The sequence below is a fragment of the Peromyscus californicus genome, unplaced genomic scaffold (assembly GCF_007827085.1).
Source record: "Peromyscus californicus insignis strain IS unplaced genomic scaffold, ASM782708v3 Scaffold_9__1_contigs__length_137607984, whole genome shotgun sequence".
Lineage (NCBI taxonomy): Eukaryota > Metazoa > Chordata > Mammalia > Rodentia > Cricetidae > Peromyscus > Peromyscus californicus.
Window position 1 is genome coordinate 74,387,174 of NW_026294617.1, and position 493,655 is coordinate 74,880,828.

Here is a 493,655-nt window from a genome sequence, read left to right on the forward strand (position 1 = left end):
AGTCGTGGAAATGCAGGTCTAACATAACACCTGTGAAAGACGATTGGGGTTCGACTGTAAAGTGGCTGCCATAGGCTTAAGTGTCTGCATACTTGGTCCCGTCGAGTCACACTGTCTTGGAAGAGGCTCTGTGTGACCTTTGGGAAGTAGAAACTTGCAGGAACAAGTAAGTCATGAGAGATCAGCTTTGACACTAGGTAGCCTGAGCTACTTCCTCTCTGCATTCTGCTTCCCGATTTGGACTCGATGTGATGGAACATCTCAGGCACCGTCCTGCCTTCACCACTGTCCAAATTGTGTCCCCTGCAACCGTAAGCCCGAATGAACCCTTCCTCACTTAACTTTCCCAATGTCAGGTATTCGGTCAAGGCAACAAGGAAAACAACCCCTCCAGGAATAGCAGAGATGGTTGTCAGCATGCTAATTCTGCTAGTGAGGAGAGAACATTGCTACATCCAGCACAGACAAATGCAATCCATAAAGAAAACAGAAGAATACTGGGCATGGCTTACACCTTTAATCCCAGCATTTGGGAAGCAGATCTCTGTGAGTTCAAGGCCAGCCTGGGCATTTACATAATGAGTTCCAGGCCAACCAGGGCTACATAGTGAGACCCTGTAAAAAAAAAAAAAAAAGGAAAAAGAGGAGGAGCAAATGTCCGGGACTAGAAATTTCCCCTTCCTGTTAGATGAGCTGTTTGAAGGAAGCAAAGTGGGCTCATTCCAGTCTGTCTCCCTGGGTCTGTGCAAAACTCAAGGACTCAGTTATCATCACTGGGAAGCAACCAAGGAACAGCACAGGTGGCCATGACCCCTGACAAGTAGAAAACCCCATCAGTGAAACAGAATCAGATGTGTTATGGTGTTAGAACTAGGAGACAGGACTTTCAGTAATTATGCCTGAATCCCATAGGCCCAAATCTCCAAAAGGAGATTCGGGATATTTAACATCAACCAAATGAGAGATTAGAGATTAAAAGTAAGATGTTAGAGAGGGCAGCTTGCCCAGAGGGATTAGCGGCAGGTTACACATTGCAGAAGACCTGATCAGGGAAATATATCCATAAGCAATTGAAAATATCCAATCTGGAGCTGGAGAAACGGCTCAGTGGTTAAGAGCACTGGCTGCTCTTCCAGGGGACCCTTGTCCAATTCCCAGCATCTGCACAGTCGCTCATAACCAGTCTCAGGGTATCTGAAGCCCTCTTCTGGCCTCCCAGGGCACTGCACACATGCGTTGTGCATATACACATGGTGGCAAAAATCCCATACATATAAATAAATCTTAAAAATTAAAAAAAATATTCAAACCGAGACTTAAGGATAAAAAAAGAATTTTAAAAAATGAACAGATCTATGATTTGTAAGACAAACTTATATGGCCTAGTATGTGAAGACTGGGCTTCATGAGAACTGTGGGTAGAGGAAAAAGAAGGAAAAAATGTTTGAAGAAACAATGGATGGAAATTCCCCAGCCAGGACAAAGGTTATCGTGTTGTGGGGGATCTGCCAGAGAAGACTACTCAGAAGTGATAGAAAGCCATTAGTAACCTGGGTGTGGCGCACACCTTCAATCCCAGCACTGGGGAGGCAGAGGCAGGTGGATCTCTGTGAGTTTGCGGCCAGCCTGGTCTACAGAGTGAGATCCAGGACAACTGTTATGAAGGAAAAGCTCTGTCTCACAAAACAAAAGCAAACAAATAAAAAAGAAAGTCATGATTAGTAGCTGGTGGTGGCTACAGTGGGCGCTCAGGATCCCAGTATGGACAGAACCTTTCTCAGGGTGAGCTTTTAGCACAAAACCACATTCTGGGGGACAGGCCTAAGTTAACAAGAACAGTTAGCTAGAAGTGGAGTCACGGGGCAGCTGAAAAGCAAGGTTAGTACATTTAGAGACTTTCCGAGAACCGTGGACTCTGATGGATTAGGTCTTTGTTTTGTTTTGGCAGGTGGTACTGTCTTCGTGCAGAGTTTGGTGGCTTGGATGGCATTTCCACCATGGCATCTGTTGGGTAAGTAAGGTCCGGGGCCTGTCACAGTGAAAGCAAGACACGCAGAAAGCTGAGGAACTCAATCTGAGCGTCGTGATGTAAAATAAGCCCCAGACAGGCTGTAATCAACTCCAGCGAAAACGACACTGTAATACGAGGGAATGAGGAGAAAGCTCATGTCAGATTCCTTCCTGCAGTTCCCAAGACTCCATCTGAAGCCATGTAAAGGAGAACACAGCAAAGGCAATTTTTTTTAAAACACTGAGGGCAAGAAAAATCTATGCCATAATATGTTGTGGAATAATCTTTTTGTTCACTGTGAAGACATGTCTTTGCCAAGGCACCTTCTGATCTGTTTAATAAAGAGCTGAATGGCCAATAGCTAGGCAGGAAGAGGTTAGGTGGGATTTCCAGGCAGAGAGAGAGGAAGAGATGAATCTAGGTGTGGGAGAGACCAGAGGAAACAGGAGGTATGAGGTAGAAGAGAGGTAAAAAGCCATGAGGAAAAATGTAGATTAATACAAATGGGTTAATTTAAGTTATAAGAGCTAGTGGGATAAGCCTAAGCTACAGGCCAAGCTTTCATAATTAATAAGAAGTCTCCATGTCATTATTTGGGAGTTGGCTGGTGGGACAGAAAAAGACTTGTTACAATAATATTTATTTTCTAAAAATGGATCCAGGAAAGGAAAAAAAAAAACAAAACGATCCAGCCTTGATGGCATAGACCTGAAATTCTAACACTGGAAAAGCTGAGGCAGGAGGATGGGGAGTTCAAGGCCATGTTCTACACACAGGGAACTGAGGCCAGGCTGGACTAAATAAGATCCTACTTTTAAAAAATAACTCATCTAAACAAGGGCATTCCAGGAAATGCTGAAATAATTCTCTGATGGATGGACATACCACCTAAGCCAGGAAGGGAAGAATGTCCCTTAAACATGTGGAAAACAAACGGCATGTCAGAAACCCTAAAGCAAGCATTAAGAGCATTTTAGAAAATAAGCCACCAAAGGACAGAAGCAAATCAATGAAAATAAAATAAAATACATAAACACTCTAATAGGGCAATTGGACTCCTCCCCCAGAAAAACTTAGATCATTGGTCAAAGATATGCGGACAAGAAGGGGGGCCAAAGCTCATGTCAGAGTCCATGTCTGATTTGTAATCAGAAAATCCTAGACCCAATTTAATTCAACATGTATGTGGTAACAGCGAAATAAATCATTGACACGGAAAAAAAATGGCAAAAATGCCTAATATGGTGAAGAACCCCGAGACTGCTGGTGACTGGTTTGTTATTTAAGAATCTGTGTACGGCTCGTTTCCTCCCTGGCTCTTTGAAAAGATCACTTTCAACTTTTCTTTTCCTTTTTTGTTTTAATGTCATTGTTACTCTTTTGAGTAGGGTCTTACTGCGCACCTCTGGCTGAACTCCGTATGTAGTCCAGGCTGGCCAGGACCACCATTCGCAGCCTCTCCAAGGGCACCAGCCACAGCAAAGACACTGGAGGACAATGAAGGTGTCGCGACGTCTTGCGAAAGTCAGGGGGTGGGGGCGGCAAACATCAAAGCAAAAGCACCAAAAGGAAACGACAGTAGCAGAGGCTCGAACTTCCCACCTTCCTACCACCACACGCCCTCGCTAACCGAGTGAGCCACAGAAGGAAACGAGGGGAACGTCTCTCACCGCAGCAGGAGGAAGTTTCCAGCTCGGTGCTGGCCGCGGCCACAGCCGTCTGCGTCACAGGCCGCTCAGAGACCTCGCCAACTGGCAGCGGATTCGTCCGCGTCCCCGCTCGCTTCCAGCCGAGCGCCGGGGGGCCGAGTCACCGCGCAGGCACCCCGGGGAGAAGCAGCCGCCGGGGTCAGGGCCGGGAGGAACGGGACGCGAGTTCAGCCAATTGTGCGAGCGTCGGGGACGTCCCCGTCGTTCGGTCGGTGGCTCGCCGTGATCGTATAGTGGTTAGTACTCTGCGTTGTGGCCGCAGCAACCTCGGTTCGAATCCGAGTCACGGCACTATCGCCGTTCTACCCGGCGATCTTTTGCTCCGGCTCTGAGCTCATGTCTAGCCACGGATCTCCCCGCCAGCGCCCCCCGGTGCTCTGGGGAGCACTAACACCGGACACTGCTCTCCCCCAAGATCTGGGATGGGCCACAACCCTCCTCCCATCCCCCTCCTCCCCTCGGGCACCTGCAACAGCACGCCAGCCGGCGGCACCCTTACTCCGGCGCCGGCGGGCACTCACAGCCGCCTGTTCCCAGCATCGCCGAGAACATTGGGCATGAAATGGAAATGAACGTCTTCAGACTCACCCCTACAGTCTACAGCGGTTGTCAGCACTCAGAGTTCCCCTCCTTCGCCTTTGTGTACTAACAGAAGTACTGGAGCATCTTAACAATAAAATGGTTTTTAAAAGTCGGCGTCTGGACCAAGTTACTGTGAATTCCCCTCATCCCAGCAAGGTCGGGGAGCGGGTAGAGAGGAAGCGGGGACAGGGAGAGGGAGCCATGGTGCGCCTACGAAGGTCTGAGGACAGTTTTCAGAGTTGAAGGAACTCATTCGCCAGGCTTGCAGGGCGAGTCCTTTCATCCACCTTAAAAAGTGAGGGTCCAAGGCTGACTTAAAGCTCGAATTCCTGATCCTCCTGCCTTGGACCCTTTGTAGGATTACAGACATTAGCCCACAAGCCAGGCAGAGTTCTATTCCTTGATAGTAACATGAACAAAGGTATCTCCTCTGTCCCCTCCCGGCTTTTCCCACGCCTCATAGCCCTCCTGCCTTGGGAGTCTGTCCACTTTCGTGTGGTTATCAATCACTCCCTCTGTGGTGTCCTTTCTGGTTTGGAGTGTGTCTTAGTCAGTGTTCTATTGCTGTGAAGAGATGCCATGACCACGTCAACTCTTTTTTTTTTTTTTTTTTTTTTGGTTTTTCGAGACAGGGTCTCTCTGTGTAGCTTTGCGCCTTTCCTGGAACTCACTTGGTAGCCCAGACTGGCCTCGAACTCACAGAGATCCGCCTGGCTCTGCCAGGCTCTGCCTGGCTCTGCTGGGATTAAAGGCGTGTGCCACCACCGCCCGGCACGTCAACTCTTATAAAGGAAAACATTTAAACTCTGAAACATTTAAACTTACAGTTCAGAGGTTTAGTCCATCATCATCATGGTGGGACATGGCGGCATGCAGGCAGACATGGTGCTGGAGAAGGAGCTGAGACTTCTACATCTGGATCCTCAGGCAGCAGGAAGGAAGAGTGAGCCAGTGTGTCTAGCTTGAGCTTCTGAAACCTCAAAGCCCACCCCAGGTGACACAATTTCTCCAACAAGGCCACACCTCCTAATAGTGCCACTCCCTAGGCATCTATGGGGGCCAGTTTCATTCGAACCTCCACGTGGTGGGGTGGCGGTATGTGTCTGTCCATCACACTGGCGATCCATCTTGGGGCCTAGAGCGTGCTGAGTACCTGCTCCAACACGGAGCTACTCCTCCATCCTTACTTTGGTCTCATTGATGAGTGTGACCACAGGACATGAACGAAGAGGTGCTTCTGTTTCTATTGTGTGAAGCGTTGTGGAAAGGCTGTCGGGCCCACCAGCCACTCTAAAGCAGAAGAAAGGGTTTGTGGCCCAGAAGACTTCTTCCTTCCTTACAGGAAAGAGTCCTTACATCCAGTGCTAAACTTACCAGATCCAACACTGTAGCCCGATCTAGCCTTGAAATGCCTGTGTAGCCCAGTGAGTGTGGCCTTGATCTTACAGCGATCCTCTTGCCTCAGCGTACCAGACGCTAGGATTACAGCCATGAACCACCACCTCCAGCTAACTTATTTCATTGAAATCATTCTCTGTGTGCCTTTTAAAAAATATTTATTATTTTAAAAATTATGTCTGTGGGGGGTTATGGGGGTACATATGTGTCTGTACCAGCGAAGGCTATAAGGGCATCAATTATAACCCATCTGATGTGAGTGCCAAGACCTGAACTTGGGTCCTGTGGAAGAGCAGAATTGCTGGTCCTTCTGCTTCTGCCCCCCAAGATCCGGTACTTCAGGCAGACTTCCAAATTCAGCTCCATTTTTTTTTGTATACATTTTTTTCCTAGGTACTGTTTAGCATATCTTTGCATAACTACATATCACCATCTCCTTGAAGTACTTTGCCACTAGATTTTAAGGTTTGACCTATGACACACATCAAATTAACTTTTGAGTGTGGCTGGGGATCAAACCCAGGACCATGTACATGCCAGGCAAGCACTGAACCGCTTTAGACCCACAGCCTCAAATTAACGTCTATGTTAGTGTTCAACAGAAATAAAGTTGATGACATTTTTGCTCTCCAACATGGACATTGAGTTAAGTTGTTCCAACATCATTTATTAAAGCTGGTTTCTTGCCGGGCGGTGGTGGCGCACGCCTTTAATCCCAGCACTCGGGAGGCAGAGGCAGGCGGATCTCTGTGAGTTCGAGGCCAGCCTGGTCTACAGCACGAGTTCCAGGAAAGGCGCAAAGCTACACAGAGAAACCCTGTCTCCAAAAACAAAAACAAAAAAACAAACAAACAAAAAAAGCTGGTTTCTTTCCCTCACTGAACTACTAGAGCTGAAAACCAATTGATCAAATAGCTATGGGTTGGTTTCAATTCTTATTATTCGCCCATTTATGTATCTGTGCCTCCTGTTGCTACTCACCCATTGCCTAGTCTAAAATGGCTTCCAGTATGTCTTTTTTGTTTTGTTTTTTGGTTTTTTTTGTTGTTGTTTGTTTTTCGAGACAGGGTTTCTCTGTGTAGCTTTGTGCCTTTCCTAGAACTCACTCTGTAGCCCAGGTTGGCCTCGAACTCACAGAGATCCACCTGCCTCTGCCTCCCGAGTGCTGGGATTAAAGTGTGCGCCACCACCGCCTGGCTCCAGTACGTCTTAAAGTCAAGCAGTTTGTCAGTTTTCTCCAATGGGCATCCCTGGGCATGGCAGCCACACTCCAGGGCAGCCACACTCCAGGGCAGCCACACTCCAGGGCAGCCACACTCCAGGGCAGCCACACTCCAGGGCAGCCACACTCCAGGGCAGCCACACTCCAGGGCAGCCACACTCCAGGGCAGCCACACTCCAGGGCAGCCACACTCACTCCAGGGCAGCCACACTCCAGGGCAGCCACACTCCAGGGCAGCCACACTCCAGGGCAGCCACACTCCAGGGCAGCCACACTCCAGGGCAGCCACACTCCAGGGCAGGCCCCATGCCCAGGAATAGCTGTCCAGCAAAATAAGAATCCTCATTTGTTTGTTTTGTTCTGGCATCTCTTGTCTTATTGTGGTTTTGTTCGTTTGTTTTGATTTTTGGTATTTTGTTTGGAAGAACATGAGAGAGAAAAAACATGAACTTGGGTGGGTGGGGAGGATTTGGGAGGAGTTGTGGAAGGAAAAAACATAATAAAAATATATTGTATGAAAAAATTGTACCATCCTGTCTGGCTGTATTATACAGATCAAAATATTCTGGGACCTTACCTTTCCCACTCATTGTGAGCTACATGCCTTCCAATATGGGCGGTTGTCCCCTGTGGCCAAAAACTCTAGACCTTTAATAAAGAAGAAAATGAAAGTTTTGCAGTCCTTTGATTTTTAGGGAGTTTCTTCATCTCTAAGGTGTGGGAGTGCACACATTGTTTAGGATGTCCTGCTCTTTCTGGGTAGATTGCAACAACTGCGTGTGTCTGCCTCCACTCCAAGTCCGTGTGTTGAAACCCCAACCGATGATGCAAGGGAATTAGGAGGTGGAGTTAGTTCACAATAATTAGATCATGAGGTGGGACGGCTCTGGGGCTGTGCTCTTGTAGGAGGAGACCTACAGGATTCTCGGACTCTCTTTGCCCTGTGTGGAAAGGAGCATGTAGCACTACAGTCCCAAAGAGGCCTTTGCCGTAACCCTAGGGGGCCAGGCAAGGACGCACTTACTTAGAGACCAACATGTGATGCTGTTTGGGTGAATCCTAAGTTGAAATGGAGACCCTAAGATGTTGGGGATTTAGGCCTCCCTCAGGCAAGCACAGGCACCAAGTTCCGGATCAATCTGGTAGCCTGTATCGCTCAGATTCCCATCCTGCTGTCATATGAAATCTGCTTGCTTTTCTTTCATTTTTGCTCTTCTCCCTGTCTCCACCCCCACCCCACCCCCTGTAGGCCTTGGCAGGCTGATCCCCAGTAAATCTTTCTTCTTTTCTACCCACAGAGCGGTCTAGTTCGGTAGTTTCTCTGTGCCATTGCTTACACTCACTTTACCCCTTTGGAATGGGGATGTTTACGGTTTACCACTTTCGAGTTTTTTATTTCATAGTTAAGAATGTCTTGAGTCTCAAAAGCAACTGAGCTTCAGAACAGTGTTGGAATTGTTGAGACTACGGGACTCTTGAGGTTGAATTGAATGCACTATGAAATGGCTCTTCTGGAGGAGGGGCAGAATGTTCTGGCTTGAATGCAAAGTATACCCTCCAGGCTCGTGGGATGGAGCACTTGCTCCCCATTAAGGGGCTGTCCAGAGAGGTTTGCCATCTTCGTCTTCGTCATGGTCGTCGTCCTGTTCCCCACCCCCCACCCACCCCCGCCCCGCCCCCAGGATGCGAATAAGCCAGTGCCAGAGGCGAGCCCCTGTGGGTGCTCTGCCTTCCTCACTGCAGTGCTCTGCATCCTCTGAAACGGGGACAGAAGCAGGGTGCTCTTTCCTTAGGGTGCTCTTTCCTTAGGGTGCTCTGTTGGGTATTCTGTCACATCGGTGAGGAAGGAAATTGGTGCGAACGGAGATATAGAGCGGAGGAAGCATAAGCTAGAATCAGCAAGCTGAAATCCAGGGCTGGATCTGGACACCTGACTTTGGAGGACACTGATGGGCGCACACAGACAGGAAAGTCGCTAGAAATAGCAGACAGTTTAAGGGCATTTTATAGTTTTCATTTTCATGCAATTTTTTTTCCCATTTTTGTAAATATAGCACAGGTGATTTTGATATGTATTCAATGTTTGGGGTATTTTGTTTGTTTGTTTGTTTGCTTTTTATGTTTTCCAAGGCAGGGTTTCTCTGTGTGCTCCCAGCTATCCTGGGATTCACTCTGTAGACCAGGCTGGCCTCAACTCAGAGATCCACCTGCCTCTATCTCCTGAGTGCTGGAATTAAAAACATATGCCACCATACCCGTCAAGTTAAATATATTTTTGCAATATACTCTTGTATCCCCAATTTTAGATCAAAGAACTATCAGAGGCAGTAGAGTTGCAAAGTAAAAATCTTTATCACGATGCCGGGCCTACTCACTCTGCACTGGAATAGGAGAAGATCGGCAGCAATATTGAGATACACAGACAATTGATAGGGAATACAGAGATGCTGGGTTCAACCATAGGTCAACCGATCAGGACAGACAAGATGTCCACAAAACCGCAAAAGCAGAACTGCCTGTTTACAAAAGAGTTTAAACCAAGGGTCAGCCGATTGGAACAGCAGCACGTTTACAATCTTAAGATTAGGACACATTTGGTGTCATTTGATTAATGTGACAGGTTTCACAACCTCATGGTGTTTACTATCTCTAAGGTTACAACCCCACTGTGACAGGTTTTACAAGTCCATGTTTTTGTCGTGGGATATTTGTACACTGTGTGAAGATGTGTTGCTGTGATTGGTGTAATAAAGAGCTGAATGGCCAATAGCTAGGCAGGAGAGGCTAGGCGGGATTTCCTGAGAGACAGAGAGAGAGAGAGAGAGAGAGAGAGAGAGAGAGAGAGAGAGAGAGGAAGAGGAGGAGGAATCCAGGCATGTGGATTTCACCAGAGACTCGGAAGAAGTCAGACACAGGGTACAGAACAGAGGTAACTAAGCCACATGGCAGAATGTAGATGAAAAGAAACAGGTTAATTTAAGTTTTAAGAGCTAGTGGGACAGCTCTAAGCTAATGGCCAGGCTTTTCTAATCAATAACAAGTCTCTGTGTCCTTATTTGTGAGTTGGTGGGCCTGATGGGAAAGGACAAGTGCATGTTTAACAACCCCAAAGGCAAATGTTTTATCTCCTGCTTTAGTTAGAGAGATTCAGTGGATCCTTTAGCAACTGTGGGTGTGGCCAGATCCAGGTGAGGACCTGAACTCATAATACATGTGACAAAAACAGCTGCTGTCCAAGTAGACTCCCTCTTCTGCTCCTTCTGGACGTGGCCCTGGCTCCATTGTAACTCAGTGTGGAGGTTCGCTACGTGTGGCTATGTATTTAGCTTAAGCATTTCCCTGTTGTAAATGATTTCTCAGGATGCCCTGTGAGATTTGTAAAACCTCAGAGAACTTCCTCTGTACAAGTGTTGTACGATCCCGTGCACAGCAGATTCACTGGTCTGTTTAACTTTAGGAAATACTCTTAGGAAATATTTAGGGCCTCAGGCCAACTGCCGCCTTGGTCAATCTGCAAACCTTGGCACTGTCCTTTGAGACTTCAAAGCCATCCTTGTGTTACTGAGGTCTCCTCAGCTCTAGACATACCTTCTTTTTCTTTTCATGATGGTACTATAATGGAAGCAGTTCTACAAATTTAAATGATTTATAAACAGAGTAAAATTATTTTTAAAACAACAACAAAAAATAGAACACTTTGTCGTTCTTGCTTTTCCAGTGTTGGGTACTGAACACTTAAACTTGCTTAAGGCCCTTCAAACCTTGAAAGAGTCTCTTGTCCCCTCTCTGGTGTGAGTAGTGGTCTGTTTGTAAGTCTCCAGTTCTTAGAAATGACAGTCTAGTCGGCTGTAAATGAGTGGGAAGAGCTGTAAGATTTGAAGTCTGGAGCTTTCGTGAAACCACAGAGAGCACTTAGAGTCAAGCAACTCAAAGTTTGGTTTGAATTTCTTCCTTGGCTTCTGTGCTTTTCACATGCACCAGACCTGCGTTTAGTTGCCAGACGACCCTTCTCAGTGGATGTTTTGAATAGTCGGGCAAGCTGACAGGTCACTTCCGGCTTCTGCACTTGCTAAGCAGCTTCTGCTACAGCTTCTGTTTTTGCCTTGGTAACCTCAGTCTTTTATTATCATAAGCAAGGGGAAACAGAAAGGAAAGGGGAAATCACCCAATACGGAATATTCTCATGATTCCAAAGGTTATTCTTAGAAAAATCACCAATATATTCTTCATCATCTTTTACTAAACACAGGAACTATCCCAGACTTAACACCAAAGCAAGCATAATCTATTTTTATTATTGATGATTATACAGTCTTCTGAGTACTTGACTCAGAGGCTAGCAACATGCAATTTTGCAAAAAAGGTAAAAATAAGAACAGTGGTTAATGTACCAGACAGTCATTTCCTTCTCATACAGCCTACTCCGACCTCAAGACCCCTGTAGCTGCCTAAGTTCCTCCTCAGCCCTCTGCAAACACTAAGCCCCGTGACTGGTGGGCCACAGTGACTTCAGACAAGAGATCTGTCCCTGCAAGTCAGCAACTTCTATCCTTCTGTATCCCAACAATTCCAAGGAAGACCTGATCCAATTTTCAGAGCTTCCATCAAAGGAAGCTGACCTTTCCTGGCAGCTCTTTTCAATCTAGGAACCCAGTAAAACTTACAGCAATCACTCCAACCATTGCCACGTTGTCTCCACACTCCTTCAGGAGGAATCAAAATATCTGGATTAAAGCTGCCATCTCCCTTTCTTGGTGGAGGCCACCATTTTCCTCCTCTTCTAGGTTCCCACACTTCCCGTTTGTCATCCCATCTATATGTTACTCCATCCACAGTCTTCAGCCAATACCCCTTAGGGTCTCAAGTTTTACACAATGTCCTTGGAATATCCTCAGAAACTGAATTATTCATCATGGCCAATTTGAATCCAGTGTGTTGATACACATCATACCATGTGCTATAGTTGACCACACATTCGGTACAGTTTATCCAAGCCTGAAAAGATTCCCCAGGCTGCAGGTTCTTTCCCATGACCTGCATAACTGCCTTGACCCCAGCCTGGGTGATCATCTCTGTATAATTTCCCACGAAATTTACTTCACTCTTTTCTTGTATCACAGAAATCACCATTGATCTAGGAACACAGAACATGAAGATCAGATAGAAGAAAAAGACTAGCATTACAAGAAGCAATTATATGGAGGAGAACATGACATGTGCACCCCATAAAGCATGACCTTGAGACCCATAAGCACTTCTGCCTTGGCCCTCTAGAGGCATGCTAAGCAGAAGATCTGGAGGGGAACACATGGAGGGTTGATGGTCCACAATCTCGGGTCCCTCACCTCCAATCTCTGCCGGAAGCACGTCAGCCATCTTATATGCAATCACCGGCACAGGGAAACAGTTGCTAGGAAACAATTCTTCCCTTATTTTTTGTTTTCCCTCCAGACATATGCTGTTAACTTTTTTTCTTTGAAACCCAACCTTACAATCTTACTGTTTTCATGACAAAATCAACTTAGAGCTGGATCACTTGGCCCTTTCTCTTCTTGTCTCCTCCCAGTTCAAAGCCCTTGCATAGCGAGCATCCTCTTAGGTCTGCAGTCCGGCTCTGGGCACACCCTTCTTTGGAGACTTTTATATATATAGTTGAGGAAAATATGCTCAGTTGGCCACTTAGGCTTGTCCCCAACTAGCTCTTATGGCTTAAATTAACCCATTTATATTAATCAGCATTCTATCACGTGACGTTACCTCTCTTCCACCTTGCACCTCCTGTTTCTTCTCCATGCCTCCATCTCTTTCAGCTCCGGCAGTGCTTGGACTTTGTGCGTATGCCCGATAAAGCCTTTTCAGACAAGATTCACTGAGGTAGGAAACAGGCCTTCAAAGTGGATGGAGTTTTCCAACACAGGGTGTAGGGATAAAATGGCCCAAAGAAACGCCGCGTGTACCTGCCTGCTTGCACTCCTGCCCTAACAGTATTGCCTACCACCACAGCTTCAACCCAGTGTTGACTTTAGACCAGCCTTACAGCCTAGACTCCATCCCGGGGACTCTCCTGGGAGCGCCAGGCCATCAGCACCAGGTTGGGCCTGCAGAGGCATCCTGTGCAATGGACTGAACTGGTTTCCCTGCTTCCCAGCGTGGTGATCATTCCGTGTGGACTAAACAGCCCCTACCACGGAAGCATCCTATCAGATACACACAGGTGCAAACACACGGAGACAAACATACACGGCTGATTCTGCCCCTCTACGGAATGCTGCTGTCTTCATCACTTTCTTTTTGCTGGGACAAGATACTAGACGAGAAGCAAGTTAAGGGGAGGACCTAATTTTGTTCATGATCTGAGGGTATATTCCATCATGGCAGGGAAGACCCAGCATCCAGTGTCAGGCAACGGATCACACTGTATATGCAGTAGGGTGTGTGTGTGTGAGAGAGAGAGAGGGAGGGAGGGAGGGAGGGAGAGAGAGAGAGAGAGAGAGAGAGAGAGAGAGAGAGAGAGAGAGAGAGACACTGGCACTAAGCTGGCTTCTTCCTCTCTAATTTTCCCTTTGGTCTGTGATCTGAGTTGAGATGGTGCTCACACATTCAGGATAGGCTTTCTCTCAGTCAACCTTTCCGGAAACACCCGTACAGGCAGGCCTAGAGAGGTATGTCCTAGAGGATTCTAAGCCTATGCCAAGTTGACGCTGAACGTTAGGCACACATCTGCCAAGTTCTCTCGGCCTTCAACACGTCTCCCCCGGGCAGTATTTATTTGAGTCTCTCTGTCTCGCCTTGGTTCTCCACACGGGGAGAATCAAGCCAGCCAATCACAAAACCTGTCCCTTCAGCTGTGGCTGGAACGCAGCACGAGACACCGAGCATTGACTGGTGGAGTTGGGAAGCGCTGTATTTGGATTCCACACTGCAGAGTCAGGACCTTATAAAACTGATGGTGTTTAGGTTACATCTTCAGCACTCATCAGCGCCACAGCCTCTGCTACAGAGGGGAGACTTTTCTGCTTGCTCTCCCTGCTGTCTCCTGGGCTGGGGCATCCTAGAAACCCCAGTAGGTGAGTTTCTCACAGTTCAGGGGACCTGCTACAGCATTCACTGTGGGATCTTCTGCTCATTGCAAGGAAAGTTGATTAGCATGCTAGCCTCAAAACTGCCCATGTGACATCTTTTTTTACTTTATTTTCGAGACAGGGTTTCTCTGTGTAGCTTTGTAGCCTTTCCTGGATCTCGCTCTGTAGACCAGGCTGGCCTCGAACTCACAGAGATCCGCCTGCCTCTGCCTCCCGAGTGCTGGTTTAAAGGCGTGCGCCACCACCACCCGGCTGGCTCACCTGGCAAGTTAATTTTTTTTTTTTTTGCAATATGCATTTGCAGAAAAAGGATGATCATATTTCAGATATTCATCTGTGACAAACCTGACCTCCTTCAAGTTGTCCTCTTTCCGCCACACCAACTATAGCCTGCACGAGCACACATGTACACGCTCACACACACACACACACACACACACACACACACACACACACACACGTAATTACCAAAAGTTTTCGTATTCTTTCAAAGTTTCACTCATTTTCACAATGTATTTTGATCATATCTGTGATGGCTAATTTTGGTTGTCAACTTGACTACATCTGAAATGAACTAGAACCCAAGTTGCTGGGCATGTCTGGAAGGGATTTAAAAAAAAAAAATCAGATCCTTTGAAGCAGGAAGACACACCCCAAATTGTGGCCACACCTTCTAGAGGCAGCCTACAAGAAGGGCCTGAACGAAGGAAACTGAGCTTAACCTGTTTGTCCTCACTCTCCACGGCAAGTTGCCCTGTGCCGTTGCTGTGACAGGTGTTAAATCCACCTTCTCCAGCATTCCAACATAGACTGAAGAGAAGCCGCCCTCCAGGGATCTCTTCTCAGGCTTCCAGCACCAGACTGGGACCGCAGAGACATCCTGCCTCCCGGACTGACCAAGGACCGGATTCTCGGCAAACAGCCTTTGCTGGACTACTCAGAACACAACCCGTTAACCAGTTTAACAAATTCCCTTTTAATATACATTTTTCTCCCATCCTATCAGTCCTGTTCCTTTAGAGAACCCCAATATACTATTCGGCTCACGACTACCTTCCTCCAACCCCCTCTAGATGGGGTAGGGGACACTAGAGGACACACCCAATTTTATGAGGTTTTTTTTTTCTTTTTAATTTTACAAGTTTTATTACAAAATATCACAACACCTGCCTTCACTTAAGTTCTCTCTCCCCATATCTGGTGAGCCTTTGGACAGATGGCGACTCTCTTGGCGTGGTATCTTCCAACAAACCCACGAGGTACGCTTCACTGAGGCGCACTAATGGCTGCTGCACTCGGAAACCTCAGGTCGGTTTTGAAGTCCTGGGCGATCTCTCTCGTCAACTTCTGGAAATGCAGCTTCCAGGTAACAACAGTTCAGTGGATTTCTGGTAACCACGAATCTGTGGAAGAGACAGGATCCTGCGCCTGTCGCGATGAGGTTTCTTCACCCCTCAAGTAGAAGGCGCACTCTTTCTGGCAGCCTTTCTGCCCAGTTGTTTGCGGGGTGGGGACTTTCCCTTCCATGGACTTCGGAATGCTTGGCTTGGTTGGGAGCAAAAAATGAAGTCTGAGGGCTTTCTGTGACCACTGAGACTCTGATAGTCGAGGAGCTGAGCAGGAAGATGCTATAGCAAACCACCGAAGATTCTGCGCCCCTCGTCACCTTTAAAACTGTTATTAATAACCTGCAATTAGTGCTGCCCATACGCACGTGGGTGTGGGGGCCCGAAGAACCACCATGAACCCAGCACCGAAGGAGAGTGGCTCATTCCAGAGAAGCCATCAACTTCTGATCCTTGCTCCTTTACAGATGGTGCCTCCAAAGCGGTTTCTTTGCTTTTTAATATTTACCTAGTGGTCACAAGGATGGCACAAGGTGGTCAATCAGTAACTATTTAAGCAACTAAGATAGCCCAAGACAACCTGGCTGCCGACTTGTACCAGCACACTGATCACAGGAATCCCAATCAGCCAATGGGCCTGAAAAACCGCACAGAGCTGTGGCTGGTTCTGGACACTTGAGTCTGCAGTTCCCCTTGTTGGCCGAGGACGCTATGGACATGGGGGGTGGGGCATGATTGTATGTCCCTCGTGCTGAAGGACTCATTCTAGGATGTGCCATAGACAAGGCTGTATAGGCAGGGAAGCAGTCTTCAAGAGAAAAGGAAATGGTTGGTAAACCATAAAAGGAAGACATCTGCGGACCAGATTGTCAAATGCACTTAGGTATCAGGATCTGGGTTTGATTTCTATATTTGATTCTTTTCCACCTGCAATCTAACATTGACCTATGACTCAACACTGGAGTGGTACACCTAAGGTTAACATAATCAAGAACATAGAATGATCTAAACAAAGACACGGGTTAGAGAGATGGCTCGGAGGGTAAGGGCCCTTGCCGTTCTTCCAGAGGACCTGAGTTCAACTCCTAGCATCCACATCAGGTGGCTCACGATCACCTGTAATTCCCGCTCCAAGGGATCCCAGGCCTCTGGCTGCTGGAGGCATGTACACATGCCACCAACCCCTTACTGGTACACATGTACATATACATAATTTAAACAAATCTATTTATTTTAAAAAGGAAGCAAAGACAACTGATGATAGAAACAGGTACTTCAATCAACTAAAAAATGTATTTTTTAAACCATATCGAATATATTTTTTCATGGCTAGCCAGGCTGGCCTCAAACTCACACAAACCCTCCTGCGTCTTCTTCCCAAGTACCGAAGTTAATAACTTTTCCACCTGATTGCCTCAGTATTTTACCAAATTTTAGTTTGAGGAATAAAGAGAAAGTCACATTACAGACAAAAGTCACATAACAATATAGTGGTTTGGTTTGGTTTATAGAAGGACTTGTTGATTTGCCTTTTGAGACAGAGTCTCACTTTGTAGCCCTGGCTAGCCTAGAACTCACTTTGTAGACCAGGTTAGCCTCAAACTCACAAAAATCCATTTGCCTCTGCTTCTGAGTGCTGGGATTGAAGGTGGGCTCCACCGTGCTGGCTGTTGTGATTTTTATTTTATGCCTACAGGTGTGTTACCTGAAGGTCCGCAGCGTGCAGGCCTATTGCCTGGGGGGGCCAGAAGAGGACTCTAGATTTCTTGGACCTGGAGTGATGGTCTTCTGTGGGACAGCATGTGGATGGTGGAAAATGAAGCTCGGTCCCCAAACAGCAGCAAATGCTCCTAACTGCTGAGCTACCGCTCTAGCTTCCAATACAGTAGTTTCTGAATTTCCTTTTAACAAAATTGTCTGGTTGTTTTTATGTGCCAAATATTATTAATAGCAGGGATAGCAATAAGAGATCAGACCTGCGGGCGGTGGTGGGCACGCCTTTAATCCCAGCACTCGGAAGGCAGAGGCAGGTGGATCTTTGTGAGTTCGAGGCCAGCCTGGTCTACAGAGCGAGTTCCAGGAAAGGTGCAAAGCTACACAGAGAAACCCTGTCTCAAAAAACAAAACAACAACAACAAAAAAAAAAACCCACAAAAACAACAAAAAAAACCGAGGTCGGACCTGTCAAAAATCAAGACTTGTAGGTTTGGGGGCATAACTAAATAGCATTGCTTATTTTATGTTACAAAGTGAATTGGGACTCCAATAGGAGTCACTTTATGTTATTGTCTGTGGCTTATTGGGGAGCTGTAAATGGTAAAGACTGGACAGTTGGCCCGGGGTTGAGAGCACTGGCTGCTCTTGTAGAGGATCCAGATTCAGTTCCTGGCATCTACATGGTGGCTCACAACCACCCATAAATCCAGATACAGTGTTCTGATCCCCTCTCCTGACCATCATGGGCACTGCATGAACGTGGTAGACAGATACACAAAAGTGAAAGCACTCATATGCATAAAGTAAATCTTTTCTTTTCTTTTTTTTTTCTTTCTTTCTTTTTTGGTTTTTTTGTTTGTTTGTTTGTTTTTTGAGACAGGGTTTCTCTGTGTAGCTTTGCGCCTTTTCTGGATCTCACTCTGTAGACCAGGCTGGCCTCGAACTCACAAAGATCCGCCTGCCTCTGCCTCCCAAGTGCTGGGATTAAAGTGTGCGCCACCACCGCCCGGCCATAAAGTAAATCTTTAAAACATACATTTTTATTTAATTAGTCTTTTTAAACCCAGGGTAGGTGTGCTATAAGGCTTCTCAGATACTTGTTTAATCAAGAAACATGGACTTTTAGTTATAATCACCATGGATGTTGCTCTCATTGAAGATGCCTGTTTTGAATAATGTGCATGAGAAGAACTAACTAAAGGCTTTGGATATTTCTAGTAACAGTCTGCGGAAGGGATGGAGAGATGGCTCATCAGTTAAGAGCACTTGACCCTCTTGTAGAGGACCCAGGTTTGGTTCCCAAGACCTGTGTGACATCTCAGAACCATCAAACATTTGATCAGACCCCGTCCAAGGGCACCAGACACTCAACATAGAAAACACTATCTGAAGGGATGCCAGCCAGCCCGAGCGTGGCAAGCATGGCTCTCCCCCATTCCTTCTGCCTTGCTAAAAAACCTTTAGGCTACATTCCTAAAGCTAGCCACCACGGTCTAGTCCCTTATTTGGCCACTTCTTCCTCCTGAGGCTGACTACCAAGGTCCAGCTATCAAAGTTTTAAGTCCGGCAATCAAAAGCTTCCTTTGGCTCACCTAATGAACATGCCCAATTAAAATTAAACACCTCATCCCGACACTGGGTTTCCCCCTTTACCTTTATAAATCCCCATTTGCCCATGTGCTACCTCTGTCTCCCCTCTATCCAGAGGCAGCCCTTGGTCCCTCTGGGACAAATACCCCTGCCCCTTCTCCTCCTTGTTCCCTTAGTCTTCTGCCTCCCATTTTGTCTCTTATTCCTGCCCTCTGTCCCTCTGGGACAAATACATCTCTTTGTGTTGAGAACTTGGCCCTGGGGATCCTGAGCCCATACTGGTCACTTCCCTACCCAGCAAGCCCACAACAGCAAGCCCTGAATATTCCAACACGGCTGAAGCCCAAGAAAAACGACCTTAAAACCAATTGTATGAGATAATAGAGCTCCTTAAAGAGGAGATGAATAAATTCCTCAAAGAAAGCCAGGAAAAACAGTGTGGTGAAGGAAATGGATAAAACGGTTCAAGACCTCAAGGTGGAAACAGTGGAAACAGAAGCAATAAAGAAAACACAAACTGAGAGATCGTGGAGAAAACTCTGTTTTCTTTCTAAAATAGCTGTATTCCAAACCAAAATCCAGGCAGCTGTATCCAAAACACAGAAGATGTGTATTTTGTATCTTAGCTACCTAACAATTATAAATACAGGCAAAGCATGTTATGAATCCTGCAGACATTTACATTTTCTTCTGGCCAACAAAACTGCACCAACCAACTTGTTACAATTTTAAGCCACGTGGCAACGGACACTTAGAGATTTCCCTTTGAGCCTTCAGACAGTGAGAAGCAGAGACATTATCTGATTTTTGTTTGGTTGGTCGATTTTTTTTTCCCGCCTTTACTACCGAGTCCTCTCTTTGCCTTCCTGATGCGCATGTTCACCATTTGATGAGGATCTCACCTCAGGCACTCTAGCCTTCTTTGAGCCCGAAGCTCCGAAAACATTGTATAAGAGTAATTATGTCTATGAGTTAATGACTAAACATTAGGGTCATCTGTAAACCTTAAAATGCTGTACTACGTCTGTAAACGAGCTAAAGAGGATTTAAAGGAGCCGGGTATGGTGGCACAAGCTCTTATTCCTGGAACTATGTAGACAGATCCTGTCTCCAGGTGAAGGTAGTGGGTGTTGAGGGGGGATGCAGAGAGAGACAGAGAGGGAGGGGCGAGGGGGGTGTTAAAGAGCCAGAGAGATGGCTTATAGGCAAGGGCAAGGGCGGTTGCCATCAGGCCTGACAGTCCAAGAGCTTGATCCACAGGGCCCACACGGTGGAAAGCGATCCGACTGTCACAAAGTGTCCGCTGGCCTCCACACGCCAGTCAGCGCGCACACCCGCCCCCCCCCCCCAGACAACACAGAAAAGAGAGTACTTATTTATTTTGTGTGTGTTTGTGCTTGAATGTATGTGTGTGCACCACATACATACAGGAGCCTGAGGAGGTCCAGAGAGGGCACAGTGGGTCCCCTGGACCAGGAACATGGACTTGGGTCACCCCAAAAACCATGTCCCCACGTAGTGTCAGCTCACGGTGTTTCTGTAGAAGAGAACAAAGAAACCCATACATCAAGAACTTTTTAAAATACAGGGGTGGAGACACGAGGTAGGCAGGTTGGAGCGAAGCAGGGACACCTCTGCTGTAGGGCTGGCTCCCGGGCTCCCCGACCACATTCTCCGACTTGGTGTTGGAGGGAGGGAGATGGGGGTCTGTTCGAACTCACCAAAACCAGTCACAAGGCTGCTAGGCCACAGCGGAGGGCAGTCCACGGCTGTTTAGGGTTTGGGGACAATTCAAGATGGTTTGTCTCTGGTCTTCAACACTCCATCCAGCTCTCCGCGAGCAAGAGAGTTCGCCAAGCCAACGTGGCGGAGGGGAGGGGTGTGATGTCACCCTTGGGGGCCAGTCGGGGGCGTGGTCTATGCAGATGAGGGGCGCGCAGGGGCTGCCGGTCCGCACCCGCTGCGGAAACGCGAGGGATTTGGCGCGGCGTGGGAGGGAGCGCGGGTCCGCGGGTGACAGCGGAGCGCAGGAACCGGGCGCGGGTCCGGGGAGGCCCGGATCGCTGGCGGCGAAGTGACCGTGTGTTGAGAGCGCAGGTCCGGGGTGTCTGAGCGGTGTGTGGTGGGAGGCGAGCATACTTACCTGGCAGGGGAGACACCATGATCAAGCAGGTGGTTTTCCCAGGGCGAGGCTCAGCCATTGCACTCGGGGTGTGTTGACCCCTGCGGTTTCCCCACATGCGGGAAACTCGACTGCGGAATTTGTGGTAGTGGGGACTGCGTCCGCGCTCTCCCTGGTATTTCGCTGTAACAAAAAACAGACACCTTCCCCTTCCACCGTTGCTGTGCTATTTACTACGTGTTTGCAGCAGCTGAAATCAGGACCGTTAGCCCACGAGCTCTTCTGCATTTGGATTGCCCTCTTTACCCTCTTCACAAGAAACTTAAGAGGTTCTAGCTTAATACAAAATCAAAAACAAACAAACAAAAGACAAACACACAGAAAAAGCAGTATTGGAGTCTTTGCCTGACAGCCAAACCGCACTTTTAGGAAAACAGGTCCCAACTTGGGTTTCCTAGTCCAGACCTTCCTTTCTTTCTCGGTTCCCGTGTTGAGCATGAGCACCACACCCGGGTCCCGGGCCAGCAACACCACTGTCCAAACCTGTTGTAAGTTGAGCAAAAACGAGTCACCCTAGAAACCGCTGATAGAAGCAATTCTTCCTCTGCTTTGTTCGATTCCCCCCACTCCCCTGTTTTTGCGGTGAATTGAAAAGAACAAAACCAAACCCACCCGCGTGACTGTATTGTCTTCTAACGAAGTTGGCTTCCACTGCGTCCGCTCGGTTCTAAACGCTCCAGTCTCTTGGGTACGTGCGCCCTGGGGCTCCACGGGGCTCGCGCCTCCTCCGGCCCGGCGGCGTGTCCGCACCCCACCCACGCCACCCTCGCGCCCGCCCGTCCCCCTCCACCCCGGGTCCAGTCCCGCCGTCTCCCTCCCGTCCGCCTCCCCGAGCACCGGCACCGCACTCGCCGCCTTTCCCACGCGGGCCGCGCCGAGGCTCCAGCACACACCGGGGGGACGAGCCCTCGCGCGTCCGTGCTCGGGGTCTGCAGAGGACCGGACCCTAAAGCGCCCTTGGGCTCCTCCGCCGAGTCCTGCTGGGCGCCGGGGCCGCGAGCCCGCCGGCGTGGAGCCCCGGAGCCCCGACCCCCGGCTGGCCGAGGGACCCGGCGTCCCGGAGCCGCCGGCCGCTCGCCCCGGGTCCCTGAGGTTCGCGCGAGCTCGGGGAGCGGGTGCGCGGCGCGGGTCCCGGCGGGGCGCGGGCCCGGGGGGCTTCGGGCTCGGTCGTCCCAGGTGTGGCGGCCGCGGGGACGCCGGCCTCACCAAGGAGACGCCGCCCGGCCACCGCACCGTCTCTGTGGCGCAATCGGTTAGCGCGTTCGGCTGTTAACCGAAAGGTTGGTGGTTCGAGCCCACCCAGGGACGGCGGGCCTTAGGCTTTTAACAGCTTTCCCAATGAAACAGCCGCTTGTGAACGACTGGAAATGCACGATCCTGCAGTCTGCTCACAGATCCTGGAGACCACACAGTACTCCAGCCTGTGCATATAAAGGGCCTATCTTTCCCTTTCACTCATTATTCACGGCCAGGCCTCTGGCAAGGAAAATTACAACAGCAAAGCCTTTTTTTTTTTTCACCGCCCCCCTCCCCCGGAATGGGGGCACCAGTGGACAAACTCCCTGCAGCTGTCTTTGGTGTATTACGGAATGGGTGGAGTGGGAATCCTTTCTCAATAAAAGAAAATTATGGACGAGTCCCCAAAGCACAGGGCACAGACTGCATTTAATAAAACAGGTAAACTTTACACCACCGTTTAAAGATACGCATACGAGAAGGGCGACCCCGCAACGTAATTGGTAATCAGAAAACCCTGGCACCCATTTAATTCGAAAACCACGTGCTGTGGAAACATAAATCACAGGCACGGGCAGGACGGGCCGCGTGGTAAGGAATCCCGGGCCGTGGGGTTTGGGTCTCTGCAGACGGGCGTCCACCGAAGCCTCCGGACCGCTGGCTTGCTGCCCTGCTCTCTGCGAGGCCCCGTAGCAGTCTGCCCCTCCCGCGGGGCTCCAGCCTCAGCCGACAGCGGCGGAAGTCTGTCCCGTGCTTGGGGAAACACTGCTCCCGCAGGAGTGGCATCGACCCACGCGCTTCCCAGTTAGCAGCCGCCGCCCTCTCCACCCGACCGAGGCGCAGATCGTGCCCCGGGCCGCTCCCAACGCAGCAGCGGGAGAAACCCCGATGCAGGACCGGCGCCTCCGAAGTCGGGACACCCGAGGGGCGTGTGGCTCGCCGTGATCGTATAGTGGTAAGTACTCTGCGTTGTGGCCGCAGCAACCTCGGTTCGAATCCGAGTCACGGCACTATCGCCGTTCTACCCGGCGATCTTTTGCGTCAAGCTCACCTACCACCACTTGTCGGCAGCAGTAAGTTTGCTGCCTGAATTTTAAATGCCCTTTTCTGTCCTGTCCCAGTTAAGTTGTCTGTGTGAAAAATGTGCAGTTGGGTTCCGGAGGGTGCTGGGGATCAGTTCCCCTGGGGTTTTTCCTGTTTGGAAAACAGTGTCGGGCTTGCCTACGGATACAGAGTAACCATTCCTTGACTCCTGCTGTTAGAGGGGTATACAAGCCCATGTCGGTACCAGTAAAGAGAGCTGCTTCCCTGACGGACTGAAACTGGGTGTCCTGAGTGCTGTTTAACCTCGGCGTCCCTCGCCAGATTTCGTGCTCCAGCCGCGCGGGCCGGGGCATCTCCGGGGCACTCATAAATTCGCCTTCACCGTCAACCACGCCCAAGACCTCGGACGTAACACCCCACCCCTAATTTTGGTCTTGGTCAGGATGATACAGGGTCTGAATGTTCTGTCTGGTGTTTTGTCTTAGTGGTAACACATCACAAGTGGAAAAGCTTGTTTTATGTGTGCTGCTCCACCCCCTTGAGAGTAAAATCTTTATCATCCACATGCTGAATAACTATTGAAGATGAAAACCCGTTCTAACTAAGCAACAAGACTACAGTTTCCATAGAATACACTCTATGATCTAATCGACACAAGAAAATAAGAATACTCCATATATATCTATATGTATATATATCTATATATCTATACTCCATATATATCTATATCTATATCTATATCTATCTATCTATCTATCTATCTATCTATCTATCTACTATATATATATAGTGTCTTGGTCAAAGCGATGTGAGAAGCATGAGCCGCACTCCCACGGCGGTCCGTTCTCCAGAGCCCCACTGAGAACACAGACCAACGCACTGGGACACTTAACACAACCTGGGCTCATCCCAGTGCGGGATGGCAGACGGGAGACGGATTGTGTCTGGATGCGCTCTTTAAGCGCGTGATGGCGTTACATGAAACGCTTTTATTAGTTGAGTCACAGAACAAATACTATTCGATGGGCTATTTGGAATTAATTTGAAATCCATTTGACAGACACTCACGTTTAAAAGTGGTGGAATAATCTCAGTATAAAAGACAGAGGCTGAAGAAGAACCTGCTTGATGGACATGCAGAAAACCGTTTTAAATTATGTTCGTGTGTTTGTGTAAGCTCCCATGTGCTTGTGAGCACACGTGTCCCAGCATGCTGTGGGGATAAGGCGGCAACTTGAAGGAGTCAGTTCTCTCCTTCCACTCCACCGAGTGGGCTCAGGGCGTGAACTCTGCACGGGACAGACTTCCGCCGCTGTCGGCTGAGGCTGGAGCCCCGCGGGAGGGGCAGACTGCTACGGGGCCTCGCAGAGAGCAGGGCAGCAAGCCAGCGGTCCGGAGGCTTCGGTGGACGCCCGTCTGCAGAGACCCAAACCCCACGGCCCGGGATTCCTTACCACGCGGCCCGTCCTGCCCGTGCCTGTGATTTATGTTTCCACAGCACGTGGTTTTCGAATTAAATGGGTGCCAGGGTTTTCTGATTACCAATTACGTTGCGGGGTCGCCCTTCTCGTATGCGTGTCTTTAAACGGTAGTGTAAAGTTTACCTGTTTTATTAAAATCCGGTCTGTGTCCCGTGCTTTGGGGACTTGCTGTCCATAATTTTCTTTTATTGAGAAAGGATTCCTACTCTTCCCATTCCGTAATACACCAAAGACAGCTGCAGGGGGTTTGTCCGCTGCTGCCCCCATTCCGGGGGAGGGGGGGCGGTAAAAAAAAAAGGCTTTGCTGTTGTAATTTTCCTTGCCAGAGGCCTGGCCGTGAATAATGAGTGACAGGGGAGGGTAGGGCTTATTTTACACAGGCTGGAGTACTGTGTGGTCTCCAGGATCTGTGAGCAGACTGCAGGATCGTGCATTTCCAGTCGGTCACAAGCGGCTGTTTCTTGGGAAAGCTGTTAAAAGCCTAAGGCCCGCCGTCCCTGGGTGGGCTCGAACCACCAACCTTTCGGTTAACAGCCGAACGCGCTAACCGATTGCGCCACAGAGACGGTGCGGTGGCCGGGCGGCGTCTCCTTGGTGAGGCCGGCGTCCCCGCGGCCGCCACACCTGGGACGACCGAGCCCGAAGCCCCCCGGGCCCGCGCCCCGCCGGGACCCGCGCCGCGCACCCGCTCCCCGAGCTCGCGCGAACCTCAGGGACCCGGGGCGAGCGGCCGGCGGCTCCGGGACGCCGGGTCCCTCGGCCAGCCGGGGGTCGGGGCCAGCTTCGTTAGAAGACAATAAAGTCACGCGGGTGGGTTTGTTCTTTTAAATTAACCGCAAAAACACGAATTGCTTCTATCAGCGGTTTCTAGGGTGACTCGTTTTGACTCAACTTACAACAGGTTTGGACAGTGGTGTTGCTGGCGCGGGACCCGGGTGTGGTGCTCATGCTCAACACGGGAACCGAGAAAGAAAGGAAGGTCTTTACTAGGAAACCCAAGTTGGGACCTGTTTTCCTAAAAGTGCGGTTTGGCTGTCAGGCAAAGACTCCAATACTGCTTTTCCTGTCTGTTTGGCTTTTGTTTGTTTGTTTTTGATTTTGTATTAAGCTAGAACCTCTTAAGTTTCTTGTGAAAAGTGCAAAGAGGTCAATCCAAATGCTGAAGAGCTCTTGGGCTCCCCGTCCTGATTTCAGCTGCTGCAAACACGTAGTAAATAGTACAGCAAAGGTGGAAGTGGAAGAAGGTGTCTGTTTTTTGTTACACGAAAACGTCAGGGGAGAGCGCAGACGCCGTCCCCACTACCACAAATTCCGCAGTCGAGTTTCCCGCATCTGGGGAAATCGCGAAATCGCAGGGGTCAACACACCCCAAGTGCAATGGCTGAGCCTCGCCCTGGGAAAACCACCTGCTTGATCATGGTGTCTCCCCTGCCAGGTAAGTATGCTCGCCTCCCCACCACACACCGCCCAGACACCCCGGACCTGCGCTCTCAACACACGGTCACTTCGCCGCCAGCGATCGCGGGCCTCCCCGGACCCGCGCCCGGTTCCTGCGCTCCGCTGTCACCCGCGGACCCGCGCTCCCTCCCACGCCGCGCCAAATCCCTCGCGTTTCCGCAGCGGGTGCGGACCGGCAGCCCCTGCGCGCCCCTCATCTGCATAGACCACGCCCCCGACTGGCCCCCAAGGGTGACATCACACCCCTCCCCTCCGCCACGTTGGCTTGGCGAACTCTCTTGCTCGCGGAGAGCTGGATGGAGTGTTGAAGACCAGAGACAAACCATCTTGAATTGTCCCCAAACCCTAAACAGCCGTGGACTGCCCACCGCTGTGGCCTAACAGCCTTGTGACTGGTTTTGGTGAGTTCGAACAGACCCCCATCTCCCTCCAACACCAAGTCGGAGAATGTCAGGGAGCCTGGGAGCCAGCCCTACAGCAGAGGTAGACCAAAGAGAGATATGCATGGTAATTCTTTACCTTCAGGAAACTTGATGAAGGGCTTAGCTTGGGGCCCAGGAACAAACAAGATGAGCTACCTATTTTCCGATGCAATGGGATGACTTATCACCAGCTGTTGGGGGAACACAGGCTCAGCATTGGGGATTTAAGGCATGCTACTCAGGAAGCACTGCTTTAGACCTGGCAGTGGTCAAACATCCTTTGTTATCTCCACAAATTCCTTGTTATAGAATAGCCGCTGCGGTGTATGGTCCCCTTCGCCGAGGAGCAGTAGGAATAATTTGGGAAGAAGCGGTTTAATGTCTCAAGGATTTATTGTACACCCAGGAATTACAGATGAAGATTACCAGGGTGAAAGTAAAATTATGGCATATGTAAAAAGAACTATGCGAAGAGAAGCTGGTGATAGAATTGCTCAGTTGTTATTACTCCCATGTTTTAAAGGTAAAGCAGCTCCTATATGTAGGAGAGAAGGTTTTGGAAGTATGGGCGAAAAGGTATTTGACAAACAGTCATCAATGATGAAAGGCCTAAACTGAAAATAAAACTAAATGAGGTTGATATTGAAGGATTATTGGATTCTGGTGCTGATGTATCTATAATTTCACAAGAATCCTGGGATCCCAACTGGCCTTTAAAAGAATTTGTAGGCATTGGAAACTTATCTTAGGTAAAACAGAGTGTAGAGTGGATTGGATGTGTAGGGCCTGAAGGACGAATAGGGATGTTAAAGCCTTACGTAGCTGATATAGCCATGAGTTCCTGGGGGGGAGATGTGTTGCAACGATGAGGAGCTCAAATGAATATTCCTACAATTTCAGAAACAGCTTCTAAATGATGTTTAAAATGGGGTATGTTCTGGAAAAGGTATTGGAAAAAGTTGTCAAGGAAAGTCACAGGCTATACAGATTGTCCAACAGGAATTGGCCATCCAAATTTAGAGTAGGGGCCACTGCTGGTAACCCAACTGCTCTGCCTTTGAAATGGCTAACTAATGAGCCTGTATGGGTGGAGTGACATTTTATTGACTGCTTCTGATACAAATATCTTAGGAAAAAAATGTTTAATGTAATACAGAAAATTTTACCCTGTTGGGGATTACAAATTTCTCCTGAAAAAAAAAAATACTAATAACTAAGGAGATTCTCTTAGTTATTTAGGATTTAAATTAAGTAAACAGAGAATTCAGCAGCAAAAGGTACAGATTAGAAGAGATCAGTTCCACACTTTTTTGTTTGTTTTTTGAGACTAGGTTTCTCCGTGTAGCTTTGGCTCCTTTCCTGGAACTTACCCTGTAGCCCAGGCTGGCCTCAAACTCACAGAGATCCGCCTGGCTCTGCCTCCTGAGTGCTGGGATTAAAGATATGCGCCATCAGCCGGGCGGTGGTGGCACAGGCCTTTAATCCCAGCACTCGGGAGGCAGAGCCAGGCGGATCTCTGTGAGTTCGAGGCCAGCCTGGGCTACCAAGTGAGTCCCAGGAAAGGCGCAAAGCTACACAGAGAAACCCTGTCTCGAAAAACCAAAAAAAAAAAAAAAAAAAAAAAAAGATATGCGCCATCACTGCCCAGCTTTTTTTTTTTCAGTTCCACACTCTTAATGATATTAAAAAATTATTGGATGGTATTAACTGGTTGCAGCCTACCATTGGATTGTCTATTTAAGAATTAAGTCATTTGTTTCAATTTTTTCAAGATAGCTCAGATTTAAACAGTCCAAGACAATTAACAGCTGAGGCTGAAAGGGAATTATCCCAAGTAGAACAAAACGTACAAAATGCCTCTGTGGATCGATTAGATTTCACAACTGAATGTATTTTCATAATTGTACCTTCCAATCATTCCCCTACTGGACTCATTATGAGAGGGGCGATAATATTTTGGAATAGATTTTTCTAGCTCACAAACAAAGTAAAAAGTTAAAGACATATATAAAAAGGGTTTCTGAATTAATCATAAAGGGAAGAATAAGACTTCATCAGTTGTCAGGAAAGGATCCAGCTGAGACTGTAGTACCCTATACTAATGCTGAAATCTTGCAATTGTTGGTGATTAATGACAGTTGGCAAAGGGCTCGAAGTAATTTCTTAGGAGAAATTAACAACAAAGTTAAAAAAAATAAGGAACTTCAATGTATAAAAAGAACTGAATAGATTCTTCCCTGCATAGTGAGAAAAGCACCTGGAGCCCTTACATTTTATCCTGATGCAAATAAATTACGAACAGCTGGTTATAAAGCAGGAAGCATCAGTAAAGTAATTCTAAGTCCATATGATTCAGTTCAAAGATGAGCTAGACAGCCCCCACCGAGTCTGTTTGCTGTCCCTTCCCTTCTGCTTCTGAATTGTGTCGGGACATTTGGGGAACTTCTGACTCACAGCAAGAGACTGTGGCCTTTCTACGGAAAGTGATGACTCGAGGCATGAGGCAGCTGTGACCTAGAACGGATCCGAACACTCTGTCTGAGGCCAACCCAGGGCTCAGCTGCTGATCCTGCAAAACCCAACAACTTGGAGGAGTTGGTGAGATTACCCTACTAAACAACCTGCTCAGCTGAGATTCATTCGGGAGAGGATTCAGAATCCTACAGTCTGCAGTCTGAGGAAACAAGATCCACTGAGGAGTTGACGAATGAGCAAAACGTGACCTGAGAACACAAAAGAAGGCGCCGTCCAGCCACCTAACCAGATCACCAGAATCATAAACCTACACTACACCCACTGGGAACAGGTAAGGCCTCATCTCCGAACCGGCAGATCAGGTCTCTAGCCCCTAGGCCCTACCCATTGGAGTCCCAGGGACCAAACAGCTACCTTTCCCTGCTCCCCCACCAAAAAAAAAAAACAAAAACAAAAACAAAAACAAAAAAAACTCTACGAACCTAACAACCACTGAAACCATAAGCACACCCTGCACTAACTGGGAACAACTGATCCCTGAGACAGAACCCACTAACACTGATTGGACTAAGCTGCTCCCGGAGAAACAGAGCCCAACAGCACTGATTTAACCAAGAACTCCTAGTGGACCAAGACTAACAATTAGAACAAGAGAGGCACCTTCAGACACAGACACAACCTTCACCAATCAGAGGAAGAGATGAGTAAATGCCAGTGCAAAAATACAGGCAACAACATAAAGACAACATCAGAACCTAGCGACTCTGTACCTGCAAGACCTGAACATACCAAGGCAAAAGAAGCAGAAGAAATCAATCCTAAAAATGACTTTAAGAAGATGATAGAGGCCCTTAAAGAGGAAATGAAAAACTCCCTTAAAGAGGAAATGAAAAAATCCCTTAAAGAGGAAATAAAAAATTCCCTTAAAGAAATGGAAGAAAAAACAAAAAATTGGAAGAAATCAAAGAAAGCCAAGAAAAAGTAATTAAACAGATGAAGGAAACAATTCAAGATTTGAAAATTGAAATTGAGACAATAAAGAAAACAAACTGAGGGAATGCTGGAAGTAGAAATCCTGACTAAACGAACAGGAACTACAGAAGCAAGCATAACCAACTGAATTTAAGAGATGGAACAGAAAATCTCTGACACTGAAGACACAATAGAGAAAATAGATTCATCAGTCAAAGAAAACACTAAAGACAAAAAGTTGTAACACAAAACATCCAAGAAATTTGGGACACCATGAAAAGACCAAACCTAAGTATAATAGGGATAGAAGAAGGAGAAGAATACCAACTAAAAGGCACAGAAAATATATTCAACAAAATCATAGAAGAAAACTTTCCTAACCTAAAGAAAGAAATACCTATGAAGATACAAGAAGCTTACAGAACACCGAATAGGCTGGATCCCAAAAAAAAGTCCCACTGCCACATAATAATCAAAACACTAAACACACAGAACAAAGACAAAATATTAAGAGCTTCAAAGGAAAAAGACCAAGTAACATATAAAGGCAGACCCATCAGAATAACACCAGACTTCTCAATAGAGACTATGAAAGCCAGAAGGTCCTGGACAAATGTTATGCAGACACTAAGAGACCACGGATGCCAACCCAGACTATTATACCCAGCAAAACTCTCAATCACCATAGATGGAGTAAACAAAATATTCCATGATAAAACCAGATTTAACCAATATCTGTCCACAAACCCAGCCCTACAGAAAACACTAGAAGGAAAAATCCAACCTAAAGAAGCTAAACACACCCATGAAAACTCAGGCAATAGATAATCCCACACCAACAAATACCAAAGAAGGAAAACGCAACACTACCACAAAAAATAACAGGAATTAACAATCACTGGTCATTAATATCCATCAATATCAATGTTCTCAACTCACCTATAAAAAGACACAGACTAACAGAATGGATAAGAAAACAGGATCCATCCTTCTGCTGCATACAAGAAACACACCTTAACTTCAAAGACAGATACTACCTCAGAGTAAAGGAATGGGAAAAGACTTTCCAATAAAATGGACCTAAGAAGTAAAATGGTGTAACTATCCTAATATCTAATAAAATAGACTTCAAACAAAAATTAATCGAAAGAGATCAGAATGGACATTACATATTTATCACAGGAAAAATCTACCAAGATGAAGTCTCAATTCTAAACATTTATGCCCAAATACAAAGGCACCCACATTAATAAAAGAAACATTACTAAAGCTTAAATCACACATCAAACCCCACACATTAGTAGTGGGAGATTTCAACACACCACTCTCACCAAAATACAGATCTACTGGACTGAAACTTAACAAAGAAATAAAGGACCTAACAGATGTTACGACTCAAATGGACTTAATAGATATCTAAGAACATTCCATCCTAACACAAAATAATATACCTTCTTCTCAGCACCCCATGGAACCTTCTCAAAAACTGACCACATACTTGGTCACAAAGCAAATCTAAACAGATACAAAAACATTGGAATAACCTCTTGTATCTTATCGGACCACCATGCCTTAAAATTAGATTTCAACAACAACAAAAATTATAGAAAGCCTACAATCTCATGGAAACTGAATAATGCCCACCTAAAACATCAATGGGTCAAGGAAGAAATAAAGAAATTAAAGATTTCCTAGAATTCAATGAAAATGAAAGTACAACATACCCAAACTTAGGGGACACTATGAAAGCAGTGCTAAGAGGAAAATTCGTAGCTCTAAATGCACACATAAAGAGGATGGAGAAATCTCATACCAAAGACTTAACAGTACAACTGAAAGCTCTAGAACAAGAAGCAAGCTCACCCAGGAGAAACAGACGCCAGGAAATAATCAAATTGAGGGCTGAAATCAATGAAATAGAAACCAAGAGAACAATACAAAAAAATCAATGAAACAAAGAGTTGGTTCTTTGAAAAAATCAACAAGATAGACAAACCCCTAGCCAAATTAACCAAAAGGCAAAGAGAGAGCACCCAAATTAACAAAATCAGAAATGAAAAGGGAGACATAACAACAGACAATGAGGAAATCCAGAGAATCATCAGGTCATACTTCAAAAGCCTATACTCCACAAAATTGGAAAATCTGGAAGAAATGGACAATTTTCTGGATAGATACCACATACCAAAGTTAAATCAAGACCAGATAAACTATTTAAATAGACCAATAACCCCTAAAGAAATAGAAACAGTCATCAAATGTCTCCCAACCAAAAAAAGCCCAGGACCAGATGGTTTCAGTACAGAATTCTACCAGATTTTCAAAGAACTAATTCTAATACTCTTCAAATTGTTTCACACAATAGAAACAGAAGGAATATTACCAAACTCTTTTTATGAGGCTACAATTACCCTGATACCCAAATCACACAAAGATTCAACAAAGAAAGAGAATTACAGACCAATCTCCCTCATGAACATTGATGCAAAAATACTCAACAAAACATTGGCAAACCGAATCCAAGAACACATCAAAAAAATTCTCCACTATGACCAAGTAGGTTTCATCCCAGGGATGCAAGGATGGTTCAACATATGAAAATCTGTCAATGTAATACACCATATAAACAAACTGAAAGAAAAAAAACACATGATCATCTCATTAGATGCTGAAAAAGCCTTTGACAAAATCCAACACCCCTTCATGATAAAGGTCTTAGAGAGATCAGGAATACAAGGAACATTCCTAAACATAATAAAGGCAATTTACCGCAAGCCAACAGTCACCATCAAATTAAATGGAGAGAAGCTCAAAGCGATTCCACTAAAATCAGGAACAAGACAAGGCTGTCCACTCTCCCCATATTTATTCAATATAGTACTTGAAGTTCTAGCTAGAGCAATAAGACAACAAAAGGAGATCAAAGGGATACAAATTGGAAAGGAAGAAATCAAACTTTCACTATTTGCAGATGATATGATAGTATACATAAGTGACCCCAAAAATTCTACCAGGGCACTCCTACAGCTGATAAACTTCAGTAAAGTGGCAGGATACAAGATCAACTCCAAAAAATCAGTAGCCCTCCTATACACAAATGATAAAAGGGCTGAGAAAGAAATCAGAAACATCACCCTTTACAATAGCCACAAATAATATAAAATACCTTGGGACAACACTAACCAAACAAGTGAAGGACCTGTTTGATAAGAACTTTAAATCTCTAAAGAAAGAAATTGAAGAAGATATCAGAAAATGGAAGGATCTCCATGCTCATGGATAGGTAGGATTAACATAGTAAAAATGGCAATCTTACCAAAAGCAATCTACAGATTCAGTGCAATCCCCATCAAAATCCCAACACAATTCTTCACAGACATGGAAAGAAAAATACTCAACTTCATATGGAAAAACAAAAGACCCAGGATAGCCAAAAGAATCCTGTACAATAAAGCAACCTCTGGAGGCATCACCATCCCTGACCTCAAGCTCCACTATAGAGCTATAGTAATAAAAACAGCTTGGTACTGGCATAAAAACCAACATACAGACCAATGGAATTGAATTGAAGACCCTGACATTAATCCACGCACATATGAACACCTGATTTTTGACAAAGAAGCGAAAACTATACAATGGAAAAAAGAAAGTATCTTCAACAAATGGTACTGGCATAACTGGATGTTAATATGTAAAAGATTATAAATAGATCCATATCTGTCACTTGTAAACTCAAGTCCAAGTGGATCGAAGACCTCAACATAAATCCAGTTACACTAAACTTAATAGAAGAGAAAGTAGGAAGTAGTCTTGAACACATTGGCACAGGAGATCACTTCCTAAATATAACACCAGCAGCACAGACACTGAGCACAACAATTAATAAATGGGACCTCTTGAAACTGAGAAGCTTTTGTAGGGCAAAAGACACAGTCAATAAGACAAAAAGACAGCCTACAGAATGGGAAAAGACCTTCACCAACCCCACATCTGACAGAGGGCTGATATCCAAAGTATATAAAGAACTCAAGAAACTAGACATCAAAATACTGAACAATCAATTAAAAAATGGGCTAAAGAGCTAAACAGAGAATTCTCAAAAGAAGAATCTCAAATGACTGAAAGATGTTTAAGGAAATGCTCAACATCTTTAATCATCAGAGAAATGCAAATCAAAATGACTCTGAGATACCACCTTACACCTGTCAGAATGGCTAAGATCAAAAACACTAATGACAGTCAATGTTGGAGAGGATACAGAGCAAAGGGAACACTCCTCCATTGTTGGTGGGAATGCAAACTTAAACAACCACTGTGGAAATCAGTATGGTGGTTTCTCAGAAAATTGGGAATCGATCTACCTCAAGACCCAGCCATACCACTCTTGGGCATATACCCAAGGAATGCTCAATCATACCACAACGATACATGCTCAACTATGTTCATAGCAGCACTTTTTGTAATAGCCAGAACCTGGAAACAACCTAGATGCCAGTCATCTGAAGAATGGATTAAGAAAATGTGATAAATATACACAATGGAGTACTACTCAGCAGAGAAAAACAATAACAGCATGAAATTTGCAGGCAAATGGATGGAACTAGAAAATATCATCCTGAGTGACATAACCCAAACCCAGAAGGACAAACATGGTATGTACTCACTCATAAGTGGATTCTAGATATAAAGCAAAGAACAATCAGACTGCAACCCACAAAACCAGGGAGGCTACATAGCAGGGGGGACCCTAGGATGACTGTGGCTTATAATAAGTTTTGGTTTTACTCAATTACTGGGCAAGCCTCAATGAAACATTTCACTATTAGGATAAAAATTTATACTGTATCAAGCTGATAATAGAAAAATAAATAAATAAATAAAAATGGGGGAAAAATATATATATACCCCCCAAAAAAAAAGAAAAAGAAAAGAAATCCATTTATAGATTTTTTAAAAATCACTTTGAGGCTGGGGAGATGGGACAGTTGGTAAGGTGCTTGCTACGTAAGCGTTAGGAGTTGAGTTTGAACCAGAACCCTGTGGGAGACAGGAGAGATGAAAGAAGGGGTCGAGAGTTCTGAGTGGATATTATGGTGATATTTTATTTGTACTGAAATGTGATTTTATTTGTATGTTAATAAATAAAGTTGCCTGGGGGTCAGAGCTAATAGCAAGTCATAGCAGAAGCTGGGTGGTGGTGGTGGTGGTGGTGGTGGTGGTGGTGGTGGTGGTGGTGGTGCACACCTTTAATCCCGATCACATGACAGGCAGATCTCTGTGTGTTCAAGGACACCACCAGCATGGAGACACACGCCTTTAATCTCAATACCAACCATAGAAGACCTGGAGGTCTGTATAGACAGGCAGTGACAAGGAGGTCATGTGGTTGGGTTTACAACCAATGAGAAGGCAGGACAGAAAGTCAATAAAAAGACAGATACACAGGAAGTAGGTCTCTTTCTAAGGGGAAGGACAGCAGCGGCAGCGAAGGGTAAGAAAGGAGGTTTTAAGTCTCAGCTCTCAGCTACTGCTCTGACCTCTTGGACTTTTAACTCTGCATTTGGCTCTGTGTTTCTTATTTAATAAGGCCCTTACACCTACAGGATTTAACACCTTCTAGCCTGTGCTCGTAAGAAGAGCTGCCTGGCGACAAACACAGGGAAGACGCTCGAAGAATTTCCACACTGGTCCTCCTGTGTCCTCCAGGATGCGTCCATTGGTCCATCGCCACCGCCCTGTTGATACTGTTACTGATTGGACGTGTCCTGAGCACACGCCAGCTGTGAGTAAGAGCCAAGAGCCTGATGTCTTGGGGACCTTTCCTCCTTGGAATCAGAACTGTGGACAACCCAGAATGAACAGGCTAAAGCTGTCCCCTGGGAGGCGTCTGTGATTTGGGATGTCATTTAGCCATAGATAGGTTCACGGATCCTAGGCGGGAGGGAAGAGGGAGAGCAGAACGGTGTTGAGTGGGATCAGAGCTCTGTGTTCAGACTTTGTCTGGACCTTGTAATGCCCAGTTTCGCTGTTCAAAAGCCTTTTTGACTCCAAGCAGTCAAGACTTCCGGGGGGGAAAAAAAAATGGAAGTTATCGCAAGGAGCAATATTCCAAAGCCACCTTGGAAAGGCACTTTGTGAGAGTTAACCTAGATTCTGAATCCAATGTCTTCTGGGTTCAAATGCAAGCTCTACCACGTACCAGCTGTGTGACTTTGAGTGTGTTATAAAACCTTTTTGTGCCCAGCTTTTTTTACTACACTCCGTGGATGATGATACCTGACTCATAGTATTGTTGGGAGATTGAAATAAAGTGAAGCACAAGGAAAAAAAATCAGAGTTATATGCCATTCTGATGGTTTTATTAGACTTTAATGAATCTTTTAATATAATTACTGATTCTTAATATGCAAAAAGGATTATGTTGCATATAAAAACTGCTGAAATTATTCCTGATAATTCAGAATTAACTTTATCATTTGTATAACTACAACAGGTAATCTGAGAAAGGAATTGCCCACTTTATATTACCCATATTTGATCTCATACTGGGTTGCCTGGACCATTAACAAAAGGAAATGAAGAGATTGATCAATTACTGATAGGAAACGTGTTGGAAGCTTCAGAATTTCATAAGAAACATTATGTTAATAGTAGGGGCTTAAGAAAAAAAATTCCATTACTTGGCAACAAGCTAAGGAAATTATAAAAGAAAAACTTCCCTACTTGTTCTTTGTATAACCAAGTTCCTTTACTTGAAGGAACTAATCCTAAAGGTACACAAAGAAATGCAATTTGGCAAATGGATACATTTCATTTAGCAAAATTTGGAAAATTAAAATATATCATCATACCATTGATACATGTTCTGAAAAAGCTGATTCTATAATTACACATTTATTAGAAACAATGGCTATAATAGGCATACCGATACAAATTAAAACTGATAATTCCCGAGTTTATGTTTCCAATAAAATGAAACAATTTTTTTACACATTACAACTTAAAACACATTACAGGGATACCACGTAATCCTACGAGAGAAGCAATTGCTGAAAGAGCTAATCGCACTCTACAGGAGATGCTTGTTAAACAGAAGGGGATGTGAGGACCCCCGGGGACAGACTGCATACTGCTTTACCAACTTTAAATTTTTAAAAGCTAATGAAACAGGGACAACAGCTGCTGAAAGACTTTGGATTGTGGGAAAAACTGCTGAACTGGGTCAGCCAGTATATTATAAATGTTTTAACATCTTTATGGAGTTCAGGGTAAGTGTTGAGATGCGGCCGAGGATATGCTTATGGTTCTATGGGAGACGTGAAGTTATGGATCCCATCAAAATTGACCAAATCCGGCATGAGCAAGAGGAATCTCTTGGATGCTTTGGCTGCTGAGATGCCTCTGTTTAAAAAAAAAAAAAATACAGAAGGCCTGTTGGAACCTGCCGACCAGTCAGCTGAGTAGCTGGGTAGAGGCATGCAGATTTGTAGAGACAGAGGTAAAACAATGCACGGCACAGACATTCAACCACTAAACTGTCCTTGCATTAAGGAGCAGGCAGATCATTTTTTTTAAAGATTAATTTATTATGTAGTGAGTTCCAGGAAAAGGCGCAAAGCTACACAGAGAAACCCTGTCTCGAAAAAACCAAAAAAAAAAAAAAAAAAAAAAAGATTAATTTATTATGTATACAGTATTCTGCTTGCATGAATGCTGCACACCAGAAGAGGGCACCAGATCTCACTACAGATGGTTGTGAGCCACCATGTGGTTGTTGGGAATTGAACTCACGATCTCTGGAAGAACTGCTTTAACCACTGAGCCATCTCTCCAGTCCTACCTGGTAGTTCATTTTCTATCTCCATGTTCCTCCGGCTGGCGTCAGCAGCCTGCATCTAGCTAGATAGTATGTTCCTTCCTGTGGGCTAATCAGGACTTTCTCACAGCCCTGGAGCAAGCAAGCCTGAACTCAATTGACTCAGAATAGACTTCAGATTCAAACTGGGAAACTGAGTCAGTTGTGGGCTCCCACAAAGGCCTTTGGAACAGACAGCTAATCCTCCCACCTGGGGACAGCTTAAGAATTGGTGTGACAAAGGAGAGGCAATAATTCAAATGACTCAAAAACTTCTGAATGTTACAAATCTGTTCCTTGCTATGCTGTCTGTGGAAACTGTACAGGCAACAGGGATTGGTCATAATTACTGGGCCTATATTCCTAATCCTCCAATTAACTTAGCAGTAAGTTGGGGAGATATGGATATTCCTGTGGTGGTTAATGAATCTTCTTGGCTACCTGGTCCTTATGAAAACTGAGGTCCTGTTCAGTCAGTGGAGGAGGGTAAAGAGATTAAATATTACACTGTGGGAGTACAAGGATGTAACACGGATTTTAAATGGTCTTATTAATAAAAATAAAAATAAAAAAAAAAAAAACAAACTCAGTGCCAGCTAGACGTCGCACACCTTTAATCCCAGCACTCGGGAGACAGAGGCAAGAGGATCTCTGTGAGTTCGAGGCCAGCCTGGTCCGCAGAGTGAGATCCAGGAGAGACACCAAAACTACACAGAGAAACCCTGTCTCGAAAAACCAATAAAACAAAAACAAAGACAAAAACAAAAACAAAAAACAAACAAACAAAAAAACAGCTATTGGAGTGAATTCTGAAAGATCGGAGAGACAGAGCAAGCCACAGCTAACCTCACCTCACCAACTTCTCAGGCAATCCTGTTTCCTCAAATTGGAAGCCTCTGAGTCCTGATCCAAATGGATCTCAGTTGAACTGCTGCTAAAAGCCTAAAAGCTTAAATGCCTCTAATTCCTGGTCCTCACGCCTTATATACCTTTCTGCTTCTTGCCATCACTTCCTGGGATTAAAGGCGTGTGTCTTTCCCAAGCAAGATATGAGATCTCAAGTCCTGGGATTGAAAGTGTGTGCCACTACGCCTGGCTCTGTTTCCACTGTGGCCTTGAACTCACAGAGATCTGGATGGATTTTTGCCTCTGGAATGCTAGGATTAAGGGGGTGTACCACCACTGTCTGGCCTCTATGTCTAACCTAGTGGCTGTTCTGTTCTCTGACCCCAGATAAGTTTTATTAAGGTACACAATATATTGGGGGACACAATTTATCACCACACAAGGAATTCCTATTTGTATGGGAAATGGAATTCAACGTCTAAATATAACATTTCAAGTATGACTATCCATAGTCAATACTACCCAAGATTCTCATAATAGGTTTCATATGCTTCATGAATCTGGTTTTAAAGGACAGGAGATTAATGCCACTAGTTCCATAAATCTACCCTTCTGTGAGATGAGGGTTACCAACATGGAATCTGACTGGGTACATTGGCAACAATGTAAGAGAAACCTTGAGTGCTAATTAATATCTCCCATGGAGACATCACTGATTGCAGCCCCTATGGCTCCCCTCAAATAAAACATTCTCACTCAAAGTTAAGATGGCAGCAGTGTAGTTTGAATGGAATTGTAGAAATTAGTCTTCTGTTAATGAACCTATCCAATGGCAAGGAGTTGGAACATCAAGTCCTCTCCTGCAATTTGGCAATTCAATTCAGACTAATTTGTGGAAATTAACAAGTGCCTTCCACCCTCTTAAGGGAAGGAAAGTTAAACAATGGCACCCTAATAATGACAGCATCGCTTGTGAATGCTGTACCCTTCATACCTGTGTTAATTCTAGTATGCCTTTAAACGAAACCTCTGAAAGTTTATGTGTTCTTAGAGTAAGGCCAGCAATCGGGATGTCAGTGAAGTTGTTGAGGCCATGGCAAGATTCACCTGTGATGATCCTGGTACATGGCAAGACTCACCTGTGATGATCCTGGTACAGAAGCTCGCTGAAAGAATATTAAGAACACGTCAGCCGGGCGGTGGTGGCGCACGCCTTTAATCCCAGCACTCGGGAGGCAGAGCCAGGTGGATCTCTGTGAGTTCGAGGCCAGCCTGGGCTACCAAGTGAGTCCCAGGAAAGGCGCAAAGCTGCACAGAGAAACCCTGTCTCGAAAAAAAAAAAAAAAGAACACGTCAAATGGTTAGACTGATTATTACTGCTATGGGAATTACTGCATTGACTGCTACCGATCCAACAGCCAGCCCTTCATAAAGAAATTCAAACTGCTGAGTTCATTAGAGACTGGCATAAGCATTCTACAGAGCTTTGGACTGAACAAAATAAAATAGATGATGAGATAGTTAATGAGTTAGCTGATTTGAGACAAGTTGTTATATTGTTAGAAATACTGAAGGAGCAGATAAAATTAAAATGTGATTGGAATGTTACATCCTCTTGTATTACACCTTTAAAGGTCAATGATAGCAAGTATGATTGGGAAAAGGTTAAGATGCTTTTGATGGGACACCCGAATTCTTCTCAAATGATTTATGATTTACAGCAAGAAATTAAGAAAACTTCCACAAAAAAGTTACGTGATATGACAGGAATGGATGTTATGGAAAGCCTTGCAGATATGATACCTTCATTCAGCCCTGTGAATGACTTTAATAGATTTCTTGTTTTAGCAGCTGTTAGACTTGTGCTAGCAATAGTAGCCTTCTTGGTTTTAAAATGTGTTTTGACTTACTTACATAAGATTGTAAAACAGATAGAGAAAAGGCTGTGTATGCTGCAAAGCTATATAACCTCCAATATAATTAATGGTTGTATATAAAAAGGGGATATGTTAGTGGAGTTCCTGCAGATTTCAACAGCTGGATTGATTCTGGAGTGTTAGCACCTAGCTTTGATCTGCCTTTTGTGATTGCTACCTTTTGTTTCCAGAACTTTCTGTTTGAAGTCTTATCTGAGAGTTTCCTAGGGGTTCAAAGCCTATACAGAACTTGGTTGGGGGACAACCTAGAAAACCATGGTGTACCTTAACTGAGAATTTGCATTTGGCATTGTCCCTTTGGGGAGCTGAAATAAGAGGTTTTGGGATAAGGAAATTAACGTGTTAAAGGTATAAATTGGAGAACAATAAAAAAGCCCTTTGTTAAGCTACAAGAGTCAGTCTGGAGAGGCTGATCCCCCTGCAGCTGGAAAGGCTAAAAATCATCCTTAGGTGCTTCTGTGTCTTACCCACCGGAGCCACATGAATCCACACTCGTTATGCAACAGTGTTCGGTTGTTGTCCCTGGGAACCCTGTTCTTTTCTAATGAGAGAAAGAAAGGGGGTGGGTCCGGAGGGGAGGGGGGAGCAGTGCAGGGAAGGGAAACTATAATCAGGATATACTGCATGAGAAATGAGTCTATTGTCAACAAGAGGGGAAAAACCTGGAAAGTGATACTCTAAATGAAGGAGACTTCATTTTTAAAGATTGCTCTCTTTAAAAAAAAATAAAAACTAAGATAAAATTATGCAAACATTGAAAAGAAAGATTCTCTGAAAGAAAGTAAACAGTTCACTTGTTAGAGTGAAAGGGGATCGGTGGGGGAGACTTTGCTCTCTGTGTTTTTATACTTTTTGGTGTGTTTTTGTTTTTGTTGTTGTTGTTGTTTTTAAGACAGGGTTTCCCTGTGTAGTTTTGGTGTCTGTCCTGGAACTCCCTCTGTAGCCCAGGCTGGCCTTGAACTCACAGAGATCCACCTGCCTCTGCCTCCCGAGTGCTGGGAGTAAAGGCGTGCGGCACCGCTACCCGGCTTACTTTTTGATGTTTTAACCAAATAAATATAGCATCTATTCCAAAAACTCATTTTGAAATTTTGATTGTCAATTTGCTAAAAATATATAAGCATTCATTAGCAGAAAAAATAAGGAAATGAAGGAAGGAAGAAATGAATCCGTGTTAAAACAATGATATTCTAAGAACTGCCTTTGTTCATTCACAATGTGATAAGAAAAATTTTTGCAGAGGAACTATTTTTCAATAATCCTCTTGATATGCTTGATAAATACGTTATCAGTTTCTTTCAGAAATGTAGCAAAGTAAAGGAGATATAACTAATAATGATGGTAAATTCTAATCATATCCCATTTCTTCTGATAGTGGACTTCAGCTTATTTGGGTGAGGATGGTTATTAAATATGAATTTATTTATTTATTTATTTTGTTGTTGTTTTTTTGTTTTTCGAGACAGGGTTTCTTTGTGTAGCTTTGCGCCTTTCCTGGGACTCACTTGGTAGCCCAGGCTGGCCTCGAACTCACAGAGATCCGCGTGGCTCTGCCTCCCGAGTGCTGGGTCAAATTAATTCCAAATAGCCCATCGAATAGTATTTGTTCTGTGACTCAACTATAAAAGCGTTTCAGGTAACGCCATCACGCGCTTAAAGAGCACATCCAGACACAATCCGTCTCCCGTCTGCCATCCCGCACTGGGATGAGCCCAGGTTGTGTTAAGTGTCCTAGTGCGTTGGTCTGTGTTCTCAGTGGGGCTCTGGAGAACGGACCGCCGTGGGTATTCTTGTTTTCTTGTGTCGATTAGATCATAGAGTGCATTCTATGGAAACTGTAGTCTTGTTGCTTACTTAGAACGGGTTTTCATCTTCAATAGTTATTCAGCATGTGGATGATAAAGATTTTACTCTCAAGGGGGTGGAGCAGCACACATAAAACAAGCTTTTCCACTTGTGATGTGTTACCACTAAGACAAAACACCAGACAGAACATTCAGACCCTGTATCATCCTGACCAAGACCAAAATTAAGGGTGGGGTGTTATGTCCGAGGTCTTGGGCGTGGTTGACGGTGAAGGCGAATTTATGAGTGCCCCGGAGACAGCGGGATGGACAGCGAAGACCACAGCCCCAAGCTGTAACAGTGCTGCTTGAGTTCCTGGAGTCAGCTGGCCTTGGACAAGGAGTCTGGAGCCTGTGACAAGACGTTAACCAGGTACGGGGCGCAGGGGGCAAGAAAGCAGCACGCTGGGGCGGACGCGAGTGCCGTGACTCGGATTCGAACCGAGGTTGCTGCGGCCACAACGCAGAGTACTAACCACTATACGATCACGGCGAGCCACACGCCCCTCGGGTGTCCCGACTTCGGAGGCGCCGGTCCTGCATCGGGCTTTCTCCCGCTGCTGCGTTGGGAGCGGCCCGGGGCACGATCTGCGCCTCGGTCGGGTGGAGAGGGCGGCGGCTGCTAACTGGGAAGTGCGTGGGTCGATGCCACTCCTGCGGGAGCAGTGTTTCCCCAAGCACGGGACAGACTTCCGCCGCTGTCGGCTGAGGCTGCAGCCCCGCGGGAGGGGCAGACTGCTACGGGGCCTCGCAGAGAGCAGGGCAGCAAACCAGCGGTCCGGAGGCTTCGGTGGACGCCCGTCTGCAGAGACCCAAACCCCACGGCCCGGGATTCCTTACCACGCGGCCTGTCCTGCCCGTGCCTGTGATTTATTTTGGTGTCTCCACACTGTTGTACCCAGAGTCCCCCAAAGATCACCAAGAGACCTAATCTGATGCAAAAGCGAAGTCTTTTTATGGTTGCGGGATAACTCGGGACTCGGTCGGTCTGACGGAGCAGCAGAGCAGGAGAGACCCTGAGTAGCCATCAAGCAGGGTTTTTGTAAGGGTAGGGGATCTGGGGGAATTCCAACTCTATTCAGTTACAAGCTCAGGGTTGGTGCTTACTTCAGGTTAGAGACGCTTATTTAAGTTTGAACTGATTGGAGAGTTGCAGCTGCGAGGGAATGGCCATCCCCTCTAGCCATCCATGTTATTGTGTCTATTTTGCCAGCAGACCCATTTCCTCTGATAGTCAGACATCCGGTTTTTATCTGCAGGAAACTCATTCCCTTTGATGCTATGGTATACAATCTATAGCAGCAGAAGACATCCCACAGGACATATCTGGGGCTTTGTTTATTATGCCAGTTATGTTATAGAACATCCTTTAGGCTATGTCTGGTGTGCAGCTCCTAATTGTCTGGGTCTAGGAGCAAAGGGGCAGCACATACCCTGGTGGGTGTTTTTTGTTTTTTGTTTTTTAGAACAATTTGTCCAAGGGCCTGTGCTGCCCCCCGTCTGACCCTTCTCTCAGATAGCTGCAAACGTGGCATCCTCTCACACACCACGTGGTTTTCGAATTAAATGGGTTCCAGGGTTTTCTGATTACCAATTATGTTGCGGGGTCGCCCTTCTCGTATGCGTATCTTTAAACGGTGGTGTAAAGTTCACCTGTTTTATTAAAATCCGGTCTGTGCCCTGTGCTTTGGGGACTCGTCCATAATTTTCTTTTATTAAGAAAGGATTCCCACTCCACCCATTCCGAAATAAACCAAAGACAGCAGCGGGGAGGGGTTGCCCACTGGTGCCCCCATTCCAAAAAAAGAAAAAAGAAAAGAAAAAGACTGTTGTTTTCCTTGCCAGAGGCCCGGCCATAAATAAACAATACGTGACAGGGAAAGATAGGCCCTTTATATGCACAGGCTGGAGTACTGTGTGGTCTCCAGGATCTGTGAGCAGACTGCAGGATCGTGCATTTCCAGTCGTTCACAAGCGGCTGTTTCACTGGGAAAGCTGTTAAAAGCCTAAGGCCCGCCGTCCCTGGGTGGGCTCGAACCACCAACCTTTCGGTTAACAGCCGAACGCGCTAACCGATTGCGCCACAGAGACGGTGCGGTGGGCGGGCGGCGTCTCCTTGGTGAGGCCGGCGTCCCCGCGGCCGTCACACCTGGGACGACCGAGCCCGAAGCCCCCCGGGCCCGCGCCCCGCCGGGACCTGCGCCGCGCACCGGCTCCCCGAGCTCGCGCGAACCTCAGGGACCCGGGGCGAGCGGCCGGCGGCTCCGGGACGCCGGGTCCCTCGGCCAGCCGGGGGTCGGGACCAGCTTCGTTAGAAGACAATACAGTCACGCGGGTGGGTTTGTTCTTTTAAATTAACCGCAAAACCACGAATTGCTTCTATCAGCGGTTTCTAGGGTGACTCGTTTTGACTCAACTTACAACGGGTTTGGACAGTGGTGTTGCTGGCCCGGGACCCGGGTGTGGTGCTCATGCTCAACACGGGAACCGAGAAAGAAAGGAAGGTCTTTACTAGGAAACCCAAGTTGGGACCTGTTTTCCTAAAAGTGTCCTTTGACTTCATGCAAAAAACTCCAGACATGAAACATTTTGTTGTTGTTTTTTATCTCTCGTAACGTAACTTCCTTATGACTATTAATCTTGTTGGTTCAAATGCAGAAGAACTCGTGGTTTCATATCCTACTTTTCTACCAGTTCTAGTAACCAGCTAGAAAGGTAGGAAAGACTTAAAGTTTAAACAGCATAATTCAGAGAGCGTCTAACTTTTGTTACAGCAAAACACCAGGGGAGAGCGCAGACGCCGTCCCCACTACCACAAATTCCGCAGTCGAGTTTCCCGCATGTGGGGAAATCGCAGGGGTCAACACACCCCAAGTGCAATGGATGAGCCTCGCCCTGGGAGAACCACCTGCTTGATCATGGTGTCTCCCCTGCCAGGTAAGTATGCTCGCTGACCCACCACACACCGCTCAGACACCCCGGACCTGCGCTCTCAACACACGGTCACTTCGCCGCCAGCGATCGCGGGCCTCCCCGGACCCGCGCCCGGTTCCTGCGCTCCGCTGTCAGCCGCGGACCCGCGCTCCCTCCCACGCCGCGCCAAATCCCTCGCGTTTCCGCAGCGGGTGCGGACCGGCAGCCCCTGCGCGCCCCTCATCTGCATAGACCACGCCCCCGACTGGCCCCCAAGGGTGACATCACACCCCTCCCCTCCGCCACGTTGGCTTGGCGAACTCTCTTGCTCGCGGAGAGCTGGATGGAGTGTTGAAGACCAGAGACAAATCATCTTGAATTGTCCCCAAACCCTAAACAGCCGTGGACTGCCCACCGCTGTGGCCTAACAGCCTTGTGACTGGTGTTGGTGAGTTCGAACAGACCCCCATCTCCCTCCAACACCAAATCGGAGAATGTGGTCGGGGAGCCCGGGAGCCAGCCCTACAGCAGAGGTGTCCCCGCCTCGCTCCAACCTGCCTACCTCGTGTCTCCACCCCTGTATTTTAAAAAGCTCTTGATATATGGATTTCTTTGTTCTCTTCTACAGAAACACCGTGAAGCTGACACTACGTGGGGACATGGTTTTTGGGGTGACCCAAGTCCGTGTTCCTGGTCCAGGGGACCCACTATGCCCTCTCTGGACCTCCTCAGGCTCCTGTATGTATGTGGTGCACACACACATACACTCAAGCACGAACACTCACAAATTAGGCCAGCTTTCTGATGGTAACTTTCTCTTTTACTTCAACTTGAAAATTCTCTTACTGTCTCCACAAATTATATCTCTTTAATACAGAACATTCCTTGGTTAGACAGTCATCACCAAATGAATACCCTGTGACTGTGTACTTTGCACTTTCTAATTTCTGGAATATGAGTTGACTGGTTCCAGTAACTTAAGGCCTGTTCCAGTAACTCAAGGCCTATACCTAAAATGGAGAAAGCTTAGGCCTTATTTCTAAGATGGAGGCATTTTGTTCTTATTTTGGCCTCACATTATACAGAGAAACCCTGTCTCAGAAAAAAAAAATTTTTTTTATTGGATTCAACCAAATTACTAAGGCAAACAGGTTTTTTGACAAATTGCCATCAGCAAAACTGCTAAACCTTGTGAATTTGTAGTTATTCAGTAAATTCTGACATTGTGGAATAATACAAGCCATTTTATCTGTTTCTGGCATCGTGAGCTTACAACAATGGTGTGCCCTGCCTAACTCTGCTGTTCTCACAGCTACAGCAACCAGGAAGCTAGCAAGTGTCCTAGGGAGCCCTGTGGCTCCAGAGTATGTCTCCTCCCACATGCCCAGGAAAATGAGTGCCTGGAAATTAATATGATCAACGAAATTAGCCAGACTCAGAAAGACAAATATCATGTTGTCCCCCTTATACAAACTCAGATATAAAAGTGTATGTGTATATATTTATGCCAATCATGGTCATGCCTTTAATCCTAGCAGTTGGGAGGCAGAGGCAGGCAGATCCCTGTGAGTTTGAGGCCAGCCTGGTCTACAGAGTGAGTTCTAGGACAGTCAGGGCTACATAGAGAAACTGTGGGTGTTTGAAAAAAAAAAAAGACTCCCAAAGGGTGGTACTATTAGGAGGTGTGGCTTTGTTGGAGTAGGTATGGCCTTGCTGGAGGAATTATGTCATTGTGGGTGTTGGCTTTGAAGTCTCACATATGCTCAAGCCACACTGCCTCAATCCACTTCCTGTTGCCTGCACAAGATGCAGAACTCTCAGCTACCTCCCCAGCACCATGTCTGCCTGCCCACCACCATGTCCTGCCATGGTGACAACGGACTAAACCTCTGAAAATGTAAGCCACTGCAATTAAAGTTCTCCTTTGTAAGAGTTGCTGTGGTCATGGTGTCTCTTCACAGCAACAGAAACCCTAACTATGACAGAGACCCTGTCTCAAAAATAAAAAATAAACAAAAAGTGCATATGCATGTATTTATACATGTGTATGTAGATGTCATGAGACTAAAAAGGGCATCATGAGGAAAGAGGAGGCAGCATGAAAGGGTGGTAGAATACAAGTTATAAAAAGCAGAAAGGGCCGGGCGGTGGTGGCGCACGCCTTTAATCCCAGCACTTGGGAGGCAGAGCCAGGCGGATCTCTGTGAGTTCGAGGCCAGCCTGGGCTACAGAGTGAGTTCCAGGAAAGGCGCAAAGCTACACAGAGAAACCCTGTCTCGAAAAACCAAAAAAAAAAAAGAAAAAAAAAAAAAAGCAGAAAGAGGCCAGGTGTGCTGGGTCTGCCCGACTACCCAACAGTCTTGAATAGAGGGGTGAGGATTAAAAAATAATAGACATGAAAATAGAGGCGCAGACATACAAGAAAAAAGGCAGAGACACAGAATAGCATCGGGAGGCTCTGAGTCAACACCACAATCTCTCTGGATTTGTTTTTCAGGGCCTTTTTATACCCAAAGCAAGGGGGTAAAAGACCTCCCCCTCTCAATGACATCACGGTTCAAACAAGTATAAACACCTCCTTAATTCTCAAGACATCTAGTATCACCTCTTTGGCAAAACACCTGTTTTTCAAAACATCCTGTTTTTCATCCTTGAAGGGCAAAACAAGCTCAGACTCTCTGACCTTGAGTCAAGATGGAATAAGGCCACACTATGGAGTCTCTGTGTGGTGGTGGTGCACACCTTTAATCCCAGCACTGGAAGCAGAGGCAGGCAGATGTCTGTGAGTTCAGGGCCAGCCTGGTCCACAGAGTGAAAGAGGACAGCCAGAGCTATGAAAAGAAACTCTGTCTCAAGAAACCTTAAAAAAAAAAAAAAAAAAAAAAAAAAAAAGCAGAAAGCAGATTGTATCAAGAAAGGGAGGAAACTAGCCAGAGGGGAGCAGGGGGTGAGGGAGGAGACCAAAGAGAACATAACACACATATGTATAGAAAGTCTATAGCAAACCCCACTAATCTATCTGTAAATCTAAAAACTTAGTAACTCCACTATATTTCCTTCAGGAGTGAAGACATACGTCCAAAAGGGCTCTTCATAACAATTCGATGATTCTGACCAAAGGACTCTGACCCTTTCATGCTACGGTCTCCTTTCCTAAGACATGCTCAGCTCTAGCAATTTATGAAAACAAGAGTTCATACGGAACAGAAGGACTGTTGCGTATCCAAATCTCCCTTTCTCTAGATCTGCTCATGTTGCAGAAATCAACAACTATTGGACCCACAGAATTTTTACCAAATACTGGAAGGATGGGAAGCTTTCTTACTACTGTGCTCTCGACAGAAAATATGAGATCCTTCGGAATAGTAAGCAATTAAAAACAAAGAAAAAGATGGTACATATCAATGTCAATCACTATACAAGTACTCAGAAATCCACCTTTATAATACCAGAAGCTCACTAATGATGGGGGGGGGGGGTGAGGCTAGAGAGAGACAGAGAGAGAAACAACGCCTGTTCTATAACCTTACTGCCCAGATAAGGGCAATGTCAGCCAATTGCACAACATTTGTCTGTTACAGATTTTCATCGGCTCCCACGTTTCACGTGCATTAATTTCTAAGGACATAGCCCCTGCAACAACCTGCCAAGAAATAACACAGCCAAGGGGTGGAGAGATGGCTCAGCACTTGTGTGTCGATGTAGAGCACTTGTTCTTGCAGGGGACCTGGGTTTGATTCCCAGCACCCACAAGATGGCTCACAACTGCCGGTAATTCCACTTCCAAGGGCTCTGTCTCAGTCACTGTTCTGTTGCTGTGAAGAGACACCATGACCAAGGCAACTCTTATAAAAGAAAGCGTTTAACTGAGGGCTTGCTAACACTTTCAGAGGTTTAGTCCATTATCATCATGGCGGGGAGCATGGTGCTGGAGCAGTAGCTGAGAGCTACATGCTGATCTGCAGGAACTGGGGGGCTGTAACCAGAAGCCTTTCTCTGTCCCGCCCTGTCCTGTGGTCTCACAGTTGCTTATAAAATAATCATTCAGAGGTTTAATATTAATTATAAATTTTTGGCCAATGACTCGGGCATGTCACTCTTTTATCTTAAATTAACCCATTTCTATTAATCTATATTTTGTCAGGCAGCCATGGCGTTACTGGTCCACTGTCATCTTGCTCCTTGGGCAGCTGGAAGGCGTCTTCCTGACTCCGCCCTCCTTCTCCCTGTCTCTCTGCTGGGATTTCCTGCCTGGCTGTAACCCGTCTTGCCATAGGTCAAAGCAGCTTCTTTATTAACCAATGGTAGCAACATATAGTCACAGAGTACAGAAAGACCATCCCACAGCAGGGGGCTGGGCCTGGTATTGGCTTCTGAAACCTCAAAGCCCACCCCTAGTGACACATTTCCTCTAGCAAGGCCACACCCACTCCAACAAAGCCATTTCTATTCCTTCTAATCCTCAAATAGCGCCACTTCCTGACGGCTACGCATTCAAATATATGAGCCTATGGTAGCTATTCTCATTCAAAAGGATCTAATGACCTCTTCTGGCCTCCAGGGACACCAGGCATGCATGTAGTGCACAGACATACATGTAGGCAAAACACCCATATGTATAAAATCAATAAATCTACGTGTAGCCACTGTTACCTGCATACTATTCTCTATCACGTGGGAGCAAGCACAAACTGCTTAGAGGAACCCAAGATTTGTAAGGAAAGAAGAAAGACGAGGAGGAAAGGAACTTAAGGATATTCTTTCCCCTGGACAGCAGTTTGTCAGGAAACTATGACAGTGGTTCTCACCTTTATAAAGGGTTACTGCAACCTTTTCCTAAGTTCCTCATGTCGTGGAGACCCCTAACTATAAGATTATTTTCTTTGCTACTTCATGACTGGTTTTGCTGTTATGAAGTGTAATGTAGATATATGATATGCGACCCTGTGAAAGGGCTGTTCAACCCCAGGGGGTCTTGACCCACAGGTTGAGAACCCCTGATCTGAGTGTGTGTGTGTGTGTGTGTGTGTGTGTGTGTGTGTGTGTGTGTGTGTGTGTGTGTTCTTGACCGACAGGTTGAGAACCCCTGATCTGAGTGTGTGTGTGTGTGTGTGTGTGTGTGTGTGCGCGCGCGCGCGCGCGCAAAACAACTGCAGTTATTGGAGGACTTTGAAGTATCTTGGGAGTTTCTGTCCAAAGATACAACATAGTATCTGTGTGCCTGTGCACTGTGGTCCTCCGCTGGACCCCACCCTCACCCCCACCCCCGAGCTAAGCCGGTGCACTGTGGTCCTCCGCTGGACCCCACCCCCACCCCCGAGCTAAGCGGGTGCACTGTGGTCCTCCGCTGGACCCCACCCCCACCCCCGAGCTAAGCGGGTGCACTGTGGTCCTCCGCGGCACCTTCCCCGAGCTAAGCCCAGGCGACAGCATGGCCCTGGGTCAGCACTGGAGACAGCTGGGGGAAAGTTTGGTGTGCAGGCAAGTAAACAGGAAAGGAACACGGTTACAGCTGGGAACACTGACCAGGACCAAGCACCACCCCTGTGGAAGACACATTTGCAGAAGGGGCTCAGAGGGGAGCACGCTATCAACACCGTCACGTGACAATGGCAGCCCCATCTCTCCACTGTTGAAGTAAACATTTGCAGGAGTCCCCAAAGACGTGGTGCTAGAAATGATGATTGCAACAGCATGGCTTGTAATTGTAAACCTGGAAAAGATAAACCAACAATTCATAATTTAAGTAAGAATTCTCTTTCCCTAAAACAAATAATAGCAGACAGTGGTTATAGCCCCCAGAACACTATGGGCAGAAGTAGGAGGATTTTGAAATCAAGTCCAGTTTGAGCTACATGTCAACCAATCAAGTGTTTATAGTGATGGTCCCTTTCTGTGACGGTAACATCACTGCAATCGATTTTGCTTGCCTGAGGCTATAGACAAACTATGACTGGTCGGTTTTCCCTGCATCTCAGCAATTTTTGTTGTTGTTAGATGGGGTCTCACTATGCGGCCCTGGCTGGCCTGGAACTCACAAGAGATCCGCCTGCCCCGCTCTCCCGAATGCTGGGATTAAAGGGTATCTCGGAGATTTTTGAATCCTACGGTTGTAAAGGTAATGTGCCAGCAGCTGCCGTAAAAATGGAAGCGGGTGGGTACTCTAAGGGAATGTGAATTTACCAGTTCCGGAATTCAACCGCCAGTGACTGTTTATAGGGGAGGCTGCTAAAAACCTAAGGGCCGGCATCCCTGGGTCGGCTCGGAGAATGCGCTAACGGATTGAGCCAGTGACAGTGAGGGAGACACCCTGTGCTGTTCGTTGATGGGTGAGCGGACACCGCTGCGGCCAACCCCTCCTGAGCTCGCGGGAACCGAATGAACCCCGCGGGTCCCTCGGCCAGCCGGGGGTCGGGGGTCGGGGCTCCGGGGCTCCACGCCGGCGGGCTCGCGGCCCCGGCGCCCAGCAGGACTCGGCGGAGGAGCCCAAGGGCGCTTTAGGGTCCGGTCCTTTGCAGACCCCGAGCATGGACGCGCGAGGGCTCGTCCCCCGCGGTGTGTGCTGGAGCCTCGGCGCGGCCCGCGTGGGACAGGCGGCGAGTGCGGTGCGAGTGCAGGAGGCCAGACGGGAGGGAACAGGAGGAAACGGGGGTAGGGGGAGCGGGGGTGCGGGGTACAGGGAGGGTAGCGCCGGAGCCTAGAGCCGTGGAGACCGTCGCTTGCTGGGCGTGGCTAACAGGGATGGGGGTCGAGGTGGGGGAGTGGAGGGGCGGGTTAAGGCAGTGGGTTTTTGTGGGCGCAGAACGTGAGCAAATGGGAGGGGCAGAAGAAGAAAAGAGCGACGACCTTTACCTGTCTGAATTTTTAGGGGGGTAGGGATTCAAGCCAGGGCTTCTCTATGTGGCCCTGGCTGTCCTGGAACTCACGCTGCAGACCAGGCTGGCCTCGAACTCACAGAGATCCACCTGCCTCTGCCTCCTGAGTGAAGGGATTAAAGGCTGCTCCACTACCGCCGGGTTTACCTGTCTGATTTTTTGAAGGCGGCCACCGGTTTTTACACTTACACTTGACAAACAGTAAAGAAGCCGCGTCTTTGGTGGTGTTCCTGCGGCTCACGGTGATCCCACAGTTGCTAATACTCTGTGTTGTTTGCAGTCAAAGTAATGTGGATTCGAATTCAAGACACGTAAGTAATTTCTAGGGTGTGGTAAAACGGCCCTTCCAGTCTCCAGTCGTCCCATCACCGCGCCGTGAGTGCGTGAGGCCGAATGAGAAGGCATCTGAGACCCTGAAACTGCGTTCGCCTTTTCTGAGCAAAGTGCAGGAACCAAGTCATCCTCACTGAGGTCTCGCTTTAATCCAGGGTGCAGTCCTACCATTCTTTCCTGTGGTGGATGTTTTTAAATACTGGGCCTTCCTTCTTAAGACAAATCACAAATTCTGAGATGAGAGTTCCTGCCTCAATGGAGTATTTTGAATAACATCTAATAAATGTAATAAAATTAAGCCTGGCATTGTGACTAATGCCTGTAATCCCAACACTTGGGATGCCAAGGCAGGACGATCAAGTGGACTTCCAAGTCAGCCTGAGATACGTAGTGATTTCCTGTACTTCCCCCAAAGAAATGTCCAAAAGAATTAAACACGATACATGTCCAGCTACCTTTTTTTAAACAGTGAAGTATACAGACCAAATTGTACAACTATCTAATGCTTAAATGATGAGTTCAATGAAGGGAATTGCCCCCTCCCCCTTTCCTATTATTGTGATGAAATACCCTGACAAGGTCCATTCATGGGAGAAAGGGTTGATCTACAGCTCACAGATACAGGTTAAAGTCCATCCTTTTGAGGGAGTCAGTGGTTGGAGTTTGAGGCAGTTGATCACTTTGCATCCTTATTAAAGAAACAGAGAGGAACCAATCAATGCATTCATGCCAGAACTCTCTCTCCAGTCTCATACTGTTCAGGACACTCTGCCTAAAGAATGGTGTCACCCACAGTGGGCAGGTCCTAAAACCTCAATCTAATCAAGATATCTAATCAATTAATATTAAATCAATTAATCCAATCAAGATAATTCCCTCAGGCCAACCTGATCTAGCTAAGAATGTCATCAGCATCTTGGGCTTATAGAAAAGCTTCCCCCATCTTGCTATAGAAGCCTCCCTGAGGTACCCACTAATGTATTTTAAACCTGCCTTGATTTATGACTTTCTTCAATCTTAAAACCATAAAACTGCTTCCATTTTGGAACATGCAATTTGGAGAAACCTAAATCTGTTTTCCTGGGCCACGGTCACTCTAAATGACTCTAAAACTCTCCCTTATCCCCTTTAAGATGACTGCTATGTTCTGTCTTGTTTTGCATTAACAATATCTCCTAGGACCTTGTCTCAAAAAACAGAACATGAAAACTCCAATCAAACAAACAAAAATTGTGAGTTCCTGTAACCCAGCACGTGAGAGGCACAGGCCGGAGGGTCAGTTCTAGGCTTAAGCGGCAGACAAGGCCAATTCACCTCTCCTTACTGATTCTGGAAGAAGTGAACCGGGAAACCAGGCAAAAGAGCCCAAGAGTGCAAACTGTACCTCCAGGCTTATTTGTATTGTTACAGCCCCTTTGAATATAGTTCAACAAGGAAGCCTGATTCCAAGTGGGCATGTTCAAGGTTCTCTCAGTGGGATCTTTGTTTGCCGTGGGAGAAAGTTTTTTTTTTTTTTTTTTTTTTTTTTTTTTGGTTTTTCGAGACAGGGTTTCTCTGTGTAGCTTTGCGCCTTTCCTGGGACTCACTTGGTAGCCCAGGCTGGCCTCGAACTCACAGAGATCCGAGTGCTGGGATTAAAGGCGTGCGCCACCACCGCCCGGCGAAAGTTGTTTTCTTTAAGTGACACTTCAGCCATCCGTCCAAGGTATGAGTCCAGGGCAGCAAGGTCCAGGTCTTGAGCCGGTGCAGAAAGGACAGAGAGGGCAAAAGGCCTGGGGTGCGGGGTCCTCCGACAACTACCAGAACATCGAGTTCACGGAACCCCTGGTCTCTGCCTCCTGCACAGGTGAACCCTAGCAGGAAATACGGCCGCAGCTGCGCCTGGGTACCTTGGAGCAAGTCTTGCGGTGCAGGCTGGAGCAGAGGCCGCGCTGCCTTTCTGCAGTCGACCTGTTTCCTTCCAGATCTTGTTTTGCTGATGGTTTTCCGGTGGTGCTGGGAGAAGGACAGAGCTCGGGAATGTCGTCCTTATTAACAGATGGACATCGGTGGGGTCATTTTGTTTTGGTATCTCTACAGAAAAGGCCCGAGGGAATTGTTATCACGTGGAACTGGAAGGCAGGTTCAGTTGGTTTGTGGAGAAGGAAGCCAGCCCAGGCCGGTCCCCCCTCCCGCCCCCACACACCCAGAATGAGCGTTCTTAGGAGGGAGAATCCGGAGCCCACGGGGCGCGATCCAGCCTTGAGCTGCTTGAGCTGGGAGAGCAGTCAGGAGAGTTAGGAGAGAGCTAGCCCAAAGTGAAGGAGAGGCAGGAGAGTTAGGAGAGAGCTAGCCCAAAGTGAAGGAGAGGCAGGAGAGTTAGGAGAGAGCTAGCCCAAAGTGGAGGACAGTCAGGAGAGTTAGGAGAGAGCTAGCCCAAAGTGGAGGAGAGGCAGGAGAGTTAGGAGAGAGCTAGCCCAAAGTGAAGGACAGTCAGGAGAGTTAGGAGAGAGCTAGCCCAAAGTGAAGGACAGTCAGGAGAGTTAGGAGAGAGCTAGCCCAAAGTGAAGGACAGGCAGGAGAGGCGGGTGCCATGGACAGAACAGCGCGGGAACAAGCTGTAAAGACGCAGAAGGAACGTACTCTCACTTTATAGTCTTGGGGAAACTGATTTGCTGCCTCAGCCAAGATCTGTGCGCTCTGAGGAGGAGGTGCTCCAGGTTCTTTTGTCTCAGGGGACAAACTGCAGGTTGGGGACCCTGGCCTGACTTCGGGGAGGGAAGGCCTCCGGATGAGGTGTCTGTGTAGTCCAGGAGCTAACTGCAATTCTGTTTATTCCGGCGATCGAAGTTCTTAGAAGATTTGAAGAGCATTTTCTTCTGGGTTCGAGGTCTGAAAGAACGAATTCTTAATAATCATTGACCTTTTAAAGCAGAGTCAAGGTCAATCTAGCAAGGAAAAGAGTGAAAACACTGGAGAGGGAGGCGTTTGGGGTGGGGGAGGGCAGAAGTACCTGTCCCGTCATTTGAGACAGGGTCTCACTTAGCGCAGGCTGGCCTCAACCTCAACGAGGACCAATCTCGGGGAATAGAGCTCAGTCGTGTTAACACCGATCCTGACACTAACAAAAAAGGGAAGAACACCTCACTCAAGCATCTAGGGTGGAGACTAGTTACTAGTTTGGAGGAAAGAAACTGTTGGGGCAGGAGTTAACAGTCTTACTTTTGCACACCAATATCAGGGGAAAGCGCGGACGCAGTCCCCACTACTATAAATTCTGCAGTCGAGTTTCCCGCATTTGGGGAAATCGCAGGGGTCAACACACCCCAAGTGCAATGGCTGAGCCTCGCCCTGGGAAAACCACCTGCTTGATCATGGTGTCCTCCCCTGCCAGGTAAGTATGCTCGCCGACCCACCACACCACCGCTCAGACACCCCGGACCTGCGCTCTCAACACACGGTCACTTCGCCGCCAGCGATCCGGGCCTCCCCGGACCCGCGCCCGGTTCCTGCGCTCCGCTGTCACCCGCGGACCCGCGCTCCCTCCCACGCCGCGCCAAATCCCTCGCGTTTCCGCAGTGGGTGCGGACGCGGCAGCCCCTGCGCGCCCCTCATCTGCATAGATCGCGCCTACGTCCGTGACGTCGAGGATGACGTCCCTGTCCCCAGCCAACCAGTGCGCCCCCCACCTCGGGAAGGTGGTGACAACCTGCCCAGCCCCTTTTCTGCACCTCCTCTGCATAGACCCACGCCCCTCGCCTGCGCCCCTTGCCTTGGTGAACTTTCTGGCTTTTTCCCTCCTTGGTTTTCTCTGTGCAGCCCTGGCTGACCTGGAACTCGCCCTGTAGACCAGGCTGGCCTCAGAACTCACAGACATCCGCCTGCCTCTGCCTCCCAGTGCTGAGATCAAAGGCGTGCGCCACTGGGCCCGGCCTTCACGTTATCTTTAAATTCTTCTTATTCCTTGTTTCTATTTTTCTATTGTAATTTCCAAGCATTTGTTTTCATTTCATGCTTATTTTTCTTTTCCTTTTTTTTGGGGGGTGTGGGGGGAGATGTCTCTTCGTGTAGCTCTAACCGGTTTGGAACTGATGTAGGAGAAACTTCAAGTAGCAAAATTAGTGCTATAAAGCATGCTTAGGAAACATTAAGTCACAAAAAGAAGAATTTATCTAAAAGGCTGCTGCTAGTGACTGGAGATAAGTGGTGCACTTATAAGACTGTGAAAGAAAGAAAATGTGTGCTATGACTGAAGTTTAGGGTTGCTGAGAAAGTATCTCCTAATGAAATAAACATTGCCAAGACTGACTCCATTAGTCTCCATGCCCGTAATAAAAGGAGACACCTCTGACTAGGAAACAGCCTTGAGGATCATCCCCACATCACAGAACATGTCTCTAACAGGCAGCTCAACCGGACACCTCAGGGTCATAACCACCATTAAGTCCTTGTCTGCCATTAACTACCCTGCACTCTTGTCAGAAAAGCGTAATTCTGCCAAAGGCACAAGGTGCACCTGGGTAACTACAGTTCGAAAAGAACATCACTGTTGTACTTAAACAATGCAGCTGGGGATGGGGTGGGGGTTGGAAGCACAAGCGCACAACTTTAATCCCAGCACCCAGGAGGCAGAGGCAGGCAGATAGATCCCTGTGAGTTCGAGGCCAGCCTGGTCTACAGCATGAGATCCAGGACAGGCTCCAAAGCTACACAGGGAAACCCTGTCTCGAAAACAACAACAACAAAAACCAATTCAGGCAATCCTTGCTGTGTAAATGCACCACCCGCCCCAGCGCCTGGGCTGATAGTCTCCTCTCTGTTTAAATTGTTCAAACTGTAACTGTGACCCCTGGAAAATAGACTCAATCTCATTGTAATTAAAGGATTTATTGATTAGCTGCTAGCTGGATAAACAATCTCTGAGCCAAATTTGAGACTGCTGTAGAGGAGGGGTATGGGGAAGGATTTCAGGGGAAAACCAAATGAAGTCCTTCAATATCTATGCAAGCAAGCAAAAATGTTCTGTCAAGTGATTTAGGCCACTCAGAACAGTCTTTGGGTATCTGTAATTGGGTAAGCAATTTACAGAAGCAAAAAAAGCAATTAGTCATCATAAGAAGTAGTCACGGCTATACATTTCTGGGTGGGGGTCACTGAGTTGGGGGTTCTGGGAACATATCTTCCAGGGACTGGAGTCAAACAGCTGGTGGGTACTAACATGGATGCCTAACATAAAACGGAGCTGCTTTAGCCGTAACAGTAACCTGGAGCTGGGACCTGGGAGATTTCAGGATGACAGCATATACAGAATGCACAAACCTTTGTCTATATGCATATATAGTCTGTATACACTAGGGAAGCCTATTCAGAGTGTGCAGAGGGATTTCTTACTGCAAAGGCATGTTAAACAGATATGGAGGCCTCAGTGAGATTTCCTTTCACACAGGCTCCTTGTGCCTATGGAAGGCCGCTCAAAGCCGTGAGGCCTCTGCTGTAGGCCTGGCTCCTGCGCTCCCCGACATTCTCTGACTTGGGAGTTGGCAGAAGATGGGGGTGGGGGTTGCTCGTACTCACCAAAACCAGTCACAAGGCTGTTAGGCCACAGTGATGGGCAGCCCACGGCTATTTACGGCTTGGAGACAATTCAAGATGACTTGTCTCTTTCAACACTCCAGTTCAACAGGAGGCAAGCGAGAGTCTCCAAACTCACTGTGTCAAACTGCAGCTTCCATGATGAGATTTTTTTTTTTTAATCCTCCCCTTTTGTCCTTTGCCCTTCCTTTTCTTAAATTTTGTTTTATTTGAGGAGGGGGTTGCAGGAGCCGAGGGCAGATGCGAAGGGACAGGAAAATGAATAAAGATACAAAATATAAAAGACATACAATAAATAAAGAGGGGGAAGGGAAGAAAGAAAATACGCCTTTGATCTCAGCACTGGGAGGCAGAGGCAGGCGGATGTCTGTGAGTTCGAGGCCAGCCTGGTCCACAGGGCGAGTTCCAGGTCAGTCAGGGCTGTTACACAGAGAAAACCAAGAGGGGGGGAAAGCCAGAAAGTTCCCCAAGCCAAAGGGGCGCAGGCGAGGGGCGTGGTCTATGCAGAGGAGGTGCAGAAAAGGGCCGGGCAGGTTGTCACCACCTTCCCGAGGTGGGGGGCGCACTGGTTGGCTGGGGACAGGGACGTCATCCTCGACGTCACGGACGTAGGCGCGATCTATGCAGATGAGGGGCGCGCAGGGGCTGCCGGTCCGCACCCGCTGCGGAAACGCGAGGGATTTGGCGCGGCGTGGGAGGGAGCGCGGGTCCGCGGGTGACAGCGGAGCGCAGGAACCGGGCGCGGGTCCGGGGAGGCCCGCGATCGCTGGCGGCGAAGCGACCGTGTGTTGAGAGCGCAGGTCCGGGGTGTCTGAGCGGTGTGTGGTGGGGGAGGCGAGCATACTTACCTGGCAGGGGAGACACCATGATCAAGCAGGTGGTTTTCCCAGGGCGAGGCTCAGCCATTGCACTCGGGGTGTGTTGACCCCTGCGATTTCCCCAAATGCGGGAAACTCGACTGCGGAATTTGTGGTAGTGGGGACTGCGTCCGCGCTCTCCCCTGGCATTCGTGTGCAAAAGTAAGACTGTTAACTCCTGCCCCAACTGTTTCTTTCCTCCAAACTAGTAACTAGTCTCCACCCTAGATTCTTGAGTGAGGTGTTCTCCCCTTTTTTGTTAGTGTCAGGATCTGTGTTAACACGACTGAGCTCTATTCCCCGAGATTGGTCCTCGTTGAGGTTGAGGCCAGCCTGCGCTAAGTGAGACCCTGTCTCAAGTGACGGGACAGGTACTTCTGCCCTCCCCCACCCCAAATGCCTCCCGCCCTCCAGTGTTTTCACTCTTTTCCTTGCTAGATTGACCTTGACTCTGCTTTAAAAGGTCAATGATTACTGAATCCTGAAGTTAAGAATTCGTTCTTTCAGACCTCGAACCCAGAAGAAAATGCTCTTCAAATCTAAGGATGCTCAACACGCCCCCACTTCCACCGCCGGAATAAACAGAATTGCAGTTAGCTCCTGGACTGCACAGACACCTCATCCGGAGGCCTTCCCTCCCCGAAGTCAGGCCAGGGTCCCCAACCTGCAGTTTGTCCCCTGAGACAAAAGAACCGGGAGCACCTCCTCCTCAGAGCGCACAGATCTCGGCTGAGGCAGCAAATCCAGGTCCCCAAGACTATAAAGTGAGAGTACGTTCCTTCTGCGTCTTCACAGCTTGTTCCCGCGCCGTTCTGTCCATGGCACCCGCCTCTCCTGCCTCTCCTTCACTTTGTGCTCTCTCCTAACTCTCCTGCCTCTCCTTCACTTTGGGCTAGCTCTCTCCTAACTCTCCTGCCTCTCCTTCACTTTGGGCTAGCTCTCTCCTAACTCTCCTGCCTGTCCTTCACTTTGGGCTAGCTCTCTCCTAACTCTCCTGCCTCTCCTTCACTTTGGGCTAGCTCTCTCCTAACTCTCCTGTCTGCTCTCCCAGCTCAAGCAGCTCAAGGCTGGATCGCGCCCCGTGGGCTCCGGATCCTCCCTCCTAAGAACGCTCATTCTGGGTGTGGGGGCGGGAGGGGGGACCGGCCTGGGCTGGCTTCCTTCCCCACAAACCAACTGAACCTGCCTTCCAGTTCCACGTGATAACAATTCCCTCGGGCCTTTTCTGTAGAGATACCAAAACAAAACGACCCCACCGATGTCCATCTGTTAATAAAAGCCTTTTCTGAACGTAAGGTGCTAAAAAGAAACATCTTGCCGTATTTATGCTTTTCCTGGTTTGTTCCAACGGTATTCAGGAAGTGGGTATACTTTTGCAGAAGGAGAGAACTTTAGAACAAATTACAATCTATAACTGAAGGGGTCTCCCGCAGAGCGGGGCAGGACCTATATTAGACACCAACACCTCGTTTTCACAGAGAGACCCTTTATTAATCGGGGAAGAAAAGTGTCTGATTTCTGACTCAGGCACAAAACGGCAGCAAACGACCTTGCAGGTGTACTTTTTAAGAGGAGGAAAAGGGGAAGTCTGTGTTAGAATGGGCTAGGATGGGGTGGTGAAGGAGATGAGGGGGGAGGGGAAGGGAACAAGGGAGAGGGAGTATTTGTGTAGGAGGACAAAGGACTGCCTCTGGATAGAGAGGAGACAGATGTGGCCTATAGGAAATGGGCGGTTTATAAAGGTAAAGCGGAGACCCCATGTTAGGATGAGGTGTTTAATTGTAATTGGGCATTTAAATTGATGGCTGGACTTCAATACATTGATAGCTGGACCTTGGTAGTCAGCCTCAGGAGGGGGAAGTGGTCGAATAAGGGACTAGACCGTGGTGGCTAGCTTTAGGAATGTAATCTAAAGGTTTTCAGCAAGGCAGAGGGAATGGGGAGAAGGGCAAGGCCTGCCATAGCCACATGCTGGAGTGGGCCAGTGTCCCTTCAATAACAGTAGTGTCAAGTGTTCGAAACATGGATGGCTTGTTATGGTCTCTGTATATTTCATGTGTGTGTGGGGTTTTTTTTTAATATTTTAAAGATTTATTTTTAATTCTCTTGTGTCTGTGTGTAGGAGATACAGGTGTTCTCAGAGGTCAGATCCTCCCAGAGCTGATGTTACAGACACTTGTGAGCCTTTAGACGAGGGTCCTGACCATTGAGCCATCTCTCTAGATCTTTCCCGTTTTAAATTCAAAACGTTGATGACCTGTCATGGAGAGAACAGGATGTGGAGGGATGTGGAGCAAGTGAGAGTAAAGTATGAGAGGAAGAAAAAAAAAACTAGATTTAGAAAGTGTTGAGATGGATAGTTGGTCCTCACACTGGGGAGGCATAGGCAAGGATCTCTGTGAGTTCGAGACCAGTCTGATCTATACAACTGGTTCCAGGTCAGTCAGGGTTACACAAAGAAATCCTGTCTAAATAAACAAACAAACAAATAAATAAATAAATGTAGTTGGAAGGTTTCTCTGGTCCCAACCGGCCCTGCGGTCCTGTAGTCACTTATAAAATAATCACGCAGAGGCTTAATATTATTTCTAGTTCTTATATCTTAAATTAAACCATTTCTATTAATCTTTGTTTTGCCACGTGTTCCATGGCTTACCTGTCTGCTGGCATGTTGTTCCCTGGGCAGCAGGCTGGCCTCTCTCCAGACTCCGCCTTTCTCTTTCCTGTCTCTCTCCTTGGATTTCCCACCTGCCTTTAAGCTGCCTTGCCATAGGCCAAAGCAGTTTATTTATTAACCAGTGGGAACAATATATATTCACAGGGTACAGAAAGATATCCCCCCAGCAAATAAATAAATAAACAAATAAATAAATATGAAACAAAAAGATACCTATTTAGGGGTTGGCATGATGGTTTCTCGGCAGCTCCCAAATGTGTGCATGCACACACACTGAAGATAAACAAATGAAAATGTAAAAGTTTTTTGTTTAGGTCTTATTTTTTGTAGTTGTTTTTGAGACAGGATCTCATTATGTAGCCCTAGTTGACCTGGAACTCTAGGTAAATCAAGCTGGCCTAACTTAGGGTGATCCATCCACACTACCTCTGCCTCCCCAAGACTGGGGTTGAAAGTATGTGGCACCATGAAGAGCACAAGAAGGATTTTTGTTCTGTTTTAAGATGGCTGGTTTGGAGGCAGGTGTTAGATAATGATTATGTAGAGGCCAGCAGGTCATGAGGACATTTGGGTGAGCTTAGGCTTGTCACATGATCTCTCTTCTGGTTTTAAACAGGTACACAGTCGAATTTCTTTGCAGAGGCACAGTGATTCTGAGCCATGCCACCTCGGTTTCAAGTTCCACGTTCAGATGCCGTGTCCGTAGATGTGGTTGTCTCTGTCCTGGTTTTCCCACACTCCCCTTCTCCCAAGCATCTGTGCTCACCAAAGCCCTCTGCTAAGCATGGGCTTCTCCTGAGACAGCCAAACTCTGCCATCTGTCTGCCATTGCTTCTCTCGGTACTTGGGACAGAATCCATGCTGCCGGCTTCAGTCAGAAAGAGCCATTACTTCCCTTATCTGCTCTTTTACAGCCAACTACCCTCCAGCAGCAACAGGAGCATCTGGTTCCCTATTACCGTATACCCAGAACACTTACAATCCCCACACTAGCTCCCAGGCTCTCTGTCCTGTTCACACATACCTGTGAAAGACCCCCGAAGGTAGTCTTCCCTCTGGAGAGACCGTCGCCCAGAGATCACACCGAGACCACAAGTCAGATGCAAACAGCAAGAGGCTTTATTCCGGAACACGGGTACCCGGGGCGACACAGTCACTCCAGAAGCTCAGGAGGCTGGCGCGCCCACGGGCTGGAGTGGAGGGTTTTTATAGGGTCGGGCAGCAGAAGGGCGGGTACAGAAGCAAGAAGCATGGTTTACAGGGTTCTGATTGGACGATTCATATGAGGCCATGGTTTACAGGGTTCTGATTGGACGATTCATATGAGGCCATGGTTTACAGGGTTCTGATTGGACGATGCATATGAGGCCAGGTTCAAACTCAGGACAGCTCGTGGTTTTTCCCCCGAGCTCGACACGCCTGCTGACTTGGCTCTTATCTAGGGTACAAGTTGTTTTTCTGACCTTTTAGTTCCCTGTTCTGAGGCCAGGTGGCCGACCACAGATACCCTGTTTGTTCCTGTGCCCATGTCCTCTAACTGAACTTTCCCCGTACTTTTCAGGCCTTGCTCAAAATGGCGTTAGGCTAAGCAAGTATGCTGGGGCCTTTCATTCCCCCATTTTCTTATCTCAGGGAATGGAATCCTCCATTCATGGGGAAGAATAGGGACGTGGCTCCATTTCCACCCGGTTGAGTCGTTGGTATTGTTGGGTCAATACCAAGGTCTGAACAGTAGAAACGCGTTCCCTGATAAATTGGACAAGTCTGTTTAGGATACAGGGCCTGAGCGTCAGAAGGAGCAATACTGGGCCTGGGTGGCTGGAGGGTGACTGGGGTTACAGTAGCATTCGGAGCCGTGCTTGGGCGAATGGCCGAATTGGGTCGGGGGGTAGCCCTCGGGGGTGCCGGAGCGGGTAAAGAGGGGCGCTTTTGGTCAGAGAGAACCTGGTTGGGACCTATAGAGGCGGAGGGCTCCGTGATTTTAAGCCTAATCGTAAACACGACTCCCTGGTCCCGTCCCGTCATGTAAAGTCTAAGTCCCCATGTTTTACCTTTAATCCAGTCTTGTGTTATCTCCCTTCCCTTTTGAGTTTACACAGCCCCCCCCCCCCTTCCAGTAAGTGTCATCTCTTCCTGACGTGACAGGGCTGCTCTGGTTTCAGGGTGACTACATCCGTATCTCCCGCCACTACATTTGCAAGTTCTCTTACCATCCTGACAGACGTTTGGTGCTCTAGGGTTCATGGGGTCAGTGGTAGGGATGTCCCAGTCCTCTGACCCTGCTACTAGTTGGCAGAGATCTGGATGCAAGTTAGGCCACCATGTAAAGGGGGTGTGAAGGGCGGTCGTTTGCCAGACCGTCTTCCCAGTTTGTGAGATAACCTGCCAAGTGAGCCTCTTAACTAGGTGCGGGCTCTCTGCCGCCCTAGTCCCCTGGGGGTAGGCAGAGATTAAGAGGAGGGGGAGGAAGGGGAGCCGCGGGCCAACCTTGTGCGGCGCACTGTCCATATTGACTTTCTGGATCCTGCTGGGTCGGGTTCCCTGGCAGCCTTCACATGAGAGACGTGGACCCATGCAGCAATCCCGTCGACCTTGAGTGCAGTGGGGGTGGTCAGCAAGACAGTGTAGGGCCCCTTCCACCGTGGTTCCAGATTCTTGGTCTGGTGTCGTCGGACCCAAACGGAGTCCCCGATCTGGAAGGGGTGGGGCACCACCGGCTTGTCTAGCTGCTCCTGATAAGCCTTGGCCAGGGGCTTCCAGATCTCCCTCTGCACCAGTTGGAGGGCTTGAAGATGTGCCTCTAAAGTAGGGGTGGTGGCAAAAGATGAAATATCAGGATGGAGAAAGTCTACAACAGGAGGTGGGGCCCCGTACATGATCTCAAAAGGGGTTAGGCCGTGTGGGCCAGGAGTATTTCGGGCTCGGTAGAGAGCCAAGGGAAGTAGGAGCACCCAATCTCTAGTGCCAGTTGCAAGCGTTAATTTGGTTAAAGTCTCCTTGATTGTTCTATTAGCTCGTTCTACCTGTCCTGAGCTCTGGGGGCGGTACGCACAATGGAGTTTCCAATCAACCCCCAATAGTTTGGCCACCTTCTGACTTACCTGAGAGACGAAGGCAGGCCCGTTATCCGACCCCAATATTTGAGGCATCCCGTACCTGGGGAAGATTTCTTCCAACAGTTTCTTAGATGAACCTTTCCTGCGTTGACTTGAGCACAGGCTGGGCAGGTAGAAGTTACCTGCTGGAGTACCTGATCCTGGTTCAGCGGCACTGCCCAGGTGTTTTCTCTGTTCCCAGTCCGCCCCCATTTTCTTTGCTAGCTCCGATCAGGGCGGGTGCCATGTGCTTCGGCTAGAATCTGGAGGCAGTCATGCTCCTTGGAGGGGCTAGGCAGTGGCAGCAAGGTAGCAGGGTTAAGGGAAACTGTCGGCCCAAAATTTACCCGGTCTGAGTCCAGTAGTAAGGCCTGATAGTAAGTCATTCTGGCGTTAGAAAGCCATCTGTCCGGTGGTTGTCGGACCAAGGCCTCCACTGCATGGGAGGCCAGCACAGTCAACGGCTGTCCCAGAGTCAGCTTCCCGGCATCCTTGAGTAATATGGCAATGGCTGCCACCATGCAGAGGCATGATGGCCATCCTGTAGCCACCAGGTCCAATTTCTTGGACAAGTACGCTACAGGTCTCCTCCAAGGTCCCAGTCTTTGTACCAGTACCCCTTTGGCAAAACCTGAGTTCTCATCCACAAACAGCTCAAAGGGCTTGGTTAGATCTGGCAGACCCAGAGCCGGGGCCTCGAGTAAGGCCTTCTTGATCTGTTGGAGCGCTTTCTGATGCTTCTCCTCCCATTGGAACATGGCCCCTGGTCTTGGGGCACTCTCGGGCCTAGTGTCCCTTCTCCTTGCAGTAAGCACATTGATCTTTATCAAGGGGTGGCCTCCTTCGCTCTCCCGACCTATCTCCCTCTCTCCGCTGTCCCTGAGACACAACGGCGGCCAAAACCTTTTTCATCTCCCTATGCTGTTTCTTGTCCCTTTCCTCTTGTTTCTGCCATCTCCTTTCCTCACGCTCCTCAGGAGTTTCTCTCTTATTGAACACTTTCTCTGCTTCCTTCAATAAGTCTGGCAAACCTAGCGCCTGTAAACCTTCCAGCCGCTGCAATTTGGTTCCTTCAGCCTCTCTAAAAATGCAGCGGGTGTTTCTTCCTTTCCCTGTATCACATTCCTCTTCCTTTCCCTGTATCACATTCCTCTTCCTTTCCCTGTATCACATTCCTTACCTAAGCCAAATTGGTAGGCCTTCTGGCGGCCGCTCGGAGACCCGCTAAGAGCAACTGGCGATAGAGACGTAGATGCTCCCTACCTTCAGGTGTATTGAAGTCCCAGTCTGGGCGGGTCAAGGGAAAAGCTGCATCGATGATATTTGGGAGTTGGGTTGGCCTCCCGTCATCGCCCGGAACCTGCTTCCGGGCCTCCAGGAAAACTCTCTGCTTCTCCTCTACTGTTAAGAGGGTCTGCAGGAGCTGCTGACAGTCGTCCCAAGTCGGCCTGTGAGTCACTAGGATGGACTCAATTAGGCCGGTCAAGGCAACAGGATCCCTGGGGAAAGGGGGGTTATGTTGCTTCCAATTATAGAGGTCTGAGGCTGAAAAGGGCCAGTACTGCAACTGGCGATTCGGCCCCTCTCTGAGCGGGAAGGCCCTGGACTCAATAGGGGGGCCATCCCGGCGGCCGCGGAGGCGGCCGGCAATGGGGGACGGGGCTGCGTCCTCTTCTCCAGCCCCATGGGTCCTGCGAGCCGAGGTGACTTCCGGATCTGCCACGGGCACGGCCGGGGACGCCGCCACCGGGGCGGTGGCTGGGGCCGCTTCGGCCGGCTCTCCAGGTGGTCCGGCTTGATATGGTGGTGGGTCCTCCGTCAGGAGATCTATAAGGGGGGTATGGGGGTCTGGGGGAAGGACTGGAGGCTTAGGAGTCTCCTTGTGAGGGAGCACGGGGTAAAGGGAGGAGTCCGGGTTGGGGGGCGCAGACGGCCCAGAGACTGGAGGGGGCTGTGGAAGGAAAGGCTTAACCCATGGAAATGGGTTCTCGACCAGTGATCCCCAGATGGCGATATATGGGACCTGGTCGGGATGCCCATAAGGGCTAGGGGCAAAAACCTTACCCTCCACCTGCGAAATAAGAGAGAGGTTAAAAGATCCCTCTCGCGGCCAGCCGACATTCATCATGACCCATTCGGCCTCGCAGAAGGTGATCCATTTCTTCTTCCTGACAATGACACCTTCATTGTTTCCTCGAGCCTTAACATCGGACCAGTGGTCCGTGGTTAGGCTCAGTGGGGTGGCGACAGCCTGTCCCATGGTGGTCTCTAAATAAAGAAGGGTTAGACACACAATGAGAAACAAACAGACAAGACAGACCACAGAACAAACAGACAAGACAGACCACAGAATTTTTCGCTGCGCGGCTCCGGCGTAAAACCGAAAGCAAAAACCCAGATGGGGACGCGGAGTGTTTGAATTCTCCGTCCCCTGCCAGTACCACGTATCCTTCTGATGCGTGGGTGGCCCCGAAAAACCGTGCCCCAGAGGGGACTTCAGATACCCGTGGAACGTCTTCCAGGGTTGCGGTGGGCGAAGTCCGAGCTCGTCAGCTCCTTCAGCCCCCACCGACTCAGACCTGACTTAGGACGTCCGACGAAAATGAAAGACAAGTAAACAGACTGAGACAATACAGACAGACAGTGGCTGGCCAGCTTACCTCCTGACAGTGGGTCGGTGGTCCCGAGGCGGGGGTCTCCGATCCCGGACGAGCCCCCAAATGAAAGACCCCCGAAGGTAGTCTTCCCTCTGGAGAGACCCTCGCCCAGAGATCACACCGAGACCACAAGTCAGATGCAAACAGCAAGAGGCTTTATTCCGGAACACGGGTACCCGGGGCGACACAGTCACTCCAGAAGCTCAGGAGGCTGGCGCGCCCACGGGCTGGAGTGGAGGGTTTTTATATGGTCGGGCAGCAGAAGGGCGGGTTTACAGGGTTCTGATTGGACGATTCATATGAGGCCATGGTTTACAGGGTTCTGATTGGACGATACATATGAGGCCATGGTTTACAGGGTTCTGATTGGACGATACATATGAGGCCATGGTTTACAGGGTTCTGATTGGACAATACATATGAGGCCAGGTTCAAGCTCAGGACAGCTCGTGGTTTTTCCCCCGAGCTCGACACACGCCTGCTGACTTGGCTCTTATCTAGGGTACAAGTTGTTTTTCTGACCTTTTAGTTCCCTGTTCTGGGGCCAGGTGGCCGACCGTAGATACCCTGTTTGTTCCTGTGCCCATGTCCTCTAACTGAACTTTCCCCGTACTTTTCAGGCCTTGCTCAAAATGGCGTTAGGTTAAGCAAGTATGCTGGGGCCTTTCACCTGTAACACATACAAAGTTCCACACTCGTCCCCAGGCTGTTTTGGCTTGCATATGTCCCTCCCCCGCAGCTACCTGCTCCCCTTAAAACGGGCAAGGATTTCCCCACCGTTTGCTGTTCTTCCTGTCGTGTCCCCCCCCCCCCCCCCCCCCCCCCCGAGAGATAGCCATAGCAGTTTAAAATTCCCCAATAAACCTTTCTATCCATGGCGTGGTCCAGTTCCGCGGTTTCACTGCGCACTGGCTTGCGCTTCTGAGTCCTCTTCCCTGAGCTCTGTGTCCAGCCCTCTTTTTATCCTTTGATTTTGTGTTTCTGAATCCCACAGAGTGACCTTCAATTCACCCTGTAGACCAGGCTGGCCTTGCATATGGGATCCTCTTGCCTCGGCCCGCCACAGTCGATGGATCACTGGCCTGAGTCAACAGGCTAGGCTTGTTGTTTTCAACACAGCCGCTGGAGGAGACCCAAGGATGAGGTCACTTTACCTGGAAAGGTGGGAAATCGGTTTGTTTTTAGGGCACATGGAGTCCCAAGTGAGGGGCCTCTGCCAGCTAACAGCTCAGGGAATGTAAGAAACACTCCTCCAAAGAAGCAGGTCTGCTTTTCTCGTTCTGGAATCCTGGTAGGGCTCAAGGCCCACCCTGACACTTTTCCTTTTGAAGCTACGTGGTGGTGTCTTTCTCTCGGATCGCACATGCGTGGGTGTTTCATGAGGTGCTGGGCGTGCTCTGGAAGGCGAACCAGCCCCAGGGCAGGCGGCCGGGTACCGCGGGGTAAGGACCGTGAGGACAGTACCTGAGTGGGCAAGTACGCGGCGGCGGCGGCGACCAGTAGAGGGCAGGCGACTTTGGAGACTGCAATCAGGCTGGAACCCGGTGATGGGAGGTCTGCGGCACGGAGCTGACTTAAACCGGGTTAATATGCAAGCTTGACGAGCACGGCCGCTGGCCTCGGTGTATTGTTTTGCTTTCTGGAATCCCAGGAGGTGGGCAGGCCACAGACGGGGGTGGCTGGCCAGCCCGGAGTGCAAAAGCACGTTCCAAGATTAGCAAATGAATTTACGGCCAGAGCTCCGCATGTCTCTGTGGCGCAATCGGTTAGCGCGTTCGGCTGTTAACCGAAAGGTTGGTGGTTCGAGCCCACCCAGGGACGCAGCCTTTTGCCTGCTTGGAGTCCTCCTTCCTAGGCATTTAAAATCGACTTAGGTTTATCATCCTCGCTCGTCCTTAGATAAATGGGGTGAAAGCATGCGATGATGCAAAGACTCAAGTTCCACGAAAGCCTCTAAACTGCGAATAGTTCAGAAAAAGTAGCTTTTCAGGGGAGCACGTGTTGGGGCCCCGGGACTTCAGGGCCACCGGCCACTGAGCCTTTGTTTGCTTGCCGCACAGTTTCATGCGTGTACACTACGCGTTCTGGTCCTCCGTCCGGTCCGCTCCCATTTCCCTCAGAATACGACTGCGCACAGATTACTCAGTTTCCCCAGCTGCAGAAGAGGGTTAACAGGAACACTTCCTTTACGAAGCCATCCAACATTTGACGAGAGGAGCTTGAGAAACATTTGAGCCAGAAATCAATGTTCATCAATCACTGGCCACCATAATTATTTTCAGCTGCAGCAGCGTTTTCATTATTTACCTCCGTCTTATCCCCCTCCTCACTTACCTTTTTCTTTTCTTTGGAGGTGGGGTGGTTCACTTTTTTTATTTTGAGACAGAGTTTTATTAATTGCTAAGCCTGCCCTCACACTAAATGTGTAGACCAGGCAGGCTTGTGACCTCCAGAGGTGGCTGGGGTTAGAGGCCCGCCCTGCCAGGCCCGGCCGTCCTCGGATGTGTGTAAAGGCATTGCCATGTTTCTCCCTAATTGCTAAGAAAGAAAGAAAAACAGCAGCAAAGTGCCGTAGACGGCCAGGTGAGAGGGGGTCAGACTAAAACTCCCCAGCCAGGCTGTCCCGTGAAATAAAAAATGTGCTGGGCTTGATAGCGCACCCCTTTAATCCCAGCACCCCGGAGGCCGAGGCAGGCACGTCTCTGTGAGTCCGAGGCCAGCCTGGGCTACAGAGTGGCCCTGTCTCCAAGGGGAAGAAAAGTGAAAAATCTGCAGTTGGGAGGCTGAGGCCAGAGGATCAGAGCCAGCCTGGGCTACATAGCAAGACCATGTCTGAACGCACACACGCTTCCACAATCATATCTCCACAGAAATAGAGCGCTGTCCTAGCCACAACTGTGACAAGCTCCGCCCTTGGTCAGCTCCAAGAGTGACTTCCAGTTCTTCACCAATTTTCTCGTCTAGCCTTGCTGCTCCCTCTCACCCTCTGGATAAAAATTACTAAGATTTCCTACTGGCGAGGCTGACACAGAAGCGCTCTATCTCCAAGGCTAGACTGGGCTGCAGAATGAGTTCAGGTCCAGCCTGGGCAAATTAGTGGACCTCTTTGTCTCCAATAAAAAGTAAAGAGCGTTTGGTGGGGTCGAGGACTTAGCTCGGTGGGAGAGAGTTTACCTAACGAACTTGAAAGCCCTGGATTTGGTCTCCAATACCCCCAAAGAAGGACCAAAAAAGGAAGAAGAAGGAAAAAAAAGTAACTCAGTAGTGGAGTGTTTGCCCAGGAAGACAAAGAGAAAGAAAAGAAAAGCTATGGCATGGTAGAGCCGCTCCTACAGTTTGTCCATGTGGCAGAGAACCAGAAACCAGCGGGTCCGAGGGAGGGCAGGTCTGCTCTGCCGGCCACAGGCTGGAAGCATCCATCCACACCGCAGACCGAGGCCTCTGAGTCTCCCCTGCTCTCCCTCACCTCCCTTCGCAGAAGCTCGCACAGTCTTCTCTTGGTTCCCACTGTTTTGAAATGAAATGTCCTAGGTCCACCCACCCCGCAGAGCCCACAGCGGCCCGTTCGTTAAAAGAAGTTGAATCTCCTGGATATCATTCCCAGCATGCTTGTGTGTGGACCCGTGAAGGTGTACATTTTCTTGCCAACACCTTTTGATACAAATAATTGCCTATTTTCAGTGGCCCTCGTTTTGGAATTTTCACTTAATTTTATGTATGAATGAACAGTGTAATTTCCCAAAGATCAGGGAACAAGTGCTAAGTCCAGCTAAGGTCTTCTTAGAGCAGGGTCCTGGTGAGATGGAGGGAGGGATGGGGGGAAGCCGTGGGCTCTGTGGGCTTCTCCGGGCAGAGTCGCGTGGAACAGGACCCCAGTTCTCCCACGACCCTGAAGCCGCCGGCTGGATTCTGTTCCTTTAACGAGTTTGGCGTAAACGGGGCGAAGTTTTGGAGACATTGGCGCGTTTATTTTATCATCGCCATCCTTATCATTATTATTATTATTAATGGTTATTTTGGTGTTGTTGGTTTTTTTTTTAATTGTTATTGCTTTGTTACTTTTTTCAGACAAGGCTTCACCTTCACCTTCTAAGACCACTTTACTGAAATTTGAAACAACAGTGACTTCAGTGTTCAATGAAAATGTAGATGCTCATGATTCTGTTCCCACCTAAGGAGAGAATAAAAACCACAAGGGGTAGAGATTTAAAAACAAAAAAATAAAAACAAAAAAACACCCACAAAAGGAAGCGCCCAACGTGGGGCTCGAACCCACGACCCTGAGATTAAGAGTCTCATGCTCTACCGACTGAGCTAGCCGGGCGTTAGGGCTCTCGCCAATCCTACGCCTATATAACCTTGTTGGGTAATGGCGCTCTCGTCCCTCTGGCTCCTTGGCGTCAGCAAACTTCTAGCTCCAGGATCAATGGATTTTGCCTGAGGAACCTGAAGTCCAGAGAGCGGGGGACTAGAGAGAGCCAGGCGGACCTCTCTGTTTCCTCCAGTTCCTTCTGAACGGAGTCGCCCGAGAGCGGGTGTCTGGGCGCCGAGGACAGCCGACCGAGCGCGGGGACGCGGAGGGCAGTCCTTGCGGCGACAGCGGGGTGGGGGGGAGCGGGCGCGCCGAGACTCGTCTTCCCGGGAGCTTGAGCTTTGCTCTGGTGCCTTTTCGCGGCTCGACCTCAGTGATGGGGGCTCGGGGCGTGAGGGAGCCTTACCGGGAAAATAGTTCCTCTTCACTCCTCCTCGGCGCAAGTTTCTTTCTGAACACCCAGTTTGTGCTGCCCGAGAAACAAGGCCAAGGCCATCCGGTGTAAAATTCACCGAGACACACTCGTATAGCATCCGGGTGTAGTATTTGCTGCAGAGGCAGGCGCTCGGCTCCCGACGTGTTTGCTTTTCCGACCGGTAGAAGAGGCGCCAAGTTTCGGGGTCACGGGAGAACTTCGCCCCTGCGCTGGGGAAGGCCGGAAGAGCCTCCTCTGCAGCCCTGGTTCTTCCCGAGAGTTCAGGTTCCTCTTGTTGGGTGAGCCGCGTGGAATTATTTCAGTGACTCGGTCTTTCCGCAGAGGCAAAATTAGAATTTTGTTATTTTAAGTAGTGCATAAAAGAGCTGCAAAGGGACGGTACTACTACATGCCGTGACTCGGATTCGAACCGAGGTTGCTGCGGCCACAACGCAGAGTACTAACCACTATACGATCACGGCGAGCCACCGAGCGAGCAGCGGGTTGCGGGCTCAATTTAATGGCCTTTCAATGGGAGTGCCCTGCCCGTGGCGTCTGATTGATTTATTAGCCTAGGTGGCTGCGACGTCAAAAGTCTGGCTTTGTACACCTTGACGCTTCCGGGATGCTGGCGCGGGCATCAATTCCTCACCTCCTAGTCCCTCTCCCCGCGATCTGGGATGAGAAACAACCGACGCCCGCCGCACCGACCCACTTCGGTTATTCCTGTCCAAAGAAGCAAACCACCTCGCAGGCCGCCCCAGACGATATTTACACTCCAGCCAGGGCTCTGGAATCGAGGGTTTTGCTACCAGAATGGTGCAGTTGGAAAAGGAGCGGAGCTGGCGCGCTGAAGGAGCCCTTCTCCCGGGCGGTGTTGTATGTCTTCACGAGTTCCCTCCCCAACCGAAGGCGGAGCCGCCTCTCAAGTTTCCGGGGCGAGCAGCCTCCATTTCGGACACTACGGGACCCCGAGTCTGCGACGCCATCCGCGGGCCCCGCACACCCGCACGGCTTGTGGCACGACCACCTCGCCGCCTTGTCCCTACACCAGCTCGGAGAGGAAACTCCGAGGCTTGGGACCCGAGGATCAACACAAAAATTAGACGATGCGTTGGCCGGGAATCGAACCCGGGTCAACTGCTTGGAAGGCAGCTATGCTCACCACTATACCACCAACGCTCGCTGACCGGGTCCCCGGTTGGTTTTCTTATGAAGAGTGCAACAACAAGTTCTCTGGCCAACGACTTCACACAAAGAGAAAAAGAAACTCTGGAACTCTAGGATTCGTCCCGTGGAACTTACGGTAGTGGCTCTTGATCTCCAAGTTTAAAGAAGACCAGTTAGTTCCTTTTACCGTCTGAAGGGAGCTTCTGGAATCGAGTGATCCAGGAAAAGGCTCTGCTGTGGGTTGTTTGTGGGAGACTTTCTTGAGGACAAATGCAGAAACGGTTGCGCTGAGACCTGCGCTTAGCGCCTTAGATAGATGTTGTCGATCTGCTCACTATTCGCCTGGAATACGCCGCCTTCTCTTCTTTACAAAAGTATAGGATCTCATTATGGCGTCTCGCTTTAATTTTCATTTATTTTATCACTATCGAAACGGATCGTGTTCCATGGTTTGGCAATTATTTACACCAAGTGATTTGCATTTACTGAGTTTTATGTTTTGCCTGGTTTTTCTATTGAGTATGTTTCCCCTACTGATTTATGTCAGACCAGCATTTTCCTTTTAATACTAATTCTGAGAAATTTTTTAATAGGCAGAAGTGTTCTTTTATATTCTCAGGCTCATGAGTTTTGTTCTTTATGATCTCTGCCTTGCTTCTACCTTGAAAAAGTCATTCTAGCCAAAAATCAAGACGCTTCTTCATGTTTTCTTGTAGCTTTATAATGTTTCTTGTTCTTTAATGCACGGTGGTATGAGATACCAGTTCCATAACTAGACGTTTATCCAGAGGAAATAGCTAAAGATGTTATGCCCAGATCACGAGGATCCCCCAAAAGACCGAATCCCACATGTAAAAGCAAAGAGCCTTTATTCCAAGCTTGGTTCCTCTGTCCGACTCAGCGGTGAGAGCAGAGAGCCCTGAGCTCAGGTGGGGTAGAGTTTTTAATCATAGCAGAGGTTGGGGTGAAGGAGTTTCCAGGACCCTGATTGGCTGACAATTGTCTAGGGGTATCTGTAAAACAAAAAATAGAAGGTGTGTGCTAGACTCAAGGACATCTGGCCATCTTATCTAACGGTTGGAATGTTTGGAGTGTCAGGTGCTTCCTCACCCCTGGGTGGATCCCTGGGTGGTATCAGCTTAAGGCTTTTCCTGGATCTGGGTGTTGCCTGCCAGTAAGCCTGTCACAGAAGCTGTGTCTAGGCCCCTAAGCCTGTCATGGCTGCTGTGTGGTCAAGCTATTTTTGGGCCCTTTCACATTCCCCCCTTCACAAGTGCCAATAATAGGACTCAGTCATGAGTCCTACCTGTCCAGGGATGCACGGGTATTGGGACCTATGAGCCATTAGCTAACAGGTTTTTCCAGGGCAGTGGCACATATATCTATTGCCATTTTTAAGGCCCTGTAGTTCTGATCTTTGAGTACAACCAGACTATGATCTTATAGAATACCTCTTTGGTTCTGCATGAAAAAGGTCAAGTGTCTTATTGCAGAACAATTTTAGTTAATAAATTTATCTATTGACAACTCTGAATCTATTTTCCTGGTATGTCAATGGACATTATAGTTGGCCATCTTGCCTCTATGCCAAGGAGTTTCCTTTTGACACAGCATTTCAGCCTTTTCTGAACAGGGAACATGGGATGACATATTCTCTTCTGAAACTGCTTCGAGCTAGCATTGGGGCACCATTGTCAGGGCCCCCCAATAATCAAAGGCTGAGTAAAAGGGGCATCTCTCAGAAGCATGTGGCTATCTGATCGTGCGGAGACAGGGAACAATCACATTGGTTGAACCGGTCCACATTAGCCTTTAGCAAGTCCAGAGCTCATAGTCATCCAGAGCAGTGTAGTCAGCAACTGAAGCTTGGAGGTGTCTGCCAGCCAAGTGGAAATCTGTTGAGACAAACTTGAACTAGGAACAGAAGTTAAAATTTATGAACTTATTTGGAATCCTTGGGCCCACATTCTTAGTAACTGGGAAGAGCAGGAGTCCCAAGACAAGTGGGGAAAATTTAAGCTGTACCTATCTGGAGTCCTTTTAACCTCTGTGAAGTGGATCCAAGTTTTGACTCTTTTAATCCTCTGAGGCCTACAGGAACTATCCTACAAAATGACATAAAAGTTTTAGACACAGTAGTATTACCCATCTGTACTGACATCCCTATCACAGACAACGCGGGTGATGGTATCTGCAGAGCAGCAGAAGTGGACTCATACCTTTGAGTCCCAACAAGAACTGCAGGTTTGGTGTGTAAAAGCATAAGCGTTTTCCTTCTGTCCAGAGGGAAAGGGTGATAAACGGCGCTGGTTACCACGTGGAAAGGTCACGGTCACGACAGAACCCAGTGTTAGTTTTCAGAGCTTTATTAGGAGGGAAAAGGGGGAGGGAGAGGAGAGCCAGGTCTGGAGAGAGAGAAAGATGGGGGGGGGGAGCAGAGTAGAGCGGAGAGAGAGGGTGGGGTCTGCTTCCGGCTTTTAAGGTGAGTATGTAGCAGCACACACTGATGGTGTAAGACGCAAGACCCTGTTCTGCGCATAGCTGGAGTGAGGGCAGAATCCTAACACAGAGAGCCAGGTATAAATTGGAGATTTTTGGCCTGATGAGAAGCATTTCTAGGTTTATAGATGACAACTAAAATAAATCTAAAATGTTGAGCTTGTGACTGAACAGTAAGTAGTCAGTCATTGCTCCACCAACTTCTCAGACCTCTAGTAAATGTTAAGTTCTGAACTGTTATGTCATAGAACGGAGAGCAATTCGAAACATTTCTCATCAAAGCTTATAGGCTTTCATATCCTCAGACCTTTCTTACACCCATATTTAAGCCCTTATGACTTATTTAAATTTTTATATCTTAGAACATTTTCTTAAAAATGAGCTGGCTATAGTCTTGTAGAAGGAGCTGGTTGTCTGATACTGTCAAGCTGACAAAGTCATAGCTAGCCTAGCTATTTTGGGGCCCCTCCACAAGGACACACACAGATCTACATGGATGCTGATCAAAGTATAAAACCAAACATTTAGTTGAAGCAGAGGGGCACGCTAAATGTCCAGCAACAAGATCAGTTAAATTCAAACCACGTTTACTTCGTTGTGCATTGCTGGCGGAATATTACTTTCTGAAGGGCAGTTGGTAACATCTATCCACAAACGCACATTCCATCCTGGGCTTTAAAACCACACATGTGCAAAATGCCATACGCACCAAGTTATTTATGAAAGCACTGTTTTGTAATGGCATGGAGTTAGAAAACAAAACAAAAAACGAAACCCTAAGGTTTCATCAGTAGGAAGCTATTAACTATGGAATACTCAAACGATGGAATGGTACATGCCATTAAAAAAAACCCTACTTGTAAAAAGGCCTTGTTGAACTGGGCGTGGTGAGGCAAGCCCGGTGGTCTCTGGCCTTGGGAGGCAGATCTGCAAATTGGACGTCAGCCTGGCCTACGTAAGAGTCCCAAGCCAGCCGGGACTTAAAAAGAATTGTCAGACAGAAGAGACAAGGTGCAGAGGAGATCGCCTCTACTCGTGCAAGAGCACAAATAAAGCGTCTCCGAAGTTGAGAATAACACTGATCACCTCAGTAGACACGGAGGGAATGCAGCAGGGAAGTCTGATTATAGTTGTTCGTTTTTGCCAATTTGAATTCTAAATTACGTAAAACATATACTAAAGAATATTTTGTCTACTGGAAAGTGTTAGAAATGTTATGTTCTAAAACATCCTATATTAAAACTGCGTAGCATGACTTCACTATTAAATTTCAAGTGTCAAATGATATTTTGTACTCTCCTACTAAGTTGGGAAGTAAAAACGCACTTCCCTGACCGGGAATCGAACCCGGGCCGCGGCGGTGAGAGCGCCGAATCCTAACCACTAGACCACCAGGGACGCTGGCAGTTTTGCTTCACTAAGATCCGATGGTTCCGAGTAACTGTGAGCTTCCGCCTCTCCATGGTTCCGCTGACGTTTTGAGATTCTGCACGAAGCATTCTGCTTACCGAGACAACTTCTTCAAAAGAGAAAACAGCGAAAGACTTCTCAGGCCTGGCGCTTAAACCCTGGAGAGGATTACATACACAGGATCGCAGTCCCAAGACCAGAAAGAGAGACAAACCTCTGCAGACAGACTGCTCCTCCCTAGAAAGCCAAACCGCCCGGACTAGCAGGGGCTTTGCCAGAATTCTGAACCACGAATTCCCTTGGAGGGTGCAAAGAGCGTCGCGGGAGCAGCGCTAAGACATCCCAGGCCTGCGGCAGCCCCCAGGGCCCGGGAGAGCGGCGCTGGCTGCCGCCGCTCCAGCACCGACCGGTGGTGCCCAGACCGCAGAAATCCGCCTGCTGGTTGGTGCGCAGAAGTGCCTCAGTTTAACTCGCCTTTTTAAAAAAGAACTTAATCTGAGAGAGTGGGGAGGAAAGAAACAAAAAACTGGCGTGCATTCCCAGATGAAGGAGCCTTTTAAAGTTCCCTACCCACCCCCTCTCAAGGTAGTGCACGGAATTTGGGGGGAAGAGAGACAGAGACGGAGAGAGAGAGGGAGAAACAGACAGGGAGAAAGCAAAATAAATATTGGCAACGAAGGCAACAAATAGAACGTTATACCCACTTTTCTGTAGATTTGAAATTGTTTAAAACAAACAGTTGAGGGGAAAAAAAAAAACCAATATTAAGCAATCAAATTAAGCCGCTCCTCCGGCCTTGTTCTTTGTTGGTCCGTTTTTATGTGATCTAACCGTGAGGTGATGAACTCTACACACCAGTTAGTTCAACTAGAACACTTTAAAAGCACCTCCGTACAGCTGGATGGAATTATTTCTTTGGCTTTGGTCAAAGCCTTACCTAGAGTGAATAGACGTCACTTTTGATAATGGATTATAAAAACAAACAAATAGAATTTAAAAACTGAGTCATTAACGACGAGCCCATATCAACAGGGCCTACCGGGATGTTTGACGAAAGGGTATCTTTCTGCTTGTTTTTAACGAGTGTGCTAAGATGTTAAGTATTAATCTTCCATTCATCCACTCTCCACCTCCCTGTACATCGAGACTCTGCCCGAACCAGGTTGTGTAGCAGCCTTCCCTCGCGCTTTCACAAATTCTGACAGGCACCATAAGGCTCTGATTCCCTTCAGGACCCGCCACGGTATCTGTCTCTGGTGCTGGGGCCTGAACTCTCCTCGGAGACGCGGGCATGCTGCTGCTTCTCTGCTGGTTCGTGGCACTAACAAAACTCTTTTAATAAATTCCTTTGTCCCCAGTCTCAGTGTCTCTTGAATCCCTCCTATCCCAGACTTAACAGGTGTCCAAATGTTGGACATTTATTTTCATAAAAACTCAGGAATCCTGTGCTGTCATGGGGGAGTCCGATAGTTCTCTTGCTCCTTTACTTCGGATGTTTTCACTGGATATCGGTGACTAAGTATCAGACAAAACCACCCAGGGAATTGGTAAAAGGAAACAAACGTATTTCTCTGGTCTTGCAGCTGTTTCCTCTGGATCGCAACATTTCCTGCTGCAGAGAAAGGGCCCAAGGACCTCACCAGAACCCTTACAGAGGCTATACACTTAGTGTAAACAATCGCCAGGGAGAAGACTCTGAGTCGAGTGGCCTAAAAATTGTACAGGGGACCCCAGCGATCGTCACCCAGGCAGGGCTTTTCAGTATTGCCCAAGAAACCCGAGTTCCTGTAACTCAAACTCTGGGTCAGCAAAATAGACTTGGGTGGAATTATTTCTTTGGTTCATCCCCAGACCTTTACCTGGAGTGAACAGACACATGTTCAGTGTCCTCAAGAAGTCATACAACACTCAGAAGAAATCAGAAATTCGAAAGAAATAAGCCTTCGGAGAGTAAAGATGATCAAAATATAGTGTATGAAAAAAATAAAAACAAACAAAAAGCATACCAAAAGCACAGGCTGCTCTTCAAAACTGGAGCGGGAGGAGGAGATGATCAGCCTGCTTCTGGGCAAGAGCCTTTCATCGAGTATCCTGCCACCTGCTGGTGAGTTTTGGCAACACACGAGAACCGAGGAAAGCGTTTGTGCTCTGGAATTGGAACTTGTCACTTGCTAGAAAATGGTCTGGGGTCCCAAGAAAATGATCGCACATTCCAAAGTATTTCGGCAAGACAAATAGTTTTCATTCTGTAGAAGGTGCGGACCTATGTCAAATCAATCAGGCAAACCCGCAGCAGGGTTCCCCTGTTTTTTCCCTCTAACGCAAAGGGATCCCCATGTCTCTCAAATTTCTACCACTGGCTAATTTAAAACCGCGCATTTGATAAGCAAAATTCAGTCTGATCACCCAGTGCGACCCTGAGCACATATTTTGATTGCAAGAAGTGCTGACCCTGGAGGAATTAGAATTTCTGACAAACCGTTTCTTTATAGTTTTAAATTTATTTTGAGGTGTCTACTTATTTAACCCTTTAGTAGAAACGTCTTTCACATTTCCCACACCACCTATCTGAACATCAAAGAACCAGGGGAGGGGTAAGTCTCGTCTTCCTGGAACCAAATCTAAGGGTAGATATGATGCGGTGTTTCATTTTCCTTTGTCAAGCATTTACAAATTGTGCCTGAATACAGATCAACGATACAAAGAAATTTACTTAAACTGCCCCCATCTGGTGAAAACAAACCAGTAAACCTGCGAGAACACAACAATGGACCAGAGAAGATTGACGTGCTTTTCTCTAATTCCTCCTTCTAATGTGATAAAAACCCTGGGCATTGTGTAGAAAGGAAATAGAAGACTGAGAGATAGAGAGAAGGATTCAAACCAGCCGGAAGTGGGGATCTCTCCGGGCTCCCCGTCCTGCACATAGTCCAGATTTGGAGCTGAAGAAGGCTGGCAACTTGGACCGCCAGCACTTGGGGGCTGGAGGTAGGAGTCTTAGTTCAAAGTGATCTCAGATACAGGGGGAGTTCAAAACCATCCTGGCTACATAAGACGCTGTCTCTAAAAACAAAACATAAATAAGTAAACGAATAAATATTATTTTTTTAAAAAAATCTCTAAACTGCATGTGGTAGCACACACCCCTAATCCGAGCACTTGGGAAACAGACCAGAAGTTCAAGGCCAGCATGCACTACACAGGCCCCTGTGTAAATGAAAAATATCTGAAACAAAAGCCTACTGTATCAAGCCAAAGGACCAGGGGAGTGGTCGCCTGGAAACCAGAAAACTTTCAGATAAGAATGGCCCTGTTCAGCCACCACCACCGAAATAAGCTGTGCCTCCTCACTCCTGCTCTGAGAGAAAGGGGGCCCAGACGTCTGCCCTCAGCAGGTCTCAGAGGAGATGGGACACCAGAGAAAACTTAAAGCATTTGAGTTTGAAATTCACCAAAATGCGGTGATAACAAAACAACTTCAGTGGTGTGCCCCTTTAATCCCAGCACTCGAGAGTCGGAAGCAGGCAGATCTCTCTGAGTTCGAGGCCAGCCTGGACAGGGCTACACAGCGAAAACCCTGTCTCAAAAAACCAAGGTGGGGGGGGGAGATAAAAGAATAAGCTGAGGATCTGCATACAGAGGAGAAAAAAAAGAACTATTCAAAACAGAGGGGCTATTCGGGAAGCCGAAAAATCTAGTTTCTTGAATCAGTTTCTTCTCGAGGCCTGGGGATTTTAAGGCCTGAAGAAGTCTTCCTCCCTTACTTTAGGGCTGGTCAGTTTGAAGACAGTTCTGGTTGGCCCAGAACTGTTGTGTGACTTGTCGGGATCCAACCTGCAGCTTGCTGAGCCAGTCCATCAGTGGGGGCCACAAGGTGGGAGACAAAATTGTCTCAGTTAGATTTTGCCTCAAGTCAGGAGGTTGAGGAAGAAAATTCACCATCTTTATTACTTATTATTTGCAAATTTGCCATATTTATTACATATTACTTATGTTTATATACATAATTGTATATTAAATACATAATTATAAATAAGTAATTATTACTTTGTTACTTATTACTTATCCCTGTCGGCCTAACTTCTGGTCTCTCAATCTGACCCCTCTTTGGCCTCCATGGGCACAAATACTGCACAGACACACCTTCAGGTAAAATACACATACATATAAAATAAAGATTAATAAATAAAATCTCAAAAGAATAAAAAAAAGTCTGAGGTAGAGAGAGGGATTTGAAAAAAATAATCCCCCAAATTTTGTGGAGAGCCAAACCTACAGATATAAACACTCATCCAGCAAACAAATGCCAAAGCACCTCATAGAAAGTGCTGGAAGTTAAAATAAGAAGAAAGAAAGAAAAAGCAAAGTATACTGAAATTAAGGACAGGAAAATGATCTGAATGATAGTGGATTTCTCATTAGAAAGCACAAATCTTTTTAAAGCTCTGCAGGGCTCTCAGCCTAGATTTCTATATCCATGAAAATATCCTTCAAGAATTGGGGTGGGGGGATGGTTTGCTGGAGAGATGGTCAGTGGTAAAAATGCTTCCTGTTCTTCTATAGAACCTGAGTTCCATTCCCAGGACCCACATCTGCCAGCTCACAACCAACTGTAACTCCAGCTCCAGGGGACTCAGTGCCTTCTGCCCTCTTCTGTCTCCAAAGGTAGCTACACTCATGTGCACAGACCCATATGCAGATATACACACATACACATAAAAAAAAACAGAAATAAATCCTTATTCAAATGGCCAACAAGAACATGAAGACATTACCCATCGGGAAATAAAAACAAAACTATATTTAAGACAGCATTTATACCTGTCTTAGTGTTCTGTTGCTGTGAAGAGACATCATGACCACAACAACTCTTATAAAGAAATACATTTAAGTGGAACTGGCTTACAGGTTCAGAGGTTTGGTCCATTATCATCATGGTGAGAAGCATGCTGGAGTGCAGGTAGAGATGGTGCTGGAGAAGGAGCCAAAAGTTCTACATCTGGATTGGCAGGCAGCAGGAAGAGAGAGTGAGCCACTGGGCCTGGCTTGAGCTTCTGAAACTTCAAAGCCCACCCCCAGTGACACACTTCCTCCAACAAGGCCATACCTACCCTAACAAGGTCACATGTCCTAATCCTTTCAAATAATACCACTCCCTATGAACCTATGGGGGCCATTTTCATTCAAATCACCACAACACCTACCAGGTGTGGATAGCTATAAATTAAAAAAAAAAATAGGAAAGAGCAAGTGTTGATGAGGATGAGCAGCCGGACCCTTGGGGCCTACTGGGGGAATGGTGCAGCTACTATGAGAAAGGTTGGCAGCTCCTCCATGAGGTAAATATAGACCATGACTCAGTAATTCCACTCCTGGGAATAAACCCCAGAGAACTAAAAGCAAGTAAATAAATATTTGTCTATGCATGCTCCCTGGAGCACTGTTAGATATGGATACTTTTAGATTTCTATAAATGTGGAAACTGTCTAAAAGCCCTTCAGCAAATGAAGAGATAAAATGGGTCTGCTGTCGTAGCTCAGTGGTAGAGCGCTTGCCCAGCATATGGAAGTCATGAATTTGATCCTTAACACTGAAGAAAAGGCCGGGCGGTGGTGGTGCACGCCTTTAATCCCAGCACTCGGGAGGCAGAGCCAGGCGGATCTCTGTGAGTTCGAGGCCAGCCTGGACTACCAAGTGAGTTCCAGGAAAGGCTCAAAGCTACACAAAGAAACCCTGTTTCGAAAAACCCAAAAAAAAAAAAAAAAAAAAAAAAAAAAACACTGAAGAAAAGAAAGCTCTCTAAGAGAAGGAGAACTGTGTGTATTCTAGAGTTCAGGAAGCGATCCTTCAGCCTCCAGTGATATATGAATACATTGCTCACCTATAAAAAGGAACAGAACATTGATGCATGCTACAAATGGGCTGGAACTCAAAAGCTTCACCTTAAAGCTGGACTTGGTGGCTCATGCCTGAAGACCTGGCACTTGGGAGGTAGAGGCAGGAGCATCAGGAGTTCAAGGACAGCTCGGGCTACATGACACTCTGTTTCAAAACCTCTCAAACCAGCCACCTTTAATCATAACACTGGGGGGAAGATGACAGATCTCTGTGAGTTCAAGGCCAGCCTGGTCTGCATCGTCAGTCCTAGGCCAGCTGGGGCTATATAGTGAGACCCTATCTACACCACAAACAAAACAAAACAAATCCCCCCAAACAACAGCCATCAAGAAGCTAGACTCGAAGGTCACATGTTGGATAACTTCATGAATTTGACATGTGCTGAGTAGGTAAGTTTGGAGAGACAGAAAGTCTGGTAGTCGTCAGAGGGTGTGGAATGGCTGGTCAGCGGGTTCAGGGTTTCCTTTTGGGGTGGTGAAAATATAGAACTAGGTGGTTGCACAATATCTTTAATGTATTAAATATACTGGGTTTTTGTTGTTGTTTTTTTGTTTTTTCAAGTCAGGGTTTCTCTGTGTAGCCTGTGTGTCCTGGAACTCACTCTGTAGACCATGCTGGCCTCGAACTCATAGAGATGCACCTGCCTCTGTCCTGGGATCAAAGGCATGTGTACCACTGCTCTGAAAATATACTGGTTTTCATTTGTTAGCTTCTTTGGTTGGTTTTGTTTTGGATTTTTTGTTTTGGAGAGGGTCTCATGTTGCCCCGCCTGGCCTTAAGCTAACTATGAGGCCAGGTTATTACCTTAACTCCTGGTCCTCCTGCCTTGGCCTCCAGGGTACTGGGACTTCAGGGATGAGCCACCATGCTTCACTCAAGAGCTTGTGTTCCAGGACAGCCTGGACTACACAGAGAGACCTAGGTTCAAAAAGTTAAAAAAAAAAAAGTTTAAAAAAAATGCTGGAGAGATGACTCAGTGGCCAAGAGCTGGTGGTTCTTTGAGAGAACCTGAGTTCAGTTCACAGCACGCCCCACAGGCCCCTCAGCCACTCATCACCACAGGCCCTCACAGACACTCACTCCCCACAGGCCCCTCACAGACACTCATCACCACAGGCCCCTCACAGACACTCATCACCACAGGCCCCTCACAGACACTCATCACCACAGGCCCCTCACAGACACTCATCACCACAGGCCCTCACAGACACTCACTCCCCACAGGCCCTCACTACCACTCACTCCCCACAGGCCTCTCACAGCCACTTTTAATGCCAGTCCTAGGAGGATCTGATATCCCTCTCTGGCTTTTACTCTTCTGCTCACACATACACGTAACACAAAAATACAAACTGTTTTGTTTTGTTTTTGATAGACTCTCACTATGTAACCCTGGCTGGCCAGGAACCCACTATGTAGGCCACCAGGCTGTCCTCAAATTCACAGAAATCCACCTGCCTTGGCCTCCCTAGTCTTGGGATTAAAGGAGTTCGCCACCATGCCCGCTAAACATAAATCTTTAAAAATTAAAAGCAAATAGAAGCCTCCACCTTTGCTCGCCACCCCTGTTTGTGCTGTCATATTTTCCTGCGTGGTGATGTGAATCTGGACTTTTCCTAATCACCAATAGTATTTCCTGCCTACATACACCTGTGCGTGAAATCCTCTTGGGCCAGTGGTCCAACCACAGGGATGATTTTCAATCTTCAAGTTTGAGTCCCCTCCCCAGGGATTCTGGTTTAAGTGGTGTGGGGTGTAGCCTGAGTGTCAGCACCTGCAAAGCTTTCCAGCTGCCCGCAATGCACACCCAGGCTTTACTGAGGCTATTTCAGGCCCAGGAGGGCATGCATCCCAGGGACACTGTATTACTTTTCTCTTACGTTCAGCTGTTACTCTTAATTTGAGCAGATTTTGTCTCCATGGAAAGACTGCACTAACCTAGAAGGCCTTCACTGTTACATATTTCTAGCTACTTTAATGTGCTTAGCCAGTGTCTGAAGACTCCATCTAGACCAATTAGCTGAGAAAGTTCCTGTGCTGTGCCAAGATTCAAGTTTAACTTAGGATAATTGATGCGATCCCAACCTAAGGTGGACCAGGAAGGAAATGAAACCTAACATTTAATGGGAAAAGGCGACCCTAAATAACGGTAGTGGCTAAGGCCCAGGCCTAGTGACATCATCACCTGATTGGCAGTGAGTGCCGGGGACAGGAAACAGCAAGAGCCTAAGCCTTCAGTTATCAACCCTGGGGCATAAGTTTCTTATGGTAACTTTTCCTGTCAGTCTGACTTGGTTATTTTGTCTACAGCATTATAAAAGTACATGTCAAAGGCCGGCGGGACACCTCAGCCGGGGGAAGGTATTTTCAGGTCAGGCCAAGGAGAGAACTGACTTCTAAAACTTGTTCTCTCTCTCTCTCTCTCTCTCTCTCTCTCTCTCTCTCTCTCTCTCTCTCTCTCTCTCTCACACACACACACACACACACACACACACATTTTTAAGTTGGGTGTGACACACTTTTAATCCCAGCACTCAGGAGGCAGAGGCAGGCAGATCTCTGAGTTCGGGGCCTGTCTCAAAAAGCCGAGAGAGAGAGAGAGAGAGAGAGAGAGAGAGAGAGAGAGAGAGAGAGAGAGAGAGAGTTAGAGATCTGGGCCAGCCAAGGCTACATATTAAAACCCTGTTTTTAATAGAAAATACTTTAAAAATATGTATCAAGAACTCTTCAACATAGTCTGGGATATAGTTCAGTGGTAGAATGCCTGCCTAGCAGATGTGAGGTCTTGGATTTGATCCCTATCTCTAGGGGGTAAAAAGTTCTTATGCACACAGATGTTAACACAGGGATGTTAAACTTGAAGGCATCCTTCAAAGGAAGGGGATGTTGAATCTGTTCCTCCTCCTGGAATGCTGGGGATGGATGTAGTTTACAACCTGGTGATCCTGTGCTCTCTGGTGAGCCAGGCTCTGCCCATATCTCCTAGAATTTATGTTTTTCTTATCTCAGACCCTTCCTCCCTAAAACTTTGACAATGACTTCCAGATAATAAAACCCAGCCTTGTGAGAGTTGATCTTTGTACTTCACAACAGCCTAAGTGACTTTTAGGGCCAGGCCCAATCCTGACTCCCATGGGCATTATGTTTACCTCAGTCATTCTCCCGAGACCCTTACCTTGAGCATTGTTTCTAAGCCAACAAGAACCCATCTTTTGGATGGAGCCATATGTACTTTGTAAAGAGACAACTTTTTTCCCACGTTGTGCTGTGCTTTAATATGGCTGAAGTAAAGGATCTGGTGTTAGACTCTGGAAGTCTTGGCCCAGCACTGATTATCTAAATTGGGCAGTACCAAGAACCTTCTGTTTATAAAGCCTTCAGGGACCCCCCATACCTAACACTGAAAAAGAAGGAAAAAAATTAAAGAAGAAAACAAAAAAGACCCCCCCAAAAAAGTGCTGCATGTATGCTAGAGTTTAGAAATCATGCAGAAATATTTAAAATTCTTCTGATGAATAGTCTAGGATATAATCTCTACTGTATAGCTAAAGAAAAAAAAGTCAGCAACTAGACCCAAACATACTAATTCACTGACCTACATCATGGACTCCAATCCCCTATATGCAAGAGACTAAAGAGTCTACATATGGAGAAACTATCCTCCTGTGTAATTTAGACTAGGCGTTACCTATGCTCACCTAACTTCCAAGACAATATGAATTCCTGTGAGATGAGGAGAAAAGAGAAACATCAGAATTGTAAAGACCATGGGCTCCCAGCATGGTGTCCCGTGACGGCAATCCCAGCATATCCAGGATGTGGAGCAGAAGGATCAGGAATCCAAGGCTATCCTCCGTGAGTTCCAGGCCAGCCTGGGCTACATGAGACCCTGTCTAAAAAAGTAGAAAGAAGGGAGAAAGAAAGAACTGTTGATACTAAAAAGATAATTTAGACTTACTAGGTTTTCAATTTACTTTAGCAACGAAGTCCCTTTCCTAATGAAATAATATTCCACGCTATAAAACAGCTCAAAGCAGAGCTGTGTGGTTAGACAGGGGTGTAGGAAGTCCTCAAGCTCTGGGCAACATGAGAACAAAAGCCAGCTTCTATTGGGTGGGTGGGGGGTCGGGGGTGGCTAACGGTCACCCTTGTATAGTTTTGGTCTTTAGGGGCTCTGAGAAAAGCCAAACATATGAATGAAAAGGAATTAAACACCACTCTTACATAGAGTATTTGGAAAGTCTTCTTAGCTCCACAGGGGTAGATTTTACTGGTACTGGAGTGCTGGTTCAAAGGTTAAAAACATGTACTGCCCTGGTAGAAGACCTGAGTTCAGTTCCCAGCGCCTACATCAGGCCACTTATAATTGCCAGTGTGTGTGTGAATCACAACAGGCCAGTGGCGGTCAGAGGGCCACTTACAGGAGTCAGTTCCCTCTCCCACCACGTGGATCCAGGAGACTGAACCCAACTCCCCCGCTGAACCATCTCACTAGCTTGGAGTCCTCCTCCTTTTGAAACAGAATGCAGCTGTGTTCTCCAGTCAAAAGGTCTGCGTCAAGGAGACACAAAGAAAAATATGACTTCATGAAATAGTACCAAACGAATATAATGGCAAAATTCCAGGCTATGAAAAATGTAAAATGTCCTGGCGACAGTGGCGCACGCCTTTAGTCCCAGCATTTGGGAGGCAGAGGCAGGCGGATCTCACTGAGTTTGAGGCCAGCCTGGGCTACAGGGCTACACAGAGAAACCCTGTCTCAAAAAAACAAAACAAAACGAAAATAAGAAAAGAAAAAGAAAAATGTGAAATGCCATTTTATTTCACTTAATTTTAAGCTTGTACTTCTAACAATATTTCATTTACTGTAATTCTTACCGTACTTTTTTCAAAAAGGATTTCAAGTGACCCACAAAAGGAATACATATGTTGTACGTATAACAAAACAAACGTAACAAATGACAACTGAGACAAAATTCAGGGCCTTAGGTCTGTGGGTACAGGACCTGGGTTCAATCCCCACCACCACCAAGGCCGAAACAAAAAAGAAATTCAAAAGCAATAGAAGAGGTTGGCATGGTGGGATGTGCCTACAATCCCAGCAGTCAGGAGGCTGAAGCAGGAGAATCGTCATACATTCAAGGCTAGCCTCGACTACATAGGGAATTTCAGGCCAACCTGGGCTACAGAATAGCACCCTGTCTCAAAAACAAACAAACAAAAAACCCCACAGCCGTCCTGTCCCGGGCACTTTGGGAGTGGCTTTGCCAAGAAGCACAAGCAGAGCATGAAGGAGATGCCAGCAAAGAACGCAAAGGCAGGGAGTGCGGATGCTCAGGCTGCGAGGCCCCTGTGAAGCCTAAGGATTAACCCCAAGCTGCTGAACGCTCCCATTGGCGAGCTCCTCCGATCTGATTTCATCATCCCTGCCCCGCCCCCCATGAATCCGCTTGGATTCATGGCTGCAAGGCTAAGGATTGCAGACTCTTGCCAACCAAAGGCCAAGGCCCAAACCAATGCAAAGACTGCAACTCCAGCTCAGGTCCAGCCTTAGCCTGGGTTCCAGCTCCAACTCTAGCTCAGGCTCCCAGAGGTGAAGGCCTCTGTCAGAGTAAAGACAGTGGAGTGGCCGGGCGGTGGTGGTGCACACCTTTAATCCCAGCACTCGGGAGACATAACCCCGCCCCCCCACATTATTTATAAATGACTAGTGTTCTGTGCTGTTTTACAAATAAACTTGAGGCAAGGTCTGTTTCTTTGTTGTTGTTTTGTTGAGTGCTATAGAGGCTGTGATTAAAATCATGCACCACCAGCTCCTGGACTTACTCTTCTTAAACAATGTCTTACTCACTCACTGTTCTATCGCTGAGAAGAGACATCATGACCAAGGCAGCTCATATAAGAAAGCATTTAGTTGAGGACTTGCTTACCATTTCAGAGGCTTAGCTCTCCTTTATCATCATGGCGGCGGGTGTGGCAGCAGGCAGGCAGGTGTGGTGCCGGAGAAGCAGTGGAGAGTACCACATCCTGATCCACAGGCAGCAGACAGAGACAGACACAGGGCTTGGCATGGGCTTTTGAAACCCCAACACACACAGACACACATACACACACGCGCGCACACACACACACACACACACACACACACACACACACACACACACACCCTGCCCCCGCCGTGACAGGCAGGCTTCCTCCAACAAAGTCACGGCGGTACCACACCTCCTAATCCTTCTCAAACAGTCTACCAGCTGATGATTAAGCATTCAAACATATGAGCCGATGAGGGTTATTTTCGTCCTAACCACCACAAGCAATGCGGGATATACATATATATTTGCTTTCGATGTATCCGTATTAAGCCATCAAAAGGCAAAGTTATTACATAGGGAATTTGTCAAGTGAGCCCTTGCAATATAAAGAAGTCTATTTTTTTCCATGTCACCTTTTCTTTAAAATTTTACTAAATTTTAATTGTTGAATTTAAATTTTTAAAAAAATATTATTTATTTATTTTGAGACAGGGTGTCACTTTGTAGCCCAGACTGGTTACCAATTTGTAGTGTTCCTCATGCCTCAGCCTCTTGAGTGCTGGGATTTGTTTTTATCATTCGGCACAAAATAAATGAAGCATCAGATGGATTTTCCTGTTTATGGAAGAAGTGAGTGTGTTTCCTAGTCCATCTCCCATCTGACTCCATCTTTCTGTGTTCCAAATCATTCTTTTTCAGTGAACCTTTGACAGTTCTTCTCACAGAGATTTGCTGAGGTCAAATTTAAGTTTCAGTACCTCTCCACACCTTCACCTGTTCGAATGTTTTATTTGCCGTGGATCAAACATCAGGCCCCGCCCACCAGCCACTGGGTACCACTGGGTCCCAGCCGCAGTCCTCTGACGCCATCTCCAGTCCAGTGCTTCCGTCTCCAGTTTTGTTTCAGTTTACTGTTGAACCAGGTTACTTGTCCTGTAGACATCTTTGTGATCTGAATTTGCACCTCGGAGGTCCGCTTGCTGTTTCCCAAGTTTTCTGTAAATTAGTGAATGGTTCTAGACCGGGGATTGATCAAAATCAGATTGAAATGTTTTTGTTTTTGTTTGCTTGTTGGGAGCTGTGGAGCCTCGTTTTGGACCAGTATATGAGTGCTTGTCCAGCTGGTCCCCAGATGAGGCAAAGCCTAAGGGACAGTCTCACTGGGCAGGAACCAGTGGACTACAGAACAGCACAGAATACTGCTGGGACTGCTCGGCCTGTACTCTTCTCTCTCAATATTGATGATTCTCTTGGCGGTTTTTAGTGTCACTTTGTCAGTCACACACCAGACAGATGGGATCATTCCTGGAAGCCCCATTTTTCTCAAATATTTTCCCCTAAAATTCTTTGGGAGCTGATGCTTCTTAGGTTTCTTGTCTGGGGAAGCCAGCAGTCACTTCAGACCCGGGGAGCTGTTCTGATTCAGTGCTGACAGGATCAGGGGCACATCACCCCTGTTTCTGTAAACACGCTTTATTAAGTTTTATTTTACTTTATCTATTTATTTATTTTTATTATTTATTTATTTATTTATTTATTTATTTTGGTTTTTCGAGACAGGGTTTCTCTGTGCAGCTGTGCGCCTTTCCTGGAACTCACTTGGTAGCTCAGGCTGGCCTCGAACTCACAGAGATCCACCTGGCTCTGCCTCCCGAGTACTGGGATTAAAGGCATATGCCACCACCGCCTGGCTTATTAAATTTTAAATGATATTGCTATTCTTGACAACGTGTGCCCATGTTTATCACCTTTTAGTTTTGAAAAGACAGGATGTTTCTGCCTCAGTATTTGGCCAAGCTAGCAAAACGATAAGTACTGTTTTTGGTTTAAAGATGTTTTGATGTTAAAGTTGTGAGAAAACATATTTGACCTATTTGTTTTTGGCAGAGGTTAACGTTGGAGGATGGGAAAAACTTGTTTGTTAGTGTGGACAAACGTGCTTGTTTTGATGTATAAGTAAAGACCGCTGGAGCTATTCAGGGCACAGACAAATCATTTCTTTGCACAGATGCCCCTTCCCGGTCTCAGGACCTGAACCCGGGCTGCGGTGTTTGTTTGTACCAGGATCTACGGTAGCCCAGGCTGGCCTTGAACTTCTGATCCTTTTGCCTCCTGCTGATCATCACAGAGACACACCATCATAGGCAGTTTTTATTTTGTTTTTTTGAAAAGCAAAGTGGAGTTGTATACCTAACTACAATCAGAAGAACATATTTTTCTCTCTTTAGTGATGAATTTTGGTTGCTTATTGCCTAGATACATTAACTTACCAGAAGTTTTAAAATGCAGGTATTACAATTATGTTATGGTAGCTTTATTTTTCATTTATTTATTTTTGAGATAGCATCTCAAAAATAGTTATTTTTAACATATAGTAAATACTTAGATTTGCCAGAAATCTACTTCTGGGTTTAGTAGCCTAGCAGCCTAGGCCTGCCTGGAGCTCTTCAGCACCTCATGGGTTGGGACTAAAGGTGGATGTCCCCACGCAGTGCATCATCGTTTATTTTCTGTTTCTAGCAATTTCCCATTATCTTAAGATATGGTTTCCATAAGAAAAACAGGATAAAGCTAGGAATGGTGGCCCACACCTGGCATTCAGGCACGTGGGAGGTGGACAGGGGATCACCCTAGGCTACATTTTGAGTTGGACACTAACCTTTGAAACTTTGTATTAAAAAAACCCAAAAAACCAAAGAGGGCTGGTGTGAGGTTCGGTCGGCACTGGTGCTGCCAAGCCTGGCAATCTTTCTTGGATCTCCTGGACCCACATAGTGGACCTGGTCCGGCCAGTTGTCCTGTGACTTCCACTCATGGTTCAAAACCCCAGCATTAGCTGCCTCTAATTACAGCACCCCGGAAGTTAAGGCAGGAGGATTACAAGTTTCAGGCCAGTCTGGGGTCTATAGTGAGACTCTGTTTCAAACAAAACAAAAACCCACCATTATTACTTAATTTAAAAATAAGATTTTTACAGCCAAATATGGTAGTGCACACCTTTAATCTCAGCACTCAGGAGGCAGAGGCAGGCTGATCTCTGAGCTCGAGGCCAGCCTGGTCTACAGAGTGAGTTCCAGGACAGGCAGGGCTACTCAGAGAAACCCTGTCTCAAAAAAGATTTTATTGTTTATGTGTGTCTATGTAGGGGTTCAAGTGGTCCCCAAGGAGGCCAAAAGAAAGCACTGACTCCCCTTGAGCCACCTGATGTCAGTGCTGGGGACCAAACTCAGGTTCTCTGAAGAAGCAGTATGTGCCCTCAACTGTGGAGCCGAATCTCCATCCTCCATTCATCTTTTTAATTCCACAACTCACTCAGAACAGTTCCAGAATAATGCCAACACTACTGTCAATGATAATGAGTACTTTAAAATACTTTTGCAGTAGCTGGGCACAGTGGCCTATGCCTATAATCCCAGCACCATCAGCATGATTGCGTCTATCTTGAGACATACCTGGTCAACACAGTGAGTTCTAGGCCAGCCCAGGACTGTGCATGTAACAACACCATTTCAAAATAACAATGATTTTCTTTAAAAAAAAATACTTACTTAAAAAACTTTATGTCTATGTGTGTGTGAGCTAGAGTGTATGTATGTGTACATGTGTGTGCAGAAGCCGTCAGAGGTCAGCCAAGAGCGTTGGATCCCCTGGAACTGGAGTTAGTTAGTCATGAGCTGTAACGCAGGTGCTGGAAACGGAACCCAGGTCCTCCGTAGGAGCAGCAAGTGCTCTTAACCACTGAACCATCTCTCCAGCCTCAAAAAAAAAAAAAAAGATTTTTTTTGTACTTACTTTTGGTTTTAGAGTATGTGCCACGTTACATATTACAGACTAATCATTATGTCTCAAAGCCACTTGATTAGTTTAGTGGGGGGTGTTTTATAGACAAAAAGTTCTTGTGATGTAGGCTTGTGAGGTGGCTCAGCAGGTACAGGGACCTGCTACCAAACTGGGACCCACATTGTGGGAGGGGAGCTGACTCCTGTAAGGTGTTTTCTGACCTCTACATGGGTACACACAGACACAGACACACACACACACACAGACACACACACACACACACACACACACACACACACACAGATGCACACACACACACAGATGTACACACACAGACACAGACAAATGCACACACACACACACACACACACACACACAGAGGGAGGGTACTAAAAAGTCATGGTATGTTCTTCCATAGTTGAGAAAAAAACTAAATTGATTATAAAAACATGCCCGCATGTTCCCACCCCTTCTCTCTTGTGGACTGTGTGTTTGTATGCGTACCTGGACCTGCAGGCTGGACTGGGTATAGGGTTGCCAGGGCCTCCAGCCCTGGTGACCCCATTTGTAAGCAGTCCTGTGCAGCTTTTCCTTGGCTGAGGGGTGGTGACCGCAGAAACGCCCAGGTGCAAAAACAGGACATGAATAGATTCCTTGGTTCTATTCATATCTTCAGAAAGTCAGACTCTTTCTACGGAAGTATATTCCTGACTCTCTTCTCTCCCCGTTCATCCTCCCAACTCCCCTTCCCCATGGATCCGTGGTCTTCAGAAACGTCTGCTCTGATCCTTCGCCTCTGTTACTGTCCCCCGACTCCTTGCTCTGCCTCCGTTATTGTGTCCCCACAGCCCCCCCACCCCAACACACACAACCCAGAAACTTGTGACTTGTGTGTGTATTGATGAGGGGGAGGGAGGGGGGATTGTTGCACAAACTAGCATCATGGAAACGGTGGAGATGGGATAGACAGCTGCAGAGATCCGAGCCGGACAGACTGAATAAACCCTCCTCCCAAACAACTGTGCTCTCGGATTTCTTCTCTGGACAGCTGGGCCTTTCGGCTTCTGAAATACTTGGCAGAGATGGGGGAGGGTCTCTGAACTGTGCTTGCTGTCCATCTTCAAAGCCAAACACCTCTACATACCATACATGGAAACCCAATGGGTTACTCGGTACAGCAAGGATGAGAGCAATAAATGAGAGGCATTTCCTGCCATTTTTGAGGGCCAGGAGCTCCTTACTGAGAATGCGGGAGGACCGGAGTGGTACCGAGGGTAGACCATACAAGCTGGACGTGGATATCTGACTTGGCTGTTTCTTATTCCCTCCCTCCCTTGGTACCCAGCATTCCATATCCCATCCATTCTGCTTATCATAAATACTCCCTGCCTTCACTCCTGCACCCTACTGCCACCGATGTCCCTGGAATTTTGGACTTAGCTATTTTTAAAACTGTCAACTCAGTAGCCACCTCCCTTCTCCTCTCAGCTGTCCAGGGCTCGGGCCAGCCATATACTCTCCCTTCCCCCTCCCCCCACACCAAACCTTCTCCGGCTCTCTGACCTCGGTGAGACTGCAGCCAGTCTGGGGAACTGGGAGAGACATGGAGAAAGAGATGGGGGACCCCTGGCTGCAGCAGACCAACAGAATAGGCGACTGTGGCTGGAGAATCGGGTATCAGAGTAATGTTTGACCTCGGGAAACAGTAAGTCCAGACGAAACTGCAATTGCTTTGATAAGCGTTTGGGTTGAGGCTAGAATTTCATAAAATTACAGACATCTGTTCTGAAAACTAAGATTTCTCCTTAGCAAGTACCCCATTGCCACTCCTCCTGCCTCATGGTTTTGGTTTCCAAGCCATGTCTACTTGAAGCTTAATGAGGCCTCTTCTCCGGCCCTCTTACTGTTCTGCACTAAGCCTTTTGGGGTGTGGGGTGTGGGGTGTGGGGACAGTGCTGAGGACTGAACCCGGGGCCTTGAGCATGGTAAACACTCATCTACCACTAAATTACACTCCCAGCCCCCACCTCAAGACCTCTCAGACCTCCTGCAGGACTCTTTCCCAACTCACAGACTTACTCCAAAGAGGGGCCAGGAGAAAGGGAGACAGACCCTCTCCAATATCTGTCCCCCTCAAAAGGCCAGGAACTTCTGGATTTGCAAAGGGGGGGTAGATAATAAAAGAGTTGCTCTTCAGGCAGTCTTGACAAACACACGGACTGTTGGTTGATCAGGCAAAAACAAATATTAATCTGAATGCTTCGTTTGTGTCCTGTCCTGTGAGAGAGGGACCATAAGTCCAGCCCTCTGGAGCGGCTAAGAGACTGGCTCCCTTTTCATTGGAAATGTGACATTCTAGAAGGCACTGGTCTACAGTGTTTGCCCTCTGTGCCCTTCTAAGACGATGAAGAAGAAGAAGTGGCGGGTGGTTGAGATGATCAGGACCTCACTTTCCCCAGGAATTCCTCCATTTCTGACACATCTGCTATTCGGTAGTCGGGATGGGGCAATACAGTGGACTCTGTCCCCTGAGGTCATTCACCCTTCCCTCCACCCCCGTCCAGCGGTGTTGCACAAGGGACCTGAAGGTGACAGGGCCCAGAGGCTCACCAGCCACACTCACCTCACATCTGGAAGCCTCCAACTTCCTGAGCTCGCCTGTGTAATTCTTGTCTTGATCTCCCCAGATTCTCTCCACACCACCTTGACCCGTCTTCAGCCCTTCTCTTCCCCCAAACCCAGTCAAATTTCTTTTTTCCAGTCACAGAACTGCCGGTCGAAACTCACTAGGTGGGAGGTTCATCAGCTGGGAAGAATCGGCGCCTGGGGGGGATCTGGCTGGATAGGCATGGGGGATCGAGGCCAAGCCCCTAGTCCCCGGTCCCCCCATGGCAGCCCCCCAGCTCTAAGCACCCTCACTCTCCTGCTGCTCCTCTGTGGACAGGGTAAGGAAGGGCCAGGAAGGGTTGGGCACATCTAGAGGATAGGCTGCCGGGTAGGGGTGGGCATGTGAGCACGTGTGAGTGAGGGGGGGGGTGAGTGCTAAGCCCCAGTCGCTCGCCAACGCTGAAAGAGGCCTGTCTTGTTTCCCATTTAACCGGAGGAAGGCTACAGATGGAGTCCTTGGACCCCAGAGATAAGAGGTCTGACTGGCTTACACGATTTTTAGTATAGAAAACGAGGGAGCCGGGCGGCGGTGGCGCACGCCTTTGATCCCAGCACTCGGGAAGCCGAGCCCGGTGGATCTCTGTGAGTTCGAGGCCATCCTGGTCTACAGAGCGAGCTCCAGGAAAGGCACCAAAACTACACAGTGAAACCCTGTCTTGAAGAAGGAGGCGAGGAGTAGGAGGCTGAAGGTTGGGGCTGGGAAAGCGCCCACCAGAGTGGTAGGAATGTCTGGGATGAAGGATGCCTTTTGGCAGTTCGGCGCGTCCTGGACTTGGGTAGAACCTGAGTCTGGGCACCGTCTCACTGTCCTCTCCCTTCCGTCCTCAGCTCACTCCCAGTGCAAGATCCTCCGCTGCAATGCCGAGTACGTCTCGTCCACTCTGAGCCTTCGGGAAGGGGGCTCATCGGGCTCGCCGCGTGGAGGCGGCCGTGGTGGGCTGGCCTCGGGTGGCTTGTGTCGCGCCCTGCGCTCCTATGCGCTCTGCACTCGGCGCACGGCCCGCACCTGCCGCGGGGACCTCGCCTTCCACTCGGCGGTGCACGGCATCGAGGACCTCATGATCCAGCACAACTGCTCCCGCCAGGGCCCCACGGCCCCGCCCCCGGCCCGGGGCCCCGCCCTTCCCGGAGCTGGCCCCGCCCCCCCGGCCCCGGACCCCTGCGACTACGAGGCCCGGTTTTCCCGGCTGCACGGACGGGCCCCGGGCTTCCTGCATTGCGCCTCCTTCGGGGACCCCCACGTGCGCAGCTTCCACCACCACTTTCACACATGCCGTGTCCAAGGAGCCTGGCCCCTGCTGGATAACGACTTCCTTTTTGTCCAGGCCACCAGCTCCCCCGTGGCATCGGGGGCCAACGCTACCACCACCCGGAAGGTCAGGGATTCCGTTTTCCTCCTAGCCCACTTTCTGAAGTCCTCTCGCGGTCCACTCGTCGTACCACTCCTGGGGCTCTAGCCGTAGATATCCACCCAGCCCCTGGTTCCTCCTCTTCCCCAAACATGCCCTCCCATCCTGAATGGCTTTCCTCCTATCAAGCATTGGCTCTTGTAAATCAGTTCCTCTCGATAGGAATGTTATTCAAATGCAGGTAACACTGAAGACGAAGCTTCAGGGGTGGCAGCCAGGACTAGCAGAGCTGAGGAGTCAGAAGGGACATTTTATTTTCGTTGGGAGTTGCTGAGATTGAGACCAAAAAAAAAAAAAAAATTGAACGAGGGGTTGAATAGGGGTCAGGAACTATTGGAAGGCAATGGGGGATGGGATGAAGGACGAGGACCCTGAAGACACCCTGCATCTGCTGGAGTCAGATCCCTGACAGTATATGCTGCTAGACTCGGGGGAGGGCGCACTAAGCCCTAATAAACTATTTTCCCTTTTGCCCGCACAGATCACCGTCATATTTAAGAACATGCAGGAATGCATTGACCAGAAGGTCTACCAGGCCGAGGTGGACAATCTTCCTGCGGCCTTTGAAGACGGCTCTGTCAACGGAGGCGACAGACCCGGGGGCTCGAGTCTGTCCGTTCGGACTGCTAACCCCGGGAGCCATGTGGAGATCCGAGCCGCCTACATTGGGACGACTATAATCATTCGACAGACAGCTGGACAGCTCTCCTTCTCCATCAGGGTCGCCGAGGACGTGGCGCGGGCCTTCTCCGCTGAGCAGGACCTACAGCTGTGTGTCGGGGGATGCCCGCCGAGTCAGCGACTCTCTCGCTCGGAGCGCAACCGGCGCGGGGCTATAGCCGTAGACACTGCCAGAAGGCTGTGTAAGGAGGGCCTTCCCGTTGAAGACGCCTACTTCCAATCCTGCGTCTTTGATGTTTCAGTCTCTGGTGACCCCAACTTTACTGTGGCAGCCCAGACAGCTCTGGATGATGCCCGAGTCTTCTTGCCGGATTTAGAGAAATTACATCTTTTCCCCTCAGATGCGGGGCCTCCTCTCTCCCCAGCCACCTTCCTACTGCCGTTTCTTTCAGGCCCCTTTGTTCTGTGGCTTGGCATTCAGTAAGTAGGCCAGCAGCCCCGTGACTAGCTTGGAAATGATCTGAGGGTGGAGGTTGGTGTGAGAAGACACAAAGATGTGCGGAAGGAAATTAGTGGGGACGGGGAGATACAGGAGACAGTGACAGCCCCCTGGAGTCAGATGAGGCTGTAATCCAGGGCTGAAATGATCCTAGAACAAGGATTCTGGGCCAGGGTTTTGCATTCCAGGCCTTGGTAGGGGGTCTTCACCATGAATTTCCCGGTCCCGTCTGTAGTAAGCTGATTATTCCACTCCACATACACCTGGTGTCACTCCTGCAAGCCTAGAGACTGTAGAGTGCTAATGGCCAGCAAAACATTGAAGGGCTGAGCGCTCTTAAAGGTGAGAGCTAAGAAAAGGAAGACGTGATTATCTATAAGAAAGTGGAAAGAGGAGAAAATAATTAGGGGAAGTTTTTGGGTTCAGAAATGAAGCAGGCATTGTCTAGCTCTCAGACAAGGGAAGTCAGCTTTTGGAGACTAGTGCCAATACAGAAACTGGCATCCCCACCCCTTACTAATCCATTATTAAAGCTCTAAATTCCCCACACTGTCCTCTGTCACCTGTGTTGAATCCCCTTACAGATGTGTGACATGGAATTGAGACAATGTGTTCACTTCCACTGAAAGAAGTCTCAGAGTTCTCAGCCATTGGATCTGCCCTTTTGGAGTTCACAGGTTATTATGAGACAAAACTGATTCACAGGAGGGAATCATGAGTAGTAGTATTATTTATTATTATCATCATTTGTTTTTTTTATTTTCCATGGAGCCTCATGTAGCCCAGGCTGGCCTCGAACTGCTGGTCTGACTGTCCGTACTCCTCAAGGGCTGGAGCTGAAGTGCACCTATGTCCCGGAGCGTGTAATTCCTCACCCAATTCTATGGCCTTTGGATTCATGTGGGGAGATGGTGGTTGAGAACCAGAGTACTGAGCAGTAATGAAAGACACAGAGACGGCATGTGAGCTGTGCAGGGTCTGAACAGTTCAGGGCTTTGCAGGAAGTGAAAACCGTGGGGAGTTATCCACAGAGTCACCAGTAGCGAGGAAACGAGTGGAACTCAGAGGACAAGCATGGAGTCACGAGAGAGAAGGCCTAGATAGGCTGAAGGAATTACAGAGCGCCACGGGAGTGGGGCCGCAGAGTTCAAACTGATCACGAACATTTATTTAGAACTTAAAATCTGCCAGGCAATGTTATCAACACTTAAAAAAAATGTGCAATAGGGACTGGAGAGATGGCTCAGTGATTAAGAGCACTAACTGCTCTTCCAAAGGTCCTGAGTTCTGTTCCTAGCAACCACATGGTGGCTCACAACCACCCATAATGAGATCTGGTGCCCTCTTCTGGCCTGCAGGGATACATGCAGGCAGAATACTGTATACATAATAATAAAAATAAATAAATCTTAAAAAGAAAAAAGAAAAAATGTGCAATAAAGTTATAAACACATCAAAGATGTATGGAGCTGGAGAGATGGCTCAGCAGTTGAGAGAACTTTCTGTTCTTACAGAGAGCTCAGATTCTGTTCCCACCCACAGTGCTAACAATGGCCTACGACTCCAGCTCCAGGGCATCTGACATATGTTCAGGCCTCCTTAGCACATGGTGCACACAAATTCATGCAGGCACACACATACACATACATTTTTTAAGATCTTAAATATGTATTTATGCATTAAGGACTAGGCAGTAGCTCAGTAATAGAGCACTGGAGGAGCAGGCACAAGGGCCTGGGTTTGATCGCTAGTACTGCAAAATAATAATAACAATAATAACAATTCTTTTAGCTTTCTGTGGTGGCACATTCCAGTAATCTCAGCACTCAGAAAGTGGAAGCAGAAGGATCGGGAGTTCAAGGTCATCCTTAGCTATATAGGAAGTTCAAAGCCAGCCTGGGCTATGTGAAATCCTGTTTCAACCTTCCTTCTCAAAACTAAACTAAGTAATGGTGCTTATTATTCATAACTCTCTAAGAAAGACAGTATTCTTCTATCTGTATTTATCACTCCATACACAGACAGAAATGGAGCGATCAAAGGCATGCACCATCACACCCAGCTCAGAAACCTAACTCTTAACCACTCCAGCATATTGCTGAGGAGACAGAGTAATGAAGGATTGTGATTGTGGACCCAGGTCGGCAGACCCCAAAGGTTTGGGGTCTCAAGTGGGCACCCCAAGAACCCAAACTCCAGTCCAATTGGTGCAACAGCACAAGGTTTTTATTGAAGCGACTGTACAGACGGGCAAACTCTGCTCCTAAGACCATGAGCCGCATCTTACTGCAGCCACATGGGGGTTTTTAAAGGAAAAACCCACAAAAACCACAAGATTACAATTCCCATACAATTTCGTTTCACAAGATCATGGTCTGATCACAGAGTGGGTACAGTCACGTCCACATGCACATTCTTCCTGAAACCTCAAGGAGGGTACCAGGGCGGGAGTGGAGTTTACACAAAGGTCACAGTGGTCCTTCCTGGAACACTTGCAACTATCCCAGTCACAGTTGAGCACATCTCTTAACAGAAATCTTTTTACATTGTTACATTGTTACAGGGGTGATTGAGTGATGGCTGAGTCAGCTTGCCCTTGGAACTAGATTTTTAGTTTCTCATTTCCTGGGGCTTTGGGGGTGTAAGCCTGAAGGGTTAGGGTCTTTTAGGCAGAGCAGGACTGAGGCTGTGGATGCCACTATAAAAGCTCCCTTCTGGCCAGGCAGTGGTGCTGCGCGCCTTTAATCCCAGCCCTTGGAAGGCAGAGGCAGGCAGATCTCTGCGAGTTTGAGGCCAGCCTGGTCTACAAAGAGTTCTAGGACAGCCACAGTTACACAGAGAAACCCTGTCTCGAAAAAACAAAACAAAACAAAATGTGCCCTCCTTTTCTCAAGTGTTGGGAAAGGTAAACAAGCCCAAAGTAATCCAGTTTGTAGAGGAGAGACTAAGGAGAGAGGGTACGCTCTTTGGGGTACTAACCAAATAGGAAGGTGATGATTCCACACTTAGTGTCTCAGCCCTCCCCTTCAGGTACCCCACGGTCTGGGGTCTCCTCTCTCTGACCTGCTCACACATTTGCTGTCATCCTCTGTAGCTCTGGGTCCCACTCTCCTGGCAACACACCCCTGTGTGCCCGCATACGGCCTGCACACCCCTGTGTACCCGCATAAGATCTGGCCAGTGCTTACCCTGTCAGCCCTGGCCTCACAAACGTCTTCTGCATTTTAAATCTCTTTTGGAACAGGGTCTCCTGGCCCAGACTGGCCTGGAACTCTGTGTAGCCCAGGATAGCTTTGTCCTCCTGATCCTCCTGTCTCTGACTCCGGAGTGATGGTGTGAACACCATGCCTGGATCTTCTGCAGAGTTCATCCAGTCTTCGACTCCTCCCTAGAAACTCTGCCCATTCCCTCAAGTCATGTGGGTTCTGGGGATTAACCCGAGGTCGTCGGGCTTGGCATCACGTGCCTTTATTGAGCCGTCTCAAAGGCCCCCACATACTCTTTTAAATTTAAATTTTTATATCCAGCTTTTTTGTTTTGATTTGCCTTGAGACAGGGTCTCACAATATTGACTAGGCTGGCCTCACACTCACAGAGATCCACTTATCTCTGTTGCCCAAGCACTGGGATTGAATGTGTGTGACACCTAGTGTCCTGTTTTGTTTTGGTTTTTTTTTATTGTTGTTGTTGTTTGTTTATTTTTTGTTTTTGTTTTGTCTTGTCAACTTGACACAATCTGGAGTTATCTGGGAAAAGGAACTTCAATTGAGAAAATGCCTCCACCAGCTATCCTGTATACAAGCCTGTAAGGCATTTTCTTGATTAATGATCAATGTGGGGGTGCCACCCCTGGGCTGTGGTCCTGAGGTGGAGAAGAAATCGGGCTGAGCAAACCATGCAGGGCACCAACTGCAGCCCCCAGGTCCCTTCCTGATTCTGCTCTGACTTCCCTTGGTGACAGAGTGTGTCCTGGAAACTGGAAACTGCAACAAAGCCTTCCCTTCCTAAGTTGTTCTTGATCATGGTGTCTATCACAGCAACAGAAACCTTACTGAGCCTACCCAGCCTTTTCAAAGATTCATTTCTATTATTTCTAACTATGTGCATGTGTGTCTCTGTGCAGGTATGTGCATGTGAATGCAGGGTTAGTTAGATCTCCCTGGACTGGAGTTACAGGCAATAAATAATGAGTCTCCTGACATGGGTGCTAGGGATCGAACTGTCCTCTGGGAGATCTGAATGTGCTCCCTCCCCAGCCTTTTTGTTTTTAGATTTATTTATTTTTATTTTTATGTGGGTGGGTGTGTTGCCTGCACGTTTGTCTGTGCACTGTGTGCATGCCTGGAGTCCTCGGAGGCCAAAAGAGGACATCGGATCTCCTGGAGCTTAAGTTACGGATGTTTGTGAGCTGCCTTGTGGGTGCCGGAAATCAAACATGGCTCATATGTAAGAACGGCATGTGCTCCTAACTGCTGATCCATCACTATTGGGATTATATCGTTAGCAATCCATGGAGTCTATTTAATGAGCAAAGGAATTCATTTGGGGGTTAACTCACAAGACAGATTATAAAGGAATTTGTTGCAGGATCTTGGCACGGTCCAGTGCTGTTCTCAGGTGAGCTCTGCCCTGGTCCGTTCCAGCCTCCAAAACCACGAGGTAGTGAAGAGAAGAGTGTTTTTGTGCATCCCAGGTCTTAAGGATCCCCCAGTGGCCACGCCCCAGGGGCATGTACCTCAAGGTCATAGGCAGGTGTAACAGTCACCTGCTACCTCACGGTGCTTCTGGGCATGGCTCAAACAGTCACCCACTACACATCTCTCCAACTCCATGCCCAGCTTGTTAAATGAGGATTTTTGGGAATCAAAATTCAGGAGCTCATGCTTGCATAGCAAACTAACATTTTATCATCCGGGCTCTCTCCAGCCCTTGGCAGGCATCCTTTAAAGTAAGCGTACACTCCAGGCATCATGGAATCTGACTACAATTCTAACATGTAGAGAGCAGAGGTGGGAGACTCACTACAAGCTCCAGGACAGACTAGTCTATGCACACAGGTAAACACGGAGTCCAGATCAGCCAGGGCTGTATAGTATGACCCTGAGGAGAGAGGGGAGAGAGGAAGAGGGTAAGGGGTGGGAGAGGGAAGGAGGGAGGGAGGGAGGGAGGGAGGGAGGGAGGGAGGGGTAAGAAGAGTTGAGGATGTACCTCAGTTGGTGGAGTGCCTGTTAGTGAGCATGACGTCCTGAGATCCATCCCTAGCTCTGCAGAAAATGACTTGGTGATACAATCCCAGCACTCGGGAGGCAGAGGCAGGCAGATCTCGTGACAACTTGTGAAAACTGCATTCCTGGAGCTCCCTGAACAGCTCACAGGCATTTTTCCAAAACAAGCCTGCTTTCCCTAGCCATTACTGTTGTTTACGTAACTCTCAGAAGGGGCCTTGTGCATCTGGACATTTCCCTTTTTCTTTTTAAAGATTGATTTATTTATTATGTATACAGCATTCTGTCTGCATGTACGCCTGCACGCCAGAAGAGGGCGCCAGATTTCATTGTAGATGGTTGTGAGCCACCAGGTAGTTGCTGGGAATTGAACTCAGGACCTCTAGAAGAGCAGACATCTATCTCTCCAGCCCATATCTGGACGTTTCTGAAGGGAAGTCCCACACCTTCCATTAGCTTCTGGAGCCTCCCTCCCCTCTCCAGAAGGAAATGTTTCAATTAGGAGGAAACTGCTAGAAACAACCATCAACAAGAAAGGGACAATCTGCTGACTATGTAGAACAGGACAATGACCTGGCAGCAGCATGAAATCATAGACTCCTGGGAACACATGGTAGCGTCTCTTCGTAATAGTGCACAGTGAAAGGAACCCGCAACAGTCTTGCTTTCTATTGCTAGAATGAAGTGCCCGCCGAGACTGGGTAACGTCACAAAGAAAAGAGGTTGATTTAACTCAGCTCCGGCACCGGCTGGGATCTGAGGAAGTCATAGCAGATGGTACCACAGCGGTGAGAGGGAGAGAGATGGAGAGATTGGAAGTTAGAGAAGTTCAAAGTCCAGGGTGGGTTCTTCCTTACAGCAAGCTGCTCTGGTGAGAAATGCCTCGGGACTCCTGAGAACTACCTCTATTCCTCCCACTGACCAAAAGCTGTCCACTAAGGTCCCTCTCTTACAAATCCCACCACTCAACACTGCCACAGTAAAGACCTTCAACACTTGAGGGGCAAACCGCATCAAAACCAGGCCAGAGAGCCGGGCCAGCTGTTCTGGAGGCTGAAGCCGGAGGAGCTCAAGTCCAAGGTCAACCTGGGCAACTTGGACTCAATAAATAAATTAATTAAATGGGGCCTGGCAGGCCAGCACGAGTCTATAATCCCAGCACTTGGGAGGATAACATGTCCATTGACAGCTGGGCTGCACAGAGTCATCTGGGGTAGGGGGATGCTATTACTATTTTCTTCCATTTATATAAAAACAGAAGATGCAAACTGACATATAATTAGAGATGATCAATGGATTCTTGGAGATGGCCAAAGAGAGGGAAAGAGGCAAGAAAACCTTGATGTGGTGATCATTTCGTGGACATACATATGCATATATCTACTTTTTTTTTGTTGTTTTTCAAGACATGATCTCAATATATAACTCTGGTTGTTTCTGGAACTCACTCTGTAAACCAGGCTGACCATGAACTCAGAGACCATGTCTGGCTGATGGACGTATGTATATATTAAAAGTCATATGGTTATATCCTGTCAGTGTGTGCAACTTATTTTTTTTTTCCGGAGCTGAGGACTGAACCCAGGGTCTTGTGCTTGCTAGGCTAGCGCTCTACCACTGAGCTAAATCCCCAACCCCAGTATGTGCAACTTATAAATTAAGCACGCCCAAATAAAGTTGCAACTTAAAAGTGGGGGGGGGGGGGCATGGTAGCCCACGCCTCTAACCCTAACACTCGGGAGGCAGAGGCAGGTGGATCTCTGAGGCATTCCAGGACAGCCAGGACTACACAGAGAACCCAAGTCTCGAAAAACAAACCAAAACCAACCAACCAACCAAAAAGGTGGTCCACATTTTCCCCTTCCTCTGGTGAAGGAGGTAAGAGACACAAATTTAACCCTGTGAGTAGTTCTGACGGGCCACTCCACAAACTGTCAGCAGGGGGCGCTTAGTGACTAAAAGTTACTCAAAGAAGAGCCCGGCAATTCTCCGGAGAGAGGAAACCCATTTCTTTTTTTCTTTGTTTTTCGAGACAGAGTTTCTCTGTATAGCCCTGGCTCTCCTGGAACTCACTCTGCAAACCAGGCTGACTTTGAACTCAAAGAGATTCACCCACCTCTGCCTCCTGAGCGCTGGGATTAAAGGCATGTGCCACCACCATCCGGTGAGGGAAATCAATTTCTAAAAAGCGTCTGAGCCCCCCCACCCCCACCCCCACCCCAGCAATACAGTCTTGGTTGCACAACATGACTAGGTGTCGAGACCCTACTACCAAAGACGTCACGAATTTCAGTTTGCAGAGCATGGAGAAATCAGTCTCGCCAAGTCCAGCTGCAGCAGGGTTCAGGTCCCAAAGAGGAAGTGTAGAAGAAAGGGGTGATCCACATTGAGGACTCAGCAGCTCTCTTTCAACCAGAGACTCTTTGTTTATATAGCATGCTGACCACATAGGTCATTAACTATATAAGTCATTTGGCAAGCAACAGAGCCCGGATCTCTTTTTCACTTCCTCACTAAATGTCCAGGGTGAAAAGCAAAGTACAAAACAGACAGTCTTAGCTGAAACAGTATCTTCGGACAGCATCCGTCAAATCAGGAAGTTACACATTTTCCAGGGTCTGCAAAGCGTGGGACTTCCGATTTTTTACAGCCTGTGTCTTGGCTGGCTGCTTATGGGGTTACAATACGTTAGACAGTCTGAAATTATTTTTACCTTAACCAAGTTATATGTAGAGTCATTTGATGTTTCCTAAAATGCAAGCTTTACGAAATAACTCACAATGTGCACTTGACCGGCTGACTATGGGGTTTTTCTGTTCCTCAGTTTTATAGTAGTCTTGCTGTTTTCATTCACTCTCAGAAAGGCCGATTCTGGCATCTCATTCTTTTCCCATCAACCCACACTATTCCTATTTCCTCTATACAGGCTCCAGTGTAGGGCAATGGACATCTTGTATCCAGAGCTGAGCAAGAAATTTCTCAGAATCTACCCTATTGGTACCACAATCCCTGGGGCACAAGGAAGACTTCGTCCTGTGACACTCCTTTCAGGCTATGACCTCCGGTCTTCAAAGTTTTCTCCCGGGTTCATGGATATATCTCCCCAGGGGTTGCATAAACAGAAAACTCCCCATTGCGCAAACAGCCGCTTCTAAAAGCAGAAGCAAAAGCCAGCACACCAGCTACTGAGTCTCTTAGTGAAGTTTCTCTGGAACTTTGTCAAGCAGCGTCCTCCGCCTCAGTAGGACTGAGGCGTCCCTTGTGCTGTGGCCTGCACCACAATCTGGAACTGACCAGGAAACTTCAAGCTTCGATGCGGCCGGAAGGTGCTAGGCAGGCCACTACGGAAGACGAGACACCACAGTGTTAGTTACTCCGGGCTGGACCCTGCATCTACAACGCCGATGAGCAGTGGCGTGGCTATTGGGGGTAACCAACTGCTTTCTGCTTGGATCTGAGGGCTGTTCCTCAGGAGGAAGCATGCCTGATGTGGCAGTCATTGCATGGAGATACATTTTTTCTCTCGTGAAGTTATATCCTGTAAATATGTGCTATTCATTGTACATTGAGTATCCTGAAATAAAGCTGTGATTTTTTAAAAACCTGTAATTTTTAAAAAGTGTTCTACTGGGCTGGAGAGATGGCTCAGAGGTTAAGAGCACTGACTGCTCTTCCAGAGGTCCTGAGTTCAATTCCCAGCACCCATAAGGTGGCTCACAATCTGTAATGAGATCTGGCGCCCTCTTCTGGCCTGTAGGCAAACGTGCAGACAGAACACTGTATACATAATAAATAAATCTTAAAAAAAAAAAGTGGTCTACTAAAGAATTTCTTCTTATCCCTTACAAACATCCATTGATTTCCTGCCTCAAACTATATATCAGTTTGAATCTTTTGATTTTATATAAACAAAATGGTATTTTCCTTCATTCTGTTTCTTTCTTTCTGAGAGAAGATGTCTCTAGGTGGTCCAGCTGTAAACCTGGTGGAAAGCCTGTGGCTGGGAGGACAGAGGCAATCGAGGGGGCCTGTTATTGTCAACTGGTCATGCTGTCAAACTGCCCTCTACATAGTGATGTTTATACCCACAGATTGTGCCACCGCAGGGTGCCCGGGCGTCAGTGAATGGCCGCAGGCTCATGTGCATATTGGCAGCATTGGTTGACTCAATGGCTTAATGAGGAAAGTCACAAAGTTGGGAGGTGGTGCTGAGGATGGTTGGGAATTGGAGAGAGGGAGTGTAGGGATGGGTGTGATCTAAATACACACATGCTATTCCCAAAGAATAATCTTTTTAAAAAAGATCTGGCTGGGCGGTGGTGGTGCACACCCTTAATACCAGCACTGGGAGGCAGAGGCAGGCGGATCTCTGTGAGTTTGAGGCCAGCCTGGTCTACAGAGTGAGTTCCAGGATAGCCAGAGCTGTTACACAGAGAAACCCTGGGGGGTGGAAAAAAAAAAAGATTATGTGGCTCTGGCTCTTGCTGTAAGCAACCTGAGCTGACCTGTGAAAATGGATCACCACTCTCTTGAACCAAAAAACCCTACAAAATTATGTAAATCAAGAGATTCAAATCCTAGTTAAGGACACCTATAAAACTGCCCAGGTATGTATATCCAAAAGCCACCAAGTGTCTGAAAGATGCCTTTAATGAAGCAATGTGCACCGTTGAGGAAGCAGAAGGGTGGCGTCGATACGTGTGCTCAGGGCAAACAATGGGACTGCACACAGGTGGTGGCTGGAAACACTGCTGAGATCTGCTGCGCATGCTTAACGGTGCAGAATAACGCTCACCTAAGGGTTTAGCTGTGGATTCTCCAGGCTTTGAACGTATCCAGGTGGGCAAAGCACCCCTTTTAGAACTCATGATCATATTAACCCATACATGAGCTCCCCCGACACATGGAGGTGACCCTCATTGAAAAGAACCAAATTGTTCCTAAGCCCAAAGAGGAGGTTTCACAGAAGAAAAAGGCATCTTAGACACAGTGGTTCTCAACCTTCCTAACGCTGCGACCCTTTAGTACAGTTAAATTATTTTGTTGCTACTTCATAACTGTGATTTTGCTACTGTTATGAATCATAATGTGAATATCTGATATGCAGATATCTGATATGTGACCCCCCCAAGGGGTCACAACCCACAGGTTGAGAACTGCTGTCCTAGAGGAACCTGGAGGAACAAAAACTTACAGCCTGGAAATAAATTCAGCACAAAATAAATGCAAATAAAAGAAAAAAATCATCTGGTATATTTTTAAGTTCTGTCTTCTGAAGAAAAGAAGACAGTGGAAATATATATGTCCATATATAAAAGAAAACACATAAAGCCAGGTGTGGTTTGTTTTTTCTTTAATCCCAGATGAAGAAGACAGAGGCAGAAGGCTCTCTGTGAGTTCCAGGCTAGCCAGGGCTGCATAGTGAAAGCCTGCCCAGGCTCTCTGTGAGTTCCAGGTCAGCCGGGGCTGCATAGTGAAAGCCTGCCCAAAACAAACAAACAAACAAAAGATATTAAACTAGAAATATTAAGAAACAGAGATACATTTCAGTGCATTCCTACCATGAGGCTTTAGGTCCCATCCCTAGCATCACAAAGAAAGAACAAAACCAAGCAAACACATAAAACAGATACCGTGGTTAGTTTTTGTTAACTTGACACCAGCCAGCGTCAAACTGGACGGAAGAACCTCAGCTGAGAAAATGCCTTCAGCAGATCGCCGGTAAGCCAGCCAGCGGGGCATTTTCCTGGTTAATACTTGATGTGGAAGTATGAGCCCACTGGGGGCGTGCTGCCCCTGGGCAGGCGGTCTTGGGTGGTATAAGAAAGCGGGCTCAGCAAGCCCGCAGAGCAAGCCAGTCAGCAGCGTTCCTCCAAGGCCTCTGCGTGAGTTCCTCCCTCCAGGTTCCTGCCCTGACCTCCATCAGTGATGCGCTGTAAGTGTAAGCCGAAATGGACCCTTCTCCTCCCAAGTTGCTTTTGGTCAAGGTGTTCGTCACGGTGATAGAAAGCAGACTAGGGCACCAGACCAAAGCTCAGAGACCGGAGAACTACTCAGGAGACAAGCTTGGGTACAGCTGCCTTCTGAACACACTTAATACAGAGTGATTTTATGTATTTATTTATTTAATTTTTTTTTAATTTTTTGAGACTAAGTTTCTCCGTGTAGTTTTGGTGCCTGTCTGTAGACCAGGCTGGCCTTGAACTCACAGAGATCCGTCTGCCTCTGCCTCCCGAGTGCTGGGATTGAAGGTGTGCACCACCATCACCCAACTAGAGTGATTTTTTTAAAGATTTTTTTGTTTTTAACATTTCTTAGACTTATCTTGATGATTTTTGAAAGAATTTTGAAGTATTTTCTTTAAATTATGTCTCGAGTGTGGGTTTACCAATGTGAATGTGAGTGCAATGCCGACCGAAGCCAGCAGAGGGCACCAGTCGGACACTGGAGTAACAGTACTCAGCCGACTGGGAACTCCGCTCTCATCCTCTGCCTGAGAGTCTGTGCTCTTCTTTTTTTTTTTTTTGGTTTTTCGAGACAGGGTTTCTCTGTGTAGCTTTGCGCCTTTCCTGGGACTCACTTGGTAGCCCAGGCTGGCCTCGAACTCACAGCGATCCGCCTGGCTCTGCCTCCCGAGTGCTGGGATTAAAGGCGTGTGCCACCACCGCCCGGCATCTGTGCTCTTCTTAATCCCTGAGTCGTGCCTCCAACTCCACATAACTTAACTATATTACATTTCATTTGGGAGTGAGACTTTCTACCTTGGCTCGAACGTTCCCACACAATCCCCGTCCCCGATAATGCTGGAACGATCCCAGGGCCTTAGCTTCAGACAAACCCTGAAGATAAACTCTGCCCCACTGCAGAGCTCCATCGCCAGGGAGCTACATCCCCAGGCTTCCCCAGTCACCACCTCCACCCCCACCCCCACACACTGAGGCCAAGGCTAGCCTGGAACACATGGCATGGGCCAGGCTAGCCTTAAATTATTCTGCTAACACCTCTGACTCCCTTTCTTTTCCGTTTGTGTGGTTTGTTTTTGTTTTTCGACAGAGTTTCTTTGTGTAGCCCTGACTGTCCTGGAACTTGCTATGTAGACCAGGCTGGCCTCAAACTCTCCGCCCAGTTTAAATACATATATATTTATTAAAGGCGTGTGCTACCACTGCCCGGCATATATATTTAAATTAGGTGAAGTGCTGGAGAGGTGACTCTGTGGTTAAGGGTACTTGCTGTTCTTTCACAGGACCTGGGTTCAGCTCCCAATACCCACAAGTTGACGCTCATGACTGTTTTTAACTCTAGTTCCAGGGGATCAGTTCCCACATACCCAGCCAATTATCTTCTTTAATTTGTTTATTATTTTTAGTAGCAAACAAACAATAGGTCTCCTTAGGCACCAGCCATGCACGTGGTACACATATACATGCAGTCAAAATACTCACACACATGAAATAAAAACAAACCTCTGCATTTTTAAAAATTGGGTTTAAACAGTCTCTCCATCCCCTCTTCCACTTCACCCCACTGCAGACAAGATCTGAAAGGCCCTTTGCTAAAATTAAGTCACCTGAAACAGAAATCGGTCATTGTCATGGTTTTATTTTCTTTTTGTGAGGAAATGCATTGCCTTGCTTCTGTCACGGCCAAGTCTACAGACCATCCGAAGGGTCCAGACTGGACTAGATTAAAAAGCAAACAAACAACAACAAAGAGCATGCGTGGCTTATACCTGTAACTCTAGTAGTCGGGAGGTGGAGGCAGGGGGATCACCTCTTGTTCAAAGTCAACCTGAGCTACATTAGCTGGTCAGGCTAGACTTGAGAAGCTAAAATATTTCATGGATTTTGTTTTGTTTTTTGTTTATCTATTTGTTTGTTATGGAGTACCCAGGGGCCCGGGGGTTAGCTACGTCCTACGTGGGATATCTGAGGGTAGCTAAATTCTACGTACACTATGTTCTTATGTCTGTTAACTTTATTCCTCCAAGACAAAATTCTATCAATTCAGCTACAGCTCCACCAGGCGTTCAAGGCAGGAGTAACTCTAGATACACCAAGCTCTATATCCGTCTACTTTATTTCTCTGGGATGAAATCCTGTCTCCATAACTACAGTTCCGTCCAGTTCCCCAGCTCATAGTCCTGCTAACGACTAAACTCCTATACTTCCAGCTTCATCTTCGTCCTCTGTATCCTCTTTCTCCATCTCTGCTGCTCTCTACTCTTGGCACTCAGAAAACTCTACCCGAGATCTGCTTACCCTCTACGGAACCTCTGTCGTCCTCTCTTCTCTCCCGCCATGCCTACCTGAGATCTGCTTACCCTCTACGGAACCTCTGTCATCCTCTCTTCTCATGCCGTTCTGTCTGTTTCTACAGAAAATGCCTGCGCTTTCCTTCCCTGGGCACCGGTTCTCTGCCTCCTCAGGAATGTTATTCTATCCCTCTTCTTGATATGTAAAAACCTCTTTTGTTCTCAGTCAATTGCTCTGGGGAACCACTAGGCCTCCTCAAGCCGAGGGGATGGTCTGAGCTTCATTAGCTCAGGACACAAAGCTATGTGTCTCCCGCCAGTGGGTCTCCTAAGCTCAGCAGGGGGGTTAGTAATTTAGTAGGTTCAGCAGGTCTGGGGAGCTGAACTGTTTAACAATTGGTCTGGGCACCCAAAGATTTCATAGCAGAAGACAGCTGGAATAGTAAAGGCTGGGTAACACCAAATATTCATAATAAATGGCTTTGCCTTTTGACAGACCCTTCGCTGGTCAAAGTTCAGCTTTAATACACAGCTGAATCTCTATAATATATTCTTGCAGCCTACAAGAGTTTGTTTTTTCAAGACAGGTTTCTCTGTATTACCCTGACTGTCCTGGAACTCACTCTGTAGACCAGGCTGACCTCGAACTCACAGAGATCTGCCTGCCTCTGTCTCCTGAGTGCTGGGATTAAGTCCAAGCTGGCCTAGAACTCAGAGGATGACCTTGAACTTCTGACCGGTTGCCTTCCATCTCTCCAAGTGCTAGGATTACAGGCCTGTGCCACGGGCCTGCTTTGGTACTGGAGATCAAACCCAGGACGTCATGCATGCTGGTCAGTGCTCCACCCGCTGAGTTGCCGCCTCCCCATCCTGTGATCCTTCTTTAGAACTTCTGTGCTAAGACAGGATTCTACTCTGTCCCAAGCTGGCCTTGAACTCCTAGCCATTCTCCTGCCTCAGCCTCCTGTAAGTATAGGGATCACACTTGTTCTTTAAGATTTCTGAAGTCCTCATGTTAGGCCATGTGGTAACACGGGAAGAGAGACAAATCCCTACAAAGCAGTCAATATATACACAGAAGGTGCTTAGCCTGCTGCTGGAGTAACCAGAGTTAGGGCTAAGTCTGTTTGGAGAAGTCATAGGAAACAAAGGAGGTGATGTTTGTTTGAAGGGTCGGAGAGGCACTGGTGGAAAGACTTTCTGACCCGTACCTCGGATGATATGGTACCCCATATCATCTCTCAGCTATGAGTAACCACAGACAAGTTATGTCCTGACAATCATAATACTCTCTTCTCAGAGGTATCATCTACCCACTTCTGAATAAGAGACAGCTGTCTTGACATTTTTGTTTGGAGACAGGGTCTCAATATGTAAACTAAACTGACCTAGAATTTACAGACATCCACCTGCCTCTGCCTCCCAAGTGTTGGAACTAAAGGCCTGTGCCACCACCTCCAGTTTGTAACTTTTTTTTTTCTTTTTTCTTTTTTGAGACAGGGTTTCTCAGTGAAACAGCCCTGGCTGTCCTGGAACTTGCTTTCTGAATTGGGCTGGCCTCGATCTCAGAGATCCGCCTGCCTCTGCTTCCCAAGTGCTGGGATCAAAGGCGTGCTCCACCACTGCTGGGCCTTTCCAACTATTTTCAAAATTTATTTGTTTTTATTTTATGTGCATTGGTGTTCTGCCTGCATGTATGTCTGTGTGAGGGTGTCAAATCACTTGGAGCTGGATTACAGACAGGTGTGAGCCGCCATGTGGGTGCTGGGAATTGAACTCAGGTCCTCTGGAAGATCAGTCAGCGATCTTAACTGCTGAGCCATCTCTCCAGCCATGCAACTGTTTTTTGGTTTTTGTTTTTGTTTTTGTTTTTTAAATAACAAGCTAAGAAAAAGAGTGCTGCTAAATGTCGCCCGGATAAAAAGATGAGAAACTGCTTTAATATATAGTTACTTCCTCAGTCCTAAACACTGTTTCCCTAATCTATTCCTTTTTCTCATGATCAAGAACCATCTCTGCCCTTCAGTGGAATGTTCTAGATCAAGTATCAGGTCACCACCAAAGCTCATGTGTTTGAGACAATTGTTAGAGCAAGGATCTTGCTAATGCATCCAACTACCCACTGGGTGGCAGGGCTGAGCCGACTGAATTCCTGAACTAGTGAAGAAAGGATTTCTCAGAAAAGGGAAGTTTTCAGGAAAGGCTAAGGACGCAGCGTCCCAGTGTCCGGTCTCCCCGGAGCGTTTACATCAACACAGTGCAGCTGAACAACACACGGTCCTCCTCGATGCTGTCACCTCTTGCTCTGATACATAGTTGATCCAGTCATAGATTTTGAGGTGGAAAGAACTGGAATCAGGTTTAAAACCTAACATTTAACGACAACAACAACAGGGAAAAAAGAAAGAAAGAAAGGAACTAAAGCGAACATTGGAACAACACCAGGTTCCAGGTTGTCGAATATCCTCCTCTAGAGAGGTGCTGCAGTCTGTCAGCTCAGTCTCTCCTTACCCTGGAGCTGTGCTCTGACAGGAGCTAGGAGGAATACAAAGGACATAGCCCTGCTCTCTAGAAACTCATCATCTAGGGAAAAGGCAGCTTACCTGTGAATGTGCCTGAGAAACGTAAACAATATGCTAGGGAGTATTTAAAATAAATAATAATAAATAATAATAAAATAGAATTTAGTTATAAGGCAAAAAGTGGGAAGATTTGGCCTCAAGACTCCAGAGAGGAGAGTCGTTTGGCTCTCTACTTGGGGGGGGGGGGGGCGTGTAGGATTCCAAACCCCGGGGCTGGGGAGGGAAGGCAGGTGTTCCAGGTAGAGAGGAAAGTATAGGCAAGAACATCACACAGGAAGGGCCGGACGTAAGGAGGACACGGAGTACCTAGGTTTGCTGAGGTGTAGAGTGAGCAGATCCGGAAGCAGCGCACAATGAGACGGGCAAGTTTGGCCGACCTTTTTGTGAAGGTTTTAAACTCAGGATGGAGCATTTGAATGAGGCTCAGGAAGCCCAGGATTTTGGAGAATCACGAGAGCAGCAGGAAAGAAATTCTATTGGGTTAATCTAGTTGTAATCTATAGATCATAGTGGGGAGATTAGCCAAAGACTATTAAGAAATCTATGGTGAGGTCTGGAGAGATGGCTCAGTGGTTAAGAGCACTGGCTGTTGTTCCAGAGGTCCTGAGTTCAATTCCCAGCAACCACATGGTGGCTCACAACCATCTGTAATGAGATCTGGTGCCGCCTTCTGGTGTTCATGAAGACAGGTCACTTATATAAATAAAATAAATATTAAAAAAAAAAGAAATCTAAGGTGAGTGTGGAGGTACTTGAGAGATGGAGGTAAGATAAATAAAATAATAAAAATAAATCTAAAAATTAAAAAGAGGGAAAGCCAAGGGAAAAATCCTTAGGAAAAGTTCTGAGGGAGCAGGCAGAAGAGAAACAAAATAGAATTGCTAACAAAAGAGATTAGAATAAAGTCCAAAAGTCGAGATAAATGTCTGATTCTTTTTTTTTTTAAGATTTATTTATTATGTATACAGTGTATGTATGCCTACAGGCCAGAAGAGGGCGCCAGATCTCATTATGGATGGTTGTGAGCCACCATGTGGGTGCTGGGAATTGAACTCAGGACCTCTGGAGGAGCAGCCAGTGCTCTTAACCTCTGAGCCACCTCTCCAGCCCTGACGTCTAATTCTTTAAATGGCAGTCTTTAAACTATGTAGTTGTCAATAAATAAATAAATCCCACTTGGGCGTCTTCCAGAAATCTTGAAGAAAGCCTTCTAGAGCAGTGGTTCTCGCTCTTCCCAATGCTGTGACCCTTTAATCCAGTTTCATGATGTGGTGACCCCCAATCGCAAAATCACTTCATAACAGTGATTTTACTACTGCTCTGAATCGTAACGCAAATGTCTGTTTTCCAACGGTCTTAGGCGACCCCCAGGTTGAGAACCACTGTTCTAGAGGGATGAGAGAGAAGGAGCTAACTGGAAAGGGAGCGGTCGGGTCCAACAGACAAAGCTGACTTCGGGGACTCTCTTTCCGGACTCAAGCCAGCTGTGGTACAGCTTACAGACCTGGCAGTCAGGAGGCTGAGGCAGGAAGGTCAACCGAGCTCCAGGACTTCAGAACTAGCCTGGGCAGCCAGGCAAGACCTTTTCTCCGGGTGTCAAAAAAAGAAAAGGGCCTCAGTTCCTCACTAACCGAAGCGTGGGCCTCCGGATGAGGTATGTTATGCATGAGTCCCACCACACCAGTCTTTATTACAGGTACCCACGATGAAAGCTTCAAAGCAGACACCAGAGGGTCCGGGCCAGGAATGGCTCCAACCAGACTTTAGCTGGCTGGCTGAGGGGATGTCATGTGACCAAAATAAGGCAACTAGTTAGAGTTAGTTCTCTTTAACTCTAAAACTCACAGTCTTGCCCTTTACAATTCCTTTACAACGAGTGAACAAGATACATGTCAAAGCCCCAAGAAACGATGTCTCACACCGTAGTCCAGGCTGGCCTGCAACTCACCATACAGCCCAGACTCGTCATGAAGTGGCGGCAATCGACCTGCCTTACTCTCCCAATGCTGGGCTTGTAAGAGTGAGTCACCTGCCTGGCACCAGACAAACAGACCTAGGTTTCAGTTCTGGATGTACTTACAAAACCTGTGACCTGGGGCAGATCACTGAGCCTTCCTGTGCCTGATCTAGTTAACGCCCAGCCACAGGGTTATTGTGAGAATTAAATGAAATAACTCAACTTTAATTCTGTCTAGAACAAGACCATAGATGGCTTTACAAAGAAAGTGGTCTTGACATAAGGATGTAGAGAACTGGTTCTTGAGTTGGGGGTGAATCTCAGTTGGGAAAGCACTTGGGCATCTGTTAGTTCCAATGTTAGGGAGGCAGAGGCAGGCGGATCTCTGTGAGGTTGAGGCTAGCCCAAGATTCATAGTGAAATCCTGTCTTTAAAAAAATAACTTTGAAGTCATTTTTGGCTAAATAGCAAGTTTTGAGGCCAGTCTGGGATTCATGCAACCTTGTCTTTTAAAAAAAAAAAAAAAAGTCTCTCAGGCTGGAGAGATGGCTCAGAGGTTAAGAGCACTGGCTATTGTTCCAGAGGTCCTGAGTTCAATTCCCAGCAACCACATGGTGGCTCACAACCATCTGTGGTTAGATCTGGTGCCCTCTTCTGGCCTGCAGTCATACACGCTGTATACATAATAAAAAAATCTTATATAAAAAAAAAAGTCTCTTCAAGTTCTTAAGATATCATGTAAATATTTAGGTATTCTTATTTATGTATGACTTGGAGTCATGTATGCAAGTGAGCAGTCTCAAATCCCAGTCTCATTTAACATTTTCCCACCTCTAAACTAACATTCCTTAGGGAAAAACAAGAAAGAAAGGGATGGATGAAGGAAAAGACAAATTTACAGAGTGGAGGGTCCTGACAAGAGATTCAGAAAACACAGTTTTGCATTCCCTGCATCCTTAAATGTCTGCAAAGCCAGAGGTGAAGGAAAGGGTGTGGAGTCATGGCCCTATCCCCTCCTGTCCACTGGGCTTACGGCCTGCCAGCTCTGGCTATCAGGTCATCTAGAGGAAAACAAAGGACAAATACCACGGGGTTCCTACTGGAACCGGGAAGAAGAGGGTGGGAAAGGGGCAGGTAAACGATGACCTCACTTGCAAACTCCCGAGCCAAGCCCTGCCTTCTGCTCCTCCTGGGCACCTTGTCCTTGTACCCACAAACGTCTGTCCTGTGTGCAGGGCAAGACTTTATAATACAGACCTTTTCTTTCTTCCACCCAAGAACTGAGGAGTGTGTGTGTGTGTGTGTGTGTGAAGAGGGACAGATTGTTATCGGAATACCAGGTGAAAGGTTATAAACAGCTTATCCAAGAGGCAGCCAATTCAGAACACGCCTTGGCGAAGGGCCCGGGAAGCAGCTGCGCTCGGCTGCCAAAGTTAAACAGATTTTTGGCCGAACACAGAACAAACAAGTGGTCTGCACTGAGCGCTGCAAAACAAGAAGAAGCGACTGTCGGGCAGGGGACAAGACACAGAACTGTCCACGGGATTGTTTTAAATTAAAAAAACTCAATACGCCATAGACGATCTCAAATAATACCGGTGTCTTTTCTCCAAGACAGCCCAAGTCAACACCCTGGGACCCACCAGCACCCACCCCTCCTCCTTTCCTGTGGTCTCCTCAAATATTAAAAAACAACAATAGTTGTTTATATTTCATTTATTTTGTGTGCCTCTGGGAGTGAGTAGTGGGGTGGGGGGCAGGATGGTTCTCTCCTACTGTGGGGGTTCTGGGGATCGAACACTTACAAATTCCCCAGTGAAGGAGTGGGATGGGCATGGCTCCCAGAACAAAGCAGCTTCCTGCTTTGGATGAGATGTTCTGGAGCACAGCTCTCACCTCAGAAGGGGGCTCTGGAGCTAGGTGTGGCCTGTCTCCAGGCGTGAGGTGAGGGAAACCAGCACCCCAATGCTGCCTTCACAGGGTTAAACCAGGGCAGTCAGCAGGGCTCTTCAGTAGGGTCCGTGTAGGCCCCTTTATGCTCTGCCCCACAGCTCCTGGCTACACCCCCTGCGCCTCCCCAACTGGCCTGTGGCTGACATGCCAGGAAGGGCTTGAGCTCTGGGACAGGGACTTTCCGAGGAGGAAAGGGAAGGGGCTCATAGCTGGTGAAGGGGAATTCTTGGCCTGGCACCATCTCCCTGGTTTTCCTCAAATCTTATGTAGCTGGGGCTGAAGAGATGGCTTGGTGGTTAATAGTATCAGAGGACCTGGGTTCGATTCCCAGCACCAAAAGGGCAATTACAACTGTGTAACTCCAATTTCCAGGGTATCTGACATCTTCTGGACTCTGCCTCAGCAGGCAAACATGTGGCAAGGCACCCAAACACATACAATTTTTAAATCTTACGCCGCCACATACCACACTATTTAACAATATTGATATGTGCGCTTTTGGTAAACATTTTGATGTTTTATAACACCAAGCTAATTTTTTTCCCCCAGATGCCTCCTACAGTTTGGAACTAATATTAGTGAGAGTCCTACCGCCTTTGTTCTTAATCAATACTGTTTATCGTCAGAAGACACCTCAAGCCTAGTTACCTTTCTGGAACAAACACACACACCCTAAGGACCAACATGTTCTGAGGCTGCAGTGCTGTGTGTGTGGTTTTTAACCGCGTGGTGTCCAACTCTGAGCTTGCTTAAGATTGAGGTCGAGTTGTAACTTGTTAGCCTTCGGATGTCAGTGAGGTTAGGGCATGTGAGCAAGGGGAGGGTGTGTTTATTAACGTCAGTGAACAGGCTCCCAACGGTGCAAAGGCAGAATTTTATCCATGCAAAAGCTCTTAATTATCCAATTCAATAAAATTATCCAATTCAATAAAAAATTAAACTCAGAACCGCTGTCTTTTATTTTCCAGCACAAGGAACAAGGCAACAGTCTCCCAATAACTGCCCAAATATGGAAGGAGTCTAGGACTCAATGCCTAGGGGGAGAAACCTGGGGGGTGTTGGGGGGAGGTGTTGGAAATTGGGAATCCCCTCTTCTGCACACGAGGTTTTCTTAGCACACTTAAGAGTTATTTCTTGAGTCAGCTCCTGGAGGCTTCTCTGTCAGATTGGTCTACCAGATAGCCAAGTGAAACCAATACAACCTGAGCCCTGGTGAGTGTGAACCGGGCTTAGGGATATGCATTTCATTTAGTGAGTTTGGGGAGAGAGAGAGACAGAGAGAGAGAGATACACTCGGGAACAAAGTCCCAGAGTCAGGAGTGCTGGATCTTTTTCTTCCTTTTATTTTTTTTTCCCCCTTGCTTGTACCCTCCCTTGTTTCCTGGAGAAAGAGGGACGAAAGGAGAGGTCTACACACCGCCCCAAAGCTGCAATGAGGTAAATGTGGGAACATACACAAAGTGTTCCCCAGCTTCACAGGTAGACTTCAGAGATGAGGGGATAAGCAACAGGATGTGGGCACTCCCTTACTGCTTCCGTTCCAGAGAACAGAATAGAGTGTACACGGGTGGGGAGCAGTGGAGCCCAGAGGGCCAGGGAAGGAAGGGGGCACACCAGACCACCGCCCCGGCTCCCAATGAGGGCTGGGAGGGCCCTTCGACCATCTGGCCCCCGCGTTTGGTCTTCCGTCGACATGCACTAGGAGGGCACCGGGTGGGGCGCTTTCTCACCAACACCTCTGCACCCTCGCCCTCCCCCCAGGCCCGAAGTTTCCTTGGGGCAACGGGGATTGTTTTTCACAGACTTCGCGAACTTGTGAGCCAGGAACGAACAGTCGCCTCGACATGAACTGCGCTGGCTAACGCGAGGCATGAAACCCTCGCCTAAGCACATTTTTTTTTTTTTTTTTCTTTCACCTAAAAAAAGAAAAAGCCGAACCAACCCCACACACCCAAACAACCGTGACCCCAGGCCGAGTCCCTGGATGGGGATCGGGGACGCGGGGCCCGGGGCCCGCCCAGCTCCCGGGGGAGCCGTCGGTCAGCCCCGAACCCCGCCCCTCCTGCTGGCACGGCCGCGCACCCCAACAACCACCGTTTTCCCGGCCGGAGCACACCGTGTCCACGCGCCCCTGCGGCCTCGCTGATTGGTGGGAGGCCCGGTAAACAAGGCCCGAGCAGCCAATGGGAGGCCTGTGCACGAGGGCTGCACGAGCCCCGGGGCCGGCGCTCGCGTGGGGCTGCGAGCCGGGCAGCTATATAAGGGCGTTTCCGGCTCCCGCTCGACACTCTCCTCCTCCTCGCGTCCCCGGGATAGGCAGGCAGGCTTCCTCCAGCTGCTGGAGCCGAGACAGCGGCTGTTCCTCTCCTCGCAAAGCCTTGGGCACAGCCCGCGGGTTGGAACTTGCAGGCGCCGTTGGCTAGAGGGCTCCTTCACATTTTGATTGGGGTTTGTCGAGCCCTGCCTGCCCTCCCGAGGGTGAACTCTTCATTTGCTTCCAAGGGCTCTAGGCGTTTTCCCTCTCCCGCTTCCGCTTTTTTTTTTTTTTTTCTTCCTTGAACCCGCTGAGCCCAATCATGGTGATGTTCAAGAAGATCAAGTCTTTTGAGGTGGTCTTCAACGACCCGGAAAAGGTGTACGGCGGTGGGGAGAAGGTGGCCGGCCGGGTGATAGTGGAAGTGTGTGAAGTTACTCGAGTCAAAGCCGTCAGGATCCTGGCTTGCGGAGTGGCCAAGGTCCTGTGGATGCAGGGGTCTCAGCAATGCAAACAGACCTTGGACTACCTGCGCTATGAAGACACGCTTCTCCTAGAGGACCAGCCAACAGGTACTGACCCAGCTGTTCTTTGCAGGACGGATGGTGACGGGGGATGGGGGTGGGTTTAAAAGGAGGCGCTGGAGTCTCCACCAAGTGTTTTGAGTTGTTCATTTAATGGTTTGAATTGTGTTCGTCCCGATGTTTTTAAGTTTTAATTTGCAAGTATTTAGCTACACTCCCCCCCCACTTCGTCCCCGCCCCCCCCCACCACCAAGGGTGATGTGTACAGTTTCCTGAAGGTGTTGCCTTAGCTGCTTAAAGATTAATGTATTCACAGTCTGTACCCGATTCCTGGGGCAACTGTGCCGGATGGGCCTTTTAGTCGTTGTGGGCTTTGCAACTTTCTGTCCAAAAAAAAAAGTGCAGTGGGATCTTTTATTCCATCGTGTAAGAGATGAAAAAGCAAGTAAAATAGCCCTATCTGCTGCCCAGACAGTCTTCGCTGATGCTTTGGAAGTGTAACCAGAAACCTCATGGGCTCTTGCCTTTGTTTCCCTGCAGGTGAGAACGAGATGGTGATCATGAGACCTGGAAACACCTACGAGTACAAGTTTGGCTTTGAACTTCCTCAAGGGTAAGCATCGACCCAAAGCACCTTCGACTCTATTTCTAAAAGCCCCCCACCCCATTGATCTCTTACTGTTCTTAGAGAGCATTAATTTTTTCCCACTTTTTTTACACAGACCCCTGGGAACATCCTTCAAAGGAAAATATGGTTGTGTCGACTACTGGGTGAAGGCTTTTCTTGATCGCCCCAGCCAGCCGACTCAGGAGGCAAAGAAAAACTTTGAAGTGATGGATTTAGTGGACGTCAATACCCCTGATTTAATGGTGAGGTTTGATTTACAGTTCTGTTCTCCTTGGTCAGGGATAATAAATTAGATGCTTGGGGCATTGAAATATCTCAAAATACTGTGTCCTTCTCCACAGGCACCAGTATCGGCTAAAAAGGAGAAGAAGGTCTCCTGCATGTTCATTCCTGATGGGCGTGTGTCCGTCTCTGCCCGAATCGACAGAAAAGGATTCTGTGAAGGTAAAAACCTAGTGCTTTAAAACACTACCCGGGGTAGCCAGAGCTGTGGGCGTGGAGGGGTCATGGAGTAGAGGAAGTGGTAGTACCAGTTATTTAGTGGATGCTCACACCTCTTCATCTTTCTTAACCAGGTGATGACATTTCCATCCATGCCGACTTTGAGAACACGTGTTCCCGAATTGTGGTCCCCAAAGCAGCTATTGTGGCACGGCACACATACCTTGCCAATGGCCAGACCAAAGTGTTGACTCAGAAGCTGTCCTCAGTCAGAGGCAATCACATTATCTCAGGGACCTGCGCTTCATGGCGTGGCAAGAGCCTCCGAGTGCAGAAAATCAGACCATCCATCCTGGGCTGCAACATCCTGCGTGTGGAATATTCCTTGCTGGTGAGTGAAGTGTAGGGGCTTGGTTCTGGAAGAGAAACAGTTCTTCAGTTAGAAATTCAGTGCTTCCTCCACACCACCCATCTAACAAACTGCCACCTTCCTTTCTAGATCTATGTTAGTGTCCCTGGCTCCAAGAAAGTCATCCTTGACCTCCCCCTGGTGATTGGCAGCAGGTCAGGTCTGAGCAGCCGGACATCCAGCATGGCCAGCCGAGCGAGCTCTGAAATGAGTTGGATAGATCTAAACATCCCAGATACCCCAGAAGGTAAGCTACATCTAATACCTATTTTTCTTTTGGCCTGATCGGGCTTGTGAAATGTGGTGGGGTCAGGCATTTCTTAGCTGGATTTCTCATCCCGTTTTCTCTCTCTAGCTCCTCCTTGCTATATGGACATCATTCCTGAAGACCACCGCTTAGAGAGCCCCACCACCCCCCTGCTGGATGACGTGGACGGTTCTCAAGACAGCCCTATCTTTATGTATGCTCCTGAGTTCCAGTTCATGCCCCCACCCACGTACACGGAGGTGAGAATTGCTATTTTTTCATTGTTGACATTTTGTCCCAGGCCTTCTGAAGGAAGGAAGGATTATTAAATGCATGGTTATTCTACTTAATAAAAATCTAAAATAGTTTCTTCACTCTTCCTCCCCCCAGGTGGACCCCTCCATCCTTAACAACAACAACAATGTGCAGTGAGCGTGTGGGGAAAAGATGCATCTACTCACTCATTTCTTTCTGCCTCTCTGCTTGGACTCCAGTGTTTTAGAGACTCTGTCTCACAGTGGGGAAGGGGTCCGCCCCAGCCTCTGACTCCACAACAGGGGCGGCGGTCAGCAGGCGGGTCTCCTGCTTCAGTGGTGCAGACTCAGCCAGGGCCCGCACTGTGTGTACGAGTGTCTGCCGGGTGGATGGATATACGAACACTAGAGAAGTTCAGACCCAGTCCACTTTGTCCCAGGTCTTGGAAATGAAGACATTGTAGTTTTTGAGTCAGAGTATAAATGACCTTCTGGAATGGTCTTTCCAAGTTTTTTTTTAAAGGGAGTTCTAAATTAACAGCAAACCGTGAACTTCCATGCCATGGGGGACAGAATCAATTTCACATCCTAGGAAAAGGAAAATCATGGCCAAAATTTTGGGAAAGGTGTGTTTTTGGTTTTTTTGTTTTTTTAAAAAAAACCAGTGTTCCCTTCTTATCCTTACAAAGAAAAGCCTTTCCGAGGCTGATGTGGTTTGGACTTGGAGATCGGGTGAAGCCTGTGAATTCTAGGAGAGCTGCTCCAGTTGACTTTAACCTGGGGTAGAGCAGCTGTGGCTGTGCCCACCGACAGCCGTAGAAGCCATTTTATAGCCTGTTGCACTGTGTTCTCTTGCTGCAAACTTAATCAGATGGGGACTCTTCCGTGTGACTCCTTGGAGTTGACTCTAAGGTGACGTCCTTAGCACTTTAGTCCCCTGTCAACTTTGTTTTAATCTCGATGGCAGGTGTAAACTCTACTACTGTCTGTCTCAAGGGTCAAGCCCAGTGACAGGACAAAGGGACTTTTTTTTTTTGGGGCAGGATCTCTCTCCTTTGCTAACCTGGAACTCTACATAGACCAGGCTGCCTCAGAGATCCCCCTGCCTCTGCCTCCTGAGTGCTGAGATTCAAGGCCCAGCTTGGTTATTACTTTTGAGACTGTCCTGGTGTGCAGAATTGTGTAGTTCTGATTTGGTTAGGATGGGTGGTGGCTGACAGCCGTACCCGATGCGCTGAGCGGGTTTTCACAAGACGCCCCCGACCCTTGTCCTGCCCAGTGTTAAGGACTCCTGCTCTCACTGTGGCTGCCAGCGCCTGACCAGTCACTCAGCCATAGCACTTTGTCCCGCGTCCTGTGTCAGAGCGCTGAGCTCCACCCTTTTCTGAGAATGTCTCAGCCAGAAAGCATGTGAGCTGAAGGTGGTTTCACTTTTGTTGTTTTTTTGTATTTTGTGTATCTTTTTGTATGACAAAAACTATATTTTGTACTCATTCAAATATATTTTCACCCCAAGGTGGGGATATCCTTTGTAAAAAAAAAAATAAAGTTTTTTTAATGGCAAAAAAAACCCCCGTGTTTTCTTGTCTGTGAAATGATGTTAGAGAAGTTACTAGAAAACAGTAGCTTTCCCATGCTTCACGATGCTGAGAACCCTGTGGAGAAGAGCTGTCCCTGCAGACCCCAAGTGATGTCAGTGTTGAGGGGACAGCTCCACATCAGGTGGTTTGAGCTCCGTTCAGACTAAGTTGGTGGGATCTGGTGATGGAAGCAAATTAACCACGTCTACAGCTAATTATCACCAAAGTCCTTCAGCCTTGCTCCTGGAGCTAAGGATGATCTTGAACTTTGGTCCTCCGGGCCCCGCCCCTCAGGTGCTGGGATTAAAGGCATACACGACCATACCCGGGATTTTTATTTATGTTGGACGTGTGTGGGTGCAGGCAGGCATGTGGAGCTTAGAGCCCACCTTGCAAGAGGCATTTCCCTCTCTGTGGGACCCAGAGACCAGGTCCTCAGGCTTTGAAGAAAGTGTCTTTACCCGCTGAGCCGCCGTCACAGTTCCCCATGCTCAGTTTTATGAATTCTTAAGAAATAGCTTTGTGAGGGGATTGGAAGGGAAAGCGTCAGCTTCCTTTTTGTATTTTGAATCCGTGTGAGCAGCTTTTATTTACACAAAGGCAGAGATCTGGGAAGAAGGGACTGGGGAGGCAAATGTCAGAGGGAAATGAAAGGGGGTTGCTCAGGTGGGCAGGAACTCAATACTGGAGTCCTGTGGATGCCCTGATGGTCCTTAATGCCCAGCAGAGGACACTCTGTAAATCCAAAGAGTGAGACTGGGTCAGGACTGGCAGAGGCCTCAGTCTGCCTACCCCAGGGGTGGTTGGTGGGGATGGAGTTTTTGCCTTTGTTTCGTTGAGACAGGTTCTCTGTAGCTCAGGCTAGCCTCAGCCTCGCAGACACTGGAGTTAGAATTGTGTATCGCCATGCCAGACTGCCATTCTCTTTCCTAACTTGGTTTTTATTGTAGAGGTTTCCCCCAACATCCACATGGTGCATATGCTGAAAAGAATAACTATTTGGGACTTAGAGCTTAGTTGCAGGTTTTGGGTGTTGTAGAGGCAGCTACAGTTTTCTCTTTATAGTTCTTAACATATAATTAGAACTCAGTGACGGTTGACTGTTTCGCCCCACCCTAATTCCTGGGGAGCAGTTTTGTTTTGGCAGTCTCACAGGGAATTGATGACTGATAAAACCATTTCACTGCTAAGTAAATTATTGCTGTGGTGGGGCACACCTAAAACCCAGCATTTGAGAAGCAGATGCAGAAGGATCGCCAAGAATTCAAGGCAGCCTTGGCCACGAGTACCGCTTGTGGGTACTTTGGGAACGTGTGTCCCCCCCAAACAAACCAAAACCACAAAAAGCCTGTGAGCGCTGAATTGAGCAGAAAGTGAAATTGAAGACAGAAATTTTTTTCCTACTCTAGTGATTGATCTTTATCGCCCATTCTCTATAGCTCATCTCCTTACCTTCCCGCCTTCCTTAAGAAAATGATCGTGTGTGTATATACAGGAATGTGAGTGTATGCCACAGTGCATACGAGGGTCAGAGGTCAACCATGGAGTTGGTTCTCTCCTTCCAACTTTCTGTGATTCCAGGGATCCATCAAACACAGGTCACCAAGCTCACCCAGGCAGGGCCTGACCCCCAGCCTGATGACCTTTTTCTTCGTCTTTTGATGTGGATTTCACTTAGCCTAGGCTGTGTCATGAGGGTGACCTTGAATTTCTGATCTTGAATTACGGCCTCTACCTTCCTAGGGCTGGGATTATAGGCATGCCTGTGTTACCGTGCCCAGTTCACACACGGCTGAGGACTGCACGCAGGCTTCATCCACGCTGGGCAAACACCTTATCAACTGATCCACAGCTCGGCCTGGGCTGGCTCCTTTCTGTTCTGTTGACCATGTGCTGGAATCTAGCTCTCCCTAAAGACTCTCACCTGAAGCCCTCCCCATTTCTCACCTGTTCAAACATTTAGTGGCCCCTCCCCTTTCAATTTGCGATCGGGAAATTAGGTCAAAGTTGACGGGAAAGTTTTTTACACGGCTTGGTTTCCAGGGATTGGGGGGGTGGGGCAGGGACAAGAGCAGGAAAGAGGGTCAGGATGGAGGATGGAGAGACGGGAGGCCTGCACCCGGGTGTGTGTGGACACAGTCTAGTTACTCAGACTTGATATGAGTGGCGGGAGAGGCTAACTACACCCCAGGCCACTGAAGAGATTCGAGCTTGCAAGAGGCGGAACAGAGGCACCCTCTCCTGATACCCCAACCCCCATTCCCACCCCATCGAGCGCTGTCTACAAGATTCAGGTTTCTTTCTGAGGTTGGTCTCACTTGTCGCCCAAACTAGTCTGGGACTCGCTCTCGCACGGCTGGCAATCCCACTGCCTCAACCTCTGAGCGCTGGGCTTCTAGGTGTAAGTCGCCACACCTGGCCTTCAGAAGGAGGGTTCTCTGGGCATGGGAATGCTGTGTGGACCTGTGCTGTCGGGCACAGCCGCAGGAGCACATGGAGCTGCCGGACTGTGACGAAAAATGGAATTTCAATTCTGTGTAATTAATTTAGACTTAACTAGCACGGCGTCACTAGTCACTGCCATATCCTGCAGCACAGCAATTAGCAGGGGAAGGAAGTTGCCAGAAGGCACTCCCCGAGAGGAAACCCATCCCTCCCGAGAGCCGAGCAGGCTGCACTCTGCTTCCTTTGGCCTTCTCTACACAATTTCTGCCTCACCCTGGGACATTCTGTCTGCAGACTCGCTTAGCTTTACTTCCTCAGCACCACGGCAGCTGTTTCCCCACTTAACACTGGGCCTTCTTTTCCCATGCTCTTCTCACACGCTTTTCAATCTTTAAAGAGCCACAGCCTATGTGTACAGCCAGGAGTAGAGATCTAGTTCTGAGTATTATTTATTCATCAGGTCCAATCTAGTATTGGAAGATCTGAGGAAAGCCAAAAAGAAAATTAAAAAGAGAGAGAGGGAGAAAAATCCCTAAAGAAAATAAAATTAATAGCAGGGCCTGGTGTCACATGCCTGTAATCGGGATACTGAGGCAAATGGATCAAGAGTTCAAACTAGGGCCGGGCATGGTGGCGCACGCCTTTAATCCCAGCACTCAGGAGGCAGAGGCAGAGGCAGAGGCAGAGGCAGGCGGATCACAGTGAGTTCAAAGTCAGCCTGGTCTACAAAGCAAGTTCCAGGACAGCCAGGACTGCTACACAGAGAAACTCTGTCTTGAAAAACCAAAGGGGGGGGGGGGGGAGAAAGAGAGAGAAGGGGGGGGGGGGAGAGAGAGAAGAGAAAGAGAGACACAGAGAGAGAGACACAGAGAGAGACAGAGATCAAGCTAGTTTGGGCTACACAGCAAGACTTTTTTAAGACTAGAGATGAAGCTCAGTGGTAAACTGTTGGCCTGAAGTGCACAAAGCCAAAGCCTTGAGTTGGATCTTCAGTACGGTGTAAAAAAAGCCTGGTGGCTCACACCAGCAGTCCTGGAACTTGAGAGGCAGAGGCAGGAAGATCATGGAGGGTCAAGTCATGCTCAGCTGTTTAATGAGTTTGAGGCCAGCCTGGGATACATGAGATCCTCTCTCAAAAAAGGAGACAGAAGAACCAGGAAATTCAGGCCATCCTCAGCGTATGGTATCGAGTTTGAGGCCAACCTGGGCTACAAAGTGACAGCTACAGGTAGTTAATTAAAAAAATCAAAGGCCTTCTTTAAACACAAGGAAAATGAAGGCTCCAACTAGAGTTGGGGCGTTGAGAGAGAACATTGCGGAAAGAGGATGTAACTAAACATACAGTCAGCAAGAAGTAATCACACAGGTCTAATGACACTGACTAATATCCTGTGTGTGTGTGGTGTGTGTGTGTGTGTGTGTGTGTGTGTGTGTGTGTGTGTGTGTGTGTGAACCTGAGCACAACTTTGGGTGTTATTGCCTTGTCCACAATTATTTTTTTTTTAAGCTAGGATGTCTCAGTAGGAGTTTGAGGTTCACTAAGGAGCTCCACTGGCTGGCTAGGGATCCCCAGAGATCTTCTTGTCTCCACCTCTCCACCACTGGGGTTAGAAACATTAGTCAGGTCCTGCTTTTTCAGTAGGTTTGGGGGATTCTAACTCAGATCCTCCTACTTGTGTGCCAAACACGTTATTGACCGCGAGCCCCTCCCCAGCCCACCCCTGACTCATTCTTTGAGCAATCCACAGAGTCCTGCCTGAGTTTCTTTTCCTTGAATCACCTCGAAGTGACAGAACACAGAAGGGAGATAAAGAATACACTTAACTGGCCCTCCTGTCCTAAGCCTCCTAACAGGAAGATCTCACCCTCCTCCATGCTGACCTTCTGTACACAGTATTTCTGAGGTTGAAAACCCCTCCCAGAGATGGCTACAGATCTAGGGCCGCAGGCCTTGGCCCAGTAAGTACGAATCTAGAACCTGGAAAAAGTTCAGTGAGGAGCCCTCCGATACAGTTCTGTCTTACTTTATCTTCTATCGCTGTGATAAACACCGTGCCCGAATGCAGCTGGGAGCGGAAAAAGATTTTATTTGACTTACATGTCCAGAGCACAGTCCATCGTTGAAGGAAGTCAGGAACTGATGCAGAGGCCATGGAGGGGTGCTGCTTACTGGCTTGCTCCCCATGGCTTATTCGTCTTGCTTTTTTATTAATCTCAGGGCCACATGGTTAGAGACAGCACCACCCACAGTGGGCTGGGTCCTCCCACGTCAATCATTAATCAAAACGCCTCACAGACTTGCCCACAGGCCAGTCTGATGGAGGCAGCTCCTCGTTTAAGGTGCCCTCCTCCCAAATGACTTTAGTGGGGGTCGAGCTGGCAACTAACCAGCACAGGTACTTAGGAGAAATAGTTATTAAGAATGCCGCAGACCCGGGACCTGTGCCCCCTGTGTCTCCGGCAGCCCTGTGACTTTGGACGGCGTGTTTAAACTCTCCATGCCATGGGCAGTTCATTCGCTGCCACCTTGCTTTCAAGTTTGTTTATTTAATGACTGTGGACGGCTGTGTCCTCATGTCTGTCTGTGTTCTGTGCCATCTCGTGCCCTCCGGAGCTCGAGGGAACAGAACAGGAGTCAGAGACGCTTGTGAGCTGCCGTTGGGTGCTGGGAATCCAGGCCAGGTTAAATGCTCTTAACTGCTGCCCCATCATGTGTCTTTTTTTTTTTTTTTTTATAATAAGGTGAATCGCAATTAAGGAAGATCCCTCCCCCCCATGTTGACCTTTGACCTCTAGATGCCCCAGCTTTTGTGTGTGTGTGTGTGTGTGTGTGTGTGTGTGTGGTTTTGGAGAAAGAGTCTCGATAGATAGCCCACATTGACCTCACTCTCCTGACCCTCTTGCCTCCCAAATGCTGGGATTGTAGACATGTGTCACCCCTAGGTCAGACTGTTCATCTAAAAATGAAAGCCAATCACACAACTGACCCCAGAGGTGTTGTGAAGATCACAAAAACGTAAATGGGGCCAGCGAGATAACTCAGCGGGTAAAGGTGTTTGCCACCAGCCGGATGGTAGTGGCGCACGGGAGGCAGAGGCAGGCGGATCTCTGTGAGTTTGAGGCCAGCCTGGTCTACAGAGCAAATTCCAGAATCAGCTCCAAAGCTACAGAAAAACCCGGTCTCAAAAAAACAAAACAAAAAAAAAGGTATTTGCTACCAAACCTGATGACCAGAGTTCAATCCCCACTACTCACATGGAAGGAGAGAACCAACTCCTCATAAACTGTCCTCTGACTTCACACACACACACACACACACACACACACACACACACGCACGCACGCACGCACGCACGCACGCACGCACACTGATGTAGGGGCTGGAGAAATGGCTCAGTGGTTAGGAATGCTTGCTGCTGTTCAGAGGATCTGATTTGGTCCCCAGCACCCACATCAGGTGGCTCACAAACCCAAGCTCCAAGGAGTCTGAAGCCCTCTTCTGGCCTCCTTGAGCACCCACAGACACGTGCTGTTCACTCACACAAATACAGGCTCACAAACATTTTAAAAAAAGGAACAAATACTTTTTTAAAAATATATAAAGCACAGTAAGTGGAGAATCTATCCGGGCACTGTTAGGCCAAAAAGTGTTTGTTACTCAAAATCAGCGCAGCCTGGGCAGCACGGTGCACATCTGTAACCCCAGAGGAGAATCTGCTCCCACAATTGTTCTCTGACCCCCTCAAGCACACTGTAACTGAATCTGCTAATGTCTCCAGTTTACACATTTAGTGTTGCTTAAAGTTTTCCTGCCTGGCCCACAGTCAGGACAAATCTCTCTCACCTGCCAGTCACACATCCATCAGACCCAACCAAGTAAACACAGAGACTTATATTGGTTACAAACTGTATGGCCGTGGCAGGCTTCTTGCTAACTGTTCTTACAGCTTAAATTAATCCATTTCCATTAGTCTATACCTTGCCACGTGGCTTGTGGCTTACCGATACTTTACATCTTCCTTGTCCTGATGGCGGCTGGCCGTGTCCCCTTCTCTAGCTTCCTGTTCTCTCAATTTTCCTCTGTTAGTCCCGCCTATACTTCCTGCCTGGCCACTGCCAATCAGTGATTTATTCATTGACCAATCAGCAACACATTTGACATACAGACCATCCCACAGCAATTTAGTGTGGTAAACTGAGGACCAGGGAATGCAGACATTCAACACAAGACTAGAGAGCTCTCCAATTCCTTTTCCTCTCTTTCTCTTTCCTTCCTTCCTTTCTTTTTCTTCTTTTTTTACATTTCTTCTTCTTCTTATTATTATTTTATTTTATTTTATTGTTTTTTTTTTGAGACAGCGTTTCTCTGTGTATCCCTGGCTGTCCTGGATCTCACTCTGTAGTAGACCAGGCTGGCCTCGAACTCACAGAGATCCGCCTGCCTCTGCCTCATGAGTGCTGGGATTAAAGGCTTGAGTCACCACCGCCTGGCTGTTTTTAATCTTTTATGTGTATGAGCGTTTATCTTCATGTATGTATATTCACCACTTGTACGTCTGGTGCCTGCAGAGGTCAGAAAGGTCCTGGAACTGGAGTTCCAGAAGGCTGTGAGCTACTGTATATACGTGCTGAGAACCGAACCTTTTCCTCTGCAAGATTAATGGGTCTCTGAGCCTTTTCTTCGGTTTTAGAATTCCTTTTTCTAAGGTATTCTGATCTTTTCCCAGAGGTGGACTAGCGGGTTAGTACAAGGGTCTGACGTCTTGAGACTACCCACGAGGCCCAGTTCAGTTGATCTAGATTGTTCTGGTCCCATCCTGACCTTCCTGGGCTTCGTCCTTTCTAGTCTTTCTTCAGCCTGTTCCGTAAAGAGAAAAGAGTGACCAAACTCAGTACGCTGGGATGTTTCTGTGTACCGATTGCCTGTTTATCTCCAGGCAACAGGGTGATGGAGGGAGAGAGACAGAACATCACGGGGACAGGATTGTGAATTCCACGTGACCTGAGTCCCGGGATGTCAAGCGAGGTCCATTCTCTGTCTTTTTTTGGGGTGATGGAACTACTGACTAGACATCTTCAAGTCAACCGAGCAGTCAGTAAACAGGCTCTTGGAAATGTCTGGCTAGGTGCTCATCGCGGGTATTTTTAACCTCCTGGACAGACGGAGAGAGAGGAAGGGTTTCAGTTGCTGGGAGAGGAGGGGAATTGGGGGCTTCCTTTATATAGCTCCACGGATGAAGACTCCTCCACTGACATCCTCTCCCACCCACCCGGACTGACGGCCGGTTCTGTGTGTCTTGCTCTGTCCCTTCTCCCCGTGGGCTTTCAGCCTTGCCTCTTTCCAGCTGCAGAAGCTTTCTTCCTGTCCCACACTCAGAAAGTGGGGTTGGGCAGGGAGCCAGGGCTCTTTTCCCCATGGAGGGAGTGCTCCATGTCTACCTCCCTGGCTGGCCCGCGGGAGGGCTCCAAACACTCCGGAACCCTCTGGGCCCTACTCTCCCTATTCCTGGGAACAGAATTTAAGACTGAAAACCCAAGTAGAAGAGATGCCTGTGGAGGCCGGAGAGATTGAAAACAGTGACCTGTTGACATTGCTGCCTAGAAAACCAGGTCACGTGGGAGCTGGAAGGGCCGGGAAGCAGAGATTCAATTGCAAGCCTAATAGATCCTGTCGACCATGGGAGGAGGGGTCCTGAAAACTGGGCATGGGGCTGAGGGGAGAAGAGAAAAATTATGGAACTTCTCAATGTGGCCTTCGTCTTCTCTTGGCCTTCTTTTTAAACCGTCAGCCGCACCCTCCGCCCCTCCCTCGGTTCCTTCCTATGTCCTAGCATTTCTTCCCAGACTCTCTACCCTGTTTTGCGGTAAAGGAAGGAATTCTCAACACAGATACTCCAAGGTTGCTGGGAAGCCTGCAGGGTGGTGGAATTTCAGTCTGTGATAGAATCCCAGCACAAACACACTGTGATTTGTGTTCCTCTTCCTGTATCTTGATTTTAGCTGAAGTTGACAAAACAGAGCACAAACAGAGAAAAGGCCAAGCCAGAGGCAGAGCACTAGCCAAAACAGCTTGCCGATGTTTAGAAGCCTGCACGGCGTCTTCCTAAAGGTTTGGCTGTAAACATTTAGAAACTCTTATTACTCCATTTTAGGGGCCCGGTGTGGCATTGCATTCCTGAAATCCCAGCATCTGGAAGCATGCGGCAGGAGGATTAATAGTTACAGGCTACAGGCCACGGCTGGCAACAGGACAAGCTGTTCTCAGAGGCGACTGAAGTGGGGGGGGGGCAGGAAAAGTGGTGAGATAGCTCAGAGGGAAAGGCGCAGAGTCTGGTGACCTGAGTTCAAGCCCCGGAACCCATGTAAAGACGGAAGGGGAGAACAGAGTCCACAAACTTGTCCCCTGAGCTCCGTGTGCACAACTGTAGCACAAATGCACATGCACCTGCAATTTCATACAACACACACACACCCCAAAATCCAAGGGGGGAAATCTCAGCACTAGGGAGGCCGAGACAGGAGGATCAGGAGTTCAAGGCTATTCTCTGCTGCATAGCAAGTTTTAGGTCAACCTGGGTTGCATAAGATCTTATCTGCCACAAAAATAAATAAATATATAAATAAAACAAGAGGAAAATTATCTGAAGTACCTGGAGGACTGTGAGGACAAGTCTCAGTGAAAAGACCTCCTTGTCCACAGCCACCTCTGCTGGCCAGGCCCCGAACAACCCCTGAGAGGTCTGCGGACATTGCTGACACCCCTGGACAGGTGTGAGGGTGCTGGTTTGGACTGGAAAACAAGAGTCAAAACAGGATCCAGGCCAAGTAAGGGAGAGGTGAGGGGCTGAACGCAGCCAGATCCAAGTATGGTCAGACAGGAAAAAGTCGCCGGGTGCCCGAGGGAGGCCTGGGTAAGAAAAGGACTGCACAGCGCTGCTCTTCTCCCTGAGCGAGGGGTTGGCCCTCCCACAGAGCCCAGCTTTGCTCACTTCCTTTCCCCACCCTGCCGGTGGAAGCATTAACTGGAGAAGAAGGGAGTTTCCTCTCAAAATGGTTGCAAACCTGACCAGAACAGAGCAAAAGAAAAACAAACATCAAGGCCTTTGTCCCTGTCCAAAGGGGACTGCAGGAGTCATCTCCATGATAAGAAGGACCTCCAGTTTAGGCGGGCTTTCTTTCTTTTTTTTTTTTTCTGAGACACGGTCTCTCATAGCCCAGGCTGACCTCAAATTCACTATGTAGCCAAAGATGATCTTGAATCCTCGGTCGTCCTTTGTCCCGCCTTTACCTCACCCGTCCTTGGTTAGGTAGGTATTCCTTGCTGGGTGTGGTGGCACCTGTCGGTAATCCCTGCACTCAGGAGCCAGGCTCTCAAATCTGAGACCAGCTGGGGAGCCTGTCTCACCCAGAAGGCTGGAGTCAGTCAGGAAAGGTTCAGTCAGGAAGCGCTTGCTCTGCAAGCCTGGGGACCCGAGTGTGGTGTCCCATCTCTGCAGCCCCAGGGCTGGGGACATGGACACAGATGGACTGCTGAGGTCAATGTCCAGCCATCCTAGCCTACTTCAAAAGCTCAAAGCCAGTGAGAGAGCCTGTCTCAAAACACAAGCTAGAGCATACACGAGAAACAACACTTTAGGTTGACTTCTACCCTTCTTATATAGACATGTATGAGCACACGCATCTGCACATATATGAATATGCACACAAACACAACCTCACATTCCTCACACTTGGAATAAACCAAGTGTGGTGGCACAAACCTATAATCCCAGCACTTTCGAAACAGCCCTGGCAGTCCTGGAACTCTAGTTCTGGACGAGACTGGCCTCGAACTCAGAGATCCGCCTGCCTCTGCCTCCCGAGTGCTGGGATTAAAGGCGTGACACCACGCCTGGCTCGAGAGTAGCAGGGTACTGGGGACAGGCAGCATTTCAATGTTTTTTTTTTATTTTCACTTTTTTTGGCGGGGGTGGGGGGGGGGTGGGGGGGTGGGGGTTGTTGAGACAGGGTTTCTCTGTGTAGTTTTGGTGCCTATTCTGGATCTCACTCTGTAGCCCAGGCTGGCCTCGAACTCACAGAAATCCTCCTGCCTCTGCCTCCCGAGTGCTGGGATTAAAGGCGTGAGCCACCGCTGTTGGCTCTTTTCACTTCTTTTTTTTTTTTTTTTTTTTTCCGAGACGGTTTCTCTGTGTAGCTTTGCGCCTTTCCTGGAACTCACTTGGTAGCCCAGGCTGGCCTCGAACTCACAGCGATCCGCCTGGCTCTGCCTCCCTAGTGCTGGGATTAAAGGCGTGCGCCACCACCGCCCGGCCTTCTTTTCACTTCTTAACTATAAACCCAGAGAGGTAGGATCATAGGATTGTGGCCACTCAGGGAGCAGAAGGAGTCTGAGCCGTAGGGAGCACAGTCCATAGCTGATGATCCTGGGATCAGAGGAGGTTTGAGAACAGAAAGTAGTCATAGACGCTGATGACGGAAGCCTTAACCTCTCTGGTCCTGTACTTGGGGCTAGATCAGTGTGTGCCTACTAACTCCCTCTGGGTTAGCCAGTGGACAACAGAGACACATTAAATCCCACTGGATTAGGCAAAGAGTTCTTTGTGATAATACTAGAAAATAGAATTCCTAATTGGGATTTCACATTTCTATATTTATGATTTCCTTGGGGAAATATAGGTCTCAGTAGGGGAAAAGTCAGTGGAGAAAAGGTCATTGCTAGCCTGGCCAGATTACCTAACTGGACTATTCCTGTCTAGCTCATTTATCTCCTCGGCCTTCTGGCCAGGCGTATTTGAGGACAGATAGGAAGGACCAGTACCAGCAGCCCCTTCTCTGGTCCAAAATCTCTCTGTGTTGCCCTTGCTGTAAAAGTCCTGACCTGCAGGTTGTGACCTTGACCTCTCCACTGAAGGGGTCTTCTGCTTTCTTTCTCGCTGCAGGAATTGCTGATCCCCAGCTACGCTGGCTGAAAAGGCTCTTGGAAACAACTGGCCATGTGCCTGATGTATCTTTAGCCCGTGGGGCTGAAAATAAGGCGGGGAGATCAAGGGGACTGAATGAGCTTGGCAAGACAGGGACCTGTCCCACCATTTGGAGGACAAAGGTTGGCGTGACCATTTGGGATCGGTTGTACTGCCTCAAAGACAAACTGTCATGAAAACCGGGTCATGTTTGAACTCTGCCCTGCCTGGGTCTTGCTTTTCTTGGCCGGTGACCTTGTTGGACAAAGCCAATGACGAGACCCAGTACCATGTGTACCTTTGCAAGTGGATCGACACCAACTCCACTGGGTAGTAGGGTTCTCTGGAGACGTCAGACAAGAAGAAACTGAGGCACGGAGTCTTGAAACTTTGACTTTCTGAAGGAAACCAAGCAATGAGATGGTGCTTTGCCTGTCAGAAATGACAGTCACTCCCCCTGGCCCAGCTTTTTGTTGTTGTTGTTTGTTTTTCTTTTAAGTCTTTTGAGGCAGTGTCTCCTATACCCCAGCTTGGCTTCAAGTTTTCCATGTAGCCAAGGGTTGTAGGCATATGCCACTATGCTTTTTTTTTTTTTTTTTGGTGGCTTTTCGAGACAGGGTTTCTCTGTGTAGCCCTGGCTGTCCTGGAACTCACTTTGTAGACCAGGCTGGCCTCGAACTCACAGAGATCCTCCTGGCTCTGCCTCCCAAGTGCTGGGATTAAAGGCGTGCACCACCACCGCCCAGCGATTATGCTCTGTTTATGTGGTGTTGGGGATAGAAAGGAGGACTTGGAGCATGCTAGGAAAGTGCTCTACCTATGGAGCTACACCCTCAGTTCCCCACACCCTGCTTTGTTCTTGACCAGTCCACACCCTTGTTTACTTTCAAAGTTCAAACAACCATAAAAATGAGTTGCAGAGACCAGCTACCTTTTCCTTACCAAACCATAGGTGCCTAATTATTCTATCCATCTGTCTTCTGGCTTTCCAGTTTTCTTGGTTCTCCACAATCAACCTAAACTGCACGTTGCGTCCAGATCTCTGTGTGGGCTCTCCTCAAACCACTGGAGTTCCTGTACCTACCTGTTTGCAGACTCACAATTTTACATGTCCTGCCCAAGTAGGAGAGGCCCGGGAGGGTAGGGGTGGCACATGGGTCAGGGAGAGTAGGTTTCCTGCTGTAGAAGTTACTCTGTAGCCCAGGCAGGGGGCCCGGGGACAGTTTAATCAATAAGAACTGTCCCTAATGGGTGTTATGTACATGAGTGCCAAGCACACCTGGGTCTGGTGTAAATGTTTGTGAGCAAGACCTCAATGGCTAAGGTGCCTTTCCAGGAAGGTTAGCTTTGCCCCTGGCTCCTGGACCTAGACTCGGGCCTCTGCCTGTCTGGTAGTGCTTCTGGGAAGTTGGGGAAAGGTCAGTGGAAACAGTTTAACTCATGCCTGGAACCGCTCAGGAATCCGGGGAAGGTGCGGAGTCTCGTGTCATCGTTGGCTTTGTCCAACAAGGTCATCTGCCAGGAAAGGCAGGCGTCCAGGCAGGGCAGAGTCCACGAGTGGCCTGATCTCCACATACTCTGTCTTTGAGGCAGCAGTACAACTGATCCCGAGTGGTCATTCCAACCTTTGGCCTCCTTTCTCCTGTATCATGGGAAAAGGGACGTGAAGGACCGTGAGTGTGGAGAGCTGGGTGGAGATGCGGCTGCTGCCCTTCTCTGCTACCTCCTGTCCAGACCTTTGTTCCATTGCTTTAAGAATGGACCCGCAGGGCTGTGGTGAGTTCAAGGCCAGCCTGGGCTACAGAGGTTTTTTGTTTTTTTTTTTTTAATTAATTTATTATTTATTTATTTTTAGAGACAGGGTTTCTCTGTGTAGATTTGGAGCCTGTCCTGGAACTCGCTCTGTAGACCAGGCTGGCCTTGAACTCACAGAGATCCGCGCCTGCCTCTGCCTCTCGAGTTCTGGGATTAAAGGTATGCGCCACCATGGCCCAAAACCCTGTCTCAACAAACCAAAAAAGAAGAAGAAGTTTCCAGGGACAGTGAGATGTCTCATAGGGTAAGAGGAGGGTGCCGATTCCTGCAAGTCATCCTCTGCCCTCTACACACACAAGCCATGGTGTTCCTCTAAACCCACCCCACCCCTCCTCACCCTGCCTGCCTTCAAATAAATGAAATATAATAAAAAGGGAGTTTCCAGAGGAGCATCGGTGGGCTAGCAGGTGCCCCCAACAAAGCTCTAAATTTAAGTGATGAGGTTAGGATAGTGTCTCCCTCCTGGGTGTGTAGGGGACGCAGTGGAGAAAGACGAAAGAAAACCTGTCAGGGTCCTTCTCTTGTTTCCTGCTGTCCCTCCCTAGCTACAGCCACAGCAGCTGTGAACTGTGGGAAACCCCAGCGACAAGTCCCCTGGCTCCACCTCACTCCGAGAGCTAGAAAAGGAAACACATCAATCATCACAAATTGCTCAATAACTCTGGAATGTTCGTTTCTATTCCTGTTCCCGTCTCCGTTTTCTTGGCCGGGCTTCTATCTTAACACTTGCTATCACATTTAAACGAGGCTTTTAAAGATGCTTTCCCTCCATGGAGCCTAAAGCCCCATTCTCCATGTACAGTGGGGTCAGAAATATCTGACTTTGGGTTTCGGGTCTGCAGCTCACGATGCTGTAGGGAATTCAGTCGGCCTGCCTTTTAGGCAATTGAGACATTTATTGACACGTCTCCCACATTCCATCTTACGACTTTTAAAGGGTGAGTGGGGTCTCCCGTGGTAGCACCCCCAGATATCTATGCAGGTCCTGCTCAGTTTCTATACTGGACACGCAACTTACTCGTGTCTGTGGCATGTCAAGGGCGTGCAACCAATCAGCTTGAGGAAGGCTTCCTCGGAAGCCAATCAGAGCCTAGGGAAGTGACCTCACCCAAGGGAGCGCTGTGTGGGCGAGGAAGCATCTCTTAGAGATGTGAGTGTCCCTAAATCACTCCCTTCCTCCCCACCCTCCTTACTTCCTGGAGGATAACACCGCCTACCCCCTTCCCCAAAGTAGAGTGAGAAAGGCTAACTAAATTCCACAAAGGAAAAGAACTGAAAGAGAAACTGCAAGCCATACACTCGCTTTGGGAGTGGAGAACAGGTTATTTAGGGTTCCCTAAATATGCCTTTCAAAGTGGGCTCTCCGGGTCCTGGAAGAGAGCTGTGTAAGCCGAAAACGGTGTGCCACTCCTCTCTCTGGCCCCTGGCTTTCTTGACTCTGCAATAGCTGCAATCATTTGTAAATAAGGACACGATCAAGGTCAAGTGTGAGAAAGAGAGGGCTGTGTCCTTGTGGACGTGCCTGAATACACAAGTTCCTGTGCCCGTGCTGGAGACCAAGGACCGGGGCAGGCAGCTGGTCTGTGGGAGACCCCGTGCTCTTCCCCAGAGTCGCTTTCAGACAGCGTGGCGGGAGATTTCCTGAGCGCCCACTGTCGGGGGAGAGAGGTCAAGGACAAGGTCCCAGCGGCACACAGCACAAGCGGGACACTGGGGACACACGCCTGGGATCCCAGCTGCTTGGGGGGCTGAGAGTTTAAGGCCTGTTTGGGCTACAGAGTCAGTTCAAGGCCAACTTGGGCAACTTATCAAAACACTGTCTCAGAATAAAAAAATATATAAAGAGTTGGGGACATGGCTTAGTAACGGAACACTTGCTTAGCGTTTGTAAGGCTGTAAATTCAATCCTCAGTACTTGGGGCAGGGTGGAGGGTGTGTGTGTGTGTGTGTGTGTGTGTGTGTGTGTGTGTGTGTGTGTGAATGACTTGACTGGACATCCCCTTCAGAAAGCCTTTCCTCCCCCACTTCCGGGTAGACATCACTCTGAGTAGAGAGACAGATACAAACACTTTATTTACAAACACAAAACAGGCCTTACTCCTCTTGACTGTCTCCACCCCAAGTGTGTCCATAAAGGCTTATAAAAGTTGGGTAGAAGTGTGTCCACAGCTGTGTCCACTCTAACAACAACCCCACTCTAACAACAACCCAGTTACACTCCAACTCTTCTTTCATACTAAGATACCAGTCCTCTCCCCACATGGAGAGGCGACACAGATGTGAAGGGCAAGGAAGGTGGCTACTTGTTACATCTGTCAGCACGCCCCAGGGAGCACACAGGCCCCCGGATTCCAACTAAATGCTTTCCTCCCCAAAGGAAATAATAGGAAGTTTGGTGTGGTGGTGTACCCCACTAATCTCAAGACTTGGGAGATGGAGGTAGGAGGATCAAGAGTTCAAGGCCAACCTCACCTACATACTGAGTTCCAGGCCAGCCTGAGCTACGTGAGATCCTATCTCAAAAACAATAATAACAAAAACAGGACAAACCCTAAATCATTTTAGAGCCTATATCTCAAGTCAAGGAAGACACACGGGCCAGGTTTTCAGTATATAGCCTCATCCATATTGTCATCACTGTCACCTCCAAAGTCCTCTCCATTGTCAAAATACGACATGATGTAATCAGTTTCCTGAAACGTAAAAAGAAGCAAAGATCAGCAATGATTTCGGAGTTCTTCTTCCCCATCTTTTTCCAGGCTCTCTCCCTCCCAGACACAGCTTTCCAGGTCTGGGACACCCCAGACAAGTGTCAAAAGTGAGTTTTATTTTTTATGTGTCCGTGTGGCTTGTCAGCACCTGTGGCTGTGTGCTGCTTGCATGCCTGGCGCCCTCAGGTGCCGGAAAATGGCATCAGATGCTCTGGAACTGGAGTGACAGGTGGTTGTGAGCTGCCATGTGGGCACCAGGGATGGAGTTTGAGTCCGTTGGAAAAGCAGCAATTGCCCTTAACCACTGGGCCACCACTCCAACCCCATGCCATTTAAATTTAAATTATATTTATTTATTTGTGTTCGTGACCATGTGTGTATGGGTGCATGTGCATGTGTGTATGCCCTGACACACGCATGGATGTCAGAGGACACGCACAGGAATCAGTTCTGTCCTTCACAGAGTGGGTTCCGGGGACTGAACTCAGGTCCTCAGGCTTGGCAGCAAGCACCTGTGCCCTCTGAGCCCTCTCGTCCACCATGTTATGTGTTTTGAGAATAGGCCAGAGGCAGATGAAATAGAGCCATGGGTGGCGTTGTCACTCTAGGCCCTGTACCTCTGAGACCATCTCCTGTGTAAGAATTGAGAGTGGGATGGCTCAGTACAAAAGGAGCTTTGTGCCAACCTGCAGGACCTGGGTTCAATCCCCAGAACCCACATGGTAGAAGGAGAGAACCAACTCCCACAGGTTGTCTTGTGATCTCCACACATGTGCCGTCACACATACACACACACACACACACACACACTGAAAAAACAAATCAAAAAACTCTTTTGTATCATAAATCTGGTGGTGTACTCCTGTAATCCCAACACTAGGAAGTAGAAGCGGGAGGATTTCTGGGAGTTCTAGGCCAGCCTGGCTTACATAGTGAGACCCTGACTCAAAAACGAAACACAAAAACAAAACAAATGTGCTCGCTTCGGCGGCACATACACTAAAATTGGAATGACACAGAGATTAGCATGGCCCCTGTAAAGGTAAATTCAAACAGCAGTCCATATTTTTCCCACTTGAGCATAAAAATACCAACAACCGCCGGGCCGTGGAGGCACAGGCCTTTAATCCCAGCACTCAGGAGGCAGAGGAAGGTGGATCTCTGTCTGTGAGTTTGAGGTCAGTCTGGTCTACAGAGTGAGATCCAGGACAGACACCAAAACCACACAGAGAAACCCTGTCTCGAAAAACCAAGAGAGAGAGACAGAGAGAGAGAGAGAGAGGGGCAGAGAGAGACAGACAGACAGAGAGAGACAGACAGACAGAAGAGTCCAGAGTTTGGGAGGGGAAAAGAGAGGTCTGAGGGAGAGGGAAGAGCAGCAGTCCCCTTCACCTCTTCGTGCTCTTCTTCATCATATTCCTCTTCTTCTCCTTCTTCCTTTTCTTCCTCTTCCTCTTCCTCTTTCTCTTCCTCTGAAGTCACTTCCTCCTCTTTCTTCTCCAGAGTCTCATGTGAGGATGAACAGGAAGAGAAGCTCACACTCAGCTAACACAGGGGGAACCGAGGCCCTAGGGGCCTGGAGTCCAGCTGTCTATCATAGGTCCTCCTCACCTCTAGTCTCTGTATTGTCTCCTCCTCATCTTCCGTGGTCTTGGGGGGCCTCTTGGGGAGTATAATGGTGGTCCCTGTTTGGAGGATCAAAAAGTGAACCTTTGGGAAGCAAATCTCCTAACTAGCTTTATTTCCAGTTTTAAAACTGTGTGTGTGTGTGTGTGTGTGTGTGTGTGTGTGTGTGTGTGTGTGTGTGTTGTGTGCTCAAGGAGACCTGAAGAGGGCACTGGATCCCCTGCAGCTGGAGTTACAGGCAGTCGTGAGCTGCCCGGTGTGAGTGAAAGCTGTACGTGCGCTTAAGGACTGGGCCACTCTCCACTCTCAGGTTCTTCTTTCTTTTTCTTTTTCACAAAATGTTTTGTTGTATGTTATGTGTGTGTGTGTGTGTGTGTGTGTGTGTGTGTGTGTGTGTGTGTGTGTGTGTGATGTGGAAGTTAGAATGGGCTCTTCTTTCCACTCTGTGAGCTCTAGGGATTTGGCGGTGTCTTTATCAGCTGAGCAATGTCTCCTGCATCCGGGCTCTCTGCAGCGCCCTCTGGCAGCCAACATGCCACTCTGCTGCCCTCCCGTGGTTACTGTGGCAGCGGCCGTGAGCCCTCACCCTTCTCCTGGTTCACTCACGTTCCTTCTGTAGCTTCCGAACTCGAATCTTGAGCTCCCGGGGTAGCCGCCGCCAATCTGGGGACAGTGAGAGTGTGGAGGTCAGCAGGACCCTGTCTGGGGCGTCCGTGAGCCACGACTAAGGGGCAGGGGAGGATTTAAAGGACAGGAGGGAGGGGCTGGATTGAAGTCTGGTGGCACGGTTAACAGAACCCGAGAGTGTTGAGAGCACATCTAAGAGTCTAGTTTCTAGATGCTGCGCAGGAAAGGGAGGGCGGTGGTTCCAGGTACCTCAAGGCACCTCTGAAGAAGGGCATTCGGTGAGGGCTAGTCACCTACCAGGGTTCCAATCGATGGCATTGTCAATCGGCCCAGACATCTGATACTTGTCTGAGTAACGTTCCACATCTGAGGGGTCAGGAGTCAGAGTATTATCCGTAGGAAAAAAAAATTGTTCCTAAGGGTCTACCCCTCTTAATTCTATTAATTATTGATCGCCCCACTCCAAACCCAGTGGGGTGAGTTTCAGTGAAGACCTTCCCTTTCCAACCTGCCTTTGTTACACTTCGCCTTCGTGCAGACTGCTCTTCTGAGAGGCAGCGTGCTTCACTGGACAGTACACACCAGGATAAAAAGCAGGGGTTCAGTCTTCTCCTTCCCTCTTACTAATAGGGCTAGCTTGGTGAGTCTCCCACCTCTGGGAGCCTTCAGCTCTCAAGGCCTCAGTGTTAAAGCCTTAACTGCCAATACTAGAAGACTGTCCTTCCTCAGCACGGGTAATTATATGTTATTCCAAGCTTGCCATCTTCGGTCTCCTGCTCTCACTAGTGAAGGGAAAATGCTCGGCATAGGCAGGGTTCTGAGACCTAGCATAGGGTCCTTCAACCAGTTCAGAGGCGGCCGAGTTGTGGTAAAGTTTGTACTGCACCCCCACTAGACGCACGAGCTGCTAATGCTTCAATGTCCTATCAGCCCCGAGATTAAGGTTCGATTCAAATCTCGAGTAAGCCGATGCGGTTCAGACACAGAGGGAATCTTAATGCTCTCTCCATTAGACAGTGGACATCCTGAGTCGCCCTGGTCCCCAAGGGTGCTGGGCATGGGCACTGACCTCTCTTGGGGACAGCTGGCCGGATGAAGTATGGGAGCTGCCTCATGGCCCCACGCAGCTCTTGCTTCAGAGCCAGGACATACTCCCCTTCCTCTCCTGCGGGCAGAGGCACTGGGTGGAACTCCAAGGGCTGAGGAGGCACAATGGTTAGCTTAGGACGAAACCGCTGCAGAAAAACCTTAAAGGGCCTTCCCCTAAGTTGAATCCATTGTTCCCTGTAAACAGAGGGCCAGAGGAATGGGAGGCCAATATGGCATCTTTTGAAAGCTGGGGAGTGGGGAGTATGAATGTCTGGAAAGCGCCTTCTGTGGGTCAGGACTCTGGAGACAGAGGGACAAAATGAGGGCAGCTTATGATGGGCCAGGAGGATTCCGTGGTCACATGTAGTCGGTGGGGGGCACGTGGGAGTCTTGGGAAAGGAAGGGAGACACTCACAGGGAAGAGCGGAGAAGGCTGTAGAGTGGGTGGGGGCAAAGCTTCACCCTTCCCAATGCCCACAGCCTCCATGTTGAAGGTCAACTGGCCTCGGCCACGACCCCGGCCCCCACCCCGGCTGGCCATGGTGGAGGGGGGCCTGGATGCTCCGAGATCCAGTGAGAAAAACCTAATAAAGACAAAAACAAAGAGATAAAGAAGTACATGGAGCTAAATGACACCCGATGTTCTATGTCAGGTGACTTTTTTCTCAATGCTGAGGTTCAAACCGGGACCTTTCTCATGCTAGGTAATACTCTATGTCTGAGCTATATTCCAAATTGTTTCTCGGTGACACTTAAAAAAGCCAATGGTGATGGGCAGTGGTGGTGTATGCCTTTAATCTCAGCACTTGGGAGGCAGAGGCAAGCAGATCTCTGAGTTTGAGGCCAGCCTGGACAACAGACAAAGTTCCAGGACAGTCAGGGCTACACAGAGAAACCTTATTTTGAGAAAAAAAGAAAGCAACATAAATAAATGATAAAGGATATAATTAATTAACTAATTAATAAATAAAACATCAAATTAGGAGTGATGCTACAAACCTGTAATCCCAGCCCCACACTTGGAAGGCTCAGGCAGGAGGATTGCAAGTTTGAGGCTAGCCTGGTCTACATAGAGTTCCAGGCTACTCAGGGTTGAATAGCAAGATCATGTCTCAAAAATAAACAAATAGGGATCTGGAGAGATCGTTCAGTGGTTAAGAGTATGCCCTGCTTTTTGCAGAGGAATGGAGTTTAGTTCCCAGTACTTGTATCTGGTAGCTCCCAACCATTTGTAAACCCAGCTCCAGGGAATCTAACACCCTTGTCGGGCCTCCATGGGCATGGGTGCCTGCTCGCTCTCTCTTGCGCTCTCTCTCTCTCTCTCTCTCACACACACACAACTTTAAAACATTAAAAACAATTTTATTTACGTGCATTGGTGCTTTGCCTGCATGTATATCTGTATAAGGGTATCGGGTACCCTGGCACTGGAGTTACAGACAGTTGAGAGCTACCATGTAGATGGTGGGCACTGAACCTAGGTCCTCTGGGAGAACAGCCAGTGCACTTAACTGCTGAGCCATCTCTCCAGCCCCCTTTAAGACATTTTTAAAAAATACTTTAAAAGGGGGGTTGGAGAGCTAACTTGGTGCCTAAAAGTATATGCTGCTCCTGCAGGGGACCTGGGTTTGGTTCCTACCTCTCACATCAGGAATTCCCAACTGCCTGTAACTCCTTTCCAGGAGATCCAATGCCCTTATACAGCCTCCATAGACATTTCACACACGGGGTTCCTACAGGCAAGTAGGCACACACACATAAGTCAAGTTAATATTTTAAAAGATTTTAAAGCATGAAAATTAATAAATTTTGGCTACAGAGTTGTCTCAGTGGTTAGGAGTGGGAACTGCTCTTCTAGATGAATTTGATTCCCAGCACTCACAAAGGTTGGCTTCTAACCTCCCATAGCTCTAGCTCCAGGGGAGCCAATGCCTTTGACCTTCATGGGCACCTGAATTCATGTGCACACACACAGACCTATAATAATAAAATAAATCTTTTTATTTTTGAGATTTTTGTGTTATTTTACATGTATGAATGTTTTGCAGGTATGTATGTGTACCGTGTGTAGTGCCTAGGAAGGCCAGAAGAGGGCATTGTTTCTCCAGAGACTGGAATTACAGATGGTCGCTGTGCCTGATGAGGAGCTGGGACTTGAACAGAGCTCTTAAACCCCACAATAAGAAAAATCAATATTAGATTATAATCTCCAAGTACAAAGTAAATGTCCATCAGCACATAGTGATATAAATAACTGGGAAAAGACCAATGTCCCATGCAGAATTTTAAACAAACTATATAGATAGTCCAAACTAAAACATAAACCAAAGCATGTAGATATCCCATGCTAACAGGACAGGAGCGTAATTCCTGATTCATAAGTGTGAGTTCCCACATGCTTTTGGTAAATTGGAGGGTATAGAGTAACTTTCTAGTGGACATCCTGCCAGCCAGATGGCCAAGGTCAACATCAACAGCAGTAACTCACGTGGGTAATACACATTCTTTTTTTTTTTTTTTTTTTTTTGGTTTTTCGAGACAGGGTTTCTCTGTCCTGGATCTCGAGCTGTAGACCAGGCTGGCCTTGAACTCACAGAGATCCGCCTGGCTCTGCCTCCCGAGTGCTGGGATTAAAGGCGTGCGCCACCACCGCCCGGCGTAATACACATTCTTAACAGGATATAAAGACATTTGTGGGGGCTGGAGAGATGGCTCAGTGGTTAAGGGTACTGGCTGCTCTTCCAGAGGTCCTGAGTTCAATTCCCAGTAACCACATGTTGGCTCACAACCATCTGTAATGAGATCTGGCGCCCTCTTCTGGCCTGCAGGAATACATGCAGGCAGAACACTGTATACACAATAAATAAATCTTTAAAAAAAAAAAAAAAAGACATTTGTTTCTCTTCTTGCTTTGTTGACTGATAGGGTCTCTGATAGGCCAGGTTGGCCTGAAACTCACTATGTAGCAGACAGTGACAGTGACCTGTGATCTGGGACTACAAGCCAGCAGCCTCCTTCCCGTTCTCCTCCTCTTCTCCTTCCATCCTTCCTTGACAAGGTGTCCTTATGTAGCCCAGGCTGTCCTTGAACACTCAACTTCCCAAGTGCTACACACCTCCATGCATGTGACAGATTTGAAATGCTACCTTTACCTCTGTGTCACCGTTCCCAACACGCTTAAGTCTAGTTTAGTCAGTGAAAAACAATGGCTTCCAACAGAGGGCTAGCCTGCAGCACGTCTGACCAGTTCTCTTCAAAACTGTCAAGATTATAACAAATAAGAAACTGAGAAACTGTCATAGCTCACAGGAGCCCAGGGGGATGAGATAAAATGTAATGGGGTATTCTAGATGGGATCGTGACACATGAAAAGACCATTATATAAAAACTGAAGAAATCTGAATTGTAGTGTGAATCCTAATTGGTCTTAAAAATAAAAACCTGGAGCCAGATATCGGGGTAAATGCTGAAAGATCAGAGAGACAAAGGAGCCAGCCACAGCCACCTCTTACCTCGCAATTCCTCAGCCTGAAAGGGGTGAGCTCCAGGCTCCTCCCACCTCAACTTGCTCTCTCCGCCCAGCCATATCATTTTCTGTTTCCTCCTTCCTGGTGCTGGGATTAAAAGTGTGTGTCACCTCTATGGTTAACTAGTGGCTAGCTCCACACTCTGATCTCCAGGCAAGCTTTATTTGTTAGAGCACAAACAAACTATCACCACATTGAATGGAATGTGAACCTTGAAAAATAATAATACACCAGGCAGTGGTGGCTCACACCTTTAATTCCAGCACTTGAGGAGGCAGAAGCAGGTGGATCTCTGTGAGTTTGAGGCCAACCTGGTCCTCAGATTGAATTCCAGGACAGCCAGGGCGACACAGAGAAACCCTGTCTCAAAAAGAAAAGAAAAAATATCCCCATAGTATAGTGGTTCATTAATTGTAACAAATGCATTATAGTAATATACAACATTAATAATGGGAAACTGTGTACCGGGATATATGGAAACTCTGGGGGTTATCTGCCCATTTTTGTTTTATTTTATCTTATTATTTTGCAGTATTGGAAGTTGAATGCAAGGCCTTCCACATTCTAAGAGAGCACTCAGTGGGCACACTACCTCCTTAGCTCTGTACACATTGTTTTGTTCAGGTGGTTGGCTTTCACGTGTTCCTCTTCCTTTCTGTCTGTGTATTCAGTTTTTCCTATAAGGTATGAACAGTTCTTTTATAATAAGAGAAAATTACTAGGTAGGCATTGTGGCTGGAGCACTTGGGGGGCTGAGGAAAAAGGACAGCTAAGGAGTCTGGGGCTAGCCTGGGCTACACAGATACTTCCAAACTCATGATCCTCCTTGCCTTTACCTCCCAAGTTCTGAGATTACAAGTATGTGCCAACATGAGCAGCCAATAAATAAAATTATTGATTTAAAATTTTAACCACGGGTCCAAGGAGAAGTCTCAGTGGGTGAAGGCCCTTGTCATGCAATCTTACAACCTGAGTTTGATTCATGGAGCCGATGGGAAACAGAGACAGGAGATTGGGGGAAGGTTATAGGCTAACTAGCTTGAAGTTCACCGCTCAGTGGTTAGAGAACCTTGCCTCAACAAGGTGGAAGAGAGGGGGACAGATGAGGTCAGAGAACTTGGAGAATTCTCTCTCTCTCTCAGACACACACACACACACACACACACACACACACACACACACACACACAAGTAAAAGTTTAAAAACTGAACTAAATGTAAATATATTACATATCTTCTATACAGAATCGTACGTAAGACTAATCTATACCAGGAAGAAGATGGGTATCTGAGGAGGTAGGAGAGTGAGTACCATGAAAAAAAGTGGGAGAAAAAGATAGCTTTTGAGAGAGAGAGGACATTTCACAGCGACTCAGGACAGCAATCTTGTCACCCTGTCTTTGGCTCCTTTCAAGAAAGAGGAGTATGCAGCTGGCTGAGGTCTCTTTCCTTTGACAGCTCCAGCTCCAGCTGTGGAGGAGCGTGGTTCTGATGGCAGGGCAATGGGGAGCTAAGAAAAGACCAAGAACTTGGAGGCTAGACAACTCTAACCCCATTTCCACATACTCACACACTCAACAAGTCATCACCAAAGACACGGAGGAAAATCGACAATACTATTTAATGCAGGCATCAGTGGTGGAGGTCAGAAACTAGACAACATGGCTCCTCCCCTCTGGGCTCGGGAATCTGTAATGAATCCATTTACGATGATAACGCATGGTACTGTAAACCCACTCAAAACCTACAGCTGCGGAGATCAAAGGTCCCAGTGGGGCAGTCACTGACTTTGTTCTGCTAAACACCTCCTAAATAACTATGTTTTCAACTCATGGGTTAGTGCTGACGTCGGCTTTGGTCAGAGGAACAGCTGTTACAGTCAGTGGTGACACCAGAGACTGCTCAAAGTACAGAGAATACAGGACTTGTCGGTTGTCACGCCATAAGACACCAGTGTCACCCACTCTAAGGCTCAGGAACTTAACAAAAGGGAGGAAAGGCTGCAGTGTGTGGAACACTGATTTCTGGACATGGCATGGCTGTGAACCCTTGAACTCACAGCAAGTGTGATTAATGACACAAGATCGGCACAAGACTGGGTCTGTTCATGTCCTGTCTCCGAAGGGAGGGATCATGAGGACCTACTCCTCCCCAAGAATTTATAAGATGTGAGCAGCTGATGGCAGAAACTACGGGGAGAGGTATTTTCTCCAGTGGTGTAGCCACTGGCAAGGTTCTCAAGCTCCTATAAAGAAACCCTCCCTGAGCCTGGCCGGGTGGCGCACACCTTTAATCCCAGCACTCGGGAGGCAGAGGCAGGTGGATCTCGGTGAGCTTAGGTCAGCCTGGTCTACACAGAGATCTCCAAACCAGCCAAGGCTACATAGTGAGATCTTGTCTTAGAAAAAAAAAGAAAGAAAAAAGAAAATAAATAATTTCCTATGCGCCATAAACAACCCTAATGAAACTGATTGCATCACACACTGAAAAGACACAAAAGCACCAGAGACTCTAAGTGGGAAGAAGAGGGTCAGCAGGAATGGGAGAGGGACAAGAAAGGGTAACTCTGTGTGTGTGTGTGTGTGTGTGTGTGTGTGTCAGAGACAGAGACACACAGAGAGAGAGACAGAGAGAGAGAGAGAAGGAGGGAGGGAGAGAGAGAGAGGATGTGATTAAATAAGCTGTACATAGATGATTGGAGCCCATCTATTAAAATGTCATAATGGAACCCATTGTTGTGTATTAACATGCACTAATAAAAACATTAAGAAGAGATTCCCGAGGAAATTCCAAGCCTCCTATAATGTGGCTCAGATCTGCTCTATTAACATCAGCCGTCCCTAATGCTCCTGAGTGCGCGGTGCTTTCCCCACACACCAGCTTGCACACCATACACTCAGGTTAGACACACCTTTGTACTCTAGTAAAAGTTACTAAAGAGCACATTTCAACAAAACATACAAGAAAAAACCAACCCTACCAACAACTCCATGGTGTTTGAGGAAGGCAGAGCTGGGTGTGGGAGCACATGCCTGTGATCCTAGCACTTGAGATGTAAAGGCAGGATGCTCTGGAGTTCAAGGCCATCCTAGGCTACACAGTGAGTTTCAGGCCATCTCAGGCAACGTGAGTTCCTGCCTCAAAACACCAAAACCAACCAAACAAACAAAAGTCCAAGTTCTGTCAGGTCCTAGGTACATAAACTCTGATTCTTTCTTTGTCTGTAAAATGGGAATAATATTAAACCCACCATCTTAGTTACTTTTAAATTGCTGTGAAGAGACACCATGACCAAGGCAACTTATAGAAGAGACTTTATTGGGGGCTTACAGTTTCAGAGGGTGAGTCCATGCCCATCATGGCAGGGATGGCAGCAGACAGGCAGGGATGGCACAGGAGCAGTAGCTGAGAGCTCACATCTCATCCATAAGCATGAGGCAGAGAGAGAGAGAAAGCTAACTGGGAACAATGAGGGCTTTTGAAACCACAAAGCCCACCCCCAGTGGCACACCTCCTCCAACAACGCCACACCTACTAATCCTTCCCAAACAGGTCCACCAACTGGGGACCAAGCATCCAAGTATATTTGCCTCTGGGGGCTATGCTCACTCAAACCACAACACCTACTATGTGCCATGAAGTTGCAGAACGTTAACAAAACACCTGTGCACCCCTGGTGCTTCCTACATGGAGTTTATATTCTGGTGGAGCCATCAGTTTACAAATAAGAGATTAAGCCACGAGAGTAGGTGAGGTCCCAAAATGAGATGATATAGTGAGCAGTCCTGGGGCACTCTAATTCTGTATTTGTAGTAAATATGATAAGATGTAATACCGTGTTAGAACTCTTGCAGATCTAAATGGAAAAAAAAAATCCCCTCCAAAAGAAATGCTTGCTGGGGATGTTTCTCCAGGATTTACCCCTTGTTCAGGAGGTGAAAGGCCCCAGGATCAAGCCCCTGGTACTAGACAGGAAAAATAGCAAGATGGGCTTTTGTTGGCTGGGTGGTGGCGGTGGTGGTGGTGGTGGTGGTGGTGGCGCACACCTTTAATCCCAGCACTGGGGAGGTAGAGGCAGGTGGATCTCTGTGAGTTTGAGGCTAGCCTGGGCTACAGAGTGAGTTCCAGGAAAGGCGCAAAGCTACATAGAGAAAACCTGTCTCGAAAAAACAAAAAAAACAAACAAACAAAAAAAGACGGGCATGTTGTAGACGTCTGTAACGCTGGCACTAGAGAAGCCGGAACTGCAAACTCTGGGCAGGTCCAGGCTACACGGTAAAGATATCGTCTCAAAAAACCCAAACCCAATCGAAATAAAACAAAACAGACCAAGGCTGGACATGGTGTCGAGTACCTTTAATTCTAGCACTTGAGGCAGAGGCAGGTGGATCTCTGTGAGTTCAAGGCCAGCCTGGTCTACAAAAGAGTTCCAGGCCAGCCAAAGCTACATAGTGAGACCCTGCCTCAAAACAAACAACAACAACAATAAGGGACAAAGAATATAAACAGAAAGTTGACAAAATAATGGTCAATAAAACCATTTAAAAATATATCTCTATCTATCTATCTATCTATCTATCTATCTATCTATCTATCTATCATCTATCTATCTATCTACCTACCTATCTACTTGAAACAGGCTGTCTCTACATAGCGCTGATTGTTCTAGAACTACGTAGACCAGGCTGGCCTCACACACAGATCTGCCTACCTCTGCCTCCCAAGTTCCAGAGTTAAAACCTCTTGTGGGTTATGTGCATGTGAGTGCTGGTGCCCATGGAGGCCAGCAGGGTCAGATTCCCCTGTAGCTGGAGCTGCAGACGGGTTCTGGGAAATAACCTGGGTCCTCTGTGAGAGCAGCATACCCTCTTAACCACTGAGCTGTCTGTCTGGCCCTGCTTTAAAAAATAGTTTTGTATGTATGTGTGTGGACAGTGTGTGTGTGTGTGTGTGCATGTGTTTGCGTGTGAAGGTGCACGTGGGCTGTGATGCGTGTGGAGGTCAGAGGACAACTTTGGGTGTGGTCTTCACCCTCTGCTGCTTTGGAGGCAAGGTCTTTCTTGTTTGTCATAGCTGGCCTGAGAGCTCCTGCGGTGTCACCCCCGCAGGCCGCCACATCTGTCCTGCTTTACACAGGATCCAGGGATACAAACCTAGGTTTTCCAGCTTGAGGTGAAAGTGTTTTTTATGGATTGAGCCATCTCCGCAGCCCAAGAAAACCATTTTCTACATAACAAAGGGACTAACCAAAATTAAAATGATAAAATAAAAAATAATCAGGCTGTGGTGAGGTTCCCCTCGGATGGACATTGGCTGTGCTGGTTAGATTTCTGTCAATTGGCACAAGCTAGGGCCATCTGGGAAGAAAGAATCTTAATTGAGAAAACGGTTCCATCAGATGGGCCTGTGGGCAAGTCTGTGAGGGCATTTTCTTGACTGATGATGTGGGAGGGCCCAGGGCACTGTGGGTGGTGCCACCACTGGGCGGGTGGTCTTGGGTTGTAGAGAAGAGAAGCTGAGAAAGCCATGGAGAGCAAGGCAGTCAGCAGCATTCCCCCAAGGCCTCTGCTTCAGCGTCTGCCTCCGGGTTCCTGCCTTGCTTCCTTCATGACAGACTGACTGGAATGTATAAACCAAATAAACACTTTCCTCCCTAAGTTGATTTTGGTCATAGTGTTTTATCACAGCAGTAGAAAGGAAACTAAAACACGAACACACCTCAATGGGAAGAGCAAACAACCTCTCAAGGTTTTTAATCTCAATCTAGAAACCCTACTGTTAAAACTGTGGACTATTCCTTTACACTGTGTGAATATGTCACTGTTACTGGGTTAATAAAGAAGCTGACTGGCCAATAGCTGGACAGGCAGAGGTTAGGTGGGACTTGCAGACAAAGAGAGAGCTTGAAGGGGAGGAGTAGCCGGGCGGCGGTGACGTACACCTTTAATCCCAGCATTTAGGAGGCAGAGGCAGGCGGATCTCTGTGAGTCTGAGGCCAGCCTGGGCTACAGAGCAACATCCAGGACAGGCACCAAAACTACACAAGACTAAACCCTGTCTTGAAAAACAAAACAAAACAAACACAAAAACAAAACAAAAAGGAGAAGAAGAAGAAGAAGAAGAAGAAGAAGAAGAAGAAAGAAGAAGAAGAAGAAGAAGAAGAAGAAGAAGAAGAAGAAGAAAAAGAAGAAGAAGAAGAAGAAGAAGAAGAAGAAGAAGAAGAAGAAGAAGAAGAAGAAGGGAAGGAGTACCTCAGAATCGAAAGGAGATGTGGAGAGAAGGAGATGAACTTGCCATAGTGAGAAAAGGCACCAAACCACATGGCAGAGTGTAGATAAGAAATATGGGTTAATTAAAAATGTAAGAGTTGGCTAGTAACAAGCCCGAGTTATTGGCCAAGCATAATAATAAATAATAATAAATCTCTATGTGGTTATTTGGGAACTAACTGGCAGGACAGAAAAGTCTGTCTACATAAAATAAAATCCATCCTAAATAATCACATATTCTGCAATAAAATATCAGAATGTTGGTTAAAGAGCTATTTATGGGAGCAAAAGTTGTGAAAATCCATCCTAAATAATCACATATTCTGCAATAAAATATCAGAATGTTGGTTAAAGAGCTATTTATGGGATCAAAAGTTGTGAAATACTAGGCATGGTGACGCATACCTACAGCCCTAGCACACAGGAGGCTAAGGTATCTAGGGAGTTCCAAGCCAGCCTGGGCTATATAGTGAGACTTTGTTTCAAACATCAAATTCTATAATGACATAAGTGGTCTAATGATAGATGATTTAAAAAACAAGCCATTTTAGAGTATTATCAGTTATCACAAATGTCATGACCTCAAGTTATATACAGGCAGAAGGAGGCTCATAATATGGAATGTGAGGGGCGAGGGGGAATATGATCTAAAGCCATGTTTATCTGTTATTTTCTTTTGTGTTTCCATTCTGGGTATAAAACTGAATTTGTGCGGCCCTATTTACTTATAAAACACACAAATTTATGCATGCATACAGAATAAAATGAGAATATCTATCAAGATGCAGTAACGGACAGGTAGATGGCCCAGCAGGTAAAGGCATTCACTGCATGACATGCAGGTCCAAGGACCTGAGCTCCATCCCTGGGACCACATAAGGGTGAAATGGAGACATCACCTCACAAAGCGGCCCTCCGATCTCGACAGAAGCGCTCTGGCACGTGTGTGTACAAGTACACGTAATAATAATAGAGTTTAAAATTGTAAAATACCGACCAGTAAATACTACATTAGGATTATGGGATAATGCACTCTTTTATTACTACATGTTTGCAAGTTGTATGGAATAAATGGGTATCCTACAATTAACAAGTAAAAAGGATGTTTTGTTTTTAAGAATGCAGGAGAGGGCTGGAGAGATGGCTCAGTGGTTAAGCACACTGCTGCTCTTCCATGGGACCCTGGTCTGATTCCCAGCACCCACATGATGGCTCACAACTGTCTGTAACTCCAGTTCCAGGGGATCTGATACTTTCTTTTGGATTCTGCAGGCACTGTGTACACAAACTGCACAGATACACACACACACACACACACACACACACACACACATTTTAAAAAGTGTAACATTGGTGCAATCTTCCTGTTTTACAATGGAAATGTAGAATACACTTCATTCCTCTGACCTCCACATGTGCGCCATGGCACACATTCCACCTAGCCCCACTAATAAATTAAGTTGAACAAATAAAGAAAAAATTAAATAGTGGGATAACTCGAAAAGAACTAGTGGGTTGTTTTGTTTTTTTTTTAACCAAAGATGTTGGCACAGAGGTATGGGTATAGCTCAGGGGCAGAGTTAATGCTTAGCATTTGTAAGGCTGGATTCACTCTTCACAGTTAAAATTATTATTATTTTTTTAATTTGGGGTGTAGTGGTGCAAGCCTGTTATCTCAGCCTTTCAGGAAGGCTGAGGCAGGAAGACCGTAAGTTGGAGGCCAGCCTGCTTGAGCTGCATAGCAAGAACCTGTCTCATAGTCACTCAGTAATTTATTGAACAGATTTTTAGCAGAGGGCTCACTGTGATCCTCATTGTCTAGCATTGCGTCTGGCATGTAGTAGGTGCTCAGTAAATACCTGCTGTTTGAACGACTGACTACATGAGTCCAAAGACCTTCCACACTTGAGACCTTGTGAGTCATACTGCCTCCCTTCCGGTTCTCTTTGCTGGTTTCCTTCTCTGGTCTGAGAGTAATTATAAAACATTAATGCAATAAACCACCAATTTAAAGGTCCTTAATTATAGACCATGTTGTCTTCTATTGTCCCCTTATTAGGAGATTAAATTTGTCCTCCTTGTCAAGAGCACTGGTTCCCACAAATCAATTCCATTCAATTAACGCTTATTGAGCACAATGTATTACCGACCACAATCTGTCTCACCAAACCTTCCGTCCAAATAGAAACTTCAAAAGAGAACCTGTAATCCTAGTACTTGGGAGGCTGTAGCAGAAGGGCAAGCTGGAGGCCAGTCTAGGCTACACAGCAGGAGTCTGCCAGTAAAAAGGACGGGCGGGATGAGAGAGAGGGAGGGCGAGCCCCACGAAAAGGTAAACACTCTTGCTGCCAAGTGGCCAGAAAACCTGAAAGTCGTGGCTCAAGTTGTCCTCTGACCTCCAGGCACAAGCCGTGGCACGCACGTCTACACACAAATACGCACACAAATAATGTGATTTTAAGAATGAAAGAGATCCCAAAAGTGCTAATCGGGCAGTGTCAGGCTGGGATCAATTAATCCTTCAAGAAAGGCGATCCAGGAGGAAAGCGGTGGGTAGGGGAGGGCGTTTCAGCTGACTTGATAGAGAGCAGGAGTCTGTCGGGCTCTTGACAGGGGGCTAGTGTTAATAGACGCGGGCGAGGCTGGCACCATTCTGAGCTACAAGGATGAGCCTTCCTCGCCTTCTGCTTTAATATCTGTCCCCAGGCACGACAGCAAGCCCTGTCTCTCTTTGATGTACAGTCAATAGAGCAATGGGAGCCGGGGGAGAAAGGGTGGGGATCCAGAAGGGGGCTGATCCGACAGGCTGACAGGAAGCGTTGTCTAGCTTGCTGTCGGCCCCGGAGGACTAATTTGGGAAGTACCGGACCAAACCGGGTCAGAGTCACCAAGTGGAAGCCTTACCTGCCGTCCCTCCCCCACTCGGGGCCCACGCAGCGGCCAACTTGAAATTCGCTTTTCTTCCTCCAGCCCGCGCCCTAGGCCCGCCTCCCCGAGCTCCCCATTGGTGCGTTTCCCGGCCAATCTTGGCGAGCGGAGGAGGGCGAGGCGAGGGGGCGGAGGGAGCGAGCCTCACCGGAACTGAGGCTTGGGAAGTGGGGCGCGCCGAGACCCGGGGCTGCCGTCTCCGTCTCAGCCCGGACGGAGCAGGCTCGGGATGGCAGGAGCCGGCCAGGATGACCTGCTGCTCAGAGCTCAGCCAGGCACGTGGCTGAGCCAGAAGAGGAGAATCGCTGCCGGGACACGGCCTCCTGGGTGGGGGAGACGGGAGTGCGGCTCGGCAGCGAGTTCGTTCCCAGCACCCGCCTGGAGGCTCCCAACCGCCCGGCTCCAGCGCCAGCGGCTCTGGCGCCCTCTTCTGGCCGTACGACGTGCGCGCCACCCCCACTCGAGCTCCTTTCTGAGTCAGTCCTTCCCTGACTTTCCGACCCTCTCATCAAACGCAGGCTCCAGCACCACCAATAAATACTTTAAAATATTTTTTTTAAAAAGACGGTCTGGCTACCCAGTCTAGGCTGGCTTTGAACTCCTACTTTTGCCTCTGCTGTTCCTGAGCGTGGGCTACCAAGCTCAGCTCATAAATGCTCCCCCCGCCCTCCACTCCCCCCCCCCCCCCCCCCCCCCCGTAGACTGGATCTGTGTCTTAAGAAGTGGGAGCAGGGAGGGGGCTTGGGGATCAGAGAAGTCGTTGGGGAGAGAAGGCAGGAACCCAGTGGGGTTCCTTTCTTTCTGTATTTTCCACTGCCCTTCAAGCCCCTTGGTAAAGGTGGAGCGGGGGGGGGGGGGGTAGGAAGAGGGACTCATGCTTTCACAGAGTAGAAAGAGGGAAATACTTCAGGAGGGAGAGGAAGCTAGGAGTAGTCAACAAGAACATGCCAGATGTCAGAGAAAATGGCCTTTAGACTGGGGAGTTGTTTGTGGGTGCAGTGCTGTGTCCAGTTTTTGGACTAGTACAAAAACATAGTTGTGAAACTTTGGGGGAACTTGCTTAACCTCATCACAAGAAGACAATAGTTCCCACCTTATAAAGGAGCTGTGAGGGTTGGAGATGATGTGTGCAGAGCACTCGGCACATCAATAACTAGTATAAGTGGGCGTTTTCCCTACAAACATTTCTCTTCCATTCCCAGTACCTTTTTTTTTTTTTTTGCATCTGTATATGGTGGCTTTTGCCATTTGAGTTCTCTAGGATCCTTGATAAGCTTTCCAAACCCTTAGTACCCATCCAATGCCCTCACTTCCCTTGGTACCTTCCAACTGGACACAAACTCATCCCTAAAATATGCAGATGGCAGCCTTGGTAACCATGGAGACAGGGCAGGTGGCACGCAGAGGCAGAGGCAGTGAGAGCAACAGATAGGACGAGACAAGGAGTGATTCAGGCAGGGACCTTCAAGCGAGACAGAGTAAGGAGACGTAAAGAGAGCACCGTGTAACAAGGGTTCAGTCATTTCTCTGCCCCTTGCCTCTCTCGTATAGAGACACTCCTTAAAATATGGGGCGAAAGGAATCTGAGAATGCCCCTTGCCCTAGAAATGCCCTGGGAGAGCCACCTTCCTCATTCCCAAGGGAACTGAGATCCAAGTGTGTCTGCGGTGTGGGATGTTGAGAGAGGTGCAGCGGGGGGCACACTGCTGTCTGATTCCAGGCTACACGCTCCCTGATATTTAAACTATGGGAAGGGAGCCACATCTCCTGCCTCTCTCTCTGAGCTGTGTGGACGCCGCTGCAGATCCCAACCGCCTCCCTACACCCCTCTCTCTGCACAGTGTGCCATATGCCGTGTGTGGCAGTCAGGTCTGGCATCCTGGATATCATGGAGATCTGCTCAAGCTCTACGAAGAATCAGAATCGGGATGGTTCCTGAATGGGTCGCCGGAGAGTCCCCTAAGGAGCGTTTAGGTTTGTTGGGGCTGGGGGAGGTGGGTTAAGAAACGGAAGTCAAGATTGGAAGCACTAGGTTTTTTTTTTTTTTTTGGTTTATGTGTAGTGCGCATGGGGGTGGGGAGCGGGCTTGGTGCCGGACGCCCCCACCCGCAGAGACTGGGCTATAAATAGCACAGCAGAGCTCCGCCCCCCCACCCCCCCTCTTCTCTCCTCCGGAGCCGGCGCTGTGCCCGGGGCGCACCGGGAGGAGGGACCAGGATCCAGCGCTGGGGCGCAGATACTGACACCAAGGGAATCCGGGTGCCCCCCCCCACGCCATGTGGGCCCCCAGGTACCCGGCTCCTCCACCCCGGAGGCCCCCCATGGCCCCGGCCTCAATCCTGGCCAGTCAAAGATTATGCGGACATTCAGGTATCTATTTGGGGGTACAGCCTGGGAGGGGGGAAAGAACGAGGAGCAACGGGGAACACAGCAGGGGCAAAAGAATCCCTAATTCTTCCTCCACCTCTTTAGGTCCCAAATGCAAGCTGCTTCCTTCCCCCCCACTCAATTTTTGGGGATGTGGCAATCTAAAAGAGGTTAGGAATAGAAATATGTGTATGACTGAACGGGTGCATGTGTTGTGGGTGGGTGGCGTTCAGTATCCTAGAGAGGGGGATTCCAAGTGTGGATAAGAAAAGGGGGATGTTGGAAAGGTCTGATAAGCCGTGGGGTGCGAATGGGGGGGGTGTGCGAATATCTCTGCGCGTGCATGTACGTATTTGCATGAGCCCTTCAGTGCGGATGCACCCTTCCCACCTCCTCTGGCATGCACTGGGCGGGGAGGGGGGGGAAGGCTCAAAGGCAGGAGTCCAGAGGAAGGACTGTGCATTGGAGGACCCCCCCCTCTCCCGTCATACACCAGGCATCTTCATCGGTGCCTCAGTTTCCCTGCTGAGCCTGTCAATAAGCTCTCTCTCTCCCTCTCTCTCTCTCCTCTTTTTCACAGGGATAGGCTTTACCACCAAGACCTCAGGCCTCTCCACAACCACCACCCCCCACACTCCTAGCCATCTTCGTCAGGTCCCATTCCCGGCTCCATCGGTGCTTTTCGCCCGAGCCGCAGCTATGCTGCACACCGAGGGCCACGCTCTTCTTCGGGCGGTGGGGGTCAGGGTAAGCTGCGCTTGGCCCGTTTGCTTCTGGAGGGAGGAGCCTACGTGAATGAGGGTGATGCCCAAGGGGAGACTGCGCTAATGGCGGCCTGCAGGGCCGCGCTACGACGACCCTCAGAACAAGGCGCGTATGGTACGCTACCTCCTGGAGCAAGGCGCGGACCCCAACATCGCAGACCGGTTAGGACGCACCGCGCTCATGCACGCTTGCGCCGGGGGGTGGGGGGGCCGCCGTGGCCTCTCTGCTCCTGGCCCACGGCGCAGACCCCTCAGTCCGAGATCACGCTGGCGCTTCGGCGCTGGTCCACGCCCTGGACCGCGGGGACCGCGAGACCCTTGCCACGCTGCTGGACGCCTGCAAGGCCAAGGGCACGGAGGTCATCATCATAACCACGGATACCTCGCCCTCGGGCACCAAGAAGACCAGGCAGTATCTCAATTCCCCACCGTCCCCGGGGGGTAGAGGACCCTGCACCGGCTCCTCCTAGTCCAGGGGTCTGCACGTCGCCTTCGGAAGTCCAACTGCAGACTGCAGGAGGAGGACGGGGGTTGTTGTCCCCTCGCGCCCAGGAAGAAGAGGAGGAAAAGAGACATATTTGAATTCCCTCTTCCCTAAGCCCCCTGATGACCCTTCCCCTTCCGAGCCTCTCCCCAAGCCGCCTCGACACCCTCCAAAACCACTCAAAAGGCTCAACTCCGAGCCCTGGGGGCCTTGTGGCTCCTCCTCAACCGGTCCCTCCCGCCGAAGGGGAGACCGGGGATGGAGCGCCTGGCCGGCGGAATTCAACGGCCTGACCCTGACCGGCAGACCGCGTCTTTCTCGGCGTCACAGCACCGAGGGCCCGGAGGACCCGCCTCCATGGGCGGAGAAAGTGACGGGCGGGGGGTCCCCCTCTCGCGCCGAAACACAGCGCCCGAGACTCAGGAGTCTGGTCTGCCTTCAGGGCTACGGCAAAAACTGAGACCGCATGGAGCCGGTGGAGCTCGATACCCCTGGACACTTTTGCCCTGACTCGCCCGAGTCCAGCCGCTTGTCCCTGGAGCGCCGGCGATACAAGCGCCTCTCCGCTGACCCTCCCTCCGGCGGGCTCAATCTCTTCTCCACGCCAAGTCCCAAGAAAGTCTGCCCGGGGCTGTATCCCCGCCTGAGCGGACGCAGGCGGGAGTCCCGGGCTGCTAGAGCGGGAGGGGCTCCGGGACCTTGCTCCTGGACCACATCTCGCAAACGCGACCCGGTTTCTTGCCTCCTCTCAACGTCAGCCCCCACCCCTCCCATCCCCGACATTCGCCCCCAAGCCGGAGGGTCGGGCACCCCTCACTGCCCGCCCCTCCTGGGGCACCAGGGTCTCCCAGGACCAAGCGCAAGTTGGTGAGACGCCACTCCATGCAGAGCTGAGCAGATTCGCCTGCTAGGGGGTTTCCAGAGTCTAGGCGGGCCGGGGGAGCCGGGGCGCTGAGAGAAGTCAGAGAGGCACCAAGGAGGGGAAGAAGGGTCAGGACCCCGATGGCAGGAGAACCAGCTGATACCTCTGACACGGGATCTCTTGCATGTGCTCACGGCACTGTGCACGCACACATGGGTAAGCATGTGTCCACAAGCACAGTACACTTACTAGCGAGGAAGGATTAAATACTGTGTTTACTGGGCGTATAGACCCACGCATTCGTGCCCTGGTCATTTCACACGCACACGGGATTACTTGGGTACCCAGAGGCACAGCACACCAACAAATAGAGGACCACTTGTGCTAGGGTCCCAGGCTCCCTGGCCTTTATTTGGAAGCAGCAGGGAGCCCCCACTTGAGGCTGGTCTCCTGGATCTTTGCTCTCCTGAAAAAGCAATCCCTTGCTTTCTATGTATGCCCGGAGACGTGGCCTATCATACTCTCGCATACTCTATTTTCTCTTCACGAGTATCTCACCCCGTTCTGCAGGTCTTGCTTCTCCATGCCTGGCTCCTTGCTCACACCCGGCTTCCATCCGCTTTTCAGGTTGTCTTCTCTTTTCTGAGGCTCCAGCAGCAGCTCCCGGTCTCGGTTCTGTTGCTGCCTCTCATGCCCTCAACTTCCGGCTTTTTCTTCCCACCTGCTCGCCCCACCCACTCAACACACACCACTAGGGACCGTCTTGTTGACCCCAGGGGGTGGGTCATGGGCTCTAAGTTGCTCTTCTGTGTGTCTGAGCTTATGAACACCCCTACAGGTAGAAGTGGGGAGGAAGCCCAAGTCAGTCCTCTTACCACTTGAAATGTCAAATAAATGTGTTCCGAAGTCTCTGTTTAGTCTCTGCTGCCTGAAGGGGTGGGGTGGGGGTAAAGAGGAGAGGGATGGGGGGGGTGTGATGCTAACTTACCATTACAACCACCCCGGGAGGGTCTCCAAAGGTTACAGGAGCCCGACTGGCCGATTGTGGTTGTAGGTTTTCAGGCATGTGATAGGCCTTCCCTGCAGTCTCCCCTTGCCTGGCCTTTAATGATTTAAGATTCTTACAGAAACATTCCCCCCTTCTCCATAAGCTGATACAACTTCCAATTTTTTGACATTTTTTTTGTTTTGCTCTTGTTTTTTTATAAACACAGGGTTTAATTTCATTTCCCCAGGTGTGCCTCATCCATTTTCTTTTCACCTCCATGTTTAATCTCTGAGCCACCCTAGGAGAGAGGGCGGGGCTGGTAAGCTCACCCAAGACGAAGTAAGGAACGATAATCAATCAACAAAACCGTGTTACAGTGTGTGTGTGCATGGGCGTCTGTGTGTGGGAAAATAGTTGGAACTCAGCCTGAGGAGTTCTATGAACAAAGTGACCCTTTCCAACACATGTCCTGAATTTCTCAGTTTGATAGGTTTCTGCATGTATTCTAGCTCTTTCTTCCTGTACAGTGATAAACACATTCTACTTTCTCTCGCTCCCTTAGTAAATAGCTGAAATCTGAAAACCACCCCTAAATGTAGCATAGAGAAAAGACGAAAACCTTTGGATCAGACCACTTACGTCTGAATCCCCCTTACCATCTAGCTATTCGATTTGGAGGAGTATATCTAGCCTTCCTGAGCATCACTTTCCTTGTTTGTGAAATAATAAAAGTCTGGTTTGTGCTTGCTGCTATTAGGTAAGACAGTGCACTAAAGTATACCACATAGCATGTTCTCACTAAAGTCGGCATCGTGCTCCGTTTTAGCTTCACCACCGATTGTATATGAACTTAGACACTAGTCACATGACCTCTCTGAACCAGACAGGAGATCTCTAAGAATCCTTTCCGGCTACAAGTCTACCCAGCCTTGCATCCAGGCCTATTTTTTCCTTCAAGCCCCGCCCCCAGAGGTCTGTCCGGATTTCTAGCGTTTACCACAGGATTCCCAAAGATGCTCCGAAGCTCTCCCTCTTAGACCGTATCGCGTTTTCTCTGCGCAATTGGCTCCCGCAGCCTCCGCCTTCCTCCATCATTTGCCTAAGGCGGCGCAGGGGCCCGCCCCTTCCCTCCCTCTCCACCAGTGATTGGCATGGCCTCCGGCTCGGCCCCGCCCGCTCTTGACGGACAGCTGGGTCCCGGCACCGCCCTCAGTCCCTCGGCTCCGGCTCACTGCGGGTAGCTGGGACCGTTAGCTCGCCAGGCCGGCCAGCTGCGGGGCCCAGCTCTGCCGCCGGCCGGGATGGAGACGATGCGGGCGCAGCGGCTGCAGCCCGGCGTAGGTGCCGGCGGGAGAGGCACTCTGCGAGCGCTGCGGCCGGGGGTGACCGGCGCCCCGCCGAGCGCCGCCACACCCCCCGCGGGCCCGCCGCCCGCCCCGCCGCCCCCCGCCCCGCCCCCGCCGCCGTTGCTGCTGGCTGGGGCCCCCGGGCTGCCCCTGCCCCCCGGCGCCTCGGGGAGCCCTGCCGTGCTGCGCGAGGCCGTGGAGGCGGTGGTGAGGAGCTTCGCCAAGCACACGCAGGGCTACGGCCGAGGTGAGTGTCGGGGGCTGGCCTCCCTGCGGGACCCACTCTAGGCAGGGGGCCGGCTCCCGCTGGCCTCCCGGTCGGTGGCTCAGCTTGGCGTCCGGCCCTCGCATGCATTTCCTTTTGGGGAGTTTCCTTCTGGACACAGACACAGACACACACGCTTGCGCGCGCGCAGACACACACACACACACACACACACACACACACACACACACACACGGGGGGGGGGGGGAAGAGAAGAGTTATTCATGTATTCTCCAGAGACTCCTTTTTTTTTTTTTCCAGATGCAACCCTCTTTTCTTTAACTTTTTCACTGTCAGCAGCAGAACTCCTGGAGGCTTACGGTTTTAACGTCCTTCTCCCTTTGAGGACCGGCCCCTATTGTGTGGAGTCCTGTCCTTTCTCTCAGACCCAGGACATGCCTCATACCTACACTTCTTTCCTCTCTGATTTCAGCAATTCCTGTACTCCTTAACCCTGACTTTGTAATTCTTCACGTACTTTCTCCACCCCACCCTACCCCCACCATGAAATTTCCGTCCCGACTTCAGATCTGCTGGAGAATTAGGGAGTGCTTTCAAAAGTCACTCACAATAATCGTTTCTTTGAATCTGGACCACTGAGGCCACTGGACCACTGAGGCCGAGCCAGCTTCCTGTGACTTGGTCCCTCACTTCAGTGTCTTTCAGTTGGGAACCTCACAACTCGGGCCTCTGGCTGCCTGGCTCTGTGTTCCTGGCCCCTGCCCAGGAACTGAGGATAAATCGCAGGCCTTGGCTCTCTCAATGCTAAATTCTGTGGAAACGAGCCAGGCAGCAACCCTATTTTGCTTAGAAATCTCCAGCTTAAAGATGCCTAATTTCTGGGAAGAGGGATGTGAGGATTTTCTTTGTTGTTTTTGTTTAGGCAATGTTAACCAATTTCCTGTCAGAACTCTGGTTCCAAATTCAGAGATTAAGCACAAGGAACACACAGTGAAGGATGTGTGAGCCGACTTTAAGTCTGGAATCTCAAACACATCACTTCTGTTTGCTTGATCAGGTCCTACTTGGTCTGAAAGCAACTGTATCCTTTCTATTTTAATAGGAGAAAAGTTGCTCAGCATTCTCTTCCTCCTCCTCCTCCTCCTCCTCCTCCTCCTCCTCCTCCTCCTCCTCCTCCTCCTCCCCTTCTTCCTCTAGCTCCCAACTACTGGCCCTCTCCTCCCCTCCCCCCTCCTTGCCTCTTTCCTTCCTTCTCGAGGAAGCAGGACTGAAAACAGCATGAACAGGCTTTGGAGACCTGTCACTTGCCAGCTCTGTCTTTAGGGGGGACTCATGACTTCACTGAGCAACAGTTTCTTCAAGAGTTGTGCTATGGATTAATTAAGATTCTGATAATTAAGATAATTTAAGGCAACATAATTGGGCACTTAAAATGATTGTTGGCTCAGATTTTCTGGTTAGCCCTTCCTTAAGAACATGTTTCATTTTCTCCTACTCTTAAATATTTGTAGCTTTGTAAAACCAAAGACTTCAATGAAAACAGATGTTCAGATCCACTTTTGTTGCATGTCTGATGGTTCGTTTACTATTAATTTCCCTGCACTCTAACCAGTTTGGATTCCAACCATGGCTAGGACTCTGTGTGGCACTGGGCGTACAAGTGGCTATATTTCAGAAACTCGTGAGCCAACGTAGCTACTTCCCAGATGGGTTCCTAGGTCTGATGAGGCTGTATGACAGAACTGCCGTCAGCTACATCCTGCTGCCTCAGGTCTTTTACGTCAATTCCAAGGGAAACACTTGGCCTCGGGGTGTCGTAGTAGCCAGTAGTCACCCTAATTCTGAAGAGTTCCTCTTGGAAATGTCCAGGTATTTGATGAACATTATAGAGAAATGTAGCCTCTTTCCTTGCCTGTGTTTCTCTGCCCTGAAGAGCCTCTGGCTGGGTGTCTAGAACGGGCGAGGGGAACAAAGGGTTCGCACTGACAAAGAGCAGTCAGTCAGGCTTCAGACTCTGTGGTGAGGCTCTCCTGCAGTCTCCCCACCTCCCACCACACTCTTAGTATTCCTGAGTTTCTGGTTTCCAGTCTGGGTGTCCAGCTAGCGCTGTAGGAGAATTTGGCTCTCTGCTGATTTGGCTCAAAGTCCTTCCCCACATGGAACCGCTTATTCTGCTTCAATTAATGGGCAAAGCTTCCACTGGCATGTACCCATGTACCCTTGTGACTGATGGCATGATAATCAGGGGGTGGCTCGACTGCTCTGAGCATAAGTTACTTTGGTCTCTGTCCAGATCAGCCTTTCATCTGGTAACACCTTACACACCATCTTCAATTCACATCCGTTGTCTTCTTCCTGTCGACTCTAAGCTCACTACTTCCACTACTGACTTTTTAGATCGACCTCCACCAGTGTTGGATCCCAGCAGACACGCACGCACGCACGCACGCATGCACGCACGCGCGCGCGCACACACTTCCCTCTTTTGTTATTTCCCTACTCCCCATTCCCCTACCCATTCCTGCTCAAAAGTCACACACACTGTTGTGCTGGCTATTTTGGTTTGTTTTGGTTTTTCAAGACAGGGTTTCCCTGTGTATCCCTAGCTGTCCTGGAACTCCCTTTGTAGACCAGGCTGGCCTCGAACTCACAGAGATCCACCTGCCTCTGCCTCCTGAGTGCTGGGATTAAAGGCGTGGGCCACCACTGCCCGGCTTGGTTTGGTTTTTGAGAGAAGGTCTTGGTATATAGCCCAGGTTGGCATGGAACTCATTGTGTAGTTCAGGCTTTCGAATTCATGGTGATCCCCCTGCCTCAGCTTCCCAGCTGCTGGGATTACAGGTATGTGCCATCATGCTTGGCTTGCTGTTGGATCTCAAATCACCTCACAGTGTATAGAATTTGGATTGGGGCCCTGGCCCTGTCATACAGTGGCCATGTGATCTTGGCGATACGCCTTATTCTCTTTATGCCTTACCTGTTCCAGTTACCCATTTAACAATATTTACTGTTCACCAGATGGTGGTGTGGTGAACAAGGCCCATATTTAGTCTCTATCTTGATAGAGCTCAGTCTGCTTTAGAGCATGTGTGAGGATTAATGGTGCAATAAAGCAAGATAGTACATAGAAAGAGGGCTTGTCTTGGAGCCAAATGAATTATTATTTCTTAATCCTGCTTCTATTACTTCCGGTCGGTTCCTTAAATTGTATGCTTTTTGCAAAATGAGTATTATAGTACTTGTCTTGATTTAAATTTTTTTTTGTGTGTGTGTATATGAGTGTTTTGCCTGCATGGATGTCTATGCTCCATGTTCATGCCTGGTGCCCACAAAGACCAGAACAGGGTATTGGATCCCCAGGGACTGGAGTTACAGATGGTTTTGAGCCACTATGTGGGTGCTGGGAATTGAACCCAGGTCCTCTGGAAGAGTAGTAAGTATTTTAAACCAATAAGCCATCTCTCCAGCCCAAGAATAAATGAATTTTATGTGATATTTTCTGCTTAGCTACTCTTTGTCATCAGAATCAGATTCTTTTCCTAAAAATGTCACTGGAGCTAAAATAGTATGAGCATTTACAATTTTCGGAAATAATGGATCCGCACCCCTGTGAATTTCTTGTGGCTATCATAACAAAGTATCACAAATTGTGCTGCTTGAAACAACAGAAATGGAGTGGGTGTGGTGGTACATATCGGTAATCTTACTTGGGAGATGGAGGCAGGAGCAACAATGAAATTCATGGCCATCCTTGGCTATATGGGGAGTTTGAAGCCAGCCTGGGCTATACGAACCCTTGTTTCAAAAAACTAAAACGAAATAGTGTGTTCTTTTACAGTTCTGCAGGCCAGACGTCAGCATCAGTATCACTGGGTCAAATGGGTGTTAGCAGGATCCACCAGAAAGTCTAGTCTCCCTTGGCTTCTCCAGCTTCTGGTGGCAGCGGCATTCCTGAGCCCTGATCATGACCACATCACTTCGTGTCTGCCTCCATGCCTTCTCCTCTCCTGTGTTTTGCCAACTCTGAGTGTCCCCTCACAGTTTTATTGTTTCTTTTTGGTTTTTGAGACTGGCTCTTACTTGTGTAGTTCTAGCTGGCCTGGAACTCATAATGCAGATCAGGCTAGCCTTGAACTCATAGCGATCCTCTGGCCTCTGTCTCTTGGTGCCACCAGTATAATCTTTGATGATTTCCCTGAGTCAGATTCCTAAAACACACCTGCAAAGTCCTTGTCACATGAGGTGACATCCGCAGGTTCCAGGGACTAAATAAACACATTTTGATGGGATGCAAAATGTTAATATTTAGCCTTCCTATGGCCCTGTCAAAGTCACTGCTACTTCACAGTGCTGCCCTTCCAAAACTTCCGTACACCATAGGCTAGTCATGGTCTTCTAAAGACTGGGAAGGAATGTTAGGTAAAAGATTGTTGAGCAGCTTCCCTCTTTTCCATAATATGTTCGATGAGCCTCCGCCAGCTTATTCTTACAAACCTGTGTGAACAGGGGAACATTTTACCTTTCAATGTCATTACCTGTTTACTGTCCTTTAACTCCTTCGTCCTCGCCACAGTACTGTCTTTTTTCTTACTTCTCTGTTTGTTTTGTTTTGTGAGGAATGCTCTCTTGTAGTCCTGGCTGGCCTCAGACTTGCAGTCCTTCGGCTCAGCCTCCTCAGGGCTGGGATCATAGATGTATGCTTCCTCCCCTGGCCCTGTAGTTATTCTTTTATTACTACTATTGCTGTTCCTATATCACTCCCCTCATCCTCCACAGCGCTTGGGAATTAAACCCAGAGCTAGAGCTTTGGGCACGTGAGGCCAGTACTCTACTACTGAACTACACCTAGATTTATTCCCTTTTTTAGATCTATTTTATGAGGTAGGTGTGGTGTGTGTGTGTGTGTGTGTGTGTGTGTGTGTGTGTGTGTGTGTCTGGCTGGGTCTATGTGCAGGTGTGTGCATACCCTAGTTCACAAGGAGGCCAGAGGTGGAACTGGATCCCTCAGAGCTGAAGCTGCAGGTGTTTGGTAGACACCTGGCTTGATCTGTGGGTGCTGGGATCCGAACTTTAGTCCTCTGGATTGCTCAACAAGTGCTCTTAACTGCTGAGCTCTCTTCCCAGCCCCTCTCTTTATTCTCACGATTTCAAATGTTCTTTAGTTTCATGGTTTCCCGGGGAGCTAAGGGAAGGGGAGACTGGAGCTGGGGCTTGCACCGAGGCTTCAAGGATGCTAAGCACATATTCTTAACAACCTAGATACAGTTCTAGCCCCGATGTGTTATTTCAGTGTCTTCATCGATGTGGGTATGATTTGTCACTGACATTTCGTTTAGACAGTCATCTAGTGTTTTATTTCCTACAGTAAAACCCTGAACATCCATCCCCTCTGTATCCTCACATCACAGTATAAGGATTTAACATTCTTCACTACTTTGAACTTTAGCTCAACCCAGCATTTTCAGTCATTTCACAAAGCATCGCATCTGTCAAACATATATTCTGTTCAGCACTTTTTCACATATCCTACAGAAACCATTATGTCCTGATTCCTCACTGAAAATCTGATTACAAAAACAAAAACAAACAAACAAACCTGTTGTGTGGCGGTGGCACATGCCTGGAGTCCCAGCACTCGGGAGGCAGAGGCAGGGGGTCTCTGAGTTTGAGACCAGCCTGATCTACAGAGCCAGTTCCAGGACAGACAGGGCTACACAGAGAAACCCTGTCTGCAAACAAACAAACAAACAAAACAACCAACTAACCACCACCACTGCCACCAAAAAAAAACCCCCCCAAAAAACAAAAAAACCTATGGACTCCTCACTTATAATGCACAAACTCACACAAAGCACACATACAGAATTTTCTGTACGTTTCAGGGGACTTGTGAGCCCTTTGGAAGCTCTGACATGGATTGGATCTCGGGCTGGGTTTCCCAAGCTGGAAAGAACATTGGCTTTAGGATATATAGATTCATGCTGCAACTCTGCAGGCCTTGAGCCCTGGAGGAAGTCCTCTGCCCTTCCTCAAGCCTGGCTGAGCTCCTCAGGCTCCGGTCTCCCCCACTCACAGCATTACTCTGAGCATTTTCAAGTGTAGGACATAATGAATTGCTTTAAAATAAAACAAACAGCCGGGCGGTGGTGGCGCACGCCTTTAATCCCAGCACTCGGGAGGCAGAGCCAGGCGGATCTCTGTGAGTTCGAGGCCAGCCTGGTCTCCAAAGCGAGTTCCAGGAAAGGCGCAAAGCTACACAGAGAAACCCTGTCTTGAAAAACCAAAAAAAAAAAAAAAAAAAATAAAACAAACAAACAAAACCCTTTTCCCCACTCTCTCATTTCACACTCAGTGTTTGTGGAATTAGCTCCCCCATTTGACTTTGAATAATCATTTAAAAAACTAAGCCTGTGCTGGATGGCTGTGCTCAGTTTAACTAGAGCTGGGCGGAACATCGGTTTTGAGCAGGCCCTTCCCCAAGGCGGCCTCCCCTTCCCTTTCACTCCCTGTCTTCCCCGTTGTTGGCGTGTTAGGGGAGCTGTCACTTGTCTCAAAGAAGGGACGATGGAGACGGAAAAGAACTCAGGAGAAAGAACAAAGAGAGCGAAGCTCTCTGGGCAGGAGTGACTTGAAGATGGGAAAGAAAGCCTTTCCTTTTGCTAGAAGAGTGAACACTTCAGCAAGTCAGTTACATGTAGGAGATGAGAAAAGGCCTTATGCTGCTTTCCCAACTGGCTGCCATGTGGGGGTCTTTGCTTTAGTTTGCAGAGCAGGTAAGGGCTGACTTACTGGCCACTTGGCTTTGATCCTCTCGCTGGCCAGGGTTGTGCGCTGTTCCTTCCCTCCTTGAAGACTAAGTTTTACTTGATGAAAAGGTTTGGGCCGGGTTCCTCTTCAGAAGCGGAACTGGCTCACAGCTTCGGCCCTGCCCTCGCTAGGTCCATCACCCCATTTGCGCACAGGCCACGGCTCCTGTTGCTGTCCCAGTCAATGACTGAGCACAAACAGGGATGCTAACGCAGGCACATGAGAGATGGAATTCCTTTGACCTAAAGATTTCTTGGCTTGGCCAAACCTTTCTTGGAACTTCATTGCCGCCTGAGCAATCCAACTCCAACCCAACTAAGTCTCTCTCCTTCCACATGTCAGACCTTCCTTCTCCTACTTCTCCGATAAATCTCTTGCATGGTTGTTTTTTTTTGGGGGGGGGGGGGCGGTTTGTCAAGACGGTTTCTCTGTGTAACAAACAGCCCTGGCTGTCCTGGAACTCACTCTGCAGACCAGGCTGGCCTTAAACTCAGAGATCTGCCTGCCCCTGCCTCTTGAGTGCTGGGATTAAAGGCGTGTCCCACCACCGCCCAGCTATCTCTTGCATGTTTATCTCATCTTAGTATTGTCTTCACAGACCAAAACTAACACAATTTGAGAAAACGGATGCGTTTTTGTGGTATCAGGAATGGGAGGGTGGTCATGCTGTAAGGTGCTCGAAGGTGTGTGTGATGATTTATGGGGCTTCAGTGAAAGCCATTTGAAGTGTTTGGAGACCAGGTGATCCATTCCACCGCTGAACTGACCTGATCCCCCCTTCCTATATAAAATCTACCGCTTTGAATCTTGCCCTAGACAAGGCCCTGCTCAGCCTCTTCGCTGCCGTCGTCTGCAGCTGCATCCTGAGTTTCACATCCCTTCATTTCCCTGCAGCCACAGTGGTGTCCTATTCCACGTGCTGGCTGTGCTCCATCCTCGCTCACAGCCTTCATGCCCACTGTTCTGTCTACGGAATGCTGTCCTCTCATCTTTTGCCTAAGGAGTCTCTGCGCATACTTCAGTCTAGTCATCACCCCCTCAAGGTGGCTTTTTTGATCTTCTTAACACTAGGTGAGAGCTGGGTGTGATGGCTCACACCTTTAATCCCAGCACAGGGAGACAGAGGCAGGTGTGTCTGTGAATCTGAGGACAGCCAGGAATATACAGTGAGACTCTGTCTCAAAAAACAAAACCAGTCAATCACCCAACCAACCTCTCAAAAACACTAATCAGAAACGCCTACAACAGTTCTCACTGGCTATCGCTCTTATCAGGGTTGCAGTCGGCTCAAACACTTGAGATTGTCTGGCCAATGTCTTTCCCCTTCTTTACAATGTTGCCCAAAAGAAAAGGAGCCGTTGTCTCAGCCTAGGGTCTGGTTCACAGTCAGTCACAGAGCAGACACTTGGTAATATGTTTGTGGAATGATCAAGCCCATCCATCAAGGAATGGCAGGGAATGCTCTAGAATACTGTGTCGTGTCTGGAGTTTGATGTTTCCCTGCTTACAACTAATAACTTCGCCGATCCTGTTTAATAAGTGCTTCGAAGTCACACGATTTCTGAACTGGAGATAATGGACTTTATGACTCACAGCACAGCAGAGAGCATCAGGTACCGTAGGTGTTTCAGTCTTCCTGCTTCCTAAGTCTGAAGCAGAAGGCTCAGCTGGGTTTCATCATGAGAGAGCAACACTGAGCTCCAGAACCTTCCCTTTTGTAATAAGCACTAAGCAAGCGTGTTCTTCTTATTTATTTATTTTGTCGTCGTCGTCGTCGTCGTCGTCGTCGTCATCATCATCAGCATCAGCAGCAGCATCAGCAGCATCATCATCAGTTTTGTGAGACAAGGTCTCACTCAGTAGCCCAGGCTTGCTCGGAACTTACTTTGTCTACTGTCTCCCAGGCAGGTCTCAATCTTGAGGTAGCCCTATCGTCTCAGCCTCGCGAATGCTGGAAATAGAGGTGTGAGCCCCTCTGCGGGCAGCAAGCTCCTTGCATCTCCCTTCCTGCAAACACAGCCCTGCGAAGTGGCCCGTGGAAAAAGTAGGCAGGGTTTTGCAGGGTTGCCGCAAACCCAGTAAGGTGTGGAGGAGCAGAAGAGACCCACAGGGAGTATTGCCCAATAAAAGGTCCCTCTACAAACCATTTATACCCAGACAAAGCCTCCGAAGAGCATCCACACCCTCCATTCCCTCTCACAGTATACACATGCATTCTCGACTGGAAAGGAACTGATCATTGGTTTACTCACTTGAAGCAGAAGTTGGAGTCTTATTTCCTTGAATGGCAGGGTTGTCTAAAGTTTTCAGAACACTGGGGGGGGGGGCTAGGTTGGCTATGCCTGTAGTTCCAGAATTTAGGAGACTGAAACAGAAATGTCTCAAGCTCTGGGCCAGCTTGGGTTGCACAGTAAGACTGTTTCTCAAAAACTAAGTGGCTGGAGAGATGGCTCAGCAGATCTGGTTTGGTTCCCAGATCCCACATGGTGGCTCTCAGCCATCCAAAGTTCCAACTCCAGGGGATCTGACACATGCTTCCGACCTCCACGGGTCCCTCCCACATGTGCTCAGGCATACATCCAGGCAAAAAGCACTCACATACATAAAAGAAAATAAATAAATCTAAAATTCTACTGCTTAAATGACTGAGCCATTTTTTTCTCAGCCCCACAAAACAACTTTTAAATGAAACATTGTAACACAATACAATCCAAAAATATACTAATTTTATAATTACATGCTGGGGAATAATGGGAAAATATTAAGTCTTTGTTTTCCGTAATTAAATGATTATGTTCCTATAAGATCTGAAAACTTTGTGTTAGAGGCACTGCAGTTGGTGACATGCAAGGGTCTCCAGGCCGGGCAGGAGGAGGGTCTCCAGGCCGAGCAGGAGGGTTTCAGCCACCTTAGTGGCAGCATGAGGCACCAAGGCTGCAGTGTCGCAGAGACACTCCACCACCACACTGTCAGAGACACCTTGGTTCATTTCACATTTGATTTGGATTAATTTTCAATTACAGCACATTCAGAAGCCTTTTGCTCTTCTGTCTCCCACTATCCCATGTATTTACCTGACCCCATATAAGGTCACGAGAAGCTAGGAGCAGGAGGACCGGGGAGGAGGGAAGCCCAACTTTGGTATGCCGATCTGTCGGTCTACGTTTACTAATTTAAGGGTTTTAAATGATGACCAGGAGCAAGAGACTTGGTCCAGGCACCTAAAGCCCAGCGGTCCCTGGAGCTGCTCTCTGGTCTGAGCTACCTGCTTCTCCTCTTGCAGTGAACGTGGTGGAGGCTCTGCAGGAGTTCTGGCAGATGAAGCAGTCCCGGGGCGCCGACCTGAAGAATGGGGCTCTGGTGGTCTACGAGATGGTCCCTTCCAACAGCCCTCCCTACGTCTGCTACGTCACTCTGCCAGGGGGAAGTTGTTTTGGGAGTTTCCAGGTAAGAGTTACAAGGCAGCAGCGTAAGGACAAGTGTGTACGTGCTAATAAGGGCTTTATTACTTTGGCCATTAATCTCTGCCTGAAGTCACATATTTGAGTCACCAACTCTGGGCAAATCCTCCTGGCAAGCACCAGAGGCTCATGAGGTCACCGAGGTGCCTCATCAGCATGCTCTCTTTCATCCTGCAAAAACTCAAACCCATCTCAAATTTGATTGTGCCCTCTCTTACTATATCAGACTCCCAGCACCCAACCTTTGCACTAATCTGGCTTTCACAATTGCACTCCAACTTCCTGTCATTTCTTCTTTTTTAACTGTGTAGGGGTGTTTTGCCAGCTTGTATGTCTGTGCGTCACATGTGTGGAGTGCCCCAGTACCCTGGAACTAGAATCCCAGATGCTTGTGAGCTGCCATGTGGGTGCTGGGAATCAAACCTTGAGTCCTCTGGAAGAGCAGCCAGTGTTCCCAACCACTGACCCCATCTCTCCAGCTCTGATTTTATTCTTTAAAATAATTTGTTTATTTATTTATGTGCATTGGTGTTTTGCCTGCATGTATGTCTGTGTGAGGGTGTCAGATCCACTGGAACTGGAGTTACAGACAGTTGTGAGCTGCCATGTGGGTGGTAGGAATTGAACCCCGGGTCCTCTGGAAGAGCAGCTGGTCCTCTTAACCTCTGAGCCATCTCTCCAGCCCCTGATTTTATTTTTAATTACATGTATATGTATGTTGTCTGTGTGGGGAATGTATGAGTGCTGGTGCCACTGAAGCCAGAGATGATGGTAGATCCCCTGGGGCTGGTGTTACAGGTGGCTGGAAACCTTGTGATGTGGGTACTGAGAACTGAACTCAGGTCCTCTGGAAGAGCAAGAAGTGGTCTTAACTACTAAGCCATTTTTTTCCAGCCCCTCTTCCTCCTCCTCCTCCTCCTCCTTTTCCTTCTCCTCCTCCTCCTCCTCTTCCTCCTCCTCCTCCTTTTCCTTCTCCTCCTCCTCCTCCTCCTCCTCCTCCTCCTCCTCCTCCTCCTCCTCCTCCTCCTTTAAAGACAGGCTTTCATGTAGCCCAGCCTAGCCTCAAACTATGTAGCTAAGGATGATCATGCTGAACTTGTGATCCTCCTGCCTCCATCTCCCAAGTGCTGGGACTATCTGTGTATGCAGTGCTTGGGACTGACCCCAGGGCCTCCTACATGCTAGGCAAACACTACAGATGAGTGCCAGCCCCAGCCCCCAGAGTACACTGTTTTGAAATTTTTCCTATTGCTAACATTCTGTACAGATATGAAGCGCTGGCCATGGTGGAGAGAGTAACTACCTTCATAGGACAGTAAGAAGTTACAGGTGGAGAGTAACTACCTTCATCGGACAGTAAGAAGTTACAGGTGGAGAGTAACTACCTTCATAGGACAGTAAGAAGTTACAGGTGGAGAGTAACTACCTTCATAGGACAGTAAGAAGTTACAGGTGGAGAGTAACTACCTTCATAGGACAGTAAGAAGTCACAGGTGGAGAGTAACTACCTTCATCGGACAGTAAGAAGTTACAGGTGGAGAGTAACTACCTTCATCGGACAGTAAGAAGTTACAGGTGGAGAGTAACTACCTTCATAGGACAGTAAGAAGTTACAGGTGGAGAGTAACTACCTTCATAGGACAGTAAGAAGTTACAGGTGGAGAGTAACTACCTTCATAGGACAGTAAGAAGTTACAGGTGGAGAGTAACTACCTTCATAGGACAGTAAGAAGTTACAGGTGGAGAGTAACTACCTTCATAGGACAATAAGAAGTTACAGGTGGAGAGTAACTACCTTCATAGGACAGTAAGAAGTCACAGGTGGAGAGTAACTACCTTCATAGGACAGTAAGAAGTTACAGGTGGAGAATAACTACCTTCATAGGACAGTAAGAAGTTACAGGGCTAAAGAGAGTTGAGCCGTTACGAGCACTTGCTGCTCTTTCAGAGGACCGAGTTCAGATCCCAGCACTCACACCAGACAGCCCAAAACCACTATAACTCCAGCTCCAGCGACCTGACACTCTCTAATGACACAAGCGCACACACGCGTAAAAGTAAAAAAACAAATTATAAAAACTTTAAAAGAAATTATTGTAGATTGATATGAATATAATCATCAAGAATTGACTCCCCACCCACATTTCAGACAGGAAGGCAGTCTTCCAAAATGTCAACTTGAGTCTGCACAGAAGTTTAAAGAATCTAACCAACAGACACCTTGGGTTAGTTTTGGTGTGGTTGTGTCACCTTCAGATAAGGTAGGGACCCTTGCTGTTTCCATAGCTCCTTGGGTCCCCCATTGTCCCGGCCAGCAGGATCTTCAACGGAGACCCTAGAAGGGGGAGTGGGGAATGAAAGGGACAAGAGACACAAAGAATTGACAGCAAGACGGTATTCTGATCAAGCTGCAAAATTTTATTTTTCTCAGGCAGGTTTTATAGCAAGCGGAGCAGGAAGCTTTCTCTGGGAAAGAAACCAAGCAACCCAGCCGCAAAATATTCTTACTAATGGTCAGTGTAGTAAAAAGATAAGGAAATTTTCTAATAACTCGGGACTTGTCCAGGCATGTCACAAGTTTCTGGTTAAGTGGCTCAATACTGGAGAACAGAAACTTAACTCAGGCAGGCAATATGGCATGGCTCTTCAAATTGTCCCCAGCACCCCACCATATTAACTTACATCATTATTGATTATCTCTTCAAGGGTTCTGGAGTGTTCGGGTTTTTTTTTTCCTGGCTCTGTATATATGTATATGTGTGCGCATACACATAGGATTGAACCCAGGGCCTTGCAAACTGTCTTCTTTCTTATTTGGTATTGAAAATCTGCCACCTGCTGGGCAGTGGTGGGCACACCTTTAATCCCAGCACTCGGGAGGCAGAGCCAGGTAGATCTCTGTGAGTTCAAGACCAGCCTGGTCTACAGAGTGAGTTCCAGGACTGCCAGACCTGCTTCACAGAGAAACCCAGTCTCAAAAAACCAAACAAAAACAAAAACACGCCACCCACTCAGACCCGAGCACATAGACAATCACCTGTTGCATTTGAATGAGAACCGCTGTAGCTCTCAGTTCTTGCCTCAAACAGGAAGCCCTGAGGAAACCTTGTTTACTTAGTTTGTTTTTCTGGACAGGGTTTCTCTGTAGTCCTAGCTGTCCTTGAACTCACAATGTAGAACAGGCCGGCCTGGAACCCGTGGAGATCTGCCTGCTTCTGCCTTGGAGTGCTGGGATTAAAGGCATCACGACGACTGGCTTGGAAGCCTTGTTTTAAACCACATGACTAAGCTTTTTGACTCAGCACTTGAGCCATTTCAGGTAAATAAATACAAGCCCAGCCTGGGAAGACGAATGTTTACATTTGGTTTTCCCTTTTCATGTGTGTGGTGTGCAGCTAGTGTGTGCAAGTACACTTTTGTGTGTGCATGCAGACTCCTGCGTTGATGTGGGCAGACGTCCTCAACCGCTCTTCCACCTTACTCACTGAAGCAGTCTCTCAGTCAAACCCAGAGTTGCCAACATGGTGGTCTCGCTAGCCAGCCTCCTTTAGGGATCCCATCTCTGCTGTTCCGAGACTGCAGTTTCAGACAGGCATTATGGGGGTTCCGGAATCTGGGGTCTGAATTCTGGTTTCACACTTTAACCACTGAGCCCTCTCAGCCCCCATGTTTCTTACTAAAGAATACTATGGCTCCTTCTCACCTCATCACAGTCTGAAGGGCAGTTTGAACTTTACGATGCTCATAAAGGAACTTTTTGAACTGAAATGATCTCTTCTTGGCCTCTTCAGCTCGTTGTTTTACATCCACCTTGGCAGATGGAACTCTCCCAGTAGCTTTCTTCACAGCCGACTTTTCAGACGCAGTGTTATAGGATAAAGCAGTTAACGGGCTGGAGCTAAGGTAGAAAAGGGAACTGAAGAAACAGGAAGTGTTAGTGTGAATGTATCAAGCTCCATATGCCGTCTCAGAGGGAACAGTCCACTGAGGGAAATTAGGAGGAGTTAACGGTGATAGTTAAGTGACGAACATCTCCCACTCTCCTTTTAAAAGCTGAAACATCAAACCAGTGTGGTGCGGCATGTCTTTAAGCCCAGCACTGGGGAGGCATGGGGATCTCTGTGTGTTCAAGGCCAGCCTGGTCTACATAATGAGCTCCAGAACAACCAGGGCTACAGAGACCTTGTCTCAAAAAGCAAAAAGCCACACCATTCCTCTTAATCATGAATGGCAGAGGGTCCAGAGGCTTCCTCAGTACCTGACAAAAAGACTACTTATACCAGAGCAGTATGATGGTGAGGGATCTGAAGTTGGGATGGGCCAAGCCTTCTGAAAATCAGATTTGCCCTGCTGCCCATGTTGGCTACAGTTTAAAACAAGTTGATGTTTCCCCTGCTTTCCTCCGTCAGCCTTCCTTCCCTCAGCTACCTATCTTCCTGCATCTACGGGGGTGGGGTGTGGGGTGGGGGGGACATCTTCAGACTTAGACCCTGTGGAGGAAGCTCCTGTGGCCTGCCTGTTTACAGCTAAGACTGAAGAGCAAGACTCCCATATGGATGCTTCTAATGGGACATGACGTGTTTTCATCTTGGGTTATCTAGAATTCAGACATCCTTGCCTGAGGAGCTGGCCAGGATCTGGCTTTTGAGTAATTAGTTCTGTTGACAGTTTAAATAGAGGCATTTTTCATGTCTTATGGTTATATGCTGACTTCAGCAGCCTTCCCCGCTCTGCATTCAATTTGGTGTGAGCTAGTCATCTCCAATTCTTTAATGACTTCAGGATGTTGAGTCAAAGTTATGTTTTCAAACACCCCAGCCATTTCACAGTAAAGCTTCGGAAAGTGTGATGAGCACAACTGATTCATCTACGGTGTCCAAATGCCTTCCTCCTCAGTGGCGTGCTTCCTGCTGTTCCTTCCTCCCTCGTAGATGCACAAGTACATACTCTCACTCTTTCTCCCCTGCCTAGTTTTGCCCCACAAAAGCTGAGGCCCGGCGAAGTGCTGCGAAGATTGCGCTAATGAACTCCGTGTTTAACGAACATCCATCCCGAAGAATTACTGATGAGTTCATTGAGAAGAGTGTCTCAGAGGCCCTGGCATCTTTCAATGTAAATAACTTGGACATGGGAGGAGGGAGAGTGGGGGGTGGGAGAGCAAGGGAACCCATGTGTTTTTGTTCTTTTCTGTCTGCATTTCTCTTCTGTTTATTCCATCAATATTTTTGTGTGTCATGTGCTCCATATCTGTCTTTAATTCTATATCTGTGTTTTTATGTTTAATGATTTGTCTCTTTGTGTTTCTTTTATATCTAGATACTTTTAATTCAGGATGTGTGGAATTCAAAAAATTTTATGATAGTCATGGTGATACATACATACATACCTTAAGTCCAGCAGTCAGGCAGATCAATGTGAGTTCCAGGATAGCCAGGGCCAGAGGGAGAACCTATCTCAAACAAACAAAAACAATACTAAAACCTTTATCATGTCTGTATGCAAGCCATGGTGCATATGTAGAGGTCAGAGGACAACTTCTGGAAGGCCATTCTGGTTCTCCCTTTCTACCATGAAGGATCTAGTGTCAAACTCAGGTTTCCAGGCTTGGAGGAAGTATCTTTACCTGCTGAGCCATCTCACTGGTCCCAATTTATGGAATTCTAGAGCTTTAAAATAATGAAATAATTTCATGCTTGACTTTTACTTCTAAGTTTGGTTTAAAATTTCAGTTCCTGTTCCTTAAAAATAGGTAGCTCTGCAGCATGGGCTAGGGAGAGGTGCCCTCCTCCCCCAGTCAACACCTGAGGCAGGTGGGAGAGCTGGCCCTGCCCCTCATTAGCTGCAGCACTCAGGGAGAGTGGCCCACACCTCACGTAGGCAACACAGTAGAGCTGGCCCTGAAGGTGCAGGTGTGGGAGAACTGACCCTGAGGACATGAAGGTGGAGGTGTGGGAGAACTGACCCTGAGGACATGAAGGTGTAGGTGTGGGAGAACTGACCCTGAGGACATGAAGGTGGAGGTGTGGGAGAACTGACCCTGAGGACATGAAGGTGTAGGTGTGGGAGAACTGACCCTGAGGACGTGAAGGTGGAGGTGTGGGAGATCCGACCCTGAGGACTTGAAGGTGTAGGTGTGGGAGATCCGACCCTGAGGATGTGAAGGTGGAGGTGTGGGAGATCCGACCCTGAGGACATGAAGGTGTAGGTGTGGGAGATCCGACCCTGAGGACTTGAAGGTGTAGGTGTGGGAGATCTGACCCTGAGGACTTGAAGGTGGAGGTGTGGGAGATCCGACCCTGAGGACTTGAAGGTGGAGGTGTGGGAGATCTGACCCTGAGGACTTGAAGGTGGAGGTGTGGGAGATCCGACCCTGAGGACTTGAAGGTGGAGGTGTGGGAGAACTGACCCTGAGGACTTGAAGGTGGAGGTGTGGGAGATCCGACCCTGAGGACTTGAAGGTGGAGGTGTGGGAGAACTGACCCTGAGGACTTGAAGGTGGAGGTGTGGGAGATCCGACCCTGAGGACATGAAGGTGTAGGTGTGGGAGAACTGACCCTGAGGACGTGAAGGTGGAGGTGTGGGAGATCTGACCCTGAGGACATGAAGGTGTAGGTGTGGGAGAACTGACCCTGAGGACGTGAAGGTGGAGGTGTGGGAGATCCGACCCTGAGGACGTGAAGGTGGAGGTGTGGGAGAACTGACCCTGAGGACGTGAAGGTGGAGGTGTGGGAGATCCGACCCTGAGGACGTGAAGGTGGAGGTGTGGGAGATCTGACCCTGAGGACTTGAAGGTGGAGGTGTGGGAGATCCGACCCTGAGGATGTGAAGGTGGAGGTGTGGGAGATCTGACCCTGAGGACATGAAGGTGTAGGTGTGGGAGATCTGACCCTGAGGACTTGAAGGTGGAGGTGTGGGAGATCCGACCCTGAGGACTTGAAGGTGGAGGTGTGGGAGAACTGACCCTGAGGACTCTAAAGCAGGAGAACTGGCCCCGCCCCTTGCTCATCACTGCAAGGGATGAACTAGCCAGGGCAATGCAGGAGAGCTCACCCTGGTGGTCAGGACAGGAGAGCTGGTGGGCTGACCAACCCTGCAACTACCCAGAACCAGGGTTATGAGATAGCCTACCCCAACGTCCACCCCATCTGTGATCTGCTGGAGCACCTAGAGGGTGGGGAGCTTGGTCCTACAGACCCAGGACTGCAGGATCTTTACAACACAGGGCAGCAACAGGCTGTCCAGGAAGAGTCCCAGTGAGGGCCAGTGTCGATGGTGTAGCAGAGACTGGGGGCCTCCAACCAGACCAATGATTCTCTGCAGTGAATGCCTGCATATAAAAATGTATGAATAAAGGAGTTTACTGTGTGACTCACTCTGTCCCACTGCAGCTTCCATGACAATATTTTCCCCTTCTTCCTTTCTTTCCCTGCTTTTTCTCTTAAATTTTCTCTTGTTTTATTTTGGGGTGGGGAGGGAGATGGGTAGGATTGGGAAGCATGATATATGAAAGACACAAAGAATTTAAAAAGGGGAGGGAGCTTTGTGAGTGGAGACAGATTTAGAACTTGATGGCCATTCACTGTACCCAATCACAGAGCTGAGTTTCCTGAGAGACGGAGAGAGGAAGAGGCCCAAAGCCAATCTCTGGCCTCCACACTAGTGTGCACACAGAATATACTCTTAACTATTTATTTTTATTTCAATGTAGCAACTGAAAAATTTAAAATCAAATGTGGGAGCTGGAAGAACGGCTCAGCAGTTAAGAGCACTTGCTTTCTCAGAGGACCCAGGTTCAGTTCCTGTGTCAGGAGAGCCGCCTGGAACTCCAGTTCTAGTGGATCTGCTACCTTCTTCTGGCCTCTGTGGGCATTTGCACACATGACACACACATTTAAAAAATCTTTAAAAAAGTAAATACGGGGCTGGAGAGAGAGTGCAGCGCTGAAGAGCACTGGCTGCTCTTCCAGAGGACCTGGGTTCGATTCTTAGCACCCACATGGCAGCTCACAGCTGTCTGTAACTCCAGTTCCAGGGGATCTGATGCCTTCATGCCAATGCACATAAAATAAATTATTTTAAAAAAAGTAAACACATGGCTCATGAAGGGCTGGATGATGGGTTAGCATATAAAGCATTTGCCTTGCAAACAGGCAGTCCTTAGTTTGATCCCCAAAGCCCATTTAAAATGCTAGTGTGGTGGCTCATGTGTGTAGTCCAGAGCTGTGTATCCCTGGGGCTCTTTTGCCAGCCAGTCTGGCATAATTGGTGAACCTCGGGCCAACAACACTCTGTCTCAAAGGAGGTGGTCAGTGTTTCTGAGGAATAACTCTTGAAGCAATCCCCTGGCCTCCAGATGAGTACACATTACACACGTGTGCACCGGTGCACACACTCACAAACATGCACAAACATGTTACTAATTTCTATTGGATAATGCTGGTCCAAATGATAACTCTGATTGAAAACCTCCTTGTCTTTTTCTTTCTTGTTACCAGGGTAACAGAGAGGAAGCAGACAACCCAAACACAGGGATTGGTGCGTTCCGATTCATGCTGGAATCTAATAAGGGCAAGTCAATGCTGGAGTTCCAGGTACTGTCCCACCTGCTTCCCTGGCTCTAGTCACACAGGTCAGCCCGACGCACCAGCTAGTTATCTCTACCTCATTATTCTGAAAAAAGGTGGAGAGAAGGTGGTTAGATCATCAAAGTACAGTTACCTTTCTTCTCCCAAGTTACACCAGAGTTCATTACATGTTAGATGCTTCCACAGGTACATTTTATAAAAAGTTCCCCATTTGACTCTGATGCGGTCTAACTTAAAATCACTATCCTGATGGTATTAGCCAGGATTCTCTGGAGAAACAGAACAGATAGAACATGTGTTCCTCTCACACACAGTTTATTAGAATGGCTTGTAGGCTGTGGTCTGATTTTTCCAAACAAAGGCTGTCTCTAGGAATCCAGTAGCTGTTCAGTCCTCCAGGCTGGATGTCTTAGCTGGTCTTCAGTATATACCAGAATCCCAAAGAAGTGGGCTGTAATACCAGTGATGGAATGGACTTGCTGTGAAAGAAAGTTTCCGTCTTCCGTTTCCTTTATATGGGCTGCCACAAGTGTGGCCCAGGTTTGAGGGAGGTGTGTGTGTGTGTGTGTGTGTGTGTTCCCACTTCAAATGATCCAATCAAGAAAAGAACCTCACAGTGTACCCAGCAGCTTGGGGTTTAGTTAATTCCAGGTGTTATCAAGTCAACAACCAAAATTAGCCATTACACTGGTATTTCCTATCTTCTTCCCTCAGGAGCTAATGACAGTTTTTCAGCTGCTGCACTGGAATGGCAGCCTTAAGGCCATGAGGGAAAGACAGTGCTCTCGACAGGTAAGAGTCAGCTGAGGGAAAAGGGCAGAAGAGCTGCCTTGGGCTGTGTTAAGCGGCTGCCAGGCTGTAACTACTGAAGGCCTTATTTCAGAATTCTCTTTGCTCTTTCATTCTTTTGGTTTTGTAGTTGTTTTTTTTTTTTTTTTTTTGGTTTTTCAAGACAGGGTTTCTCTGTGTAGCTTTGCGCCTTTCCTGGAACTCACTTGGTAGCCCAGGCTGGCCTCGAACTCACAGAGATCCGCCTGGCTCTGCCTCCCGAGTGCTGGGATTAAAGGCGTGCGCCACCACCGCCCGGCTGGTTTTGTAGTTTTTTGAGACAGGGTTTCTCTGTGTAGCCTGGGCTATCCTGGAACTCGCTCTGTAGACCAGGCTAACCTTGAACTTGAGATCCACCTGCCTCAGCTTCCTGCAGGCGCCAGCCTGTTCTTGTATTCTTTGCTCTCTGCATGCCACTGTGGTCCTTTCACCTCCTTCCCGACTGTAGTTCCCTTACAGAACCCTCTGGCTGAATCGGGCTTGGCAGCTCCCACCTCTAATCCCAGCACTTAGGAGGCAGTTCCATGCAGCTAGTGCTAAATAGTGAGACCCTGTCTCAAAACAAAACAAACTACCCCCCCTTGGCCTCTCTGTTCCCTAGCTGCCATGACATGAACTAGTCTGTTCCCTCATGATGAGCAGTCAACTCTGAAACTGTCACACTCTGGGTGTCTTTCTCACTGAGAAGCAGGAAGGACCAAGTCTATCACATTAACATAATTTTGCCAAGTTATGGGCATTTCCACAGACCCTTGAGCAAGTGTTCATGGTGACTTGAGACAGCGTGCTGAGGTTTTCACACATTCAGGAGATTTTGTTGTTTTTAAAAGATGACCACATTTCCCACCTCAGTCAAACACCCGCACGCTGCTGGGGCACTGGAAGGGGTTGCCTGCCCCTGAGCTCTGAGCCCTGGCTGCTGTCTGTGCACATATTCACCTCCCCCCACTTCTTAGTTACTCAAACTCTTATAACACAGGGGCAAACAAATCTTTGTAGGTCACGTGCTAACTTCAGTTCAGACATCAAGGCTAATTGCGGTGACTGTGCTATATACTGTGTATGACATGTGCCTGTCTGTTGGGGTTACTGTGCTATATGGTATGTATGACTGACTCATCTTTACCATTGGGGTCCCTGTGCTCTATGTTTTTACCTTCTCAGTGATCTTTGCATTCCTCTCTCTGACCAGGAGGTGTTGGCTCATTATTCACACCGGGCCCTGGATGATGATATTCGCCACCAGATGGCTCTGGACTGGGTGAGCCGGGAGCAGAGTGTGCCGGGGGCACTGTCTAGGGAGTTGGCCTCCACTGAACGGGAGCTGGATGAAGCCCGGCTGGCGGGCAAGGAGCTGCGCTTCCACAAGGAGAAGAAAGACATTCTCATGCTGGCTGCGGGGCAGCTGGGCAATATGCACTCCTCCAGCTGCTGAGCATCTGCTGCCCTCTATTGCCATGCTCTTCAGTCCTTTTTTGTATGTCTCCTTTCTAAGGCGTAGGATGATTTCTGTATATACTTTCTCAATTTTATACTTTAAAATATAGAGAGATATATATGTATAAATTCTATACCTGGATTCCTATTTGCTGAGATCCCTTTTCTAACTTCCAGTTTGGGGATGTAGTTACCTTTGCAGTATCACTGTTTCATTTTAGAGCTTTGTTGACTTTTCAACCTTCAAATTAAGGATGTAATTCATTTCAGTAGTACAGTACAATTTACTAAGCGTTCATGTCTCTCTTTCTTAAAATAGCAGCTCGTCAGGCAGTGGTGGCGCACACCTTTAATGGCAACACTTGGGAGGCAGAGGCAGGTGGTTCTGAGTTTGAGGCCAGCCTGGTCTACAGAGCAAGTTCTAGGACAGACAGAGCTGTTACAACAGAGAAACCCTGTCTCAAAAAACCAAAAACTAAAACAAAACAAAGCAGTCAGGTGTGATGGCTCATAGCTGTAATAATCTCTGCACTCAGCAGTCTGAGACAGTATTGCTGTGAATATGAGGCCGGCCTGCACGACACAGTCAGTTGCAGGTCAACATGGGCTACAGTGTCTCAGATGTTCTCAAAGCCCTCCTCTCCTACATATAAAACAACAGCTGGAATAAGGAGTATGTGCCCCACTTCATCCACGATCCTGCTTTCTCTAGACGGAACCAGGGTGAGTGTGGAGCCTTTGGCTTGAGGTGGGCCTTCTGATACTCCTTTCCTGCTTACTCTCCTCCTTCCTTGCCTCCAAAGGCTCCTTTGTTTAGGGGCTTCCCTACCTTATCCAGAAGGAACAGGAGATCTGGCTTCTTTTTGGCTGGCCTGGAACTCATTCTGTAGACTAGGAGGGCGTCATATTAGTGGCAATATTCCTGCTGAGATTATAGGCATGGGTCACCATGCCTGACCTGGTTTTTATTTTGAAGTCTCTCCTGAGAAACTGCCCAAGAACAAGAGAATTATAAATCCAATCCACATGGAGGGTGGGGGGCAGCAATGAACTGCTTCTGGCTTCTCGATACCCTTCCAGCAGTCGAGATTTCTGGATGTAAGAAGAGGGTGAGGGGTCAGCAGACCTTTCCCCACCATTCCCTGCTCACCATACTTAGTAAAGATGCACACACTTTTCCCATTTCATTTTGTTTATGTAGCCCAGGCAGGCCTCAAACTCTCCTTGTAGCCTAGAATGACCTCCAAGTCCTGAGCCTGCTGCATCCACCTCCCATGTGCTAGGATTACAATGGAACACCTCAGCTGCCTTAACCCCTCCTTCAGTGACTGGAAGAAGCATTTTGCTCTTTAGAAACTGTATCTGTTCTGTTTAGTGAGAACCATGTTCCTCTCAGGCCCACTGAGCTGTGCTGTTTACTCTTAAATGTTACACCTTAGCTTCTCACTTCCTGTGCCTTCCTTCTTTTCCTCCACATGGACTGTGAGAACAGGAGTTGATGAAACTTGGATGAGAACGTGGTTCTTCCTAAGTGGGACCATGGAAGTGAGCAAGAGAGGAAAGAGAACTGGTACTTGTGTGTGAAGAGAGAAATGACCAGGATGAGAGGCAGAGTTCTGTACTTCTGGGTAATTTCATGTAGGAAGCTCCAGCTCCCCCTTGTTGCTGTGATCTCTGCTATACTGCATTAGTGTTCAGTGCCCTTTCTATCATTATACTGCTACTGCAATTTGACTTCCCACTTAACAGTTGCAGTTTGCTTTTAGATTAGGAACTAGGCCTGACCTAGTGATGCAGGTCTGTCATCCCAGTTACTCTGGAGGCTCAGGCACGAAGGTCAGAAATTCAAGGTCCATCCCAGGTAGAGTGAGTTCAGAGGCAACCTGGGTAACTTAGCAAGACTGCTTCAAAAACAGGATGTGAAAACAGGGCTGGGGATAGAGCTTAGTGTGGTAGGGTTTGACTGGCGTGGGAGGGCCCAATTCAATCTCTACTGCAGAAAGAGTGGTGGTTGGGGGGAGCAGGAGATCTGGAGGGAAGAGGGGAGAGAGGGAGTAGACTAGACCAGTTAGCTCACTTAGGAGGAGCAAGGTGCAAAGCAGCTTTCTTGCTTTTGAGATCATCTTTGTGACAAGAACACATGGGATCAGCTAGCGAGTCCAGTGACAACAGTGTCGGTCAGTGCTTAGAAAGGGTCCCTTGATTCCCAGCCTGCCTCTTTATTTCAGAAAGCACACTGGTTTGGATTAGAGGCCCCCACATTGCATGGTAGGTGTGTCTGTTTTAAACTGGTATATATAACCCAGAAGTGACGAGCCATCCCATTTCTCCTGGACTCCTTTCTTTGTGTAAGACGTATTAAGGGGTATGAGCTTGGGGAAGAATTGTCCTTGTACCTCCTGGATTCATTGTCTTTCTCAAAAACTCATGACTCCAAAGAACATGAGAAAAATCGTTCTGTCCACTTTTGATGTTGAAGATTTTAGTTATCTTTTTGGTACTTTCTATGTATTTTATATGTAAAATTTTACACAATTAAAAATGGGTTGTCCAGTAAGCCAGAATGACTTTTTCCCCGTGATAGGACCACATGTAGTTCCAACCTGCTGTGTGTCTGAAGCTAGCCTTGAGTATTGACTACTTCATCCCCCTACCTCCACTTCCCAAATAATGAGATCAGGGCCATGCGCCACTCAGCCTGATGGTTGTTTTTTCCTGTCTGGTTTTTCGAGACAGGGTCTTACTGTGGAGCCATAGATGGCCCCAAACTCGCAACGGTTACCTTTCTGCCTCTGTTGCCAGAATCTGGAATTACAAGCACGTGTCACATCCTGCCGGAATGACTGAGGCAGTTTATCAAAGGAGCTCTAACTTGGCCTCATGCACCCACACCTACACCGACAAAGGTTTTGAGGCTGGTGGGAACAAGATCATACTGCTGAGGGAAAGCAGCTGCCCCCCTTCTCCAAAGAGTGAAGGAGCCTGGATTTTGCCCATGGCCCTTTCTCAAGCTCATTCCCACTATGGCAATTTAAACTCTATCCGTATGATTCGCAAATATATTTCTTCCATCTCAACTTGTTTTGAGCTTTGATATCTGTATTTCTGCACACTGGCCATCACCATCCAGACACAACAGAAACGCTGTGGATTCACATATCCGAGATGAAACCCGTTTCTCCACACTGGCGTCTCCCCGACGTCCTAGATCAACTGCAGAATTATTATTCACCTAGTTCTTTAAGGTCCTCCTCCTCCTCCGTCACCATCCGATCAGTCACTGCCTGTTGAGGCCGCACTCTCTATGAACCCCAATCTGTTTCCTGCTTTATTCAGTCCTTCGTCACATCTGAACCAGACCACGGCAGTAGCTTTCCAACTGACCTCTGCGTTCACTCCTGTTCTTCGCCTTCTTTAAACTGTCGTTGAGCTGTTTCTACCTGTAACAGCATTTCCCAGTTTTATATGTGAGCCTGAATAACAGCATTTCCCAGTTTTATATGTGAGCCTGAATAACAGCATTTCCCAGTTTTATATGTGAGCCTGAATAACAGCATTTCCCAGTTTTATATGTGAGCCTGAGGTAAAATAAGGCAGGAAAAAACAACTATTAGATACTGATTTATTGGTGGCTTACTTAGAGCACTGCTTGTACTGCCTATTTGCCAATCATGACTTCATTTGCTACCTGAACAGAATGACCTGGAGAAATAGCCAGAACAATGGGTCATTGCCCTAACAACCTGCTGACTGCCTGTACACTTCTGTAAAGTCTTGCTTGCTTGGCTGCCCCATTTGTGGCTTTAGAGTATAAAATGAGAGTACAAACTGGACCTGGGATAGAAGCCTTTCGGGAGCTGTGCTGGCTTCAGTCCATCGCCGACATCTCCTCTCTCCCACTCTCAATGGTGTTGAAATGCTTATTCTATAAAGATTCAACATTGTATTCTTCAACAAGCTCTTGATGTCAGCCGAGATGATTTTAGTGGTAGATGGACCAACTCATTAAAAAAACAAACCACCACCAACATTCTCAAGTATTTCAAGCTGGTCTTGAACTCTTGGTTTATCGGAGGATGACCTTGAACTTCTGAGCCTCCTGCCTCTGAGAGCTAGGATTACAGGCATGCATCATCATACTAGGTTTATGTGGCCCTTGGGGCCAACACAAGGCTTTTTATATTATATTTTTGTGCAAATTTACTGTAGAAAATCTTGCTTTTCTACTTATAGTAGTAGTGATTAAATGTCCTTTTAGGGTAAATTTATGTTTTAAAGATCTGTTTAAGGAAAAAATGCCAAGCAAAAATAATGTAGAAGCTATGGGGGAGGGAGGTATTTCCAAATGTTAAAAGTCATAAATATAGGGCTGGAGGAGAGATTGCTCAGAGGTTAAGAACCCTTGCTGCTCTTGTGGAAGACCTGAGTTGGGTTCCTAGCACCTCTACTGGGCAGTTCACAACAGCCTGAAACTCCAGCTCCAGGGGATCTGATATCCTCCTCTGGCCTCTTCAGGCAACGGTACTCAGGTTCCACCACCACACAGACACAAATAAGGCAGGGTCGAGGTGGCTCATGCTGAGGCAGGCAGCTAGAGCTTTGTGGGTTCAAGGCCAGCCTAGTCCATATCGATTTCCCGGCCACTCAGGACTACATAATGAGACTTGTCTTAAATAAATAAATAAATCTTTTTTTTTTTTCTCTTCAGAGCTGAGGACCGAACCCAGGGCCTTGCGCTTGCTAGGCAAGTGCTCTACCACTGAGCTAAATCCCCAACCCCTAATAAATCTTAAAAAAAAAAAAAAAAGAAAGAAAGAAAAAGAAAAAGAAGAAAAAGAAAAAGAAAAATATGAACACTCAAAATATTTTAGGAGAAATTTCTTATTTTAGGATTAAACTGCAAAAATCCTTAGCATGGCAATATGATCCTAAGCTGCCATTTATACATTTACTTCCCAGTCACATAACTTTAAGCATACAGAATTCCTTTTCATTCTGAAATTCATCAATTTCTTCTTTACCAGTTATAGTTCTGAAGATAATTAAATACAAAGAAGAATCTTTACTATTAAAGATTACATTATAGCCGGACGGTGGTAGCGCACGCCTTTAATCCCAGCACTCGGGAGGCAGAGCCAGGCGGATCTCTGTGAGTTCAAGGCCAGCCTGGGCTACCAAGTGAATTCCAGGAAAGGCGCAAAGCTACACAGAGAAACCCTGTCTCGAAAAACCAAAAAGAAAAAAAAAAAAAAGGATTACATTATAATGGGGGAAAAATAGTCCATAAACAAGCTAAAAACAAAACAAGGCAATTAAACATCCTTTTTTAAATTCTAAGAAGGAAAGAAGCAGGAAAGGATGATAAGAATGCCTTCAGGTGACAGTATTGAACCCTAAAGGATGAGGCTGAACCAAAGACCTGGAGGAATAGCATCAGGATGGAAGGCTATCAAGCATTGTTGAACTGCAGCATTCCAATAAATTCCCATCTATCTACCTATCTGTCTATATATAGAGGGGGTGGTCCAGGCCAGCTAAGGACACATAGTGAAACCCTGTTTTGTTTTTTTGTTTGTTTGTTTGTTTGTTTGTTTTTTGAGGCAGGGTTTCTCTGTGTAGTTTTGGTGCCTGTCCTGGATCTCACTCTGTAGACCTGGCTGGCCTCAAACTCACAGAGAACCACCTAGCTCTGCCTCCAGAGTGCTGGGATTAAAGGCGAGTGCCACCGACGCCTGGCATAAAACCCTGTCTTTTTGTTTTTCGTTTTGTTTTTTCGAGACAAGGTTTCTTTGTGTAGCTTTGCGCTGAGATTAAAGGTGTGCACCACCACCGCCTGGCTGAAACCCTGTTTTTAATAGGAGATTCATTCCATAAGTTCTGTGTGTGACTCTAGAGAACTCTGACAATTCAGAAATGGAAGGCACACTTGTGAGAGATTTTTCTGCTTGGTTTAAAGTGGGTGAATCCACTTCTAGTCCGGACCTTTGAGGAAGGAGGACACAGAGCTTTGATCCCTATCATGAGGTGGGAAGACACACCTCTAATATGGTCCACACCTTCTGCTGGAGGACACAGACAAAGGAAGCTTGTGCTCTTGGCCTGCTTGCACATCCATTCCTTCACTGGCATTAGAGCCAATTGCTTGGGAATTCCAGTATATGCAGAAGACCAACAGAGACACCCAGGTTCTGGGACTGGGCAGCCACTAGATTCTTGGACTTCCTATTCACAGCTAACCACTGTTGGATTAGCTGGACAGCAGCCTGTGAGTCATCCCAATAAATATGTATGTGTGTGTGTGTGTGTGTGTGTGTGTGTGTGTGTGTGTGTGTGTAGAGAGAGAGAGAGAGAGAGAGAGAGAGAGAGAGAGAGAGAGAGAGAGAGAGAAATATTGAGGCTCATTCCGTAAGTTGTGACTAGAGAACCCTAATACACCATACAACCTTCAAGGATGTTGCAGCTGCTCTTCTAAGGTTCTGGTGCCTCCTTTGTGCCATGCTGGGGAAGATACCCCAGGTTTCATTACTACTACTATAAACATACTTATCAGTTAAGCTACATTCTCAGCTCCAAGAGACTTACCTTTAAAAAAAAAAAAATTGAAGCCAGGTGTGGTGGGGCACACCTTTAATCTCACCACTCCAGAGGCTGAAGCAGACAGACCTCTGTGTCTGAGGCCAGCCTGGTCTACAATGAGACTTTCAAAACAACAAAAATTTGCATCTGCCTGGTCAATCAGATTTCAACTGTCCTCATCTACTAGTTTTTCTTTTCAGTTTTTCAAGACAGGCTTTCTGTAGACGAAATTCTAAACGGTCTTATTAAATAAGAAAACACGGAAAGGGGGGGAAATTAAAAAAAATTAAAAACAAAAAAAGAAAACACAGAGCCAAATATACCGAGTTAAAAGCCCAAGAGATTAGAGGGCTAGCAAATAGCCTTTAGCTTACCAGTCGCTGCCGTTCTGAGAGAGAGAGAGAGAGAGAGAGAGAGAGAGAGAGAGAGAGAGAGAGAGAGAGAGAATAGGAAACAAAGCTACGCGTTCTGGCTAAAAGCTGAAATCCAGCCATGTGCTCTTGCTTGAGACGATTTGGGCCTGAGCTCAGGCTTCCTTAAGCTCTGGCCAAACCAGGGCTTGAAACCCCTGGCCTGTGAGGACACCAACGGTTTTTAATGAATTCTTGCCACATCTGGCGCCCAACGTTCGTGGTACGAATTCAAGAAAAAGCTGCTTGCCTGTGGCCTTGCGGGCCCAGCTACACTCGGCCAGTTATGGTGGCACTCACACCTTTAATCCTAGCATTCTGGAGGCAGAGATTCATCCAGATTATCTGTGAGTTCAAAGCCACACGCCTTTAATCCCAGGAAGTGACGGCAGGAAGCAGAAAAGTATATAAGGCGTGAGGACCAGGAACTAGAGCTAGTTAAGCTTTTAGGCTTTTGAGCAGCAGTTTGGCTAAGATCCATTTAGATGAGGACACAGAGGCTTCCAGTCTGAGGAAACAGGATCAGCTGAGGAATTGGTCAGGTGAGGTTAGCTGTGGCTTGCTCTGCTTCTCTGATCTTCCAGCTTTAACCCAATACCTGGCTCTGGGTTTGATTTTATTAATTAGACCTTTTAAGATTGTGCTACTGGTTTCTCTATGTAGCCCAGGCTGGTCTCAAACTCAGAGATTCACCTGCCTCTGCCTCCCAAGTGCTGAGATTAAAGGCATGGCCTGTCTACTAGTTTTCCTAAGATTCTGTACCAGGGGCAGCTTTTGAATTGGTAATGTTGATTTAATTTTTTTTAATGCTTCCTATAAAGATTGGATTTTGTTTTCTTATGCTTTAAGTTACTTTTTAGTCTTAATTTTTAACATTTACTTATTTGCATATATATGCGTGTGTTTATGTCATGTGCGAAGGCAGGCATGTAGAGGTCAGAGGACTACTTGAAAAGTCGTTTCTTTCCTTCCACCGTGTGGGTGCTAGGGACCGTACTCAGGGTATCAGACTTAGTAGCAACAGCTTTTTCCTAACCCTCGTTGTTTGAGATTAAAAACAAAAATTTAATTCAACTTCCATTTCCTCGCAGGAGTGGGAAGAAGGAAAGCAAGACTCTAATAAGGAAATCAACACGGCTTTATAAGGATTTCTTGTTAGTTGAAGGTTTTAAGAGAAAGCCAATGACTTCACTCACCCTTCGAATTTGTCCCAGCGCGGAAGCGCTTGCGACCGGCACCATTTTATTTTATTTTATATTTTTTGAGATAGGGTCTCACTCTGTAGCCTTAGAGCTTGGCATGGTGGCACACGCCTTTAATCCCAGCAAGTGGAAGTCGGAGGCAGGATCTCTATGACTTCGAGGCCAGCCAGGGCTACTTAGACTCTGTCTCAAAACAAAACACGCCAAACTATGTTGCCTTGGCTGGCCTGGAACGCACCATGGTGACTATGATGGCCTCGAACTCAAAGTGATCCACCCGTGCTTCCGAACTGGGATTAAAAGCGCGCAGGCACGCCAGATTTCCAGTTCCACTTTTTTTTTTTTTTTTTTTTTTTTTTTTTTGGTTTTTCGAGACAGGGTTTCTTGTTTCTCTGTGTAGCTTTGTGCCTTTCCTGGAACTCGCTCTGTGGATCAGGCTGGCAGAGATCCGCCTGCCTCTGCCTCCGAGTGCTGGGATTAAAGGCGTGCGCCACCTCCGCCCGGCTCCAGTTCCACTTTTAAGTAGAGCCGCCTGCATCGGAGAGTTTTCACCAGGCCGAGGGCGGGACTTGGAGCCAATCATTGATTGGTTAGCCTGACTGGTGACGTCTCCCCTCCTTTGATTGGTTAGCCTGACTGGTGACGTCTCCCCTCCTTTGATTGGTTAGCCTGACTGGTGACGTTTCCCCGCTGCGACAGTTTCCCGAGGTGCCTTGCTCTTAGCGGCACAGACGAGAGCTGTGAGAGAAGCAAGATGGCGGACGTGCTGGATCTTCACGAGGCTGGGGGCGAGGATTTCGCCATGGATGAGGATGGGGACGGTGAGGAGAGTGGAGGCGGCTGCGGGAAGAGGGGAAGGAGCGAAAGAGGAATGCAGTAGGGGACTATTTCCTGGGATGCGGGCCCACGAACTGGGTCTCGACTAGAGAGACTCCGCCCCCTTGGGGGAAGGCATTAGGGGCGGAGCCGGGAAGGGGCCCAAGCCAGAGTCCCTGTTTTATGCTTCCAGATAGTCTTGGGAACGAGACAGTTTTTTTTTTTTTAAATGACTCTTATTTTTGTTGCTTATTTTCTCATCTGGAACGCTAGAAAGCATCCATAAACTAAAAGAAAAAGCGAAGAAACGGAAGGGCCGCGGCTTTGGGTCCGGTGAGTGTGGGGAACAGGGTAGAATGGTCTACTTGGGGTCCGAGGGGAACATATTTGAAGAACGGTTTTCGGTGATCTGGTATGTGTTCTTTTAGAAGAGGGGTCCCGAGCGCGGATGCGAGAGGATTATGACAGTGTAGAGCAGGATGGCGACGAACCTGGACCACAACGCTGTAAGTAAATCGGACTTGTGGGAAGTCTCTGTGTATTGACAATTAAATGGGAATAAAGTAAAGTAAAAGAGATTAGCCAATCTCAGGAGTCCAGTCATTAACTACTGTAATTTTGCTTAGAGTTCTTTTTTTCTTAAACCCGCCCTTGCTGTACTAGAACTCTTTTTAGACCAGGCTGGCCAGGAACTCACAGAGATACGCCTGCCTTTGCCTCCCAAGAGTGCTGGGAATAAAGGTTCGTGCCACCATACCTGACCTTTTTTTAGTTTTTTGACAGTCTTACTATGTAGCCTTAGCTGACTTGGAACTTGCTCTGTAGACCAGGCAGGCCTGGAACTCAGATCTGCCTACCTCTGCCTCCTGAGTGCTGGGCTTTTTATCTTAGGTCCTCATACAACACCCTCCCTTACCCAACAGCTGTTGAAGGTTGGATTCTCTTTGTCACTGGAGTCCATGAAGAAGCCACTGAAGAAGATATCCATGACAAATTCGCTGAATATGGGGAAATAAAAAACATCCACCTTAACTTGGACAGGCGTACAGGATACTTGAAGGTAGATTTTCTGCTTCCTTCCTTCATAACTCTTAGATACATTGGTGATTGTTTTGTATTTGTTGTGGTTGGCCAAGAACAGGGATTAAGTGAATGATACTGGAAATTGATTTTGTTACCCACAAGAAAGAGATGAAAACAAAATGGGCATGCTGTGTGTATAATTGATTTACTTTTCACTGTATGGAGCTGGTAAATTTTTCTGTTAAAGATGCAGTTCAGGTTTAAGGAAGAGGGTGCTTGATGGTTGGTGAGGTAAACTTTTGATACTTTCATGTTTTCCCCAGGGGTATACTCTAGTGGAGTATGAAACATACAAAGAGGCTCAGGCTGCCATGGAGGGACTCAATGGTCAAGATTTGATGGGACAGCCAATCAGTGTCGACTGGTGTTTTGTTCGGGGTCCACCAAAGGGCAAGAGGAGGTAAAATGGAGGGGACAAACCTTTATTTTGGTGAAGGGAGCAGAGAAGATAAATAAGGATTTTGTGACAGGGTGGTGGCGGCAGCGCATGCCTTTAATCCCAGCACTTGGGAGGCAGAGGCAGGCAGATCTCTGTGAGTTCCAGGCCAGCCTGGGCTACAGAGTGAGTTCCAGGAAAGGCGCAAAGCTACACAGAGAAACCCTGTCTCCAAAAAACAAAAAGAAATAGTAATAATAATAAGAGTTTTGTATTGTCTCTCTGATGGATCTCCCTCCTTCTTCATTTCCTTAGAGGTGGCCGAAGACGAAGCAGAAGTCCAGACCGGAGACGTCGTTGATAGATCTTCTGTTGACCAGGTGGTCTCGCCACGAGTCCATTTGGTTGTGCTGCCTTGCATAAATAGGGTTAGGGTAGAACTTGTGTTTATATTTAATAACTTACCCTATCTACTTAGTATTGCTTTGAGTTAAAAAAAAAAATAAATGTTTCATTTTGTTTTCTACATTTAAAATTATTTTAGTGTTCTGAAGACTGAAGAATTATTTAGAGTAGGCATGCTGAGTCATTGGGAAATACTTCTGTCTGGAGTCCAATTCTGAGTTTCTAGGAAGGCTCAGGTAGAGACTCTGCTCATCATTTCTTTTCTTAGAATGACAAGAGAGCAGGGGTAGTGAGATTTTTTATGGCATTAGGGAATGATTCCTCCGTACTCTTACTAGCACGTATTATATTAGTGCTTCTTGTGCTTCTCTGTCACATAGTCTTGTATAGCCCAGGATAATCTTAAACTCACTGTGTAGCCCAGGATGGCCTTGATCTTCTGATACTTTGCCTCTGTCTTCCAGGTACTGAGATTCCAGGCATGGGCCACCATATCCAGTTTATGTGGTCCCTAAAATTAATGGGGCCTTTGAGCCTGCTCAGCCAGCTCCACCTTGAATATGGTGCTGAACATGAAGTTTGTTAAGTTCTACAACCAAACCCAGCTTGAGTACTTTATCATGGCCTTTTTTTTTTGTTTGGTTTGGTTTTGTTTTTTTTTTGAGACAGAGTTTCTCTGTGTAGCTTTGCGCCTTTCCTGGAACTCACTCTATAGCCCAGGCTGGCCTGAACTCACAGAGATCTGCCTGGCCAACTTTGGAATTTTTTATTTGTTTGTTTTGAAGTCTGTGGGTCACTGTGTCACTGTGGTTCACATTGGCCTTATACTTGAGATAATCCTCAGTGCATAATGGCAAATATTAAACTTAACATTTTTTTCAAATGTTACTGGCTGCCTTTTCCTTCCTTTTGATAAATTGCTGGGGGTTTTGGATTGAATTGGTTAAGAATATATTTTAGTAGCTGGGCAGTGGTGGGCACCCCTTTAATCCCACCACTTGGAGAGGCAGAGCCAGGTAGATCTCTGAGTCCAAGGCCAGCCTGGTCTACAGAGCAAGATCCAGTACAGGCACCAAAACTACACAGAGAAATCCTGTCTCAAACAAAAAAAAAAATGTTTTAGTTTAGATTTTCAGGGTTAGGGTGCCTTGGTTCTTTCTGGTAATGTGGACTGAATAACTATTAGTTTGGTAAAACATTTCTAGATAGTCTGAAATATTTGAGAGAGTGAGTTGAGAAAGCAAGAGAGACTTCAGGAAAATAGTATCAGCCAGAGAGACATTAGATGAACCACTGGGATATGACCTGGCTATTTTGAATTAGTTGAGAAGATCCTCTTCTATCTTATATACTTGTGTTTTTGGATGCTCTTTTTGTTTGAGGAATATAAAAATAGCTCATAAAGGGGTAGGGATGTTGGTAGATTGCCTGTCTAGTATGCACAAGCCCTGGTTTTTGTTCATCCAACTCACATCCAATGGACATGGTGGTTCCTGCCTGTAATCATAGCACTTACGTGAGTGGTGAAGGCTGAAGAATCCAGTTGGTTCACCCTTAGCTACATTCCCAGTTGGAGGTCAGCCTGGGTTATATAAGAGCTTGTCTTTGGGGAGAGGAGGTGGGAAGAAGGGAAACTCACTGTGTGGTCTTCTAACTTTCCGTTCTCCTACAGAACTTAGCCAAGTGTTGTAGAAACCCTCCTTTTAACTACTACAACTTAGAAACTTGGCGCTTACAGAAAGAAGTCATTTTGTGCTATTTGTAATGTCATTCTTTACACCATAAAAATTTTTACATTTATTTTTATTTATGTGTGTCTGAATGTATGTTAGGTGTCCCAGTAGTTTTTTTTTTTTTTAATTTAGTTATGTAATTTATGTGTGTTTTGTCTGCATGTGTGTTTGTACATCACATGTGTGCCTGGAAGTGTCAAAACAGGGCTCCAGATCCTCTGGGACTGGGGCTACAGATGGTTGTGAGCTGCCATGTGGGTGCCCAGATTGAATCTATATCCTCAGAAAGTAGCCAGTGCTCTTAAGCACTGAGCCAACTCTCCAGCCCTAGGTGTCTTTTTAATAATAGGTGGTAGAGATCTTGTCTATAACATTGCTGTAATTTTTTTTCCTGCCTTAGAACTATAGTCAGGCTTTTTTGCTACACCTACTGCTACGTTTTAGGCAGGGTCTTAACACTAATTATATCAGGCTAGCCTGGGTCTTACTCCATTTCCCTCCAGTGCTGGGTTGTTGAGGTAACAGGTGCAGACCAGCTGGCCGGGCTTGTTTTACATTTCTGATACTTTTTTTTAAAGATTTATTTATTATGTACACAGAAGAGGGCGCCATATCTCATTATAGATGGTTGTGAGCCACCATGTGGGTGTTGGGAATTGAACACAGAACCTCCTGAAGAGCAGTCGGTGCTCTTAACCTCTGAGCCATCTCTCCAGCCCCACATTTCTGATACTTTATGATTGGAGGATGACATCTTTTGTAAAGACAGGTTCTTGCTATGTCACCCTGGTTGACCTGAAACTCATGACAGACTAGGCTGGCCATGAACTTGTGATCCTCCTGCCTCTATCTCCAGAGTGCTGGGATTATAGGCATATACCACAATGCCTAACTAATCTTAGTAGCTATAAGTTAGAGTAAAAATCACAAGCCAAGTCTGTCACTCTCCACCCTTTAGTGTGTCTCCTCTTACCTTAGGATAAACACAAACTCTGACCTAGCCCACCTTTCCTCTCTACACATTATCCATTTTCTAGTCCTCAACTTCAGGAGTAACTTCTGAAACCCACATTTACTTATTTTAACATCTTTCTGTCTTTCAAGAATTAAATTTTACCTCAATTTCCCCGATTTGAAGAGTGGGTTACATACACATTCCATTCTTTAACTCCTAATGTGGCTGGGCATACCAGGCAGGAAGTTCCCATAAGTACCTGGAGCATTTTAGTATACTCAGAGTTGATGGACATTATTTCATTAATGGAATGAAAACCACAAAATTTAACGCCGGGCGGTGGTGGCGCACGCCTTTAAGCCCAGCACTCGGGAGGCAGAGGCAGGCGGATCTCTGTGAGTTCGAGGCCAGCCTGGGCTACCAAGTGAGTTCCAGGAAAGGCGCAAAGCTACACAGAGAAACCCTGTCTGAAAAAAAAAGAAAAAGAAAAAGAAAAGAAAACCACAAAATAAAAATTTAACCCAAAGCACTAGACTTTTAAAAAAAAAAATTCATGTGTATGTGTTTTGCTTTACATGTTTGCCTGTGTATCATGTGCATACCTGGTACCTACTGAGATTAAAGGAGGTGTTAGATCCCCTGGAACTGGAGTTACAGATGGTTGTGAGCCATCATGTGTGTCCTGGGGATTGAACCCGGGACATCTCCAAGAACAAGTGCTCTTTGAGTCCACTCTAGCCAGACTTCATTCTTTTCCTTTTTTTTTTTTTTTTTTTTTTTGTGACAGGGTTCCTCTGTGTTGCCCTAGCTATCCTGGAACCTGCTCTGTAGACCAGGCTGGCCTTGAACGCAGAGATCCACCTGCTTCTTCTGCCTCCTGAGTACTGGGATTAAAGGTGTGTGCCACTGTGCCCACTGACTTTGTTCTTAGTAGACCTGTAAAATGTCTTTCCCTGTCCTGAAGTTTTTCTGTACCAGTATCCTAGAAAGGTGGGACAGGAGGGATGCAAAGAGGTGGAAATCAAGCACTCAAAGCCAGCCTGAGGAAAGAGATCCGGATGCAGATACTAGGGTACTGCTTTTAAATAATTGTATTTTACACGTGTGAATGTCCGTTTGAAGTGTGTATGTGAACCACGTGCATTCCTGGTACCCATGGAGGCCAGAAGAGAGCATCTCCTGGAACTGGAGCTAGGGACAGTTGTGAGCAGCCATATGCATCCTGGGAATTGAACCCCAGTGCATGGCAAGAGCAGTAAGCACTCTTAACCACCAAGCTAGTGCCCCTTCACTTAAAAAAAGTCAGGGTCTCAAAAATGATTTAAATGAAAAAAAAAAGTCAGAGTCTCAATATGTAGATCTGGCTGGACTGAATGGAGCTGTGTAGATAAATTAAGATGGCTTTAAACTCTGGTCTGCATCTGCCTCTGCCTCCTAAGTGTTGGAATTACAGGTGTTTGCCATCACATCCAGCAAAATGTAGGTCTCTAGCATGTAAATGATCTTCCCAGGAGATAGCAGAGGCTCCCTCCCTGAGCATCCAAGGCTAGTAGCCTGCAAAGCATGCTGTGGGGTAACCTAGTGTGCAGCCAAGTTCCTGTGCAGCCCTGACAACTCACCTGAGTGAGGCAAGCAAGGTTCCCCCCATACGTCTCATTTACACTTGTTCACACTCTGCACTTGAGCGCTGGGTTAAAGCGGCTTGAGTACTGCTCCATGGCAGGAAAGCTATCCACATGGCAATTAGTTTTTAGAGGCATGGCTGTCTATATGCGACGTCTCCAACTAGACACTGGACAAGAATATTTCAGAGAGCATCTAGCATAACCGCAGAAGTGACCGTTAAGTTGGCAACGGTTAAATGAGTCAAGAGAAGGGATGGAGCTGGCTGCGTTACTGCGCTGCCTCTGACCACAGCACGGCCAGGTTTCTTCCAGCAAAGTCACGCAGAGCACAATGGTCACTCCCATTCGGACCTTGCTGCCCCTGAGAAGGTGGGCATCTCTGACCCATTTCCACTCGTCATTTCGCCCAGACCGTCCTTCACCACTGCTGCCCCCGAAGGTGTGCCGGGGCCTGCAGATGTGGTAGACTGTAGCCTGTGAATTTCGTTCCTGGACTGTTCATCTATTCGGGAGGAGGTTGCCAAGCGGGACCTCATCACACCCTCTTTCCCTTAGTCCGTTAGTCCGGGCTCCAGGCTTCTGCTGCCCTGGGCTCTTCAGCACCCACAGCGGGATGGGGCGGGAGGTTGCAGCCTCGTCTGGCATCCTGCAGCTCCGCCGGGCTCCCGCAGGCCCCGCCCCTTGCTGCTGAGGCTTTAAAGCAGAGTGTGCCCCCGGGGGCGTGCTTAGAGGCCGGAGACCGTCCCAAGAGGGTGCTCTGCCGGAAATGCACCCACGATCTCGCTGAGCGTCCTGAAATTCCGCCACAGGGCAGGCTCCGGCTGGTTGGCTTTCCTGCCGCCGTTTGTCCCTCGCGAAGCCCCGTTGCTCGCCCGGGAGGCGTGACTAGGGGCTGGGAGCAGGCGGGCTGCGGCGCCGTGGGCCCGGGCTGCCGCTGTCATGGATGCCTGGGTCCGCTTCAGTGCTCAGAGCCAAGCCCGGGAGCGGCTGTGTAGGTGCGGCCGACGGCGGAGCGCGGGCGGGCGGGAGGGCAGAGCAGGTGCCCGCGAGGCGACGGGCGCGCTACGGGGTCCCCAAGGGTCAGCCGTGGCTACGGGGGCCCGCGCGGCCCGGGAGGCGCACTCTGCAGCCGGTTGTGAGATGACTCTTTCCTGCTCACGGGAAAGATGGGGAAACTGAGGCATGAGTGGGCCAGTGGGGAGGCCGCCCAGGGTTACGGTGTCCACACAGCCACAGTTTCCTCACTGCTGTGGTGGCATGAGGGGCGATCCTTCCGGTTCTGCGTCGGCTCTCCGGCTGTCACCCAGGAGCAGCTGGCTCGCCTCTCCTTTGGGTTCCATACCGTTCCAGGACCTTAATCCCTTAGTTTACCTATCTGGAGGAATAGTCTGCCCTTCAACTAGATGGCCCGCTGTCGTGTTTGTATATAAACTCGCTGGTGGACGCGTCCCGGCTGCTCACTGACCCCTTTAGGCCTCACGCCTTGAAGCTCTTACTCTCTTAACTCCAAATAGTGCTCTCCACCCTCTCATAGGCTTTATTTTCTCGTGTCTTTCCCTTCCCCTGGCCTTGAGGAAAACCAGAAAGATATTGGTGTGAAAAGGGAGGAAATGTCCCCGGAGGAGTTTTTGTTTTCAGATTTGTTATTATTTGAGTGTTTTGTCTTGCAAATACGATGTGCACCACATGTGTGTCTGGTGCCTGCAGAGGTCAGAAGAGGGTGACGGATGCTCTGGACCTGGAGTTACAGACAGTTGTGAGCCACCGTGTGGGTTCTGGCAATGGGACCCCGGTCTTCTGCAAGAGCAAGTGCTCTTAACCGCCTCGCCAGCCCGCTGGAGGACGTGTTTGGCAGAGAGGTTAGGGAAGCCTGTCCCTTACTTCTCCTGTCCTCCCCTCCAGGGCTGCCCAGTATGCCTGTTCCCTTCTTGGCCATGCTTTGCAGAGACATGGCGCCAGTCCTGAGTTACAGAAACAGATTCGACAACTGGAGGGTCATCTGAGCCTTGGAAGAAAGCGTAAGTAAACCAGACCTTGCTTTTATCATTCTCAGCTGTGAGCCCATTGCCTCTCCTTCCTGCATTTTCCTTTTCTGCCTGTTTTCATCCTTTGGATCTTCTGCATGCCTCCAACTGAGATAAGACAACAGGCATAAGAAAGTTAGCATGGATTGGAGAGAACGGGGCAAGTCAAAACTAAACCGGGACCAAAATTAATTACAATTTGAAGTGTAAAAAAGGAACGAGCCCGCGGGCGGCGGTGGCGCACGCCTTTAATCCCAGCACTCGGGAGGCAGAGCCAGGCTGATCTCTGTGAGTTCGAGGCCAGCCTGCTCTACAGAGGGAGAGCCAGGATAGGCACCAAAACAACACAGAGAAACCCTGTCTGGAAAAAATGAAACAAACAAACAAAAAAGAATGAACTATGTTTACTCTTTCTTATTGTATGTTATTATTGCTTACTCGGCTTTTCCCTTTTTTCTCTCTTCTCCGCCCCCACCTCTGCCTCTCTACTTCAAATCCCTTGCTTTCCCTTGTTCTTCTCCACAAGTGCTACGCCTGGGTAACTCGGCAGATGCTCTCGAGTCAGCCAAAAGAGCTGTGCACCTATCAGATGTCGTCCTGAGGTTCTGCATCACTGTTAGTCATCTCAATCGAGCCTTATACTTTGCCTGTGACAATGTTCTGTGGGCTGGAAAGTCGGGACTGGCTCCCCGCGTGGACCAGGAAAAGTGGGCGCAGCGTTCATTCAGGTTCGGTTTTCTTTTCTCCTACAAGACTATTTGTGGCCTCCATCCTTCATGGCTTGCACATGCACATGTGCGCACGTACACACACACACACACACATATAATTTTCACTTTATGTGTATGGATGTTTTGCCTGCATGTATGTCTGCACCATTTGTGTGCCTGGTGCTGACAGAGGCCAAGAGAGGGCACCAGAATTGGAGTTACAGATGGTTATGAGCTGTCATGTGGGTTCTGGGAATCGGAATCCAGGTCCTAGGGAAGAGCAGAGGTGCTTTTGCACATTAAACCATCCCTCTAGCCCCGTATACACACGTTTTTAAAAAGTGTTATTGCAGGAGAGGGAGAGCACCACGCACACATCTGTGGGTCAGAGGGCAGCAGGCTTTCTCCACCACGGTGAGTTCCAGGCACCAAACTCAGGCTTGCGAGGCAGGTGCTTCCTTCCGCCTTCCGAGCCGTCTCCCAGCCTGTGACTTGCTATTTATGAGACAGAGGTAGCTCAGGATTTTCTGAGTGTACAGTTGGCTTTTCATAGCCATTTCCTCGTCTTTTCATTCAGGCAACCACAGAGTGAAAATGTCCGAGGGGAAAAGCGCATCTGAATTGAACATGTCAAAGTGTTTTGTGTCATTATCCTTAAACAATACAGCATAACATTTCTTTGCATTGCATATATATTGTATTAGATATTATAAACAGTCTGGGGGTGGATACAGAGGACTGTAGGTTATATATAAATTCAATACCATTTTATCTAAGAGTTTTGAGCAGTTATGGAGTTGGGTAGGATTTGGGTGGGTGGCCAGGATGCAGGATCCTGGAATTAATCCTCCATGGCTGCCAGACTATATATTATTCATTTCTTTGTCTGCTTTTGAGACAGGGTCTTACTGTATAGCCCTGGTTGACTCACTATATAGACTATCCTGGCTTTGAACTCACAGAGATCCGCCTGCCTCTGTCTCCTGAGCGCTGGCACCACTGCCCAGGCTTCATTCATATCTTAAACCATAAAACAGTAATAATATCAGATGGAAGTTGGATTTGCTATACCATAGCTGACTGAGATTAGAGATGATAAATATTGTATTACTTTAATTATGTCTAAAGCATAGATAGTCTATCCTCATTGCCTTCCCACACGTTTATTCCATTTCCCCCTTTTTTTAAATGTTATTTATTATTAGTGTTGGGGGCAGGTGGCATTGCCACACTGTACGTGGAGGTCAGTTTGCAAGGGTTGGTTCTCTCCTCCCACTGTGTGGATCTCAAGGTTGAACTCAGGTGGTCACATTTGGTGACAGAGCCTTTACTCTGCTGAGTCAGCTTGCCTGGTTTTTATTTCTTTTGTTGTTGCTTCTGCTGCTGATACAGGTCTCACTGCACAGCCTGGCTTAGCCTTGAACTCAGGGTTCCCCTGCTTTAGATGAGACAGGTCTCACTGCACAGCCTGGCTTAGCCTTGAACTCAGGTTTCCCCTGCTTTAGACCTCTCCGCTCCCAGCTCTAGGACAGGATTACAGGCATGTGATACCACGCCTAGTTTATTTTTCTTCCGTGATATTGGGGTCTCATAGGGCTGAGAGAACAGTCTTCTACAAGCGTGAAGGCCTGAGTTTGATCCCCAGAACCCCCCAACACACACACAAACACAAACCAGGGATGGTGATGCAATCTTGTAATCCAGCAATATGGAGGTTAATCAGGAGGATTCCCAAGGCTCTTTGGCCAGCCAGCCTAGAGCAATAATGAGCAAGCTTCAGGCCAAGTGAGAAACCCTGTCTCAAAAAACAAGGTGGATAGCACCCAAGAAGTGACCCCAAGGTCCGGGCTTCACATACATGTGCACGTGTGTGCATGCATACCCACAAATATGTACACCTGAACACGTGAAAGAGATGGGAGTCTCGGGTGTTGCTCAGGCTGGTACAGGATTCCTGGGTTCAGACAACCCTCCTCCCGTAGCCACCCCAGTAGCTGGGACTCCACAAGTATGTACCACTGCCGCTGTGCTTGGCTTTTCCAAAACTATTTTGTAGTTTCTTACTACTACGGCGAAGAGATTAAGCCAAAGCCAAACAAATGTGGTGCCTGACCTTGAACTTTAAGGTCTGCAGTGAGGTGGCTCAGTGAGGAAGAGTGAGCAGACCTGATGGTCTGAGTCCCATACCTGGGGCCCAGGTAACGATGCAAGAAAAGAGCCACTCCAGAAAGTTGTTCTTTGACTTCCATACGGATACCATTGCACTTGTGCCCCCCCCCATATATACACTCCACATAGTAGTAATAAATAAAACAAATTTAAAAAGAGAAAAGCAACCAAGGCTCATTACAGTGTAGGGAGCCAGCTACTAAAACAATTAATTATACCTATAAGATGGTTGAGTAGGTTTAAAGTGCTTACAGGGTGAACCTGATGGCCTGAGTTTAGTCCCTAGAGCCTATGATGGGAGGAGAGAATTGAGTCCGCAAGTGAGCCTTCCAACCTCCACACATGTACCTACACACAGACACACAGACACACAGACACACACACACACACACACACACACACACACACAGGTATAGCGATTATGGAAGAATGATACAAGGTACATTAAGAGAGGCTGAGAATGTAGCTCATTGATAGAGTGCTGTCTAAGGTATTTAGGTTTCACTGTAATTAGATAAGAAGAAAACAAGTGGATACTTTTCAGAGCAGATGTAATGATGTGATTTACACTCACACTACTAGCTACTTTATCAAACTCAATGGTTAGGGTAGGGACAAGAATGGCCACAGAGAGACTAGTTAAAAGACCAAAGTGCAGTCTAGATAAGAGATGATTGTGGCCAACACTCGGAACACTAGAGAAATATTGTATTTTTTCCCAGGGGGGTAACACAGAATCCCAGTCTTTTGAAAGATGTATTTATAGTCATTTTAGTTGGTATGTATCTGTATTGGCACGTGTGCATTGGAGTGCAGGTGCCTGCAGGTGCTGGAGGTGTCAGAGGTGTGAGTGCAGCTGCCTACAGGTGCTGGAGGTGTTAGAGTGTGAGTACCAGTGCCTACAGGTGCTGGAGGTGTTAGAAGTGTGAGTGCAGATGCCTGCAGGTGCTGGAGGTGTTAGAGTGTGAGTACCAGTGCCTACAGGTGCTGGAGGTGTTAGAGTGTGAGTACCAGTGCCTACAGGTGCTGGAGGTGTTAGAGTGTGAGTACCAGTGCCTACAGGTGCTGGAGGTGTTAGAAGTGTGAGTGCAGATGCCTGCAGGTGCTGGAGGTGTTAGAGTGTGAGTACCAGTGCCTACAGGTGCTGGAGGTGTTAGAGTGTGAGTACCAGTGCCTACAGGTGCTGGAGGTGTTAGAGTGTGAGTACCAGTGCCTACAGGTGCTGGAGGTGTCAGAGGTGGGAGTGCAGCTGCCTACAGGTGCTGGAGGTGTTAGAGTGGGAGTACCAGTGCCTACAGGTGCTGGAGGTGTTAGAGTGTGAGTGCAGGTGCCTACAGGTGCTGGAGGTGTCAGAGGTGTGAGTGCAGGTGCCTACAGGTGCTGGAGGTGTTAGAGTGTGAGTACCAGTGCCTACAGGTGCTGGAGGTGTTAGAGTGTGAGTACCAGTGCCTACAGGTGCTGGAGGTGTCAGAGGTGGGAGTGCAGCTGCCTACAGGTGCTGGAGGTGTTAGAGTGGGAGTACCAGTGCCTACAGGTGCTGGAGGTGTTAGAGTGGGAGTACCAGTGCCTACAGGTGCTGGAGGTGTTAGAGGTGAGTGCAGGTGCCTTCAGGTGCTGGAGGTGTTAGAGTGTGAGTGCAGCTGCCTACAGGTGCTGGAGGTGTCAGAGTGGGAGTGCAGGTGCCTACAGGTGCTGGAGGTGTCAGAGGTGTGAGTGCAGGTGCCTACAGGTGCTGGAGGTGTTAGAGTGTGAGTACCAGTGCCTACAGGTGCTGGAGGTGTCAGAGGTGGGAGTGCAGCTGCCTACAGGTGCTGGAGGTGTTAGAGGTGAGTGCAGGTGCCTACAGGTGCTGGAGGTGTCAGAGGTGGGAGTGCAGGTGCCTACAGGTGCTGGAGGTGTCAGAGGTGGGAGTGCAGGTGCCTACAGGTGCTGGAGGTGTCAGAGGTGTGAGTGCAGGTGCCTACAGGTGCTGGAGGTGTCAGAGGTGGGAGTGCAGGTGCCTACAGGTGCTGGAGGTGTCAGAGGTGGGAGTGCAGGTGCCTACAGGTGCTGGAGGTGTTAGAGGTGAGTGCAGGTGCCTACAGGTGCTGGAGGTGTCAGAGGTGGGAGTGCAGGTGCCTACAGGTGCTGGAGGTGTCAGAGGTGGGAGTGCAGGTGCCTACAGGTGCTGGAGGTGTCAGAGGTGGGAGTGCAGGTGCCTACAGGTGCTGGAGGTGTCAGAGGTGTGAGTGCAGGTGCCTACAGGTGCTGGAGGTGTCAGAGGTGGGAGTGCAGGTGCCTACAGGTGCTGGAGGTGTCAGAGGTGGGAGTGCAGGTGCCTACAGGTGCTGGAGGTGTTAGAGTGTGAGTGCAGGTGCCTACAGGTGCTGGAGGTGTCAGAGGTGGGAGTGCAGGTGCCTACAGGTGCTGGAGGTGTTAGAGGTGAGTGCAGGTGCCTACAGGTGCTGGAGGTGTTAGAGGTGAGTGCAGGTGCTGGAGGTGTTAGAGTGTGAGTGCAGGTGCTGGAGGTGTTAGAAGTGTGAGTGCAGGTGCTGGAGGTGTTAGAGGTGAGTGCAGGTGCCTACAGGTGCTGGAGGTGTTGGCTCCCACGGAGACGGAGTTGCAGGTGGTTGTGAGCCGCCTGACATGGGCTCTGGAAACCAAACCTAAGGCCTCCGGAAGAGCAGTGCAAACCCTTAAAGACAAGCTGTCTCTCCAGCCTCTCAGGATTTGTTTTAAAACTAGGACAATGTATTGAGTGTAGATCACTGTTACTAGGGTAGATTAAAAACAAAACACAGGCTGCAGAGATGTCTAAGTCAAGTAAAGTGGTTGTTGCATATAAGCATGGGGACCTGAGTGTAGCTGGAGAGCTTTTCTTTCCGGGTCCCACCAAGTCCTGCCAGTCCCGGAGCCCACTTATAAAATAAGCACACAGACTCTTACATTATTTAAACTGCTTGGCCATTAGCTCAGGCCTATCATTGTCTAGCTCTTACTCTTATATTTAGCCCATTTCTATTAATCTTTACTTTGCTGTGTGGCTCGTGGCTTACTGGTACCTTACATCTTGCTTGTCCTGGCGGTGGCTCCAGGCAGTCTCCTGCTCCACCTTCCTGTTCCCTCAATTCTCCTCTCTGTTAGTCCCACCTATACTTCCTGTCTGGCTACCGGCCAATCAGTGTTTATTTATACAGAGCGATATCCACAGCAATAGTGATTATTTCATAATACACATATTCAAAATATCACTGTACACTTAAACATATATAGTTTTTTTTGTTTGTTTGTTTTGTTTTGTTTTTTGAGACAGGGTTTCTCTGTGTAGCTTTGCGCCTGTCCTGGAACTCACTTGGTAGCCCAGGCTGGCCTCGAACTCACAGAGATCCGCCTGCCTCTGCCTCCCGAGTGCTGGGATTAAAGGCGTGTGCCACCACCGCCCGGCAACATATATAGTTATACCCCAGAAATAATAAAGAAAAAAGAACTCTCCTACTATTTTATAATTAGTATGTGTTTATGTGCACCTTAAGATCCTGGCTTAAAATTCGTAAGTGTCATGAAATCTGCCAAGATTGACTTCAAATTTCATTTTTGAGACAATCAATATAACATACCACACTGAGCTGGAAGGACGGCAGTGGTAATGTGCTCACCATTCAAGTGTGAGGACCCAAGTTCGGGTCCCCAGAACCTGTGTAAATGCTGGTAGGCATGAAGATAGGGACTCTCTCAGAACAAGATGGCTAGTCAGACTCTCCTTGTACAGGTACGCTCTGGAGTCAGTTACGGTGGACACAGCCTTCCAAAGCCAAGCTTGGGCCTCCGGTGCATAGATGTGCCCAGGCATTCACACACACTTGTGTATACATATGCACACATGAAACACACACACACACACACACACACACACACACACACAGGGTAGGGGGATACACTTAACTTGACCCTAATAATGTAAACTATTTTGAGAGAACAAATTTAGCTGTTCAAGAGACACATACAGCCTGAAGTGGTGATACATGCCTATAATCCCAACACTTAGGATCAGGAGTTCAAGGACAACCTGGGTTACATGAGACCCTGTCTCAAGAAAGAGAGAAGAAAAAAGATTTATACATATTTTGACCATTTAAATCCAATCTTTAAGAAAAAAAAAAAAAAACAAAGACCCCTCCAAAAGGTCCAGAGATATTAAGTGACTGCTAGAGATGTTAGATTATAAATTCCTTAAGCACAAAAATACATTATTTATTATTATTTACCCTGTGGCACTGGCTGATGAACTCACTATGTAGGCTAGCCATAGCTCAAACTCTCCAAGTGCTGGGACTAAAGGCATGCACCACCATACCCAGCCCAGCAAAAACATCTTCTACTTTTTTTTTTTTTTTTTTCTTTAAGGCCAGGCTTTCTCTGTGTAGCCCTGGCTGTCCTGGAACTTACTCTGTAGCCCAGGCTGGCCTCGAACTCAGATCCGCCTGCCTCTGCTTCCCAAGCGCTGGGATTAAAGGCGTGCGCCACTACACCTGGCTCATTTTTGTTATGTTCTGAGACAGGATTTTTTATTTCACTATGTAGTCCAGGCCGGCTACGAATTCTCCATCCTGCCTAAACCTTCCTAGTGTTGGATTTACGGGCATACATTAGCTAAATACAAAAGCCTGTGAGGTTTTTTTGTTCTTGTTATATTGGCTGTGTGTGTGTGTGTGTGTGTGTGTGTTACAAGGTCTATACATGTAGACTCCAGACGTCGTCTACTGTTCTTCACCTTATGTCTTGAGGCAGGGTCTTTTACTGAACCTGGAGCTCTCCGCTTGGCTGGACTGGCTGGCTGGACAAGACCCTGGGGTCCTCCCAGCACTGGGGTCACAGGCATGAGCCACTCCACCGGGCTTTTTATGTGGGTGCTGGGGACCCAAACTCAGGTATTGGCGAAATTATTAAGGCCACTCCACGTAGTTAGAAGGAAGATTTATCTAGTGGATAACTTACAAATGAAGGGATAGGTAGGTCGTGGGGTCTGGGGAAAGTGTATCGCAGTCCAGCGGTGTTCCCTGGAGCTCTGTTCAGTCAACCTCCACCGTCCAGGGTCCTGGAACCGAGAGAGAGAGCGCTGGCCCATCCCCATCTCGGGTCTCCAGGGTCCTCCCTTAGCCCCGCCTTGTAGGCGTGACAGTTGCTGAAGCCTCAATGGGGGTTGGAACTTCCAGATCAAAGCTGGAATGGCTACCCACTACACACTATAAACAAGATTGTCAACATACTTACAATGGGACTGGAGAGATGACACAGCACTTAGAGCTCTGTCTGTCTGTCTGTCTGTCTGTCTGTCGTAGTTAGGGTTTCTATTGCTGGGAAGCAACATCATGACCACAGCAGCTCTTATAAAGGAAAACAGTTAATAGGGTTGGCTTACAGTTCAGAGGTTTAGTCCGTTATCATCATGGCAGGACATGGCGGCGTGCAGGCAGACATGATCCTGGAGAAGGAGCTGAGAATGTACATCTTGATCCATAATGCAGCAGAAGGAATCTGTGTGCTGGGTGTGGCTTGGGCATATATGAGACCTCAAAGCCCACCCCCACAGCAGCACACTTCCTCCAATGAGACCACACCTATTCAACAAGGCCACAACTCCTAATAGTGCCACTCCCTATGAACCAAGCATTCAGACACATGAATCTACAGGGCCATTTCTGTTCAAACCCACACTGTTCCTCCAGAGGACATGGGTTCAACTGCCAGCACCCACATGGCATTTCACAACCACCAGTAACTCCGGTTCCAGGGCATCTGACACCCTCTCTGGCCTTCTTGGGTGCCAGGCATGCACATGGTACACAGACATATGTGAAGGTGAAACACTCATATATGTAAGATAAGAACTTTAAAAACGGTCATAACCTTATGATGACATCTTTTTAGTTAAGAACACCTGAGCGCAGATCTACCCAGTTAGCAAATTTTAAGTATATGATGCAGTTGTATTAACTGTAGTCACCATGCTGTATGTTAGATGTAGACTTACTTATTTTGTAGAACTGGGTGTTTGAACTGGTTAATGTCTTCTTGTTTCTCATCCCCTCTGGTCCTGGCAACCACCACCCTATTCTGTGTTTCAGTGAGTTAGCCTATGTAGATTTAACATGGAAGTGAGATCATGTGTCTTTCTGTATCAGATTTATTGAACCTAGCGTATGGTCCAGAAGGAAGGACAGTTCTTTTCTTGGTGTTGCTGAGACTGAACTCAGGGACTCATGCACGCAAGGCAAATACTCTTACTCGTGAACTACATTGCTATTTCTAAGGCAGGACGTAGTTTTTAACTTAAAATTTATTTATTTATATTGTGTATGTGGGTGCATGTGTGTGCCATGGTGTCTGTGGAAGTCAGAGGACAAGTTGAGGACATCAGTTCTATCTTCCATGTGGGTTCTGGGGATCGAACTCAGGTCTTCAGGCTTAGTGGTGAATACTCTTACCCACTAAGCTATCTCAGCAGTCCCCAGAGTGGGCATTTCCAGTGGTGGGTTATAGATTTGCTTCTGACACTCTGATGTGGAGTCCCTTTGCAGTGCATGAGCAAAGTGTTTCAGTTTGTGTAGGGTTTGCTGAATGGATTGTGTGCCCTTCCTAACGTGGCGTCTGCCTGTGCATCCCAGGTACTATCTGTTTTCCCTCATCATGAATCTGAGCCGCGACGCTTATGAGATTCGTTTACTGATGGAACAGGAGACTTCAGCTTACGGCAGGCGAATGAAGGTTTCTGGAGTCCCGGGAGGAGTCGAGACTGGGGGACCTGGAGGACCCGCAACTCCAGGGGGATGCCTGCCACAACTGGCTCTGAAGTTTCGACTCCGAGTCCTGCTCTTGGCTCGTGTCCTTCGAGGTCACCCCCCTCTTCTGCTGGACGTGCTCAGAAACGCCTGTGACCTCTTCATCCCACTGGACAAACTAGGCCTCTGGCGCTGTGGCCCTGGGATTGTGGGCCTTTGTGGCCTCATATCCTCCATTCTGTCTATTCTCACCCTAATCTGTCCCTGGCTACGACTCAAGCCCTGACATTCTGATACAAGATAAGGAGGGAGCCTGAATTGGTGAGATGGAATCTTAGATTGTCCCCCATGTGCCAGCCTCTTTCTAATTCGACGCCTTGATTGAGGTTACGATCCAGATACTTAGGGTGAAGGGAAGAACCTTGCCCAAGACGAGGTCAGGAAGGCGATGTCGGCGGAAAGACTCAGCACGCCTCGAGAGGTGTTTGGGCCTCTCTGTTGTGGACAGAATCTCTTTGCTCTCTTCCCTTTATCTGTGTTGAGTCTGGTTAAGAATTTGTCACCATGCGACAGAATTGTTTTTCTTAGTCCCCTGTCCAGATACTTAAACAGAATTACTTTTTGTAGGAGAATCAGAAGTTTTGAATGGTAAAGTGCTAATTGTATTCTTTTCTGAAGCAGCATGTAGCATATTTCTTCCTTCACAGTCCATAATTTTTGAGACTTTATTTCACGTCCCAGCTGACTCTTCCCTCACGTCTCCACACCGAAGGCCATGACACTTCTCCCCTGCGTCTTCCTCGCCAGCCTCCTCCTGATGTGGCGTTGACCCTTCTCTCCTCCACGCCTTCGGGTGTCTGCTCACACTTGGATATTAGAGTTTCCCTCCTCACTGGCTCTTGCCTTTCTTTAACTCTCCAGAGCAATGCTGTGTCTGGCCTCTTGCTGTAAATACTGTACAATGAATCTGTGTAGTAACTGTGGTCCATGCCCACAGTGCAAGCAAGCCTTCCAGGTCAGCAAATTAAAGATCAGTTTGCTCACTAATTGATTTATTCATTTTCAAGATGGGGGTCTCACTCCGTTACCCAGGCTGGCCTGAAACCCTGAGTTCTCTTGCTTCAGGCTTGTGTGTAGCTGGGAGAACAGGTGTGTGTCACTATCCAGCTGCTCATTGGCATCTGGTCTGGCCTCTGTGTTCTGGCCATTTTAAGCCTTAGTTCCCATGACTATGGGTGGGTTTCCATGGCACTGGCAACTAACATCGTTACCTACAGGTTTTCATTGAAAACTTAAGTGTTGGGGAAAGTAGTGGGCAATCGAAAGTGCTAAGATGTTTCTACCATTCTTGTGACGTTTATAGCCTCCTTACATTGGGGTGGAAGATTCTAAACCAAAGCAATTATGTTGACACTACAAAGCACACCTGTCTGCAGACATGGACTCTCGGAAAGCTATTAAACACACAAACATGACCCGAGCTCAGTGAACTGGCAGGGTCACACAGTGGGACTGCCCTTTGCACAGGAGGCAGAAGACTGCTGTCGGCTTTTAGTCTGCATGTCTCAGGTTGAGATTGGTACGGCAAAAAGAAGTCGTCTCTATCTTCTGCTCTCCGTTCCAAACGGGAGGAAATCACTGTACACCAAACACGGAGGGGGAAAGCAGCCTCACAAAGGGTCCAAAGCTGTTCCCGTTGAATATCACTTGAGGCCTCCAGGGGGCAGCACCAAGCCCGAGGCCGGGACTGAGATCCCTCTGTCCTCTTGGTCCGGGGCTCCCCACGGTTCCCCGCGCACCACCCCTCCCATTCCGTCCAACTTTATTTTTAGCTGCCAGTGGGAGGGGGCAGGATTGGAGGGAAAGTAAAGAAAGCAGCGAAGGAGAGGGACAGAGAGGCGCAGAGGCCTTCTTGGACAAGACCGGACAAGCAGGCATGGCACGCCTCTCCGTTCCTCACCTGTTCGTGCCCCTGGTGTTTCTGACAGGTGAGGGAGAAGAACTTCGGGGTTTCTGGTGGGAATGGATGCTATGTAGATTGTTTAGAATTGGGACCATTACCGTTAGAATAATTTGGGAGTTCGGGTCAGAGGTTAATACTGGTACTATATTTCACGTGTGCGCTCATATTTTTAGATTCCCAAATGGCAGCCGTTGAAGCTACCTAGGGCTTGAGTAAGATTTGCACCTCGTTATCTCAAACCTTTGCCCTAAACTCCACAGAAATGAGGATACAGAATAGAAACACGTTTCTCCTCTTCCATGCAGCTAGTCTGATCCCTACCATTACCCTCCGGGCTTCTCCCTACCACTGGCACTCCCGGGCATAATTGCCTTACTGTGTGGTCAGAACTCGGGGTTCATCTAACGAATTCCTGGCCTTACAACCCTGCCAACTTCCTGGATGCAAAAAAAGGCTCACATGCAAAATACCTTTCTGAAAGCGAGCACAGTTTGCGTTGAGTTACAGCTACTGGAGGGTGAGAGTGGGACTGAGGGAGAGTGGCCTGAACAGAAGGAGAGAGACAATGGAGAAGAGAAGTATGGGAGGACAGGAGGCCTGGAAGTTTTCCCTGCTGGTACCCTGTAATCTTTGTTTCCTAAAATACCAGCCCTGATTTTAGGGGAATTGGGGTCAGAAGAAAGGACTCAGCAGGACATGGTTGGGGACCCGGAGAGTGGGCTAGAGTTTGAGGAAACTATGGGCAAGGGGTAGTTGGGAGGTGGAGGAGATAAGCAGCAGATTATGGGGGAGTTTTTTTTTGGGGGGGGTAGGACCCTTAACAAGGATAGATGGCAAACTCTGTGTGTGGGCAGGCCGGTGGTTCCACCCAGTTAATTAGCACTGGCTGGGAGCAACCAACGTCCTAGACCTTGGAGAAAGAGTCCAAGTGTGACAATGTCAAGAAGGAATGGAAAGGAGACACCCAGACCCGGGGCTCCTCGCCCTCCTCTCCTTCTCCCCACGGCCCCGGGTTTGGGAAGAATTTGGAAGGGTGGCTATTCTGTGGCTGCAGAAGGGCGAGCTCCCTCTTTTGACTCTCATGGCTTAGGAGGGTGTGTAGGAGGAATGATGTGGAAAGAGTAACTTGACCTTTCCAGACGTGTCTGTGAAGGAGATTTCAGGAGTGAGAATGGAAACGCAGCTGTGCTTCAGCGTGGCAGAGGGCCTTGGGACCCCCACGCAGGAAGAGAATCGTCCCATCATCCCAGCTGGGGCTCTGAGTACATGACATTGACGGAGGCCTGGAAGGCTTATAAGTAATCAGGCAGACACATGGAGATGGAGATGCACCCTCTTGTCTTGTGCATCTCTTGGCTTCTCCAGCCCTTCTTCAATTGACCGACAGGTTGATGCTAATTATGATCCTGGCCTCCCAGGTCTCTGCTCCCCCTTTAATCTGGATGAGCATCACCCACGCCTATTCACAGGGCCACCGGAGGCCGAATTTGGATACAGCGTCTTACAGCATGTTGTGGGTGGACAGCGATGGTGAGAAGGGAACCGGAGGACCATGGGATTGGGACTGTGGTAGCTCTGGTGAAAAGGGAGGCAAGATAAGTGGGTCTCTAAGCTGATCCTTGAAAGGGCCTAGAGCTCTAAACTTGCCATCTCCATGCGCCTTCCCTCTCTCCTACATTAAGAGTCACGTTCACCTGATGCTTATGTCCATATTTCCCTCCCAGGATGCTGGTGGGCGCCCCTTGGGATGGGCCTTCAGGTGACCGGCGGGGGGATGTTTATCGCTGCTCTATAGGGGGATCCCACAATGCCCCATGTGCCAAGGGCCACCTGGGTAAGAAGATGCCTGACTTTCCCCTGCTAATCCTTGATTTTGACACCCAGTAACTGAGTCCTTGTACATCAGCTTCTTTGCTGCCCCCATAACCTATGCAGACCTGGCCTTCAACTCGATACTGCCTCCTCTTCATGCTCTTCCCAAACTACACAGAACTAAAGCACCCAGTCTTTGACCCCATGACTTCATCCTCTTCTACCCCTCCTCCAACCAGGTGACTATCAACTGGGAAATTCCTCTCAGCCTGCTGTGAATATGCACCTGGGCATGTCTCTGCTAGAGACAGATGGTGATGGGGGATTCATGGTGAGCTAAAGGGTCTCAGAAGGTTCGCGGCAGGGAAAAGAGCATTATGGTAAGGGAAATGAGTCCATATAGAAGAGTCAAGGAATTCAAAATCCCTAGAGAGCAAGATAGGGTATCCCATGGTGTAATCTTAACTCTTTTTTAACTGGATGCATGTTCTGAGGGGCCTCTCTCAGGTCTGGGAATAACTATTTCCCCTACCCACCCCAGGCCTGTGCCCCGCTCTGGTCTCGTGCCTGTGGCAGCTCTGTCTTCAGTTCTGGAATATGTGCCCGTGTGGATGCTTCATTCCGGCCCCAGGGAAGCCTGGCACCCACTGCCCAACGTGAGCCAGTGCAAGGGCCTGAGAACTCAGTTCCCAGATGGGGGTGCTGGGTGGGGGAAACAGGACAGAAGACTTGGCGGAGGGTCTGCATGGCTGTCCTCACCATTCCCAATAGTGCATGCAGCAGCCTGCTGTTTGCTGACATTAGAATCCAGACTCCTTAGCAGAGCGTCAAGACACCAAGATCCGGCTTAACCAGCTTGAAAAACGCAGCTTGTCCTCTGCAAGTCCTGTGCCTCCGCCATCACGTTTACATGATTATTCCTCTGTGTGCCGTTTATTTTGGACCTGTATTTCCCTTTGTTTACAATGTTCTCTACGCCAGTGCATTTTCTCAGAATCTTCAATGTCTGGTTTTTGTGGGTCTCACGCATGCCAAGTGAGCACTCGGCTATTGAGGTCTCCCCCAGTCCTCTCATATACCTTCCTATTTGCCGCCTTTTTGGAGATGGTTTTATTATGTAGTCCAGGATACCCTTGAACGTGGGATTCGCCTGCCTCGGCTTCTCAAGGACTAGGATAGTAGACATGTACTGTCATGCCTGGCCTCTGCTGCCTCTTTGGTTTACCACTATCAGAAACGACCCTCGGAGCTGGACCTGCCCCTCAGTGGCACATTGTAGAGCATGAGTAGAGCCCTTAGTTCAACTCCCACACAGACACACACATACAGAAGTGATGCTTTCTCAGTCTCCCATACACAGACTAGTGGTAGGTTTCTACCCAGGGCGTATTTCATTCTTCACACTTGTCCTTCTCTTCTTTCGTTCATTCCTGCACTTAGGACCTGGCGTAGTCCTTTCCTTGCGTGTAAGAAGGAAGTCCTAGCTTACACTGAGGCATCCTCCTGTGACGTTTCCCATTGTTGGCTCCACCCCAGCATCCTCCCATGTCTGTTTCCCATCACTATGTTTCCCCTTCTAGGCTGTCCTACATACATGGACGTCGTCATTGTTTTGGATGGCTCCAATAGTATCTATCCCTGGTCTGAAGTTCAGACTTTCCTTCGGAGGCTGGTAGGGAGACTGTTTATTGATCCGGAGCAGATACAGGTAAGAAAAGGATATGTGGATGGGCTTGGCGGGAAAGAGATAAATAGTCGTGGTCCCTTTAGTGTAATCAGGCATGTCCAACATCTTGAATAGCACCAGGACATTGTCATCTGCAGAACTCGTGATTAAGAAATGTGCAATTAAGTTACCAAAAAGTCACAAAAATCTCATAATGTTTGAAGTAAGTTTAGGATAGCTGTCCTTGGCTGCACGCAGCTGCTTGGGGCCCACGAGCTACAGGCTGGACCCGCCTGAGGGGTGTTCATTTCTTCTCCGTCCTTTCTTCTCCTTCATCCTCTGCAGACATCCCATTTGGGAACGTGGCTTATTATTTTCAGGTAGGACTGGTACAGTACGGGGAGAGCCCTGTGCACGAGTGGTCCCTGGGAGATTTCCGAACCAAGGAAGAAGTTGTGAGAGCAGCCAGGAACCTCAGTCGGCGGGAGGGACGAGAAACAAGAACTGCCCAAGCAATAATGGTGGCATGGTGAGGCATGGGGAAGGGGATGTGGGAGAACGAAGGATCAGCAGGGCGAGGAGAGGGGCTGGGGTGTAGGGTGCCATCACAAGATGCTCTGTATGCTTATCTTCGTGTGCCGGAAGTTCACGGAGGAAGGCTCAGCTGACTGCTGCCACTCTGTCACTGGACTCTCTCTTACTGTGTTTTACAGTGTCTGTGTGTCTCTCCTTGTCTGGTCTTGTGACCAGAGCCCCACCTCTTCTCTGCTTCTGTGTCAGTTCTGATCCTTAGCTTTTCAACTGCTCATGTCCTAGCTTTCTTTCCAAACTAGACCCTAAACTAACTAACCTCTGGGAAGACGGCCTGGCCCCACGACCAGTGTCTATTCTCCATGTCCTTGATTTTTGTCAACCCAAACACAACGTCTGCTGAATGAATCTGTGAATGACTAAAGCCTGTACTTATTTACACTGATGATAGGTTATTCTACGTGTTCTGTGGCATCCAAACATTCAAACCGTGACTTTGTGCCAGTTTGCATGTTAAACACTGTTGGGGAATGGCCTAGAAGATACAACATCTGACCTCAGTGAACTGCTGACAGTGTTAAATACATTGTGTGTGTGTATGTGTGTGTGTGTGTGTGTGTGTGTGTGTGTGTGTGTACACTCACATACACGCTTATACCATGACTGTATCTCATTCTTTTCTCTTCTTAGCACAGAAGGGTTCAGTGAGTCCCGGGGGGGCAGACCCGAGGCTGCAAGGCTGCTGGTGGTTGTCACTGATGGAGAATCCCATGATGGAGAGGACCTTCCAGCAGCACTAAAGGCCTGTGAGGCTGGGAAAGTAACACGTTACGGGATTGCGGTGAGACTTGGGACTGGTGCTTTTTGGGTTTGTTCTGTGTTGTATTGTGTGTGTGTTTGTATGATGTGTGTGTGTGTGTGTGTGTGTGCATGTGTGCACATACTATGATACACACACACACACACACACACACACACACACACACACACACACGCAGGGCAGAGAACAACCTCAGATAGTGGTCCTCTCCTTCCACCTTGTTTGAGACTGGGTCTCTTGTTCAGCTGTATACAATAGGCCAGGCTAGCTGACCCACAGGTTTGGGCCAGTCTTCTGACTCAGCTTCCTATCTCCTGGTAGGAGCCTGCTAGGATTGCAGATAAGCTTGTGCTGTTGTCCAGCATTTTATGCTTTTATGTGGGTCTGGGGATCTGAACTCAGGCTGTCAGGTGTGTGGCGAGCACTCTACTCACTGAGTTATTTTCCCAGACCAAGAATAGACTCTGGATCTAAAAAGAGAGATGGAGAAAGGTTTTCAGGATGTGAAACACAGAGGAAATAGTATCAGCAACTCCCTGGACTTCAATTGTGTTTTACAGTGTCTGTGTGTCTCTCCTTGTCTGGTCTTCCTCTTTCTTTAGCTGGCTATGTTCTCTATCAGCTCTAACAACTTACTTCACACAGCTAATAGACCCCCATCTTGAACTCAGGTCCTTGGTCACTATCTCCGGCGACAGAGAGACCCTAGCTCTTTTCTTCGGGAAATCAGAGACATCGCTAGTGATCCAGATGAGCGATTCTTCTTCAACGTCACAGATGAGGCCGCGCTGACAGACATTGTGGACGCACTGGGAGACCGGATTTTCGGTCTTGAAGGTAATGATTATCCTGGCGAAATGGAAGACCGGGTTGGGGGCATTCTAGAGGGAGTTCAGTAGAGCGAGCTCCCCTGATAGCGCTTTGCAATTTTCTCGTGTCCAAGGGTCCCGTGGAGAAAATGAAAGCTCCTTTGGGCTAGAAATGTCTGAGATTGGCTTCTCCACCCACCGGCTACAGGTTGGACAGACCCTGACCCTCTGCAACATCCCCGAGCCCTTGATCTCTTCATAATCCTCTCCAGTCTCTGACTCAGATAACTTCAACCCTAAGGCCCGTCCAGATTTCTCCTTTAACCAGACTGCGTCCTGAACCTTCATGCTTTTCTGACCGCAGTGTACCCTTACACGAGCATCTCACTCCTGCATCCTGACCCTCCATGCCTTTCTGACCACAGTGTACCCTTACACGAGCATCTCACTCCTGCATCCTGACCCTCCATGCCTTTCTGACCACAGTGTACCCTTACATGAGCATCTCACTCCTGGGGAGTCGTTTTTCTCCTATTCCCACTGTCTTCTCAGTGTCCTCGTCTGGTTCTGCCCCTCAGGATGGGATTCTCTTTGGGATGGTGGGGGCCTATGACTGGGGGGGCTCGGTGCTATGGCTTGAAGAAGGTCGCCGCCTTTTCCCCCCACGAACGGCCCTGGAAGATGAGTTTCCCCCTGCACTGCAGAACCATGCAGCCTACCTGGGTGAGTAACAGAGTTGCGGGGCACTGGGAGGGTGAGGGAGAGCCAGTAGGGGGTAGGAGGCACTCCTTCTTCACTCAGGCAGTTTTTCACTGACTCTCTTGAGAACTCACCTGATGCCCTTAGCACGCCGTCCACTCTTACCTCATCTTCTTTTCCTTTTACATCTGATCCCTCCTCACTTCTAGGTTACTCTGTTTCCTCCATAAGTCTGCCGGGTGGACGCCGCCTCTTTGTCTCGGGGGCACCGAGGTTTAGACATCGAGGAAAGGTCATAGTCTTCCAGCTAAAGAAAGATGGGGCTCTGAGGGTCACCCAGAGCCTCCAGGGGGATCAGGTATGACATCAGGGGAGGGTGGGACCCTTGGGTCCCCAGGACGTCCAGGCTGAAGAAGAATGCCAAGGGAAAGGGCAAGGCTGGGAAGTCCATGCTGAATTCTGGTAGACAGTCTGTCAGGGGTGTGAGGACCAGATTGGCAGAGTGGTGAGTGCTTCCTGCTGAGTCCAGCTGTCCACACCCACCTTCTCTCTGGGCTCCTCACCACCCACCTCGCCCAGATTGGCTCATACTTTGGCAGTGAGCTGTGCCCATTGGATACAGACAGCGATGGGGTAACTGATGTCTTACTTGTGGCGGCCCCCATGTTCCTGGGTCCCCAGAACAAAGAGACCGGACGTGTTTACGTGTATGTGGTAGGACAGGTGAGATCCGTGGGACCCCCCAGGATGTGTGGGGGGGGGGTGGTGGAAGAAGGGGAGAGAGAGAGACACATATATCTGAGAGCTCGCTGAGAGGAGAGGGTCACCAGATAAGCGATTCCTTCTATCTCCTTACCACTACAAGCAAGTTTTGCTGATGCTCCAAGGAACCCTTCAGCCAGGACGCTCCCAGGATTCTCGATTTGGCTTTGCCATGGCCGCTCTTCCTGATCTGAACCAGGATGGTTTCGCCGATGTGGCTGTGGGGGCACCCCTGGAGGATGGGCACCAGGGAGCATTATACCTGTATCATGGAGCCCAGGATGGAATCAGGCCCCATCCTACCCAGGTTAGCAGTGTGGGGGTGAATCTCTGTGAGTTCAAGGCCAACCTGGCCCACATAAGTGAGTTCCAAGCTAGGCAGGACTGCATGGTGAGATGTCTCAAAATCAAAATAAAAACAAACAATTGAAAATGGGATTCAGTGGTAGCAAGGGAAGGAAGTTGTTTTCTCTGCTTATTTATCTTCCACTTGGCTTAAGAGCCGATCCAAGCCGGTGCCCGTATTCATAGGTTGAGAAGTGAGATGGTGAGGGAGGGAGTCCTGAGACAGGAGAATTTTTCTTATTCTCTTGATGGATGGGAATGTTAGAAAGAGGCTTGCAGGAGGACAGAAAAGCAGATGGAACCCTTCCTCAGTCTCCCCTCCCCCCGCAGCGGATCGCTGCTGGATCCATGCCACAGGCCCTCCGCTACTTCGGCCGAAGCGTGGACGGCCGGTTAGATCTGGATGGAGATGATCTCGTGGACGTTGCTGTGGGTGCCCATGGGGCAGCCATCCTGCTCAGGTGAGGGGGTATCAGCTTGGGTAGCAGTGCACAGGAACGCACAGCTTATAAGAACAAAGGTCACAGATTTAGATTTGGGTCCCTTGGTCAACTAATCTGATGCCTAAGCTCCTAGTTCATAGAATAAAAGTAACTGTCACTATCTTACTGGTTTGTTGCAGATATCAAATGGGATGGTCCACATAAAGATTTCTAACAGTGCTTATTTATTGTTATTTTATGTGTGTGGGTGTTTTGCCTGTTTATGCACTGTGTGTATGTGCAGTACCTGTGGAGACCAGAAGAGGGTATCAGATCTCCTGGAACTGGAGTTTTACAGAGGGCCTTAAGCTGCTTTGTGGGTGCTAAGAATCAAACCTGAGCCCTCTGGAAGAGCAGCCAGTGCTTTTAATCACTGGGCCATCTCTCCAGCTCTGACATTAGTGCTTATCAAATTGAATGTATTGTTATGCGACTTCTGTCATAGGCTTCTGGGAAGGGTGACCTATTCAGACCTTAATTTTTTTTTTCTTTCTTAATCATGGGGAAGCAAGTAGTAAGGTTGCAATTCTTACCTTTTTCTTTTCTTCTTGTTCTGAAGTGCAAGCTCAGACCCTGAAGAGCTCTACCACTGAGCTCCATCCTCAGTCTAGGGTTGTACTTTTGTGGGTGGAGGGGAGACTTACCTGCTCCTTCTAGAATTTCTTCCCCACCCTGTTCCCAGCTCCCAGCCCATCATACACCTGCTTCCAAGCCTGGATGTGATGCCACCGCACATCAGCGTGGTTCAGAAGGACTGTAGGCGAAGAGGCCAGGAAGCAGCCTGCCTGACAGCAGCCCTGTGCTTCCAAGTGACCTCTCACACTCCCGGGCGTTGGGACCGCAGGTTCTGTGAGTGACTACAGTGTATCCAAGACAACGCTCAAGCCCTAGCCCGCCCTGGTGTTGGTACTTGTCTCCATTCTCATGCTTGCCTCTCCCGATCAGACATACGATTCTCAGCATCCCTGGATGAGTGGACAGCTGGGGCGCGTGCAGCATTTGATGGCTCTGGCCAGCGGCTGTCCCCGAGACGGCTCCAGCTCAGTGTAGGGAATGTCACCTGTGAACAGCTGCACTTCCACGTGCTGGTGAGGAGGGGGTAGGCACTGCTTCGCACTGGGCCTGAGAGTGAGGGGAAGCCTGGGTCCCAGGGGCGTTTCAACCAGGTCAACAACAAAACTGAAGCAGAGAGACTGAGACAATTCAGATCAGGGTCAGGATGATAGGACTGGAACCCTTGCTCTATAATTTGTCACCATGAACTCTGCCAAGTCACTTAGCTGCTGCACCTCAGGGTCCTTGGCTGAAAGGGATGATACACACGGATAACTGTATCAGAGGGGTTGTGTCTGAGTCACAGTCCATCGTATTGTGACAACCTTGGGACACGGTGCCCAGGACATAGAAAGGACTTCCTGGACGGTCACACTTGGTGTCCTCTGCAGAGGCCTGGCTTCTGCTCTGATCCTGTTTTCCCACAATCTGTCCTTCATTCTGCTTTTCCTCAGGACACGTCGGATTACCTCCGGCCAGTGGCCTTGACTGTGACTTTTGCCTTGGACAACACCACCAAGTCAGGGCCTGTGCTGGAAGAGAGATCGTCCACCTCTGTCCAAAAACTGGTTAGCGGTGCCGTGCCCTGCGTGGTCTGGGGTCCCAGGGCTGCTCTCCCAGTGAACTTAAGAGAAAGGGGAGGCCACACACAAATGGTGAAATCTGATCCAGGCTCTGGTGACCAAAATACAGCCTCTCTTCTCTTCACTTTCCCCCAATTCCAGTCCTTCCTCCTCGCCTTCCTCCCAGCCCTCCGACCCTCGCCTCTCTTCTAGGTCCCCTTCTCAAAAGACTGTGGCCCTGACAATGAATGTATCACAGACCTGGTGCTTCAGGCTGACATGGACATCAGAGGCTCCAGGTTAGATGGGGATGAGCTAAGCAAGCCGGAAGGGACTCAAGGGGGGCTAGAGAGTTGTTTTTGAGACAGGTTCTCCCTATGTAGCCCTGGCTCGCCTGGAGCTTGCTATGTAGACCAGGCTGCCCTTGACCTCACGGAGATTCACCTGCTTCTGCCTCCCAAGTGCTGGGATTAAAAGCGTGTGCCACCATGTTGGAAGTGAGACTTTTGATTTCTTTTACCTCTCAGTCTTCCCTCTATTTCCCGTTCTTAGGAAGTCTCCATTTGTGGTTCACGGCGGCCGGCAGAAACTGCTGGTGTCAGCAACCCTGGAGAACAAGAAAGAAAACGCCTACAACACTAGCCTGAGTCTCAGGTTCTCTAGAAACCTCCACCTGGCCAGTCTCACTCCTCAGGTACCCTTGGGGGAAGGGTCTGAAGCGAAGGAGAGGAGGGAGGAGGAGGAGGAGGAGATTATCAGCTTTGGCTGTGGGGTGCTCTGAAGGAAGGCTCAGCGTTTAGCATCTTAGTGGGTGGAAGGGCAGCCCCAACTCTGACTTCCGCCTCCAATCCTTTGCCTTCAGAGGGCCAAATCAGTGAAGGTGGAATGTTCGGTCCCTTCTCCCCACGCCCGGGTGTGCATCGTGGGCCACCCAGTCTTCCAGGCAGGGGCCAAGGTGAGTTTGGGTCCACGATGAGGAAAGGGGCCGGGAAAGTGGGGGTCTGGGATCCGCGGGGCATGGAAGTTCTGGGGAGGAGGTAGACGCGGGCTCTTGTTCCTCTGTGGTTTTCCCACAAGGAAGAATTTCTCATTATTCCATCCACGTCCCTCACCCCCAGGTGACCTTTCTGCTCGAGTTTGAATTCAGCTGCACCTCGCTCCTGAGCCAGGTCTTGGTGAGGCTGACCGCCAGTAGGTGAGAAGGAGCTTCCTCCAGCCCTCTCCAACCCCTCTCGGGGGTCTGGACTGAAAGTCGGAGAAGTGGGTGGCTAAAGAAACAGCCCTGATTCCTCTAGTAGCAGGGAGGGTCCCTGAGGAGGGACCGGGATGTGACCCCCCCCACACACCTTGCCCCTACAGCAGTAGCCTGGAGAAGAACGAGACCCTTCAAGATAACACAGTTCAGACCTCTGCCTACATCCGGTACGAGCCTCAGCTCCTCTTCTCTAGGTATGGCTGGGCTCCCGGCTGGGACCTGTTCTGACCCTGACTCACATCCTTTGCTTCCTCCCTGGCCTTCCGTGAGCTTCAGTGTTCCCAGGAGCACCAATCCTTGGGCTGCTCAGTCTCTTGGTCCTCACCCCCACGCGTCGCTAACCCTTGCTCTTAAGCACCTCACTTTGCTGGCCTTGTCAGGTCCTGAGCATTGGAATGAGGGCGAAGAGGTGTGGGGTATGGCCATACGTTGTTTTAAAAATCAAGTTCGTGTTTTATTCAGTTTCCTTCTTTGTCCCGCATCCCTATCCCATGACCCACGGCTGACCCCACCTTCCCGGAATCCACGTCTGTATGCCGATCACGTGCCCTGTGTCATTCTCACGGCCATGCCTTTACACCGCCTGGCTTGGTGTCTCCACAGTGAGTCCACTCTGCATCGATACGAGGTTCACCCTTACAGGACTCTCCCAGTGGGCCCTGGCCCTGAGTTCAAAACCACTCTTAGGGTGAGAAGCTGGTGGTGGGGAGCGGTCTGGGCATGCTAGGGGTGGGGCTGGGGGAGGGGCAATAGCTGTGTGGGGGAAGGACGAGAAGAATCATGGCTGACGGGGAACAGACGAAGCAGGTCCTCTGTCTCTCGCCTCCTTCCAATCTAAATTCTTCTCGCAGGTTCAGAACCTTGGCTGTCACGTGGTCAGTGGCCTCATCATCTCAGCCCTCCTTCCCGCGGTAGCCCATGGGGGCGATTACTTCCTGTCGCTATCTCAGGTCATCAGTAGCAATGTGAGTCTGGGCTAGAGCGTTGCAGTCTTGAACTGGTGGACTCCTGTCTGCCGGCCCACACTGCTCGCGGAGCGCCTCCTCCTGGGACCGACCATTCTTTTCCAGGTGGCTTGGGAGGGAGGGAAGGGGTTATCCAGAGAGGGTCTTTCAAGTTGGATCTTCCTTTAGGCAAGCTGCACGGTGCAGAACCTGACTGAGCCCCCAGGGTCCCCTGTGCACCCAGAGGAACTTCAGCACACAAACCGACTGGTAGGAGTCCCCGGAAGGTGCCTGGGACAGGAATGCAAGCAGAGATTGGTGTCTGGTGAAAGGTGGGTGGGAAGTGGAGATGGGAGGGCGAGCTGTCCCCTCCAGCGTCCTGATCTGTCTCTCTTCTGACAGAACGGGAGTAACAGCCGGTGTCAGGCCGTGAGGTGCCGCCTTGGACAGCTGGCGAAGGGGACTGAGATCTCTGTTGGACTGCTGAGGCTGGTTCACAACGAGTTCTTCCGGAGGGTAAATCTGCCCTTTTCTGCCTCTCCGCTTCTATCAGAAATGTTAACACGAGATTAGGAGGTCGGTAGACTCCGGTTGAAGTTCAGCCTCCCTCTGACCATGAGCAAGTGATTTCATCTCTCTGGTCTTTCTTCCTCATCTTTTTGGTTTGTTTGGGATTTTTTTGTTTGTTTGAGACAGGGTTTCTCTGTGTAGTCCTGGCTGACCTGGAACTCACTCTGTAGACCAGGCTGGCCTTGAATTCACAGAGATCCACCTGCCTCTGCCTCCCAAGCTCTGGGATTAAAGGCGTGCGCCACCATGCCCGGCTTTTGCCTGATCCTTAAATGAGAATGATAGTACCTAGCTTGTGGAACTGTTAGAAGGAGGTCATGAGATGGACATATGGCAAGTCCTCAATAGGACATAGCCGCCACCCTGTATTTTCCTCTACTTAGCATCCCTTAGTTCCATCATCATATGAGTCAGTTAATAGAATGCCCACATTTAATCAATAATTCATCAGGCCAGGGGTGATGATGTACATCCTTAATCTCAGCACTCCAGAGGCAGGGGCAGATAGATCTCTGTGAGTTCAAAGTTCCGGGCTAGCCTGGTCTATAGCAAGCACCACGCCAGCCAGCCACTCTCGTGAGTACATGTGCACACATACACACATGAGCACACACATGTGCACACACACACTCATACTCCATCAAGTGCCTATTATAGGAATGATTCTGTGGTTAGTCGACAGTGAGGAGGTTAAGACCTATCACGTATCATGTCTAACCCATTGCGGGTTTTAATACTTTTTTGTTAAACAAGTGAATACAGTAATTGATATCATTTACAGGATTTTATGGGGCAGTGGGAAGTAAAACTGCACAGGTGAGAGGGATCTGGATTATGAAGGTCTCCGGAGCTGGGGAGATGAGATTGAATTTACTATGATGCTTGGCACTCAGAAGTCAACATGGGCAGGGAACTGGCATCTTAACTGTAAATGACTATTTAGCACTGGGTGTTTATGTTGTTTAATACGATACATGTAACTGCTGCCTTCACTATTGGGAGGTCTCTGGGCGATAAGCCTAAGTCTTAGGTGAGTTAAGCCTGACGTATCATTCCTCTCCACATCCGGTAGTGTCTCTAGCTTTCTTGGTCATCTTGTCTGATTCAGCTGTGTGCGTGTGTGCATGTGTGTGACTGAGGATTGTATCAGAGGCCTCTGGGATATAATGTAAGCATTCTACCACTGACTCCCCCAGACATTTTTATTATTTTTCAAGATTTATTTTTATGTGTACATATGTGTATCCATGTGTAAGTGTGTGCACTTGTATGTGAGTGCTCACAGAGAGCAGAAGAAGGAATTGGGTGCCCTGGAGCTAGAGTTACAGTTGCCTGGGTGCTGGGACCGAACTCTGGTCCTCTTCAAGAGCAGCAGACACTGGCTGACCCATCTCTCCACCCCCTTCCCCAGGATCTCAGTGAATTGTTCCAGTTAATCTCGACCTGATTCAGTCTCCTGAGTGCTGGGTTAGGGTGTACGCCCTCCTGAGTGAGTGCTGGGTTAGGGTGTACACCCTCCTGAGTGAGTGCTGGGTTAGGGTGTACACCCTCCTGAGTGAGTGCTGGGTTAGGGTGTACACCCTCCTGAGTGAGTGCTGGGTTAGGGTGTACACCCTCCTGAGTGAGTGCTGGGTTAGGGTGTACACCCTCCTGAGTGAGTGCTGGGTTAGGGTGTACGCCCTCCTGAGTGAGTGCTGGGTTAGGGTGTACGCCCTCCTGAGTGAGTGCTGGGTTAGGGTGTACACCCTCCTGAGTGAGTCCTGGGGTTAGGGTGTATGCCCTCCTGAGTGAGTCCTGGGGTTAGGGTGTACGCCCTCCTGAGTGAGTCCTGGGGTTAGGGTGTACGCCCTCCTGAGTGAGTCCTGGGGTTAGGGTGTACGCCCTCCTGAGTGAGTCCTGGGGTTAGGGTGTACACCCTCCTGAGTGAGTCCTGGGGTTACGGGTGTATACCACCATAGCTAGCTTAATTACTTTTTTAGTTAACTTTTGTTAAGAAGCCACTAGGGAGAGGTGGTGACGTACACCTTTAATCCCAGCACTTGGGAGGCAGAGGCAGGCAGATCTCTGTGAGTTTGAGGCCAGCCTGGTCTACAGAGTGAGTTCTAGGAAAGGCTCCAAAGCTACACAGAGAAACCCTGTCTCGAAAAACCAAAAAAAAAAAAAAAAAAAAGAAGAAGCCACTAGGGGGCTGGCGTGACTCAGTAGGTAAGTCATGAAGACTTGAGTTTGCACCCCAGGACCCACATAGAAAGCTGGGTACAGTGACATGTGCTTGTAATCCCAACAATGGTGACATAGGAGAGTGATTCAGGTGCACCCCTGGACGCTCACTGGCCCCCTAATCTCACCTACTTGACAAAGTTAAACACACACACACACACACACACACACACACACACACACACACACACATCACTACACACTTGTCCTAGATACTGGCAGCATGAAGGCTGGCCAGACATGGTCCTTAACCTCCAGGATCTCACAGGCCAGTGGACAAAGACAACGATGTAAACCCCAGGTGGATTAGGTTCAAGGCACGAGGCTCTTCTGGGCTCAGCTTCTGTAAGGGGTCCTGCTGAGTCTACGGTGGCCACTTGTACTTGTGTGTATCCAGTCTTACCTGCCCTTCTTTCAAAGCCATCAGGATTCAGTCCCAAGGTTCCACTGAATGACTTTCATCCTAAGCACTTCACAAAGGCCCACTGCTAAACACAACAGTTGGATAAAGATTCCCCTCCTAACATCTTGCAGCAGATACCAAGATTGGGCACATGAAGAGACACTCAACCCGCACTTAGATCCTGGCATCAGGGTTAGTGGGAGTTGGCAGGAAACACGTCCCTAGTCTCAGAGTAGAAAGCTTCAGCCCACTGGAGTCCCTAGAAGGAAAGGGGAGTTGGATGCCCTTGTGGACAGTATTTTCAGAGCAGGCTTTCTGTTTTCCACTCTTTTTCCCCATCGATTTCCAACATCTTCCGGCCTTCAGAGCCCTGGTAACTGCAGCTGAGCTTCAGCTTTGTTCGTGGGGGTCCACAGCACCAGATGATGGCTCAGTTTCAATGTTTTCCCATCTGCTTGTCTCACAGGCCAAGTTCAAGTCACTGACGGTGGTCAGCACCTTCACGTTAGGAACTGAGAACGGCAGCGTCCTGCAACTGCCAGAGGCATCCTCCTGGAGTGAGGTAGGACTGGAGCCGTGGAAACAGTGGCAATGGGATGGGTGAAGGATGGCCTTTTTCTTTTTCCAATTTAGTTTTTAACATCTTATGAGTATCAGTGTTTTGCCTGCCTGTGAGTGTACCATGTGAGTGGAGGTCAGAAGAAGGCATTGGATTTCCTCCAAACTGAGATGGTTTTGAGCTACCCTGTGGGCACTGGGAACCAAACCCAGATCCTTTGCAAAAACAAATGCTTTTAGCCACTGAGCCATCTCTCCAGCCCCACAATGGGATTTTTCAGAGCAAAACTATATCCATTAGGCGGTAGTCCACCAATCAGAGGTGGCACTTCCGCTACCTGGCTTCAGTGTTTTTAAGTAGGTTGTTGTTGTTTTGTTCTCTATTTGGGGGCTGGCTTTGTTATCATGTTGAATGAGGCTGGCCGGGTTAAAGGGCACAAATAAAACCCAAGTCAGGTGTGGTGATGCATGCCTGTAATTCTAGCACTGGCAGGCTGAGAGAGGAGGCTTGCCATGAGTTGAAAGGGCAGTCTGGGACATATAACGAAACTCTGCCTCAAAAACAAGCAAGCAAACAAACCCACAGAAGCCCGTCTCAAAAGCAAAGCATGGCAAATCAAAACAAAACAAACTCTCCTTGACATGCAGAGCCTGCTGGAGGTGATTCAGACCCGCACCACCCTCATCTCCCTGTGGATCCTCGTGGGCAGTGTCCTGGGAGGGCTGCTCCTGCTTGCTCTCCTCGTCTTCTGCCTCTGGAAGGTGAGCCCAGCTTTTGTGGGTGGTGGGAGTGTTGTGCCCACAGTTTGGAGCATCTTACTGTCGAGAAAAACAGGCTGTGTGCTGGGCAGTAAAACAGGCCGGGGGTGTTATGTTTGGACGTCCTTCACTCTAGTCCACAAATGTTGCTTGAGTCAAACTCAGCCAAAGAAAATAAATTTGAATCCCATTTTTTGGGAGCAGAACAAACACCAAGACCTCAGATAAGCAGGAGGGCTATTAGCAAGGCCCTCAGTCGGGGCATCTGGCAATGACTTGAACCTTCCCCTCTCCAGCTTGGCTTCTTTGCCCGTAAGAAAATCCCCAAGGAAGAGCAGACGGACGAGAAGTCGGTGCAGTGACTGCAGAGGACGGAGGACTCCGAAAGTCCTCTCTGGCGGCCTCTTCTAGAGACTCATGTCAAAACCGAGGCTTGGCTCAGAGGGAAAAGATGCTTCTGGAAAATGTCTCCAGACCTGCAGCCTGACTTGACTTTTGAGCCATGGGTATGCTGCTGGCAAGAGATGAGGCTTTGCCTCAGACACGAAGGGCTGGCACCCAAACACATAATGCCCCCACCCTGTGCTTTCCTCCTGGCCCTGCCGGGTTCCACCTCCAACATTGGGCCTTTGTTTGGGGCCCTATCTCCCCCATTACCGGGGGTCAAAAGATTTTTTTCCCCCTGATTCCTTTGAGAATCCCCTTGTCCTCCCTCACAATTCCAAAAAGAAGGTTCTCCTCCATCGCCCACCCACCTACCCCGAAACACTTTCTCACCTTCCTGCCTGCTCCCCACTCCGCAGGAGAGAGCTGACGTTGACTTAAAAGAAGTAAAGTCAACATCTGCTGCTTTCCTGTGGAGTCCAGTGATTCATAGAGCCGGATGGGGAGAGTCAACAGGAAAAGAGGGAGGAGGAAAAGCCACAAGAGACATTCTGTACAATTCCAAGGCACAGAGAAGCGTTCAGACAGGCAACCGCCAGCCCTCTTGAAACCCGAGACTCCTCGGGACGCCCGCCTTCAGGTGCTGGGGAAACCCAGCTGGCCCTGGGCTCTCTGGCCCCAACCCTCATCCTTCGCTGGGAGCAAAGCCAGGAGCCGGCGCTCAATTTTCTGGACCCAGGGGGCCCCCTGGTGGTTCAAACTGGAATAGCAGGGAAGCGCGTTGGCGGCTTTCTCACCTTACCCTTTGGGGCTTCCTTAGAGAAAGCGGCTTGATGGTGGGAACCCCTTTTCACCACACCGGCTTTGGGAAACAGCAGCTCCCCCCCCCCACACACACACACACAGGAGATCCGAACAAGGGACATCTGCATTAGAAAGCCTCAGTAGTTGGCGTGGGATCTCCGGGGAGTAAGCCCTTACCTGTCCTGCATCGGCTGTCTCTGTGGAGTAATATCTCCCAGGAAGATGTTTCCGGGCTCCTGTCCTGTGTTACAGGTTTCTCTGTTGGAGTGAGTTTTTCAGCCCTCACTTGATGTTTACTTAACTTAACATCAAGTTAACTCTGAATTCCCTCCCTCTTGTCCTATGTTTTGGTTCATGGGCGACTGGAATTCTCATAGTCACTGGTAAACGTTTTTTTTTTTTTTTTTTATTGTAATTAAGACTTGGAACACGGAGAAGAGAGGAGATCTGACTGGGCAGCTGCCACAGAACCTGTCTTCCCAGGCCGTTCCCAGGCCCTGTCTGCAGTGTTTATTTTGGTGTCTCTGGTTTTCCTGCAGAGCCTCCGTCCTGGGCACTGTCGTTTCTACCACGGTGATCAGATGGTCAGAACAAATAAATTCCAGTATCAAATGACTTCTAGTTCTGTTTGAGTTTCCTAGGATATAGGCTGCTCAGAAACGGAAGTACTGTGAATGTTTCTGTGGCTCTTCCACAGGGGATCTGCTCCAGCATCCTGCGATTCTCACCTACTTGTACCATAAAGTCTGGGAAATGCATAGGCTGGATCAAATCCATGTCTTTTTCTTTCTTTCTTCCTTTCTTTCCTTCTTTCTTTCTCTCTTTCTTTCTTTCTGAGACAGGGTTTCTCTGTGTAGCCCTGGCTGGCCTGGAACTCACTCTATAGACCAGGATGGCCTTGAACTCAGAGATCCTTCTGCCTCTGCCTCCCGAGAGCAAAGGCCAGTAGCACCTCCAGGCTCGGGTCTTTCATTTGTGCCATATCTTCTTGAACAAGTCAGAATTTCTTGGAGGTTCAGATAACAGGAGATTTTGTGGACAGGGTTAGGAATGAAGGCAGATTTGCGTGTATACAGGCTATCCTTTTCAAACACATACAACCTGGGACAGATTTAACTCCCGTGTTAGCTTTCTCATGTTTAAAGTAGAGTTTCTGAGAACTAGATGAGACAGTCCAGGAAAAGTGAACATGTAGTAAATGCTTAATAAATAGTAGCCATATTACAAAATACATTCTGTTATAAAATAATCTACCATTCGGTGTGCTGTAAGGCCCAAGTAGGAGGCGTACTGAAGTTCAAGTGGTTCCGGCCCTGATTTGATCCCTCTTTGTGCTGTTGGCTCCCTTCACCAGCTCTTATCCTGTGCCTCGTGCCCTTGAAGCAGACTCTTCAAATATATGAATGAATCTTGAGAGAGGCGAAGGGTGTGTGTGTGTGTGTGTGTGTGGAGTGGGAGGGTGGGGGGGGTAGGAAGAGATTCATTCCATAAGTTCTGTGACTCTGGGGAACCTGACTAATATTACCGTCATTGGAAGAGCAGGAAGTACTCTTGACCGCTGAGCATACCTCCAGTCCTTTTTTTTTTTTTTTTTTTTTTTTTTGGTTTTTCGAGACAGTGTTTCTCTGTGTAGCTTTGCGCCTGTCCTGGAACTCGCTTGGTAGTCCAGGCTGGCCTCGAACTCACAGAGATCCACCTGCCTCTGCCTCCCGAGTGCTGGGATTAAAGGCGTGCGCCGCCGCCGCCGCCGCCGCCGCCGCCGCCGCCCGTCCAGCCCTTCTTTATTCACAGGATTAAAAGACCGCTTTCAGGCTGGCAGAGAGCTCAGCAGGTAAAGGAGCTGGTCACCATGCCCGACCACCTGCGCTCGATCCCGGGATCATGCCCAGGTTAGTAAGATGGAGGAGCAAACCCTGCCAGTTGGCCTCTGACGTCCCCGGCTGTGCATGGACACAGAAATCAGGAAACGTAATAATTTTTTTGAAAGAAAACTTTTATTTTTCCTTTGTGTCATCATTTCTTGGCCTTTTGGCTAATATCAAATGTATCATGTGTGTCCTCCAGCAAGGACACACACACCTGCCTTCTCTCGGCCCCGGCTCTGGAGCAGGGCTTTCTCTAACGGCAGCCCAGTCCGCAGAAAGCCCATTGGTCTGAAGCAACACCAGTGTAGAAGCAACTGTAGAAACCATGGTCTCTTCGTCTGCACTAGACTGCTCCTGTCTTGTTGCTTCTTTGCTCGTTCATTCACTCACTCATTCATTCACTCATTCACTTAACAGGTATTAAAGACCTAATGTGTGCCAAGCGAGGGGACTAATAAAAACCACAACTGCTGCCATCAGAGAACCTGATAGGAAAAACAAAGATGTAAACACACAACAGGAAGGTGGTGGCTGTGTAGGTGACAGTAAGCACTGCCAGGAAGGGGCTGGAGAGGTGGCTCAGTGGTTAAGAGCATTGACTGCTCTTCCAGACGACCCAGGTTCGATTCCCAGCACCCACATGGCAGCTAATAAGTGTCTGTAACTCCAAGATCTGACAACCTCACACAGATATACATGTAGGCAAAACACCACTGCAAATAAAAAGAAATAAATTAAAAAAAATAAGAACTGCTGGTAAGTCACACACCAAGATGCACACCCTGGTGGTCGGGTTGCCAGGATTTTCAGGGGAAATATATGGCAACCATTAAAAACAAAAACAACAATGAGAATACACCAGCTGCAAAGAGATTTATGTATGGTCTGCTACAACAGTTTTTTTTTTTTTTTTTTTTTTTTAAGACACAGCTTCTCTATGTAGCCCTGGCTGTCCTGGCACTCACTCAGTAGCAGTAGGCTGGCCTCGAACTCACAGAGATCCGCCTGCCTCCTGAGTGATGCAATTAAAGGCTTGCGACACCAAGCCCTCTTCAGGCTTCTGTTTCAGAAGAGCCTCGTAAACCATGTTCAGAACGTCGGGCTTGGAACATCTTAGAGGGACTGCCTGCTGCCAAGCCCCACTGCCCGAGTCAGTTCCTGGACCCACACGGTGGCCAGAGAGAGCAGGTTGTCCTCTGACCTCTCCAGAAGTGTGCCTGTAGGACACACTCACGCCCCCCCCCCCACCCCGATAAATGAATTAACGTAAAACTTCGGGCTTTATTCCATAGAATTTCACGCGTATTTGAGTGGGCTTGCTGGGGTTACGGGGAGGAGAAGGGAGAGGTGGGAAGGCCAGACGGGTTGGCTGCAACCAACACCGGTCCAACAAGAATGACTAAGAACTGAATCCAAAGGACAGTAATGTGGAAGGGAGTTTTTTTGCTTGTTTGGTTGGGCAAACATACAGTAAAAAAAAAAAAAATGTCCCCTTGCTCCTTTCTAAGAGCTGCGTTAAGCCCTCAGCCTGATCCTGTCTCGGGTTTTGTCCCTCGGGGTCGCAGTGGGCCGCACATCACACATTGGTGCTCAAGTCTGCTGCTTAGCGTGGCAAGCGCCTCCGGCTTCCAGAGTCTTCTCCTTTAAAAATCTTCAGGACGTGGGTTTTCGACGGGGAGGGGAGGACGAAGCACAGTGGGTCACGGCCAAAGGCCTCATCCCAGGTGAAGGGACGGTTGGTGACATCGCAGCTCGTGGAGGTCCCGGGGCGGGCTGGGCGCCGGAAGGGCGGGGTGGGGGCGGCATCTGGGGCGGCGCTCCACGCAGAAAGGCTGGGAAGGTAGGGCCTGGGAGGCGCCTCTGCGGAGGCTGCGAGCATCCTTCTCCCACTGAGTCGGTCGGTGTGGGGGGCGGGTCCAGGCCGGAGGGCGGGGCCTGGGGCCCAGCCCGGGCGGCCGCGGAAGACTGCGGGCTTTTCGCCTCTGCAGGGGCGGGGCTGGGCCGGGCCAGGGGCGGGGTTTTGAGCCCAGCCTTTGGGTTCTCGTCTCTGATTGAGCAGGGTGGGATCTGGGGCGGGGCCTAGGGCGGGACCCCACTCTGCTTTTTGACAGCTGTCTCTCCTCCAGCCGCAGCCGCCGAGTGGGTCTGAGAACCTGTGGCCCGGCTCTCTGCGCGTCCCCGTCCCCCCGTGGCCCTAGCCCCGGCCATGAAGCGCATCTTCTCCTGCTCCAGTTCACAAGTGGCGGTAGGTGGGAGAAGGGCTGGGGCTGGGATCCAAGTCCTGTGTTGACAGAAGTCCTGAGTCCCATCTCCACGGACGATCACAGTGAGCCTGCCCCAGTCTATCGTGCGCTGCTGCGCCGGCAATGCGGCCGCCAGCTCTGCTAACTGAACTTAGGTTCGAAACCTGTCTCCCAAAACCTGTCCCTCAGCCTTCCTAACCTCTTCTTTCCCAAGGCCTTTCCCCTGGGCTCCTTGTTCTCCCAGCATGTATGACTTCCAGTTTCTGGTATGCTTTCCATGACCCTGCTCTCTACTCCAGCTCTGGCTCCCAGTTCCCACCCACCTCAGACATCTGCCCTACCCCCACCCCCCTAGCCTTTGCTTCCGTTCGTTCTTACTTCCACCCCTAACTCCTGCCCTATGGCTTCATTTTCCATCCCTGCCTTCTCCCCACAACTTTCTCTCCCGTAGGGCTCCATTTTCACTGTTTGCTTTCTGCCCCCAAGGTACTCTCAGCCCTAGCCCCTTCTCCACAGCCTCCTCCACTCTTGCCCTCTGTTCCACTCCACGACACTTCCTCTCCCATTCTTCCAAGCACCGCTTCAAACCTCTTGCCAACTGTCCATCCAACATGGAGCCTCTGCTTTCTCTTTGATTTCCGGCCACCTTTCCCCTCAATATTACTCCTGCTACCTTTTGCCTGGTCCTCCTGCCTGCTCACTGGGGCTTAATCCTGCAAATCTAGCCCAGTGGGCAGGCCCTGTGGAGGACATGCAGCCACCTGGCTGGTCCCCAAGAGCCTGGGTGAGTTGCCTGCAGAATCGATCCTGGCCAGTTCACTGCAGTGTCTCGCCCTCAGACTGGTTCTTGGGACCGGTCATGTCTCCCTGCCTGGCTCTCTCTCTCTCTCTAACTCCTCCTTTGTCTGGCTCAGGATTTGTGTTCCTTTTCTTTGATTCAGTTAGGGAAATTTGGTGGTGAGGGGTAAGAAGACAGAGAGTCGCTGGCAGAGGTTCCTCTCTTCTCCGTGCCCCCCACTCTCAGAAGACAGTGGTTCTGGGAGGGTACAGCCTCCTTCTCTACGGAGCTTTTCTGGAGTGACCCCTGTGAAGGGATGGCATCTTTTGTGGAGATGGGGGCGTGGGTTACTTGGTACTAATATTGCTTAGCTGACTTGTCACTCATGAGCAAATGTGGGAAATGTTCGGTTATCTCACTGTGCATGGGCAGGCCACAGAAACCTGGCAGAAAGCTGTGAAGCAAGGGCAGGAACTGTTGAGGCCTGTCTCTGTCCCATTTACATTTGCTTCTACACAGAGTTTCCACACACTGACCTACCAGTTAAAAGGCATTTACTATTGCAGGCAACAGAAACTGCGGCTACCTGGGTTCTGTCTTAACTTCCAGTGATTTTTTTTTTAATCCACGTCTACTTTCCCCTAAATATGGAAAGACCCCAGGATTCTTCCCTTTCAGATTTATGGAGTCTGCTGTCTCCTTAGGAAGGGGACTGTTCCATTCTTTTATTGATTCTCCTACCTAGGCCGGACACTGCTCAGCTTCTGAAATCGAGCAAGTTCAAGGTGATATGGCCATAGGCTCTTTCTGACTCTCTCAGCCTTGGGCAGTGCTTCCTTTCTTAGACGCTGGAATGAGCAGTGGGCTACATCTTGGGATCTAGAACCTTCCCTCTTTCCTTTTTTTTGTTTTTGTTTTTGTTTTTGTTTTTGGAGACAGGGTTTCTCTGTGTAGCTTTGGTGCTTTTCCTGGAACTCGCTCTGTAGCCCAGGCTGGCCTCGAACTCACAGAGATCCGCCTGCTCTGCCTCCCGAGTGCTGGGATTAAAGGCGTGCGCCACCACCGCCTGGCTCCCTCTTTCCTTTATGACCCCAGTTCTTCACATGTTTGACCATGAGGAAGGTCTACTCATTTAAATAAACTCTTAGTGTCACAAGACTGTAGTATATTAAGAGTGTGGGACGTAAGGGCACACTCAGAGCTACATACTTAGGATGAAAACTTTTTTTCCTCAGATCAAGCTTGCCAAAGACTTTAAAATAGGTTGGCTTCAGCTATAAGTTATTTCCTCAAGAAACTCCCCCATAATAAGCCCCCAGATAATGTTCTCCATCACCACACTAAACCTATTTGCAGATAGGTGACAGATTTCCAGGACATTCAGAAGCCTGGCTTCCCAATTATGCCAGCAGATCATCTCTCTTTAACCCCATTCACGTCCTTGCATGAGGACCCTTCCTTAGAGACAAGGACTGAGTGATCTGTGACCTTTTAACTGTTAATCTGCATCAGGCTGGAGATGTAGCTCAGCTGAGAGTGCTTGCCTAGGATGCATGGAGCCCTGGTCAGTCCTCAGCTCCATTGTAAACCAGGCACGGTGGCACATTCCTGTAATCCCAGCACTCAGGTAGAAGGATCAGAACTTCAAGGGCATCCTCTGTTACAGATGGAATTTGGGGACAGTCTGGGATACATGAGACCTGTCCAAAAAAAAAGTAAATCAACAAAATCTAATATACATCACCTACTGTCAAGGAAGACAACAAAAACCATCTCCTCTAGTCTCGGGTTATTTGATTCAAAGTCGATGATGTCTTCAAGGGTGGCGTAAACCTGTGTTTACTCTGCCTGGGCAGGACATAGACCAAGAGATGGGCTGTTAAATAGCGTTCAACCTATGGCATCAGCTCAGCATAGTGGATTTCTATTGCATTTCAAATGTGTGTCGGGCCCTCATCCCTAAGGCACCTTTCTGTTTCCATCCACCTAATCTTCAGTAGAAGCCACTGGCTCCTGCACTACCTGTTGGTATCTTCCAATCTAGATAGGAAGCCTGGGAGTTCAAGATAGGAGAAGGTAAAATTACTTCTACACGAGTTCCCTAATCTCGGTTGTAGAAATAACAAAGCCTGTCCTTGATAAGGAGTCTACTGGTTAATTGGGTGATTACCCCCTGAGGCTGTGATGGTAATCCAGTGTCTCCTTCCAAGATGTTGAGGTGAGCCACAGACTGAGTCTTGGACTTTGGAAGCACTCCTCTTCTCCTTTGGTTTCCAGTGGTTTCTTCATGAAGACTGTCTACCTGTTCTAAACTCATCTTGGTATAATGAGACTGACTATAGGAGGTAAACCAGGCAGAGTTGGAAGGACCTAGCTGGAAAGATATAGCCACATTGCTAAAACACACTTTACCACCTACGTAGCTTGGCTAACTCGTCGACTGGTATGAGCAAGAGCCTTCCGCTTGCTCAGCTGGAGAATTATAAGCTCTGAAACATCCAAAGTGTTCCCAAGCAAATCCAAGAGAGAAGATGACTGGAACTGCCATTTATTGTGTGTCTGCTACGTGGCAGACACAAAGCTGTCTGCCCTCACATCATTAGGAAAGGGAGGTTCAAGGACGTTTGTACCTGCCTGACACTCACAGAGACAAGCTGGCCATGGTGACCCACACTTGAGATCCCAGCACTCCAGAGGCAGGAGGAGGAGTACGAGGTTAGTCAAGGATGAGTAAGGAGAACAAGAATGCTGTAGGAAGAGGGAAGAGAGTTTAATTTCCGAATGGAGAACTCGAGGTTAAGGTCAGCTGGTGGCAGTGGTGTATGGTGGGGGCATTGTTCCAGCTGTTTTCTGTCAGATGACCTGGTTCACAAGGGGCACTGAAAAGCATGCTCTTGCGTGTCAGGACCTGTTAGGATGTGGAGGAGTGATTTTGCTTGCTTTGCCTTTTGAGAATAAACCTGTTTGGAGACTCTCCCATGCAGGGAGTGATGTCCGAGATCAAGTAGTTTTGCCCTGAAGGCATTCTCAAACTTTACCTGGAAATAACTAATCCTTTTCCCATCGCTCTGTAACAGTGTGGTCTGATGTGGGAGTTAGGTCTGGATGCAAGAGGCCCGAGCGATTTCTAAAGCCAATGCTGTTACTCTTTTATGTGACCCTGGACAGATGTTTAACATGTGTGTGCTTCCATCTCTTTTTCTAGAAAGACACAAGCTAATCATTCCTAACTATTTTTCAGGGCCATTTGAGGCTAATTGGAGGGACTAGGAGAAGTTAACGAGTGTTACCTCAGAATCCATCTATCCTAGGCAATTTTATGGCTTGGACCTTTAAATCTTTCCTGTGTTGATGATTAACAATTTGTCCCGGCTATATAAACAGTACTTGAAAATGAATTACTGGGCTTCCACAGACTCTATTTTTTTTCACCCTTTCCTATAACCTCTTTCTTGTTGAGATTATACCTCATAAAATGCAATGGACCACCCCCGATTTCTCACTACTTCCTGTTTTGTTGTGAAGATGCCATACATTTATGTGGTTCTGTCTACATTAACTTGTTTAATGCATTGTGGTGAGGTGGTTATTATTGCCTGCGTTTTATGTGCAAGGAACCAGGTTGGAGTGTTTAATGGCTTCCTCTAGGTCACGTAGCTGAACCAGACTCAGTCTTGATGACAAAATGCCCATTTCGAGGACTTTTCCTCCATACCAATGGTCTTCCGTTCCTCCTTCCTGCTTCGTGTCTCCCCTCTCTGGACCAAAGCGGGCTTCTCTGTGCTAGCAGCAGTAGGTGTTTTCATATGGCTCTCTCCTTTATGCCCGGTAATGCTTCAATTATTTTAATTACTCCTCCACCCTCAAAACCTGAGCTGGAAGGATGGAACAATGTATGCTGAGGCAATGTATGCTGAGGCGTGGCTGCTGTCTGGGACAGCTGCTCCCTGCCCGGGGAGGAGAGGAGGGAATCTCTTTCTGCCTCTTCTTGCTGCCTCCCTAAGCATGGCTAGGAAGTAGCTTGCCTTTGCTGGTTGCTTGCGGTGACGGGGTTAAGAGACTAATAGGAGAGAGGCAGAGCCAGCTGTGGTATAGGAAAGCAGAATCTCTACCATTGCCTCCCACCCACTGCACCCCCAATTTGGGGCCCAATGTCAATAGCTAGAGGTGTTTAGTTGACTCTGACCTGAAGCTAGGGACCTTGGTGTGCTTTGCAAACCAGTAAAGACAAAGAGCAGTGGGGAGGGGCATATTGAGAGGCATTGTGAACCAATCAGGAGCAGTCAGGTTGGTTCAGTTGGTTCTAAAAAGACCTAGGGAGCACCAAGGCAGGGGTTCTTGCTAGGATTGCCCTCAGGCTGGGCAACTAACAACAGTAGTCATGGTGATGATTACAAAGAGTCTTGCCAGGTATGGTGGTTTAATTCTAGCATCAGGAGACAGAGCAGGTGGATCTCTATGAGTTCAAGGCCAGCCTGGGCTACAGAGCGAGTTCTAGGCTAGCCAAAGCTACATAGACTCTGTCTCAAAACTAACTAAATAAATGAATGGAGTCTCAAAATGCTAGACATTTGCTATTATTAATCACTTTGAAGCTATGTGTGGTGGAGAACTCCTGACATTCCAGCATTCAAGAGGCTGAAGCAAGAGGGTCTTGAGTTTGAGGCTAGTCTGGCTACATAGAGACTCTGAGCTAGCCTGGGCTAGCTTGACTCTGTTTCAATAAAACAAAACTTTTTTTTTTTTTTTTTTTTGAGACAGGGTTTCTCTGTGTAACAGCTCTGGCTGTCCTGGAACTCACTTTGTAGACCAGGCTGACCTCGAACTCACAGAGATCTGCCTGGCTCTGCCTCCCGAGTGCTGGCATTAAAGGTGTGTGCACAAAACAAAAGAATTTCAAAATAATAAAAGCAATGATATTTTTGACGTCGTTTATTGAGAGAGTCTTGGTTGGCCTCACACTTGAGATTCTCTTATGTCAGTCTCCCAAGTGTTGAGATTACTGGTGTACACACACACACACACACACACACACACACACACACACACACACACAGTTGAGCCTGGGCTTGAACTCCCGATTCTCCTGCCTCTACCTCCTGGGGTGTATTATATAATAAGTATGAGCCAACCCATCAAGCTTCATAATTTTTTTTTTTTTTTTTCGACAGGGTTTCTCTGTGTAGCTTTGCGCCTCTCCTGGAACTCACTTGGTAGCCCAGGCTGGCCTCGAACTCAGAGATCCGCCTGGCTCTGCCTCCCGAGTGCTGGGATTAAAGGCGTGCGCCACCACCGCCCGGCATAAGCTTCATAATTTTTAATTCAGTGATCCCCTGGGCACCGTTAGCTTCGTGGTGGACAGTTGCTGTCGATAACTCTTGGTGACATGTGAAGGGGTTAGAAAGATCTGCTGCTCTGGGCCTAGAGACCATGAGCAGGGAGAGCCTCCAGGAGGCTCCTTCCTCTTGCAGGGCATCTAATCTCGCTTTTCTTTCCCCATACCATTGCCAGCGCCAATATTCATACAATCTGTAACTCCTGACTAGGTGGAGAAATGGAACCGTCGTGATCAGAAGCTGCTGGAGGCCGTGCAGCGGGGGGATGTGGGACGCGTGGCTGCCTTGGCCTCTAGGAAGTCAGCCCGGCCCACCAAGCTGGACTCAAATGGCCAGTCCCCGTAAGTAAGTCTTCTTGACCCCACCCTGGCATGTGGTTCTTTTGGAACACCTCAAACCTCAGGACGATCAGGGCAGGCCTGTAACTTCCAAGCCCTTTCATTGTTTGAACCGGCGGGTAGATGGGCAAGCCTTTGCCGTGTGTCAAGCACTGAACACATGAGGGAGGAGCACCCGGTCCCTGAGTGCCAACCGCCCCACAAGCCACAGTGACTTGAAGAGGATGTAAAGCTCATTAAACCAACAGAGAACTAATTGCTGAACAAAATTTCCTCATCGCAAAAGCAGGAGGGTGTGTGCTGGGGGAAGTTAGGAATGAAGGAGTAAGTCAGGGGAGTCCTGGGGCGAGAGGGAGGGATTGGGAGGAAGGCTGTACCCCGCCAGCCTTCTGCTCAGTTCCGGCTCCTCTTCTATGTCACTTCCCGCTCTCTGAGGATTCAGTGCTGGGAGAGGCAGGTGGTCATGTCCCCCCACCCCCCAACATTCCTGCAACAATCTGACACCCCCCGGGATTTGTAGCTCTGCTAGCTTTTCCAGTAGCAAGCACCCTCTGACTTCGTGACCGTAGGTCCTGGAGGCAGGCTTCTCTCTTAGACGGGGAGAGCTTCCCGCTCTGCTTTGGGCTAGGGAGCAGAGGAAGCAGGGCTTATTAAAGCCCCCTTGTTAGCTGTTCTGATACCTGCTTATGATCCCAGAACTTGGGAGGTCAAGTCAGGAGGATCAAGCATTCAAGGCCAGCCAGGCCTATATAGTGAGACTCTATTTCAAAACAAACAAACAAACAAACAAACAAAAACCCCAATTGATCAGAATAATTTAGAATATTAAACATGATTTAAAAAAAATAAGCGCCTCCCCGCTTTGTCCCCCGGTCTTTCATCCTCTTCTGTCTTGGCGTTGACACTGGCAGGTTTCATCTGGCGGCCTCCAAAGGTCTGACCGAGTGTCTGACAATACTGCTCGCAAACGGGGCTGACATCAACAGCAGGAATGAGGATGGTGAGTCAGCCACGCCCCCAGCCTGTCCATTATGCCGCGGGACTGCCTGCCGCAGAGGGGCCAGGGCTGGGCTCTGATGGAGGCTCCCGCTGTGGGCCTTTGCTTCTGTGCTCAGTGAGTTTGGCCCGGCGTCCCTCCCGGGGTTCCCCACCCCGTCAGCTAGGCACACCTCCCCCTTACTCTCGCCTCCCCCGAAGGTCCCAGCTGCTTGGGGAACAGGAATTTCTGGCCCGATGTGGCCTAGAGCTTCTCCCTCTAATCTCCCTCTGATTATCTGTGCGTCTCCTGCCCTCCCTCCCAATGAGTCACAGGCATTCACGGGGCCACCCACCCTCTCTCTCTTTCTCTCTCTTTCCAGGAAGCACCGCCCTGCACTTGGCCACCATCTCCTGCCAGCCACAGTGTGTTAAGGTCTTGCTGCAGGTAAACACAGTCCTCTGATACCCCTGGGCAGGCAAGAAATAGATGCTGCGTGTCCCAGTTCTGTCCTGGAGTAGAACTGACAGTAGTCAGCTGTCTCATTCCCAGCAACACAGGCTTGATGGTCATTCATCAGTACATTCACAAACATTTGTGTGACGCCTGCTCTACACGTACCATGCTTCAGGCTGTCTTTGGGGGCAGGTCAGAAAGCAGGGTACCCAAGGACTATTGAGGTCTGCCAATGGCAGAGCCGCTGCAGAGACTTAACTGCTATGTGTATGGGGAGGGAGAAGAAAAGCAGGGGTGTTCAGATAAATAATGTCTTTGGGGGAGGGGCTAGTGAGAGGGCCCAGCAGTTAAAGGGACTTACTGCCAAGTCTGATGACCTGAGTCTGAGCCCCAGAACCCGCAGGGTGGAAGGAGAGAACTGACTCCTGCCAGTTGTCCTCTGACCTCCACAAGCATGTCCGCACCTCTTCCCCAAGTAAAAATAAATAAATAAGTTAAAATGTGGAGGAGGGCCATTAACCAGGTAGCACAATGAAAAATATACACAGGCACATGAGACATGTGGATGATCTGAGTCTTCAGTAGACCACTGAGCACACACTGACTGGTCTACATTTTTGTTTGTTTGTTTGTTTGTTTTTCAAGACAGGGTTTCTCTTGTAGCTTTGGAGTCTGTCCTGGATCTCGCTCTGTAGACCAGGCTGGCCTCGAACTCACAGAGATCCGCCTGGCTCTGCCTCCCGAGTGCAGGGATTAAAGGCGTGCGCCACCACCGCCCGGCTTGACTGTTCTACTTTTATTACTCGTCATCTTTTCCAAATTTCACACAGTGGTCCCCAAACCCCAGTCAGTCCAGCTGTCATTTCCTTCCATGTGCTTATTTACAGATCACCTGCTTTTTCCTTTGGCCTTAGTTAGGAAGTAGGTCTAATTTCAAGGCCGCCCATTATCTGCAGAGAGGAGACTGAGCCTGCATGGCAGTTGGCTTCCCCTCACAGCCATGGATGGTCCCCTCGTTCCTTTTCATATTACCATGGAAACTGGCAACTGGATCTGGGGTATGGGGTGAGGATGCTAACGCCACGCTCCACGGCTGCTTCTCTTTGTGGCTGTTTGCAGCATGGCGCTAATGAAGATGCTGTGGATGCAGAAAACCGCAGTCCCTTACACTGGGCAGGTGCGTGCCTGTGCCTGGGGGCTGCTGGGAAGAAGGCTGGGAAACACACAGCCGCTGCCCTGATGGGAGCTGCTGCGCTACAGCCCAAGTAGGCATTCTTCAAACCTCTCCTTAACGAACCCTCTTTCAATCCTTCCAGCCTCCTCTGGCTGTGCCTCAAGTGTCCTCCTGCTGTGTGACCACGAAGCCTTCCTGGATGTGCTGGACAACGTGAGTATCAGACAGGCCAGTAGGCAGTGAGTGTCTCACACCAAGCGGGAGGCCAGGAGTTTGACTGGCCAGATTCTGTGATCCCGCCTCCATTTCTCCTCTTTTCCTTACCATTTGGGAGCTCCTGACTCTTTGCACAAGACTGTTTAGCCCCAGGACCCGAGCTTGTTTCAGCAGGGGTCGGGAGAGGGGGGAGTTGGTATGAGGTGGAATCACTAAGTCCTTAGTTCTCCCTGGCTCCTCATGGCCTCTCTCCTTCCCACAATCTCTGCAGGATGGACGCACGCCCCTGATGATTGCATCGCTGGGCGGTCATGCGGCTATCTGCTCACAACTGCTGCAGAGAGGTGCCCGAGTTAATGTCACAGACAAGGATGACAAGTGAGCCGGCCGACTCTGTCTTCCATCCCAACCTCCAGTTCTTTACCAATCGAGAAAGGAGCCTGTGGGCAGAGGGCATGCACTAGTCTCTGCTCTTGGGGACCTCCTTCCTTTCCACGAATGGCTCAAAAAAGCTCTGCGCCGTGCGCTGATTGGCTAGCCATGCTGGCACAGATGATACCAGGAGTAGAAAGGCAGCCTCTGGGATCACAGCTTTAATTTACTAGTTTTCAAGTTATTTCCTAAACAGTGGGATCCTTTTCTTTCCAGTTTATGCAGAAGAAGAGTGGTGGTGTAGACTTGTAGTCCAGTGCGCAGAAGGTTGAGACAGGAGGATCATGAACATATATACTGCTGCTGCTGCTGCTGCTGCTGCTGCTGCTGCTCTGTGTGTGTGTGTGTGTGTGTGTGTGTGTGTGTGTGTGTGTGTGCACTCTCTCTCTCTCTCTCTCTCTCTCTGTCTCTCTCTCGTAGAACTTTAGCATCCTATAAAGCAGACAAAAATGGAGCCCCCCCCCCTGCAGGGGTCCCATCCTCTGATGCTGCTTGCAGCTAGCTCCAAGGACTGACATTGGAAAAGCCATGCTCCGGTCTAATGCTTTGTCATGGCCGGTGTTGGTGTGCTGTTCTGACTCCACTGAGTGAGGGCTTACCCTGTATGGAATTTCTGAAACTATGAGGGAAAGCTGGTGCTCCAGATTTGTTTCCACCCACAGATCAGCCTTGATCCTGGCCTGTGAGAAAGGCAGCGCTGAGGTGGCTGAGCTGCTCCTGAGCCACGGAGCAGATGCTGGAGCAGTGGACAGCTTGGGGCACAATGCTCTGCATTACGCATTGCGTACACACGACAAGGAGCTGTGGAGGCTGCTACAGCAGGCCCTGAACCGGCGGCGGAGAGGCGGTAAAAGTCCTTCTGTGCCTTCAAGATTCTCTTCGGTAGCCAAAGAATTGAAGAAGCTTCTCAGTATCCCACAGCCCATGGAGGCAGTCTGTCTGAAAAATGGCCTGCCACCTTAGTCCAGGGTTTACTAATTTAGTGCTGCTACATCACAAGATTCCGAGGCATAGCCTTTGCTCATTGAGTGCAACTCTGGCTATTGCTATTGTGATTTATTTATTATTTTTTAAAATTTTTTTACTTTTTTTCTGAGACAGCATTTCTCAGAAAAATGTGTATCCCTGGCTGTCCTAGAACTCACTATGTAGACCAGGCTGGCCTCGAACTCAGAGATCTGCCTACCTCTGCCTCCCGAATGCTGAGATTAAATGGCTATTACTATTATTGTCATCCATGTGATTTCTATTTTTGCCCACCATTGATTGATGTCCCAGTGCCTTCATGGTATCAGCACAGTGATCAATAAAAGAAATATGTGTATAAAATAAAAGAACACTCCATCTCTGGGATAGGAAACCGAAGTTGCTGGACAGTTAGGGATTCGTGGGACAAGAGTGTCACCAGGAAGACATGTGTGAGGATTATCATGACGAGCGGCCACTTTTCTCTAGCAAATCTGGAAACTGGGTGAGAGCTGAGTTCTCATTTGTTCCGTGTCTTCTCTCACAGGTCACGGACTGGTTCAACACCCAGATCATGCGTCTCAGGTATGACCCTAAGTGTCTCCCTTCTTGTTTCTGACCTACTCCCAAGCTATTCCAGTAGTCCGTGTGGGCATCAGCACATTCACAGAAGCAAGGCCCTAGCAGGGGCTAGACTAGTTGCACAACCTCACACCACTGGTTTTCTCCCCACACAGGCTTCTCCACCTGAGCCTCAGGTGGGATCTCCACCTAAGAACTCATGGATAGCAGAGCCCGAGGAAGAGGAGGAGGAAGAGCGGGGCTCAGAATGGAAGCGGAAGTATGAAGAGGAGCAGAGGAAAGTGAGTCAGTTGGAGCAGGAGCTGGCGCGGAAGACGGAAGAGTGTAGGGCTCAGGCTGCAGCCGTCCTAGGCCTGGAGAACCAGATTCGAGAGCAGGCGCAAGAACTGGGGCATCTCCTATTGCAAGAGCCCGGGGCTGCCGGAAGACAGGGCCCGGGTCTCCGGCCTGGAGGAGATGGTATGGAGCAGGGTTGTCCTCTGAATCTGCTGGCTGAGCGAATCCAAGAACTAAAGAAGCAGCAGAAAGCAGCGGCCACAGTCAATCCAACAGCAGCTCCCAGGGGAACTGAAGAGTTAGCCCCAGCAGAGATCCAGTATGAAGTCCATAGAAAGTCCCAACCAGAACAGGGGCCGCCCCAGAGCCCAAGGTCTGAGGCCATCGAGAAAGCCACAGGACAGCGACTGAACACCAGTGGGGGACAGAATCTTGGCCTCGATAACACTGACCAGGTGTGTGTTGGCCAGAAGGAGAGGTCCCCGGCCCCAGGGATTGAACAAGTGGGACCACTGGGAGAACCGGTGGGCATAGCAGCCGTGAACCAACTCCTCCTACAGCTAAGGGAAGAGCTGGCTGCCGTGTGGCGAGAAAAGGATGCTGCCAGAGGGGCTTTGTCAAGACCAGTTCTGGAAGGAGCCCTGGGGACTCCCAGGGCTGAGGCTGCAGCCGCTGCCTGGGAGAAGATGGAAGCCAGGCTGGAGAGGGTGCTGGTGAGGTTGGATCGAGCGAAAGCGGGACTGCAGGTAAAACCCGAGGTCTTTGTCCAGGGGACCAGAGAGGGAGCCCCCAAAGCAGTCCCGGGATGCACTAAAGAGCACGAAGAAAAGAGAGCTCCTGGAGCCAGAGGAGAACCCCTCGGGGCCCCTGGAGGAGAACAGGCCTCAGGAGGAGGACAGGCGAAGGGGCACCTGGAGAAAGAGGTGTCAGCGCTGAGACTGAGCAACAGCAACTTGCTGGAGGAACTGGGAGAGCTGGGGCGCGAGAGGCAACGCTTGCAAGGAGAGCTGCAGTCCTTGACCCAGAGACTACAGCGGGAGTTTGTGCCCAAGCCCGAGGCACAGGTCCAGCTACAGCAGTTGCGGAGGAGCGTCGGGTTGTTGACAGAGGAACTGGCCATGGAGAAGGAGGCTACGGAGAAGCTGCGCAAGCGACTGGCTTCCCAGAGCAGCGGCCTCCAAGGACTGTGGAACTGTCTGCCCCCAGACCTCGTGGGCAAGGGGAGTGCACGGAGTACAGCTGCAGAACCCCTGGAGGAGCTGCAGACCTGCATCAGCATCCTGGTGGATAGGCACCTGGAGACCCAGCAGGCGCTGGCTCGCTTGGAGGAGGAAAACCAGCAGCTGAGAGGATCCTTGTCCCCCTGTGGGGAGCTAGAGGCCTCCCTGAAGGCTACAGCATCCCCCCAAGTGGCCGCCCTGGAGCAAGATCTGGGGAAGCTGGAGGAAGAGCTGCGGGCAGTGCAAGCCACGATGAGCGGGAAGAGTCAGGAGATCTGCAAGCTGAAGCAGCTGCTCTACCAAGCCACAGAGGAAGTGGCCGAGCTGAGGGCCCGGGAAGCAGCCAGCCTGCGGCAGCACGAGAAAACGCGAGGCTCGCTGGTGGCCCAGGCGCAGGCTTGGGGCCAGGAGCTCAAAGTTGTGCTGGAGAAGTACAATACAGCCTGCCGGGAGATGAATCGCCTGCGGGACGCCGCGGCGGAGGAGCGTCGCCGCAGCGAGGACCTAGCGGCTCGGGCGGCCGAGCAGGAGCGCCAGGCGGGCGAGATGCGCGGGCGCTCGGAGCAGTTCGAGAAAACCGCCGAGCTGCTGAAAGAGAAGACGGACCACCTCATCGGGGCTTGCCGGGACAAGGAGGCCAAGGTGAGCTGCGAGGTAGCCTTGAGAGCCTGGCAGGGAGTGGCGCTGCGTTTGCGGGGTTGCAAACCGAAGGTCGGATGAATACTAAACAGAGTGCCTGGCGCTTGCAAGGACCGCTCTTTGCTCGCCTGGGGCGAGAGAGGTTTGGGGTTGAGAATGGAGCTCAGGTGGCATACGGATAGAAGAGATAAAAATAAGCAACATAGTACAAGGGAGAAGAGGGTGTGGGTACTAAAATTTAGTACTCAGTGTTCAGAAGCTATGTATGCCCCCAGGGATACACCAGGGAACACCATGGCCAATTAACATTTTATCTTAATCCTGCGTTAGTCCAGCCTAGTGGTGTAATGTGTTCTGTGGTTTTCCTGAGGTTCTGCGCTGACTCAGAGTCTGATGGGTTAACTGCAGCTGCTCTTCCCTCCTGCTCCACTCAGAATGGGTCCGGCAAATGATCTCTATTGGCCAAAAAGACACCGAAGCAAAACAAAACAACTAAACAGTTGGAAGAACTGTGCTGGCGGGCACTCAGGAGATAGGTTCAGGGTCGTCTTCAGCTACAGAGCTGGTTCCAAGCCACCCTGGGCGCAGGAGACCCTGTCTCAAGACGCCAAGCAAAACCAAGCCACAACAGAGTTTGAAAGCCACTATTTTCTTGGTACTATTGGGGAATGAGACGTATTTTATTCATTCTAAACCATCAATTTTCAAATGGATTTAGTAGCTGTAGAACTACCCTCTAAATTAATGAATTCGGATTTCTTGTTAGAACTTGTACAGAAGTTTGAATTTAGAACCATGGAAGAATATAACCTTATGTCCTTAACCATGGCTCAATGGTTAAGGACAATGGGTCCTCTTCCAGAGGACTTGGGTTCCCAGAACCCATGTGCCAGCTCACAGCTATCTGTAATTCCAGTCCAGGGGGATTCAGTGCCCTTTTCTGGCCTCCACAGGCACCAAGCACACACATAGTGTACAGACATGCATGCAGGCAAAACACACATACACAAAAAATAAAAATTAAACTACTAATGTGGTGGTGACTGTAAAGATTTTATTAGATAGAAAATTTATTTTGGTGTGTGGGAATGTAGTTTACTTGGTAGAATGCTTGCTTAACATGTATGAGGCACTAGGTTGGATCCCAACACCACACGCTGAGGTGCAGGCATAGAGCCGGAGAAATGGCTCAGCAGTTAAGAACTTGCACTGCCCTTGTGGAGGACCTGAGGTGGGTTCCCAGAACCCTTGGGCAGCTCACAATCACCTCTAACTGTGGCCTCAGGAGATCCAAGGACTTCTTCTGGATTCTTTGGGCATTGCACTTACTTGCACCCACCCATATACACACACACATAAATAATTAACTGAAAAAAAATCCTTTTTAAAATTCAAAGGGCTAGAGAGATGGCTCAGTGGTAAAGAGCACCGGTTACTCTTCCAGAGGACTCAAGTTTAATACCCATCTGTAACTTCAATTCCAGGGTTTCTGAGGGCACCAGGCATGCATATGGTACATAGACATACATGCAGACAAAATACCCACACACATAAAAATTAAGTAAATAAAAGTTTTAAAAGGGTTGATATAGGAGAATCAGGTGGCCAAGGTTATTCCTTATATTTGAGATCAGTTTGATTTTTATGAAACCCTGTCTAAATAAATTATTATAAATACTTAGAATAGAAGTTTACAGATACAGAAGCCAGGCATGGTGGCACATGTCTTTAATCCCAGCACACTAGAGGCAGAGGCAGGCAAATCTCTGTGAGTTCGAGGCCAGCCTGGTCTACAGATCAAGTTCGAGGACAGCCAGGGCTGCACAGAGAAACTGTCCCAGGTGGGGGGATTTGAGGATATGGCTTAGTGTCAGAGCGTTTGCCTAGCATGAGTAAGGCCCTGGGCTCAACCCCTGGCACCACTGGAAAAAAAGAAAGAGAGAAGGAAAGAAAATGAATTGCTTTATTGGGCCCAGAGAAACCGCTCAGCAGTTAAAAACACTTGCTGCCCTTGCAAAGGACCCTAGTTCAGTTCCCAGCACCCACATGGTGACTCGCAACTACCTCTGACTCCAATTGTAGAGGATCTGAAGTCCTCTTCTGGTGTGCACAGACACCAGCTACACAGGTGGTGCACTTATATACATGCAGGCAAAACAATCATGCATGCTGGGTGTGCTGGCTGGAGCCTTGAATCCCAGCACTCTGCAGGGAGAGGCAGGGGGATGGATCTCTGTGAGTTCAAGGCCAGCCTGGTCTACAAATTGAGTTCCAGGACAGCCAGGGCTACACAGAGAAATCTAGTCTCAAAAAACCAGAACCTCCCTCTCTCTCTACACACACACACACACACACACACACACACACACACACACCAGAAAAAAAAAAACCACCCTCATACTCATAAAAAATAAAATACTCAGGATAATTTTGGGCACATGTTAAGTACTCAGTAAAAAGTTGCTATAGCTTTTTAGCACACACCTTTAATCTTAGTACTCTGGAGGCAGAGGCAGAAGGATCTTTGTGTGTTTGAGGCCAGCCTGGTCTATGTAGTGAGGTCCAGGCCGTTCAGTGAGACCCTGTCAAAAACAAAACAAAAACCCAAACAAACAAAAACTAACAAAAGATCATGAACTATAGAGCCAGAGAAATATTGGTTTAAACCATTATTTATTAGCTGTATGATTTTGTGTTTTGTTTTGGTTTTAGACAGTCTCACTACATAGCTCTGGCTGTCCTGGAACTCACTATGTAGATTATGTGACCTCAAACTCACAGAGCTCAGCCTGCCTCTGTCTCCCAGCTGCTGGGATAGAAGGTGTACACCGCCATACTGGTATAGCTACATGGTGTAGTAGAATATTTTAAGCTGTGTTACTTTTGTTTATGTTGCATTTGTTTAACGCTATGAAGCTGTGTTACTGTGCCTGTCTAAAACACCTGATGGTCTAGTAAAGAGCTGGCCAATAGCAAGGCAGGAGAAAGGATAGGCGGGGCTGGCAGGCAGAGAGAATATAGAGAGGGAGAAATCTGGAAAGAGAGATCTAGAAGGAGCCAGAGAAGGGGAGAATATCAGGGGCCAGCCACCCAGCAAGGCATGGAGTAAGAGTAAGATTTATGGAAGTACGGGAATGGGAAAAGCCCAGAGGTAAAAGGTAGACTGGGCTAATTTTAACAAAGGTTATTAGGGTCCAGCCTCTAATAGTCTTTTCCCAAGGTTTCCAGAAGAGACACTACCAACGGTGAGAAATAATCTGAGGGAATGAATCCAAGTACACAGAGCTCTTTAGTCCATCCTGTTTATTCTTCTGAGACAAAATTCTATCTACACGGCTTCAGTTCCGTTCTCATACTTAGTTCCTCTCTGTTCCTTTGGCCCCTGTCCTCTCACAGTTCTGAGTTCTTTCCATCTCATTCTCATCTCCGTCTTCATCTTCATCTTCATTCCTATCTCCATCCTCGTTCCCTCCTCTCCTCTTCCCCTGACCCATCTCCACACCTACAATCAGCCATACTCTGGCCCTGCAGCTTTCTGGTTGGGCGGGGAAAGTCTGCTGGGAGCTAGGAAAGCTTGATGCACCTGGAATGAAAAAAGCCCTTATTTTCTAAGTAAGTTGCTCATGGGAAGTCTAGAGGTGCCACTTAGGCTGTGAGAGAAAGGGGGGCCTGAGCTTAATTTGTATAAGAAGCAAAGCTATGTACCTAATGTAGTCCTAGCCTAGGCAGTGTCTCTGTATGGATATTTACCTTAATTCAGGAGACCAGCAGGTGGTCTGGAATGCTATTTCTGTCTGCCATTTGTCTTTGGATGTTTGAGAGGTAACTCAGATAAAATACACTGTAAGAAGTTCTTAGAAGAAGAATTAATTGGGAAAGCTACCATAGCGCACAAGAAAATCATTGCAGGAACCGGCTAATTTATATTTAAAAGCTAATATCACCAAGACTCCTTGAGGCCTGGCTTTTTCCTCTGGAAGAGCCCTGCTTCTTCCAGATATTAGCTTTTGCTATAGACAGCTGAATTCCTGATTCATATTTCTGTGGCCCGCAACATAATTTAAAGTTAAGGAAATAAGGCAAGCTAAGGCTGGGCATTCATAAGTAAGAATAAGCCTCCATGTGTGATTTATTTGGGAGCTGGGTGGCGGGCCCCCCAAAGGAGTAAGAAACAAACAACGACATGGTTTTGAAAACGTATGAAACTTCTACCCATAAAATGTGGATAACAATCCTTTCCTGGGACATCTGGGGAAAATGACTTGGATCCCTTTCTTTCCTTTTGGCTTTAGATCAAGGAATTGTTAAAGAAGCTGGAGCAGCTTTCTGAAGAAGTCCTGGAGGTCCGGGGGGAGAATACCCACCTGGCCCTCCAGCTGCAGGTATGGTTGGCCTGCAGGGAAAAGGATGGTGATAGAGAAGAGGGTGGGTAGTGAAAGTGGGGAGTTTCAGAAGACTAGCCAGGCAGTGGTCCAGGCTAGACCAGTGATGGGCCAATGGCATCAGCCTGGTGAAGCTTCACTTTATCCTTCCCTCATGCGCGGTGAGTGTGAGAAGGGTAGGCATGTGACTTCCCATGGGTGCTCCCTCTCAGGATTCCCAGAAGAGCCATGAGGAGACCATCTCCACCTACAGGAACCATCTGTTGAACGCTGCTCGGGTGAGCTTGGCGGAGTCTGGGAGGAAGCAGGGGTGCAGAGTGGAGGTGTCCCTCCTCGTTCCTAGACAGACCCCTGGACCCAGGGGCAGGTCTCTGGATCTCATTCAGTAGATCAAGAGAGGCTATGTGTGAACGTACCAGAGAAGTGTCTGCTTCTCCTTTCCATTCCCTAATCCACTGCGAGGCTTTTCCCCATGCCCTTCTGTTTCCTCTGAGGTGACTCTGCCCCAGTCATGGAAGCATAAGTGAGGCTTGCTCTTTTCTTAGGGATCATGACTACAGGGAGTAGGATTCCAATTCTGTACCAGGTGCTTGCTTCCTAGTCATAGTGCGGCCTGTACAGCAATCCTGAGCAGTAGATGACATTCTCTTCCTTGTGAAGATGGGAAAATAGCCGGGGGAAAGTTAAATATTGAAAGTTACAAGTGAGGGCGGGGGCTGTAGCTCATTGACAGAGCACCTGCCTTGTAGGCAGGAAGCCCTGCTCAGTCCCAAGTGCTGCAAACCAAAACCAGCACACCAGACAAGCAGCATTTGCTAAGGATGATGTAATTAGAAGAGGTACTGATTGGTATTCTACTATACTATGAAAATGCCCCCTCACCTGCTCTTTGTCATCTCTTACGTCTTTCCTGCCACCTCCAGGGCTACATGGAACAAGATGTGTACAATATCCTGCTTCGAATCCTCAGCATGCAGGAGTGAGGCAGACTCTGAGCACCCTCAGAGATGATGGCCTTTCCTTTTTGTGAGTTGTGGGTGGAGGGTAGTGAGGGCTGGGGCTGGGGAGAAAGGACTTGAGGGAAAGGATGTTGTGGAAGGGATTGGGGTGGTTTTGTCTGCCACTCTGGTGGCATACTCTGGGGAGTCCTGTAGGGCACAGAGCATTTGCAGTGAAGTCAATTGAGGAGGCAAAGCTTGAGAGTCCTTAGGGGGAGTCAGGACTCTGTGAGCAGGTGGCAGGAGAGAACCGGGGATGACTGGGTGGAACAGACAGAAAGGATGGCTAGAATGTTTTCCCAAAGTCTGGGGTAAGGAGATGCCAGTGAAGAATGATGGGTGGTGGACAGTGGAGAAAATATTCCCTAGGGCGGGACTCGATAGAGCCCAGGCTTTCTCTTTCACTCTCACACTCTTCATTCAAAAGCCAACTATCTCCGAGTCTCCGCCCACCCCTCCGTGGGCAGCCTCTTCCCATCCGGAAAGACCAGCATCCCCTTTAGCATGTCAAAGTGGGCAGGAGGAGAGTGAGGGTATGAGTTGTGTGCATTTCCTCCTTGAATTTCTTCTTGCAGGGAGTAAGGGCACTCACCTCCTGGTTCACAGAGGCTCTATCAAGCTGTGGTGGGCGGGCGGGTGGGTGCCATTGCCCGCTAGGGGTGGTGTGGGTCGGGCTTCACTGGACACACGGACCCCAGACCTGAAAACCTGGATCCTGGAATCAGCACAGAACAGAATTATGGATGTAAACCAGCACCATGGAGAATAAAGCAGAAAGATGGATGGTCCTGGGTGTCATTGTGGTTTTTATACAAAAAAAAAAAAAAAAAAAAAGTGGGGTGGGAAACAAATCTTGATCAAACAACTTAAAAAATTCGCTGGGTGTGGTTGGTGCACACCTCAATCTCAGTGCTTGGGAGGTAGTGATGGGCCGTACGGAAGTTCAGAGACAGCCTTGGCTACACAAGTGAGTCCAAGGCCAGCCTAGGCTACAGTTGCCACTCTGTCTAAAAACAAACAAACAAACACTACATCCTTTCTCCTCCTGTTAGCAAAGTCCCTCGCTAGAATGGTAAAGTTGTAGCTGACTAACCTATGTGGATACACCACTGTCACAGGAGGTCAGAGTGCACATTAGGGCCCACTCCTGGTGGTGGGTAGATGGATTTGCACTGGTGTGCACCCAGCATGGCTGTCACGGTAGATTTACTGCACTGGGGATTCTCACCAGCTACCTGTTGGCTCCTCCCACTCCCTAACACTGATTTTTTTTTTAAAAGACAGGGTAGAAACCCTGTCGGCTGTTCTGGATCTTGCTCTGTAGACCAGGCTGGCCTCTGCCTCCCAAGTGTGAGTGTTGGGATTAAAGTCCTGTGCCTCCATTTCATTTTTTGATAGCCCAGTCTGCTGCTACTTCCTCATTTCTAAACTTTGATTTTGACCCATAGTAAGTGCATTTTACATTTGATATGTACATATCTGAAATAGTATTTTCTGTTATGCCCAGATGGTGGGGACTTCCAAAAGACCACCACGGAGACAGAATCCCATATGTAAAAGCAAAGAGCCTTTATTTTCAAGCTCTGACCTTGGTCTCTCTGTCCCACAAAGTGGTGAGGGCGGAGAACCCTGAGCCCAGGCAGGGTAGAGCTTTTATCATAGTGGTTGGGGTGAGGGGTTTTCCAGGGTTCAGGACCCTGATTGGCTGATGTTTGTCTAGGGGTATCTGCAAAACAAAAATAGGTGTGTGCTAGACTCACGGACATCTGGCCACCTCATCTAATGGTTGGAATGTTTGGGATGTCAGGTACTTCCCCTTAGACGCAGGCCCTCCCTGGGTGGGGTCAGCTTATGGCTTTTCCTGAGTCTGGGTGTTGCCTGACAGTAAGCCTGTCACAGAAGCTGCTGCCATGTGGATGCTGGGAATTGAGTCTGGGTCCTCTGCAAGAGCAACAACCTCTCTCTCTCTGTCTCTGTCTCTTTCTCTCTCTCTCTGTCTGTCTGTCTCTCAACAGGATCTCACAATGTAGCTCTGACTGTTATGGAACTCACAGAGATCCACCCACCTCTGCCTCCAAATGCTGGGATTCAAGGCCTATGCCACACACCCAGCTGCAACAAGTGAGCTTAACTGAGCCATCTTCCCAATCTAGGGGTTTTTCTTTATGATGCTCATTCTAAAATACTTTATTTGGGGCTGGAGAGATGCCTCAACAGTTAAGAATGAATACTGAGCCTGTGGTGGTGGTACACTCAGGAGGCAGAGGCAGGTGGATCTCTGTGCGTCTGAGGCCAGCTTAGTCCACAGTGAGAGACCCTGACTTAAAAAACAAACAAATAAACAAACAAAACAAAATAAAACAAGAATTAGTACTGCTCTAACAGAGAACCCAGTCTGACTTCCAGCCATGCTGGGCAGCTCACAACTGCCTATAATTCCAACTCCAAAGGGATTGAACTCTAGCCTGTGAGGGTACTCACCTTCTCTCTCACACACATAATTAAAAAAACCAAGCTGGAGCCTGCAAATATCTCAGGTAGGAAGCACACTTGTTGCTGGGTCTATGATGGAATACACACACACACACACACACACACACAGATACACACAGAATAAATGTAAAAAAGTAAAAAATTCTACCTGTTAAAATCTTTCCTATATTTGACCCACATGGTCCCGTGACATCACCATTCTCTGTTTTAGGCACACACGGGGATAAAGGAAAAAAATCTGAATAAAAAAATGATACACATATATCCTAAAGCGGTTTTCAATATATAAGTGACCCTTAGGTCCCCAGTGAGAGAAATCTGATTCTTGAAAGAAGGAAGGGACATTTGGGTTCTGTTCTAGGGCAGAAAGATTTGATCTCTCAGCCACCTGACCGCCCCCACTAGCCTGGCTACTACATGAGAATGAGTTCCTCCAAAATCTGGAGCCTTGGCCTGGTGGCCTAGAAGGGGATCCCTCCTGTTCTCCCTCAGCCCACCCCTTGCTGGGTGAAGCTGGGTCAGACTGCAGGGGGTTGGCAGCAGTGGAGTCTGGCAAAGAGACACTGCTGTGGAAAATTGGGGTTACACATGGGCTGAGGGAACTGGTCCAGAGCTCAGCTGATGCAGAAATGCAGCTGAGATAACGTGGGTCAGAGCAGAGAGAAGGCACAGGCCAGCTCTGAGATTCATGTGGACATGAAGGGGACTGTTTTAAGGGTGAGAAAATGGAGAGGAGACTCCTAGAGAAGTGGGGAGTTGCCAAGGAGGGCACAGAAAGGGTTCAGGCATTCCTGAGAAGAACAGCATCTTTGCCTCTCTCAGTTACTAGAGATTATCAAGCACCGGCACATTCCTTATATTTGGAGGTTTGGGAAAACCAAGAAACTGCAGAGAGGAAGGTCTAGAGAGGGAGAGTTCACTTGGTTAAGTTCAAGTGTGTCAGGGAACAGCTTAGGTTATGAAAACCAGGCCTTTGGCTCCCCGGAGGGAGCTGATCCCAGGATGGCAGCTGGGAGGGGTCAGGATATAATGGAGGAGAACCTTCCCTGGTTCCTGCCTTTCTCACATCTCCTCCATACAGTCCCTTAAACTGTCACTTCAAATGCACACAGTGACTTTTCCTCGGTTTCATAGTCCCCACCCGGAAGCTGGTCCAACCCTGCTGCCCTCTCTTCCCCCTGGACAGTCTAAGCAGACTTTGGTAGGGACCTGTCGCTTCATCCCCCTCGTTTTCCAGGTTTTAGATGGTAGGATGTGTGTATACAGGTGAGAGGGGGTGAAGCTTGGTGGCTGATGGTACCATCCATACTATGTTTTCAATTTTATGTGTATGTGTTTGTCCACACCTGTGCAGGCAGGTACCCAGGGAGCTAAGAAGAGGGCATTGGGTCCCTAGAGCTGAAGTTACAGGTGGTTGTGGGTGCTGGGAACTGAACTCTGGTCCCCTGTGAGAACAGTAAGTGCTATTATTCATTGAGCCATCTATTTAGCCCCCAACACTATGTCTTTGAAAGGTCCTAATGGGCAACATTAATTTATTAAACACATATTTAAGGGGTCTACTATGTGCCAGCCACTAGGATAGAATATTAAGAGCAGCACAGATTAAAACAAAACAAAACAAAACAAACAACAAAAGCGGCCCTGGGGAGTATAGCCAGGGCCTTAGGCATCTGAGGTAGGCACTCTACCACCAAGCTGAATCCTCAGCCTAGGTTCTTATCAACAGAGCTTGCAAAGAGGATGAAATGGATGTGAATACTGGAATGTGCAACCTCATATTCACACTGGACTGAACCCAGGGTTCCAGGCACATGCTCTTCCACTAGGCTAAACTTCCTACCCCAGTCTTTTTTTTTTTTTTTTTTGGTTTTTCGAGACAGGGTTTCTCTGTGTAGCTTTGCGCCTTTCCTGGAACTCACTTGGTAGCCCAGGCTGGCCTCGAACTCACAGAGATCCGCCTGGCTCTGCCTCCCGAGTGCTGGGATTAAAGGCGTGTGCCACCACCGCCCGGCCCCAACCCCAGTCTTAATGTACCTTTTATTATTTTCATTTAAACATTTATTACATTTGTATTTATCCTGCATGCCCTGGAGTGTGTGGCAGTTAGAGGCTAGTCCTCATCTTTTACCATGTGGAGAGTGAGTTCAGGTCAGCTGGCACCTTTACCAACTGGGCCATCTTACTTCCCACCCCCTACCCCTCCCTGTTTTCAGGCGGGGCTTCATGTAGTTCAGACTAGACTTGAATTTCCCCCACGCCCACCCCCCACCCCGAGACAGGGTTTCTCTGTGTAGTCCTTGCTGTCCTGGAACTAGCTCTGTTAGACCAGGCTGGCCTCGAGTTCAGAGCTCCACCTGCCTTTGCCCCCTGAGAACTCACTATGGTTGGTGTTGAGCTCACAGAGATCTGCCTGCCTCTGTCTTTGGGAAACTGGGATTTGAAGGTCCTCCACCAAACCCGGCTTGGCCTTTAACTCTTGATCTTCATGCCTTCATCTCCCAAGTGCTCAAATTGTTATTATTATTTTTTTGAGACAGGGTCTCACTATGTAGCCCTGGCTGTCCTAGAACTCTCAGCAATCCGCCTGCCTCTGCCTCCCAAGAGCTGGGATTAAAGGCGTGTGCTACCATATCTGGCTGACTTTTATTTTAATTTTGTTTTGAGACTGGGTCTTGTCATATAGTCTTGGCTGGAGTGGAACTCACCATGCAAACCAAGCTGGTCTCAAACTTGACTTGATTTGCCTGCCTTCGGAATGCTGGGGTTACAGTTGGGAAACGTGTCCAACTTTCAAATGAACACTTTTAGGAGATCTTCTTTCGTTGTATCACTAACAATTAAGATGAAACTTATGCCGGGTGGTGGTGGCGCACCCCTTTAATCCCAGCACAAGGAAGGCAGAGGCAGGCAGATCTGGGGGTTCAAGGCCAGCCTGGTCTACAGAGCGAGATCCAGGACAAGCACCAAAAACCCTGTCTTGAAAAACCAAAAAAAAAAAAAAAAAAAAAGGATGAGACTTACTTTCTGTACACTTTTATAGCTTTGTTGAGGTATAATTGACATACATAAATTTCAAGTATTGGCAACTTTTTTTACTGTTCATACAAAATTTTCTGTTCTTATAAAAAAACATAATGGTTTAATTATGGAAAATAAATATTTTAAACATTTTCCTATCATCACTCCTTAGAATGTTTCAAATTAGTATATGTTTGGATTGTATTGTTAGAAAGTTTGGTTGTTAAAACAATGCTTTTTGAGTTTCTAACTTGGGTTTCAATAAAACAGACACAAACAAACAGTACTTTATTAAAGGTGTGTGCCACCACACACAGCTGCTTTCAACTATAATAAATGGTAAAGTTATATGTATACCAAAGAATCAGAAATTTCTTTATGGCTGGACAGTGGTGGCACATGCCTTTAATTGCATCACTCAGGAGGCAGAGGCAGGTGGATCTCTGCAAGTTCGAGGCCAATCTGGTCTACAGAGTGAGTTCCAGGATGGCCATGGCAACACAGAAACCCTGTCTTAGAAAAAAGAAAAAAAAAAAAAGGAAATTTCTCTATGGTTTATTGTCAGTGAATGCTTGATTTATATACTTACTTTCCTATACCAATTTACCTGAGGCCTGGGGTCACCAAAAAAGTCTTGAACAAAAAGGGATATCAAGTCTAAGAGGAAACAAAAGAACAGGGGTCAGCGATGAGTTCCGGTGGCGATGAGCTCCCGGGCCGTGAGCGCCGGTGGCCCGGCAAAGTAGCTCAGGGGCACAGTCCTTGCCCAGCCTGTACAAGGTCCGGGGTTCACCCCCAGAACAGACAAAAAGCATCAGGGCCTGATTAAGACTCAGAGGCCAGAGGCAGCAGATGGGACTTAGGGCCAAATACTTGTCTCGATTCAGCTTGAGGGGCCATCATTTCAGGCAGCAAGGAACACTCCTCTCCCATCCCCAGTGTTAGGAGAGGGTGGTCATTTCCCTAGGAACAAAACCCAGGAAGCAGTTAAATGCGTGTGTCAGGCACCTAGGCATATTGTTAGCACCGTATGGCTTGCGGCTTGGGTCGGTGCTCATGGAAAGGATTACACCAAGGCTTAGGCTAAATGGGATTATTCCTAGTATTTATTAAAGCCTTTTATTTTCTGTACGCTCCCTGTTTGCATAACAACCTGCCTCTGGGGTAAACGGAGCTTTGGAAAGGTTTTAAGTCCTCAACAACTAACAATCTGTGATAAGCACTTTAATATTTACCTCCCCCTGCTTGTCAACAACTTACTGGACAAATGACATTATCCCTCAGGCCCCAAACAACTACAAAAACTAGTATAAGGAACACTGCCCTAAAGTAGCTACCTTCATAGATAATAGAATGAATTACTCGAGTTTGCCAGTGAGTGGCCAGCTTGGTTGAGACAGGGCCCACTGGGGGAGGGGCAAAGCTTTGGAGGAGTGGGTAGGCATTTCAAAGAGGGGCAGATTGCATTCGCATAGAACCCAATAACCGCCTGTAACTCCAGTTCTAGGGGATCTGATGACTTCTGGCCACCTGTGGGACTGTGTGCATGTGGTACACATACATCCATGCAGGCAAAATAATGATACACATAAAACCAAAATAAATAAATCTTTTTGAAAAACAGCTCTTGTAAACTTAATGAAATTGTAAATAAAATATGTAAGTTATAAAGTGTACAACTAGTTTATATGAAAAAAACAAAAAAAACAAAAAACAAAGAGGGGCAGAAGTGTCTCCTCCGTATGTGTACCTCTCCTGTGTTCGTTTGAATGACACCAAAACTGTGGGATCCCTAGATACTGTAAGCATATTTGGAGGTAGGGTGATAGAGGGCCATCTGCAGGGTTTGGGTTGTTTATTTTCCATATGTAGCCCAGGCTTTCCGCTAGGCAGATGGAGATCTCATCCTAGAACCCCTTTAAACAACCAGATTCCCGGTGCACACAGTCCCCGCCCAGCCCGGTCCTTACACTCCCGCAAGGGCTCAGAGTTCCTGCGCCGTCGAACGCCGAGAACCTCTTCTCTCCTAAGCGCTCCCAGGAGTTAACATCTCCCGCCGGCTCCTGGGCTCCGCCCCCTCTCCCCTCTCCCCGGTCCTGGCGGGCTTATCCTGGAGGGGGCGGCCTCAGCAGCAACGCTAGCCCGGGCGGAGCTCTGGCCCGGGCGGAGCTGAGGCTGCAGCGTCCAGCGGCGGGACCCAACTCCAGCTGTGCAGCCTGCGGGAGCCCCGCGAGCCCGGTCCGCCCTGGGGCCCACCCCCGCAGCTCTGCAGGTAAGTCTTGCTTTCCGCACCCAACTTTTGCTGCCGTCCAGCCTTGAGTCGTGCGGCGCTAAGCCGGAGCTACGCATGCATGTAGCTGCTGTGTGTTCGGGGGAGACGGATCGAGGACAGCCGTCTCCAACAGTTCACAAGTCCCCCAACTTCCCTAAAAAAGGGCCAAGCGCGTCGCTCCGGGAGTCGGCAGAACTCTGGGACTTCGCTGGCTAAACTTGCAGCTCCGGGGGGATAGGGTGTGGGGGTGGGGTGGGGGGTACTCGGGCTCCAACTTCGCCGCCCCTCCCCCTTCCTCGGAGCTCCGGCAGTTCCGGATACTTCCCCCCCCCCCTCCATCTCTCCAGGATCCTTGGCCCCCTAAAAGCCCATCCCTTCGGGCCCGCCTCCTCTCCGTTACCCGCAGGGCCCCGCGATCCCTGTGCCGCACACTCCCCGCGGGGGCCACCGCGTCGCCCGCCCGCCCGCCCGCCCGTCCGCCCGTCCGCCCGTCCGCCCGCCCGTCCGTCTGGTCCTCCGGCCGGGGGACACTTGCCGGGGCGGCGGGGCTGCGGAAGGAGGGGCGAGGCCGGCGGCCGTCCGAAGCCCGGCGGGCGGGGCCGGGAAGGGGAGGTGTAGGGGGCCGGACGGGGCGGAGCAGGCGGCCTTTGCGGCCGGCGCTGGGGCGGAGAGTTTGCGCCGGTCCCTGGGCCTGAGCTCCGGCTCGGGCTGGGGCGCCTGCGATGTCTCAAGATGGCGGAGCTGGGCGAGTTAAAGGTACCTGCCCCCTCCCCCAGCCCCGGCGGGACCCCGCTCGGCCGCGCGCCGGGGCGGGGAGGCGACCGGGCTGGGCGCCGCGGGGCCGGGGTGGGCGCGGGCGACGTGTCAGGGCCCGGCAGCAGGGATGCGCGGGCAGCGGCCGCGGGAAGAAGGGGCTGCGGCGGCGGCGGCGGCGGCGGCGGCGGCGGCGGCGGCACCCCGGGGGCGGGGCCGCGGGGCAGATGCAGGGGTGGGGCGGAGGTGGGGGGGGAGAGAGAGAGAGAATTGTCGCCGCGGGGAGGCCGAGGCACAGGGGGGCGGGGACGTGGGCCGTAGCCGCTTTTAGCAGTCTAGGTGGTTGCAGGGTAGTGTCAGGCGCGAGAGAGCTGCGCCAGGGGCGGCGTAGGGGCGAGTCCCATCGGGCCGAGGGATGCGGCCGTCAGTGGGGAGACGCAGGCATGGGACCCCAGGGCCCGAGGCTGGCAGGCTCCCGGGGACGTGCAGCCCGGGATGCAGGCTCTGGGGCTGCGGTTGGCATCTGAGCCTTGGGAAGTACCAGTTGGCAGCCGGGGCGTAGGGGGCGGGGCTGTATGGGAGTGTACCTTAAGGGATGGGGCAGGAGCATCCTGCTGGCTCAGGGGAAGGGACTGCTGTCTGAAGGAGGCGCTGTCGTGGTTGGAGAGGTGGAGCAAGCGTGAGCCACAGGATCGAGAAAGAAGTTATAAAGCCAAGGGAGAAATAACAACAAGTAGGCGGAGCTAAGCGTGGAAAGGTAGAGGGGGGAAAAGGTTTTCATCACATTCCTGGAAAGGAGTCCCACAGGGAAAGAACTTGGGGAGCTAATGACCTGCCTGCCTCGTGACTAGGTCTTCTAGACATTCACAGAAGGGAGCCCTCCAAGGAGAGAGATCTGGCCCCTCTCCCCCCAGTCTTCAGGAAACCACTTCTAAGGGCGTCCCTCAGAGCCTTAGACCGTCATCGCCCCCATCTTCTGGCTTTTCTCCATCCTGGTCCTGGACAGGCTTGAGTTCTAGCCCCTGGGTCATCACCCTTTAGGAGCTTATTTTGAGCTGGGCGGTGCTGGCACATGTACTGGGGAGGCAGAGGCAGGTGGGTCTCTGTGAGTTAGAAGCCAGCCTTGGCTACAGAGCGAGTTCCAGGACAGCCAGGGCTACACAGAGAAACCCTGTCTTGAAAAAAAAAAAAACAAAACAAACAAACAGAAAAGCTTGCTTCTGTGCCCTGGTCCATGGATACCAGTCTTGTTCTCCTGGGGTCTCTGTGAGAACTTTGCCCTCGTTTCCACCCCTGTGGGAGAGAAAAGATATTAGTTCCTGACCGATGGAGTTAGTCAGGCTAATTACCTAGACTTGTGGATTCATCCTTCTCCCCTACAAGTTTTGGTAGCTTCCTTCTAGTAAAACAGAATTAAAGGAGTGTGGGTATGTAAATAATGTAAAAAGTGTATGTGTGAGCTGGTGGTGGCGGCGGCGGCGGCGGCGGCGGCGGTGGCTGTGGCTGCTGCGCACGCCTTTAATCCCAGCACTCGGGAGGCAGAGGCAGGCGGATCTCTGTGAGTTCGAGGCCAGCCTGGTCTACGGCGCGAGATCCAGGAAAGGCACCGAAACTACACCGAGAAACCCTGTCTGGAAAAACAAACAAACAAACAAACAAGTGTATGTGTATTTGTGTGTGTGGATGATGATGGAGTGTTGAACTCTGACCTAAAATCCCTGACCATAACAGCTTCAGTTCAGAGATATGGGGAGAATAGAGGTGGATTGAGGTGGTTGGGAGGGGTGGGCTGTGGGGTACAATCCTCTAGCCACCTGGCCTCTTTCTTCCTCATGGGGCTGCCTGGCCTGAATCCTTCTCTTTCTCCTGGTGTCCAATCCTTTTCCCAGGAGACAGGGACACCCTGAGAGTCTGAGCCCTGGAGAGACTATAATCAGCTTAAAGGAATGTCTGGATTAGGGGTAGGGAGGGGGCTAGGTGGTCCCTGTGGGTTCAGCTAGTCAGGTCAGCACCTCGGAGGTAGTGCCCTCGTTTTAGAGTGATTTTCAACACTGGGGGTGGAGGGGAGGGGCCCTGTCCTCCAGGAGCTCAGCTTCCATGTCATCCGCAGGACGGGCCTTTGTGATGTGGGATCCTTTCTGTGCCCCTCTCCCCAGCACATGGTGATGAGTTTCCGGGTGTCTGAGCTCCAGGTGCTCCTTGGCTTCGCTGGCCGGAACAAGAGTGGACGGAAGCACGAGCTCCTGGCCAAGGCCCTGCACCTCCTCAAGTCCAGCTGTGCCCCCAGCGTCCAGATGAAGATCAAAGAACTTTACCGCAGGCGCTTTCCCCGGAAGACCCTGGGCCCCTCTGATCTTTCCCTGCTCTCCTTGCCGCCTGGCACCTCTCCTGTCGGCTCCCCAGGCCCCCTAGCTCCCATTCCTCCCTCCCTTCTCACTCCTGGCACCTTGCTGGGCCCTAAGCGTGAGGTGGACATGCACCCTCCTCTGCCCCAGCCTGTGCACCCCGATGTCACCATGAAGCCACTGCCTTTCTATGAAGTCTACGGGGAGCTCATCCGGCCCACCACCCTCGGTATGGCTGACTGTGGTCCCTCGGAATCTCTTTCTGGACTCGCTGGACCTTTTTTTTTTTTCCTGTTAGATTGTAGTCTGGTAGGACCAGCTGTGTGGGATGGGAGCATGGCTTCCGAGGCATGGGCTTGGGAATGACTCTCTCCTTGTGTCCTCAGCATCCACCTCCAGCCAGAGGTTTGAGGAAGCGCACTTTACGTTTGCACTAACCCCTCAGCAGGTGCAGCAGATCCTCACATCCAGGTACCCCTCCCGCCTTGTCTGTGGGGACTGTCTTCTCTGTTCTGCTTTGTCTCTCATTCTTTTCCCCCCGTCTTCCGTCTGTGCCCTGGACGTCTTGCGCTCTGTCCATCCCCGCCCGCCCTCTGAACTGACATTTCTCTTTCTTGTTGCAGGGAGGTTCTGCCAGGAGCCAAGTGCGATTACACCATACAAGTGCAGCTAAGGTGAGTTGCTTCTTAACAGGGGTGGGTAACCAGGGGTAGAACATACCCTCTTCCTGCCCTGCCCAGTCCACTCTGGCCCTGGGACTCTTCGGGATGCTGGGGGCTACAGATACCTCTGACTGATTTGCTTTCTAGCGTTCCCTGCTTCAGTGCTGGACTCACCTCAGAAAAGTGCCACTTACCATTCATTCACCCTGTCCTTCCTCCCCAGGTTCTGTCTCTGTGAGACTAGCTGCCCCCAGGAGGACTATTTCCCCCCTAACCTCTTTGTCAAGGTTAATGGGAAACTCTGCCCCCTGCCGGTAGGTAGAGATTCCTTCCCTTTTGGCAACAAATCAATACTAAGTATAAAAACCTCTTATGAAAAGACAGGCTGAGCCCAGTGCCTGCCATGGAGTAGCTCAGTTGATTGGCAGAATCAGTATAATCTCGAGAGTATTAAAATAGGGCTGACTGGTAGGGCGGCCACGCTTCTGTGGCAGGTCGCACAAACTGTACTTGATAAATGTGTGTGTGTGGGGGGGGTCAAAGTTGGGTGAGTAGAAAAGTGGGGTGGTTCTGGGAAGAACTGAGGGTGGGAGTGAATAGGATCAAAACACATGGCATGAAATTCTCAAAAAATTAGTGAAAGAATGAGTCAAATAAAACAGGGCTGAATAATTTTCCTCAGAACCCGGAGGAGGGGCACTTGTTTAATACAAAGGTTTAGAAAAGACGTCTAAGAGGTTATGATGTCAGATGAAAGGAAGATGAGAAGTGTCTCTGTTGTTCCCCGGGACTCAGTGACGGGTTCCTGGGTTAAGAAATAAGCCCCCCCCTTCCCCCCGGAAGTGCACCTCTCACACGGCCTGTGTAGGGCTCTTACCGAGTGGATCCCTACTCCTTTGCTGGCCTCCCTCCAGAGAGTAACCTGAGACAGGATTGCTGTTGTTAGAGTGGAACCCCTTCCCAGTGCTCTGACTCCACTAACAAGTCCCTGCCTTCCTCAGGGTTACCTCCCCCCCACCAAGAACGGAGCTGAGCCCAAGAGGCCCAGCCGCCCAATCAACATCACATCCCTGGCCCGGCTCTCAGCCACCGTCCCCAACACCATCGTGGTTAATTGGTCATCTGAGTTCGGACGGGTGAGCATGGCCGGAGGCCTAAAGAGGCTACAGGGGAGTCGTCTATTTGGGGTTGGGGGTTCATCCTGCTCTTTATGGGCCTCTCTGCTTAGGGCCACATCTCTGGTCTTTGTGAGACGAAGTATATGGAGAAGGAGGAGGTCGGAAGCAGAAGCTAATTCTCCCTCCCCCTTCCCCAAGTAGAATTACTCCTTGTCTGTGTACCTGGTGAGGCAGTTGACTGCAGGGACCCTTCTCCAAAAACTCAGAGCGAAGGGGATCCGGAATCCGGACCATTCCCGGGCACTGAGTGAGTAGCGTTTCCTCCTTCTACCTTGGGCTCAGGGGTTCCTGCTGCTCTCCAGGCTTTATCACCAACTCTGTTACATGGTCTCCAGCCCACCCCCAACCCCTGTGCTTCTCCTCAGTCTCTGTGGTTGAGGATTAGAGCCTCAAGCAATGGCAATAACCTTGCATTCCCAATCGTACAACAGTTCTGTATCTCCAAGACCCTAATTCCACCCCTACTGAGTTCCGAGTTCTCTGTCCTGAAAAGCCCTGAATTCATTCAATCTAACCCTCACACGATGCTTCCCTTCCATCAAGGTCATCTCTAACGTAGCCCACATTTCACCCTGTGGTGTTTAAACATCTTCAGGGATGGAGAAATCTCTTTTCCATACCCAGCCTTCTTGATCCAGATCCACTCCTGTGACTTGCCGTGGGCCCCCAGAGACTCTGCTCAGCTGCCTCCAGGCTGCTTCCAGCCTAACTGACCCCATGGCTCTCACATCACTCTTGTTTCAGTCAAGGAGAAACTGACGGCTGATCCTGACAGTGAGGTGGCTACTACAAGTCTCCGGGTGTCACTCATGTGCCCGGTGGGTACGCGGGGCGAGAGGACGTGGGAGGAAGGTTGGGTTGAAGCCTGAAGATGGTTCCTAAGAGTACTAGAGCAAAGTTTTCTAGAATGAACTCTCTCTCATCAGCTAGGGAAGATGCGCCTGACCGTCCCATGCCGCGCCCTTACCTGTGCCCACCTGCAGAGCTTCGACGCTGCCCTTTATCTACAGATGAATGAGAAGAAGCCAACGTGGACGTGTCCAGTGTGTGATAAGAAGGCTCCCTATGAATCTCTCGTTATTGATGGGTAGGGCTTTGCTGCTTCCCTCTGTCCCAGGACAGTCACTTAGATGCCTTCCCACTTTAGGGCTTACTTCTCCTGGATCTCAGCTCTCTCTGCATCTCCTTTAGTCATCCACAGTGTGTGACATTAAGGACTTAGAATAGATGACATCGTGCTCAGCATTTTGCATGCACTATCTCACTGAGTCCTGATAATAGCCCCACAACATATGTGCCATGGTTACAGGTGAGGAGGGAGACAGAGCGGGAGGTCACATTCGTGAGTAGCAGAGCCATACATTGAATTGTTCCAATAGATTGCCAATGACAACTGCGGGAACTTCCCACAGCACGTGGCAGTCACATTCCTTTTCACTTTTACTATTCCAAATGGCATTTATTCGATTGGCACAATAAGGTGGTTTTTTTTGAGGTCCTGGATATACTTACATAACTAGTCTTCCACCACCCCCGACAAGTGAATACTTCTTTTGGTCCTAAGTAGTCTTAGTCTCCTTCCACAGCTTCCGTTAGGGCTCTCACGGCGTCTTTTGAGGAGGTTTAAGCCTGCACCCAAAATTTGTGAAGTTTGCTGGGTCTGGTGGCGCACACCTTTAATCCCAGCACTCACTCTGGAGGCAGAGGCAGGCAGATCTCTGAGTTCGAGGCCAGCCTGGTCTACAGAGTGAGGTCCACGACAGCCAGGGTTACACAGAGAAACCCTGTCTCAAAACCAAAACAAAACAAAAATTGTGAAGCTCTTTTACATACTTCCCCCCCAGTGCTGGGGATCAAACTTGGGACCCACATGCTAAGCAAGTGCTGTTATTGAGCTCCAGTCCCAGCCTGTGCTTTATTTCTGTGCCAGCAACAACCCAGAGAGGTCCAGGAAGGTGCGTAATAGAGGTGAGGAGACTGAGGCATAGGAAGCGTGTCTCAGCCAGCTCCCAGCCTCATGAATCCCCATGTCCTCTCCTAGTTTATTCATGGAAATTCTTAACTCCTGCTCGGATTGTGATGAGATCCAGTTCATGGAGGATGGATCCTGGTGTCCAATGAAACCTAAGAAGGAGGCATCTGAGGTTTGCCCCCCGCCAGGGTATGGGCTGGATGGTGAGTGACCCCCTGCTCCCCAATTGAGCTAAGTCATGGATGGTCCTTTTTCTGAGACACAGTCTTCTTAACCAACCACAGGCCTCCAGTATAGCTCAGTCCAAGAGGGGAATCCATCAGAGAACAAGAAGAAGGTTGAAGTGATTGATTTGACAATCGAAAGCTCATCAGATGAGGAAGATCTGCCCCCACCCAAGAAGCACTGCCCTGTCACCGCGGCCGCCATTCCAGCCCTTCCTGGAGGCAAAGGGTAGGTATGAGAAAAGGCTGCATCTGTAGCAGAAGGGACAGGATGGCAGACCTGCTTTCTGATTACAGGCAGGCTTTGGGACAGGGGAGGGTGGGCGGAACGGGACCTTGGGCAGCTGTGCTTGGCCTTTTCTCCAGCTCCTTCTCTCTACTCAGAGTCCTGACGTCTGGTCACCAGCCATCTTCGGTGCTGCGGAGCCCTGCCATGGGCACACTGGGCAGCGATTTCCTGTCCAGTCTCCCACTACATGAGTACCCACCTGCCTTCCCACTGGGGGCCGATATCCAAGGTATCACACTGATCCTAAGTGGGTGGATGGGGGTCCTGCCCCGTCATACCCTCTCTAGACCTGTTCCTTTGCAGAGCCCCAGGGACAGGGGGATTATTTTCTTGTGGTGAAGGAGTCAGAAAGGGGTTGATTTTGATTTTTCTTTTCCTACCAGGTTTAGATTTATTTTCTTTCCTTCAGACTGAGAGTCAGGTAAGTGGCCATTCCTAGCAAGATCTAAGATCTCGGAAGAGTCCTTTCTAGACCCTAATGGCACTGTCTTTCCCTGTCCAAATCCCTAGGGATTTCCAAATGCTTTTCTGTGAGAGGAGAATGTAGCAGCCTGTCTCCCTGTCCCCACGGGCACTTCATGTTCACACCTATGTCTTCCTAGCTCCTTTCATGTAGTTTGCTTTCTGTCCACCCGCCCCCACATGTACTTAGAGCCTTCCCCTGTGGATGTTCTACACATTTCAGACACCCACAAGGCCAAGAACTGGGTATCTGGCAGGCCTGTCTCAAGGCAGGGCATGGGGAAGGGTCTGGGGAAGAAGGGCAGAGATGGAGAGGTCCCCTGCGTTTCTTGTCAAGAATGCCTTGAGATCCACAGGGTTGGTACCCCACAGAGCAGTTTCAAGATGACTGTTGGGAGGTGGCGAGTCGAGATAAAGCCTGAAGCTGTGTGTCCTTCATCCCCAGCACTATGGTCCTTCTGTCATCACGTCGCTCGATGAACAGGACACCCTCGGCCACTTCTTCCAGTACCGGGGAACCCCCTCCCACTTCCTGGGCCCGCTGGCCCCCACACTGGGAAGCTCTCACCGCAGCTCCACTCCAGCACCCCCTCCTGGCCGTGTCAGCAGTATTGTGGCTCCTGGGAGTTCCTTGAGGGAAGGGCACGGAGGACCCCTGCCTTCAGGCCCCTCTTTGACTGGCTGTCGGTCAGATGTCATTTCCTTGGATTGAGTTACTTGGATCATGAAACTTTCATTGGCCCCCAGCACTGAGCAGATGTGCTGTGGGTTCCCAACCCCTGGGTACCCTGATCCCTCAGGGGACTTTGGCCAGAGGCCAGACCAGGCTTTCATGGATACCTGCTTTTGGCCTTATCTCTGCCTAACGAGGCTGGTACTCAAAGGGTTAACATTTAACCTGTTTTAAAGGGTGTTGGGGTCTGTCTTTGGAAGTGTTCTTCGATGGTGGCACATTCCTTGGGGTATGGTGACCTAGGCAGTGGGAGGCAGATGGAGGGTTAGGGGCTGAGGGAAGAGGGGTTCCTCAGCCTTTACCAGATCTACAGCCTCTTGGGGAAAAGGCATGTTCCTGGCCCTCCAAACGCCTTCCCTTCCCAAACCCAAACGTCTGTCCTTTTCATGTCCATTCCGTTCTCTTTGGCCACACAGTCAGGTGGCAGATCTGAGACATGAAACTTCAGAGATGGACAGAGAACTCTATTTTGGGTTGTGGATTTCTTTTTTGTACATAACTAAGAAAACCCCAAATTATCCAAAGATGACTTCCCCTGCCTTTTCCTTCCCAGTATGACTTGAGGAGGAAACAAGGTCTTAGTCCTGATTCCCAGGGGCTCGGGAGCAGGGCATGGCCTGCCTACTGCCTGGGTCTCTCTATTTATATATTTAAGTTCACAATGTTTCTTATGCTAAACAACCAAGGGCCTACGCTTCTAGTGACCTGTGGCCAGGCCTAGAACATTCTGCACCTTTTGTGGGACGTGGGGGCTCTGCGTTCTCCTTCCCACTCCTCAGGCCCCTTTAGGGCCAATGCCCTATGTTGTGATGTTACTTTTTATCCTCAGAGTTGTAGCAGAGTTCTCACCTACAATAAAGGTTGTGAACGTTCTGTGAGCGTCCTGGAGAGAAGGGATTTTGTACCTCACTTTCCAGACCCCTGGTTTAGGGGCAGAGGGTCCATGTTCCATCTTTTCACCTTTAGAAAACATTTAAAAATTTTTATTGCTGTGTATGTGTGTATATGTATGTGCATATGTGCCTTGGCTTTGCATGTGGACGTCAGAGGCCAGCTTTATGGGGTAGGACCTCTCCTGCCACCTTGAAGGAGATTCCAGGCATTGAACTCAGGTCTCAGGTTTTTGCAACAGAAGCCTTTACATCCACCATCTCACAGAATCCCATCCTTCATTTGCTGGTCCGGGCTCCATGTAAACTTCACTTTTTTTTTTTTTGAGACAGGGTTTCTCGGTGTAGCTTTGCGCCTTTCCTGGATCTCGCTCTGTAGACCAGGCTGGCCTCGAACTCACAGAGATTCGCCTGGCTCTGCCTCCCGAGTGCTGGGATTAAAGGCGTGCGCCACCACCGCCCGGCTAAACTTCACTTTTACCTGGAGGGAGTAGGGGCATTCCCAACAAGCATATGGTGTCCATAAGAACACTAGACCATCCCAACCCAATGCTGTGGTACCCTCATTCCTTACCTTCACCTGCCCAGATGTTGCAGCCAGAGCCTGAGAGCAAACTTGGTTCCCGTGCTGACCCGTTCTTTGTCCTCTGCTGTGGTTGGGGTTGTCCGAAGGAGTGTGGACACGGGCAGGAGCAGAGGTTGGGTTCCTCCGTCGTCCCTCAGTTCGGTTGCACTGGATTACGACAGTTTCTGTCTGGGTTGTGCCTTGTCGCTTACAATGAACTTTAGTATGTTGGGCCATTTAATCCTCCCAACTCTTACGTAAGGCAAGCGAGTGTTAACCTCACTCAGCAGAAAGGAAACACTCAAGGAGGTTAAGTGACTCTCCTGTGGGAGAGTAGGGCTCAAACCACGGTCTTCAGTGCTAGCTAGTTGGAGCACGGACCCTTAACATTTGGAGTCTGATCTCAGGTGGTCTTTTAGTTATCAGTAGGGCAACTCGCTCCCTAAATCTCTTCCATAACATGTAATTCTAAACTGCAGTCCCCCCATGTATGCATATGCATGTATGTTGTGTGCCGATTGCTAAAGTCAAACTTACGGGAGAGAGGGTGGTAGGTCCTGGAGGAGACGTCTGGGTGTCTCTGTGCCATCCTCTGTGGCGGCCACAGCCGATGCTACATCTGGTCCCAGCCACATAAGGGCACTCACCTCATTTGGATTTATTTGGATCCGGGCCTGGGGATAGACATGTTGATTCATCACTTAGGGGAAGAGGCCACAGGCGGAGGGGACAGACCAGGGGTGAGCACAGCCTGTAGCTTAGTTATCTCCCCTGCCCTCTTAGTCACAGAACCAGGTGGTATGCTCTGTCCTCTACTGCCAAGCCTACCTGGAGCTGCTGCTGTGACTCCTGGGAGATCACGAGTATGTAGAGAACGAGGTGATGGTATTTGGGGAAACCCCAGCTCAGCCTAGGAGGGTAGGCAGACTGAAACAGAACAAAGCCAAACCAACATGGCATATGGAGAAACTTCCTATTCTTGAGACTTTGTAAACAGAGCTTTAGGGAGACAAAATGCTGGCCCACAGCCCAAGGAGTGGGTGGTAGGTAACCTAACAGGTAAGAGGGACATAGGTGAGGGCTATGGTTTGGGGACTTCATTCCACCCACATTTCTTTTCCCCAGTGGCCAAGGCAGATAAGGATTGTTCAGTGGGCCTTAGGGGTCGTTGAGGGGCTCTGTCTCACCTCCCACAACCCCAGAAGGACACAAGAGAACTGGTCCTGGGGCAGCTGTAACCCACACTCTTCCTGCAGCTCTCGAAGCCCACACTCCAGTATCTGGGAGTCAAAGGGAGCAGCAGGTCAGAGTGTCCAAAGCTTAACCCCACCATGTCCATTGTCCCTCAGCCCACACCCAAGGTGACCCCACTCATGGGTCTCCCGGTTGGGTCGGCAGACTGGTACCTCCTCATCAAGTTCCATGTGGCCACCTACAAGAAGAGTAGACCCAAGAGTGAACGGTGATTGCCTTCACCAGGAACCCCATCCTCCACTGGGCAGGGGAAATTTGTAGCTGTGGATGCTGACCTTGGGCCACCACTGTACGGGACTACCCAATAGCAAAGTGGAGGGAAAGGGCATTGTCTTCCATAGTCTGTTCTTAGGCGCTCACCTGGAGGGACCCAGATGTTGGGGGAAATGGGGAGAGTGCATGTCCTTCGGGTCAACAAGACAGTCTGGTCACTGGACTGAAGAATCACAGCCACAGCCACATCCACACCTCTATTCGTGGGCAGCTCGGTCCTGGAGCCCCCAGGCTGCTGGTCCAGAGCCGCAAAAGGGCAGAAAGGGGGTCTCTGACAAGAGGGGGTTGGCCGGGCTAAGGCTTTGAAGCAGGGTGGGACTTTCAGAAACTAGGGGTGCCGCGGTGGGAGCTAGCCTGTCGCCACCCGCCCCCACCCTCTAGCTGCCCTCGCTTTTCCTGCTGGTTCCCTTGTCCCGACCTGGATTGGAAGCCTCTCCGAGGCGCCGGGGAACGAATGGCTGGAGAGGACAAGCCGTCCTCGCTCCAAGCTGCAGTGCGCGTGCCACGGCCCCGGTCCTTGCTCGGCGCCCAGGAGGCCACACACACTCTGCATGAAGTTCGCCGACTCCAGGCGCCCGGCCAGGCGCAGCAGCAACCGGGCAGCAGCCATCGCGCGGCTCCGGTCGCCGCTTGCCTGGCCTGGCGCCCCCTGGTGGCCCAGCGCCATGAGGCGTGCGACTTCCGGTCCGCCTGTGCAAGCCAGATTTTCCAGGCAGGCTGGGAAATTTAGACACAACTTTTGGGGGCAATCCCTGCGTGTAATGCTCATAAAACACAAAGAAACCCGCTACACATTCTCATTTCCTCTTGGGTTCTTTCTGACTTCTCTGTTTGGGACAACAATGCCCAGGCTGAATGATTTCTGGAGAGGCGTGTAATTCCCCGCCACCCCTAGGCTGAAGTTCACTTAAGGCCCCGTCCACCTCTCAGCAAGTAAGTGCCTTAAATTAATTACGGCTCCATATCAGACGCCTAACAATTTTTTAAAAATGTAAAACAGGGTCTCATATAACCCAAGCTAGCCTCAAACTTGTGTAGCCAAAACAGATGTTGGCCTTCTGACTACCAGGCCTCCATGTCCAGCCCAGTTGGTGCAGTTCTGAGGATTAAACCCAGGGCTTCTGTGCATATCATGCTTAATAAGTGATGGTGAGTAGCTTGAAGGCAGAGCCGATCTTTTATCATATATATATATACATATATATATACATATATATACATATATATGTATATATATATGTGTATATATATATATATAAAATCACGTTTATGTCAATTTGGGGGTAGGGTGGGCATGTACTTGCCATGGCAGGCTTGTGGAGGTCAGAGAAGTCAGTGAATCCAGGGGAAAACTTCAGGTGGTCACTGTCTGATTGGAGTCAAGGCCTACTCCATGAGATGGCCCACGCCTGACACTTCCTGGGATGGCCAAGAACCTGAGACTAGACAGGCCGTGGACCTAGGAGAAAGCCAGATACTACTGTCTGCTAAAGGAGGGCAGCAATAAAATGACTGCTAACGTCATTCTGCTGTACTCATAGGTTCGTGTCTTGCTCAGCCATCCTCAGAGAAGCTTCCTCCCAGCAGATGAGAACAGATACTGAGACCCACAACTGGACATTCTGCAGAGAGTGAGAGATCTTGGAACATTTGGTCCTAAAAGGGATGTCTTCATCAAACCCCCTCCTTATGGCTCAGAGAACTCTGTGGAGGAGGGGGGTGGGGAGGAAGATCGCAAGAATCAGGGAGTGGAAGACACCAAGGAAACAAGGCCTTCCAGGCACAACAGAAATGGTATGTATACACACACACACACACACACACACACACACACACACACACACGTACGAACGCACGGAGATCATGGCTTCAGGTATATGAGCTGTACAGGTCTAACCCAGATGGGGTCCCAGGACTGAGAGGGGAAGTGGACACATACCCCATCCTTAACCAAGAAGCCATTACAATTGATAACTGCTTGCATTGGACTCTCACTGGGTAGACAAACCACACCTAAGGGCAGGCCCAGCAGTCGATGGCCAACACAATCAAACTCAGTGGTGTCTCTGGAGGTTCTTTGCTCATGCTTTGTCTGCATTTTTTTCCCTTACAGATTTCTTGCTTATGCATTACAGTGTCTGATTCTGTTTTAATGGGTTTTCTGTGTGTGTGTGTGTGTGTGTGTGTGTGTGTGTGTGTGTGTGTGCGCACCTGTGTTGCTTTTGTTCTGAGTTTTTTGTTGTTTGTCTTGTCCTATTCTGGTTTGTTTTTATCTTATTTTCATTACCTTTAGATGCCTGTTTTCTTTTCTTTTTCTTTTTTTTTTTTTTTTTTTTTTGGTTTTTCGAGACAGGGTTTCTCTGTGTAGCTTTGCGCCTTTCCTGGAACTCACTTGGTAGCCCAGGCTGGCCTCGAACTCACAGAGATCCGCCTGGCTCTGCCTCCCGAGTGCTGGGATTAAAGGCGTGCGCCACCCACCGCCCGGCTAGATGCCTGTTTTCTAATGAGAGAGAAAGAGTGTGGATTTGGGTTGGTGGGGATGTAGGGAGGATCTGGGACTTTTTTTTTTTTGGAAGCAGGGTGTAGCTCTGGCTGTCCTGGAACTCACTCTACAGACCAGGCTAGCCTTGAACTCAGAGATCCACATCTCTCTCTCCAGAGTGGTGGGATAAAAGGCATGCACCACTACTGCTTGGCTAAAAACAATCTATTTTTGATTTAAAAAAAAAATCAGGTTGTCAAGGTTGTCAAGAAGAAACTTTACTTCCCCACTAGGGAGGGCCCCATTTATTTTGCTACATTGTGTTTAATGTAGAAACTGGCAATATATTGACATTCAAGTGTTGAAAGAATTATAACTTAAGAAGAAAGGAAAGGCCGGGCGTTGGTGGCGCACGCCTTTAATCCCAGCACTTGGGAGGCAGAGCCAGGCGGATCTCTGTGAGTTCAAGGCCAGCCTGGGCTACCAAGTGAGTTCCAGGAAAAGGCGCAAAGCTACACAGAGAAACCCTGTCTCGAAAAACCAAAAAAAAAAAAAAAAAAAAAAAAAAAAAAAAAAAAAAAAAGAAGAAAGGAAAGGCCTTGTAAGCAACACTTAACTGCATTAAGTGAATTGAAGCTGCTGGGTCAAACTGTATCCAAGATGCTGACACCATCGGGGGGACCACAGAGAGGAGGAAAGGAATACTTTCTTGTGTGTGTGTATCATGTCCCAGACATTATATTCAAGTGTCTACATATAGAATCTCAGATGTGCTTGAAGCTGAGATCCGGCAAATGTGTCTTTTGTTTACATATTCAATATAACTGCTTGGGCCACTTTCCCTGTCAGTCCTGGACACAGGTCTTCTTGCTGGGTGTGCACCCATGTTTTCATCCTAGTATTTGGGAAGCAGAAGCTGGATTGCTCAAAGTTTCAGGCTAGCTGGGTCTACACAGTGAGTTCCAGGCCTGCCTAGCTATATAGTAAGACCCTGTCTCAAAACCAAACCAAAACCAAAACCATCAACAAAAAAGCCCCAAACAAATACAAGTTTTTCCCTGTTCCCACAGCAGTCTTTGACCTTCTGCACACTGTGTGCATGTGTTCAACATTACAGCTCAGTGAGACAGGTGTAGACTTTTGCAAATGGAATTAACTATTAGGAGGAAATTCGAGGGACTGTGATGGTTTGAATATGTCCCACAGCTTCCCTTGGGCATCTCAACACTTGGTCCCCGACTGATGGCACTGTTTGGGAAGTTTAGGAAATGTGGCCTTGTTGGAGGATGTCACTGGGTGTCTTAGTGAGGGTTTCTATTGCTGTGAGGAGACACCATGACCACAGCAACTCTTATAAAGGAAACGTTTAATTGAGGTGGCAGCTTACAGTTCAGAGGTTTAGTCTATTATCACCATGGTGGGAAGCATGGTGGTGTGCAGGCAGATATGGCGATGGAAAAGGAGCTGCTATCTTGATCCTGCAGACAACAGGAAGTAGTCTGAGACATTGGGCATGACTGGAGCATATATGAGACCTCAAAGCCCACCTCCACAGTGACATACTTCCTCCAACAAGGCCACACCACTGTAACAAAGCCACACCTAATAGTGCCACTCCCTTTGGGGCCCTTTTCTTTCCAACCACCCACTGGGGCAGGCTTCCTGCCCCAGCCACCATGCCTTCTTTCTGCTCTCTTGAACTCTGATCCTCTGGAACTATAAGCTCAGGTAAGAGCAGATCAGAAGCTGACAGTTGGATGCCTTCCTATCTCATTATTTTTATACTTGTGTGGATGTATATCTATGTGTGCCATTGTGCCCAAGTAGAGGTTAAAGGACAGTCTGTGGGAGTTTGTTCTCTTCCAGAATGGGTTCTGGACTAGGCCATCAGCCTTGGTGGCAAGCTCCCTTACCCACTGGGCCATCATCTTGCTGGCCCTCCACCTTGTTTGCTGAGACAGGGTCTCTCACTGAACCCGCTCACCAGTTTGTCTAGACTGGCTGGCCAGTGAACTTCAGAGATGTGCCCATCTCCAGGCATCACACCTAAATTTCACGTAGGTACTGGGCTTCTGAACTCAGGTCCTCATACTTGAGCAGCAAGGATTTCACCCAGTACGCCGTCTTGCTGGCCCCTCGATGATATCCTGATAAGAACTGATACATACAATTTATGATTAATCTTATTTATTTCAGGTTCTTCCCCCTGTGACGAGAGGAGAGTATGGGCATGAGTCTATTAACAAATTTTACAAAATATGCCAAACTCATGGTTATCATGAGCAGTAGGGAAGACAGGAGCAGAGGCTCAGAACAAGAATCTGAAACTTAGCTGGGTGGTGTAGCACACATCTTCAATCCCAGCACTTGGAGGGAGAGGCAGGTGGATCGCCATGAGTTCGAGGTCAGCCTGGGCTACAGAGTGAGTTCCAGGACAGCCAGGGCTACACAGAGAAACTGTCTTGAAGAACCTAAAAAGAATCTGCAACTTATCTCATTGCAAAGAATTCATCCAAGCACCTTCTTCTCCTCTTTTTTCTGTCTCCTAGATCTTTTGAGAAGGATGCTGGTTTCTGGCTGGGGATGGCGCTCAATGGTACAGCAGCTGACTGGCATGTGAAAGCCCTGAGTTTGATTCCAGCACTGCTTCTTCAGGGTCACAGTCTCTTCATGGTGCTCTCGATGTACGACTCCAGCAAGAAGATGGTTTCATCGACCTGGATCTCACTGGCATCCAACCTGAGTGAAAAAGTGAAAGCATTTGCCTGTGGTTAATGCTCATTAGCATACTCAAGATTAGAGGCTGGGCTGGGTGTGGCCATGCAGATTGGCTTGTTGTTTATCCGAGTGTGTGGAAAGAGAGAGAACCAGGAGAGCCTTCTTGCATTCACATTTCTCCCTTGTCAGGCACTGTGGAGCTGCTGGGCTCCACAGACAGCTTCTGTCCTGGGAGAACTTAAAGCTTCACTTGCAAACATGGGAAGAAGAGCACTTCTATGGAGGAGCAGAAGGCAAGAGTTGTGTTAATCAGGAAGAGTAAGGACTTTCTCCCATCTGGTAAAACCAACAAGGAAAACAAAGCCACAGTTAACTCCACACTTAATGGTGAAAAATTCAACTTTCCTCCCTTAGATCAGGAACAAAGCCAAGATGTCCTTTACAACCTTCTACTGGAGGTTCTATCAAGGCAATTAGGCCAGTAAAAAAAAAAAAAAAAAAGAAAGAAAAACAAAAAACCAAATCCAGATTGAAAAGAAATGAAACTATTCACAAATGACACAGACAGTCTCTAGGTACCCATAAAAAATCACTAGAAGTAATAAATTTACACAATCCCTGTTAAAGTAAAAGGAAATGAAGATGGAATATACTGCTATAAAACTATGAAAGGCCTCATGGCACAGCAATGAATTTGGATTTTATACTGTAAAAAATAAATCAATAACTCATCTCAGCCAGTGTGGTGGTATACACTTGTAATTCCAGCACTTTGGAGGTGGAGATGGTGGAAGTGACGGAATTAGGTCAAGGCCAGGATGACTATATGAGACCTTTAGTCAAAGTGTAAAACTCCTTCCAAATCAAAGGATGAACTACCTTACACACGAGCAAGGAAGCCAATAAATCATTTCAACTACAAGAGTGATGCTATCAATCACTTTAAAGACAATAAACAACCTGAGAGTTGGGGAGATGGGCCAGAGGGGAAATTGCCTGCCATCCAAGTGTGAGAACCTGAGGCTGGAGTCCCAGAACACACACACACACACACACACACACACAAACACACACACAGACACACACACACAGACACACACACACAAACACACACACAGACACATACACACAGACACACACACACACAAGCACTGTGACACGTGGTTTGCAGGATGAAGTTATTGCAAACCTCTCAGTAAGAGGAGATGAAGGACCAAGATGAAATGCCAGACTTGAGGCTGAAGTAAAATTCTCAGTACTTGGTGAATGACAGAGGATAAAAAAGAAGCAAGATGGCCTCAGAACTGCTGACCTACAAAAACAGACAGGCTCAATACTTTTTTTGGAGACAAGGTCTCTCTCTCTATAGTCCTGGCTGTCCTGGAATTCACTATGTAGACCAGGCTGGCCTAGAGCTCATAGAGATCCATGCCTCCCGAGTGCTGGAATTAAAGGCATGCTCTACCACACCTGGTAGGTTCAAGTTTTTTTTTTTTTTTTTGGTTTTTTGAGACAGGGTTTCTCTTTGTAGCTTTGCGCCTTTCCTGGAACTCACTTGGTAGCCCAGGCTGGCCTTGAACTCACAGAGATCCGCCTGGCTCTGCCTCCCGAGTGCTGGAATTAAAGGCGTGCTCTACCACACCTGGTAGGTTCAAGTCTTTTAATTAGGCTAGGAACGATGCTGCTGCACTTGGGTTTGCTCACTAAATTGGAGAGTAGGCTGTGAGGCCGATTGTTTGAAAGCTATCGCCAGTACAGTGTGAATTCCCACCACTCACTTGTTAACGTTGCGTTTCAGCGTCTCCAGCTGCTGCCGTTCAGGGGCTGTGATCATCTCCTCTATCTCCTGCAGCTGCACCTCCTCTGCACCCGTGGCCTGCATGGACGCGATGATGGCCTCTACCCTCTGAGACTTTTCTAGTAGCCGCCTAGCAGACAGACACAGCTTTAAGGTATGTTTCTTAATTCTGAGATCCTCTTGTCTTCTAGCCCAGAGGCCCAGTTCCTTCTTTTCCATGTTTCATTTAAAGACACTGTCCCTAACTTAATCACAAATATAACTTCGTTCCTGAAACATTTATTGCCCCTCCCCTCAGTTGCACTTAAACTCTGGGGTCAAGCACATGCCTCATAAATTTGCAAAATTATTTAATTGGGGGTATAGTCAACAAGTGTAAACTAAGGCATGGTTATGCCAACCCAAACCTAGGACTCAATGCAACTATACTGTGTACTGGGCTACTGTTACCATTTCAACAGCAAGTTTTCCCTCAGGCTTTGGACCTTGAAAAACGTACATGAGAAAGTGTTGGGGCCCATAGGTACCGGGAGAACGGACTCGGTGTATTCTCGAAATGTTTTAGTTATTGGTTCAGTGGAAAACACAGTACAAAAAACAAGCTCTGTCTGACAGAGAGAGAGAGAGAGAGAGAGAGAGAGAGAGAGAGAGAGAGAGAGATGCAAACGATTCACCGGAGAAGGCACTCACTTGTTCTCTTTCGTTTCAAACTGCCGCCTTTCTATCAAGTTGGCTATGCTCTGAGGAAAGAGAAGACAGACTGGAAACGTGAACGGTTCTGGTTAAGTGCGGTGGAGTGGGCAAGCCGGCAGGGGGAAGGGCACCGCTGTGTGAGAGCCCGGGGAGAAGCACACACCCCCACCCCCCACAGCACGGTTACCTTGTAGCACCTGTGCAGCAACATCCTGGCAGCCGACAGCACATTCACGGTGTACAGATAGAAGGTCCTGGACGGGGCGTGGTCTGGGGTTTTAGGAATTTCCTGTTTGTCCACAGAAATAAAGAGAAGTTGTTCTTTGGAAATGGCGAAGTGTACACCCATCCATCTGGCACTGTCAGCCCTCATGTTTACTGATACTTCTTTCTTTCCTAGCCAGTCAGTAGTGATTATGTTTATGACATAATCAGCCACATGAAGCAGGCTGCCCGGCTTTCCACTTTTTCTACAGCATTCTGAATGAAAGGGCAGGCAATTAATATTTACTGAGTAAACTCTACACATGCCAGGTGGATTGCATTCGATTTTCGTAATAGACCTTATTTATTAATAATTGAGACAGTGTGATACTGTGTAGCCTATGCTGGCCTCAAATTTTTAATCCTCCAGCCTTATTGAGTACTGGTATTATAGGTACACACTACCACAGTTGGTCTGAACCACACTGCTCTTATATCATTATCCACTGTGGGCACCCAAATTACTCAAGGTCAGAGAATCTGAGCTTGCTTTACCCAGCAGGGCTGCATAAAGAGATGATTTGACCACGGGCGTGGTTACCAGGTATTTGGAAGGGTCTACACTTGGCTGTATGGTGTGCTTTGATCTAGCAAGGAGGAGGTCTTTTGCCTCTCCCCTTGGCATATTATAAAAACCCCTTTTGAATAAAGCTCGGGGCTGTTGGGTATTGACTCAAGTCCTCCTATCCTGCATCTCTGTCTTTCTCATCATCTAGGTCTATCTTCCTACCTAATACTTCCTCATTCCTCTCTCCTCCACCCAAGAACCCTTCGAAAGGTGGGAGCTGGTCGGAGCTGGTCTCCCACAGACTCCCACAACCCACCACCATTTTACAGATATGAAAATGATGGTAGTTGACTTGCTTGGTGAATTGACTCCAGAATCCATCCAACTTGCTTCCTCAAAGGGTCCCCAACATAGTTTTACAAGGATCCAAGATATGCTGAATGAGTTACTCTATTAAGGATTTAAGGCTCTCAGGTCAGGAATTATGGGCTGGGGGCTGGCAAGGGCAGGAGAGTTATAGTTGTGAGCTGATTTCTTGGTGTGTTGTCTGTCTCTCTTACTAGGCCAGTTAAACTCTATGATCCTTCATGGTTTGCTGCCTGTGTTAATCTTTCTTTTCTGTTTCAGAAGTGGCTGCAGTATCTCTCTGTGGACCCAGAGTAACTTCCCCAGGATGTTCTCCTGTTGCGGCCAGCTTGCTGTTCAGCAGCTTCTAAAGCTGTGGCTACCTGGAGTGATATGAAGTTTTCTGAGAGCATCTTGTACAGCATATCCTTTGCCTCCTTTGCAGGAATCATTGCAAAGTCCTCCACCTGCTTCTGCTCCAGATGTTTCTTCTGCAATACCAGACGGAATATTCTGGCACAGCGAGACCCGAATCTGGGAAGGGACAAAGCAGCACGAGGTATACTTTAGCTCCTAGTCCCAGAGTGTGGACAAACTATCCCATATGTGGGGGCAGGAGCAGAGAGGAACAGCATTCACAGAGAGGAACAGTTCTTCCACAGCCCACAAGTTGGTGACGGCACTGTTAATCATAACTTGTCACCAAATGGCAACTCCTTTGAGTGCCACAGTTCTTGTATTACAGAGCTTATGGTGGCTGGTTCATTTGCCTAGTTAGGATTTAGCTCTATAGGGAAGAATAGTACTCCTGGAAAGGTGAGATCAAGTGTGGCAGGGTATGCCATAAAAACCAAATTACCTGTTCGGTGGGGTGTGGATAGAAGTGTCTGAACCAAACCCCAATCAGTGACCCCTCTTACCTCTCCTGGATGACAGACTCCAGAGTTGCAGTGGCTAGGGATGCTAATGCCTTATGGAGGTCTTGATGTAGAGGATTAAGGGCAGTCAGTAATGTTTTGGCCTCATCATTATGACCTTAGTTTCATGGCTAAATTCCTAATTTATAACTAAAAATTAAATAATATTTTGCTTTTCACATTTCGTGTATGATATATAAGCATATTAACATTTGTAAGGGTTTTGCTTAAGTAAACTTATTTTTTATTTTTATTTTATGTGCATTGGTGTTTTGCCTGTATGTGTGAGGGTGTCAGATCTTGGAGTTACAGTTGTCAGCTGCCATGTGGGTGCTGGGAACTGAACCTGGGTCCCCTGGAAGAGCAGTCAGTGCTCTTAACCACTGAGCCATCTCTCCAGCCCCTCTTTTTTTCTTTTTTTGAGACAGGGTCTTGTTATGTAGCCCAGATGGACTTTGAACATTCGACTTTCTGCCTCAGCCTCCAAGCTGCTCTGATTGTAAGCACTTACCAGCATCTCACTCTTCCCAACTCCTCTCCTCCCCTAGCTCTCTGCCTCACCTCTACCACCTTGCCTCTTTCTCTGCTGCAGGGCCGGTGATCTGGCCCGGCGCCTTGCACAGTCTTGAGTGAGATGCTACGGAGCAATGACAGCCCCAGGCTCTCTTTATTTTCATTAATGTAACTCACTGAAAATTCACAGAAAAACTGATAGACAGTTATTTCAATTAGGCATTGACAAAATCCTTTACTGTGGTGGTATATGCCTCTAATCCCGGCACCTGGTGGTGGGAGCAGGAGGACTGTGGGTTCAGGGCTAACATCTAGGCTACACAGTGAGTTCAAGACCAGCCTGGGCTACGTGAGACTGTTTCAACAACAAAACAAGACAGTCTTTCCGAGGTTACCCTTGTGCTTCCTAACTCGGGGGTCCTGACAGAACAGACAACTAGGAAGGATACTGATGACAAACATCCCTCCTCCGCTGTCGCCAGACTTTCCAATAAACTCTAGCTGTTAAAGAGAGAGTGAGCGGCGTTAACTGAATGGAAAGTCCAGTAATGTGTGTTCCATGGAGCAAATCTGGCCAAGAGTCTGAAGCAGGTAGCTCCTGCTGGATGACGGGGACTGTGTCTGGGATGACTAAGTAGACAGGAAGGCTATAGGAGAATACTGGGACTTAGTGGCAGAGATAAGTTATAAACAGACCAAGGTGGTGGGGAGAATTACCGGGTCATCTGCCAGCAGCGTGAGGTACTGATCGAGGACTTGCTTAGAGATGTTATAGCCAACAGGCAGGGACCTGAAGATCTGTGGAACAGAAGGGGATGTTGGAACTGGGGCCTGGGAATGCAGAACTGTTAACATGACTGAAACCAGATGTCCTAATTTCAAGTTTCAAAAACATAAAAATGCCTAAAAATATTCATATATCATTGTTTATAAGAGTAAAACAAAGGCCAAGAGGGACCCAGGCCTTTAATCCAGAACTCGGGAGGCAGAGGCAGGCGGTTCTCTGAGTCTGGGGCCTGGTCTACAGAGCGTGGTCTAAACAGCCGGTGCTACACAGTCAGACCTGACATAAACAGTAAGACAAGAAACCACCCAATGATAACAACAATCCAGTGATAAGTAATTCAACTACAACCAAATATGGTGGTGTGTGCCTAATACCAGCTATCCAGAGGCTGGGTCAGGAAGACTGGGTTGTTGTGTAGCATAGCCTCCAAGGTTAAACCTTCTACTCTGGAGGGAGGCTCCTGACTCTGGAAGCTAAAACTTAGTCTCAAGAAACTCATGAAACTTACAAGGGTCAAGAACTCAGAAAGTAGGGCCTTTAAACATAGCACCAGCGAGACAGAGGCCAGCCTGGTCTATAGAGCAAATACCAGGTCAGCAGAGGCTCTGTCCTAAACAAGTCAACCAACTTCAAAAACTTAGGAACAATATGAAGTAACAACATAAGTAAGTATAATTATAAAGGAATAGAAACGTAGTGTTTCAAGTGCCAAGGCTTTCATCAGAATCCATATATATATGCTGTAAGACAGCCTTCCCTGCTGCCATCCAGCCTAGCTTTGAGTTCCTGAGCTCAAGCAATCCTCAGCAGCCTTCTGACTAGGTAGGAGTCAGGCATGTGCCAGCACACCTGGCTGCTAGTCTTAAAACAATTAGAAATAATTGTTTTATTGACAGATATTTCACTATAATAATGGCTTAACAATTTTTTTGGAGATTTATTTATTTATTTATTTAATTTTTATTTATTTATTTTTTTTAGACAGGGTTTTTCTGTATAGCTCTGGTTGTCCTAGAACTTGCTTTGTAGACCAGGTTGGCCTTGAACTCAGAGATCTACCTGCCTCTGCCTCCTGAGTGCTGGGATTAAAGGCGTGTGCCACCACGCCTGGTTTTATATAAAAATTTATGTGTATATATGTTTTGCCTGCATGAATATAAGTATACCCTGTGTGTGCAGTGCCCAAGGAAGCCAGAAGAGGGAGTAAGATCCCTTTGAATTAGAGTTATAGACTGCTGTGAGCTGCCTTGTGTGTGCTGAGAATTCATCCTGGGTCCTCTGGAAGAGTAGTCAGTGCTCTTAACCACTGAGCTATCTCTCCAGCCCCCATGGCTTAACATTTTAGAAAGTTGGATCCTAAGTGGCCAAACATTTTGGTGCTTACCATTTCCAAGAAATCCTTGCCCCACTCCAAACAACAGACACTCCCTTTTCCCCAAGGCACAGGCATCCACATAACCCCGCAAGCTATGTCCAATAACTGTGATACCTACATCGATCAGAAAGCTAGCACAAAAACAGGAGGCTAACTCGGAGGGGTGGTTCAGACCACTAAGCTCAGCACTGGGGAGCAGAGGCAGGTGGATATCTGTGATTTCAAGGACAGCAGGGCAACATAGAAAGGCCAAAACAAAACCCCAATCACAGCAAAACAAAAACCAAAAAAGGGAAAACTGAAGCATACCTCATTGGAGGACAGTGGCTGGGTAAACGGGGCACTCGAGGGAGTGGTGATCTCACTCATCCGGAGCATTGTGCGCACAATCTCGCTGCTTGTCTGAAAAATAAACTAGAATTCAGAATTCACTGCCGCCGCCTCTGAGCCGGTGCCCACATCTGACAGCCAGCTGAATGATCGACCTTACTCTTTGCTGAACACTGGCTGGCCCACGTAGACATTACCTGGTCCATTCGGTTTGCAACTGCGCTCACAATTGCTTGGTCCCGGAAGTGCTGGTGGAACCTGTCAAGGTTGACTTGCCAATAAATCCCGTCATCTGGAATGGGCTGCGGTGAGAAAGATCAGAGAGGAACACTGGATACAGTGCAGTTTCTGAGGAGACCTGAAAGTCCCATTGGTTTTGATACACTGTGGCAATTAAATGGCTTAGAGAAGGAGAGTTCAAGAGTGGATCAGTGTGCCCTGACAAATTCTAACTTCAAGTTCTCTGAACTCACCTTCCTCCCTGTTAACCTCCTCCGTTCCCTCAAATCTCTCAGGGACCCCTCCCTGACTCTCTGCAGGTGACTTCCTCCTTGTTTCATTGGGGACATAGAAGCCAGGACTCACTCAACTTTGTGCAAACATCTTCCCATCTCCTTTCCTTCTTCCCGCTCCCAGAAAATGCTCGTCCTTTTCCCTAAGGGCGATGGCCACGATGCTCCTCCAGATGGAGTCCTCTCACTGGGTCTCGGGATCCAGATCACATTTGTTCCTGTCCTCTAATCGTGCAGTCTCCCGTATCGCTTCCTTCTCAGCAGCTTTTACCCTCTCAAGTCTCTAAGGAACCCCCTCCAACCCCCGGCTGGCTTCCTTCCTTCCTTCCCCTTGGGCTGGCCACAGCTGGCCATCCTCACTATCTCCCTCTGGCTTTGCCATCTCCGCCATCTCCACGTCTACATGAGATTTCAGTTACTGGCGTCCCAGTCCCACCACTGTCCTCAAGGACCTCCTTGTGGCTAAGCTCAGGACATACTTCCCAGTCTTGATCTTTGACTTTTTTGAAGTATGTGGCATAATTGGACATTTTCTCAACTTACCTCCTAAGTACAGGGGCTAGAGCTTTGTGATATCACGCTCAGCTAAATGTCTACTTTTTAATTTGAGACAGTCTCTCTACATAGCCCTGGCTGTCCTGAAACTTACTATGCAGACCAGGATAGCCTCAAACTCACAGAGATCTGCCCGCCTCGGTCTCCTGAGTGCTGGGATTAAAGGCGTGTGCCACCATGCCTGGCAAACTGTCTTACTTAAAAAAAAAAGGTTTATTTTGATTTTATGTGTGGTTGTCTACATGTATGTATCTGTACCAAGTGCATGCCTGGTGCCTGTGAAATCCAGAAGACAATGTTAGATCCCCTGGGACTGAGTTACAGATAGTTTTAAGCTGCTGTGTGGGTGCTGGGAACCAAACCTGGGTCCTCTGCAAGAGCAAGTGCCCCTAACTGCTGAACTCTCTCTCTAGTCCCTCAAGATTTCTTTCTTTAGTTCATGTTATGTATGTGTGTCTGCGGTGTGTGTGGGTGTGGGGGGGGGGGCGAGGTAGCAGAAGGTACTGATCTCTGGGAGCTGGAATTACAGATATGGTGCTAGAAATCAAGCTCTGATCCTCTGGAAGAGTAAGAGGTGCTCTTAACTGTTAAGACTTCTTTCTAGACCATAGACATCTACTTTTGTTTACTTTTTGAGGCAGGATGGCTGGTGAGTCCCAGGGACCCTCCTGTGATTTTGGGTTGGGCCATATTCATAGCCTGAAGATTAACATTTGTAGATCATGTTTGCAGATTTTAATAGTCCTTAGCTTGGCTTTCTTTTTTTAGACAGGGTCGCATGTAGCTCAGGTTAGCATCAAACTTACCACATAATTGAGGGTGACCATGAACTCTGAATCTTCCTGTCTCTACCTCCCAAGTGTTAGGATTACAGGCATTTACCACTACATCTAGCTAAAAAGTAATTCTGGCCACTACACCGTAAGGATGCAAGAAGGGAGACACTGAGAAGAGTACTGGAGCAGTGCTGACCAGAGACGATAGTCCTGGGGGCTGGAGAGATGGCTCAGTAGATAAAAGCATTTGTTGTACAACCATAAGGACCCGAGTTTGAATCCCAGCACCCACGTAACAAGCTAGACATGAACTCCTAGATGCCTGATGTCAGCACTGTAAAGGAAAAGGATTGTTGGGGCTTGAAGCCCAAGAAAAACGGACAAACAAAAAACCCCAATCCCACAATCTCCAGGTTCAGGGAGAGAACATGCTTCAAAGGAATAAGGCAGGGATTGCTAGAGGATCTGCTAGTTTCTGCCTTCCAGGTGCTGCAATTAAAGGCATGGGCTATCACACTGGTTACCGCCACTTCTGGCTTTATTTGGTACTGGAGAATCAAACCCAGGGCCTCATGCATGCCAGGCAAGCTATCAACCAACTGGGCCACACCCATGGCCCAAGTGTCTATCTCTAAGACAGGGTTTCTCTGTGTGTCCTTGACGGTTTGGGGGCTTGCACTGTAGACCAGGCTGGCCTTGAACTCACAGATATCCTCCTGTCTCTGCTAGCCAGTGTTGGGATTAAAGGTGTACTCCACCACTGTCCAGCTTTTTTTTTTTTTTTTTTTTTGAGACAAGGTCTCCCATGTAGCCTTGGCTGGCCTGGACTCACTACGTAGATCAGGCTGACCTTGGACCCAGAGAGATTCTCCTGCCTCTGCATCCTGAGTGTTGAGGCTAACGGGGTGCAACACCACATCCAGCCCTGCTTCCTCTTTTGCATAAGTTAGCACCATTATTCAGTGAGATAAGTTAGGCCTCAGAAGGAAATGGAACATTCCTTCCACAAAATCCCTCCCACTCTCAGGAGTTCTCCCTGTTCTTGGTAAAAAGGGGGCAGGGGGAAAGTGGGCAGAGGTAGTAATAGCATTCGTCTCTATGGGTCTATTCCTGACCAACATTTACTGACATTCATAATCCTACTCCTTCTTAGCCAGAACTTTTAGGTTCTGTTGGAACTCATTATCTGAGGGCTATCTCTGGGCTGTTCTGACTGCTAATCAGGAAGCCCCGTTACCTCTTTGTGATCTGTGTATTTTGGTTTCTTGGCCTTGGGCTCTCCAGCAGCATCCTCGTCAGATGATCTCCTCCTCTTACCTTTTCCTGCCGAATAAAACATTGAACAGTTAGACTATGTATCATATGGTGTCAGGAAATGAAGCAGGTGCTTCTTTATCCCGAGATATTTGTAGCTGCCTCAAGTTAGAGCTGTGTAGGAGGCTGAGGAGCTATAAAAACAAGTCAATGAGGGGATCATCTAAAACTCAGTATGTTTAAACAAATCCATAGTCTTGAAGTTGGGTAATGCCAGCACTGGGGAGGCAGAGGCAGGTGAATCTCTGAGTTCCAGACCAGCCTGGTCTACAGAGCGAGTTCCAGGATAGCCAGAGCTACATAGTGAGAACCTCTCTTGAAAAAAAAAACAAAAACCAAACAAAAGAAAATCTGGGACTAGAGAGCACTGGCTCAGTGGTTAAGAGTACTGGCTGTTCCTCCAGAGGACCTGGGTTCAACTCCCAGCACCCATATGGTAGCTCACAATTGTCTGTAACTTCTGTTCCAGGGGATCTGACACCCTCACACAGACATACATGTGCATAAAATAAAAATAAATTATTAAAAAAAATCTCACCGCCCCGCCCCCCCAGCCCAAAAAAAGAAAATTCATAGTCTTTGCCCTCAAACTGCTTCTCCTCCTACACTTCCTCTCAGTGAATGGCACCATCATGCTCCCATGGGTGCAAATCAGACACACAGATGTCATTCTTGATACTGGTCTTCTTACGGCTTCTATATCTGCTTCTCACTAGTCTGTCTCTATTTACCCTTGCCCTACCCTTTCAGCCTTTAGTAGACATTTACAGTGTAAGTCAGATCATGTCACGTCTCCCTTTGCACTTAGGTTAAAGAACAGACTCTGCAATGCCTTGTTAACCTTGTCCTTCCACTCTCTGGCCTCCTCTCAAGCTTCTCTGGACCTTGCTCGCCTAGCTTCTACACTGACCTTTCACTTTCTCTGATGTTCCATTTCTTTTTCTTACTACACACTAGTCTTCAAAATACCCATCTTCTATCACCTCACTGGGTAGGTCCTACTTCTTCATTAAGATCCAGATCAAATTCCCCTTTCTCAGAAAAACGTAAGCCTTCACCCACTGCATAAATCCATTCCTCCATACCTAGCTTCTCCGTAGTCCTTGTCACAGTGTGATGTGACACACATATCTGTGTGATGATGTCTTCTGGGAAGGGATCATGGTTTTCCATTATTACATACTACAATGACTGGCAGGCACACAAGCAAGTAACTGGTAAACAATCAGAAGTTCCTTCACATAACAATCAGTGAAGAAGAATCCACAATTAGGGCAAATCACAGTTTCAGGATGAAAATTCCTTACCTATCAAGCTCAGTTTAGGAACTAGGTACATGTCCTTTTCATTAATGACAAGGGTCGGGGCAGGTGGTGGTGGCCCAGGGTCAGAACTGTCAGTGGCAGGAACCAGGGGACAGCGCTGTACAAAGTGAGTATCTGCCAGCCGCACAAATGCATTTGAGACCTCGGCATAGTCCATGGTCTTGCCATCTGTACAACAGGAGGGAAGAGGCAGGTGAGGTGGCCTAAGAAAACAGAGAGCCAGACAATCTCTGCTTTGCTAAGAGCTGTAGATCCAGTACTGACCCTCCATGGTCTCTGTGAGTCGGTCTGCTACTTTCTTCACGACAGCTGACATTGTCATCTTGCCATTCAACAGAAGCTCCTCCACAATCAGCTCTCCACTGTCACTGTACAGCGTTTTGGTAGTATAGATGTACCGGGGATACCTAAGCATCCGCAAAACTCGGCTGCACTGGGCTTCATACTCCACCACACTGCGTTTATGCACATGATAGATCACCAGGTTATGGTGGATGAGGACACAAAGGGCCTTCTTCACCTAGACAGGACCGGAAAGAAAGAGAAGACCTGGAACTATTTATAGCTCATTACTGCTGAATACCGCCCACCCCTGACAGCTTAGTAACTGTCAGAAAACTAGCCAAGAGTCTTCTGAATCTTTTTAAAAAGCAACTAGGTCTGCTTTGAAACAATACAGGCCCATTTGAACAGGACCTGCCTCTTGTCTGCCCCAAGGACTCCTGTGTCTACAGTACAATGTCTGCAGCCAAACTTATCCCCAGGTCCCAGGACAGGGGACCCAGGGCCCATGAGCAGCAGAATCTGTTGTGGCAGCCATCTGGGCCAGTTCCTGCCATGACGGGACAAGGACTGAATTTGACTTGACTGCACATGGAATCTTACTTCCTCTTTGTGTTAGTGTAGTTAATGAGAATCACATGTCAATGGAAGAAATCAAGAGAATTCCTTGCTATGATGTTCATATTATCCTTGATCTCTATCTTCTAGTTTTCTCTTTTGGATCAGGATCTCATGGAGCCCAAGGTAGCCTTATACTCGTTATGTAGCTGAGGTTGACCTTGTATTTCTGAGCTTCCTCCTCTCAAGTGCTGGGATCATAAACATAAACCAACCACACCCAGTTTTATGAAGTAGTGGAGAGCAAACCAGGAGATCCTACATGCTATGTATTCACTCTACCAACTGAGCCACATCCTCAGCCAGGATCATGACGGAAATCTTTCACACAAGTGACCTGTTTTTTCTATCATTTTTATTCCTTAAAGGCAGTACTAGATTAGAAGGCTTCCTGTGAATAAACGAGTGTGGTATGGGAACGACAAAGATCACTTACACAACCAAGACAAGCTAGGAACACTCTGAGAAGCTGTATGCTGGGGCCTAAGTACAATACCCCACCCCTACCCCACCCCATAGTGATTCTGATCACAGGGCAGGCTTTCTTTATTTCTATTTTTTAGGGGAAGGAGTATCACTGCTGAAAAGTGGCTGAAGGAAGTAAAGAAGTTAAAGAGAGCAAACTGGTATCATCTAAACATACCTGGTCCAGTGATGTTCCTGTGTCATGGGCAATCACCCTAAGAGGCTGGCTGCCGGTTCTGATTAGGTGGACGCCAATTTTTTCTACAATCTCACCAAAATGCTCTTGCAGCAATAAAGAGCACAGTTTAATTTCTGCTTGAGTCATTGTGCCCGAGAGCCTCAGAACTGGGAAAGAACAACAATATAATTCACATATTTTTTTCTTCTGGAGGGCAGCTTGACAATACACATCAAAATCTTAACATCTTGCATATATTTGCTTTAATACTTTAATTTGGGATCCTCTGTTCCAAGGAAATAATAATAATAAAAAACATGCCATTAGTTCTCTTCATAATACTGGCACAGACATACTAAAGCAGCCCAGCATCTATCAATATATCACTGTATAACCAAATATGAGCATACATTATGCAAATAATTAAAATGACTTTGCACAATATAACTAGCATAAAACTGTTTGTAATGTATTGTAACAGAAGTAATTGCAGAGGCTGGATATGATGGTGTACACTGTAATTCTAGCACTTAGGAGGCAGAAACAAAAGAATCAATAGCTGGGCGGTGGTGGCGCACGCCTTTAATCCCAGCACTCAGGAGGCAGAGGCAGGCGGATCTCTGTGAGCTCGAGGCCAGCCTGGTCTCCAAAGCGAGTTCCAGGAAAGGTGCAAAGCCACACAGAGAAACCCTGTTTTGAAAAACCAAAAAGAATCAATAGTTCCAGGCCAACCTGGGGTACAAAGTGTTGGTTCAAAGCCAGCCTGTGTTAGACAGAGAGACTCTGGTGGGTGATACACCCACTCATCAAAAAGACTGGAAAACTAGACATCAAATATATTTTTTAAATCCAGGTATGGTGGTGCATGCCTGTAGTTCTAGCATTTGAGAGGTGGAGGTAGGTCAGGGGCTCAAGGTTACATATTGAGTTCAAGGCCGGCCTGGCTACATGAGACCCTGTCTCAAAAAAAGTGCCATTTCCCCCTATATCCTATTTATTTTTTACGGGATTATATGTGGTTTCAATATTCTTTAAAGGCTGGATTTATCTGGGTGTGGGGACTCACATTTGTAATCCCGCCACCAAAGCAGGAGGACTGTCATAAATTCAAAGACCACCTGGGCTACATAATAAATACCAAGCAAACTTGGTCCAGAGTGTGAGACCTCTAAAAAAACGAGGGAGGGGAATGCAAATGACTTGCAATCTGTCATAGGTACAAACAACTAAGGTTCACGGCTCTGTGAGAGTACAAAGTATCATTCCCAAGCCATAAACCACAATTTAGAAGCAAGGAAGTACAGAAGAGCTTCTCAACAGGATGTTTCAATTAGGAAGAGGAGTTCTGTTCCCTTGAGAACCATATTAAATTTCTACACCTTGACAAATGGGAAACAAGCAGAAATGCATGTAGCTGATGTATAAATTACCTCCCTATCACAAGCTGTACCTGCCATTATTCATCTATTTCTCCAACGCTTTAGTACCTAAGTCTTTGTCCTTCTTGCCAAGTTGTCGCAGGGGAGACTATTTCATTTATCCACCCGTCTTTGGAGAAACATCCCTAGATCAGTTGCCATCCTTGAAAAGCATTTCCAAGGCGCCTTGGCTCCTTTCCCTTCATGCAAGTTCCTGTTCCGGACTTCGTTTCTCGGCCCTGACTCAGGGCCTCCACATTCCGGTGGCGTTTTTTTTTTCACTAACCTCAGGGTCAGTGCTAACTTAGAAGCTCCAAACGTTATCCTCCGGAGACCAGCAGCCTAAGCTCAGGGGCAGCCCACCACCCCGTCCGGAAAGTAGAGCGCCAGCCCGGCGGACGCGGAAAAGGGTCAGAACACGGACCGCTCTAGCCGGCAGTGTCGGTGGTTTCCGGGGGGGGGACGCTCTTTCTCTCCTCTCGGTGGCAGGCTGGAGGACCGGCCAGGGGCTGTCTGAGGTGCTGGCGGGCGGTCCCTCCTCTGCCTTTGGTGCCGGGAGGCGGGCCTCGGGTCGCGCGGCCGCTGGCGGGCGGGCCTCTCGGGGCCGGGCGGGCTCACGTGACCCTTGCGGGTCCAGGAGCGGCCGGCCGCACAGAGGAGGCGGCGACGGCGGCGGCGGCGGCGGCGGCGGCGGCGGCGGCGGCGGCGGCGGCGGCGGCGGCGACCGCAGCCCAGGAGGTAGCGGCCTGGGGAGGGACTGCCGGCCGCCCTTTCGGACATCCGCGGTGGAGGCGAAACATGGCGGAGGCCTCGGCGGCGGGGGCGGACGCGGGCTCCGCTGTCGCCGCGCACCGTTTCTTCTGCCACTTTTGTAAGGGCGAGGTCAGCCCCAAACTACCGGTAAGAGCCCCGTGTGTCCCGCCCTCGGGCGCCGCGTAGGTGCTTGGCCACGAAGGCTGGAAACGGGGTCTTAGGCTGCCTGCACACCCCTGATGCCCCTGACACCGGTGTCCTCGCTACCTGCTGCCCCGCTGTCTCCTGGCACTGGCAGCAAATGCTAGGCGTCAGGGCCCGGGTCGGTCACTCCTGCCCAGCCCGCATTTCCGCGGCGCGTCCAACCTGCCCCTCATTTCGCTTCCGCTCTTGAACACCACCCCCATCTTTTTTTTTTTTTTGTCCTTCCTCGGTGAATTCTCCGCCGAGTCTCCGCTCAGTCGGCTTGCAGGACTCTTCCTGGTCTCCTTTCCGCGATGACCTATCCCCCGCGTACTCTTTTCGTGGTTGCGGCTCACCTTCCTCTCTTTTTCTTCCCCACCACATCTCAACCGGATCCTCCCCCTTCCGCATCCTCAGTGAGACAAAATAGCGGATTGCCGGGGAGGACTCCCTCGTAGGTTGTGTTGAAGTACGGAAAGAGGAGGTTTGGAAGGTAACAGGGAAGAGGGAGATGTTGTTCTTCAGTGGTTCCTGGGTACTTGTGAAAGTGAAAATAGCTGTGTACTAATGACTTGCAGACCGTCTGCGCTCCCTGTTGCTATTGAAGGAAATGGCTTTAGGAAGAAAGCAAGACGTACTGTTTCAGCTTAGTTTATTTTAGATGTCACGCTGCCAGTGTCTTTAGCTCCACTTTCCAAGCCCACCCCTTCATTCTTTCTGTTCAGAAAGAAAAAAAAAATACAGGACACAATGTTGGGGACTGCTTTCCTCTGCTATAAAATTGGTTCTCACTCGTTTCTGCTAGGCTGTCAGCCAATAGAAAGCCAATAGAAAGAGAGGAAAACGCTTCTGCAGCATGCTAGCCAGTGCGAGCAACCCCCAAACCAGAAGCTCCTTTGGGTTGGATTGTAGTTACTGTGGAGAGACTGGCAAGGTGAATGTTAGTCATACATTTGACTAATTGTCTTTGTCCAATTATAGTTCTTTTTCTTGGGGGGGGGGTGTCGAGGTTCTGTCTTTAAACGGGTGGCTGTGTTATAGTTTATTTTATATTTATGGTATCTTGAATACACTCTTTCTGTTTGTTTGCTTTTTGCATCAGGGTCTTACCATGTAGTCCTGGAACTCTATTCAGACTAGGCTGACCTCGAACTCACAGGGATCCTCCTGCCTCTGCCTCCCGAGTGCTGGGATTAGTGGTGTGCACCACTGCACCTGGCTTTGAATGCACTCTTAGGAGTAGGCCTACTAAGTTTGTGTTTCTGTTTTATTTTTTAGAAGCACAAATGGAGTCCAGTGAATAAGGACTTCAGTTAAAAGTTGTGCTGGAGGCAGCTAAGACATTTCCTTTTCTGTTTGTTCCACCTCCAGCTCATAATTAGCTTCATCTCATGCCGACTGGTTTCACTGACTGTCTTCACTGTATGCTGATGTGCTGTCTGCCATGTTTCAGTTTGGGAAAGAATGTGTATCTTATTTTTTTCCAGCAGATACTAGAACTCTCACTACAGAGAAGGAGTATGGAATCTAGCCACTGTGTGTAACACCGGTGACATGTTATTAAAAGTGATTGATGCCTTGTTAAAACATTACGGCTTTTGCCTTTGGCTGTGTAAGTGTGCATTCACCGATTTGCCCTTCAGAGTGAGAAGACATACTCTACATGTATTTTTCTATTGATTACCTGAAGTCTTTATTTCAAAGGGATGATTTGAAAGCTTTTTAGGTATTTTTCCTAAGCCTTAGATAGATGCATGGATGATCTTTGTTGGTCTTTTTACTCTGATTTATTGCTTGTCAGGCCTCACTTGTAAATTGAAGCTTATCAGTGTTTAATGTAACCAAATGCTGTCTGTGTACAGACAGGACGGACGCCTGGAGGTGAGGTGAAAGCATGTGTGGTTCTGTGTACAGACAGACAGGATGGACGCCTGGAGGTGAGGTGGAAGCATGTGTGGTTCTGTGTACAGACAGACAGGACGGACGCCCTGGAGGTGAGGTGAAAGCCTGTGTGGTTCTGTGTACAGACAGGATGGACGCCTGGAGGTGAGGTGGAAGCATGTGTGGTTCTGTGTACAGACAGGATGGACGCCTGGAGGTGAGGTGGAAGCATGTGTGGTTCTGTGTACAGACAGGACGGACACTCTGGAGGTGAGGTGGAAGCATGTGTGGTTCTGTGTATAGACAGGATGGACGCCTGGAGGTGAGGTGGAAGCATGTGTGGTTCTGTGTACAGACAGACAGGATGGACTCCCTGGAGGTGAGGTGGAAGCATGTGTGGTTCTTGTTCTTAAGGTAGACAAGGCAAACAAGGAAAAATGAGCAGTCACCACGCATTGCTTAGGGATGGACAAGTTCTGAGAAGAGTTAAGTGGTTTTCATGCTTGTGCAACCTTTGCAGTCTACGTAGATAAACTAAAGTGCGTCGTGGTCTTGAGGATTGAAGCAGGCCTTTATACACACTAGGCAAGTAAGTGTCTGCCACTGAACTGTCTTAAGGTATTTACTTATTTATTTCCTCTTATGTAGATAGTGCTGGCTAGTTTTGAGCTCAAGAACTTCCTGCCTAAGCCTCCTGTTATTGGATTACAAGCAACAAACACCCTTTCACCCCCCACCCCAGCAACATGATTTCTCTTTTTGAGACAGGATTTCTCTGTGTAGCCCTGGCTGTCTTGGAACTCAGATGTAGACCAGGCTGGCCACAAACTCAGAAATCTGCCTGCCTCTACCTCCTGAGTGGGATTATAGGCGTGTACCACCACTGCCTGGCTAGCAACATGTTTCTTAATGGAACTATCCTGTAATGTCTCTATGAAGTCAGTGATTCACAGAAAGGTTATGTAGTGCATGGCAGCCAAGTGAGGACAGAGAATATGTGGTTTCGGTTTTAGAGTGGAAGATATGGTTTCATTGGTGTCGTTGGAGAACTATGACAGAGGAGGTGGAGTTGAATGTCTTTTGAAGGACAGGTATAATTTCAGCTTGAGAATAAGCAAGACTGGGAGGTAAGAAACAAAAGTATGGGTCGAGGAAGAAAGGAGACTACTGAGTAAATATTTGTTGTCTTTAGCTGACAGATTTGTTGTTATGGGGTACAATGTGATGTTCGATATGAATACATAGTGGAATGGCTAAGTCAAACTATTAATTGACTTTGACATACATTATCTCACACTTTTCAATTTTTATTATTTACGTGTGTGTGTGTGTGTGTGTGTGTGTGTGTGTGTGTGTGTGTGTGTATGCTCATAAATGGGTACCATGGTGCCAATGTGGAGGTCAGAGGACAACTTTCGTAAGTCATTTCTCTCCTTCTACCACATGGATCCTGTGGGGGTCAAACTCAGGTAGGTAGATTGGCAGCAAGTGCCTTTACCCGCTGAGCTGGCCCCACCTCACATACTTTGGATTCGTGGTTTGGACACTTACCAAGTCTGCTGTTTTAGCAATTTTTAAATTCCATGTTAATTGTAGTCACTATGTTAAACAGTAGTTAATCAGCGTTGTTATGTATTTTTAGGAAAAGCTACAGTGAAGTCAAATTAGTTTTTTTTTTTTTTGTTGTTGTTGTTTTGTTTTTTTCTGAATAGGCTCTCTCTATTTAGTTCTGGCTGTCCTAGAATTTGCTCTGTAGAGTAGGCTGGTCTCCAACTCACAGAGAAATCTTGCCTCTGCCTCCCAAGTGCTGGGGTTAAAGGTATGTGTGCCACCATGCCTGGTTGTTGTTTTTCGAGAGAGAGAGAGTTTCACTGCATAATCCAGCCTGTCTTGGAGCTTAATATGTAGATCAGGCTGGCCTTAAACTCACAGAGATCCACTTGCCTCAGCCTTTGGAATGCTGGGATAGCAGGGTTCCTCTAGCATAGGTCTTTATTTCTTTTTTTTATTTACTTATTTTCTTGTGGTGTTTTTATTTTTATTTATTTATTTATTTATTTATTTATTTTTGAGACAGTGTCTCACTATGTAGCCCTTGCTGTCTTGGACCTCACTCTGTAAACCAGGCTGGCCTCAAATTCACAGAGATCTGGTTGCCTCTGCCTCCCTAAGGCTGAGATTAAAGGTGTATGCCACTATGCCCAACTTCAGAATTTAAAAATACAAGATTATGATTACATTGTCTGAAGAATTCAGGTTTATAGATGATAGAGTAGAATGGCATTATGTATTTTTTTGATCATCAGATGATAGAAGAAATACTTAAAGGAGATTTCTAGAAGCTTTTACTTCATCTGCCTATTATTGGAGCCAAAAACTCATGGGAGTAATTATGCTACATTGAAAGGATGACTGGGGCTGGAGAGATGCTCAGCAGTTGAGAGCTCTGGCTGCTCTTCCAGAGGACCTGGCTTTGGTTCCCAGCACTCACATGGCAGCTCACAGCTGTCTGTGGCTCCAGTTCCAAGGGATCCAACACCTTTATGCGAATGCACATGAAATAAATAAAAAGAAAGAAAGAAAGGATGACTGGACAGAATTCCACAGAGGGCTATTTCAAGGAACGTAAAGGTGTGCTCTCTCCCCATATACTACTGCCCTCCCCCATTCTCCTTTCAATAGAGGTCTTACAAGGTTGAATCTGGTAGTGATAATTATATAGTAGAGTAGCCTGCATTGGATATTGATGAGACTAGTGTGATTCTTAATGTTTCATGGAAATTAGGGCGTTTCCCAAATCCAGATGACAGACAAGTCTAGTTGAAGACTGCGGGGATATTGCTTACCCCTGGCTCAGCCAAAAGGGACTGGTGGATTTCTCACTTCCTAGTTCTCTGTTATCTTTGATCTAATAAATGTCCTTCTTTTTAGTAAGTAATGTTATCTCATTTGGATCTTTACCAACTACTTAAGCAGGGCAGGTATTAATCATTGTGTTGACTTGTAATGGCTCCAATACAGGAAAACGTTTTGAGCATCTCATAATAAAGGTAGCTAAATGGTACATTTCTTTAAGAATTTATACTACTCAACTGGAGGAAAAATTAGTGATTTGAGGTAAGTTTCAAAGATGCTAATCATTAAATTACCTTACTCTGTTATCTGTGACTTAATATCTGTAATGTCAACATGATTAGTATCTATCAATTACTTACTAATTTTACTGAATGGGGGATAACAGTGTTTTGAGAGCTTTTTTCTATTTTGTTTAAAAAATTGTTTTAAATTTATTTAGTCTGTGTGTGTGTGTGTGTGTGTGTGTGTGTGTGTGTGTGTGTGTGTGTATCAGTGTGCTTATGCAGTGATGCATATGTGGAGGTCAGAGGACAACTTGTGGAGTTGGTTCTCTCCTTCTATTAGATGCAGGTCCTGGGGACCGAGCTCAGGTCGTCAGACTTGGTGACAAGTGCCTTTATACTCTGAGGAATCTTGCTGGCCCATTTTTTTTTTTTTTTTGAGAGAGGGTCTCATGTAGCCAGGCTGCTTCCAAATTGTAGTGGAGGGTGGCTTAGAACTCCGGATTCTTTTCTCTCCTGCTTGGATTAGAGATGTACTCCCACCACTAGCAGGCCATGCTCTTTTGAGGTCTTTAAGGAGCTGTAATGGGCTGGGGATATGGCTCAACAGCTGAGCTCCTGCCTAGCTTGTGGAGGGCCTTTTGTTCAATCCCTAGTACTTTAGTTGCTATAGTGCTGCATGCCTGTGACCCCAACACTTGGGAGGTGGAGCAGGAGGATCAGGAATTCAAGATCATTCTCTGCTATATAAGTATATGTGAGTTCAAGGCCAGCCTGGGACACATGTGATCCTGTTCAGAAAAAAAAAAAAAAGGTTCTAGTGCTATAAAATGCAGTGCTGTGTTTGAACATAAAGTGTCAGCGAGTGTGTTTCACGTAAGATCAAGAAATAGCATTGTTTTGTGTGTGTGTGTGTGTGTGTGTGTGTGTGTGTGTGTGTGTGTGTGTGTGATATGTATGTATATGGGCATGCACATCATGGCACCTGTGTGAAGGTTTGAGGACAACTTTGGGAGCTAGTTCTCTCATTCTCCCGTGGGTCTCAGGGATCGAATTCTGACCAGGCTTCTGTGACTTCAAACTCACTCTGTAACTCAGGATAACCTTGACCTTCAGATCCTAGTGCCTCCACCTCTCAAGTGCTGGGTGCTGGAATTACAGATGTGCAAGACATATTCTACTTATTTTAGACAGTGTTTCACTCTGTAGTCCAGGCTGGTCTGGAACTCATTATCTCAGTGTGCAGCTTAGGCTGCCTTGAACCCTTGGCAGTCTTCTTGCCTCAGTGTTAGGATTACAGGTATGAACTGCTAGGCCTTAGCCAATCGGTACTTTTAAGGGTGGGAGGTTAGTTTATAGCCTCCAAATTCAGACTAGCACATACCTATGTGTATATTGGGGAATTTTGCAGGACTTTCTCAGTATGAGGAAGGAAAAAAAACCCTTAAGCTTATTGCAGATAAAGTTCCTTTGGGAGCATAAATGCTGACAGGATGTTACCACTTTGTGTTTCTATTGTTTAGTTGGCTTTTTAGTAAAAGTAAAATGACCTTTACTTTTGTTCGGATTCAGGCAGCCAGCTTGTGAGGAGAGCTGGGTTGCTTCTTTTTTCTGTATTGTCAAATTAGAAGGGATTTAATAATAAGTGTGCATTTCATCTTTCCACAGCTTAGTTCTAAGAAATGAAAGAGAGATATAGCACAGTGGAGTTTGATTGGGGGCCATTTTGCTCTTCAGGGAACATTTAGCAATTTCTGTAGACATTTCTGATTTTACAGCTGGGAGCTGGGGGAGGACTGCAGCTGTCATCTGGTAAGTAGCAGACAGAGCTGCTGCTAAACCTGCTGTAGGCCCAAATGTCAAGAATGCTGAGGGTGTGAGAAGCCCTGGTAATGAAGAAAAGGATGACTTGATGGGCATTTTCTCAGTGTGCTAGCGGTGCTTAAGGTTTTGTTCCAGGGTAGTTTTTATTTCTAATTTTGGGATCTTGATGAGAATTTTCAGTAAGATAATTGAGACAGTATAATTTGAGCCAAAGCTCTCATGGGAAAGGACTCTTTAGAACAGGGACTGGAGTTGGCTAGCTGGTGGCGGCCATTTCATCAGAGCAGATCTGTTAGGCTCACTTTCTCTCTGTGGGGAGTGAGACAAGAGGCTTGGATTACTTACCTAAGGTTATACACTGTAACCTAAAAGTATCCAATTTTTTGTTGGTTGGGAATTTAGTAACAGTGTATGTAATTTAGTAAAACAGTTGGGATTTCAGTCTGAAAACAAAAGGAAAAATACAACAATCCTAACTTTCCTGTAACTCACCTTGGTATTGTTTTCTTTTGTCTCTCTTGCACATTCTTGAGACGTTTCATATGCACAGTCGATCATCACATTGAGCTGTTAGTTTCTTTAAACTCTTCATTGAATGGGTGAATTGAAGTTATCAGTCTTCTTTTAACACTTTTAACACTTCCTGTGATACAAAGTGAATTTAAGAATACATATTAGGGGGCTGGAGAGATGGTTCAGTGGTTAAGAGCATCGACTGCTCTTCAGAGAACCTGGGTTCAATTCCCAGCACCTACATGGCAGCTCACAACTGTCTGTAACTCCAAGACCTGACACCCTCACACAGACATACATGCGGGTAAAACACCAATGCAGATAAAAAATAAATAAATTTTTTAAAAAAAGGGTACGTATTAGAAGCTGGAGTCACCTGCTGAGGGGTCTTTGCTTTACCTGGATAGTGATGACGAGAGGCAAGCAGCTCCAGCAGCTTTTGTATTCCCTAAGTGTCTGATAAATAGCAGCAAGTTGTGGCCGTCCTTAGACAGGAGCATTGGCAAGTGGTACCTCCAGTATTACAGGCCCCCATGCTGGCTTGGGTATTGCAGTCCTTGGCTCTTAGTGCAAGTCAGTTGTTACAGAACACAGGTTAGTATCTGAGACCTTTGGTCCGGAACACTTTCCTGTCCTGTACAACTTTTCTGCTGGTTTTTCTCTCTGGTTCCTTAACAGCCATTACTTGCTTCCCGCTCTCCTGTGGTCTTCCATGTCCCTACCTTCTACCTTGACTGCTTTTAAATTGTTCACTTGTCAGTGGCTGTTGCCAGAAGGACTTGAGGTACTACTAGCTTCTGTTGAAACAGCGTTAAGTAGGCAGGATACAGGAAGAGAGCCCTGGATACATATGGAGGCTGTCTAGGAACCTGGTACTGGGTGCAGCCGAGATTGCCTAGGTGCGAGTATACCCTCGTACTAGGGCAGGATCGGTAGGTGACTGGAATTCCAGGCAGAATCCCATGGGCAGCACAGTATGGATGCAGGTCTGTGGTGCAGCCAGTGGGTGGTTGAGATCTCCACAGGCGGCGGGCACTTCTTTGTCAGTGTCTGTCTCTGCTGTTTCTTCAGCTATCAAATGGTTGTGGGTGCTTTACACTGAGAAGCCAGACTCAGTGTGCTCAGAAACCAGATGCTGGTCCTATTACAAGCAGGCTGTATAGGAACCACATCGAGGATCAGAAGCTGCTTGGAGCTCAGAGGTTAAGGTCGAGGTCAACCCAGGAGTACAAACAGCACGCAGGTACAAGCTGCACTTCAGGCGTGGTGCCATTATTGTGTCGGTGCAGCTGCCAAGCACTGTGCAGCCCTTAGTGTACCCAAGGATTGGTTTGTCCGCATGCTGCTGGTCTCTGCTGCTCTCCATTTCCAGCTGAGCTTGCACATGCCCCAGAGCTAGTTCCAGATCCACCACTGGAACACCACAGGAAGGTAGCATAGGAATGTTGCTTAGTGGACTCACTGAGTGAGCTTGTGTCTAGTCTAGGAAATGTTTTTACCAGTCACAGCTGTTTGTTGGGCAGATCTCACCTTTCCTTCAGCACTAATCACAGTCATTAATGCCCGTGTTTTGACCCAATCATCAGTCGAAGTACTGTTTGACTGACAGTGCTTTGCTTAAGGCAATTTGGGCAGTAAGAGAGAGTGTAAGAATGACTAATTATGAGTGAGAGTCTCCTATCTCTAGCGTTCTTGCTTATTTGCAGGAAATCAAACGTAAGAAAGAGTGCTTATAATATAAACTTACGGAACTTATTAACACTGGGAACAATTATAACAGACTTTGAAAGCACTTAATAATGTTGTGTACCTGCCAAGTGCCCAGAGAGAAGTGGGTCTGACCGGCTTAGGAATGGAGCTGTGGAATCTTGATTGAAAGGCAGTACATGAACACTAGAGAGAAAGAGCTTTAAAAGGAGAGAGAGAGAGAGAGCTAGAGCGAGGAGGGGGGACCTTTATCAAAGTAGAAATACTTTAGATTATTTTTAGAGTTTCAAATATATAAGTTTAAGTTAGAAGCTGAAAGAATTATTTTTTTCTTCATTTGTTAGTAGCTCAGTTTTAAAAATTACATTTACTTGCTGTTTATGTGTGTTCATGTGTATGTGCACACAAATACATGTCATGGCACAGTTATGGAGGTCTGAAGATAACTTGCAGGAGGAGTTGGTTCTCTTCTGTCACTATGTGGGCCCCAGGGGTAGAACTCAGATCATGTGACTTGGTGGCAAGTTCCATGAGCCATCTCACCAGCTCAATAGTTCAAGTTACTTAGTGGTCCCTAACTACATATGTATTAGCCTGAAGCTTGTCAGCTCTCCTGATTTTAAATCAGAAATACTTTTCTTGTGTAAGTATGTCTTCAAGCCTTTTATTCCCCAAATGGACCAGCAAGTTTTGTCTTTCTTGAAAACATATTAAAACTAAATGTAGTGGCACATGTCTATTAATCCCAGCATTAATGTCCTTGTATTTGGAAGCTGTGATGGGAGAACTCTGAGGAATACAGATGTGTAGGTTGGAGGATTTAGAATTTGAGGTCAGCCTGGGCTACATAAGGAGATCCTGTTACAACAAACTAAATCATCAAAACAAAACAAAAAACCTAGTAGGCAGATACAGTGTTCTGTCTAGTAGACAGATACAGTACTGCTCATTGTCACTTTCTGGGATGTATAGAGTTATCTTTGGTTTTTGAGGCAGGGTCTTGCTATTTACCTGGCTGGCCTGGTATGCCTATATCCCCCTTCCCGTGTGTGTGTGTGTGTGTGTGTGTGTGTGTGTGTGTGTGTGTGTGTGTGTGTTGTACTCTTTGTTTTTTATTTTATTTATTTTATATGTATGAGCGTGATGTATATATGTGCACCATGTGTGTTTGGTGCTCTCAGAGGTCAGAAGAGGAAATCAGATCCTCTGGAACTGGAGTTGTGAATGTTTGTGAGCTCATGTATCAGAATAAACCTGGAATACAGCAGGCTCTAATAAAGTCACTGAATAAATGCAGAGACTACTGTTACTGCTGTTAGTTTAGTAGTGCCTATATTAGTATTACCAAATACAAGTTAACTTCATAGTTCTAAACTTCATAAATAAAAGCAATGACTGTGTAGATGTGTGTGTCCTCAAAAAGCAAAAACAAACAAACAAAAAACCCACACCCTATCAGACTTGGTGTAAATCTGAAACTCTTTTCTATTTATTTATTTATGATTTATTTTTTATTTTTTATTGTTTTTTTGGGAATTTCACATCATGCACCCTAATCCCACTCAACTCCTAGTCCCCCCATATCCACCCCTTATTTCTGTAGTGTTCCCCCCCAAAGAAAGCTAAGAGAATAAAAATAAACAATAAAAAAAAAAGAAAAACACTTCGCTCCTCCATCTCTCCGACTCTCCATTGCCTCTTCATTCATCTTAGCGGCACAGGGAGCTGCTGTGTATCACACAGTACACCCTTTTGTCCAAACAGCTTTACTTGCAAACGTTCATTGCGGAATGAGTTGTTGATACTCATTCTGACTCGATACACCATCAATACTGGAGCCCAGCTTGCATTCCTCTCTGATATCCTGCTGTTGCCCTGGGTGATGGAGATCCTGTGGCTATGGTTCAGCAGGATCAGTTCCATCACACACTCCAGCAGGTCATTGATGGGGTAGATGTTGGGGTGTGCCAACCCAAAGTTTTGGATGTGTGCCTGGGTGACAGCTGAGTCGGTCAGTGGAGGCTGCTGAGACCACTCCTCTCAGGTAAGGGGTGGAGCTAGCTCTCCCATGCCTGTGGTGAGGGTTGTGGGGAGCTTTCCCAAGTGTGTGTGTGGGAGCAGCTCTCCTGTTGGGGCAGGGCCATCATTGTCCGTTGTCCCGAGAGGCAGGGGTGGTGGAGAGATTGGGGTGTTATTCCCGGCCAGTGAGGGGTGGGGTCAGCTCAGCAGGGCCCTCAGTACTTCAACACATGGTTCAACACATGGTTTGCATGGGTCCCTGTGGTAACATGGGCAGCGGACATCCACACAGACTCCAGCTGCTGCAGGACCACAGATCTAGTCATGATCATCAGTTTGAGGCCAGATGTCACCATGGCCCTAGGCGGTAGTGTAGGCCTCTCAGATCCAGGTAGGCCTAGCAGCAGCATGGTTCCAAGGCTCCAACCTGGCCCCATGTGGCAGTTCAGACGCTGGGTCACACGGCCCCCCGTGACAATGGGAGCCACGGACTTCAACACAGACTCTGGCTGCATCAGGGCCATGGACCCAGAAATGGCCCCTAGCCACAGCTCGGCCCAGGCATCAATATGGCCCTGGGTGTCAGCACAGGCCACCATGATCTGCATGGTCCCAGCGGCAGCATGACCTTCAGGCACTGAAAACCTTAGGAGGGAAAATAAAGCACTAACCACTGACGCAGTGACTGATCATGTAATCTCAGCCCTGGCAAGGTCAAGACCAGCCTAGGTTACTTAGAGAAATTTTAAACCAAAAATAAAAGTTTTCTTTTATCCTTTAACGCATTGTGCATTATTGAACCTGTCAAGGCCTTAGTTTTTCTTTTGTTCCACAGAAGCCGAGAACCTATGGATTGCTGCCAGGTTAATATGGTTTGATCAAACAAGACCCCCTGAAAAATATCCTATGGGAACAGATGGCCCAGATGGTCCAGCGTTTCAGAGCACCTCTCTTGCAGTTTCCTCTGAATCCAGAAAGGCTTCAAGGCTGCTGGCTGAGATGATCCAGCCTCACAGAATACTCTAGTCAGGATTTGACCATAATCCTAAATTTCCTTTGCATCCCCATAAGATTACCAGCACCACCTATCAGTAGTAAGTAGTCTAGAGAACTATGTCCACATTTGCAAAGATAAATTATGGACATTTGTCATTTGTTTAGGGCCAGATAATGGATAATGCAAGTTGTTAAGGATAATGGTCAGAAAAAAGCTGAACAAAGGAGATTAGATTCAAGGATCTTATTCTAAAACGAAAAGGGGATATAGAAATGATAGGATAAAAGTATAGCTTATTCGGGGGCTGGAGAGATGGCTCAGAGGTTAAGAGCACTGGCTGTTCTTCCAGAGGTCCTGAGTTTCCAGAGGTCCTGAGTTCAATTCCCAGCAACCACATGGTGGCTCACAACCATCTGTAATGACATCTGGTGCCCTCTTCTGGCCTGTAGTCATATATACATGCTGTATACATAATAAATAAATAAATCTTTAAAAAAAAAAAAAAAAAAAAAGTATAGCTTATTGAACCTACTTTAATCCAAAGAACTATTAATCTTACCTATTTTGCATTAGTATGGATTTTGGTTTATTGATACAAATTTAAAGTTAATTTTGTTATACTGTGTGTATATATGTATATATATATGTGTATATATATATATATATTTCTATCTTTGTTTAAGGTATTATGTTTATGCAACTCATTTAAAGTTATATAATTGAGAAAACATATTAATAGTCATCTATGATGATCAAATTTATAGTCACGTTAAGTTTTCTAGGTAAACATAGATATATTTCAATTAGGTAGATAATCTTCAAACACTTCAAAGAATAGAATGTGGCATTTAAAATGTTTTAAAAACTAGCCGGGCGGTGGTGGCGCACGCCTTTAATCCCAGCACTCGGGAGGCAGAGCCAGGCGGATCTCTGTGAGTTCGAGGCCAGCCTGGACTACCAAGTGAGTTCCAGGAAAGGCGCAAAGCTACACAGAGAAACCCTGTCTCGAAAAAACCAAAAAAAAAAAAAAAACCAAAAAAAAAAAAAAACAAAAAAAAAACAAAAAAAACTTAGACTTCTGGACAGTGAGACACATCTGCTCCTGGCAGCACCAATTTACTTCAAAGAGGAAGATGGGCATCGAAGACATTCCATATGGAGTTTATCTTCTTCTTGGAAAAACTGACCATTTGGGTAGGAAACTGTTCTTCCCTGGACTGCTTGACAGTATGTTATATAAACTGGACATGCAGGACCCATGGGAAAATGACCACTGAACTTTGCCAAAAAAAGGCGAGATGGTCCTTCAGGTTCCTGCTTCACAGAAGAAACTGCCAGACATTCTGCAGGACACAGAAAAAAGTGACTGATGAACTTATTTAGCCAATAGGTGGAAGAGTCCTTCACATTTCCTGCTTTACTGAAAAGTCTGCCAGAGACTCTAGGCCTGTAGGCGGAAGATGGATGCCCCAGTGTTACAAAAGAACTCTGGGTGACTGTCCAGGCAGCCAGATACCTCTGTCATTTCTTGATGTTTAGAAGTTGCTTACAATGCACTTCCTGTTTACTCAGGTAATATTATATCCTTCTGGGGTCTTTGATGGAGTTGAAGACTAGATAGTTATAATTATAGTTTTCCTTAATCATGATAAGAGGTAAACTAGATACGAAGCTTTAGACTCACAAAAATAGGATAGATGATAGAGTATTTTCTTTAATTTTGCCAAATACAAATAGATTAAATATTATAACTGTAATTCTTGCTTGATAACTGTTTTGTTATATGTAATTTTACTATGTTAAAATGAAAACCTTCCTTTTTTTCATTATTTATTTATCTATCTATTATCAGCTTCGTACAGTATAAATTCTTATCCTAATAGTGAAATGTTTCATTGAGGCTTGCCCAGTAATTGAGTAAAACCAAAACTTATTATAAGCCACAGTCATCCTAGGGTCCCCCCTGCTATGTAGCCTCCCTGGTTTTGTGGGTTGCAGTCTGATTGTTCTTTGCTTTATATCTAGTATCCACTTATGAGTGAGTACATACCATGTTTGTCCTTCTGGGTTTGGGTTACCTCACTCAGAATGATATTTTCTAGTTCCATCCATTTGCCTGCAAATTTCATGCTGTCATTGTTTTTCTCTGCTGAGTAGTACTCCATTGTGTATATGTACCACATTTTCTTAATCCATTCTTCAGTTGACGGGCATCTAGGTTGTTTCCAGGTTCTGGCTATTACGAATAGTGCTGCTTTGAACATAGTTGAGCATGTATCTTTGTGGTATGATTGAGCATTCCTTGGGTATATGCCCAAGAGTGGTATGGCTGGGTCTTGAGGTAGATCGATTCCCAATATTCTGAGAAACTGCCATACTGATTTCCATAGTGGTTGTACAAGTTTGCATTCCCACCAACAGTGGAGGAGTGTTCCCCTTGCTCTGCATCCTCTCCAACATAGACTGTCATTAGTTTTTTTTTTTTTTTTTTTTTTCGAGATAGGGTTTCTCTGTGTAGCTTTGCGCCTTTCCTGGAACTCACTTGGTAGCCCAGGCTGGCCTCAAACTCACAGAGATCCGCCTGGCTCTGCCTCCCGAGTGCTGGGATTAAAGGCGTGCGCCACCACCGCCCGGCTGTCATTAGTGTTTTTGATCATAGCCATTCTGACAGGTGTAAGGTGGTATCTCAGAGTTGGAAAACCTTCCTTTTTGATTAGACAGAAAAGGGGAAGTGCTGTGGGATGGTCTTTCTGTATGCTGTGAATGTGTGTTGCTACCATTGGTTAATAAAGAAGCTGCTGTGGCTTATGGCAAGGCAGAATACAGCCAGGCGGGGAATCCAAGCAGAGAGACAAGGGGAAGAAGGTGGAGTCAGAGGAGATGTCAGTCCACTGCCCAAGGAGCAACATGTCAGCAGATCAGTAACACCATGGCCACATGACAAAACATAGATTGATAGATATGTTTAATTTAAGATGAAAGAGCTAGCTAGCAAGAAGCCTGAGCCATGGACCAAACAGTTTGTAATTAATATTAAGCCTCTTACTGGTTATTCGGGTACTGGCAGGCAGGAAAGGTATATCCTGCTCCATGTATGTTTGTGCACCATGTGCATGCAATACCCATGGAGGCCAGAAGAAGGCATCAGATCCCTTGGGACTGGAATTACAGGTGGTTGTGAGCCACCAGGTGGTGCTGGGAATTGAAGCCCAGGGTTTCTGGAAGAGCAGCTAGTGCTCTTAATTGCTGAGCTCTCTCTCCAGCTCCTTGATGTAGGGCAGGCTGGTCTCAAACTGGAGGGAATTATACTGCTTAGAGCTGGAATTATAGGTGTTTGCTACCCTGATGTTTTGATATCCACGTACATATTGAAATGATAATCTGTCCTACTTTGAGTAGTTTCAGATTCCTTACTCTTGACAGCTTAGGCTATTCAGAAACATGGTTTAATTCTTATTTTGAGGTAAAGTACCTAAAATTAGGATATTCGAAAGGTTCATTTTATGTGCTTTTACTTCCCTAACTGCTGCAGTATGCTTTTATAAAACATATTCTTTTTGTTGTTGTTATTGTTTGTTTGTTTTGAGACAGGGTCTTATTAAGTAGTTCTTGCTGTCCTGAACTTGCTATGTAGACCAGGCTGGCCTTGAACTCACAAACATCTGTCTGCCTCTGTTTCCTGAGTGTTGGGATTAAAGGCCTGTGTTCCCACACCTTTAAAGAGTTAAATTTATTCTTTGAAACTTTCATACATGTATATGATGTGTTTTGAGGGGTATTTATCTTTATTGTATGTATATGGGTATCTTGCCTGCACATACATATATGCATCATCTGTGTTCCTGGTGCCCAGGGAGGCCAAAAGAAGGCATCAGGTCTCCTAGAATTTGAGTTACAGACCGTTGTTAACTGCCATGTGGGTGCTGGGAATTGATTGAACTCAGGACCTCTGGAAGAACAGCCAGTGCTCTTAACTGATGAGTCATCTCTCCACCTCCCATATTTAATGTATTTTGATCTTATCCACCCACCACTACTTCCTTCCTACTTCCTTCAGAAACTCTTTAACTGACTTCCCTCTTGACTCCATGTCGTCTTTTATTTTTAGTGGTAGTAGTCCCCAGACTGCACTTAGTGCTGACCATATGCTCATGAGTGTGGGTCATCCATGGGGGTATGGCCAACCTACCAGCGGCCGCATCTCCAAACAACGGCCAGTGGCTCCCCATCTCAGGGTGGGATCTCAGCAGCTCTTCCCAGTCCATGCTGGGATTGTGTAGATGTAACCAACCGTCTTATTAAATAAGAAACACAGAACCAATGCAAAGAAGAAAGCCAAGAGGTCAGAGCTAAGAGCCTTGCCCGCCTGCTGCAGCTATCCTCTTCAGCCAAGAGACCTCTCCGAAAGAGACCTGCTTTCTGTCTGTTTGTCTTTATATAGACTTTCTGTTCTGTCTTCTCATTGGTTGTAAAACCAACCACATGACTGCCTCGTCACTGTCTGTTGGCTCTATCCTTGACCACACAGAGATCTACCTAGCTCTGCCTACCAAGTGCTGGGATTAAAGGTGTGCACCACCAACGCCCAGCTTTTGCTATGGCTGTAATAGCTCTGACCCCCCGGGCAACTTTATTTATTAACATACATTTAAAATCACATTTCAGTACAAATAAAATACCACCATAGGATTGTAAAAGATTTGTTTAAAATGTTTAAATGTGTGTATTTTGTCTGCATGCATATCTGCATGCCTGTGTGGAGGTCAGAAGAGAATGTCAGATCCTCTGGAACCAGAGTTATAGAGGGTTGTGAGCCACCATGTAGATGTTGGGAACCCAACCCAGGTTCTCTGGAAGAGAAGTAAGTGCTCTTAACCACTGAGACATTGTTCAAGCCCCCATGCTAGAACTTTGACTGCCTTGATCTTGTGCAAGTTTTGTGCAGGCAGTCACAGCTTTGAATTAATGCATGTGTGTTATTGTTATTATTTTTTTTAAAGACAAGGTTTCTCTGTGTAGCCCTGTCTGTCTGTCTGGAACTTGCTCTGTAGACCAGGCTGGCCTGGCCTGAGATCCACCTGCCTCTGCCTCCCTAGTACTGGGATCAAAGGCATGTGCCACCACACCCATGGCTATGTGTTGATGTTATATGTAGAAGACAGTTTTTCTCAGCTCTTCTTTCCATGCTCTCTTACTTTTTTTCTGCTCACTCTTCCTCCTTATTCTCTGAGCCTTGAATGGGAACGGTTGACAGAGATGACTCATCTGTGACTGAGTACTCATAGTTACTTATTCTCAGCATTTTGTTAAAGTTGGAGTCTCTGCATTAACCACTGCAAAAAGCAACTTTTCTGACCAAGTTGAGAACACAAATCTGTGGGTAGAAACAACACCTATAGCCTGTGACCTCCTCACCCAGCAGCTTTTGACCAAGTTTACAGTACTAGACATAAAATCCCTAGAGCAGGATTCCTATCCAATCAGAAAACAGTTGGTTACCCCTACAGTCATCAAGCTACTATTATGTCAGTGGGTACAGCTTGCTTGGAGGGATGGTATTGTAGCGTGTAGGGTTTGGCAATAGGTAAGACCATTGAATCTTTTCTCCCTTAGAAGCCCACATAGCACCTTCTAGCACCATGAAAACTAACCAGCAAGGAGTGTTTCCTGGTTAGTTTGAGATTGATTTATTAATTTGGTGCAACCAAAATGGGTGGTATCTTCAGCAGTGGGGTCTTACCATTTTGCTATGATGGTCATCTAGCAGCAATGGCGATGGTCTATGTTGTTTTGGATGTCTCTGTGCCATCCTGATCAATAACTTGTTGGGAGGTATATAATACCTGGCATTGAGATTTTAATTAAATAGTCTATGTCTTCTGTGAGCAGTATTACCCACCCATGCAGGGTACCTCTTATCAAATGCCCTTTCAAACACACACACACACACACACACACACACACACACACACACACACGATTTGTTATTTTTTTTTAAAGATTTATTTATTTATTATGTATACAGTGTCCTGCCTGCATGTATACCTGCATGCCAGAGAGGGCACCAAATCTCATTGCAGATGGTTGTGAGCCACCATGTGGTTGCTGGGAATTGAACTCAGGTCCTCTGGAAGAGCAGCCAGTGCTCTTAACCTCTGAGCCATCTCTCCAGCCCCCCAAGTTACTTTCTTTTTGAGCAGTGCTTGGTAAACAGAGTTTGGAATATATTTTGCTGAGTGAATGTTGTCAGTTTTGGAAGAAGTTTCTTTTTGGCTAAACAGGCTAAATTTTATCTTTGAACTATTATGGTGCATATCAACGTGTAGTTGGTTTTTTCTTTTTCCTTCACTCTTTGGTGGCCCGGCACCCAGCTCCCAAATAAATACACTGAGACTTATTCTTACTTATGAATGCCTGGCCCTAGCCAGCTTTTCTAACTTAAATTATCCCGTTTCTCTTTAACTACGTTTTGCCTCTTGGCTTTTTACCGTTTTTTATTCTGTATATCCTTCTTTCCTTCTTACCCCGTGGCTGGCTGTGTGGCTGTGTGGCTGTGTGGCTGTGTGGCTGCGTGGCTGGGTGGTTGTGTGGCTGTGTGGCTGTGTAGCTGTGTGGCTGTGTGGCTGGCCGCTGGCGTCCTCCTCCTCTTTTCCTTTTCTCACTTTCCCCCTTCCCTTGATCCTAGATTTCCCTCCTATTTATTCTTTCTGCCTGGCAGCCCCACCAAGCCCTCTCCTGCCTACCTATTGGCTGTTCAGCTCTTTATTAGACCAATCAGGTGTTTTAGACAGGCAAAGTAACACAGCTTCACAGAGTTAAACAAATGCAACATAAAAGAATGCAACATATCTTTGCATCATTAAACAAATACTCCACAGCATAAACACGTGTAACATATCTTAAACTAATATTCCACAACATCGATGTTAATGATTCATATTGTACTGAACATTGTGACATACCAGTAGCCATAGTACTTGGTAGAGGCAGGACAATAAGGAGTTTGAAAAACTTGAAATATGTAATTTTGTGGATTGTTTACCATTTTCTCTGTTACTGAGTTGTTGCTTTAAGTTGGGGTAAGCAAAAGTACTGTAATTAAGTCTTGGTGGTGTCGAGGTGGCTCCATGGGTAAAGCACTTGCTGTGCCCACCCAATAACCCGAGTTTGTTTCTAGAACCCATGTAAGGTGGATGGAGGGAATGACTCCACAGAGTTGTCCTCTGACCTTCACATGGATACCATGGCACATGTGCTCACACACATGTTAATAATAATAAATAAAAAATAATAATAATATATTAAAAAAGTTCAATCGTGCCTATGTCATGTTATATGAGGTTAAATGTTTCTAGGGGTGTGTGTGTGCACGCCAGCTCCAGGAATCCTCTTGTCTCTGTCTCCCCAGCATTGGGATTACAAACACACAGTTGTGTGTGTGTCCTCCCCCCCCCCAGTTTTTTAAATGTGAGTGCTAAGGATCTGAACTAGGTCTTCTGCTTTACTAATGAATCATCTTCTCATTCTCAGGCCTGCCCCTTTATCCTCTCATGCTGGAGTTAGAGATGTGCCCCACCCTGCCTAGTTTTTGTTTACTTTTCTTCTCTGATTAATTCTTACCATTTAGCTTTAATTTTTTTTTTTAAGATGGTTTGGCTTATTTTCCATTTGACTGGGCTTGTACCCAGGAACACTTTGTCCTGTGACCTGCTTTTCTGTCTTTCTACACAATGAGTTAAAGGAGGGTGGTTGATTCCACTGTCTCGTTTGGAGTCCCTGGTGCCAGTGTTCAGTCATGGCCTGGAGGGAAGAAATAAGTGAAGGTTGTGAATGTCGCTATTCCTCGAGTGTCAGCTCTGACAGTAGCCATCTCTCCACGGACAGCAGGCAAGTACGCTGTTACTGTGCCAGATCCCCGCCTGGCACGTTGTCTGCTTTTTCTTAGTGGCTAAAAGAACAGTTTCTTTTAAAATGTCTTCAATTCAGAGAACTATTTTCAAAGTGCTTACCTAGAATTTGGCTTTTTATTTTTATTTTTTTGAGATAGGGTCTCACTGTAGTCCAGGTTAGTCTCCTCAGTGCTGGGATTAGAGGCATGAGATACCATGCAAACTTTTCGTTATTCCAAGTGAGTGGTTGGATCCGTGAATTAGAAGGATAAGTTTATTACTTTTTCCTGAGGGAGGGTTGGGAGAAACAAAGTCTGGAGGACGGTGTCATGTTGTTGAGACGGGTCTTTCCTGTCTCCACAGAACTCAGGAGCTTTTTGCCTTGGAATTCAGCTGACACTCTTTTTTTTTTTTTTTTAATTAAAAGATATATATTATTTTACTCGTGTGTGTGTGTGTGTGTTCGTGTGTGTGTGTGTGTGTGTGTGTGTGTGTGTGTGTGTGTGTGAGAGAGAGAGAGAGAGAGAGAGAGAGAGAGAGAGAGACAGAGACAGAGAGAGACAGAGAGAGAACAGAGAGAGAGAGACCAACCAGAGGAGGGCGTCCGATCTGCTGGAGCTGGAGCTCCAGGTGGTTGTGAACTGCCTGACATACTGACATACTGACGTACTGACGTACTGATGATGTACGTGCTGGAGACTGAACTCTGGTCCTCCACAAGAGCGGTAAGTGCTCTTAACTCCAGAGTCATCTCTTCAGCTCCACAGCAGTTGGTGCTCTTGAAAAGGGAAAAAATTGCCGGGCAGTGGTGGCGCACGCCTTTAATCCCAGCACTCGGGAGGCAGAGGCAGGCGGATCTCTGTGAGTTCGAGGCCAGCCTGGGCTACCAAGTGAGTCCCAGGAAAGGCGCAAAGCTACACAGAGAAACCCTGTCTCGAAAAAACCAAAAAAAAAAAAAAAAAAAAAAAAAAAAAGAAAAGGGAAAAAATAGAGTCTGGCCTGACAAGGAAAAATGGAACCAAACTCTAGAATAAAGCAGGGTCTCCTGGCAGCAGTGGCACACACCTTTAATCCCAGCACTTGAGAGGCAGAGCCAGGTGGATCTCTGAGTTCGAGGCCAGCCTGGTCTACAAATCGAAAACCAGGACAGGCACCAAAACTACATGGAGAAACCCTGTCTCAAAAAAACAAATAAACAAAAAGACAAAACAAAACAAAAAAGCAGGGTCATTGACCTATAGTTATCAGTTGGCTTGGAATTAAGGTATTTTCTTAGGAGCTGTGATGAGTTTAAAACATTCATAATCCTGATTTCTTTCTTTTTTTTAAATTTTTATCATTAAGAAAATTTCTATTCATTTTACATACCAACCACAGATCCCCCTTCCTCTCTCTTCCCACCTCCTAGCTTCCCTCCCAACCCCTCCCCCCCATTCCCACCTCCTCCAAATCAAGGTCTACCATAGGGAGTCAATAGAGCATGGTACATTCAGTTGAGGCAGGTCCAAGCCCCACCCCCCGTACCAGGGCTGTGCAAGGTGTCACACCTTAGGCACTGGGCTCCCAAAAAGCCCGCTCATGCACCAGGGAAGGATCCCCCTGCCTGTAGCCCCCCCCCCCACAGTTCAAGCTAAACAGCTGTCTCACATATCCAGAGGGCCTAGTCCAGTCCCATGGGGGCTCCATAGCAATTGGTCCACAGTTCATGGATTTCCACTAGTTTGGCTGGCTATCTTTGTACGTTTTCCCATCATGATCTCAATGTTTTTTGCTCATAGAGTCCCTCCTCTCTCTCATTGACTGGACTCTTGGCACCCAGCCATGGATCTCTGCATCTGCTTCCATCAGTTACTGGATGAAGGCTCTATGATGACAGTTAGGGTATTCACTAATCTGGTTACCGGAGTAGGCCAGTTCAGGCACCCTCTCGACTATTGCTAGTAGTCTAAAGTGGGGCCATCCTTGTGGATTCCTGGGAACCTCCCTAGCACGCTGTTTCTCCCTATTCCCATGATGTCTTCATGGTAACCCAGACCCAGAAGGACAAACATGGTATGCACTCACTCATAAGTGTATACTAAATGTAAAGCAAAGGATACCCAGACTGCAACCCTCAGCTCCAGAGAAGCTAGCTAACAAGAAGGACCCTAAGAGGGACACATAGATAGCCCAGTGAAGGAGAAATAGATGAGACCTACATGAGCAAACTGGGGGTGGGGGCTAATGGAGGGCAAGGAATGGGGGATGAGAACATAAGGAAGTGGGAGGTTCGAGCTGGGACAGGGACAGAGTGGGAGAGCAAGGAAAGAGATACCATGATAAATGATCCTGATTTCTAATTAGGACTTGCTTAACTGTTTTACCATATGATACTCAAAGAGAATGAGTGTAAGATATGACAAACTTAGTATTATGATCTCAGAACTTGGCTCTATCAGACTAGTCAGGAAATAGGCCTTTTGTTTTAGATATAAGAAAACAATTTAGAGTTGCTAATGTATACATAACACCACACTGATATACTGAACACTTAATACAAACTTGTATAAAGTTCAAGAATATGTAAGTTTCACAATGTGGCACTTGATATAATTAGATCCTGTCAAATGTCTTATATTTTGGTAACTGGTCTCTGAAAAGGAAAGGAATACACTCAAGTCATCCTGTCTCCTCTCTGGAGTCCAGTGCTGCGTGGCCTTCTTGTAACTGGGTAAACATTAAGGGTAAGCTGTGTGTAGGGAGCTGTTCCTGATTCAGATTATGAATGGTAAAAAGTATTTCTGCTTGTTTATAGTTTTAGATTAAATAGCTAGTGAACATCTGAAATAATTGAGTGTACCCAATACTAAGTACTTCTATTATTAACTTTTTAGTTGACATGTAAAATAATGGGTTTCATTGCATTGTACTATGTGTGTGTATACCCCTGTGCTATGTGTGGAAGCCAGGTGATTCTCTTTTACCGTATTTGTTTCAGTGATCAAACAGGTTTTTAGGCTTAGCAGCAAGTGCTTTTACCCCACGAGCCCTCTTGTTTGCCCAAGATAATGGTTTTCAATGTGAACTTTTATTTTTATTTTAAAATATTTACATTTCTTTGTTTTTTTGAGACAGGGTCTCATTGTGTAGTCCTGATTGGCCTGGAACTCTCAATGTAGACCAGGCTGGTCTCAAACTCACAGAAAGATCTGCCTGCCTCTGCCTCCTGAGTGTGGAGATTAAGGCATGTACCATAATGTCTGGATTATAATAGCTATTATTATTATTATTATTATTATTAGTGTGTGTATGTGTGTGTGTATGCACACATGCACATGTGTGCATGCCATGGTACATGTGTGGAGGTCAGAGGACAACCTATGGGGTGGGTTCTCTCTTTCTACCATGAGTTCTGAGGATCCAACTTAGGTTGTCATCTTGGCAGCAAGCACCTTTACCTACTCACTGAAGTGATTACTTATGTGGTTTTATTATTAAATAAAACTCAGGAGTCAGATGTCAGGGTAACAACCTGATTGATCAGAGAAGCAGTGGAGAAGCGACCAGGGCCCTTTTCTCTCTTTCCTCCATTCACAAGGGCCTGTGAATCTTTGTAAGCCCCTCCCTACTGCTTCCTGTGTCTCTCTATATGTCCTGGGTTCTCCGAAACCTCTATGGCTCATTCTGATCAGCTAGTACCTAGCTCCTCCCTCTGATTCAAGGTAAACTTTACTGGGTAGTCTTAGGAATGTTAGAGTGTGATCAGAATACCCCACAACACTCAGTCATCTTGATGGCCCAGAAGTTTTATATGTATCGTTGGACCTCATTCTTACTCCCTCCCCTGTCTCTCCTGTCCTGTGTCCTCTCCTACTTTGCTAATCTTTTTGTTTGTTTGTTTGTTTTTCATTTTTCAAGACAAGGTTTTTCTGTGTAGTCCTGGCTGTCCTGGAACTCGCTCTGTAGACCAGGCTGGCCTCGAACTCACAGATCTGCCTGCCTCTGCCGCCCTAGTGCTGGGATTAAAGGTGTGCACCACTGTCACCCCGCCCTTTGCTAGTCTTTTTTATCTCCCCCAATACTAATCCCCCTTTGCTTCTTTCCACATTTGTGTGAACATGTAGTTAAATTAGATCCTGCTTAGGAGAGAAAAGAAGATGTTTTGTCTTTTCACTCTTATCTTTCTTGCCCCTCTCCCTTTAGACCTCTACCTCCTCCATCATAGTCCTTCTGCTTTTGTGTGTGTGTGTGTGTATCAGTATAGATTTAAGTCTGCTATAAAATAGGAGATGAAATGTGATACTTGTCTTTCTGAGTCTAGCTTATTTCACTTTATCAAGATGATCTCTAATTCCATCCATTTTCCTGAAAATCACATGATTTCATCCTTTTTTATGGCTGAGTAAAATTTTGTTCTGCATTTTCTGTAGTCCTCCACCTGTTGGTGAACACAAGGCTGACTATAGCTTAGCTGTTGTGTAGAACACAGCGATAAACAGAGATGTACAAGTGTGCCGATTTAGATTCCTTTGAGTATATCTACCAGATTGGTAGAGCTGACTTACATGGTAGTGCTAGTTTTAGTGTTTTGAGGAAACTGCATGTTGATTTCCCACCAACACTATGTAAGGATTTTTTCTTTTTCCTCCTACAGTCTCTCTTACCAGCATTTGCTTCTTTCCAAATTGGAGTTGTTTCTCAGATTTCACTTTGTGGGGCCTGGGGATCAAACTCAGGCCTTTATGGTTCAGGACAAGCACCTTATCCACCCAACTGTCTTGCAGCCTCTGTTTTCTTGGTGCTAGCCTTTCTGATTAGGGTAAGATGGATTCACAGTGCAGTTTTGATATGGATTTCCATGAAGGCTAAAGATATTGACCATAGTTTTCTAACATTGGTCATTTTTATTTCTTTTTTTGAGAACTGGTATTCAGTTCAGTTATTGATTGAATAATTTGGTGTTTAATTTTTTTAGTTCTTTATAGAATCTAGATGTTAGTTCTGTCAGACACATAGTTGGCAAAGATTTTTTTCCTATTCCGTGGGCTGCATTCTCCTTTGGCGATCACTTCCTTTGCTGTGCAGTGTTGCTGGATGTCGGTTGTAGGTGCCACAGTAGAGAAGCTCATCACTAAGCCTTCATTTTCCGATGGGGCATCTAGCTCACTCCAGTTACTTTATTCAGTCATATACAAGGTTAATTGGGGCTGAGAAAGGTTCCAACTACCAAAGTTATCTTGCTCTTGTTGCCTATAAGAGCAGACAACCCACACAAACCTCAGTCCCTTAAGATCAAAAGTAAGAACTCCAGGTTTGCCAGGAGTGTCTTAGGACCACAGTCAGTGCAGCTGCAAGCTCTCACATAACACCAAGTGCAGATTCTCCAGAGAGACAACAGTTCTTCAAGGTTCAGATGGTCTCAAAACAATTTCTCAGCCTCTACTGATTGACCCAAACATAGCAAAGGCTTTACTGTAACATTTCGTTCACAAAGGCTTTACTATACATTTCACTTAAAGTCAGACATAAAGGCTTTACTTTACATATCACTACAGTGCAGAAGCTTTTAAATTTCATGTAACCTTATCTGTTTTTCTTTACTGGTGAAGACTTTTCCACAAAGTCCTTGCCTGTACCTCTGTGTCTTGGACTATTTTGCCTGTGTTCTTTTTTATCAGTTTTAGAATTTCAAATCTTACATTAAGATCTTTGATGCATTTTGACTTGAGTTTTATGTAGGGTAAGAAATGGGAATCTAGTTTCATTCATCTGCAGGTGCATATGTAGCTAGAGTTTTTCTCTCCTGGTCCCACCAAGTCCCGGCAGTCCCGTAGCCCACTTATAAAATAAACATACAGATGCTTATGTTATTTAAACTGCTCGGCCATTAGCTCAGGCCTACCATTGTCTAGCTCTTACTCTTATACTCAGCCAATTTCTGTTAATCTATATGTCGCCACGTGTTCTGTGGCTTTACCTGCTGCCTCTACATGATGCTCCCTGGACGACAGGCTGGTGGTCTCCTCCTCTCCACCTTCCTGTTCTCTCAATTCTCCTCTCTGTTAGTCCTGCCTATACTTCCTGTCTGGCTACTGGCCAATCAGTGTTTTATTTATCAATCAATCATCCACAGCATGCATATCTAGTGTTTCCAGCACCATTTGTTGAAAAGGTGTCTTTTCTCCATTGTATTATGTTTTTGACGCATTTTCCAAATATTAGGTGGAGTAACTATGGGGTTTATTTTGGGGCCCCTTATTATTCCATTGGTCTATGTATCTGTTTCTGTTCTAGTGCCATGGTATTTTGTTGTGATACCATTGGCATTGTTCTTTTTGCCTAGGATTTCTTTGGCAATTTAGGGTCTTTGTGCTTCCATATGAGTTTTAGGATTTTTTTCTAGTTATTTAAAAAATGTCATTGGAATTTTGATGAGGAAATGAATTGAATCTATAGGTCACTTTTAGTGATATAACTAATTTCATGATAGTCTGCCAATATGTGTGTGTGGGCTGTCTTTCCACCTTCTAGTGTCTTCTTTAATTTGTTCTGTGATTTAAGAGTTTTCATTGTACAGAACTTTCACTTTGTTGTTTAGACCTATTCCTAGTTATTTTTTGTTTTTTTTTTCTTCTTTTTTTCAGAGCTGAGGACTGAACCCAGGGCCTTGTGCTTGCTAGGCAAGCACTCTACCACTGAGCTAAATCCTCAACCCCCCTTGTTACTTTTTAAAAATATTTATTTATTTGTGGTTTTGTTTTTTATTTTATTATTTTTGAGACAAAGGCTCACTATGTAGCCTTAGCTGACTTGGAACTCATTTTGTAGCGCAGGCTGGTCTCAAACTCAAAGAGGTCTTCCTTCCTCTGCCTCCAGAGTGCTGGAATTAATGGTGCATGCCACCATGGCTGGCCTTATTTTATGTGTGAGTATTTCATCTGTATGTATGTGTGCGCACCATGTGCATGAAAGTATCCATAGAGGCCAGAAGGGGGCACTGGATTCTCTGGAATTGGAATTACAGACTGGGCTGATTGTGAGCCACCATGTGGGTGCTAGGAACTGAACCTGGGTCCTCATCTATAAGATTATCAAGTGATCTTAACAGCTGAGCCATCTCTTCAGCTCCCCTTCCCTAGTTATTTTTTTGAGAATGTCATGAGTAGCATTTTTTAAAAAGCAATCTCATTCTTGGCAAGTTCATTAGTGGAATATAGAAACACCACTTTTGTAAGTTTTATATCCCAATATTTGCCAAAAGTATCAGGTCTGAGAATTTTCTGGTGGATTCTTAGGGTCTTTTTGTCTTGCTGGATCATGTCCTCTTGCAAATAGGAATAATTTGAGTGTTTCTTTTTCTTTTTGAACCCATTTACTTCTTTCACTTGCCTTATTGCTCTAGTTAAGACTTGGAACACTATTTTGAGTAAGAATGAAGAGAGTGTGCCTGGTCTACAAAGTGAGTTCCAGGTCAGCAAGGGCTGTTACACAGAGAAACCCTGTCTCAAAAAACAACCAACCAACCAACAACAACAACTAAGAGTGGACAGTCTTGTCTATTCTGATTTCGGAGGAAATGCTTCAGCTGCCATCAATCTTTCACTAGTATAATGTTAGCTATGGGCTTGTTATGTATAGTCTTTATTATGTTGAGATAGGTTCTTTCTGTCCCTCGTTCCATCAGCAATTTTATTGTGAAGGAATGTTAAACTTTGTTAAAGATCTTATCTGCATCTAATTGAGATGATCATGGGATTTCTATCCTTAAGTCTATTTATGTGCTATATTACCCTTATTGACCTGTGTATGTTGAACCAACCTTGCATTTTTGGGAGGAAATCAACTAAGTCAAGGTGCATGATCTTCTTAAGGGGTTCTTTAGTTTAGTTTGCAAGAAATTTTGTTGAGAAATTTTGTATCTATGTGTAGCGTACTTTCTTGGACTGCCAGCTTCCAAGTCATGACATGGAGACTTATTATTAATGATGAATGCTTGGCCTTAGTTTAGGCTTGTATATCTTAAAGCTCTTAAAAGCACTAGCTCTTATATCTTAAAACTTATTTGAACCTGCTTCTCTTCATCTACGTTTTGCCTCGGGGCTTTTTACCTTTCTGTCATTCTGTATGTCTTACTTTCCTGTTTCTTTCTTGTCTGGCTGACTGGCGGCTGCCTATCTTTCTCCCTCAGTCTCTCTTCTATCTGCTAGCCCTGCCTATCCCTCCTCTGCCTAGCTTTTTATTAGACCAATCAGGGGCCTCAGGCAGGCAAGGTGAAACAGCAACATGTCTTTATATAGTTAAACAAATGTAGCATAAACAAAAGCAACACACCTTTAAATAATTAAACAGCATAAACAAATGCAGCACATCTTTACATAGTTAATTATTCTGCAACACAAACAAATGCAACAAATCTTTACATAGTTAAACAAATATTCTATTCTACAACATCTATCTATGTTCATCAAGGAAATTGGTCTGTAGTTTACTTTTTCTGTTGTGGTTCCCCCCTCCTTTTCTTTTCCTTTTTTTTTTGAGACAGGGTTTTTCTGTATAGCCCTGGCTATCATGGCCTCACTCTGAAGATCAGGCTGGTCTCAAACTCAGAGAGATCTGCCTGCCTCTGCCTCCTCAATGCTGGGGTTAAAGGCGTGCACCACCACCACTGCCTGGCTTTCTGCTGTGTTTTTGTCTGGTTTTAGTATCAAAGTAATATTAGCTTCATAGAATAGGTTTGGTAGTGATTCTTACTGTCCTGTTTTATGGAAAAGTTTTGGAAGCATTGGCCTTAGCTCTTCTTTAAAAGTTTAGTAGAGGAACTAGAGAGATGACTCAGTGGTTCAGAGCACATACTGCTCTTGAGGATGTCTGGAATTGGAGTCCTAGCACCCATGTCTGACAGGTCATCTCCTGTAATTCCAATTCCAAGAGATCTGACACCTTCTGGTACTCTGGGTCCTGCACTCACATGCATTTAAACATAATGCACTTACTTAATAAATAAGATAAATCTAAGAAAAAGAAAAGTGTGGTAGGATTTGTGCTTACTTTCACAACACATATATACAATTTAATGATACAGAGATTAGCATAGCCTGTGTAAGGATGACATTCGCTTTCTATTTTTGCTGTCTTGCTGAACCTCCCCATCATGATGGACTATCACCCTCTGAAACCATAGCCAAGACAAGCTCTTTCCTCCATAAAACAAGTAAGAAAAGTGGGGAATTTGGTGTGGATTGTCAGGTGGGGAGACTCTGTTACCACGTCAGTTTTGTTTCTTAATACACATTGGTGTGATATCTTAACTCATCTCATTTGGGAGGTCATGAATGCCTAAGAACTTACCCAGTTTATCTAGATTTCCAGTTTTTTTTTCTAAATTTGTGTTTTTAAAGTATTCATTTGTTGTTATCCTTTGGATTTCATTGGATCAAATTTCTTGTAATTCTCATTTTAATTTGTTAGTTGAGGTATTCTCTTTCAGTTAGCTTGACTGAGGGTTTGTCCATCTTGGTTTTTCCCCAGACACCCAACTCTTAACTTGATTCTATGTATTGTTCCTTTGCTCTCCATTTCATTAATTTCTTCCCTGGTCTTCGTTTTTTCTTTACAGCCACTAATTCGGAATTTGACTTGTTCTTTTTTTTTTTAAAGACCTTGAATTATATTGTTATTTATTTGAGATTTTTCTGATTTTTTAAAATATCGCCACCCCTAACTGTGAACTTTCCCTTATAACTGTTCTTACTGTGTCATCACGGTGTCTGGGAAGTTGTGCTTTCGTTTTTATTTTACTCTGGGAATTTTAAAATTTCTGAAGTACTTTCTTCAGTGACTCGCTGGTTTTTCAAAAATGTCTTGTTAAGTCTTGGATATTTGTTTAGTTCCTATGGTTTCTCTTATATTGATTTCTAGCTTTATTCCACTATGACATGATAAATTATTTCAAGAAGGGCATGGTGGCTCACACTCAGATCTCATCAGTTAGAGATGGAAGCAGGAAGATTGCTCTGAGTTCAAGCCAAACCTAGGTAACACATTATGTTTGAAGACAGACCAGGCTACAGCGTAAGAGCCTGTTCAAAATATTTATTTTCTTTTGTATTTGTTAAAAGTTGCTTTGTGTCTTAAACTGTGATCTATTCTAGTAAGGTTTCATGGGCTACTAAGAAGACCATGCATTTTGTATCCATTGGATGGAATGTTCTGTAGGTGTCTTAATTGATTTGACATATCTCTTTTAGGGCTATGGACAGTGCACTTTCAGAATCACCTTTAGTTTGGTGGAAACAACTGGGTTCCTGGTTCTTCCTTTTCTCAGTTGATAAGTTAGTTTTGATAAGCTTTTCTTTTATAGATTCAATGATAGAAATAACTCCTGGAATGTTTTTTTGATGAGATTTTATAGCCAGGCTGAAGATGTTGCTCAGGGAGTTAGTGCTTCTCTAGTCTGTATACGACTCTGATCCTCGTACTTGGAGCAGGGGAGGGAAAAAGGACAAAAAGATGACCATGTTGGGCCACTTACAGTGGAAACACTGGGGGTGGGGGTGCAGTGGAAAGATTGGATAGAAGAGTTGTGTATGAACGTGTGAGCAAGCACTGGGACGATTTCCACAGTGCCAGGCAGTTATCTTCGCTTTGCCGTCCACTCCTCACCAGCATATACTCTTTATCCTTACAGTTCACAGCTCTGTATGTGAAAATATCAGAATGGTCCCAATTAGATGGGGGTGTGGGAATTGGAGGTTTGCAATAAAAGCATAGAAGAGGAAGTTAGTGGATGACATAAGCTGTGATCTTCTTGGCATTGCCCAGAGAAGAGGAACCTGGGGGCCAAGACACCTGATTTTGAGGATGCAATATGTACTTATCCTGCACTATCCTAGTAGTATATTTGCTTTTTAACTTATTATTATTTTTTTAAATTATTTGAGACAGGCTCTTACTTTGTAGGCCAAAATATTCAATCCTCTTGTCTCTGCCTTCTGAGTGCAAGGATTATAGATATATGTTACCTTACTTACTTCAAAAATGTGTGTGTGGTGTATGTACTTCTTAGTATGGGTTTGTTCGTGTGTGTGTGTGTGTGTGTGTGTGTGTGTGTGTGTGTGTGTGTGTGTGTGTAGGCCCAAGGTTGATATTTGGTGTTTTATGCTATTGCTCTCCACTTTTAATTTTCTAAGATAGTGTGTTTGACTGAACCCGAAGCTTATGATTTGGCTAGGCTGCCAGCCAGTGAATTACAGGGGTCTACCTGTCTTTGCTTCCTCGGGGTGGCTGTTGCAGGTGGTGCCACACTTGACTTTGTGTGTGAGTTCTGAAGATCTAATCTTAGGTCCTGGTGCATGCCCAGCAGCCATTTTACCAATGGAGCCATCTTCCCAGCCTTCCAACACACCTGCTTCTCTGCTTGTCTTCATATTCCAACAGTCTGCTTGTTAAACAAGTATACTTTCATGGTACTAGAAAATTAGTAGAAAAGCTTGATTAGTGCTTGCAAATGCAAGGATTATTTGTTATTTCCAAGTGACAGGAAAAACAATATGGCACTTTTACATTTGGTTTGTACATATAGAGTATTTTGCTCATGTGAAGGAGCCTGGTTTTTTGTGTGAACCTAGTCTAGGATCATGAAAAGAAGGTGGTACACATATGTATTTTCACTCAGTTCTTGATATTTACATCAGTCTTCTCCCCCAACCTTGTTGTGAAATATGAAGTGATTTGAAGTGATCTTCAATCTGCCATAACTCTGAGCAATATTATATTTACTTTTTATATAAAACACTTTTCAAATAATATATTTTGATCATGTTTTTCCCCTCCCCCAACAACCAGATTTACCTACCTCCCTACCCACCCAACTTTGTGTCCTGTTCCCCACCCCTGTGTTTCTCTGTTTCCAAATCAAATCAAAACAAAAAATACCCTGCAAAAACTAAAAACAAACAAGCAAAAGACCAATAAGAAAAAAAAAATACTGAAAACAAAACAAAAAAGTCCACAAAAAACCACCAAAAACCAAACACACGAAAAAACCCAAGGAGTTTGTTTTGTGTTAGCACTCTATTCGTGGGCATGGGACCTATCCTGGAGTGTGGTTGATATACCCAGTGACAATCTGTTGGAGAAAGTTGATTTTCCCTTTACCAGCAGGTATCAACTGTAGAGAGTTTCTTGGTTAGGGGTAGGACCTTGTGTCCATTTCCTCCTCTCAGTGCTGGGACTCATCTGGCTTGGATCTCTGTTGTGCATGCTGCCACAGTTTCTATGAGTTCATATGTGTGTCAGTTCTGCTGTATCTGGAAGACACTGATTCCCTAGAGTTATCTGTCATCTCTGGCACCTAAAATCTTATCACTTCCTCTTCTACGCAGATCCTTGAGCCTTGAGATGGGGGTTGGGGGTGGAACATGGGGTTTGATGCAGATATCTCATTTAGGACTCAGTGTTATAAAGTCTCCCATTCTCTGCACATTGTTCAATTGTGGTTCTTTGTGTTAATTCCTATGTACTCCAAGAAGCTTCTCTGATGAGGGTTGAGTGAGGTACTGATCTGTGGGTAATAGCAGAATGTCATTAAGAATCATTTTATTGCTGTGTTCCCTTAGCAGAATAATAGTATTAGGTTTTCTCCTAGGCCTGTGACCTATCTAGTCTCGGGTTCTTGGCCACTTTAGCAGTGTCATGTATGGGTTCTATCTTCTGAAATGGGCCTGAAATAAAACAAAACAAAACCAAACAAAAAACCGTGCTTGGTTACTCCATGACATTTGTGCCGCTGCTGTAGGAGCGTATCTTGCAGGCAGGCCACTGTTGTAGACCTTAGGGTTTATATTTATAGCTGGGTGATACTGATGATTACCTTTCTCCTTTGGTATTGTACAGAGTACCTTCCGGCACCATGAATGCTGGTCTGTATGGGTGAAGCTTCTAGTTAAGCACTAGTTCTTCTTCTCTGTGTTGACAACATAAGTATTGTCTTCAGCAACAGGGTCTTCATCGTTCTTCAATAGGCCTCTATCATGTCATGGAGAGCAACCGATAGCCTTGGGAATAGCTGTGATATGGGGAGGTTCCAGGGGACCCCTTTGACCAATTACTCTGAACATTATTTTGGAAGTTTAGTGTGAATGCAGGCAGATGACCCTTGAAGATCTTCATCCCTTTCCACCCCAGCTCACTATTCCTTTCGCCATATCCTAGAACTTGTAATTCTCCCTAATAGTGTTAACTTTGAAATATTAGGCTTTAATTGTCATACACTTCTACTTTGCCTCTTTTCTGACCATATAAGATTCAGGTATTTTGTCTTTTTGTACTTGTAAGGTATGTGGCTTGTAATTTCTCAAACATTTCCTCAGCAAATGTGTGTTGAACACTTGTTTGCCTTGGGTATTTTAGTGATAAACAAAACTGGTAAGGACCCTGCCATTAGGGAACAATTTGTTGAGTGGAGAAAGTGGAGAAAGACATTAACAAACTAAGTTATAGTTTTCCTTATTAAGAATTTTAGAAAAGAAACTCACTAAAGAGTAAGTGTATAAATTTGAAAGACGTTATAAGATAGTTCTGTTATTAAAAAAGTTAGGATAGAAAGTGAATCAGGTACATTTTGGACTTACCAAAATAGGATAGATAATGGAATTATTTTCTCTGAATTTGTCAAATGCAAATGGACTGGACATTGTTTAGGTATTTATTGCTTGTATATGTGGTATATAGTTATTGTACTTTTGGATATAGTTTTTGTTATATTAGTTATAACTTTTTTCCTTTTTTCTTTTTATTAAAATGGAAAGGGGGAAATATGGTGATATTTTATTTGTACTGAAATGTGATTTTATTTGTATGTTAATAAATAAAGTTGCCTGGGGGCCAGAGCTAATAGCAAGCCATAGCAGAAGCCGGGCAGTGGTGGCGCACACCTTTAATCCAGATCACATGACAGGCAGATCTCTGTGTGTTCAAGGATACAGCCAGCATGGAGACACACGCCTTTAATCTCAATACCAAACATAGAGACCTAGAGGTCTGTAAAGACAGGCAGTGACGAGGAGGTCATGTGGTTGGGTTTACAACCAATAAGAAGGCAGAACAGAAAGTCAATAAAAAGACACATACACAGGAAGTAGGTCTCTTTCTGAGGGGAAGGATGGCAGCGGTTTTAAGTCTCAGCTCTTAGCTACTGCTCTGACCTCTTGGGCTTTTAACTCTGCATTTGGCTCTGTGTTTCTTATTTAATAAGACTGTTACATCTACAGTAACTCCAGTTCCAGGGGATCTGACACCCTCACATAGACAGATAGACATTCAGGCAAAACACCTATGTACATAAAATAAACGTAAACAGATCTTTTTAAAAAAGTACAAAAGGAGCCAGGCAGTGGTGGCGCACACCTTTAATCCCAGCACTCAGGAGGCAGAACCAGGCGGATCTCTGTGAGTTCGAGGCCAGCCTGGGCTACCAAGTGAGTCCCAGGAAAGGCGCAAAGGTACACAGAGAAACCCTGTCTTGAAAAACCAAAAAAAAAAAAAAAAGTACAAAAGGTAAGGAAGGTAGTAAAGTCCAAGTTAAGAAACAGACCAGCACTGTGACCTCTCAAACTTGGCTGTGTGTACTGTGGTAGGTGTCAGAGACAGAAGTACCAGCAGATGCAAGAACTTTGTATTATTTTGAACCTTAGCTACAAACAGAGAATGAAATATAAGAGATGATAGAATAGCAGTTGGCCAAAGAATACCAGTATGACACACAAAGGCTTCTTAGCTACAGAATACTCAGGCCTCCACTCTAACTATTACCAGAGATGCATGATCAACACATGTATAAATCTTTCAACGGGAACAACTAGATCTGGAAAACCCCACCATAGTGTGTCTAGATCTGGAACACCATTATTGGACTGGTTTCATTGTACCCCAGCCTGAAACAATCAGGCCTTGAAAAGCCATCCCATAATTGGAGAGTTGGGTTGAATTCTTTTTAAGATTGATTTTCTTTCTTCCTTTCTCTCTCTCTCTCTCTCTCTCTCTCTCTCTCTCTCTCTCTCCCTTTTTTCTTTCTTTCTTTCTTTCTTTTTTTTTTTTTTGAGACAGGTTTTCTCTGTGTGGCCCTGGTTGTCCTGGATCTTGCTCTGTAGACCAGGCTGACCTCAAACTCAGAGATCTGCCTGCCTCTGCCTCTGAAGTGCTGGGATTAAAGGTGTGCTCTATCACACCTGACTTGTCTAAAATTAACCCAATTTATATTCATGTAAATTTGTTTTTTATGTGGGAGAAAGGAGGGGAATCACTGTCCCTGGGAGGGTGTAGCTTAAAAGAAGAGATTCAGAATTTATATGACCTTCAATCAATTTTACTTTTCCGATAGTTCATAGTATACCTGTTATGAATGTGTGTCATCCTCGGTGTGAATAATGGAGGGAAACTGTGGAGAGCTCCTGATCCACGGGATAGTTCATGGTACTTTGAAGTTTTCCATAGTCGCCTCCCTGTGGTGTGACCCATCCTGAAAGTCTACCTTCCTTCTGTTCCTCTCTAACTCCAGACCTGCTGTTTCTTTCTTTCATAATTTGTTTTTGACAGAATCTCACTATGTAGCTCCAGCTGGAACTTGCTGTATAGACCAGGGTGGCTTCCAACTCACAGAGACCTACCTGCTTCTGCCTGCCTCCCTGGTGTTGGGATTAAAGGTGTACACCACCATGCCTGGCTCCCAAGTGCTCTTATCTAACCCACAGTCCTACCTACATAATTTCCTTCTTCATTGAACAGATTAATATCTTAGAACTCTGTTTTAGAAATACCTTCCCTGGGTCTTCTAGGCAAAATCTAGAATTTGTTTCTTTGTCCAGTGTTTATTTGTTAAGGCATTTATTTTACAATATTACTGTTTCTTGATTTAATTGGCTCTTCATCAAATTAATATCGATGTGAGGAATTGCTCAGGAACTTTTAAGAAAACATGTGGATATTCCAAATGTTACTATTCCAAATAGTTACTATTCCATTTTTGTTTGAGATAGTTACAGCTTTATCAACAGCAGATTGACTAACTTTAGTTTTCAGAAAGTGGATGGAACCAGAAACTAGTTGAACATGTCTTTCTCAGGTATATTTGAACAGATGAAGCACACTTAGAAAACTGTGATAGAGCAGTCTTGGAGGTGTATTCTTTCTTCCCCCAAACTGTGATATTATTTAAAGAGAGATTTATTATTGAAGGATACAGAAACTAATTAGTGGTGCTGTTGCAGTTATTTAAATTCCTTTAAGAAACATTATTATTATTGTGTTGGGGGCATATGTGTGGCGGTCCGAGCTCCTCTGTGGAATCGGCTCTCCCCTTTCTTTCGTGTGGTTTCTAGAATGGCATGGAGGGTGGCCTAGCTTGTGTGGTGGTATGGTTTGGAGAATGACTCCCACAGACTCACAGGTTTGGATGCTTGGTCTCCAGCTGGTGCTGTCTGGGAGGATTGGGCGATGAGGCTTTGTTGGAGGAAGCAGGTCACCACTGGCAGGCTTTGAAGTTTCAAAAGACAGAAATTCTGAGTTAGTTTCTCTGCCTCCTGTTTGTGGGTCAAGATGTGAGCTCTCAGCTGTTCCTGGTGCCATGCCTTTGCTCCACCATCCTGGACTCTACCCATGAAACCATCAGCACAGTTTAACACTTTTTTTATAAGTTGCCTTGGTCATGGTGTTTTGTCACAGCAATAGAAAACTAAGACACATGGCAAGCGCCTTTACCTGCAGAGCCGTCTCACTGTCCTTAGTTATTTGAATTCTTATTCCAGAAAAGAGCTGAGAATATTACATTTTTTTTTAAATTTTTCGAGATAGGGTTTCTCTGTATAGTTTTGTGCCTTTCCTGGAACTCGCTTTGTAGATCAGGCTGGCCTTGAACTCACAGAGATCCACCTGCCTCTGCTTCCCGGCCGAGAATATTACATTTTACTTGGAACCATTGCTAATCAGAAGATAGATTAGAAAATCTGAGAGTTGTGGCTCATGTATTTAATCTTAGCACTTGAAAGACTGAAAAATGAGGAGCTCTGTGAGTTTGAGACCAGCCTGGTCTTCATGGGGAGTTCCAGGCCAGCCAGGGCTACATAGTGAGACTCTGTCTCAAAAAACAAACACACAAACCAAAAGATTAGAAATGTTAAAGCCTCATTTAATTTCCTAGGCTATAAATTGATTTATGCTGTGACCCAGTTTATCTCTTAGATGTACATAGTACAAAATAGTGGTTTCTATAGTCATCAATACTAGTATTTTGTTATTTTGTTTGGTTTTTGTTTTCCAAGACAGGGTTTCTCTATGTAACAGCTCTGGCTGTTCCGGAACTCGCATTTAGACCAGGCTGGCCTCGAACTCACAGAGATCCAATTGTCTCTGCCTCCCGAGTGCTGGGAATAAAGGTGTGTGCTACCACTGCCTAGCTAATACTAGTATTTTTTTACTACCTTGATACAAGCATTGGAGCTGCTGTTTTTTATTGGCTTTGAAGAGAAAATTAGATGATTAATTTTTCCTAATTAAAGAAATAATTAACTGCCTTAGTTAGGGTTACTATTGCTGTGATGAAACATCAGACCATCAACTTGGGGAGGAAAGGATTTATTGTGCTAATGCTTCCACATGGCTGTCCATGATCAAAGGAAGTAAGGACCGGAACTCAAACAGGGCAGGAACCTGGCTTCAGGAGCTGATGCAGAGGCCATGGAGGAGTGCTGCTTACTGGCTTGCTCCTCATGGCTTGCTCAGCCTGCTTTCTTAAGAACCCAGGACCACCAGCCCAGGGGTGGCACCACCCACAATAGCTGGACCTCCCTATCAATCACTAAGAAAATGCCTCCATAGGCTTGCCCACAGCCCAATCCCATGGAGGCATTTTCTCAGTTGAACCTCCTCTCTGATGACTCTAGCTTGTGTCAAGTTGTCATAAAACTAACCAGGACACCAACCATCCAGTTTTTGCCATTTCCCTCTTAAACATCAAGCCAAAGACATTAAAAAAGAAATAACCCCAAACCATCCCAAATAAAAAATGAAGACAGAACAACCAAAGAAACAAATCTTTAACACTCTCCCTATTCTCTCATTGAGAACCACCTAGGTAGCTGTGAAACTATTTTGTAACTATCTTAGGAAATCCTTTATTTCCAGGGTTTATTAGGAAACAGCCTGGAAATTAGTAAATACATACATTTCAAAGCCAGCTTTAAATGTATTTTTGTTTGTTTGTTTGTTTTTGAGACATATCTTGCTCTGTAGATCAGACTGGCCTCGAACTCACAGAGATCCACCTGGCTCTGCCTCCTGAGAGCTGGGATTAAAGGTGTGCACCACCACCGCCTGGCATTAAAGATTTATGCATTTTTTTAAATTTTATGTGCATGCATGTCTGTGTGAGGGTGCCAGACCCCCTGGAACTGGAGCTGCAGACAGTTGTGAGCTGTCATGTGGGTGCTGGGAATTGAACCCAGGTCCTCTGGAAGAGCAGACAGTGCTCTTAACCACTGAGCTGTCTCTCTAGCCCCTGTATTTTTGTTTTTAGTGGGGCCGGACAGATGACAGCTCAGCTGTTAAGAGCACACATTGCTCTTGCAGGGCCTGGGTTCCGTTTCTAGCAACCACATTGATCATCAGTAACTTCAGTACCAGGGGATCCCTTCTGACCTCCACAGGCACCAGACATGTACTTGGTACACAAACATACATGCAAGCCAAACACCCATAGACATAAAATAAGTAAATACATCTAAAAATGTTGAAATTTTTTATTACATTTTTGTTTGTTTATTTATTGTGTGTGTGGGTGTGTGCATGAAATGGCGCAAGTATGGAGGTAGAAGGGCAGTTTGCAGGAAGTCTCTTCTTCCTGCTGTGTGGGACCTGTGGATCCAACAGATCATCAGGCTTGGCAGCAAAGCTCCTCTGCTGAGTCATCTTGCCAGTCCGATCTTCAGCCTTTGTACTTCATGATATTCGAAAGCGACATGCTTGGGTTTCTAATGAAATGAAAAACTTTTATTTACTTATTCTTTTCTTTTATAGGAATATATATGTCCCAGATGTGAATCAGGCTTTATTGAGGAAGTGACAGATGATTCCAGGTATTGTATAATCTTATGAGTAAACCAAACATTCTAGTATCAAAGCTGTTTGCTCTTAGTGTTGACTGAGTGGATTGGAAGGAATCTGTTTTGTAACTACCCTCTGCTGGAGTAGAGACTATGTGAGTGTGAGTGTGCACATGCACACGAGGACAGAGGGCAGGAGTGGGAAAGGGAAGACAATCTGGAGAGCCCTGTGATGATTTGATTTTTTCCACTGCTCCTGATTGTGTCACACCTGGAAAACATCTGTACCCATATCAAAACAAATCCACTAAGTTTTCCTTTATTTCTTTGGGAGTCCTCTTGAACTATTCATTAATTTTTAATGACTACTTTGTTGCCTGAAGTTAAATTGCTGTTACACATATTTGGTGGGCTGTGGAGCGACTTCTGATAAGGACTCTAACGGGGCAAACAGTGTATTCCAGGCAGGGAAACTGAGTTGTTTCTCAGCCTTGAGGAGCCATAGGTCCTTGTTCAGATGAAGAGTAGCGTTGTCAAACTTTGCCATCTTGCTGCTGTAATATTAATATTTGGGTTTGTTCTCTTGGCTTTGGTAAATGTATAATATTGATAAAAAGAGGGGATGTTTTCTTTAAGTGATAATATATTTCATGATTTCTATGAATAAATCATGTAATAACTTAATTCTAGCATTTGACCAATTAACAAAATACCAACTGCTTAAAAAAAATTTGTAATCTGAAGTCTTTTAATTTTGGAGTGACTTTGGAGATTTATGTCAGTTCATAATTCCTTTACATTGCTGTTGGCAGAATATAAAGTTGAAGGTCTCTTCCACAACCAGAAAAAAACCGGCACATTTAAAAGTATGTACTGTTAGTTTTACTGCACTAATGGTTGATGAGTATACATGTAAATGAGTTGGAGCTTCTGGGGCATTGTGTGGCATGGGATCTAGTTTGGTACAAACACTTGAATGTTGATGTAACGGTTTTGGTTTTAAATAACAATGCCAGCGTTATGCCTGTAAGATTAGCATGAGAGCAAAATTAGCAGTGTGTGGATGGCATGTTAACTTTGGACTTTTTTCTTATTTGTGTTGTTATAATTGCACCAAATATGTATTTAAGACACTTCTGCTCTGCATGTGTTGAATAAAGAGTATACTGGTTGTAGGAGAGTAACTTATGGGTGTTCTCCTAAGTTTTAAAATAGTAATTCTGATTTCTTTAGACATAGAGAACTTTTATACAAAGTACAGTTATACCTGAGTATAATGACTAGCTGCAGGCTGAATACTTTTCTAGCAGGGAATGATGAATTCTGTGGATTCTATTTTCACTCAATTCTTGTATTTGTGCCTGTATAAATCAAAGATTGTACTGTATAGATGCTATTGGTGGTGACTATTCAAATGTCAATATTTTGGGTTTTGAATGAAGTCAATGTTTTTAATGAGGGAAGAAATCTTATTCTTAGAGTCTTTCGGGCAATGAATTATTATTCTCTTCTATAAAATTTGTAAGTATTTGCTGGCTTTAGTACTTAGCAATTACAGTGATTAGTAGTAGATGGTAAAAATTTATTGGAGCTGAGCCTGATGCTGTAAACTTGAAATTCTAGTTACTCAGGAGGCTGAGGCAGGAGGATCAGAGGATCATAACGCTTGCCTGGGCTATAGAGTTCACAGGCCAGCCTGAGCAACTTAGACCTGGTCTCTAAAGAAAAAGTAAAAAGATGATAGAGCTCAGTGGCAGGAGTGTTGGCCTCTCCCGTTCGAGGCCCTGAGTTCAACCCCGGTACCAAAAAACCAAATCACTACAAGGCAGTCTTTGCATGTAAACATAAGACTTGAGCCCCATCTGCCGCCACACATAGAGGACAGCTTGTAAATTTTCTTAAATTTTGTAAAACTTATTAGAATATTGTTGTTTTTATTATCCCTTCTCTATGCTTAGTTCTTTTGCTCTTAAAGTGCAGAAGAATTTTAAAGAAAGGAAATGTTGCAGGAGTCTCAGGGAAGCAGAATTCTAATAGATAACAATTGAATTTCTGAAATCAGGCAGTAAATTACGGCAGGAAAGAGGCCAGGCATGGTGGCACACTCTTGTAATTCCAGCATTTGGCAGGCTGAAGCAGGCAGGATCATGAGTTTGAGACTAGTCTGGGCTACATAGTGAGTTCAGGGCCAGTGTGAACTATGTAGTCAGGCTGTGTCTCATAGAGAAATAACTCACACCACCACCACCACCACCACCGTCGCCGCCACCACCACCACTACCACCGCCACATCCACCACCACCACCACCACCACTAATCACACAACTCTGGAAAGATGAATCTTGGAAGCCTGTTAAGTTTGGGCAATGAAATATCTATGCAGCCATGCACTATGGAATCTGGTAGTTCAATTATTATTTAGTACAGATATTACAAGTGTCTTGTTGCACAATTGCAGTGATTTTTTTCAAAGCATTTTTAACTTCTGACACAAACACAGTTATCAACTGGTTTCTCATCAGAGTAAGGCTTGAGAATGAGTACAAAAAGGATAATAATTGCTTTTGGTTTAGACTAACTAGGATATGTTTGTCTTCCCAGTGAGCTCAGCACAGTGCCTGGACTGGTATTGGAATTCTGAAAATTAAAGTAGTTTGTAGTAGTTCAAAGGTTTATGATTAGAATGTACGCTTGTATTTGTTGCCCGAAGAGCTCTCTAGCAGTTTTTGTGATTCAATCCACCCTCCTTTCTCAAAAGTGTTAGCCAGTTCCTTCTCTGCAAATTTCATAGGGGCAGTGGGATTTAATTTCTTCCTATTCTTTTGGGTCCTTGGAAAGAGGTATTTTATCACTTAGACATGTGCTATTAGTTCAACAACTTTGATTTTAGAATTTTAGGTATAGGGTATGCCATCACAAGGTTTTCAAAGGTGAGGAGTGCCTTTACTATATGACATCTGACAAATATAAATGCATATATATGAGATATTAATAATGAAATACAGTTTTTGACCTTTCAATTTATATTTATGAAAAGAGGAAAGGGTTGAAATGGTTGAGCCAAATCCGAGCTATTTATAACATAACAGAATGTAGAACCAGAGTCAGAGGGATGTGGAGGAGTCATATTTGGTTGGTGAGTTCAGAGGCAATTAATAGAGGATGTAGCCTTGAAGGGTGGGTAGGGTAATCTGAGAATAAGATAACCTATTCAAAGAAGAACTGGCTGTCCTGGAACTCTCTCTGTAGCCCAGGCTGGCCTCAAACTCACAGAGATCCGCCTGCCTCTGCCTCCTGAGTGCTGGGATTAAAGTTGTGCGCCACCACCACCTGGCTCAAACAAGAAATTGGTATTGAACTCTTCTAATCTACTAATCTACCAGGCCCTTTAGATTACGTGTTTAGTAATTCCAGAAGATACTAACCTCAGTTGTCTTGATCATCTGTCTGGTTCAATGGTTACATAGTGAAACATTTGTTTTCTTAGACTTTTTGAGGATACATATTTACTTTTTTTCCCTTGCTAGGCTAACTTTGAATTGTGTTACTGACTGTGAGTCTTTCTGTGGATGGCCTTTTTCCCTAAATTTCCCAGACTTACATCCATTTGATGTAACTTTTAATTCATTTGAAAACCACTTGGTTTTGTTGTTTATGACACTTTTCTTTCGCCTGTTACTGTTTTATTTGTTAAGATATTCTTACAGACACAATGTCTTTGGCAGGTGTCCTGTAGGAATGAGTTGCTTTTCCTTATTGAGCTTTGTTCTCATTTTGCCGTTCTATATTTAGCTTCTGGGAAGGGAGCTCATTCCTGGGAATAGAATCACCACCGTTGCCTTTTCTCTTTAGTTTTTTAGGTGGTGGTGGCAGCAGCCGGATAGACAATAGCACATCAACACATTTTGCAGAGGTAAGTTTTCCTTTGACTGTAGAGCTTGCTTAGGAAGTGAGTGGGGATTAAAGTGATGACAGATAGTCACCTAGTGCAGCACCGTGTCAAAGATAAACTGAGTGTAAGAAAATGTGGTCGGGGATAGTAGCCCCTGGAAGATCTGTGTCCTCGGTAGCTAGGGGTTTAGCATGTTTCTTCTGAGGAGAAAGTCATAGCCTGTAAGCTCTCCTCCTCCAAACTTGGTTGTGTTTTCTTTTTCTGCTGCTGCTTGGTGTATATGAATAAGAAGCATGTGCTGGGGTGAATTGTTAACCAACATTGTGCAATACTAGTTTTCAGAATTTACCTTTTGTTAACATAGTAGTATGATCTTTCAGATTCTAAGATGGGACCTTTAGTTCATTAGTTAACTTCTGTTTCTTTGTATAATGTGAAATCCATATGTTGAATCAATCCCTCCGTCCTTCTGTCCCTCTGCCCCTCCCTCCCTCTCTTCCTCTCTCTCTGTCTCTGTCTCTCTGTCTCTGTGTGTCTGTCTCTCTCTCTCCCTCTCTCTCTCTCTCTGAGACAGGTTTCACTGTATGGTCCAGGCAGGCCTCATACTCACTTTGTTGCATTGGCTGGCCTTGAACCCATAATCCTCCTGCCTCAGCATCCCAGGTACTAGGATTTATAGGCATATGGCATCATGCCCAGTTAGAAAAACAAAATTCTGAACTATTATTTGAAAATAGAGCCCTAGGGTATTAGTTTATGTCTTTGAATATCATACTTTGTTTTTTTCTTTCTTTCTTTCTTTTTTTTTTTTTTTTTACATGTTTTTCATTGATCTCTTTCTTTTGAGAAAGGGTTTCATAAGGTTTCACTATATTGCCTAGGCTTGTCTTGAACTCATGAGTTGAACTGATCCTCCTGCCTTAGCCTTTGGAGAAGCTGGAACTATAGACATGTGCCATTATACTTAGCTCTTAAACTGTTTTTAAGGATGTAGTTCAGTGGTGTTCACTCCATGCTTTTAGTCCTTTAGAGACTATGGGAAAACCCAGTCACTGATAGCAAACACTTCTACTTTTTTCTTTTTCTTGTGTACCTCTCTGTTGACGTGCAGCTTGCTAGGCATGGAAGCTGATAAATAACCAAACAATTTTTAACGTTAAATCCCATAATGAGAATTATGGGATTAAAAAATGTCTGTCTGTCTATCTATCTATCTATCTATCTATCTATCTATCTATCTATCTATCTGTCTATCTATTATTCATGTATGCGTGCATGCCAGAAGAGGGCACCAGATCTCGTATCTCATTATAGGTGGTTGTGAGCCACCATGTAGTTGCTGGGAATTGAATTCAGGACCTCTGTAAGAGCAGCCAGTGCTCTTAACCACTGAGCCATCTCTCCAGCCCTGATTTTTTTGTTTTTATTTACATATTCTTTTTGTTTCAGAAATATAGTCTTTCCAAGTATAACTGAAGTGCCAGGAGACCTAGCCAAATATTTTGATATCTGTGTGCAAATTGAAGATTTATTGGTAGTGTTTTTGAAGAGCAATAGTTAATAAGCCCATAAATCACTGAACCTTTCTCGTTTTGAGAATTATTTTAAGACTTGTATGTGTCTTCATCTCCTTTTGATGATGTTATAGTCAAGAATTGTGTTAAGGATGTTTCCTTTTGTTTATGGCCTATGGTATCTAGTTCTGAGTTTTTTAGTAGACTCTTAACTGCTTTAAGACAAGTTGCTGTGAGTGTGACTCCAGACAGGTCATGTAATTGACTGCTCATTGGTATTTTCTTGTTGATAGATTGAGAATCATTTAAAGTATACCCTGCATGAGGCTGGCAGCCTTCTTGATTTCAGCATTTCCCAGACTGTACTATTCTTGGAAACACAGTCAATTTGATTGTGCATATGTAGAAGAAACTTCACTTGATTTTAAGTGTTTATTCTCTTTTAGGAAATGGAAATAGGTGGATCTGTCAGTTTTGTGTGTATGATTCATGAGGAGGAGACGCATTGAGTAAGAGGGAAAATTAATACATGCGGTCAGCATTCTAACTTCAGTGTTGCTATATCTGACACTGTGGCGGGGGCCACCCTTCAGGTGTTAATGTTGCAGAAGTGATGGTTATGAATTCATGTTCCTTAGTTAGCAGTGATATGCAAGGTTTGTAGCAATCATGCCCAGTCTTCCCTCTGTAGAATTCTTTTGTCACTATGCCTTAATCTTTAATTTTATCCGCCCTCCCTTCTCAAGACAATGTCTCACTATGTAACCCTGGCTGTCCTGGAACTCACTGTGTAGACCAGGCTGGTCTCTAATTTCCAGAGATCCACCTGCCTCTGTCTGCTGAGTGCTGGGGTTAATTTCTTCCTTTTAAAGTGATGTTTTGCATTTTATAGTTGGAAAAATGTCTTTATAATATTATAGAAATTCCCAGGGATTTTGAAAAATTAGGTGAGAACTGTTTTTGTATGTAGCACTTCTGTTAGAAGTAGGGGCAGGAAGCAAATGTCTGGTTGCCCTGCCTGCACAGCATTACAGTGTAGCTGGAGAGCAAGTTTAAAGACATGAAGTGGGTGAGAAGACACGATACAGAGAGTGTACCAAGCCTCCTGCAGGGGCGTATGTAGAAAGCACAGCCAAAGGACGATCTTTTAGTCTCCAGGAAGGATCATGTGCATGTGACTAAGAACACAGACTCTAGAACCACGTTACTTAAGTCCAGATCCTGGGTGTGCAACCTACTGACTGTGTAACTCTTACAGTCTTTCTGTGCCTGTCTGTATACTTGGGAAAATATGGAGGAAATGGAAACATATACCTCATAGGGATGTTGTAAGGACTAAGTAAATAAACACATGCTAGATATGTAAACCCCAATGTCTGTCATAGGTCAGGGCTGTTAGATTAGAGCCATGAGTGCACTTCGTGGAGAAGGATTAAATGAAAAAAATCTGTCTCAAAATAGAATTCTTAGCTATGTGTTTTTATGCCCATATCCCTGGAGATAAAAATTTTTAGAAATAAAGTTATCTACAGCAACAACACTTACTTTCAATGTTCTAATTGGTTATTTTGCCAAAGGCTTATGCTTGATTTCACTGTGTTTTTCTTTAGTAAGTTGATTAGACAATTAAGAATTTTTTTTACAATTAGCTGTATTTCTAAATATATATTTTTCTCTTTTTTAAAAATTTATTTTTGTTTCATGTGCATTGGTGTTTTGTCTGCATGTATGTCTGTGTGAGGGTGTCAGATCCCTTGGAACTGGAGTTACAGACAGTTGTAAGTGGCTATGTGGGTGCTGGGAATTGATCCTGGGTCCTCTGGAAGAGAAGCCAGTGCTCTTAACTGCTGAGCCATGTCTCTAGCCTCCCTAAATAGATATATTAGAAAAGCTTAGTCCAAGAAAATTTCCCAAATACTTAATATTAGTTTATTTTCCCTTCAGTTGAAGCTGGAATGGGGAGGGTAGCTGGGTGGGAAGAAGGCGGGAGGGGCTTACCAGTTACACAACAGTGGTGCTCTGAGTGATATGTGAGGGCTCTGGAGGGTGAGTCTAAGATGTCGCACAAGTTTGGAGAGTGAGAGGACACTGCTGTTCTGAGGTTGCTGATGATAACCAGATAAGTGAGCAGAACAGTCTTGTCGTCGTCCCCCGCCCTCCCCTTGAAGACCCACTGATGACTTGAAAGTCTCTGACTAATACCTGGTGACAGTGAGGTCACTGATCAGGACAGGTCACTTCAGTGCAAGAAGGCCTTTGGAGCCAGAGGTGTAAGGCTTAGGGTCAGGCCCTGCTTCAGTCTCCAAAAGCACACACACACACACACACACACACACACACACACACACACACACTGTCTCTTTTTCACAGAGAGAGGGAAGAGAAAGGGGAGGGAGAGGGAGAAGGGAGAGAATGTCAGAGACTCACAGAGAGTCAGTTGATTGTGGCTGCTGCCACAGATGGGCTGAAAGTAAGATAAACGAGCTTGCAGGTGTGCACAAGAGGATAGGGCGCCCCGAGCAGTTTAGTAAAATTGGTTCTGTTACATAGACGCATACAGTGGCAGTGAACAAAGGTGTAAAGTATTAAGAATATCTCCATTTGCCAGGGTGGTGGTGGTTATGGTGGTGGTGGTGGTGGTGGTGGTGGTGGTAAAGGTCCACACCTTTAATCTCAGCACTTGCCTTTAAGGCAGGCAAATTGCTGAGAAAAACCAAACCAACCAACCAACCAACCAAAAACCAAAAAAGAATATCTCTATTTGCATTATTTCTGGATTCCTTCTTGATATATTTCTTTTCATATTTTGTCCTGAGACATAAGCACTGAAAGATACAACAACATTAAGTAGGTTAGTTTTTTTTTTTTTTTTTTTTTTTTTTTAAAACAGCTCTTACTGTGTGGCCCTTGCTGTCTTGGAACTATGTAAATAGACTAGGTTGGCTTTGAACTCATAGAGATCTGCCTGCTTCTGTCTCTGCTTCCTTAGTGCTGGGGTTAAAGGTATGAGCTACCATGCCCAGCCTAAGAAAGTTTTCTAAAAATTAATTATCTCTCATATTCTCATTATTTTATTCTTGCGTAAATTTTTCTTTGGCATAATACTTTCCATTTCCATTTCTCCTATGCATGCCTCATAACTTTCCAGTTGTAATCATCGAGTTTACTCCTCTGTGCAGCCCTCACTGTCCTGGAACTCACTCTGTAGACCAGGCTGACCTCAAACACACCGAGATCCTCCTGCCTCTGTCTCCCGAGTGCTGGGATTAAAGGTGTGTGCCACCACCGCCTACTGAGTTTAGTCATTTTGCTTTTCACAATTTAATTAGGCTTGTGCTGTCTGTCTTGTGTTCCTAGTCATATATTTTTTTATCATATATTATCTATATATTTTATGACTTCATCTTCTTTTTGTGCTCACAGTGTTTATTAAACCATTGCCTTGTGTTGGATATGTCTGGTTATATGTGATGGTTGATTATGGAATTACACTATTCTCTTGCCCTTCTGAGTCTAGAACATACTGAGAGATAAAACATAGCAACCAGACAGGTGGAAATAATTTTGAGGGGCTGGAGAGGTGCCTAAGTGCTCTTCCAGAAAACCAGGGTTCAATTCCCAGTACCTACAGGGTGCCTGACAATGGTCTGAACTCCAGTTCCAAGGGGATTTGGTGTCCTCTTCTGGATTCCTTGGGCAGTGCACCCATGTGGTGCACAGCCATAAATACAGGCAAAACACCATACACTTAAAATTAATTCTCAATTAAAAATTAATTTTTCTTGAACTGAATTGAACAGCACAGTTGAATTGTGATCAGGTTGATATCCTAAGTTTATACATGATGATCCATCTGAGAGTTAGGCTGTAGAGCAGGTACACATGCTCAGAACCACTTTCATTTTTTTCCCCTTCATTTATGCAGCTTCCTAATACAATAACTCCATCCACTGGAGAAATATAATTGGTAGCAATTAGATACTTGCTACACACCAACCAGATCATCTTTCCTGTGTAGTGAAGAGGAATAAGGAATGAGTGGAGAGCTCGAAAGTGGAAATGAGAAGTCAGATTCTTCTCTTTTAACTTTTGGGTTTGATAGTTTATATTTGTAGTCAGCAGGGCACGGAATAGTATCAGGTATTTGAGAGAAGATCAATAATATGTGAGACTTTCATCAGCACCTTCCACTATATCAGTTCATGCTCTAGGTGTGCTTGGGACCTATGGTAGGCATCTTACCTTTTGCCTGCATAAAGCACTGAGTTGATCAAGAAATAAAGGCCAGTTGGTGGTGCATGCCTTTAATCCCAGCACTTGGGAAGTAGAGGCAGATGGATCTCTGTGAGTTTGAGGCCAGCCTGGTTTACAGAGCAAGTTCCAGGACAGCCAGAGAAACCCTGTCTCAAAAAACCAATATACATATTATGTACATTAGATTGAACTGAACAAAATTGTTGCTATCCATTTGTTTTGATCTGAGACAGTTTTAAAGGATTAGACACTTGCTGCTCTCCTAGAGGACCTGAGTTTCATTTCCAGCACCCATACTGGGTGACTCAGGACCATCTGTAACTCCAGCCCCAGTGGGATCTGACTCTTCTGGCCTCCATGTGCAGATACACTTATGTGTACATACCCATCCTTAGCCCATACACATATGTATGTGGTGATATTGTGTTCCCCAAAATATTGTGCACTCTAATAAACTTATCTGGGGTCAGAGAACAAAACAGCCACTAGACAGACATAGAGGCCAGAAAATGGTGGCACTCAACACCTTTAATCCTAGCCTTCTGGAGGCAGAGATCTCTGTGAGTTTAAAGCCACACTGGAAACAGCCAGGCATGGTGACTCACGCCTTTAATCCCAGGAAGTGATGGCAGAAAGCAGAAAGGTATATAAGGCGTGAGGACCAGGAACTAGAGCTAGTTAAGCTTTTAGGCTTTTGAGCAGCACAGTTCAGCTGAGAGGCATCCAGTCTGAGGAAACATGATCAGCTGAGGAATTAGCAAGGTGAGGTGGCTGTGGCTTGTTTTGCTTCTCTGATCTTCCAGGGTTGACCCCAGTACCAGGCTTCAGGTTTGTTTTTATTAACAAGACCTTCTAACAATTCATGCTACATAGATAATTAAAAATAAATCTTTATTAAAAAAATAAAACTAGTCAGGTTGTGGCAGTGGTGCACATCTTTAATCCCAGCACTTGGGAGGCAGTGCCAGAAGGGTCTCTGAATTGGAGGCCAGCCTGGTCTACAGTGTTGAGATCTGGGATAGCCAGGACTACACAGAAAAATCCTGTCTAGAAAAAAAATAAACAAAAATTAAAAAGTCTGCAATGATGGTAGCTAATCTTCAGATAGTTTTTGAGGGTCCCTTTTCTTTTATTACTTTGGTATTACAAACATTTTAATTTTTATGTTCATTTTAGAGGGATGGGCATGGTCGAGTGTCTTGTATAGTTAGGCTGGTCTGGATCTTGCCATGTACAAGACGTTGAACTCATGATTCTTCTCTGAAATGCTATGATTATAGCATACCTTGTTTCCATTTATCTTTTCTGTTTGTGGCAACTGGTCATATGATACACACATGCATGTAGGTGGTGCTGCTCAGTTTAGTTTCATTTTTCATTCTGTCTAGGGCCTCAGCCCGTGAAGTGGTGCCGCTTTCCTTGATTAACCTAATCTGTATAATGCCTCATAGAGATGCCCAGAGGCTCATCTCCTAGATACTTTTAGATCCTGTCAAGTTGACAGTCAACATTAACCATCATAGAGCAGCTACTCTAATGCCATTTAACTCACCTTGCGATGTCATCTAATGCTTCTTTAGCCATTATAATGATTTATTTCATAAGCTGGGATACTGTAATTGTTTGAAAAAGAGTGACTTCTATAAGCTCATATATTTGGAAGCTTGATCTACAGTTGGTAGAACTGTTTGGAAAGGATTAGAAGGTGTGGCCTTGTTGGAGAGGGTATGGCTTTTTGGAGGTGTGTCACTGGGGGGTGGACTCTGAGATTTAAAAGCTCACACCATTCCCAGTTAGCTCTGTCTCTGCCTTGTGCTTGTGGATCAGATGTAAGCTCTCAGCAGCTGCTCTAATGTCATGCCTGCCTGTCATGATGGTCAAAGACTAATCCTTTGGAACCAGAACCCCCAAATTAAATGCTTTCTTTTATAAGTTGCCTTGGTCATGGTGTAATTAAGATACAGATTGGTACTAGGAAGTATCATAATGCTATAACAGACCTGACCATGCTGGTTTTTGGAGAAATGTGGATGACTTCGTCACTTTGGTCTAGGAAAGTGGTTGAGTGCTATAAGCCTATAAGTGGGGCTTAATGGGCTATCCTAGTAGGGGTTTGGAAGACAGTTTCAGGTAGCCCACACTGGCCTTGAATAGCTGAGGGCTGACTTTGAACTCCTGATCCTTGTGCCTCCCCTCCATGTGCTAGAATTACAATTGTACACTACTACATCCAGCTTTGAAGTGTTCTTTTGTGTATACAATGTGATGGAATTTACAAGAAAGCAATACCTGTGGGTGAGTTTAACAAGGTCGAGGGATAGATAGAAAAATAAGTTTGGGCTGATCAGATGCCTCAGTAGGTAAAATGCTTCTCATGAAAACTTGATGCTCTGAGTCCCTGGATCTCATGGAAGAAGGAGAGAACCAACTCCCAAAAGTTGTCCTTTGACTGCCACATGAACACTGTGGGACACACACACACGCACGCACGCATGCGTGCGTACGCGTACGTACATGTCCCCCCCCCCTCTCTCTCTCTCTCTCTCTCACACACACACACACACACACACACACACACACACACACACACACACACACACACGAAAGTGGGGGGGGGAGGGAAAGAGAGGGAGGGAGGGGGAGAGAGAGAGAGAGAGAGAGAGAGAGAGAGAGAGAGAGAGAGAGAGATGTGTATATGTGTTGTTTCTCTGGCACTGCCCACATTTCTTTTGAGACAGAGTCTTCTACTGGCTTGGAATTCACCAAATAGGCTAGGCTGGCTGGCCACCAGGCCTCAGGGATCTACCTGTCTTTACTTCCCCGGTGCTAGCATAATGCCACAGCTGGATTTTTTTTTTAATGTGGGTTCCTGGGGATTGAATTTAGGTCCTTGTGTTTGTAAAGCACTTTACTGATTGAACTATTTCTTTAGTCCCCAGAACTTTTTCATTAGCCTCCAGTCTTTCAACCATTTAATTTATACTTCTTACTTCCCTACAGTTCTCCCACACCAACCAACCACCGATCCGTTTTCTATCTCTGTAGGACAATCGCTATAGATGGAATCATAGTAGTCAGCTTTCTGACTGACTCTTTTCCACTTAGCACGTGTTTTCAAGTCTCATCATGTTTTACCATGCTTCACTGCTTCTTTCCCTGCTGTGGCTGCACAATGCATTGTGTAGACACTCACTTTTTCCCTTTGGTGCTAGGAATCTCCTAGCTTCAATATGCAGACACGCAGTCTGCTAGCTGAGCCCTAGCTCCTTGTGACTATCCAGTATTGTGTGTCTCTCTGTTAGCTGGTGGCCACTGGAGCTCTTAGGAGTAGTGCTGCTGTTAATATATTTGTACATTTTTGTGATATATTTATAGTTATCTTGGTTTTAATAACCAACAGGGAGATTCTTGTGTCATGTAATTAGCTGTTTAACTCTGAGGAACAGACCTTAATATTTTAAGTATGTGGATGTGATTGTAGTTGGCTCAGAGAAAGTTCTGCCAAATGGAAGATACCATCTATCCTGTTGTTCATTTTTACTTATATTTTAAGAGATGTATTTAATTTGTGTATCTCTGTGTGGGTGTGTGCATGTGTGGAAGCCAAAAGAGGACCTTAGGTGTCATCCTCTACCACTCTCTGCTTCTTCCTCTGAGGCAGTTTTCTTGGCCAGGCCAGAAGCCAGCATGCCCTAGTCATCCTCCTGTCTCCCCTTCACTGCTGGGGACAAGTGCTTGCTGGGGTGTCCAGCTTGTTATGTGAGTGCTGCGATCCAATCTCCAGCCTTCATTGTGGGCGCGTGAGCTCAGCTGCCCCAGCTCTCTGTCTTGTTTATAATGACACTGGAAGCTTTGTCTTTTTTCTTCTACTCAGAGTAACTTATTTCGTTGGTTTTAAGACCAAGTTTGTCAAACTGTGTGATCCTTTTGAATGTTTTACTGAAGCCCTCTAACTGTTCACGGTTAGAGTCTGCTTATGTAAGTTGTGCCCTGAAGACCCAGTTCTGTTAATGAGCTCTCTCCCCTTATGCTTGTGTAAGTCTGCTCTGCGACTGATGACCCGAAGCTATTCTTATCCTTGGTGTTGGTTTGGAATGAAGTTCTGAGAGGTCCCCTTTATTCTTTGTTCTACACTTAGGGCATGCTGTCACCTGGGGATGAAAGTAGGCTAGCAATACACTGTTACTCTTAGTTTGTACGAAGTGCATTTCCAATCAAGTAGCAAAGTTCCTCAGCTAAGGTTGAAGGTGCTTTGAATTTTCTACTTTATTAGTTGTGATAGCAATTAACAGTAATCTAAAGAGTGTAGTTAACCGGGCTAGGAGATGGCTCTATGATAAAGTACTTGGTGAGGACTCCAGTTGGGATCATAAGAAACCCATGTAAGCCGGGCGGTGGTGGTGCACGCCTTTCATCCCAGCACTCGGGAGGCAGAGGCAGGCGGATCTCTGTGAGTTCAAGGCCAGCCTGGTCTACAGAGTGAGTTCCAGGACAGGCACCAAAACTACACAGAGAAGCCCTGTCTCGAAAAACCAAAAAAAAAAGAAAAAAAAAGAAACCCACGTAAAAGGAGAGGGAGAAGCATTTTCTTCAGTGATGTAGCTCCTGGCAAGGTGCCCATCCTCCTGTAAATCTGCAAATAGCCTGACTTTATGCCCTTGTGAGCAACCATGCTGAAACCCAGTGGTCACCAAAAACATACACACAGAAGAAAACAGTAACAAAACCAAACAAAAACAAAGCAGAAGAGGCATCGAAGTAGGAGGGAGTTGGCTGGGAATAGTAAGGGGCAGCAGGAGTGAAGAAGGACGAAAGAATTGAATGGGAAGAGTCTCAGTGAGGGTTCCTGTTGCTGTGAAAGGACACCGTGACCACAGCAACTCTTAAAGGAAAACATTTCATTGAGGTGCGTCACTTACAGTTTCAGAGGTTCAGTCCATCATCATGGCGGGGAGCATGGCGGCATGCAGGCCGACTTGGTGCTGGAGTTGCCGAGAGTCCCACATCTTTCAGGCAACAGGAAGTCGACTGAGATACTGGGCAGTATCCTGAACATAGGAAACCTCAAAGCCCACCCCCACAGTGACACACTTCTCTCCAACAAGGCCATATCCTCTCCAACAAAGCCACACCTTCTAATAGTGCCACTCCCTATGAGATTATGGGGGCCGATTACATTCAAACACACAGGGAGTGTGTGTGATAAAAATACGCTATCTACATGTATAATTAATGTCTGCTAACAGACATTTTAAAATAAAAAAATAAAAAAAGCCAATGAATTGTAAACAAAATATTTGGATAACAGTTACCTTTGGAGGTAGTGAGAAGGATGCATAGAGAGTTGCAGTAGCTTTAGAACTATAAACTAAGGGATGGTTTATGGACTTATGATGTATTTTTTAACCTCTTTCATGTTATTTTACATGTATTGAGTATATTATGATGGTACTCTTAATCCATAAAATATCCATGACACAGTGCTACTGAAGAGAATGCTATGGCAGTATCCTGAGGCAATGTAAGCCTTTATCTTCTACAATACTTGCCTGTAGCTAACATAGTATAGTGTCTGTATTAGTTACTTTTGTATTGTATTAGTTGTCTCTGTGACTACAATTCCCAACAGAGACAGTTTAAGGGGAGCATGGTTTATTCTGGTTCATGATTTCGATGTTGTAGTTCATTGTGACAGGGAAAGCATAGTGGGACAACTCAGCTCATGGTAGTAGGAGCGCATGGCAGAGACTGTTCACTTCATCACAAACTAGGAAGCAGAGAGACAGCTGGGTCTGCAGCCACGCCTGTAGCCCCCAAGAGGGCTGTGTGAGACTTTTCATCTTCTTCTTGTTGTTGTTTTCCGAGACAGGGTTTCTCTGTGTAGTTTTGGTGCCTGTCCTGGATCTCGTAGACCAGGCTGGCCTCGGAACTCATAGAGATCCTCCTGGCTCTGCCTCCGAGTGCTGGAATTAAAGGCGTGCGCCACCGCCACCTGGAGACTTTTCAGCTTCTAACCATAGCAATTTCTTTTTCTTTCCTGGAGTAGGGGTGTTTTGGGGGATTGGTACCTATATTTTCCTACTTGAAAATAAAATTCTTTTGAAGCAGAAGAATCTATTTTTGAGAAAACTTGTTTTGGACTGGAGGATGGCTCAGCGGTTAGGAGTACCTAATGCTCTTGAAGAGGACTCTATTGGATTCCCAGCACCCATGTTCTGTGGCTTCCAACAGCCTGTAACCTTAGCTACAGGGGATCCCATGCCCTCTTCTGGCCTCTTTGAACCCTGCACTCATGCATGCAAACCCACTCACAGAGACACACACAGTTTTAAAAAAAGCTTTTAAAAATGTTAATTTACCTTTCCTTTTCCCCTTTGCTTAGTGATTTTCCTCCCAAACACAGCCTTTCTCCTACCCATATTAATGATGAAAATGTATACAACATAGTGCTCTTATCAGATATAGCCACACTGCTTTGTCACAGCATTGATACAGCCTCTCTCTGATGCAAGTGCCAAGTCAAGAGAAGTATTTATAGACATACATCTTTACTTCATGGTAACGGCGTGCTCTTTACAATTGGAGAAATGTATTTGTTTTGTTGGGAATATAGACTCCACTTGTGACAAAACACAAAGGTATAATATTGATCTGAATTGTTGGTTATACATGGGATGGACCTTTCGCTCATATTATATTTCTGAAGGGGAGATGGTCAGAGGCATGTGGATATGGATATCAGGTAACTGTTAAGGAAAGGAGCTAGGCATTTGTTTGCTTTCTTACATATGAAGAAAATTAATTATTTTAAGCTTTAAGTTATTTATCTGATTATTTATTTATTTACAATCAACCAATGCTAGGGATTGAGCTAAGAGCCTTCCTCATTCTAGGCAAGTGCTCTTATATAGAATTAGGGAAATATATCTCACTGTTTTGGAGCTGTTGGAATTTCGAAGTGTTAAAAGTCACTCCTTTCTTTCCTTTTTCTAATGTGTGCTTTTCTAAAAACATTGTTGTTGCTAGCTCTGGGACCGTCTGGATCACACAATGTTTTTACAAGATTTTAGACCATTTCTAACTAGCAATCCACTGGACCAAGATAATAGAGCCAATGAGAGAGGTCACCAAACTCACACTGACTTTTGGGGACCAAGTCGGCCTCCAAGGTTGCCAGTGACGAGAAGATACAGATCTCGAGGAAGTACTCGTCCTGACAGGTCACCAGCTATTGAAGGGTGAGTTGTTGTTTTGAGTTCTTAAGGGTTGTTTCAGGGGACGACGTACCGGCATATTCTAATCTTATGAGGTTCTCAGCCTTACTTTTGTGGACAAGACAGAAATATAGACAGGATGAAAATGAAACTAAATTGAATGTCATATTTAAGTATTATCAGATTGATGATAAAATAGTGATAAATCTAATACACTTCTCTGTAGCATTTTTATAAGTGTCTCAAATTAACACAGAGGGGATTTATCAGCATTTTAGAAGAAACTGGGTTTGGTAGTTCATACTTATAAGCATTTGGGAGTCTGAGGAGGATCATGAGTTCAAGACCAACCTGGGTTAAATATCGAGACCATGTCTCAAAAAAGAATGTGGTGGCACAATCTTTTATTCCCAGTGCTAGGGAGGCAGAGACAGACAGATTTCTATGACTTTTTGGCCCTTCCGGTCTACAGAGTGAGTTCCAGGATTGCACAGTGAGACTATGCCTCCAAGATAGATAGGTAGGTAGGAAGGGAGGGAGGGAGGGAGGGAGGGAGGGAGGGAGGGAGGGAGATAGAGAGATGAAAAGAAAGAAAAAGTAAAAAGAAAATGTTTGAAAGATACCAAGAGATATATCAAGTATATTACATAACATTGGGATCTGTCTTAGTTACTTTTCTATGCTGTGATAAAACACTATGACAAGACAACTTCTAAAAGAAGAGTTTAATTGGGCTTCTGGTTTCAGAGGGCTCAGTGTCCATCCTGGCAGGACAGCACGGCAGCAGTCAGTAGACACGTTGACTGGAGCAGCTGAGCTCATATCTTGATCTGCAAGTAGGAGGCAGAGAGAGGGTACTGGGAATGCCGTGGGCTTTGGAAACCTCAAAGGCTGCCTGCCCTCAGTGACACATCTCCAACAAGGTCACACCTCCTGTTGCTTCCCAAACCGTTCCATCAATTGGGGGCCATTGCCATTCGTATCACTACAGAAGCAAAGACCAGGATTTAAATAGATGACAACAGTGGGCTTAATGTGAAATGTCTCTGTCATCCCCCACTTAGAACCAGTTTTCATAAGCTATTTACATCTCCTCAGTAGCCCAGGCTGGCTTTGAACTCCAATCCTCCTGCCTTAGGCTCCCAGTTTCTGGGATTATAGGAGTGTGCCACCAAGCCTGCTTTATATTAAATTTGTTAAAGGAAAGGGAATTTTTTTTCTACTGCTTTCACACTCTGTGCTAAGAATGTTCCCTGTGTCCCATTCTTCCTGCGCACAGATGTAAAGAAACTAGCTGAGTATAGATTCAGCTTTCTGTCCTCTTCTGAGAGGTGGCAAGGAGAATGGTGTTGAGGACGTATTTGTGATTAGCCAGCCACAGTGTCTGCTAATCAGTGACAGTGGAATAAATGGTATGTCTGAGCAGTGTATGATGGCACAGACTTGTAACCCCAGCTCTTGCGAGGTGAAGGCAGGAGAATCTGGAGTTCAAGGCTAGCCTAAGCTGTGTAATGAGCTTGAGGCCAGCCTAGACTACGTGAGCCTTTAGCTAAAAGGAAAAACAAAAGCAAACTAAGCAACAGGAAAAGCATGTGTAGATGAATTGTACTGTACAGTCAACATTTTTCAGTGTGTATCAGTCTTCTGAGGATTTTTATTTTATTTATTCTCATTATAGGTGTTGTAAGTTAAGATTTTGGGGTTCTCAAAATGTTTTGTACATTTTGGTCATTTAAATTATTTCTTGATGAATTCTTTCCTTTGTATAATCACTATTGTATTTCTTTAAATAGACCCACTTATTTTTAATTTCTTTTAGATGTTGTATTGTGAATTGAACCTGCATGTTTTTAGATGTCCAAACATCGTTGACTATATAGTCAGTAGTAGTTTTTTTTTTTTTTTTCACTTACTTTCCTTACCAAATAGAGACCATATCTTGAAATATGATTAGAAAATACCAGATTACTTTCTGAGGGTTCTTGAAATAGGGAATTGGTGTGGAACCCATTTTTCACTGTCGAGACTCCCTAAGTCTACTGTAAGGAATCTGGTATGTATCTCCCAACACACACACACTTCCTTCTAACTATCCCAGGAGAACTCTAGGTTTTACCTTGTGACGACGTTCTGCTTGTAGCTGTTGCCATCTGCCCTCCGTGGATGGAAGGCCTGGCTGATGGCAGGACAGCAGAGTGGGGGGGTGAAGAGAGACACGCCCCATTGATTGCCCAGCCTCAAGAACTCATTGCTTACAGTTTACCCAGGTTGTGGTATTGGGACTAAAACACAAGGTTATTAATGTCTTTCATCCTGCTAAGACTTAAGTTCCAAGAAGAAAGAGATCACTATTCCTGCCATAACATAATGTTTTTTGTTTGTTTGTTTCTTTTTTAAGGCAGAGTGTTGCCGTGTCTTGCCTGAAGTATCCTATGTAGCCCAGACTGGCCTCAAAACCTTTCAATCTTCCTGCCTCAGCCTCCCTGTTACTGGATTGTAGGGATGAGCACTATACCTTGAGAACTAAGCTTCTTTTTAAAAAGAACAGGACATACATTAGGAACTGTATTAGTGATTCTGTGCACTTCTGGGATAGAATACCTGATAGAAGCAGCATGAGGGAGGAAGGGTACAGTCCGGCATGGTGGGAAGTCCTGGGGCAGGAGCCTGAGGTGGCATTCAAGATTAACCCTATTGGGAACCAAAAGTAAACCTGCTTTAAAAAGAAACTGATTCCCTCTCACTAAAATCAGGAACTACTACTAAACACCTTTCAAAAACTAAGAGTCAGTGCAGGGCTGGAGACCTGGTCAACAGTTAAGAGTACTGGCTGCTCTTCTAGCGGATCCTGGTTCAGTTTCCAGCACCCACATGATGGCTTGGCTCTGATGTAGCTCCAGTCCCAGGGGGTCTGATGCCCTCTTCTGCTTTCTATGGACACTGCATGCCCAGGCACCACGCAGGCAAAACACCCTATACATAAAAATAAACAAATTAAAAATAAGTATCGTGTGACATTGTGTCATCTGAATACTGAACTGGGTATGAAGATGTGCTTCCAAGATGTCTCCTTCTTATTAGAAGGAGGCCTTAGTCTCCTCACCATGGCTCTTTCCATAGAGCGCTTTGACTGTCCCCATGACTTGGCAGCTGGCTCTTTTAGGGTAACTGATCCCGTATAGACAGAAGTAGAAGGAAAAAAATCATGATGATAACTTTTTGTATGTTAATCTTACAAGCTACACAGTCACTTCTGCCATATCTTGTCTGTAAGATGTGGATCACTAAGTTCAACTAAGTTTGAAGGGAGAGAAATATTGAATAATTTGTAGACATATTTGTCCTTTGGTCTAATATTAGCTACTGTCAAAGTTATGTTGATTAGCTTAATGCCCTTGTTAAAAAGGAGTGATGGGTCCAGAATGCCCCTGGGTCATCATCCTTTGAACCCTTTCTCACATTAGTATCATAGACCCAAGGAAATGTTTTAAGAACTACATCATAACATCAGGTTTTTTTCTAACCTCATTGACAAAAAAATAGTATTAATCTTTAAGATGGAAGAACCCACAAAGAGCAATAATGGACTACAGGCAGTGGACTGATTTCTGCTGCTATCTTTTGTATAATGATCAGTTGAAAACAATTGTGGCTTAAGGTATTAGTTGTTGATTAGTCAGCCATGATTGTAGAATATTTCTGTGTGTTGTTTTATCTCATTTTTTCCCTCCTTTAACAGAATAATACAACAGATCTTTGCAGGATTCTTTGCGAATTCTGCAATTCCTGGATCCCCGCATCCTTTTTCTTGGTGAGTGACCATTCTTTGTCTCTATTATTCTGCTTGTGTAGTACCATTTTGGATGATGTCATTTCTGTACCTTAGAGAAAGGAAAAGCTGCAGAGGTGAGTATGTGGATGTGCCTGGGATACTGGACTGCCATTGTTTGCCGAACCCAAACTCAATCAGAGCTGACTTCTCCTTGTGGATGCTCAGGACAGCTGTCCTGGTCTCTTAAGACATTGGCTGGATATACCTGGTTCCTTTTCTGTCTTGGTCTGAGGATAATGTTGAGGTGGGGAATGACCTGGTCCCTGCCGGGTTTGGTATCTGCTTTGTGAGTTTTCCATATGGACCAAACAGGAAGATTTTGTGCTTTATGAATTTCTGAAGTTGAAAATATAACATTCTACTTTCTTTTCTCAGAGTGAGAAAGTTTCTCAAAACAAACCAAAGACACACGTAGTTCAGTGTCAGAGTGACACTTAGGCATGGCAGAGATTACAGAGAGTGTCTTCCAAGAACCATTTTTGCTTTAGTCATTTGTGACTTCCAATGTTGCTATAGAAGGGGTTTCTGTTCAGAGGTATCTCAGTCCCTCCCACATTTATCCCATTTTATGGCCTCTGGTTACTTTAAATGTGGTCTAGCTAGAGCCTGTGCCTTCATCCAGGGTACTGCACCAACAGCACCAAGGAAGAAGTCTGGCCAAGTCCCTTTGTAAGTGCTGGGTCATAATTCACAGGAACTTTGTGGCTGCTTCTCTACCAGGAAGTCCTTACTGTGCAGGACATGTGCAGCCTCTTTGAGTGAGGGAAGTCTGCTGTAGATTTGGGTCAGCCAAAACACAAACTTTTCTTAACCCCACAGGCAGTGAGCTCTTTTTGCTCTGGGGTGTTATGTGGCATTTTAGATGGCATCACATTTTGTTCCAGTTAGGTCAAATTTGTTGAGAATGGAAGCATAGCTCTAGATAATCTGGCTGATCTTTCAAATACAGAGAATTTCTATGCCTCTCGATTCTAGAGGACTAGTGACTTTTCAGCTCTGAGAGAGCAGAATCCCATTGTTAGTTTCCCCTGTGGTATAAGGCCGAGCCTGGTCACCCCACCTAATCCTGTCTGTCTCATCTCACGTATAGGAGCGGGATGCTGCACTCCAACCCTGGGGACTATGCCTGGGGTCAGACAGGGCTTGATGCCATTGTAACCCAGGTGAGGAGCTGCCTTTTGAGAGGGTGTCTGTTCAGTGTGTCTCATGGTTCCACAGGCTCCCTGCATCCTTCAGCTACTTTCTGAAATGGCAATCACTCTGCTTTCACTGATATTTTGAGCTTTTGGGTTTCTGTTTTTACTAAATGCATGGATGGGCTGTGGGTTTAGCCTAGTTTCCATGTTCCTACTAGGCATCAGGGGATTTCTAGAAGATGATTTTACCTCTAGAGGAAGAAAGACTTCTCCTGTAACAAAGCAGTAGTAATTTAGTCCTCTTGTTTAGTCCTCTGAGGAACAGATGCTTCTCACCAAAACCTAGGGTTTCCCACGTTGAAGCAGGGACTTCTGCTAGATGGAGCAAAGTAGAAGAAGGAAGCAGAGACCAGACCGTCCATGCTTGTGCAGTCGCTTCCACTTGCTTGTGTTCACTTGAACTTGACTGCTTTTCACTTCCCTGTGGACTGCTGAGAAGAGAAAGCATGTTGTTTATTTCGGAGTCTTCTCATGTACAGTAATACACCCATTTCTTGACTTTTTGCTGCTTTCATACTTGCACCTTCTGACTGAATGAAAGTTTGAACCAGTTAGCTGTTACTTTTTATTAGCTGTAATTTTATTCAGGACGTCACAACTCTCGGTATCTTAAATTTGTTTTGTGCCCAAAGGTGAGCCTTTCAGTTAAGAGTCTGTCTTATAGTCATGGCTCACACTGGTGTCACTCTGACCTTGTGAAGCAGCTGTGAGTGTTCCAGCACCTGGAAGGGGACCTGGCCTCTTGGAGTCCTGCAGAAGTTAAGAGCAGTGGACATTCTTAATGCCTGCACTGTTTGTTCCCAGCTGGAGTGGCTCCTCTCCAGTTACTGAGATAATGAACATTGCTGCTTTTTCTTTCTGTAGCTTCTAGGACAGCTGGAAAACACAGGTCCCCCTCCAGCTGATAAGGAGAAGATCACTTCTCTCCCCACAGTGACAGTAACTCAGGAACAAGTCGGTAAGTTATTTTCATACTTGTTATGACATCTTATAGCATCTGATCTAACGTGAGTGCATTTCTATTCTAAAGCTATGATTTCCTAACAGTCCTGTCTGGCTACCAGCTGTGCAGAACCTAGTTAGCATGCCTACTTTCTAGATCCCATTAGAAATAAAGAGAGACAGTCGTTTGTATAAAACTTGATTATAATTAGTACAAGAACTTATTATTGGAAACAAAACTCACTAAATGATTCAAAAAGATGTTGAAAATAGTGTTAGGCACATGATATCATAAGGAGAAGAAGAGGACAAATATGAGGCTAGAGATTTGTTTCACATGTGAGGTGCAGTTTGTTTGAAAACTTTTCTACTATCTAAAACATCTTGAAACTTCTCTTGGCAGTTTGAAGGTTTTTCTGCAACAAGTCCCTCCCTGTGCTTCTCAAATCAGAGTCCACTCCAGATCTAATAAGAGCGGTTTATCAGAGGAGGAGTGGACTGGAGGAGAGGGGAGGTGTGGTGATACTGAGAGGAGTGGAGGGAGGGGAAACTGAGGTCAGGATGTAACGAATGAGAGAAAAACAAAACAAAACAAAAAGTGGTTTATATCTGACTCAAACATGATGACTGTTTGGTGTTCTTCAGTCACTTGACCTTCTGAAAGGGGTCCTCAGATGGGGGAGGGAGGGATGTCAGATCTTTAGGAAGGGTCTCTGGAAGTAATGTGTCAGAGAAAGTGGAAAGAAGAGAGTGGACACAGAAAATAGGGAGGCTCTTGCTTTAGTTCAGATGGCGTTCTAGTGATGGTGCCAGTGCTGACAGACAGGAAAAGGTATGTTTAGAAGTGTAATTTTGAATTAGGACATGGAGGCACACACCTTTTATCCCAGCACTAGAGAGGCAGAGGCAGGCAGATCTCTGAGTTCAAGGCCAGCCTCATCTACATGGTGAGTTCTAGGCTAGCTAGGGCTGCATAGTAAGAGCCTCAGAAAAAAGAAAGAAGAGTTCAATTTTGAAAAAAACATTAGTTGTATTACTGACTACATAGTAATGTGAAGGAGGCAAAAGGATCATTAAAGGCATTAGAAGATTCCAGAGCACTGTAAAGGCGACACTGCCACCATCAGGTAATGGGGAACATGCACTGGCCCTGGTCTGCGTAAAGAGATACTGTGATGTTTTTCATTCTGAACTTACTGATTTTGAGGTGCTGAGAGTCCACGCAGAGATGAATTGGGGCTTATCCTGAACTGGTATTAGATGAAATTAGCTGGAGGTGAAGTTTGGATTGCTAAAGGGTTAAAGTTGGGGTGCTGCCTAGAAGGCAGTTGTAGTAGACTTAACATGAGAAGTGGAGCTGAAAGGAAGGAAGGAATCTTTTAAGGGGCTGTCTTATCCAAATGCCTTGATCACCATTAGAGCCTGGAGCATAGCTCAGCCATTATATACTATTAACCGTATTTCTGCAACTCAGAATTTGCCACTTAGAACTTTCAATAATAGTAACCATCTCCTCTGAAGCCATAGTCTTCTGTTGGTTGGTTTGGGGTCCTGAGTGCACTTGTCTCCTGTAGTTCTATGGCACCATCTCCTGGTACAGCCTTAATCAGCAACTTCAGAGGACCCTGGGGCAGCCACACCGAAGAGAGCAGACTAAGGAAAAGAACAGGATGAAGGTGGTTCAAACACTGATGAGACAGACACTGCTGAGGTTGCTGAGACCAGTCCCTCAGTCACGTCACTGTTTTCTAGGCAAAGACTGGCTGGCAGAGGCTGGCACACGTTTGGGAGGATGTTTTCCCTATTTTACTTTATAGATAAATAAGTTTCTGCTCTTTTTTTGGTGGTGGGGGGGCAGGGCAGGGTTTCTCTGTGTAGCCCTGGCTATCCTGAAACTGCTTTGTAGATCAGGCTGACCTCAAACTCAGAGATCAGCTGCCTCTGCCTCCTGAGTGCTGGGATTAAAGGAGTGCACCACCACTGCCTGGCATCTGCTTAATTTTTCAATTTAAAAATTATGTTTGTTTTGTATATGTGTGCACATGTACCGCAATGCATGTGTTTAGGTAAAAGGATAACTTGTGGGGGTTGGTTTTCTTTTTCTACCATGCAGGTCCCAGGGATTGAACTCAGGTCATCAGGCTTGGTGTCAAGCTCCTTTATTCTCTAAGCCACCTCACTGGGTCAACTCTGATAATTCCAATTTGTTGCACTCAAAATTGGGCCTACTGTATGATTCCTGCTAGGTCTGTTGGAGTTAGCCTCTTTCATTTCTGTGTCTGCTGCCATTTCTGTTTACATTCTGAGTAGAGTTCATACTTCTTATCTCCCCCACTTAGATATAATTACCCCCTTAGTGTGTGTGTGTGGGGGGGGCACCTTTTATTAACGCATTTCTTGGGTTGTTCGAGACAGCTTGTTGGGCCTTGTTCTTTTTTATTTGTTTGTTTTTGAGGTAGACCTTGTAGCCCAGATTAGCCTTGACCTTCAGCGCTTCTTCCTCTCCCGTGCTGGGGTTACAGGCCTGCACCATATATGCCTGGCTCTTGGTCGTTTCCTTCCTTCCTTTTGCTTGTTACTTTAAAACGCACCTCTTCCTCCAACAGATACGGGTTTAGAGTGTCCAGTGTGCAAAGAAGACTACACGGTGGAAGAGAAGGTCCGGCAGTTACCCTGCAACCACTTCTTTCACAGCAGCTGCATCGTGCCGTGGTTAGAACTGGTGAGTACAGCTGCCTCTGCTCTGTGGCTAGCGGCCACCTGCCAAGTTACCTGTTGGCTGGGGTGAGCTGGCTCAGAGTCAAGAAGGAATTGCAGTTCAGAGAGCCAAACAAATCAGATGTTAGCCTCCCTGGCTGGCTCCTAGTGTCGTCTACGTTGTTTTGTTCAAATTATCCCTGCAGTGCTTCTGACCAGAGGGGAGTATACTCTGGCACACAGGCCTCAGTGGCATGCCAGCAGGTCTTGTAAATAAAGTGTTTCTGAAACACATTTAACAGACTGTGGCTGTCCTGTACTAGCTGGGCAGGGTTGAAGAGTTGTACCGGAATTGATGTAGCCTGCAAAGCCTTGAACACTTATTCTCTGTCCCCTTAAAGATTTAATTTAAAATTTATAATCCTGTATATGTGTGTGAGGTGGGAATGGATATGTACACATGAGTACAGATGCCCTCAAAGGCTAGAAGAAGGTATTGGATTCCCTGGAGCTTGGGTTACAGACAGTTGCAACACATGGGTGTTGGGAACTGAACTCAGTCCTCTACAAGAGCAGTGCATGCTTTTAACCACTGAGCATCTCTCCAGCCCCTCTCTGCCCCTTTAAAGAAAGTTTGCTTAGCCTCATCTAGAGTCCATGGGGAAATGATTGATAGTTACCTTTCTGTTATAATTCAGGTCACTGTTAGCAATTAATTTTGTTTGCTGTTATGTGTTAGTTTATTAACTTCTTGGCTTAAAATTGTGTCTATTCTGCTTAAAATTCTATCCGGGAGATATCCTGGTATGGTATCTTTCTCATTGTCAACTCGTTATTTATTTTATTGTTTTGGTGGTACTAGAGGTTGAACCTAGGGCCTTGTGAATGCTAGGCAGGGTCCCTTCAATCATAATTGGGGGTGAAGTGGCATGTGGGTACACAGGCTGTGTGTGCATGGGGAGAGGCCAGAGGTCAACTTTAGAGGTCGTTCCTTAAGAAGTGTTCATTTTGATTCTTGAGATGGTGTCTCTGGCTGGTTGACCTGGGACTCGACACATGAGGCTAGGCTAGCTGGCCACAAACCCCAGGGGTCTGTGTTTCTGCCTCCCCAGCGATGGGATTACAAACATCTGTCACTGGCGTTTTATATGGGTTACATGTGACCCGTTACATGGGCTCTGGACTTGTTTGTAACTATTTTACTGACTGAGCCATCTCCCCAGCTTGATTTGGGGGTTTCTTGAGTGTTTGGTAGTCCCAGCTTCTCGGGCCGTGCTGTTGACATGGACTGATATCATTTTGTTTCAGCATGACACATGCCCAGTATGTAGGAAGAGCTTAAATGGTGAGGACTCTACTCGGCAAACCCAGAGCTCTGAGGCCTCTGCAAGCAACAGATTTAGCAATGACAGCCAGCTCCATGACCGATGGACTTTCTGAGACTAAAGACCACACCTGAACCAGGGCTGCCTGTGTTAGTCTTCTTATCATAGCTGTAAGTTGTTTCAAAACTACACAAACAAACAAACAAAATAATAGATGGATTTAGGAATCATGTAAGAAACCCCAACCCATAATATTAATGCAATGAGTGTATTTCTCTAAATTTAAAGTTAGGACCTACAGGTGGAATTGTATCTACAACCAAATGCCTCCTGTTCCTGAATTCAGAGTGATACTTTTCTAAGTGTGAAACTTAATTATGTCAGTTTGCTCCTGCCTGAGTAGAATCGGTTCCTTCAAGTCCAGCTCGGGTTCTGCTGTCATGTTGTCTGTAATGGACATCTCTACCTCCTCTTCCAATCTCTAGCCCATCAGTGGGGATTTTGCAGCAAATACAGAGGAGCCAGAGCCCTAAGGTCTTGTTGTATGACGTCTTTTTGTCTTAATTGTACAAGAGTACCTACTCTTGGCCATTAGCAAGGTAAGAAGAACTCAGGAGTCTGAGACTCTAATACTGTTTGTCTTGATCTTCAGAGAGCAACTCAAGGAAATTACAGGGGGAAAGAAGAGTGACCTGCCATCTACACTTTGATTTCCTTAGGTTAATTCAGGAAGTGCAGTTTCCCTAAGAACCAACATGGCATGGCTTAGTCTTGGGTTGGAAGAAATCTGATTTTGGTTCCTTTTTGGCAATAAGTTGGGCAGCATATAGACACAGAAGAGAGATGTTGGAAATTTTTACTACTGAGATGTTTTTAATGACCCTCAACTCATTGTTTACTGTCTTTCATACTAGGGACCTTACAATAATTTCCCTCATAAAAATAGGATTATTTTATTAAGTGCTTCTACACCAGTTCACTTTTTTGGTAATTCATTGTTATTTAGGAATTGAAATTTTACGTTGTCTTGTTTAAGTTTGTAAAGCCCATTTTTCATGTGGGAAGCTTTTCCTGTTTTGTTCAGTTCTAGCTATAGTTCTGATCTATCAATCTGATCAATGTAATCATGCCCAAAACAACTTAGTCTGGGAAAGGGAGACCTTGCTTGAAGTTCTAACAGTGCCCATACACATACTCTGTACATGTTTAAAGCGGAATAAATGGAGATTGTTGAGAATGCTGTTGGACTTGAGTATCTCAGAAGGACATAATGGGGACATCTATCGGCTGTTGGTGTCCCGCAACGGGCACTGAAGGTATGCAGATGACTGCGTTGTAGCATAACACCAGCATTTCAGAGTTCATGACAATCAGAACAAGGTCACTACAGTTTGGGTTTGGTGTGTCTCTTTCTTGGCTAGGAGTCCTTCCCCAATTTTTGATGACTTACATTCTGGGAGTGAGTGTGTGGATTAAAGATGTCTTTGTATTTGGTTAGAGGATGAAGAAGTTAGGGAGGGAAAAGAAAATAGTGAGAGAGTGGCCGGCCCCTAAAGGTTGTAGTCAGAGTATGATTCAAAAGCCAGTTCTGGTGGCATGGGCCCTGTAATCCCAGCTGTTTGGAAGGCTGAAGCAGGAGAGTCACAGTTTAAAGGTTTGCCTGGGCTACATAGTTCAAAGCCTGCTTAGACCACTTAGTGAGATTCTATCTCAAAATAAAAATATAAAAAGAGGCTAGGGATATTGATTAGCATAGAACACTTGCTTGGTTTATATAATGACCTAGGTTCAATCCCTAGTATTTCCAGAATGTGTGCTTCGTGTGTACACATGCATACACACATACATAATTTAAATAGCTTAGAGGAAATGAAAAATATTTTCTTATATCCTTTCATGCCCTGCCTTCGTAGTGGATGTTTCTTCAGGGATGGGGTGGGGAGGTGGAGTGATCTGTTTATTGTGGTTAGGCCATAAATGTAGCCTGAAAATACACAATGACTTTGGATTGGAAGGAGAATCAGAGGAAATAAGAATTCTGTTATGAATATTTGGTCATTAACCTGGAGGAAGCTGTATTGAAGCTGGAACATGTAGATGTAACCAACCTTCTTATTAAGTAAGAAACACAGAACCAATGCAAAGAAGAAAGCCAAGAGGTCAGAGCTAAGAGCTAAAACCTTACCCTTCCTCCTGCGGTGGTCCTACTTCTCCGAACAAGAGCTACTTTCTGTGTTAAAGTCCTTATATAGAATTTCTGTTCTGCCTTCTCATTGGTTGTAAACCCAATCACATGACCGCCTCATCACGGCCTGTCTGTATAGGCCTCCAGGTTTTCCATGATTGGTATTGAGATTAAAGGCATGTGTATCCAATAATGGCTGTATCCCTGAACACACACAGACTTACCTAGCTCTGCCTACCAAGTGCTGGGATTACAAGCGTACGCCACCACTGCCCTGCTTTCCTATGGCTTGCTAATAGCTCTGACCCCCGGGCAACTTTATTTATTAACATACAAATAACATTTTAATACAAATAAAATATCACCATAGGAACACATTCCAGTTTTCGAACAAACACTTGTCTCAGAAAGATGATAGTAGCTCCGGAGTGTTGGTCTGCTCACTGTGTCCAGAAATGCCAAGACAGGCAGTTTGTGTTTCCTGTGAAACACAGAACACAAACACAGTTTGTTACACCTGGGAAGCTAGAACTAGAAATTAATTTACACAATATGCAAACAAATGCTCTAATTCATGGTATAGTACACAGACAACATTACTTTCATTTTTTGTGGTCTCTTGAGAGAGGACAGAAGGCATTTTGCTGTCTCCCAGACTTGTCCACTCAGTTTTTAGTGTTCCTATTATAGCAGGTACCGCAGACTTCTGGGCTAGTTTATCTAAGGAATTAGGATACTTCAGACAAACAGAACTGATTGGATGATAGAGAAATAGATTACACTAAATCACAAATTGGCTTGTGCAGTCCCGGTATCTTTAGTGTGAAGTCCAGGAGAGCAGTGAGTGCAGTTCTAGTCAAGTCTGTAGGCCTGCACACCAGAAAAGCCTCCACAGGCCCGAGGAAGCTGATGAGTTCCAGCGCCACAGGCAGGGAAGACAGATCTCCCAACTTAGACATTTGGATAGAAGGAGTTAAAGCATCCCTAACTTGAGAGAGAATAGCCTTTTTATTTAATTCAGGCCCTCAATTGTTTGGGCTTCGGAATAATATGTTGTTTTTCAGCCAACTGAGTCAAATGTTAATTTTATTCAAAAACACCTTCACAGAAACACTGAGAGTAATGTTTGACTGAATATGTGGGCCTCCTGCAACCTAGTCAGATTGCCACTTAGACTTGACCATCGCAAGGATGGAACATAGAAATGATGCATGGAGAGATTTTCATGCCATGTGAGCAAAAGTTAATTCCTGGTAAATAAATGTCTACATTGGCTTAGAGACTACAGTGGGATGGTATATAGTATCTGGACATAGTTTAACCTGAAGTAAGAGATGCCGCCCATTCTAGGAGAGAAGAGAAGAAACATTTTATATTCTTTGAACTAACACCAGAATGTGAGCTGGGATTAAAAGCTTATTTTCATAAAGCTTTACCCTTAAATGTAGTGTCTTAGTTTCATTTCTGCTGCTGTGATAAACATCCCACAAAAAGCTTAGGGGAGAAGTGGTTTGTTTGGCTTGTATTCCAGCTTGCAGTCATGTGGGGAAAAGGCAGGGCTTGAAGCAGCTAGTCACATCCTTAGTTGAGCAGAGAGAGAATACAAGCATGCATGCCTGCTTGTCTAGTTCCCTCAGCCCCCATTTCACTCATACAGTTCAGTGTCCAGTCCATGAAATGTGCCATTCATGTTCAGAATGGTCTTCCCACCTCAATCAAGAAATAAAAAAAAAATTCCTTACAGGAATGTCCACATGCCAACCTAATCTAAGTAATCCCTCATTGAGAGTCTTTTCTCAGGTGATTCTTGGTTGTGAAAAGCTGTCAGTTCAAAATGAAGCATGAGACCTTTACATTAATATAAAATGCCTTACCCTTTGAATTCTATGCAGAGCTCAACAGATTTTTCTTATTCTGATTTTTGCCTGCTCTTTATTGATAGAAATACATATTTCTCTGTATTTGTATATATACAGATATTCTTATCTGCTGATTTGAAACAGTTACTTGTACATTCAGAGCATGATAGACTTGAAAGATGGAAGACTATGGTCTAGAGTCTTGCTACCCTTGCAGGGACTAATTGCCCTTCATATTTTTCAGACAGCTGAGTCAGGTCTGTTGTTTTAGTGCCTTTTCTATTGCCTTGACAAAACACCATGACCAAGGCAACTTATAAAAGAAAGCATTTAATTTGGGGCACATGGTTTCAGAGAGTTAGAGTCCATCATGATGGGGATCATGGCAGCAAGCAGCAGATGTGACCCTGGGGCAGTAGCTGAGAGCTTCTGTTTTTATCCAAAATCAGGAGGCAGAGAGAGCTAACTGGGAATGCCTGGGCTTTTGAAATCTCAAAGCCCACCTCCAGTGACACTCGCCTTCAATAAGGCCATATTTCTAAATCCTTCCTGAAATTTCCACCAACTGAGGACCAAGAATTCAAATATATGAGCCATAGGGGCCATTCTCACTCAAACCACCATAGTTAGTTTGGCCAGATGGAGTTAAAGGGTGTTGTGGAGTGCGGAGAAATGGACACTTAGCCTTATTTCCCGAGCCTTTAAAGCGTCAGGGCTGAGGAGCTGTACGGAATGAAAAGGAATGACGTGGTGTTTAAAATTAATTTTCCCCAGAGTTCCCATTTCCAATTCTTTGAAATGTTGAGAAGCTGGAAGACTCTAGGATAACATGCCTCTCTTGCTATTTGTAACTTTTTGGCCCTTTCCTTACAATAATGGTTTAATTTAATTTTTAGAAAAAATAATTCCTAGGCTGGAGAGATGGCTTAGGGGTTAAGACCTCATATGCTCTAGTCCCTGTGCAAAGGTGACACACACATTTGTGAAGCATTCCATATTTTTAAGGGAAGCACACTCACCCATCCACCCACCCACCAGCAGCAGCAGCAGCAACAATAACAACAACAAAATAACAGGAATCAACAACCACTGGTCATTGATATCCCTCAATATCAAAGGACTCAATTGCCCTATAAAAAGACACAGACTAGCCTGATGGTGGTAAGGGTTACACAGAGAAACCCTGTCTTGCAAAACAAAAACAAACAGACACAGACTATTCAGAAAGGATTCGAAAACAGGATCCATCTGTCTGCTGTATCCAAGAAACATACCACAACATCAAGGATAGACATTAGCTCAGGGTAAAGGTTTGGGAAAAGATATTATATGCAAATGAACCCAAGAAATGAGCTGGTGTAGCCAATTTAATATCTAAAATAGACTTCAAACCAAAATTAATCAAAAGAGATAGAAAAGGAAAAATCCACTAAGATGCCATTTCAATTTTTTTTTTTTTTTTTTGGTTTCAAGACAGAGTTTCTTTGTGTAACAACTACAAACTCATGGAAACAGAGCAACTCTCTTCTGAATGAAAAATGGGTCAAGACAGAAATAAAGAAATTAAAGACTTTCTAGAATTCAGTGAAAACAAATACGCAGCATACCCAAACTTAATGGGACCCAGTGAAAGTGGTGCTAAGAGGAAAGTTTGTAGCACTAAGTGCCTGCATTAAAAAATTGGAGAGGTCTCATACTAGCATCTTAAAAGCTCTAGAACAAAAAGAAGTAATCACAACCAAGGGTAGTAGATGGTAAGAAATAATCAAATTCAGGGTTAAAATCAGGAGGGAGAGATAGGTGGGGCTGGCAGGCAGAGAGAATAGATAGAAGGAGAGAAAAGAAAGAGAAGGAGCCAGAGAAGGAGGAAGACTTCCAGAGGCCAGCCACCCAGCTACACAGCAAGCCTCAGAGTAAGAGTAAGATTTACAGAATGGGGGGAAGCTCAGAGGTAAAAACCAGATGGGTTAATCCAAGTTAAGAAAAGCTGGCTAGAAACAAGCCAAGCTAAGGCCAGGCATTTATAAATAAGAATAAGCTTTCATATGATTTATTTGGGAGCTGGGTGGTGGGCTCCCCAAAAGAGTAAAAAATAAGCAACAACATTTTGGCATACCAGTGTGGTGCTCAAATTTCCATAGTGCCTGAGAAAGCTTTAAAAAGAAGAAGAAGAAGAAGACATGGCTTCTTAAAGAGTTTCAGCCTGCTGGCCAGCCCTTGAGCAGCCAGTACATTAAGTAGGAACAAAAACCTAAGTAAAAATGCCTGCCACAGCACAAACATTAGCATTCTATAGCTCTAGGGAGGTTGAATGCAGTCCCTGGCCAGACAAACCTCCGACAGCCTGAGAGTTTCACGCTTGGTTTTCAAGACCCAAGAAGCAGGCGGAGCCAGCTGAGAGCTGTGTACAGAGCATCTAGGTGTGGGAGTCTGTGTGTTCATCCATTCAAAGAAGGCTGAAGACAAGAGAGGTCTAGACAGAAAAACCTCTGAACAGGTTACAGTGTGTTTAACAGTGTGCATAGGCTTAAGAAAGGAAAAAAGGGTATAATCATAGAAAGAAATGAATAGTTTAAAAACAATAATAAAGTCTTTAAAGAGAGAGTAAAAGTAATATAAAAGAAAAAAAGCCACGTAAGATGGGAAATACTCAGGGAGTCCTGATCCTGTATGTTATTGTATTGATTTTGAATTTTTTGATTGTTGAAAAGCAAAGGAATTGGAAGAGGGACTGTTGAAGTAAATCAGTCTATATACTTTAGGAAAAACTTAACTTTTAAAAAGTCAAAAAATATACTTGTCGGGCTGGAGAGATGGCTCAGAGGTTAAGAGCACTGACTGCTCTTCCAGAAACCCTGAGTTCAATTCCCAGCAACCACATGGTGGCTCACAATCATCTGTAATGAGATCTGGTGTCCTCTTCTGTGTACATAATAAATATAAATAAATCTTAAAAAAAAGACTTTAAAAAAATATACTTGTCAAAAGGAAATAAAAAAATGCTTTGGAGTTTTGTTCTCACAGGAGATGAAAGGCTGTGAATTCCTTCAGGGTAAATATGGATCAGGTTTGGTCAGGCAAGACCTCCTGAAACTTGACAGGTGAATTTTATTTAATCAAACACATCTTTTCATCATTAAACAAATGTTCCAGAGCATAAGCAAAAGTAACACACCTTAAAATAATATTGTACAATAAGATAAACATGCTTGTGATGGCTATTCTTGGTTATCAACTTGACTACATCTGGAATTAACTAAAATCTGAAAATGAAGGGCACACCAGTGAGGGCTTTTTCTTAATTAAATCACTTGGTGTGGGACGACCCACCTTTAATCTGGATCTTTTGAGGTGGGAAGATCCACTTTTAGTCTGGGCTACACCTGGTAGCAGCCTGTATAAAAGACAGGGAAGAAGTCTTTTGCTCTTTGCCTGCTTGTCCTTGCTCTTGATGGCAAGTTCATTCCTTCACTGGCATTAGTGCCTTACTTCTTCTGGATTCCAGCGTATAATGAAGACCAGCTGAGACACCCAGCCTGGTAGACTGAGCAACTACTGGATTCCTGGCTTTTCCATTGGACAGCTATTATTGGACTAGCAGGACCCCAGACTGTCGGCTACTCTAATAATCACATATATGTACACACAATGTATTATATGAATACATATGAGTTATTATGTATTATTTATATGAATATGTACATATGTGTAAATATTTATTCTACCAGTTCTGTTCCTCGAATGAACCCTGATGAATACAGTGCTGTTTGTGAGATTAATGGAGATTTGAAAGTTGGGTAAGACTACTCTTGGAGTTCCCAGAATGATTCTCCAAAGTTCTGTGTATGGAGCTGGGTAAAGATCGAATGGAATGGTGTCATTCCTGTGGGAGAAAATTCTGGCTGGCACTAATGCCCTTCTCTGGGCACACAGGCCGGGTACTGCAAGGCTGCCCAGGGTTTGTAATGGAAATCAGAATACAGTATGCGTGACTAGGGCATATTCCAGGTCCAAGTGTGGCTCTCGGCTGAGCGAGAAGATGTCCCAGACAAGAGGAACTGCAGACATTCAAGTTTGAGGTTGGTTGGTTTGTTTGTTTTTAACATACAAATTTTTTTGTGTGACAAATTAGATGGTGTCCACATAAACGAAGCATCTGTTGTAGCTTTTCCTTCTCACTAAGACCCTTAGGCCTATGGATCATGGGTGTGGCTTGTTGTGGTTATGTTTTCTAATCAGAAGTACAGCTGTTTTTTTTGTTTTTATTTTTGTTTGGTTTGGGTTTTTTGACACAGGGTTTCTCTGTGTAACAGTCCTGGCTGTCCTGGAACTCGCTCTCACAGAGATCCATCTGCCTTTGCCTCCTGAGTGCTCAAATTAAAGGCATGTGCCACCACTGCCCAGCAGTAGTACAGTTTTTAATACCTAAAATTTATTAGAAATCCTCCCAACAAGAAGAGAGATAGCTATATTTCTAGCAATTTTTGATGAATGAATATGGCAAAAGGCTGCAGTGATTTCTGATTTTAAATCAATTTGTTTTTGTTATATCCAGTTACATATATATGTGTGTATATTTTATTAGTTATGTCCAGTTACATATATATGTATACATGTACGTATGTATATATGTATATACATGTAACTTGATATATATACATATATATCTAAGATATTTATTTGTACAGAAGAAAATGGCTTTGTAAGTTCTTTGTAATAGCTCAGTGGCTTCACAAGTTATGAATTATTCATACAGATTTTGGGGTTCATACATGGAAGTCCTTGGACTTACTTAAAATTGAAATTGATCGTGTGAACACACTTTAAAACCAAGACAATATTTCTAATTTCTGCTTAACTGAATCTTGAAATAAGTAGAATAAACAGATTCTTTAGACATTTGCTTTCTGGTTGCTCATTTATTCTGCTTAGTTCAAGACTTCTGAATGTCTTGATAGATGAGCAGAGACCACGTGTCTGGTGTATAGCTATGTGTGCACTCTGGTTGGTACAGCATGGTGTATGGAACCGTCCCTGTCATTGGTTGTGATGCTGAAGTCACTGAAGAGCTGAGTGGTCACAGAAGATCCTCTGGAGAGTCATTTTAATGTGAGCGTACAATGCAGTTAAAGCCACAAACAGTTAGAAAAGCTTACGGAGAATGTAATGTAGGGAGAGAGTTTTGGAGACTTTGGAGTCAGGATTCAGATGTCTCTGGGTTCCAAATCTAGTCTTATTTGATCCTCAGGAAAACACGGTAGTGATAGTCCCTTCACACACCTGTCTAACTGCAGGACAGGGATCTGATGCCCCTCTGGCTTCTTTGGGCACCAGGCATTCTTGTGCACACATGCAGACAAAGTGTTCAAACACATGAAATAAAAATAAGTTTCACTTGCCCAAAGACATGCAGCTCTCAGTTGCAGCACCAGAATTTGGATCCAGGTTTTACACTTCAAGCCTAGTGTTTTTATCTCTAGAGGACACAGAGTCAGAAATCTTTAGTTTGAAATTCAAGACCACCCTATTAAAGACATTGCTGTAACATGTCGGCCTTGGGTCTTGGTCTCTGTAAATCTTAGTTTCCACATTGGGTAGGTCGGTGTCAAAAAGATGACAGGTGAGATGTCTATTTGATGGCTTTTCACTTAGCTCCACCCGACTGTCTCTTTCTATCTTTTCGTTCATGTCGTCCCTGCTGTTGGAAATAGCCTGCCCCTTGTTCTGCGTGTGACAAGGGTTATCTGTCCAAAGTCAAAGAGGGTCTGTGAGTTTAGGAACAAGAGAAGCCTGCAAATAACTGCTTTGAGCGTCTTTGAAAAAGACTAGTGACCAAAGAGGCTGTAGGTCCTTGTTGAAGGTAGACAGTTGCAGCCCGTAGTGTCCCTGGGCCGTGGGAGGGCCTCACCTCTTCTAGCAGTGTCAGCCTTGCTTTTTTGTTTGCCTTCCAAGTCAGTCACTGGACCTGGTTCTCCTGCTCCCTTTCCTCCCCAGTTTGCTTGTTTTGTCTTTTTTCCTTTGCAGTGTTAAACAAACAGTTCTTTTTTAAAATGGTATTTTCCTTTTTAAAGATTTATTTAGTGTGTGTGTGTGTGTGTGTGTGTGTGTGTGTGTGTGTGTGTGTGTACGTGCACATGCGTAGGTGCAAGTGCATTGGAGGCCAGAAGAGGGCATTTGGTGTCCTTCATCATTCTCTACCTATTCTTCTGAGGTAGGGTCTCACAGTTTCTCCACTAGGCTGGAACCCAGCAAGTCCCAGAAATCCTCCTGTCTCTGGCCCCTTGAAGCTGAGCTTATAGGTGTTTGTGGGAACTCTTGGCTTGTTACATGGGTCCTGAGAGCCAAACTCCAGTCTTTGTGATTGAACTCAACCACTAAGCCATGTCTCCAGGCCTGACGTTCTTCTTTAGCTTGCTTATTGGGGGCTGGTGAGATAGATCGGCAGCTAAAAGCACTTGCACAAGCCTGGCTTCCTAAGTTTGATCTCCAGACCTCACGGTAGGAGGAGAGAAGCAACTCCCAAGAGTTGTCCTCTGACCTACACACACACACACACACACACACACACACACACACACACACACGCACGCACGCACATCATACACACACATAAAATTGAAACTTGCTGATTTTACTGTGTTGCAGGGGAGACAAAACACTATTTTGTGGTATAAAGCAGACCTGGTGTTTAAAGATAGCACACTATCTTTATGTGGCCATCTGCAGAATGTTTTCTTTATTGGCACTGAGGTGGGAGAAGGCAGGCTCGTGCCGGCAGGAAGGAAGGGAGACCAAGAAGGAAGCCAGATGTCTACCAGATCCTTGGAATGATTTTATTTATTGGGGTCGGGGCACAGCACTCCCGTGGCGGTCAGAGGACAGTTTGTGGGAGTCAGTTCTGTCTTTACACCATGTGTGTGCAGAGGTTTGAGCTGAAGCTTGGCAGGCAAGCTCCTGTTCGTGGTTGAGCCATCTTGCTGGCCCTCCAGATTCTTGGATTACTTAGCATCTGTTCCTTGTACCATTCTTCTCTGTGTGCATTGTGGGATTTATCTTGCTGCACCTTCTTTTTGAGGTTTTATTCTTTATCACAAGGTGTATAGAGCTGTAGAAAGAAAATGGTTTGTATTATTACCTCACAGCTTAGACCATCATGACACAGAGTGTCTGATTTGAGAAGTCTCACCTGTCCTGAGATGTGTGTTTGATAGGCTTTCATGACTAGAGAGGGAAGGGGAAAATGTATGAACATAATGTCCATGTTGTGTGGAGGGCGCAGAGGGAAGCACAGGGGACCAGGACACTCCATCTTTAACCTCACATGAAAGAAAGCCTTATAACTTGGTCTCCTTTTGGAGCCCATGTAGTTTTCCTAGTGGCTTTACTCAGCAGGTCTGCATAAAGAGGATGATTGGATGACGGGCCTGAGGACCAGGTGTCTGGGATGGTCTGCACTTGGCTGTGCTGGGGGAGGTCATTAGCTCCACCCCTTGGTGTTCCTTTAAAAACCCTTTGGCAGACAGTCAGGGCCTGATGGATTAGGATCCAAGTCCTTTTGAGGTTATTCTGTATTTTCTATCTGTTTCTCTTCCCTCTATACTTCTAATATTTCCTGCTGCTCCTGCTCAAGAGTACCCTGGGGAAGAGTAGGGGTGGGATGGCCCCCTACAGTGTCTATGATATTGTGAAGGCCGACGAAAATGTGTGCATCTTTCTGCGGAACACTGCCTCTTCCATAATTCTACTAAGCCTTGGGTTGGAGGAAGGTGAAGACAAGGAAAGGCTAGACATGGCTACTCACACCTGTAATCCCAGCGGTCAGATGCCTGGGGTAGGGCTGCGAGTCGGAGGCCAGTCTCAATCTCTCTCCTACAGCTTCCTAACATAGCGAGTATATGATTTAGCTTTGTTGTGGTTTTTTTCTTCCTTTTGTGTGCCTTGAGCCCAGGAGAAACTAATTGAATTTAAAGTTTTGTTCTTGACTAGAAAAGAGAAGTAGGAGCTGAGACTTGCTGTTCTAGGATGAATCTGGAGTCAGAGGTAGTGGTGAGAGTGCAAGGCTGGACTCAGTTTCCCCTTTGAGTTTGTGCTGTGCCTGAAGAAATAACATTAACAAGAATCTAGTTTAACCCACTAGGGAAACTTGTATTCAGTATGTGTAAACAGTCAGACTGCTCCATCCTCACACACACACACACACACACACACACACACACACACACACACACATACACACCCATGTGGAAGCTGGCCTTTGACTGCCAAGGACAGAGACTTGCATCAGTTATTTGTTATGCAAAAGCCTAGTGACAAATTGTTCAATGTCCCAGTCTTTCAATACTCAGTATGGTCCTCCACTTTGTGGAGCAGCTGTGTTCAAACTCCACCTCAGCCCGGCCCTGTCTCCTGCCTTGTTCAGCTTTGTATAATAGAGACCTGTCGCCTGAACTGGAGTGCTGTGTCCACTGAGTGACTGGAGGCAGCATGTTTGTCTCCCAGCCTTTCCTAAGAGGACTGACCTCTTGCCCAGAGGACCGTCCTGTTCGTCTGTCTCCATGGAGACGCAGAGTTAGGAGACGAGTACCTTCAGACCACTTCCACCCACACACTGGTTTGTACTTTTCTGTAGAGAGCCAGGGCTTGGGGGGCATCTGTCCCTTCTTCCGAGCTTCCTTTCTGGACTTTCCCTCCTAGGAAATAGTTAACCTTGCAAGGACACAGACTCATAGTTTGGAGCGCTGCAGTCTCTTCTGGACATACCTTGAAGGGCCACCAGGCTGGTGACCATCACCCCCCAGGCCTTTGCTTGCGGGAAGCCTGAACTGAGAGTGCTGTCAATATGGCTGAAGCCAGGGTGCTGCTTCTGTCTCTGGCTTATCTCGGTGTGGTTCCCTGTTCCAGGTTCAAAAGAGAATCGTGTCAAATTCATAAGGATGTCAGAAGTCAGAGCTTCCTCTTGTGACATTTCCCACATGATCTCAAGGAGTGCCTGGCAGCACAGTTCACTTCCTGAATAAGTAGTGTTGGCATCTGTGGGCTGTGATGATAGGCTTAAGCTTAGTAGATGAATACAGAATCTAGCCTTCAGCAGATACAGAAATGCACATAGACCTCGGAGGAGCTCTAGAGTTTTGACAGAAAGGTGAAACAGCTTACCTTGGACTTGGGTTTCCCTAGATTTCATTCATTATAAACAGTCTTCTGTAACGGATCAAGTAATAAAGTTACAATCTTGAGTGCTGGAATAGAGCTGGAGCTTCTGTCGTTGCCTCTGAGTGAGCACTGAGGACGAGTTGTCAGAGGACAGCAATAATGCCACCTCCTGAAAGTCTGTGGAGGTTGATGCCAGCACAAGGCCTGGTACGTGCTAAGCACTCAGTACACGGTAGGCATGGTTTATTAATGCCACCTGTTGCCTATCTGCTCTTACCTTCCAAAAGGAACCTATTTCCTCAGGTGACAGTCCTATGTGCTGAATGCTTGAATAGCCGTCCCTGTCATCTCAAGTAGAAACACTTGGGGTGCGTTAGGAAACTAGGTATAAGGAGCAAGGACTGTTGCACCCCGTTCTGTTGTCCAGCGCTTGGCACTGTGCTCAGGATGCACAGTGAGTGTTCATTAAATGAATGAAGAGGGGCAGGGGAGTAGCCACTCCTGCAGTTTAACTGGAGCGGGGTGGCCAAATAAATACAATGAAATTGCCTAGGGCAGTGGTTCTCAGCCTTCCTAACGCTGTGACCCTTTAATACAGTTCCCCATGTTGTGGTGACCTCCAAACATAAAAGTATTTTGTTGCTACTTCATAACTGTAATTTTGCTACTGCTGTGAATTGTAATTAAATTTCTGATATGCGGGATAACTGATAGGTGACTCCCAAAGGGGTTGTGACCCACAGGTTGAGAGCTGATGGGCTAGAGCCTCATACTAAGCTAACATGATTTAGACTTTGTAGACATTGAGAAGCCATTAATTCTTTGAGTGACGGCATAGAACATACAAGCTAGCCTTCTAGATAAATCTGCTGGCAATCTAGAGTGGATTGGGACAATACTTAGTTGGTGGCCCATTTATTGAACAGTAGATCCTGTAGCAAGTGTGAAAGAGAAAATGTTGGCAATCTGAAGGACCTCGCTTGTTAAAGTTGAGAGGAATGTTTTAACTATGCTGTGAGAAAGACTTGGAAAACATTTGAAAAGAAAATAATAAATGTAGGGAAAACTTGTAGTAACTTACTAGATGAGTGAAGAAAACGAGGAACCAGGGTTTTGACTGAGTCATGGACAGATGCTAGTCTCAGGAAGACAAGTTTGAGGAGATGGGAGTGCTGCCAGGAAGTGGCCCAGCTGTTAGTGGGGGTGTTTGGTTAGAACATTGGAGAGGAGGTAGAGCTGGAGAAGGTGATTGGTGGGTCACTTGCAAAATGCAGGTTTAAATCAGAGTGGATGCAAACTCAGGGGAAGGTAGAGAAGGTAGACTAGGTGAGGACTTAGGTTAGATTGATGGGAGGAGGAAATAGAGGCAAAATAAATGAGAAACAAGTCAGAACAGTCGCAGAAGCCAGCGGAGAGGATGTCAGTGGAAGAAAGAACGTTAGAAGGGCCGAGTGATGGGCCATATAGGCAGGTAGCAGCCAGCAAGACAAGAAGAAAATATAGATCAGACTGGAATGAAGTGGAACAGTGGAATGATTAGCACCATGGAAGAGAACAGGAATGTTTGCTAAAAGGCCTGCCTCTCAGAGTTTTATTTACATGGGTGCAGAGCTAAGATAGTGTTTGTCTACTGACATGGTCTAGCTGTGTAGCCCAGGCCCCAAACTTAGGATCAGTCTTGGTTCCCTGAATGGTGAGGTTACAGGTATGTGCCACCATGCTGGGTTGATGGATTCTTTAAACAAATTGTATGAGGCTGGCATGTGGTTCAGTGGCAAAGTACTGGCTTAGCATGTTCTATGTCCTGGGTTCAAGGTTTAGCATGGAGAAGAGTTCATACAGTCAGCAAGCTATTTAAAGCTTTTTATGTCCAACAGTGCCTCTCTTCTCACATATATTGGTAATTTGGCTGGGTGTAGAATTCCAGATAAAAGATAATATTTTTTCACAGAATTCTGAAGGCTCCATCTTAGATGGGCGCTTCATAAAGCTTGGCTAGAGTCATCACATTTAGGTTTACTGGGGTGGTAAGGGAGCAGAGGAGGTGAGCACACCATGAAGAACACGGGCAGAGATCAGAAGCCTTGCTCCCTTGGTGAGCTTAAGACCCAGAATGACTATTTTGGGTCCTCACAACTTTCTGACTTCTGATTCTAGAAAACTGAGCTCATGGGGGCTATCCACACTTTTTGCTTTATTTTTCTGTTTTAATCCAGTAGCTTGAATAGATACATTTCTTCGAGCTGAATGCTTCTTAGGGCAATCACCCATTTTATTTTAAAACCATCTCTATGTATTTGAGAAAATATACACGGCCTCTTCTCTGGGAGAACTCCAGAGTAGGCATCAAAAGGCCTGAGTTATAGACCTGTATTTTTACTAGCCCAGTCAATGAGTGGCATTGACTAAATCTCTTCACCTCCTGATGACTCAGTCTTCTAATGAGAATGCAAGGGCCATTCTAGAAAGATGCTGAATAGTAATGACAAAGATGAGATTACCTTTGTAAAGATACTTTGAAGAAAGGTTTGACATAAGGTGTATCAGCTGGTGGGGTGCTGGGAGAGGACTGGGTAATAGGAAGGAATGATGCCAAGGGGGTTGCTCGCTAGGACTTCACATTGCTACTGGAAACTCCCACTGTCAGCCCTGCTCGCTGCTCCTCTGGTGACATTTGGTTATTAGGGACTTACCTGTGACTAGAACAGAGAAAAAATGACCATGGATGTGGATTTCTGGCCTCTGGCTTCTGGCACAGCACTGGTAGGTCCCACTGTCGGATGGTGTGGCTTGTTCTATGGTGAACACCAGCTGAGATGACTGTTCAGTGATGCCATCTGTCCCAGGATCCCTTTTAACCCTTAGCTGTTCTAAGCTGGTCTCAGGGGAGCAGTCCCAAGACCTATCTTTGCACCAGAAGAGCATTAGTCCCTCAGCTTCATCCTTCTTGTGCCACAGAGTACAGGTGAAGTCCAGTTGCCCTCCTTTCTGGGATGCTGAGCTGGTGACATAGATGCACCCTGGAACAGAAATGCAGAAGTTACCCTTGAGAAGCCAGGGAGAGTTCCTTAAGTCACACCTAGCTGGTCCCTGTCAGTAGAGTACAGTCTGACATTGACAGTGGCAGATGGGACACACAACTTCTAGTTGTCCCTGTGACAGTAAGCACATTGCCTGCCTCCTCTAATTCTCCTGGGAGGTGAGACTTAGACCAGATACATACATGTGAAACTTCTACTCCGTGATGCTGCGCGGGTGTGTGTGTGTGTGTGTGTGTGTGTGTGTGTGTGTGTGTGTGTCTTAGTTACTGTTCTATTGCTGTGACAAAGCACCGTGACCAAGGCAACTTATAAAAGAAACCGTTGAATTTGTCAGGGCGGGTTAGGGTCCATGATGGCAGAGTGAAGGCCTGGTGTCAGGAACAGCTGAGAACTCACATCTCAGACCACAAAGCAGGAGAGAGAGCACACAGAACGGTAAGAGGCTTTGGAACCTCAAGCCTGCCCCAGGGACAAATCTCCAACAGGGCCACACGGCCTAATCCTTCCCAAATAGCCACTAATGGGGACCAAGTATTCCAGTGCCAAGACTTACTTAGGACATCTTGTTCAAACCATCAGAGCTCTGCTCTCAATGCTCTCAAGTGCGTAGCCCAGTGTAAAGATCAGCAAAATACAAGCCAGGCGGTGATGGTGCACACCCTTAGTCCTGGCAGAGGCAGAGGCAGGTGGATCTCTCTGAGTTCGCGGCCAGCCTGGTCTATAGAGTAAGTTCCAGGACAGCCAGGGCAACACAGAGAAATCCTGTCTCGAAAAATCAAGTAATAATAGTGATACTGATAATAATAATAGATAAAATAAATTTTTAAAAGATTAGCAGAATACTGCACTCCAGATTCCAGGTAGTAACAGAGCAGCCATGGCTAGAGGCAAGATGTGCAACCCCCACTTGGTAGTGGCGGAGGCAGTGATGGTGATGTTCCTGGGTCTGGAGTAGAGTGAATGAGTCGGGGCAGGGGAGGCCCTATACCAATGGGGAGAATGTGATGGCAGGGCAAAAATCCATTCTTGTATGAATGCAAACAGTTCTGAAATGTTTTTCTACTTTGGGGAGAGAAATCAGTTGTACATCATGAAGTCAAATGCCTGGGAAGGCCTTAGTTGAAATCTGCAGGAAGTAAGGAGAGAAATGAAACGGTGTGGGCATAAGCTCCAGGAAAGGTAAGACAGATCAGTGCCAGGAGAGGGTCTCGGGCATATTTTTAAGCCAAAGCTCAGAAGCAATAAAGCCTCAAAAACTACCCTCGTGGTATGATTCTACCAGTGTAGCTGTGGCCAGGCAAGCCCTGAAGAAACCCTTCAAGGACAAACAAGCCCCCCGAAAAGAAAGGTTGGGGGAATGTAACAGCCTCTAGCCATGGCTGCCCTGTTACTACCTGGAATCTGGAGTGCAGTATTCTGCTAATCTTTTAAATATGGGTTTCTACCTTGTCCAAAGGAGCCCCAGGAGGAGCAAGGCTGAGCAGCAGTCTGCAGAAAGGAAGGATTAGAGGAGTTGGTTGAGGGTGGGAAGGAAGAAGGCGTGAAGGTTGACTTCTCAGTGGAAGACAGGAGCATGGCGGCCACCAAGCAGTTCTCTCGGGGCATCTGTGTGGTGGTGGAATACCGGGGGCCTCGCCTGGTTCACTGACACCAAAAGTCAAGGGGCTGTGTGTGCAGAGGATCCCTCCAGGAGTTGCTACGTGTTAGTGTACTGTTTTCAGCGTCTGAGCAGAAGCCACTGCGTGGATGCTGCCGGAGCTACGGATCCCCTGGGGAAACTAGTCACAGCCAGTGTAGGAACTGCCAAATGGAGCTGTGTGCCCCATGTCACAGTGCGGTCCGGAGGGTTTCCGGCACAGTGATGGCGCTGCTGCCAGGCTGTGTGGAAGCCCGCTCATGGATGAAGCATTAGCTGTTGCTTTGTCCTCGTAGCCATCTCCCTTCTTCAAAGGACGAAGACCCAAAGGGAAAAGATGGTTTTCATGCATGAGTGCGGAGTGTGTGTGTGTGTGTGCAGGCCAAAGGACAGCCTCGGTGGCATCTTCAAGAACACTTTACCTACTTTGAGACAGGGTCTCTGTCTAGATTGCCCGGTCAGCAAGCCCAAAGGACCCTCCTGTCTCTACCTCCCCAGTGCTGGAATTACAGTGCGTGTCACCATCCCTGGCATTGTTTGGCTAGTACTTTACCAATTAAGTGGTCTTCCCAGCACAGGTTTTTTTTTTTTTTCTTTTTAAATATGATCTTAGAAAATTAAGCTGCATTAAATTTTTAAAAAATATTTGTTCATTTTATGTATATGAGTGTTTTGCCTGCATGTGTCTATATGTACCATGTACATACCTGGTGTCTAAGGAGGATAGAAGAGGGTGGTGGACCCCTGGAATTGGAGTTATGGATGGTTGTGAATCATGATGTGGTTGCTGGGAATTGAACCGGGTCCTCTGCAGGAGCAGCCAGTGCTCTTAACTACTGAGCCATCTCCAGCCCTGCAGCTGCTTTAAAGAAGTATATCTACATGCCTTTGCACTCTAGTGTTTGTAAGTGTTGTGCAGGTTTCCAAAGATAGATTTGAATGGATGGTCTTACGTTATCAGAAATCTCATATCCTGATTACGTTATACACTGTTTGATTCATAAGCCAGATGTTCTATTTCCCTTTCATGTCAGACTTGGCACAGGTTTTAGAGGAAGGATCAGACATGAATGAGGATGCTCCAAGTCAGCGCCTGTGAAAGCTCGAACCCCTGTGCCGCAGGATCAAAAGTAGGTGGTTGTGATGGAGCACTGCCTCTGTGGCCTTAACGGGATGTGTCCAAGCACTTGCTCTCCTTACACCTTGACGGGCACATGTCAAAGTGTATGGCTACATATTCTTAAAGGTTTCTAAGGAAGTCGGTCTTCCCTTTCACTGTTTTAATGTTTAAAGGCCCCGTGGTCTGAGGGCACCAGGTGGGCACAGATCTCTTCTTTCACAGGATGCAGCTTTTCCTGGCACCACAGACCATCGGGGTGGGTAAAGCAGGCAGGGAAGTGCTGCTTCCCTGATACACTGAGTGTATTTAAATCTACCTACCTACCTACCTACCTACCTACCTACCTACCTGTCTAATCTATCTCCACAAAATAAACAATTACTACCAAACTCTGCACTTACTATAATTGAGGGAGCTTATGGGTTCCTGTGTGTGCCTGAAAGAATCAGGGAATCTTCACAGAGAAATCAGCACTTGTGTTGAGACTTTTCCCTACAAGAAAATTTGCACAGAGAACACCCTTCCCCTGAGCCCCCAATTCTCCTAATGGCCGTCTCTGTCCTGGAACCTATTCTCACCACCACATTGGAAGTCCACAATTGCCAGCAGGATGGCCAGGGCACAACAGCTCCGGGCAGGTGACATCAGGATTTGCATGTTGTCAGCAACCCCAGAAATTCCACGTAAATGTTGGCTTTGCCAGTCTGTGGTCCCACACCTGAAAGCACAGAGACACATTAAATGAAGCCTCCTAGACCTCTAAGACTGTCTCCCTGTTTTAGGCTCAAAGTGTCATGGAGATGAAGAGAGCTTCAAGGTACAGAGGGTTTGGAAGTGATATAAAAAGATCAAGTGAGCCGGGCGGTGGTGGCGCATGCCTTTAATCCCAGCACTTGGGAGGCAGAGGCAGGCGGATCTCTGTGAGTTCGAGGCCAGCCTGGGCTACCAAGTGAGTTCCAGGAAAGGCGCAAAGCTACACAGAGAAACCCTGTCTCGAAAAACCAAAAAAAAAAAAAAAAAAGATCAAGTGAGGTCTAACTGGAGAGAGGAATTGGGGTGAGGACTGGGCTGAGAGATGTTGCCTCTTTTTCCTGGGCTCATCTGGCAAATAGCCCCTGTTATATACATCCATACACATATATGTAAACAATGTACATGTGGGTAAGTATATAATATATAAAAAGGAGAAAAAGAAAGGGGTAAATATAAGGGAATGAAGAAGGACTGAGTTCAGGTAAAGAGAACTTGTGTCATGAAAGATATAAAACTAATTTTGTTCTAGTTTCAACTATAGTTCCAGAATATCATGGATATTTTGGTGATGGATAAGTACAAACAATATTTTGGATAGTGAAGGTGTAAAATCGATGAAGAGCCACAGCTTCAGAATGCTTGTCTCAGCTCCGTAGATGTTTACTAAATGCATAGACTTTGAGTCTGGCTAATTTTGATGTGTGATTTTTTTTTCTTATTTGCAAATTGTTTACAATAAACTTTTAATTAAAATTGTTTGGGTTTCCAATATTGTCTTAATAAAGTTTCCCTTGGGTTGAGATTATTTTCTTCTAATATTTTTATTATTTTATCCTTATATATTTAAATAATCTAATCCTGGTTAAGCAAAATTATGTCCACATTTTAAAAAGAACTCAAATGGAAAAGAAAAAATCAACAGGAAGCTGATTTGGTAAGTTTGATTCACATAAGACATTTTTAAATGGGTGTGTGCTGTCCACCAACATTTCAGTTGGGGACAGGCTGCGGGTATACCAGTGGTCCTAAGAGATTATAATGAAATGGGGGCAGAGATGAGTGACTGGAGGGGCAAGAGAAAAGAGAACCCAGGAAAAGAGGGTGGAGGAAAAGGAAAGAACAGAAGAACTCCAAGAAAACCCACAGTTACAGGGTTCACAGGCTTTGCAGACCTCAGCAAGCTTTGAGAACAGGGACCCCACACTGAGGTCCCTAAGAGTGTGTCTGTCACCTGTCATCACTTCTCATCAGCCGAGAAGCCAAGCAAGCCACCCTGTACGTATTTCTGAAGAGTGCCACACGAGGAGCTTTGGGCAGGTCCTTCATGAGGGATGCCAGAAAAAGGTGGTGTGTCTCAGGGCATCATGGTCTTGAAGGCCTTCCAGTGGGACAGTATGTGGAGATGTAAGACAGTAATACCTTGACCTTGACCTCTGCAGACCTAGGTTAATGTGTTTGTTTTTATTGAATGTGTCAATTTTTAACAGAAAGGTTAGAAAATGGGAAAAGCTTACAGAGTAAGACTATATGTGTATATGTACACACAATTCTCATACAGCTGGACAATGTGTACAATGTCTTTATAGGTCCCCCCCCCCCCCAGGCTGGCCTCAAACTCATAAGCCTTTTGCCTCAGCCTACCCAGCTGTGATTACAGGCAAGGGGCAACCAAACTGGGATGTTTATGTTTTAGGCTAAATTTAGAATTTTTACTGTAAAGTAAAAATGTTAGAGTGAGCTAAGGTCACTTTCCGATTGAAGCAAGTTTATTTCTGAGGTGCTGGGGATCCAACCCAGCCTATGGGGCATGATCTCTTGAGAGTGGCATGGTCTATTGAGAGTGGCTGATGTACAGTGGTCGTGCAGTGCTCAGTCACGCCCCAGGCCTTCCATCACTCACCACTCATCTGAAGAGATTCCAGCCATGGAAAGTGCTCTATCCAAGTGTTCAATGTAAAACTGCAGGACTCTGTTTTTACTGTACACTGTGTCTCGTTATATCAATACTTACTGTTGAATCACTGTTGCCTACAGCGTTCAGTATAGTAACATGCTGTGCAGGTGTGTGGCCCAAGAGCACAAGGCTGTATCATATGGCCAAGGTCTGCAGAGACTCTAGGATTGTACAGTCGGGAAATCATCTAGTGATGGATCTTAATGTACCATCATCATTAGGATGCACAGTGTAATTATTTTTAAAATGGAGGCTCTCCACCATGCTATAATGCAGCAAGCAGGCCCTCAGCAGATGCTAGTGCCATACACTTGGACTTTTCCATGTCTAGAATCATGAGTCAGTCTCTCTGGTGCCTCCCCTTACAGACATCTCTCTCCACTCTCAGTGAAGTATAAAGGGCTGTGACAAGAACAGCAGCTTACAAAAGTTTAGACAAGGAGAAATCCAGGCCTGGGTCTCTGGGAAGGTTGCAGGAGGGCCGTGGAGTTAGACCTTGGCCGTTTTGCTGACTTTAGGTACTGGTACCCGAAGGATGCGGTGGGAGGAAGGTGGAGAACCAGCTGGGAGGTTTGGCTTGTAACCATGCTGTGCACTTGCTGGCTGTGAGATGCCAGAAGGTCCTGCCTCTCCTCAGTGTCCTCAGGAACTGGTGCAGTGGGATGGGAGGGGCGGAGTAGGGACCGCTTCCAACTCCAGAATGACAGGCAGGCTGGCCTGCTGCAAGAAGCCTAGCGGGTCACTCCACCCGAGTGGCTTCGCGGTGATGAGGTCTAGCTGGACCGGAGTGTGTAAGTCTGTTTGGGCTCCTCAGCGGGGCTGGGGGCAGGCGGGGTGGGGTGGGGTGGGGGCACTGGAGTAAGGACTGCCTTGGCAGAAGTGACCTTGATGCCTGGAGCACCTAATGTGGGCAGGCACAGCTGGCTAGAGCTCTCGCCGCTAGAGGGCGCTGCTTTCCCAGCCCCGGGTGTGACCGTCGCCACGGTGCGGGCGAAGTCGGAGGTGGGGACAACCTTAACTAGGAATGGAGAAGAGGAGGAGAGTGCAAGATTGGGTCCGGTGGGCCCTGTGACTTGGACTACTCGAAGCTGTAAATGGCCCTCGTACATCAAGAGAGGTGGGGTACGGGAGGGCAGAACTTTCTGGGTCCATTACGTCCCCGCCGCAGGTCCTGCCTCCCTCCTGGATGGCGGTGGGCTCTGGAGGGTGCAGACAGGGTTAGTGTCCTCGCCTTTGAGTCTTCTTTGAACTGCTCCGACCTCAGGGACTTCTGGACTCTTAGAAACCCTTGGTAAGAGATGGAGGACAGCAGTAAACGCCCTCATCTCTAAATTACGAGAAACCAGAGTTCCGGGGAAGCCATGGTGCACTTGCTAGGTGTTCTCTGTCCGCTCTTCTAACCCAGTTCATTGAGCTGGAACACAGCTTCCTAACCTCAGCTCAAAGGCAACTATGGGGGGCGAGATGGCTCAGCTGGTAAAGGCGCTTGCCTAAGGACTTGAGTTTGGCTGAGACACGGTGGAAGGAGGTAACAGACTCTTGCAAGTTGTCCTCTGACCTCCACATGCACAGCATGCATATAGACACACACGCACCTACACACACTAAATAAATACAGTAAAAATTGTAATTTAAAGGAAACCAAGGAGCCGTTTGAAGACCAGGTGAAGCACATGAGGCTTGTGCTCACTTGTGGTTCGTCTATTTTTCCTTTAATCTTGGGTATTTTGTTTCTTTTTCTGAGGATATGTGGAAAAACTAGAGAGCTCACAACCTTGTAGAGTGTATCTGCAAACCTGTACAGTTTTTTTGTTGTTGTTATTGTTTTGGTTTTGTTTTTTTTCGAGACAGAGTTTCTCTGTGTAGCTTTGGAACCTATCCTGGACCTCGCTCTGTAGACCAGGCTGGCCTCAAACTCACAAAGATCCGGCTGGCTCTGCATCCCAAGTGCTGGGATTAAAGGCGTTCACCGCCACCGCCGCCGCCGCCACCACCACCCAGCACCTGTACAGTTTTATATACAGTCTCAATGTACTTTTGCTACCTTCTAATTTATTTTACAATAGTAAGTTACGTTCGGTTATGTGTGAAGGAATAAATTAGTTAAAATGCTCTTTGTGGGGCTGGAGTGATGGCTCAGGGGTTAAGAGCACTGACTGATCTTGTAGAGGACCCAAGTTCAATTCCCAGCACCCACAAGGCAGCTCACACCTGTCTCTAACTCCAGTTTCAGGGGACCCCGATACCCATGGCAAAAACACAAGCACACATAAAATGCTCTTGTAAAAAATTAATAAGATGGGTTGGAGAAATGGCACACTACTCTTGCAGAAGATAGGGCTGGGTTCCAGCACCCACAGAGTGGCACCACTGTCTGTAACTCCAGTCTGAGGGCACCCAACACCCTCCTCTGGCCTCTGTGGGCACCGGGCTCACATGCGGTGCATATGTGTGTGTGGCATGTGTCTACAGTAGTCAAAACATTCATAACACATAAAATAAAAAATCAGCCTAGAATTAATAAAGCAAAATGTATAGGATAACTAAGGAAACAAATTCTATAAAGACAGTTGTTAGAACAGTTCTAGGAATGCATAATAATAGAGTAACACGTCCTTCTTCAGACCTCGTGTCCATCTGATAACTGCCATAATTTCTCTTTTTAAGTTGTAAATATTGTATCTTATGTGTATGGTTGTTTGGCCGACATGCATGCCTGGGAACCATTTGTGTGCCTGGTGCCTGTGGAGGCCAGAAGAGGGCACTGGATCCCCTGGAACTGGAGTTATAGAGGGTCCTGGCCCTCCACATGAGTGAGCCAGGTCCTCTGCAGGACCAGCCAGCACTCTCGGCCACTGAACAGTTACTCCAGCCCTCGTCTAGTTCAGTGAAATATAGCAGCTGCCCAAAGACTCGAGGACATCTGTGCTTTCTACTAACAGCAGATTCTACACTGGTTCCTTGCCTGCATTTTGTTTGTTTGTTTTATTTTGAGACAGGGTTTCTCTGTGTAACTCTGGCTGTCCTGGAACTTGCTCTGTAGACCAGGCTGTCCTGGAACTCGCTCTGTAGACCAGGCTGCTCTCAAACCCATAGAGGTCCACCTGCCTCTGCCTCCCGAGTGCTGGGATTAAAGGCGTGGTCCACCATGCCTGGCTCCTTGCCTGCATTTTTAATGGAAGCAAATTCCAACTCTGTAGTAGAGACTGACAAAATCGAAGATGTATTTTCTCCCAGACTCACAAATCCCGTTTGTGATCTGACCTTGTGGAGGGCCACATGCCGTAGGTTAGCAACCAGCTCTGATTCACAGGCGGAGGGTTCTTCACACTGAAGGATGTAGCTGGAACTGAACTTAAGGCAAATTATGACATTTTTAAAACCCAGGGATTTAGAGGTTTACTCTGCCCAAACCACACCACGGCTAGAGGCCGCCCTGTTGGTGTCACCTTCAGGGCACACCACCAAGGACATGAATGTCCCTCAGAGATGCCTCACAGAGGCAGCTCACAACTCAGCCCAGACCCAAGGGCTTTAGCAAAGGCTTGACAACCTTTGGTAACTTTCTTGCAGTAACTCTTCATCTCCTTCATATTTATAAAAAGGTGTGTCCTTCGTCCACTGCCTTCACATGAACACAGAACCAAAGAGAGCAGCCTGGAGGATTCAGCACAGCATGTGTGAGCTAAGCTTAACTCTAAAGCACTCACGGAGACTTCCCTCCCATGAATGTGGTGTGGCTCTTTACCCTGGTCTGAACCAGCCAAGGACTTGAAGCCCTAAGAAGGGTGAGCACACCAGCCCACCGCCATAAGTAGCCTGTCTCTTTCTCAGGCTTCTGAGGGCAGAGAACACTTATTTCCCTTTGAGAAGCAAGCTTCTCGGTGGCCTCCTGTGAGCAGGTCTGTCAAACATTCCATCTCTCCTCCCAGAGCCCAGGTCCCCAGCAGGCCTTTTTACCTCAGGACAGAAGTTCTTCCTCGCTCTCAAGCTAGGGGCTCACGTTGATTGCTCTTGAGTCCTATACTGGCTTTTTTTTCTTCTCTTGCTAAAAAACTGTCTCCCCACTTCCGCCATAGCTCATACTCTCCTCACTCTCATATTTGATCTTTGAAAAACCACAGAATGGGTTTTTAGCAGCTAGGGGGTCTTCCTGCCTTTCTTTCCTCCACTCTATAGTCTTTCCTCTCCGCCTTCTCTCCATCACCTCCTTCTCCCCACTCTTCTCTTATTAGAATACACTAGGGTTCTGAGAGGGCTGAGAAAAATCACCCCTTTGAAATAGGTTCCTTTACCTTAGGAAATGAAGATTTTTTTCACTTGCTAACTGCTAAGGGTAGCATTGGTAATAGAAATGACCAGAAGATGTGAAGTCAGAGCATGCTCTCGGGGATAAAGGCTCTGCGTCTTTTCCTGTGAGGGCCTTTTGATTTGGAGTAGTTGAGAGGGGGCAGACCTGTTCCACTCTGAACCCAGCGCAGCAGGAAGCCCTGTGGTTCAGAAACACCTGCCGTGATTGCCAACTGCCAGGATTGCCAACTGGTGCCAGGCTATCCAGAGCTTGAGTTAGCGTCAGAAGGAGTGGCATCGGGAAAATGCTCTCAGGGCTAATGCAGAGCAAACACTCTCACCGTTGTTATTGCTGTGGCTGTGAGATAGTCTGTAGTCCCAAACTGTAAAGGGCTCTAGTGTTTGCGGTCCCACCATTTGCCTCACTGAAGCCACCCTCAGATGAGACAGAAATGTATCAGTCCATCAGTGTTGGCCTTTCTTGGTGTGGTGAGTAGATTTCAGCTTGGCAGGTGAGAACCCACGTTAGGAAGGAGAATCTCTTACCTCTTCTCCGTGTTTCTCACCACAGTTGATGATGCCATGGACTTCAGTGAACTGCTGAAGTAGCCTGGTTCCTGGTGTCCCAGTACTCTTATCCTCTGTCCCTGTGATAGTGGGTGAAGTATTTGAATCCAGTTGTATGATTTTGCCAATGTCGCCTTGTTGTCGAGAGAACAGTAAGTGTTCTGCCTGCTTAAAAAAAAAAAAAAAAAAAAGGAGGAGAAGTAAAAAGAAACAAACTGGGTGGATGATAAATCATATTTTTATTTTCTATAGAATTATGGAGCTTCTGAACTGGAAGGACTACCTGGGAGTGTTGTCACAGGTTTGTGATCACAGCATTTGGGAGGCAGAAGCAGGAAGACCTTTTGAGTTCAAGGCCAGCCTGGGCTCCTAGACCCATCTTAAAATAAGTAAATGACAATCAAAAGACAGGAAGAGCCACAGTTGTGGTTCTGCTAATCCCGGTCTGTAATGATGTACAGAAATGTCTGTGTTAGTGGTTCTCAAGTGTGAGCATGTCCAAATTACCAGGCAGGCTTGTTACCAGAGTTGAGGGTCTGGAATTGCAGCTCAGTGTTGATGCAGGAACACAGCTCTCACCACAGAGGGGACAAGAGTGTCTTCTGGAACCAAACAGGAGTGACCATGGCCTGGGGATATGGATTTAGGTCACCCACCCCAAGTTCCATGTTCTGGTGTGGGAACTGTTTCATGAAGTTTTTATAGACACAGAAAATCATGAATCAGGGCACTTATCAAGTACGTTGGAGGAAGTAGCAGGGAGGCAGGGAGAAGCCTGCTGGGGTCCTTAGGAGCTAGCCCACAGCAGCATTCCTAGCCTCCTGGATTGGAGGAGGCTAGGGTTCTGTTAATTCATTCCACAAGGTTTTAAGATGTCAGTCTGACAGGAAGCGGGCCAAATAATGGCTATTTGGGGAGCCCCAGATAGCCCCAGAGAAGATGTAGATTGGCTCTTGACCTGTAACATTCCAAACTACATAATCACTGACATTCCGTCAGTCAGCCTTGCATAGGTTTCAGTTTTACGGTAGGGATGGCTGCTTTCTGGGGACTTCATATCGCTGTTGAGAGCTTGTCTACCATGCCCAAAGCTCCGGGTTTGATCCAGACATTGCATAAATTAGGTGGGACAGATCTGAAACCCCAGCACTGGAGGAAGACCAGAAGTTCAAGGCTAGTCTGGGCTAGAGACCCTGCCTCAAAACAACAATAATAACAGCAACGAAAGAGCGTAGTTGGCCTGGCCTTAGATTTATACTAACAGCTAATCAGTTGGCACTCACCTGTAATCTCACAGCCACTGAGGAGCAGCTCACTGAGAGCTGACTGTGATCCTTGAACAGAGTCCCAGATGTGTGGCTCAGATTACAGCCCATCTGCAACCCTTTGTTCTCACGTGGATTCTGGGGTCCCTGCTGCTATAGAGAGACAGTTACCCTACAGAAGAGCCTGTCTATGAGTCAGTCACACACTCCCTGACATCATGCTGACACACACACACCCCTGTATAATGGGTACACTTCCACTAGAGTGCCCCTCCTCCATCCTTCCCCCACATCCCAGGAGTTACACCTTCCTTCTCTGGAATACCCTTCTCTTGTAGCCTGACCTCAGACTCATGCTAAAGAACCCCTCTGAGACCTATAGAGAAAGGTCCTCACTCTGCTCACAAGCCTGAATTTCCGTTAGTGTCCCTAGCATGCTGTCTGTCCCTCCATGACAGTAGGGAGGACTGAATTCTCCTCACAACCCAGAGGATGCTGGTCTCTGCCTGACTGTTTATATATCTACAGCATTAAGAACTCATCTAATGAACTCCTTAACCAAAAGGACGATCTGCCTCACTGTACCCCTCGGCACACATGAGACCTTTTCTACAGCCAATGCAGCTTCTATCCTCTGGGTGCACAAGCAGCTGTTTTCCCATGTCCCCAGCTGCTGCTGCTGTGATGGGTCTGTCAGATGTGAAGAGGCTCTAAAGAGACACCGGCTCTCAAGGAGACTGTCAGGCTATGGAAGCAATGGAGCCAAAAGAAGTAGCCCCGCCTGAGGGAGAGATCGATCTCCCAGAAGATTCCACAGGCTTCTGATAACTTGTCAGAACACCTTATGGGACACGACCGAAGCCCAGACAGGGATGCATCAATGGTGGGCAGAACCACACTTCGATGGGACTGCTTAGAGATGCATCTTTGGCCCTCTATTTATACTATTTTTAAAGGATTTATTTATTTTTATTTTATGTGTATGAGGGTGTGTGTGTGTGCGCGTGCGCGTGTGCGCTTGCGCCCCTCTGCCTGTAGACCATATGTGTGCCTGGTGCCCACTGCAGGTCAGAAGAAAGCAGCAGATCCCCTGGAACTGGAGTTATAGTCAGTGTGAGATGCCAGGTGGGTGCTGGGAACCAACCCTGGTATTCTAGAAGAACAGCAACTGTGTTTAACCCTGGAGCCCTCTCTCCAGTCTCTGGGCCCTCTATTTAAACTAAAACTTCAGGACCCCAAAGATGGGGTCACCGGATCTTTGTCCCTCTTCTCAATGTGCATACACTGAATAAAACTCCATTTTCTGAATTTTACTATCAATTTGGCTGTTGTAACTGATTTCTTGAGGGTGCAGGCTGTGAGCCTAAGTTTGGTAACACTACTGTTGTGATATTGCTTGCAAATGGCTCCCTCCCTCCTTCCCTCCCTCCCTCCCTCCCTCTCTCCTTGCCTCCTCCTCCTCCCCCTCCTCCTCCTCCCCCTCTTCCTCCCCCTCCTCCTCCCCCTCCTCTTTTTCCTCCCCCCTCCTCCTCCCTTTCCTCCTCCTCCCCCTCCTCCTCCTTTTTTGAGATAAGGTCTCACTCTGTAGCCCTGGCTGGCCTTGAACTCAGAGATCCGCCTGCCTCACCTTCTCTAGTGCTGGGATTAAAGGCGGGTGCCATCATTATGTTCCAGATCTTGCATTCTTGCTTCAATCCCTCTAGTGGTGGATAGCTCATTACCCCAAAACTACTCACCTGTTACTTTTTTTCTTATTTTGATTAAAGATCGTTTTCATACAATATATTTTAACCATGGTTTTTTTCCTCTCACTCCCAGATGTTCCCACCTCCCCAGCTGCCAACTTTATATGCCAACTTCTCTCTCTCTCAAAAAACAAACAAAACAAGAAACAAAAACAAAAAAAGCTCAAGAAAAGCAAAAATGAAACAAAACGTATCAATGGTAGATAGCTCTTGGTTAGGGGGACCCTGTGTCCACTTCCCCACTCTGTGCTGGGACCTCGGCTTGCTGTGTGCCCTCTTCCCCGCCCAGTGCTGGGACCTCGGCTGGCTGTGTGCCCTCTTCCCCGCCCAGTGCTGGGACCTTGGCTGGCTGTGTGCCCTCTTCCCCGCCCCCCCCCCCCCCCAGTGCTGGGACCTCGGCTTGCTGTGTGTCTCTCCCCCCCCCCCCCCCCCAGTGCTGGGACCTCAGCTGGCTGTGTGCCCTCTTCCCCGCCCAGTGCTGGGACCTCGGCTTGCTGTGTACCCTCTTCCCCGCTCAGTGCTGGGACCTCGGCTTGCTGTGTGCCCTCTTCCCCGCCCAGTGCTGGGACCTCGGCTGGCTGTGTACCCTCTTCCCTGCTCAGTGCTGGGACCTCGGCTTGCTGGAGCCTGTGCGGGTTGTGCGGCTGCCACCATCTTGATGTATCTGGGAGACACTGCTTCCTTGGTACCATCTGTCACCTCTGGCTCTTACAATCATTCTGCCTCCTCTTCCGTATAGTTCCCTGAGCCCTGAGGGGAGGGCTTTGGTGAAGACACCCCGTTTAGGACCGAGTGCTCCAACGTCTCTCACTCTCTGCACCTTGTCCAGTTATGGGTCTCTGCGTTAATCCCCATCTACTGCAGGAGGAAGCTTCTCTGATGAGGGTTGAGTAAGGCACTGATCTACGGGTGTAACAGTATGCCGGTGGGAGTCATTATCTTGCTAAGTTCCTTTAGCAGAATAATAGTATTAGGTTTTTCTCCTGTGCCTGTGACCTATTTAGTCTCAGGCTCTTGGCCACTTTAGTGGTCTCAGTTACGAGTTCCATCTCGTGGAGTGGGCCTTAAGTCAATTTTTAAAAGATTGGTGTCTCCCATAACACATGCCACTACTGCACCAGTATATCTTGCAGGCAGGTCGCTGGTGTAGGTAGCAGGGTTTGTAGCTGGGTGATCCTGATGATCACCTTTCCCCTCCAGGAGCGTGCAGGGTACTTTCCAGTACCATGAATACTAGTCACCAGGGGTGAAGCGTCTAGTTAGGTACCAGCTCGACTTCTCCATGTTCAAGGACATAAGTAAGTGTTGTCTTCAGCAACAGAGCCTTACTATCAGGTTGGGGAGAGCAGTCGATAGGCTCGGCAATAACCTATGGTGTTGGGGAGTGTCCATGGGGCCCCTTTGGCCAATGACTCAACAACATGTAACATGTTCCTAGTGCTGGGGGTTTTATTTGATGGCAAGATGTTCAGTGGGAGCAGCCTCTCCCCTCTTATTTGGTGACTCTGATAAGGTTCCTGACATATGTGCATATATTTAGGATGCTTCTACAGTAGTAAGTTTCCGTGTGGATCTTCAAATGGCCTTCTGTTCATTGTCCCTCCTCGTATTCCTTCCTTTACTTCTCTGTCCCATTCCCCCTATTCAGTCCTCCCATTCCGGTTTTCCTCTGTGCTGTGGGATGTTCTGTATGTCAAGTGTGTTGCTGATTGGTCAATAAATAAATCACTGATTGGCCAGTGGCCAGGCAGGAAGTGTAGGCGGGACAAGGAGGAGAATAAAGCTGGGAAGTGGAAGGCTGAGTCAGAGAGACACTGCCAGCTGCCACGATGAGAAACAGCATGTGAAGATGCCGGTAAGCCACGAGCCACGTGGCAAGGTATAGATTAATGGAAATGGATTAATTTAAGCTGTAAGAACAGTTAGCAAGAAGCCTGCCATGGCCATACAGTTTGTAACCAATATAAGTCTCTGTGTTTCCCTTGCGGGTCTGAGTGGCTGTGGGACTGGCAGGTGACAGAGATTTGTCCTGACTGTGGGCCAGGCAGGACAACTCCAGCTACACCTCTGTCTCTCTACAATGCTTTATTCTATTCCCCTTCCTCGGGAGAGCCTCTCCTCTCCTCCAGTCCATGACCAGGTAGCTAACCTCTGGTTATTCCAATTGTAGCACACATATCTAAAGAAAATTTACATTATTTCCCCTTTGGGGTCTGGCTTACCTCACTCAGGATAACTTCTCCAGCTCCATCCACTTACCTGCAAATTTCATTTTTCTAACAACTGAATAATACTCCACTGTGTAAATGTACTACGTTTTCATTATCCATTGGTCAGTTGATGGGCATTTAGAATGTTTCCCATTTCTGGGCGTTGTGAATAGAGAGACACTGAAGCTGGATGAGCAAGCGTCTCTGTAGTTTACTGGATGTTCTTTGTTGGATTCCTCAGTTATTATTGAAAAACTCTTCCTCAAGTTACCTTTGTATCTCCCTTGGACTTCTGGACACAGGTCCCAATTCTGCCAAGGGCTCATAGATCATGTCTGTGCTTGGTGATGAAGTCACAAAGCTTAAAGGTCACATGTCTGCGTTTATGTCCCCCTCTACCTCTTTACTGTATGATTTGGGGCAGGTCATCCAAGTTTTCTGAATTTCCCTCACCTTTAGACTTGGGATAATAGTTGATATTTAGATCATTGAGGCAAAGCATGGGTCCTGAACAGGGTAAGTCTTCAGTAGGTGTTAGCTGTTACGATTAACTTCATTTCATTGTTGACTTTAGAGCCTGTAAAGTCTCTGAAGAAAGTTAATTATTCTCAACCTCGGCACATGCCTGTAATTTTAGCACTGAGACTATCCAAGTGGATTCAAGAGGATCTTGAGTTTGAGGCCAGCCTGGGCTAGACAGTGAAACAAACCCAAAACAAACCAAATGAGAACTTGATTATTCTCCCTAACGTTTTCCTTTGGAGGTTAAAGATCCCTAGTTCTTTGGACGACTTCTTGCGGCTTTGTTTCCTCCAGCGCTGGGCACCGAACCTCTAGCCTTGTGCACAGGGCAGTGGTTTACTGTTGAGTCGCAGGCACAGCCCAGTGGCGCGGTTTTAATGTCTCCTTTCCCTTGTAACTCTCCTGTGGACGGACTCCGGACTGCCGTGCTCCCTCGCTAACTGCAGGAGCTCACGCCTGCCTCCTGTCTTCTTTTACCACTGCTCCCAAAGATCCCAAAGTCAGTCTCCACACTTCACTGGACCACCTCAGTCTTGTGGACAGCGGAGATGCTAGAGGCTACCCAGCCTGCACATGAGGAGTAAATGCTGCTGTTTTGCCTTGCTTCCCCTCCAGGCCCCCTTGGCTGACTCCATGAAGGGCTCAGCGTGTGTGTGTGTGTGTGTGTGTGTGTGTGTGTGTGTGTGTGTGTGTGTGTGTGTATGTGTGTGGTGTTGGACTGAGCAAGGCAGGGCTCCCACCACTTTGTGCTGCTTTGATGGAGATGAGCAGTGAATGAGGAAGCGCATGGACTGACTGGGCAGAGGGGATAGAAGAGTCTCCTGGCTCCATGGGGCTGTCAGGAAACGTGACTTTTTCCACAGAAAAGGGTGACCTGCTACCCTGGCACAGCCGGGAGCTCTCTGGAAGGAAACCAATCCTCGGGGGCCAGAGGGCGCTTGCATCACAGCAGAGCAGGAATTTCGTCCCCACCCCACCCCCTGTCTCTGTTGGCCTGTAGCCCAGAGTCCTTGGTAATGAAAGACAAGGAGGGGGCCAGGACTGTGTTACTGTAGAGACAAGGATGGCAGCGTCAGGGATTTGGGTAGCACACTGACAGAGCGGGTCTTGAGAATGTTTCAGCCTTGGTTCTGCTCTCCAGTCTGTACTGAATGGTTCACCAAGAAATTGGGGCTCAAGTCCTTTTAAGCTAGAAGGCAGACCATCTGCCTGATACTGTGGTGTCCTGGACAGTCTGTGCTCTCCTCCTGGACATAGCAGGTACCAGGTCCCATTCTAATCAGGCCTCCCACTGAAGGGAGGCCAGCCTGAGGAGGCTGGCTCAGTGCCTCAGCTATCACCCCCCATCCCCCCACCCCAGCCCCATCCCCACCCTCCACACACTGAATTCCTCAAGGTCACTTGAAGTTTTCCACAGTGTCTCAGCCTGGTGACAGAAATGGCCACAGCCAAAGTTCCACCTGGCCAGTGGACTCCCAAGCCCTCGCTATTACAAGCCATATCCTTCTATAAGGATAGAGATGCGCCTTCTCCAACTCAGGGCCGCACTCTTTCCTCATACCAAGGTAAGAACATGTAAGATCATCCACCCACGTCTGCTCATTGCCCCCTGAGCCTCGTCCAGCCTACGCTGTGAATCCTTTAGGGTCCTCTCTCAGGCTCCTTCCAAACTCTATACTCCAAGAAGTTGGGGGAAACTGGCCTACTGGACTTGGTGGATCCACATGTCCTCAACTTCTCACAAACCAGGAGTCCCAAGCCTTCCTGATGACGAATACCTTGGATTCAGGATTTATTATTTTACTCTCCAGGACGTTTCCAGTGTGATCTGTGTGAAAGAAAAGTCAGTATTCCATCAAGGGTTCCCTGTGAGGGTGAGAGGCAGAACCTCCGTGGCTGGTGCAGAGGCTGTGTGCCACCCTCCTTAGCAGACCAGACTGAGCATCCTCATCCCGACAGGCTCCGAGAAAGGGCGCCCTCTTGGGGCCGATGGAAGTAAGAGCTAGTTTTTTCCTAGGATAGTAGAATTGTAGCACGAATCTTAAAAGGTCTTATTAATAAAATCAAACCTGAGGCCAGTTATTGGGGTGAATGCTGGAAGATCAGAGAAGCAGAACAAGCCACAACCACCTCACCTTGCCAGTTCCTCAGCTGATCCTGTTTCCTCAGACTGGAAGCCTCCGAGTCCTCATCCAGAATGAATCTCAGCTGACCTGCTGCTCGAAAGCCTGAAAGCTTAACCAGCCAAATGCTTCTAGTTTCTGGTCTCCACACCTTATATACCTTTCTGCTTTCTGCCATCACTCCCAGGATTAAAGGCTCACTTCTTGGGACTAAAGGCGTGTGTCACCATGCCTGGCTGTTTCCAATGTGGCCTTAAACTCACAGAGATCCAGAGGGATTTCTACCTCTGGAATGCTAGAATTAAAGGCGTGTGCTACCACTGCCTGACCTCTATGTTTAATATTGTGGCTGTTCTGTCCTCTGACCCCAGAAAAGTTTATTAGGGTGCACAATATTTTGGGGAATACAATACCACCACATAGAATTATTTTTTATCTACTATATTTCGGTCTATGGTGCTGGAGAGAGAACCTCATGCATGCTAGGCAAGTGCTCTGCTGCTGAATGATACTCACAGAGCTTTGATGGACTGACAGGCTGATTAGAAACGGGGTCTCCCCACATCTTAAACCTACAGTGTGATCCAGGCAGGCCCTGAGCTGGAAACCCTGCCTTCACCTCCTGAGTGGCTGAGATTACAGGTGTGGGGTGTCACATTCTTACTCTGGCAGGTTAGGATTCTAAGCACACCAAAGAAACAGGCACAGTTAGTTTGCTGTCTGTAATGCCAGGGGTGCTGGGAGCCCTCATGGGGGCCAGACTTTGAGGGAAGGCTTCTTTGAAGTCACGCCAGAGGTGGGCCACTGGTTCCTGTTCTTTCTCACAGACCCTTTGCCGCTGGGTGGGGTGGTCCCGGTCTCACAGCACTTTTCTTGCTGGTCTCTTGTCCCCACCTAGCCTGCCCCTTTGGGGCAGTGGTTCTCAACCTGTGGGTTGTGACCCCCTTGGGGTCAAATGACCCTTTCACAGGGGTCGCATATCAGAAATTTACATTACAATTCATAACAGTAGCAAAATTACAGTTATGAAGTAGCAACAAAAATAATTTTATGGCTGGGGGGTCACCACAACATGAGGAACTGTATTAAAGGGTCCTGCAGTAGGAAAGTTGAGAACCACTGCTTTAGGAGCTCATGAGAAGCTGGCTCTGTAAGATGCAATCCAGGCCACTCACTGTCTCTGTGTCCCTCAGAAAAGTCAGCAGAGACCCTTAAAACCTATATCCCAAAGTGTGACGTTGGTACATTCAAGAGCCTAGAACAGCGCTATACTGTTGCATAGTACCATAGTTGACCTTTGGTGGAAGCAGACTGTATTCTGACCTCTCAGTTGGGAAAAGGGGGAGGGAATGGCTATAAAAATATTCTGCATGGGGCTGGAGAGATGGTTCAGCAATTAAGAGCACTGGCTGCTCTTCTAGAAGACCAGAGTTTGATTGCCAGCACCCACAGGGTGCCTCAAACTGTCTATATTCCAGTCCCAAGGGGTTCAACACCATCTTCTGGCCTCTGGGCCAGACAATTACAGTGCACAGACATAGTTACTGGGAAAACACCCACTTTTATAAAAGTAAAGAAAAAAATCTTTCATAGCCGACTTACGAGTTTTACCAACTCATAGCTCTTCAAGGGTTCTCAGGCCTCCTCTGGCCTGAAACCTGCCTCATCTAAAAACTAGAAAATTCTGATCAGCAAACACATGGGGCCTCAATGCATACTGCTGCAAAGATGGGGGGACTTGTCCCACATGCCACCTATCTATCCACACAGCTGTAAAACATTTATCTCCATTCTGCATCTGGACCTGGGCCTCATAAATTCCTCTAAAGGTATGCAGCCTGCGTGGGCAGTTTCTGGAGATGTTGGAGGAGGCCAGTAACACAATGAGGCAAAGGAGACTGTCATAAAGTTGACTCAGGAAAGAGACAGAGGACAGACAGCAGGGTCTAAGATGCCACGGTTGGAGTGAGTTAATGAGCTACTGAAAAGGTAGAGTAATGTGGGGCAACCAAAGGTTGAAGTTGAAAAGACTGGAGTCTCTCAGGTCCCCTGTGGCTTGCCGACTTGTAGGGTAAAAAGAACATCGGCTGTAGACGCAAAGACACAGGCCTTCTTGAGGTGTCCTTGGTTAAGTCACTCCGTCTCTCTGGGTCTTTGTTTCATACTCAGAAAGCTGAGGCATCTCAACATTAATGGAAAGAACAGCTTTTTAAAAGTGGGGGAGGGCCTTGAAGAGCTGTTTCTGTACGCAAGGTATGTAAAGGCTAGTAAGTGTATGAAAAAATAATGCTTATCGACGTCCATCATTAGGGAAATGCAAATGAGCCGTTATCCCCGTTAGGAAGATGACTGTTATAATAATAAACAAGCCAACAAATCAGGTGAAGTGTTTGTGGGGATGTGGAGAAACTGGGACCTTTTTGTGCTGCTGGTGGAAAAACCCAATGGTATGGCTATTACTGAAAACAGCGTGGGGTTGATGGGATGACTCAGTGGGTGAAGGCGCTTGAGTCTATACCAGGACCCACAGAACAGAACAGAAGGAAGAAGCTGACGTCCATAAGCTGTCCTCTGGCCTCCACACACATGCATGTGTGTACACACTCACATAAATACATGCAACAAGTAATTAAAAAAGAGAACAGTGTGATGGTTCTGTCTTATGGCTGTGAAGAGACACCATGATCACAGCAACTCTTAAAAAGGAAAAACATTTAATTGGGGTAGTTTGCATTTTCAGAGGTTTAGTCCATTATCATCATGGTGCAACATGGTGGTGTGCAGGCAGACATGGTGCGGGAGACAGAGCTGAGAGTTAATACATCTTGACCCACAGGCAACAGGATGTGGTCTGAGACGCTGGGCGTGGCTTGAGCATCTACGAGACCTCAAAGCCTGCCTCCACAGTGACACACTTCCCCCAATAAGGCCACACCTCCTCCTAGTGCCACTTCCTATGAGCTTATGGGGGCCAGTTACATTCAACCACAGGTTCCTTAAAAAAATTAAACATAAGATCCAGCATTGCCACTTCTGAGCATGTACCCCAAAAAATGGAAATCAGGGCCGGCTCAGGTAAAGGCCCTTGTCATCAAGACTGACCACCTGAACTGGGTCCATTGGTCTCACATGATGGAAGAAGAGAATCAACTCCCAGAAGTTGTCTTCTGCATGTGCTCTCTCTCTCTCTCTCTCTCTCTCTCTCTCTCTCTCTCTCTCTCTCTCTCTCTCACACACACACACACACACACACACACACACACACTGAAGTAAAGGTGAGTGAATGCAATCAGAGGTTCCCAAGAATGGGAAGCAGGGCTCAAATACCCAGAAGCAAACTGCTCACTGCTGGCTGGCTGGGGGAGGAACTCGGTGTATGCAGACGGTGGGGTGGGCTACAGTTCAGGAAGGAATCCTGACTATTACTAGGAGGAACCCTGAGAACATCACATTTCGAAAGGTCAGGGTGACCCTATTCTGCTGTAAGGGGAACCTAGAGCAGCCACAGTTAGAGACCAAGACAGGTGGCGAGGGGTCGGGGAGAGAATGGAGAGCTGGTTCAGAGGCCCAGAGCTTCAGTTGGGGAGAAGAACAGCTCCACGGAAATGAACTGTGACGATGGCTGCCCACCCGTGAGGAAGGACATACTGTCACTGACCTGTACACTCAAATATCACTGCACGCTGGGCTATAGTATTTTAAAAAGCAATTTAAAAAAGTGAGGTCAGGAAGTCAAAGGACCTCATTAAAGCACTCCCATTTGCCATGCATTTGTTGCCAACACAGGTCCTTTCCACTTTAGAACAAAGCATGACGATGTCCTGATGACGCCCCAGCTTGGCCACAGGAAGCCTGGAAAGCATCTTCTGTTACTCCAGTGGACTCTATGATGTTTAAAACTTGCTGCCTGGGGCTGGAGAGGTGTCTCAGAGGTTAATGAACTATTAACCGGGTGTGGCGGTGCACGCCTTTAATCCCAGCACTCCGGAGGCAGAGGCAGATGGTTTTCTGAGTTTCAGGCTAGCCTGGTCTTCAGAAGGGGAGTTCCAGAACATCCAGGGCTACACAGAGAAACCCTATCTTGGAAAACCCAAACTAAAAACGAAACCAAACAAACAAAAAGGAAAGAAAAAACCCTCAAAGAACATGTAGTCCTCTTTCAGAGAACCTGAGTTCAGTTCCCCAGCACCCATATCAGGGGGGCTCATGACTCCCTTATCCCAGCTCCAGGGGATCCAATACCTTCTTCTGGTCTCTTCAAGCACCTTCACCCATATACACAAACTTACACACACAAACATACAAATTAAAATTAACAAAATAAATCTGGAAAAAAAAAGGTATATCCTTGCTAGTAGTCATGATAGCACATGCCTTTAATCCCAGCACTAGGGAAGCAGAGGCAGGAGGATCTCTGTGAGATTGAGGCCAGTCTGGTCTACAGAGTGAGCTCCAGGACGGCCAGGGCTACATAGAGAGACCCTGTCTCAAAAAAAAAAAAAAAAAAAAAATCAAATAAAAGCCTAAACTTCTTTCCTAACCTCATGGTCAAATACATATTCAGAAAAAAGAAGGAAAAAGACAGTCATCAGCCCCGTGAAACCATCACACAGCTGAAGAAGCTGAATCTCAGCTGCATCCCAGAAATCAGATGAGCATCCTAACCACTGGTCAGGCGGCCTGCAACACTCTGCCCATCAGATGCTGTCTAAATGGGATGTTATAATAGTATTAATTATTAATATTAAAATGAAATCGGGAGCTGGAGAGATGGCTCAGAGGTTAAGAGCACTGGCTGTTCTTCCAGAGGTCATGAGTTCAATTCCCAGTAACCACACGGTGGCTCACAACCATATATATATATCATCTATAATGAGGTCTAGTGCCCTCTTCTGGCCTGCAGGCATATGTGCAGGCAGAACACTGTATACATAATAAATAAATAAGTAAATAAATAAAATGAAAGCAAAGTACACATAGCAAGCTGAATCTCACAAATATTTGATTGAAAGAAATAAAACATACACATGTTTCTGTATGAAAAAAGCCTAGCTTTTTTGTCTTTATTTTTTCTTTGTCACGAATCAACTATTTGTATATGCTTAGATCTGTTTGGGGCTTTCTAGTTTATGCCACTCTAATTTATTCATTTGCCTACATGGTTTTGATATCCATACACAGAAACTCCTTCCTTAGTGTCGACATTTAAAGACAATGTTATGTCTGTGTGTGTGCATGTGCACTCGAGTGAACACACGCGCACACAGTGTGTGAGTGTGCCATGGCATGCATGTGGAGGTCAGAGGACACCTGTGGAGTTGTTTCTCTCTTTCCACCTTTTTCTGGGTTTCGGGGATTGAACTCTGGTCATCAGGCTTGAATGACAACTGCCTTTACCCCTGAGCCATCTCAATGGCTCCCTTCCTTAGGCTTATTTTTATCTCTAAGACTAGTTATCCAGGTTCTACCAACAAGTGAGGGAAATTTCACTGGAAATGCCAATATCTATCTATCTATCTATCTATCTATCTATCTATCTATCTATCTATCTATCATCTATCTATAATCTATCTGAGAGATTTGGAGAAAATTAAAGTCCATGTTATTCGTGCTCTTCTAGCTGAACGATAGATATTTTGTAGCTTTCTAGGTATACCAGAGTATCAGTCCCCGAGCAGAGTCAGGGGATCTGCCCGCAGGACAGTTGCCCCAGCCTTGAGAGCTTCCCTTGCCTACCCTAATGCCCTGCACAGCAATGACCAATCTCTGCATGTGACTTGGTGAGGGAAGTGTTAGGAACTAGTGGGAGGTGTTTTTAACTTTGTGTTTCCGACCAGTTGCACAGAATACTGAGCTACCACCAGGCAGAGTGTCATCCATAGGGCCCCAAAGGCCCGGAAAGTCCTGAGTCACCACCTTGTACTTCTAGCCACCCATTTTCATGAATGTTGGTACACTGTGCACTCAGAAGTAAGAGGACTAATTCTTGCAACATGAGGTAGCATTATGCCCTGAACATTTACTAGACCTGGATGGCTATAAAAGTCTTCTTGAGGCCGGGCGGTGGTGGCGCACGCCTTTAATCCCAGCACTCGGGAGGCAGAGCCAGGCGGATCTCTGTGAGTTCGAGGCCAGCCTGGGCTACCAAGTGAGTCCCAGGAAAGGCGCAAAGCTGCACAGAGAAACCCTGTCTCGAAAAACCAAAAAAAAAAAAAAAAAAAAAAAAAAAGTCTTCTTGAAAGCTGGAGAGGTGACTCAGTTGTCAAGAACGTGTCCTGCTCTTGCAGGAGACTGGAGTTTGGTTCCTTGTACCCAAATGGAGACAGGGTGAGGGGGATTGGTGGGGTGGGTGTCTTACAACCACCTGTAACTCTGCCCTCTTCTGCCCTCTGTGGGCACTGCACTGTGTGCAAAAGGAAAATCTTAAAATTTAAAATCTTATAAAAGTCTTCTAAAGCCTCTGCTCAGTCCTCTGAGGTTATCAATATTATACATATTTTGCCGATGAAAAGCTGGATCTTTTTTTAAAAAAATAAAATTTTTTTAAAAGATTTATTTATTTGTTATGTATACAGTGTTCTGTCTGCACGTGTCTCTGCAGGCCAGAAGAGGGCACCAGATCTCATTACAGGTGGTTGTGAGCCACCATGTGGTTGCTGGGAATTGAACTCAGGACCTTTGGAAGAGCAAGCAGTGCTTTTAACCTCTGAGCCATCTCTCCAGCCCTAAAAAAATATTTTTATTTTGTGTGCATTGGTGTTTCACCAGGGGTGCCAGACCCCCTGGAACTAGAGTCATAGACAGTTGTGAGCTGCCATGTGGGAATTGAACCCGGGTCCTCTAGAAGAACAGTAAGAAGAAGAAAAGTAACTCTAAAGTGATAGGATCATCTTTAGTTCTAGAATAGTCTTAACAACCTCCCCTCTATATTAACCTCCCCTCTAAGTCCATAGAAAATACTGGACAAAATAAATAAAATTTTTTTTTTTTCCAAATTGGTAGTTGAACTTTGTTCAAGGGAACTCTGTGGATTCCAGAAATGACGAGAAAGATAAGAAACCAAAGTGATACTGGGCAATGAACCTAGAACCTGAGACTCTGCAGAGAGCTGAAGTCTCAAGTCTACAATGTCATGTGAGGGGGATAAACCAATTTTATTGGCAAGATTAATTTAGTGTTTCATTCATATTTACTTGAAATCTTAGTATATGGTAGTCTTGTTGTGGGGTATCCACCAGAGAAGACTGCTCGGACAAGGGTCTAAGCTAATAGAATGTCTTTATTAGCTGGTGGGCAACTATACTGGGTGTTTGGGATCCCAGTGTAGCACTGAGCTTTCTCAGGGTGAGCTGCACAAAAACCTTATGGCATACTTCAGTTAACAAGAACAGTTAGCCAGAAGTGGAACTACAGAAGCTAAAAAGCAAGGTTAGAACATTCAGAGACTTTCCCAGAACTATGGACTTTGATGGATTAGGTCTTTGTTTTAGTTTTGGCAGGTGGTGCTGTCTACCTGCTGAGTTCACAGCCTGAATGGCACTTTCATCACGGAGTCAGTTGTGCTAAAGCCTGGGGCCCTGTTACATTATATTCCAGGCATTTGAGACAAAGAGAGAAAAATATAAATCTTAGGAGCTGGAGAGATGACTCAGTGATTAAGAGCACTGGCTGCTCTTCCAGAGGACCCGGGTTCAATTCCCAGCACCCCCGTGGCGGCTCACTACTGTCTATAACTCCAGACAGTTCCAGGGGAATTGAGGTCCTCTTCTAGAGTCCCTGGGCACCTGATATGCATGTGGTACAGACACACATGCAGACAAAACACCCATACAAATAAATAATTTTTAAAAAATCTAAAAGAAAACACAAGTCTCTGTCCTCGAGGAATTGATATTCCGGTAGGAGGGAGAAAGGAATCAAATAACACAATACTTGAGTGTGTTGGAACATTGCGAGTTTGTGGACAAAATGGAGCAGGGATAGAGAGATCAAGAAGGCTACAAGAAAGTGACTCTCTCAGCCCAGATTCTGGGAAGAAAAAGAAATTTCTCTGGAAAATTCCTAGTCTTGGCTGAGGTGGACCTGACATGAATTCTTTCCTTAATGGAAACACCAAGGTAAGCAATTAACACAGATTGTAGATTGTTTCTTTACCTCTCAGTGGGGCAGACAGGTACGGCCTGACCAAAGACAAAGTCTCCAGCTCCAGAGAACAAACAAAGCAAAGCAAAGCAAAGCAAAGAAACCATTAACCACATATTTAGGATTCAATGTCGCATCTTCTTGATGCCAAAGCCAGGGCTGGGCTGTGGCTCAGGGATAAGAGAATTAGCCGAGCACAGTAAGTTAGCCTTTGGTTCCATGGCTTCGATTTTCAGAAGCAAAACCACCCCACACCCTATGCTATAACCTGTGCTCACAGCTTCTGACCTGCAGATCTCTGTAGACAAACCAGAGCTTACACTGCACATCCTCAAGGGTGCGGAGTGTGTGTGTATGAGTGTGTGTGTGTGTGTGTGAAAACCCAGCAGATTTAGCCGGGCTGTGATGATGCATGCCTTTAATCCCAGCACTCAGGAGGCAGAGGCAGGCGGATCTCTGTGAGTTCAAGGCCAGCCTGGTCTACAGAGCGAGGTCCAGGACAGCCAGGGTTCCACAGAGAAACCCTGTTTAGGGAAAAACAAACAACAAACAAAACCCCCAACAGATTTAGGTTCCCCAAATCTTGAAGTTGGAAGTGACCCAGGAAATCCCAACTTTGTCTCCCCAACATTGGAGAAACCTTGTAGAAGAGCTTGCACCTTATCGTCCGCCCCTTCTCAGACGCAGCTGGGGAAGGCCTGGGCGAGAGGGCGAGAGGGCGGCAGGAGGCTTCTCCTAACCACAGGAGGCTTTATTGCAGCTGCACAGGCCTCGTCTAAGAAGAGAGGGCGGGGTCCAAGGCTGGCTCTTCGTCCTGGTCAGATGATCCTGGGCAGGATTAGTAAACAGATGAATCTAAGCTTTCTTATCTAGAAGATGAATATCATGTCACATGATGAGGGCTGAAGGGAGTAATGAACGTAAGACCTTGCAGGGCACAGAAGAGATAAACCTACTAGATCTATATAATCAGTGAAGGACTTACATGGCTCTTGCATTAATCATGTCAGACTCACTTGTAGGTATGATATTAAAACTTGTTATCGTGTGTGGGGAGGTCCTGTGTTCTACCCACAACACTGTAAGAAAGATAATTAGTCCAGATCAAACACCTGGAAATTGGAAGTAAGAACTTGGACTCAGGTGTTCTGATCTTAAATATTCAGCGCCCTAGTCTACCCTAATGCTTTGAAAGTTATGTTTGAGACCAAGAGAACATAGCCCGAAGATGGAAGGCAGTTAGTTGGATACGATGAAGAGGCTCTGATGTTGGTCAGTCTAAACTCTTCTCCACTGGCTTAGGTCACACGTGGGTTGAGGGCAAAGCTGAGAACCAGGGAAAACAAATGCTAGTCTTCCTAAGTGGAGGAGAGATGAGGCCACCCCGTCCACAGCCTGGGGCTGGCCTCCCTGCTGTGAGCAGTCTCCTGCCCTGGATTAGGAGTGTGGGCTGAGAATCCAGGTGAGGATGGTTTGTGTGGGTGTGGTTGATAGAGGTCAGCTGCTGCCCTGGCTGAGGCTGGCGGCCTTTTCAGCAGCACCAGCCCACAGGGGAACTTGTGAAAACTGCCCGGCTGCCTTCCTGAGAGCCTGCAGAGTGTGTGAGGAGGAAGACAGGTATCAGTAGTTGGAGAACAGATAGCCACTGGGAGAGAGGAGGGAGCATTAAAGAATAAAGAAACAAGGACCTGGGCCTTGCTGCTGACCTGTGCGAGCAGGTGAGCCCTCAGGGCGGTGGGAGGCAGGACAGGTCAACAGGGGCTTTACTGGCCTGCTGGTGGCTTTCTGGGTAGGAGTCGCAGTGCCCTGCTCCCAGGATGGCCTCAGTGTGGAAGGTGGCTGGTGAGGAGCCCCGACTCTGACCCTGGGCTAGGGGCAGTGGGGTTCCTAGTGGGATTGGGGATTGGTTGGGTGTGACCCAGTCCTCTGTACATTGGATAGAACTGGAAAGGCAGAGGCACCTCCTCCCCAGCTGCCTTACCCACCTCTATTCTCCCCGCTTTTTGCTGTCCTGAGGGAGCACAGGCGAGAAGCCTTCCTACTCTCCACATTGTTAGGCTGGGGTGGGGGCAGGGCTTCCTTTGGCTGAAGGATCTTGAGGGTTTCCAGCTGGCAGGGAGCAGGACAGAGGTCACTTGAACTCAGACCACACATCCCTGTTAAATACATCAGCTTTTAAATCAATCTTTGTCCAAAGTCCAGTAAGTTCCAAGACTAGTAGTGTTAACGGCAGAGAGAATTCCTAGTGGCCGGGTGGCTCCTTCTCCCGTAGGTAAGAAATGGCTTCTGTAACCTGCCACCTGGCCTGGAGACACTTTCCCTTTCCCTTTTTCTAGCAAGTGGCTGTGGGGAGGGGTGGGGGCCTTTGGTGGTGGCAGGGGGGCAGGTTAAGGGGGATGTGGACTGTCTCCTGGGTTCGGTAGTTCTTCCTGCTGGGGATGTGAGGGCCACTTAGGCTCTACTTCATGAAGGCGTTGGTGAGCTGCTCACTGCCTTTGGATTGTATGAGATGGCGTGGGGTTGGGGGGGGGTGTTGTATGGAGATCTGAGGCACAACCAAGAGAGAGGCCACAAACCTCACAGGCCGCCAGGATGTTTCTCCTGAGACCTTGCTACCCAAGCATTTTGGGTGGAAGGGAAGACTCTTTCAGTGACAGCCAGCCCTTGGGCATACAGCCTAACCCAACTCCCTACCAGCTAGACAAAACAAGCACCGCCCCTCTGCGGCGAGGAAAGCCCCGGATTCCTGGGAGGGCTGAGTGGAAATTCAGGTCCTCCAGTCTCCCTTTGGGGTATCTCTCAATCTCGTGTCTGTGTGAACCTGAAATGTCTGTGTTACTCTGAAGTTCCCCCAGATGCTTCTGTGTGTGGGGGTATGTTTGGGAGGAGCTCATTTTCTAAGTATCAGAACCTTTACCTAAGGGCCCGCTAGCTCTGAAGACTGCTGGTCTGGGTGGTTTATAGTAGATATGCTTTGCAGAAAGCATCACCCTGTATCCATAAGTCACAGGGCCCTGACTGCCTCAGGCCACGGTCGTCTACTCCAAGAGTCATGTATTCTTTCATGTCCAAACAACTCGGGGACTTTGAAGTGTGGGTTATGGCTGAGCAATTGTTCTCGTCCTTGACTCTTGTATGGTCTCTGCCGTATGAACCTGTTGATGCTGTTGTGTGTTCCTAGACCACTTGGTAGGCAGCGGCTGCTCCCCTGAGGGAGAGGGCACAGGTCCGGGAAAACAATGCCTGAGGTCTTAAATCATTTATGACAAGTCAGTAGATACATTCCTCACCTCAATTTTGTTATTTGTTGAAGGGAAGTCAGACATCACTTCCCAAGGGTTGTTCTGAAAATAACAACAATGTGTTTGAGGGAATTGAAAGTACAAATCTAAGACACCTGCTCTTCAGATGAGTGCATCCAGCTGTCCTGTGGAGTAGCGGGATGCAACTGGAGACCTTGTCTGAGTCTTTCTGTGTAACTGAGCCTTTATTTTCTCACCTACAACTAAAGAGAGTCGGCACTTGATGTTCACGAAGGCCCTTTTGTGTGTAAGGGGGATCTGTGCTGTGAAGGTGGGTCCCTGTGATTTGAGGGTGCATTCAAACGTTACCTTCCAAAAGGAACTTCCTAAATAACGCCTCCCTCCACCTTGTCACCATCTTTTTTTTTTGTTTTGTTTTGTTTTTCGAGACAGGGTTTCTCTGTGTAGCTTTGCGCCTTTCCTGGAACTCGCTTTGGAGACCAGGCTGGCCTCGAACTCACAGAGATCCGCCTGGCTCTGCCTCCCGAGTGCTGGGATTAAAGGCGTGCGCCACCACCGCCCGGCTCGTCACCATCTTATATTACTCCGTAGCATGTCGTCAGAAATCATTGTTGACTGAGTCAGAGGTTAGGCTTCCGGAGAGCAGAGCTCTGGCCTTTGCTACCTGCTGTGGTTCCAGATCTTAAGACAGCTCCTGGCTCAGAATAGATGCTTATGTGTTTGGGTGGATGGAAGTGGAGGGAAGGGAGCTGGGACATGGGTTGTTTTGGTCACTACTCAGGAGGCTGAGGAACTTGGATTCCCTGTCAGGCTGTCTGAACGTGGAAACGGACTTCTCCGCTCACATCTTAGTTAGATGACTCCACAGTTTTGTGTGGAAGATGGGGGAGAACAGTAAGATGGAGATAGATAGGTTTCTCTCAAGCTCTCAGCAACTCCTTTCTTGGTTCTTCAGGAGAGACCGACCAGCTCTCCTTAATCTTCCTGCCTGATTGGCGTCCTAGACAAGTGGTTAAGAGCATGGCCAGCTGCTGGTGGCGCACACCTTTAATCACAGCATAGGGGAGGCAGAGACAGGCAGATCTCTGAGTTCGGGGCCAGCCTGGGCTACAGAGTGAGTTCCAGGACAGTCAGAGCTGCACAGGGAAACCCTTGTCTGGGGGCGGGGGCGGGGTTTGGGGTTGGGGGGTGGTGAAGAGCACAGTCATTGGGACTGGAAGCCTGTGCTCCAGGTGTCACGTGTGTGTTACTCCCAGAGCCCCTGGGACCCAGTGCTTACTGCTGGGAAAGTTAAATGCTCATGCATCTCACATGCCACATCATGATGGTCTTTAGTTCCCTTGTGATATGTATGATTCAGAGAACAGGGGACTCCCGGTGGTGACCGAGGTTCGTCATAGGAAGGATGGCGTCCTGACTACCTGATGGCTGCTGTAAGCTTTGCTCTAGGTTTGAAATGGCCACCACCTGAACCTGGCCAGAAACAGATACCTATTTATGAAGCTGGGTGGAACCAAGGAAACACAAAACTTAAAAAAACAAAACCAACCTCCTCCCAACCCAAACAGGAACAGCTCATGGGATTCCCACCAGCTGTACAGAATACTTATGGAGTGTGAAAATGCCCCAGGGAGCTGCCTACGCCACAGGCAGCTTATCTTGATGGGGACACTGATGCAAATACCTGACATGTCATCTGTAATCTTTGGGCCCGAGTCCAAGGTGCTTCACTCTCAAAGCTGGCCCATTTTCTTTCTTTCTTTCATCCTTGTGGGCACTGAGGTGATTCTGTATCAGTCACTTTCCATGAAGAGGTGTGTGCTCCTCTGCCTGGGGACGGCTTGTTCCTCCCACTCTACCTACAAGATCCCCCAGCACAGTGTACCCCTTGAGGCTGGGAAGCAGAAGGAACCCAGACCTCACATTTGAGACTACGCTCTGCATATCCAAGCAGGTGAAACCCACTCAGCCGTCTGGAGTCTCCCCGCCACGTAAATGACTCACTAGGGTTTCATTCAGTACCCATAAACGGCAGGTAGCCTAGAGAGTACACGTTTACTTTAACAAGAGCACATTTTCACTAGCCGGGCAGCTGGGTTGGAGCTAGTAGGTGTGTTTTGTAAGTCTCTCCGCTGGATTCTGGGCTCTCTGGAGACAGGACAGTGTCTTGCCTAATCTGGATTGAGCCTGACACCGGCCTCACTGTAGGTACTAAAATGTATCTTGATGAACATAAAAAGGATGCTTTGAGAGGAGTGATAACCTACAGAGTGTGCTAGTCACGCAGGATTTGAATGCTGACTTGGACCTGGGAAGGTCTTGAATTCATTCACATGGAAAAAATGTTTACTTAGCGCCTCCAATGAATGAGTAGTCAGCATTGGGGAAGGCAACCCAGGCAGAGCACGGCATGAACAAAGGGCAGGCTGGGTGTGGGTGGTCATGCGGAGACCAGTTTTGTATTTCCTCAGGAGCAACAGAGGGTAATGAGGTAAATAGCACCTGGGTCCTCTGAAAGAGCAGCACGTGCTTGATGCCTGAGCAGGAATCTAGGCTTTTGTTTTTTTGGTTGATGTTTTAGAGACGGACTGGTAAACACTGGTCGGAAAGTTTATCTAGAGGCAGGAGGACTCCGATAATAGACCAGGCATATGGAAAATGTAAGTGGGTAGAAATGCAGGTCTAGGGACTGGGGAGTGTGCTAACCTGACCCCCCAGCACACATAAACCAGGTGTGGTGGTACATGCCTGTGACTGTTACTCCTGTAGAAGCAAGAGAATCTGACGTTGAAGGGAAGTTTGAAGCCTGGGCTATGTGAGATCCTGCACAAAGACAAAACAACAACAAAGAACTAGTGCCTCGCTGGTTTTGGGGGAAACACTCATTCCAGCTGACCCCCAGGAGGCTTTAGCTGTTTGGGGCACTAGTTCCATCAACAGTATGAGGGTGTCTTCTCTCAACGTCCCCTCACAATTTTGACTCCATCTCTCTCCCAGCCTCTGAAGCTCTTAGGTAAGCAATCAAAATGTGGAGGGCATTGAACTCCCAGACCGGAGTCCTGCCGTAATTATAGTACAAAATATCATTTATGGAGCCTGCGGTAGGGAGGATTCGAGGTACCAGCCGATCAAATGACCTTTGGTATAAGAAATTTTATTCTTTATCATGAAAGAGAAATAAAAATTACTCACTGGGCCCGTCATCACTATTCTCTAGATAATCCTCAGTGGAATGCCTCCATGAATCCCCTGCATTTTAAATCTATCCCCAGCTAAGACCAAAGAGCAGCTGTCACAATGGGTGGTACAGTTAGCAGATCTGTATTTTAGGGCCTTGCTTTTCCTTCTGTTTTGGTATTAGTCACATAAATACACTTGACGGGTTGAGTTTCCACAGATGTTGCTTTTCAAAGCAGGAGCCCTAGTGGCCTAAGCTCGGCCACCTGCATCAAAATGATAAGATGTGCTCTAGGTAAATTATCTTGGAAGGATGAAATCAAAGTGCTTTTGTGTGGTTTGCCAGAGATTATTGTTAGTATCAGCTGAGCTACAGTATGGCTTCTTTCTTTCTGTTTTAAAGTTTATGTTGTGTGTGTGAGTGCTTTGCCTGAATTGTATGTACATGTACTGTGTATGTGCCCGGTGCCCACGGGGCTCAGAGGAAGACATGAGTTGAATTACAGATGGTTGTGAGCCATCACGTGGGCAACTGGGACTGAACTTGGGTCCTCTGCAAGAGCAGTCAGTGCTGTTAACTGCTGAGCCCTCTCTCCAGCCCCACAGCGTGATTTCTTTAATGCCCTTAGCAGAAGCAGTCTGTGCTAGGCTCTGATGGAGAGGGATGTGGTTGTCTGGGTGGGAAGCTCTTGGCCAGGGTTGACCACAGAGAGAATGCACAGCCTGTCTGCAATTTTGGACTTAACCTCCACATTCTCCACCAACTAATATATATTATTTTTTTTATTTTTATTTTTTCTAACAGAAGTCTAGTAACTTCTGTTCTTTTGGGTCACACAGGTGAGTGCGGATGCAGGAAGAGTAACCTTCTCAGGTACATGTGGGCTGATGCACTGGGTTAAACTTCTAGGAGTGTTGACTCTCTTCTCACTGAAGTGCTCAGGTTTTATAAAAAGCATGGAGGTCAGTGAAGGTGAATCAGGTCTAGATAGCTCCTGCTCCCCCCCCCCCCCCAACTTCTGCTTTAGTGGAGCAGACAGATTGTCCACTCATGGTTCTGTCCTGGGTTATATAATGGAGGACCCTTCCACAGGCTCAGTGACTAGGTTAAACATTATTCACTAGCTGACCTGTGAACTTTTATCTTTCAGTAAAACAGCTTCCTGGAGCAGCTGTTTATGTAGGTGCCGACAGGGAGAGACTCTGCTATCTCTGTAATTCTGAACACACGATTGATTTCTAATTACTGTTAGATAAGATGCCGGTGAGCCTAGGTACTTAGGACTAATGGTAGTAGATGACCATGCTTATGTAAAGGTTGACTATACCCAGACCATCACACAGGCAAAGAAGGCAGCCCCTGGGCTGTCATTCCTGAAGCCATTGCTGACCATAGCCCCCATTTCCCACCGATAGGCAAAGTCCCTGTTTATCCTATTTCCTTTACCAAAGTAGGTGAGAATGGGGGTACCCTTGATGGAGACAGTGACACTCCAGATGGATGCTGAAATCTCCAGAGCACAGAGTCTGGAGCACGGATGCCTACTCCACTCAAGCCATTGGTCCTGACCTCTGGTGGGAGACCCAACACAGTGGCGTTCTTCTACAGCACCAGAGAAGTGCTCTGATTTTCTTTTTGCTGTGGGGGAAGAGTGGGGACTGGAGAATATGCAGGCACCCTGGGTATCAGGTAAGGCCAGGTGTCATCCATCCACTCTCTCCTGATAGTCTCTGCAAAGCTAACCTTAGCCACTGGGAAGAGCGGATGCGTCTGTTCCCAATGAACCACTCAGATAACACTGACATTCGCCCTGACCCCGGAGAATCCTGTCAGTCTGCGTATTCAGAGGCTCTAGCAGAGCCTCAAGGCTGAGCTGAAGTTCTCAACATGGTCCCAACCAGAACACATGAACTCCAAGTGGAAGCCAGCAATCAGGGGCCTGAAGAACATGTAAAGACGGAGAAGCTGGAGTGAGCAAAACACTACTTTATACACTGATATCTGGTCCTCGTGTGGACCATGGTCACCAGGGGATACTTAGGCAAAGGGTCCACTCGACCAGAAAGCATCATCGAATTTCCTAATGTATTTTACCCAGAGTAGAACGCCATGGGGAGGTGGTTAGAAAAGCACACATTATTAGCTCCACATGGCTGTGGCTATAGGCTCCCATTATAGAGAGGAACTCTCATACTCTGTTATAAGAAACCTTCATGACTTCTTAACCTCTCCTACCCCAAGTTTGGTGTCTGTGTTTGGGCATTTCTGGCTTGTTGCTTAGGTTCCTAAAACGGGTACAAACTAAGAGTTCCCTGTTGAAGCTGCATGTTGTGGTACATGTCTTCAAGCCCTGCCGTTGTGAAGCAGGTACATACAGGTGAATCTTGAAGCTCAAGGTCAGCCTAGACTACACAGTGAGGTCCTGTCTCAGAAAAGTTTCCTTGTTGAATTGAAAATGCATTCAATCATTTCCTCCCACTAACCATCAACAAAAAGAGAGAGTTGACTCACTTTAAATGTCCAACAGCAGGTTGGTTCCTTGATGGTGCTGGGACTGGGGGAGCATCCATTTCCTGGCTTTCATTGCCTCCGTGCTTTTGGGCACAGTGGGGTTGGCTTTTCAGTTTCCATAAACGTTAGCGAGGATTCGGTCACTTGCCCTGGACGTCTCCTTAATTCACTTCTTGAATACTGCCTTAGGTCGCCCTTCCTCCTGCAAACACCCCATCTTCCCGTTCTTACTTTTCTGGTTCTTTCTCATTCCTTCTAGTTGACATTGGTTCTGTAGTCTACCACCCTGCTCTGGGCTGATCATCAATTTAGAAATCCTCACCAACCAGCCTTCTGTTTTTAAATGTCAAACCCCAGCTAGGGTAAAAGTTACTTTTATTCTGTCATTTTTTCTTTACGCTGATGGTCATGTCCAAGAACCTCAGCATGCCAAGATCACGCTACAGCACGGACTGACCTGCAGTCCCCAGCCCTCCCTGCTCCTGCTGTACATTATGGTGAAATTGCCGATAAGTCATGCTGACCGAACTACATTTTCTATAAAGATACACGATTATTTAAACCGGTTTCCTACAGATTTTTTTCAGTTTCCTGATTCCCGCTAGAGAAATATCACTTGTAATATTCCAGACATGTTTGCACAAACTGCCAACCCATGGGCTCAGTTTTGTTTGGATTTACATGTTCTTTTTTTTTTTTTTTTCCCTCTGGTGTTTCGAGTCAGGGTTTCTCTGTGTAGCTTTGGAACCTGTCCTGGAACTTGCTCTGTAGAATAAGCTGACCTCGAACTCACAGAGATCCTTCTGCCTCTGCCTCCTGAGTCCTGGGATTAAAGGCATGCACCACCACCGCCCAGCATGTTCTTTCTTAAAAGTTTGAAATGGGTGCAAATTCTTTAAAATATGGGAGCATTTCACACAAATCTAGACTTGCAGATTCCTCTGAGAGATGGGTAGGCTTAGCTGGTGATGTCTTCCCTTGTCCTGGTAGCCACCTGTGGGCGTTTCCACGCCTGTGGGCGTTCCCAGCTGTCCGGGGATAGTCTTCTTGAGGTGCTGTCACTGGCTTATCTGTTCGACCCGGCTGTATATTTTGGTGTGACACTTTGGTTTCACATTGTTAAAGTCCCTAATTTTCTACATCTCCAGCTACTATTCAGGAAATATTGAAATGGATTCTGTGTTAATCCATTCCCTGCCTACCCCACCCCTCATTTCTCCGTGATCCACTGGTCGAGTATTCTGTCCATCAAAACTCACTCACTTCCTGTGTTCTCCATACATCCCACGTGCTGACAGTTTTGTTAAGGTTAAAAAGGGGAGCAACTGGCTGGGCATGGCGGCGCACGCCTTTAATCCCAGTGCTTGGGAGGCAGGGCAAGCAGGCCTTTGAATTCAAGGCCAGCCTGGTCTACGTAGGGAGTTCCCGGCTAGCCAAGGCTACATGAGACCTTGTCTCAAACACCACCACCAACAAAAGGGAGCGTGTGTCAGCTCTTTTCCAGCTGCTGTTCTCCACTCTGAGATGCGTCTGCGTTGCCGAATCTGTGGTTCAGTATCCTCTTGCTTCCCCGGCCTCTGTCTTCTCAGTGTGGTGGCCTTCCCTGTTCTTTCTTGTTCCTCTCTCATTTGGCAGTGCACATGTTTTATCTTGGAATTCCTCTCTGGATGGCGCTGGCTGGGGCTTTCTTTTCCTTTTTGCTAGGCATTCCCTGAGGCTTTATCTTTCTCTCTCTTCTTGTCACACTCTCAGCACAGTGAAGGCTGCCCTGGAGCAGGACTCTAGTTCAAGTCCCCAGAGCTACCAGAGAGCTTCCGCTGTGCCTCCTGCTTTAAAGCCGCCACACGCTGGCATTGCCACCCCATTCCTCAATTGTACCCATTGTATTTCTGTGACACAATGTCTCGGGACGTAGCCCAGTCTGTGGTCCGGTGCTGCGGGGAGTGGACTAGAGCAGACACCCTGGGGGCAGGCCAGCAAAGAGGCTGCTGCAGCAATCCGCACGGGTGATAAGGGCCTGCCTTGGCCTAGAAACCATGACAATAGAATGAAGGGGCAGGTGGAGGACCCACCCACACACAGCACTAAGTGATAGGTTTGTGGCCACAAACTCATGCTCTTCCTGATGAGCCTCCCAAATGTGAGGATTAAAAGCGTGTGTCACCACGCCTGTCGAAAGCTGTACCATACTGGGGTCCTTTGAGTCCTGCCTCATGAGGAGGCAGGTGGTGATAGGGCTGCTGTCATAGAATATTACAGGCTGGTAAAATTCTATGGAGTGTCATTTTCTTGAAGGTCTAGAGGCCAGAAGAACAAGCTAAAGGTGTCATTAAGGTTGGGCCCTCTCAGGCCCTGTCCTCGGCATTTCTGATGGCGGCCTTCTCCTTGTGTCCTCGAATGGTCTTGTTTTCAGCACACGGGCATCCCTGGGTTCTCACCCTCTTTTGAAAGGGACATCAGCCCTACTAGATCTGGTCTCCTCATGACCTAATTTAACTTGAACTGCCACTTTAAAGTCCCTAGCTCTGAAGGTGGTCCCGTCGGAGATTATGGTCAATGTTCGGGTTCCCAGGCAGGGCCATCATTCAGTCCATGCTAGAAAGGGAGCCGCCAGCTGCAAGGTGGGAGCCGATATCAGAACTGATTCGTAGAATACGTCGGGGAGGGTGAGAAACTCAAGGCGAATTATAAAAACCAGCCCTCATGGAGGAGCAGACAGGCTAAGCGGATGGCTGGAGGGTGCCAGTGTGCGAGCCAGCAGGGGCCAGGGGAGAAGTGTGTGGCCCAGATACCGTGCGCTGCATTCCGGCAGCTCCTCCTCGCAAGCTGGTCCTGGCAGCGTGCACATCCTGATGCCCATGTTGTCACACCTGCTCTGTCTGACGCCATCTCGGCATGGAGAAATCTGAAGGGACAGGGTTGATGGATGCAACCTATTGCTTAGTGTTTGGTGTGGGTCCTCCACCTGGCCCTTCGTTCTATCGTCAGTTTCTAGGTCAAGGCAGGCCCTTATCACCCGTGCGGATCGCTGCAGCAGCCTCTTTGCTGGCCTGCCCCCAGGGTGTCTGCTCTAGTCCATTCCCCATGCCGCCAGACCACAGCCAGATACCATGGGCTGGACACGAAGTTCTTCCGTGTCTGCCAGCGGCAAGCTCCCTTTGGTTTGATTTTTTAGCTCTTCCTTGAGCATGCCCAAGGACTTTCCCACGGCCTATAGCCATACCATTTTCTATTCAAAACAGCCTCCCACTACCTCTAATGCTGTCAAAATCTTGCCCATCTGTTGTCAGAGTCAAAGCCTCATTAATTCACGAAGTATTCCTTCATTTGTCCCAAGGCACAGCTCTTAGGCATTTATACTCTGCTTGTAGTGGTGTATTTTTTTCTTTTTAATTTGTATTTTATTTTGTGTATGGGTGTTTTGCCTGCATATATGTTTGTGTATTACATGCATGCCTGGTGCCCATGGATATCAGGAGAGGGTGTCAGATTCCCTGGAATTGGAGTTACCATTACGTGGGTACTGGGAATTGAACCCCAGATCCTGTGGGTGCATAGCCAGTGAGCCCTCTTAACTACTGAGTCATCTCTCCAGCCTGTGGGAATTAGCTTTCTCTCAGTCCTTTCCTCTAACCTAACTGACTCCGAATCCCTTGAGCACTGGGCAGCTTTATGTATTAGTGTAGGGTAGACACTGTGCAAACACATGAATGGCGTGTGGGCTAGTAAGTTTAACGGAAAATTGAAGGAGTTATGTTCATGGTTCTAAACAGACCTAGCCTGCCTGAGCATGCTGATTGAAGAAGCATTATGTGGGGGAAAGGAAGAGACTGGGATGTGGCAAGAAGCTGAAGTAGGGTCAGTTTTCGTCAAGGCTGGCTGGGTTTCTCAGACTTGAGTGCAGCTGGGTGAGGGAGGAGAGGGGTGGCATTAGCTGCCCGCCCCCCACCCTCCTGCCCCCCAGATGTTAATATGTAGCCCTGGGTGGTGTGAAATGCCCTGTACAGACCAGGTGGCCTTCAACTCTGTGTTCTGGCTGCCTCCACCTCCTGAGTGCTGGGATTAAAGGTGTTCACTACAAAGCCTGGCTAGCTTTTAAGGAGGTTAGGTTTGGGGCCAGCATCAGAGTTCTCTTAAACTCCCTAAGTTAAAAGTAGTTTTCGCCGGGCGGTGGTGGCGCACGCCTTTAATCCCAGCACTCGGGAGGCAGAGGCAGGTGGATCTTTGTGAGTTCGAGGCCAGCCTGGTCTACAGAGCGAGATCCAGGAAAAGGCGCAAAGCTACATAGAGAAACCCTGTCTCAAAAAAACAAAAAAAAGCCGGGCGGTGGTGGCGCACGCCTTTAATCCCAGCACTCGGGAGGCAGAGCCAGGCGGATCTCTGTGAGTTCGAGGCCAGCCTGGTCTCCAAAGCGAGTACCAGGAAAGGCGCAAAGCTACACAGAGAAACCCTGTCTCGAAAAACCAAAAAAAAAAAAAAAAAAAAAAAAAAAAAAGTAGTTTTCAACTGTTTGAGTCTGTGGCTGCCTGGCTCAGAACTGCTCGGCACTGTCGAGTGGAGAGGAAGACGGCAGGCATGGACTTCAGATCGCCACCGTGAATTCCTGGTCCAGGCGCTGCATCAGACACTAGGCAGAGCTCAGGGTGTTGGTCATCAGGGGCCTCTCCTAGCCAGACTGCCACCAGGGCTTCTTAAGGGAGTAAAGGTGAGCTCTGGGTGACTGTTAATAGTTCATCCAACCATGATACTCTTCTGTGACCCAGGAGAATTGTCCCTGAAGGGAAAGGAGTCAAGTGATGTGGGGTGATGTCAAAGTCTAGTTTTTTTTGTTTTTTTTTTTTTTACATATGCCTGAAAATCTGGGCCCAAAAGCTGTGAGTCGGGGACTAAGTATATATTTTATGACTCTGTGCAGGTGATTCTGGGATTGAGATCTAATTTGTGGGTGACCATAAGCGTTGGGATGATATCCCTTACCTGTCACTGAATTATTTGTTTTAACTGTGTGTATCCCCCGCATGGATGTGTGTATGTATACCGCAAGCTTGCCTGATATCCTTGAAGGCCAGAAGAGGGCAACAGATCCCCTGGACCTGGAATTACAGATGTTGTGAGTGGCCATGGAGGTGCTGGGAATTGAACCCTGGTCTTCTGGGAGAGTAGGCAGTGCTCTTCAGCACTGAGGCATCTCTCCAGCCCAGCACTGAGATTTCACAGGCGTGATTTATTGCTGTTAGTGACACATGATGGCCGTCGGGTTTATACAGTTTTGATTGGCCTGTCTATCACACAGATGAAGGCAGCTGGCATGGTTTGGGCAGGGCAGCTGGCATGGTTTGGGCAGGGCTGGACAACTCCCAGGGATGAGAAGAGGATGCTGTGACTTTTGATCCAGGGCTTGCTATTTATTTTGCTTCCTTTGAAGAAGGATTTGCTCGGGGCAAATGCAGTGGTAGAGCGCGGGCCTTAGGTTTGACCTGAGCACCACAAAGCAACAAACTCCAAACAAAACCAAAATAATAAGACCACAAGTGGTGGTGCACACCTTTAATCCCAGCACTCGGGAGGCAGAGGCTCACAGGAATTAGATAAAAAAAAAAAACAGATTTTTTTTGACATTTAAGTGCATGTGCAGGTGTGTACATATTGAGATGGGGTCAACCCTCAGTGATTTTTTTTTTTTTTTTTTTTGCAATGGGGGCCTCTCACTGGCCTGGAGCAGGCTGGCTGGCCGATGAACTCCAGGATTCTGCCTGTCTCCACCTTCCCAGCTCTGGAGTTACAGGTGTGTGCTACCATACCAACAGTTCCCGGGTGTCTTAGGGTTTCTATTGCTGTGAAGAGACACCATGACCACATCAATTCTTCTAAAGGAAAACATTTAATTGGGGCTGGCTTACAGTTCAGAGGTTTAGTCCATTGTCATCATGGTGGGGAGCATGGTGGCATGCAGGCAGACGTGGTGCTGGAGAAGGAGCTGAGAATTCTATATCCAGATTCGCAGGCAGCAGGAGGAGTAGCAAACCTCAAAGCCCACCCCCTAGTGACACACTTCCTCCAGTAAAGCCACACCTACTCCAACAAGGCCACACCTCCTAATAGTGCCACTCCCTATGGACCAAGCATTCCAACACATGAGTCTTTGGGGTCCATACTTACGCAAACCACCACACCAGAGATCAAACTCAGGTCCTCATGCTTGTAAGGCAAGAGCCAACACCCATCTCTGAGCCCTTATGTGACTTGGCTCTTGCTGTGTAGACCAGGCTGGCCTTGAACTCAGCAATCCACCTGCCTCTGAAGTGCTGGGATTTAAGGGTGTGTACCTCCACGCCTGGCTCTTGTGTTTTTGAGCATGAAATGTTTCAGGGAATCCCATGGTCATGCTTCTGTCTAGAGCACAGTGTGTGGTCTTGACGTTTAAGTGGCTTTAAACACCTCTTCCTCTGCTTCTGTCTGGCTTGGCTCATGAGCATTCATGCCTGTGACATTTCTTGGGACATTTCCACCTACGTGAAACATTATTGTGGATCAGAGGCTTCAGATGGGGTTTTGCCTAGAACAGTCTGGCCTTGCCACAGCCCCACTCACAGCAGGAGCAATGGAAACAGTGTCTTCCCTTCCTCCAAATAGCCTTCAGTGGAAAGCCCCGCAGCTTCCACCCCTAGACACACACCGAGGCCAAAGCAAGACCCAGCGTTTAGCCTTTGCAGCTGAGCTGGACCTGCTGGCTATTTGGACCTCAGTGGTCTTGACCTCTTTAGGCCCAGCTTCCAGCTCTGGCCTCCAGCTTGCTGTGTAGAGACTAGTGAAGAGTACTAACCTAAGGATCTGTGGGGAGGATGGTGAGCCGAGGAGCCCTGGCCTGCCTTGGGCTTAGGAGCTGTCTTCTGGGCTGTGAGCTATTTCTTTCTGTGGGAAAAGCCTAGTAGTTTGAATCCTTTCTACTCTAACCCTGACAGAGGAACCTCCTAACCTTTCTGTGTTCATTTTCTCATCTTCCTAACTTGCAAAGTGCTCTGAGCTTTTCTTTTGGACCTAGATATATCATTCTTTCTTGATAGGAAGAATCCAATTGTTTTGGAAGAAAATGGAGTCTAAAGAGTAACGTTATCAAGAAGAGTGATGGACAAACACTTCTGAGCCTTTGCTGTCTGCCTGTCCAGGGCCCCGGTCCTTCCCTATCTGCCTGTCCAGGGCCCCGGTCCTTCCCTGTCTGCCTGTCCAGGGCCCCGGTCCTTCCCTGTCTGCCTGTCCAGGGCCCCGGTCCTTCCCTGTCTGCCTGTCCAGGGCCCCGGTCCTTCCCTGTCTGCCTGTCCAGGGCCCCGGTCCTTCCCTGTCTGCCTGTCCAGGGCCCCGGTCCTTCCCTGTCTGCCTGTCCAGGGCCCCGGTCCTTCCCTGTCTACCTGTCCAGGGCCCCGGTCCTTCCCTGTCTGCCTGTCCAGGGCCCCGGTCCTTCCCTGTCTGCCTGTCCAGGGCCCCGGTCCTTCCCTGTCTGCCTGTCCAGGGTCCTGGTCCTTCCCTGTCTGCCTGTCCAGGGCCTTTATTGTTTTCCCACATACAAGTAACTTTGTTGCCAAGAATTGACTTCCATGTCAGCTCAGAGAGTTCAGGAGTCACGGCTTCCTGTCATCTCTGGTATTTTGATAATTGGGAATAGAGCCACTTTAGGATATTTTAGAAATCTCCACATCTTCACAAATTACCTACACACCCACCATCAAGGCCTGGCCCTCAGATTTCCTTGTCAAGAAGTAGATGGGCTGGGGGCGGGGGGTGAAGAAACAGGAAACAGATCCTTAAGCACAGTGTCCTCCTAGTTAGGCCAAAGCTCAGAGTCCAGACATCTCCTCATGCAGCAGTGACTCAGATGTGCTAAAATGACCGGTCCTGTCCCATGTAGGAGCCACATAAAACCAGGATGTGAACTACACAGAATCGGGAATGGAGGTGGAATGGAGCAGGGCCCCTTAGACGCCAGAGTGAATTGGCATTCTATAATACGGTCACGGAAAGAATTTTGTGCCCCAGGGGGTCCCATGTAAGAGCAGGCATTTGGAGTTTTGGGTGGCTTGGTTGGGGTGACAGTGTTCACTATCTAACGTATGTGGGGGACACCTGCTGGTGGATGGAGCGTCAGTCTGTTAGCTGACGGTGACATTTCAGAATTGCTGCTGCTGGGGACCGGCTCTAACCCTGTCTTCAAGCACAGCCGTGGGAAGAAATGGTGACCTCATGTACCCGAGACTCTTCAAAGCCTCGGGTGCAGGTCTCACTGTTCTCAGTCTGGCTCTTTAGAAACTTTGAACGGCCACCCAAACAAGACACAGCCTGAGATTGTTGCCAAGAAAGAGTAAACTCGAGTCTTTTTGGCATGTTGGGCTTTTGGGTCTCCAGTGAGATGGGAAAACATTCCCCAGTGCAGCCTCCTCTAGGGGAGGGATTTCACTTTTCATCTTTGGCCTGCAGAGGAAGCGAGGAGGGACCCTGCGGTGGTTACCCCAGGGTGTGAGACAGCTGAGATTTTTTTTGTTTTGTTTTGTTTTGTTTTTTGAGACAGGGTTTCTCTGTGTGGCTTTGCGCCTTTTCCTGGAACTCACTTGGTAGCCCAGGCTGGCCTCAAACTCACAGAGATCCGCCTGGCTCTGCCTCCCGAGTGCTGGGATTAAAGGCGTGCGCCACCACCGCCCGGCTGACAGCTGAGTTTTAAGGTGGGTGCCTTAAGAATAAACATTCATCTGTTGACCACAAACACAGCCTCTTCTTTTGATGAACGCACAGAATCCAGCATCCTTTATTCTGGCTGTAAAGGCGTGTTCTGAATTGGAAGCATGTGGACGAGGTTGCCCAAGGTTCCCTGAAGGATCAAAGAGGCTTTGACCAATCCGTTCAAGGGACTGCTTCAAGGCATTTCAGCCCCGGGGAGTTGAGAACTGATGGGGGTCTAGAGAGAGAAGCTTGCATGCGGTGAGAAACTGACATGTGTGCAGGCCGGGCAGAAAGAGACAGTTCAAAAGTCCGCGTCAGAACAGACTGGAAGCGGTGCCTGCAGGTGAGGAGAGCTGGCTGGTGATGTCTGCACTTGGCCCCTTCCTCCCCGTGGGGCCCTTTCCGGGTTGAGCCTTTTGATGTGGGAGAGCTGCTGTGCTCTCCCAAGGTGTAGGTGATGGCCACTGGCGTACGAGGAGGCTTTGCTTTTCTCTCCTCTCGGTGTCTGATGGGGCCCATTTCTTGGGGTTTTTTTTTACCACATATTTTCACACTCATCTTTGCAGAGAGAGAGAGAGAGAGAGAGAGAGAGAGAGAGAGAGAGAGAGAGAGAGAGAGATATACTTGGGGTGGCCGAGCCACAGGTAGTAGAGATCTTCCTGCCTGCTCGTGCTGCCCCTCTCTCTGGGCACCAAGGTCCAATGGCATCTTGAATCGCCACAGCAAGGCTTCTAGGAAGCCTGCAGCATATTGTTGCCTGCTCTTCACTCTACTCCTCTGTTTTTTATAGCCACCTCTTCCTGCCCTTCTGGAGCAAAGGGACGTGCTCACAAGCAGGGGCAGTGACGAGGAGAACACAGAGAAGGAGCTGGCTGCAGCCGTCTCCACCCTGTGCTTCACATGTCGGCCCTTGACTGGGCTGGCCCCCACTCTCCTAGGAAAGCACAGTGCTGAGCTGGGAGGCCTCGGAGCCCCAGCAGTCTCCCTTAGCAGTAAGGCCCCAACTGTTGCTCACACACTCCTTTTCTCCTCTTGTTCCCAGCCCCCTTCCTGTAGTGGCAGGAGGGGCAGGCTGGGTGGGGACAGAAGTGGCCTTGGTAAGGAGAGCCTTAACCCGCCATCCTTTAACTCTGACTAGAAGCTTGTGTATCTCTGCAGGCATTTTCCTCCCTCATTTATTATTTCTCCGTTTCCTATGTATATGTCACGTATTTTGATCATGTCTCCCGTGTACCCTGCTGTTCTGTGCTGCTGAACCCTACTTCCCAAGCTCCCCTCTCACGTATGTTTGTGGTGGGCCCCACTGCATTGTCTTAGGTTGCTGGTACAAGTCAGAGGTGCACCCATCTTCTACTGCATTACCGACACGATAGCCAGCTCTGAGGCCTGGCTTTGTTTCCTTCCTTCCTTCCTTCCTTCCTTCCTTCCTTCCTTCCTTCCTTCCTTCCTTCCTTCCTTCCTCTCTTTCTCTCTGTCTTTCTGTCTTTCTGTCTTTCTGTCTTTCTCTCTTTCTCTCTTTCTCTCTCTCTCTCTCTCTTTCTCTCTTTCTCTCTTTCTCTCTTTCTCTCTCTCTCTTCCTTCCCCCTCTGTCTCTGTCTCTCTCTCTGTCTCTCTGTCTCTCTGTCTGTCTGTCTCTCTCTCTCTCTCTCTGTTGTTTGAAGTCTGCCTTGCCCTGTCCTGCCTCACCTGAATCCCACTTCTTGAAAGTCATTTCTCCAAGGAGAAGTCTTATTTCTCCTCAGTCCATTCCTTCTTCCCAAAGATGTGTGTGTGTGTGTGTGTGTGTGTGTGTGTGTGTGTGTCATCCTTTATCTTTCCATTCTTCCACAGCATGGCATACATCACATTTTGTTTTAAAAATATAATTATGAAAACAAATTTTTCCAGGTTAGAAAGGCAGCGTGTAGCTTCTCTTATTCTTCACAGGTTTGTCCTCAACATCTAGAACCTGAAAGGCTCATCAGATATTTGAGTGCAAGCATGCTTCTTGGAGGTGAATGTGGACAGAGCACACATGTGAGAATGTCTTAGGAAACTTCCGGGGGCTAGGAAGACAGACCCATTCATTAAAGTGCTCACTCCGCAAGCTCGGGGACAGGACTTTGGATCCCCAGAGACCCTGTAGGAGGCTGGGCGTGGTGGTGTGTGTCTGTAGTCCTGATGCTGAAGAGGCAGAGATGGAGGACAGCTGGATCTGCTCGCCAGCTACTCCGGTCAGATCTGTGAGCTCCAGGTCCATTGAGAGAATCTGTCTCAATAAATAAGGTGGAGAGGCATTGAGAAAGACACCTGGCATGACCTGATTTCTACACACATGTGCACGCACGCATACACACAATAGCAACAAAACCCCAGCACACACACAGATGAAACCTTTTATTTTGTGTGGTAATTAAAGAAGGTAGATTTGGTCTCTTAAACTTTGTGGATCATGTGTTTTTAGACTTAACCTCTTTAGGGCAGGGGACAGAGATGAGTTTGGTTGGAGCTACTGAAGTCAGAGCACCTGTGTTATGTATGCAGTTGAATACATGGGTCTGAAACTCAAGCAAACAGGCCATTCTTGGGGAATAGATTTGGAGATCGTGAGCATGGTCTATGCAAGGCTCCTTGGGGCCCCAGTGTTGCTACACAGCAGAATGGACAAGCAGAGACAGAGGCTATGTGTGGAGGATCTCAGGCTTTCATGTTCCAACTATATTTCCTTGCCTGAGGATTTATTCATTTGTTTTTCCTCACAGAAATGGCCTCTACCTTTAGCCCCAGAGAGTGCAAATTGTCCAAACAAGAGGGGCAGAACTACGGCTTCTTCCTGCGCATTGAGAAGGACACTGATGGCCACCTGGTCCGGGTGATTGAGAAGGGGAGCCCAGCAGAGAAAGCAGGGCTCCTGGATGGGGACAGAGTTCTCCGGATCAATGGTGTCTTTGTTGACAAGGAAGAGCATGCACAGGTGAATAGACACTTGGGGTTCTAGCACCTCTTCAGCCTCCACATCTCTGCTCACTATGATTTTGGGGGGGTCAGTGGAGCTTGGTTCTCTTGTGGCTGCTATTGGCCAGGATCTATCATGTTTTATGTTGGCCGGTCTAATTGCTTATAATGAACTGAGAATTGCAAAACGTACTATGTGGCTCAGTGGGTAAAGGTGCTTGTGGCCAACCTCAAGACCTGGGTTCAATCCGTGGGCCTGACATGGTGGAAGGCGAGAACTGATTTCCATAAGTGTCCACATGCATGTGCCATGGCATGTGCCCTATTATAGAACCAATCAATCAATCAAAAAATGTTCTGTGTAATAGTGTGGTCAAACACGCACTGCCCAGTTGCTGTGTGCTAGCCAGTTTTGTCTGAATAAGCTAGCGCCCTCAGCGTAAGCCTGTGAGGCATGTGTGACTGCACAGACCAGGCAGCCGTGTGTAGGTGACTTAGCTTGTTAACACTCATGCAGTGAATATATGGGAGAGGTGGGTCCTGCCCCACTTCGGTATCGTTCCCCTTTCTCTACACCATGCACCCCGCCCCCCCCCCCACAGACCTGAGAAGCCCTGTTGTGCTCTCTCAACCTCCCTAATGCTTCGGCCCTTTAAATACAGTTCCTCATGTTGTAGGAACCCCTGACCATAACATTATTTTCGTTCCTACTTCATAACTGTAATTTTGCTACTATTATGAATTGTAAATATCTGATATGCAGGGCATCTGATACACGACTTCTGTGAAAGGGTCGGGTCATTCAATCCCCAAGGGGTCACGACCCACAGGCTGAGAGTCACTGATCTAGAGCATTCATTTCTGGGAAAGACCAGTCCTTGTAAGGGCTTCCTGGATTCCCACAGGGCCAGGGTCCCAGTCTAATCCTCTCCTATGTGTTAGGAGTATTGGGGTGAAGGTGTCTGGTACCCCTCTGCTTAGGGTATGGGTGTCAGGTTAGCTGGCAGACCTTTCGGAACACAGGATGAACACCTTCCTTCTGCAGCTGGTGGGGGGCGGGAGGTGGTTATCAGGACATGGCAGCCTTTTACCATTTCTCCCTTCTTTAAAGGTGGTGGATCTGGTCAGAAAGAGCGGGAATTCAGTGACTCTGCTGGTTCTGGATGGAGACTCCTATGAGAAGGCTATAAAAAAACAGGTGGACTTGAAAGAATTGGATCCGAGCCAGAGGGAGCCAGCTTCTAATGATAAGAAACCAGGTCCTGTGATGAATGGGGCAGTGGAGACATGCGCCCAGCCACGGCTCTGCTACCTGGTGAAGGAGGGCAGCAACTTCGGCTTCTCTCTGAAAACCATCCAAGGTGAGCTGGGGGCCGGGGTGAGCAATAGCCTTCCGGAGGACCGAGGTTGTTAATGACATTCTCTGTAGTCGTTATGAATGCCCACAGCAACGCCACTCTCTTCCTTCGTCTCTAGTCCAAAGCTTTCTCTGCGGTTGTCCAAAGAGAGATCTGGACTTTGGACATCAGCAAGGGCTGAGTGGAGTAGGGTCCCAGGCACTCTTTTCCTAGTGTGTGTCAGGCTGGCCCTTTGAGGTCAGGGGTTCAAGGGCTGATGCCTCTTCATTGTTTTGTATTCCCTTGGTTTTTCAAGACAGGGTTTCTCTGTGTAGCCCTGGCTGTCCTGGAACTCACTCTGTAGACCAGGCTGGCCTCGAACTCAGAGTTCTGCCTGCCTCTGCCTCCTAAATACTGGGATTAAAGGTATGCACCACCACCACCACCTGGCTTCATTGTTCTTTTCTAGCTCCCTTAGGGTGAAGGTGGAGGGGAGGAGGTTCTTCATGATAGCTACATTGAGTGAGACTGATATCTCTTTTCATGGCCCAGAGAAGGCAAAAATTCAACAAATTTTTAGCATCTGTTACCATGTTACAACCCCAGAGCAGCTGTATAAACCCTGCCCTCCAGTGACATTATAATACTCTCAGTTGAAGCCTAGTCTCAATTGTCCTAAGATGTGTCCCTGATCTATGCCACAAAGGACATACTTGAGAATCCCTGACCCTTGGGAAGTCTTAGAGGCCCTGTTTCTGTGGTTTCAGAGGAATGCACCGTGCTGCACTGTCCACTGGAATTCTTTAGTGTTTCTCCTAGGAAACCGGCCAGCTTGTTGGCTCCATCTTCAATTGTTAAACAGAGAAGAGGAGGTGGGTAGATTCAGGAAAGATGTTGACACATCTTTTCAGCAATCAGCTTTATTATGAGAAAGGGCCATGAGGTGAGTGTTAGCTCATCACCTAACACTAGTGTTGCCCCGTCCACATTCTCTGTGGTCCTGGAGAGGACTGATGGTGGGCTGTGTTTGGTGGAAGACAAAGGAGAAGGCTATTTGACAATTTAACATGGTTTTCAGAGGTCATGCAAGAGATAGAAATTAAAACCATGAGAGATAGTATTATTAAACATCTGTATTATTAAACACAGTGGTGTTGAGGGCCAAAGAACCTTGGTGTTTTTAGAAATCTATTAATGGTAAAATAGTGTCAAAGAAAGACGAGGACTGGTGAGCTGGTTCAGTGGGTAGAGGTGTTGGCTGCCAAGCCTGACGACCCGGGTTCAATCTCCAGAGCCCCACTTGGTGGGGGGAGAGAACCAACTCTGACCTCCACATGCATGTTATAATGTGTGTGTGTGCATGTACGTGTGTGTGTGTGTGTGTGTGTGTGTGTAACCACACACACAAATTAACCTAAAAAGTCCAAATTCACAGTCTCCTCACTGGGCTCTTGTGCTGATGCATGCAGTGAGTGGTTTGTTAGCTTTATGGAGAAAATGTTTTCTTCATGACAAACTGCAAGATAATGGTGAATGTATAAGAAGCCAAGCAGCAATCGGCTTGGAGAGGGAAGCTGACACATAATCCTGTCAGGAATGAGGTTTATTAGGATGAGAGAGAGCCTCGAGGCCATGATGGGGCCTTGGGTGGGGGACATTAGACAGCGAGATGTATGGAGAGTCAGACACGGTGGGATCTTAAAGGGAAGGGCAGGCTTCCCTTTGAAGCCAGGAGAGAGAGAAAATGGATGAACGAGTGAATGAACGAGCCAACCATATGAGAAGGATGGCTGGGGAGGCTAGAGGAGCCTCTTCAGAGGTCAGCTCTCAGAGCTTTCTCTGAGCCCAGAACAAAGGGAGAGGTCTGGCTTTTTATTACCTCCTAGGGGTGGTGAGGAGTTTCCCATCATGGAATTTAGTTCAACACAGTCATGTGTGGCCAGGAGCCTGGAGGATGCCAGTCAAGAGCTGGCGAGTCCCATCATAGGTGCTTTTAACTCTGTTCCAGAGAGAGCCACAGGGAGACCTTAAAGGTGCCATCCTTGTGTTCTAACGGGCAATAGGAGAACTGTTAGTGTTCAAAGAAGCTGAGTGGGTGGTGGTCCTCCTCCTCCTTACAAGTACCGTAGGTGATCGTATAAAGCTACCCTCATGGGGTTGGGGATTTAGCTCAGTGGTAGAGTGCTTGCCTAGCAAGCACAAGGCCCTGGGTTCGGTCCTCAGCTCCGGGGGGGGGGGGGGGGGGGGGAAGCTACCCTCGGAATAGACGGAAGTGTTAGCGTCTAGAAAGAATTACTGCATTTCTTTAGGTTAACACCTAAACCACACCACACATGTGCTCCTTCTCTTCCTCCTCTCTCCGGCCTTGCTGGGTTGCAGCAGAGGTCTGTGGATGCCAGCGGTATGTAATGTTAGGGGAAGGAACAGAGGCACTGACTTCTAACTCTACAGATGCAGAGATAGATGCTGCGTGGGTATGGATCAGTACTTTCTGGTTCAAGAGGCCAACGCCAGACATTTATTTTTAAAATTTCCATTGATGTGTGTGTATGTGTGCATGTGCTCGTGTGTGTGTGCGTGTGTGTGTGTGTGTGTGTGTGTGTGTGTGTGTGTGTGCGCGCGCGCGCGCATGCATGCCATGCTGAATGTGTGGGGGTCAGGGAACAACTTATAGTTCTGTTCTTCCATTATGTGGACCTGGGAATTGAATGACATGACATCAGGTGGCCTCTTATCCTCTAAGTCATCTCACCGGCTTGTCACAGAGAGTCTCGCCTTTCCTTCAGTCAGAAAGACTTTCTCTTCAGACCAACAGACCGGTGCTGAGTAACAGCAGTGCCCAGCTTCGTGCTAGGAGCTGTAACTGAGTTGAGAGCCGAGACAGACAATCTGAGACAGCTCTGAAGGTCTCCGGAGGGAACTCTTGATCGGCCGACGTACAGCTTTTCTGTGCAATAGGATCCCTCTCAACTCTTCTTCCAGGCAAAAAGGGCGTGTACCTGACTGACATAACACCTCAGGGAGTGGCCATGAGAGCTGGGGTCCTGGCCGACGATCTCTTGGTTGAAGTGAACGGAGAAAACGTAGAGAACGCCAGTCACGAGGAAGTGGTGGCAAAGGTAATCCTCAAAGGGCGCTTTTCTCCCCTCTCCTCCCGTCCACTCCACCGGAAGTGATGGAGGCGGGTGGTAGCGCCTGCCTGGATGAGCGTGTGATGGAGAGCATCCCTCTAGGTGTTTGTATCAACTGGTGGCATGGGCGGGGCTAACAGGGCTCTGGGCCCCTCCCCCTTTCAGTTTCCATTTCTACCTTCACTTGCAGTCAACCACATCTGAAAGTAATGGAAACTTCCAGAAACAGATGGTTCACAAGTTTAAACAACTGTTCCTACAATACACTGTTGTAATTGATTATGTGTTAGTCACTGTGTCCGACTCGTAAATTGAACTACCGAGGGCGTGTGCGAGGAGGAGACCGCACTGACTTACTACTGTTTGCCGTCTGCGGGTGGCTGCTGCGTTCAGTGACTGACAGGTGTCGGGCACAAGGACGAGGATGCTAGATACCTTCTGGATGGAGGTGTGGGTGGCAAGGGATGGATTTCATCACTGCTCAAAACAGAATACAGCATTACGTTTGTAAGCAACTCCTCAAGTCCATTTCCACACTCCGGATGGCCATGGGTAACAAACCGTTCCTGCCGGGTGTTGGAAGGCTCCCAGCACGCTGACACCGGAGGAGGGCTCTCTTGTTGAGGTCAGATGGAGCCTTGGACACTGACCGACCTCTTGCCCTGCAGAATGATCTCCCAAAGTCGGTCCTTACTTTCTTTTCTAAAATCCCATTCGGCCCTTCTCACCTGCACATCTTTTTCTGCTCTTTAAGAATTTGGGCTCCCACTTGAGTTCAGTTAACGTCTGTGCGGTTGGCTGTTTTCCCTCCAAATAGCTAGATAAATACCAGTCAGGCCGGGGGAAGCACGCAAGCGCTGGTGCTCAGGCCCCGGACCCGAGCCTTCTGCGCCTGCGCCGCACGGCAGCCTCCCCCGCCCCCCACTCCCCCCGGGTCGTTTATGGAGGCCCCGGCCCTCATCTGTGTGTCTTGCTGCAGGTGAAGAAGGCGGGGAGCCGTATGGTGTTCCTCCTTGTGGACAAGGAGACTGCCAAGCGCCATGATGAACAGAAGACACAGTTCAAGAGGGAAACAGCCAGTTTGAAACTGCTGCCCCACCAGCCCCGGGTGGTGGAGATCAGGAAGGGAAGCAATGGTTACGGGTTCTACCTGAGGGCAGGCTCTGGACAGAAAGGTGAGGCACCAGGCAGCAGCTCCAGCCCCGCCAGGGCACTGCAGGGGAGCAGGAGGCAGAGCTGCTCACGTTGCCCTGAGCGGCCTGATGCTGGAGTCTCTGTTTCCATAACAGAGTGGTCGGGCAGAGGTTAGGGTCTGGATAGACAGGCGGGACTAACTTGGCTCTCTGAAGGAAATCTGAATATGGAGCACTTGCTGCCTTCTGTGATGCGAATACCCCAACTTTTTCTGACTTTATGTTGCCAACATAATGGCCTTGAACACAAGGTTGAGCACGCTGCAAGCAACCGGCCTCTGGAAATTGCCTCAGGAATCTCACGCTGGGAAAAGAGAAATAGTGGGGAAGGAGGGCAGGCACCCAGAAGGGATTCACAACTTATCACACCACCTTTCGGGAGAGGGCAGGATGGGCCGGTGGTGCGTGGGGCCTTAACCTCACTTCAGAACCCTGAAGATAAGACTTGAAGGTGTCCCTAGACTCCTTTGCCCTTACCAAGGTGGCTATCTTGAGTAACTCTCTCCTTTCTGCTATTAATTTGGCTGTTTGGATCAGCTTATGGAGGACTAGTGGCTGAACTTTGCTTGTTGGGGTACAGGCGGGGACCCCCAAATAGGGCAGTGCCGGCCTGACTTCGAAGGCTGGGAGCCTTTGTGCTCTGCACCCCCTTCCTGCCTCTTACATCAGGGTCTCCCTGTGTACAGACTGACCTTGAACTTGGGGCCCTATGGCTTCCACTTCCCTGGTGCTGGCCCCTTTCCCTTCTGTGGCTTACCTGCTGGGTACGATTTGTGGTTGCAAGGATGCCCACGGACTCCCTAGGAACTCCTTAGCCTGCCACTTTGTCAAAAGTGACCATCAGACACTTTCAGTAAACACCAGGTTCCCAGTCTTTTAAGACCCTCTCATGGTTTGAGGCTGGGTTTGCTCCAGGAACAGGCTAGAGAGTAGATTTGAGGCCCTTGGGGTGCAGAGAGACTGGGGGAGTTGGATTCAGCATGCCTTTATACCTATTTCTTCAGGCCCAGGGACCCAGCAGAGACCTCAGCACTTATTTGCTTGGGGGCTTTCCTGGTGACTTTGCTCTGTGTGGGGAGGGTAGGTCAGATCACCAAGGACATAGAACCTGGGAGCCCAGCCGAGGCAGCTGGCTTGAAGAACAACGACTTGGTGGTTGCTGTCAATGGCGTGTCCGTGGAAGGCCTCGATCACGACAGTGTGGTGGGAAGGATCAAGGAGGGTGGAGACCAGACCACACTGCTGGTGGTGGACAAAGAGGCCGACAGCATCTATGGACTGGTAAGTAATGCCTGGAATGCATGTATTCCATATGAGGATGTATATTCACGCACATATTCATGCACTCGGGCGGGGCTCCTTCACTCATGCCCTCCGACTTGGAGCTGAGTCCTTTGTCCTTCAGCCTGGAAGGGGCCATAACAACCACTAAGGCCAAACTGTGGCTCAAATTGGAGGTGACAGGAGAGTGTTCAGGGAGTTATAAATTCCTGGACTAAAAACTTTGAATTTGTAAATCAGCTGAAGAATGACTCTCGCTGATCTGGGATAAGCTATGAAGAACAGGAATCTCAAACTGGACAGAGGCGGCCCGGACTTCTCAGAGCTGGCACAGGCGTAGATGGATTTATTTGGTTTTAGATTCATTTTTGTGTGCGAGTCTGCATGTATGTATGGGCATGTGCATGCCGGGGTCAGAAGCGGGCGTCAGATCTCCTGGGGCTGGAGTTACGGGAGGTTGTGAGCCACCTGTTGTGAGTACTGGGAACCGAACTTGGGTCCTCTGCAAGAGGTGAGCACTCTTAACCTCTGAGCCATCTCTCCAGCCCTGATAGTGGATGTGATACTGTTGTTGGTCAGCAGGCTTCTTCAGTCTTGAGAAAGATCTAGAAAAGTTCCTTAGTTTATTGTCAATGATGCAGAACCATAGCTCTCACCTCAGAAGGAAGAAGAATTTATTTTGGAGTTAAATTTGAGGGACCATGGTCCGAGAACACAGATTTAGGTTATCCCAAGTCCTACCACGTTCCAACGTGGAGGCAGTTTAATGGATTTTTTATAGTAACAGAACAGAGAGAGGTATAAATCAAGGCCTAAAAAATACATTTGTGGAAACAGGCAGGTTACAGTGAGGCAGAGGCCTCATGCTGTGCGACAGCATGTAGCCCTTTGGTTGATGAAGAACAGATTTTGTTAGTACATTCCAACTTGTTTATCAGAATGTCCGAGGTGAGAAGAAATCCATCGTTAGGCTACAGTTCGCCCTAGAGAAACTGCTGGACCTGCCGCATTGCCACCTCTCCACAGTCCTGGAATTCTCCTTCACATTGTCCTCAGTAAACACAGTGTAAACATCACCAAGGACCTCACTCCCTCTTCTTATTATGACAGCTGTTCACGTGTGTTAAGGCTTTTTAGAAAAGATGCTATTATTTTTAAATCATGTGTATATGTGTGGTTGTGTGTGGATATGTGTACATGAGAGCATGTGCTCACAGAGTCCAGAAGAGGGTGCTGGGTCCCCTGGAGCTGGAGTTACAGGCAATTGTAAACTGTCTGATGTGAGTGCTGGGAACCAAACGGGTCCTTTGCAAGAGTGGCATGTGCTCTTAACCACTGAGCAGCTCTACTCCCAACATTTTATAATACTTTGTCATGAGAACTGGGGTTCAGTCCAGTTTAGCAGATGTCTGGGGGCCACAGTGCCATCTGCCTTGCTGAATGTTGGCCACAGGGATAGATAATAGTCGTCTTCTGTGTGTTACGCAGTAACAGAAGCACCTCAGCGGCATGGCATAGGGAGGAAGACTATGGGTGGTGACAATGGCCTCTTCTTATAGCTTGGAAACTAAACTTGGACACTGAATGACTTAGATACCCAGCTTAGCAGAGACTCAGATCAGTATTTGAACTCAAGTTCTCCAACTCGATTCATCAGACCATACATGTTCTCTTAAATCTTGATTAGATTTTTCAAGGTTCTTTTGTAAACAAGATTAAAGAATTAATCGGATGGAAAAAAAAAGAACGGATTTGTTAGCTAGTTGAATAATCATACCTAGAGAATCTCTGGTATTGGGATAATGTCAACCTGAACAGAAGTCTCTAATGGTACACACACACTACTTGTTCCCATCCTGATTTATTACATTGGGATGGAGACATGTTTAATGTATTTTCAGAGGATTTAAAGGAGTGGTGGGTAATTGACAGGAGGATGTGATTAACATTCAAAACATCTAGCCAGGGGCTAGAGAACTGCGTCCCAAGTTCTCGCCTTGCCTGAGGATCTGAGTTTGATCCCCAGCACCTCTGTGACGAAGCCAGGTGTGGCACTGTGTGTGCTGGAGAGGTGGGGGCAGGATCCTGGGGCTCAGGGGCTGGCCAGCCTAGCCTCATGGGGGACAGACCCTGTCACACGAGAGGCAAGGTGAAAGGACACCCAAGCAATGACATCCAAGGTTATCCTCTGCACACACGTGTGTACCTGCACACCCACGAACACACGCCCTCCTAATCAGATGAGGAGGAATAAAAACAAACAAGACGGACTAGAGATGGTTTTTAAGTACTAGTTGAACTTGAAAGTAAACTGTCTGAATACGAAGTGTCGAGAACATATCTGATACTCCAAAAAGCTGCCCCCCCAAACAAAACAAAACAATTTAAGGTGACATTAATTGATTTCTAGAGGTAGTTGGTCAGACCAGCCATGGAAACACTAGTAATGGAATCATGGGTAAGCGGTCCTGAGCTCCAGCTTTCTTGGTTATAAGGTAGCATGAGGGGCAGGGGAAGGACTAATTTAGTTACTATTTAGTGCATGTGGATGTCTCCCATGTATGACCATTGAACACGTGGATGTCTCCCATGTATGACCATTGAACATGTGGATGTCTCCCATGTATGGCCATTGAACATGTGGATGTCTCCCATGTATGGTCATTGAACATGTGGATGTCTCCCATGTATGGTCAGGATGTCTCCCATGTATGACCATTGAACATGTGGATGTCTCCCATGTATGGTCATTGAACATGTGGATGTCTCCCATGTATGGCCATTGAACATGTGGATGTCTCCCATGTATGGTCAGGATGTCTCCCATGTATGACCATTGAACATGTGGATGTCTCCCATGTATGGTCATTGAACATGTGGATGTCTCCCATGTATGACCACTGAACTCATATTGTGTCCAGTTCTGAGAACCTATTCTGACAAAGTCCTGCAACCAAAAAGGTGGTGACAGAGGGCAAGGGACAACACTGGGTGCCACCCTGAAGCAGGACAGGCTTCCGAGGAGAGGAGCAGCCTTGAGAACATGACAGGTCGGCAGGCAGTAAATCCTCATCACTGCCCAGCCGAGTGCATGTTTGCTCACCTTTTTTTTTTTTTTAAAGAAAAAATAATTTGAAAGGCTGTTCCCATACTAAAGCACCAGGGAGCTATTTCTGGCTTAAGAACAACCATAGCTGTTAGAAATGGGGACAACTTGACTTCTGCAAGCCACTGTTTGATGTTGTGCATTGATGCTGCACTGAGGGTTTTGTTGTAACTCCTGAGGAACAAAATCTGTGGTAGAATGATGTCAGCGTAATCTTCCCGGTTTCGGTTAACTTGAGGCGAGTCTTCCCACTCTCCATGGTGGGCTTCTCGGGCTGGCTTGGGGGTGGGACGGATCTGAGATACAGTAGTAAGTCAAACACCTTTAACAGTTCCTGACGGGCTAGATTCACGAGTGCTCCAGAGAGGGATAAAAGCCTTCCTGTTTCTTCTTTCATGCTGGGCACTCTGACGCCAGGGGTTCTGCCTGCCGGGAGAGCTCAGGGGTACTTGGGTGAGTGACGAGTCACTGATGAGGTCCCACATCTTCCAGCCTCTGCAGTGGAGCATTTGTAGACACATCTCTGAGGGTTGCATGTGGCTGAGCTGCCAGGCACCTGGCTTCTAAGGGCGACATGGGCAGGAAGGCAGACGAACCCCACATCTCACTTTTGCTAAGCATCCACAGTGATAAGGTGGACAGTGTTCCTCACTGCTTGATGGCCTCCGCTTTCTAACAAATGTCTGGACACCTGTTGACCTCAATTTAACTGCTGAGCAGGTCCAGAGCACAGCCAAATCTAGCCCCTAACTCAGGCAAGATCCTCAGCCAGCTAAGTCAAGTCTATTAAAATACAAATTAAAAAAATAATCAGGGATGGGGATTTAGCCCAATTGATAAAGTGCTTACCTTGAAAGAGTAAGGACTTGAGTTGGATCCCCAGGACATGTGCTCAAATGCTGAGCATGGTGGCACAAAACTGTCAGTGCTGGGGAAGCAAAGATGGACCCCTGGGGCATGCTCGGCAGGCCAGGCTAAACCCCCGGGTGAGCTTCAGGCCCGTGGGGCTGCCTCAGAGTTAGCAGGCATTTCTAGGATAACTATACAAAGGCATCAGGATGCGTGTGCTCAAGCATCAGAGTAAAGGAAACAGTTCGTTTCCTGTTCGCTCTGTACTCAAGACCATGGCTATTGCTTTCTCTGTGGCCGTGCAAGTGAGAGGGACCAGAGTATTTACAGACAGGAGGAAGCGTGGCACGAGAGAAGAGGTAAGGTAATTACAGTAAACAGCAAAGTAAGTTGGCATTACTGATGCCAGCTCTGGGGATGGCAAGCAGCTGAGGGACGGAATTCACTGTCGCTGCTGTATGTGGTCACCTCTCCCGTTATTAGTGTGTGGAGTCGGTCTTTTCTGATGTCTTTGAGTCTTCCGTTAGTCACAAAAATGGTTTGTCTTTTGGTTTTTTGAGAAAGGCTTTCTCTGTGTAGCCCTGGCTGTCCTGGAACTCGCTCTGTAGACCAGGCTGGCCTCGAACTCACAGAGACCCACCTGCCTCTGCCTCCTAAGTGCTGGAATTAAAGGTGTGCTCTACCACTGCCCGGCTGTCTTTTAGACAGTTTTACCGAAGGGCAGGGGATAGCAGGACTTGGATTAGCTCCTCAGAAGTGTTCCCCACGGAGGAGTGTAGGCCGTGTTCAGTGATCTGCCTGCTTTTGTGGAGTTAAGCTAGCTTCTTCGTTAGATAGCTTTGGGGTTTGGTACAGAACTTTCTATCTTATGCACTTGTATGTGTGTGGATACATATTTCTACCTTCTCTGGCTGTGGCAGAGAAACTTCAGAGTCTACAATCAGACATGTGTGACACCCTGTATATTAAGTCATCATGTTTAATGAAGTGTAACTGCTCATACATGTATTTTTTCCCCCTTTATTTTCAACAGGCTCGTTTTTCTCCACTTCTTTACTGCCAAAGTCAAGAACTGCCTAATGGTTCTGTCAGGGAAGCTGCAGCTCCTGTCCCTGCTCCTCTGGAGGCCACAAGTCCAGACACTACAGAGGATGAGGAGGATCATAAACCTAAGCTCTGTAGACTGATTAAAGTCGACGACAGCTTTGGCTTTCACCTGAATGCCATTCGGGGTCAGCCAGGCTCCTTTGTCAAAGAGGTATGTATGGGAACTGGTCCCAGCAGCCGCGAGTTGAGAGAATGTTAGTTAGTCACACTCTCCACCTCCAGGGGTGCTACCATCCGCTTCTGTGCATGTCACGGTGCCTGTACCCTGTAGGGACAGCCAGTGAGACCTCTGCAGCTCTCAAGTTGGGATCACAAGACGGGGGCCAGATGCCTCCAGCCCAAAGATGTTCAGTAGGGTGCCTGGCCAGTGTGGCGTAGAGGGGGTGCGGCCCCTCAAGGAGAAAGGTGTGGTTAAGTTTTCAGGAGGGAAGCTGCCTGGCACACACTCACCCATGTTTGGAACTGACACTCAGAACTTGTGCTCACAGGTACAGGAGGGTGGCCCTGCGGACAAGGCTGGGCTGGAGGATGAGGACGTCATCATTGAAGTGAACGGGGAGAGTGTGCAGGAGGAACCCTACGAGAAAGTAGTGGACAGGATCAAGAGCAGCGGGGAGCACGTCACTCTCCTGGTCTGTGGAAAGAAGGCCTACGACTACTTCCAAGCCAAGAAAATCCCCATCGTTTCCTCCATGGCGGACCCCCTGGACATCTGTTCTGATGACAGAGGAGGAATGTCTGCAGAGTCAGAGCTTGACCCCCACACAGCAAGAGAACGAGTGAGTGGTGACCCGCTTCTTGGGAGTCGGAACACAGGGCGACCAACCTGTCAGGGTTTGGGAGGAGAGGAGGTAGGAAGGACGGGGACAGATTTATTGTCGTCTTAGAAGTGCGGCCTCAGTGTGGAGCCCAGGCTGATCTAGAACTCGCCACCCTCTTGTCTCAGCCTCCTGAGTGCTGGGATTGTGGCTCATGAGGTTATTTTCTTAGCATGCGGCTGGCAATCAGTAAATGAGGATTTTATCAGAATCACGACGGAGACCATCAGAAGAACCAGCTTGGTTCTCCCGCACATCAGCGGACTTCCTGGCTCTGTGCTTTAGCTTGCCTACCTATAAAACAGGGATGATATGCACAACCGTTTTCAGAATAAAAGTATTTGAACAGTGCCTGGCTCACAGTGAGTAAACACACAGAGATGGTTAGGGCAGTATTTTTTCTAGTCAACTTTTTCTTCATAGATGAACTTGAGATTCAAAAATGAATTGGGGGCTGGAGAGATGGCTCAGAGGTTAAGAGCACTGGCTGCTCTTCCAGAGGTCCTGAGTTCAATTCCCAGCAACCACATGGTGGCTCACAACCACCTGTAATGAGATCTGGTGCCCTCAAAAATGAATTGATGGCCAAGTTCATAAAAGGAAATTTACTGGAGTCAGGCTTTTGATGAAAAGTCTCACTACACTTTTCCTTTCCATTGTATTATTTCTACTGATAGATTAGCAATGTCAATTATGGTGCTATAGTAGTCTTATAGAAAACGGATTACATATATACAATCATACATATATAGACGAGAACTTCGTTTGCGTTAAATAGGAAGCCAAGCATAGATGTCAGACCATGTCTTCTAGGAGTGCACGGCTCTCCTCCCTGACTTAAGCATGCAGTCTAGAGCAGGCCAGGCTCTCCTGCGGCTCACACTCTGCCCGTCTAAACCCTCGGGTTTGTTTTCACAGACTCACAGCACAGCCTCGCATTCTTCTTCCAACTCTGAGGACACAGAGATGTGATGAGAACAAACGGTGATTTTGGCTACTGGATTCCTCTTACATGTCCAAGAACTTCCTTTCCAAGGAAGGAGCCCTCTGCTGGCCCCATTAGGCCTCTAGAATCACTCATTCCACGTGATGGTCTGCCGTTGTAAGGGCTGCTCAATTTAGCTGGAGGGAGTGGCCAGGTTCTTTCTATGTGATATCTGCCCAAGTACAGCTTTCCATTTTTGCTGATGAAACCTCTTCTGTCTGCATCCTGAGCACCAGAGATGATTCGTTTGTGTATGTTTGAGTGTGGCTAATAAAAGTTCCAAGCAGACATCCTGCTGGAGGTGTGTCTCTGTAGCAACGCTGTGGCTAAGAGCATTATTCAAGTGCTTTGGAGTTGGCTGCAACTTCCCTGCTGGTTAACAGGATCTGGATTTGAATAGTGCCTTTGTTCTGTATGAACATTTCATGCTTTTTCATCTGCATTTTTCCATTTCATTTCTAGAAGCCCAACATGGCAAAGTACACACTATGACCTTAGTAATAAAAGACTTCCAGGCAATATACTTCCGAATTTTCTTATATTGCATTTGAGTATTAAAAAACGTCACCTTCCTTTTATGGTTGGGGAGCGTGTGTTCTAGGACGGGGGGGGGGGGGGGGGAGGGCTGTGGCAGCTAACAGCTACTGTCTCAACCCACACCACGAGAGGCAGAGGGAAAGAGCCTGAAGCTCCACCACTGGGCTAGTGTACGGCAGCCACTCTTCACTAGGTTAAAAGGAACTTTAAAAAAGGCATACCTAAAATCTTTTGGTAAAATGTATTTCAGTTGCCTATCATCCCTTTCCCAAAAAGAACAAACAACCTTTTGGTTATTTTTATGGGGTAAAGTTGGGTGAGGGAGGGATGCATTTGACGTTAGACCACAATAACACAGCACGCCACGCCAGGCTTGATAAGTGAACTCAAGGCCACAGTGTTACAAATTCTGATTTTACTAAATTTTTTGAGGGAAGCCACCTGAGGAGCACCAGGGTGCTCCTGCCCTGCCCCTCACCCTCCACACTGCACAGCCTCAGACCCACGCATGCTCCCTGCAGAATGCTGCGGGCTTTTCTCCCTCTCTGCCTCCGTGGGAACTCCTTATGACTCCAGTACTGCCACAGGAGGAGGAAGGCAAGTGCTGGATGCAGAATAAACCGCCCCAGCAGCTCATCTGCTCACAGAATTGAAGGCCCAGGTATGGTCCACTGTGTCTCCTTCCTCAGTCTGCAGTGGCTCTAAGGTCAGGGCGCCATATGCTTCTCTGGTGCCTGCTTGTGAGCCAGGTAGAGGAAGAGTATGCTGGAGAGGGCGCTGACGAGGAAGATGACGTCGAACCAGCGGTGATAGAAGTTGAACTGAAGCTCCCCAAGGACTTCCGTGATTATGGTCCGGTACTCGGGGGGCATGCTCATTCGGATCAGCAGCACGGAAGAGACGAAGTACATGCCCTGCAAAGGGGGCCGACTCACTCAGACGTCACTGAATGTCTCCAGGGGCAACTAGACCCATGTGTATACACACAAACACATGTGCCCCCTCCCCCAAACATTTCTAAGCTGGGTGTGGTGCTGCACGCCTGAAATCCCAGCACTTGGGAAGTAGAAACAGATCAGGAGTTCAAGGCCACCCTTCCCTACATAGAAGAGGCCATCATGGACTACGAGGCCTTGTCTCAAACAACAAAACCCCTCCCCAACAGAATCCCATTTTTGGCATCTTACAGTTGTAGACACAAAGGCAGATCATTAAACTTACCATTATCTGCGCTAAGAGCAGGACAATGACATTGGAGGACTTACTGCTGGATATGGCATAGAAGAACTGTGGAGAGAGGAGAGGAACTCGGTGGTACTGATGGATCTTGTCATGAACGATACACTACACGATTAGCCTTTAATAGCATCTCTTTCATGGCACAAAAAGTATAGCAAATTCAGACGTTTAAATCCCTAGAGAAGGATTTAAAATATAAGAACAACCAGCCTCCCCGCCCCCAGGTGGTTGGTGGTTTTGTGTGTGACACAACAAAGTAACCCTGCTGTTAAATTCCACAAACAATGATGCCTTCGACATCACCACACAACACTAAACAGCAATTCTGGGCCACACCTGCAGCTGTCAGGGGCTCCTGAACTCTTCCCAGATTGTGCTAGATGTTGGGAGTCCCTTCCTCCTAATTTCTCTTCTCAGTGTTTGTCTCTTCTACCAGAGAGGATCCACTTTTCACCACCACGTGGTCTTGCTGGGTGTTCTTATCTTCCTCACACGTGACTTACGTCGTTTTGTTTTTTCTAAGTAGCTGCTGAATACCACGTGCCAAGTTTGGTCATAGACAGTATGACAGCTCAATGAACAGAATGGATCCCTTATCTCTATTACCTTTAGAATGATCTGTGGTGGTAGACGATGTCTTACCCACAATTTACAGAGAAGTTTAACAGTCTTTTCATTTTTCTGGATGTCCTCTGAGTTGTTCACGACTATTGTGTAGGATCTAATTCAGAAGTCATGTAATTAAATAAGGCCTTTTAAACACTGTGATGCAACATACCTTGGTAAGAGTGATCAGCAGTCCTCTGATGGATGTGACAATGATTATTCCAACCAGAATGAAAGAAATGTGTTGAGACCAGAACTTCACCTGCCATCAGAACAGGAAGAACAGGCCATTACATTTCCAGGCAGAGTGGAGAGCTAATGTGATTTCTGATGACTTCTGTGACCATGAGAAGGAATTCCATTAGGTTCCCCCTGATCAGTTTTGAAATAGATACCTATGGGGAGACTTCATTGGATCCCTTATTTAGCAGACTTAAGGGTCAAAGGAAGCAGTACAGAGAAGTGAGGGGAAAAAAAACACTATTGAGAAAGCCCACAGCTGATGAGATGGTCCCACTTCGAGGAAACCCACAGCTGATGAGATGGTCCCCTGTGAGGAGTGCAGAATGAAGGATTAAGATGAACTCAGTGCACCCTGATTGTTTTCAATGCTGTGGATGAGGGATTGCTGATCACATGCTTCCAGGAGTAAAGGCCAAGGAGGTTACAGTATGACTACATGGGTATTAGTGAAGTTCACTTGAACCACACAATGGAGCTCTTTTCTCCAGTACTGCTTGACAGGGAGAAGCAGTTTTGGGAACCTGTGCTTGACTCTGTTCCCAGGTACGTGATGCTGAGGCCGTACCAACATCTAAAAGGCTTGTTATTTATTCAGAAGCGTGAACATGGAGGAAGGAGATGAATCAGGCTGGAACAGATAAAAGTGAGCAGTCTCAAAGCGTTCACTTCTAAAAGTGAAAACATTTGAGACAGGATTTCACTGTGTAGCCCTGCCTAGCCTAGAACTTGCTCTATAGTCTAGGCTGGCCTTGAATTCAGAGATTTTCCTACCTCTGCCTCCTGAGTGCCACTGCTCCCAGCAAGCCCAGAAAGTCAAGTGATATTTAAATGAGAAAAACCACACAGGCATCAGTAATAAAGTACATGGACCACATTGGAATTCCCCATGCCCTTTAGAAAGATGCCTTGATCCATCACATGCAGAAAGAATACACTGCTGACCTATCATGAAGAATGTGTACTTTAGTGGTTGGGGAGATGGCTCAGCGGTAAGAATGCTTGGACTTGAGCTGAAATTGCAAGCACCCATGTAAAAGCTGGGCATGGCTATGTGTGCCTGTAACAGCAGCACTGGGAGCTAGCGACAGGCAGACTCTGTGCAGCTGAAACGGCAAGTCTCAAGTTCAGCGAGACACCCTTATTAAGAATAAGATGAAGGGAGGAATATCCACAGCACCCTCCTCTGCCTCCACGGTGAGGACTGTGAACTGGAGGCCAACCTGGGCTATTCAGTGGGAACAAAAGCATCCCTGGCGTTGCTCCTGCGGGCCCGCACCTCAGTTTGCTTGCGCATTTTATCTAGCTGCCCCTGAGATGGGAGACAGGCTACGCTGAGATGGAGACCAAGGGTGACACATACCCCCATCTAGGCTCAGAGGAAGCTTGACAGTCCACCAAGGACAAAGAAATGTGACACCAGTGTTACTACCAAAGTGTTCATCATCCTGAACGACGTCATCTGAAAAACACCTTATACTAGGAATAACCACTGAACTTGAGATAAGGCTTGTTCATGCCTGGTTTTATGAAATAGGGAGAAATGATTAAAAAGACAAACCCCAACTTTGTGCATAGGTGACAATCCAACTTCAGTCCAAGGTCCACCTTACTCGACTGACAAAGGTCATTTCTTATAGTGGAAACCACTTCAGCTCTATTTCAGAACACTAATTAGTTGTTAATTTTCTACCAGGAGATCAAAGGTGAGTTGTGACTTTGAAGAGCTCACTGAGTATCACAGAGGAAGATCTGAATACTTGGTGGAAAGACACTGGCCAGTGGTGGCTGGCTGTGGATATGCTGTGGGCTGGCCGAGGACAGGCCAAGGAGGGCCTGTAGCAGCAGGTTGCATCCAGTCACTGCTTATGGCTTTACCATAAGAAAAATAACCCTGACCGTTTACAGACAGGCCACGGGAGCTGTCAGCACACGGAGGACAATGGCCCTGAAGCTCAGGGTTAAACCCGAGGGTCGGGCTGTGGCCGACTGTCCTGAAGGAAGCAAACAAGGAGGTGGGGTGGCTCTTACATCGAACTGGATCCCCAGGTAATTCACAGTGATCTCAATGCCTCTGGTGACAGGGTCAGTCTTCCCAACTCGATCAAGAACAATATTGATGGTCGCCTGCAGAGATGGAGCTTTGTGTTAGGACACCTTTTATCACTGTCTCAGAGTGACACATATCCCCAATGGCTCGGGGACAAAGGCACCTGCCATCAAGGCTGACCACTCAGATTTGATCCCTGGGATTCACATGGTGGAAGACAAGTACTGACACCTGCAAGTTGTCCCCTGACCACCACACATGCCACATGTCACATGCACCTGGACACACACACACGTAATTTAAAAGTTTTTAATAAAATAATGATTCCACATGAATTAATGAACATATCTTACAGGTTGATGTTTCCTACAATACATTTTAATTCTACTTCCAATCTAAAACGTGAATAGGAAATCTATTTTGTCCATTCACACACAGGCAAATGAGTTTCTATCCCATATTTATTTCTGTAGAGTCAAGAGCATAAAGTGTATGCGCGCTATGATTCCGAGGTCAGAAAGTTAGCATTCTGGTAGGAAGTTAGAGTACGAACCAAGAAGAGCCAGGGTCATTTCCTGTGTGACTGAGTGCTCTAAGAGTGTTGACCAAAGGACACAGCTCGAGCTGCTGAGCTAAGGAGAGAGAGCACATGGAATGAAAGACACAACTCAGCCCAGTGGTGGCAGCCTAAAAGACAGGAGGGGAGAAGAGGTCTGACCAATGCCACGCCAACAGCCACGCGGGAGCTTCAAACCTAGCCGTCATCAACAACACTAAATGTAGAGAGTAAACCACGGTCAGCAAACCCAGCCTCTGTAGTGTGACAGCAGCCATGACAATAAAGGAATGGCTTGGCTCTGTGCCAATGAAACCTTCTGTACAAAGGCAAAGTGGGGCTGGTTTGTCTGTGGACCACAGACTGTCCATCTCTGCTTTAAACCCACCACTGAAGTGGCAGACTGTCAACTGAATTAAAAAAATCAAAACCTGACCACGGTCTATGCTGTTCACAAGAAACTCACTTTAAAGATGCAGATACAGAAGCCGGGCGGTGGTGGCGCACGCCTTTAATCCCAGCACTCAGGAGGCAGAGCCAGGCGGATCTCTGTGAGTTCGAGGCCAGCCTGGGCTACCAAGTGAGTCCCAGGAAAAGGCGCAAAGCTACACAGAGAAACCCTGTCTCGAAAAACCAAAAAAAAAAAAAAAAGATGCAGATACAGAAGGGCAAAAGTAAGAGGATGGGAAAGACACCAAAGCAGCACCGGGTCTGTTAACATCACGGAAGGCCTCACTCCCCAGCAGAGACACTGCCAGTGCGGTGGTGGACAGACAGACAGACATGCAGGCCAAATACTCATACACATAAACAAACAAAAACAATAACCCAGAAATTGGTAGGACTATAGAAAACCTTAATAATATCACAGATGAACATTTATGGAACATACTAGGCAAGAAGAGTAGAATACACCTTCTACTCAAGGGCATGCTTAACATTTACTATACTGAGCTTAGGTGACTTATAAAACATATGTTCTTTTTATTTTTAATTATTATTTTTATTTTATGTGCATTAGTGTTTTGTTTTGTTTTTCTAATGCCGAATGCCGTTTATTGAAGGAGGGAGGAGGTCTTAAATACAGGCTTACAGCACAGTGGGAGAACCCCGGAGGGCAGAAGTTTGCTACTGAAAACATATGTTCTTGTACATGGAATCAAATTAGGAATCAACCGGACAATGATATTTGAAAGATTTCCAGATTTTTTTTTTTTTTTGAGACAGGGTCTCAAGTAGCTCAGGCTAGTCTAGAGCTCCCTATGTAGCTGAGGATAACCATGAACTTCTTTCTGATCCTCCACACCTGGATTACACAATGCTGGGACTTGAACCTAGGGCTTCAAGCATTCTAGGAAAACACTCTACCAAATAAGCTACATTTCTAACCCCCAGATATTTTATATATTTTATAACTACACTGAGATAAGGAAGAAATCAAGAGAAAAATCAGAAAGCATCTGGAACTGAAAGATATACATCGAGGAACGAATGCAGTTAAAATGGCACTTAAGACATGTATAGCAAGAACAACTTTCTAGAAAAGTCTCCAATCAAAGACCATAGTTTTCACTGTAAGAGCCGACTCCAAACACACAGAAGGGAATAAAGAAGGGCTGCACACACACCAGTGAAATAGGAAGCAGAAAAAGTTAATGAACCCCCACTTGGTTCTCTGAAAAGTTCAAATAAGATCAACAAAACTCTGTGGCTCCAACAAGGAAAAAAAAGAGGAAAGCTACAGGCTACCAACGTCAAGAACGAGAGAGACTGAGCCTCACAGCCTCCATCAGGAGGGCTACGACAAAGACGATGCCAGCGAGACGGCTCAGCTGTAAAACCCTTGGCTGTACAAGCCTGACCATCTGAGCTCCGACCCTAGAACCCACAGAAAAAGCTGGGTACGGTGGCGCACAACTGCAACCCCAACACTCCTCCTGCAGGATGGGAGCAGAGATGACCGGCCCAAGAGTGCACAGGATGCCCGGGTACACACGTCACCAGAAACAAGAGGCTCTGTCCCAGTACGAGGGAACAGACTCACACAAGTTGTCCTCCGCAATGGGTACATGCATCGGTGGGAAACGCAGAGTCACCGATATTTGTCAATGTCGCGTTAAGGAAAGATGCCAAAGCACTTGCCCTTGGAGTAATTTAAGCTGGAGAGAGCCCGAGTCTGAATTCTCCACTGCACTGCCCATGACTTCCATCTCTCCGTAGGTTATGATTTCCGATCTGCCTGCAATCTGTTGTGTGAGTCTGAATTTGTGCCTGCCTGTCTGCTGTCTAATGTGTCCCTAACAAAGGGCTTTGCTCTGTATTTACTGAACAGCAAAGAAAACCTCACATGGGGAAGGAGGGATACTCTATGGAAACTTTAACTGAGTTGTATGAAGGATCGCACTTTACTCCAACGACCCCGATGGACACAAACGCACCAATGCTGTCTAGCAGTATCAGTACGCTGCTTCCAACATGCATGGCGGATATTCATTTCAGAAGGTTGCTTTTTGCCTCTCTGTTGCTTTCAGCAAATGATGATCAAGCCACATACAAACACACATGCACTGCTCTCCGAGTCAGGGGCATGGAAGAGCACACGACCTAAGATCACAGTCATGCATTAGCTTAGTCTGTAAAAGCTGGGAAACCCAAGGCAGGTAAGGGTAGCTGCCACATTGTCCTCTTAAAAGCTGGTCAAACAATCGGTAGGTTAGCAGTCTTAAGGACCTCAAGGTCTATCATTAAATGTCTGTGAGGTCCAGAGCAAGTTCCAGTCTCTTAGAACATAAGAGACATTTTCACAACATTATACCACCACAGTCCTTACTTCTTCACGTGGCTTCAGTACATGCATGTATACACACACACACACACACAAAGGGGGGGAGAGAAAGAGGGAGGGAGACAGAGAGAGAGGGAGGGAGACAGAGAGAGAGGGAGGGAGAGAGGGAGGGAGGAGAGGAGAGGAGAGGAGAGGAGAGGTGAGAGAGAGAGAGAGAGAGAGAGAGAGAGAGAGAGAGAGAGAGAGAGAGAGAGAAAGAGAGACAGGGGAGAGAGGACAGAGGGGGGAGTAGAAGCGTTTAGAGAAGCCAAGCCAGACTCCTCATGTGCTGCTGGCAGGACGTAACCTGGTGTTACCGCTAAGATAAACTGTCCGGCAGGTCTGCAGAAGGTTGACACACCATTAACATATGACACAGCGACACTTTTAGGCACATGTGAGAGAAATCAAAGCATGTTCACTGAAAAACTTACACGTGGATGTTCATAACTGCATTAGTGATAAGGGTCTACAGCGGACACATGCCAAATGCTCATCATCCAATAAGTGATAAACTAAACGTGGTACCACCCTTACAGACCAGCACCACTCAGCCAGTGAGAGGATGAGGGTGGTACAGAACGGACAGACCTTAGAAGCATCCTGCTAAATCAAAGCCTTAACTGGGTGATTCCGGCCATCAAACAGCAGCAGAGGGAAACCCAGACACAAGTGCTTGCCTGAGCCTGGAGCACGGGATATGCTGCGTAACTGCTGGTGAAGTCAGGGTTTCTTTGGGTTTAATAAAAATGCTCAGTACTTGACTGAGGTAAGGGTTTGCTAAAAATGTTGATAGTTGCACAACTGTGAAAACACCAACAACTGGGTTACACTTGCTTCTCAGGTCTGACAACCCGTGCTCAATCCCCAGACCCACACCAGGTGGGAGGGAGAACAGCCTCCAAAGCTGCCCTCTGACCTCCACAGGGCATACAACCCCTTAGTAATGAAGTTGAAAAGTGAAGCATGCGTCCGTCTGGCACGTCAGTCAGATGCCCCACACTGAAGTGTTTGCCCAAGAGAAAAGAGAGCATAGGTCCACACACAGACTTGTGCGTGTGTGTTCACGGCAACAATGCAACATCCCCAAACTGGAAACAACCAAATATCCACGACTGGTGAACGATCTGCAAAGGGTGGCCCAGCCACACCAGAATCCTACTCAGCAGTAGGAAGGAACACACAGTAACACGGACATACTTCCACAATCACGCTGAAGACAGAAAAGAAGACAAACAAAGGCAAGGCAGAGAAAGTATGCACATTGTCCGACGACATTCACATACATATCCTGAACACATAAACTAATGACGAGCGCCGCCTCAGGACTGGAGATGTGAGGGAGGCAGTCTAAGGGGTGCACGGAAATTTGGCCATGATGAGTTTTCTCTCTCTGAACTGAGTAACAACAGCTGTGGCACAACTGTGCATTTAAAACACATGCAGCTTAGTACATGTCAGTTACACCTGAAGGCAGCTGCTGACCAGGAGACACGCCCCCTAGAGGCTGCAGCTCAGCACAGACAGGAACACAGCACCTCTGTTCGTTCTCACGGGAGGAATCGTGTTTTACGACGTCACGTGAGTGCTACTGACATTAGCGCCGCTGATCCAAAGCCCCCACTCATCGACACTGATCAAAATTAGCCAAAGAGCTGACAAAGCTGTTCTTTGTGCAAACAGCTCCAGCGGGAAACTGACCAACTGGAACATCCAATCAGCCCTTTTCCTACAACCACAGGACACGCATGGACACCACAGCCGAGTCAGAAGCAGAGACATAAATCCACGATGGAGAAATCAGATCACTGAGGGACAAGCAGAGTGGTGAGAGCAGAAAACAAGTATGACCCACAGAAGCACAGTTTAGATTTTGGATGTAAGTTTGAGGATGCACATTGTCAAAAATGGCAAGTGGTTCTATTTTGAGTTGAAAGTTGGAGCGGAGTTGAAACAGTCGGGTGCTCACAGGCGTTATGGAAAAACAAGAACTCACCCCCGCCCCTTCTAAGTTCCCCAAAGGAGAGGGAAAAGAAGAGATGCTCTCTGCTGACTCCAGATGTGTAAGCGAGCTCAAGGTCATCAGTCAGTCAAGCCCATCCATCTAATGTCTGCCACTCCCGGAAAAAGCCACTGAACTCTGACCATTAAAAACCCGGCTGCTGAGATGGTTCAGGGGGCAAGTGTCTGCCATTCACAAGTCTGAGGAGTGTGAGCCCAGACCCCCTTCCCCACCCAAGCTGGACATGACAGCCTGAACCTGTAAGCCTTGCATTCCTCTGTCAAGACAGCAGGTGGACTGGAACTGCCTGAAGCTCGTGGGCCAGCTTGCCAGAGGGCTCAGCTGGTAATGAGAGACTCTGCCCAGCAAAGCGAAGGAGAGAACTAACTCCCCAGAGCTGTCCTTTGGCCTTTATGTGTGAACCCGCACTCACACATAAACTTGTTATTACTAATAAACACTAACAAACAACAATAATAGAGATAATACATAGCAAATATCAATACAACAACAACAATAATAATAAACAAAAAATCCTGTAACATACGTACCATGAAAATTTTCCAGACACAGTAAATAGAGAAAAAGTAACCCAGGAAATTGAAATACTTCCCCTTGAAAGTTTTGGAGTATTCAATTCTTTCCTAAAGAAAACCAAACACAAAACATGGTTTTTAGCAAAGGCCAACCTTTTCAACAGAAGCATTCCCATGCCTACGACTCACTGTTGAGACAACCTGTGCTGAGCGCTGACTCTCAGCCAGAGACAAGACAGTCTATTCCCGTGAGCGCCCTAATCTCCACAACCCTCATGAGGTATGTTCTAGAACCTTCATCTGACAGATGAGAAACTGAGTCTTAGAGGTTAACAACTTGTTCAGGATCAGGTGGTGACTGGGTCAGTCCTGTCTCCAAAGCACATGCTGGTAACCCTCTACCCTTTATAACCACCCTGGAAGTTGCCCTCAGGAATGGCGAGGGTCGTTTGCAGCCTTAGGTTTGTGTATTTCAATCATACTGCATTTTAGGTGTGCCTTGGGAAGTCACCAGTAAGATAGGGACCTATTACTCTTGGGATGGGGTGACCATCTTTATCCCCGGCCAGAAGTAGGAAGTGGATGCACCAGCCTCCTGGGTTTTGGGGTCTCCTATCCCTCCAATTCTCTTGTAGAGAGGGTTCCGGGAATGATTTTATAGTCACAGGAGAGATTCCCTAAACATAAGCCACTCAGCTTACACAGGAGCACTGCCTGGTCACAGAGGACTCTGACAAGCCAGGAGGTCTTATCCTCTCTTCAACCGTGGTAAAACCATAGCTGTCTCCTTGCTCTGTACCTTAGTAGCATACAGATCAGCTGTTTCCAGAAAAAGCTGCCTGCTTAGTTCTTCCAAAGCATCTACTTCCTGTTGAATAACAGTCAGATCTGGCAGAAAGCAGGCATCAAGGTTTAAATCACAGAGAAATTTCAGAAAACAGTAGGAAGAAAGACTTGCTCAGCCATTCTATAGGGCAGATGCTGGGAACTGCCTGTATCCTCAATTTCCCACCTCAGCCAGTAGGCTTCCGGGTAGTGCTCCAGCCTGACAGGGGTGAAGGGGCACCCCACAGACAACTGGTTTCTCAGACAGATGCCTTCCTGTGCTTGGTTTTTACTTTTTATCTGTCAAATTCAATCTCCGGGGCTTCAAATGGCATATAGTACCAAGACCTATAATACTGCTGCTCCATGCCAGTGGAGTAATCTGTGCTGGGAATGCAGAGCACAGTGGTCACCGAGTCTCCAGGTTTTAGCGCCTCCTTCAGTTCTTCCAGATGCTCTCCCACATCCCCACAAGACAGCTGCACCCATTTCTCAGATGAGGAAAGAGGCTCAGAGCATTAAATAACTTGCTCCAAGTCATACACCTAGGCGTGGATGCATAGTGCCATCTGCCTACCTGTGGGCCTGCCCTTTCTTTCTCTTCATACCTCAGTGAGGAGGGCCGCTCTTCTCCCCATTAAAGACACAGCAGCTCCGAGAGCTGCCATCACCTGGTACACTTGTGGATGTATTTCTTAGCCTACACTTTTTTTTAATGAGTTTTAGAGTAATAAAGATATGAAGACAGTCCCAGTAATTCCAATCTTCCTTCCTTTGTGAAATCAACAAGTGCACATCACTTCTCCCCTCCACAGTGGCTATCAGCAAGGCCCATGGCACTCAGCGTCAGGGTAGAAGAGTCAGGTCTGTCTCCCTTAAGTAGGGAGTGAGCGCCTTGAGGTTCGAATCATCGGCCTATCACCTAGTGCTGCCTGGAAATAGGAGCCACAGAACAAATGCTTTGGGATTATTTGTTTTTCTTTTTTAAAAAAGATTGCTTTTACTTTTAGTAATGTGTTTTGTGTGTGTGTGGGTGGTGGTGGTGGTATGCATATCAGCACAGGTGCCCTCAGAAGGCAGGTGTCGGGTCTCCCCAGAAACAGTTACAGGTGGCTATGGGTCACTGATCTGGGTGCAGTGCACTCTCAGCCATGGGAGCCATCTCTCCAGACCTAATGACTCGTTTCCCTTTTCCTGCCACAGTGCCCTGGCTTTCTCTGTCTTATCTGCAGCCATCAGAATGGTGGGGCATGGCCTATCATAGTAGTCTATGTCCTTTTCCAACCAACTTATCTGGGTGAGAGGGAAGCAGGAATAAGTCACCTCCTGTCAGCCTTCAGTGTGACTAACAGCCCATGGGGGTCACACACAAATGTGGTTATCCTCATATGGGAACCGGTGAGCCTCAGACCAGCAGGGCCAGGATCAGTCTATTAACCCAGTCACCCTGGTGTTTTAAGGAGGAGGTGGTACTACTTGAGATCTGTGTGGGCACTAACTGGGTTAGAAATGGGCCCCTGCCGTCACTCGTGAAGCACCCACTGTTGAGGGAGCCACCATGCTCTGTGGTCTTGCAGCACTGAGACAAAGAGCAGCAGAGTGGAACAGGTTATGAAGCTGAGGCCACAGTTCTGCTCCTACATTTGCCACAAACCACAGTGTGACTTCACCTTTGGGCCTATTTTCTCATCTGTTAAGTGGAAAGAATGACCTTACAGGTTCTTCCAGCTCAGAGACAATGCCGCTGTGGTTAACGACAAGTGTAGGAAGATGATGTACCCACTGTACTTCCTATGCCCAGTGCGGGCCAGTCTGGACCCTGGTGCAGTCAAGGCACCCTAGAGGGGACTAACCCAGCACTACTTTATTCCTGCCCCTGGTCCAGAGTACGGGATAAAGGATACTTTCACTTCCTGCAGATGATGCGGTCACGCTCTTCAGCACGCCCCAGAGTCCTGATGGCTTGTTCTGCACCTCCCCCCTCTGGAACATGGTTCTCCGTGCCACGGCCATCCTGAGATAAAGAAAACAGAAGTCTGAGCAAAGAAGTGGGCCTCAGCTTCATCCCTCCACCTTCCCGAGTCACAGCGGTGTCAACACTGTTCAGGAGTTATGAGGGAGAAGACACTCCCAGAGGTGACGTGGCCTGGTCCGGGGGCACAGAGTGTGGAGTAGGCAATAAATCTCAGGACTGGCTCTGCCACTTGAAAGCTGAGAGTCCTACAGTTTACTTCCTTATTCTGGATGGTTGTGAAGATGAATCACTAACAGTCAACCTCATCCCCGCCATATGTTAAAATCATCGAAAAACAAACCAAGTAGCTAATAAATCTAGCTAGAGAAGCAGGCACAGAGGAGGACACAAGGCCAAGTGGAAGACAGGAAGGAGAAAGAAGAGCACATCAACAGGACTCCTGACTCCCCGAGTCCACCTCCTTCCACGGCTGTCCCCCAGCCACCGCGGGATAAAGCGACAAAATGATACCCTCCTTCCACCCCCGACCCCCGGCCCTGTCTGTGGGGACTCAGTGGCCCAGTGACAGCTGCTGGCAAGTTCTATCTACTCAGAGGTATTAAGAACAAGGCCCCTGTGAACTTAGAAAACATACAAATGATTATCTGAAGAGTACAATGGGCCTAAGATCAACCAGGGCGAATCCAGTGCAGACAGAAGAGCAGGCTACAGAGAAATTCAAGGTGGACACTTCTGGTGACAAGAGATAAAAATGGCTAAGAGGAAGCAGCAGCATTGGCTTCATGTCTGGGACTCCTACAAAAAGCACCAGGGGACCAAGGGCTAGGTGGCATTTCTGTGGGCTGAATTTTTAAAGCACCAGTTAGAAGGTCATTCACAACAATGGCTGCTGAAAGTTTCTTCCTCAGTGAGCTCTGGCTGGATACTGGAAGAATGAAACAGCCCCAAGCTTGAGTTTCTGCCTTTCCTGACATATTCCCTGTAACTCGGCATGTTGGGAAGACATGAAAAGGAACCAAGAAAAGGCTCAAGTCCACGATTCGGTCAGTTACTAATGGGAACGTGGGACAAGCATATGATGAGGCGCTCTGCTATGCAGTCCATAGTTTCCTTGGGCTCAACACCTGGGATTATGGCAGGGTAGTTGAAAGAGAGCACAGAAGCCATTTCTACTGTCCTTGTCAACACCTAAAGGCTGTGGCGCGGCACTGGCTGCCTGCCCATGTGAAGGTGAGAGATCCATGCTGTGCACTCTCAGCAGACAGACAAACAGAATAACCAGAAGCGAAAGCTAGCTGTACATAGACAAGTGCCCCCAGTTTTAGACAATTCACTTTCACTTTTGATTTTAATCACCTAATTCTAACCCAGTTTTGCTCTTGGCAAATAAGTTGCAGACAAAAATAAACATGTATTTAAGAAGAAAAGATGAACAGTATCAAACTTTCTGAGATGCACTTTTACAATGTATTCAAACAGGCACACAAGCACTGTAGCCATTTCTACCTTCGGCTTTCCTACTGCCTCTTCTTCCTAAGGCCATCTTGGAACAAGAAGAAAGCTCTTTGCTATTGGTTGGCTGCCGTTTAAAAATTCTTAATACAGACCACAAGCAGGTGGCTGAGGGCTAGCGGACGCATGAACGAGAAGAGTCTGAAAACTGTCTACTCCGCTCTTAAAGAACATGAAACACTTCACGAAATTTCGTGCTATCCTTGTGCAGGGGCCATGCTAATCTGTCCCATTCCCATCTTAGCACACATGTTGCTGATGCAAACTTCTACCCTACTTTAAACACGGTGCCCTATTGTTTGATGGTTCCCATTTCTAGTTCAGCCATTACCTTATCTAAAAAAAATTATTATTATTGTGTGTGTGTGTGTGTGTGTGTGTGTCCGTGTGTGTGTATCCTCGAAGCATGTGCATATGAGGATGGAACTCCCATCACCAGGTTTACTTGCTGAACCATCTCAGCGGCCCATTAGAACTCTGAATTTTAGAGATAGTGTAACTCATATATGGCTTTAAGAATAGAGAGTTCACGTACACCCAGATTTCCACTCTCCTGCAACAAGACATTGACATTCAAATACTTCTGAATACAACATCTGTATCACTAAAAGGACTTCATTTGGCCCTTGGATAACCCACAACTCACCTACCACCCTTCCCTCCACCTCTGGTAGTGACTAATTTGTCCTCAAGTTCTTCGGTTCTGTCATTTTCAGAATGTGCATATGATTAGGATCAAACAGTGTTTATCCCTATATGGTGAATGGTGGCCTGCTTTCTATTAAGCAAAAGGTTCTGTAGGTTTGCTCAGGTTGTTGTGCATTAGTAGTTTGTTCATTTTTCTTTCTTTCTTTCTTTTTTTTTAAGATTTATTTATTTATTATGTATACAGTGTTCTGTCTGCATATACACCTGCAGGCCAGAAGAGGGCACTAGATTTCATTACGGATGGTTGTGAGCCACCATGTGGTTGCTGGGAACTGAACTCAGGACCTCTGGAAGAACAGCCAGTGCTCTTAAACGCTGAGCCATCTCTCCAGCCCTCATTTTTATTTCTAAATAGCATTCCACAGTATGGCTGTACGAGTGTTCTTAACCATTCATCCATGAAAAGTTATCTCTAGTTTGGGCTTCTACGAATAAAACCGCTAAAAACACTGCTGTATTCAATTTTGTGTGAGCATGATGTTTTATTTCTTCGCATGAACACCTGGTACAATTTCTGGACTTGGATACTGGAATATTTAGTTTTTATAGGAGAGCTATACTGTATCCTAGTTACTCTACCACACCACATTTGCACTAGTAACTTATGTAAGTCCTGTTTGCTGCATCCTTGCCAACTAGCATGTTGTGTTATCACCATCAAAAACACATGTGTGTGTCTGTGCATGTGAGTGGATCTGTGTGTATGTGTGTGCTGTGCATGTGAGTGGATCTGTGTGTCTGTGCATGTGAGTGAATCTGTATGTGTGTGTCTGTGCATGTGAGTGGATCTGTGGTCCAGGTGTCAGATACCCTGGAGCTGGAGGTGTAGGGTTATAAGCTGTCTGAGGAGGTGATGGGAATTGAGCATGGGTTCTACATAATCACAGTCTCCAGCCCACTGTCACCAAGTTTTGAGTCATCCTAACTGCAGTAACCTTACTGTGGCTTTACCTGATGTCCACAGTGGCTACTGCTACGTCACTGCCACCATGGTGAGTGTCTTTCCACGACCCTGTGCCATCCAGATGTTTGCCCACATTCTGATTGTGCTGCTGTTTTTAATGTGAACTCTAGAAGTCTTTCCTTTCGTAAAGTCTTGCCCCGTGCCATCCAGATGTTTGCCCACATTCTGATTGTGCTGCTGTTTTTAATGTGAACTCTGGAAGTCTTTCCTTTCGTAAAGTCTTTTCTCAAACACTTTTTCCCTGCCTGCAGCCTGTCTTTCCTCCCTCTTTACACATCCTATTTTGTCTGCTGAAATGCTCACAGTCTCATTTCTTCACAACTGAGTAAAGAGTTTTGGATGGAGACTTGCTCTGGCAGATATGTGTGACTGTAGAAATGTGCTGAAGGGAGGGATATGAAATACAAAACTACTTGTCAGCTCAAAACTTACTACTGGTCCTATGTGGATAACAGCTCTAATAAAGACAGCAGACTAAGAAGCTTCATGAATGTGTGGGAGAGTGTCTAGCAGAGACTGTTTCCCAAAGATAAAAAAAAGTGCACTTATGGAAACCAAGTGATTATTCTAGATTATTAATAAGCTCAGCGTTTGTCTGTGAGGTGTGACCCACTCTTCTCAGAGGCTGCATGAGTCTGAAGGCACTGACTGCCATCTCCTTTCTGGTGTGTGTGACAGGATTCTGCCATGCTGTCTGTGTGCACTATACACTTTGCAGGCTCTGACCTCTTGATCTTCCTGCCTCTGCCTCTCAAGTGCTGGGGTTACAGGCGTGTGCCAACACACTTGGCTTATTTCTTCATTTTTTTACATACGAGGAAGTCACATTATAAGGTATGACAAAAGAGTCAAATGCAGATAGTTTGATTTCAGAGAGCTTTGCAGGCCCACTGTGATAGAGATTTTTACAAACATGCCACTTTGAAAACATGTATGGTAGAAGTACTTTCCTGGGTAAATTTTATGTAGCTTTTTGGTGTTTTGCTTTTTTTTTCCTCTCAGACTGAAACATTCCATTGTAGAAGGAAGGGTCTCAGAGCTCCTATAATTCAGCAGACACAAGACTCAAAGAAGTCCCTCCGGCCGGGCGGTGGTGGCGCACGCCTTTAATCCCAGCACTCGGGGGGCAGAGGCAGGCGGATCTCTGTGAGTTCGAGGCCAGCCTGGGCTATAGAGTGAGTTCCAGGAAAGGCTCCAAAGCTACACAGGGGAACCCTGTCTCGAAAAACCAAAAAAAAAAAAAAAAAAAAAGAAGTCCCTCCTACAGTTTACAGAAATGCTGAATGACTGGAGGGAGGGAGGGAGGGAGAGAGAGAGAGAAAGAGGGAGAGGGAGGCAGATGGACGCTCTTTGGCAGAGAAGTGCCTTGAGGCTGCAGGATTGGGGTCCACTGTTAGAACTTCATGAGGTGTGACCCACACTGGGTAGGCTTCTCGGTGAGTAACTGCCAGAGTCACTCCTGCTCCTGTGAGTGATCTCAGTGAACGCCCAGGCTCCCCAGGCTGGCCGTGGGTGGACTCCTCTGCTCTGTCACTGCCTTCTCTATCGGGGTACACGGGAAACATTCTGTCTTCTTTTCTATGGGGTACACGGGAAACATACTGCCTTCTCTATCGGGGTACATGGGAATCATACCGCCTTCTCTATTGGGGTACACGGGAAACATACCGTCTTCTCTCTCGGGGTACATGGGAATCATACCGCCTTCTCTATTGGGGTACACGGGAAACATACCGCCTTCTCTATCGGGGTACAAGGGAAAACATACTGCCTTCTCTATCGGGGTACATGGGAAAACATACTGCCTTCTCTATCGGGGTACACGGGAAACATACCGTCTCCTCTATCGGGGTACATGGGAAACATACTGCCTTCTCTATGGGGGTACACGGGAAACACACCGTCTTCTCTATTGGGTACACGGGAAACATACTGCCTTCTCTATGGGTACACATGAAAACATACTGCCTTCTCAATGGGTACACGTGAAAACATACTGTCTCCTCTATCAGGGTACACGGGAAACATACTGTCTCCTCTATCAGGGTACACGGGAAACATACTGTCTCCTCTATCAGGGTACACGGGAAACATACTGTCTCCTCTATCAGGGTACACGGGAAACATACTGTCTCCTCTATCAGGGTACACGGGAAACATACTGCCTTCTCTATCGGGATACACGGGAAACATACTGCCTTCTCTATGGGTACACGGGAAACACACCGCCTTCTCTATGGGTACACGGGAAACATTGTAACAGAAACAAAAACAACAACGGCTAGAAGACTTAGAGGAGTTGGAGAAAAACAAGCAAAAAAAATCCAAATCAAGCAAGGGAAGGTTTGCAAAACTGTAGGACAACAGCCTTAAAGTGCCTGTCCTCGTCGCCCTGTCCTCGTCCTCTGCACAGTGACACTAAATAAAGGAGTGAAAAACAATAAAAAAATCCTCCAGATATCAAACATTACTCTAACAGTTGATCCAAAGGGAAATGTTGAAATTCAGAAAGCAGAACTTGAGAATTTTCCTCATCTAAGGCGAGATCATGTCTTCGGTGGTGCATGACCCTAAAATGAAAACGAGTAAAAGACAGCCCTCAGCTCTTTACCGTGACCACGGTGTGCCCGCCTCACCTTTTCTTTTTGCTTATGATCATGTCCATGGTCTGCAGCAGCCGCCGCTCCAGCGCCAGGATGTCCGTGTCAGTCACGTTCCTGCAATGAGCAAGACCTTAGCGATGCTCTGGGGTCCCACCCGTGGGCATCATGCAAACAAACCATCTGGTGAAACATGAACCCCAATCGTTACTCAACAGCTCAAGGGCCTGTCTGTTTTCCAGGAAATATTAAAATGACTCCACTAAGCTACAATGCTTGTACTGTTGCTTCTTATAGCTAATTTTCCTGTTGTCCTAAGCGGTAGAGGGTACCCCAAGCCCTCACAGTCTTTCTTAGCTTTGACCCAGACACATTTAAAATATGTTTAATGGCTAGAGAGATAGCCTGGGGTTAAGAGCACTGGCCAGGCAGTGGTGGCGCGCGCCTTTAATCCCAGCACTCAGGAGGAAGAGGCAGCTGGATCTCTAAGTTTAAGACCTGCCTGATCTACAGAGCGAGTTCCAGGGCAGCCAGGGCTACGTAGAGAAACCCTGTCTCAAAAAACAACACTAATACCAAAACAAAACCTGGAAAACAAACAAACAAACCAACCTGGGAGATTTAAAAAAAAAAATAAAAAGAGTACTGGCCACTATTACAAAGGACCTGGGTTCCTATCACTTACATGGTGGCTCAAATGTCTGTAACTCCAGTTCTGGAGCAGCATCCTAGACTCTGTGGGCACCAGGTGTACATATAATGCACACACATACACACAGGCACTCATATACAAAAAATTTTTAAAAATATGTTTAAATTGGCAATGTCTTCTATTATTTGATGTTAAGGAGGAACCAATTTACTGAAGTTGGGAGAAGTCGACAGTGTTGTTCACTGGAAATGTGCATTTAAATAGCATCAGCAAAGGGGCATCAAATTCACCACTTAATAAAGGAGCCAGATGTGATGGCACATGCCTGAATCCCAGTGTCCAGGGGGTTGAAGTTGGATAATCTAATTTAAGGCCAATTTGGGCTACTTGCTAAGTTGCTTTTTCAAAAGAAATAAGAAAGTGACTGGTTAGAAAGGCTTCTGATAAACACCCATGGATACAGAGGAAGAGGAGAATAAAAAAGCAGTCCTAGATCTAATATGTGAATATTAAAGATGTGGCATGACACACATATTCCAGTAACAGTGAAAAGCAAAGAACAAAGTATGCATTACCTAAGGAAGTAGGACATGTATGTGTACGGGCAGTTGACAGCACCAAATCCGGAGAGCAGAGCCATGAGCGTCACCCCGATCACGCCTACCCGGCTGATGAGCTGTTCTATGGACAAGATCCCTAAAAACAGTAAAAGACATCAAGGCCAGGCAATCCACACAGAGCTTCCAGCTGCGCCATGAAAGCCAACATTACTTAAAATATCGACCAGTACCTGCAGCTTATACAAGCCTCGTACAATGTGTGCTTTAGATTCATTTATTAATTATGTGCATTTTGCCCTTGTGTATGCCTGGTGCCTGCAGAGGTCAGAAGAGCATTGAATCCCCTGTAACTGGAGTTACGGATGGTTGTGAATCATCACATGGCTGCTGAGAACCAATCCAGGCCCTCTGCAGGAGCAGCAAGTGCTTCCAACCTCTGAGACGGCTCTCCAGCTGATGAGCATGTTTTTTTTTTTTTTTTTTTTTTTTTTGGTTTTTCGAGACAGGGTTTCTCTGTGTAGTTTTGCGCCTTTCCTGGGACTCACTTGGTAGCCCAGGCTGGCCTCGAACTCACAGAGATCCGCCTGGCTCTGCCTCCCGAGTGCTGGGATTAAAGGCGTGCGCCGCCACCACCGCCCGGCAGATGATGATGAGCATGTTTTTAATGATTAATGACAGGCTGCTGAATTTTGCCTTTGCTTATTATTTGAAATGCTGCAACAGATATTGCTATTTATTTTTAAATATAATTAGTTCCGCTACACATGCCTCCATCACTTGGTTGATTTCCATCTGTTTGCATGCACCCGTACCACAGCACACATGTGGTTAGGGACATGTAGGAGATAGTGTTCTCCTTCCACCCTGTGCGTCCCAGAGACGGAACTCAGGCCATCAGGCTCGGCAGCAGATGCCTGTGCCTGCTAAGCCATCTCACCAAATGGCCATGTGCTTTTAGAAACTACATGTTTCCTCTGACCAAATGAAGGAAAAAGTGTCTTCCCCAGATCCAAGCTCCTGGGTGATGTGCACACATGGAAAGATATTGGGAGGTGTGCAGACACTGGTTCACTAGCATTCATTCCAGTCCTTTTCCAGCTTTTCCTCCTGTACTACGGGATCCGGAAAGCACAAAGCTCTTGCATTCCCAGACTTTCTTGAAACTAAGGCTCAAATGTTTGCAGGTTTCACAAACTGGCATGCCCATGTGAGACATGAACAGTGTAGGGTGATGAGCGGCTGGCTGGGCACTTGCTGCCAGGCCTAACGACTGAGTTGATCCCTGGAGCCACATGGTAGAAAGAGAGAACTGACGCTCGAAAGATGTCCTCTGACCTCCACGTGAGTACCCTGGCATGTGCAAACCCACCCACAAGTGTCAAGACAACTAAAAAAGGTAGGGCCTATCAGGAAGACATGCTCTTGCGGAGAACAGTGACACCCAGGCACCCCCTCTTCCTTTTCTGTATCTCCTGGCTGTCATGAAGGGCGCTTCCTTTGCCACATGCTCTCACCATAACACACTTTCTCTCAACAGACCCAAAGCAACAGGCCAACTGACCACTGATTGACCTCTAATACTGTGAGCCAAAACAAAGCTTTCTGCGTCTTAAGCTGATTAACTCTTGTTACAGGAACAGAAAGTTGACTGGCATTCATGTCTGCTCTACAATTCCTATGTAGCTGAACTAGCACTTGATGCCCTTAGAAAGAAGGAAAAATTTTATTTTGAAGTCAAATATTTTTGAGAGAAATAACTTGCTCTATTTCCCAAAATCAAAGTTTAAAAGGTTATTTTTTTTTTTAAATTAGAAAATCAAACCCTTCTTCCCATTCCCACTCTACTCACCATGCTTTGGGCTGAGTATGGGAAATGGATCTCCCAGCTTCCAGAAGAAGTACATAAAGGTCAGCCATAAGAGACAGGAAAAGAGCAGGCGCTGTTTGTGTACTGAGATGGGAAACGAGACTATCAGGGAAGGCAGATACTAAACAGCTTATTACAAATATGAGTTATGTAATTAACATGCAAATGATGGAACTATACAATTCTTTGCAAAAGCATTCTTACCACCATTAGAAAATCTTTTTGTGTGTGTGTAATTAGGAAATTTTATATTTTAGTTAAGAATTTCTTCTCTTACTCAGTTTTTATAAATATTGTTTTCATTTATTCTTTGAAAATTTCATATTTTAATCATATTCTTTTTCCTCCCCCAACTCACCCCCAGATCCTCCTCAATCATTAGAGAAATGTCGCTAAAATTACAACGTGGACTGAGCTTAAGGAGACGTTACAGAAGAGGCAGGTCTGGCAGGAGACACAATCCACTTTCCAGACAGAACTCATTTTACACTACTTTTAAGATGCTGTGCTGTCCCCAGATACCAGTGTACAAGAGATCCAGGGATGAAGCTGTGTGTGATCCCTCATAACAGTATGCATCCCAATCTATGTGCTGTCCCCAGATACCAGTGTACAAGAAATTCAGGAATGAAGCTGTCTGTGATCCCTCACAACAGCATGTACCCCAATCTATGTGCTGTCCCCAGATACCAGTGTACAAGAAATTCAGGAATGAAGCTGTCTGTGATCCCTCACAACAGCATGCACCCCAATCTATGTGCTGACAGAGAAGGCAAATACTCACACAGTTGGATGTTACTCACGATAAAATAACCAATGTAGAAAGGTACCATGAAAACCAGGATGAGCAGAATTACACACAGGTTCATTTTCCAGTGGAAATAACGGGAGCTGAAATCAACATCAGAGTCATTTGCAGGGAAGGCCGCTACCCTCATTCTGTTGTACTCCAAAGAGCCCCTGCTCTTGGAGCCCACAATGAATACGCCCCATCTACTCAGCCAATTAGGCTGTTACACAGCTGGGCACCTGGACTCCCAGCACTTGGGAAGCAGACTCAAGAGAATCTTTGTGAGTTTGAGGCTAGCCAGGTCTCAATAGAACACTATTGAAAATGAACAGCCTTCCCAAGAACAGGAGAAAATTATTTCAAACCACCTATCTAAATAGGAATTTCTTTCTGAGATGCATAAAGAGCTCTTATAACTCAGTAGTAAAAGTAGCGCAGTTAAGAAGTATACAACTGGCAGAAAATACAGTTCCATGGCAGAGTAGTCACTTAGCATGATGAGGCCCTAGGTTCAGTCCCCAGTGCCACAGGGAAAGAGGAGAGCAAAGTATAAAAGTAGACAAAGGTCCCCACAGATTTCATAGGATTTCACTTAACAATGTCCTGAATCCTACCCTTCCCAAAGAGACTTCCACGAGTTACGGAGGGCCGTCCTTACCGTTTTCCCTTGTTATAAATGGCAGGCATCAGGAACAAAGAACCTGTACGTGACAGTGAGCCTACAGGGAAGGTCATTTAGTGTAGATGTGTTTGTTTGCTCTCTGAATCAACCCAGCTAGAATATCTAGAGAGGCAAAGGAGCTGCATATCCTGTAGGCGATCTACATGGTATTTCAGCTGGCTTCTGGAACATGCTAGGAGGCAGCAGGTTTGAAATCTAAGTGTTATTTGTACTGCCAATCAAAAGTTAACCACAGGGCCAGAGAGATGCACAGTGGTTAAGAGTGCTTACTGTTCTTTTTTTTTTTTTTTTAAAGATTTATTTATTTATTATGTATAGTGTTCTGCCTACATACCACAAGAGGGCATCAGATGTCATTATGGATGGTTGTGAGCTACCATGTGGTTGCTGGGAATTGAACTCAGGACCTCTGGAAGAGCAGTCAGTGCTCTTAACTGCTGAGCAACCTCTCCAGCCCCGTGCTTACTGTTCTTGCAGAGGACCTGGGTTCAGTTTCCAGCACCCACATGGTAGCTCGCAAACCACCTGTAACTCCAGTGCCAGAAGATCTGATGCCCTCTTCTAGCTAACCTGGGTACCAGGAATACACATGGTACACTTGACGTGCATGTAGATAAAACACTTATACACATAAGGAAAGCCAGTCATATGTTTTAGCTGGTCTTTTGAGAAGAAAATAAAGTGATGTTCTTTTGGAAAAAAAAAAAAAAAAAGGATCCGAACAATACTCTGCATTTGAATTGGATGCCATACACCCTCTATTTAGAGGTAAGTCACAGGAAAACTCATATTCAGAGGCAAAACTCTTTTCTGAAAGCTATTCTGAATCTAGTGAATGCAAGATAGACCACGTGATCAAGGTCCACATATCTGTCCACAGCTGGGCCAAATGTTGGTGTAAAGAAACAGGTATAAGTGCAGAAATGTTTCAGCCTAAACAAATCCAGCCTGAAAAATGAACCCAAAGCAGAACCAGATTTTAGGGGCGCTCATTCCTACACTCTAAATAAACTAAAGAATATGAGAAATGCACACCAAAGTAAGACTGCTTCTAACTGTACAGGATTAACGAGGAGTTACAGGTTGAGCACGTAGTACATTGGGCACAGTGTACTACAAACAGCAGGTGATGTTCTTACCACAACTACTGCTCAGATCTATGGTCAGCAAACTAGGACCCTGCACCTAGCAATTTTCACAAGGATGTTTCACTGGGGCAGGGCTATACCTGTTTGTTTACATACTGCCTATGGCTGCTTCTGCTTTATAATGGCAGATTTGAAGATTATGGTAGATACACTATGGCTTACAAAGTCTGAAATACTTACTATCCGGTCCTTCGTAGTAGAAAAGTTTGCTAAATTCTATTCAGAGAGCAATAAAACATCTATGTTGTGATAATGCAATTTAGCAAATAGCATAAAAATTACTTGTCCATTCTCCATAGCTCATCCAGACAAGGTCTGGATTATTACAGAACAAGTCTGGAAGTAGGGAGTCATGGCTCTGCCACCAAGCCCCAGGAATTACTTTAAGATGACATTTTCAAAAACATTCTTCATTCAATCCACCTGACTATGTGTAAAAGTAACTAAGGTAGTTAAGAACCAGAGATCAGTCTTCCTTGAAGTTCTCAAACTGCTGAGGAGTTTTGATCTTTTCAAGTAGTGGTCAAGTTGGGAGGCACAGCTAACATCCAGTCATAGAGTCTGAGAAACAGAGAGCAGATAGGAGGGAAGCCAGGACAGAGGCTCCTTGTAGCCTCACGCTCAGTGGGTTCTGAAGAGCTAATGGTCAGGGTCGTTTCCCTGGAGACTTCTTCGCTGAACCTGTTACTAAGTGGCTGTACTTTTAGTGATCACTGCAGCTCCTGGGGCTAGCCTGTAGCCACACGGTAGATCCTCTCTGCCATAAGATCCAGGTGACATGTCTACTGTAAATAAAGGCCACACACTTCTGGGGAAAGGCTGTAGGACTGGCACTCACCTGCTGTTCAGAACTCCCAAGATTTCAAAGATGATAAGCTCAAACATGGTGCAGGAAAATGCAAAAGTCACGGAGAAGATCACCTGCACGACATACTGACGCACCTGTTAAAAGGCGGACGCAGAAGTCGGTCATTCCCTTGCCTGCATCCTGAACTGATAATCTTCCGACGACAAGTCTGAAAACCTGCGCTGAACTCTCGAGTGTTTGAAGCTGGAACTTGGGTTAAACGATCGAAGTGGGCAGCACCTGGGAATCATGGCTACTCCTACCGGAATCTTGCGGTTGGGGACTTAAAGCACAGGAGGATGAAATGACGGGGCCACAAGCAGCATTTAAATTCCCGATGTCAATGACAAAGAGAAAAAGTTCTGTGTGCACATGTTTAATGTTAAAAGGAGTTCCTCAACACTACATCAGCTCTGGAACTTTCCTGGGAGGCCTTATAATATACAGATTCTCTAGAATTCCTGGGCTCTTCCAGACGGTTCCCAAAACTCCTCAGGAGGCTTACTATCAAATGTCTTCAAAATGCCCCCGAAATATCCAGATAACTAAGAAGTAAAAATTATATTAGAAAATGTCCAGCACACAATACGGTTTTTTTTTTTTAATCCAAGGCTTAAAATAAGAACCAGAGTAGCTTTGGGATTTGGGTGTTAACTTGAAGGCTGGCAACTATAGACTAAAAGGGAACTTCCTCCTTAAAATACGCATCTGCTCTTGGTGTCTATGGCCCTATCATGACTAAGGAATGGGCTTCCTTGTTCTTCAGTGGTTTTTTTTTTTTTTTTCTGCTTTTAAATCACCTAAACCCATAGGGCCTGGTGGTACATGCCTGTAATCCCACCACTTTGGAGGTTGAAGCAGGAGGATTGCTATGAGTTACCGGTCAACCTGAGCTATATAGGGAGTTCCAGGCCAGCCTGAGTTACACAGCAAGACCTTGTCTCAAAAATCTTTGATAGGTAAGTTAGTAAGTGATAGGTAAATCAATCTATTAGCGAAGCCTGATCATAATATGTAGTTTCATAATTGCACATGCTTGTTTGGCACAGGTTTTCTATCTGAGGAAGTGAACGCAATCTTTTTATTTGTTTTGTTTTGTTTTAAAGACAGGGTTTCTCTGTGTAGCCCTGGCTGTCCTAGAACTCACAAAGATCCACCTGCCTCTGCCTCCTGAGTGCAGGGATTAAAGGCGTGCACCGTCACTGCTTGGCAATTTTTATTTTTATTTTTTAAATTTTTTTTTGGTTTTTCGAGACAGGGTTTCTCTGTGTACTTTTGTGCCTTTCCTGGAACTCACTTTGGAGACCAGGCTGGCCTCGAACTCACAGAGATCCGCCTGCCTCTGCCTCCCGAGTGCTGGGATTAAAGGTGTGTGCCACCACCGCCCGACCAATTTTTATTTTTTAATGGAGCCATTTTTCTTCTTCCATTCTAAACAAACTAAAGCATAAAATGGTTTTTTCTTACCTCATAGTCCTTAAACAACTGGCGCATGAAGAAAAGCCATCCGAATCCGAAAAACAGTATCTAGGAGAGAAAAACACAAAACGTCAAGTTACATCTTCTTTTGACAAATGCCTCATAGAAATTATTTTATGATAAAATGTCTGCTAACTAGACAGTTATTTTTAGAGATTAAAAATGAGATCCATTTATAACATTGGAAAGAGACACTTAGAAGCTCTTAGAATTTTTAAATAATTCATTGTATAGAATGAGTTTTAAGATAGACAAAAAATGGAAATATATATATTTTTCCATAATGCTATAAAACCAGTTTATAAGCTAGAGAAGTCAGCAAACCAACAAGGGCTCTACTCAGCGTCAGGCTGGTGCCATGAGCCATATGTTAACCGAGCAGAACGTCAAGCTTTCACAGAAATAGAGCTATGTATTCCCCAGAAAAAGAATCCTGGTGCATTTATGCTACTTACGGCTCTCCCAAATGATCATGAAGTGTTTCTGGTATAGGATCAATTCCCACTTGCCTGATTACCTGTTACCCACATGTTCAGGAAAACCCAGCCAACTGGCAGTCACCTTTATATACCAATGATAATTGCTGACAATAGCCCAGTCCAAGCCGTACTGAACCATACCTTGCCTACCCCATGATATCTGCTCAGCCTCCTGTTTCCGCAGGAAACATCTATTATCCTCTGATGCCAGCACCCTGCACCCAAGTAATGGGTTTCCATCATTCTTTTCCTACCCCTTACTCCAACACCTCCCAGGCTTACAAATACCGTAAAAGCTCTAACTATAAAACACACTGAGTGTCCAGGGCAGGTCTTACCATTCTGTCATCAAAGCAGGAACAGTAACAGAGGGCCAGTACCAAAACCACAGTTTTGGTTTTTCTGTTTGTTTTTTCCCAAGACAGGGTTTCACTATGCAGCGCCAGCTATTCTGGAACTTACTCCATAGATCAGACTGGCCTTGAACCCACAGAGATCTTCCTGCCTCTGCCTCTCAAGTGCTGGAATTAAAGATGTGTGCCATCACCGCCTGGCCCACAGTTCTTAAAATAACATAAAAACCGAAAGTCCGGGCTGTAGTGGGTAGCTGTTACAGCTTTGACCTGGAAATAGTACCCCTAGTGAGGCCTCTGGTAACCGCCAGGACTACCTATGACCTGCCCCTGGGGCGGGGCCAGGAAGGGAGCCCTTAAAACCCAAGATCCGGATGTGCTGGCTCTCTTGATTCTTTGTGATCCTGGATGCTGGATGGTAGACTAAGCAGAGTTCTCCAGAGAACATGGCTGGACTGCACCTCACCTCTCCTGGATCCTGTAACCAACTCCTCTACTGGCTGTAAGTTACCCCAAAATAAACCTCCTTTTTAATTATGTGGAGTTGCCTTAATAAATCCCCATAATACTGGGCCAAGCGGATCTCTGTGAATTCGAGGCCTGCCTGGTCTACAGAGATCCAGGACAGGCACCAAAACTACACAGAGAAACCCTGTTTCCAAAAAAACCAAAAAACCAAAAAAAAAAAACCAAAAAAAAAAACCCCACCAAAAACCAAAAACCAAAAAAAAAAAAAACCCAAACAACAACAAACAAACAAACAAAAAAAGACCACAGGTGAAGAACACTGCTACTCAGAAAGAAGCAAACGCAGCAGGTCCTGCTAGCCAATCACAAACTGCGCCTCTGCATGCTGCATATGAACACACAGGACTGTGGCAGCACACACAGGACCTACATGGGTTCAAACCAGACCAAGTCCTAGTGCTGAGAAGGGGAAGTGGACATGCAGCCCCACCCCCAGCCATGAAGCTGTTTGCAATTGATGCCTGCTGGCAAAGAGAAAATCATTTACTCCATTGGAGGTAACGGTATGTCAGCCACACCACAGAGCCCATGCTCAGGAACAGCTGGCCAACACAGAACAGACTCCAGGCCTCGTTTTGCTGGTTTTTTGGTCTTACTGGTTTTCTTGTTTTGAGAGAACATGCTGTTGGGTAAGTAGGGAGGTGAGGAAGCTCTGGGAAGAGTTGGGGGAGGGGAAAGAATACGATCAAAACATACTGTATGAAAAATTATTAAATAGAAAAGAAACAAATGTACTTCTGGCAGATGCTTCACAACAAACTGACTTCTCATTAGCTATCACTAAGAAGTCTCTCTGAAGTACTGTCAGTGTCCTGGAAGTCCAAAGTCCGAAGAACTCACTGTGGAGCCAGTTTATAAGTGAGCAGGGGACCAGTGAAGCCAATACTGACAGCAATGGTGGCTGCTGCAGCCCCAGACAGAACAATAACCAGCCTGAGGCAGGGTCTCTTGCCAGTGGCCTTGTCAGAGGAGCAGCAGGTGGCAATTGTGAGGTGTCAGCCCACCAGAAGGTGAATCCCCCCTGATGGATGAATCTCAGATAGGCAAGGCCCCAAGACCACAGACCCCAGAATGTCTTTTGCTCCTGCTGTGCCTTTACATGTTTGCCGCTGCCATCTTTCTCTGGTCTCTGGCTTGGTGTGAATGGGTGTGGGAGATCCCCGCTGCCTGTGATGTGGTGTGTTTATCTCATGGAAACACCCCATTCTACTGGGCATTTTTTACCTGTGGATTATTATGAAGATGATTTCTTCTTAAGCTGTACTGTCTAATTGATAATAATAACCTATTTTAAATAGAGTTTTGATGATAAAAATAAAACAAGGAAGTGTTACACAGCTAGAACACACGAGTTTCTATTAAGGAGCTGTATAGACTGTGGCTTAGGTTAATGATTAAGAGAAACAACTGGGTCCCAAAAGCCCAGCTAGCTTAAACTCTTCTAATCTTAATGTTGGGAGATGTGTTCACAGGTTTCAGAGTGCATCATAGCTGAAACAAAGCTTTGAAAATAAAGTTAGACTAAGATGTTTATGTTAAATAGCTTTAAGGTGAAAAACCCAAGAAGATAATAAAAAGTTTTAGAAAGGCACGTAGTTGAGTGAGGGACTCATTAAGGTCAGGGAACAAGAACAAAGCAGCCCAGTTATCATTAGCTGACCTGCCTTTCTTCCTAGGATTGGCTGATGACCAAAGGTGATGATTAATTCCTTATACCCATTTCTGCCCTCAATCTCCTGATATAAGAAACTACTGATGAGTGGGTATGCACCCCAAAGATTTAAAGTAGAGCTGATTGATTGTTTTTCATGTATAGAAGTTTAGGTTTGTGATTCCTTTAAGATTTCTTGTAAGATTACCTTTTGAGATAAGTAATAAAGCGATTGGTCCTTTCTTTGTAACTGCAAAAACGCAGCCTGCCAGTAAAAGAATATCTTGCTTGCTTACACACTGTTAATCTACAACAAGTTGCTTGGGTATGAATGTAGGTGGGTTCTCAGGATAATTTGTTTTTCCATCTGTAATACATAAAATGTTTAATCATGTAAGGGATATGGAAAACACTTTTTTAAATTTGTATTCATTGTAATCATTCACTTGAAAAACAGAATGTAATCACATTGTAATTTTTATATTGCCTGAAAGATTTTGCTGGGGTATATAAGCTGTAAGGGAAAGAATAAAGATAGAGTTAGAATGGGTTCGAAGGAAAAGGTCAAGAATGAGAGAATTAGGAGGAAAACATTAACAGAGTTAGGAGTTAGAAGGAAAACATCAAGAATGAGAGAAGGAAATCACCAGGAAAATAAAGAATAGAGAATGCAAAAGAAGAATAAAGAAAAGGTCTGAAGGAAACCATCAAGAGAGTGTGTGAGTGTCTTTTTTCTAACCCCCTCATATAAAGAAGTCATAGTACGAGCTGCCAACTCCACGGATTCCCTTTGAGCCCTGCACTGCTGGAGGCTAGTCCCCCAGGCAGCGAAAGTCTCTGTGAAATCCTGATTCTGGGACCATGAACCATAAAGATACCAAAACATACACTGGAGAAACAATAGCATCTTCACCAAATAGTGCTGAAAAAACTGGATGTCCATATACAGAAGAATAAAATTAGACCCATATCTATCACCTTGCACAACAACTAAGTACAATGGGTAAAAGACCTCAATGTAAACCCTGAAACATGGGAACTGCTAGAAGAAAACGTAGGGTGTATCCTGTAAGATACAGGTGTAGGACCGGGCTGTCTGGATAGGACTCCTCCTGCCCAGGGATCGAGGAAGACAACTGAACAGTGGGATTTCATACAAGTAAAACGTTTCTGTCCAACTAAGGAAACAAGCAGGCAGAGAGGAAGGCCCCGGAGTGGGAGAGAATCTGTCAGCTATGTATCTGACAGAGGATTAATATTTGGAATATATAAAGAACTAAAAAATAAAAAAAATCTCCAAAAAAGGCTGTTCTAAAAACAGAGCTATATGGAGTTCTCAAAAGAAACAAAAACAGCTAAGAAATATCTCAAAAAATGTTCATCATTCTTAGCAATTACATAAATGCAAATCAAGGCAACTTTGAAATTTCATCTTCCCCAATCAGAAAGTCTAAGATCACAAAACAAACAATAACAAATGCTGAAAGATGATGTAGTGGAAGGGGAACCCTCATTCACTGTGGTGGGATGGCAAATTGGTGCAGATATTATGGAAGTCAATATGGAAAATTCTCAAAAAGCTAAAAATAAATCTACCATATGATCCAGCTACACCACTCGGTGACATATGTCCAAAAGATTCAGAATCCTACTCCACAGACACTTGCTCAGCCAGGTTCATTGCCACTCTATTCACAATGGCCAGGAAGTGGAAACAACATAAATGTTCTTTAACTGATGAGTGGATAATGAAAATGTGGTACATATAGACAGTGGAATACCATCCAGCTGTAAAGAAAAGTGAGCTCACGAAAACTGCAGGTAAATGGTTGGAGCCAGAAAATACCACACTGAGTGAGGAAACCAGACCAAGAAAAACAAAACATGCTCTCTCTCATCTTCTGCCTCCTAGCTCCAAATCTTCAGATGTGAATATATAACCTGGAGGAATCACAGAAACCAGGAAAGTAAAAAGGTACTGGAGAGAAGGATAGCAGGGTAAGAATAACATGAAGAGGGAAATGGGAAAAAATGGGCTTTAATTGGGAAGAGGAGACACAGAAGGAGAAGGATGGAGGAGAGATAACACCAAGGATGTTTGAGAAAGTCTTAAAGAACCATTGTTCTATAAATACCAAATATTACAGATAACACATAGAAGTATCTCCATATCCATCCATCTATCCATCCATCCATCCATTCATCCATTTATCTAAAATGAAGTTATGGGGCTGGAGAGATGGCTCAGAGATTAGGAGCACTGTTTGCTCTCCCAGAGGACCCGGATTCAATTTCCAGCACCTACATGGCAGCTCACAACTGTCTGTAACTCCAGTTCCAGGGGACCCAACACCTTCACATAGACATACATGCAGGCAAAACACCAATGCACATAAAATAAAATAAATTAAAATGAAGTTTTGCCATTTGGGCCGACAATGTTCTCCACAAGAGCCATAGACCATCTAATAGAAACCTGGCACCAAGGATAAGAAATCTCTTTCAAGCTATTGCTCGGGAAAGTCCAAAGGACTCCCAAACAATACAGGCTACTATTGTTGCCCTTGGTAACCCCACTCAGAGGCTGGAGGTAAATCCCCATCGCTGAAGAACCATGCACTTTGGACACAGGACTCGGGTTTGAGCTGGATCTGATCTGAAAGCTTCATCCCTAAGGTACACACACACACACACACACACACACACACACACACACACACACACACACACTCCCTCAAAAACTCCTCTTTCCTTCTTGTATTGGCTGGGAATTTTATGAATAACATTCTTTTATGCCCTTCCTATTGACTGGAACAGGAGTCTAAATTCACGAGCAGGTCAGCATAAACTATTCCAGCCTCTTGTGCCCTTCCTGCCAACCAAACATTTACTTAGACACAACTTCTCCTGGTTCTGTAGACACATATTCTTTAATACTGAGACTTCTGTGGTCCTTGGCAGGAACTCTCTCCAACCCTCTCTGCTCACAACCCCACAGTCTTAGTGATTACAGTGCTCCCTCTGGAAGACCTTCTCTAGCCTCCCAACTACAGAAAAAGCATCCTTTTGTATGATCCCATTCTATTTTCCTTATGAAGGCACTGATCACACAGTTTTGTAATACTTGATGAAATACGTTGGGAATTAAGAGCTGTCACAATAAGGACTATGTTTGGTTGGTTGTTCTTTGTAAATACTCCCTGTAAAAATGTCTGTAGTATTTCCATGTGCGATGCTAGCCACTAGAAATTCAAAGATGAGTAAGGCAGTCATCATCCTCAAAGAGCTTACAGTACAGTGGTGAAGACACTAAATGATGTAATGTGGATGAGCAGTGAAGGGACATGAGCCTGATACTGTAAAACATACAACGGAGGGACCAAACCGATCTCTATAGGGTTATTAGGTTTTCTGGAGGTGATATTGAAGAAGGTTGCAATTTGGGGTGAAACCCTACTATGTGCAAATTTGGGGAGTATTGCATTTTTCTACAGAGGTTCCAAGGTTTTTAATCATTAAAACATTAAAAACCATTCTTGATGGGCAGTTGTGGTGTACACCTTTAGTCCCAGCACTTGGAGGCAGAGGCAGGTGGATCTCTGAGAGTTCGAGGCCAGCCTGGTCTACAGAGCAAGTTCCAGGACAGCCAGGGCTGTTACACAGAGAAATCCTGTCTGGAAAAACAAATAAACAAACAAACAAACAAACAAAATCAGGCAAGTAAAAGGCAAAGGTGGTGGGGTGGTGGGGACAGGCAGATGGGCTTTCTAGACAGCAAAGATCAGGAACAAAGGCAGGTACGTGGTGTTGGCACACACAGCAACTACACGGCTGGCTGGTGCCAGAAGATGTCTATTAAATAAGAATAGGGAGGAAAAGCAGTAGACCCATACTGAGAGCCCAACACGTCACCTGAGGAACTTTAACTATTCTGTAAAGATGAGAGTCACTGAGGCAGGAAACGGCATGGCGGGCTTTGTTTCATATAATGACTACGGTAGCCTCTAGGAGTCTGTTTGAAGGAAACAACTCCGGGAAGGAAAACATTATAGGAGGTTGTTGGAGGAACTCAAATGAGGGTGACAAAGCCCTGAGTTAACTAACACTGGTCACAGAAAAGAGGAGGCCATGGACTTGGGAGCTATTTTAGAAGGTAACATCAGCAGGAGGTGTCAAGGATGACAAGATCCAGCAGACATGGGACCTTCAGCAAGAGAAACTATGATGAGATAGGGAATGGGAAGAGAGAGACACAGAGAGAGAGACAGAGAGAGCGCACGCTTTAACAAGTTATTAGGCGCTCATATGACATGAACCTATGTCAAGTTGGGCAGCTAGGAATGGAAGAGGTCTGTACGGTCAGATGGAGGTCTGTACAGTCAGATGGAAGTCTGTATTGTCAGATGGAGGTCTGTATGGTCAGATGAAGGTCTGTATGGTAAGATGGAGGTCTGTATGGTCAGATGGAAGTCTATATGGTCAGATGGAAGTCTGTATGGTCAGATGAAGGTCTGTATGGTCAGATGGAGGTCTGTATGGTCAGATGGAGGTCTGTATTGTCAGATGGAGGTCTGTATGGTCAGATGGAAGTCTATATTGTCAGATGGAGGTCTGTATGGTCAGATGGAAGTCTATATTGTCAGATGGAGGTCTGTATGGTCAGATGGAGGTCTGTATGGTCAGATGGAGGTCTGTATGGTCAGATGGAAGTCTGTATGGTCAGATGAAGGTCTGTATGGTCAGATGGAGGTCTGTATGGTCAGATGGAGGTCTGTATGGTCAGATGGAGGTCTGTATGGTCAGATGGAAGTCTGTATGGTCAGATGAAGGTCTGTATGGTCAGATGGAGGTCTGTATGGTCAGATGGAGGTCTGTATGGTCAGATGGAGGTCTGTATGGTCAGATGGAAGTCTGTATGGTCAGATGGAGGTCTGTATGGTCAGATGGAGGTCTGTATGGTCAGATGGAGGTCTGTATGGTCAGATGGAAGTCTATATGGTCAGATGGAGGTCTGTATGGTCAGATGGAGGTCTGTATGGTCAGATGGGTAACTTAAAGAACAAAATCTGCAGCAACAACTAAAACAATCCAGAAAAGCAAAACAAACAAACAAACAAACAAACAAAAAAACCCAAACCAAACCAAAACCAAGATAAAAAAGATGGGACCTCAGACAAGAAAACCAAATAAAAATTATGTTTTATAATGAGATAGATATGCAATGGGAAGAGAGACAGATATCTAGCTTTGATGTGTTATCACGTGCTCCACTGACAAAACCTGAAAAGACTTTTAAATTACAGGCACATGAATGAGCAATTGCAGCTGGTGTGGCTGCCCAGGACTGGAGTGTGGCTGCCCAGGAAGCGAAGCAGGAGGCTCCTCTGAGCCAGGAAGTTTGAGGTTAGGTTTGGCCAACACAGTGAGACCCTGTCTTAAAAAAAAAAAAAAGAAAAAGAAAAGAAAAAAAGGAATTGGAGGATTTATTATATCCATGAATTCTGTCAAGATATACAGAGGGAAAAAACAACTTCAATTTTTTTTTCAAATAAACTGGAACCTGCATGGCTTATTAAAAAAAAAAAGTCTTAGAATTGTGTAAAGTTGACCCTTGACCTTAGTTTACAGTGTACTGCTGGGACTTACGAGAGTACTCTGGAACTGATAAGTCTGAACAGCTCAATTAATGGCTCAACACAAGACAGATGACAGTCACTTTTATGAAATGACTTCAAGTTTGGAAAGTAGGATAGATTTTTTTTTAAAAAGGCAATGATTAGCAGAACCGTTCTCAAGAATTACCTGGGAAAGATACTTTTCTTAGATATTTATTCAATTATGCTTCCATTCACTAGCCAATATTTATTAGCAATTAATATGTGCCAGGTGCCAGAGATAGTGCAGTGACCGAGAAAGCAAAATGCTGCTCTCAAAGGGTTCACCACCTACGAAGGAGACAACAAGTAATTACAAGACAGCATGGCAGCCATGGGAAGTGAGGGTACTGTGGCGACATGAACAGAAACATCAGTCTAACCTGGGCTGGGAGAAGAAGTACTCGGATATCCAGGCTGAGACCTGAAGGCTGAACAGCAGTTGTCCAGGAGAAAGAGGGGAAGGGATGAGGGAGAAAAAAAAAAGAGAGAGACGAGACTCTGGAAATTTGGAGGCCCAATGGCAGAGTCAGGTTAAGAAACTAAAAGAAGCCGGGCAGTGGTGGCTCATGCCTTTAATCCCAGCACTCGGGAGGCAGAGGCAGGCGGATCTCTGTGAGTTCGAGGCCAGCCTGGTCTACAGAGCGAGATCCAGGAAAGGCGCAAAGCTACACAGAGAAACCCTGTCTCGAAAAACCAAAAAAAAAAAGAAAAAAAAAAAAAGAAACTAAAAGAAGTCTAGGAAGCCTATAAAGTACAAGACAAAAAGGGACATGGCCAGTGAGAGCCAAGGCTAAAGAGCTAAAAGTCAGCGTCGAAAGGTGGGGGCTGTGCAAGACATATGAGGGCTTTGTTCTTACTCTGTGGCACGATGAACAAAATGTCAGGGTAACGAGTTTTATAAAATTAATTTTGTGTGTGTGTGTGTGTGCACATGCATGAGCATGTCAGTGCATGCCCCGTACACATGCAGAAGCCCGAGGACAACTCTGGGAGTTGGTTCTCTCCCTCCACTGTGAGCACCAGGAACCTAACTTGGGTTGTCAGGCTTGTGGGAGTGCCTGCACCGCTTAGCCGTCTCACCGGCCTGAGGTGATAGGTTCTGATATGAAGCCTCCGATTTTATTTCAAATAAACCTTTCAGCTCGAACAAAACGGGAAAAATGGTGTATGTGTTGCTTTCCAGTTAACCACATTCCCTAGGGAGGTGCTTTCTAGTAAACCAAGACTTACTAGGTCTCTACTCTCTGCCAGCAACTGGGTCAGACACTAGGGAATACACGACAGACTGAGAAAGACACTATCTTGGATTTCATGAAGAAGAAAAATAAAGCAGAAATGAAAGAAAGTGGCTGGAATAAAAGGCCACTTTGGTTATTGATAAGGGGCAAGTAAAGCCTTCCTGAGGTGACATTTTTGTTTTCATTACTACCTCAATGATGATAAAGTAGCCACGTAAACATATGGGCAAGGAACACAATACAAAGGATTGTTTGAGTTTTAGATCTCAGCAGTTTGGTCAGTTAAATTTAATATTTCATGTGGATATATTTGTAAAAGTTAAAGGTGATGAATTTAAGGCATAAAAGATTAGAAAGCCACGCTCTTGGGTTAACTTTTGAATTATATTCATGTTACTCTCACACGCAAAAGTGCATGGCAATTTTCTACTTACACTTTTATTTTTGTATTCTTAAGGTGCTGGCAAAGGACATGGGGTTTGGCACATTCTAGTCAAGTGCTACACCACTGAGTTACAACCTCAGTCCTTTGACATTTATATTTTTCCATGAAAAAAAAATGCCACTTAAAACTTAACTATTGTTATTTTTCTTGACTCGATACTAAAGCTAAAAACCACCCTATGTTGTTACCAAGGACAACAGAGAGGTGTAGAGAGGTTTTCAGCAGAAAGGCAAGGCCATGTGTCCAGAATTTGGGGTATTTACACATTTGAAAACTATGCTGGCAACAGAAACAATCAAATGTACTTGAAAGGTATTAATTTTGAAAAAGGAAAAATAGTTACTGTATGAGACTGGTGAAACGGAGTGGCTTCTTCTTGTTTCCTATTTTCTCAAGTGTGGTTACCGAAGTTTTCAAGGGGCCAGGGCAATTCTCCGCAGTGGGAAGCATTAGCACTCAGCAGCATAACCCTAAATGTTTGTAAGGCCTAAACCCAAGAATGTACCTTACTTTAGGTTCCTGAAGGGAACTGTTTCACTTGCCGTTCGGATGCGATGAAGAGAAAGTCTTTTACTGGAAAGTGGGGTTAAGAGCAATAATCGGAAGAAGCTTCTGGTAGTCAACCATTATTTAGTGAGTGCTTGCATTTGGGGGTGAGTACACAGCCATTCACATAAAAACGTACATGACGTCAACACCGTGATAAACATTGGCGCGCGGGGGGTGGGGGGGAACCCCTCGAGAAGCACGAATGATAGAAAAGGCAAGAGGCTCACTAGATGAAGTACAGCAGAGCAGGACTGGTCAGTGGTTTACACTCCCTCGGTTTGGTGTAAGAGCAGATGTCGACTGTACAGAAGAATGGAGGTGGCCAACTGAGAAGAAACGAGGTTCTGACGGCGACCAGCAGAGTGAACAGCAAGCAAACGAAGGACGAGGTATCACTGCACAAAGGAAACGTCAGACTTGGAAGTCGCGGAGGCAAACCCGTCGGCACCGGATCCGGCGAAGTCCACACAGGCCCCAGCACTCAGCTCTAGTGGGCACGCCGCCGTGGGCCTCCCGCCGGGAGCCACGCTTTGCACACTTCTCCGGACTCCGCGCTCCGCAGCCCGGAAGCCTCGTGGCGCCGTGGGCACTGTCCCCCACCCCTCACCCCGTGGCACGGGCCCCCGAGCTGATCCCTCCCCAGAGCGGACCCACACGTCTAGGGGAAAGATGCACGCTAGGTGAGTGACAGGGCCACAAGCCAGCCCCTAACCACCCGGGCTAGGGAACGGGCTGAGCAAATCCGGGTTCTCCCGAGCGCGCTCGGGCGGGCGGCAACTCACCTGGGAGGTGATCATGATGCTCGAGTCGATCAGGAAGCTCATGGCGAAGCCTCGGGAGGCCCATGCCCAGCTGTCTGCACCTCAGGGAAGCTCCAAGTTAAGACAGTCCACCTGCTGCAGTAGGCGGCCGTCACCCGCAGCCATCCGGGCTGGCCGGTCGCGTGCTTACGCCATCAAGCTGCGCCCCAGCCAGCCAATCAGCGGCCGCCTCCCCTGTTTGCACAGCAGGTGAGGGTGGGCGGGGCTGAGGCGGCGCTCTGTCCCGCCGGCTGATAGCGGCTGCGCAGGCTTTAAAGCCCAAAGCAAGGGCTGTTCTCTCGTCTTGTTTTAAGTAGTACTGCCATTCGATAGACTGCACATAGCTAAAAGCACCAAGTTAGCAATTCCTGGGCTGAGAGTTGTGCGAGGCACTGAGTTACATTCCCCAGCACTGCAAATAATAAAAATAAGTTAATGTAATGAGTTAGGCTTTAAATCAATCCATGGGTTGCAAATGTTACAGCTTTTACTTAGTTTAAAAACAATGTCACATCTACAGGTGAAGGGACGGTGGACAGGCGGGTAAGGTTTTAATCAGACATAGTTAACTGTGTAAATGTCTGATAGGACGACCACAAAAGTACACCGCCCATAGTGAGTGTGCGCTCCCTGGACTCTAACCAGACCACCGTTAATAGTTCAGCGCTTTGGGTTGGGAAGGACTAGGCATGTGTGAGACCTACTACTGCGGGCGGGGACGGGGGAGCGCAAAGTATTGGAGCACGATCAAAGGCGATGCCTTGAAAGGACAGGAAGAGGGAATTGAAGGCTCGGGAATGGGTGACACTATGATATAGCCCCAAGGGATGTTTGTAGGGCAAAGGACTGGAAGTTACATGAAGGCAGATTTCAATTCAAAATAAAGAATAATTATTTAGGAGTCTGAAGGTGGGCTATTGTTAGAAAGTAGTTTCCCCTTTCACAACAGACTGTGGGGCTGTGGCTTAAATACAAAGTGACTCACCCCCCCCTACACACACACACACACACACACACACACACACACACACACACACACACACATTGGATCCTCATTTCATGAAGGATCCTCGTTTCATGTTCTGCCGTAGGGCTTATTCTTTTCCCACCAGAATCCTAGTTAGTTTTTTATAACCACTGCGGTCTCCTAGTCCAGGAAACTGGCTCCAGCTCCAAATAACCCTGGGTAGGAGTGGCTGTAGTCAAGGCTGCAGGCAAGACCTGGAAGGGGGTGTGCATGTGTTGTGGGGAACGCTAGTATCTAGACTCTGACTGCCCAGATTACTACAATATGAATAAATGAGAACACTCCGGGTTGCTGCATGTAAAGAGAGCTGCCTTTCTCTGATCTGAAGTCTGTCCGACCAAGCAGTCTGTTCTAGTTAGGGTTACAATTGCTGTGATGAAACACCATGACCCAAAAAACAATGATCAGAGCAGAGGCTGTCAAGTGGTACTGCTTCCTGGCTTGCTCAACCTGCTTTCTTATAGCCCAAGCCTACCAGCCCAGCTGGCTGTGGTGGCGCACACCTTTGATCTCAGCACTGGGAGGCAGAGGCAGGAAGATCTCTGTGAGTTTGAGGCCAGCCTGGTCTACAGAGCGAGTTCTAGGATAGCCAAGGCTACACAAAGAAACCGTGGGTGTGGCGGGGGAAGACTACCAGCCCAGGCGTGGCACCACCCACCATGGGCTGGGCCCTCTACCATCAATCACTAATTAAGAAAATGCTCTACAGGCTTGCTTACAGCACAATCTTATGGAGGCATTTTCTCAGTTGAGGTTCCCTCCTCTCAGATGACTTTAGCTTGTGTCAAGTTGACATAAAACTAAGCAGCACACAGTCCAATCCCTGTTCCAGAGTGCCAGGGAACTGTGGAGGCTGCCTTACCATAAGAGTATCTTAAAACAAAGAACTTTGTGTTCCTGGCCCCATCTATCAGGGAAGTGGGTAGCTACCTACAATATGGCACTTAATTGTCATTCAAAGCTGTGGGCTAGTGCAGAATACTGGGAAAACTTACTTATATAACTATCATGCCTAATTAATTTGATCTATATAATTTGTGAACAAAAAGAAGCACACACAGATGAAATTTAAAATTGAATATGTAAGTTGAAATTGATAAGTAAAAGAAACAATAAGGGACTGTTCTGAACATCTGGTCACCTGTCCTCTGTGCCTGGGTGGGACAGAACATTCTCCCTACTGCTAGTACTTCCTGTTCCAAGACTAATGACCTTCCTAAAGGACGTCAACAAGGCATTCACTCATTTTAGATAAGCACCTACCTTTATCATGGCTTGTGATTTAGCACCATGACTTTGGCAAGACAATCAGAAAGAGGTGCAATGCTGGTGTTATCTCAAAGTCTGAGAGAGTCGTGATCTGTTATCCTGATGTAGAACCATTCCATACACTTTTTCATTTCCCAGAGAATGGACCACAGTGAGTGCAGTGGCCCGTATGTTTGCCTCCCTTCAGTTCTCAAGTTGAAGCCCTAATGTGATGGTATTTGGAAGCAGACCTTTGTGGGATAATTAAGTTTGGTTAAGTCACAGGGATGACACTCTCACGATTGGTGCCACCACAAGGGTACACAGACTGGAACATGCATGTTCTCCCTCCCCTCCCTCCTCTCCCTTTCCTACCCCTCTCCCCTTCCATCCTGTCATGTGAAGATACAGCCAGAAGGCAGCTGACTGTAAGGCAGGAGGACTTTCACCAGGAAGTGACAATGTTAGGACCTTGATTCTGGACTTGCAGCCTCCCAGAACTGTAGCCAATAAATGTGTGCTGTTTAAGTCACCCAATCTATGGTATTTTGTCATATTAGCTTGAAATAAGTCAGTTAAATAATTTGTCACATAGTTTTCAACTAGAAACATATCATGAACATTTTCTCATGCTAAAACCTTTTCATTTTCATTAATTCAATAACATTCCAACATGGATAATGCCATGATGTAATTAATCTACATCTGTGGGGAGGGGAAAGTGTTCCTATGTATGTGTGCACATGTGTGCACATAGAGACCAGAGGTCAAGGTTGAGTGCCTTCCTGTCGCCTCCATTGTCCTCCATCTCATTATTTTGACAGCATCTTCATCTTTCAGTGAACCTGGGGTTTGCCAATTTGACTAGAATCGGTGCCCAGCAAGTCCCAGAGATCCTCCTGTCTCCACTCTCTAGCATTGGGATTGCAGTTGTGTGCTGCCCAGCTTAGCTTTTTTACTAGGATACAGGGGATCTGAACTCTGGTTTGCATGTTCTCATGGCAAGTAGTTTACTACCAAGTCACCTCCCCAGCCCCTCAGTCTACATGTTTGATGCTGTTTGTATTGTTCGCTATGATAAATTATGTGACAGAATAATTTATTATTTTTAATGCATGTGTGTGCATATGTGTGTATGTGTGTAAAGTCCAGGAGATAGCCTTGAATGGCATCCTCAGAAACTCCATCCATCTTTTTTGAGAAAATGTCTCTCATTGGCCTAGAGCTTATCAACTAGTCTAGACTGCAGGCTAGTGAGCCCAGGGGATCCTCCTGTCTCCCCCTCCCCAGAGCTGGGATTACAGGGGTGCCTCAGCAAAGCAAACATTTTGCTGACTGAGTCTCCTGCCCATCTTCTACATGGCAAAGACTATGAACCACAAGTAATAGTTATCTAATTTTCAACTTTCTTTAGGCAAGGAACTTTCAGTATATGTGTCCCCAAATCCCTGAGCACATACTGAGCTCCTTCAGCTAGCTCCCATGGCCGCTAGAGTTGAGGCTGTGAACGTCTACAGCAGAGTAGTGGGTAGCTGATGAGCTGTGAGTGAGAAGCCTGCCATCCACCCTAGCAATTGCTTCTATGGTTTTGTCTTCTACCCATTGCCTAAAGACTGAGGGGGCGTGGTCAAGTCTCTCAGAGCTACTGTAATTCTGTTTGTATTTCTGATGGCTTCCTAATATGATGCCTTAGTTTTTTCAGCATAACTGATTCACACTACATTGTTGTGGCTATTATATTTTACATCAATGAGAATTACCATTTGTTTTTGTTTTGATGATTCTGGTCTCCTTATTTTGTGTCTTTTGTTTATTTGTTGTGCAGACTCTGGGTTTCTTGATTTTTCTTTTTACCCTTAGAACTTTAGAAGACAAAGAGATTGCTTTAAAGTAACACGTATAACCGTGTGTTTCCCATCTACTAACAGAAGCAAGCTGTTGTGAGTTAAGGAAATCAGGTGCTTCTGCTTTCTCACGTTTCTCCTCCCTTAGCCCCTCCATTCACAGTTCCTCAGTCTAGGACTTCACACCTTTAAAAAAGTATATCAAGAATTATTAATATATAAGTTGTAGCTTATAGCTATACTCACAATTACATTTAATTCACCATACGTTTAAATGCATTTAGTAATTATCATTTGCTTCCTGTATACTTTGCCTCTGTGGCTGTTTTAACGTTTACCGTTGACCTGAGTGAGTAATGAGATAATTTTTTTCTTTGAAGATGTTTTGCAGTTGTTTTATTTATTTATTTATTTATTTTGGTTTTTTGAGACAGGGTTTCTCTGTGTAGCTTTGCGCCTTTCCTGGATCTCGCTCTGTAGACCAGGCTGGCCTCGAACTCACAGAGATCCGCCTGGCTCTGCCTCCCAAGTGCTGGGATTAAAGGCGTGCGCCACCACCGCCCGGCTGTTTTATGTTTTTGTACAGTTTAGAGTCTCTTTTGTTTACTTGTTTATTTTAAAATCCCTTTGTTCATTCATTTTGTATGTGCACATGTGTGTGCTAGTGTCACAGTGTGCCCATGGAGGTCAGAGGACATCCTGCAGGAGTTAGTTGTCTCCTTCCACCGTGTGGGTCTGGGGATCGAACTTAGGTCACCAAACTTGGTGGCAAATGCCTTTGTCTCACTGGCCAGAGAGTACTTTTAGTTGCTCCAACTCCTGAGGGAGATTTTGTCGACTTGGAGTTCCTGGTTCTATGTTTCATTCTCAGTGTCCTGTGGACAGCCCGTTACTTCTTAAAATTTAATGTGACATGAAGAAGTATGGTGTCAGCAGGTATTTCCTCCTTTCCTGGTAACTTAGTCTTGTTATTTCTAGTTTATTCTCCCCCTGGTATTTGGAGCAGTCTGAGGGGAATGACCAATAGAATATGGTGGAGGAGATGGTATATGACTTCCAAGGTTAGGTCACTAAAGATGATCTTTTGGGTCACTTGCTCCAGGATAATCAGCCACCAGGTCATTAGGACACTAAACAGCCTCATGGAGAGGCCTGAGTGGAGGGGACCAATTTGGTAGCATCAACTTGCTTCTCAGGTGGCCACTTGAGTGAGTGGATTCAACCATAGCAGTCAAGTCTTTGAGAACAGCATGCCCCACCAATACATTTATTCGGAAAAAAAACCCAAGGCATCAAATTAGGTAGCCTCACAAGACATCTCCAGACTGCTCCAGGCCTGACCCACAGAAAGGCTGAGAGATGGTATTTTCTTCTTCTTTGAAGCTATGTTTTAGAGCGATTATTACACAGTAATATATAACTAATATATAAATCATCACAAGTAATGCAGTGGTAAACTTCCTGGAGCACAGAGCTGAGGCAGGAAGGTGCAGGACCCAGGGGGAGATTGCTAATGAACAACCAGAGCTAAAGCCAGTGGGAACGGCACAGTTGTCCACTTTCCTACAAGTCCCGGGTTGATAGGTCCACAGCTGCAAAAAGAAATCTGAGAAAAGCTTTCCTATCAGAGTAAGGACCTTTCTGGGAAAACAGTAAAGCTGAACTGTGTCTGAAGCAGTTGTGCTGCTGAGTCAGAATGCTGTCTGGGGAAAGAGCCCAGCCAGGGCAGAACAGAACTATCCAGGAGTAAAGCTTTCTTTTCTGTCAGAGAAGGCACCTCTTTGAGAAAAGCTTTGTTTCAACTGACTCCCCATCAGATGAGAGAGTGTAGCACTAAGGGGTGATTGCCTCTGGCATAAGCTCTGTCCTTGAGCATCCAGACAAGCAAATGCAACCCACTGGGGGACTGGGTCAGGTGAAAGACCTGAGGGAAAAACACCTGTCCTAATGGGAGTTTAGAAATGGCAAAAACCTCCCTTGTTAGATTTTCAGTCTGTACACAAACCACACAGACCCCGAAAACAGAATCGGACAAAAAACCCCTACCTTCAGTAGCAGGGAAAGCCGCCACTGTAATGTTGGAAATGATTCTGGAGTAGAGGGGATAAACTGAGACCAAACTGGGAACTGTCTGGGAGAAAGACTCTGAAGAAACAGAAGGGACATAATCCTCCCCAGAAAATATATGACCTGAAAAAGCTGCTAGAATTTGAGGCAGGTTCGGGGGGAGAAAAAAAAGCCCCTACCTCCAAAAGCAGCTAGCAGAGGTACAGAGCTGCAGACAGATACGTGAAGCTCTGCATCTGGGGGGGGGGGGGAAGGAACAAGCAAAATGAGACAGATCAGTGGGAGAAAATCTCTGAAAGAGCTATGGAAAAGCTGTTGTAAATGATCTTGTTTTTCACTGACTGGCTCAGGCAAGCACAAGCCCCGAGGAAAGTTGCTATCAGAAATTGCAGCCTCAATGCACGCTAAAGAGGCAGGTGCAGTTCTGATTTGGGGCCAGTGTCTGATGAAGGAGAAACACCTGTTAAAGCCAGTTGAGGAGAGAATAGAAATCTCCCAATGTCCTATAGTTGAAAATGTAAAATGCTTGTTTAAATCTCCCATTGCAAAAGTAAAAAACTTTGTTCAAACCTCCCGGGCAAGAATTTGTAAGCAAGTCTGGTAAAAAAGAACTTAGAAGTTGATTCTCAAACCCAAAAAGAGCTATGGGAAATGAAGTCCAAAAGCTAGCTTGCAATAAGGGACTGATATATGGGAAATGCATTCTGGGAAAGGTAGTTTTTCCGATAAAGATGGAGACATTGCCCTGAAACACGTTTGTCAGCTCGAAAATACGTTCATGGTAAACTTAAAATACAGCTTTTAAAAGAATAAGGAGGAAAATCATCTAAGAGTTTAAGTGTCAGTTCCAATGAAAAATTGAAAGGATACGGAACTAGGTGCTTCGCGGTTTGGGGCTCCGTTGGTAAAATGCCTTATTTACCCTAATAGCTGTGCAAAGTTTTTACGGTAGTTGGATGACAAAAAGCTACCTATAAGAGCAAACAAGCCACTTTAAAATCCTTAAAACAAGGGAAAGCAGTTTATACACTGAACGTTGTCTTAGATGTGAAAAAACTTATGTTGAAATTAAAAAAATTCTTTACCTCTTGAACAAACAGCCTGCAATGAGTGATTCCTTTGCAAATCTAATTAAGGGGATAAGAAACAGGCATTCAAAAAAGAAATGACTGCTTTATAGATGGGAAACAAACTTCAGAAAAATCTGACTTAAAAAAATAATTGCTTTACCTGAAATTTCCTTATAAGAAATCAATGCTAAGTATTACAGCTGCTAATAACATCAGGAGTTAAAGCTAATGAAGTGAAAATACTAAATCCTGAAAATGCTTTTCTCAAAGTAAGCTAATGATGGATATGTTTCATGAAAGAATATCTATGTTCTTGACTCCTTTGAATAGTAACAATTTTGGTGAAAATATTGGAATTAACAACAATCAAGTCAAAATGTTTCAACAAATTCAAGACGCTATTCCACAAAAGAAAGCTGCCATGCTTTGTGGCCCATATTAGAGCTCACTCCAATCTTCCTGGTCCTTTAGCTGAGGATAATGCAATGGCTGATAAGCTAACAAATATAGTAGCCTTATCCCAAGTGGAAATGGCTCAACAGTCACATGCTCTTCATCAAAATAGCATAAGCTTAAAAAAGCAAATTCAATTTTACCGAAGCAGTTCGTCAGATAGTTAAATGATGTGGGATATGTCCAAAATATTTTCCTATCCCTCACTTAGGGGGTAAACCCTCGAGGTCTTCTTCCCAATCATCTATGGCAAATGGATGTTACGCATATTGCAGAATTTGGCAAATTAAGATATGTACATGTGACCATTGACACTTATTCAGGATTTTTAATGGCTAGTGCACAACCTGGGGAAGCTACAAAACATGTAATTATGCACTGCTTGAAGTGTGTTTCGTATATGTGTTTACCAAAAATTATTAAAACTGATAATGGTTCTGGATATAGTAGTAAGGCATTTCAACAATTTTGTCCGAAGTGGGAAATCGTACATAAAACAGGTATTCCTTATAATCCTCAGGGACAAGGTATTGTAGAAAGGGCTCATAGCAGTCTTAAAATACAACTTCAAAAAATAAAAGGAAGAAATTTACCCTCAATCTCCACATAATGCATTAAATTGTGCTCTTTTCGTTCTGAACTTTTTGAATGTGGATGTCTATGAACAGTCTGCCGCAGATAGATTTTGGCACAGTGGCACCCAAGCGACTTTTGCTCAAGTGAAATGGAAAGACCCCTGTTCGGGATTATGGAAGGGTCCCGATCCTGTTTTAATATGGGGTCGAGGACATGTTTGTTTTTTTTCACAAGAAGAGAATGAAGCTTGGTGGTTACCAGAGGGTTTGGTAAGGAGTGCGGAACTAAGGAAAGTCAGCTCCAATGACGTTCCTATAAAGGAACCAGAATGAAAGTGGCTCGATTAGTATTTCTGAGGTTTTGTCACTGGTTAATGCAAACAGTGAGGAAATAGAGTTCAGAGCTGTGCCGCTTTTGGTTTTACTAGCTCCTTTAGAAAAATACTTTATATCACCTAATAGCTGTGCAGTATTTGGTGAAGAGCTTTAGAGCAGCTAAATACGGTAATTTCACCCTCAGTGAGAAGTGAAGTTTTTCGGTAGAACAAACCAAAAGTACTGCTGTAATAGAAACGTTTGTCTGAATTGAAGCACTTAGGGGACTACTATGAATTTGGGTGAAGGGACAGCCTCTAGTTAAAAAACTGTCTACCGCTGACAGTGCATCTCTGCCGGTTCTGGAACGGCTGAGAGAACTGGCAACTTTGGAGTGTGGCTTCGTCCTGGGAAAGTTACAGTCCCCCAGCAACAAGTATCACAACACTATAACGACAACACTCACTAAATCCCAGTGTTGTATAGCAAAGCTGACTATAAATTCTAAACTTTAGAAATGATGTACGTACTTCCTGTCTAGTTAAGAGAATCTTTCTAATAGAGATAGTGATAATAATTAAGAGTAAGAAGTAGAAAAAGATGAAAATAAGATGTGAGTTTGTAGAAATTATTGTCTTGTTAGATCTGTGTTAAGAGATCTTTAGGTGTTTGCTAAATTAGATATATGCTAATGGTAGCCCTATATAAGTTTGTAAAATAGATCTATAGAGTTCCTTTAAGAATATAAGCTTGCGGGCCGGGCGGTGGTGGCGCACGCCTTTAATCCCAGCACTCGGGAGGCAGAGCCAGGCGGATCTCTGTGAGTTCGAGGCCAGCCTGGACTACCGAGTGAGTTCCAGGAAAGGCGCAAAGCTACACAGAGAAACCCTGTCTCGAAAAACCAAAAAAAAAAAAAAAAAAAGAATATAAGCTTGCAAGAAGTATCTAAGGTAGTCTTAAGACATGTAGTAATAACTTGTAAGAAGTAAAGATGTTAGTTGTAAATGTAAATTTAAATAAGAAATAGGATGGAATTAATATAAGTATATAAGAAGTAATAAGAAATATATTTGCTAAAGTAGTTCTATAGTTTTCTTAAGGCGTATAAATAAGTAGATGTTAATACGTTGTATGTTAGTTTGTGAAAAAAAGTGTAAATGTTAAGTGTGAGTCTATTCTTAATGTATATGGTTGAAAGAACCTGAGACACAGAAGGAAGTGTCCTAGTAGACTTCGAAGTAGTCAGTCTGAGCAGTTTTTCAAAAGTTCCAGAAGCCGCTAAGCAGCTAAGAATGGCGGACGCCAGAACCAGTACAACAAGGCATCCGCAGCTGAGATCCGTGGGAATTCAACGCAACACAGAAAAACCTGAGCTAACATCAAAAACAGTGCGGTTTAGAATACTACTGTACCTAAAAAGGTCGGTCTGTGAGAACAAAAGTTAGAGACACTTGTTTGAACTAAAATTGTTAACTGCAAAAAGTTTTGGTTGTAAAACGTCTCTTCATATTTGGAAGTGAAAGTCTGATACCAGAATTTACTTTTTTGAACTTTTTGAACTTAAAATGAGATAAAACTACAGAAAGATTTTGGTTATGGATTTCTTCATATTTGGAAGACTAGTACCAGAATTTATCATTTGAATTTTGGGACTTAAGAAATGAAACTTAAGAAATGAACAATAGAGATTTCATTACAATGGGACAATTTTGAGTTTACTTATAGTAATGACCTAGGAACTGTTTTCTGGAATTGGGTTAAAAATGGAACTGTTTAAATGAAGAAATTTATTGTTTCTACCTTGACTCAAGATGCAGTTTTGTGTATGCATATATGCTGGTGATTCATGTATTGTTCTGTGTTTAAAATGCATTTGTTTTGTGGAACTGTTTATGTAAAAATGGAATTACGTACAGAACTGGTTTTGTGTTACAAAATGGGACTGTTTAAACGGAAAAGTTTGGATTTTCTAACTAGGCTTGAGACTTTGCTTAAAAAATTATAAAGAAAAGGGAGAGTTAATATTCCTTAGTCTATTTAATTTAAAAAAATATTTTCTTGTTATTTGAGTGGATTAATGTTATGTTTTGTTAGTAAGAAATGCAAATGAGTATACTTAAATTTAAAGTGTAAAGAGTTTTATTATAAAACTACTTTTGGATGTTTTGCTAAAAGTTTTCAAAGTGTGTTAATGGTTAGATTGAGAATATTGCTTTTCAATATGGGTTTGTAGGAATTGTATAAGTTTGGGTTCCTCTAACTGGGTTTGAGATTTTGTTTAAAAAATTATAAAGAAAAGGAGGAGTTATGAGGTTGAATTATGTTTGCAGAAATTATGTTTAACCTATTGATATTAATGCACCCTGGTTTTGTGGAGTTAAGGAAATACTTAAGTTTGATGTGAATACATCGAAGTTTTTCCTATGTTCTGTTAGCAAGAAAATTCAAATGATTAAGAGTTAAAGTTGTAAGACAGAGAAAATTGTTAACTATATATAGCACCATATATGCTAATTCAAATGGTTCTGTTAAAAGTTTGCTTTGTGTTGTAAGATTGAGAGAATTGTGACTATGTATAGCAATATTTATGTTAACCTGTTAATGGTAATGATGAAGCTAAGGGATTCTTTAAGTTTGTAGTTGCCTTAAGAGTTTTTGGTTTAGAAAGGGCTTGAGGCAGCTAAGACTGCTGTAGTCACCTTGGACCTAATTCAAAAGAGAAATGCCATCTTTATCATCCTCTACTCCCATACTGGGAGGTGTAACAGCTATGGAGATTGCTGTAAGCCATTAATAATAAGTTATTTTTTATATATTAAGAAAGGGGGACCTGTGGGAGCCCATTTTCGGGTTCCTCATGGCTTTACCCAGCATGTCCGCATAGAGGATGATTAGGACCACGGGCCTGAGTGCGGGTGTCTGAGATGGTCTGCACTTGGCTGTGCTGGGGGAGGAGGTCTTTTGCTCCACCCCTTGGCGTCTCTATAAAAACCCTGGGGCAGAGACAGCCGGGGCCGTTAGAAAAGGTGCCAGGCCCTCTCGAGGCTATCCTTTATTTTCTATCTGTTTATCTCCACAAGATTCTCCGCAATAAATCCTTCTAATATTTCCTGCTGCTCACACTCAAGAAAACTCTGGGGAGCTGTGGGGTTGGTGGGTAAATGCCTCACAAAGGGGTCAGGTGAGAACCACCATGGGGTCATGTGGAATGACTTCATCCACCAATGACCTAAGGACTTCCTACTAGGCCCCACCTCTTAAATATTCCACCAGCTGCTTGGGGACCATCACCCTGGGGATCAAGCCTCCTATCACATGGACTGTTGAGGACATTCAAACCGTAGCACTGAGGTTATTTTGATCTACAGAATGTTGCATATACATTGTATGGTAGGGAAACGTCATAATGTGCTATGAACATCTCGTTACTCTGCCGGTGATACCATACTGGTAGCTCAAAATTGATATGGTGGGTAAATTTACACAAATCAAGAAAGAAAAACCCACAAGCTAGGGCTTCTTTACCTCCAAGAAAGCTATTAATCATTTATTAGCATACCACGTTCCCTTCCTTTCCTGGGACTCCAACTCCAAGAATACCAATTAGAAACTGAGGCATTCTTCTTACTTGATAGATATAGGTCAAGAGAAAAAAACAAAGGTGATTAAAAGTCAAGTTAGTTTTATTTGTTTTGTTAACAATCTAACATGTAGTTAGTAGTTCTGACACAAGAATGGGAGGGTTGGAAAGAACAGGACCACCATCCCCATGATGCCACTCATGAGCCATTTCCTGGTGGAGTGAAGTTTGAATGCATCTCTTGGCTCATTCTTTACTCCTGTTTCCTAGATGGACAAGAAAGCATGCAGAAAAGGCAACGGAGCTGTTTCCTTTTCTCTCCAGACAAATTTCTGAGTTCTTCTAGAATTGGTTCTTTGCCCTGGAAATCTCCTGCAGGCAGGAGACTGGAGACGCTAGCCTGCCCACTTCCACCTGGTGGCCACTGCTGGAGTCCAGTGGCATCCTCTCCCAGGTTCTGGGAGTGGCAGTGTCAAAAGTGGTGGAGACTGAGTTGTCTTTCAGACGGCTTCTCTCTTCTGACTTAATCGCTGGATCTAGAGTTACCTTTCCTGTATTACCTCCCTTCCCCAAAGACATACTTAGTTATACTACTGTCTCCTTCATCATAATTTCTAGGCACACACTACACCTTACAGAACATATGTATACTCAGAGGAGTTTTCCATCCAACCTGTCCCTACACTTTTTATCTAGACTGTACTAACTTTGGCTGGGCAATCATTTGCACATGATATCATAAAGGGCTAGTTTGGAGTCAGAGGCAGACAGGAGGAGGATGGGATGGGAGGTACTGTTGGGGTCCTGGGCTCATTAGCCCACACGTGCCCATCGCCTCCTCAGGAACTGAAGAGGAGCGGTGGTCTGCACGGGTCCTCCCCTTTGTCTTCCATGTGGCTTCAGCTGAGCAGTGCCTGTACGCATGCGCCTCTTTCTTCTGCCTTGAGCCAGTCTCAGGGGTCGACACATCCTTCCTTCTCTGTACATGAGCTCTGGTGAGATGAGCCCCTTAGCATCGCTTGCAGCAACGGATTCCCATGCGATTACAGATGTTCCTTGTCTGCAATGTGATTTCTTAGGACTTTGGGACCACCCCTTGTTTTACTCATTGTCCCACTTTTTATCAGTGTCTTGGTTTAACAAGCTGTGCATTATTTGGGAGTGACGAGCACCATTGCTACAGGATGTACTTTACAATATGATCTTACGGTTTGGACAATGCCTTCTTTCTTTTCCTTTTATTTCCCCATGAGTAAGTTTTTGAGAAGAAGAATTAAACCTTGTGAAGGAGGGGGCTTATACTCCCTGTTAACTTAGAGAAAACTGTCATAGAGAGCAGAGGAATAACACGTGGGCATCCCCAGAGTTAAAAAGAAACAGCTACCACACCTTACAAAATGTCAGTGATTTTTATGAGTTTCCAAGCCATATTGACCTTCAGGAATATTTGTTCAATGCTATGTTGGATGCATCACCTGAACATTAAAGGCTAAAGTCATGAAAGCCAGATAGGTCTTTTGACAAAGCCCCAGATGTGAGGGGTTACCCAGACAAGCCTGAACCTCTCTAACTGAACTTTGAGTGACTCTAGCCTTCCTGGGGCAGACCTCCCCCAATGGTGATATTATGACTGCTTTCAAGTCATTAGCCCTTCTCTCCTGGAAGGAGCCATGCTTCTGTTATCTTGCTAGTCAAGGCATCTTTGATTGGCAGGACCATGTGTCCTAGAGGCTTATTTAGTGACTTGGAAGTAAAGCTGGACCTAATAGAACCCAGAAGCATCATACTCATGGGTTAGTCATGATTATTTGCCCCCAAACAGAGAGCAGGAGGCACCACAAAGAACACAGACACACAGGTACCTCAGCATGGGACCTGACGGGAGCTTTGTGGCAGCTGAAGAGGAACTTTATTCCAATCATTTAAGTAATTGCCCATCTGTCCACGGTCATTATATGGAATCAAATTTTTGTTGAGTCTTTTCTGAGGAAACTGACTTCTAGACTGTCTGCCTTGAAGAACTCTCACCACGTAACTGAGGGGGCAGATGGAAGCCACCCACCTGTTCCCCACTCTGTCTTGCTGCTGTTGGAGGAAACTCTCAGAAAGTGGCGCCATGAAGCAGGCTCCAGGAAACTCTCAGAAAGTGGCGCCATGAAGCAGGCTCCAGGCGTGGCAGCCAGCTCCTCGGTCGTTATGATACCCCTGGAGGTAGGCAGGCGGCGAGTGCCATTGCTTGTTTGTAGACAGAAAACTGAGGTATAGAGAGGACAATAGACATCGATGACACAGCAACTAACTGGCAGAAACAGGAAGAAAATCCCTGGTGTCAGGTGCCTGTGTCTGTTTCTTCCCACATAGACTTCTTTTGGTGGGGAAGGCCAAAAGGGAAGAGGTGTGGGCAGTGGAGCGAGGCACTACTTCGTCTGAGGGAATACTTCGTGTACACTGACATCCAGCCCAGACAAGGAGGCCAGCAGCCCTCCCCTGCAGCTCTGCAGCTGGTTCCAGGCAGCACTGGCGGTGTCGCCGTAAAACAGGATTGCGTTTTTTTCTTTCTCCTTTTTAAAATTTGGTCTTAGTTGAAGTACTGGGGATTGAACTCAAGGCCTTACACTTGCCAGGCAAGCACTCTACCACTGAGCCACACCCCTCTTGTATCAGGTCTTAGTTGAGACACCCCCCACCCCCCCCCCGCCGCCCGACCCCGGTACTGATCAAGAAAGAAGGTTCTTTTTAAACTGTAAGCACAACTGTAGAGGCGATAGGGCAGCCTATGAGGGTCAAGATTCCTCTGGATTCTCAGGCTTGGGATGTTTGCTATTGTTCTCACCGTGCATGACAAGGTCTGTGCTGGCCTGTTATTATTACCTGGCAGTGGTAAGATTTCAGCAGGAACCAGAAAGTCGCATGTTGAAAAGGCAAATGCCTCCTTCTATTCAACTGTTTATTCCTGATACATTACTCCATTGAAAGTTTTTTGCTACTTTGGTTTTCTAGATAAATATATAGTTAGTCTTTCTCTTTTAAATGCAGATTTCCTAGGCATAATCATATAAAAAAGGAAAACAAACCTTTTGTGAATTTATTTTTGAAACTGCTTTGGCTTAGAACGTGGCACCACGCAATAAGAACGTTAACTTTCATAGGGAGGGATAGTTTTTGGAGGCTTATCCAGAATAAATATATTAAAATGAGGGTGGTATCCAGAGTGTTGAAGAAGGACTTTCCCAGATGATGATGGGCTGGTGGTCCTGGGTTCTATAATAAAGTAGGCTGGGCAAGCCATGAGAAGCAAGCCAATAAGCAGCATCCCTCCATGGCCTCTGCATCAGCTCCTGCCTCCAGGTTCCTGCCCTGCTTGAGTTCCTGTCCTGACTTTCTTCAGTGGTGGATGACAATGTGGAAGTGTAAGCCAAATAAGCCCTTTCCTTTCCAACTTGCTTTTTTGTCATGGTGTTTCATCATAGCAATAGTAGCCCAAACTAAGACAGGAAGTTTATGGTTTTGTGTGGGGCTACATTCATGGCTGTCCTGGGTGGGATGTGAAGCCCATGATGAATTTCTGCCTCTTTTTAAAAGAATCAGATAGGTAGGTATTAAGGCCACCATTACTTGATTTTATCTGCATTATCTATCTATCTATCTATCTATCTATCTATCTATCTATCTATCTATCATCTATCTATCTATCTATCATCTGTTCTGGAAATCAATTGAGTAAAATTGTTCCCTGTGTGAAATATGCATGTGTACTTTACATTTTTCCCTGATTGGACTCAGGGTTTGAGGTGGGTTAGTTGAAAGCTTATAGGGCAGGAGACCCATGTGATTCCCCTTTAGTCTCTGTCCCTAGGGATGCAGCGAGGACTGGATACTGACTGAGCATCCAGTTCGCAGGTAATAGAGTAAGGTACTTTCTTCCCCTGTCAGATCCCAGCTGATAGCTTTTGGTACCCATTCCGCCTGAACAGGGCTGGAGAGCTGCCTCCCTCAGGACAGGCCTGTGGGCAGACGTCCCCCAGCTCGGAGCTGTTTCTGCTCCCAGCCCTGGTAAAAGGAGATGCAGATTTTAGGCTGAATACTGATGATGGAAGAGGAGAATTTTTAAAAAGGATTTTTGTTGCTTCTGGGAAGAAAACTGCAGTCGGGCTTGAAAGCCTTAAGCCTTTTCATTTCACAGGGAGAGGTTTGATAGCTCTCTCTCTCTCTCTCTCTCTCTCTCTCTTACTGTGCTCAGGGCAGAATTCCTGCAGACACAAAGGCTATGGCTTTAAACCTGGAGCACAGTGACCCATCAGAACGGCCAACAAGAACTCTGGGCATCTCCTGGACTGACGACTTAAAACATTTCAAATTGATAAAATGAGGTTGGGAAACCACAAAAATAGGGCAAGACCATAAAAAAAAAGTGAGGCAATTTTTTTTTTTTTTTAGCAAATTTAGGCTCATTAATGTAAACTGATATTGCAAATTGATACCCCAACAGGTTAAATTTGGATACATTGCATTTGGTCCACATATTGTATTTAAAATTACGTTGCTGAAATTTCAATTATAGTTTGAATTTCTGGTTTCTCTTAAAAACAACCCACAGATGTCCAGGTATCAAGGAAACTGTTGTCGGGAAGCAGCCAGCTGTTAGCCCTACCTCTGTCTATCACATTATATCACAGCATATTAGAGCAGGGCCACTTTAGCTATTTAAATCACCAGCCTGGATCTTGTAGGCTTTTGGGTTTGAAATCACTCATGTAGGATCGGTGGCTTCTGCTAGGGAAGTGCTGGGTCAGCGAGCTTGAGACAATACTAGTAAAAGGTTATGAGGTAACCACGATTCTGACCTGATGGTTTTCCATGGAGAAATGAGGAGGAGAGCAGCCCCGCCCCCCATAGCAATTGAGACAGAAGACCAGGGCAGGCATAGGAAACCGGGAACTTCACTAGGACAGTGGGTTTACCTTGGTAGCCCATACAAATGGGAAAGGCAGTCTCCTAGTCGTACAGCAAGCATTGTTCTAGAACAGCATCTATCCAACTAGGGGCGGGGGTGACCCACGGGACACAGAAGGCTCCAAGCGTATTGGTACCAGCTGGTTTTTATCTCGGTCTGTATCAGCGGGAGGTGGGTGTCTTTCTTCTGCACCACTTCATATGGTGAGATCATCCGACCTGGCCCTGCTGCTGGCTTTGCTCAGCCTGCTCAGGGGCCTGTTGTCATCGGTTGTCAGCTCTGGACAGAGTGAAGGCGCCTTCTCGGCCGACAGCCCTTGCTTGGCTACCTTTTCAGCTTGCAGCTCTTCCTTCTCGCCGTCCTTCCCCACTCCAGGGGTCTCTGCTTTCTCCGCATCAGGCACTGCAACCGTCTCCTGCCCTTCTGGGGTCATCTTCTCGGCTTCCTGCTTCTTCTCTCCCACTTCGGGTTCCACAGCCTCCTCTACCGGCTGCTCTTCCCCCTCCACTTCCTGGGCCCCCACCTGAGCATAAGAAGGCAGGGTTTCTTGGTAACCCCGTGACATATCTGCCAGGGGTCCTGTGCCGATCTTCTCCTCAAACTGACTGAAGGGCTTGGCTGAAAGTGGGCTGGTCTC

At 47.0% G+C, this 493,655-nt stretch overlaps 18 protein-coding genes, 1 long non-coding RNA gene, 17 other non-coding genes and 2 pseudogenes across 52 annotated transcripts in view; 19 read left to right on the forward strand and 19 right to left on the reverse strand.

Moving 5' to 3' along the window:
• Positions 1-3,939: 3,939 nt before the first annotated feature.
• Trnah-gug (transfer RNA histidin (anticodon GUG)) lies at positions 3,940-4,011 on the forward strand. Its single transcript has one exon. It is a non-coding gene; the product is annotated as a tRNA-His (tRNA).
• A 16,780-nt stretch (positions 4,012-20,791) lies between these two features.
• LOC128106831 (U1 spliceosomal RNA) lies at positions 20,792-20,953 on the forward strand. Its single transcript, XR_008216876.1, has one exon. It is a non-coding gene; the product is annotated as a U1 spliceosomal RNA (small nuclear RNA).
• A 1,119-nt stretch (positions 20,954-22,072) lies between these two features.
• Trnan-guu (transfer RNA asparagine (anticodon GUU)) lies at positions 22,073-22,146 on the forward strand. The gene has a single exon. It is a non-coding gene; the product is annotated as a tRNA-Asn (tRNA).
• An 866-nt stretch (positions 22,147-23,012) lies between these two features.
• Trnah-gug (transfer RNA histidin (anticodon GUG)) lies at positions 23,013-23,084 on the forward strand. Its single transcript has one exon. It is a non-coding gene; the product is annotated as a tRNA-His (tRNA).
• A 2,007-nt stretch (positions 23,085-25,091) lies between these two features.
• On the reverse strand, positions 25,092-25,165 carry Trnan-guu (transfer RNA asparagine (anticodon GUU)). The gene has a single exon. It is a non-coding gene; the product is annotated as a tRNA-Asn (tRNA).
• A 707-nt stretch (positions 25,166-25,872) lies between these two features.
• On the reverse strand, positions 25,873-26,042 carry LOC128106836 (U1 spliceosomal RNA). The gene has a single exon (XR_008216881.1). It is a non-coding gene; the product is annotated as a U1 spliceosomal RNA (small nuclear RNA).
• A 16,787-nt stretch (positions 26,043-42,829) lies between these two features.
• Trnah-gug (transfer RNA histidin (anticodon GUG)) lies at positions 42,830-42,901 on the reverse strand. The gene has a single exon. It is a non-coding gene; the product is annotated as a tRNA-His (tRNA).
• A 1,524-nt stretch (positions 42,902-44,425) lies between these two features.
• Trnan-guu (transfer RNA asparagine (anticodon GUU)) lies at positions 44,426-44,499 on the reverse strand. Its single transcript has one exon. It is a non-coding gene; the product is annotated as a tRNA-Asn (tRNA).
• A 692-nt stretch (positions 44,500-45,191) lies between these two features.
• On the reverse strand, positions 45,192-45,353 carry LOC128106797 (U1 spliceosomal RNA). The gene has a single exon (XR_008216845.1). It is a non-coding gene; the product is annotated as a U1 spliceosomal RNA (small nuclear RNA).
• A 10,394-nt stretch (positions 45,354-55,747) lies between these two features.
• Positions 55,748-55,910, reverse strand: LOC128106832 (U1 spliceosomal RNA). The gene has a single exon (XR_008216877.1). It is a non-coding gene; the product is annotated as a U1 spliceosomal RNA (small nuclear RNA).
• Positions 55,911-58,940: 3,030 nt separating this feature from the next.
• LOC128106785 (U1 spliceosomal RNA) lies at positions 58,941-59,102 on the forward strand. The gene has a single exon (XR_008216835.1). It is a non-coding gene; the product is annotated as a U1 spliceosomal RNA (small nuclear RNA).
• A 4,345-nt stretch (positions 59,103-63,447) lies between these two features.
• LOC128106340 (MAGE-like protein 2) lies at positions 63,448-70,175 on the reverse strand. 2 transcript variants are annotated; one of them, XM_052731770.1, is made up of 3 exons: positions 68,851-70,175; positions 68,251-68,540; positions 63,448-66,997 (listed from the first exon to the last, which is right to left on the reverse strand). In XM_052731770.1, the coding sequence occupies exon 3, from the start codon at positions 66,987-66,989 to the stop codon at positions 65,910-65,912; it is 1,080 nt and encodes a 359-aa protein (XP_052587730.1). In that variant the 5' UTR covers positions 66,990-66,997; positions 68,251-68,540; positions 68,851-70,175; the 3' UTR covers positions 63,448-65,909. The 2 variants fall into 2 exon arrangements, with proteins under 2 accessions (XP_052587730.1, XP_052587729.1); XM_052731769.1 differs by having other exon boundaries at positions 68,251-70,175.
• Trnan-guu (transfer RNA asparagine (anticodon GUU)) lies at positions 69,134-69,207 on the forward strand. Its single transcript has one exon. It is a non-coding gene; the product is annotated as a tRNA-Asn (tRNA).
• A 1,462-nt stretch (positions 70,176-71,637) lies between the features above and the next one.
• Trnak-cuu (transfer RNA lysine (anticodon CUU)) lies at positions 71,638-71,710 on the reverse strand. Its single transcript has one exon. It is a non-coding gene; the product is annotated as a tRNA-Lys (tRNA).
• An 813-nt stretch (positions 71,711-72,523) lies between these two features.
• Trnah-gug (transfer RNA histidin (anticodon GUG)) lies at positions 72,524-72,595 on the reverse strand. Its single transcript has one exon. It is a non-coding gene; the product is annotated as a tRNA-His (tRNA).
• A 628-nt stretch (positions 72,596-73,223) lies between these two features.
• Positions 73,224-73,295, reverse strand: Trnag-ucc (transfer RNA glycine (anticodon UCC)). Its single transcript has one exon. It is a non-coding gene; the product is annotated as a tRNA-Gly (tRNA).
• A 3,813-nt stretch (positions 73,296-77,108) lies between these two features.
• Trnae-cuc (transfer RNA glutamic acid (anticodon CUC)) lies at positions 77,109-77,180 on the reverse strand. The gene has a single exon. It is a non-coding gene; the product is annotated as a tRNA-Glu (tRNA).
• Positions 77,181-95,750: 18,570 nt separating this feature from the next.
• Hjv (hemojuvelin BMP co-receptor) lies at positions 95,751-103,214 on the forward strand. The gene is made up of 3 exons (XM_052731726.1): positions 95,751-95,847; positions 96,398-96,945; positions 97,460-103,214. Exons 1-3 carry the CDS (start codon positions 95,751-95,753, stop codon positions 98,081-98,083), a joined length of 1,269 nt encoding a protein of 422 aa, XP_052587686.1. The 3' UTR covers positions 98,084-103,214.
• Positions 103,215-120,352: 17,138 nt separating this feature from the next.
• Txnip (thioredoxin interacting protein) lies at positions 120,353-124,395 on the forward strand. Its single transcript, XM_052730268.1, has 8 exons — positions 120,353-120,895; positions 121,388-121,460; positions 121,570-121,717; positions 121,817-121,919; positions 122,051-122,307; positions 122,416-122,572; positions 122,681-122,832; positions 122,963-124,395. Exons 1-8 carry the CDS (start codon positions 120,646-120,648, stop codon positions 123,002-123,004), a joined length of 1,182 nt encoding a protein of 393 aa, XP_052586228.1. The 5' UTR covers positions 120,353-120,645; the 3' UTR covers positions 123,005-124,395.
• Positions 124,396-139,674: 15,279 nt separating this feature from the next.
• Positions 139,675-156,777, reverse strand: Polr3gl (RNA polymerase III subunit GL). Of its 2 annotated transcripts, none has more exons than XM_052731164.1 (8): positions 156,551-156,777; positions 144,095-144,263; positions 143,660-143,789; positions 142,888-142,956; positions 142,570-142,626; positions 141,949-142,022; positions 141,730-141,843; positions 139,675-140,319 (listed from the first exon to the last, which is right to left on the reverse strand). In XM_052731164.1, the coding sequence occupies exons 2-8, from the start codon at positions 144,218-144,220 to the stop codon at positions 140,233-140,235; spliced, it is 657 nt and encodes a 218-aa protein (XP_052587124.1). In that variant the 5' UTR covers positions 144,221-144,263; positions 156,551-156,777; the 3' UTR covers positions 139,675-140,232. The 2 variants fall into 2 exon arrangements, with proteins under 2 accessions (XP_052587124.1, XP_052587123.1); XM_052731163.1 differs by lacking the exon at positions 156,551-156,777 and adding an exon at positions 156,379-156,503.
• Positions 141,313-141,407, forward strand: LOC128106782 (uncharacterized; annotated as a pseudogene).
• Positions 156,778-159,453: 2,676 nt separating the features above from the next.
• Positions 159,454-161,790, forward strand: Ankrd34a (ankyrin repeat domain 34A). The gene is given in 17 exon segments (XM_052730348.1): positions 159,454-159,507; positions 159,510-159,614; positions 159,616-159,729; positions 159,731-159,970; positions 159,972-160,097; positions 160,099-160,125; positions 160,127-160,222; positions 160,224-160,262; positions 160,264-160,290; positions 160,292-160,402; positions 160,405-160,476; positions 160,478-160,570; positions 160,572-160,625; positions 160,627-160,782; positions 160,784-160,825; positions 160,828-160,908; positions 160,910-161,790. Coding segments are annotated over 17 exon segments (1,485 nt in total). The 5' UTR covers positions 159,454-159,468; the 3' UTR covers positions 160,973-161,790.
• Positions 161,791-163,090: 1,300 nt separating this feature from the next.
• On the forward strand, positions 163,091-184,853 carry Lix1l (limb and CNS expressed 1 like). Its single transcript, XM_052730349.1, has 6 exons — positions 163,091-163,460; positions 173,530-173,693; positions 178,679-178,819; positions 182,203-182,298; positions 183,007-183,084; positions 184,313-184,853. Exons 1-6 carry the CDS (start codon positions 163,169-163,171, stop codon positions 184,553-184,555), a joined length of 1,014 nt encoding a protein of 337 aa, XP_052586309.1. The 5' UTR covers positions 163,091-163,168; the 3' UTR covers positions 184,556-184,853.
• Positions 184,854-193,435: 8,582 nt separating this feature from the next.
• Rbm8a (RNA binding motif protein 8A) lies at positions 193,436-196,313 on the forward strand. Of its 3 annotated transcripts, XM_052730821.1 has the most exons (7): positions 193,436-193,566; positions 193,835-193,894; positions 193,990-194,067; positions 194,485-194,621; positions 194,908-195,044; positions 195,336-195,400; positions 195,890-196,313. In XM_052730821.1, the coding sequence occupies exons 1-6, from the start codon at positions 193,500-193,502 to the stop codon at positions 195,379-195,381; spliced, it is 525 nt and encodes a 174-aa protein (XP_052586781.1). In that variant the 5' UTR covers positions 193,436-193,499; the 3' UTR covers positions 195,382-195,400; positions 195,890-196,313. The 3 variants fall into 3 exon arrangements, with proteins under 3 accessions (XP_052586781.1, XP_052586782.1, XP_052586780.1); XM_052730822.1 differs by having other exon boundaries at positions 193,993-194,067; positions 195,336-196,313; XM_052730820.1 differs by having other exon boundaries at positions 193,437-193,566; positions 195,336-196,313.
• Positions 196,314-200,566: 4,253 nt separating this feature from the next.
• Pex11b (peroxisomal biogenesis factor 11 beta) lies at positions 200,567-212,446 on the forward strand. Its single transcript, XM_052730819.1, has 4 exons — positions 200,567-200,733; positions 201,641-201,756; positions 202,289-202,490; positions 211,286-212,446. Exons 1-4 carry the CDS (start codon positions 200,678-200,680, stop codon positions 211,683-211,685), a joined length of 774 nt encoding a protein of 257 aa, XP_052586779.1. The 5' UTR covers positions 200,567-200,677; the 3' UTR covers positions 211,686-212,446.
• LOC128105574 (uncharacterized) lies at positions 202,497-208,802 on the forward strand. The gene is made up of 2 exons (XR_008216368.1): positions 202,497-206,477; positions 206,688-208,802. It is a non-coding gene; the product is annotated as an uncharacterized LOC128105574 (long non-coding RNA).
• An 850-nt stretch (positions 212,447-213,296) lies between the features above and the next one.
• On the forward strand, positions 213,297-231,416 carry Itga10 (integrin subunit alpha 10). 3 transcript variants are annotated; one of them, XM_052731680.1, is made up of 30 exons: positions 213,297-213,387; positions 214,781-214,892; positions 215,087-215,196; positions 215,414-215,505; positions 215,716-215,830; positions 216,755-216,882; positions 217,221-217,369; positions 218,062-218,212; positions 218,863-219,028; positions 219,135-219,208; positions 219,579-219,723; positions 219,909-220,057; positions 220,279-220,422; positions 220,565-220,768; positions 221,137-221,267; positions 221,971-222,137; positions 222,234-222,376; positions 222,797-222,910; positions 223,118-223,203; positions 223,457-223,598; positions 223,767-223,859; positions 224,023-224,099; positions 224,264-224,353; positions 224,763-224,847; positions 225,011-225,124; positions 225,293-225,373; positions 225,506-225,619; positions 228,763-228,858; positions 229,503-229,616; positions 229,910-231,416. In XM_052731680.1, the coding sequence occupies exons 1-30, from the start codon at positions 213,336-213,338 to the stop codon at positions 229,973-229,975; spliced, it is 3,504 nt and encodes a 1,167-aa protein (XP_052587640.1). In that variant the 5' UTR covers positions 213,297-213,335; the 3' UTR covers positions 229,976-231,416. The 3 variants fall into 3 exon arrangements, with proteins under 3 accessions (XP_052587640.1, XP_052587641.1, XP_052587642.1); XM_052731681.1 differs by having other exon boundaries at positions 224,267-224,353; XM_052731682.1 differs by lacking the exons at positions 213,297-213,387; positions 215,087-215,196; positions 215,414-215,505; positions 215,716-215,830 and having other exon boundaries at positions 214,805-214,892.
• A 3,331-nt stretch (positions 231,417-234,747) lies between these two features.
• Ankrd35 (ankyrin repeat domain 35) lies at positions 234,748-254,315 on the forward strand. 3 transcript variants are annotated; one of them, XM_052731380.1, is made up of 14 exons: positions 234,748-234,911; positions 241,234-241,364; positions 242,273-242,361; positions 242,720-242,784; positions 243,913-243,970; positions 244,110-244,180; positions 244,455-244,561; positions 245,278-245,462; positions 246,129-246,166; positions 246,319-248,301; positions 252,591-252,680; positions 252,893-252,958; positions 253,604-253,706; positions 254,254-254,315. In XM_052731380.1, the coding sequence occupies exons 1-13, from the start codon at positions 234,873-234,875 to the stop codon at positions 253,661-253,663; spliced, it is 2,982 nt and encodes a 993-aa protein (XP_052587340.1). In that variant the 5' UTR covers positions 234,748-234,872; the 3' UTR covers positions 253,664-253,706; positions 254,254-254,315. The 3 variants fall into 3 exon arrangements, with proteins under 3 accessions (XP_052587340.1, XP_052587341.1, XP_052587342.1); XM_052731381.1 differs by lacking the exon at positions 234,748-234,911 and having other exon boundaries at positions 241,262-241,368; XM_052731382.1 differs by lacking the exons at positions 234,748-234,911; positions 241,234-241,364; positions 242,273-242,361; positions 243,913-243,970 and having other exon boundaries at positions 242,740-242,784.
• A 5,466-nt stretch (positions 254,316-259,781) lies between these two features.
• Pias3 (protein inhibitor of activated STAT 3) lies at positions 259,782-270,955 on the forward strand. Of its 3 annotated transcripts, none has more exons than XM_052731236.1 (14): positions 259,782-261,464; positions 264,374-264,791; positions 264,949-265,033; positions 265,186-265,236; positions 265,448-265,538; positions 266,226-266,360; positions 266,544-266,649; positions 267,147-267,220; positions 267,329-267,489; positions 268,444-268,577; positions 268,659-268,827; positions 268,983-269,116; positions 269,271-269,308; positions 269,795-270,955. In XM_052731236.1, exons 2-14 carry the CDS (start codon positions 264,377-264,379, stop codon positions 270,059-270,061), a joined length of 1,860 nt encoding a protein of 619 aa, XP_052587196.1. In that variant the 5' UTR covers positions 259,782-261,464; positions 264,374-264,376; the 3' UTR covers positions 270,062-270,955. The 3 variants fall into 3 exon arrangements, with proteins under 3 accessions (XP_052587196.1, XP_052587195.1, XP_052587197.1); XM_052731235.1 differs by lacking the exon at positions 259,782-261,464 and adding an exon at positions 261,973-262,220; XM_052731237.1 differs by lacking the exon at positions 259,782-261,464 and adding an exon at positions 262,555-263,878.
• On the reverse strand, positions 267,496-274,169 carry Nudt17 (nudix hydrolase 17). 2 transcript variants are annotated; one of them, XM_052731239.1, is made up of 8 exons: positions 273,483-274,169; positions 273,152-273,335; positions 272,944-272,969; positions 272,725-272,817; positions 272,366-272,464; positions 272,075-272,211; positions 271,547-271,705; positions 267,496-268,031 (listed from the first exon to the last, which is right to left on the reverse strand). In XM_052731239.1, the coding sequence occupies exons 1-7, from the start codon at positions 273,831-273,833 to the stop codon at positions 271,549-271,551; spliced, it is 1,047 nt and encodes a 348-aa protein (XP_052587199.1). In that variant the 5' UTR covers positions 273,834-274,169; the 3' UTR covers positions 267,496-268,031; positions 271,547-271,548. The 2 variants fall into 2 exon arrangements, with proteins under 2 accessions (XP_052587199.1, XP_052587198.1); XM_052731238.1 differs by lacking the exon at positions 267,496-268,031 and adding an exon at positions 271,050-271,453 and having other exon boundaries at positions 273,483-274,161.
• A 3,547-nt stretch (positions 274,170-277,716) lies between these two features.
• Positions 277,717-293,803, reverse strand: Polr3c (RNA polymerase III subunit C). Of its 4 annotated transcripts, none has more exons than XM_052732058.1 (15): positions 293,524-293,803; positions 291,820-291,986; positions 290,541-290,796; positions 290,259-290,444; positions 288,875-288,960; positions 285,992-286,096; positions 285,774-285,866; positions 284,020-284,100; positions 283,752-283,803; positions 282,793-282,853; positions 282,256-282,406; positions 280,943-281,044; positions 280,753-280,802; positions 280,043-280,192; positions 277,717-278,285 (listed from the first exon to the last, which is right to left on the reverse strand). In XM_052732058.1, the coding sequence occupies exons 2-15, from the start codon at positions 291,964-291,966 to the stop codon at positions 278,204-278,206; spliced, it is 1,602 nt and encodes a 533-aa protein (XP_052588018.1). In that variant the 5' UTR covers positions 291,967-291,986; positions 293,524-293,803; the 3' UTR covers positions 277,717-278,203. The 4 variants fall into 4 exon arrangements, with proteins under 4 accessions (XP_052588018.1, XP_052588017.1, XP_052588016.1 ...); XM_052732057.1 differs by having other exon boundaries at positions 293,307-293,803; XM_052732056.1 differs by having other exon boundaries at positions 293,270-293,803.
• On the reverse strand, positions 291,013-291,148 carry LOC128106808 (small nucleolar RNA SNORA5). Its single transcript, XR_008216855.1, has one exon. It is a non-coding gene; the product is annotated as a small nucleolar RNA SNORA5 (small nucleolar RNA).
• A 121-nt stretch (positions 293,804-293,924) lies between the features above and the next one.
• On the forward strand, positions 293,925-361,256 carry Rnf115 (ring finger protein 115). Its single transcript, XM_052732061.1, has 9 exons — positions 293,925-294,137; positions 333,128-333,186; positions 337,006-337,066; positions 349,840-350,051; positions 353,767-353,838; positions 354,950-355,022; positions 355,920-356,013; positions 358,604-358,719; positions 360,003-361,256. Exons 1-9 carry the CDS (start codon positions 294,036-294,038, stop codon positions 360,132-360,134), a joined length of 921 nt encoding a protein of 306 aa, XP_052588021.1. The 5' UTR covers positions 293,925-294,035; the 3' UTR covers positions 360,135-361,256.
• A 127-nt stretch (positions 361,257-361,383) lies between these two features.
• On the reverse strand, positions 361,384-380,623 carry Cd160 (CD160 molecule). Its single transcript, XM_052732062.1, has 3 exons — positions 379,592-380,623; positions 375,910-376,236; positions 361,384-372,955 (listed from the first exon to the last, which is right to left on the reverse strand). Exons 1-3 carry the CDS (start codon positions 379,749-379,751, stop codon positions 372,765-372,767), a joined length of 678 nt encoding a protein of 225 aa, XP_052588022.1. The 5' UTR covers positions 379,752-380,623; the 3' UTR covers positions 361,384-372,764.
• Positions 380,624-382,285: 1,662 nt separating this feature from the next.
• Positions 382,286-437,300, forward strand: Pdzk1 (PDZ domain containing 1). 2 transcript variants are annotated; one of them, XM_052730362.1, is made up of 9 exons: positions 382,286-382,511; positions 422,987-423,198; positions 424,291-424,540; positions 427,499-427,635; positions 428,627-428,822; positions 429,925-430,121; positions 435,110-435,334; positions 435,672-435,962; positions 436,920-437,300. In XM_052730362.1, the coding sequence occupies exons 2-9, from the start codon at positions 422,989-422,991 to the stop codon at positions 436,971-436,973; spliced, it is 1,560 nt and encodes a 519-aa protein (XP_052586322.1). In that variant the 5' UTR covers positions 382,286-382,511; positions 422,987-422,988; the 3' UTR covers positions 436,974-437,300. The 2 variants fall into 2 exon arrangements, with proteins under 2 accessions (XP_052586322.1, XP_052586321.1); XM_052730361.1 differs by having other exon boundaries at positions 435,672-437,300.
• A 616-nt stretch (positions 437,301-437,916) lies between these two features.
• On the reverse strand, positions 437,917-476,030 carry Gpr89a (G protein-coupled receptor 89A). 2 transcript variants are annotated; one of them, XM_052730364.1, is made up of 15 exons: positions 475,868-475,992; positions 475,313-475,480; positions 464,174-464,233; positions 462,698-462,801; positions 460,024-460,130; positions 459,222-459,323; positions 457,388-457,508; positions 456,197-456,277; positions 450,306-450,415; positions 448,376-448,464; positions 447,592-447,684; positions 441,640-441,735; positions 439,541-439,630; positions 438,745-438,810; positions 437,917-438,437 (listed from the first exon to the last, which is right to left on the reverse strand). In XM_052730364.1, exons 3-15 carry the CDS (start codon positions 464,198-464,200, stop codon positions 438,231-438,233), a joined length of 1,293 nt encoding a protein of 430 aa, XP_052586324.1. In that variant the 5' UTR covers positions 464,201-464,233; positions 475,313-475,480; positions 475,868-475,992; the 3' UTR covers positions 437,917-438,230. The 2 variants fall into 2 exon arrangements, with proteins under 2 accessions (XP_052586324.1, XP_052586323.1); XM_052730363.1 differs by lacking the exon at positions 475,313-475,480 and having other exon boundaries at positions 475,868-476,030.
• LOC128106781 (uncharacterized) lies at positions 452,055-452,154 on the reverse strand (annotated as a pseudogene).
• A 17,177-nt stretch (positions 476,031-493,207) lies between the features above and the next one.
• Positions 493,208-493,655, reverse strand: part of Gja8 (gap junction protein alpha 8) — a 1,330-nt gene continuing 882 nt past the window's right edge. Inside the window, exon 1 of the mRNA XM_052732239.1 lies at positions 493,208-493,655. This exon is cut by the window's right edge and continues 882 nt beyond it. Within this exon, the coding sequence (XP_052588199.1) occupies positions 493,215-493,655 (441 nt within the window). The 3' untranslated portion in view covers positions 493,208-493,214.

Excerpts from the sequence above, each read along its gene's own strand:
- LOC128106340 (XM_052731770.1), bottom strand. The coding sequence starts at position 66,989 with ATGGGACAGGCTGTCGCCACCCCACTGAGCCTAACCACGGACCACTGG.
- Hjv (XM_052731726.1), top strand. The coding sequence starts at position 95,751 with ATGGGGGATCGAGGCCAAGCCCCTAGTCCCCGGTCCCCCCATGGCAGC. Across the intron at positions 95,848-96,397 it reads GCTGCTCCTCTGTGGACAGG|CTCACTCCCAGTGCAAGATC; the intron begins GTAAGGAAGGGC and ends TTCCGTCCTCAG. Across the intron at positions 96,946-97,459 it reads ACGCTACCACCACCCGGAAG|ATCACCGTCATATTTAAGAA; the intron begins GTCAGGGATTCC and ends TTGCCCGCACAG.
- Txnip (XM_052730268.1), top strand. The coding sequence starts at position 120,646 with ATGGTGATGTTCAAGAAGATCAAGTCTTTTGAGGTGGTCTTCAACGAC. Across the intron at positions 121,920-122,050 it reads CAGAAAAGGATTCTGTGAAG|GTGATGACATTTCCATCCAT; the intron begins GTAAAAACCTAG and ends TTTCTTAACCAG. Across the intron at positions 122,308-122,415 it reads GTGTGGAATATTCCTTGCTG|ATCTATGTTAGTGTCCCTGG; the intron begins GTGAGTGAAGTG and ends CTTCCTTTCTAG.
- Polr3gl (XM_052731164.1), bottom strand. The coding sequence starts at position 144,220 with ATGGCCAGCCGGGGTGGGGGCCGGGGTCGTGGCCGAGGCCAGTTGACC. Across the intron at positions 142,627-142,887 it reads TGCCATCGATTGGAACCCTG|ATTGGCGGCGGCTACCCCGG; the intron begins GTAGGTGACTAG and ends CACTGTCCCCAG. Across the intron at positions 141,844-141,948 it reads AGACAATACAGAGACTAGAG|ACTCTGGAGAAGAAAGAGGA; the intron begins GTGAGGAGGACC and ends TCCTCACATGAG.
- Lix1l (XM_052730349.1), top strand. The coding sequence starts at position 163,169 with ATGGAGACGATGCGGGCGCAGCGGCTGCAGCCCGGCGTAGGTGCCGGC. Across the intron at positions 163,461-173,529 it reads CACGCAGGGCTACGGCCGAG|TGAACGTGGTGGAGGCTCTG; the intron begins GTGAGTGTCGGG and ends CTCCTCTTGCAG. Across the intron at positions 182,299-183,006 it reads AGTCAATGCTGGAGTTCCAG|GAGCTAATGACAGTTTTTCA; the intron begins GTACTGTCCCAC and ends TTCTTCCCTCAG.
- Rbm8a (XM_052730821.1), top strand. The coding sequence starts at position 193,500 with ATGGCGGACGTGCTGGATCTTCACGAGGCTGGGGGCGAGGATTTCGCC. Across the intron at positions 194,068-194,484 it reads CGAACCTGGACCACAACGCT|CTGTTGAAGGTTGGATTCTC; the intron begins GTAAGTAAATCG and ends CTTACCCAACAG. Across the intron at positions 195,045-195,335 it reads CCACCAAAGGGCAAGAGGAG|AGGTGGCCGAAGACGAAGCA; the intron begins GTAAAATGGAGG and ends TCATTTCCTTAG.
- Pex11b (XM_052730819.1), top strand. The coding sequence starts at position 200,678 with ATGGATGCCTGGGTCCGCTTCAGTGCTCAGAGCCAAGCCCGGGAGCGG. Across the intron at positions 201,757-202,288 it reads TCTGAGCCTTGGAAGAAAGC|TGCTACGCCTGGGTAACTCG; the intron begins GTAAGTAAACCA and ends CTTCTCCACAAG. Across the intron at positions 202,491-211,285 it reads TGGGCGCAGCGTTCATTCAG|GTACTATCTGTTTTCCCTCA; the intron begins GTTCGGTTTTCT and ends TGTGCATCCCAG.
- Itga10 (XM_052731680.1), top strand. The coding sequence starts at position 213,336 with ATGGCACGCCTCTCCGTTCCTCACCTGTTCGTGCCCCTGGTGTTTCTG. Across the intron at positions 214,893-215,086 it reads GTTGTGGGTGGACAGCGATG|GATGCTGGTGGGCGCCCCTT; the intron begins GTGAGAAGGGAA and ends TTTCCCTCCCAG. Across the intron at positions 228,859-229,502 it reads AGGCATCCTCCTGGAGTGAG|AGCCTGCTGGAGGTGATTCA; the intron begins GTAGGACTGGAG and ends CTTGACATGCAG.
- Ankrd35 (XM_052731380.1), top strand. The coding sequence starts at position 234,873 with ATGAAGCGCATCTTCTCCTGCTCCAGTTCACAAGTGGCG. Across the intron at positions 244,181-244,454 it reads TCCTGGATGTGCTGGACAAC|GATGGACGCACGCCCCTGAT; the intron begins GTGAGTATCAGA and ends CAATCTCTGCAG. Across the intron at positions 245,463-246,128 it reads GAACCGGCGGCGGAGAGGCG|GTCACGGACTGGTTCAACAC; the intron begins GTAAAAGTCCTT and ends CTTCTCTCACAG.
- Pias3 (XM_052731235.1), top strand. The coding sequence starts at position 262,197 with ATGGCGGAGCTGGGCGAGTTAAAG. Across the intron at positions 265,237-265,447 it reads ACCATACAAGTGCAGCTAAG|GTTCTGTCTCTGTGAGACTA; the intron begins GTGAGTTGCTTC and ends CTTCCTCCCCAG. Across the intron at positions 268,828-268,982 it reads GCCCTTCCTGGAGGCAAAGG|AGTCCTGACGTCTGGTCACC; the intron begins GTAGGTATGAGA and ends CTCTCTACTCAG.
- Nudt17 (XM_052731239.1), bottom strand. The coding sequence starts at position 273,833 with ATGAGCATTACACGCAGGGATTGCCCCCAAAAGTTGTGTCTAAATTTC. Across the intron at positions 272,970-273,151 it reads CAACATCTGGGTCCCTCCAG|GTGGCCACATGGAACTTGAT; the intron begins GTGAGCGCCTAA and ends CTCTTCTTGTAG. Across the intron at positions 272,212-272,365 it reads AGTCACAGCAGCAGCTCCAG|GCCCGGATCCAAATAAATCC; the intron begins GTAGGCTTGGCA and ends GTCTATCCCCAG.
- Polr3c (XM_052732056.1), bottom strand. Across the intron at positions 283,804-284,019 it reads CGCTGCTGGCAGATGACCCG|CTAGAGTTTATTGGAAAGTC; the intron begins GTAATTCTCCCC and ends TCTCTTTAACAG. Across the intron at positions 281,045-282,255 it reads AAAACTTCATATCACTCCAG|GAAATTCCTAAAACCCCAGA; the intron begins GTAGCCACAGCT and ends GTGGACAAACAG.
- Rnf115 (XM_052732061.1), top strand. The coding sequence starts at position 294,036 with ATGGCGGAGGCCTCGGCGGCGGGGGCGGACGCGGGCTCCGCTGTCGCC. Across the intron at positions 353,839-354,949 it reads TCCCCGCATCCTTTTTCTTG|GAGCGGGATGCTGCACTCCA; the intron begins GTGAGTGACCAT and ends TCTCACGTATAG. Across the intron at positions 355,023-355,919 it reads TTGATGCCATTGTAACCCAG|CTTCTAGGACAGCTGGAAAA; the intron begins GTGAGGAGCTGC and ends TTCTTTCTGTAG.
- Cd160 (XM_052732062.1), bottom strand. The coding sequence starts at position 379,751 with ATGTGTCTCTGTGCTTTCAGGTGTGGGACCACAGACTGGCAAAGCCAA. Across the intron at positions 376,237-379,591 it reads TGTGGACTTCCAATGTGGTG|GGTGCATCTATGTCACCAGC; the intron begins GTGAGAATAGGT and ends TTTCTGTTCCAG. Across the intron at positions 372,956-375,909 it reads TTTCTCTGTTCTAGTCACAG|GGAACCACACCGAGATAAGC; the intron begins GTAAGTCCCTAA and ends AACCTGGAACAG.
- Pdzk1 (XM_052730361.1), top strand. The coding sequence starts at position 422,989 with ATGGCCTCTACCTTTAGCCCCAGAGAGTGCAAATTGTCCAAACAAGAG. Across the intron at positions 427,636-428,626 it reads ACGAGGAAGTGGTGGCAAAG|GTGAAGAAGGCGGGGAGCCG; the intron begins GTAATCCTCAAA and ends GTCTTGCTGCAG. Across the intron at positions 435,335-435,671 it reads CAGGCTCCTTTGTCAAAGAG|GTACAGGAGGGTGGCCCTGC; the intron begins GTATGTATGGGA and ends TTGTGCTCACAG.
- Gpr89a (XM_052730363.1), bottom strand. The coding sequence starts at position 475,909 with ATGAGCTTCCTGATCGACTCGAGCATCATGATCACCTCCCAG. Across the intron at positions 462,802-464,173 it reads AGTTGTTTAAGGACTATGAG|GTGCGTCAGTATGTCGTGCA; the intron begins GTAAGAAAAAAC and ends GCCTTTTAACAG. Across the intron at positions 457,509-459,221 it reads CATACTCAGCCCAAAGCATG|GGATCTTGTCCATAGAACAG; the intron begins GTGAGTAGAGTG and ends TACTGTTTTTAG.